This window comes from Sturnira hondurensis, unplaced genomic scaffold (genome assembly GCF_014824575.4).
Source record: "Sturnira hondurensis isolate 20B ecotype Veracruz unplaced genomic scaffold, ASM1482457v3 Scaffold0017416, whole genome shotgun sequence".
Lineage (NCBI taxonomy): Eukaryota > Metazoa > Chordata > Mammalia > Chiroptera > Phyllostomidae > Sturnira > Sturnira hondurensis.
Genome location: NW_028090047.1, coordinates 134,413 through 668,859, shown reverse-complemented (window position 1 = coordinate 668,859; position 534,447 = coordinate 134,413). Strand labels below are relative to the sequence as shown.

Genomic DNA, 534,447 nt, shown 5'->3' with positions numbered 1-534,447 from the left:
GGGTCCTCGTGTTTACTGAATGAAATGTTGAAATGGCAACACCCTTAAGTTTTCAGAAAGAGAAGGATTGCTCACATGGACCTTCTGAAGGGCCTTCTGAAGCCCTTCGAGAGCATCTTTTGAGTTGAAAAGCTTCCTCTAATAAATAGTTCATCTGCGTGGTGCCTCCGAGCTGTCACCAACTTTGCCTTCCTGTCTTCTTGCAATCTTCGGTGATTGCCTGAGAATTCAAGATTCTTTTCCAAACACTGATCATTGTTATTTCTCATCAAGTTGTTGTGAGAATAAATGAGATACATATAAAACCTGGCCCAAAGTAGGTAGTCCATACATTTTATTTCACAGTTGAGAAAGCAGGTTGAAAGCCTTTAATTTGAAGCCACACAGCTGAGAAGTGACAGACTGAGAAACTTCTCAGTCTGGCACATTGGTGCCAAATTTCTGAGTTCTTTGTACAGCACAAATGCCTGTATTACCTGCTACAGAAGTTGATATGTTCAGGGAATACTTGTATGGCAGTAAATATTTGTAAAACTACCCCCCAAGATATATTCTTTAGAGTTGTTTTACCCCCATTCTGCCATTTTTTAGTGACTTGTGCAAACACATGGACTAAGGCTGGTACATGAACCCAAATCCCTTGGCTACCAGTACAATTTTCCCCCTATATATTTTCCTAGATATGCCCACACAAGACTCTTCTAAAATTTCTGTTGTATGTCCTTAAAAAGAAAATTCTTAGAGTTCAGAAACTGCCAATTACTTAAATCTACACACATCATCTTCTCCCATACAACTACATGCACACACACACTGACATGTGCTGTCACATTACACAATATCAGCACATAGGAGCTATACAGTGATGGCTGTTGACTGTCTCATACTCCTAAAAATTGGACTTTTACTGGTACAACATAGGGAATCTAGTCAAAAATATTGAAACAACTATGTGGTGCCAGGTGGGTAGTAGAATTATTTGGGGTGATCACTTTATAAGGTATTTTGGGAACCACTCTGCCTGGTTTCAGGAGTTGTAACTGCCCCCCATGGCTAAGGCTGAGTGAGCGACCTCCAGAATGCGAGCCACTAAGGAGACAAAGCTTGTCTCTGGCAGCAGCACTGCTTCTGCTTCATCCCCTGCCCCCAATGCTTGGTCGGTTAGTCTATGATGGGCATGACCCCTCAGAGGAGGGACAACCTAAGCCAGACATAATCACTTGGGAGGCCCTCAAGGAAGGACTCGGGCGTGGGGGGGGGGGGGCTACAACAAAGAGGGAATGATGGACCCTCACCCCCCAGCTATTCTAACACAGCCTGAGTCCCCATTTTTGTCTGGGAGAAGCACTTCCCAGCTCTAATCCACTAAAGCCTAAAAACCTATGACTGGGGAGGTGGTGCAGCTCTTTGCCTGCTAGAGTGGGTTCCAGGTGATCAGGCCTAAGAAAGAATATGTAAAATCCTATGAAACCTGCTTTGTTTAGAATGCTCTCATTTAAATGATAAGGATCCAAGCAAGAAATTGGTTCCTCAAAGTTTTACAGCTCTTTAGCTATCTGACTCTGACTGAGAATAAGCCCTCACAGTTCTTTGAATGCTACCTATTGTTTGATCCTTACCCGTATTCTAATGCAAAGGAACCCAATAAAAACCCATTGAGGAAAAGGCTCTTGGTCTTTCTCCTGTGCGAGATTGACCACCTCTCCTCCCCAAGCAGTTCATATGTCTTTGTAGTTTCATTTTCATCTGTGGCAGACAGGGCACTTGTGGGCAAAGTTGCCCCCACAAAGGTATATAAATGTCTAATCACTATGTTGTGTGCCTGAAACTAATATAATATTGTACATCAACTGTAATTGGAAAATAAATTAATGTTAAAAATAAATGCAAATATGTTTATGGGTAGGTCCATTTTACCTTTCCATCTACTATGGTCTTTTTTTCTGTATTTCTATTCTGCCACTGAACATATGTGATCTCATACCAATTATTATGATGTATCTATAGAAGTAGAAAACATTTTAAGACTACCCAAGGTATTAACTTCATTTATAAGCAGTGGTTTAGCCATGATAAACCAACCAGCTACAAAATCACCTAGACATATTATAACCCAGCTACAGTTTTCCTCTGTTTTCCCCTAGAAGGATAAAAGGACATTCTGATACACTCTTAAAATATAGATATATTACTATATATTGTGCATGTTATTAGTTTTTCTATAAAAAATAAATCTGAGCCCTGGCTGGTGTGGCTCAGTGGATTGAGTGTGGGCCTGCGAATCAGAGGATCTTGGTTCGATTCCCAGTCAGGGCACATGCCTGGGTTGCAGGCTAGTTCCCAGCAGGGGACACATGAGAGGCAACCACGCATTGATATTTCTCTCCCTCTCTCCTTCCCTTCCCCTCTAAGATAAATAAATAAATAAATTTTACTTTTCACAATTTATTCTTAATGAATCTATGCAAGATCCTTGTGATCAGGGCTCAATTTTAAAATTATAGCATTTTAAAATCTTATTATTTATCCAAAATAATTTCAGATTTTCTAATGATAGGGCTATAGGACTCCAATAGGACTGTAGATGATATAATTTATTATCTTTCCCAAACTAAAAAATGGAAATATATGTTTCTAGACCCAACATTCTGGCAAATGCCCACATCTTTCTGGTTATTCAGACAATATTAAAAATTTTCTGATAGATTTATTATATATTATTACTCTGTAGAACAAAAACATTGTATGAGTTTGATTTTTGAAATAATTATCACAATTTCAAGTCCTTGGCTGCATTTTGAATCTGACAGCTTGGTGGAACACTAGGAGCAGAAAGGCAGCTGTCCACACAGATTTCACGTCCCATCAAAGAAAGTATATGTGGAAAGAACCAGCAAGTACTCTAAAAAGCGCATTCCCTCTCAACTGGAAACTCTTCTCCTTCAAATGCTTTACCAACTCGTGGCCTATAATTTCTCTTTAATTCATATGGTTTTGATTCAATTTTCTTTTCTTTTTTTAAAATTTAAAAAATATTCTATTTATTTATGTTTGGAGAGAGGGGAAGGAGGGACAATGAGAGGCAGAGAAATATCAGTCAGTCATTTCTTGTACAGGCCCTGACTGGGGACCAAACCCACAAAGCAGGCATGTGCCCTGACTAGGGATTAAACTGGTGACCTTTTGCTTTGTGGGCCAATGCCCAAACAACTGAATTTCACCAGTCCAGGCTCTTCAATTTTCTTTTTAAAAAACATTCTACTTGATGGACAAAAAAACCCTTAAGTAACAGAGGATGGAGTATTTGCTTTCTGTGATCTATTATAACACCATCACATTTCTTTTCTTATTCTACTTACTGCAAATATAATTCAGAAGTGATTTATTCTTGTTCACATTTCTTTCTCAAGTCTCTGTTAATTATAAAATTTAATTGTCCTGATGCTATTCTAATGATTTTACTCTTTTCTATTTGTTGTTATATTTTCTATTAATAATCTTGCAGATATGAGTCTTCTTTTATATAACAATACTGTTTCTTTGTAAAAAGATGAACACTTACAACTTCTTAAGTGGCATAATTTGTAGAACATTTTAGAAAACTCCTATCAAAATTCATTTACAATATATATTGGCAACTAAATTTGCTTTAAAACAGATGACTCTTTCCTTCTTTAATTTTAGGATAAGCATAGAAATGCATATTTAGAGAGGCAATATTTTGAGATTAAATACCATTCAATATGAATGTCTGATGAAGTCACATATCAAATCAGGTTCACTATGAAGAAAAATAGGGGAGAGCATGTTGGTAGGAAAGTAAATTAGTGTAGCCACTGTGGAAAACATTGCAGAGTTTTCTAAAATAATTGAAGATGAAACTACCTTATGACCCAGTGATTCCACTTCTGGGAATATATCCAAAGAAACATGAAATACTGATTTGAAAGAATATATGCACCCCTATGTTCACTGTAGCATTATTTACAGTACCCAGGATCTGGAAGCAGCCTAAGTGCCCACTGGTAGGTGAGTGGCTAAAAAAAGCTGTGCTATATTTACACAATGGAATACTACTTAGCTGTAAGAAAAAAAAGAAGAAAATGTTATGTTTTGTGACAGTATAGATTTACCTGGAGAGCATTATGCTAGGTGAAATAAGCCAGTCAGAGAAAGACAAACATCATATGATTTTACTTATATGCAGAATCTAATGAACAGAATAAGCTAACAAACAAACTAGAAACAGATTCATAGGTATAGAGAACAGACTGACAGCTGTCAGATGGGAATGGGATTAGGGTGCTGGTTGAAAAGAATGAAAGAACTAAACAATAACAACAAAAATAAACCCAACTCATAGCCACAGACAACAGTGTGGTGATTACGGGAGGGAAGGCAGGGCTGGGGAGAGGTATAAGAGGGTAAAGAGGGGATAAATAATGTCAGAAGGAGACTTGACTTGGGGTGGTGAACACACAATGCAATATAGAATGTACTATAGAATTGTACACCTGAAACCTACATAATTTTATTAACAACTGTTCACCCCAATACATTCAATAAAAGTGAAAAAATAAGGGAGAACACAACACTGCCTAAAACGGTAAGGTACCCAGGAAATTGGATCCTTTATACATGTAAACATCTCTTTTTTCTGACATAATATTCCTTTTGGTAGCCAGCCACATTGCTAATCCTAGGACCCCACAATTGCCTCTATGTGGCCTTTGCAGTCACACTGGTCCCTGCAGTGTCCCCATCCTGGGTCTCCCAGCACCAGTCTTACCCTACACCCCTCCAGTTTATTTGTTTGCTTGTTTTAGTCTAACTATTGGCTTATATTAAGATCCTTGAACTTCTGTCCTTTCATTCAGGAACTCTCCCCTATACCACATACCCAATAATCCATTTTAGAGCTTTCTCCTTTGGAAAGTAAAGGGGTTATAGAGGAAAAGTGAGAATGATTGTACTTTGATTTTGCCTGGTTTCAGGGGCTTCTCCTGCTGCCTTTATACATCATTAAGTGGCTTGAAATATAAGTGCTGGGCTCTCTACTCCATCATTAAAACCTTTTAGTCAAATAAAAGACCAATTTTCTCTTTCTAGGAAATATATTTCTGAGAGGTTTCAATGGGCATATCTATAGCAAGGAATTTGGATGTGGACCACAAGAAGGGTAAGGGCATGAACACATTTCACTTTTGTTTGGAGGTCTTTAGGTGAAATTATGGCTGCTGTGACAGAGTCCTCCTTAGATGCTTGTTCAGCCCCAGGCAATGCAAGGTGCTATGGTTTGGCAGTGGTGCTGATTAAGCCCAAATATCATGGCCATTTGCTGTACTATCATTCACTGATGATCTTCCACTGCTAACTAGACAGGCCATTCAAGGATCTAGCTGTTTCTCCAAAGCTTCACTGATTCCTGATCTCTCCTTTCTCTCTTTCTCTTTTTTATTTTTATTTTTTATTTTAGAGAGAGGGGAAGGGGAAGGGAGGGAAAAAGAGAAGGAGAGAAACATTGATTGGTTGCCTTCCATATACACCCCAATCAGGTACTAAACCTGTAACCCAGGCATGTGCCCTGACTGGGAATTGAACCACTGACCTTTTGGTTTCTGGGATGACATCCAACCAACTGAGCCACACTGGCCAAAATGATCTCTCCTTTCTTTTGACTTTTCTTCTCTTACTTCTTTCCCCCTCCCCACCCTCAATCCTAGGAGTTCCTACAAAGCCTAAACACAGAGCCTCACCTTTTCCCAATCATAGTCTCTCAAACATAGCTTTCCACTCTCAGCATTTTTTCAAGTATCTCAAAAATTTACAAAGATGTTTTAATTTAAGAAAACACAAATTCTCTATTCCCAATTAGTCAAGATTGCCTTACTTCATGCAACATGGCACTCCTGCGCTGCTAGAAACAGACTGTATAACACTTTCTGTGAGAACAATGACCTGTTTTCTTTTTAGACAGCTGATTCTCAATCTGTCTGCTCATAGAAAACACCTGGGAGTCTTTAAACACACTGATGCCTGAGTCTCATCTCCAGACTGATTTAATTGATCCGGAATGAGGCCAGGATTTTGAAGATTTAAAGGCTCTAATATACAGTTAAGATACACACTATTGGTCTAGTCCATTTTTGCCTAATTCCCTGAAATCATAGAGGAAAATAACTGTCTCTTAACCTATGTAGGCTGCATTTTAAGACAGATTCTCCCCATGATACAGCTTCTATTGCTTTGATTTGATAATTCCAAACAGCAGTTTTTCAATGCCTCTTTGATTTCTTACAACAGATAGAAGAATGCTTGAGGGCATCAGATTTGTCTTAAGAAAATAAGAGATCCGTACATGCTTCAGCATTTTTCCCCTCTATGGAACAGGATGAAGTCAAAAGATAGATATGTTTATTACTTTAACTATGGTGACGATTTCACGGGTATACAAAAGGACCTCATTTAATGTTGTCTATAGCAGGGGTGTCAAACTCATTTTCACTGGAGGCCATATCAGCCTCACGGTTGCCTTTGAAGGGCCAAATGTAATTTTAGGACTGTATAAATGTAACTACTCCTTAACTAGGGGCAAGGAGCTCTATGTTCAGCCCATTGAAGGCAATCGTGAGGCTGATGTAGCCCCCAGTAAAAATAAGTTTGACACCCCTCATCTATAGATTCTTGGAAACTGCAACTTCAAGTAAAATGTAAAATGAAACCAGTTTTACCATAGGCTCATTGATATAAACAAGGGTTAATTTCTATAGAATATCTCTGGTCACAGAAACATCAAAGTCTAAATAAAGACCCCAAAACACTTCTGATATTAAACATTGAAATAAATGTGAGTGGTACATACTGTTAAGAAAAATGAAATAAAAACAAGTTAAGAGAATTTCAATTCCTTTATTCCAGTTTAGGATCATAGGTGGCTAGAGCCTATTCTAGCTGCTCAAGGATATGATATTTAGTTAGACATTAATTTTTTAAAAATTACATAGATCTTATTCTATCACTATCAGTGCTTCCTTAATATTACCTGTTGAAGTTTATAACAAACTTTTAAAATGATTCATTATTCCCTCTTTTTATTTTAGTTTTAAAAAGATTTTATTTGTTTATTTTTAGAGGGAGGGGGAGGGAGAGAGAAAGAAAGGGAAAGAAACATCAATGTCTGGTTGCCTCTCATACACCCCCAAATGGGGACCTGGCCCTCAACCCAGGCACATACCCTGACGGGGAATCGAACTGGCAACCCTTTGGTTCACAGGCCAGCACTCAATCTACTGAGCCACACCAGCCATGGCCTTCTTTCAAAAGATAAGAAAACTTCGTGATCTTGAACAATTTATTTAATTTTTATTTCTCGGTTTTCTTATCTGAAGTTGATTAACTGCATTGTAGTTGTGGAATAAAATGCCCTTATTCTTATGAAAATTCAGGCAGGATGGGGACAATGGGAGATTCCATTTTCATAATGTGTATTGAGTGTCACAATTCAAAACTTTAAAAATTATCATAAATCAGCAAAAATCACCAAAGCTTAGGCTTTCATAAGATTCATAAATAAGACTGGTGCTCCTGTTACAACAAGATGAACTGTTCTCCCATCATAAAACAATGCTGAAATAAAATTCATGTTTTTAGAAATTGAAATATTAGTTAAACTATTGTTAAAATGTCTGCAGATTCCAAAAAGAATCTTCAAACTGTAGAAAAAATAAGTTTACAGATACTGAAAGTGACTCATTTTATAGCAAAAATGAAGTGTTTTATCTGAGTCAAATGTGTTAATTCACCACTGAGACTCATTTTGGGGGGAAAGGACTAGAACTTATTTTCCCCAAAGTTCTAACCCTGATGGAAAATGAACTTATAAAGATGATGACAATAATTTTGGGAAAGTTTTTTTTTCCTTAATTTTGGTTGTGCGAGGAGGCACAGTGTTTCCACCTATGCCTCCATCTTGGCCAGACTTCCTTTTACTTTTTTTTTATTTCATTTTTTAATTTTTTTTCTAGATTTTATTTATTTATCTTTAGAGGGGAAAGGAAGGAGAGAGAGAGAGAGAGAAACATCTATGTATGGTTGCCTCTGGTGTGTCCCCTGCAGGGAACTGGCCCGCAACCCAGGCATGTGCCCTGACTGGGAATCGAACCACAATCGTGTGGTTCGCAGGCCCATGCTCAATCCACTGAGCTACGCCAGCCAGGGCAATTTTGGGAAAGTTTTTTGTCTGAGAGGCTGAGTAGGGTAGAAAAGCACCCTTCTAGCTGTTGACAGGTTGTGTTAAGCAGTGGACCATGTTATAGGAAAATATCCTTCTACCGTGCACTAAGCCTGCCACTCAGCAATTGGCACATGCTGGAAATTTCCAGGGAGCCCATGAAATGTCAGTAGGATACTAATGAGCAGCAAATTTCCTAAATGGGTATGTATCTGTCATAGAGTATAGAAATGCCAATGCATTCTGCACAAGATTGTATCTGGCCTGCATTTCCATTCTATGCCATCTTTGTCACAGGGAAACACTATTGCCATACCCAGTGGCCTAGCAGAAGAAAAGAAGCTTTTAATGATTTCTGTCATGGCAGTCTAGAATGCTCAGGATGGGTAACAGAAGTCTGTGTGTTCTCAACTGATTTGTGGCCTGTAACTGATGCTGTTAGTGCCCTTGGCATTCACCTCAATATGCTAAAGGCTGCTTATTGCATATACTCTTATGCTACTCTCTACCTGAGGACTTTGCTTGGAGCTTGCTCAGTCTCTGTAATGGGCAGAACAAAGTGTCCAAGAGAGTTAGTACCCAAGAAGCAGCTCTTAACTAATGATGAACAACAAGGTGGAGGTCCCTAGTAGGCTTAAGTTCTTTTTTTTTATTGCTTTCTTTTCTTTTTTTAAAAAATTTTTAATTTAATTATTGTTCAAGTACAGTTTTCCATAGGACTAAGTTCTAATTTACACAGTAGTTACTATTTATGTCTTTCTTACCTGTCTCACTTCACTACCCCTTGAGTCTCCAAGAAATAACTTCCAAAATAAAATACTTTCCTCAGCTTCTGCCTTTCAGGGAACCCCATGAACACAGACTTCCACTGAGGTATTTTAAAGGCCCTTAGATGGGAAGTAATGTCCCTCTAGGCTATCAGGCCCAGTGTGACTCATATTATACTCATCTTATTATGGATGAAACTATTCCAGAATTATGGCCTTTAAGAATAAAAGATCTCACCAAACAGATGTGTAGTTTAAAAGATCATCAGAGAACAGGAGGGAGAGGGATAATAGGGGGTAAGGGGGGGCCATCAAGGAATATGTTTGAAGGACACATGGACAAAGACAAAGGAGGTGGGTTCAAGGGTGGGAGGGAGGGATAGGTGGGGCAAGAGGGGTGGTGAAAATGGAGACAAATGTACTTGAATAACAATTTTAAAAAATATATTGAAAGGAAGAAGTTCTATCTGCTTTAACCTGATGGCTGTATGGAGTTAACATCTTATTAGATGTAATGTATGAGTATGTATTTATATAGGCGAACCAAGGTATTTTAAGTATGACTTGAAGGAGCAAGTTTTTTTCATTTTCTTGACTTCTGCCTCTGTATTCCCCAAGTCATTTTTTGACCTGGTGCATCAACATAAACTCATATAAAAGCAAGCTTTTTACCAACAAACATTTCTTAAACCTTGGGATAAGCCTTAAATGGCTTCCCTTGGGAAGCTGGGAGTAGCATATTCAGAAAAAAACACATGAGCCAAGAGCAAAGGAAGGAATATACAGGGTCTGACACAAATAACACCCCTTTTTATTACAAAATCTTGTATTACAAAATCATAGGCATGTCATTCTGTAACATAACAATATGACACTCAAGCAAACCATATGACATTTTAGGTGAAATGTTCAAATTAACACTATAGATTATTACACCCATATTATCACTCTACCAAGCACATATGGGCAGGCGTTACTTCTGTAGAACCCTGTAGATTAGAGAATTAGGGAAAGCAACATTCCGGAAGTTGAGATCCCTCAGGCTTCACTGACATACCTCCTCATCTCCACCCAACATTATTGCCACTGATGAAACTCAGGTCTTTTAGTCTCAAGTTGGTGCTTTGACAAGAACAATCCCATGGGTGTTTTATTCAGTTATGCCCTTATCACCCTGAGAAATATATCTTTAGCACTTTTGGGTGGCCAGGCAGTCCTGGGCAAAGTTGTAAGACAGAAAATACATGGAGTCCATGACCTCTGTTTCTTTGATAATTCATGAGCCTCTCATTCTTTCTTTCTAGCAGTCTTTCTTCCCCGTTTTACCCTTATTTAGACTCACTGTCATAAAAGATTTTGATCTCAATTATTTATAAATTAGTTGCATTAGCTCTCCTAAGAGTGCTTGAATTCTCCTTCATTATATGATAGAAAGTTTTATATCTCATTAATGATATTTTGAACACAAGCAAGTAGGAGAGTAATGAATATAGAAGTGGGAAATCTTTACTTAGAAAGAATTAACTCACAATTGCCTCTTTATCAACCATTCCTAGAATATCCCACAGCCATTTCTCTATAGAACTTACATTTTTCATGAAATGTGGCTGAAAACATTCTATCTATAATTTTGGTTCCAAGAATCACATTATGTGATTACCTGGGAAATAGTATGTATTCACTGAATCACTGGGAATAAAAGGTGTGGCAAAAAATCATTTCTTGAAAATTTGCCATCTGATTCTACATAGTCTTATAAAACTCATTTTATTTGAGGGCTCAAATGCTGCTTTCCAGAACAATATAAAGTATCATAACTGTTAAGTCACCTTGGCCCTTTATGGGAGAGGACTAAATGAGGTCAGGAGGTTTTCAAGAAAAGCCTATAACCCAAGTAACACATGCTCACCCCACACCATTTTACTGAAAACATAGAGAACTGCACTTCTCTACTCTATGAGGCCTGATGCTAGCTTAATCTCAACTCAATTTAAGGTAAAGATTTAAAGGCTGAGATAGCATGTAGAGTAGCAAAGTATTGTTCTCTTCCTTGCAGTTCTATAGCATGTGTGGTTTTTACTTAATATCCTTTCTTACATATTAGATCATGACAAGATATATTTCTTTTTAAATAATGCTAGTCATACTCATATTATTCCAGGTACCTAAGTACTTTCTTAATAGTTAACTTGAAGATTAGCATTTAAAAATTAGAAAAGGTGTCATCAACTTGTCTAGAATTCATTCCTGTTGGAAAAAAGACTTAAGTCTCATACATATTTTAATTTTTTTCTATTTCTGTAAAAAAAAAGCCATTGGAATTTTGATTGGGATTACAATGAATCTGTAGGTCACTTTAGGTCATTTTAACAATATTAATCTTCCCAATCCAAAAACTCAGGATATCTTTTCATTTATCCATGCCTTCTTTAATTTCTTTCACTAATGTCTTACAGTTTTTAGGGTGTATGTCTTTTATCAACTTGGTTAAATTTATTCCTAAGTGTTTTATTATATTTGATGCTATTGTAAATGGGATGGCTTTCTTAATTTCTGTCAGTTTGTTGTTGGTGTATAAAAATGCAACTGATTTCTCTATGTCGATTTTGTATTCTATAAGATTCCTGAATTCCTTTATCAGCTCTAATAATTTTTTGGAGTAAAAAAATTTACCTCTTTAGGGTTTTCTGTATATAAGATCATATCATCTGCCAACAAGCACAATTTTACTTCTTCATTTCTGATTCGGGTACTTTTTTTCTCCCCTAATTGCTCTGGCTAGGACTCCCAGCACTATGTTGAACTGAAATAGTAAAAGTGGGCACCCTTTTCTGGTTCCCGTTCTTAGAGGAAAAGCTTTTATCTTTTCACCCTTAAGTATAATGTTATCTGTGGGCTTGTTATATATGGCCTTTATTTTGCTCAGGTACATTTTAACTATACCTGATTTATTAAGAGTTTTTTTATATCATGAAAGTGTATTGTATTTTGTCAAGTTCTTTTTCTGCATCAACTCTGATGACAGGATTTATATCCTGGATTTTGTTAATAAGTTGTATCACATTTCCTGATTTTCATTTGTTGAACATTTTTTCATCTTAGGGATAAATTGCACTTAATCATGGTGTATAATCCTTTTCATGTGCTGATGAATTAGGTTTGCTAGTATATTTTGTTGAGAATTTTTGCAGCTATGTTCATTAAGGATATTGCCCTGTAATTTCCTTTCCTTGCAGTTTCCTTGTTCAGTTTTGGTATCAGGGTAATGATGGTTATGTAAAAGAAGGTTGAAAGCATTCCTTCTTCTTCAAATTTCTGCAAGTGTTTAAGAAGGATTTGGTGTAAATTCTCCAAATGTTTGGGAGAATTCATCAGTGAAATCATTTTGTCCTGGACTCTTCTTTGTTAGGACATATTTGATTACTCATTCAATCACATTATTAGTTATAAGACTATTCAGATTTTTTATTTCTTCTTATGATTCAGTCTTGGTAGATTGTATGTTTCTAGAAATTTACATTTCTTTTAGATTATGTACTTTGTTGGCATATAAATATTGGTAGCAGTCTCTTATGAGATTTCTATAGTATCAGTTGTGATGTCTCCTCTTCCATTTCTAATTGTACTTGAGACTTCTTTTTTCTTAGTTTGTCTCATTAAAGGTTCATCAATTTTTGTTTATCTTTTCTTTTTTTGAATTTTTATTATATTTTATTGATTATGCCATTACAATTGTTCTATTCCCCCCCTTCATTCCCCTCCACCCTACACACTCATCCCCCATCATTTCCCCCCCTTTATGTCCATGTGTCACAAGTTCTTTAGATTCTGTATTTCTCATAGTATTCTTGCCCTCCCCCCTATCTATTTTCTACCCACCGCCTATGCTACTTATTCCCTGTACCTTCTCCCCCCTTTTCCTCCTCCCACTCTCCTGTTGCTAACCCTCTATGTTATATCCATTTCTATGGTTCCACTCCTGATCTAGCTGTCCTCTTAGTTTGCGTTTGTTTTAGGTGTGGTTGTTAATAACTGTGTTTGATGTCCTTTCACTGTTCATATGTTTTATCTTCTTTTTCTTAGGTAAGACCCTTTAACATTTCATATAATAAGGGTTTGGTGATGATGAACTCCTTGAATTTGACCTTATCTGAGAAGCACTTTATCTGCCCTTCCATTCTAAATGAAAGCTTTGCTGGATAGAGCAAGCTTGGCTGTAGGTCTTTGGATTTCATGAGTTAGAATACTTCTTTCCAGCCCCTTCTTGCCTGCAAGGTCTCTTTTGAGAAATCCACTGACAGTCTGATGGGAACTCCTTTGTAGGTGACTGTCCCCTTATCTCTTGCTGCTTCTAGGATTTTCTCCTTCATTTTAATCTTGGCTAATGTAATGATGATGTGCCTTGGTGTGTTCCTCCTTGGTTCCACCTTCTTTGGGACTCTCTGAGCTTCCTGGATTTCCTGGAGGTCTATTTCCTTTGCCAGATTGGGGAAGTTCTCCTTTATTATTTGTTCAAATAAGTTTTCCACTCGTGGCTGTTTCTTTTCCCCTTCTGGTACCCCTATAATCCGGATGTTGGAACATTTAATGATGTCCTGGAGGTTCCTAAGCCTTTCCTCATTTTTTGAATTCTTGTTTCTTCATTCTTTTCTGTTTGGTCATTTTTTTCTTCTTTCTGGTCCACTCCCTTGATTTGAGTCCCAGTTTCCTTTCCATCACTATTGGTTTCCTGTGTATTTCCCTTCATTTCAATTAGTTTAACCTTCATTTGTTCCTCTAATTTGTGACTAAAATCAACCAATTCTGTGAGCATCCTGATCACCAGTGTTTTGAACTGTGCATCTGAACGGTTGGCTATTTCTTGGTCGCTTAGAATTATAGGCTCTGGGGCTTTGAGCTGTTCTTGAGCTATATTTTGGTGTGTTTGCACCTGTTGTATATGAGGGATGGAGCCTTAGGTGTTCACCAGGGTGGGGTGACCCAGTTGCTGGGTTGTGAACCTGTACGTGGGGGCAGGGTCAGGGAGGGAAAAAAATTGCGCCTTGCTCCGCTCTCTCTCAGATTTCTGTCCCCTCTGCAGCTTTCCACAAGCAAATTTGGCCCTTCTGGTGCTGGTTCCTGGGTGTGTGGGCTTGTGTACCCTCCAGGACCTTGTGGGTCTCTCCAACAAACTCTCTGTAAGCCTGGGAGCCTTTCCCAGCCCCTGGACCCCGAGAAAGTCTTTCTAGTTGGTGCTTTCAAGCTCTAATTCCCATTGCTGGGGCCCTAACTGAGCAGTCTATCTCACTGTTCGCTCCTTCACTTGGTTTATCTGCACGCGAATGTGTGAATGCAGTCAGCAAACTGCCCTGCGCTCTCACTGGGTCTACCCATCACCACCCCACACCTGGGATCTGCCAACCACCGCTGCCTGGGTCAGTCCGACGTAACTCCGCCCCTCTTACCGGTCTGGCCAAATGTTTCGTTGTTGTCGGACTTCCATACAGTTCAATTTTCTGTGTTTTGGCTACGTTTTTGTTACTAAAACTTTGTTGTTTTTACATTTAGTTGTGCAAGGAGGAGCAGTGTTTCCACCTATGCCTCCATCTTGGCTGGAAGTCTCTATCTTTAAAAAAAAACAAACCCAGCACTTATTTGTGGTCTTTCCTATTGCTTTTATAGTCTCTATTTCTGCTCTGAGCTTTATTTCCTATTTCTGTGTATTTTTGTCTAGGCTTTCTTTTTTTCTAGTTCTTTGAGGTGTAGATTCAGCCTGTTTATTTGAAATTGTTATTTTCTTCTTTACATAGGTGTTTATCATTATAAATATCCCTCTAGGGCTGCATTTATAACATCCCATACATTTTGTCATGTTGTGTTTTCAGGATTTTTTTTTTAATCTGAAGATATTGATTTCCCTTTTGATTTCTTCTTTGACCCACTGGCTGTTTAGGAGTATGTGGTTTAATATTCACAATTTATTAATTTTTCAGTTTTCCCCCTGTTAGTGATTTCTAGTTTCATACCACTGTGTTTAGGATAGTTGGTATAAATTCAGTCTTTCTAAATTTGCTCAAACTTGTTTTGTGACCTAATATATGATGTACCTTGGAGAATATTCCATGTGTGTTTGAAAACAATGTGTATCCTGCTGCTGTTGGACAGAATGTACTTTAAAATTTGTTTCTTAATATGTAGCCCTTGGAGACTGGTTATTCTACTCCGCACAATGTACCCTAATTTTAAAAAATAAACTGCTTTGCATTAATAACCATTTGTCCTTAATATAATCAAAAATTTTTCAGAGCCCTGTGAGATAAAGTTAGAGCACCGTGATAAATTCATGGGAGCACCATGAATTCATGGGAGCACCATGAATTTGCATGTTTGCTGCTCCCAAAGCAAAAAGGAATCCTACTATTTATAAAATGTCATGTAACTTTTAGGATCATAATAAAACATCTGTTCTGAAAATAGCCCACAGCTTGCTCAAAATATTACCTAGCTATAGAAAAGTCTGATTTTGTCATTCCCATAGAACAATACTTCAACTTGTCTTTTCAAAACTTTGGGAAACAAATTGTTTTAAAAAGAAAACAATTCTCTATAAAAAAGAAGGTTAAATGGTATGCTGAACACATTTTTTTTTTTTTTTTTGCTTATGAAGCTCAACATCTATCTCCATTCCTTTTAAGGCAAGGTTAGCCAGTGCCTTAGATGGAGGCTTCCCAAAGTATAATGTGCACAGACATTCCCTGGGTATCTTGTTAACACGAAGATTCTGATTCAGTAGTTCTGTGGTAGGGCCCAGCATTTTGCAGTTCTAACAAGTTCCCATGTGATGCTGGACCACGTACCATACTTTTGAGTAGCCAGTGACTAGACATGCTAAAATGAGAAATTTAGTCTCCCAAAGCCCTGGTAGGAACAAATTACCTTAATCTTTATCAGTTTTGATTATGTACTTTAGCTTGGCATGAACAAAAATGACCAATTTTAGGATAAAATTATAGAATTTAAGTAAAGCTTTAGGTTCTCTGAGGCAAAACCAAGTGTAAGCATTTTTAATGAGTTTTGCACAAAATTTGAGCTATCTCTTCCTACAGCCAGAATTGCCAAATTTTGCTTTTTGCATTTGGCTCATTTTGAATTTCTGCATACCCATACACCCTCTACCTCCTCCCTTTCTTGCTCCCAGACCTGCAAAAACCTCTAATATCTGCACCCAGCATGAGTGCCATACCCATTCTTTTTGAAAACTCTATAGAACACATACACAGGGAGAAGCTAACTGAAAAATGTGTTTGAGGGCCTGTTATCTGCCTTCCTCTCTCATCCCTGTTTACTTTCTTTGGAAAATAGCACAGGGGAGCCCAGCCCTTTTTGATGGCTGTAATTCCAAAGATACTCTGGTGGAGGAATCAGCAACCACCTCTACAAACGGTCTTTCACTCTGACCAGGATCTTTCTATTGCTCATTGCCATTTGCAATACTCTGCAATGGTGAGTATGACAATATTTGATTAGTTGTACCAAATAAAATAAAAAAAAGAAAGGATGGAGCAGTTTCTACAGTAAGAAATCTGCTAAGAGGTTTTCCCTGCTACCACAAGAACAAAAGCCATTTTATAGAAACTGAGTTGATTGGTCTTATAAATGCTTTCTCATTAAAAAGCCAAGCTGGAATTCCACTCTTAGGAGTATATCCTAAGAATCCTGAAACACCAATCCAAAAGAACCTATGCACCCCAATGTTCATAGCAGCACAATTCACGATAGCCAAGAGTTGGAAGCAACCTAGGTGCCCATCGGTTAATGACTGGATCACAAAACTATGGTACATTTACACAATGGAATTCTATGCCGCAGAAAGGAAGAAGGAGCTACTACCCTTTGCAACATCATGGATGGAACTGGAAAGCATTATGCTGAGCGAAATAAGCCAGGCGGTGAAAGACAAATATCATATGATCTCACCGTTAACAGGATTCTAAACAAACCAAACATGCAAGCAAAATACAACCAATGACACTCAAATATGGAACAGGCTGACAGGGTCCAGAGGGGAGAGGGGAGAGAATTATAGGGGAAAAGGGAATGGACTCACATGAACAAGTATAAAGGACACATGGACAATAACTAAGGGTGGGGGGTGGAAAGGGGAGGGAGGCGGGGAGCATGGGGCGGGGGGCGGGCAGGGTTGGGAATATAAGACAGAAACCTGTACGTGAACAAGAATTAAATAAAAATTATATTTTTAAAAAAAGCCAAGCTGGTAGCTAACAGATTCTGTTCCTGTAACAGAGTGTGTCTCCTTGAGAGACCAGCAGCACACATGATTTTAGGAAGACATGAGGAGGAAGAAGAAAAGGGGGTTACTGTTTACAAAGGCTTCTACTAGAAAGGCCCTAATTAATCTAGCACTGATATCTTACAGGCCTCCTCTGTGTTCTCTGCTCTGCAAGGGATGCCATGAGGAACGGTGCTAAGAGATGACACAATTTTCAGGACATACACTGCCCATAGTAGTAGATTGCTATTAGGGAATGGTACCCCCCCTTTTTTTTTCAGGGAGCATCTTATCTTATAGCATGACCTTTCAGTGCACGGAATTCCAACCCACTGAGCCATACCTGTTAGGGCAGAAATGGCATTTTTACTAAAGTCAAAGGAAAATGCCAGAACCTTTTCATTTCCTGGGCATTATTAGTATGAGTCTGACAATTACTGATAGCTAGTCAGAACATTGTGTTTTTTAATTTCTGGGCATCTTCTAATTACTAATAATTATTCTATTAATTATGTGCTTGAAACAAGTAAATTATCCAGCAGAACATCATAATCAGTTGCATCAAAGACAAGCTCCCCTGTGGCTTTGTGTTAGCCTCTCAATTTGCAGCACTCCCCAGGCTACTTTCAGGAAGTCAAGAGTCAATGGCTTGTCTCCTAGTACTGACAGACATCTATCAGTGGACACCTTGACAAATAAAGTTATATCCTTTGAAACAACTGGTCATTATTCATTTATTTGGGTTTTATGGCAACCCCATGGCTTGCCAGACTTAACCCTGTGGGACATGCTACTGACAGACAGTGGTCATTTGCAAAGGACTAGTTATTTCTGGGCAGCTAAGTGTTCCTGACATCCCAGCTACCAGCTGGACTTCCCTATTGTATATAGATGTTCTGATCCTAGAAGTAAAATTATTCTCAGTCATTGTCAAAATGAAAATTGTTATTAAATTTCCTCAGAGAAGCCTGCCAAACTTCAAATTTTGGTGAAGAATCACTACCTGCTCTGGCTGGTGTGGCTCAGTGGATTGAGTACCAGCCTGTGAACCAAAGGGGTCACCAGTTTGATTCCTAGTCAGGGTACATGCCTGGGTTGATGGCCAGGTCCCCAGTAGGGGGTGCATGAGAGGCAAGCACACACTGATGTTTCTCTTCCTCTCTCCTCCCTTCACCTCTCTCAATAAATAAATAAAATCTTTAAAACAATTATTACTATCTATAACTTTCCTCCTTTCCTCCCCCCTTCTTCCTTCCCTTCTCCCCTTTCTAAATTTGTGCTGATATATGAATGTTCAAATCACTCAGTCTGTAATATATCTTGCTCCCAGCTATTGTTCTGGGGTGCTGGAAGAACAGATTACTTTCCAATGTTGACACTGGAGTCATAGGTCCCAGAAAATAGTAGTTCGATTTTTTAAAAAATTACATTTCTTCTGTTCAGTATTTTTTCTTAATCCCTTACTATTGAAAATTGTAATCCTTCTTTTATAAAAAAGAAAACAGACAAAATGAATTGAAGTCAGAGCCCCCAGAAATTGCAAGTGACACAAAGACTGCATTGACAATGAAGAGAAGGGAAGAGGGTAAAACATTCTGTAATGTCATTCTATTAAACATGACACTTACTGTGACCTTCCTGGGCACCAGTTACCCTGCCAGGCCCTATATTTTTGTGTCTGTGGGGTGAGAAGGGAATTGGAAGGTATATATATGAATTAAAGATAATCCTTTTTGTCAGGGAAGCTGAAATGTGACACTGAATTGAATCAAGTCACACTTTCCAGTTTCATGTTTACTAAATGGATTCTTCCTAACAGTTTAACATGCTGGGTATCCACACATTGTTTGGATATAGAAGTGGTTGATGAGTATCTAATGAGAGCTCCTAAAACATTTATTATACTTATAAAATGAATAGACAAGCTGGGGATGCAGAAATTTAACGTGTCAGGTGTGAAAGCCAGGAATAGGCTGGCTTAGGTTTCCTCACAAGAAAGAATTTGCAATTCAGTAAGGGGTTCAGGGTCCCCCTTAGGTGGTAGGGACTATAAGCTTGTGTGTCCTCTTAAATTTCATATGTTGAAATCCTAACCCCCAATGTGATTGAATTTGGAGGTGGGACATTTAGGAGGTAATCAGGTCATGAGGGAGGAGCTCTCATGAATGGGATTTGTGCCCTTATAAGAGGAGACATGAGAGATCACTTTCTCTCTGTCTGATCTCCACCACATGAGGATACAAGGAGAAAACTGCTATCTTCAAAAGAGGAAGCAGGCCCTCACCACACACCAGATCTGCCAACATCTTGAATTTGGACTTCTTAGGCTCCAGAACTATGAAAAAGATTTTTTTTTGTTTCGGCCATGTCATCTATGTTATATTTCTTATAGCAGCGTGAACTGACTGTGACATCTTTCCAGAGGATGCCATGCTATTCCTTGGCAGCCCCTAGTCAATGTCTACATGGAGTGGGACTAGTAAAGCCTCACCAATTCTGCCCAGTACAAGGAACCTATCACAAAAAATCTTTACTCCACAGCTCCCTACTGAGTTGGTTGGGACTCTGTCAAATCTACACTGTGTGCTGTCTTTTGTTGACCAATCTGGCTCCTTTTCTCCTTCTTTTTTTTTTATATTCCCAGCCCTGCCCCCACCTTAGTTATTGTCCATGTGTCCTTTATACTTGTTCATGTGAGTCCTTTCCCTTTTCCTCTGTGATTCTCTCCACTCTCCCCTCTGGTCCCTGTCAGCCTGTTCTGTATTTCAGTGTCTTTGGTAATATTTTGCTTGCTTCTTTGTTTTGTTGTTTAGATTCCTGTTAACAGTGATATCACATGGTATTTGTCTTTCACAGCCTGGCTTATTTCACTCAGCATAATGCTTTCCATGTTCATCCATGCTGTTGCAATGAGTAGGAGCTCCTTCTTTCTTTCTGCTGCATAGAATTCCATTGTGTAAATGTACCATAGTTTTTTGATCCAGTCATTGACCGATGGGCATCTAGGTTGCTTCCAAATCTTGGCTATCATAAATTGTGCTGCTATGAACATTGGGGTGCATAGGTTATTTTGGATTGGTGTTTCAGGGTTCTTAGGATATACTCCTAACAGTGGATTTGCTGGGTCAAAAGGCATGTTCATTTTTAGTTTCTTAGAAAATTCCATACTGTTTTCCATAGTGGTTGTACCAGCCTGCAGTCCCACCAACAGTGAACTAGGGTCCCCTTTTTCTCCTTTTATCTTTCTTAGGCATTATCCCACAGTAACCTTCTTGCATGCATAACTCAGTCTCCACACCTGCTTCTCAAAGGATTCCAGTGACCTATCGTGTCTGCCTAAACCTGTAATGATTTAAAGAGAAATAGGAATAATTTTAAATCAAGGCCAGAGATTGTAAAATATATACAAAATATTCTACCCCTCTATAAATTTTCTTTCCCCATAAAAAAGAAGTTCTGTTCTAGCAAATTATCAAGCCAGGGTAAATATCTTTGAGGGAAGTCCATAATTGGCTGTCAAGTAATAAGGGAGGTTTGGTAGGGGCTTTCCCAAGTGCAGGCTTTACATTGTTGTCTTTGGAGAAATGAAAAAATAATAATAACTGAAGTGAACTAATAGTTGGCATGCTTTTATTATCAATACGGGCCCAGTAGTTTTTTTAAAATGTTAGTGATAAAATATGTTTCCCCTGTCACTCCCCTCCCCCCTAACTGTGAACTGGTTAAATTATAAATCTGAAAAAGTTGAACATAGTTAAACAAAAGACAATGAAATTGTAACTTCTCTGGTCCCTTGTCATAAAATTGAGCAATTCCTTTATTTTTGGATATTAAATTTTTGTCCTATTTAAAAACATAACATCACATTTATTACGTTAACGTTAATATAGTTAATATAGGAGTGATATAGGAACTGGAGTGATAGGGATTGTGGTCTGTTCCCTTTATCACTCCTTCAATCAACATACCTGTGGGGGGGGGGGCATCACAGGTCTGGATCTGGATATTCCTTCTACCTCACTCTTATACATATAGCTCCTCCAAGTTTGGGGACAGGGAGGAAAATGAGGGGCACAGAAATGCCCATATGTAAATGTTGGCTATTGGAGCCCCATATCTCACCCTAATTTTACTTGATTCTGCCTGTGACTACTGATATGTAGGTGATAAACAAGGTGGTGATCAACTTTACTCTGGATCCCTCCAGCACTGAGGACCCCTACAAAGCAGAAATATATTTTCTCTCTCTGGCTACTTGCCAATACTCCATACTTCCTATTCCTTCTCTGGGTTGAGCATCACAATGCTTGGCCAGACAGTGGCTTGAGAAATCCTATACCTCCCCTTAGAACTATAGGAACTGCTCTTGTCCTTTTCTCCAAGGACTGTGAAACTACAATGGGATGAAGATGCTTCAATATTTTTTTCAGGCCCTGCACCAGGATCTCTCAGAGTCCTGTTGGCCTCAACCACCACAGTTGGACTCCCAACTTCAGACATCTCGAGATGGGAAAGTGGCATCAATCTTTCTGCCTACTCTGTCATGAACCTCCAGAAGATGCCTGGTGAACTACTCCCAAATCTCTCCAGTAACTCCTATTAGGCCATGGTACCAGGACTCCCAAATAAGAAAGTAGAAAAAGAAAACCCAGTCTCCCTTTCTTGCAAACTAGTCAAAACTTGTAAGTGATTATCTCAGAACAAACCCATCACTATCAGCAGTTGGATTTAGGAGGAAATTCTTGGACAGGGAAGGCAAGAGCCTTTCTTTGGTCACCCTGTGCATTATAAAAACTGCCAAGCCTGACTCTCCTTCCTCCCATCTCTATCTAGGTCTTGGCCAGCTCTGGGATCAGGGGTTCATGATGGTAGTAGAGATGATTCTATTGCCTCTAAATGCCTTTGAACAGATGGTGTTCATAAAAAGGCCTTCTTGAGATTAAATGAATCACAGAGTTGTGTGTGTGTGTGTGTGTGTGTGTGTGTGTGTGTGTGTGTGTGTTTTAAGCAACTGTTTTCTTTCATGGCCAAGCCCTGTCTAAAAGGAAAAAATCACACTCACCATCCCATTACTTCAGTTTCTTACCTATAAAATGAGGAATTAGAGAATATAATCCCTAAAAGTTTCTTTCAGTTCTAGTAGTGCACAAATCAAATATTTCTCACCAAAATCAGTATTTTAAGATTTCATACCCATTGAAGCTATTTATTTACTTATCACACAACTAATGAACCCTAACAGTTCTCTATATCACATCACTACATAATTTATTTACATGTCTTTTCCTATTATATTGTAAATTCCTCAACTGCAGCAGAACTACGTATTATTCTGGTTGCTTGCCTATCACCCAATGTACCCTCAATAAATCTTGTCTGAAGGAATATGTTTTTATTACAGAAAACTGTCAGTCATGGCTTACAGAGAAAAAAAGTATCAATGAATAAACCAGCCCTGGCTGGTATGGCTCAGTGGATTGAGTGCCAACCTGTGAACTGAAGGGTTGCCGGTTCGATTCCCCATCAGGGCACATGCCTGGGTTGAGGGCCAGGTCCCCAATGGGAGACACATGAAAGGCAAACACACATTGATGTTTCTTTCTCTCTCTTTATCTTTCCTTTCCCATCTCTCTAAAAATAAATAAATAAAATCTTTTAAAAATATCTGAGACAAAAATTAAAACACCATGTAGCAAATATATGGGATGTTACAAAAGCAGTTTCAGAGGAAAGTTTATGGAGATAAATGCTTACATTAAGAAACAAGAAATATGTCAATTATATCTCAGTAAAGACATAAAGATCTCAAATAAATAACTATTTACCTTTCAGAACTAGAAAAAGAAGCATCAGCTGTGATCAAAGTTAGCAGAGAAAGGAAATAAAGATTAGAGCACGAATAAATGATGTAGAGACCAGAAAAAATATATAAAAGATCAATGAAACTAAAAACAGTTTTTTGAAAATACAAATAAAACTGACAAACTTCTAGCCAGACTAACACAGGGAAAAAAAGCGAGAACTCAAATAAAATTGGAAATGAAATAGGAGACATTACACAGATACCACAGAAATAGAAAATATCATGAGAGTACTATAGACAATTATCAACCAATGAAGTAAATAACCTAGAAGAATCTGAAAAATTCCTAGAAACAAATAACTTACCAAGATTAAATTATGAAGACAGAAAACCTGAATAGACAAATAACAAAGAGATTGAATCGGTAATTAAAAATCTCCCAATACAAAAAGCCCAGGACTAGATGCTTTCACTGGTGAATTCTACCAAACATGTAGAGAGGAATTAACGTCAATCCTTCTCACCTTTCCAGAAAATTGAAGAGAAATAAACTCCCAAACTCATTTTACAAAGCTGCACAAGTTTTTTATAGAAAAACTATAGACCCATATCCCTGATAAATATAGATGCAACAAAACTTTTCAACAAAATATGAGCAAACATTAAAAAGATCACACACCATGATTAAACAGGTTTTATCCCTGGGATGCAAGGATGATTCAACATATACAAATCAATCAATGTGATACACCACATCAATAGAACAAAAGGTAAAAGTCATATGATCATATCAATAGATGCAGGAAAAGCATTTGACAAAATGCAACATTTCATGATAAAAAGATTCAACAAATTGGGTCTAGAGGGAATGTACCTCAACACAATAAAGTCCACATATGATAAACCCAGAGCTAAATCATACTCAGCAGTGAGAGCTTGAAGGCTTTTCCTCTAACACCAGGAACAAGACAAGGGTGCCCACTCTCACCATGTCTGTTCACCTTAGTAAGGGAAGTCCTAGTGAAAGCCATGAAAAAGAAGAAAATCCTGCCATTTGAAAGGACTTGGATGAACCTTGAGGGCACTATGCAAATGGAAAAACAAATACCATATACTCTCACTTATATGTGGAATCTAAAAAAGCCAAAGTTTTGCCCTAGATGGTGTGATTCAGTGGATTGAGCACTGGCCTGCAAACCAAAGAGTTGCAGGTTTGATTCCCAGTCAGGGCACATGCCTGGGTTGTGAGCTAGGTCCCTAGAAGTGGGTTCACAAGAGGTAACCATATACTGATGTTTCTCTCCCTCTCTTTCTCCCTCTCTTCCCCTCTGTAAAAAGTAAAATAAACAAAATCTTTAAAAAAATAAAAAGGCCAAAGTCAGAGAAACATAGTGTAGATTGCTGGTTACCAGAAACTGGGGATTGGGAGAAATGGACAGATGCTGGTCAATGGGAAAAATTTCCAGTTATAATATTAACAATTTCTGGGGATCCAGTGTACACCATGGTGATGATAACTAATAATACTGTATATGTATTTGGAAGTTGCTAAGCAAGTAGACCTTAAATTATCTCACCACAAAAATAGAAATGGCAGTTGTATGATGGGTTGAGTATACTAGCTAATGGTATGGTGGTAGTTATTTTGCAATATATAAATGTATCAAATCAACACATTGCACACCTTAAACTTGCACAATGTTACAGGTCAATTATATGTCAATAAAACTAGGAAAAATAAAGGTATTCTCATGTTTCTCATTCTGAAACACAGGATTAACAGGCAGGGGCTACCTGGGCCATATTCTTCTCAGGGCAGGAATCTAAATCTCCAAGAGGGGTGGTGCTGGAATGCACAATGCCTCTTAAGACCTAGGTTTGGGAATTGCAAAGCATCACTTCTACCTATTTTCTATTGGTGAAAGCAAGCCACAAGGGGAAGTTCAGCATCAATGTACTGGGGAAGGGCCAGTATACTCTTTTCAAGGTATCAGGGGTGGTAGATAACTACTTATTTAAAAATATTATAACTAATCATAGTCATCATTTTCACCACCTTTTTATTTCTTTAACAATAATGCCAATATGTCTTATAATGCGAATATCTACAGTCTGTCAATCTTTTTGTAAATCTTCTTTCATGGTACTTGTTTCCATGTGTGTGCATGCGTGCATGTTTTATTGTGATATTATATATCACTGAACTTTAACTGAAGTAGTTTTGGGGGTTTAAAGTACAGTTGTCCAGAGATAACTTGTTTTTATTTCTGTTAAGAAACTGATCATGTATTATTCAGTCCCAGAGATTGTGAGAATACCAGCTCCCATGCTTTTTGAGAAAAGAGGCAGCTTGTCAAGAAAGACAGAGCAGACAAATTAGCAAAGAGGCCAAATATTCTCCATAGAAGAGATCTACATGGGATCTGACTCCTTTCCATTTTAGGGTCCCACATTCTTTGAAAACCTTTTATAAATAAATTGGGCGAGAAAGCAGAAGGAAGAGATTGGGAGTGGTAACTAAGGTCTAAATGAAACCTTCAACTATCAGGATGCATTTGACCAGGTAGGCTAATCACTGTAATGAGCAACCCCCAAGTTCTGTGACTTAGTATAATGCAAACGTCATGCTCTCTCATGCAACAGCTCAACATGGGTGTTGGGTGGTGGCAATTGGATTGACACATGGAGTAGGCTCCTCCTTCTCATAGCACAGCTACTGCATAGAAAGGACCTCAGGGTCTCCTGCTGGCTTTTCTTTTCTGTCTGCCAGAAGAAAGTGGAGGGAAGTGCAAGAGATATTTTGTTGTGTTGGACCTGGAAGTTTTGTTTATAATATCCATCCACATGGCCCACCTGCTTCAAGGGACACGGAAGAAGGGGCGTGTAAATAGAAGGAAATGGACTTGGTAAAGAACCCGCCAGTGAGTGTGATGCATGCAGTTATAAGCATAATTGGCTGAACCCGAAACTTTCCTATGATGAAGTAAGTCAAACACCAAGGTGTGGCTTTGGTATTAGTGACTATATAATAATGGTAAAAATAAGAGGTTATACTGTTAGGAAGTCTAAACTAGGGTGGTGTGTAGTAGCCACAGCTGATTGTTACAGGGGAGGAAAGAGAGCACTTTATATCTATACTGCCTCATACCCTCCTCACCTCTCTCTCCAGACAACCACAATAAGAGGAACTAGAAGAAAACCTAAGAAGTTATACCTGGGCTAGCAAAGGCATCACTGTATCAGTAAGCATGAATAACATAGGACTGTTGAGACTACTTGGTTTTAAACTGTGAGGTAAGGGTAGCATGGAGCCCCATCTGGTTCCTTGTGTTCTACTTATGATGAGTCACCTTGGCAAGGGCAGTATAGATTTGGGAACTGTCTCCCCAGATTTCTGTGCACGGGTGTTAATCTCTGGTTCCACTGTGAGCTGCCTGGCATCTGCTTCTAGTGGTGCATGCAGAATCCCTCATTTTATGTTTGTATTTTCAACTCCAGACATAACGTAGTTTCTACAGAATAAGAATCAATGTTCCAGTAAGTGGGCTTTGACCATATAGCAGTGATGAGCCCTCTGGGAGGAGCGGGGATAGTCTTGCAGTGCTGACATGGGAGATCATACAGATGCTGACATTATGATTAAAATCACTGTGATCTTATCTGCATGCCTAGCATGTAAACAGGGCTTTGTCAGTTACAGTTAGAAAAATTTTAGTGTGGCCCATTATGGAGAGAAATAAATTGATCATCATAAAAGATATCCAACTTTTACCATCAGAGTGATATAGCTGTGCACTTTCACTGTTCGGCATGTATACTTGGCATGGGCTCAGTCCCCCATTAACTTCCAAGCCCCCTGAAGCAGCACACAGACATCTATCTGCAGGGACTGACTTTCCTTTACTCAGAAGCTGACCTTGAACATCGCTATCAGCTGGCAAAGTAATGATCCCATTTCCTGTTGAAATAAGCTATCCATTTGCTCCAAAAATATTTATTGTAAAAGAGGGGAAAAAAAGGTTAAAAAATGCTCCAAACCAAGAAGGCCTGAGCTCACAAATAGCATGGCTTGTTCTCTGCAGTCTGGAAGTATTGCCTCACACCAGGCCTCTTTGTCTTGGTCATCTCACTAGACTGCCAGAGCCATGTCAGAGAAGAGTGGTGAGCTGATGGTCCTCTGAAAGAAATCTAGCCAAGATTTCATTTGTGTATCCTGCTTTTCATTTTCACAAAATTGCCCACTTCTGTTTATTTTTTTCACAGTTCTTGCAAGGTGTTGTATTTGTGTTCAATGTGCCTGCACAAAACCTGCTTCCACAGGGGCTCCTGCAACTCTGACATTCATGTCCTAGGTTGCATGTTCTGTCATCCAGGCCAGGTTGTAAATTCTTGATTTGAGCATGAACTTCTCTGTTCTCATAACACCAAACTACACTGCTCACAAATCCATAGATTTTCAAGAGATGGCAGTGATTTATCATAATGAATTGTTCCCGGTCTGTGACCCGTGACACTCATTGGCATTAGATGTTGTAAATCATGTAGAATCAGACACTGGGATCTTGAACTGGACTTTTGCATTGCACTTTGGAAGTACTTCTACAGCAGAGAGATTAACTAGCTGGGTAATAAGTAACGAAGCAAAGGAGATCCAGATTGCAAATTTTCAGGATGAGATGTCAATGGATGCTACATTTAAGTAACAGATCAGACTGTTCCCCACAGCCTGAGCCCCAGGTCCTCCTGGGTAAAATAAGCTGCTTTTAGGAATGGAAAGTTTTATCACAAATCCAAACAAATTTCAGGAATGCAACACAAATAGGGACACTGGGGTTTTCCCTTGTGCCAAAATCTACCAAGATTGACTGTGCAAACAATTCAAGTGCATGGTAACAAAAGCAGGCACTGAGTGTTTCTGGGTCCTGTCTTCTCCACATATACCATGAAGAGGAAGCTCAGCAATGTATGTGTGCTTCTTGAATCAGCCCTAGAGAAGGCCAACTGACAGAGTCCCACACAGGATCCCTAAGAAGAAAGTCAGACAGATTCTATATGTGTGCATTCAGGGAATGAGCCTCATATGAGAACCAAGTGGAAGAGAGTCCTCTGTTGGGTTCCTAAGAGGAATGGACAGAAATCGCCAGCATTATGTGAGCTCAAGGAATCATAGGCAAGAGAAGGTGTGGTGAGAGGGCATCCACCTCAGGATTCCTAAGGTTTAAGGCAGGGAAGGTGCCTGCATGTTTGCACTCATGAATCAGACTCAAGAGAAGGCCAAGTAAAAGGAATACTTTGCGGGATTACTCTGAGGAAAGGGATGGGGGGCAGCAGTGCCTGTGCTCTCAGGTGAAAGGTCCAGGGCTCTCACTCCATCCTAACTTAGATTCCTAAGAAGTCAGAATGGGAAGGCGACTCACCCCAGATACGGGAGGGAAGGAGGGAAAACATGAGGGTAAGTGCTCTCAGGAACATTTTTTAAATTTTTTAAATTGTTGTTCCAGTACAGTTGTCTCCACTTTCCCCCACCATGCCCCCTCTACCCTAGCCATTCCCACTCCCACCCTCAAACCTACCCCCTTTGGCTTTGTCCATGTGTCCTTTATACGTGTTCCTTGACAACCTTTCCCTTAATTTCCCAGTTATCCCTTCTCCCCTCCCCTCAATGTCTCTATATTTTTCTTTATTTCAATGTCAGTTTGTTCTTTATTTCAATGTCTCTACATTTGCTATAAATTGATGAAGAGAATGTGTCCGGATGTCATCAAGGGACAAAGTGAATCCTGGCTAAGCTCCTTTGTTTCTTTCCTCCACTTTGATTTTGCCTCAGGATAGTGAATGTCAGAGCGACTGCTCCCTTACTGTATTGATTTATGAGAGTTCACATTATTGAAAACAAAGAGATACTTTTTCTCATATGTCTTTGATATAATAACCCCAAGTCAAAAACATTGCAGGAGGCAATGCATTGATAATACATATCCCAGGGGGAGAAAATGAATCACAATGAAAAGATCAACCTCAGACTGCAAAGGCAGGTCTGTTAGGATACAGTTCTCCATGGGGCCTTCCTGCTTCTGCACATCTCAGAGATTTTAAGCGCCTTTTTTTATAGGTTGTCTTTTCAAGGATGTTCGTATAATGGATAAGCTTGGAAGATGAAATGGTGTCTGTCTCTGGAACAAAGGGCAAGTTCGCTTACTGTCCAGTCTAATAAACAGTACTATCTCCCTCCAGATCAAAGGAAAGGCATGTTTACTGCCCTTTGTGAATGATTGAGATTCTCTAATCTCAGCATTGCTCTTCTGAATTGCAACCCTCTGTTTGTGCAGACATCCATACAGGCCCATTTATTGTCCCTATGGAATGTGGGGCAGAGGGAGCTGATGTAAATGTTCTGATGCTCATACTGTTTGCTGTGCCATGAGTAATAATTTCATTTATCTCTGACACAGGAGTCTCATGTTTTCTGACAGTATCTTTGGAGCAGACTAACTTATTAGCTTGCAAGTGTTATAAATTCTGAGACCTTTCACTGGTCTTGAGACAGGCTAGCTGGGAACTCCAGTCCCAAGTTCAGATATAAGCATATTAGTGATCTTGAGTTTTTACTTTAGGGTACTTTGCTGTGATTTATAAAAATTGATTACTCACTGAAAACTCAAGCCCTATATATTATATATAATTCTATTAGAGATTTACTTATGACAGTATTGATTTGCTTGTTACCCAAACTAAATCATGAAGCTAAGAATAAAAGACAAGTCACACAACAAATTTCCTGAGAAAACTAGCATTATTTGAGGTCCATACTATGTTCCTATTGAATACTAGAAGTAAATAATTCAAGGGAAGAAATAAAAGGGTAATTAAAAGGAGAAATTCAGTGTACATAAATTATGAACACATTTAATTTAGGCAAATTCAATTTTATGGTTTTATGAGAGACTGATAGTGGCAATGAGAAACGTTGAGAATGAGGAAACAGAGAAAGGGAGGGACAAAAAGAGGGGGAGGGAGGGAGGGAGGGAGAATATGAATAGAAGTTCAAATAATGTGGGCAAATCAATCTACCATTGCAGGAAACATATACCCTACAGGAAAGATAAGGTGAGAGGCATGATGTTACATGGGCTGATCCCAGTTCAGGCATGCCTCTCAAAATGAGCAGCTATTTGTTTCCAGTAACATTCCAGTGTTTATAGGTGTGTGCTTTTTACATAACAAGGTTCCTACAAAACAGCCAATCACTTCATTTGATGCTAGAGAAACAGCAACCTACTCCCATGCTTAGGAAATACTCATGTGTAGGACTTTCTAGGTAGCATTTAACACCTCATGTGTCTCCTTTCTAAGGAATTTTCAGTTGTCATTTTGATGTAATATGGGGTGAGGCAAAATACATTTATAGTCATTCATATGGAAAATAATACAATAATTAACAAATAATAATACAAGAATAAACTGTGCTTCACACATTCACAACTATAAACCTACTTTTCCCCACCCTGTATAACAACTTTTGTTCCTAATTCTCCAACCACCTTTTTCTCAGCCTAGGATAGACCCATGACTGTATCCACCAGAAATAAGTCAGTACAGCAGGTGCCACCCTAAGCATCTCAAAGATAAAGGAGTTTAACATAGGGAATTAGAGTATGAAACAACCATTGAAAGTGCTAGAGAAGTAAAACTCAGAAATAACACTCCTGTGTTATTTTCCTGTGATACTTTTCAGGGAAGCTGGAACTGCAGGAACCTGTGCAGACCACTGATGACATCTTAGCTGCCCCACAGGGGCTCATGCTATGTCTTCTACAAACCTGTTTGCAATTTCCCGAGTCTCTTTTTAATGCTGCTGCACCATACATCTTCTACCTCTATTCCGCCTTCCAAATAAAATAACATGTGGATCCTTCTTACTGGCAAAATATAACTGAAGTTTCCCTACTGTGATAGAGATGCAAGTATAAATCAGGGTGTAGACTGTGTTGGTTTGATGAAATCTGGCACATTCTACCCACCTTTGACAAGTGCATATCTAAACCCACTATGCATAACTTTCAAATGGCAAAAATGGCCCCAAATCCTGGTCTCACCTAACATGATAAGACACCCCCACTTTCTACTCCCAGTATTAAACTCTAAACTCCCAACATTCCATTATTTGTTTTTTTCTGTGATATTGATTCCCCTTCTAGTTTAGTCACAATCCCCCTTTTTAACTTAAGATTAAGTAATAAGGTTAACCACTTTGAATACATATTATAGAAACTAGCTCATGAAAAGAAGGTAAGGGACATAAATTGGTATATATATATATATATATATATATATATATATATATATGTCAAAGCAAGCAGAAAAAATGCTTAAAACCTAATGTCTGGATTTTTACAATTGGTCACAATGCAGGTGTCTAGAACTTCCTTCTTTGATTACCCAATTTTTCTTTTGCTCACAGCTGCTCATGATGGTTTGCCTTTCCTAAAAGACAGGAGTCCTTAAAAATCCTGTCTGCCTTGGGCTGCTATATATTCCAGCCATTTGTAACACTAGCACAGAAGTCCTCCAAAGAATCACTTGAATTCCACACTCAACACATTTATTACCACCTTGACCCCTCACTGTCTCTTAACAATCAGGCTCAATCACAACAGAAAATAGAGTAACATTTTGCCTGCTCATTAACTGGTATGCTGAATCCTAGATGGGTCATTTGGCAATTTTGGATTTTGCATTATTGGGAGAATTGTTGCAGCTCTAGTGGAACTAATATTCTAAACCAGCAGAGCTCTCAATGATGTGAGGGATTAATTATAATCAATCTGCCACCTGGTAAATCGCTTTCCTCTCCCTCACAATGGCGCCATGTCGAGTTCTTAGTATTTGTCCTTGCCATTGGCAGATTGGTCACTCAGCAGTGGGAGTAGAGAATCAGTAGGAAAATTAAGAAATGGTAGCTTACCTGAGGTAAGTGGCAAATCAGGGAAAACCCCTTTTCTTATACTTATTCTTTAATCTATATTATTGCTGACATTATTTACACAAAGTTTTATCATCACTGGGGGAAAAATCTGCAAATAAATCTCTGCATTATCTTTCCCATTCATACCCCATTAGCTACTAAGCAATGGAGTCAGAATTCTCTTTAAGATTGAGCAGCTAGATTATTCTATACCATCTCAATGGCTAGATCAAAGGCTTTCTTCTGACTTTCTCATACTGAGAGCTACAAACTAGTATCAAAACAGAAAATTTAAAATTTGTCTCAAAATATTTCTGAGTTTCAATTGGTGCTGTATTGATACTGCCCAAGTAATTTAACAAATAATAGTAGTAAGCAATTCATGACCTGGCTGGTGTGGCTCAAGTGGATTGACTGCAGGCCTGCGAGGCGGGGGATCACTGGTTCAGTTCCTGTGCAGGGAGGGCATGTGCCTGGGTTGCAGGCCGGGTCCCTGGTGGGGGGCATGTGGGAGGCAGCCACTTATTGATGTTTCTCTCCCTCTCTTTTCCCCTCCCTTCCCCTCTGAAAATAAATAAATAAAATCTTAAAAAATAAGAAGCAATTCCAAGGCACTTAAATCACTGTATATTCTTTACATGTAATGAGCCCTTTAACCCTCATAACAATTTCAGGAGGTAGGTACAATGCATACCCATTTTACAGATGTGGAAACTAAGGCAAGGGGGTTAAGTTACTTGACAAAGGTCACACAGCTACAGTGTGGTGAAGTGGGGATTCAAACTCAGGTATTTTGATTTCAAAGATCATGCTCCTATTCTCTTAGCTATCTGCCTCACACTCAGCCCACCGTGGCATTTTTTTTTTACTAGTCTCATTTTGAACTTTCATAATCTACCTCCTATAGTTTGCTGTTGAATCTCTCTAGGAGAAAAAGCAGTACATAAACTAAAATCTGTCAGGTTTAAAAGATGATGAGTTAAGCCATATTTTGTATCTTTAACTTAAGGCTTAACATACAATTTTTAAGTATAGGCACTGATAGATTGTTTGGATCACCATTAGAACTTCCATAGGAAAAAAACCCTCTGATTTTGTTTTGGCAATGCTTAAGTTCTTTATCAATTAAACAGATATAATCTTAAATAATAGATGTCCAAAGGCTTTCATTTATCTAGAGATTTTCCTGTGTTCACTCTTCCCTCAGTTAAAAAAAAACATTGTGTTATTTTATAGTATATGAAGATTTACAACTTTTTGACTAATCTCTGAGGAAGGATATCTAAACAAGTTTGAGAAAGTTAAATTGGTGAAGATAGCATAAAAGCATTGCAACATCACTGATCACAAGTGAGTCCAGGTTAATGTGTATGTGTGTTGGCACCAAGTATTGCTTCTACTTGGTATATTAAATTGGGGGAAGAAGTAATAAAAGAGAAACCAAAAGAATTTTTGCCAAATGTATGGGATAAGTATTGGCTTTCTGGCTGCTACTCTGGAATCATTTAGGTTTTAAAATGAATATGTGGGAAGTTCAGACATGGAGAAAAGACATGAGAAATACATCCCTATTTTTATCACAATATTCCATCCCTACCTCCAGATATTTACAAACAATATAAAGACCATGTAAACAATATGAATTGAGGATATTCCTCTAAAACTGCTGATAGCATCTTCACCTGTGATGGTCTGAGGGCTATAGTATCAGCAATGTACATGGATCCATATTTTAAGAGCAAAATCTAAATGATACTTTAGTAATGTGTCAAATTGCATTACCCTGGGGTGTTTTAGAAAATTCATAACCACAGATTAGGCCTTCCTCTCCTTCTCTGAGGCAAGCAAGGAGTAGTATCTCTTTGGTGAGTAAAATAGCTGCACTAGCTTTTAAAATATCAGTATAATTAGCATAAAGAACTGTAAAGGAACAAAATCATAGCCAACAAACCATTTATAAACACTTAAATTCAAAGGAAGAATATTAGCATTTTATCATGGAAATAGTAACACTTAACAATGACATTTTAAAAATAATTCTGAGAAATAAAAAGTGTGACCAGTGTGTATAAAAGGGAAAAAATAACATCTGCAGGGTCAAAAAGAACATTCACAAGGACAGATGGTATAAGGCTAGAGAGCCAGTATAAACCTTCCCAATCCCCAATGTGAAATGTTCACCTGAGATATTTATTTGATCTGGGTTGCTCCTTTGATCTACATAAAATACAACTTTCTCTTCTCTCATTTGTCTATTTCTTTTGTTATCTTTTCTTTCTGCTCTTTAAGTATATCTAACTTTGATTTCCTGCATTTGTTACACATACTGGGAGTTGGATTGTGTCTCCCCAAAAGATATAACCTAACCAAATCTCGACCACCAGTACTGGAGAATGTGACCTTAGTAGAAATAGGACCTTTCCGATTATAATCCATCATTAGCCATCAGCAAATTGCAAATTGAAGCCACTATGAACCAGCACTATCTCCCACAAGACAAAGCATTAGTGTGGGTGTGGAGCAACTGGAACTCTCACACTTCTTCATTAGAGATAGCCACTTGGGATAACAATTTGGCACTTTTTGCTAACACTAAAAATATATAACCGTAAGACCCAGCCATTCCACTTTCAATTGTTTGTGCAAGAAAACTGAAAGCATGTGTCCAAATAAAATCTTGCACATAAATATTCTTAGCAACCCTATTCTTAATATCCAAGATCTGGAAATGATCCATCTATCAATCAACAGGTAAATGGATAAACAGACTATGTTATATTCACATAATGAAAAGCTACTCAGCAATAAAAAGAAATGAACTACTGGCATACATAAAAACAGGTTTATCAAAAGAAGTCCGACACAGATACATACACTCCCCACCCCGTCCCACAAACAGAGAGATCAGAGCAGAGTTCTTTGGGTCAGGAGATGGGAAGGACTGACTGCATGGAACATGGGTAAAGTTTTGGGGATAATGGAAAAGTTCTGCATTTTGATCAGAGTGCTGGCCAAAATGGTATATAAATCTTTGGAAACTCCTTAAACTGCACCTTTATTGTGAGTGCATATCTTGTATCTGAATTTTACTTTAATAAAGTTAATTTTGTAAAATAATATAATTGAAGAGGAGAACAACCAATTAGATACAACAATATTCATTTCAACATCACTTTCAAAAGTAAAAATGCTTGGAAATAGAGATGTGTTCTATTAGTCTGCTGGACCTGCTGTAACAAAGTACTACAAACTCAGTGGCTCAAACAACAGAAATGTATTGTCTCACAGTTTTGGAAGCTAGAAGTCTGAAATCAAGGTATCAGCAGATAGCCCAAGTTGCTAGGGAAAGACCTATAACAGCCTTCTCTCTGAGTTTCTGCTAGTTCCACCTGCAATCTCCCCATAGTATTCTCCCTGTGTGCATGCTTGTCTGTCTTCACATGGTTTCCTTTTTATAAGGACACCTGTCATATTGGAGTAGAGTGGATCCCTATTCCAATATGACTTAATCTTAACTGGTTACATCTGCAATAACACTACCTCCAAATAAGGTCACAGTGTGAGATACGGGGGGCTAGACTTTCCAAATATGAACTTCTGGAGAGGGACTCAATTCAACCCATAATGCTTTTAAAATGGTGCTGTGTCCATAAGTCAGAATAGGATTCAGCTTTTATAAATCATACTCCCAATTATAATTAAGGATATTGTAAAATACTACATTGTGTTGTTAAATGAGTAAAATCAGCTTAATACATGTATGCATCTATATGTGTATAATTACTTTGTAAGCACAACCCTGTGCATAAGAGAGTGACATTAATATTCTGTTGTTTTGGAGGTGGTACAATTAGAAATTTCTTGACTGGTAAGCTAACTATACTACAGGGATGCATTTAGCTTTCTGAGACCTCTTTTTCATTTAACCCAACTTCGCATGGAATAACAAAAGCTGATTACTTTAGATAACAATTGGAAGCTCTACTACCACGCTGACATAGTCTTATTGATACAATAAGCTTACCGTATCATTTAAAAGATGTTTTTCCAAATGTCTCTACTTTTTGGGAGCATAATAGAAACATTTGATTTCAGATAGAGCACATCAACTGATGGATGATGGGTTCACTGAATCTAAAACCTCAGATCCTGTAAATTCATGATCAAATTCCCTTAAAAACCAATTTAAACTTCTGTAGCTGTCTTTTGTTCATAATATTATTTCCACATAGACCAAAGAGTAGCCAAGTTTGACAGGAAAAAAGCAACTGAGATGGAAAGTGTTGAAAAGTAAGACTCTCTGAGCATAATAATAGCAATGATTTTGATCCTACATATACTTAAGACATTTCATATTCATATTTTGATTTATGGGAAGAAATTTAAAAAATGAAAACTCTAAGGTATGATTATATGTACTGGAAAGAAATAAAAAATGAAAACTCTAAGGTATGATTATATGTACTGGAAAGAAAATAATCTCTCTCTTTTTAACATTTATAGAACACTGGGCGAATTTTCAGTGGAGGATGGGTAAGTAAGCTGCTTCAGTTACCTCAATAAAACTGGGAACAGGCCAGACTAAGAGAGACTCAAAGATTCAATGAATACCCCAGTGGCCCTTTTACAGAAACAGAAAAAGCAACTTCTAGAACTCATATAGAACTGCAAAAGACCCTGAATAGGCAAACCAATCTCTAAAAAGATGATCAAGCTCAAAGCATCACATTCCTGATTTCTATGTATATTGCAAAGCTATAGTAATACAACTGGTATGCTACTGGCATAAAGACAGACATGTAAAGCCATGGCCAGTGTGGCATAGTTGGTTGAGTGATATCTCATAAATTGAAACATCATAGGTTTGATTCCCAGTCAGGTCACATGCAATCAAATTTTGGAAACCTAAATATGCATTCATATTCACGGATAAAGAAAATGTGGTACATCCATACAATAGACTATCACTCAGCCTCAAAAAGAAGGAAATTCTAAAAAAACAAAAACAAAAACAAACAAACAAAAAAAGAAGGAAATTCTGCAATTTGTAAAAACATGGATGAACCTTGGGGACATGATGCTAAGTGAAATTAGCCAGACACAGAAGGATAAATTCTGCATGATTCCATCTAAGAGATATCAAAAGTAGCTAGACTTATAGAAGTAAACGACAGCATTGTGGTTTTCAGGGGCTGAAAGAAGGGGTAAATAGGAAATTGGTAATAAACAGTTATACAGTTTCAGTGATACAAGATAATTTGTAGAAATCTGCTGTACAATATTGTGGCTGTAAATGATAATACTGTACTGTACACTTAAAATATTTTAAGTGCTAAGTTCTCATGTTAATTGTTGTTTTCTAAGCATAAGAAAATTAATAGTAATTAAAAGAAAAACCTTGCTGATACCTTCATCTTGGACTTCCATCCTAAAAAAATGAGAAAATAAGTTTCTGTTGTGTACACCACCTAGGCTGTGGTATTTTATGGCAGCTTGGATAGATTCATACACCAGGGAACTCATGGCCATGTTCCTCAAGTCCCAAGGTCCCCAGTCATCTGTCTTACTGCCTTTCAGAGTCTTCCTAGGCTTGTTGTGTTAGGTTCAGGGCTTTCAGTTATAACATTGAAGATCTAGAAGAAAAGGGGCTTTTCCATTTTTGGCTGGAAGTGAAAGTCTCCTGCTCTGTCCCACAAATGTAAACAATTAAAGGTCACCAAACAGAAGTATAGAATGACTACATTATGTAACACTGTTTCAATTCATAAGGATCAAATGAAATAGACTTATATCAGATGTATGTCAGGATTGCACGGATTTTTTGTGACCCTCCTCTTTAGGTCACTATACCCTCAGCACGAATGGAAACAAAGTATGTATCAGATTCAGTCCCCACTTCACTGTTCTCTCTCTTAATTCACTCTCAGTAAGAGTACACACTGCCTAGAGACCCTGACCAACTTAAATACCTAGACTTACTTCTTCTTTGCTAGTTCCTGTAGCCATGGAGATTTTAACTTGCTTTAAGGCACACATCAAACACCTGTCTATAAATCTCTATAGCTGCAACTTTGCAAGCCTTATATTTGTTCCCTGCACAGCTTAATTCCAGCCCATTGCTGTCAATAACTGCAGGTATTAAATAAGTATACAAATAATGCCTGCTTGAGTGTAGTTGCTAGGGTAACAATATGTGTATAATAATTGTTTTAATTTGAATATTTCACCTAAAATGTCATATGGTGTGCTTGAGTGTGATACTGTTATGTTACAGAATGACAGATTTTTGTAATAAAAGATTTTGTAATAAAAAGTGGCATTATTTGTGCTGGACCCAGTATATATTAACGTCAAGTATCTTGTTTATACACAAGACATTTTAAATCTGTAAATAGCAGACCACTACAGGATGGAAGGTGCTGCCCATAGATTTTTATGGAGAACTGACCCTTTTTCTCAGGCCTAACATGACATCCTTTGAACCCAGAGCTCCCAGTAACTTGACATTTTCCTGGTGTCCATTAAATTGCTCTTTTTTAAAACATTTTTATTGTTATTCAAATACAGTTTTCTGCCTTTTCCCCTAACCCCAGCCCTCACCACCTCCTTACCCGCTTTCCACCTCCTTGCTATTGTCCATGTGTCTTTTTTAAAATTTAATTACTGTTCAAGTACAGTTTTCTGTCTTTTACTACCATCCCAGCCCACCCTCCCAGTGCTCCCCACCTCCCTCCCATTTCCACCCCCCCTTAGTTGTTGTCCATGTGTCCTTTATACTAGTTCCTGTAAATCCTTCCCCTTTTCCCCCTGAAATTCCCTCTCCTCTCCCCTCTGGTCACTGTCCCCCTGTTCTCTATTTCAGTGTCTTTGTTTTTATTTTGCTTGCTTCTTTGTTTTATTGCTAGCTTCCTGTTAAAGGTGAGATCATATGGTATTGTCTTTCATTGGCTGGCTTATTTCACTCAGCATAATGCTTTCCAGTTCCATCCATGCTGTTGCAAAGGGTAGTAGCTCCTTCTTTCTTTCTGCTGCATAGAATTCCATTGTGTATATGTACCATAATTTTTTTGATCCATTAATTTACTGAAGGGCAACTAGGTTGCTTCCAGCTCTTGGCTATAAATTGTAAATTGTGCTACTATGAACATTGGGGTGCAGAGGTTCTTTTGGATTGGTGTTTCAGGGTTCTTAGGATATAATCCCAGCAGTGGAATTGCTGGGTCAAAAGGCAGGTCCAATTTTAGTTTTCTGAGAAAATTCCATACTGTTTTCCATAATGGTTGTACCAGCTTGCAATCCCACCAACAGTGGACTAGAGTCCCCTTTTCCCCACACCCTCTCCAACATTGGTTGTTTATTGTTTTGTTTATGATGGTCATTCTGACTGGTGTAAAGTGGTATCTCATTGTGGTTTTAATGTGCATCTCTCTGATAGGTAGTGATATTGAGCATCTTTTCATGTGTCTCTGGATCCTCTGTATGTCCTCCTTGGAGAAGTGTCTATTCAAGTCCTTCGCCCATTTTTTAATTGGGTTGTTTGTCTTCTTAGAGTGGAGTCGTGTAAGTTCTTTGTATATTTTGGAGATTAAACCTTTGTCAGAGGTATCATTGGCAAATGTGTTTTACCACACAGTTGGTTCTCTTTTTATTTTTATAGTATATTTTATTGATTATGCTATTACAGTTTTCCCAATTTTCCCCTTTCCCCCCTCAGCCCTGCATGCCCAACCCTTCAGCATTCCCTACCTTAGTTCATGTCCATGGATTCTACTATAAGTTCTCTGAGTCCTCTGTCTCCTATACCATTCTTGATCTCTCCTCATCTCTCTTGTACCTTCCAATTATGCTTCTTATTCCTTGTACCTCTCTACCCCATTCTTCCCTTCCCCCTCCCCACTGAAAAACCTCCATGTGATCTCTTATTTCTCTGATTTTGTTCCTGTTCTAGTTGTTTACTTAGTTTTTGTTTTTAGGTTTAGTAATTGATAGTTGTGAGTCTGTTGTCATTTTACTGTTCATAGTATTTGACCTTCTAGTAGTGTTTGAATGGTGTGAGCCACAACTCTGAGCCACCCTGGTGACTCACAGCATCTGTGGGGCTGTGTGGCCTGCCTCCTAGTCGGTCATCATATCTCAGAAATTGAGCTCCTGGCTTCTCCTTCTCCTAAATTTGGCCATGGTTATACCCTTCTAAGTCCAATATACCTTTGAGTCATTGCTATTGTTTTCCCATGCTTTGCCTCAGTAATCTCCTGGCAATTAATGGTGGCACTTAAATAAATTACTATTAATGCCTGACTGTACCTGCCCCCCACCCCAGTTCATATACTCTCTGTTCTTCATTAGGATAACTCACTTGGCCAAAACTTCATGAGGCTTGGAATTTTTAACGTCTTTTTGTGACCCAGAGGAGTGTGGTTGACTTGTATAAAGACCTGACAGGGTTTGGTTCTCACCAGTCCTTTAAAAACGCTTTTTAGATGCATAGTACATTAAGTGTTAGTTTTTAAAAATGTGTTATAGAAATTATTAGTCCCTACTCTGCATCAAATAGAATGCAGAGTTTTAAAAGTACAAGTAAATGGCCCCAAGTTATTTATGCTTAATATCAATAGTAATATCCAAACACCAATGTCAATTAAAATGAAAACCATAGAAAACTATTGTGAAACAATATTTACATTTTGGAACTTTATTTGGAGATGAAAATGAACTCTCTTCCAGATATACAGAGAGCCATCAATTAAACACAATTGTTTGCCAGCAGCTTGCATAGTCAATCAAGCCATATAATTTCCCAGCTCTGCAGAGCAGTTTCCCAGAGAATGCATTCCCTCACCTAAGGTGTGTGTATTAGCCACCCTCAAAGGCCAAACTAGAAAGGGACCAGGAGGCAAGAAGGGCCATACTTCACTTGGAGAAGAGAATTGATATGCAGGAAAGGTAAGTGGCTTGTCCAAGGTTATAAAACCAGATAGATGATACTGAGCTAAATTTTCTCTTAACACCAGATTGTTAGTTCAAAATCTCGGGACTCACTGGGTGAAATCTGACATGGACGCCTGCACACAGAGTGCAAGGAGAGACTGATGACTGATAGGTAACAGGTTAATAAGCAAGGAAACTTGCTTACCTGACTTATCTCAGACAGCCACCAAGATGAGAACTCTACACCCAGATACCCAGCCAGCCATCCACCCACCAGAATCTTAACATTTATATAGAGTCCTTAACTGGGTTCAGTCACGTGCACCATCCAGCTGGGTTCAATAACACATTACCATCCCGAGGCGAGAATTCTTGAATGGTTCCTGGGGGTTTTGGGGAAGAAGCCTCTGACCAGTCAGGTCCTGATTGAGGGTCAACCAGTGGTCACATCTTCCTGATGACTTCTTCTAAAACGACCAATGCTATTTTTATTACATTAATGATTTTCACATTTTAGTGTTATATAGGTGGGACCAAAGAACTTGCCTTTCAAACAAGTTCCCAGATGGCTGCTGATGCTACAGGACCCAGCAACCACTCTTTGACAAACCCCAGCACCGCAGCATATGTTTATGTATTATTTTAATTTGAAAGCATTTTTTTAAAAAAGGTTATTTTGGAGAATTTTGGACACACACAAAAGTGGGCAGAAGTGTATAAGGCAGCAAGTTTCAACCTTTTTCATCTATGACACACATAAACTAATTACTAACCTTTTGTGGCACCCCTGAAATATATTTTTTGCTGATTGACAAAAATAGGTGCACTTTTGATTCATTCGCACTAGACAACTATTGTTGTGTTGGCTGTTGTCATTGTTTTATCTGATAGTCTAAGGCAGAAGAGGTCAGTGCCCTTGCCTAAACAGCCAGGCCTATTGAGCACCGACAATAATCCAACAACAAGCGATCTAAAGCCTCCACGTGATGCTTTATTATTTTTTCTGCACTTCCTCCTGAGAGACAGGCATGGTCTCAAGTTCCAAAATTGTAATGAAATTTATAATTTGCATTTTCACCTTACAAATTTTCAGCCTGCAGTGTTACTTATGTACACAGTCTATAAAACTCTAGGAAAAGGTGGAGACAGTGGTTTAGTGGCTTCTACATAACAATGAGGGAAATGGCGGCTCAGATGGTTATTAACCCAGGACTCATGCGGAAGTCTGAGACCTCATCTTTGGCAAACCTAATTATTTGTTTCAATTAAAGTTAAGCTCACGTCAGTAACCAGAGGGGAGGTGGGAGGGGTAAATGGGGGCAAAGGGGTAAGGGTTTTGGGGAAGAACTATAAAGGATACATGGACAAAACCGAAAGGGGGTGGAAGCAGGGGAGGGAGGTGGGGATGGCTGGGGTGGTCGGGGTAGTGGTTGGGGGTAAATGCGGACAGCTGTAATTGAACAATAGAATAAATTTTTTTTAATGCTAAGCTCGTGTGATTTTAAGGTGAAAGCACACTACTGGCTACAGTTACATCCATGTGTATAGCTAGTGATGGTGACAAAATCTTAGCACTTGTGCCCAAGAGTTACATGTTTGGTGGCCCTGATTGCTCTATGAATTTAATGACTACCACCTGAATGAATGTTCATGCCAGAGTATGGCGTTCTCTTTTCAGTTTCGGACCCGAGTCTCTCTGGGACTCTGTCTCTTCTTTTCAGTAATGTGCATAGTTCTTGTCATTTATGTGCCTCAGACAACTTGTGAGGCTTAATGAACTATCAAGAGCTTTTTAGATGAATGCTCATTTATAGTAGCATGTGTCTCTAAATAGTTCTATATATTATACACTCATGCATATTCATATATATTGAGTAATACATATGCATTTGTGATTCAGTACTCAGAAAAAAAACTATAAAACACCTATGTGCATCAAATAAAATGCCACTGATCATATCTTAAGAAATCTTTTCCTAAACTCTTAACTTTGGCCTTGTTCTAACAGTTTCCTTTTTGAGACAGAACTGATTTAATCAGTGTGTCATGAGCTTCTCAGATAATTTGTGATGGATGCTGTGCTTTGGATATTTTATGTTTAACATGGAACAAGAGTGAATGGTTAAAAACTGTCTGAGAGCCCCGGCTGGTGTAGCTCAGTGGATTGAGCGCGGGCCTGTGAACCACACGATCACGGTTCGATTCCCAGTCAGGGCACATGCCTGGGTTGCAGGCCAGTTCCCAGCAGGGGACTCACAAGAGGCAACCATACATTGATATTTCTCTCCTTCTCTCCTTCCCTTCCCCTCTAAAGATAAAAAAAAACTGCCTGAGATAGCTTAGCAGTTATCACTCATCCGTGTACTTTCTTATCACTCATCCGTGGCTTTGGTATGTAACTCTGGTTTGTACTCTTCAAGTTTATTGAATTGGAACACCAACATACGGTTTTCGGGAATTTCTGAAAGAACAGCTGTTTTTATCTAAGATCTGTAAAGAAATATAAAAACATGTAATTTATGCTATATTTTAATATGATCAATATTAACATTATGTAAGTTTGAGGTGTACCTGTTGGTTTGATACATTTATATATTGCCAAATTATAACTATAGTAGTGTTAGCTAACACCAGTATTATGTCACATAATTATCACTTCTTTTTTTGTGTTGAGAACAATTAACACCTAGTCTCTTAGCAAATCTGAAGTTTATAGCACAGTATCGTTGACTATAATCACTATACTGTGCATCATAGCTCCAGAATATTTTTGTCTACTAGTTTCAAATTGGTACTCTTAAACCTCTCAGTTTCCCCACCCCCAGCCTCAGTTTAGGTAACCTTCATTCTACTGGTAACCACCATTCTACTCTGTTTTCAGAGGTTCAGATGTTTTTAGATTCCACATATATGTGATATACAATATTTTTCTTTCTTTGACTTAATCTCACTTAGCATAGTGTCTTCATGGGACAACATGGATGCACCTTGAGGGCATTATGATATTAAGAATTTTAATATTAAGAGTTTTTTCCCAGCTTGGATCGCTAATTAGTATATAAAAAGGTGCTCAACATCATTAGTCATCAAGAAATGCAAATTCAAACCTCAATGAGGTATCACTAGAGTAATACTAGAACAATGAAAATTAAAAAGACTGACAATACCATGTTGGCAAGGATAAAAAGTAACTGGAACTCTCACACAGTGGGTTGGAGGGTAAACTGGTAAAACCATATTGGAAAACTCTTTGACAGCAAATAGAAAAGCTAAAAAACGTACCTAGGATCCAGCAATTCCACTCCTGACCATACACACTACAGACATGTCTGTACACATGCACCAAATAACATGGACAAGAATGTTCTTAGCAGCTTTGTACATGAAGCAAACCTGGGAAGAGTGCATATGTCTACCACAGGTGGAAGGACAAATACCTATATTTATATGTGATATATTCATACAGTGGGTTATAACTCAGCAATAAGAAGAACCTGACATGCAAAAATGTGGATGAATGAAACAAAATATGTGAAAAGGAGGCCAATCAGAAAAGAGAACAAATTATATGATTTTTCAGTATTAAAATCAAAACAGCTACAATTATTTCATCATGGTAGTGCTGGAAATCATAGTGACCCTATGGGGAGTATTAATTAGGACATGGTACAGTGGAGTTTTCTTGAGAGCTGTTATGTTCTGTATTTAGATCTGGCTACTGGTTTCATAACTGTATACATATATAAAAAAATATTTGACCTTTATAAGTGAAAATTGTTTACTTGTTATAGACCTCTCTGACTGGTTCTAGGAATTGTATCTCAACCCCTTGTGGCTAAGGGCAAGGGACAACCTTTGGAATGCGAGCCACAAGAGACAAAGCTTGTCTCTGGTAGCAAACACTGCCTCAGTTTCCTCTCCCTGCCCCCAAAGCTTGGTCGGAAGTCAATGACAGGTAAGTCGCCTCACAGCGGGGGGGCAACCTATACCAGACTCAATCACTTGGGAGGCCTTCATGGAAGGACTGGGATGGGGGGGCTGCGACTGGAAGCAATGGACTCTCGCCCCCAGCTTTGACAAAGCCAGAGTCCTCCTCTTCTCTGGGAGAAGCGCTTCCTGACTAATCCACTTAAGCCTGAATACCTGTTGGGGAGAGGTGTAGCTCCTTGCCTTGCTAGAGCGTATCCTGGGGAAAAATCTGGCATCACAAAGACTTCCTGATAAACCTGTGAAATCTGCTCTGCTAAGAGTGCTTTCATTCATATGTTAAGGTTTTGAGCAGGAAACCCTAAAACTCTGTTCCTGACAGACTCTGACTCATAGTAAGCCCTCAGATTTCTTTGAAATGTTATCTCCTGTTTGATCCTTGCCACCCTGTATTCCTGTGTATTACAACCCAATAAAAGCCCCTAGAGAAGGGAGCTCACAGCCTGTTTCCTCTGGGAAAATGGCCACTTCTCCTCCCCAAGCAGATCACGTCATGTCTCAGTCATGATTACTTTCATCCGTGGCGGCTGGGGGGACTTGCAAGGAAAGTTGCCTCCACATTTACTAAAATATTTTAATAGAAATAAGATTATATATTCAATAGTGTACAACAGCCCTGTTGAAGTAATGTTTCTGGACTGGCTGATTTCCAAGCACCCAGCGTTGGTCTGTCTCACAGTGACCATATTTCTGGGCAAAGTAATTTGAATTCTGTGCTTAGGAGCCAGCGATGCTGAAATGTAGATTCAGTATCATTTTTTATTATGAAATCCCATACAGTCACATAACTCATCATTTTCTATTTTCAAACACAGAAGGTTGCAACTTAAAACCAATTTACAGCCTGCTTATCTGTCTCTGTAGCCAGCACAACTTACACAAGTCCTTGTAAGCTGTTGGTTTTTTTTTTTAAGATTTTATTTATTTATTTTTAGAGAGGGGAAGGGAGGGAGAAAGGGAAACATCAATGTGTGGTTGCCTCTCACGCACCCCCTACTGGGGAACCTGGTCCACAACCCAGGCATGTGTCCTGACCAGGAATCTAACCAATGACCCTTTGGTTCACAGGCCAGCACTCAGTCCACTGAATCACACCAGCGAGGGCTATAAGTTATTGTTTAAATAACTACTAGATGTATCTATTCTTGGAGGACTGTGGTATAAGTCTACAAGGGTTTGCTTAATATTCATCTTTTTGACTTATAAAAACAAACATCATATTCCATAATTTTTGTTTTATTTTCACACACAATGTATTATTGTTTCAAAGCATAATAACTAACATGGAGTCCTGGAGGAAAGGTACAGCCCCCATTTCCAAACCATGCTCTAAAAGTTACTGTTTTCTTCCTAGGCCCACAGGGCAGGAAGGCACACAAGCAACTGAGGAAATTCAGGCCACTAAGACATCCGCTGAGGCATTGAGTTCTCGGTTTTGTTGAAGTTTGGCACTGTCCTCTGTGAGCAGTTGTCCCAGATACAAAGGGGATTAATTCCCCAAGGATGAAGCTGAAGTCATTCATAGGTTTTGTTTTTCTTTGGAAACCTCAGAATGCTGTTTCAGCACCACCTTCCTGATCTTTCAAATGAAGTAAATCCCCGTACTCAGGACATGATTTTGACACCAGAAGACATGCTTGAATATCATTTTTCTTCTGGGGAGTTTGTTTCTTAAATGGCTACCTTGACATATTTTAAATGTGTAACTGCTCTCAATTAAAATCTCTTTTTATAAGCCAGGTGCCACTCTCAGTATTGCAATGGTTGAAACAAAGTAAAATACGAAAGATTTTTCACATCAATGGTCCTAGTAGAGCCAGAAAATTAATTGGATTCCTTTTAGATGAATCTTTTATGGGTCAGCAGATTTATTCAGAGTTACTTAAAAAGCAGTTAACATTCCATTAGCAACAAACTGTGATCTGTGTCAGCAATAAGACACTCTTTAGTCATTTATTTTAGTGCAAGAAGTCACTTCAGAAAAATGCAATTATTGAATATCTAAGAGGCAAATAAATACTGAGGCTAAACGAGGTCCTTTTTTCTTAGAGAATTATGCATATTATCTTTGACTCTCTTTAATTTAATCCAAACACTTGGCTGTTTTATATTTTTGTCAGTTTATGATCAGGAAAGATGAAATGATTTTAAAAAGTGAACACTAAAACTGAAATATTTTATAAAAGTTCATAGCAATTATTTCAGTAACACGTGCTTGGAGCCATTGTACAGAGACAATGGGAGATGCTCTTTGGGGTTTCTCAAGCCCATGTTGTGGGACAGGGACACTACCAGACATGAGAGAGGCCTGGCCTCAAATAGTGAGGAATCTCAGGGAGGCCAGCATTCAAAGGCTCATTAATGTGCAGCTGGACTGCACATCACCTGGACTGTATTGGGCTTAACCTCAGCACCTCTACTTTTCTAATTTCTCTTTGTACTGAGAAGAGAAGCAGATGGTAGGAATATTCCAAAGGGGTGTGTTTATGCTGAAGTTGGCTTCTTACAGAATAAAGGGGTTCATAGAGCCAAGTCCCTTTTAAGTTTTATTAAAGATATTTATTTTTAGAGACAGGGGAAAGGAGGGAGAAAGAGAGGGAGATAAACATCAATGTGTGAGAGATACATAGATTAGTTGCCTCTTGCACACACCTCTAACTGGGGACCTGGTCCACAACCCAGGCATGACTGGGAACTGAACCAGCAACCTTTCAGTTCACAAGCTGGCACTCAATCCACTGAGCCACACCAGCCAGGGCCCCTTTTGACTTTTGAAATAAATAGATGACAATGATGTTGGAGGAAACTGAAAGCATCCATGCTATTTTTCTTTCTGAGTTAATGAAATGAATCTGAAATGAACTTCTTCTCCTGAGACGATGGATTAAATTTATTTATCTTTTCCTCCCAATAAGTACAACTAAAATCTTATCCATATACATATATTTATTTCTGTATATATCCAGATAGGTGGATGGATATAACTCTAAAACATGAAGAGGAGAAGGCATACCAGTTAAAGACAACCTTGGAACTCAAGAAACAGGAAAATGTTAGTCTAGTGGACAGAAAACTTAGACAGTAACTTCTCTACTCCAGCCAGATCCCATAGAAAAAGTCGTCTCACACTAACAAGTCATGGCCAAATGGTGGCCCCCACCCTTACACTCATACATGCCAGGCTGTAATGAAGTTTCACAACCCCCCTCTGAAGGGGTGTCAGGGAAAGCTGAGCAGAAGGCAAGGCTTCCATACTCATCCCTACTAGGTAGTAAGAAGGCTCTCCTCACCCCACTGCCAGGGAGACTGCATGAAAGGCAGTAACAAGGTGGTTCCTGCCCCTCCTACCTAGGGTGGTGGAGAGAAAGGACTTTCACCACCTGTCACTCATGATGAGGACACCCTCCTTGTGCTGTCACTGGGGGTCATGTGAGGAACAAGAACCAGGCACTGCCACAAAACTGTTACTGGAAGCCCAATGGGGAACAGGAACTCCCAGGGGACCACGCGGTACTGAGCAGTCTCCCACTCCTTGAGTGTCAATGGAGTGTCGAGGGGAAACCTGAACTTGCACCCTCACTTGGCAGTAACATGTTGGTGCCCCATCTTTTCCTTCTGGAGTGCTAGCATATGAAACCAATGAAAACAGAAGGTTTAAATAAGATTCAGGATTTCATAATACCAAAATGGAGAAGTTTCAAATAAAAATACCTTCTTTATATGGAGGACCTGGAAAGATCCTAATTTGAATGAAAAAAAGATAGTAAGTGCCAACACTGAGGTGGTGGAGATGTGAGCATAATCTGACTAAGATTTTAAAACTGTACTTGAGAAATTCTCTCTCTTTTTTTTTTTAAGAAAGAAAGAAGAGAGAGAAGAAGAGAGGGGAAAAGGAAAAGAGAGAAGAAGGGGAAGGAGGGAGGAAAGAAGGGGGTTGGAGAGAGGGAGAGGAGGTAAGAAGGGGGGGAAATGCAAATCGAGTTGGAAGTTGAGTACCTGGGGGAGTAAGTCAGCTGTGATTAGCAAAAATGAAATTTAGCCAACGTTGCATTTTCCAGCTACCTGTTGGTTACTGTTTGGAGAGAATCACTGACAGATGGAAATTTAGCTCAAAGCAAAAATGTCCTATTCTGTGGGTTCAGTTAGCTTTAGGCCCAGGATATTAATGGTTCTGAGTAACTATTTGGCAAATAAATAAACTAACAGGTTAAAAAAACTGTACTTGAACAACAATTAAAATAAATAAATAAATAAATAAATATTTTAGAGCAGTCATCTCCAACAAGCAATAAAATAAAAGCTTCAAGAAGCAATTGTGAACATGTCTGAAATAATAGCGAGTATCAGCAAAGAAACAGAACGACAGTAGAGAAATGGATGATATAAGGAAGACCCAAGTAGAAACTTTAGAACTGAAAAAAACACAATAACTGAAATTAAAAAACTCATTGGATAGGACATAATACTCCAAATAATAGATATCAGAAATGGTGAATCCTTCCATCTGAAAGGGTCAGGACAGTTTCCCAGCCCTCCAGACTGCTGGTGACCCAGTTAGGGCAGGGTTCCAACCTGCTGGACTACCCATGATCAGTTATTCCAACTCAATTGATAGCCCTTGGCTTAATTGGAACTGTCTCCCACTGCAAACAATAGACACCTGGCACCAGCCACAATGGCCTGTGGTCAGACTGACCCTCCTGTACCTGGGAACGGCCCAGCGCTTTACCTAACCCACTGTCCTGGCTCAGATCCTGGAATCCTGAGGCTCCTACCTGGAAGAACAAGAGACTAACCTCTCCCCTAACCCCTCACAAACCCTGCCCTTTTTCTTTTAAAAACCCCATTCTTGCCTCGCCCCCTGGGATTGCAGTCGATGCCCACTCAGCCCACCTGTAAGTGCAGCATCAAATAAAGGCACTTGGATCAGATCATCTGGTTCCTTCTGCCTCTATTTCTCTTGCATTTCTAATACCATCTTATATGACACTTCACCATTCATGTTTTAAAGGTTCATAAGCAATGTCAACATGAGAAAGTGAACAGCACCAGTAATAGAAATAGTATTGTCATCAAAATCACAGTTTTCAGTTTTACTATAAATGTACTCCTGTAGTTTAAAAGTGAACCAATCAATATTTGCATCCAATCTGTTAACTTAGAAATTAGATATAACATATTCAGAGAATAGATTTACCATTAGACATAAAGTATATAAGACCTGTTATAACTGAAATATTATAACTCAGAAATAGTAAAAAGACAAAATAACAATCGCGAAAATATGTTCAGATTTAATTAAGAACAAGAAATATTTTGGAAAAAACATTTATTTTTTCTTCAACATTAAAGGGTCACCCTTGATGGTAGATGACACCCCTGTGCTTGGGAGCTTAGCATTTTCAGTGATAAAATCGTGCCGATAAATTGGCCTGTTGTCAAACTTCTTGTTAGTTGCGTCAATTCTGGCTTTTACATTCATTGGTGGCCCAATGACTTCAGGAAATCCATTGACAGCATACAAATAGTACTTATCTTCTGTCTGGAAACAAGGAGAGGAAGAAATTCTGTACAAAATATGCAAGGACTGAGAAAACTGTAGGAAAACGTTAACCAAATTAACACCCCTCTTCTCCATGTAAGATCTAGGAAACATACAAAACTGAAAGAGCATGGATAAAAGCAAACAATATGGAAAATCAATTCAGAAAAGCATTTGGCTTTATGTATTAAGAAGCATTCACTAAGTAGTTTTCCACAATTACAGGTCTGCCCTGTGAATGAAATAAGCAACCATCTGATGTAAATGGAAGCAATCTATTGGTGTGCATGACACTGTTGCCCAGCAGGAACCGTAACTAAGGGAAACAGTACACTGCATGGTGAACCTATACATGACAACTTAAGTGTGGCTATAGAACCAACTGCCAAAATATGTGGAGCTGCTTCAGTTTTTGATTATGAAAGCACATAATTAACATAACCATTTAAAATTTCTGAGAATGATGTAAAATTATTAATGACAATCATAATCTAAATCCAAGTCAGTACAATTTCCACATGGATTTCTTTTAAAATCCTTTATTTCTTCTGCATAATGCACAAGATGGCAATATTACATTAGGCGGTCTAGCATTTTCTGAATGGTTTTGCTCATACTTAAGTCCCACTGCTCCTGCAGAATTTCCTGACGCTGCTTGTTTTCATCTAGGATTTCTTCCTTGCAGTAAGATTTGTACCATGCATCTTCAGAAAACTAGTTCAGGGTAAGTCCAGGTCAAATGAATACTGCAGTAACATCAAGGTTTGATATCTATCAGAGGATGTTAAGTGCAGGCATTGCTTGCGCATCTGGAATGGCCTTCTTTTAATAATAACTGGCCCTTCTATCTAGTGTTCACAGTAATCATGCATTCAGAATCGATGAGTCAAAAGCAGAACAAATCAAATGTCATTCAAGTTAAATAACATTTTACTTCATATAAGAATGTTCAACTTGAAAAACAAAGCTACATTTTGGTGATTATACTTATGTATTATAAATTTGTACACTACAAGTGACCCACTTCATGAGTACAAATGGATAAGATACATCAGGAGACCTGCCCTAGGGCAGAGGGGACTAAAGGGGGGATAATGGGACAACTATAATAGCATAATCAATAAAAAATATTTTTTAAAAAAGACAGACCTGCACGAATGACCCACGCAGTGGGTACATGTGAGGGAGCTATATGAAGGGGGATGGGCACTCTTATCTGAAACCTAGTGAGTATAAGTGGGAACTACATGTAAGGATTTGTTCTTCCACCCAACACATCTCCAAGGTCCTTTGAAAATAATTGCTAAATGTTATTGTGTGCATTTCAAGTAAGATACAAATAATTTTGCCATAAATGATGGTGAGTGTATTTATATGTAGTACATAATATATAATCCAAATATATTTTTAGGAAGTTGTTCATGCCCTTTATTCTAACACTCCATACATATATTTTTAAATTAAAGAAATATGAGATTTATGAGTCAATCAGTAATTTGAACACTAAATAGATATTTTATATGTGCTGATCTTAAGAAATTATTTTCAATTTTTAGATATGCTAACATATCGTGGTTATTATTTTTGTCTTTTACAGGTTAACAAAAAATGTAAATAATAGCATATCTCAAATTTTCTTTTCTTTTTAAAAAAGATGTTATTTATTTATTTTTAGAGAGAGGGGAAGGAAGGGAAAATACAAGGAGAGAAATATTGATATGAGAGAGAAACTTCAATTGATTGCCTCTCATATGTATCCTGACTGGGGACCAAACCTGCAACCCAGGCAGATGCCCTGACTGGGAATCGAACCAGCAACATTTTGCTTTGCAGGGTGATGCCCAATCAAGTCACACTGGTCAGGGTAGATGTCTGAGATTTTCTTCAAAATAATATGGAAGGTGGGGAAAGGGGTGAGAATATACTTCAAGTAGGATTGGCCGTGAGTTAATAATTGTTCACACTGCATGATAACTGTATTAAGATGAATTATTCTATTTCTATACATATTTGGAATTTTCTATAATAAAAAGAGAACCAACCAAATGGTGATTTCTTAAACACAGTTCAATTTCAGCATCCCCCACACAAATTGTGTCAAAACATACCACTTCATTACTAAATGAAAACACCATGTTCTCAGCCGATGCCATATACCAGCTTATTCTCTAACAAAAACCCTTCTTCAGTTCTGCTTCCGGTGACTGAATTGTCAAATCGACAGAGGGAAACCAGGCACAGACTTAGTTGGCAAAGTGTCCTAAGTAGGTAATTTCAGAAATGTCCACTGTACCTTACATAAAATGATCACCATTTTAATTTGTAAATCTACTTTTAAAGATGTCACTTAATCTGCTTAGATTGAAAGGCTGTCTTTATTTTGCACAAAGCAGGTGCAGCAACATGAGCATTGAAATCAAGTATCAATGCCGCAAAGGGCCAGGTGCAGCAGGACCCTAGAGACTTTGTATTTTTACTACCTGGGTTGCAAGAACTCTCAAAAAAGTAAAAAATATAAATACTGCTCTCAAGCAGTACTCAACATTATTCTTTTCTCATATGCACTGAGTCACATCAGTCAGGGCAACAGTGGCATTTTTTCATACGTAACTGGAAAGTTGTCTTTCACCTGAATGTTTTTAGTAAAATATATGTGTAAAAATTTTATGGAGAAATTTGGGTACATTTTCAAAATTGTATATGTTAACTCTTAATAAAATGATCACTTTAACAGACTTTTACAGTAATGGCCAGGCCCATTTTACAGGGTGTTTTTTTCAATTCAAAATAGATTTTGTCTTCTACTTAATCTTCTCCATTTTAGACTTTAACATTCTGATACTACCTTAGGCTTTAATTAAAGTTTTCAGAAATCTCTATCTCAAATCACCTAAAGTCCTTGATTAGGTTATCATACAAAACATTATGTTACTATAATATCACTTTGCAGTCATTATTTGTCTCTTCCCCATTTCCTTAATATGGAAGTAAAACCATTTCTTACTTCCCATTGGTGATGACATTTTTGTTGTAGTCTGTAATTAAAAGTTCTTTACCGGACATAAGAAAATTCAAATAAGACAGAGCAGTTGAAATATGTCACTTTTTAATGATAATATTGCTATTTTTTATCTGTGATCTTTGGGTGAAACCCTTTCTCCCTAGATCAGGGGTGTCAAACTCATTTTCACCAGGGGCCACATAGGTCTTGCGGTTGCCTTCAAAGGACTGAATGTGATTTTAGGACTGTATGAATGTAATTACTCCCTAACAGTTAAGCAAGAGCTTGGTATTGCTGCCGGGTAGAAACGAGGTGCCAGGCTGGATAAAACAAGGTGGAGGGCTGGGTTCTGCCCATGGGCCTTGAATTTGCCACCTGTGCCCTAGATGATTTAATACATTTAGTAACAACAAGTACCCTTGTCTATTGCCTTTATAGAACTCACCTGTACTACTAATTTTGCTCTATAGTTTCTACCATACGTTTTAGGGGTATAACCCACAGTGAGGGCAATTCCATCAGTGTCACCAGGAGGAATTTCTCCAGCCTGAGGTTTTACAAAGAACTCAGGATCACTACCAGGCAGGAAGTATGCAGTGAATGGATCAGCATCTCTGAAACAAAAATATAAATATCATCTTTAAATTACATCATTAGTGCAGTCTCTTTGTGAGAACTTCATGAACAAACAGAGTTTATATCCTGGTGCACTAGCTAAAGTTAAACAGTAAAGCTGCTCTGCAGCTGTGAGTCTGATACTTGTCACTTAATGGGATGCTTACAGAGTAACAGTGAGGAGGCATCTTAAAAATTACTGCAGAGTGCCATTGTTCCCAGTAGGGCAAAATGGAATCTTAAAGATTTTTCCCATCACATCTTATATTTATAGTGTACAAAGAAGAAAATGCTTTCTATACTAACATTTGGAATAACTCAATGTCTTAATTGAAAAACCAGTTCTTCGTAAATAAATTCTTATCTAAAATGCCTGACCTCAGTAGCTGTTATAAAGCCTTTGATTTTACCACTCTTCCAGTGTGATATTTGCTCACTCTCCCTTCGTTCTCACATTGTGAAGAGAGAAGAAAGTAGTTTACTGGTTCATTAAAGATCCTTGGGCCTGAAGATGAGTTGCTATGATCTGAAGTGAACTGAGTGACATGTAAGATTCAAGTGACCAACTTCCTGTCAAGGGTTGATTACATTTTAAATGAAGACCATGGAAGAAGTTGAAGAACTTCTTGGAAGAATAAAGCAGGACAGAGGCACAGTGCATGGGAGTTTGTAAGTGAGAAATTAAAAATCCAAACTGACAGGGAGAGGCAGGGAGAAGGTAAAGAACTGTTCCTAGAACAGATCTAGCAGTGAAACATAGAAGATATGGGGGAGGGTTCAGGCTGGGATTTCCTCGTCCATTTGGGAAATGTGTATTGAGCATTATGGCAGAGGGTTTGAAAGGTGGGCTATGGATATCGGTGGCCTGGATTGGAATGCTAGCTCTATCTAGGTGCATGGCTTCAGGTAATTTACTAGCCTTTTTGTACCTCAGTTTTCATATCTGTTAAATGAAGTTAATTTCTTCTTTTTAATATTTTATTTATTTATCTTTAGAGGGGAAGGGAAGGAGAGAAGGAGAGAAACATCGATGTATGGTTGCCTCTCGTGTGTCCCCTGCTGGGAACCGGCCTGCAACCCAGGCATGTGCCCTGACTGGGAATCGAACCGCGATCGTGTGGTTCGCAGGCCCACGCTCAATCCACTGAGCTACACCAGCCAGGGTGAAGTTAATTTCTATAAAGCCACTAAATCATTGCCTGACATATGGAAACTGCTCTATGAGGATCAATCTGTATTAACATAGTCATCATTATGATGGTTGTTTTGAAGCATTTTATTACCAGTGCTAGGCATTGATGGATGATACAATTATGAACAAAGTTCACTACTGGAAATACAAAAGACAAGGAAAAAGTACAAAGAAATAAAACCTATGTATTGCCTAAGGAATGACTATATATATAAATGAAACCTGGCTGGAAACACAAGGCACATGCATTAAAAGAAAAACCATGAGTGGTTTACACAGTGCTATAGGAGTTTAAGGTCTAACTGGTCAAGTAAGATTTTATTGTGAGTAGAAGTACAATGAGTAGAAGTCAGAAAGTTGAAGAGGCATTAAGAAGGGCATGTAGAAGCAGAAAGAAAATGAAGACAAATGCAAAAGAGCAATGGGTACAACAGGCTCTGATAATAGTGACTTTTACCATAAGATGGGAAGAGAAAATCTGTTTTAGACAGCAAAGAGAGGAAATCGGGAAGGTCCGAGCAGGCTAGGACCATGAAGTGCATATATAATTCAGATGCCACCTTGGGTAAGAAACGGAATTATCAGATGCTTTTGATGAGGGAAATTTCATGTTAAAACATTGTTCTAAGGAGATTGGTTTTATTACAATGTATAAAATGGGCTGGAATGCAAGGAACTACAGATGGTATTAGTGAAATAAAATAGATGTAGAATTAGGAGCAGCAAATGGTAACAACATTGTGTATAATTAAAAAATATAATTTGGGAGTCTTATTCCAATTGTTTTTGTCCAATATTGCATTTGAGGAAATTATTGGTTATAAGGAAATCAGTTGAAACTGTTTCACTAGCCCTGAAAAACTTTTCAAATGCATTAAATCAATTTACATGTAATCCAAAATACCTAATAACTTGAAATATCTTTGGAAGTTGTAAATAAGACTACAAGGGATTCAAAGGGGCTAAGTGAAACTCAGTCTTACCCCATGTGAGAGATCCAAATATAACAGGTGATTGTACATTTAACTGTCCATCATTCATTTTGAACATTCATTTTGAACTAAGTACATAAGATGCCTCCAGGCATGCCTAGTTCCTTTGTAACCTTAATCTCTGTGGTGCACATGAGAACTAGCATGAGCCATCATGAAACACAGGCAAACAAGTCATTTGTTTTAGAACTTAAGGAAACGAGTAAGTCAAGTGCTGCCTTCCCCTACTCCATGTCTCAGATCTTGTATAATGTAAGTGGGGAATGTACTCACTATTACCCAGTAACATGAAACCCTTTACCCTCTGCTTATCAAAGGTGGGCTTTCTGTGATTAGTAGACAATCTTTCATTCATAAGAGATCTGACCTATATAGGCCCTGTAGCAAAGAAAATTAGGGTAATTATCATCAGACCCCAGTCAGCACTTTGAATATAGAATTTCGGGAAGCATTTATATGCTGGTTATTTGAAAACATCAATAAAACTGATAAACCTCTAGCCAAGTGAACTATAGGGAAAATATACGGCAAACCATAGGGAAAATGAACAGATCAGTGGTTGCTAGGGGTGGGAAAGAGAGATGTATAGAGAGAACATAGGTGATTTTTAGGACAGTAAGAATACTCTGTTGGATATAGTCATGGCTATGTCACTATGCTTTTGTGCATATCCTTGGAATGTTCAACACCAACAGTGAACCCTAATGTAAACTATGGACTTTGAGTGATTGTGATGTGTCAGTGTAGGTTCATCCTTGTTTAAAAATGTACCATTCTGGTGAGTGATGCTGACAATGGAGGGGGTTATCTATGCATATGTGGGCCAAGGGGCGTAAGAAACATCTCTGTACCTTCCTGTCAATTTTGTTGTAAGCCTAAAATTGCTTTTTAAAAAGTTTATAGAGAGACATAGTGAGTGGTTTTATTTATATGAAATATCTGAAGAAGGCAATGCTATAGAAATAAAGAGCAGATCACTGATTGCAAAGGGGCTTGAGGGAAATTTGGGAAGAAGATGGGAGAGTCATAGACCTGAATGTCGTTATGATAGAAAATTCAATACACTTTCCAAAAAATTACTGAAAGGGATACTTACAATGGATGAGTTTATGGTAGGTATAGTAAAACTAAAAAAAAAAGCCCTGTAAAAACATATTTCACATGTAAGATAGGGAAAAGTTTTGTGGTCATGTGGTCCATGTTATCACAAGTATAATAAAGATAGCTATGGCTGAGCAGAATGGTAATATAGAAAATTGAATCAGTAAGTAACTACTTCATAATCCCAAGCCATTAAAATTTACTGAAGAATATTCTATATATTTTGAACAAGTATATTAAAATGTCATTTGAAAAATAAACAGAAACATTATCCTAAATTTCAACATCTAATTATTTAATTTTGCTTCTTGGTTTTTTGTTTGGTCTTCACCCTGTAGGACCTATTTTCAAATTTTTAAATACAAATTATAAAATATATAAAGCTTTGATTCATAGAAGCAATATTGCTCTGGCTTAACCAGACACAATAGACATTTTCATTTTAAGTTTTGTTTCTCGGTTCAGCATAAATTACATTCACAAAACCAGTTACATACTCTTATTTGATATATATTACCTTTTCCCACTTGACAGCCAAAATTGAGTAACAGCTTCCTTCAATAAACGAGTCCCTGGGACATTAATGACACCATCCACATCAGGCTCCGTAGCAATCAACGTCATGGGAAAGTTCCAGACCCCATCTGTTTTGCACTCTATTCTCAGTATAACTTGAGACCTTGCATAGAAAAAAAAGATTATAATGGATACTACAGGATAACAAGCAAAGAGAACACAATACAGCAGATTGGAATCTAAGGTGAAAAATGTAAGCACACTTGGTGGTTTCTCTAGAAACACTGGGAGTTTTAATTCTTAGAAAATGTAGATGACTGTGAATTACACTTTCAAAATAACTTTTAGGTCACAAGTTATATTACCATTCTCCTTTTGAGGTAATTATTTTGTAGCATATGTTATTTACTCTCTAGTTATTTACTAAAAGTCAGGAACATATGTAGATCTGACTCTGAAAATTTTCTGTAACCAGCAGAAGAGAGGCTGGCAAATGGTCCTAAATGTTATGCTAATAGATGTTCCAAAAGGAAATTTTCTGTTCAAAATAAAATACTGTAAAAAGTTTTTTCAACCCTTGCCTCACCTAGAAAAATCATATTTTCTTGGAACATTTAACAAAGCCCCATGAAACTGACTTAAATTAAAGCTTTAAAAAAAGATTTTATTTATTTTACTTTTTAGAGAGGGAAAGGAGGGGAGAGAGAAACATCAATGTGTGGTTGTCTCTTATGTGCCCCCTACTGGGGACCTGGCCTGCAACCTAAGAATGTGTCCTAGACTGAGAATTGAACTGGTGACTATTTGATTCACAGGTGGGCACTCAAGCACTGAGCCACACCAGCCAGGGCAAAAGCTTTAAAAAATTATAACGTAATTAATAAATACCACACACAGCTTACACAATAACATAAAATTTGGTGGCAGTTGAGTTAATGAAGAGAGTAGAAATAGCCTTTCTAAGCCTTTGAGTGGGGACAGAGTAGTAGCTGAAGTTGAGGAACGGATACGTCTTTGCTTGCTTAGTGTGGAAATGACGCAAACATGATGTAGCAATATCACATGCCACATTGGACATGGAAATCACAATCCTCTTATGAAAAACTGTCAGGAAGAACAGTTTTGGAGACTCTTACCCTCTTTAAATAGATATCCAACCATTTAGAGACTAACTGGACAATATCTTACCAAATTTTGAAGCTGCACACACTAAACCAGCAATTTCACTATTAGTAATTTCCCCCAGAGATATGCATCAAAGATTTCAAGAAGTGATATGTATGAGGACGTTCACTTCTGCACTATTAATACTACCAAGAAAAGGGTGCCAAAATTTAAAAATAGTCCTTCAACAGAGTGCTGGTAACAATAAAGTGTATTGTATTAAACAGCAGACTTAGCCCATAATGACTGATACAGATTATTGAACATATATGCAAAGTGTAAACCTTACACCTGTACTTCTCTCAGTCTCCTGTTGTAGTAAATGAAACTGTATCCCTCTCAGCACTATTTCAAGAGCACTATTTTGATAACTGGTCTTCCTCCTTCTATTCTTGCCATCTACCAAGGAGGAGAGCACTTCCATAATTTCAAGCTATTGTTTTATTTTGTTTTTTTCTTATTTAACTCTGTATCTACCTCTGAACCATCCCAAATTCATATGGAGCAAGGAATGGAAGAAATAAAGGAATATGCATATCTATGTACAAAGGAGAATTGTTAAACGACAACAGATTATCACCCAGCACTCACAGAATTTTATGAATTGTGCACAAACTGTCCTAAATGAGTCCTCCCAATTTATTCTTCAGTCATTTCCAGTTGTTTCTACCATAAAAAACAAATTCATAGCCTCAAGACACTATTTGATCACATCCCTGCCAAACTCTCCAAACTGACTTTCTCCTTTGCCCATCATACTAGAGAAACACTGGCCTTCTAACTATAGTGTTCATGTCAAATGTTCTCCTGCATTTATTCCATCTTATCTAAGTCTTTGTTCAGACATTATCCTTTTAAGGAGTCTTAACTGTCCACTTACTTGATATACACCCTTCATAGCTCTGTGCTCCTCCTTATTAATTTCCATCTTAGGTCAATCTGAAATGTTTTGACATTTCAGATATCAAAACATGTTTCCCTTACATTTAATTCTCTCATCTATTGTACTCACTAGGCCATATAATAAAAATTCAGGGTTTTTTTCTGTCCTTTTTGTAGATGCTAATGATTTTTGAATAAATGAATCATGTTCAAATGAACAATGTCAACTAATTTCATTCAGTAGGCCAATTCTTTGAGTTAGTAGAAGCCACTGAGACAGGGTTTTTGGCCCATAGCAAGGAATACCACTCAGTTTCAGGGATGATTTTATGAACCATTTTATGGCCAATACTGTGGATTTCTAACAATGTGTATATGTGATATTTCTTATTCTGAGCTGTCTCCCCCAAAGTCTGTCAAATTGAACTTTGGTTTCTCATTCTGTTCCTCTCTTGAGCAGGTGAAAATTTCCAGGAAAAAGTTAAGATAATTATTTTTTCTAAAGATGACCTAAGACAAATGATATCTATCCCTTCTCTTTTTAAAGTCACATCTCTGTTAAATTAGAGTCATCAGAGAGATTCATGACAAAATTAACTGTTGCTCTCTTAAGTATTTACATTAAATCCTTGATTTTTTATTGATAGAAAAGGTCAAGAACTTTAGGAATAATATTCCTATTTTATTTCCTTTGTAAAACCACCATTTAGGACCCTGACCATTATTTTCATTATGCACAATACTATTCTGTGAAAGGATGGATGCTACAAATTACTTTGTATTTATTATTGTAAAACATGTTATATTTTCCTTTTACCAAAACATGATACTTTCTTTTTCCTCTTTACTTTTCCAACCAGGAAGGAAGAATTGAATTTAATACTTATTTTAATTACCTTGGTAAAGTGTAGTTTGGGTATAATTATATTTTGTTCTTTTTTTTCACAGTTTAGAGCAATTGGTTCTATTTTAGTTTTTCTCATTTAACTGTGTGTCTTACAGTAAACCATCCTAAATATATATGGAAGAAGGAATGACAAAAATAAATATATTTTTGTCACAAATATGCACGAAATAGAATTCTTAAACTGCATCAGAACACCACACAGCACTAAAAAAAACGTATGAATCATGCATAGCAGTTGTCCTTAAATAAGTTTCTCAAACATTCATGAAGAAGTTCTAAATCCACAAAATGTTAAATGAGTATAAATTCACATTTGTTCTGCTCATATTCACTAATAACATTTTCCTCTTTTGGTTGTTGCTGGTAATTTGCATATCACTAAAATTAATACAAATCTAAATGTATAAAAATACTGACAAATAAGCATAGAAAACTATGAAAATGAAAGAGAAGATAAAAGAGGGTTATGTCAATGTTTATAGTGTACTTTCTTCTTGTAGCTTGACTTTATTACCACTTCGTGAAGTTGACCCTTGTATCTTTCAGTTGTTGGACTACATATTCACAACCACTTTAAATATATGCATGGCTACATCAGATACATAAGTGAAGTACAGAAATGATTAAAAACACAAGTAATACTTGTAATAGTTTTTTCATTGCAAGGCTATATTTTGCACTTTGTGCATATTGTGGTTCTGATCAGTATCACTGCATTAAGATATAAATAACACCCTATTTCAGATGTGACCTATTCCATAGTATTTGCAGGTACTAAGTATCAGTTACCTACAAAGTAAATATAAAGACCCCCGAATGAGGCTTCCCAGTGGACATTTAAAGTTCGCTATTCTAACAGATTCCAATAGAAACCTCTTAAACATTACTAAACTATGTGCAACGTTGTGGCTTTAGGTGGTAAAAGTGTAATGACAGAAATTGCAAAGTAGAAAGAACATAGTTTAGGATTTTTATCATTTGAACTGGTTTTGAGAAGGATCAAGAAACATCATGTTGCCAATGTATAATGCAAAGTCAATATTTCTTTTTCCTTTCTTAAAAAAGATTTTCTTTATTTACTTTTAGAGAGGGGGAAGGGAGGGAGGAAGAGGGACAGCAACATCCATGTGTGGTTGCCTCTTGCACGCCCCCTACTGAGGACCTGGTCTGCAACCCAGGCATGTGCCCTGACTGGGAATCAAACCAGTAACCTTTTGGATCACAGGCTGGCTAGGGAGTCATACTGGCCAGGGATCTTTTTTTCACTAAAAGATATTTATTAAAGTATAGTTGGCATATACTGTTCGATCAGTTTCAGGCATATAACATTTATGATTATCCATTTACATGTGATCACCACACTAAGTCTAGTAACTATGTGTCACCATGCAAAACAATCACAATGATATTCCCTTTTACCTTTTTATTTTTACAAGGCAGACTGTTCTCTTTTGTTAATATTATACCCTAATGACTATAGGGAGGTCACAATTCAGGAAGGGTATCTTAAATCTCTAATCATTTGGACTCTTTCCTTGTTAGACAACTTTTGTAGCCGTATAGCTAGAAAAATAATCTAGTTCAAAATACTTACCTCAACAGCATCAAGTGGACCAGCATTTGGGTTGTATTTGGAATACAATCCAAATATTAAAAAATTGAAAGAAAATCAACATTATTTATTTTGAAAGAGTAATAATAGTGCTTAAAGAAAAAAGGATAAAAGCAGGTGTACCTTAATGGTTTCCTTGGTGAAAATAGCAGGTCAAAGTCCAATGTTATCAACTGAGTCTTGTTACTGTAAGTTTTCTTTGTCATAGATATAGCTATGCAGGGCTTTAACTCAGACTTCATTTTTTCAGACTTAAATATAAGTTCATATTCAAATTCACGTTTTAAAGGTAGAACTAGGAAAATCAAGATTAAAATGCATTTAAATTTAATTAAATATGTATAGAATGGACATCAGTTAGTTACATGTCAACACTAATCATAAACAGGTATTTAGAGGGAGGGAGAAGGTAGATGTTATTTGATGTGATCATAATACCTCGTATAGTACCAGGTGCATAATAGCACTCAGTATGCTTCTGTTAAAAGGTAAATAAATAAACGAATGAATATAAAAAAGTCACCAAAGATAATTCCCACCAGCTTTAAATCTTTAAAATTCAGAATCATAAAATAAGAAGTAGCCAAATGGAAATGAATAGTCATAATTTACTGTAAAATATAAATAACATGACATGTTCTATATAATAACTGTATTAAAGGCCTATAGACATAATGTATAAATAAAGATTTGAATTGAGTTTAATCAATATCAAAACAGTATCCCAATCTATTAGGGCAGGAGTTTCAAGTTCTGGTTTATTTTGCTAAAAGAGAAAGTTCTTCATGTTTTAGTCTTGGAGTATTATAGATAATATGGTTAACCATATTTTCTTAACCAGTCAGTTACCAGAGGAAAGTTACATCAGGGTGTTGTTAGGTACATCTGAAAAATATCTAAAAAAAGACAGGACTACATAGAAGAGAAGCACAAACATCTATTATATTTACTCTCCACACACGTTAGGAGCCCAGATTCAAAGTCGAGGACTTTGTTGCATGTGGGTCATGGAAGAGAGGTCAGAGAATTGGTCTACAGCTGAGCTAATTTCTAAAATCTTTCTTTAGTGTATAAGGCAAAAGTGATCAAAAGTGATCTTTGGCTTCACAAAAGTGATAGCCACTTGGCTCTAAGAAATCCTAACAGAAAACAGACCACCTTTTAGATATAGTTGATTATAATTTCTGCAACAGAACTCTGAAAAATAGTTTGGGTATAACAAGCTCAAGTCACATTGAATGATTCCTCAGCAAACCTTGTTAACTTAAAATGACTGACCCACACCCTCACAAGATCTCTTTTTTTCTTTTTCCACATGTAAAAATAGCCCTGGCTGGTGTAGCTCAGTGGATTGAGCGCAGGCCTGCGAACCAGAGTATCGTGTTTGATTCCCAGTCAGGGCACATGCCTGGGTTGCAGGCTAGTTCCCAGCAGGGGACTCACGAGAGGCAACCATACATTGATATTTCTCTCTCTCTCTCTCTCCTTCCCTTCCCCCTAAAGATAAATAAATTAACAAATCTTTTTAAAAAATAAATCTCTGAGCTTCTCTATTGCTGGTTTTCACCCTGTTGACAAATCGGCAATTGTTCCTATTGGTAATTATTCTTTGCTGTAGCTAAATCAATATGTCTACATATATTGTGTCTCTTTGTTTGGGGGATTGGATGTGGAAATGTTCTATAGGAAGCCATACTCTATACAGAGAAACTGAATTTAAGAAGCTGAAGAATGTTTCGCGGGGATAAAATTCCCATTTCAAGAAAGCAAATACTGTATGTAGTTGAGATTTGCATCTGTTTTTGCTTAATTACCGAAGCCTTCGTTGGAATGACTGTATCAGAATGATTATAGGAAAGGAGAAGTTAAATTTAGTTTCAGAACCACTGAACACTCTCTGGGGAATCTGTCACTATGGACGCAGTAATTCCAATCCTAAGAAGATCCATTGGTACAAAATACAGCAATGCTAATCAGCTAGGGGATGGAGTGTGGAGGTGAGGCAGGTAGAAACCACACAGGTATATTTTCCAAACTACATATGTCCCCCTTGTCTGTAACTTGAATATATTAACATGAGAATCTAAGGGAGAGGAACAGAATCAGGTTGGACAAAATCATGATAAACTGACATTCTGTATTATGTCTTAAAGTTGCTCTGTTGATTCTCTGCATTTTATTGGAAACATAAGAATCATGCCTTTTGCTATGTTTCTAAGTTGGAGAGAATCTATACAATACTTTCATGTGGACTAGGTTGATAAGAGTCAAGTCACTTAAGCCAGTGTAAATTAATTATCATCTGATTGTTAGCTCAAATTATTCTCTCAACACACACACAGCTCATAACTTTAAGAGTATACACAATTCTAAAGCAAATGTGTTTTAATAAATGTAGTTTTCTATAACACACATCACAATTTCAAAGTTATAAGTCAACAGCGCTTCAGACTATTTAACAGGTTTTTCAATATTGGAGGAAAATTCTGTTCTTTTAGAGCAAATCTTAAAAAGACACTTGAATTCATGAGATTACTAGTCAGGACAAATACATATTTAACTTCAATTGTGTTTTAATATGTATGTAAATATTTACTAACCTCTGGTTTTTTTCTATCTTACAACATATAACGCTTATCCCATGCTTGTTTTAAAGCACCTCCCATTTTCAATTGTGTCCTATTCTCTGAAGATTTGCATGAATACTAAGAGCTGTAGGTTTTATCCCAATTAAACTTTCTAGCTTTGGCTAAATTAACAAACATGAAGCAGATATTTTTTCCCCACATGCAACATCTAAATATACCTTAAAAACACAATATTGTTCTTATTATTTATTCATTTCTTTATTCATTCAGTGAATAATAATTGAAAACCTTCCCTGAAATAATGGTTCTTGTCCTCATGGAGGTTATGAGTGAAAGAACTGCTAATAAACTAACAATGGTATCATTAGTTTTTTAAAATATTACTGATAACTGGCCCTATGGACAAGTAAAGGAGGCTATGAGAGCAGAGGTCCTGAGGAGGAGACCAATACACCAAACTGAAAGGCAAGAGGAGCTACCTGGATGTAGAGAGAAATGAAATGCCTCCTAGGCATCTGAGAAGCATGGAGGAATTTTCCATAGTGGAAAAAAACTCAGCCCATTTGAGGAAGAACTTATATGGGTCAAGCAGAGAGAATGGAAAGAACTTGTCAAGCAGTAAAGCAGGCAAAGTTGGCAAGATAATGTCAGGTAGTGAGGATTTGGGACTTCTAAGAATAATGGGATGCTGCCAAATGTTTTAAGTATGGAACTGATGTGCTCATTTAATGTACACTGAGCAAAAGGAAATTAGGAGATAAGTTACTGAAGATTTCATAGTAGTTCAGTCTAGTTTGTGACTGGACAAGAGTGAGAGGAAGTTATAGATTAAGATCAAGAAGTATGCCCTGACTGGCAAGGCTCAGTTTGTTGGCCATTGTTCTGCAAAGCAAAAGGTCACCAGTTCTAATCCTGGTCAGAGAACATGCCTCCGTTGCAGGTTCGGTCCTAGGTCAGGGTACATGAGAGACGTAACTGGTTGATATTTCTCTCCTTCTCTTTCTCCCTTCCTTTCCCTCTCTCTAAAACATAAATAAGTAAAATATTAAAAAAGAAATGAAAAGAAATGCTCAGCTATGCATAAAGTGGGAACTATGTGAGCAGTCATAACTGGTAACTAGAATCACTGTGTTTATCACTTCAGTACTGCATTCATACCCTTAACATATACACAGAATATTTAATCAAAGAGGTTTCAGAGAATTTCAGTATATAATATATCTATGTCTAGCTATCTACCTATTTATCATTTCATAAAATAATAATGGTAATAATCATTTGGGTGTGGCAGCAAAGTCATTATACTGAACAAAAGACACATATGTTCCACGCAAATATTGTCCTTGCATAATTATCATTCAACAGAATGGTTGTATCATAGTGCCAGTATGTCAGACAGTGGGAGCTATGCTGGCCAAGGGTTTCTGTTACTTGAGTAAATTTTTCTCAGGACAATGGCTGAGTGTTATTCAATGAGGAAGAATATCACTAATTTTAAAAAAGAGAAAACTTTACTGAATGTGCTAAATAATCAAAAGGTATTGAATTGTAACAAACTTATTTGCAAAATAGTCTTTATGTATTGTCCTCTATAACAATACACAATCTACACACACTTTAATCTAAAGAAATACATTTCATAGAAAACCTAACAAAAGTGTCTCCGTTGTGGAGAAAGTAATATCAAAGTATAATAAACACTGTCATTTCCCTAAATTTCTGTGATGCTCTTTATTAATAATGGGCATATAAATTTGTTTGACAGAACATAATAATCATATAAGGAATGAAGTGTATGTTGTAGACAAATATGAAATAAAATGAAGACAACGAGGTACTTAAAAAAGATAGAGGATGCTGGATAAACTACTTAGAGCTATTTTCTTTCAACAGATAAAGAAGAATATGCCATCTGCACACTTATTATTTTTATAAAATTGTATATTTTAAGAGGTGTCTAATTTACATGCTTCATTCACTTTAATAAGGTAATTTAAGAGGTCAAACATGTTGATTAACTTAAAACAACTATGTTCCTTGGATATGACCACAAGTACACTATTCTACAAAATGAAAAGTAAGGAAGAAAGTGGCTACATGGTGGATGCTTTTCTTACATGTTTTATTTTAAATAAGACATGGGAAATCAAAGATAAAGGGACTAATTTTAACATAAATATTTTCTCTGAACTTTTAGCAATTTTCATCTAATTTCAGACTCTGTCCAAGATTTAAGTGCCATATTTTTGGACTTGTTTTGATAAAATATTCTTCTGTGTATTAATGAAACTCACTGAATGACACTGAGAGAACCATGTTTCCATCGCAAAATATCATGTGTCAGTAAATTAGGAAAGGCCCAGTAGTACATCACAATCATAAAATCTAGAGCTTTATTTCTTTTTTAAAGATTCTATTTATTTATTTTCAGAGAGAGAGGGAGGGAGAAGACATTGATGTGAGAGAGAAATATCAGTTGGCTGCCTCTTGTACTCCCCCAACTGGGGACCTGGCCCGCAACCCAGGCACGTGCTCCAAACTATGAATCAGACTAGCGACCTTTTGGTTGACAGGCTGGTGCTCAATCCATTGAGCCACACCAGCCAGGGAAGAATACCTAACTAGAGCTTTAAATAATGATAATGTTACTATGCAACACTTATCAAACACTCACTGAGCACCAGGCACTTTGAAGGATTCCATGTATTTCTACTTAATCTGCAAAAATATCCTATGATGTAGATATCATTACTATCTCTGTAGTTGAAGAAACTGAGTTTATAGGGAGGCAATGTAAATTTTTCAAGGCCCCACAGAGACTAAATGGAAGAACTCAAGCTGTCTGACTTCAGATTTCACAACCTAGAACATCAGGCCTTTCCTACGGCACAACAGTCATCGGCATCATCATGTGGAAGTGTGCAGGGTATAACCCATACAGTAAAGTGTGGTGGCCCTCAGGGCAGAGATCTGTGTCACTCCATGCAGATTCTGGTCAGAGGACGAGGAGTGAACATCAGACAGAAGGACAGCCACTGAGATAATAAACTAACAAGGCTAGTCAAGTACACTAATTGCAGATAAAGTTCTTCAACTGAGTCAACTGGTAAATGCTGCTTACTGAAGAAGCTCAAAACACTAATGAGCATTGGATTAGGCATACTAGATTAGACTGACCATCTTGTTAAGGGCCATCTCATTAGAGTAGTTAGGACAGAAGCCTTCATGGAGTGAGTTGTGAAAGTACAGTACAATAAAGAGAAGGAGAGTAAAGGACAGAGTCAAGAGGCTAATGTGGGCTCTGGGAGGACCAATGCCAGATTTGTCCCGGCCTGTTTGTGATTACAGACCAAACCCTCCATGGGATTTTATGTATGATATGCAAAAACATACAGCATGAATGGCCTAGGGTTAAAAGAGACCATTAACACATAAATCAGCAAATCAAATGCAAAAAAAGACAACAGATTAAGTAAGGAAAAATAGCCTCAATCTGCAGAACACCTGGGAAATAAAAGGAAGAGGCATGAATCTGATGTACTGTTAAATGATAAAACCACTCTCACAGAAAAAGTCCCACAGAGAAAGCCACTGAACTACTCCTCAGAGAGACACAAAGAATGCATGGACCAAAAGCCACTTAGAAAGAAATACAATTAAAGGGGAAATTCTACCCACAGGGAATAATCTGTAATGTTATGAAGTGACATTGCAAAATACAGTCTAAATATCCAAGTATAATGATATCCCAGTAGAGAAATACCAATAATACAGGTACATAAATCTAACATGTTAGATGTTCTTTGAATTCCAAGTCTGTGTCTTGTTCATTTTGGCATCCCTGGAGCTCAGCATAATATCTGGCAGCAAAGATGCTCATTAGGTTGTTGTTGCATGAAGAAGATATGAAAGTGATCAATCCTGAGAAGGACTATGGTGTGTTTGAGGAGCAGGGGTGTGTTTGAGGAGCAGGGGAAGAGGGAGAGAAGTCCTGGCATTTCAAAGCCTCCGTGAAGCTTCATACTTTTATTGAACTCTCTGGGAAGGAAGATTAAAATAAAGGGAGAATGATGGAAAGAAGAGTGATAGGGATTCTTATCTCTTACCTATTCACCCACAAGAAGAAAAAATTTAGGAGGAAAAAAAATATCGCCATCAATTTGCTTCCTCCCTCATGACTTGCCATCAGGGGAAAAGCAGCATACCTGATGAGTGAATTTGGGTGAAGGAAGGGAACATGAGCAGAGTATGCCCTTCTCTTCCTTTCCCAGTGTCTTGAATCTAGGATGTATACTCCCCCGCTCCTTCATGTGTAAGTTGTCTGTTCCTACATGGAGTCTATTACTGGGTAGTTTGGATGAATGCACTCAGTTTGGTAGAAGGTATTAATAAGCCCAAATCAGTCCATAGTACCAAGTCACTTTCCGGTCCCCCTTTATAATGAATAAAAATAACCTTTGGCTCTCCATCTGCCATACTTCAACATTTACTTCTCAGTGAACTCAGATGAGGGAATAAGGATATAATCAATGATCACAGTGAAAACTCCATTGCAATCCAAGCCACAGAGTGAAGTGCTTTAATTTCCACCATAAGGACTGAAGAGACATTACGAGGTGCAAAATGGTATGAATAACACAATGGTGGCTCTGTTGGCCACTATTTGTTGAGTAAACTATAATTAAGTTATACACATGGGGGAAAATAGCTGGTTTGCCTTTGCATATACTAAATAGTAAAAGAGTTTTCAGACTTTGTGGTCTTGACCCTTCGTAAAAATATAGGTAAGAATGGAAAGGCAAGTAGGAGATTTACAGAGAGTGCAGGCAACTTGGTTACACCTTTGAATAAGGGTGGAGAAAGGAATCAAGTTATCAGCCAATGCCTTTAAGGCAGCAGTCCCTAACCTTTTTGGCACCAGGGAGTGGTTTCGGGGAAGACAATTTTCCCAGGGGGTGGGGGGGGGGGATGGCTTTATAGCCTGCCACCAGATGCAGCTTAATTGTCCCTTGCCACTCACTGATAGGGTTTTGACATGAGTCTGCAAGCAGTTGATTTATGACGGCCTCTGTGCAGTCAAACCTCTGCGCTAACGCCCATCTGTATTTGCAGCCGCTCCCCAGCGCTAGCATCACCGCCTCAGCTCCCCCTCAGATCATCAGGCATTATTAGGTTCTGTGCAACCTAGATCCCTCAAATGCTCCGTTCACAGCAGGGTTCGCACTCCTATGAGAATCTAATGTTCCCTCTGATCTGAAAGGAGGCAGAGCTCAGGCGGTACTGCAGCCATGGGAGCAGCTGTAAATACAGATGAAGTTTTGCTGGCTCCCCTGCTGCTCACCTCCTGCTGTGCAGCCTGGTTTCTAACAGGCCGAGGACCACAACAGGTTTGTGGCCTGGAGTTTGGGGACCCCTACTTTAAGGAACCTAGACAAGGGAGAGGTCAGCTGATTTATTAGATATTCAGGAACTATAAAGACACAGAAAAACATTAAAGTTGAGAGAAGACTGAAAAAAACTCTACATCTGGATAGCAGGACAAGTTTCAGAACAGAAACATTCATAAATTAAAATTTAGCTAAACAAATAGATGAGCTTTCTTGAATTTGTTGGTACTGGGCAGAGAAAAAGCTATTGTAGAGGAAATGATGGGAAGAGAGATGCCTGCAAACTTTCCAAATACTCTGAATATTGTGTTATTTTTCATCATGAAAAGTACTGAAACAGTGAAATATGAATCATATCAAAAGGCATATTTTGAAGAACTGTTTGAGAGACTATTTTCCTAATATGATATGCCTTTCAAACCTCCCAAAATGATGTTGGCAGCTTCCTTATAGACCTTTCTTATCTTGAAGGAAGTAGATTTTTCCAGGTAATAAGATTTACTCAGTTTCTATTATCAGAATTATAATTTCTTTAGCTTGCAACCTGAGAAGAGTACAACTTAAGCAATTTAAAGTAGCAAGATCTTTTAATAAGATCTTCTTTTAAAGATCTTATGGTTCCCACATATACAAGGATTTCTTTATCTTCTTTTATACTCAATATCATAAAGCATCAACATTTTATCTTCAACAGGATAGATTTCAAACAGAATGAAGTTTTAAACACTCAATTATTTTTTCCTTATTTTTTTTAATTTTAATTGTTATTCAAGTACAGTTTTCTGTCTTTTACTCCCATTCCAGCCCACCCTAAACACTCAAGTATTAATATTCACTTAAGTGTATCAGTTGACACACCAAACAATGATTTCACTTCAGAAAGGAACTAGATATTCACTGGGGTACAGTGACTATAAGTTGGCTGCTTATTAAAATGACGGTGTATTTTTTAAAAGATTTTATTTCTTTCTAGAGAGAGGGGAAGGAGGGGTGAGACAGAGGGAGAGAAACATGGATTGGTTGCCTCTCACACTCCAACAACTGGGGACCTGGCTCATGATCCTGGCATGAGCCCTGACTGAGAATCGAACCAGTGACCTTCTAGTTCTCAGGATGACACCTAATCCACTGAGCTGTACCCGTCAGGACAGATGGTCTATTTTAGTTAAAAATTTATCAGTAAAAATTGGCAGTTGTGTTACATATTTAAGCTCAGGTTAGTCTACATTAATATTTTCATCCCTGATCTACATAAATAATGAGAATTCTATTTCAGTATTGGTTATTGGTTGAAGAAAAGAAAGCCAACAGGGTAGCATTTAGCTAAAGATCACATTTCCCACATTCCTCTGATGCTACTATATGATTCACTAAAACCAAAATCTGTATCCAACTTATAATGATGTCTTTTGGGATAAATGAAAATTGTTTCTGTCAGTCTGAATTCATTATTAAAAAACAGTTCTTTAAGGAGTAATTGAATAGGCTTACAATAGAAAATTCCTTTCTCATTTAAATTTATTTCATTTTTACAATAAATTTAAGTGGTCTATGATTAAATTGGCATTTTTGCAATTATAAAACTAAAATTCAATCAAAGAGAAGAAAGAAATAATAAATTAACATAATTAAAACTTAAATCTCATGATGCAATCTAATAATAAGTTTACTATCTCCTTATCTCACATAGTTCACACAATCGACCAATAACTAGCCAGTAAATAAAAAGAACATTAGTGTGAACTATCTTTTAAATAATTCCAAAGATCTTATGAAATACACTGGGTACATACAAATACTCATTTCATAAATATATCTCCAGTTTTTAAAATATTGCCTTCCAAATCTTATAGTGAGATTGCATATGGGAGATTATTAACATTTTTGTAACACATTAAAGGAATATTTGTTACTTTCAGACTCTCTTCTATATTTACTCTTAGAATGCTTGTTTGCAAATGACAGAATCCCACTTGGAGGGATAGTTTGGAAGTCACTGAGGGTGTCATGAAATAAAAGGAAGGACTGATTGATCGTGACTGAGCCATGTGTACAAATTGATGAGTAGGCAGAGAGAGCAGGTCTGCAGCGGCAGGAGAAACACAGGCATGCAGAGAAAAGTAGAGAAAAAAAAAATACTCCCCAGCCTTACTTATTGCAGCTCCAACACATGAAGAGAAACCAACTCACTGTGTTCTGACTACAAAAGTGTTGGGAGAGAGGGAAAACATACAAGCCCAGCCTCCATTAGATACCCACTGTGAGCAGGGAATGACTATTTATGGCTAGTAGTAGTTTCCACAAAAAGTAGCAGAAGTTGGTAAGATGGGCAGGGCAGGCTATCTCATAGACATTCACTATGCTGTGAAAGTAGGTGGTAATGTACTGAAGTAGCAAGTAATCCCACTTGGTTAAGTAGTAGGTTAACAACCTAGAAAAACAAGAAATTGGAATGATAGATAGTAGGGGACTAGCAGCAAAGGCTAATTCTGCATTATTTTATATAGACTCCATCACATGAAAAGGCATTTTTGTAGATAAAAAGATCAAATGATTTAATATGAAACAGACATTTCTGTGGTTCAAAAGGGGGTGAATATTGGTAATTTTATGTTTCAATGCAGTATCTTATTCAGAAAGCAACTGTTACTGAAAAGAAAGAGAAATAGAATCAAACAGAGTAGGAAGTATTGAATTGGCCAAAAAGTCCATTTTGTTTTTTCCATAAAATAAAAGACACAGTTTTCCTTTTCACCAATAACTTCACTGATTTGGATATTTTGAGTATGTTGGCTATCTCCTTGTGTGGTAGAACACTGACTGTTCTCAAACAATGTCTCAATTTGATTGCTATCCATTTCAACTGGCCTTTTTGACCATGCAGCATCATCCAGCGAGAAATTTCCAGCAAGAAACTTCGCAAACCACTTTGGATATGTTTGATCAGTCACAGCGCCTTCTCCACGCACTGTACAAATCTTCTTTTTTTTGCATTTCAATTGCATTTTTACCTTTCTTGAAACAATATGAAAAGTATTTTCTTGAAAAGTATAATATGCTGAAAATGTCACTTATTTTCTTCCATCTACAATATTAAAATGCCTACACAAAAATTCATCAATTCTGATAAGTTTTCTTAAATGCATGCTGACATGACAGCTGTCACAATACAGAGTAACAAAGTTGTTTGAATGAAGTTAAAAGACAACTAAGTGCTACTAGAGCCATCAGACGGAAAAAAATCAAATGAACTTTTTGGCCAACACAATAAAATAGAACAGAGTGTGATCATAAAGGGAAAGTAGAAACAACTCTTTTTTACTGATTGGCCATTCTGTACCAGGCATTATATTTTATGTTAGGAAACCTCATAGAAAGTTTTGCCTTTGTAAATTTGTTTGATTCCTACAGGGGTTTAAAAGGGAAAGCAATTAGATTAGGACTGATTACAATATAAATAGTTTATAACCTACTACTTCACATCTAGGTTTTAAATCTAAAGTTATTTTAAATTTTAATAAACGTTTTTACAAAATAGCCAAGCCTGGATTTATATACCATGCCTTCCACTCCTATGTAGTGTGACCCTGTACAAATCCTTCATTACTTAGATTTTCTCACTTGTAAAATAAAAATATAGTCATGCTACCTATTTCATAGGTTAACTCATGATAAATACTGGTATGACACTCTAGACTTATAGAACTACTAATAACCATAATTACCATCATTCTGGAAATAATTACTCTGAAAAAACTAATCTAACTGAACACTTGAACACTGGTTTAATGATATATTGTAAATGAAAAATAAATGGGCATAGGTTTTCATGTAACTGAGTAATTAGCAAAATGCAGTTTAAGAAAATTGAGGTTTTATTTATCATCATGTTTTATATGCATGGCTGTAGTTCTCTTACCATCGACATCTTCATAAGATGAATATAAACGTTTTCTGGGAAACACCCTAAAATCTGATTTACGTAAGATCGGATTGCTTCCTGAAAAATCACCAGCCAATGAGACCTGTACCTTCCCTTTTACCCATTTCTTGGCCTGACATTGTAGGACAACTGTAAGAAAGAGAAACTTCCAGTTAATTGGACTATCAGGTTATATGATCATTCTTGAGCTAGTTGAAAATAAATTATTAAATTATGTCATGAAAAATAAATGTTTCTTTGGAATATTTTTACTTGATGTTGTACCTGTTATTCACATACAAACACACATTCTCACTCATGCAGTATCTATACACATTGACATTTTGTAATAAAATATGAATATTAAATGATATGCAAAAATAGCATGACAAGACATAACTGTGGAAGATACAGATAAGGTAATAGAAGATTGTAGTAGAATGTAGAAATCTGATTTGAAAGCTGAACTAGTTATATCAGTAATTCAGTGGGAGGTCATGAAAATGTGAATTTTTGTTATGTATGTGTTCAGTGTGGTAAATACCAAACTTTACTTATATAATTATACTACAGAAAATACCCTCAAATAATTTAAAAGAGTAACTTCTATAATATTTATTTGTAACAACGGTTTTAAAATATCTTCTATTATATTTACATGCACCTTAAAGTTCCTTTTAAAGTATTTAAATAAAATATTTTGATTTTGACTTGTAAATTGCATTTAAATTTATAAAATACACACTTAACAGTTAAAAATAAAATTGTTAGAGATTTAAAATTAATATTAAATATGACTATATATTGATTTAATGTGCAGCATGAAAACTTCATACATTTATATATATATCAAGTTCCAGTATTTTCTTATATCACTACAGAAGTTGTTATCAGTGATCTTGAGAGAAACCCAAATATTGTTTTTATATAAATACTAATTATATAAAGGAATATTAATGTATTCCTTTGGTATTAGCCTTATATTATATCATGGGGTCATGCATACTAGAGTCTACATAAATGAGAATATTATTTCTCCAAAATATATTAAATGTTATTTTTTCACTTTAGCTCAATACAGGGCATAAATTGAATATAAGGATAAAAGGGGAACTATAATATTAAAAAAGCTTTCAAATGTATTATTTAATGCTTTTGTGGCATCAATAACAATATATATTCACTCAGACTGCAAAATTGGATAATGTCCTCAGATTTATGTGATTTCACTATACATACCACACTTATAGTACTAAAATGTTTAAAATAAATCTATTGTTAATTCTAAACTTCACAGGCTGATAGCCAGTATTTTGGACTTAGAATAAATGTGAAATGTACAAGAAGGGTACAAAGTTAGATGTAAATCAAGAGGGTTTAAATGGCTAAGAAAATGTACAAGCTTCTCTGGTTATCATTCACTTCAGTCTTAAAGCATTACATTGGAAATTAGTGTGATCAAAGCTACAGTTAGTATCATGTCACTGGTCTTGTCCTATAAGTGCTAGGAAATTAGTGCCCTGAAAAGGTAAGGATCACAAAATCACAGTGGATTCACTTTCCATTGTATTTCCACTGAAACTGGTAGGGAAGTCTTCTTCCAATTATCTGCCCCAGTGGACAGGAGCAGATAACAATGCACAGAGAGAACAAAACACAACAGAACAACAAAAGTCCCCTGGGTTTGAAAGTAAGCTGGGTAATAGATACATAAAAAAAGAAAAGAAACAATACACATCGATGGTGATATCACTGAGTTGGGAAAATAATAGGTTATCTTTAATGTGTTCTTAAGAATAAACAATGGACTGGACAGAAAGCAAATTACATGTATTTATAAAATTATACCTATTTGTTTCTCAAGGGCATTTGTAGATAAAAAGAATTACTAGAATAGGGTTTAGAGTTTTGTAAAAAATGATGCAATAAGTAGCACACGATCTGTTTCAGAACATTGAAGTTACTAATAGTTTGGGCTAATGCAAAATAGGCTATTTACAGAACTCACATTTAATTTAAAAATAGAATAATAACCAAGAGATATGAGTAGATGGAAAGTACCTTTCTGTGTCTGGAACATATTTAATTTCCTTTGAAGCAAACTGTATAAAAATTATGTTTATGTTCTCATAAGCTTTGTTTTAGACTGAAAAACATCTTTGAATCTTTAATCTAGTTCAAACAAAACTGTGTTTTCATAGATACAAACCACACTGTTCAAACCACAACAGTGTGATATCTAGACATGATTATATCACATTGATCAGATGTTGCTGTTACAAATTTTAAACTGTTTAGCTCCATAGAAAGTATACAGACAACTATCTTCTAGAAAGAAATAAACATTTTGACATGTTTGTGAAGCATTCTGAAGATAACTTGGTATATTTAAAATATTTAGGTGTGTTGATGATTTTTTAACACCAAGGAAAAAAATACTTCAAACAAAAGAAATGACATTTGTGGTTAAAGGTACTGCTAGATATGTGGATTTTTTATTCCAGTTCAAATGAAACTACAAAGGGAACTATGAAATCTTGGCCTTCCTTCTAATGTGTTAGGGGACATGGTGTTATTCACAAGCAAAACTTATGTTCTCTTCTTTCGAATTGTGGTCATATCATTTATGTCAATAAAGGACTCTCACAGTAATGGGGGGAGAAGGAAAATTCAAATGTCAAGACTTTTTTCAGCTCATCTGAGTTGCTCAATGGGGGGATCAAAATAAGTATCTCTCTATCATGCACAGCAAGTCAATGTTTCTTGGTCATGAGGAACTAGGCCTAGAGCCTGGTCAGAGGCTGGGATACTAAATTTCACTTTATGGCTACCTAAGAGGGATTGATTTCTTCATCTGATTATCAGAACAAAATGGGGAAAAACAAGGAATGCAGAAGAAGTGGAAAGAAGAAGGAGAACAAACAGAACCTTGAGAAAAGTCTGGAGTATGTGGAGAAAAAAAAGGGGTTGTTGAGGAAAAGAAACACATTTTAAGAGTAGAGATTTTACACTGTGTGTATCGCAAATGAATCTGCTTGAGGACTTTAGTACATTCTGACTAGTTTTGGGAGAACATCATAAAAGCTGGTATCTGGGACAACAAGAATGGAGGCATAGGATAGTTCTTGGATGAAAATTAGAATTACACAGAAGCTGAAATATGGTGACTAAATGTGACAGGAGAACCAAAGTTCCTGGGACTCTCATAGATCTAGTGCAGGGTTTGTAGTGCCTCACAGAACATGAGATAAAGGGGCCTGAAGTTAATGTTATTTCAATCTTCGCCAACAAGGAGAGCACCAGGAAATGGTGTGTTTTGGTGGAAAGATCACTGGACTCCTGGTTAGGACACCAAATGCAGTCCCAGCACTCCCACCAATGGGGCTGGTTGCTTCACAACTAATTCTCCCTGGACTAAACAGGGAGAATAATAATTCTCCATTTTATTACTTGTACCAAGAAAAGATGGGACTAAACAGCCTCTAAGGTACCTCCGAATCCTGGTGCTTCTGACAGTAAAATATACCTACCTGGAACAAATTCTTCATGTTTTGCCTCTGGGAGTCCAATAATAGGGTATATCCACCGTATTGCTTCGATTTCTCCACTGTCTACTCCCATCATTCTAATTAGAAATTAAAATAAGAGTGAACAAAAGACATAAGCACTGTCAATATTCATATAAAAGAGCATATTCTCTATGAACCTAATGGTACTTGAACAAAGATTGTGAATTTAAACTTTGGCAGAGAGAAACAGTGTGAAATGCAGACCATTTTGGGCAAGTGTGGATTTCATAAACATTTTAAAGCAAACCCTGGGAAATTATCACAAACAAAATTGGAATGCAACCATTATGAGATGTATGTTAAAACTGAAAACTTCTCCCCATACATTTAAAGCTCGGTATAGGTATTTATTGATGTGACTAAACTGTGATTAATCAGAGGTAATATGGTCCCCATGGGTTATAATCTAAATTGGACAGGCAAAGCACATTAAAAAGGTGCCATTAAGTACAGAGCTTCAGAAAATGATAAGTAATTTACATTGGGGGAATACCAGTTAAAGGAAAGAGGGCATTTCTCAAAATACTTTAAGCTCATTATACACGATCAGGATGACAGTAATAGCAGAAAAATGGTGCTGATCAATGTTGAAACAGGCAAGGCCAGCTTTGTGGGCACGTGACCTGTTCAACCACACAAATACCCTGTACTTAGAATTGCTCCATGCTTGTTTAATGCACCACAGTAACTGTTTTAAAATTACTAATGCCCGAGGTTCTCTCATTTTCATTTTACACCGGGGCCCACAATTCTGTTGGTGGTCTTGAATGCAGGAGTGTTGAAAAGTAGGGCTGAATGGGCCCAGAGGTGAGATTTCCTTTCAAATGTAGAGAAGGCATATGTACACATAGGGCAATGTAAGAATTTCTTTTTAATTAAGATTTCTAGACCATTATTTAAAGAAACTATAAAAGCACAGTAAACATTTAAATTTTGCATTATTATTGGAGTTTGCTTAAATTTCAGCAAAGCAAAGAGGGTACCCGTAATCTGCATTCAGGCACTGAAATAGCACCTTCTAGTCATGGGAGAGTTTCATTAGGATGTCATATCCACTGGACAAAGTGCCATCATCTGGTGAACGCCAGTATCACAAGGCCTATACTTTGCCCAGACAAGCTGGTTTAGTTTGTTCTCTAGATATAGATTATTCATAGTCTCAGCAGCAGTAACTATTTTCCCATGAAAAAGAAAGCTCTTTTCATGTCCCTGACTCTGATTCATTTATATGATTCTTAACATTGACTCGTTCATCACTCTGAACTTCAATCAGCAATGATATATACTATACCATACATTTTCCTGTTCTGAACATGTACATTTCAACACATCCAAAAATAAAAAATCACAAACTTCACACTGCATTAACATATAAAAGAAACCAATCATATCAGTGCCAGACAAAATGAAATCAATATCCTTATTTCAATGTTACCTTTTCATGTCTGTACTCAATTCATCAAAATTGTCAATAGGCCATTTTTTCCCATCGGCCCTCATCATTTGAATAACAAGCATTGTTTTCTTTAATTTTACAATGCTGGGAGTAAAAACCACTGGGATATCAATAATCCCTCTAGGAGGCAATGGTATTCCTGTAAAAAACACAAAAATAATCTTCATGTGGTAAAAATTTCCAGAATATAATTTAAACAGCAGAAAGTAATCACCTAATTCCTCTACTGATAATCAAGTTTTCAAGATCACCTTTGAACAACAACAACAACAACAAAACATCATGCAGAAGTGTAAGTGACTTTACTGGCTTCATCATTAATTTACCTCAAGGGGAAAGGAGGACAAAAGAGAGGGAGAGAAACATCGATATGGGAGACAAACACTGATCAGTTTCACACACACACCCCAATTAAGGACTGACCCTGCAACCTGGGAATACGCCCTGCCAGGGGATCAAACCAGCAGCCTTTCAGTTTGTGGGATGACACCAAACCAACTAAGCCACACAGGTCAGAGTGGTATCAACTCTTTAAAAAATACATTTCATTTAGAGGCAAGAAAGTTCTCCAGAAGAAGCTGGAGTGTGGAAGGAATATTAAGACTGGTGGCTTAGGTTTCCTTGAGTGATAGAACCTAAAAACTCATGAGTATTTTCAAGTCACTACATTTTGCAAAAGACAAAGTATAGCCATTTTGATCCTTTAATTCCTTGTGTACTTTCTTCCTAGAACATAACACTCCAAGTTTCTGCTTGGAGCCCTCAAAGTGCTACGAGTAAACTGTTCACCTATTTAACTGATGCCATGTGGGAAGCCAGAGCTTAACTGTGAAAGACAGGGGCATCTACTCCAAGCTGTAAAGACCAGAAGACAGAAAAACTCACAGGGTCTTCTCAGGTTCTTACAAATATCAGAATTTTTCAGTCTTTACTTTGTATAAGAACTACCTGTGAAACATCAGATATGGAGTGTGCTGAGCCCCATGGTTAGCAATTCTGACTTATCTGGTCTGGGCTGTGACCCGGGAAGCTGCCTGCATGTTTAAGTAGCATCTAATGGGATTCAGAAGCAGATACTCATGGGACCATACTTTGAAAACAAACCCTGTCTGTTGGGGAAATATTAAGAGGTTAGAAGAACGGGGAACTTTTGTTCATTTGTAACAATGATGGCTTCCAAGTGATGTGTGTCTTCCTTTACTGTGAAGAGTAACACTATTTTCTACCAGAAAATAAGTGATATTGACTACATTCTGTTTTTTTTTAAATTCTTTGTTATAAGATTGACAATAGTCACAGCCATTTTGTCTGAGAGGAGAATACCATACTAAACTATTAAGAATATCAAGAAAGAAAATAGAGTCCTGGCTGGTGTGGCTCAGTGGACTGCAAACCAAAGGGTCACTGGTTTGATTCCTAGTCGGGGCACATGCCTGGGTTGTGGGCCAGGCCCCAGGTGGAGGGTGGAGGCTGTGCAAGAGACAGCCACACAATGATGTTTCTCTCCCTCTGTTTCTTCCTTCTTTCCCCTCTGTCTAAAAATAAATAAATAAAATCTTTTAAAAAAGAAAGGAAATAGAAAATTGCCTCATGCAAAACATCCCAACTGAAAAATTCTTATAAGTTTTCAAATTTTTAATTTTATTCCTTCAATTAAAATAAAGTTTAGCCCTGGCTGGTGTAGCTCAGTGGATTGAGCGCAGGCCTGCGAACCAGAGTATCGTGTTTGATTCCCAGTCAGGGCACATGCCTGGGTTGCAGGCCAGTTCCCAGCAGGGGATGCATGAGAGGCAACCATACATTGACATTTCTCTCCCTTTCTCCTTCCCTTCCCCTCTAAAGATAAATAACTTTTAAAAATCTTAAAAAAATAAAATTTTAAAAACTTTATTCCTTCAGGAAATGAAAATGTTTTGAGGTTTAATATTATAGTTTATAAGGATTATTAGTATTTATTGGGTACTGACTATATGCCAGGCTCCATGCTAAGTATTTTCCACACAGTATCTCATTTCATTCTCAGGAAATCACCATAAACTAAGTGCTATTATTTCTCCCATTTTAGAGATAGAGGAATTGAGACAATTTGGTTAACTGGAGACAATTTAGTTAACTTGCCCAAAGTCTCAACGAAAGATTGTACTGTTTGCTAAGCAATCTAAACAATGCGTTATCTTCAACTTGGTCACTATGAACTTTATATTTTTATTGAATCACTGGTTTGAATGAACTAAAACAGCAAGAGATGAAATAGAATAAAAATAGGGAGCTCAGTCAACCAAACAATCATGCATTCCCAAGAAAATGAAGTTTAGAAATGGTCACTTACCATTACAAAATTATATTATCACAATTATAATGATACAATTATATTGTCCTTGTTGTATGACTTCCAATCAGTTAAATTTCTGAAGGTTCTAAATGATAACTGCTCGATAGTTTAGTTGTATTTGTAATTTTGATGTGGATATGCAAGGAGGTGGGCCGTGTTTACCGGTGACACCATCTTGACCAGAAGTCCACAACTAATATAGCTTTCTGATTAATTACCCTGTCTTCTTTGTCCTCTACACTCCACTAGTGTGTGTGTGTATGTAAAATACTCTCTTCGGCTGAAGAAATACACTATGATAAAATATAGAGCATGAATTTTAGAAGTTTAAATCTATGCTGTTACTTCCTAGTTCTGTGAAACTAAAGTTAATTAAATTTCTAAGTGAGATTTTCTTCATATGAAAAAGAAAGCTAATGTAATACATATATCAAACTATCACTATGGCAAAGGCACTATTCCAGTTCCATCCAGATAATCCCATTTTGCACAGCATACATTATTTCTGCACTATTTTATTCTCTTACTTATTCATTCTGAAGATACTATGTGCCATGCATTGGAATAAGCAGTATGGATGAAATGGTGAAGAAAATAAATCCCCTGCTTTCTTGTGTCCTGCATTCCAGAATATGGTGGGAGGGTGAGGAAAGAAGTGGAACAATAAATAAAATGTACTATATGTATGGTTGTTGTTGAGTAAATAAATGTTTAAAAGTGTTAAAGAGGATGTGGAACTTAAATAATATAGGGTGATTTAGGAAGACCTCTGTGATACAATGAGCAGGACAACTAAGTGTGTTTGAGAAGCCTCAGAGACATCTGTGGTGGGGACAATCGAGATAGCATGTGAGGATAAGAGTCTGGATTTAAAGAGAGGGCAAGGCAGGGACTATCAATTCACTAGTCGTTGGAAGCTCGTGTGTGACTAAATGAAATTCCATTGGGAATGAGTGTCAACAGAAATGACGAGAGGACAGAAGTCTAACCTTTGGGCCTCTAGGAAGTCAAGGGTGCAGAGACAGAGGAAAAATATGCAAAAGAGAATGAGGAGGACTTACTAATGAGAAGAGTCAAAGGAGAATTGAGTCCTAGTAGGCGACTGTTTCCAAAGCAGTGAGTGATGAGCTGCAACAAGCTCATGAGTTGAGCAAGATGAGGACAGCACACAGATGATTAGATCTGGCAATGCTATATTATGGAAGAACTTAAAAAGAGCTGTATTAGTAGAAAGATGGCGAATAAAAATGGATTTGCTTGGGTTGAAAAGATAATGGTATAAGAAGTGAAGACAGTAAGTATAGACAAGCTTTCACATTATTTTGCTACACAAAAGGATCAGAATAATGGGATAGTAGCTGGCAGAAATAAGGGATAAAGGGAGGCCTGACTATTAACATCAAGAGCTTCTACTGCATGTGTATTTTGATAGAAATAATCCAATAAGAATCATTATAGAGAAGACAAAGGGGAGCACTCCTGGAGAGCTCTGCACAGATGAATGGGTGTGCAGTTCAAGCAGAGGGATGGCCATAAGAGCACAGAGAGCTTTCTGATGTAATGGGAAGGACCACAAGGCACATGGATGAAAACAAAATTAGGCTGATTGATGTAACAGAGGAACTAGACAATTAGACTCTGAGCTCACTGTATATTCTTAATTAAATGGGAAAGAAGAATATCATTTGTGAGAAGGGGAGGAAATGATGAATGTCAGTAGTAGTTACTAGGTTTCAATTCAAAGTAGGAAATTTTTCCATACCAAATTTTATTAAAGGAAAACCAGGTTCCATCAAATGTTGATCACTCACTCACAATTTACCTATGTCTGTACAGTTCTTTCTATCTATACATTCATCAACCATGCTACCTGTTTAAAAGGCCTCATGCTCTATAATTCCTAAGCAATCTACTCTTTGTTATAATATTTACCTGCACTTGTGAAATGAAGAAAATTCATAAAATGGTAAAAAAAAGCAATGACACCATGCTTTAGGTTCCTCTTTATTAGCTGAGAGCACATAAACTATTTTAATAAGTTTAATGTCTGTTCTCATCATAAAAATGTTCTAGTGGTATAAGTAGGCCTACATTTCAGGTTATATAAATTTTTCTGACGGACAGGCACCTAGGCATCTTTGTATAACAAGACCTATAGCTTGTTTTTTTTATTTTTTCAACAATAAAATCAGTAGCTTCATTGACTAGCTAGGAAGTCCACCTACTTTACACTATAAATCATAATCGCAAATTTATGTGACTGGAACCTGAGCTCATTCTTGGGAAAATTGGTCATTTGACATAATAAGGAAGGACATTTTATAAAAAATGTGAAATCATGTTCAGCTGCCAACATAATTTAGTAAACATTCATGACAATGATCTGAGATCTGGGCAAGCTTCATGTGCCAGTAGCAGCTCACAGCATTAAGTGTCACGAAACACTGAGTTCTTGAAGACATTTTCCAATTCATAAGCAGCAACATTTAATTTCAAAAGCATTATTTTTGCAAATAGCATTTTATTACTGATGTCAAAATACATGATATACGTTATTTAAACTCAACATAAGACATGGCAATTATCTCTCATAAGAAAAAAAGTGCCTTTTTAAAATGCTAATGCTATCACTCTGATTACTTTGCTTTGATTATTAGCAACCACATAAACACAAAAGATGCATATGTTATCTTTAAAAAATAGATACCAAATTACAGTTACCAAACATATTGTATCTCTATCTTTTTGACTATTCTCATTGTAATATGACATAATCCCTATCCAATATAGAACTTGATAAAATTATAAACATGCAGTTATAAATAATGAAAGCAGGATCCCATGTACCCTTTACCTAGTTATCTCCCTTAGTAACACCTTGTAAAACTATACTATAATACAAAAACTAGAATATTTATATTGATACAGTGCCATGCCATAGATGTGCCAGTTTTCTTACCCACTCATGCATCTCAGTTGTTTCTGGATTTTGACTATTATCAATAAATCTGCTACAAACATTCATGCACATTTTTTGTGTGTGGACATCCTTTTTTTATTTTTCTAGGATAAAGCTTTTAAGTATGCATGTTTATTTTTGTAAGAAACCGCCCAATAGTTTTCCAGAATGCTTGTGCCCTTACACTCCCATCAGCTATGAGTGATCCAGCACCTATATATCCTTGCTAACATTTCAGGTTGTCACTATTTTTTATTTTAGCCTTTCTGATAGGTTTGCAGTGAAATATCACTGTGGTTTTATTTTACATTTCCCTAAAGACTAATGGCATTGATCACCTTTTGATGTGCTATCAGTACAGTCTTTTTGGTGAAATGCCTGCTCACATTCTTTATCAACTTTCTAAGTTAATTATATTTTTATTAGTGCATTTTCGGTACTTTTATATATTCCAGATACTTTGTCACACATATGGATTGTAAATATTTTCTCCCAGTTCATAGCTTTCTATTTCATCATCTTGTCATAGGCTTTCATAGAGAAAAATATTTGTTTGATGATGTCCAATTTATTAATTTCTTCTCAGGGAATTTGCTATTGGTGAAATCTAAGAACTATTTGTTTAGCATTACACTGAGCTATTTTCTACATAAGTTGTTAACATCTTGGTAGGAAGTGCATTCAATCTATAGATTAATTTGGATAAAACTGACACCATTGCTACATTGTCTTCCAGTTCACCTATATAGCATATCTGTCCCTTTATTTATGTTTGATTTTACCATTTTCAGCACACAAGTCCTACACATGGTTTGTTAGATTTACTTCTAAGAACTTATTTTATTTGGAGAGATCGTGAATGGTTTTAAGTTTTTAGTTTCCACATTTTCATTGCTGTTATATATAAATATGATTGAGTTTTTTTGTGTGTGTGCTGTTCTTGTTTCCAGTGACCTTACTGAACTCACCTAACACCTCTACAAGATTTTTGTGGTAGATTCTTTGGGATTTTCTGGTACATCAGGTGATATAAAAATAGGGACAGTTTATCTCTTCCTTTCCATTCTATTTGCCTTTTGTTTCCTTTGCTTGCCTTCCAATGGTACATGAAGTAAGTAGGGAGTGTGGGCATACTTCTGTTACTGCCTATTTTAGAGCGAAAGTATTTAATGTTTCATAATTAAATGTGATATTAGCTGTAGTTTTGTCATGTAAGGTTTTTGGCAGGTTGAGGAAGTTCCCTTTCATTCCTTGGTTGTAAAAAGTTTTAGACAAAATAATATTGGGTTTATTCTAATATTTTTTCTGTGTTGATTGACTTGATTATTTTTTCTTTGGTCTTTCTAACAGGATGGATTATATTAATGGAATTTCAAATACCAAACCAGTCTTTGCTCTGGAATAAACAACATTTGGTCATGGGTATATACTTTGTTATATAGTTATAGATTCAATTTATGGATATTTTGTTGAAGATTTTTGTCTCTAATTTCATGAACAGTATTAGCTGGTAATTTTATTGTTATTTTTTGGTTTTTGTATCAGTTATTAACACTGGTCTCATAGAATAAGTTGGAAAGTGTTCATTCTGCTTTTCTGGTAGTAGTTTGAGAAGGACTGGTGTTACTGAATTTTGGTAGTTTGGAGTTTTCTAGAAATGGATCAATTTCTCCGAAGCTGCTGAATGTATCATTTTTCTGTCTTTTGTTATCTGTAGTGATATTCCCTTGGGTTACTTGAACATATTTTAGGATTCTAACTGTTTCACAGTGTTTTTATGTATATCACTTCATGTAAATTTCCTAGTTCTTTTAAATGGTGACTATATATATGTATATATATATAGTCAAATATATATATATAGTCATGTGTGTATATATATATAATATTGCTGTCCACAGGAATAATGTTTAATTACCTTGAATGAAGTATGTGTATATATATATATATATTATGTTTTTAAATGTTTTAATCAGATATGATAGGACATTCAGACACAGAAATGACTGTCAGGAAAGAAAAAGTTTTCATACTCACATATGTCAAGAAACGGGCGGCACAGCATGCCATGCAGAGCCACAGGGAAAAACACCAGAGGTAGTAGTCATGGGCTGGGGGAGTGGGCAGGAGTCTTTACTGTGGTTTTCAAGGGAAAGAATGAGTAAAGTAGGCTAAGCAGGTTTAGAATTGGCTAGTTTGAATAATTTCAGTGGACTCTGGGGTGTGGGATTCCTGATCATGAGATATAAGTGTAGGAGAACATTGGCCTGGAATGTGAAAGCCTAATAGAAGAGGTGTTGGAAGTATGGGCTCAGGATCAGTTAATTTGAATATGAAAGTAAATTACATCTGAGTAATTTACTATCTCTGGAAACTAGCTAACTCTGAGGGAGGCATTTTCATCCCTGTCAGCAAGGCCCCAGATATATATATATATATATATATATATATATATATATATATATAATTATCTTAAGACTTTCCTCTCTATATATTAATAGGTAGATAGATAGAGCGATACAGACTCTGTATCATAGTGTTATAATTTTTATTTCACCCAGCAAATATGATTTAAGGAAAAGAAGTAGGATAGTCTACTATTAATATATTATTATTTCACCTAGTCTATCTAATGTTCTTCACTTTCTGAAGTTGTAATCCTTCTTATATTTTCTATATAGAGAAAATCCTTTAGCCATTCTTTAAGTGCTGGTTTGCTTATAACAAGTTTTCTGTTCTCATGTCTGAGTATGCCTACATTTTCCCTTTTTCATGAAGGATCTATTCTTGGGATACTGAACTTACAGTTTACTATTCTTTCAGTACTTAACAAATATGTACCATTTCCTTCTGGCCTCCATGGTTCCAGATGAGAAATTTCCTATTATTTTAATTGATGTTTCCCTATAAGCATTGTTTCTCTCTACCTTGCTTTCAAAATTTCTTTGTCTTTAGTTTTCAGATGTTTAATTATAATGTGCCTTGCCATAGATTTCTTTTGCTTTAAAATATTTGGTGTTTACTCAGGCTCTTCAAACTAGAGGCAAGTTTAATCTCTTAGGCAAATTCTGAAGTATTATACCTTTGAATAATGTTTCAATCCCACACTCTCTTTTCCCTATGGGTTTCTGATGAGATGACTGTTATTTCTTTTATTTTCCTACAGGCTCCTGAAACTCTGTTCTTTTCTTTCCCTTCTTTACGTTTGTTTTCTCTGTTGTTCAAATTGTATAAATTATATTGATCTCTCCTGACTTTCATTGATTTTATTCTCCATCATCTCCATTCTATTCTTGATCCCATCCAGTGAGATATTTATTTAATTTACTATTTTTATCAGTTCTAGAATTTCTAGGTGGTTCTTTATTTAACTTACCTTTTCTCAGATTCGATTTTTTCTTTTGTTTCATGAAAACTCAAAATCATTTGCTGAAGTAGAATATGGGCTATTGATTACATTACCTTGTTGCAGAAGGGTGGGGTAAAAGTTTTGTCCCCTGAGGGGCACAAGAGGAGAGACCAGAAAGAGATAGAAGGAAGCGCAGTACCAATAAGCTCCATCTCTCATGTCTTCATTCTGCCTTAGTAGTGCTAGGTGTCACTGGAAGCTCAGTTCCCCTTTCTCACATCACTTCATTTGATCTTTTTAATGCTCAGTAGGGGTGTAAATTGTCATCCCCACTGTATCCCACAGACTCCAGGGACTGGGCTAGTAGAGTAGGAGCATGTACTGACCCTGCATTACATCCTACTGGACCTTGCTAACACCAAAAGTGGGAAGAAGGGTGAACTGTAGTGATTACTAGCCCAACCTGCAGCAATTTGCTACATCTCACTCACAACGGGTGCACTTAGAGGTGACTAGACATCTAGGCACCATCTCTTTATGTCTCTTTATTGCTGGATGAGGACGATTTCTCAGCTTGTGATAATCCTGTTGACACCACCTTGGTGGGGCACCTGGAGTTCTGCCTGCTTCTGCCAGGAAAGAAATGAAAGATAAATTTCCCTGTCACCCCCATCATCACTATTCTGGCAGGGAACTGCAGGGCAGCCTATGTCAGTGGAGGCCATGGTAGGTTAGTTTGCTGCATGGCCCCATCAACACCACAGACAGGAGAGAGAAAGGAAATCAGAATGTACTGTTCTTGAGACATGAGGGTGGGGTGGGGTAGGGTAGGAAGTTAACTATCCCTTTAGCCCACCTGAACATATGGGGGTGGGGGATATGTGGTTATTATATTGATGTTTGGCTAGAGTATGGTGGGAAGGAAGAAAAGTATGCTATCTTGGCAAAGCAAGAAGTATAGTAAATGAAAGTATTTTAAAAATATTTTCTCTGTAATTTCTTTTGGGATGATAGAAAATGCTGTAAAACATAAAAATAAAAAAATTTAGAAATATAAATAAATTGATTAATTTATTGGATATCAATGATCAATAAATTGATTAATTAATGAGGATATTTAATGCCACTATCAGTAACAGTAAAGTGGTGAGGATTTTTCTAACTGTAGGGAGCACTGCCTTCTCAGGGAAGAGTCAGGGTTCAAGAAAGTACCAAGAAAACATTTAGATAATTTGGTTTAGAGAATAGAGAGTATTTTCTTTATGATAGATCATGTGTTCTAGAAGGCAGTGTGATAAAGTCTTAGGATTGGAAAGAGGTGAGAGTTGTGGTAAAAAAAAATAGTGATTGCCTTGGCAGGATGGCTCAGTTGGTTGCAGCACTGTCCTGTAGACTAAAAGGTGGTGGGTTCAATTCCCAGTCAGGGCAAATGCCTAGGCTGCAGGTTCAGGCCCCACTTGGGCACATGCGAAAGGCAACCGATTAATGTTTGTCTCTCACATCAATGTTTCTCTGTCTTTCTGTCTCCCTCTCTCTTCCCCTCTCTAAGCATGTCCTTGGGTAAGGATAAAAAAGAAGTGAAAGCACACTGCCCTTGGGGATATGAATACTGAGAATGAGGAATAACCCCGAAGAAGTGGTGTTCATATGGTAACAGATATAAAGTGGCATGAATGCATAATCACACACCACTATATGGAAGAGAGACACATCGTGGTGGTTAAGATCGCACACTCTGACTGCCTTTGGGGTTAAGGTCTTGGAGGTCAGCAAGAATGAATAACTTAGCAAAAATACATTACATATAAGAATCTGCTAATAGCCTGAAAAAAATCAACCAATTATTCAATACTCCCTAGCTACCTAGGCTTATTCATATATTTTGCTATGTATGAATTTAGCATTCTCAACAGTCAGCCCTCTAACATAACAAAATAATGTCAAATGTAGAGTTTGCAAATGTACTTAGGAATTCAGTGCTTGTCCCTAACAGAAATGCGTCAGTCACCATTTACCTTTTTCTTCCTACCAGTGTTCTTCCTCAGGGAAGTTATGACAAAGATCACAGCCCCATTTGCATGTGGTAAGAAGATGAATAACATTCAGTGATGGCTTCTTCGGCTCTTATCAAAGAGTCAGGGAGATGCCATTACATGCCCAGTTGCTATTGGAAAGGAAATCCATTGTAGCTACCAGAATTCAGGAAGAACAAAAGTGGCAAAAGGGACTGAGTGGCTGTGCTTAGTCAAAAGAGGAAAATCCTAGAATGGATGTCTTTATAAAATGCATTCATCATATCCATTTTATGAGATAACTGAAAAAATATACATCTAATCCTTCTGTAAGATTTCATTATGACTTGCCCATAGAGCTTTTCACAGGAGAGAATTTCAGTTGTGTATTTATTTCCTACTCATGGAGACCATGCATTTATATCTGATCTTACTTTTAGACTTAAATATGCAAAGGGATGTCAGCTAAAAGAAGAAAAAAGATCATTTCAATTCAGGTGTAATTGGATTTTGACATATCACATAGAGAGAGGTCTGATTACATCTGACAGATCCATATTGATTTTCATTTTAAATTCTTCTTAGCTAACATACTTTGTTATTTCTGGATTTCTTTTTGCTTTAAATTAAATAAAGGTTTGAAGTGATAGGAAATTTTAATTAACCTTATTGACCGAATGTAGTATCTACCTTGAGTCTGATATTTTTTCATATAAAAAGTAACATAGTGAGACATTTAATATTATTGTAACCTAAATGTACATTTTGGTTTTTACAATGTACAAAACAGGTCATAAGACACGGCTTAGAAGCTATTTTCTTTATTCTTTTTAAATGTATTTCTAGAGAGAGTGGGAACAAGGGAGAATGAGAGGGAGAGAAACATCAATGTGAAAGAGAAACATCAATCTGTTGCCTCTCTTACACTACCCGATGGGGTACCAAACCCGCAATCCATGCCCTGACCGGGAACTGAACAAGCGACCTTTCACTTTGAGGGACAATGCCAAACCAACTGAGCTGTACCAGTCAGGGCTAGAATGTATTTTCACTTATCAGAGTCTAAGAACTAAAACAAAAATGTGATGACTGCAAAATTGCATTAAGTTTCTCAAAAGTGACGCAAATGTGCTAAAGCTGTCAACACCTTTACTATCTCTCCAAACTTCTTTACAGTGTCTGTCTCTAAGGCTCTTGCAGAGAGAAGCTAATGCATTCTATGATGTTCCATATCAGTGGTTTTTGTGCCAGGGATCTTCAGTTCTTTTGCCTGGATTTCTTCTGTATCTTATCCAGGTGGATAAATGTTCAATTTTAAGCATATTTTATCATTTCTCCTAAAATATTATGTTGAGCACAGCATAGTAAAAATATTATCAAAACAATAAAAATTGAAAGAGTGTATTCCACTTTACAAAACAAAATTTCACTTTTTAACTCACATGTCATTTGATTCCAAAACTACTAGAAAGGTATATAATTTGTCTTTCATTTTACTATCTGAGAAATTTTAGTATATATTATTCTTGCTTATGTCTTTTCTAGAACCTAAGGGAAAAAAAGATTCCATTTTTAAGGAAAGAGAAAATATTTTAAACTAAGCATAGAAATTAGAATAATTGTTCTAAAAGCAAACAAACCTATATAGGCCTGTTTCTGTTAATGTCATTAACCTACTCACAGAATGACAGAGTCTTTCAGTTCTAACTTAAGTACTCCTGACGTGTAATCTCCCAGTGAATTTAGGAACATATTCCAAAAAGGTCCTTTGGAGATGGCCCCTCAGCAACTACATGGACATGTCATCTAATGAGAAGTTCTTATTTCTTACAGTACTCAATTTCCTCATGAAACAACATTAGAGAGGTCTTCCTCATTTTAGTCCCTAATTCTACTACCTAGAGCTACTGGTGTCTAGTTGAAGTTCTACTCTGAGCAGCAACACAAAAAACTAACCTCTGACTTCCACACTTAGAGAAACCCCTTTTCCATGCTCAATATTACTCCCTCAGACATTAGAATACTTCATATTCATCAATGGCCTGCTAGTTATCTAGACTCCCAAGGATTCAAGAGCTTTACTGTCTCTATGTTGGCTGAGTACTTCAGTAGTTGATCCCAAACCAGTAAGGGCCACCCTGTGTTTTATATTTCAGCCATGATAAATGATTTCCCAGATCTCCAAATGCTGTCCTTGAATTCCTGCCTCCATGGACTACCTGCCCATTGGGTCATCATCATTTCTGCCTAGATCATAACCTTATCCTTAATGTAAGATTTTTTGGATTTTCTATTTCACTGTTTCCTAATAACTATAACTATGCATAGTTTCTGCAGTATAAATTCAATCAGCAGGTCTAGTTGGAAGTTTCCGATACAAGTAGAATTGTCTAGCTATTTATCAGGTATATAGTAGTCATTTCCTGAGCTATAATAAAAGATCCTTCATCAGTCAATATCCATGCAAAGAAGTACTCTATTATCCAGTATCTTAATATATATGATGGCAATTGACCCAAACTATCCAGGTCTGATCTAATTAGTGCACAGTAGTTTGGAGCAACTACCTATATTCTTAAACCTGAGAAAAGACATTTTTACTCTTATGGGTCAAATTTACTTTAGATCTTTAGATAATATATTATCAGAAGGAAGTCAGCCTAAGTGCCCTCCTTCTAGTATGCCCGCTTGAATCTTCTCTTCAAGTGAAATTTCTTTCTCCTAAATTCTAAGGGTCCCCATGAGACTTGCAAGCAGGAGAGGAGTGGGCAGCAGCAGCTCATCCCAGGCTAACCCCCTGGCCCTGTGTCCAAGACCCACTTTCTCTGACTTTCCTGTAAGCTGACAGCAGCCCTGTCTTGCTCACTTCCTTCCCATGACGTTTCCATAGAACCAAAGCAGCTCTGCCTAGGCTCTCCTGTTGCTTCTTCTATCTTAGGCCCTCCTTATTTCACATTCCCTCACTTTAACAAACGTACTCTTAAAATTAAAAGAGAGAGAGAAAGAGAGAAAGTCAGCCAAAACCAAAAATGTGCTCCCGAGCTGCACACCACCATATTCAAGTTACGCTTGGCTGTTTTGAACCCACATGCCAGTCATTCCATTATTTCCTCAATACTTTGTCTTGAAAACCTCAGTGAAATATGATAAAATACTGAGATTAAATATCCTTTTGGCATATAGCACATTAGCTTTCTCTTCCTTATTTTTTGTGATATATAAATTTTCTAAACAGCCTCTGGTTTTACATAAGACATGCATGGCAGAGACCCAGATAAGACTCTATCAGCAATTTATTACTATAGCCATTTCCGCAGGCTAATTCATTTATTCACATTGTTCCCTTCAGTGAACTTTTCTAGCTCCTGTTCAAAACTACACCTCCAACACCATGGCTTTCCTTATCCTCCTCCCTTGCCCATTTTCTCTCCCATCTTATTTGATTACTGCTTTCCACTAGCATGTATATATATGTCAGCAAGGAAGAGATTTTTGTCTGTTGGGCTCCGTGCTATATCTACAGAAATCAGAACAGGATCTTAGCATTTGGTTCCCAATAAATAGTAATTGAATGAAGTTAGCAAGAAACTGTTTTAGTTGCTGGGGATAGTGTATGAAATAAGACAGCAAATATCCCCTGTGTCATGGATCTCAAGTTCTAGGGGACGAAGAAAAAAAGAAAGAAAGAAACAGGAAAGTATATAGTAAGTTTTAAATTAATGATTTAGAGAGAGAGAATTAGTGGAGGCTGTTTTCAGGAAAACTTCTTTAAAGAGGTGACATTTTATGGAGATTTAAATGATTTAGAGGAAGTTAAAACAAAAAGTGGGGATGTGAGTGTTCCAAGCAGAAGGGTGAAAAATATAAAGGCTTCAATGGGAAGTGCCTCAGAATGTTGATGTAGCAGCTCTGTGAAGGGTAGGAGAGATTACAGAGGGTGAAGTCAGAAAGAAATGCATGCATCAGACCGTGTGGGGCCTTTCTGTTCTCACTTCCCAAAGAAGAGCTGGAAAACATAGGGAGATTTTAGACAGCCAGTGACATAGTCCAATTGGTGTTTTACAAAAGATCACTCTGTCTTCTGTGTAGATATTAGACTGTAGGGTTCGAACTGAAATAGATGAAGCTATTACAGAAGTCCAGTTGGTATAGAGTAGGGTAAAAGTGGGGGAGCTGGTAAAAAGTGGTCAGAATAGGATATATTCATTTTATGGCTTTGCTATCAGTATTTACTGATGAGCTGGAAATCTGTAATGAGAGAAAAAATGAATCAAGTATGACTCTCAGTCTTTCAGCAACATTAACTAGATAAATAATGGTGCCATTAAGCGAGAGGGAGAAATCTTTGAGGAAAAAATTAGCATAAAGGTGAGGGAACAAGTATATCAACAGTAATATTTAGTAAGATATACCTACTAGATAACTATTTGGAGAAGGAAATGTGCAGTTAAAACTCGGGAGAAAGTATAGAGTTACAGATGTAAATAAAGAGGTCATGGTATGTAAATGGTATCCACAGCCTGAAAGAAACGACCAAAAGGATAGTATGACTGGAGAAGAGGCAAGGCTGAATGCTAAATCATGCCAACATCTAGAGTTCTGATAGCAGATATGTAAGTGAAATAAGTCACTCAGAAAAAGCTAAGAACCACACGACCTCCACTCGCATGTGGGATATAAAACTGAAACTCAGAGACACAGACAGATAAACAGGATGGTAGTTACCAGAAGGAAGGGGGTGGGAGGATAGCAAAGGGTAAAGGGGGCCAAATATATGATGACGGAAGATTATCTCACTTTGGGTAGTGGGCGCACAGTGCAACACACAGATCATGTATCATAGAAATGTATGGTTGAAACCTATACGACCCTATTAACCAATGTTGCCTCAATAAATTTAATAAATAACAAATAAATAAACATACATATTCATTAATTCTTTCATTTTAAAAAAATAGAAGACTCGGAAGGCCTGAACAATGACGTAAAAGGAAAACCAAAAGACAAGTGAATACAGCAGTTCAAGAAGAGAAAAGTCAACTATGTCAAATGCTGCTGAGAAATAAAGTAAAGTAAGGACAAAGCATTGACCTACAGATATTGCAACATGTGAGTTATGATTTTCTTGACAAAAGCAATTTCTGTTGAGTTGTCAGGATTAAATCTTCACTGATGTGAGTTAGTTGAGAACAGAGACAAAGTAGTAGAGACAGTGATATAGACAACTCTAGGAAAACATGGCTATTGCCTTTAAAGCTATTAAATTCTAGAATACACATTCTTTGAGTATGCAATTTCTATTGATTGTAGAAAGGATTCCAATATTAGAATGACATTAATATTAATGATGAAAGCAGTAGCAGCAACTAAAGCAAAATTATTGTCCTATACATTTATATATTCCTCTACATGTATAAAATACTTTGAAAAAGAATTTTGGCTTTGCATTTATTATCTGGATTAATCTTGGATTAGAACATCATCTTAGTGAATCAGAACTGGCAGATAATAACTTTAAGGGCAATAAGCATATCTTCCTAGGAGGTGTTGAATAATATGAACAAGTTTTACAAATTAACAGCAAATGTAATAATGTAATATTTAAAATGAGCAAAAGTTATGAAAATACAATTTATAAAAAGTCAAGTGCATATGGCAATGTTAGATCTGCAAGTTCTGCTTCCTAGAACTCCAAGGCTGTATTGGCCAATTGAAAAGCTTCATGTTGACAACAGACATTCATTCTCAAAGCAAAAAGGGGGATGACACCTAGCATTTATCTCTCTGTCTCTCTATAGCTCTATATTTAAAGCTACAATAGAATACCAACATCTTTAAAAGTTACACAAAAAATGACACTAACTAAAATTATATCTGGTTAGTTTTAATTATATGTATAAAATTATGTGGAAAAATAAAAACTTGATATTTTAAAGAAAAAAATCATTGAAGAGGAATAGAGCAATATAGTCAAATATATCTCCCCTATCTGCTTTTCTGCCAGGAATTTTTATCTAACCAAAGATTTCCTGATATTGTGAATACTCCGATCACAAGAACCTAAATTAAGGATCTAAACCTTCTCTTTTAAATTAAAGGGAAAATTTAACTAGCCCTTACAGAAATTAACATTGTGTAAAATGTTTTGAAAAGTGTGCTAATTCTTTACCATTGCATCGTGAAATATCAAGAGTACTAAAGTTATATGAGTCATTATATAAAAATATTTTTAAATACATTAATAGTTCTCATGAAAACGATTTCTCTTCTTCAGCACAGAAAACTGGTATCATTTTAAGCAAAACCTTTATGTATTTTAGGAAGCAATAACAGAAAATATAATAGTGAGCTATTATAATTAAAATCAGTAATAAAATATTAGGTAAGAATAATCATAAAATAGCTTGTGTTATGTAACAACAAATTATATATTTTCTGTTGCTGTCATATCACAAAAAGAATTATATACTGTTAATATTTTCACTATCTTTAAAAGGTGACCTAAAATGGTTTTGAGCACACTTTCTTCATTAAAACATATGGACAAAATGTGTAAAAATATTAAAAAATAAAATTAAAACATTTCTGAAGAGACAAAGTTGATAAACTAATGAAAATACTTAAAATGAATACTGATAAAGTTTTAGTTATCACAGAAATGTCATTTCTTCCTACATATAGAGTTATAATTTAGTTATTATTTAAATTATAACACCTATAGTCATATATAAATTATAATTTAGTTAAAGCATATCTAAATTGTAATTTAGTTACTCTTATATATAAATTATAACTTAGTTATAATTTCAATTATAAACTAACAAACTCCTAATCAATATTTTATCAGTTTTTTCCAGATGTAGTCAATTTATTATAAAGTTCATGTAGATAAACAAAGAGGTAAGAATGGCCAGTAAAACTCTGAGAAGAGAAGAAAGTAACGTGAGAGAGCTATCCTCAACACATATTAAAGCACATTATAAAGCCTCTCTAATGAAAACAGTGTAGTTTTGGTCTTAAAGACGGATCTAGTAGAATAATAGAGACAACCCAGAAATAACCCAAGTACATATGGCATTGTGGTCTATGACAATGCTGACATATTAAATCAGTGGGGATAAATAAGCTTGAAAATAAATCTTGAAGAAAGACAGCCATTTGGATAAATGGAAAAAGATACCATGTTCAATATCCCTGGCTGGTGTTGCTCAGTGGATTGTGTGCCTGCCTGTGAACCAAAGGGTTGCTGGTTCAATTCCCAGTCAGGGTACATGCCTGGGTTGCAGGTCAGGTACCCAGTTGGGGGTGTGTGAGAGGCAACCACACATTGATGTTTCTCTTCCTTTCTATTTCCCTCCCTTACCCTCTAAAAATAAATTTAAAATATTTTTAAACAAGAAAGGCTCAATAACTCAATATTTCTAAGATGCTAGTTGCTTCCATATCAATGTGTAGCTTCAATACATTTTTTAAAAAGTCTTAGCAGTGGTATCCATGTGTATCTCTTTATCTCTGTGTGTTTGGAAGTCAACTAGCTGATTCTAAAACTCATAAAAGGGCAAAGGATTTACAACAACTAAGAAAATCTTGAAGAATAGGAACACTTTGAATTTTGAAAGATTTGTTACCACATATGCAGACTTGCCTATAGCTATAATAGTTAAGACAGTATGATATTAGTGCAAAGACAGATGAATAGACAACTGGTACTGAAGAGAGAGTCCAGAAACAGATTTGTAAACATACTGTCACTAGCTTTGGAAGAAAAATGTCTTCTAATTGTAGTGTGTCTTCACTGCAATTCAATGACAAAAAGGGTGCCTCTTCTATAAAAGATGCTAGGACAAGTTGGTATACATAACGAATAAAATGAACATTGACTCCTACATGTCACCATATTTAAGATTATTAAGGTACCGTATTTTGCCATGATAATACACACTTTTTTTACCAAAAATTTTGAGGGAAAAATAAGAATGTGCATTATACATGGGTATAATGATGACATACCATGGGTATAGTAATAGGCATAATAATCCTGTATATACCACACAAAAATGTGAATGTGCATTTTACATGGCATAATATGCTATATTATCAGAAAAAAATAAACAGTAATCCTTCTAGGAGAAAGAGGAATTTATCTTCCTGACTTTATGCCCAAGCTATTGAGATTATCACCTATACACAGTATGTAGGTATCAGCTGCTGGTGAGAACTGCCTTCAACCAAAGAGAGTCACCTGACCAAGGTCAAAAACTACTTTCTAGGGCAGACTGCACTTAATCATGAATTGATGTGGGCAGTTGGGGAGATGGGGTGAAGGTATAAAATCCTGGCTTCCTCATCCCAAATCGGGGCAACTCTGAAGAGCTATCCAATTTCAGTGCTTGCCATGTTGTAGCTGAAACCCTTGTCCCCACCGTCTCCCTCGGTTCAGTCTTGCTTCGTTCTCTTCCTCCGGTGGTGCAGACCCATGAGAATGTTCCCTAATAAACTCCCTGCACTGAAACTGCTTCCCAAGAGAACTGTTTTGCAGCAGTGATACTTAAAATACTTCTGAGTAAAACTTGAACAGTTATTTTAAATTTTTATTTCATTATTTATGGATTGATGTTTTACAGCTGTCTTCTAGTTAGGACGGTATTGAGTAGTTGAGCAAGAGCCCATGCTCTGCATTAAAATCCAAGCTGCAGCGTATATTGGGGGTGTGCCCTTGTACCTAATGCCTACAGGTCTCAGTGTACTCATCTGTACTATAAGAGTGTTTAAAGGCTCTATCATATATGGTAGTGAGGGCTGAATCAATTACTATGTATAAAATGCTTAGTCTCTGGCAAAGAGTACATTCTATAGCTCATGGCAAGTGACATTGTTTCCCATTAAAATCCTATTAAGTAAATTATCATACAGATGATACAAAGGTGTGCCAAAATTTGTGAAGGTGACATATGAATAACTGAAATTTGGTGATATTTCAAGTGAAAATATTGAATAAAATAGAATATATTTTAAGGGTTAGGGGTGTGAAAATGAATAACAAACTTGGCTTATTTAAAAAAAATATATCTACAAAGTTGGATACTTTAAAATATAGATATAAATATAAAACCAGAAATAGTTATGTACTGTTCTGTAAGAAATCATTTGAAGAAAACTTGTATTCGCCAAGGTAACAGGGTTATTTAATCAATCAGTAATTGATGAACATTAATTTATCTAGTAGTTGTTTCATCTAGATGACAAATGGATTTCAGAAGCAAAGTAACTTATTTATTTCTTTATTCATTTTTCACAAATATATTTCCTGGCATGTACTGGCAGAGTGCTAGCTCTTGTTTCTTGCAAAACAAATCCATCTTTGTGTTTAGCTATTTTCACCTATACAAATAATACTGATAACCCATACTTGTATATACTATTAGCATTTAGAAATTTATTCACATACACAATTGTATTTATTCTTCAACAAAAATCCTATTAGGTAAAACTGAATTTCATTCTTTGTAATGTCCAAAATGGGATCTAGAAAGTAAACAGCTCAAGCGAACAGTTTTCCATATTATAGTCAAAATCCGAACACAGATTCTCAGACCCGAAGTCTAATGCCCAATCCCTGCATCCAGGCTACCCTTCCTAAGGTTCCAGGTCTAATTTTAAACGATTTGTAAAGCAGCACCTAGTTCTCTAGTGCTACAGTATGGTATAAAATAAACGAGGCTAAAAAACCACTTAGGTAGCTACCACTTAAATCAACATCTTTTAAAATATTAGTGACTTTGAACATGGTTTCAATCACTCTGTGACCAACTGTACTTCTTTTGTGAACTGTTACTCATACTCATTTAAATGTATTGCAAAGAAACACAAAACAAACTTTGAGTCATACATAAGAAGTTCAGCTTTGCCATTAAGCAACTGTTTTGATTGTGTGTAAGTTACTGCTTCTGAATTGCAATCTCCTTGATTCAATAAGAATAATAACAGCTACACCATGGAGTTATGAACTGATGAGAGTTAGAATGCTGACAGAAATGACTACAGCAAATATAGAAGAAAGGCTCGAGCCCATTTATAGTGGGATGTTAGTAGTGATTCCTGATTTCGGTTACTATTTTTGTATGAATGATGTTAAGAAAAATTGGTATTTTATCATATATATAACTATTATATATTTGTAATTTAAAAAACATTACTTTAAAATATTGTTTTAAGCAAACTCATATTTTGGGGGCTTTCGATTTGTAAGCAACTTATTTATTATGCTTTAGTTTTTTTTCATACTGATCAATACACAGGTGGGATGAATAATTAATATACATAAAAACAGATGTACACCCTGTAATAATTTTTCAGGAAATCATTAGCTTTGCAAAGATGCAATTAGTTTTCATAAGTATGAGTAATTTTAGTACACTAGTTATTTGTAATCTTCCAAAATCACCTTTGGCCCTCACACTTATATATTATATAGCATGACATTCAACTATTTTGCAAGCTGTACTTATGTGGTATGAAATGAAAAATGGCAAAGATATAATAAATATACATAGAGGTTATACTATCCATACTTTTTCTATCCACTTACTACAGTTTGTTTCAAAATTTTTAATTCGTATATTTAATTTTTATCAAGTATTTATAAAGACAACAGACACAGTTCATCTTTTCTAAAATGTAATAGCATATAGAACAACAGAATAGAAGGTAGAAATCCAGTACCTCGTGTGGGCCTCAACGTAATCTTGAAGACAGGAGTCTCGATGAGGAAGCTATCGCACTTAATGCCAAGGGTGACATTCTTGGGCATATGCCGACCTAATAAAAATATAAAGAGATATTATACTTCAAAGTCACATTTCAGAGAAAAAGAATCAGTGAAGACTGAAATAGAATCAACACTCTCCTCTAATGGGAAATTTCTCAGATGGTTATTTTTCAAAATACATTTTAAGCTGAGATTTAAATGGCACTCTTGAAGACTATATCCAATATTATGTATGGTTTCCTCTGTAATATTTAAGAAACATTATAAAATCAGCTCAGACATCCTTGGGATTTTAATTTAAACTACTCAAATACCAGGTATTACTGAAACTCTGTCTGAGCCAACAATCTACATTTGGATTGTAGCACTTAATATTTACATATTAACAATAAATCAATAAATAGAAAAATAAGTCAATTATCCAAAACATACTTACTGGCTAAATAAAAAGTAATTGCTTTTAGTGCTATGCTACCATGTACAAAAGATAAAAAATCTCTGTCAGCACAGGCATTTATAACTTCAAGTACATTAAACTAGATATCAGCCGGTGCTGTCATTGGAAAGAAATGGGTGTATATAATGTTCAACCCCTATAAAGGGGATTTTGTAAAAGGTGAAAGATTTATATGATCTGAAGAGAAACCAAAATATGGATTTTGTAACAGATAGTAAAATAGTATATATATTTACCATTTGCCCACCAATGTCACTTATGGAAATGTATCTTAAATATATAGCTCAAATATGAAACAATATATACTGAGGCATAATTTAGATAGCAAATTATTAGAAATAATGAAAAGGTCCATGTACTGGAGACTAGTTGTACATAAAGAATAGTGCAGCAACAATCAAGGTAATAAAATCATAAAAATCAATGACAAAGATGTCCATTAACTATTTCACTGAGATTCCAGATATATTGTTATGTGATGTTAGCAAGGCACAAAAGAAATTATACAGTATTCTGCCTTTGCATGAAACAGAGGATGAAACAGAACTATGTGTGTGTGTGTGTGCCTTTATGCATATACACTCATTTCTGCAAAAACAAACATTGTAGATAAACCGGAATCAAATGAAGATGGTCACACATACAGTTGGTTGAGAATGAGGATGGGATTTGCTTAAATAGAACTTTTTACACAGCTTTGAGTTTTGAAAAACGCATGTTCACAAATTCAGAAATTAAAATGCATTTCAAACATCTTAAAAGTAAATTCAAATTGAAACATAAAGAACCCATCTTTGTATACATTGATAACTGAACTACATAGAATAAAGAATTAATTAAAGAATATGTTGGCCATAGTTCCCTGACTGTTCTAAGGTAGTGAAATACATCCCAGGAGGAAAAGTAACTTCAAAGATATCAACTGTTCAGTAGTTTTTGTAGTAACTGTTTGGTAATCTTTTCTTTTTTTCTTCTTTTTTTTTACTGCAAATGAGTCCTGAATTGATGTTTCGGGAGCCAGATTCTTCATGTGGGAGAAGAGAGAGTAAGATAGGATGAGGAAAAACCGTGCAGTGTAGAATATGAATAGGAGGCATCAGTATAAAATAATGATTTTGAATAATTATTTCTTTGCTCTGTCCACTGCAAGAGACATCCCAGCAGCAATGGACATATCTAATTCCCATATCATGGATACTAAATACCTTATCTGTATAAAGTGAGCCCTGGAAAAATGCCTAATTTGAGCTTTGCAGCAAGTTAAGGGCTACATAACTGGAACATCTTGCTGTGCCACAAAATACTAAAATGTTCAAAAACGAATGGAGACAATTCAAAGAACTTCGGGATTCATTTTGTAAAAGATCCCACTGGTCTCATGAAAGGCAAAGACCTACATCCAAGATTCTTCTATACAGCAAAGCTTTCATTCAGAATGGAAGGGTAGATAAAGTGCTTCTCAGATAAGGTCAAGTTCAAGGAGTTCATCATCACCAGGCCTTTATTATATTAAATGTTAAAGGGACTTATCTAAGAAATAGAAGAATATCGAAAACTATGAATAGTAAAATGACAACAAACTCACAACTATCAACATCCGAACCTGAAAAACAAAAACAAAAACTAAGTGAACAACCAGAACAGGAACAGAACCACAGAAATGGAGATCACATGGAGGGTTTTCAGTGGAGAGGGGGAGAAAGGTACAGGGAATAAGAAATATAATTGGTAGGCATAAAATAGACAGGGGGAGGTTATAGGAAATGGAGAAGCCAAAGAATTTATACACATGACCCATGGACATGAACTAAAAGGGGAGCTACTGGAGGGCAGGGGTGTGCAGGGCAGACGTGGGACAAAGAGGAGAGAGAAAAAAGGGAAAACTGTAATAGCATAATCAATAAAACATACTTAAAAAAGATCCTGCTGGCCAAATTTCCGAGTATCAAAAAGAATAATTGTTATTTTTTTAAAAAACCATGAAAATAAAGTAGCCCCATTCCTCCTAGGCCCTTCCTATTATAACTAGAAATTGCCAGACAGCATAGACAAGCTTGGGGAAACTGAAACGTGGAAAGGAGGGCAGCCTGCTTTAGACCTTGGAACTTGAGGAGTGACGTAGTGGTGAGTTCCCAGGTTTCCAGAGCACCTCCCATATATACTGGACAAAGCACTGGAGAAACCCCCAGCCCAGATCAGGAGACAGGGGAGACAAAAAAACGGGGAGAAGGGGCTTTCTTCTAGCTCTTGCTTGGTAGAAACAGGCAGCATTCCAATTCTCTTGTTGGGACAGCAGGCTGAGAGGGTAAAGGTAGGGAAGAGCTGATGGAAGGAAGGAAGGAAGGGAGGGAGGGAGGGAGGGAGGGAGGAAGGAAGGGTGGAGAGAAGGAAGAAAATCAGCAAGCAAATAAGCAAGCAAGTAAATAAACATATAAATAAAGCATGGTCCAACAATGTTCTGTTGACAAGAAACTTTTTCAAATTTAATGACAGGTAATTTGGAAGAAAAAAGATGTATCATATAAAATGTTAATTTAAAAAAAACAGAAATTGTTACATCAACATCAAATAAAGTTTAGAGAAAAGAAAATGACTAGAGATAAAGAGGGGAATGACATAATTATAAAATATTGATTCACCAGGAAGACACACAATCCCTAATGCATCTATAACAGACAAGAGAGCCTCCACTTACATAAAGCACAAACCCATAGAGCTGAAAGGCGAAATCAACAAATGCACTGGCACAATTGTGTGCTTTAATAACCCCCTTTCAGCAGCTGAGAGGCCCTACTAGTCAGAAAATCTGCACAGACATAGAAGACTCAAATAACAAAATCAAGTGACAGAAATTAAATAGTATATGTAGCAGAATATGAAAAAGCATGATACATATCTGTTTCAAGCTCCTATGGGGCACTGAGCAAGACAGACCATATCTTGGGTCAGAAAACAAACCTCAATGAATTAAAATAACACAAATCGTACAGATTGCATTCCTTTGACCACAGGGAATGAATAACAGAAAGACAAAGGGAAGAGAGGGAGAGTCCTGAGCTGTTTGTGGCCAGTCTGCCCTGACACTGCTTTTTAAATATCCTTCTCCAAGCCAATACAAATTGGCTGTAAGTCAAAAACCTCAGCAAATGAGTGCAATTGTCCTCAATGCAACAGTAAAAAGGAAAAGGAATGAGACATTATTCTTTTCTGTGGAGGTAAGAGCTTTGGATTTGTACAAATCTTAGCTCTAGTTCTTTTAAATTGCTTTTACAAAAAGCCCTAAGGTCCTACTAGATCCAGAGACAGAGAAATCCACAGAAGAAAGAGATGAGTGCTAGTCATTTCTGTTAATATTTTGTTTTGTTTTTCCAAACTGAAGAACATACATTACCCAGAAATATAGTGATAATCATACTTTTTAATTGATTTTTAGAGAGAGAGGGAGGGAGGGAGAGAGGGAGGAAGGGGGGTAGAGAGAGAGAGACAGAGAAACGCCTATTTGTTGCTCCACTTATTTACATATACATTGGTTGATTTTTGTATGTGCTTTTGCTGACCAGCGGATCGAACCTGCAACCTTGTCATATAAGAATAATACTCTATAACCAACTTAGCTAGCAGGCCAGGATGATAGTGACACTTCTAAATCAAGAGAGCAAGTGGTCTTCCCTGAATAAAGAGTGGACCATCAGACAATACTCGTTCACTGATCAAATACTTGTACAATTCCTAGGTAGAGGCAATAGTAGAGATGACCTTGTACATCCTCCAGTGTGTTAGCAGTTAGAGAAGTCCCCCAAAAGAAGCCCAAGGTCACAAAGCTTGTGCCTTCTTAGGTTAGATCCCCACACATTTTATACATTGAATGTTCTACAGTCAAAGGTGATAGTGTGATGGGTATTTGCAAAGAAGAAAAGCTGAGATGTAAAAGATTAAAAAAAGATATGTGAGTCAATATTCATACTAAAAGAAAGTTGAGGGAAGGGGAGAAAAAAGGTCGCACATGTCATATATATGTAATCATATACATATATACATATATGTATGTTCAAATATATGTAAATATATGTATATATTTACACACACATACATATATATAAAATCAGTGAGGATAATAGACCTAATTGATACTTAGAGAAAAACTGAAAGGAGACTAAAACCATCAAGGAATGGTTATAAGGGAGAAGGTTATTCACACCATCTCAAATCAGCACCCCCCCCAAAAAAAATAATTTATTGTTAGTTACATGGGGAAAAGATTGCCTTTACAATATAACAGTCTGGCAGACAAGGCCATAACCAAGTGATTACACTCAGTATCCCTAATAATGGGACTGACATTTGGCGCCTCCTGATGTGTTGCAATGATAAGTACACAATATCTCTTATGTGATATTCTCACCAAAATGTTGAGTTTGAATTGAATAATGAAGAAACAACCAAGAAAATCCCCAATATGCAATATTCTGGAAGACAACTGGCCTGGACTCTTAAAAATGCCAATATTATAAGAGACAGAACAAGGTAGGATGGGACCTTTAGATTAAATAAGATTTAAGAGATCTGATAACCAAACACAGTTGGATTTGGTTGGAAATCCCTGATTGGATCCTGGACTGGAAAAACAGAAGAATTAAGGCGTAAAGAGATTGTTATATATTTGATACTCAAACTTCCCTACCTACCAATCTCAAATGTCCCGACACTGTTTGTTTATTAATTCAAATATTGAAATAGTTGATTGTGTGAATTTGGGAGAGATTTTGAGAGTCTTGGACTTTTTCTTAGACCTATTTATCTCTCTTCCTATGTATAAAGTTATGTGCACCCTGAATGGCAATATACAATGATCACCCTGGCTGTTGTGGCTCAATGGACTGAGTGCGGGTCTCTGAACCAAAGGGCCACTGGTTTGATTCCCAGTCAGGGTACATGCCTGGGTTGCAGGCCAGGACCCCAGTAGGGTGTGCACAAGAGGCAACCACACACTGATGTTTCTCTCCCTCTCTTTCTCCCTCCTTGTCCCTTTCTAAAAGTAAATAAACAAAATCTTTTTAAAAACTTTAAAAAAATATGATGATCACTACATATTTAACATCAATATTTATTCAACTCTGGAGGTACTCTACTCAAGATTCAGAGGACTTCCAGAGATAAGACTTTCATAAGCTAGTTCTAACATGTAAAATCAAATGCACTAAGTGGTGCCTCTCTATGCCCTGTAGGTATGATTAACTTATAACCCTACAGGGCATATAACCCTGTGTAACTTATATCATGTGCTTTGTCATTTTACTGCTAGTGAACACCACGGTCATAATTAACTGAGTGAACAATAACTCAACACAGTACTTTATTTACATTTCTCAACCTACAAAATGAAAGTCGATATTTGTAAAACTAATATACTGTGCTGATTGGTGTAAACACCTTCATTTTTACTGTTATTTTGTTTTGCTCTTCAGTAAGACTACACAATGCAATATACACATGATATATTAGTAGAATTGTACACTTGAAATCCATATAGTCTTATTAATCAATGCCATCCTAATAAATTTTTTCAAAAAACTAGTGATGTCTGGAAAAGAATCCACTTATATTTAAACATTTGGATCGAATCACTAATATCATATTTAAATTTGGATTAAGTAAAAATTGAATAATTTCAAGACTATAGCTACTTTAGTAGAAATGTAATCAAAACAGCTACTTTGCATGCATAATTATTACTTCATTCATTTATGCAACTTTTAGGTATATAATCCATAGTGATATTCACACATAGAATACTACATAAAATTCAAAATATGATGTGTATGTATGTATATATATATATGTATATATACATATATATATATATTTACACACACATATATTACAAATGTAAGGTAGTTTGAGATGTGCATGTGACAGTTTTGAGCACAAAACAGATGCTCATTACATAATCAGTGACTTAATATTCAATTCCTGCTTTGTCAACACATATGTCAGCACTGAAATGCTCACTGTGGTAGGAATAAAGCTGTGAGTTAATGTAACCACTGCCATGGACAAGCACACAAATTGACAGGTTTTGAGTATGGTTATACAAGCAAGAGTACACACATACATATAATGGAGATGCGTCTTCAAATCTTAATGTGCACACACAGCAGGCCCTTGTTTCTAATGTTTTAACTCAGATCTTTGCTTCCCATTCATGACCACCTTCCCTTTTTCCACCTTTATTTCTGGCTAAGCAGGGTGGAAACTTGAGAGCCGAGAGCTGGGTTGGAGGGCATCATTACTGATGAGAGAGGGTGGTGGAAATGAATTCAAGGATACCGTTCAGTGAGTAAGGGCATGTGTCCAGGCAGAACAAGGAGACCCAGATGGGAAATCTTAAGTATGTGTGGACTTCTCAGAACGACAGTTAGACGGTCCTGGAGAAGACAGCCATGATGAGTCCAAGGCTCTGTTCCATCACTCATTCATTATACAGGGTAGGGCAAAAGTAGGTTTCCAGTTGTTTGCATAGAAACTAATACAATACTTAATAAATAACTGCACAAGAATAAACTCTGTATTTTGTGTACTCATGCTGGAAACCTACTTTTGTCTTACCCTATACAGCTTTGGGAAATTGCTAAGCCTCAGGCTCCACATCTGGAAAGCCTCCAAGATTTTTTTACAGGTTTGGGTACTGTCATGTTTACGGAGCGCAAGTGTGGTACATGTTGGGTGCAAAACGAATCCTGGTTTCTTAGGCTATTTGTGAGCTTTTCTGCAGCAATCTGTTCCTCTTGGGACTCGTTCATGGTCTGCTTTGCGACAGTTCCACCAGTCTCCTAGTGCGAGGCCATCTCCTCTCTGGCCACCTTATCTCGTTCACCTTTGGAAGTTGGCATGGACTAAGATATGAATGGACCCCTGAAATATAGTCTTTTCAACACCCTGCTTTGCATACCAAAAGAACTTTACACAACGATAACACACAACAGAATTAAAGAATTGAACAGAATTTAAGTAAACAGAATTAAAATATTCTTTGAAAGGGCAGGACACTATTTCTGAGAGAAGTGATTAAAGTGGAAGGGCCAAGATACTGGCAGAAGAAAAGATTTTGGAGAATAAGGCAATATAAAAATTTGATCATATGTTTGCAACTCTAAAAATGCTGTCTTCTTGGGAAAAAATAGTGCATTTTGAAAGATCCATCTGTAGCTTTCTGTCAGTCTATCTGTCTATCTATTTGAAGAGAAATGAAGAATGCAGGATGTGAAATACTGTGAGATCTCTCAGACTCAGCAACTACCATGTTGATGCTATACCATGAGTCTTGCCATTGACTTCCCTAAGGGGATTCAGTGAATTCTGCAGCACCCACAGGAACATTGAAGTCTTCTTTTGAAACATACAAAGGGATTGCCCCTATCAAGAAATAATTTTAAGACATTTACAAATATTTAAAAGAGAAGGCATTAATCTACTACCTTTTAAATGAGTATATTTGGCATACATGTTACATATTTTTATTCTTGTCAGTCCTGTTTCCCGATGGTCCTACAGCAATTCAGGCCAAATGATAAGGCCTAGTTGCCAAGGGACATGAGTACAAGAAGACATGCAGCTGGTGGCTAGAAAGAGACTTCATCACCAAGAAAAGGAAAGGATGAAACTGTTCACACAGGAAAGAGAGAAAAGTGAAAGAGAGAAGGATGAGGTCAGTATCTTCCTTTGCCCCTGGTCTCCTCAAGGAAGGAAGAAGGGGAAGAACCTGAGAGTGTGAGCATTTACCCAAGAGAGTGAGTTTTCTTTAAAAAGATGGTTTTAAACTGCAAAGGAATAGTAACAGAGATATTATAATACAATATAAGAGTAATATCATAATATTAATAATTCTTATAATTATGATATAATAGTAATAGTAAAAGAATAGCAACTGCTTTTCCTGTTAACAGCAAGAAGTTTGGACCAACTAAAGAGAATTGAGCCACAATTTATTTCACAATTTATCTTTAATGTTTAAAATCTTGATCCAGTATGTTTTTATAATACTCTCATAGTTACGATTTGGCTGCACTGACCTTGAAAATTTCATTCCCTGATGCAATCCATCCATCAGCCTTGTGTGCTCCCGCACCAGTAATTCTGAACCCTACGATGGTAGACAGTTCAGAACCACACTTTCTGAGGGTACTTATATAAATGTATGGTTTGCAATCCCAGCAAAACACAATAGTTATATTTGGATTTTCTCTGCTGTGTCTTCCTTCCCTTCTAGCAGTTGTTTCAAACCACTGTGCCACCCTTCAAATCTCCTGCTGTATCTCCTTTTCTCAGCAGATGAACATCTAAATGAAACTGCTCTTAATTGCCCAGCCCCTCTACTCCCTAGCAATTGGTCTACATTCCCATTTGGGTTATCCTGCCCCTCCTGTCCATCGCTCTTCCTTCTACCTCTACTCTGATCCCTGTCCTCCCAGAGCCAAAGCCCCTCAGTTAAACCCTCCCTCCTTTATAGCTCCCATTGCTGTTCAGTTCTGACTTCTTCCTCCTGCTGATACACATGCTCCAGTCTATTCCATATTAAAATGCTGACTTCCTTGAGCAAGCAATCACCTTTCAGTAAATATTGGCATGCCTCTCCTCATTATAGCCAAAGTAGTCATAAGGGAATTTTATGTACTTAATTCTTCTGATTTCATACCAAGAGCATGAAGAGGTGATCAGGAAAGAGGAAAACTCCAATAGATAAATGGCAGTGTTCAGCTTCAGTGTTAAACAAAAAATAATAAATTTGCAATGTTGATAACATACTATTTTTCTCCAATTGGATTGATGGAGGTTAAGGAGAATGCTCTCAGTCAGGGCTTATAAGGCTCAGAAAAAATATGTAATGTCTGTAACATACTCCAGATAGCCACATGAATTGCAATAGTATAACCATTCTGGAGAATAAGTTGCTTATTTACATCAAAAACCTTAACATATATGTTCCTTTTATCCCAACGTTTAAACTATATAAAACAGATCATAGCAGTAGTAGTTTTAGTACTAATATAGTTGAAAAGATAAAATTAGTAGTGTCTAATACTACTAATTTAAAATGTGTTTGACAAAATTCATAATGAATTGATTTCTATTTCCGACCCATATTATTTACCATTTAATAAAAAGTGACCCAAAATTCCAAATCATTGAATTGCAAAACATGCATCTTCAATATGACAGGAAAAAAAGAATAGGCTTGATTATAGCCAACATTTAATCCCAATCCAAATATGCTATTTATAAAGAAAATGAGAAAAGGAAACACCATGAGAACACCAGAACTTCTATGAACTTTTAAGGAATAAGCATTGGCATATTTGAATAATTATTATTAGAATCTTACGAATCTACTAATTTACAGTTTTGGCTTTATAGATAAAATTAGAAGAACTCAACTTGTTACACAGATTTCTAATTTTTGATTCTGGCTCTACCATGTACATGCTGTGATTTCAGCCAAGATAACTCATCTTCCACACTTTATATTTTTTCTTTTATAAAATGATGCTGTTGAGCTAATGGATCTCTGACATGACCACCACCTCCCTAATGCATTGAGTCTATGATAAAATACATTTGATTAATAATTTAAAAATAACATAGGTAAAGTATAAGAAATACAACTTACTTGTTAGTAGGGCATCGACAAAAACATTTTCCTTGGTGGGATTTTCGAAAGTTATAGCAGTGGCTGCTACTTCATTAAGGAACGTGGTCATTGTTTCTATTTCAAGTGGCTGGGGAAACAGTCCTACTCCAGAAAGGAGGAACTTCCATTCTTCAAACTGTTTAAAGATAAACATTCATAACACGTATGTCACAATTATATACATTTATTCACAACACTTAAAAATTTTGGCAGATAAAAAAAGTCTGGTTGTTAATATTTAACATGCCCTGTTTTATTTTTCTTTCTTTTCAACATTTCTTTTGATTTTATTGAAAAAAAAAGACAATCCATGTGTTTTTATACTGATAAAAAGGAGGGCACAAGAGCAATATTCAAATAGTCAACATATGTCAATGCATATACAGTTATTTATAGCAGTATTAAAGAGCTATCTTAATAGAAACCTGGCATTTTTGCTCAAGGATTTTTTTAAAAGTCAACTTGTCTAACAAACTGGATACTATAAACTTCATGAAGTTTCCAAAATCCTAGGGTGAATTTCACGTGAAATTCATATAGTTATCACTATCACATAAAGACAAAGAGGGTGAGGCACAGAATGACATTCCATTAAAGGGCAGTGTGTACAACTGTTATTTATATTATTTATCTAGGACACTATAGATTCTGTTATCCCATAATAGGAAATCATGGCTCAAAAAGCAAGTGAAAGAGATTGAATGTGGCCATTGTTCATATCTGCTTCATAAGCCTGCAAAGTTCTGTTTCAAATGTTCCCTTTGTATTCATTTAGAATAGAAGTCCCCCAAGAGCACAACAGACTGCGACTCAGTTGCACACTGAATAGTTTACTAATGTTGTAAATAAATAAAGAGGTCATTAAATAAAAACCAATAAATGCAACAGCCTAGTTTATAATCTCTCAAACTACACAGATGTTTCCAAGCCCAAAATCCAGTAAGAGGAGGGAACCTTGCTTTAAGATTGTTTCAAAGCACAATGGGTGGTGAGAGGAAGTACATAGGATGCTGCCTCTGAGTAGGGAGAAATAAGGGCAAGTGTATCTGCATATTATCTTCAAATAACTATATCACTTTTAGTTAGAGATTCTACTTGAATAATGTTAGTTCACAATATTTTCACTTAAGATGTCCTAATTTAATTACATGTAATTGGCTGACTGGGTTCAATTAAATTAAGAACTGTGTTATGTAAATTACTTACATTTTGGCTACTCAATTAAATTAATCCTGGATGAAAGAAATAAGGTTACTTTGAACCATTGGGAATGAGCCAAAGTACAAAAAAAAAGAAGGTCATGCTTTCAGGTTTTTGCCAAAATGTCCTGGAATACTAGTGCTTCTAAGTTAAATCACATCCATCCTACCATTACGGGGCACTAGTAAACAACACTTGCCTTGGCATTGCTTAAATCATCCTCTTGGGTTCCGAGAGAGAAATTTCAAAGTGTCTCAAAAATTGTGCATTACAAAATAAGCGGCCGCTCTCTCAGTGGAGCCTGCCTGTGCCTATCCCCAGCCCCTTCCCCCAGGCAAATCTTCCTTGTAGTTGCCAAGCAACTACCTCTCTCTGTCCTAAGCTCCAAGGGCCCTTTTGCCTCTAACTTGTTTCCTGAGCCCAGTTCCTCTACAGCTCACCTCTGCCTCTGTGACTTTACAAAAATAAGATTTTTTAGCCTATCTTTTTCTCAAACTTCTTTGAAAGGAGACAACAGTGAAAGACAAAACAAAACAAAACACCTTTAAAGATCCAATTCCACTGTTTCTGAAAGATAAAACGAGTGGAGGTAAAAGACAGTCCAACTGGCCTGCATGTGGAGCAGAGCTCAGGGGCATTAGAGCTGGCTAAGAATCAACCAAATTTTCCTCGGAAAAGAGGAAAAGAGGACACCTTAGAAAAGAGGACACCTCAGTCACCAATAAGTCTTGCACTGACATTGGGACCCCTATATTATATGATTCCACTGTTTCTCAGATGGCAGGCTTCTTGGTGCCCTTGGGATTTAAAGTTCCTATCTCCACTTACTTTCCTCCCTAGCAGCACTCGAAGAATGACAAAATAATGATAAAGTAAAAAGATCTATAAAATTTCCATTGGTAGTAAGAGAGCTATCATCAATTGGCAATCTGTAGGTAGCTGTAAAAATAGTCATGAAAATAGGTTGAAGCCAGATGTCCTGGGTTCAGGTCTGTGTTCAACCTCTTACTAATGACCTGATCTTCTTTTCTGTGTCTTAGTTTCCTGATCTGTAAAATGCACTTGATAATTCTCTTACCTTGGAACTGTGGTGATAATGTCATGCAGCAAGATTAGAGATGCTTAAAAATGATTAACCATTGTTGTTTTTAAAAATTATTATTATTCAAGAATGCTGCACAGATGAAAGAGTGAAAAAGTAACATAGTTGCAAGATTACATGTTCTGCAATTTGTATTTAAGTTCACAAAAATTTGAGTCATGAAACCCAACTCAGAAAATTAACATACATGCCAGCGATTTGGCATTTAACATTAAAATTCATACGTTTTAAAATCTGGGTGTATATTTTCCTTCATTCAAGCAATCTAAAGATTTAAAAATGCCTTTTTTGATGCCCATACATGCACACTGCATACTAAATTTCCAAAAGTTTAATGAATAATTTACAATAAGCTTGTTCTGCTTGCAAAAATGTCAACTGGATGAATAATATTTACTTATTTTTGACTTTAAAATTTAACTAACTTGGCCCTAAGTTTCAACTTTAACTTTTAGGCCTAAGTTTGGCCTAAAATTTAACTTGACTTGGCCTAAGAATACTGAACCATACCTGAGCGCAGCTGAAGATAATAGAAGCTTGCTGACCAGTTCTGCCAAGAACAGAAGGACGATAGCGGACAGGTAACTCTCCGGTGCCATGAGGCGGTATGATCAGCTGTGTGAATTTACAAAGAAGAAAAAGAGAAACAAAACAATCAATACTTTGGCGTGAGTCAGCGCCTTTGTGTTCTACGTAAATGCTGGGTTGATGTTTGTGTGATTAATGTGTTGCCTTGTACACTTCTCCAATCTCAGTATGCCTGCTATGCCTGCTTGATGAATATCAGTAAAACAGCTGGTGATCCACGGTGTTTAGTATTGCTCATGCCACGTCTTCTCCCCAATGACCTCATGTAGTCACTCTAAATAAGGAGATCAAAATTAACTTTTTAATCTGAGTTCCAACCTCCCAAATAGAGATCTGCATTTTATTTAAGAACCTACAAATTATTGTCCATTATAAGATAAAGGCAAACACTGAGAACCTAATGTGTAGCCTGGGTGATGTCAAAAGAAATGAAGCGATTCTAGGCGTAGATGTAAGTCACGCTTCTTTAGTGTGACATGAAGTTTTCCTCCTTGTCCTATCCCATACGCACTCAAGGTGTGACTTCCTAGAATAACTTGATTCTGAACAGTATTAATTTGTTACTTCTTTAGCGATTATGAGCCAGCAACTTTATCACAATATATTGAGGACTTGAGGATACTATGTAATGAAAATGCTACACTGTGAATAATAAAATATTTACTATCAACACGTACAAAATAATAGAATGAGTGGTACATATCTAAAAACTACATCAACTATTTTTTCATGAGTTAATTTTTCCAGATAACTTTTGAAAAAGTAAAATTGCAATTTAGCGGTGCCATTCAATCCTTGTTAAATATAGCAGTTATTTCTAAATAAACTTGGATGACAAGAAAATACAAACACAGACTTAATTGTATATTTAGAACTGTGTTACATCCATATTATGTATGTGTGCTTTATCTACAGCAAATATTTTTATCTCCAACAGTTCTCTGATACCTTGAACATTTTGATAACTTGAGGTTATTAGTTAATGCACATTTAAGGAATATAAATTCATTTCAATATCAACCTTAGGGGAAAAAGTTGTATTTCATATATTCTTTATATTTAGCAAACATGAAAAAAGTTCCTCTCTCTATATAGGAAGGATATACATATATATGAAGTAAGCAATCTATTTCATTGGAAACACATGTAACACTTCATTAAATTTGATTTTAATTCTAGTAGTACCACTTGCTAAACATGTGGCTTAAGTTATTTTAGCCTTTCTGCCTTCAAATTCCTCCTGTAAATATATGTCAGAGACATGTGGTGAGCATTGAGGTAGTGCATACAATGAGGAAAACATTCAATGAAATTCCTTTATTTCCACCTAAAATTTATTGGAAAATGCATTCCTCATGTTCTCAAGGAAAAAACAATAAACACCATTGGTTGGAATTTAACAGAAGTAAACCTACTGGTTTAGTATAATGAGATATCATATATACATGTGTATCTATATGTATGTATATATATACACACACATATAATATATTAAACCTAGGACCTTTTTGAAACTTAAAAACATTTCATTACAAGTGCCATGACAATAACCAATTCCAATGTGTGAGCTTACACTGGATCCTAGTTGAAGAGGGGAAGAGTTGTGGCAGGTCAGAAAACTGAAATTTGAACAGGATACTAGATGATGTTGGAGATTATTACAGACTTAAGAGATATAAACTGAAGTATTTTGTGTTGAAAAGACATTATATAACTTACCTTCAAACTGAACAGTGAAAGGATTAAGATGTACAAATTGGCAGTTACAAAAAAGACATGAACAAAGTACAGCATAGGGAATATAATCAATAATATTGCAATAACTATGTATGGTGACAGGTGGTTACTGAATATATCAGGAGGAACAGTATGTAAGGTATACAACTGTCTAATCACTATGATATACACCTGAAATTAATACATACTGAAAGTAAACTATAATTGAAAAAATAAAATTCAAATTCAAAAACTCCTGAATGAGTAAAGAAAAAAAATGTAACAGATAAAAAAGAGAAATGTGGCAAACCATTAATATAAGAAACAAAGTAGAAATTTGTGCACTGTATTATTCTTTCATTTTCTGTATCTTTTAAAAATTCTTTGTAATATACCACTGGAGGGAAGCAAGGTTTTTATATCATTCTTTGCCTTGCTAATCAATCTGTGCTTCTTCATTGAAGCATTTATGGGTATTAATCAATATTTTAAAATCTTTACTGTGTAAACATGAGTAATATGCACCAAAACCATAAATAAAGTTATATATACATATCGGATATTCTTTCCATTTACTATCATTAACATTAATGAGTTTTCCTAATTTGCTGTACAGTGTATAATACTGTATTTAGTAATGTATAAATTTATTTTTGAGTCATTTCATAATATTTAAGTTAATACCTTATTTCATACTTAATATTTGATGAATGTATAAAAAAATGAGTGGAGTAAAAAACATAGTTAGAAATATTAAAGCAGAGTCCATATTCTTCATTATGTAATATAGGTTGGCATCTGCAATATAGTGTGTTTGTTTTCCCTTGGACCACAATTTACAGTCTTCTATAGAAGTAGTGATATAAACGATTATGAACAATGTCACTTATTTGTAGACTATATCCTGAATATAACATTTCATTTTAATGTATGGAAAAATTAGTGTTATGTAATTCGTGTATATTTTAACATAACTTTTTAAAGATTACACGATATATATATATGCAATATAATAGTAATATCTAATTTAACACATGACAGTTAATAATTAATTTCACATTATGATATCATTAGTTAGCAATGAGTGATTGACAAGAGGCCGGTAGTAAGATATAAAGAAATCACATTGCAGATATTTTAGCAATCTTTTAAAGGCAAATGATAAAACCCTTTATTTAAATACCTATCTACTGAGTAGGGCTTCATGATTTACTGTGAGGTCCTCTGAAGAGAATAATCTATTGCAATTGTTATTTTGAAATTTACCTGAAAGCATGGTTTTGATATTCAATGACTTATGTGATACATGCTTTGGAAACATAGATTGTGACGCTGAACCTTCAGATCTTATTTTGTTAGTGGGGGAGGAAAAAAGTGATAGAGGCCCATTGACAGCCTCTAGTCTTTGCCAGGGACTACAGCATGACAAAGTGGGGCTGAGAGAGGAGGAGAAAGGGGAGGAATGGCCAGCACTGTCTAGAAGTTGGGCAGGGGCGGTGGGCAGGGACTCATGATGGGGCGGAAAAGAACTGGCCTGTTGGGACCCTGGAAACATAGAATGACTGATCAGCCAAAATCACATTACTGGGAAACTACTGCAAAAAGTAATTACTAAAATGGTTAGAAATAAAGCAGTGTATTTATAATTCAGTGACAATGAACATGAATCTAACATATATAATGTCAAAGATGTATATGAACATTCTATTTGTTTTTTTGGATAAATTAAATGTGGGAGATATAATTATAAAATTCCATTTTTAAATTTCAGACATTTGAAATCTTACTAATAATTGAAATGCTAATGTTTTACAGTCTCTCAAAATCATAATCAGAAAATGCTCTCATAGTAAGAGGATACTTGACTTTCTGAATATACTTACTGGTGATTTGTGAGGTTCCAGGGGAAAATTAAAAGGATTATTGCTTTTTGCTTGCAATTTTAAGGTTTCATGTGTAGGATTAATTAAAGATATGGTCTGAATGATGTACCTAGGAGGAAAAACAAAGTTAGTATACTTGTTCATAAACTTGGTTCAATGTTAATCTTATACACTTGATGACTATTATGGGTTGAATTGCACCCCACAAAAAGATTAACTGAAAGCCCTGGCTGGTGTAGCTCGGTGGACTGAGCACGGGCCTGTGAACCAGACTATCGAGGTTCGATTCCCAGTCAGGGCACATGCCTGGGTTGCAGGCCAGTTCCTGGCAGGGGCCAGTTCCCAGCAGGGGATGCACGAGAAGCAACCATACATTGATGTTTCTATTCCTCTCTCCTTCCCTTCCCCTCTAAAGATAAATAAATAAAATATTTTAAAAAAAGAGATTAACTGAAGTCCTAACACCCAACACCCCAGAATGTGACCTTATTTGGAAATAGGGTTGTTGCAGATGTTATTCATTAAAATGAGGTCATACTGGAGTCAGGTGTCCCTGACTCCAGTATGACTGGTGTTCTCATATGCAGATGATATGAAGACACATGAGAAGATGGCCATATGGCCGTGAAGATGGAGAGCTAGTGTGATGCATCCATAAGGCAAAGAAAACCAAGGGCTGCATGCAAGCACCGAAAGAGAGAAGAGGCAAGGAAAGATTCTCTCCATTACTGGCCTCAGAAGAAGCATGGTCCTGCTGAAACCTTGATTTCAATCTTCTAGCCTCCAGAGCTGTGAGACAATAAAGTTATGTTGTCTTGAGCCACCCAGTTTATGGTACTTGCTATGGCAAGCCTATGAAACTAATGCAATGACTTGTATGAGTTTCAAAACAAGAATCCTATGAACTAATGACATTTTGCTAAATGAGATTGTCCCTGAGTCTCTATTTTTGACATCAGTGGTGTTAGGCATTGGGTACTAAAACATATCTCAGTTTTAGGAGTGATGTTTGCAAATTATTTTATAACTGCTACATCCAGGCAAAAAAAAAAGTTAATATAGTCTAGAAATAACCACAAAGCAAAATAACTTCAAGTTCTGTCCATTACATCAAGAAGATCCAAACTGATGATGAAGGAATAAACCTACTCCCTCAAATGTGGCTGGTATTTATAGTGAAAGCAAAGAATAGTCAAGAGGCTTCCTAATTCTCACTCCACCATAATTTCTGGTGCCTTTTGATATATAGCATCAGAATTGGCGTCCTGTAGCCATGCAAATCAAAACCACACTGAGATATCATCCCACATTTGTTAGGATGACTTTTTTTAAAGTAAAATATGTATTGGTGAGAATTTGGAAAACAGAGAACAGTGGCACACTGCCAAAGGGAATGTAAATTGGTCCAGACACTATGAAAACCAGTATTGTCTAGTCACTGTAGTTCTATATGCTACATATGCTATACACCTGAAAGTAATACAAAATAACATTGAATGTAAATTGTAACTGGATAAAAAAGACTATCAAAATGGTCTAGAAACATATGACAACGGAGTCAACCTCATTAGTTATGAGGAAAAGTAAATTAAAAGTACATCGAGGTGTCACTTCACATATGCCAGAATAGTTAAAATGAGTCTTCCAGTGCCCATGTTTTGGAGGATGTGAAGCAAATACAATTCTTATAGGACTGGTAGGAGTGTAAAAAGGTACAACCAATATCAAATTCTTTGTCATTATCGACTACATTTAAACAATATTATAGTCCCAGGTTGTGTACAATAGAAATGAGCACAACTGTGCAACAAAAACATATACAATGTTATAAACAATAGTTTTCAGAATATACCAAACCTGGAAAAAAGGTTCATCAACAGTAAAAAGGAATACTTTTCAACATCGAAGAAAGCAAATGAAGAATAGCACACAGAGCAACATAAATGGGCCAATAAGGCCCAACTATTAATTTAGAGCCTTACATGTAAATACGAGTGATACAAGCATCAGAGAAAATTTCTAACAGAAAAGAACAGAAACATTAAGACACAGACCAGGCCTTCTTAAAATGAGCATTCATACCTTAAGAGATAGGAGAGAAAATATTACAAACATGGAGTAAGAACTGAACATTGTATTTTTAAAAACAAACACAAGAAATATGCAAATAAAATAAAAACAAAAATGATCTTGGGCCCTGGCTGGTGTAGCTCAGTGGATTGAGCACGGGCCTGCGAACCAGACGATCGCGGTTCGATTCCCAGTCAGGGCACATGATTGGGTTGCAGGCCAGTGTCCGACAGGGGCCAGTTCCCTGCAGGGGATGCACGAGAAGCAACCATACATTGATGTTTCCTTCCTCTCCCCTTCCCCTCTAAAGATAAATAAATAAAATATTTTTTAAAAAAAGATCTTGGATATTAATAGCTGACATAAAAATTCAATAAAACATTGAAATATAAAACTGAGTAAATCTGTTAAGTAAAAAAAAAATAGAAATGTTAGGGGAAATGCAAAAAAAAGGTAAGAACATTATTAAAATAGCTCCCAAGTTCTAAATTCAAAACATAGATGTTGGAAGAAAGGAAAGAAAATAGAGAAATGGCATAATTCAAGATTTTCAGAAACTCTAAGTCATTTGTTTCCACACTGAAAGAGACCCCAACTACCTGGAAAACTGTATGGAAATAGAACCACATCAACATATGAAGAATTTTAAGGAAACCAGGTACAGTGAAAAACCATGAAAACTTCAAAGAGGATAGGATCCAAGACAAGCCTGGTTAAAAACATAGTTACTACCAAGTATGTGTAAGTATTATATCTTTTAATTGTATACTGTATGAGTTTGATTCAAACAAATCAAGTTTTTAAAAAACTATATTCAAAAATAACAAGAGGCTAAAAAGAAAGACAGGGCTAGCGCTTTTTAAAAAGGTTTTTTATTTATTTATTTATTTATTTATCTTTTTAGAGAGGAAGGGAAGGAGAGAAGGAGAAAAATATCAATGTATGGTTGCCTCTCGTGGGTCCCCTGCTGGGAACTGGCCTGCAACCCAGGCATGTGACCTGACTGGGAATCAAACCACGATCATGTGGTTTACAGGCCCACACTCAATCCATTGAGCTACATCAGCCAGGGCAAAGTTTTTACATTATTTTTTATTATAATTTTCCATTACCATTTATTCCTCCTATACCCTCTTCCATCTCTACTCATCCCCCTACCCCTGCAATCACCACCCTGTTGTCTGTGTCCATGAATTCTTTCTCTCTTTTTCTTTTTTGCTTGATCCCCACAACCTCTCATCCGTTGGATTGAAAAAAAACATAATTTTAAAACTGTTTGAATCAAGTGTTTTCATGAAATTGTCTTACATTTATTAATTATATATATATTCATATACTAATATATTTAGTACTAGTATGAGAGTTCAAAAGCTCAGCAACTTTGCATTAAGACAAGACCAACTCTGACATGTAAGATGCTCCAGACCTTTCTGCAGGGTCAGATAAAGTCGGGGATTGTACCTGAAATCACACCCTCAATCAGCTTCTTCCCTTTTCTTATGCTGCTTCCCTCATTTTTTGACTGTTTTTTTTCTAACTGGGATCACTTCCTTAACAAATTACTTGCAGTGATGTTTTGGCTAAAGATCTGGTATCAGAAGAATTCAGCACTCTTTTGGTGTGCTAAGGGAGAGAAATTAATGAAAAGGCAGGGATTTGCCCACTAGCAGAAATTTTGACTTGGTTATCCTTATGGAGTAGGACCAAACTTGGTGCCAGACATGTAATAAGAACTCAACCACCTAAATATACATGACCATATCTCAAGGGAATATGGTATTAACCAAGTGATCAAAGTTTTCTCAGTTGCCTATTGCTTACCCTCTGCTTTGCCTTGGCCAAACTTTAGGCAGCCTTCTCTCTTTCCAACAGCCCCCTGAACTCTGCCCATCTCCAAGCCTGAGCGAGCACAAAAAAGGTAGAACATGCCGCCCTTCTAGGCTTTTCCTGGGAATCAGCTTTAGCCCAGAGAAATACTTTTCTAATCAGTTCCCACCGGTCATTTTCCCTTCCTTGTTTAGCCCTACCAAAGATTCCACTTAGCTTTGTCTGCTTGTCTGTCCTTTACCCTACAAATTAAAAAAGCCTTTTCTATTTGATTCCGAGCTGCCTGCATATTTCTGAAATCAGAGCATTCCCCCATCACAACAGCCCTCTCCAACTATTTCCATAGCTCTTTCCCTCTCTTACAAAAATCGTTTCTCATAAAAGCTTCTTCTTATTAAGTCCTAACTTGTTTTTCTTTCATGTAAGTGTTCCACAGAGTAGTTTAAATATCGAACCTTCCCTGGTAAAGAAAATCAATTGAAAAAACATTCAGGCGTTATTTTAAAATGTTAAATACATTATAACACTGCTGTTTTAGAGAAACTTTTTTTCTTTCATAAATTTTATCTTAGAACAAAATAGAACTTACTTTCCAAGGTCACACTGCACTTCTGGCATTACGGTTGGTTTTGGCAATTCGACAGTAAATTTCAGTAAATACCAGAACTCTAGAGCCTTATCAGGCTGAAAAATGATGCTGGTGGAGAGAATATACAAACACTTATCAGCTGTTTTAGTGTATATAATACATTTGGCAGAAAAAAATATCCCAGTTATGATATCTGACAACAGCATTATGACACATTCTACTCTCACTGTAGATGCAGTTCTAAATTTTTCTTTCTGGTGAGAAAATCACCTCATTATTCAAGAAAAATGGTGCTGTTATTAATACTTGTTTAATAAATACCTGTTAAACAATGACAAATGCTTAGACATAAATAATTCAAATACCGTGAATGAGTATATCAAGAAAAGTTTTGTCTCTACCTATGATTAAATCAAATTTAGTTTGTTGAAGGAGACACATGTATGTTTTCCTGTGAAGACTGTCTACTAACATGCAGCTCTGGAGGGCTTCTTCATAATCAGCATGTGCTCGTCTCTGGGAGAACAGAGACAGAGCAGGTGACAGTCTGTGAGAGGACCTGGGCTGGTGTCCAAGCTCTGTCAGCTTGTAGTTGTGTGACCTTGAACAAGTCCCCTAACATGCTGGGCTTCAATGGCATCATTTATGAAATGGGAGCAACTATTGCTACTTCTCTCTCATGTTTACTTTGAGAATTTTATGGGTATATGAATGTAAAATACATGCCTCCATGATGATAACAGAGTAAGCAGTCAGTAAATATTACCCCAAATTATGTCTTTGAATGTATGCTGATAAAGAAAATTCAAGATTCAGTCTGTGCTCACAAAGCCTCTATAGTCACAATGGGGAGAGGAGACTAGCACACATTTATAATGGTCATCTATCAAAACAGTATGTTTTATAATTTGTTATGTTCTTATTTTCATGCTTCACATTATAAAAATTTTTACCTTCTACAACTTCACAATTATATTTATTTACTCATCATTTATTAAAATAAGAATTTTTCTAACTCCGAAAGGGCATATTAACTAACAACAGGCATTTTCATGAAATAATGAATGCATCTCATTACATATACCAGTAAAAAGTCTAGTCTTTATGGTAAATAAGTGGGGCATTACTTTGAAACAAATAAAGCTGATTATTTTACTATAAAGTATTTAAGGTAATCATGAACATAGAGGTATTGTGTCCGTATGCATGTACCTGAGTATACAGTACTAAGTTTTTCATAGTTTCTGTGCTATAAATGCACTTATCATTGTACTGTTAACACATGAGTGTGTATTGGTGCATGTTTGTGATGCGTGTGTGTATATACACAGACAGCCCCAGACTTATGATGGTTCAACTTACCACCTTCCAACTTTACAATGGTGCAAATCCATAGGCATTCAATTGAATCCATAAATCTAATTTGGAATTTTGACTTTTTCCTGTGCTAAAAAAGATACTCTACAATGTATTCATTGTGTTCTATGGTACTAAATAAAGCTAAAGCTACGAGCAAGTGTAATCTAAATGATCATAGCTTGCAAATAACCATTTTAAAAGCTTAATTTCAAAAAATCAACAGTAAAATATAATTCCATACTGAAAACATACCTTTCAGTTCTACAGCCTACAGCTGATGGAATATAGGATACAACATAGTCGATACAATCTTGTGAATTCAGCACAAATTCCTTGAGTCCACTAAGGGCAGGATTTGAAAACAACACTTGTATGTGAAGATTCATCTCTTTTACATTACGGAGAGGTATTTCAAACCAAATGCTCTCCTAGAATTACAGAGCAAATATAATCAGTTCTTAGTGTCTGCATACAGTCATTGTTCTATGCAAGCAAATACAATGAAAACTGTGATACAATATAAGCCTATTTGTTTTATTTTTCTCCTTGATCTACTACTGAATGTATTTCATTTGCTTTTAATCTTTTGCTTTCCTTGGTTAGTTTTGGTAAATGGTAACATTTTTTTTCGACAAGTTCTCCAAAAGATCTGTCTAGCTAAGTGCCAAGGACACTGTAAAATTGCATATAAAATATATTTTCCCTCAGTACCATTGTTAACATGAGGTCCATTTGTCAATATCCTCCAGTGGTAGTATCAATATTGAAGCTTCCGCATGCACGGGGATCACCTGTAGAGGTTGCTAAAGCATAGATTACTGGCCCTCTACTCCAAAGACTCTGATTCAGTAGATCTTGGACAGAGCCCAAGATCTTATATTTCTAAAACACTGTGGCTGCTGCTACCGATTTAGAGGACAGACTTTAAGTAACTCTGTACATTAGCATCAAACAGTAAGGACAGCCTGAAGTAAGAAGTCAATTTTTACTGATGATATCATTACCTTCCTGTTTAGATTCCTATGTTCTGTTCTTGTTTCTCCTGTCCTGCCCCTCGACTTCCCCACCACCCCCAGCTACACACTTAGTCCTGGAAGGCACTCTTCAAGTTCTAAGACATTTTCCTGATCCTCATTCTGACCCATCCTGGCTAATAACTTATTATTGAACCCCAGGACAGCCATTATTTCCACTAAAGTAAAAGGTATTAATGAAAGTAAATGTGTCAAAAGTGAGTAACAGATAGGACATATTTCAATTTTAACAAAGACCAGTTGTCTATAATGCCTTAACCTAATGAAAAGGAGAATGTTGGCCATTCCTGTCACAATTTAAAAATTGGTAATGGGTGTACTTAGTACGGGGGCTATTTTGAAATGTATCAAATCATATTACAGGACCGACCAAAAAATTTAAAAAAAAAAAACTGACACTAAGCTGGTGGGGACAGGTGGTGATGAGGAGAGAGTTAAATTCTTCACAAAATGTATCTTCAAGATAGACACTGCAGCTCTGTCCATGGAGCAAATATTTGCATGATTAGCCCTATATAAATAAAGGAGTGCATAAATGTTACATTCATACACTCTCTGAGCAGGAAAAATTTAATTCACTGAGTATCTGCAGTGAAAACTTCATACTTCCTACTCTCCATGGGCCTGAGTAAATAAAGATTATGTTTTGGCTCATAAAGCTTAAATTGCGTCAATGGCAATTCAATATGCACTGGTGGGAAGTATTTTTCACCATATTGTCTCCCAGAAGATAATCATTGAATTCATTATAAGAGAATTATTTCAGAGATCCAAAACACACAATAATACTCATTTAAGTAAGATATATTATTGAGAAAATCTTCAATTTTATTTTTTTTCAATTTGAAAAACATTAGAAAGTCAACAAATAAACAGTCCCAAAGGGTATTTTGAGATGTACCATGTAATTTGGAGGAAGTGATAACTCTAATCTGTCTCAGTAATTTTCCCAAACTGCAAAGTCAGTGCCACCAGTTCAGAACTCAGAGAAACCAGATCTGTAATTATAAATTGCCATTGCCCTGCTACCACCACCTGAATGTCACTGTACCTCCTGAAGTCATGCTTCCCACCCCCTACCTCCAGTCCTCCACCATTGAACCTGAGATGTACGGAATGATCTGGGGGTGAGGTGCGGATGAAGATGCACTGATAGGCAACTGAGGAGTTGTGAAAAACCCAAACTCCCGGTGTTCGTGTGTATTTTTTTAAGGATTTTATTTATTTATCTTTAGAGAGGAAGGGAAGGAGAGATGGAGAGAAATATCAATGTATGGTTGCCTCTCGTGACTCCCCCGCTGGGAACCGGCCTGCAACCCAGGCATGTGCCCTGGCTGGGAATCAAACCGCGATTGTGTGATTCACAGGCCAGTGCTCAATCCACTGAGCTACAACCAGCCACGGTTGTTCACGTGTACTTTGACATTTCCCATAACCTTGTGTCAGGAGGGCAGGAGAGCAACTATGAAAGACAGTGACAACAGAAAGATATCTAATTGCAGGAACTGATCCCTAGGAGTTACATTTCTGCTTAGCTGTTTAATGTAGCTTATAGGTGATTTTTCTGTCTCTCTATCTATATCTATATCAATATATCTATATCATAAGAGTATCAAAATATCTACATCAAAAATAATGTCATAAGAGTTGTGCATTATATTGAAATATGTCTTTCTCAGGAAAAGTTAAGGTAGGAAAAATCAATATAAAAAGGCCATGAGATAATTTTTAAAACTCCAATTAAAGAATTTTAAACAATTTTTCAAGATAAATTCAAAGCATAACATTTATTTTTCCTACCTTAACTTTTCCTGAAAAAGACATATTTCAATATAATGCAAAAGTCTTATGACATGATTTTTCACCCAGAAAAATACTAATATGAAAATATAAAGAAAAAAACATATAACAAAATGAATACCTGAAAATATATTTTTCATATTATGAAAGCTAAGATTTTAAACTAAAACCTTATTGAAAATGGTTGACAAATCTTATATATTGTTTTGCACTAATGTTTTTATATTTGATACCATGTGGATGAACAGTGCTTTTAACTATGCCCCTCTCTTACTAGTTTGTGGGGAGATTTCTGGGTCTCACCATTAATAACAGAGTGAATTTAATTAAAAGTTGACTATAGAATGAAAAAATAAGTGAAGAATCAGTCATGCAATTATCATTGACAACAGTTCAAATATTTTGAAGGCTATCACTGATTTAAAACTTAAAGAATATAAAATTTCGTTCACACACTTAAGTTTTGTTTTCAGAAAATATAGCTCACTGTTATGCTATATACTGGGATTACTGTCAGTGGGAAGTAGTGGTTACTTGCATCCTTCTCCCTCAGCCAAACCATATGACACACCACAGATTTTTGAGTTTAAACAAAATGGAACAGCAGATATTATTACATGTTAAAATTTCCAAGAAAATCCTAAATACTTTACCCCCACAGAAAAGGAATTACTAACAACCAATTTTTGTTTATTGGGAATATAATCCAATTTTTGAAAACTGCAGTAAGAAGTAAACAAATTAATGTGCTGTAAGGGCCTAAATATTTCTTACAAAAACCCTATTTTAGAGAGATTCTAACCATTCATTCATCTCTAAAGAAAATATGGAGATTGAGTTCAATGCAACAATAGCTGAGAAGCAGACAGAAAATCAGAGATTGCTTAGTATCTTGAAAGCTCCATTGACAAATCTGATGATTTAAGGTTTAAGTAAAATATTTCTCAGAAGTTTTGCAGAAAACAGCAACTGTAGTCAAACATATTAGGGCACAATATATAGGTAAGGATAACAGTTTTATACTTCAGAAAGTACTCAGAAAATATTTTGTTCAAGCAGTGCACAAGAGTTTATTTGATGGCATTATTTAAAATAAGACATGCTATCTCTACCAACTAAATTTTTATGTCCATGAATTAATAGCTCTTAAGTTTATATCTTAGGCAATTACTATTAGAAAGGTGGGAAAGCTTACTACCTTAGCAAAAGTATCACTGTTATTGGTAGCTTCTATGGAGAGAGTCGGTGGAAAAAGACTCCATTTCTCCACCAAACTCAGTTGAAAGTGCGCATTTAATTAGTACAGAATACCTGTCAGTAGTGGCAAAGAGAGCAATCTAGCAGCTAATGGTGCTAAGTTTTGCTCCTGCATTGTAATGTAAAACCACTCAATAGAAAGGGGGCTCAAGACTTGCATTTTCAAGTAGACCTTGAGAGGAATTTATTTCAATGTCTTGCTGAAATAACCATGTTAACTATTCACAATGAAAAAAAGCAATAGTATAATTGATAATAATCTGAAATAATATACACATAAGAAAAGTTATATGTATCCTACTGTGGTGTGAAATTAGGATTAAATAATAATACTGGATTTTTTGCATGGGGAGGAAAAAACCCTTTATGAAAAATTGGTAAAGGCCCATTTAAAAGTACATTATCCATGAAAACAATATATTCCCAAAAGGGTACATACAAATCAATTTTAAAATGAAAACACACTTATGTGCATTAAAAGAGACGGGTGATGGCTCTCTTACTTTTTGCTCAGTTTTCTTATGTATCCACATAAAGTGCCCTGATGGTGCGTGTTTCTCAACCTAAGTGACAGTCCTCACCATGCAAAATTGAGGGTTATAAAAATCTCAATTTCTACCCATCCATTCTTAAAGGGTTAATAACTCTTTCTCAAGAAATGGGCACTTTATGAACCAGTTAATGGGAAGATGCAACAGTTGTTTATAATTTTAGAGTTGCATGTATATTTGCTAGTTTGTATTTCTACTCATATTTCTACTCATCTCTATCTCTATTTTAAACACATGGTTAATAAGGAAGCCAATGTCTTTCCCTTTTTGAGATGCCACCTCATGGTCTCAATTTCTCCTGGGCTCATTTAAAAAATTTTTTTCTCATGAGTCTTGATAAAAAGATGACTTTAAAACTAGTAAACATTTTCCACAGCAAGTGGTTTCTTAATTAAAGTCATGCCATTTAAAAATAACCTTTATTTCTTTCTGCTGCAATAGTATTTCATTGTGTAAATGGACCACAGTTTTTTGACCCACTCATTTACTGATGGGCATTTAGGACGCTCCCAGCACTTGGCTATAGCTTTCACGACAGCAAGGATGGAACTGCAGAGTGTCAGGCTAAGTGAAATAAGCTAGGCAGCAAATGACAAATACACTATGATCTCACCTATAACAGGAACCTAATGAACAAAACGGACAAATTAGCAAAATAGAATCAGAGACATGGAAATAAAGAACACATTGACAGTGACTGGAAGGGAAAAGGAGGGGAGAGGGGGATAACGGAGGTAAGAAGGGGAAGGGTTTAGTTAAGGAACATGTATAAATGACCCAAGGACATGGGCAACAGGGTGGGAATTGACTGGGAGTGGGGGTGGTGAACAGGTCAGGGGAGAGCAACAGGGGGGAAATTGGTTCAACTGTAACAGAACAACAAGAAAAGAATTACAAAACAAGAAATTAACTATAAATTAAGAAATAACCTTTAAGAAAGATTTTATTCTGCGACCAGGGTCACAGAAATAGGGCATTTTCATTGAGCGAGATGATCCTACCATTATCATATTATTTTCCACTTAGTAGAAGAGATTGCTTTTGCGATCTATACTTGAGTGCATTTCAATAGCTTAATCATCCATTTTCTATGCCTCAATGGAAATTTACTCAGAAATCAGATGAGCAAACAACTGATTTATAGACAAAGTTTTTTAACTCTTTTCTTATATTCTATGTGATGAAGCAAAACTTCAACATTCCAAGTAATCAATCATACAAAGAAATCTATCTTTGCATTAAAAAATGAAAATAACCTTTATCATGGATTTAAATATTTGAGCATTAACAAAAAAGAAATGTAACTGAATGAAAACATAATTGATAACAATTAATACTGTCTTCATGTTTCATTCAAAACCCACAATATTTGACTCTTAAAGAATCCTGGACATGGAGGTAGTATCACTTTAATAATTCACATAAGACCATCTTATTCTTAGTTAGTTATTTAAAATCCTAACTCTATGTCAGTTGCTCCAAATACGTTTCAAAGTGAAAGGCCTACTGGTAGCAAATAGGCAGAATCAGTACTAAAAAAGCCTAGAGATGTAATGCTGCTTTTATCATACACGTGAGGGCAGGCATGAAGGTGAAGGTTAAGTTTGCTCTAGTAACTCTTGAAACATCCAGGTAGAATGTTAATTGGTGCAGCCACTATAAGGTACCACAGAACTAAAAAATCCTTTCCATAAGCTTTCAAGATACACATGACTGGATTTAAAATGAAAATTGCTATAATCTGAATATTTTATCCCAACACGAGTAATTAATATGGATATTTTTAGGGATAGCAATTTAAGCATACAACAAAAAGCTTTGTCTGCAAAAAGGCAAACTCTATGAACATTTAATGGGCTCTTACCAAAGCGGTACATGTCATTTCAATAACGTGTACAGGTCCCTCAGGATGGATATGGATTTCAAGATCATACCAGACTTGTAAATTTCCAAAATCACCTGAAGAAAAAAAGCATTTTTAATATAGGCTTCAGCATACTATGCTTCAGAGAAAACATGAACAGATATCATTTCCAAACTCTTTTTTTGATGGACTCATTTGTGGAGAGTGCTGAGGGGAGGGTGACAAGGTGATTTTATCACCATTTGGGAAGTGCTAAGAGAAGTTAATTAGCTTCTCAATATTGTTTAAAAGTAGCTATTTCTGTTGCTGGTAATATCCCAAGTCACACTTCTAAATTGAGAAACCAGAATCCCAGTGAACCTCAACAGCCCGGAGTAGCAGGGCATGTAATGGCGTCAAACCCAGTTCTTTTCATTCCTTCTCATCTGTTCAGCTTCTCACTTTGCTATTCTGTATTCTCCATCATTGACCTAGTTTGCAGTGTGAGACATCCTCCAGTTTCAGTTAATTGTATGCATTGTCCTATCAGTATTGTCATGTTTTAAAGATTACAAGAACGGATACATTTGACTAAATTATTTAAATAAATCACTAGCCTCTTTGGGCTTCAGTTTCCTCATCTACAAAAACAAGAGGCCCAGGCTAGTAGAATTCTCAGTGTCTCTCTCTTCTGAGAGAGTATACTGGTTTTCATTGCATTACTGTACTGTACTGTATTATACTGCGGTGCACTGTAAAGCAATGAATGCCATTTAGTATAGTATAGTATATGGCATTGTATCTTATTATGTGGCACTTCACTCTTTTGTATCGCATTATTGTATATTGACCGGTTTAATATTTTAGCTATCAAGAAGCTTATACAATTAGTGGAGCTGAGAACAATTCAGACATTCAGAGCAGGGAGACCTAGGAGCACTTATTATAAATGCTTGTCAGAAGTTCTTGAAGGAAAACTCACCTGCGCATTTTGAATTGCTTGCTGTGCTTATTTATTTTACGGACACCTTAAAACCATTAATGTGCAAAGATTAAGTTACCAAATTGATCTTGAAGTTAGATTACTGAGAAAACCACTGGCCATGTTTCTATTGGCTCCTCCTTCAGTTATACGAAAGGGCTTGAAATGCTTTTAAGACATTTACATGTGACATCTCACAACAAACCAAATTTCTTAAGATGAACAGTCTTTCCCTTTCTACCTCATGTATGTTTTATGGACTTTTCCAGCGCTTTAATGCACACTGAACTCACAGAGAAAATAATTCTGTAAATGAAGGGTGTTTGTAACTACAAAGGCTGAATGCTCCTTGACTCTGGGTGAGTACAAAGAGCAGTAAATAGTCTGCGAATCTGTGGGGACTGTATTAGTCAGGATGCACTAATCCCGTGTGTCTCTATGTAGTTTTTGGAAATGGCTCATTTAATTGGCTAGAAAAGTCCAAAAACCTGTAGGATAAACCAGCAGGCTGGAGACTCAAAGAAGAGTTGTAGTTCAAGTCCGAAGGCACTCACGCTACTGACTGAATTCTTTCTGGCTCAGGGGAGGTCAGCCTTTGTTTCATAACGACTTTCAACTTTCTGGGTAAGACCCAGCCACAATATGGAGAGCAATCTGCTTTAGTTAAAGTACAGAGATTAAATGTAATTCTCATCCAAAATCACCTTCACAGAAACATCCAGAAAAATGTCTGGCCTAATATCTGGGCACCATGGCCCAGCCAAGTTGACACATAAAATTAACTATCACAGGGACAATAACACTTACTCTTTGTAATTGCTGTGATGATCACATAAAACAATGTCGTGATGAAGATGATTTAATTCCTACAGTGCTAAAAATGTACATCAAATATGAATTCATTGCTTAGAATGGGATTAGTGATGATTTATTGATGAGAAAAACAACAAAAACAATAAATGTTTAACTGTAGAGTTTAAGTATGCTAAAACTTTTTTCTAATTATAAAATCAGTAATATTCACTATAGTAATTTGAGAAATTCATGAAAAGCTTAAAGGACATGGAAACTATTCATCATCTCATAACCAAGAGTACAGTACTTCATTTTTATGTATAAGACTTCATATATCAATAAAGGCACACACACACACTGGTATGCACAAATTATATATAATTGATATATCCATATATTCTGTATACATTTTTCTATCACTCATAAACTATTCACTATTAACATTTAAGTTTCATCATTAGTCATTAGGGAAATGCAAATTAAAAGCACAATGCAATTTTACACCTGCTAAAGGGTCATCACCTAAAAGACAATATACAGCAAATGCTAGTGTGGATGTGGAGAAAAGAAAACCCTTGTGCACTGTTGGCAGGATTGTAAATTGTATAGTCACTATGGAAAACAGTATGGAGGATCCTCAAAAAATTATTAATGGAACTACCATGTGCTTCAGCAATTCTACTCCTGGGAGCATACCCAAAGGAAACAAAAACACTAACTCAAAAAGACATCTGCACCTCCATGTTCATAGCAGCTTTATTTACAACAGCCAAGAAATGGAAACAACCTATGTGCCCATCAATGAATGAATGGATAATAAAGTTGTGGCTATATCAGTGAAGTTGTGGCTATAGATAAACAACAGAATATTATTCAGGCATAAAAAGTAGGAAAAAAAGCCCAAGGAAATGCCATGATTTGCGACAGCATGGATGGACCTTGAAGGCATTATGCAAAGTGGATTAAGTCAGACAGAGAATGCCAAATATCTAAAAAACAAGCAAACAAACAAAAATCCCACAACACTCATAGAAAAAGAGATCAAACCTGTGGTTACCAGAGGTGGAAGGTGGGAGAAATGGACAGAGGTGGCCAAAAGTAAAAACTTCCAATTATAAGATAAATAAGTACTAGGAAGGTAATGCACAACATGATGACGGTAGTCAGCACTGGTGTATAATACATGGGCGAGGGGTTGAGAGAGTAAGCCCTAAGAGTTCTAAACACAAGGAGAATTTTTTTCCTCTGTTCATTCCTTCTTTATTTTCTGTGTATTGTACCTACATGAGAAGATGGACTATGGTGGAGCCTACTGTGAGAATCATTTCACAACACATGCAGTCAATCAAGCCATCATGCCTTATGCCTTAAACTTATATTGTGTTGTATGCCAATTATTTCTCAATAAAACTGCAAAAAACATTTATGTGCAGATAATACCTATTCAAAAACATTTAAAAGAAAGTTTAAAAATTAGAAAAATAAGTATTGGCTATTGAACACAATAAATTACATAACTTTTTAAAATGATTTGAGAGAGAGAGAGGAAAGGGGAGAGAGACATTTTGTTGCTTCACCTACTGATGCATTCATTGGTTGCTTCTTGTATGTGCCCTGACAGAGATCGAACCCACAACCTTGGGCTATCAGGACAATGCTCTAACCAACTAAGCTAACTGGCCAGGGCTATAAGAAACATTTTTATCTAAAAATATGTGTGCATATCTTTAATTATTTTATTCCAAAAGATTTCTTGGACTGAAATTATTGGATGAAAGGGGATAAACAATTCTTACAAGTTTTAAACATACTGTAAATGCTCTCTTCAAACTTTTATCAATTGAAATTCCCACTACAATGTATAAGATGATCTCTTTAGGCTTATCATTAATAACTGGGTGTTGCCATTATATTTCATGTTTCCTTATTTGGAAGGTAAAAAAATCTTATTTAGCTACTTTCATTTCTTTTTTGTTCCAGCTTTATTAAGGTATAAATTATATATATCTAAGGTGTACCACTTGATTTTATATATATTTTGATCTATTTACAAAAAATTTTTTAAAGAGTATGTATTTATTTATTTTTAGACAGAGGGAAGGGAAGAAGAATGGGAGGGAGAAAAACATCAATGTGTGGTTGCCTCTCCAGCGTCCCCTACTGGGGACCTGACCCACAACCCAGGCATGTGCCCTGACTGGGAATCAAACCAATAACCCTTTGGTTTGCAGGCTGGAGCTCAATCCACCGGGCCACACCAGTCAGGGCTTATATACATTTTGAAATAATCACCACATTCAAATTAATTAACATATCCATCATCTTACAAAGTTAGCAACTAAAAAGTAGGGGGAGGTGAAGATATTTAAGATCTACCTTCTAAGCAAATTTTAAGCATACACCATCATATTGTTAGCTATAATCACATTGTTGTGTATCAGATCTCCAGAATGTACTACTCATTTCACATAACGGAAACTTCCCGAACTGAAAAGAAATATAATGCTGAGCCCTGGCTGGTGTAGCTCAGTGGATTGAGCGCGGGCCTGCGAACCAGACGATCGGGGTTCGATTCCCAGTCAGGGCACATGCCTTGATTGCAGGCCAGTTCCCAGCAGGGGCCAGTTCCCAGGAGGGGATGCACAAGAAGCAACCATACATTGATGTTTCTCTTCCTCTCTCCTTCCCTTCCCCTCTAAAGATAAGGAAAATATTTAAAAAAATTTTTTAAAAAAGAAATATACTGCTGAGTAATGACAGACACCCATGTTATTACAGGTGATAAAATGGCTAAATATGTCTAAACAGCGATGTGGGAAGGCCTGTCTGAAGAAATGGGGATGGCTGTAATGTTACTAGATGCATTTCTCCTAGGTCTTTATCTACCTTGTAACGTGTCATCATGCAGCTTAGATTGTTAAAATTAGATAGCATTCCATTTGAGTCCATTAACATGGCATGACAATATTCTGATTTTCTTTCAGACTCTACTAAGCATTTTTATCTGGTTTACCTTCATGGTTTTTCTGCCCTAGATTTTGATAAGGGTTTAACTCTTAGCATAATCCATCTAGCACAGGCTTCTGTTCTTTGCCTCCCCTGCATGATTCCAACTGAAGAAAGCATTTTCACCTAGTCTCGGCTCAAAATATTCAACTGATGACTAAATATTGCCATGTAAATGGCTTAATATCACATTAAAATCAGGTAATACAAAACTGTGCTAAGCATGATAACATCCAGACTTATTTCTTCTTGTTAAATTTAAATAAACTACTCCATAATCTTATTGCCTCTGCATCCATTCTGTGTGACCAAGCAGCCTGTAGGGGCCCTGAAGTGACACTAGCCCCTCCTACAAGTGCATAACCTAGAACACAGCCCAGCTCATAATATACTTCCCATAACCACCTGTGTGCTAAGTACTCTCCCTAGCCTCCCAGGACCGTCTCTTTGTGTGCTCATTAGATAAGATCTCCTAGGAAGCTTACTAAAACCCCCCTCTTTGTGGTTTGAATCAACCAATGTGGCTTTCTAAGTTTTTAAAAAATATTTTATTTATTCATTTCTAGAGAGAGGGGAAAGGAGGGAGAAAGAGAGGGAAAGAAATATCAATGTGAGAAAGAGACATCAATAGGTTGCCTTTCAAAAGCACCCCAACCTGGGACCAGGCCCACAATGCAGGTATGTGCCCTTGATACAGGGTGCAGCCAAGGGGGGGCCCAGAAAAGATTTGGAATGGTGTCCAGAACTCAAAGTGTACAGGAATATTGGAGGAAATATTAAGATGTCCTCAACCCCCCAGCCAGGTGTCAGTTGGGGGAAGGGATGAATGGAGCAGGGCCATTGAGAACTGTTTTGCATAGCAACTGTTTTGCAGCTAACCTCTGGAATGGTCATTTAACATATCTATAACCTTTAACTGGTTTCATAGATATGTTAAAGAGCTGTGGCCAAGTTTTGGGCCAGGGAGAAGTGAGTGGCGGCTACCCAGGTTGGAACTGGGGCTGCTTCTCTGAGAGAGTGCCTGTGAGAGAGCCATGTGGCTTTAGCAGAGTGAGGAACCCCCTCTTGGCCAGGTGAGGGGGAGAGCCACGTGGTTTTGGAAAGATGTAGACCCCTGTAGCCATTAGGAGAGAGAGCCACGTGGCTTTAGCAGAGTGAGGACCCCCCTTTTGGCCAGGTGAAAGGGAAAACCACGCAGCTTTGCCAGAATGGAGATCCCTGCGGCCAGGTGAAGAAGAAAGACGGGCTTTTGGTGGAGTGCGGCTTTGGTAGAAGAGGCCCAGGTGGCTTTGGGGTGCTCCCTTTGGCCGAGTGGCCTGGAAAGCAGGAGAGACTTTGACTGGAACTTGGTACAAAGAACTCTTGCCAGTGGAAGGTGCCACATGACTTTGGATTAGTTGGAGATCCTGCCTAGACAGGCGACACAGCTCACAGTGCCAGCAACCTGAGAAAAACAGACGTGTGCTCTTTTCCTGATTTACAGTACCCGGAGTTGGGACAGTGGGAGAAGGGAGCTCTGTGTGTGTGTGTGTGTGTGTGTGTGTGTGTGTAGGTGTATACCCTTAAAGACTTTAATATTTTAAGGAAGGCATTAGGCCTGAATAGCATTAAATAAACATTTTGTTTCCTTTTCACAAATCTCTGGCATTGAGAGATGTCTTTCCAATTGGCGGCAGACAGAAGAGCCTAATAGATATTAGTATACCGTCCTTGCGAGGGGCCCCTGTTTTCTGAAGCAGTTTTTGGCATCCTTGGGTGGGCCAAGTATTGCCCCCCCCCTCGGACCCTTGTTCGGTAACACCCTGACCAGGAATCGAACCAGCAACCTTTTACATCATGGGAGGATGCTCAACCAACTGAGACACACCAGCCAGGGCTCCACCAATCTGGCTTTAGTCTGGGAACCCCAAAGCATTCCATCCAAAGACCCTAGTAAAGGCATGTCACCAGGTTCTTCCTTCCTCTCTGCCTGCACTCTGCTTGTTCTCCCCTTGTTGTCCATAAAGTCCTCCAGAGTACACCCTCCAGAACCTGTGATAAGGAACTTCTCTATTTCACTTTCCCCTGCAGTCTTTTGGGGCATTCTGACTCACTACCATATGACACCTCTGGGGCTACTTAACAAATGTTAATTTAACAGAGTCAACACACTTGTAAATTTCCATCTTAATATTTTCTTATTCACCAAGATACAACCTTTGCTACATTTTTTTGGAATCAATCCTCTCTCTTTCTCAATACAGTCATCTAATAGTAGTTTCTAAAATGCTTTCCATGTTCAGCCGTATTTCTTCATCCACGTCACTAACATAAAAGATGTTGCTCTCTTCACTTCAAACACCATTTACTCTTGCAGGGGCCTACCTGGCTCCAACTGCTTGTCCATCTCAAAGCCTAAATATTCGAGTATTGCCTAAATATCTCTCTTAATCCATGTACTCTGTGATGGGTAACTGTATGTGTCAATTTGATTGGGCTACGGTGTCCAGTTAGTTGATTAAACACCAGTGTAGATGCCCCTGTGAAAGTATTTTTTTAACACTTTAGGAGGAGGCTTACATCCATAGACTCTGAGTAAAGGAGATTACCCTGCAGGACGCGGGTGAGCCTCCTCCATTCAGCTGGAGGCCCTCAGAGCAAAACTAAGATTATCTGAAGAAGAAGAAGCAATTCTGAGTTAAGACTGTACCATGGAAAACCTGCCTGAATTTGCAGGCTGCCTGGTGTGGAATCTGGACACGATCCTACAACAGCAACTCGTACCTAATTTCCTACCCTGCTCGCTTGGCCTACAGATGTTGGAATTGCCAGTCTCCAAAATCATGTAAGCTGATTCCTTAAAATATCTCTCTTTATAATACATCACATTATATTACATTATAATATTATGGTGGTATCTGTTTCTCTGAAGAATCTGGCTAAATAGAAATTTATTTAATAAATATTTCTTCTTTAAGATACCCTTGCCTCCACAATTTTGCTCCTGTTGACCTACTCTTCTCTACCACACTCTTATGTCCCTGTTGCTACTCACACATAAGAAAATTCATTCCTGGGGGAGGATGGGGGGTGGGATGGGATGGGAGTAATAGACAGAAAACTGTACTTGAAAAATAATTAAATAAAAAAAATTGAAAAAAAAGAAAGAAAATTCATTCTTTCCATTCTCCCGGAAATCTGCCCTGTCTATCCTCACACTCTGCTATGTCATTTTCTCTTTAGTTTCTAATGAAAATATATGATGGTTAATAACATGCAAATAAAGTTTTATAATATAGGGAGGGGAACCAATAGCATTTACTTTCTTTTGCATGAAGAAGATTGTTATCACATCCTATGTTGAAGGGAAGCATATTATGCTGTTAATACACTCATTAATATTTCATCAGAAATGTACTGCTGTTTTTTGTTTAATAACAGAAATATATATAAAGTTTTTCACTTATGAAAGAGTAGGCCGTCTTTGAGCTGAAGGATCATAATCTATTCATGTTTATAGCAAATCCAATCCAGATATTAAATTACATAAATTTAATACTGAGACAATATAATAAAATTCTGACAAATATATACAATACATATTGGTATTACAAATATATACAACTCACATTTGTATTATGAATGTAAAGTATCTACTCATAAACCAATTTATGAATACCAGTCATGAAATTCTCCATAATAATAAATTTACCTCGGTCTACCTCATCAAGCTTTTGGTATATTTCTGACATTGTTCTCCAAAGAACAGGTACTACAGCTTGATTTTGAATTTGCTGTTGATCTCGATCTTGTTCTGGAACTGAGTCATTGTCAGAATCATCACCTTGACTGTTTTTAATGAAAAATGCAAGTTCACCTATAACACATAAGTACGAGATGGCAGATCAGTCAGGGATTTGTTTCCTAAAATGAAAGTTAGGTTTCAGATATTAAAGTTGCTCTAGCCCAAAACTAATAAATGCAAAGTCAAACATAAATTCTAGATTTTTATATCAGAATTCAATCTGATTGTGGTACAGAACTATTCAGTGGGAAGCTCAAGAAAACGTTTTCAAAATCCGCATTGAAATGATAATGTTGAAGAGCTTTCTTATGATAACTAAGAAAATGTGACAAACAATAGAACTGTATCAGGTTTCAGAAAACTAAATGAGTGGAAAGTGGTTCAACATACAAACACCAATCAGTGGAACATATCACATTAACAGAGGGAAGGGAAAAAAAACACACGATCATCTTGACTAATGAATAAAAAGTATTTGATGAAATTCAAAAGCCTTTCATGATTAAAAAAATTAAAAACTAGGAGAGAACTTCTTCAAAATGATAAAGACCATATATGAGAAACCTACAGCTAACATTATACCCAATGGTGAAAAACTGAAAGCATTTTAAGATTGGTACAAGGATGTCTGGTTCTGTCATTTCTATCCAACATAGTACTGGAATTTCTAACCAGAGCAATTATGTGAGACACATTAGTAAAGACATACAAATTGGAAAGGCAAAAGTAAAATCATCTCTGTCTGCAGGTGATACAATCTTATACATAGAAAATTTTAACGACTCTATACAAAAAAGTGAGAATTAATAAACGCACTCAGCAGTAGAATATGCTAGATACAAAATCAACACACAAAACAAGTTAAATTCCTATATATTATCAATGAACAATTTGAAAGAAAACTAAGGAAACAATTCTGTGAAATAAAATTGTTATTTAGATAAACCTGCATATGTGAAATAGGTGTGCACAGAACAAAAAAGCCTAATCGATACTTCAAACACTAAGAAACACTCTCAAGAATTAAAAGTACACATTTTCTCCTGTGTCTCATATCAGTCCATTTATTTACTCAGAATATTTTCTTCCTCCAACAACGCTATTAAATTTTTATTATTCCTTCACAAAGAGAAATTGGACAAGCATTTAAAAACAATTCAAAAGCCCTATAAGAGTATAACAAGACCAAAATGAGAAATTAAATATATATACCCTTAAAAAAGGAAATGGATGATGAGAACTATGGAATTACAGGTCTATTTAGTAGTTTATGTTTTCACTGAAAGGACACTTAATGCATCTTACTGAGAACTAGTCATTAATTTTTACTTAATGTTTCTTGAGAAAAACATGTTTTTTGGCAATGGAATTATAACTTTATTTCTAAAAATTACATTTTAGGGTTTCATCTTTATTTTTGGTTATCAATTAGCTACAGTAGAAGATACAAGTAGTCAAATGAGCCAGCAATGAACCGCCAAACCAAATGCAGTAAATACTGACTGAGAAGAATAGGTGTCTCAAAAGATGATAATTCTTCCACAGTATATGTACATGTGCTTCCTTTGTTCCCTATACTCCTCTGTTCTGATCCAAAACGGGACAAGAGTGGAGAAAAACTCGATTGTTGGCGCTTGAGTTTCTCAGTGTGACAGGAAAATTACTAGATGGCTTTGGAAACACTCTATGTACAACAAAAATAATAGTAGTGAGCAAAAGCAGCTATCTAAGATTTAATGAAGATTCTCAGTTTGTCTGAAGGGAGAGTTACAAAAAATTCTAATAGGAATAATAATTATAGCAATTATACTTTCAATAGCATAAGCTTGTATTTTGACAAATGTCTTGTTTATCTGCTAAATACTCTAAGTGGCTGGTTTTTCAAAATGCTGTTTTAACAGTCAATAAAATAAACATTTTCAATATACAGGCCATTTTCTAAAATTAGGAATTTTCGAAATTTTAGGAATTTCTAAAATTTTCTCGAATTTCACATTATCTTGTGAAATGTGAATATAAGACTCAAGTTGAAAGAATGAGCAAAGTTGAAAGAATGCAGTGGACATTCTGCAGCATCAGTCATACCTGTTTTCAGAAATGAAGGACTTATTTCTGTAGCTACTGGGAATGATGCTGGAAGATGACCATCAATCAGGTAAGCCCTCCTTAGGAATTGCTTTGCTTGAAAGAAGGAAGCTTTGTCCCAGGTCAAACCTCTTTCTACACATATCCCACTTTCAATAACTTACCAACACAGCAGTATAAAGGCCCAGTCCTCTTCTCTCAATTTGGGGCAATTCTGAAAGGCCATCTTAGCTTCAGAGGCCCCCATGAGTTGACTGAACCCATCACTGGGCTCATATGGAAGCTCAGCTTCCCTCTGTGGCCAACGTACTTTTTAACTTTCCTTCCACAAGTACTGATCACAACACATTCTGCCAATAAATGTCCTGAATGCTAATCTTCCATCTCAGAGTTTGATTCCTTGGAAATCCAAACTGTTCAAGCATCATTTTCCCTTTTTATTTCTCTTAAAAGTGCCCCTCTGCTTTTTAATCCACTATCACTGGCTGAGTTTGGTCTCCCCCTATTCTCATATAAGAAAGGTCAGTCCTAGCTTTCTGTGCCATGGCCAGATGGGCATTCAAATTTGAAGTTCCACACAGGCACACTTGAAACCCAATTGCAACTCACTGCACTTTTCACTGATGTGAAAATTCCAAATCCAACCATTTCTCAAAAATTTTACCTACCAACCAATATGCTACCACATACTCTCAGTACCCTGTGAAAATCCCCTCTGCAGAGAGATCCTTTACACACCAGTGGCTCCATATGATTCTTTTTCAGTGGGGATTCACTGCCTGAAGAGCAAACTTGAGTCAACGATGGACAGGAGTTAGTGAACAAATGCCCCGACCTCTTTGCCCCTTGGTGTGACATTTCTCTCAGAAGGTTCCCAGTGAGGTTCCCCAGGTCTCAGGGGTAATCTGATATCTGGCTCACTTTTTATTGACTTTTTCCTTTCAGCATTTTACAGTAAGTCGTCATTGAATGCCATTGATAGGTTCTGCGACTTTAAGTGGAACAACATATAAGAAAACCAATATTACCATGGGCTAATTGATACAAACAGGAGACATGTTCTTATGGCAGAGCACCAATGTTATAATGAAAAAAACTGACATTAAACAAAACCCTGTTATTTGAGGACCTGCCGTACTTCCCCATTTTCTCAGAGGGCTTCCTGTGATCATCTCTCATATAAACTGCTCGCAATTAAATCCTTTTCTTGGGCTTTGCTTTTGAGAAAAGACACAAGCTAATCTTAAGAATTGATCAAAGAGAATATTGCTAAAGTCTGCAAAACAAGCTCCCAGATATGCTAGCCCTTTCTTGCCCTTTCTGTCTCTTATATATTACCTCCAGATTTCTCTTTCTGAAAAGTTGATTCAGGTCCCTCAGTAATCCCCAATGGCTCCCAATGAAATGAGAAGTAAAACAAAACTCTGCCCAACAAAGTCTGCTTGTATTTCTAACTGTATGTCACTCTGCCTTTCTGCCACACACACACAGTCCAGACACACTGCTCTACTCATTAATTACAGAAAGTGTCCTCTCTGTGTTTACAATATGATTGTTTCCTCTGCTGGAATGCCATCCCCACCAATGGGCTGATAAATCTTAGCTCATCCTTTGAAGTCCAGATCAAAGCCATTATCCCTTAAGAACTCCTCTAAGACTCCCACTGTTAGGTAAGAGTCTTAATGATAACTATTTCCCACTACAACACTCCCCAGTGCTATACATACACTTTGAGTACATCAGAGTGCATCTTGTACTGACATGATTTATGAATATCCATTTCCATTAATCAGATGGAATTCTTAGGACTCAAAAAGACGTATCATCTATTTTTGTATTCAGTGGTAAGATTCAAAATAATGAACAAGCCTACATTCCAGCTATGACCAATTGGGGAGAACATAATATCAAAATCCTGTGGCATCATGATGTGTTTAAAGCTTTTGTTGCTGCTAGATTGTCAAGAAGTCCAGGGGGTGCAGGGGAGGAGCTACAGTGGTTAGAATGGCAAGAATTGTGTTACAGTAGAGCTCAATGGAGTACTCGCCAACCTATAAGGAAAAGCATCTATTATTTTACCAGAGCATAACTGGTTGAATGTCAGTTTTGTTCATAACTACTATGCTTATCAAGGCTTCCCCAATTACAGACTTTTTGTGAATAATTGTTATATAATAAAAACAGACTTGAAAATTACCACAAAGTGATCTTTTAAAGCCCACTGATACACACCGATACACTTCTTTAAACAGCACAAATAGGAACATTCTCATACACTTTCTACTCTACTTTTCTTTATATTCTATCAGATTAACAGCTGTTCAGAAGCAATCACATTTGCACTACTTAAAATATTGTTGACGTCTTCCCATAGTAATGTCAACAAACATGGGATTAGTCTCCTTTACAGGCTCAGTTTCTCCATATCACAATGGCAACATTAATTCAATTCTAAGGGATCACCCTAGGAAGAACAATTATGATAATGTTTTACACGCATTTTTTAAAATAATGAAGCCTGCAAAATCTCTTATGTAACCAGCAACAGTTGTTAATTCATCCTCACTTTACAACATACCCTGAGTTGCCTTTCATGTCCCCCGTGCTCCCCCGGCTAAAGGCCTTCAAACTAACACAGGAAGAGTCTGTATCTGATTAGTGAAACTATGTATTGAAATTTTATGGCCCCAGAAATGCTGCCAAATCCAACAAAAAATGACTATATGGGAATATAAGACAGAAAACTGTACTTGAACAAGAATTAAATAAGTGTAAAATACAATTTATTAAACTATCTCCTTGCTAATGCAAAAAATGACTATATGAAGAAACACATTAAGTCTGATTATTTAATTTTTCTTAACTTCATTTCTATAACTTTAAGAGTCTGATTCAGAGACTAGAGACTTTGCTTTGTTTAAGGTAGTCATAAACATTGCTAATTCAACAACAGTCCAGTCTGAGGTTCCTCTTATGTTCCTTCTCAGACATAGAACTCACTGCCTTTTATACAAAGTGAAAATGAGATTTATTACGTTTATCACAAATAATGGCAAAGAGTTAAAATCCTGAAACTAAAAAAAATACAATAGAATTAGCATTTGAAGATTAAAATGAAAGTGAAATTTATATTTCTTAAAACCAATTTTAACCTGAATTACAAAGATATGACAAAATATGGTACTTCACTGAAATACTTGGAACAGGCTCACTACAGCTCAAAATCTACCTATCCCATGGAGAATTATTAATGGGCTTTGTAAAGCCAAATGTCTGCAAAGTGATGGGGAGGTTTCAGAACATGCTAATGACTACGATGGTGGTGAAATCTGAGGTCAAGCAGAGTGTGGGGATGGGCAGGTTGGTTCTTCCCTCACAGCACATTCTGTTACAGTGGTAATAACTGGGTCATTGTTTGCCATTCTCAGATTTCTCTTCTGCTTGTTAATGGGATTGGCATCCAGTCTACTCTGCACCTTCTTCTTTGATGCAGCTTTCTGTAACTTCTATGCTAGATATAGACCCTTTCCTAAAACATTCTTTCTTGAGGCAAGCAGGGATGAGAGGCTAGTTCTATACTTCCAGGGCATACAAGATTGCTACTGGGTGTATGCTTTCTATACCTCTAACTAGTATCTGTATACCTACATTACAATGATTTCCTCAGCAGGATCCAACCACCATGGGGCATTTAATTTTCTTCCAAGCAGGATAGCTTATCCCTTTGATGAGTCACAGCCCCTCTGTTCTTCCATATTACTCTTGTATTCTTTTCACCCCCTCTCCCTGGAAAAGCTTATCAGACTAACCTTTCCCCCCATTCTCAAGCAAGCAATTCTGCTCAGGGACCATCAGGGTAATTTGTATAAATGAATGCTTTGTTAGACACACACTAAGAAAACTTCGTACCTACCAAAGATTTTAACTTATTGTTCATGTATCAATTAAGTGCATGTATGTTTTTATTATATCTAGTCCTATAAACAGACATTCTTATAGGATACTGTCTGTTCATAAATTGGTATAACTATTTGAAAGTATCACACTTTTAAATGTCAATTCCCTCAATTAAATATTTCTATTTTTAAGAATTTGTCCCACAAATAAATTCCAATAAATGGCCCAGAAAGCATTGCACTAGACATAAAATGTGGGCCCCAAAGCTCTGATTATTTAGAAAGGTAATGAATGAAATGGAAAACTTCCATGTCCCTCTGGGTCAATTATGAGAATGGGAAAAAGTAAATGACATTTTCATATCTTCTGTTCACATATCTGGACTACTTTGATAGTTAAAAATATTTTATTAATGGTTTGGTTACCTTTGAATATTCCACTTTTCAAAGACTTTATGTGTACAACATATGGAACTCTATCAGCGGGCCCTATGGTGATCTCTTTTTCTCCCCACAGTATTGGAAGATTTGAAGATACCTGGAAGAGAGAATTCCAAACCAAGAATTATATACCAATATTTACATGAAATCAGTATAACAAGCTAAAAGCATAGAAAAAAATAGAATTTAAACACTTTCATTAACACTGTTCGTTTTTAAATAAAAAGCAAGCCAAAAAATGTTACCTACAATAAAAGAAAAATACGGGACCTATGAAAAAATAGAATGAAAAAGATTTTTACAAAACAGAACAATGTTTATTTTCTATGGCTACTTGTAGCAAGATCCACTGATGCTTGGACAATCTGGCTATCTTTTATGGACCATTTCTCTATGCAATTCAATGTACACAGGATGAACCATTTAAGTGAATTTCTACATCAATATTAATAAAGCATATAAAGAATACTTAAGCAACATATGTGCACAACTATAGCTAAACCCAACTTTCAGCATACTGAGTATTTATATCTTGCCACCCTCCACTTCTCAAACATTAATCTATTTTGGGTCTCTACAAATTTGCCTATTTTGAACAATCCACAGAAAAGAAATCATACAATATGTGGTCTTTTCTGACTAGCTTTTTTCACTTAGCCTAATGTTTTCAAGGTTCATGTATATTGTGATACATATCAGTACATCATTTATTGATGAATGGTATTAAATTGTACAATATGGCATATTGTATATATTCATTCATAAGTTGATAAAAGTTTGAGTTGTGTCCATTTTTGTCTATTATGAACAATGCTGTTATGAAAATATGTACAAGTTTTTGAGTGCACATAGATTTTCATTTCTTACAGACATACATCTTGGAGTGGAACTGCTCAGGCATATGATAATTCAAATGTTAAAGCTTTTGAGTTACAGACTTCCGAAACTGGTTTCCAAAATGGCTATACCATTTTTCTTTCCCACCAACAAAGTGTGATGGTTCCTATTTTGCTGCATCTTCTCTCAAAGTTTTCATTGTCTGTTATTTTGATTATAGCCATCCTAGTGGAGTGGTACCTCATTGTGATTTTCATTTACAGTTCCTTAATGACTAATAACGTGGAATATCTTTTCACCTGCTTATTGCTCATTTGCATGTACTCTTTGTAGAAATGTCTATTCAAAGTCTTTGAAAAATTTCCAAACTGCATTACTTGTCATTTTATTCTTGATCTTTACACACTTCAGAAATAAGCCCTCCCTGGCTGGGGTGGCTCAGTGGATTGAGTGCCAGCCTGCAAACCAAAGGATCACCAGTTCGATTCCCAGTCAAGGCACATGCCTGGGTTGCAGGTCAGGTCCCCAGTAGGGGGCACACCAGAAAGGCAACCACACATTGATGTTTCCTTCGCTCTCTAAAAATAAATAAATAAATAAAAATCTTTAAAAAAAAAAAAAGAAAGAAGGCCCTCATCAGATATACAGCATGTGGATATTTTCTCTCTTTTTTACTGGTTTGATGTTTCACTTTCTTCAAGGCATCATTTAAAACACAATCATTCAAACTTTGAAGTACAATTTACTTATTGTTTTGTCACTTGTGTTTTAGGGTGTCATACTAAAAAATAATTGCTTAGCATAACCCAAGGTCACGAAGATTCACTGCTACATTTTCTCCTATGATATTTAGTTATATCTATTCAATTTTGGTCTATGATCCACTTTGAGCTAACTTTTGTACATGGTGTGATTTAGGGGTCCAAATTAATTCTTTTGTATGTGACTATGCAATTGTCTCAGCACCATTTTTTAAACACACTTTTCTGTTTCATTAAATTCTCCTGGTATTTTTGTCAAAAATTAACTATTATTATAAGGATTTATTTCCGGACATTCTATTCTATTCCATTTATCTACACATCTACCTTATGCCACTATCACATTTTCTTTATTAATATAGTTTTATAGTTAAGGGCTTGTAGTAAGTTTTAGAATCAGGAAGTATGAGTCATCAATTTTTTCCTTATTTCATGAGATTGCTTTCTTTATTCTGTGTGTCTTACATTTCTATGTGAATTTTAAGATTACCTTAACAAATTATGCAAAAATGTCAGTTAAGATTTTGATATTGTATTCAATCTGTATATCCACTTGGGTAAAAATGTCAGCATAACAATATTAAGTCTTCTGATTCATGATCACAAGATATATTTCTATTGATTAGAAATTTCTTTAATTTTACTCAATAATGTTTTGTAATTTTCAATGTAGAAGTTTTGCCCTTAATTTGCCAAACTTGCTCCTAATCATCTTTATTATTGCTGACGCTATTGTAAATACTTATTCATTTCACTTTGGACTATTTATTTTGAATATATAAATGGTAGAATTTTTTATATTGATCTTATATCCTGCAAATCTTCTGAACTCATATATTAGTTTTGATAGCATATTTAGTGAATTTCTTATACTTTTCTACTTATAGAATCATGATATCTACAAAGAGATATTCTTTCTTTTCAATGTAGATGCCTTTAATTTCTTGTCCTGAACTAACTGCACTAGCTAATACCTTCTAGTACAATGCTCAACAAAAGTGGCAAGAGTGGAAATCCTTATCTTGCTCCTGACCATATGGAAAAATCATTCAATGTTTTCTTATTAAGTATGATGTTAGTTGTGGGACTTTCATAGATGCCCTTTAGCATGTTTCAAGAACATATGGAATATTCTCCAGGACAGATCATATCTTTGGACATAAAATAAGCCTCAATAAATTTATAAGGACTGGCATCATACGTAGTATGTGGTTTAACAACAATGGAACTAGAAAAAAATATATAAAAAATTGGGAAATCCTTGCCCTGGCTGGTGTAATTCAGTGGATTGAGCAGAGGCCTGTGAACCAAAGGGCTGCCAGCTCGATTCCCAATCAGGGCACATGCCATGGTTGCAGGCCAAGCCACCTGTCGGGGGCATGTGAGAGGCAACCACACATTAATGTTTCTCTCCCTCTCTTTCTTCTTCCCTTCCCCCTCTCTAGAAATAAACAATTTTTTTTAAATTGGGAAATTCTTAAATAGGTGGAATATTAGACAACATAGTCCTAAATAACCAACATGTCAAAGAAGAAATCCCAAGGGAAATTAGAAAATATTTTGAGCCCATATTAATTAAATTATTGGGCATACTACAATACTTCCTTTCTTTTACTATAGTTTTCAACTCCAGAATTTATTCTGTATATTTATTGACACGGCCTGATTATTGAAACTTTTCATTAATTCTTCAGACTAGATTCCTTTGGGTTCATTGAACATATTCATAAAGGTTTGTTTAAAGTCTTTGTCTACCTAGCCAACTGTGGGCCCCTCCAGCTTCTAGTGACTGCTTATTTTCCTGTGTATGGATCATACTTTCCCATTTGTTTCCTTTTGTTTTGCCTCATCAATTTTACTGTGTTTGTTGAAAAAAAGTACACTATACATGCTAGTATAGCCATTTTTGAAATAAGATCACTACTTCTCCATGTTTTGTTCTTTGTTGGTTTAGTGACTTTTCTGAACTAAATCTGCATTCACAGGAGTGTGTGCCCACTGACATCCCTGCTTAATTAGCTTAGTAGCTAGGAATAGTTTGTTATGGATTTCCTTAAATGCCTTGAAACAATAAATCATAAAAATGTGTTGTGGCACACTTTGACCACTTGGGTAATTATTTATAACTCTGCCTTATTCTTCATTTCCAGCTGACACAGTGCCTCTGTGTCAGACAGAACTGAAAAAACTGGCATCTTCTCAGATCTTTCCTGGGCAAGTGCACAGCTCTGCACATGCATGTGGCCTGAACGTTTCACAGGCACGATTCATTTCCCAGATCTTCCCTTAAAATTTCTGGCCAAATTCTTGCTCATCATAACTGTTATTGTAGCCTCAGGCAACAGCAATGTCAAGCAATAACTGTTGAACAGTTTTGGCAAATGCCCTGAGGATAGAAATATAAAAATATTAGGAAGACCTGGGAAACATGAACAGTATTATTGATACTTTAATGAAATAAAATTTAATTAATTTAATGGATATTATCCTTAATTACAGAATGGGCTGTGCTAAAAATGTACACTCTATACGTAAAATAACCAGGTTCTTTGGCTTTACTTGTGTATTAAAATGATAGAAATATAGACTTTAATTATTGTTGTTTGTGAGAATAATTTTGCTATGAATAGACTTTACTTCTTTTAATTAGATATAGTTAACATAGCATGATTGTAACTTTTAACAGCTTACATTTTAAACAATGCATTCATTCTGAATAAAGTATTAAAAAGTTATAGATATTATCTCCACCATAACAGCAAAATAAAATAACCAATGTTACAAAACTACCGCTTTCTTTAACTCGTTTTCATGAAACTCTTAAGATAGGATTCCTTGCTTACCAGTAAATTCTGAAAGGGGAAAAGGAGTGGTAGAAAAAATATTTTTTTCCTTATTTTTAAATAGTAAATCTAAGTAGTCATGATTTTTTTCCTTCCTTCCTTCCTTCCTTCCTTCCTTCCTTCCTTCCTTCCTTCCTTCCTTCCTTCCTTTCTCTTTCCTTTGTTTTAAATGCCACATATTTATTACTATTGTATCTGTTCATTAAATAAAACTTCCTTAAAAACTATTATGTGGTTATATTTTGCTTGCTTGTTTGTTTTATTGTTTAGGTTCCTATTAAAGGTGAGATCATATGGTATTTGTCTTTCACCACCTGGCTTATTTCATATATATATAATCAAAGACACTCAAATAGAGAACAGGCTGACAGTGACCAGAGGGGAAAGGGGAGGGAATTTCAGGGGGAAAGGGGAAGAAGGGTTGACAGAAAGTAGTATAAAGGACACATGGAAAAAAACTAAGGTGGCTGGAAATTGGTGGGAGGTGGGGAGCACTGAGGGGGGAGGGCTGGGATGGGATTAAAGGAAAACTGTACTTGAACAATTAAATAAATAAATGAATTAAAAAAAACTATTATGTGCTTGATACTATGATTTATGCTAGTTATAAAACTATGGTTAAGAGAGACATGCCCTTTTCCCACAGTTTATAATCTGGTGGAAAAGAATAAACAGGCAATAGCAATATGAGGCATGTATGATGGTAAACAGGTAAATAAATGCCATGGAAGCACATGAATGGTATCTACTCCAGGTTTATGGGAATAGGGAAGGATTTTTGAAAAATTGTCAACTAGGACTTGTCCTAGACAATGAAAAGGAGTTAGACATGGACCTGGCTGGTGTAGCTCAGTGGACTGAGCATGGGCCTGCGAACCAGAGGATCGCAGTTCGATTCCCAGTCAGGACACATGCCTGGGTTGCAGGCCAGTTCCCTGCAGGCCAACTCCCAGCAGGGGATGCTCAAAAGGCAACCATACATTGATGTTTCTCTCCCTCTCCTTCCCCTCTAAAAGATAAATAAATAAATAAAATATTTAAAAAAAAGAAAAGGAGTTAGACAAACACAGGGACATGAAAGATGGGGAGTTAGACTGAGATTTCCAGATGGTAGCAAAAGGAAATGTTCATATACAAAGGCCAAAGTGTTGCTGGAGCCAAGAGTGGCAAGAGATGAAGCTGAATAGATAAGCTTTTGAAGAACAGTAAAAGCAACTTAGAGGAGTATGTACTGAATCCCAAAGGGAAGAGATGACATAGAAGAGTTTTAGCAGAAGAATGACAGAAAGAGATTTGTCTTCATAATATTGATTCCATCTGCAATCCAGCAAGGAAGGAAGAATAAAACCAAAGCACATATTTTCCAAGATCAGAAAAAAAGGAGAAGGTATGGTGGGATTGCAGACTGGCACAACCACTATGGAAAACAGTATGGAATTTTCTCAGAAAACTAAAAATGGATCTGCCTTTTGACCCAGAAATTCCACTGCTGGGATTATATCCTAAGAACCCCGAAGCACCAATCCCAAAGAACCTATGCACAACAATGTTTATAGCAGCACAATTTACAATAGCCAAGTGCTGGAAGCAGTCTAGGTGCCCATCAGTAAATGAATGGATCCAAAAACTATGGTACATTTACACGATGGAATTCTATGCAGCAGAAAGAAAGAAGGAGCTCCTACCCTTTGCAACAGCATGGATAGAACTGGAAAGCATTATGCTGAGTGAAATAAGCCAGGTGGTGAAAGACAAATACCATATGATCTCACCTTTGAACAAAACAAACAAACATTTGTCCAAAGACAAATACCATATGTCCACTTTTGGACAAAATACCATATGATCTCACCTAATGGACAAAACAAATAAACAAGCCAAATATAACCAAAGACACTAAAATAGAGAACAGGCTGACAGTGACCAGAGGGGATAGGGGAGGGAATTTCAGGGGAAAGGATGAAGGGTTTACAGGAATAAGTCTAAAGGACACATGGACAATAACAAGGTGGGGTGGAGACAAGAGGGAGGTGGGGCAGTTTGAGAGGGTAGGCTGGGATGGGGGTAAAGGGCAGAAAACTGTACTTGAACAACAATTAAAATGAATGAATGGATGAATGAATGAAATAACATATATATGGGAAAAAAGAGGTAGAAGGTAAATCCAGAGAATTTCCGAACTTTGGCAGTATCCTCTAAAACTGAATTCAGGCTCCTGTGATGGATAGATATTTGAAACTTCTTTCAAGGATTCTATTGAGCACACAACAATTTGTAGATCAATATGGGAATGGGGAGTGGAACATTTATTTTGTGATTGGCTGAAACAAATCTAGCAAGGAGAGCTAAGTGTAAAACTCCATAAAAAATAAACATGCAAATAATTATGCATTTCTTCACATTCTCACTATTATTTATACTGGTAAAAGACAGAACACACTTCTGGAATTTTGTGTTTATAGGTTTCACATTAAAACCTCAAAGCATGTTTAAAAATCTTTTGAAAAATACCTTGTATTATCTTGCACAATTTCTACAAGCGAAAATACACGACTCAAATAGATTTTAATATGTCTTATGATTATATACTAATACTTAGAAATGAAACTTGTTTAGAATTAATTCAGCTTTATAATTGCAATGAAATTGAATACCTGTTAGACTAATAAAAAGTAGAATTCTAAATATTCTTTATGTGTCATTGTTTCACCTAGTTAAATATAAGTAAATGATTTAAATTTTCATATAACTCAAAATACTCCTACTAAAAAATCTTACCTTATATATTACCAAGTCCTTTGTATAATTAGGCACCATTATGGTTCTATTTTCTCGGACCCCCACTTGACAGTTTGCAACGATGTGTTCCAAGGCCACGGGTCTTTTGCCAATCCCTTCCAAGGTAAAGACATACTCCATACCATCTATTTTATTTTCTACAGTAAGTTTGCCCTGTGACAAGAAAAACAAATTTCAGCTCTTTAGGAGTCACAGTTGGATGCCATACAACCTCTACTGTCCTATTAATCTTGAATCTGAGTAATGAAATGAGCATTCACAGAGGTGTCAGCCATTTACTCTACTAGTTTATGTACAACACCTCAGCTGAAAGACTAAGATGACTTTCCTGTGAAAACCTCATTATTTCTCTTTACTTTTTCTAAATATAGAGTTCAGATAGGCATTCTGTTACATAGCAAGTACATGTGTGTTTACATCCTGGTCAAATAAATATGTCTTCAGAAACTAATTTCTGAAATACCAACTTCATTAATGAATAATAAGCAATAGGAGCAATGATTTTATTTTTTATGCATTTTATATAAAAGTAATCTAGATATAAATAATGGCAGCCAATGGCATTGCAATTTTCTGAACGTTTAGCCCTCAAATTAAAATATTTATTAGAGTTTCAAGCAGAGTGAACACAAATGATCAAATTCATGAAAATATAACCTATCTGAAAGAAGATTTACCACAAATTATATAGGTTAATATAATACATTGTTTTACTGAAAAACTAATACTAGGTAAATAGTATCAGTGAGTTCATACCGTAACCTCATGTTCCAAAACAGGTTTGAATGTGAGAGGGTACTCTAAAGTTTCTCCTGGTGCAACAGATATTTCAGGAGGTCCATCAAATGTTTCTCCTTCTATAGTCACGCGATATTTGCATTCCTTTTTGGTTTTGTTAGTCTAAAAGGCATGAGAATGGTAGATAAATATCAGAGAGATCATATTTATGAAGTTGAATTACATATTAATTCTTGGTGCTTTTCATAAAATCATATATTGTATTTTGAGTCTATCTCTTAGGAATCACCATTTGAAAGTCATATTTGTTAAGAACAACTATCAAAAATGCAAATATGAGGCACAAAAATGACTATATGCTTATTCAGTGTCATACAGGAGCCTTGCCTAACAGAAAGAGATCCGTAGGTTATTCATATCTAAAGAAATATCCCCTTGTTGGACTTATTAAGGGTTTAAATGATAAAATGGTCTTGGGGGTTACACATTTTACTCCTAGCAAATGGCCACAAAAAAGTGTTCTAACTGTAGATTGCTTGCATAGCAAAGGTTACATATGTCATCAAAGTGAGGTTTTGTGCTTTGAGTAGATTTCTGTTATAACTTTAATAATTAAACAAACAAAAGACAACTTATCAGTGAAAAAATTCAGAGTTCCTTATAATTATATTACCTTCTTCTATGCTATACAATCACTTTGAGTGATAGATAGCCAAGCTACAGCCAATCATTGTTCTTAGTGCCCATAAACCCATCTTAATAAGGTCAAGATCACAACCGAATTTTGAGCAGAGTGATAGGAGAGTTCATTACTCTGCTTGGTGGAGCCAGGAGGCATATCTTTTGAGTGGGAATTTGATGATAAGTTAAAGAAGTTAAAGGTAATTTTTTTTACACAAAGAGATCTCCTTAATTTTTTTACACAAAGTGATTAATCAAGTGAATAACACAATGACATTGATATTCAGGAATAAAACTGACTTCAATGTAGAGAAACAAACAGGAACCAATAATGCATTTAGAAATCAATAATAGTTCAAGATGAGAGTTTGTAAGGCCTTAATTAAGATGATGGCAGTGAGAATGAAGAAAAATACAAAAAAAAATGTTTGTACTTACTATTGGAATTTTCTGGGTAAGGGCTTGAAATGTGGGTGTTTCAAATTTAAGTGCAGCGGCTGGATACTTATCAAACACCACACCTTCAACATAATACAGACGCACATCATAGTTTGACACCAACAAAATTTGGCAAGGGTAGCGCCCAGGAGTTACAGGAGTAAATCGTAAAGAAATTGCAAAAGATCCATCTGGAACTACGAAAATAATTTTGAAATAGTCGAATTATTTTAAATGGCATACATCCTAAAAATCATTTGGTGTAAAGCAATATTTAATATTACTGTATTTAATTGTATAATCTACAAGAGACTAGTTTATGACAAGGTCACACACTACCCCTAAAGCTTCATGGCCTAACAGGCAACTTTATTTGTGAATGACAGACAGGCCATTCATAGGTCAGAGGAGGGTCTGCTCCATAAAGTCACTCAGGGACCCACGCTGTGAAAGATGTATCATCAGAAATACCTCTCCTCCTTCCCCGACAGGTCAGGGGAAGAGGAGTGGCTATGAGTGTATTCATGGGCTGACTTTTCAATGCTAAGCCCCAAAGTACCACAAATTACATTTAGTTGGCCAGAACAAGTTACATGGCTCTATCTAACTGAATAGGGCTAAGAAATAAGACAGACATATGGAATATTTGGTAAGCATTACTGTTTCCCAGATTTCTGTGACTTATGGATGCTCTGTCCCATAACAATCAAAATGATTTACAACTTGACCAACAAATAGAAATCTTTTTTCTTAGTTAATAATCAAGGGAAGCACAAAGAGCTACATCTGATTAATATTTCTCACATCACTTTGTTATGCCATTTACCTTAAGTTAATTGTTAATATCATTTCTTACGATGGGTATGCTATCTATGCTGGTTCTTTCCTTCCAAGCAATACTACTTTTCCTCAGAAAATCAACATTTTCTTAATCTCCACAAAATGAGAAAGCCATTATAAAAATCTCTCAACCTTAAAGTAGATGCAGTATAAGAATATAACAGAAATTTCACTGATTGGCAAAATATTTGAGTACTACATGGAAAACAAATGATAAAAAATATTTAGAAACCTAATTCTGCAAAGAAATTCTCTCGAACCAAGAAACCAAATCAAGCTTATCAACCAATGGACCAGACAGATATTATAACATTAATTGGTTATAATTTCAATTGACCTGCGTTTAATAACACAAATGTTAAAAACGGCAAACTTGCCTCCAAACACAGTGAAGTTTGTACACCAAGAAAAGCAGCCCCTCCAACAAGAACAATAACGGCTTTAAATCATTTTTCAAATAAACTGAAGACCTGTATGTGTGTTATAAGTTACATGTGATGTGCTATATATTATAAAATATATTAATTATGTAGTATATGGTTTATATTGCATGCTGTATATTGCTGTATGTCATGTATTATATGTTACATACTGTATATTCAAACACACTGTTAATGGGCCACATTGGAAATCTATGTTACATCTAACCAAATTCCAAGATTATCAGCTGGTCTAAGGGGAAGACAAAGTCTGTCAGAGTATTATTTTTATTACATCCTTTTCAAGTACAAATCAAATTTTAGAATAAGATTTCCTCTCATCCAAAGGACTCCAGGCACACTTTATCATCTGTTATTCACTAATTACTTCCCTTCTAAAAGAAGTGTTTGTGTTGTGGCAACATCATTAGAATAAACCTGGTGAGACAATGATTTGATAAAAATCTGTTGCTTTATTAAGAGAAATAATGAAATCCCATTTTTGTCTTGCATGAAGAGACCGAAATGAAAATTCTTAGATTAAGTAATTTAAAGAAAATTAAACTGTTTAGAATAGGAAATGTAAGCAATTCAACAATAATTACTATTTTCAGCAAAAATAAACTATAACTAGCCATTTAATAGTAAACAATAACTGAAATGTACAAGTTCAAGTGTAAAGCATCTGTTAAAAGCTTTGTGTTACACACTGTTCCCTTTTTCCTAGACATATTCCTTTCTTAATGATATTGAGTCAAAAGTGAAAGCCCAAGACATTCTTTTTTTTTTAATTTGTGAATTCTATTTTATTTCTGCACTTTTCCTTGATATTTGAAACATTTTTCCTTGGTACATTTGGATGCAATGAGTTTTTGGTATGTAAAATTTGTTGACAGGGATTCTTAAGTGCACATTTTCTAACTCATGAAAGTTCATGAGCAAAGACCCTAAGGAATGCACAGTGCCAGCACCTCTGCCTTACAAGTCCAAAATCAAATCCACCATAATGTGGGATATGGAGGAAAGATGGTTCTATTTATGGAGGTATATTGATAAAAATAGTATTTGTTTCTTTTTCTTAAGCATATGAAATAAGTCCATTGATTCATGTCAGAAACATAAGTAGGAATGCAATCATATATTACTAACAAGAAGTTGCCTCTAGATCAACGTGTGCATTAGCTAGTATCCACATTTCCGTGGATGTAAAATAGTAGAGATGAAAATTATCTTGATTTGTAGAAACGTGGAAATTTTACTGGCCATATTGTGCCACCATACTATTACTCTCTAAGGAATATGTTTTTTTAAATAATTTTTTAATTTAATTCTTGTTCAAGTACAGCTTTCTGTCTTATATTCCCAACCCTGACTGCCCCCCGCCCCATGCTCCCCACCTCCCTCCCATTTCCGCCCCCCACCCTTAGTTATTGTCCATGTGTCCTTTATACTTGTTCATGTGAATCCATCCCCTTTTCCCCTGTGATTCTCTCCCCTCTGGACCCTGTCAGCCTGTTCCATATTTGAGTGTCATTGGTCATATTTTGCTTGCTTGTTTGTTTTGTTCAGGAATATGTTTTCTCAAAGTCCTTTGCAATTCTGCACTGGAACAGATGCTAACTGCATCCTGCCATGTCCTCTTTCATTTAAATCTTCCCTATAGGTCAATTGCTTTATGGAAAACTATGACATTCTTCCTGAGGGCTTACTGTAGTCACAGGAGGGAGCTCACATGTATCAGGCCAGAAGTGACAATTAACGCTTACAACTGTAGCCTCAACAAATAATGTATCATATGATGAAAAATGACTCACCTTCTTTGTCTTTTGGTTAGAAAAACTCTGGGGTGAATTCTCCACTAACTCCTAGAGATCCGCGGTGAAATTGAAACCACACAGCTCACATTAGCAACTGTTCGTTTACACTCTCTGAATTGGCTGCATCTCTTTGCTGTCTTTCACTTCCTCACACTCCCCACCTATGGTTGGTTCCTGGGATCACTTCTGAAACTACAGATCTTGAGACCTGGTTTTAGGGTCTGGGGTTCCCCATCCCAACACACACACACCTGCACATATAGGAAAGACAGCTTCTTGTCCTAAGCTCTGAATCTTCTCTGACATCGTCTCTCTACATGTGCAAGGAGAACATAAGCCCAAGGGGACAGGCCTACGTGGAACCCAGCCCCAGCCACATTCCAAGTTCATGGGATGCTGTAATTCACAATTCAAAGTGCTTTGATCCCAACTCCAGTGCTTACATAGGACTTTTCCCAACATCAGCCCTCCCACTGTGAGACTCCCAGGATGGAAGGGTCACTAAGAGGTGGCTATTAAGGGGAAGATATGGACCAACAGTAGTTATACAAGCTGAGGTACCCACGCATGTGTACAACAAGAGTCTTTATGGCACATGTCAGAGTTGAAAAAAGGAGGAAAACAGAATGAGCACCAGGCCAGGGCCCTGCTAGTTTGTGCTATCATATTCTAGTGCAAAACTCTGAGGAGGCCAAGGACTCTAAAATCAAACTTGGCTCTTTTAGATTTGTGTAAGGTAATATTTGTCAATGTGAAATAGTAGAGAATATATTCTATTTAACATTGTTAGTTTGATTTATTGCTTTTAAAATTTAGACATATGGTATGTGGGCTTTCACATATGCTTTTGACTGGGGCATTACAAATATTAAAGACATTCTGCACCTGTCCCTTCCATCCCTACTCTCTTCAGATGTGCTCACCTGGGGCCTTTTCTTTATAGGTGGTCCTGGTAACTGTGGCAGTTGCAAGGATTCAATAATTAAAGATAACCAAATACAGTGGTACATTGGTACCCATTGTTAATTTGTTCCAGAACTCGTGACAGATGGTGAAACTGATGAGCACTAAACAATAAAGCATTTTGTCTTCAGGGGTGGTGGTGTTAACTCATGCAAGTGCTAGCGAGTGTGATGAGTCCCGAGCAAGCGCCTAGTGCTGAAACATTTTTTCTCGTCAAAATGTGACAATTATGGGGTTTGATGAGTTCTGAAGCTGATGAGTACTGAGGTATGACTGTATATCTAAATTTATCAGATTAGAGTTACTAAGGAAAAGAAAGGAACATAAGAGAGAGAATCTCTCTAATGAAAGAATAGGGGGAGAAGGTACAGAAAATAGCATAGACAGTAGGTAGGAAATAGATAGGGGGGAGGGCAAGAATAGTGGGGGAAATATAGAATCTAAAGAACCTGAGACACATGGTCATAAACTAAGGGGGGGATAATGGTGGGGGAGGGGGTGTGTGGGTGGAGGGGAATGAAGGGGGGAAATGGGACAACTGTAATGGTATAATCAATAAAATATATATATTTAAAAAAAGAATACTTAATTTTACATAACATTAGCTAGAAGAAGTCAGTGTGATCTACAGTTTTTGAAACAACTCTTAAAAACCTGCTATACTCAGATTCCAGAACAGGTTGTGGTTATAACAATAACAATCAATACCACCATTTTCATCAGCTATCCCTGCATACCAACTACACCAAAACCTATCATTTAAAGAAAGAACAATTTATTTGCTCATGATTCTGTGGCCTCACCTCATTTTGGAAAGCTTATCTGGTTCATGCAGTATTGGATGGACTCACTCATGAATTGGGACGTCATCTGGAGATTCTGTCCATAAACTCTCTAAACTTCTATGAGATGAGCCTACTATTTTTCATATACAGAAGAATTACTGGTAGCAAAAGAAGGGGGGCTTTAATATACAAATGGTTATCAAATGGCTGCTTCCTGTACATTCCTTAATAATTCATTGGCCAAAGCAAGTCACACAGCCAAAACCAGGGTCAGCAAAGCAGGAAAGACTACACAAAACACTGATACAGGCGGACATAATCCACTTGGGCTTCTACTGAAACAATCTCCCTCTTAACTACAAGGGAAGATACATGTATAAAACAGTAGGGTGAAAGAAGCAATCAACTGAGAGTTTTCCTGTTTTCTAGTTTTAGTTCCTCTCCCGAGCCATGTGACCTTGGGCAAAGAACTCATGTTTTTAGAGAGAAAGGAAGAGAAGGAGAAAAAGAGGGAGAGAAATATCTATGTGAAAGAGAAACATCAATTTTGGTTGCCCCTCATACATGGCCCAATCTGCAACCCAGGATTGTGCCCCGACTAGGAATGGATTAGGTGACCTTTAGCTCTGTGGGACAATGCCCAAACAAATGAGCCACGTCATTCAGGGCTAGACTTTTCTTTTGTCCACAACTCAATTTCTTAATCTGTAAAAAACAGAAGAGTGAGATTTAATCAGTAGCTTTCAAGCATTTTAGTTTTTGGTTTGGAGGTCCTGTGTGTGAAAGATACCTAAGACAGAATGTCAACATATGAAACTAATTAACCTAGAATTGATCTGGTTGAAGTTGGATGAGAAGCTGGAAACTCCAATTCACATCCATGACCCCCGTGTGGCCAAACCAAAGTACTTTAAAAGAATGCTAGGGCTTTATGGAATATAATTTGATGAATTTATCTCTTAGGTTTCTTTGTACATCAGAAATATGGAAGAGGCTAAATATATATAGTGAATTGATCATTAACTTCTTTGTATAGTTAATTATTTAAGTAAATTACTGGCAAACAACGGTTAGAAGTTCTTAATTCAGAAGATGAGGTATCAAGAGAGTGAACAGCTATATTTATATGAATTCATTTATATGATGAATTTATAATACATATTTATTTGTTCCAAATTCATGTATGAGTAATTATATTTACAGAGAATTTATTAGCTTATTTGCTAATCCTACTTTCCATCTGCTACTGCCAAGTTTTAGACTAGATTTTTTTTCCCATTCTACAAGCAAAAACACAAACACATACTAGTTGGAATTTTACCCATTTTAGTTCCTTTCCTATGTTCTTATTTGCACATCTGCCTTACAAATACTCTGGTAAAGAGAGTGATAGATTCACTGTGTACTCACTGTGCATTACTTTCTTCATGTAGTATCAAAAACATGAAGTGTGCCACAGATTTCATATTTAATTATTTTTTTAACATTTTGGGCAGACAGATTTCATATTTAAAAAAGTATTCATGACAAGCATGGATGGGACTGGAGACTATTATGCTAAGTGAAATATTATGCCAGGTGGTGAAAGACAAATACCATATGATCTCACCTATAAGTGGAACCTAATCAAGAAAACAAAGAAGCCAGCAAAATAGAGCCAGAGACATGGAAATAAAGAACAAACTGACAGTGACCAGAGGGGAACAGGCCAGGGGATAATGGGGGAAAGAAAAGGAAGGGTTGTCAAGGAACATGGGTAAAGAACCCATGGACAAAGCCAAAGTCTGGGGTTGGGGAGGACTGAATGTGGGAGGGTGGGGGGTAGGTAGAGCAGGAGAGTAATGAGGGGAAATGGGGACCACTGTAACTGAACAACAATAAAAAAGGAACAGTAAAAAATTCAGCAATTACAAATATTAGTGTGTGTTTGATTTATTTTATAAAATGTTTTCACTAGTAGAAGTGTAGTATAACATCATTTTACTCAAGAAAACCATTTTCTGAAATGGTTTAGCTGCTTATATTGTCAAATTTATTATACTACTCAGTAAAACAACAATAATGTAAAATGATAAGGACCCATACTAATGATGGACAAGTTCCATTTTTGAAATATTGGTTAAAATGGGCTTTATCACTTCAAAAGAGGCTGAACTACTTTCCTTTTCCAGCACCAGGAAGATGTATATAGTATACTACTTAAGGGTGAAAAGAGAGGAAAAGATTGGGAAAGGGCTAAGGAAAAAAACAAGGGAGGAGGATAAAAATAAGGGAGGGAAGTAGGAATTGAGGAAGGAAAAAGAGAGCTTGGGAGCTGTTAGGAGAATGGCATGTGACCTTTTTTCTCTGACCACGTCCAAATGGCTCAGAGCACTGGATTTCTGGCCCCATGGCGTTTCTAATGATCTACAAGCAGAAAAGATTGCTCTGTGGTACCCTGTCATGTTCTGCTGAAAGGCAATTCCTGTATATCCTCATAGGTCCCTAAAAGCACAGGGGAAAGGCCACAGAAAGGCCCCAAAGTACCAAAGTAAGCAGAGGGCAAGAATTGTGCACTGCTTTCCCAGCGCAGGCAAGTTAAGCTTAAAAGGTACAGGAAAATCTAACCTTATTGTGTTGATTAGGTCTAGTAGGGCCTTATTAGTCACATTCTGTCTGCTGGATCTCTCAACTGTTGGAGATGTATAATAAAATCTCCCACTCTAGCTGTGGATATGTTCATTTTTCCTTCCATATTTGCCAATTTTGCATTATGCCTTTTAAAATTATGTGGTCGGGTAAAAAAAAAGTTTGAAATTTTCCTGTACATTGGATTCTTTCTTCTTGGATTATGTAACACATTTATTTGCCTTAAAGTCTGTTTATTCAAATATTAATATATTTATGTCAGCTATTTTTTGATTTGTAAATACTTATTGTAGGTTTTTTATTGTCTTACCAGGTAATTTTGTAAGCAGTAAAAAAGCAAAACTGCATTTCACTTTTCATTGTGAGAATATCAACTTTTATAGTTTAGTTGGTTTATATTTATCTTGAATAATGATATATTTGTGTTTAATATCTCTTTACTGTATCCTTTTTTTAGTTATTCTTTGTTTTTTAACTTCTATTTGGCTCATCAAGTTTTCCTTATTTCCTTTTATGCATTTTACTGGTTTAGAAATTGTACATTCTTTTTCTATATTTTTGGTTTTCCCAAATTTTCTGCATTCATACTTTACATAAAATGTTTTAAAATAGTTCAGAACTGGTCTCTCCAAATACAAGAATCTTACATGCCTATCATGGCAATAACCCACTCCTTATAAAATAAATATTACTGTCTTGTGGTTGAATTTTCTTTGTTTTTATACTTCCTGAATTATTTGTTATTATTATTTCCATAGCCAATGCTGGTTGAAATTTGTGCACATTTACACATTGTTTTATTAATCATTGCTCTTGGGTCCCAATTCTTTCTTCCGAAAGCAATTTCCTTCATCCATAAGTAGATCCTCCATTTGTTTTATTTGGAAAATATCTGTGAATTTTAAATCACCTCAATTTCACTGTTGAATTGAAAATATTTTTATTTCAACTTTACTCTTGAGTAATAGTTTACTGGGAGTTAAAATTCTACAGTGACAGTTAATTTGCTTCAGCACTATGCCTTATGTATAATTCTTGTTCCTTTGAAAATGTCTTTTTCTCTTATTGTTTTGCACAGTCTCTTATTTTTGTCATTCTATTGTTATACTATTACGCATTTAGGTGTCACTCTTTTATCTTCTGGCATTATCTCCTGGGATGTCAAGGAACATGTACAAAGGACACAAGGGCAAAGCCAAAGTGGGGTAGGATCCAGAGTGGGAGGTGGGGATGGGCGGGGAGGGGGGAAGTGGAGGGAGGAAAATGGAGACAACTCTACTTGAACAACAATTAAAAAAAAACAAAAAACAAAACAAAACAAAACAAAATTGCCTCTGCCCTCTCACTTGTTCCTATAAATAGCAGAGGGTTATCATTCTTAGGTGGTCACCCCTTCAGAGTCCCATTCCCCTTTAACTTTGCAATGATCTCTTAGATCTAAATGTGAAGGTAGCTCAATGCACACACCCGTGGGTCAATTTCCTGTATGGAAAATGTATCCATTCATTAGGCAGGATCTTTTCTGATATCCACTAGCAGTTTTCAAATAGTGTAGAGGAAAATTCACATTTTAGAAAATTTCATTAACTACCTGTAAATGAATAAATTCTACTCCCACCAACAATGACACGTACCACAAAAACCTGGGACTCTTCCCATCTCTGCTACCAGCACCAGATCCCACACAGCCTTCATAGAAAGATGTTCCTCTACATTTTTCCTTCCAGTTATACTCACTTGAAGTCCAGGGGAATTGTCTTTTCAAGAGGGATGCAAACAAACAAGTAGCAATAAAGGGCCACCTTGGAACTCAGTTCACATGTATTCATTCATTAGAAAAATATTTTAAAGCCCCCACTATGTGCCAGTAATGAGGAGGCACCTGCCTAGTTTTCTGGTAAGTGTAGATAATAAATTTCTGAGAACAAGGCAGATCACGGGACTAAACTGTTTGCTCTTTATAGCAAAATTACATTTTAACTGAGTATGAGTTGGCAGAGGATATTCAATGTGTTTTCCAGTCAAGGCACAACAGCTCAGTAATTATTGGGAATTCTTCACAGGATTTATATAAATGGGTGGCTGCTATCTTTTCTTTCCATTGCTATTAAACTTTTGAATTTTTAGACATCTTTATGGAATATTTCATGGAAAATTAACATAGGGCATATCATGGAGTAGTAGCTTGGCAGTATTTTTAACTAAAAAATTTTCATTTTCATACAATTTTCTAAGATAAAATTTCCAAAAGAAAAGAACTGAGATTGCACTTTCTAATTAACCCATCCATAGGGAAGAAAGCAGGGGACTGCTCAAAGCAAATTAACTTTATGCTTTTGCATTTTCAAGTCTGAATACCATAATCTTTCTCTGTCTTTGTAGTAAGAATAAAATGTTTTGAAGAGAGTTGTTGATTTTTAAGATCGTATAGATGGATTTACCCAGTGTGCAAGTTAACTTGAATGAGCAGTTAGCAAGCCAATGAAGAGCACATTCTCCAGGAAATAAACTAGGGAGAAAGGCTTATACCATTTTTGATTAAATGCCTCCTTAAATATATCGTTGCCTAGTATACGTTCACCTTTGAAGAAATATAGATAGAATAAGACATTGTTCAAAATTTAAAAGCTCACCTTTTTTTTTGGGGGGGGGTGAAGGTACTGTGTCCATAGATATAAAACAATAAAGGCAAAGTAAGATATTTATCTAAGTAAAATATCTTCAGTTAAAATTATGAGGATAAAGAATATATACAAGTCTTGGATATCACAATTATGTTGTCTAGGTGATAGCAGATTATTTGACTTACAGTATATTTTCTTTTATAATATAGGGCACAGTCATGTCTCATTACTGCAAGGTGCAGCACTGAAGGAACCTGGAACTGGCAAATACATAAAGCAAAATCCCCAAAACTCTCAAATGTTAGGACAGGACACATATTGGCAACTGAGCAAGCTGCAATCTCAGACTGTGGGAAGCACACAGTGGAGGGCAGTCCAATCAGAAAGATACACCAGTCCAACAACAGTCATGACTTTGATTTTCAAAAGTCAGAAGTCAAATTCCAATCAGATACCTGGACTGGAGAAAAGGGGAACTAGGTCAGGCTGATGCCAGAGGCCAATGCCACAGCCAAGAAAAGCCCTAGGATCCTACATTCAGGGGCAAGATTCTTGTTGGAGGGGTCTCGGGTTGTCTACCCCAAGCTGGATGACAGGAAGAGCCTACCAGTACCCAGGGAGGCAGTCTGGCCACAGCCAGCATGGGGTTTTAGAAATCAAATAGAATCCTATGCCTATACTGGACCGCACAGGACAGAGGGAGATGCAACACAGGGCAGGCAGCATATGAATGAGTAGCCAGCACTGTCAGGTTTAACACTGAAATGGTGCCCATGAGAGGGCAGGGATAACAGAGCAGCGGTCAACCCAGATGGGCTGGTAGATCCCAGGTCTGCAGTGAGAACTGGCCCAGGGCCTAGGATGAGGCATGTCGGCACAGAGGGCAGGCGTAAGGGAAAGAAACTGCACACTGCCTATCTTGAAAGCTGCTGACAGTGTCACTACCAGAATTCTTTGAAATATTAATATTCATACTGCACTGCTGTATGGGATTCACTGTACGTGCTTCCCAAGATTCCCTTGGTTCCACCACCTTCAGCAACCTCAACTGCTTGTCCTACCCTCCACGTTCCTCCCTGCCTGAGGAGAGCTGGTAACTTCCTGCAGAACCAATGGAGCCAACCCCTTAGCTGCTGCGCTACAGACAGAGAATTTCTGGCTCCTCTTGCCATGGAAGGGCACAGAAGCTGGCATCCCATGGGGCCAGGGAATGCTACCTTGAAGCCTAGGACCATTAACTTTCATGGAGTAAAATGTGGCAAACAAGAACAACAGACAGGAGGTGAACACACAGATAAAATTCTTTTTCTTCCTTTCTCACAGTGATTGCTCAGGGGCCTTTCTTTTCAAATAGCTTTGCAAAAATGACACCTGCTGAACGACCTGTGGCAGCATGTGTCTTTCATGGGGGTGAGTAGTAGACAAAGAAGCAGCAGCTCATGCATGACTCATTGCTTTGCTTCCCTTTGTCCGCTTCCTTGTTTCTCTTCTTCTCTCACTCTCATTGCCTTGGATCTGCGGTACCTCCTGAGTAAAGCGTTACTATTTCCTTCTATTCTCAGGCTTCATTATTAGGGGACTCAAAGTAAGACAATTATGAACCTAAGAATAAAGGACAGCATAGCATAATGCGAACGACAGTAGACAAAATATTTAGTAAACTCTAGCGTTACTCAGGAGACTTGATGTGTACTCTTCCATAGCTTCCTGAAGGGACTTAAATTTTCTGGGCCTGACTCTCTCCAGTTGTAAAATGGAGACATAAAGTGGTGGCTTTATGCTGGGCAACAGTGCTTTCCTGGACTCTTAATACGTGGATCAATGACAGCAGTCACCTGGAGGGAACTTCTGCAGGTTCCTCAATCTCTTCCGACCTGTGATGATGCAGCAGGCCTAGAGCAGACCTAGAATCTGCACTTTGTCAAGGGTACCCAGCTGCTGCTGGAGCACACACAGCTGGGGTTAGCAAACCACAGCAATGTGGAAAGAGCCCAGGCTTTCAACTCCCTATTTCTGAAACCGCTTTTATTTGTAAGTGTCCGAAACCCCACTCAAACAAGCAGAAGCCCAAATGTAACTCACTGATGTAATAACTGGCAGGTACAAAGAGAATGGCTGCCTTTAGGACGACAGCATCTAGAAATCATAAACTGAAATCATGAAGATTTTTCTTTCTCAGCCTTTTGGCATAGCTCTTCTTGGTGCTGACCTCATTCTTGGAGACTCTTCTTGTTTACCCTTGCTTATCCTACCAGCTTAGCAAACCAGGTAGGAAAGAAAAAAAAGCCATCCTTTGTCCAAAATGCCAGCAAAACTGCTAAGTCTCACTTTTCTTGAATCAACTGTGGTCAACTCAAGCCCTGAAACCATTTCTGTAACCAGGTGAATAAACATCTTGATGGTCTAAAAGGTTAAGCAGACAAGCACTTAGCAGTTGGACTTGAAGATCAGGATTATTATGAGTTGAATACCATTACTTCCACTAGACTATAAACTTCCTGAGGACAAGAACTTAATCTGATTGCTTCATTCATTTGAATCCTTTAAAAACAAATCTGAATGAATGAAACCCTTTTAAATCTTCAATAAAAGATAAAATAAAGTTTCCAACAAATGTTTTAATAAGTAACAAAACATATAAAGAATGGAAGAGGCACAAATATTACACTTAAACCAATAATTTTTAGGACAAATAATTAAATGAAATGCAGTACAGCTTAGATATGAATAGAGTACCAACTAAATTATTCTTATATGTGAGATCCCATGTTCTATGACCAGAAAAGTCAATCCAAGCTGTCAGCCTTCACAGAAATTTTTCCCTAACTTTTCCAGTGAGCATTTCCAGTTCTTTCTCTCTATATTTAGAGAGTTACACAATTCCAGGTCAATTATTCTGGTAAAGATTTACATATTATTACATAACATTCATCTCAAAAATCACGATGTTAACTGCAAGTCTAAAATCTGCTTTTCTGAGAAGCACCAAGGTTGTTGGCTAGAAATGAAATGAGCAGAACAACACGACATTTCTAAAAGGGATTTCAGACAGAAGGGAGAAACTCAGTGTTTCCATCAGGCCATAACCCCCATTGGTGGAGGGAGAGAAGAAGTGAAGAAGAGTTATCCCGAAATGGAAAGAGAGGGGAGTGACAGTTGCCCCAGCTTGATCATTCTGCGACCACGGAGGCTGCTTGGGCTGAGGCCAGATCGCAAGAGCATGTGACTCAGTGTTCGGACTCCAGCAAGGGATGTGTGAGCAGTGACATATCACTGTCAATTGAGGAGAATCCGTTCATCAATTGGGCTGGACCCTGCACCGAGATGTGTGATTGGGGAAGGAGGGCAACGGATTCAGTTACTGCCCAAGAACACATTCTCCAAAGCTGATTCATATCAATCACTGAGATTAGGATACAAGCATTACAGAAAACGCAGTAACCAAAAAAATCTATCAGTGTTCAGATTTTGAAATTTGTAGATAACATATTCATGGTTTTTATTTTAAGTGCCTGCTCACCTACCAACCACTGAAACTAACATCACTCCTCTTTCCACTCCATCACCAGATTTCCCCTTCCTAATATTACACCCAGATATGCTTCTACGTGAAATCCAATGGTGAGGTGCAACCGGGGCAGCCCTCCAGTATCACGAGGCACTTCTCTGAGGAAAGACAGGATTATTATTTCCTTTCACAAGAACTATCATCACAGTCCTGGCCTGCTAGCTACGGTGGGTAGAGTGTCCTCCTGATAAATCTTCGATAAAAGATAAAATAAAATTTCCAACAAATATGTTTTAATAAGTAAGGTTGTGGGTTCAATCCCCTGGTCATAGCATGTACAAGAATCAACCAATGAGTGCATGAATAAGTGGGACAACAATCCCTTTCTCTCTCTCTCCCTCTCAAAATCAATAAAATTAAAAATAAGCTATCTTCATAGTATCTATTAGGATACTTTTCTTATCAAAGGACAAGACAAAAGTCAAATGTTTTAAGAATGAAAGAGAAAATAAAAAGTCTCTAACATTCTAATTTTAATGGTGAAATAAAGACACTTACTAATATATGAATAGTACATAATCATAGACTTATCCTGAAAAGAAGCTGATTTCAAATATTTTCATTGTGTTTTATTATACCTATGTGTAATATTACAACAGAATGTGCTACTAGTTAACATTGATTAATGCATTCAAAGGAGTATTACAATTGCCCACATACTTAAAAACAAAAATCTATTTGACACTATTTTTCGACTGACTTTTATTTCTAAAAAATAAAAATATGTTTTATACTTTGTTCAACAAAAAAACAAAATGACATAGCCATGACAGGTAAAATCTGATTTTTAAACTGTGTAAAAACAATTAATTTACGTAATTACTCTCAAGGATTTCTAAGTTTCAGTATACTAACGTTCTGTGCATTAAATTTAATACATGTTAAGTAAAATTTATTTTGAACTCCCATGCACAAAAAATACAGAATGTATTCATAAAATAAAAGTGCATCTTTATTTTATTTTTCTGAAAAATAAATAGCATCTATTATGCCAAAACCTTCAAGTATTAGAAGAAAAAGTGGGGAAGGGTTTGAAGAAAATATTATAAAGGACACATGGACAGTAACAAGGGGGGTGGAAATGGGAGGGAGGTGGGGAGGGCTGGGGGTAGGCTTGGATGGGGGTAAGGGGCAGAAAACTGTACTTGAATAACAAGTAAAATAAAAAAAAATTTAAAAAGAAGAAAAAGTGATCAAACGGGAAGGAGACCATGTGATTATTTTAATCATATATTATGTGGGTAGAAACAAATGATTTAAATATAAATGGTGAGAGTTATGAACAAATCTGATAATTTTACACACCTAACACACCAATCTAGTCACTAATAATTGATAGACCATTTGAAATTAAAATCCAGAGCTGAACTCTGTTTACTGAAACAACATCACTGAAGTCAAAATCTGGGTTAAGTTTTCATGTGGCTAGTCATAGTCCTCTATATTACAACCACTTTTAATACATCTAACTAGCTACTTATCAAAAAAGTAATAACCTGAGTCACAAGATGGAATAAAAGAATGAGCCACAGAAGTGTGGGAACTGATACTAAATGCCATTCAAAGCATATGGTCCAAGATGGTTAGCAAACACTAGGAACAATTTTGCATTGTCAAATTTCTAAAGGACAAGGGCCTTTTTTATTGGGCTCACTGCTCTATCTCTGAGGCCAAAACACTACCTGTACACACTAAGTTCTCAATAAATACGTGTTGAACAAAGTATCCTATCATCTGACATCCCAATCAAAGGGGCTGAAGATATAAGTTGAAGAGAGAATTCTGTCACTACTTAATTCCAGTTCATTTGATTAACTCCTCTGTGTTTCAATTTCCTCATCTATAAAGTGTGGAATCTGAAATAAATCAATGGCTTTCAAACTGTATTCAGGAGAGCCCTGAACTTACGTGAATCTGCTTTACGAGCCACTGCTGGAAATACAATAGGAGGCGGGAAAGGGCCAGCAGAGTTCTGAAGCATCTTCTCTAGTTTTGAAGAGAAAGCTTTACATGTATCTAATTTTATATATTGCATGTTTCATAATATTTCAACCAGCACCCCAAACATCTATTGTTATTGGTAATACACTCAATGGGTAAAAAAAAAGAAAAGAAAGAAAAAGAAAACCTTGGGAATTGAGGAAATGCTTTAAGATCTCACTTATGAGAGAAATTTAATGAACAAAAAAAAATTTTACAAGCAAAATGGAACAAGTGACGTGAAAATTAGGAACAGACTGACAGGGACCAGAGGGGAGGGGGGAGGGAGATAATGGTGGAAAGAAGGGGAAGGGCCTAGTCAGAGAATCTGTGTGAATGACCCATGGACATGGACAACAGAGTAGGGACTGACTGTGAGGGGGTGGAGCTGGGCGGAGGAGGGCAAAGGGGAAAAATTGACACAACTGCAGTAGATTAACAATTTTTTAAGAAGAAAATGAATTAAAAAAGTTATAGGATTCAGCCAAAGTAGTGCTTAAGGGAAATTTATAGCTACAAAGGCCTATAACCATAAAAGAAGAAAATCTGAAATCAATAACCTAGTCAATAAACCTTCTACTTTAAGATATGGGAAAAGAAGAGCAGCCCACACTTTTTAAAGAAAGTAGAATGAAAAACCAATAAAGACTGAGGGAGAAATTAATGAAATAGACAAGAGAAGACAATACTAGAAAATATCACTGACGCCAAAAGCTACTTCTTTGGAACAATAACAAAATTAACAAGACTAGCTAAATGGACCAAAAATAAAAGAGGAGAAAATATTGAAATTATTAGACTCACAGAGGCATTACTTCTGACAGAATTAAAATGGAATATGAAAGAATGCCATAAACAGTCTTATGTCAACAATTAAAGAACTTAAATGGCACAAACTAGAAATAGATGGGAACTCCTCAACAGGGCATCCATGAAAAACCTACGGTTATCATGACACTAAATGATTCAAAACTGAATATTTTCCTCCTAAGTTCAGGGAAAAGACAAGGATGTCCCCTCAGCACTTTTATTTAACATTGTACTAAAGGTATTAACTTGATCAATTAGGCAAGAAAAAAATAAATAAAAACAATTTATTTCTGAAGGGAAGATGTAAGACCATCTCTAGATGTATATGACATTATCCTTTACATAGAAAACTCTAAAGAATCCAGTAAAACATATTAGAATTAAAACATCAGTTCAGAAATGTTGAATAATATAATTTCAGTATTCCAATCAATTTTATTTCTAACCATTTATAATAAATAAATAAGAACAAATAAGAAATGAAGAACACAATGTCACTTATAGTACTATGAAAAAGAATGAAAATACTTAGTAATATATTTAACAAAAGAAGTGTAAAACTTACACTCCTAAAACTACAAAATTGTCAAAAATTAAGGAATGTCTTTAAAAATGAAGAAATATTACATGGTCATGAATCGGAAGGTTTGAAATTATTAAGATGACTCTCCCCGCCCCAAAACTGATCTATAGATTCAGTACTATGCCTGTCAGAAAGCCAGATGACTTGCTTATGCAAATTCACAAGTAGATTTTAAAATCCATATGAAATTTTAAGAATCTCAGAACCAAAATGATATGGTTTCAAAAGAATAATGTGGCAGGACTTCACACTTTCAAAACTTACACAAAGCAATCGCAATTTACAAAGTGTCATGTGAATGGACATACAAGTCTGTAGGATACAGCAGAGCATTCAGAAATGGACAATGTATCTGTGCTCGATTGGTTCCCAACAAGGGTGTCAAGATCACTTAATGCAGAAAGAAGACAGAGGGTATTCAACAATGGTGAGGAGACCAACAGATAGCCACATGCAAAAGAATGAAGTTAGACCCTTACTGCAAACAATATACAAAACTAAAAATAAATCAAAAACCTAAATGCCAGAATTAAAGCTATAACACTCTCAGAAGAAAACAAAGATCTAAATCTTCATGACTTTCAACTTGGCAATGGAGTCATAGATATAATGTCAAAAGCAAGAACAATAAGAATGATGAAAATAGATAAATTTGACTTTATCAAATTACAAACTTTGTGCTTCAAAGGATACTATCAAGACAGTGAAAAGACAATCAACAGAATGAGAAAAAATATTTGAAAATCATCTATCTGAGAGGGTATTGTATTAAGAATATAGATAGAATAGTTGTAGCTCAATAGTAAAAAGACAATCCAATTTTTAAAATGAGTAAATGATCTGAATAGACACTTATGTGATGGCCAATAAGCACATGGAAAGATATTCAACATCACAGATCTCCTAGGCAGACAAAGTGAACAGGTTATACTGTACCTTATCATTTTTAATGACCATTTTAGACAAATATTTTAAAGCCATAGGCCAATGCAAATGAAAACGTAATAAAACCATAATGAATAATAACATAACTTAGAATCAATGACACATGGTACATTGTAGGAATAGCCCTAACGAAAATTATATATAATTCCTATTATTATTATTCATCAGCTTGGAGGTAAGAGAAAGAAAAATGTAAATTAACTGTAATATTTTATACTATTTAGTCACATTATTTCTATATTATCCCTTGTATTTAGTAATGTACTATATTAATATTCTATTAAATCTGGCTTAGTCTTTCCTAAACACAAATCAAAATAAAGGGACACCAGGAGACCAAGAGTAAGTACTCAACTAATAAAGGGCTTAGTCCCTATCAAAGATAAATTACTCATAAATGGTGGTGTTCTCCTCTGAGATGATCTTGACCTCACCAACCCCCACCTCTTTAGAGTCAGCCTGAACCACAACTCCAGCACAACTTTTGCAACCAGGTTCACTGTCAAAATAAGAGCTCACCTTTCTCAAAGTGCACTTACTGTCTTTATCATATAGGTATTCTATAACACAGACAAGTCTGCAAAGTTCAGTACCAGTAATTAAGCACTCACATTCAGTACTTAGCGTGTAGTTTGTTGGTTACTTATAACACAAACTATTGCTCAATAATTGGAATTTATGTAGCTAAATTATCTTTCCAAATATTTTATGAACATCCTACTAGTAGAGATAATCTGTTCTTTATATTTTATTATTTCACAGTGCTTGCAATGGTGCTAGATATTGCAATCCACATATTACTGCCTACTTTTTTTACCTGCAGGTTTATGCCCTTCAGCTTGAATTTCTGGATGTTGAGGAATGTAGATTTCCCTGGGGACATGAAAATATCCTGGAAGGCTCACACTTGTCACGTATGAAATGAACTTAGGCTGCTTTAACTTTGAGATATTAAAGAGCCTTGAAGTCTGTAAATAAACAGAAAGAAAAAATTGGAATGTAATTCTCTTACCCTTTAACTCTAAAACACAAAAAAGAGCATTACATATTTAGATTCCATATGTGGGGGAAAATCAACTGAGGATGTGAATTTGTTCATTTCTTTAGACATGTTATTATTTAATTGGTAAGAGACAACACAAAGGTGTCTCATGGAATTAAAGGAGTCGTCCCATAAGCACCTATTCTAATCCTTCCAGAGCTGACAAAGTCACTGCCTCAGGAAGAAACCACTGCACTGGTGAACAGCATTGAGAAAGTGCTTCCCTGCTTCGGTTGAACCTGTGCATCTTAACATCTACCCACCAGCTCTAGTTCTCATTAGCTGTATAGTTAGTCCCCTTTCTTTTGCTGATGACAATTGTGTAGGGGAAACAACAGATATAAATGCACACACACACAAAACTAGGTCCTGCCCCTCCCCAGACCTCCAAACATCTCTTTTAAATAAGTTGTGTACTTTTACTGCTTTCAACCATTACTTGTATGATGTAGTTTACAACTCACCCCCATGCATATGCTCCTCAAGACACACTTGAGTTTAATAGCGTGCTTTCTAAAACAGAACTCTGAAGAGAAATGTAGCTCTCTGTGTGAACCACGCAATGCAGAACACAGAGATAGGCGGTCATTTATTTTTATCTGGATGATCTACTGCCGACAACATAGTACAGCCCCATGCCTGGACTAAGGGCATTCTTGGAACCAGACTACCTGCAGTTGTACATTCCAACTCTAAGTAAGATTGGCTTGGTTATTAACCAAAGCCACAAATCTTTATTTATAAAACATGGATGATAATAGTACACACTGCCTATCCCCAGTGTATTTAAAGTGTAAAGTAATGCCAGGTGCTTGGAGCATATTTTAAGAGTTCAGTAAATGTTGGCTGTCATTACCATCATTGTCATTGTCATTATCACTGTCATCATCAACATGATCATGATCATGATATCATTACTCATCAAAAATAAATGTTAGTACCTTTAGTAAGTATCTCATTCACTGGGTTCATGATCTGTAAAATGCACAAGAATTTTTTCCCACAAAGTCCAATTTTCTACTTCCTTTATTTTGGCAAGTCAAATCATGTAAATGCAGAAATTTGAATTAATTCAATTCAACATTTATCACTGCTTGGGTTTGGTTCATTTTTCTGGTCACTGTGAATAAATAATCTATTCACATCAGCAACTTGCTCTTTACCCTAAATACATATTGTCTGCCTTCTAGATCTTCAAGCCATTTGAAATAGTATGTATTGACACAGACTCTCCACTTGACCAAACTCTAGCCATTCTCCTGGAAGCCCTCTTCTCAACTAGGCCTCAAGCTTGGCATACACACAAAACCTGCAGCGTCACAGAAGCGGGCACATGCAAGAAGTGAGAGAAGATTGATGAATGGGATCTGGATTTAACTGATGCTTATCACCTGTTACTTTAGAACGCTTGCAATTACAAATCCTTTCTCTCTCCTTTGAGATGGAAATCTTCTACCAGCCATAACTGTCTCCTCAAGTGTTGTGAAACGCCCTGCCTGGTTTCAGGAATTGTAACTGCCTCCCATGGCTAAGACTGAGTGAGCGACCTCAGGAATGTGAGCCACAGGAGACAAAGTCTGTCTCTGGTAGCAAGCACTGCCTCAGCTTACTCCCCTGCTTCCAATGCATGGTCAATGTCTATGGTGGGGACGACCCCTCAGAGAGGGGCAACCCAGGCCAGACGTGGTCACTTGGGAGGCCACCATGGAAGGACTCCATGGAAGGGGGCTGCAACAAAGAGGGAGTGATGGACCCTCACCACCACCACCACCCCCGCTATTCTGACATAGCCTGAGTCCCCATTTCCATCTGAGAGAAATGCTTCCTGGCTCTAATCCACTTAAGCCTAAAAACCTATGATGGGGAAGGTGCTGTGCTGGAAAGGGTGGGTATCCAGAATAAATCAGGCATAAGAAACAATATGTAAAAATCTTCTGAAACCTGCTTTGTTTAGAATGCTCTCATTTAAATGATAAGGATCCAAGCAAGAAGTTGGTTCCTCAAAGTTTTATGGTTCTTCAGCTACCTGACCCTGACTGAGAATAAGCCCTCATGGTGTTTTGAATGCTATCTACTGTTTGATACTTACCTGTATTCTTGTGCAAACACACCCAATAAAAGCTCCCAGAGGAAAAAAGTTGCCCCCACACTTAAGGACCTCAGAAACCTCTCTTTGGAATGCAAATCTTCCCAGAGATAATGCTCCTGGCCAGCAGGGGACCTGGCAGCAACTTTCATCACTATCTCTGGGCATAAAGGTTCCATTTGTTTATCTTTCCTGATGATAAGTATCAGTGAACAAATCCAGATCTCATCCATCACTGCTCCTCTCCCTTCTTGTAAACGTTCACTTCAGTGAATCTGCTCGAGTCCCTAGTCATTCTCCCTCCTTTACTTTTTCTCATCCTCCCTTGAAGACTCCCAGTTACTGCTGCACGAATTAAAGTTTTAAGTTCACTTCACACTGGAGCCTCCTCCCTGCCGTAATAGTGAATAAACTCTATCCCCTTATTGCTTTAACTGTGCCAAGTTTTCACAGTTAAAGCAACATCAGTAGGATTACTTCATGATTGGAAGGACACTTGAATTATACAAATACAGAAAACTTTTTCTTTACCCGTTTGAATCCTCACTGAGGAGATCTTTCAGATTTCCTTTTTAAAAGATACCAAGCCCTGGCTGGTGTGGCTCAGTGGACTGAGCACCGGCCTGTGAACCAAAGGGTCGCCGGTTCAATTCCCAGTAATGGCACGACTGGGTTGTGGGCCAGGTCCCCAGTAAGGGGCCCACGAGAGACAGCCACACATTGATGTTTCTCCCCCCTTCTTTCTCCCTCACTTACCCTCTCTCTAAAAAAATAAATAAATAAAATCCCTAAAAAAGTAAAAAATATCAAATTTCAAAATTCCTATGATTTTTCTTGATATGTATCCCAGAGTACATAGCCTGGGTTCTAAAATATAAACATGAGGAAGCTAATAGCAAAGGTAAGAAACCTTCCCTGTAGGCCCTGAATCTTTCTACTATCACTAAGTACATAGTTTAGAGTTGTTTTATTTGTGGGCAGAGAATGTGAATTCAATAAATGAGTGCTAAGTGAAATGTGAGGAATCCATGCTCCTGGAAAAAGATTCTGTCTCTTATAGCAGTGGTCCCCAACCTCTTTGGCACCAGGGACGGATTTTGTAGAAGACAATTTGTCCACAGATCAGCGAGGGGGGACAGTTTCAGGATGATTCAAGCACATTACATTCAAGCTGACCTCCTGCTGTGCGGCCCATTAGGAACAGGACCAATTACTAACAGGTACTGATCTGTGGCCTGGAAGTAGGGGAACACTGTCTTACAGTACATAAATACCATATGGCTCTAACCATACCGATATTTCAAGATTCAGCTTTTACATTGTTATGTAAAAACATGTCAGTTTCCTACATATATTCGATTAGATTTGGTTTTGAACAAATATATATCAAGGCTGATTTTAGATTTTGTTATGCAGTCAGTTTACGCTATGGTGGAACATTCTAGACCTTCATTTATTGCATTGTACAAGTTCATGTCAGTACATCAAGAAGTGAAGACCTGATCTGGAGGCTATACAGGGCAAGAAGAGTATTGGACTGAGAAGTGAAAACCTGGGTCCATTTTTATTCTGTCACAAATCACTGGTGTGAACTTAAGGCACTATCTTACTATTTTGGGCTCTTGGTTTTCTGGTCTGTATGAATAAGAAGTTGGATGATGTGTCTCTGAATGCCTTTGATTTGTTTCCCAGCTTTAAAATACAGTAATGTCTTTGCCCTGATCTGGGTTGTAATCTCTGCCCAGTCACTGAGAACAACTCAGGTGTTTTTATGCCTTACTCGTTCCATTTTTTGTATTATACGTGCAATCCTATCTGCTCTAAATGTCTTCATGGGGTCATCAAAATAATTTCAAAAGTGCACACAGAAGCATTTTGAGGGGAAAAAGGTGAGAGTATTTTAAAATGTATCTTTTTTACTGTTCTGCTGCTGAAAAAAAAGCATTAGCATTATTGTATTTCAAGAGTGCACTTGACTTGAAAAGAAACCTTTATGACTAGATTTGTATGAGCACCGTAAGATGTATCTGTAAATTATGCTGGTTTTCTTAAATTGACACATCAACCCTTTGCTATTTTGTACACTTAGAGTTTCTGCTGAAACAAAAAAATGCATGGTATTCAAAAAATTCAGTGGAAAAAGCAATCTTCAGGTGAAAAAACTTTCAATTTAAAATTTTAGAGACCACTTAAAACATTTCAGATTTAATTTTTAAAAAATCCATAAGGTTACCCCTGTTTGGTGTGGCTCAGTGGTTTGAGTGCTGGCCTGAGAACCAAAGGGTCGCTGGTTTGATTCCCAGTCAGGGCACATGCCTGGGTTGCAGGCCAGGTCCCCAGTAAGGTGCGTAGGGGAGGCAACCATACGTTGATGTTTCTCTCCCTCTCTCCTTTTTTCCCCTCTCTAAACATCAATTTTAAGAATCTTTTTAAAAAGCCAAAGGTTACTCATAAAGTATTATTATCACTACTATTCCTACCAATACATTCAGAGAAGTGCACATGTAAAGATACTCATCCTGTGAATGAAAGAGGGAAACAAGGATAAGTGATCAGCACTGTGAAAAATCAGGCCATAAGGCAACCTGGATGGAATCAGCCTGTGTACAATGACAACTTAAAGTTTAAAGTGGCGTCCATTCATTCAGGCCCATTTTCAATTCAATTCAAGGTGACAACCACAGTACCTCTCATACAGAAGTCAGTACAGGGTAAACAAAAGACATGTAACAAAAGTTTTTCGATTTCTAGGAATTCACATCCTAGAGAAACGGGTACATATAAAAATAAATCTTATATACAACACGATTTGATAAATAACATAATTAAAACAAAAGATAGGCTGGGTTGCAGGGAGAAAGCTAAAAGAAGAGAGAGAAAGAGAAAGACAGGAATGATATACACGCATAAATAACAGAAAGAAGATTCACGGGCAAAATCCATCTCCTTCAAGTATTTTTTCATTTAAATAAAATGTTTTGACACGAGGTAAGAGTGAAGAAAATTAATTTAAAAAGAAAGAGAGAGCACGTGTAATTCAATAGGCTTACAATTTGAAAAGGCTACATATTTGAACATTCTTATTGTAATAGTGTCCTAAAACTTGCACCAAACCTTCCCAGATTCACTGTTCCACAGCAGAAGGAAACATTTTGGTATGAGCCTAAGAGAGCCATCAGCTTCTTAGATGAACAGTGTGGGTGGGTCAGTCTAGATGGTGTCACAGCTTTAGGCCTTGATATTTCTGACTAATCAGAACTTTAAACCCAGCTCATCCATAATGCAATCATTACTGTTAAAAATCTATGATTAGGGCTGTACTGATTATAGCATTCTGACGGGAAAAAAATCATCCCTACAATGCCCAGTATTTTGTTTTAATACATGTAAATGAAGGTCATTCTTAAGCAAGGATAAAAACATCATTTATTCCTTCATCGAACAAAGATTCTGTGACCACTTTTGGCAGGGCACACACTTTTCTAGGCACTGGTGATACGAGAGTTAACTAAACAAATATTTTGTTACAAATTCCCAGGTAATAAATTCTATACAAAAGGAAAACTGAGGGAAATTTAGGATTTGGAGAGTGCCTCATAGTGGTAAGTGATGCGTTTTTAAAAATGTAAGTTGGTAAAGCAGGATCTCGTGGATAGCATTCAAGCAGACCTGAATTCAATGAAGGAGGTAGCCTCTAATACCAAGAGAAAAAGTAACATAGGGAGTGAGCATGGGCCGTGGGGAGCATGCCTTGGCCATTTGAAGAACAGCAAGGAGGCCTGTGCGGAGGGGATGGCTGAATGAATGGGCTCCAGAGGAAATGCTGAGATCAGGGAAGGAGGTGGGACTGACCAGGAGGGTCCTGAAGACCATCCTAAGAGTTTGGTTTTTATTTTGATGTGAACTGGCAAGGCGGCAGAGAAGCAACATGAACAGGTTCACGGTTTAGAAGAATCACTTTGACAGCTCTGTGGTGACTAGAATGTATTTTATTTTTGTTATAAAATAGAGTTCAAGGTATAATAACAGAGTCTATAGTAATGGTAGTGATAATAATAACAACAATGCCATATATAGACAGTGAAATTATTATATGCCAGGTATTATGCTAAGCATTTAATATAATTATCTCACTTATTTTCCACAAATTAGTGATATCTCTAGAGTAAGAATATAAAAATTGAAGTTTGATGATTTTTAAGTAAACAGCCCACCATCACACAGGTAGATAGTGTTAATGTCTAAATTCTCAGCCTGGTCATCTGATCCCAGGGAATGATCCCCTCTAAGTACACAATAGAAATATCCTAGGCAACTTGTAGAATATGCCCCCACTCACTCTCTTCCACAGATCTGTATTTAATTATTCTGAAATGATGCCTGGGCATTCATAGTATTTTAAGTTTTCTAGACTAGCATTCTAATGTACAGCCAGAAGCAAAGACAACTATGAATTAAGCAACTACAGGGCAATGCCTAAAATTAGTAGTATGCATAGATACTACTAATTTAGTTTTTACTCCTAAAATTAGTAGTAATGCAAAATTAGTTGAATGCTTTCTGTCAGATTAATTTTTTTAATGAGGTAAGAAAGAAAAAAAGCTACTAAGCTGTCTTTCTGGGGAAAACCAGCACTCATTCTTTTTTTTCCCCCCTATGGATAAATGTTCTGATTAAGTAACAGCTGTGTAATTTTTAGAGAAAGAATAACTGAAGTACATCATCTGTCCACTCTCACCTCGACCCTGGTCAGCCCCAGGAGGGCGATGGCCACGCGGATGCTACTGCTTTCCAGAGTGCCGGTGAGCAACCTTCGCTGGTACTCGACATCGGACATCTGCCTCTGTGCTGCGTAGGCCAATGCCTTTTCCTTGGCCTCGTTAGTCAGTGGCAATATAAGCTCCACATCCATTATGTCTTTGGGTTTGCATTTCAAATACAGAACTGAATCTTCTTCATTACAGTCTAGGAGAAGCAAAAACATTCGTGACTTCAATGACCATTTATGCCTTTGACATGATCACTCAGAAAGGATTTGGGGGCGTTGAAATATAAAACTGCAGTTGTGGCCTTCCTTAAGCACAGTAAAAGTAAGCCAGTAACACATTTCTAGCACTACTAATTCAGTGATTCAGGGATATGTCTTCAGGAATTAAAGATATCATCCTGGTACTCTCCAAAAAGAGATCCAATCAAAGGTTCTTTCATAGAAATGTCATCAATGTGATAAAAAATTCATTGACCACTGTGCTCCTAAAAGTGATTAGAAGGTAGGGGTGGGGATAGAAATAAGTGTAAAGAAAGACATCAGTCAAGGATTGGCATGAACTGTCATTTTCTTTCACTAACAACCTTATGCTTTAAACTAAACTATTATATGACTGTAATTATATAATGGAAAAACTTGCTATGAGGATGCTTAGGTAACTGTAGGAAAAACAGTCCCATCCTTCCACATAATAAATTACATAAAACATATGCATACTCTACCTTCTGGAGGGGATTTGTACTCATTATTATGTAAAACTGAGGAAGTCCTTGCAGGTAGGCGGGAAGGCAATGGGATGGTAACTTTTCCTTCCACAGCATATATTAATTCTCCAATCTAAAACACAACCACACAATAATATTAAATTCTAAAAGCTTAGAAATTAGGATAAATCTATCAGCTGCAAGAAAAATCTGCATGTCATAAAAACATCATTGCACTGTGTATTTTTAAGCCACATATGCCCTCAATACGTGGAAAAAGGTAAGGCTGAAATATAGCCCACCTAATGCAGGAGAAACTCTGTATGCAGCGGAACATGGAGGAGACTTCAGAACATCTCAGGATGACACTGACAACGGTTGATCTTTATACCTACAAATATCCACTGTAGACTGCTATCTTAAAACAAATAAATGGTCAAACAAGCAAGAATGTTTTTCTCTCAATGTGTAATTTATTGTTGGAGAGGAGCAACATCATTTTTGCAGGGTATCTTCAGTGCCCAAGACTCTATATTTTAAAGTACAGGTTTTCTAACTGTCATTTGATGGATGACTGGATAAAGGAAATGTGCTATATAAAGAAAACTGAGTAGTATACAATGGAATACTACTCAGCTACAAGAGAGGATGAAATACTGACATTTGTGACAACATGGGTGGATGCTGAGAGTATCATGTGAAGAGATCAGTCAGATGAAAACAGTCATGTGATTTCACTTATATGTGAGATATAAAACAAAAAGCAACAGACACAACAAAGTTACAAATGCAGACAACAGAATTGTGGTTACCAGAGGGGACAGTGGTTAGCAAAAAGATAAATGGAGTCAAACACGAGGTCATGGAAGGAGACTAGACTGGGTGGTGAGCACACAATGGAATATACAGATGGTGTATTATTGAAGTGGACATGTAAAATTTATATAATGTTATTAACCTATGTCACCCAAAAAATGTAGCTAAAAAATAAAGTACAGGTTTTCAAAACGGGCAGTGACAGTCTGAAGATCTTTTAGAATAAATAAAAAATTAGGTAAAAAGTACAAAAGTCTACATAAAAATGGAGTAAAAATAGCCTCTTCAACAAATGGTGTTGGGAAAACTAGACAGCTACATGCAAAAAAAATGAAACTTGAGCACCAACTTACACCATACACCAAAATAAATTCAAGGCGGATAAAAGACTTAAATATAAGCCATGACGCCATTAAAATTCTAGAGGAGAACATAGGCAGGAAAATCTCAGACATTTCACACAGCACCATTTTTACTGATATGTCCCCTAGAGCAAGGGATATAAAGGAAAGAATAAAAAAAATGAGATCTCATCAAAATAAAAAGCTTCTGCACGGCTAAAGAAAACATTAAAATGAAAAAAGAACCAACTGTATGGGAAAACATATTTGCCAATGATACCTTAAACAAGGGTTTAATCTCCAAAATACACAAAGAACTTACACGACTCCACTCTAAGAACACAAGCAACCCAATTAAAAAATGGGCAAAGGACTTGGACAGACATTTCTCCAAGGAGGACATACAGAGGATCCAGAGACACATGAAAAGATGCTCAATATCCCTAGCTATCAGAGAGATGCAAATTAAAACCACAATGAGATACCACTTAATACTAGTCAGAATGGCCATCATAAGCAAAGCAACAAACAACAAATATTGGAGAGGTTGTGGAGAAGAGGAGACCCTAATCCGGACTGCAGACTGGCACAACCACTATGGAAAACAGTATGGAATTTTTCTAAGAAAACTAAAACTGGATCTGCCCTTTGACCTAGCAATTCCTCTGCTAGGATTATATCCTAAGAACCCTGAAGCACCAATCCCAAAGAACCTATGCACCCCAATGTTCATAGCAGCACAATTTACAATAGTCAAGAGTGGGAAGCAACCTAGGTGCCCGTCAGTAAATGAATGGATCAAAAAACTATTGTACACTTATACAATGGAATTCTATGCAGCAGAAAGAAAGGAGCTCCTACCCTTTGCAACAGCATGGATGGACCTGGAAAGCATTATGCTGAGTGAAATAAGCCAGGCAGTGAAAGACAAATACCGTATGATCTCACCTTTAACAGGAACCTGAACAACAAAACAAACAAGCAAGCAAAATATAACCACAGACACTCAAATAGAGAATCAGCTGACAGTGTCCAGAGGGGAGAGGGGAGGAAATTTCAGGGGAAAAGGGGAAGGGTTTCCAAGAACAAGTATAAAAGACACATAGACAAAAACTAAGGGGGGTGGAAATGGGAGGGAAGTGGGGAGCACTGTGGGGGTGAGCTGGGATGGGAGTAAAAGGCAGAAAACTCTCCTTGAACAACAATTAAAATAAATAAATTTTAAAAAATAGAAAAAAGTCTACAAAGAGAGAGTGAAAACAAAAGGGGGGTCAACGCAAAGGCAGCAGTGTGATACAGAGAAAGATGAAAAGAGGTGGACAAGCCTACTTCTAAACCTGGTGCTGTCATTTATTAGCTACTAAGCTTGAGGCAAGTTTACTAAGCTCTGAGTTCTGTTTTCTTTCTCTGTAAAATGGGATGGACAATATTCCTTCATTTTAGGGACCTAGAGATTAAATACAAAGAAAGGGGGAGAGAGAGCCTTAAGAGACGTATCATACAATCACAATGGCTGAATATTATTTAGATCTTGATTCTGAAAGGTAGCAGAATATGTCACCTCAATATGTGATTATAGGAGTGCGGGCCACCGCAAAATATGCCCCTCTGGGATGTTGATGCTTTTGAGTTGTAGGCATGCAAAAGAAGGTAAATGCAGGGAAAGACTTTTTCTGAACTCCTCTTTATCTGTCTTAGAGACAGATCCTCCAAAAGGAACGCAAATAGTCATAAATGCCCTCCCTGGGGGGTTTCATCAACCAGAGAAGACCGACTCTTTTCACAGGAGAAGGGACTAGAAGTCAATACTACCCAGAGGTTACAGACTATCGTATCTCCCATCTACTATTCTATCATCTTTCCTAAAAATCATTTATTCTGCTAAGAGGCCAACATCCCCTTGTCACTTTCCCTAATAAGATGATATTTAAGCTTCAATTCTAAGCTACCTTGGGGAGTTATTCAGTTTTCCTGGGTATCCCTCATGTATACATGAGGTATACATGTTCATAAACTTCTGTTGTTTTTCTCCTGTTAATTTTTTAATATGGGTGGGGGTTCTCAGCTAAGAACTCAGAAAGGTAGAAAAAAATTATTTATCCTTCCCTACAATTCAAATAAAGAAATTCAAAGTAAAATGACATTAAAAACACAAATGAACACGAGACAATCGGGAAAATATGAATAATGCTTGCATATTTGATTTTATTTTAAAAATTACAATAGTTTTAGTAGTCATGGTATCATGGTTATGTCAAATTTTTGTTGTTGTTGCTAAGACAATTACTGAATTATCTGTGGGTAAGATGATGTGATAACAGATTTGCTTCGTTATAATCATGAAACATACTTGGCCATGCACTGTTGAAGCTGAGCAAAGGGTACCCGGGGGACTTATTGTTATTTTATTTCTACAAGTGTGTGTATTTTATATTTTACATAATAAATACTCTTTAAAAAATGCTATGCCTCAAGAAGTAGAATGACACAATCTAAACATGTATTGAGGGCTACATGAGGTGACACATATTAGGAACCTGAGCCTTTGCTTGGCACTGACCAGACATGTAAGGGATCCACTTAAATGGAGTGGAATTATTTTTGAAGAGCAAGCTTCCCAAACACTCAGGTGCACATAAATCACCTGAGGATATTGGGAAAATGCAGTTCTGACAGGAGAATCAATGAAACAAGAACAGGAGAATTTAGGCTTAAAGCCACACAACAGAGAATCTTGTACCAACCAGTATGGACTTGCAAGAGGCGTGCAGCTAATCACTAAGAAAGCAAAAGAAAACAAACCTAGATTTGAAGCTGGAGCTGTAACTAGTTTGAACTATACCTCAGTCTAAAACAATATTAACCATATGCTTGAGAGACTACTCCAAAGATATCTTTGAGTAAGCAATATATATAAATAGTATATATTCATCACATAATAAAAAGTCATGTTCTAAAACATTGTGACTATCTTAGATAAATGAAATGGCAAAAATTGAAAAGTAATCTGGAAACGAAAGTATAAATAATTTCTGATTATAGGGTCAATTTATTTACCGTGTCATTATCCCCCCCATTGAGATTTGTTTAAGATAAAATTAATCTCATCTACTTTCACATGATAACATCCCATAGAATTTTATTAATTATGACCCATAATTACTTTCAGTTCATGCTGATAAAATTTGGAAAACTCTGAATGTTTAGATTGTTCAGCATTTAAATCTGTGCACTCCTGGTAATAATTAGTGCATTATATATACGTTTCACATCATTATTTTTCCTAAATAGCTATGCATTTCATAAACATGAACCCAGGCTAGCAATCCAAACTGAGTTGTATGTTTGTGTGGATTTGACCTGAGTGGTCAATAATGATATACAGTTTTCAATGATCATTCAAGAAGAGTATATATGCATAAATTCAACAGAGACTGGAAAAACAATATACTAATATTTACTTATATGTTTTCCTTTTTTCTCACCCTTATTTTTATTTAAAAATCAGTTGTTTTACACAAAATATAATGTAAGAAACCAGACTCAAGAGAGTTATAGTTATTATAATTGCATGCTTTTGTAAATTTGCACCTCAGTGAAACCTGATCTATAGCTTGCCTATGCCATGAAAATGAATACCAACCCACAGGAGTGGATACAAAAGGAACAAACTGCTATTTGCCAGAATAGTTTTCTTAAATATAAATTATAAACAGCTTCCTAGCCTTTGATTGGCCAATGAAAATATCAGTAACTAAGAGTCCATTCAATTCCACTTAAATCCACATATTACACAGACAATATATTAGCATCTGTCAAAAATTATTTTGTGAAACTTGCCTACTTTCAGTATGTTCTTTTTTATTATTATTTTTAATCTTAAGCTCTAGCTGGTGTGATTCAGTTGATTGAGTGGCGACCTGTAAACCAAAAGGTCACCAGTTCGATTCCTAGTCTAGGGCACATGCCTGGGTTGTCAGCAGGTCCCCAGTAGGGGGCACTCAAGAGGCAACCACACATTAATGTTTCTTTCTCTCCCTCCCTTTCCTCTCTGTCTAAAAATAAATAAATAAAATCTTTGAAAAAACTTAATTAAAATATTGCATGTTTTGCCTGTGTCAGAAAATTATTCAGGAACATAACCTGAAGTATTGTTTAATTAGTTCCCTCTACATTTTGTGAAATAAAATCAGAATAGGGAAGAAATACTAATGCAATATAGAACTCTTTTAAAGTTGAGAAGCCCCTTATTTTCCATGTCTGAAGGCTGTGGCAAGAGAAAGAAAATTATCTTCACACCTAACAGCTATTCTAATAGCCACCAACCACCTTTCCTTTCTGCTCTTAATTGGTATTTACCAATTGGAGTGTTGGATTTATATTATTGTATTTTCCAGGAAGATACCACAGCCCATGGCCAATTATAAAAACCCTCACAAAATATATTTTGTTCTTCTTGTGTATCTAGTTAAATGAACTACATGCAACATTAGAAGACCAGCTGCTAATGACCGAGAAAGGAAGAACACACAAACTGAACTGGAAGGATAGTTTCAATTCCAGTTCTGCCACTAATTAGCTGGGTAGCTTTACACAGGTCGTGGATGCCCTCCAGATACAAATAACTTCAATCTTAAAAAAATTTTTTAAAGCATTTCTAGACAGAAAATCCCCATTTTTCCATAGGTCTTAAATTCTACTTACTTTTTTATCTTAGACCTAGATATTACTAGGTTTTATCATTTATATTTGAATTGGCTGAACAACATTATATAATTTTGATAGCTTAACCAGCACATGAAAGGTAAGCTAAAATTCTAAAATGTTAAATTCCGTACACTAGAGAGAGATTATTAATCATGGTAGATGACTATTTGACTCTGCCATAATTATAATATGAAACTGACCAGTAAGAATAATCACTGTTCTTTTAAAATACTATTTATCACTGAATGATTGAGCTAGGGGGCTCAGTAAGGATAAGAAGTATAAAAAGATTTATATGCCTGCACTTTAAAAGTTTAACTTTTGTAACACAATTTTGACAAAATCTTAATTGTATGCCTGACAGATTATTCTGCAGACATATCAAGAAGGCCACATATATTTAAATGGCATAAAGTATGACTTGAGTTTTTTAATTTTTTATTTATTTTTAGAGAGAGGAGAAGGGAAGGAGAAGGAGAGGGAGAGAAGTATCAATGTGTGGTTGCCTCCTGCACCCTCTACTGAGGACTTGGTTAGCAACTCAGGCACGTGCCCTGACTGGGAATCGAACCAACGACTCTTTGGTTTGCAAGCCAGAGCTTAGTCCACTGGGCCACACCAGCCAGGGATTAATTGGTTTTTTAATAAAAATATAAAATATGTTATGGGAAAACACTTCATTCAATAATAGGAAGTTGGGCCTAGACTCCAGAAATCATTATGGTGATGAAAATTAACACTCTCTCTTTTCCTTTATTACCACATTTTTCAAAGAGTTTCTATTAAAATTTTTGCCACCAATTTTCTCAGCAAGAAAATAAAAATGTGCTTCCCTTCAACTATGAACATCATTCTAATTGTCATTAAGATTGATATTTATACCTTTGACTGGTGTGGCTCACTTGGTTGGAGTGTTATCCTATACACCAAAGGTTGGGGGTTCAATTCCTGGTCAGGGCACATACTTAGGTTGTGGGTTTAATCCCCAATAGGGGCATGTATGGGAGGCAACCAATCAATGTTTCTTTTTCACATCAATGCTTCCCTCTCTCCCTCACCCCCACTCTCTCCTCCATTACTTCTCTCTCTCTAAAATCAATAAGCATATTTAACATTTTTTAAAAGACTGATCTGCATTTCAATATCCCTCTGATTCCAGAGGTGCTTTCTAAACCAAAGATGAAATCAGATCATGACTATGCTCAATACTTTCCTACTTTAAAAAATAACAACAATAATAATGTTATTCAATTTTAAATTCACTGCTCTCTTCCTTCTTTATCAACCTGACTTATCCATCCAACCAATTTTCTCCCATGTCTAACAAACCATTCTCAGAAATGGCAATTCAAGTGTCCACAAATTTCATGCTTAGCTGTTTTGCCTTATTTTTTTTTCAAATTTTCTGAGCACACTTCTCCCCAGCCCAAACTCTGTTTTACTGACAAAATTTTTAACGATATATTTTAAGATTTTATTTATTTATTTCCAGAAAGAGGGGAAGGGAGGGAGAAAGAGAGACAGAGAAACATTAATATGTGGTTGCCTCTCTCACTCCCCCTACTGGGGGCCTGTCCTGTGACCCAGGCATGTGCCCTGACTGGGAATCAAACCAGAGACCCTTTGGTTCACAGGCTGACACTCAATCCACTGAGCCACACCAGCCAGGGCTACTGGCAAATTTTGACTCATCCTCCTTTCTTTCTTTTTTATTAAATTATTTTTCAAGCCCTGGGTGGTGTAGCTCAGTGGATTGAGCGCGGGCCTGCGAACCACACGATCTCGGTTTGATTCCCAGTCAGGGCACATGCCTGGGTTGCAGGCCAGTTCCCGGCAGGGGCCAGTTCCCAGCAAGGGATGCACGAGAAGCAACCATACATTGATATTTCTCTTCCTCTCTCCTTCCCTTCCCCTCTAAAGATAAATAAATAAATATTTTTTAAAAATTATTTTTCAAGTACAGTTTTCTGTCCATTACTCCCATCCCATCCTACCACTCTGTGCTCCGCCCCCTCCCATTTCCACCCTTCTTAGTCGATGTCCATGTATCCTTTATATTTGTTCCTCTAAATCCCTCCCCTATTTCCCCTGAAATTCCCTCCTGTATTAGCCAATTACTTCTGCTCTTCTATCATATAGAAATGCACTATTCCCTCTGTTTAAGAAATGGTCACAAGCTGTCTGACTATATAATAGAAATCAGTGGATATTTTCTGCTAATTAGGACACATGTATATACAAGGAGAGATTAGGTCTTGCAACAGCTTCTTGTTGAGGGCAAATGAAACATGTTTTACTGTTTAAAAAAGCTTGAAAAATAATATAAACCACCCTCAAATAATACTCAGTTCCCCCGAGCTATAGAAATAATTTTCATAAAACTGAAGTTAGTTTGCCTAAGTGTGAAATTACATGAAGATTGCAGCCTAATATAATGCAATGTTTTTATCTTTGCATTCCATAAAATAAGCAAGAATTATTATTATTAAAGTCTGTACATTAATTGATTGAGGAAAGTTACAAATTAATTATAGAATATTTAACAACCATACACAGTAGACTCAGGGAGAATGAAATGAGTGATAGTGCAAAAAGTCAGATGAGCGGTTCTACTTATCCACATAAATATAAAGGAAGTGGCCAGAGTGTCATACAGCATATGAACAACTGGTCTCTCTTTGGAACATCCAGCCCTGGTCTGGAACTGGACCGATTTTCCCAAGTTGCTCAGAGATGCTGACTCCCAGTGTACTTTCTCAAGTCAGCAGTATCTGGACATTGGTTTCAGTCTGTTCTGACCAGTTTTTGTAGACATAAAAGAACAACAAAAGACAGGAAGAGAAATCTACCAGGGGAGAGAGGAGTCTGGTTTGGGTCAATACAAAGGCTCATGGTTGGTGGGTCAGAGCTGGTTAGGCCACAACAAGTGGCTACAACTGGAACTCACTCTTATCCCAGGCCCCATGTCAAGGATTCCTGTTCAATGCCACTGCCCCTCTCACACAGAAGAGCCCAGCAATAACATGTGGTTTCCTATTTGGGAACCTAGGACTACACAGAGCAGGTGTTCACATGCGTTGTCAAGACATTTCTTTGTGCTTTGCAGTGTTTGCGTGCCTTGTATGGGGGCCTACCAACCACTGCTTGCAGCAGATGCAATTTCTCAGGGACCAGGTGGGTCATGATTTAATCTACCCCATCCACACAGAGCATCCTTTTCTTTGGATTTTTGGCACTCAAAAGCACGCATTTTTAGGTTTTCCCCCAAGGTAGAAAATTTTAGGGACACTGATGGGAAGTCTTATAAAACCACTTCTACTTTCAAACAGCTGTTAGATAATTCATTTCATTTTCTTTTATTTGAAAGTTTAAACAAACCAACCAATGTGAAATAAACGGCTTTTCTTTGACAGCAGTGTTAGTAGAAATGTTTCTGTTTTACACATGGAAAGCTATCAAACTGAGGCCTAATTACTCCACAGTTCTCAACAGGTGGTTCTTAATAGCAAAGCAGTTGTCACACATTTAATAAAAACAGGAGCCAAGCTCGGGCCTGCAAACCAGATGATCACAGTTAGATTCCCAGTCAGGGCACATGCCTGGGTTGCAGGCCAGTTCCTGGCAGGGGACACACCAGAGGCAACCACACATTGATATTTCTATCCCTCTCTCCTTTCCTTCCCCTCTAAAGATAAATAAATAAAAATCTTAAAAAAAAAGACAGGAGCTAACTAGGTGGACTTGGATATTTGATTATCTATTTAAGCATGTAATTGCATTTTTCAATATAATTAGCAATAAAATTGAATGTGTAAATTAATAAATGTGTTTTCTCCACATAAGTAATTGTAATTCAGTGCAATCCTTTATATTAAGGGCATTATTTCTCAATTGATAGCCATATAACTTCATGATTATTTTTCTTAATATAGAAAAATAATTTTTTCTGACAAGGACAAATTATATGTAATCAAAAGTCATGTTTTAGTAAATGGAGACGCCAAGTGTAATTCTATTTTGATTAATTTAGATAAAATTTATGGAACCAAATATTAATATTCCAATAGTTAAATGTTAGGGATAAAATCAACCTCCTTACTATGTTATTGAGAATTAACCCTAGTGTTTTCCTAATGGTATATTATAAATTGATATAAAAAGGGATTGTGAAACATTTGACCAAATGACTATTTTTCACAAAATTTTATACAGAAGAATTTAGTTTAATTTTGAGCTCCTTTAAAGGAAATTCAAAACCCAAGATTTAGTATTACTATAAAGCAGCATTTTTTTCTGAATGATAATTTTAACTAGAAAACTAGACAACATTTTACATATTTCACAGGCTATATTGTATTTCACATGTAAATGATCCTATATCTCTTTCCAATTACTATTATTTCATTGTATGTACATTCATAACATTGCATAATAGATACATAATTAATACATTTAGGGCTATATCCTGCGTGCTATAAATTTCCTCCTCAGGTTAACATATGACAGTGTCTGGAAAGGGATAACGCCACAGACTTTTCTTCTATAGACAATCTCTCTCTCTCCCTCCCCAGTCCCCCTTTCAGTCTCTCTCTCTCTCTCTCTATCTCCATCCTTCATTTCCTCCTTTCTGTCTCTTGGTCTCTCTCCTTTGTTGCCTTTGAAGAAACAAGACATATGGATCCCTAATCCACTAGGTAATTAATTCTGCCAACAACTTGGGAGAAGTTGGGAGCAGCTCCTTTCTCAAATGAACCTCTTGGAGAACCCAGCACTGGCCAATTCCTTATTGAAAACTAGATTGGCCTGAAGCAAAGGGCCCATCTCGGTCATGTCTGGACATCTGACCCATTAAACATGTAACACAATGTTCTGACCTGTGTTGCTTAGTTGGTTGGGCATTGTCCCCCAAACCAAAAGGCCACTGGTTTGATTCCCAGTCAGGGCACATGCCTGGGTTGTGGGTTCAGTCCTGAGTTCGGGCACATACAAGAGGCAACCAATCAAGATTTCTCTCTCGTACATCAATGTTTTTCTCCTTTTCTTTCTCCCTCCCTTCCCCTCTCTCTAAAAATAAATAAATAAAATGTAAAAAGAATGTGACATAATGTGGGTGTGGTTTTAAGTCTCTCGGTGTTTGGTAATTTGTTATGCAAACATAGATTAATACAGATAGGGACACAGCAAGGTTTGTTATGCCCGCACTCTGCTTCCAAGGAACTTCCTTATGCAGCCACTATAAAATGTACCCACAACTAGTGGAATGCTGCTTATTCCTGAGAATGAACTCTTTGTTTAGCTACCAGAGGGCTGAAATTGGTATCTACATTTCTAAAGCCTTCCACTGCCAACAAGTACCTGCACTAGTCATTCCCTTAAGGGGCCAAGCCAGGATGAAAGCACACAGCACAGTTTTGTTCTCACCTCCCTGTTGCTGAGAATGATGACACAGTAGCGTATCTGCAGTTCAAAGGGAACAAAGGAGAGCACCAATCTGGAAGGCTCTTTCACTCTTAGGTGGATAGTTGGGGAGCAGAAGAACTCTCTGATGAAACTGGACCTAATGGCTGTGAAAACAAGAAGCAGTTTGTTTAAATATCTTTGAGTAAGTGCCGTTCCAATAAAGTAGCTGTTTCAGTTAGTGATTAAAGTTTTGGGATGAAAAACAAAACGTTCAAAGCATTAGCACTCAGATTCAGAAGATAATACATGTATTTGTTAATAACAGTGCTGGCGATCCTAGCTCAAGCTTGGCATAATAAAAAAAAGTATAATTGTGTGATGTATTATTAAAGATGTCTTAATAAATAATTCCTTTAAAAGGGAACTTCATTAGTGTTTAAAATTAGCTTGATATATAAACAGAGAAGCAGTCATCAAAGAGTCTTTAAAATTTGGGGGAACTATGTAACGGTTTGCATGACAGGTAGCAATGGGCAAATTGAGCAGCTGGTTTTCAAACATGGCCACAAATTGTTCAACATGGCCTTGAATGTGGTGAAACTGTAGGCCAGTCTTAGTGATCTGATCCTAATGAACAGTGTCCAAGGAAGGAGCAAAAGCCAAGCAGTATGACTACTGACACAGGTCAGAAAAGGTAACCCAACTTCTTAATGATCTTTCTTGGTTTGTTTTCCTTTAGAATCAAGTTGTTATCCTGTGAAGAAGCCTAGGCCACGTGGAGAAGCCACATGCAGGTGTCCAGGCCAACACCTCCACCCAATCCCAGAGGAAAGGAATTAATCACCAGACATGTGAGTGAAGCAGCTTTTGGAATGACTCAAGCCCCAGGCATGATCTGGCTGCAACTGCAAGTTCACCTACTGAGGCCATTCTCCTCAGAAGTGTGAGAGATTCTAATCATATTACATTTTTATCACTTAATGCCACTACATTTGGGGTGGTTTATCTGTAGTGATAGAGAACCAAAACATTCCTATATCCACTTTCCTGGCCATGACTCTATCTGCGTTTTCTAAATCTATTATCTATTTCATAAAACGATGTAATATGTGCTCTCCTTTTAATTTTAAACATGGTGGTGGCAACTTGTCCCCTAAATAGGTTTCAGCAGTTCAGAATAAGCCCAAACAAACCTAAGCAACATTTATCTAAATCCATTTATTGTACAGGTGAGGAAACCAAGACCCAGCAGGGAAAGGAAAGATGGGACAGAGTTCTCCAAAGGGTCATAAAAAGGCTGAGGACCAACACGACAGCCTCCCATTCTGCTTTCAATCCCCAAGGTTTGCCATTCTGTCTATAGTTTCGCTGCATAGTATGCTCTGTACAGAAAAATAATACATGAAAACAGTTTTTGTGTGGTTGGCTAAAAAGCCAGTTTCCTCCCCATAAGATGGCTTTAATAGCACTTAGTTGTCTTTGACTTCACCTGAAACAATTTTGTCAGATTGTATTGTGACAGATGTCATGTCAGCATGCATTTAAAAACATCAAAATTGGTGAATATTTGTGTAGGCATTTTAATATTGAAGATGGAAGAAAATATGCAACATTTTTGGCATATTATACTCTATTATTTCAAGACAGGTAAAAACACAACTGAAAAGCAAAAAAAGATTTGTGCAGTGTATGGAGACGATGCTGTGACTGATCGAATGTGTCAAAAGTGGTATATGAAGTTTTATGCTGGAAATTTCTTGCTGGACAATGCTCCACAGTCAGGTAGACAGGTTGAAGTTAACAGCAATCAAATTGAGACATTAATTGACAGCAATCAACATTCTACAATGCGGGATGTAGCTGACATACACAAGATATCCAAATTAATGAAATTATTGGTAAAAATAAAAAGTGTATCTTTTCTTTTATGGAAAAAACTAAACAGACATTTTGGCCAACCCAACCTTTGAGGTACTCACAGGTTTTTAAGATTTGGGAGGCTCGATAATAGTCCTCTGAAGTATCATCTTCATAGCTACTCCCAGCATCGCAGTCACAAGGGAAGAGAAAACAACATAGATAAAACTCAAAAACAGTTCTTTATATTAATTTCATCTTCCTGATCCCTAAAATCACGGCAGCGACCTACAGTATGATGTGCAAAGACCGCACATTTCTCTCATGCCTCATTTTTATATTTATAGCGTTCTAGAAATTTTAAATTAAGGAAAATGCAAAAAGGAAAATAATGACCATCCATATTTCCAATACTATTTTTAAAAATCGGGTAAAAACAATTATTTATTACTTTCAAATGTGATGATAATAACAAAACCCCAAATTCCGAGACTTAAGAGTTGCTAATCTCAACTGAGAGGTACATAGGTACTCTCTACAAAAGTGGTTCTAGAACTCAATGTCTTGAAAATTTTCCTTGTTTCATTATTGCTTCCTCATTTCCTTCTTTCTCAGCAAAGGTAGAAGAATACATGGGTTTAATCTCTGCTTGCATTTTTGAAAATTAATTAGCAGCTCATAGCCTGAAGCAACCTTCTCCCTTGAAAGGCTCCATTCTTCCAGAACCCATCAATTTTTCCCAAATTGCTCTTCTCTTAGTATTCATGATTACTTCACTTATTAAACTATCTATAAGTATCTGGACTCTCAGATATTGCTTGCCTTATTTTTTTCTGAGAATACAAAAAAAAAAAAAGACCCATGTTTTCTCAACTTGTCATCTGCTTTTGCCTAAATTTAATACTGTAAATATATATTGACTATTTCCAAATAAAGTTCTATAAATATCCAGGCCATTGCTCCAAATGCTGTCTCTTCTTTATACCACATTCTTAATAGGAAATTTACCCTGTCTTATAATTATTCTGTGCTTTACTTCTACTTCACAGGCATTGTAGTAGCAGATTAAGTAATATCTTCTTACAAAAGATTTCATTTACTTACTTGTAGAGAGAAAGGGGAGTTAGAAAGAGAGAGAAAGAGAGCCCTGGCTGGTGTAGCTCAGTGGATTGGGTACGGGGCCTGTGAACCACAGGATCGCGGTTGGATTCCCAGTCAGGGCACATGCCTGGGATGCAGGCCGGTTCCCAGCGGGGGAGTCACAAGAGGCAACCATACACTGATATGTCTCTCCCTCTCTCCTTCCCTCCCCCTCTAAAGAAAGAGAGAGAGAGAGAGAAACATGGAATGTTGCCTCTCTCATGTGCCCCAACCAGGGACCACAACTGAGGCATGTGCCCTTCCAGGGCATGGAACCAGAAACCCTTCGCTTTGCAGGATGATGCCAACCCACTGAGTCACACTGGTCAGGGTATAATATTTTTTTTAAGTAAGAACATCTAATATTTTGTGTAATTTGAGCATTTGATAGATACTTTAAGGCTATCACAGAGAGATGAATATGCCAGCATTTCTAATAGAGACTAAACAGAGAGCGGAGAAAACAAGAAAAAATGTTGATTTCTCAATGCAGAGCTCCACTGCCATCTCACTGACGATGGAACTCTGGGTAGAATGTCTGATTAAAATCCTCAGATGACCTCCAAACCTCGTTTTGTTCAATACTTGAAATCTATAGGCTTTCAGTCATTTTTTTTTCATAGTGAATAAAAAAGCAGAGCAATTTGGGCTTCATCTCCTTTTATTTCCCTTTGCCTATTTTGTTAGAGAAGAGCTAATGAAAGTGCCCTTTAAATAAATCAAAGAGATGCCTCATCCTCAAAGGAGACTCTCAAACCAAGAAAAATTGAGTGACCTGTATTACTTATAGGAAAGACTAATAGAAAAAATATGCAGGCCTATGAATTTTATTGAATTCCTAAAAAAGCTAGCAATTATCATGATTCACTGAGAGACATCAAAAATATTTTTTAAAGATTTTATTTATTTATCTTTAGAGGGGAAGGGAAGGAGAGAGGGAGAGAAATATCAATGTATGGTTGCCTCTTGTGAGTCTCCTGCTGGGAACTGGACTGCAACCCAGGCATGTGCCCTGACTGGGAATTGAACCGTGATTGTGTGGTTCGCAGGCCCAAGATGAATCCACTGAGCTACACCAGCCAGGGCAACATAAAAAAATAATTTAATAAAATAATCTAGCTCAGGAAATTTCTGATTTACCTAATCAGTGTTCTTGAGTTTAGATTTTCTGTGATAAATTCAACTGGCATACAAAACCAGTATCATAGGTGTTCCAAAGACACAACAGAAAACAACTCATTTACTTTCTGTTAGTCCCTGCACCTTGGTCCATGCTGTCATTTTCCTAGATGTCACTGATTATTGTTGAAGCCATGGCAGAGGGAGCATGTTGAAACCCTTGGTCGTAAGAAAGAAACAGCAGCAAAAGAAGTTAAAATTATACAAAGTACTGTGGCTCAAACAGTGGAATATGTTCTGCTAATCTCCTCTGCAGTAGCGGCATGCAGCTCTTTCCAACTGAAATGATCAAAATGATGTTGAATTGGTTCTATTCGTGGCATGAATAAATCAGCCCTAAGAATGACTTCCTATTCAAGCTGTTCTCAGTAAGGAACAAAGATCTTTTATTATAAGCCTTCCGGAAGCTACTCCTGGGCCAGCATTCGGGGCTATATTTAAACCAAATAGCAAATTACCTGGTTCCAGTCAAGTTTTGTGCATCATGGGAAAAAAATTTAAGAGGACTGATTTTTTAGATTCACTCCATTCTCCATGTGTCCAGGAGTTCTTTAAATAACAAAAAGGCCTGGTGGCCATCTGGAGTGCAGGAAAAATGGCATGTTTGCTGCTTTTGGTACCCCTTTGGCCCCTAAGCAATTGAGAAGTCTCTGAAGCAAGGAGAGCTAACTTGGGGTACAAAAACAGAGTGGAGCTGTGAATTTAAAATTGTATGGGATAGAGTAGAACACCAGAGTACAGTATATGCAAGGAAAAGAAGTGCTTCCTATCTCATTATTCTCTTTAAATGTTTTCTCTTCTGTGAATATCCCTATAATATCTAGACAGTGATATTCCTTGCCAATTAGTTCCAGACATTTTTAAATACCATATACTACTGAATGTATTCCCCAAATAATTGCCTGCATTTGTATAGATTTTTTGCTTCTCTTCTTGATGACTGGCTCTTTGAGGACCAGATCTGTGTGTGACTTAATTATCCCTATATTTCTCTAATACTAAGAACAGTGCTTGTGATGCCACTTGGCAAGAATTTATCAAATGAGCCCTGGCTGGTGTGGCTCAGTGGATTGAGCGCGGGCCTGTGAACCATATGATCGAGGTTCAATTCCCAGTCAGGGCACATGCCTGGGTTGCAGGCCAGTTCCCGGTTCCCGGCAGGGGACGCGTGAGAGGCAACCATACACTGATATTTCTCTCTCTCTCTCTCCTTCCCTTTCCCTCTAAGATAAATGAATAAAATCTTTAAAAAAAACTGGCAATTTTTCTAAAAAAAAAAAGAATTTATCAAATGATACATAATTCAATATTGTTGGAAAAATAGCAAGTCATGTTACTGTTGGAAATTATTGATAAAGTGCTCATATCTGATCACTGCTGGTCAGTCATTCAATTTTAAGGTGTGGCTAAAATCAGTCCTCTTTTCTGATTCTTTCTGATAATCCTTTGCATATAATTAGAATAAAAACATCTTAACTACTTTGCTTATGCTCATGGACCATGTTCCCATAGTAAAACCATGATGTGATTTCAATTGTGTTATTTTAGATGTGTCTGTTACTTAAGAAGAGCAGTTTATAGAGCAATTTTCAATTTTTTAATAGGCTCTGTTTTATGCCACCTAAAAGATAATGTCAGCACTTTACTGCTCATTTGATGAAAAAAAATTATTATTTGGGGAGATATTGACTGAATTGACTCTGAGGAGGAGTATTAGTTAGTATAAGCTAGGTCATGCTGCAGTAACAAACCCATCCCAGTGGATCAGTACAATACATCATTCCTTGCTCACACTACATGTCCACCCTAGGCGAGAGGATACACCCAGAGGTCCTTGATGAAGGAGGCTCCATTTCTATATGTGCTTCTCTAATAAAACTGTGGCAGGGAAAAGGAACAAGAATAATTGCTCAATGGGTCTTAATGATACCACTTGGAAAAGGCATACATTTATGCCATTGGCCGCACATTAACTTCAATATCACTGGGGAAGTATAATATTAACATGTACCTAAAAAGAGGAAAATAGGGATATCTGTAAAAAGCTCTAAAAATACAGCTAGTTTAAAGACATTTTAAAAAAACTTTTTCTTGTTCTATTATGCTTCCTTCCTGATTAAACCTAGAAGGCAGACCAGAGTTTTATTGAGACAATGTAATGCTTCTTTTATGGACTATTACAAATGAAAGTTAACCATAGAGGTACTACAGCACATTTCCATTCTGGTCATAATTTAAAATGCATGTTCTTAAATTTTGTTTATTCAGGAAATCTATGCAAGACAAACATTAGGGAGAGCTTTAAGAAAAACAGGATGTGTAATATTATTGTTATTTTATTAAGACACTGAAAGATCAAAAGACATCATTATGACAATGACACTGGACTGATAAAATGTTAGATAACTCTGTGCTATCTGGAGACAAAATGAGTCTATTCTGTGTCCCCTCATGGGGAAATTATTGCTTGCCTATCCCAATAACTGTTGGCCCTTTCCCCCTCATCAACAAAACCCTCATTTTATTTTGATGTGTATATGGAGAGGGGGAAAAGGGCCAACAGTTATGGGGATAGGCAAGCAATAATTTTCCTCATCCTCCTTCTTTCTTCTAGCTAGGTTCATTCACTTGATTAAAATTTGACCAATGACCTACAAGCAAAAGTACTGTGTGGTGTTTCTGGGAAGCTTCCCTAGAGAGAAAAGGCACACTCTTAGCATTCTGTTTCCTCTTTTCTGCTGCCTACAAAATGGATTTGATTGTTGGAGTTCTGCATATTTTAGCTGATCCTTGAGGAAGTGCATAAAGACTTGCCTGTTCCATGTACTGGAGCCTGGAGGTGTTATACAGGGAGCTGTCAGGACCCCAGAGAAAGGAGCCACATTAACTGCTCCTAACAAATCTCTTCAGAATTAACAGGGAAAAAAACATAGCCTTTTTGTGTATGTGTGTGACCTTGAGACTGTTCTATCTCAACTCAGCATACAGACTTGGGACTCCTCATTCAGCCCATGCCAATGCTGAAATGACCCAAGGGCCAGACTTTCTCCTGGAGGAACTGTGTGGCCTTTGCCTTTATAACTCCTAACCTTGCCTTTGATGGGGGAGACAGTATTCCCAGAGGTGCACAGGAGTCCTCATTCATTTAATCTAATGGCTCTGAGTTATTCTTTGAGAATTAGTCTGTAGAAGGCTGACTATTCTATGCTGCATCATGTCCTTCCTGATGCACACTCAGCATCACTGTCTTTGTTTCTTTTCTCATGGAAAAGTTTGGGAGAAGAACTAATAAAGTACAGCATGATAAATACAAATGGAAGAGACTATATGAGAAAGAATGACCAATAATGCTTGAGACCATGGTAAGCATACTTCTTAAGCTGTACTCATCCTAAATTGGCAATTATTTTGAATATTTGCAAAATTTCCTTTCCTTCCAAAATTAAATTATAAATGCTTTCATACTTGTTCATCCTACTTTGTTCTTGATTTGAGAACAATAATAAAAGGAAAATGTATTTTCCTGCAGCTTGAGAGTGGATGGCTTCAACAATTTTAGAATTTTGGGTGCAATCAAAACCACTTCAGAATATTATATGAAGAAAAATCATATTAAAATTTGGGATACAGAACTCCTGTACTGCATTCCAAATTGTGGAAGTAGACTCAATTTTGCTGTTCATTGAACTGATCCAACTTTGAGTAACTTGTGCACACAGATACCTATAGCAATGCTTTGAGATCTGACTGTAGTTTAATGTGTAATACTGTAAATTACTTGCAATTAATATGAGGAAATTATTTCCAGGCAATTCAGGTAAAATCTACGATCACAAAGCAGCTTCTTAACTAAGAAACAAGGGACCTAAAGGATTAAAATTTAGGAGAAATGTTTACTGAAGTATTTTTGGCAATACTAGCATTTCATACTCCAAAGAAATTAAGATAAAATGCCTACATTGCTCTATTCTTATATCGATAAATGTTATCTTATAGCTTAATGTATTAATTCATGTTTTATTGTTCACAACAGCAAAATATAAAAGGAAGACTCTGAATGCCTTAGTTAAGCATGAACATAGCATTCAATAAAACAAATGCAGTAAGACAAAAATGAAATTTGCTTTCACAATTTTCTCAGAGAAAAACCAATAAAGAAATGAAATATATACAATAAATTCAATTCTTATAATTTAACTTGTTAGCTTAAATACAATTCAATTTTGAAAAATAATCTCCATTTCAATCTAAATGAGATCTGTACAATCACTTTAATAATTTCTGGTAACTTTAACTTTGGGAATTCTTAGGGTATCAACATAGCCAAATCCTTGCTTCCTGAAATGTTTATGCATCTAACAGAAAGACAATGATGCTCTCAAGCATTACAGAGACAACGTAACATGCATTTCATGAACAGATGTCTGTACTATTTTCTTTCTGCCTGACTTTCACTAATCTTGGTAATACTGTTTTTATTCTACTTCACTTTAAGTAGCTATTCTATACAACTGACCCTTGAACAACATGGTAGAGTAGTTAGGGGTGCCAACCTCCCCGCCTGCCCCATGCAGTTGAAAATGCACGTATAACTTTTGACTCACCAAAAACTTAATTACTAATAGCCTGTTGACCAGAAGCCTTACCATTAACATAAACAATTGATTGACATATATTTTGTATATGTTATACATATAGATTATATACTCTATTCTAACCATAAAGTAAGCTAGATAAAGGAAAATGTAATTAAGAATATCATAAAGGAGAGAAAATAAATTTACAGTATTTATCTTTTTTAAATCTGTGTACAAGTGGACCCACACAGTTCAAATCTGGTCGTTGAAGGTTCAGTCATAGTTAACATAAGAGAAATATAAAGCAATCTAACTCTAAAAAATTCTACTTGTCTATTCAGAAGTCAAGGTTTCTTTCTAAACTAAATAGAGACCTCACAAAACAATGCTACCGGTAGGTAGAATAAGCTTAAATACAGTCAATCCTTATTATCTGTGAATTCCATTAATTGCAAATCCACCTCTTTGCTAAAACTGATTTGTAACCTCAAAATCAATATTCATGGTGCTTTAACAGTTGTCTACAGACATGTGCAGAGTGGCAAAAATTTCCAGTCACTGGTCACAAAGATCCAAGCTGGGGTCAAACAAGGCAACACTGGGCCTTTTTGTTTCAGTTCTCATACACACGTGATCAGAGCATGGAGACCACGGGGGCAGGATGGAAGTGTAAGGAGCTCCAGCTCTGGGGCCAGGTGGACAGGGTTTGATGGCCTTCTATGGCACCTGTTAGTGGCACAGCCTCAGGCAAGGCATTTAACACTTCTGAACCTCATTTGCTTTGTGTTAAGAAAGTAGAATCTATCAGAATAAGGCATGTTTTTCTTGCAATGTATAATTATAATCTGTGTTTAGATATAGTTCTCCTAGGAACAATGGGTCAGTATTCACCAACTGAATATTTGCAGCAATTTTATAGAACATAACTACCATAATTAATGAGAATCCACTGTATTTAATCAGGTGCATATTTATTCAATTTTCATGCACATAAAGCTATACCACATGAGAGAATAAGAATAATATAAATTATATATATAATGTAAATTGAGTATTTCAACTAAATGAAAACTATTATGGAATTATATAACAAGTTTACATGAATGTCTCAGAATTTTTCCTTAGATAATTATTAGCATAAAATGTATGGATATTTACCTCTGATTCTTTTGGCTAACAAATTGTCTGGATGCATTTAATTTGGATGTCAAGGAGATGAGTGTTGAGGATTCCACTACAATGACACTAAATAAATAGATAAAAGCATTATTTGGGGCTGTACTATAACAAAATTCAGATGACTACAAAACATTCTTTTTAATTTTTTTCCTATCTTTTGTATAATAGAATTAGAATCACAATAAAAAGTTTTAAAAGTCCAAGAGTTCTCATTCTACAACTCAAAACACATATGTTAGAAAGAATGGAAAAATATGGAATGGAAATACGTAAAGAAGTAATATTCTTTTATATTGAAATGCAACACTAAATTCCCATAGCAAGGAAATTTAGAACATAAATGACCACACAAATTTTATTCCCAAAACAAACAGGAAATCACACATTAGCCTTAATGCATTGTGAGAGCTGTATAGATTTAATAATTTCTAATCTTATTTTCAAAAAATAGAAATGTTTCTTTCAGGAGCATGCACATAAGAAAACAGACTGAGATTGGAACTCCTTAAACAGTCCCACCGTTGAGCATGGGTAGGACTTTTACTATTTAAACCTATTTTGCAGCTCCCTGGAAAAACTCAAATTTATTCAGTGTGGTCTGTATTTGACCTAACTCAAAGGAAAATACATATTCCCAGAACATTTCTTGAAAATGATCAGTAGCAGTTGTACCTGAGGTTGCTACACCAGTTGGAACAAATACAATCCTACCAAAACTTAAAGGAAGATCTGGGCAACTATTAATATATATGTCCATATGCAGGGCTGCAATAGCCTGCTAGACCCCCAAAACATGTCAAAGACCTTCAAGTTCACCTCTGAGAGACAATGATGTCTCACCAAATAAAGAATATCAAGAGAAGTTATACAAAATAAGCAATTATGAATTCTGTACTTTTATGAAACTATAAATCTCCTAGAAGAAAACATATGGGAAAAGCTTCTTTACATTGGTTTTAGGAATACCTTCTTGGATATGAGACTAAAACCATAAGAAACAAAAGTAAAAAGAGACAAGCAGGACTACATCAGATTAAAAAGCTTCTCTACAATAAAGGAAACAAAAGAGTAAAAAGGCAACCTATAAAATTGGACAAAATACGTTTATAAGCTATAATCTATTAAGGTGATAACATAAAGTATATTTAAAAACTCCTATACTGCCATAAGTACAGAAACAAAGCAAATAATCCAACTAAAAATGGTAAAAGAACTTGAATAGATATTTCTCCAAAGAAGACACACAGATGACCAACAGGGATATAAAAAGGTCTTGCTCAACATCCCTAACCATGATTTGCACTTCTCTAAGTGCAAATCAAAACCATAATTAGATAGCACCTCGTACCTGTTAAGGCTGCCTATTATCAAAGGAATAAGAGATAACAAACGTTGGTGAGTATATGGAGAAAGAACACTGGCATGCTGCTGGTAGAAATGTAAACTGGTACAGCCATTATGGAAAAATTAAAAATAGAACTATCATATGATCCAACAATCCCACTTCTGGGTATTTATCCAAAGGAACTGAAATCAGGATCTCAATGAGGTATCTTCACTCTCATGGTCTCTACAGCATTATTTACCATAAGCCAAGATATTGAAACAATTCAATCAACCCAAATGTCCATAAACAGATGAATGGAAACAGGAAACATGGTGTTGTATGTACATATTACAGTGGAATATTAGTCATCCTTAGAAAAGGAGAAAAGCCTGCAATATGTACCAACATGGATGAACATTGGAGACTAAGTGAAGCGATAAGCCAGTTTCAGAAGGATAAACACTGTATGATTCCATTTATATGGGGAATCTAAAATAGTCACACTCATAAAGCAGAGAATAGAATGGTAGGTACTTGGGGCAGGAAGGAGGATGAAATAGGAAGTTTTACTCAAGATAAACCAGTGCCAGAGGTATGCTATGCAACATAATGCCTGTAGTTAAAAACATGCTACAGTGTGCCTGAACATTTGTTAAGAGGATAAATCTCATATTAAGCATTCTTACCACAAACACACACGTAAAGACATGGAATTAAGTAATGAAATAAACTTCCCACAAAGCAAAGCTCAGGCCCAGATCATTTCAGTTGTGAATTCTAACCAATGTTAAAAGAATACCAATCCTGCCTTGGCTGCTGTGGCTCAGTGGATTGAGCGCCAGCCTGTGAACCGAAGGGTCACCAGTTGAATGCCCAGCCAGGGTACATGCCTGACATGCAGGCTAGGTCCCCAGTAGAGGGCAAGAGAGAGGCACCACACACTGATGTGGTGGGAGATAGCTCTCCCTCTCTTTCTCCCTGCTTTTCTCTAAAAAGAAGTAAATAAAATCTTTCAAAAAGAAAGAATGCCAATCCTTCATAAACTCTTCAAAAATAGAAAGGACCATTTCCCAAGTCATTCTCTGAGACTAATACTAGGAATACAAAAAAACAGATAATGACATCACAAGAAAAGAGAATTACACTATTAAATCCTTTGATTATAAATGCAAGATACTGGCAAACCAAATCTCACTATATGTTCAAAAAGGCATTACAGAGCGAGTAATAGTTGCACTCTACAAACAAAAAAAAATGGAAACCATTGATCTGTTAGACACAGGCACGGGTGCTAATCCTGTCTCTGTTAAATCAAACTAGGTTAACTTTTCTGTTAAAAGTTATGCTAAATTTTGATTTTAAAGAAGCAAATCTGGTCACTGTGCTACACAGAATTTTGGGGAAAATATACAGAAATATTTATTTTATTTTAAAATACATTTAGTATGAGATTATCAGTAAGAACTAAATCCTGATTACTTTGTAAGTGCCATGTCAAAAATTAGGTCACTTTATTGTTACCGTTTATAACACAAAAATAGTCTCTATATAAATTAATTAATTTGGTTTCTTTTAATATTTTAAATTTTGAAAAGTAATACATGCCTAGTACAAAATATTGATTTTATAAATGTTTTGATTGGTTTTTCAATTTTGCATTTTAAAGCTTTACCTACGCTTAAGGACTACATTCATACAAGGAAGAGGCAGTCAAATTACCCCAATTAACAACCTCATCCTCCATGAAACCATGCGCCCTGCACAAGAAGTAACGATTTCAATGTGATTTTGGATAAACCATAAAGTCCAAGAAAATATTATGATTTTTGTGAGAACATATAACTCTAATATTCTACCAATTTCTGGGACTTTGAGATTTTCTTGATCCTGATTTCTTCTAAAACACTGCAGTCAGTCACTTAGTTCATTTAAGGGCATATTTTAATCCTGTGTTAATGTCATATTTTCTGACATTTTATGTTCCTTACATTCTTATGTAACACTTGAACAAATTATAGCAAATAAAATTCTCCCTCAGTGAACTTAGGAACCATTAATTCACCGATAACTGTTAAACGAAAGAATTTCTGTTTTGTCAATAATAAATTATATTTGTTAATAAGAAATTACCAAAAGCCTAGACATACAGCAAAAAACTGAAAACTATCAAATATTAATAAACGTGCACACAACTTATGGTCTCAACACAGGTACTGTTGTAAGGATCTGATTTCTAAAGTTGGTGGAAAGACAGTTTATAATTTAAGTGGTACATAAGGAACCATTGTCCATCTTCTCTCTCAACATGTAAGTATATAGCAAGGTATTTTTCTACTGTGAACTTAAACAATAATTAAGCATTTTATTATATTTTCACCTCAAATCCATGTTGTTGATATTGTCGCTGAACCTCAAGACATACAAATATTAGTATGCAGTTTCAATCAAAGATGCCTTAGGTAAAAATAAATTTTCTGCTTGAACAGATATTTCACTTTTGGAAATTAACAGATGAAATAAAGTTAGAAATAAAAAGTCTGTTAATTATAAATATTTGAAATGGAAAGAACAGGACACCTCAACAAACTGAAAGCTTCTGCATGAAATTCATAAATTTGATATTATCAGTCTTAAGCTTTGTATACATCAATAGTATTTCAAGGAAAACTGGTTTACCTTCATTAGTTCTTTTATTTTATATGATAATGCTTATAAACTTACAGGAATATAAATAGAAAATATTTCACATCAAAATAGTCCATTTTGAAGAAAATTACATATTTCCCTTAAGATTGAACAGGCTAATTTAATGAATCTAAACCGAAACAATAACTTACTTGAAGTCCCCAGCAGTATGGAAGGGATTTGTAACTTTCACAGTGATGTTTTTCCATTGATAACATGCAGTTTTGCATTTTATAGTTTTCTAAAGTAAAAAGAAAAATAAACAAAGACATATTAAATTATAAGAACAAAAAAAGAATAACCTGAATTATAAAATATAAGCTTAAAGTATCTAAAATCTTGTTCATTTAAATATTACAATGATATTAATTGATATAATTCCCCTTTTCCCAGAAACACTGTACTGAAAAACTCTGAGTGGGAAGAAATAAAAACATATTTCATTACTTTATATCATCACTGATCCCCAGTACTGTGTTAATAACTGCAAACACGTCACATAGTATCTCTCAAGTAAATTTCCTTAAAAATTTTTTATTAATGACTGAGCATCTCACATTTGCAAATTAATTAATTATATATATACCTAATAACACAACATAAGGAAGAGGCAAGTGTGTGTGTGTGTGTGTGTGTGTGTGCGTGCGCGGGCGCATATGCACATGGGTGCGTGAGTGCATGAATGATCTATCTGTGTATGGATGTGTGTGAGTGTGACATGCCAGTATTTATAATGTGGTAGCTACACTGACATATTTTTTCTATAATGAAGGCACAGGTATAAAATTTAAAATTCAAATTACCCAGGGGACTTCTGTTGAGGAAAAGATTCTAGGAATTTTACAATTTCAGACTGGTTGTGTTCTTACCTTCTTTTATTTCTCCATTATTACCCACTCTACCTCCTGGTGACCAAGACCATGAGTAGTCAGATGGACAAGTAAACAGAGACCACATGAGTTTCAAGGGTCAGCTTTTCTGACCCAGAACGATGTTAGTAACAAGCTAATAAAACCATCCATACCTCTTTGTTACATGTGGCAACACAATGCTTATGCTTTGTTTCAGAGAATTTGTGTGAAAGGCTTGGGAAGTGTAAGAGCATTATGCTTGAGAAAAGCAGGTCACCATAGACATCTCAGTGACAATCAAATGCCTGCGTCCGGTTCTGGGAGTCATTGTCTAATAAGCCAGTCTGTCTGTGCGAACATCTTAATGCTCTCCCTACACAACTCACCATTACTAGAGTCATTCTATTTACTTCCTATTCATTCCACTGCACACCTAAAATTCTTTACAATCCATATAACAAATTTAGTTCTTCTGTAGCATATGTCCATGTCAGAAAATAATATTTTGCCGAAATGCTGAGTACAATCATAGCAACGTCACACTCATTTTATACAAAATGTTCAAGTCCTTCTCTCTCATCTTTTGAGATATAAACAGAGTTGAAGAACTCTGGAACATAATCTCCTCTCAATAAATGCCAGCCTTAGCATTATATTTAGAATGGATTTAATCCACTGGGCAGTGAAAATGAACTGATGAATGTTCCAACTGGAGGAGAGAAACCTTTTCTTTGCGGTGTAAACCACCAAGTCTTAATTCAAACAAAAGCAGAAAGAGAGGCCCAGGGGCTGCTTTCACGTCAATCACAAGTCTCCATGGCTGAGGGCATGCAAATTGCAATGTGTACAGTGAATGACTCCTTCATGAAAAGCACAAAGGTAGGGTAATCTTAAAAATGTGATCTTAAAATGATACTCAGTACAAGTCCTTTCAGATTCTATTATAAAACTACAGACATATTTTCACAGAAAAAGTATCCTAGTAAGAATATCAGAGACACAGAGGCCAAAATTTGGGTAAATGTAAGTACATACACATTGAATCTCAAGGAACAAGAGCTGACAGGAGGTAAAACTAGGAAGAACAGCTATGCTTAGAATACTCCATTGCCTGGAAAGAGAAGTGAAGACATACAAAACAGGCAAAATTTACTTACAATGGGATGAAATTTGTGGACTTCGCCTCTAAGGGCAAAAACCATTACAGTGCTTCCGACTTCAAGCTTAGATTTTGACATTAACATCAGTGAGGCTTCAGCGGGATGAAGGAAGCGACTGGTGAACTGCACAGTGACAGTGATGTGGCTTCTATTTCATAAAAGACACAAGAAAAATATTTTAACGAAAAAAGACAACGATCATCTATTCAATGGAGACCATGTGCCGAGTGCCTACACTTTGCAATATACTCACTTCTACAATAAAACTCAGGGTTGTCGCCGATTTCAGGAAGCCTACAATCTAGTTACAGTCATCAGTTAAAACATCTTGACCCACCTGTAAGTCCTCTTTGGAGAAAAGTCTGTTCTAGGATTCTGCCCATTTTTTTAATTGAATTATTTTTGTGGTATTCAGTTGTATAAAATCTTTATACATTTTTACATAAACCCCTTACCAACAGACATATGAAAAGATGTAAGCATCAGTAAGCATCAGGAAAACACCAATTAAAAGCACAATGGGATATCACCTCAAACCTGTCAGAATGACTATTATTAATGAATTAATAAATAACAAGTGCTGGTGAGGATTCAGAGAAAAGGGAACCCTCATGCCCTGTTAGTGGGATTTCAAATTGGTGCAGCCATTACGGAAAATAGTATGGAGGTTCCTTAAAAAATTAAAAATAGAACTACCATGTGGCCCAGCAATTCTGCTTGTGGGTATTTAACTGAAGCAATCCGAAACACTAATTCAAAAAGATATATGCCCCCGTGTCCTTTGCAGCATTATTAACAATAGCCAAATAGCTGTCAAAGCAATTTAAGTAACTATCAATAGACAAATGGGTAAAAAAGAGTTGGTATATATATGATGCAATATTACTCATCCATAAAAGACAATAAAATCTTGCCATTTGTAACAGCATGGATGGACCTACAAGGTATTAGAGAAAGACAAATATCATATGCTATCACTTATATGTGGATATGAAAAATAAAATAAACAAGCGCAATAGAAACAAACTCACAGATACAGAGGACAAATTGATGGTCACCAGATAGGAGGGGGATTGGAAGACCAAGTGGAAAAAGTGAAAGGGATTAAGCACAAATTGCCAATTATAAAAAAATAGTCCCAGGGATATAAAGTACAGCATAGGGACTATAGTCAATAATACTGTGATAACTATGCATAGTGTCAGATCGGTGCTAGACTTATTGGAATAATCACTTTGTAAGTTATATAAATGTCTAACCACTATGTAGTATGCCAGAAACTAACATAACATTGTATGTCAACTGCAATTGTAAAACAAATTAATTAAAAAAGAAAACACCTTGATCTAGTCTACAATTCTAAATTCAACTTCAAAAATATGTATAATTTACCAAATATTGGATTTTCTAACAGCTGGCCAAAGAAAATAATATATTTGTATGAATTTCGTAAGACACTCTGTGCTACTACATAGGCAAATTTTTAGTCATATCACTAGTTTTTGGTCCCATGGAGGAAAAAATGTGAAAGAATAAGAATGCAAAAGATACTTAGAACTCTGGTTGAAAATAAAATTCAAATCTCAAATGAACTTAATGGTATATAAGTAACATGATGTTTATTTACAAGATACATGTAATTAAAAGAAGAAAATCAAGAAAACATATCCATCTCCCTAAATCTTCAACTTCGTAGCCTAAAGCATAGTAGAAAGGAAAGAGTCTATGGCCTTGGAGATTTCCCTTCCCAGTTAGAAAGGGAATGACTGGGCCACGGTATCCTGGCAACCCTGCCTGACAACACAAAGGCCACATCTGCAAGCCTGAACTGCAGTGGATGTGAGGTCTTGGCACAAAGTTCTATGATCTTCCTTTAACATAAATGCACGGAAGCTCGTGAAGTGGCGCTACAAGAGTGTTTCTCACTTGTCTCCCTACTCCCCTGCGAGTCTGTCACCCGACAGTTTCCGACAAGGTCTGAGGCTTGCTACTTAGACCCCTTCAGGGTAGAGTCAGCTGCTATAGTACTACTGGGTTGCAGCATGAAACTGATTGTGACATTGTGTCCTACTGTGTATGGTGCTGTCATCTGGTCCCTTTTGTTTTGCTGCTGCGCTGCACAAGGACATGGGGCCTAGCCCATTGACTACTTTTGCTTGCGCTGCTTATATAAATAAAGAACTCCAAGTAAAAAATCGTTTTCATTGTTTCTTTACTGGCTGAGTCTTTCAGTCATGCCTTGGCTTGCCACCAACCATGGATGATATATCTTGGGGACATTTTACCTTTGCTTTTGCCCTGGTTTTTAACATATTTGGAATGATACATCATATCACAATTATTTCTTTGTACAAACTATCTCCGATCACCTTCCCTTAGGACGCACATGATTGGAAATGGAGATGGGGAGAGATTCTCTGGGTGTCAAACTTTGGCATCATTTCCCTAGAATGACTGAGGAATTCATGTGGAATGGGTGACTTCACAGAGCAGCAGAGTAAAGTGAATGGGGGCTTTCAGATCAATACAAAGATTCTCAAAACTGCTCTTTAGGGAAAATTACAGCTCACATCTAGCAAGAGTGAGAATGCTTTTTATCCAGATATGCCACTGCTAACCTCAGTTTGTAAAAAAGGACATTTTCTTGGCTATTATGAAGAGATCATGGACTTGAATCCGACTGAGAACAAAGAATATTTGTCCTGCTGATCTTTTTTCTGGATATAATGGGCTCAAGCTCTGTGTTAAGTGCCTATGAGTGATTTAGGATTTTTCCCAATACTAAGAAAGAATATCATAAATGGTTAAAATATAGTTAATAATCATAAAACCATTCATTCACTCAAATGATATATATAGATAATTTATATTATGCCAAGCACTATTTTAAGATTTTTGGATACAGTCATGAGGAAAAAAATACACAGTTGCTTTGGCCAGTGTAGCTTAGTTGGTTTGATTCCCATTTGGGGCAAATGCCTGGGTTGTTGGTTCAGTTCCCAGTCTGGTGTGTGCACATTGATGTTTCTTTCTCCCTCCCTTCCCTTCTCTCTAGAATCAATTAAAAAAAAACACTATTGTTAATCTCGTGGCTCTTACATTTTATAGGACATGACAGACAATATATCAGCAGAAAATAAATGTGAAAACTACAAATTTTCCCTGGCTGGTATAGCTCAATGGATTGAGTGCAGGCCTTCGAATCAAAGGATCGCGGTTTGATTCCCAGTCAGGGCACATGCCTGGGTTGCAGGCCAGTTCCCAGCAGGGGACCCACGAGAGGCAACCATACATTGATACATTGATCTCCCTCTCCCCTCTCTCCTCCCCTTCCCCTCTAAAGAAACAAAATCTAAAAAAAAAAAAAAAACCCTACAAATTATGTGTGTGTTGTCAAGTGGCATGAGAGCACAATAATGGGGACTTCAATACTGTCTGAAAGGTATATATATATATATATATTGCAAGACAGAGTGAAGACAGAGTGAAGACAGAGTGAATATATATATTGCAAGACAGAGTGAAGAGCCCACCATGAAAGCCATATGGACCATATTGAGATGTTCAGTTTATACTATGGTGGTGATGGGAAGCCAAAGGGATATTCTAAGCTAAAGAGTAACATAACCAAATCTGCATTAAAAAAAATTATTGCCATTCTCATATATAGGACAGATTGGAGGGAAACCCTTTTAAGAATCCATTGTAGCAGCTCAGCTTAAAGATGATGATTGTACATTAAATTAGAATGGAACAGGTAGGTCAGAGGAAAAGATGACAAATTTAGAATACATACAGTAAAATAAATAGCACTAGGCAGTGGATTGGATCTCCATGGAAGTTGATGGGAAAAGGTGTTCAAGAATGATCGTATTCTAAATAACACGCACTTAGTACATGAATTTATGAATCTATACTTAAGTCCTATGAAAAACATTTTAAAAAGAATTTATATATTTACTTTTAGAGAGAGGGGAAGAGAGAGAGAAAGAGGTGGAGAGAAATAGTGATGTGAGAGAGAAACATCATTTGGTTGTCTGTCGTATGCACCCAGGGGACCAAACCGCAACCCAGGTATGTCCCTGACTGGGAATCGAACCAGCAGCCTTCCATTTTGCAGAGCAATGTCCAACCAATGAGCCACAATGGCCAGGGCCAGTGAAACACATTTTAAAACATAGTATCCTTTTTATGAAGCCAATGGCTGGTTCTAGAACCATGAAGATTTGAGCTTCTCTTGAGTATAGATACTCCTTTTATTAAAAAATAGTAATCATATTGAAGCATGTAAATGATGACAATTCCTTCCTGAATGTATTAGAAAGTTCAGAATCAAATGGGTGGTCAACCACAGGTCATGCCTTAGGTCTGCAGGCATGTATATTATAAGTAAAGGTTTTATCTTAATTTTCTTACCTTTGATTTTCTTTTTGTTCCAATTGCTTCCCCCCTCATTTAAAAATAATCCCCTTCATGTTATACGTACCTCATAAGCTACTTCAACTTGGCTTTTGGAAAAGATGGAGAATAAATATATAACACATCACTGTCAGAGCCCATATGGCTCAACAAGAATAATGAGGGGAAAAAAGAAACAGAATGGTTTTCTAAAACTATACTTCCACTTTTACGAGTCACTCTATGGTTATAGCTAAATTAAGTCACGAAGTTAGATGCAGAAATAAACATTTTTGTTTATTTGTTGATGTAGCTGTTTAATCTTTCTATGTAAATTATACCTCTGAAAATTTAAATCCCCAGCTGGCAGAAAGACCTATTATTAATTGTGATTTAGACAGATTCTAAGACAGGATGTGGTGCACACAGATAATTATATAATATCTGATAATGATAAAGCCACAAGGTTTTTTGTTTTTGGTTTAAGAAAACAAAACAGTTTCTGAATCCTATTCATAAAAACCAAAGACTATAAAATTACTAAGTCTAGCTAAACAGATACTTAAAGAACCACCTAATAATAGTATTCAAACCTACAAAATAAAATGCATTCAGAAAAGTGAACAATTGTTTTCCACATACATGGAGAATTAAGCATTAGAGAACCCTCCTGTGGTTTTCCCAAGAACACTTAGGTGTCCTCTTTTTTCCCATTTTCCTCCGGTTCTATACACATATCACAAATAAAATAATTATCAAACTGCATCTTCATTGTATATTTGCTTATATAGCACTCTGCTTGATTGCAAACACTGTGGATAGTGTTGGTGTTTTCATCTATAAATCACCAGCACTTTCGCCTTAGCTGGTGTGGCTCAGTGGATTGAGGGCTGGCCTGAGAACCAAAGGGTCACTGGTTCAATTCCCAGTCAGGGCACATGCCTGGGGTGTGGGCCAGGTTGACAGTGGGGGCCTGTGAGCGGCAACCACACATTGGTGTTTCCCTCCCTCCTTTGCCCTCTCTTTAAACATAAATAAAATCCTTGAAAAAAATCAGCACCTTGAATTGAGGCACAAGGCAAAGACAATGATTGTTCCCTGTAAGTTCCAATTACAGTACTAGGTGTTTCACCTATGTAACTGCATTTATTACTGAGAATACTGTGAAAAAATAGTGCGATCCACATTTTCCAAGGAAAATGAACCTGTACATGTCAGTATCAAAGGCTAGCATTTAAGTGTTAAGTGATGTAATAGAAGAGCTAGGATACAATGGCATCTAAAACACAGATTATCTCATTAAAATTATAATAAAGGGAGTTATCTGTAAAAAGTGCTAGCTAGAGGGAGCCATTGAGCAATAGCTACACAGAGGCTAACAAAGGAAACAAAGGTGCCCTGTGAGACTCCTGGAGAAGCCATTTCCAGAAAAGCCTAGTTTCAGAGACGGCAAAATGGGGTTCAGATAGCCCTACTCGTCCCAAAGCCGGTGTAGATGCTAGGCAATTAGGCCTAAAAGCACAATGCTCTCACCCTAAAGTGAAATCTGCCAATTGACAAACCTGTGTATTTACTGACTCACAATTGATTTTTCCAGTCATTTTATTACATATAAATGGATAAATGGGTATCACAAGTCATTAGAGTCAATCCTTTTCAATGTGGAAAGACTGGGACCAAGAGAAACAACCATTAAGAACTGACCTTAAAGAAAATGAAAATAATACAAGTAATGTAAAAGCCAGAGACATTTATAAAGCTATTGTAACCTCAAATTAAGGACATGATGTTATTAAATAAAGATATTCAAAAAGAGAAAGTGCTCTTATAAATATATGACATTATCTATCTCTACTTATCTATCTATACATATACAACAACTAGGGACAGAGAAAATGGGAACATTGAGATATCTTTCAGGTCTGATTATCATTCTACTTTTTTTCTTTATATTTTTATAGTTTCTAAATTTTATACAGTGAGCACATAGTGCTTTTATAATCAGAAACAACTATATATAACATATAATGCTATGTATATGTATATATTTAGCACACACTGCTTCTCATTTTCTGCAGGAAACAGGACTGTACCACATAAACAATGTATTATTTAATCTGTATAGCCAATGTACATGGAAGAGAAACTAAAATTAAATACATACATAAAATGTAGCTGCTTTATGTTGTTAGAAATTTTTTTAACAAAGTTGATGAGGAATTGAAGCAACATGGGAATAATTTATCTATGTGTGACTAATGGTCTTTTCACTTATATATATCTGCTAAAAACAAACTCCTGTTTAATAATTATAACACATATTAAATCTCTAGCTGATATGTTCAAAGAAAAAAATTTTTTAGATTTTATTTATTTATCTTTAGAGGGGAAGAGAAGGAGAGAGGGAGAGAAATATCAATGTATGGTTGCCTCTCGTGCATCCCCTGCTGGGAACTAGCCTGCAACCTAGACATGTGCCCTGACTGGGAATCGAACCATGGTTGTTTGTTTCACAGGCTCACACTCAATCCACTGAGCTACACCAGCCAGGGCCAAAGAAGAAAATTGTTAATAAAATACTTACTCTGCAGGAATTGTCACAACATCATCTGACATGTGAAGGGAGAAGTCAGTGGCATCTCTTCCAATAAATGTAATTTTATATACTATGGCTTTACGGGTTGAATTTCGCACTTGAATCTATGTTGCAGAACAAAAGAGTACAAAAATCATGAATTTTAAAAAATATACAACTTAACATTTCTTATTTTATCAAAGACAGTTATACATTTTAATCATGAAAATATTTGTTTCTAATGTACACTAACTAGAGGAAAACAGACTTTGTATTTGAAGACAGCATGCATATAGTTTAGCAAAAGTGGGCAGGCAGAAGGAGCTTCCATGCAAGGAAGTGACACAAAAATTTGAAGTCCAAAGTTAGCAACTTGGATTTTAATTCTTACCGCCAAGAAAAATCTTTGGAGAATTTTAAACAGAACTTATACAGTCCAATTTACCAAAAAAAAATTATTCTGGTTGCTCAGTGTACAAAGTTTTAAAGAGTTGCAGGTTTAAAATCAGAGGTCCAAGCTGGAAACGATGGTGGCCTCATCTAGAAGCCACAGTGTAGCTAGGGCTTGGCTGTCCCTTCCTTCCTAAGTATACAAGCCTTTGTGTACAATATAATGGGGATTCAAAAAACATATACACATTAGGTAGACACTAGGTTACCATGGAAAGTACTGACCTAAGAGAGAGCAAATGGATGACTGGCCACTTTATAGTGAAGACAAAGTAACTGCACTTCAGCAGTCCAGCAACTGCAGTCACAGACACTGAGGAGTTAATAATTCTTGTCATGTGTGATCATAGTGAATTGTAAAGAATATGGTAGAGGTTTATTGACAAATTAACTGCTTTTATATGTCAATGAAAATTTGGGTAACTACCAGAACAAGTATGTTGTTGCTGAAGAGAGCACATATTCAGTTACCCCAACAAATGTGGGGGTCTCATGTTGCTTACCTACTTACAGATTTTAGCACCTAAAGAATTAATTAACAAGCCCTGGCTGGTGTAGCTCAGTGGATTGAGCGCGGGCCTGTGAACCAGACGATCGCGGTTCGATTCCCAGTCGGGCACATGCCTGGGTTGCAGGCCAGTTCCCCGCAGGGGCCAATTCCCAGCAGGGGATGCACAAGAAGCAACCATACATTGATGTTTCTCTTCCTCCTTCCCTTCCCCTCTAAAAATAAATAAATAAAATGTTTTTTAAAAAAAGAATTAATTAACAGACCAAGTGATTTTTTAAGTCCCAGAGGGCTAATTTCCACTTTCTGGAAGAAAAGTCTTAAAATAATAATAAATTCACTATACAGTGTTATTGGCTTATAGTCCTGGAACTTCCAAAACCAACCCCGAGTTCTTAAGGAAGACATTGTCATATCATATGCATGACATAAGACCATTGGGCTCGTTGTAGTCAGAGTACTCCACCCAACTGCAAGACTTCAGGGAGGGTATAGGGGGAGAAAGGAAAGCTGATACAGGGATAAAAAAATAGTTTTGGAGCCTCAATTCCCATTTTGTGATGATGGTCAGTCTTTAACAACCGTTATTCTGTGCCAGGTTTGCTTCCAAAAAGAGGAGAAGAAAAGTTCATGGCTTTAAAATTGTCTCAGAAAGTCACTGCACCCTACAGTTTTTCATTGATCACCACATGGTTTAATGGTTGAAATATTCTATGTCTCTATCTGAGACACTTGTATAGCTCCAGAAATACGTTTTCAACTGTAGTAGCCACTTCCTGAGATTTTTCTTGTTCCTGGAAGATTGAAAGGGTTGAAAAGAATGATATTCTATGACTTAGGCACTGTCATTTCTGGTGTCAATGCACAGGGGCATGCTATGTCTAAGTTTCTCAGCAACTTCCAAATTAATGACTTTTTTTAAATGAAATTTAAACTCCAGCTTGTTGCAATTGATGTTGTCTTTTGCATTCATATTTAACTTTTATTGTTTCCGTCAAAAGATGTATTTTACACTTGTGAAAAATAAGAACTGTGTCTGTATAATGTCACCTGTAATCTTAAGGTGTAGACAATATTTCTAATAAAGAGTTAATTTAGAAAAAAACCATATTCCCATTTTCATGTGTTTTTTACCATCACAAGGAAAAATGTTGTTTAAATATGAGCGTGTGTTATTACATACATTTTTAAAGTAACAATTAAATGCCATAAAGAATTACAAACCTGTGGTCAGAATTAAAGAACAGTTAATAATACTTAACTGTAATAAATCAATGCTTAATCTAATGTAGACTCCTATTATCTGTTGCAGGTCTAAAGCAAAACATTTCTGACTGTTCATAGATTTTATTTCGAAGTCAGAAGTCCTCTGCAATATAATTATAGCTCCGGGCTAGTTAGTACCCAAGGCCCTTGAATATCATTGCAGTTAGGGCAGGAGCATAGTAAACATGATTGAAAAAATTCTCTAAAGGTTTTATATTTCTTTCTCTGACAAAAAGGGGAAAGGAATAAAATTAAGCAACAGGAATTCTATCTCAATATTTGCTAGCAAAAAAATCATAAGGAGTGACTTTACTTTCCCTAAATTGAGCCTTTACACTTTGAAACAAGAACCTGAGTTTTTTCCTTGAGTTTTAACCAAATCATACCAACCTTCGCTCATATCGGCAAAGAGGCCACACAGTTATTTTTTCAAAAAGGTTACAACTGGAAATCAAACATCACCAGGACATATATTTTGAAGACCACATGTGGACAAGTTTTACAGGGAAGTATAAACTTAAAACCCATCCATAAATATGGGGGAGAATACATAAAACAGCCTAAGGAAAAGATATAAACATGATCTGACCAAGCATTAAAATAACTGGTGTACAAAATAAGATTTTATCAGTCCATAGTGTCTTAAGAAAGAAGCAAGGAGACCACCTATAAATCTGGTTAAAGACTTTAGGAAAACAATCTTACATAAATAAGCAATTAAAAATTGCATGGCAGAAGATATCTCACAAGTGTTCATGTGAAACAAATTGTTTGAAATTGAGGTCAATTATCCCTGATAAGATATTTCCCAAAGAGAACACCTGCTATTGTTGTAGAACTTAAAATTTTATTTTCCATTTTTTCTCAGGATTAAAGAATCCACTATTACACGTTCAGTACCTGCAGCATATGTAGTATCACTTAAATGGGAATTAGGGGGCCCAGGTCAGGAGAACTTCCATTATTACTTCCTACATCCCCATTCGAATAAAATCCATCTCTGTGTATAAACTGTTCCCTAAAGGAAAGCCAAGCACATTCAGGTCACGAGTCTCCACTTAGGGTGTCAGTCCTCTTGCACATGAAATGGATTTAAAGTTTCCTGAAAGGATTGGCTCTTCAAAGTACATAACCTTCATCTTCCATGTTCCCAACCCCCATTCTTCAATCGCATGAAAGATTCATCATTTCCTTGCTGATGGTATGATTATTATTAAGCACAATTGTCCTTTTCACTCTGCTATACCTTTCATGTAGAAGGAGCAATAGTTGCTAAGGCTTATTGTATCATACTGATACTTCTCTTAATTTGAGGCTGGGGAAGAAATATCTAAAACCCCTCTCAAGTGTTAACTTTCTATATGTTGCCCCTAAATAGATCCTTACCGTTTTTATCACCGTTTCATGTAGAGTACAATTAAAGATCACCACTTCCTTGGGGACAAATTGAGGGAGTTTTTCATACAAGAAGACACAAAACATGAGCATCAGGATTGGATTAGGGTCACAGATGTCACTGGCCTAATTTTGAAGAAGAGAAATATAAATAAGAGGACATACAAATAAAATATAAAACTAGAGCTAATGCACAGTTATCAATTATTGAAATACTTTAAAGCTGTTTCAAGTGTTACTGACTGGCAATGATACTGAATTGCAGATACAATTAAGAAAATATTGTTGAAATCATGGAGGACATAGAGGATCCAGTCACATGAAGAGATGCTCAATATTGCTAGCTATCAGAGAGATGCAAATTAAAACCACAATGAGATACCACTTTAACACTGGTCAGAATGGCCATCATAAGCAAAGCAACAAACAACAAATGATGGAGAGGTTGTGGGGAAAAGGGGACCCTAGTTCATTGTTGGTGGGATTGCAGACTGGTACAACCACTATGGAAAACAGTATGGAATTTTCTAAGAAAACTAAAAATGAATCTGCCTTTTGACCCAGCAATTCCACTGCTAGGGTTATATCCTAAGAACCCTGAAACACCAATCCAAAAGAACCTATGCACCCCAATGTTCATAGGGGTGCATAGTGCACTACAGTTTACAATAGCCAAGAGTTGGAAGCAACCTAGGTGCCTGTCAGTAAATGAATGGATCCAAAAACTATTGTACATTTACACAATGAAATTCTATGCAGCAGAAAGAAAGAAGGAGCTGCTACCCTTGGCAACAGCATGGATGGAACTGGAAAGCATTATGCTGAGTGAAATAAGCCAGGCGGTAAAAGACAAATACCGTATGATCTCACCTTTAACAGGAACCTACACAACAAAACAAACAAGCAAGCAAAATATAACCAAAGACACTGAAATAGAGAACAGGCTGACAGGGACCAGAGGGGAGAGAGGATGGAATTTCAGGGGAAAAGGGAGGGATTCACAGGAACGAGTATGGAGGACACATGGACAAAAACTAACAGGGGTGGAAATGGGAGGGAGATGGGGAGCACTGGGGGGGGGGGTGGGCTGGGATGGGAGTAAAAGGCAGAAAACTGTACTTGAACAATAATTTTTTTAAAAGAAAAAAAATTTGTTGAAATCCGAAGAGTCTGACTTAAGTGTTAAAAGATGACTGCGATGTATTTTAAGTATAACAATGACCTCAGAGCCTCAAAGAATCCATAAAACCTAGTCAGAGGTAAGAAAGATACTACGCACTAGAAACACTGACTAATGTGACTAGAAAATACCATCCCTGCGTTATTAAAGTATCATAGAATACACTAAAAGAAAACTTGAGAAGTAGGCAAAGTCCTTAGGTAAAAGATGGCAAGAGATTTTCAAGCAAACCCCAAGGGAGGAGGTAACACATGAGATGAACTTGAAGGCTGTTCGGGCATCATATAGGTTGCATTTGGTGTGAGGTAAAGGGTATGCTCTAGCAGAAAGACAAAGAACTATAGGGCAAAAACATAGGGAAGTACAGTGCTCACTTGGAGGAAGAAGTACAATTTGAGTCATGCCTAAGGTGAGAAGGGACAGGTACTGGAAAGCAAGACTGAGCAGTGCGAAAACCACATCGTGGAGGGCATGGGTACCAGGGTCGGGAACTTGGTTTCTGAGCAAGCAATAACACAGGAGCAACAATTAAAGCAGACCAAGCAGTGGGTGGTTGGGGAAGTACTTTTCCCAGAACAGACAAATTACACTAAGTCAGAAAATATAGTGATAAATAGGACAAATTAGTGATGGTTGTTGGACTAGATTTGAGGCAAAATCCAGACTACAGAGGAATAATGGCACGGATGATCAATATAGCCAGAGTGTACAGTGAAGCTAAACAGTAGAGTCAGGAGCAGAAGGAGGAAGAATTCTTTCTATCAATTTATGCAGCACTTCTGATCTAGAACAAGCTGGAGGTAGTGGGGAAGAATTATTCATAACAAAAAGGAATCGGGATTGATCTGAGGAATGGATTCAAAGACATATAAAATACCACTGATAAATAAGCAACTCAGTCATTGGCAATGTACAGGGAGCTCTCCACCCTTCCATAAAACAAAGAGTACGGTATGACTACATGGCACACATTCAAGTTCACAACTGAAAATGACCTGGGCCTGGCCTACAAATGCAAGCAGCTAGAGCTAAAGAAATCTAAAGTGTTACAGTAGGCCCCCTTAGCCACAGTTTCACTTTCCACAGTTTCACGTACTTATGGTTGAGTGCAGTCCAAAAACATTAAAAGGAAAATTCCAGAAACCACTCGCAAGTTGAAAATTGTGCTCTGTTCTCCATAGTGTAATGAAATATCATTTAGTCCTGCCCAGAATATGAATAATCCCTTTGTTCAGTGTCTTCATGCCATATGTGCCACCCGCCCTTTAGTCACATGGTAGGTGCCTCAGTTACCAGATCAACTGCCACAGTATTACAGTGCTTGTGCTCAAGTCACCTTTAGTTCACTTTATACTGTCCCCAAACCACAAGTCATTTGGATATGCCAAACAGAAGTTGTAAAGTGCTTTCTTGAAGTGAGAAGGTAAAAGTTCTGAACTTTACAAGGAAAAAAATATACATGCTGAGGCTGGTTAGATCTACCATAAGAATGAAGCTATCAATATAATTGTTTAGAAGGAAAAGGAAATCCCTGCTAGTTAGTTGAGAGAGACTACATAACACAACTTTTATCACAGTATTTTATTATAATTGTTCTATTTTGTTATTAGTTATTCTCATTAACCTCTTATTGCACCTAATCTAGAAATTAAACTTTATCATAAGTGTGTATGTGTAAAAAAAGATGATATATAGTATATATGGACAGCATACAGAATATTCAGGCATCTGTGGTCTTTGGCATCCACTGGAGGTGGAATATACCACAGAATATACCTCTGGTGGTTAAGGGGAGGGGGGCTACTCACTCTGCATGGAACTAAGGCACTTCACTCAAAAATCTGGCAGCAGTTGCCAGAGAATAATATACAGCCCATCTGATTATCTGCTAATTCACATTTCCAAATACACGCTTTTCCTTTTTTGGAAGAAAAGAAGAGTTTATTTTTTTTGTTCCGTCAATAAGCAGTAAGGTTTACTGGGGAGGAGACTGTTAGTAAAAAATAAGGGTAGAAAGTTGTTAGGGAATATGATTTGAGAAAAACTGGGTGAAATTCCAAGGTTTCTCTATTCTGTGGTCCCACGTTTCTTCAATGAAGACCATGGTAGTCAGCTGATGGAGGAAAGTTATTTCAGATAAGAACAAACTGAAAAATTAGATAGGGAGTTTAATTTCCACAAAGTGAAGAGTATGTTCCTGAGGGGCACTGTGTGACAGGCCAGTCTGTGAGTGTGACAGGCCAGCCTGGGGGTGTGATCCAAAGAGGGATGTTTAAAGCATTATGCTGAGTGAAATAAGCCAGGTGGTGAAGGACAAATACCGTATGATCTCACCTTTAACAGGAAGCTAAACAACAAAAGAAACAAGCGAGCAAAATATAACCAGAGACACTGAAATAGAGAACAGGAGGACAGTGACCAGGGTGGAGAGGGGAGGGCATTTCAGGGGACATAGGGGAGGGATTTAGAGGAACAAATATAAAGGATACATGGACAACAACTAAGAAGGGTGGAAATGGGAGGGAGGGGGGAGCAGGGCGGGTGGGATGGGATGGGAGTAATGGACAGAAAACTGTACTTGAAAAATAATCAAATAAATTTTAAAAAGATATTAAAAGGATAAAAAATTACAAAAAAACCAAAGAGGGCTATTTAGGAGGGTGGGAAATGTGTTTTGGGGGAAAGGAGGACACTCATGACAGAGCACGCAGGGCTCAAGTCGGAGGTCGACAAAAGTCTTCTGAACATTGTTTTCGTGACCCCAATATGGAAAATATGCAGAATGAAGTGTAAAAAGTACTCCAAGGGTTCATATGAAAATTTAGACATGAAAAAATTTGCTTAACTTAGTGGAAAAATATATTTGATAGTTAAGATATTATACTGGAAAACCAGAGAAAGGGGTATTCTTACCTTTCTTCACGATAAATTTCAATGAAAATAAGCTAAATTATACTTTACACTTTAGGATATATTGCACAGCTACACTTTAGGCATTTGTAGGCTTAAAAGGCCAAATGCTAAATTAAGTTCGGTTTTCTTAAGACAAGATTTTCATGTGAAGTCTACTTCAAAGAAATAATCATTATTCTCTCTATAGAGGTCTAACCAAGAACTTTAATCATATTGGCCCACTTTTACACCCAATGACAGTATTTCCTCCTGGAGTAGCAAAAGATAAGGAACTAAACAAAAACCGTAACAGAGAAAGATGCTGGAGGGGAAATCTGCTAAACTAAATTCCAGTCCTACAACTACCCAGTGCCATGATCTTGACTAAATCAAATGGTTTTATTAGGCCCCAGTTTCCCCTTCAGTAACAAGGAGAGATGAGATGGCACTGAGCTTCCTGGTGGATTTATTTCATTTGCTCTAACTTCAAGATATTACCAGCTCTCAAAGTAGACACCAACCATAACTAGTAGTATCATCCGCTAACATACTGTAACCCCACTGAGAACACTGCTGATTGCCCTCCAAAGAGCAATTTTCTTTCTTCTTTACTAAGAATCCCAATTTTTGTGAGATTCTCCATTCCTTTACCAAACACTGCTTTAGCTTAAGAATAGAATGCAATTCCGGTCAATGGGAAATACGCTGTTGGAACACTGAGAAAGGTTTAAGTTAAGGAAAAAGAAAAGCACAAGAAAAGGATGCTACTCTACTAGGCTCAGGCAGAGCTGTGTGAAGGTGTTAGGTGAGAATTTCAATAAGAATCAGTGCACATATAAGCCAATAGGCTGAGAAGTGTTGAAGCAAATGGAATCTCTGAAAACTTTCTTGAAACACTGAATAACTATCCCTGTAATATTCCACTGCCTGACTTCACCTTAAGCAAAATTGAATTTATTTTTAAACCACTTTTACTATGAACTCTGTTATTTAATGCTGAAACATCCTAGCTGATAAAAAAACAAAATTTTAAGAGAAAATTTAGATTATCTACATTAACCATTAGCTTTCCTCATTACCCCATGAAGTATATGTAGAATAACCTCTATAAATGTTTATTATATTTATTTTTATATCCATATATCGCATATGGAAATGAAAATATATTCTATGCTGAATCCAAATGATTCCCAGTTATTTCTGCTTTAAATAAAAAATGTGTCATGAAAGGGAGACTATGTAATAATTGTACTTTCAGGCTCACAAGATGCAACAACAGGACATGACATTGGCTCAGAAACTTATATAGCTGATTCAACAGTTGCAAAGGACATAAAAAATAGGAAATGTAGACCCAGCTGGTGTGGTTCAGTAGACTGAGCACCAGACTGTGATGAACCAAAGGGTTGCCGATTCGATTCCCAGTCAGGGCACCTGCCTGCATTGTGGACCAGGTCCCCAGTAGGGGGCACATGAGAGGCAACTACACATTGATGCTTCTTTCCCTCTCTTTCTCCCTCCCCTCCCCTCCCTCCAAAAATAAATAAATAAATAAATAAGAAATATAAACATTAATAAATAAATCCAGTGCTGAATTTCACAGGGTTCAAATGTGGAGCGGTACTAGGCATCAACGTGAAGTCATTACAGCTAAGTTAATTTAAGGGTAATATTTTTAAACTCTGCCATTTAATGTGGTTGGTAAATCCAGGCTGATTAAAAGTTAATGAATTGGAACTGGCTGGTAAAAGCCTGATAATTATCTGCTAAGTTGTCAATGTTCCCATTCGCCATTTATCAAATCTTGGACACCTCTGCATCTTTAAGTAGCAGATACATTTTAAAATAGTTTTGGCCACACAATTAAACCTTTTGCGTCATTATAATGAAGAAATCAAAAGGCAAAGGAGAGAATCATAATACGATGAATTGTATTTTCTTTTTTAAAAAATTGATTTTAGAAAGAGAGAGAGAGAGAAGGGAGAGAGAAACATTGATTTGTTGCACCACTGTTATAAGAGTAAATGCCTTTATTCTCACAACTGCCACAAGGTAAACTCCTAACTTTTTTGTTGATTCAAGATCCCAGTATATGCCTATGTATATTTTTTCTAATCCCAAATCACAACCTAAGCAACCTAGTCATACATTTTCCTTAATATATGTCATTTGTTCATGTGTGTGTGTGTGTGTGTGTGTGTGTGTGAGAGAGAGAGAGAGAGTGAGAGTGTGTGAGACAGAGAGAGAGAAGAGGACCAGAATAGTCACTTGTGTTTCATGCCATCAAACCAAGGCTTAATACTAACCTAACGGAAGCTTCAGCCTCTCCCAAGAATGTAATCCTAACCAATGAGAGACCCCAGGTGTCCCTCAAAGAAAGGTAACTTTGCCTGAAACAATCCACTCTTTGGCGGTCACTTCCTTGTCCCGCCTCCTTCTTTCTGCCTATAAAACCCTCCACTTTGTACAGAGACATGGAGACCCTTTCTAGTTGCTAGATGATATACTGCTCTATTCAAGAATCATTGGATGAATCCAACTAGATCTTTAAATTTACTCAGTTCAACTTTTCTAACACATTCTACATTCTGTTCATGCCACATCCTCTAAGTGAACAACACCTTCTTCTCTTACTATTTCCAATCCAAATCCAATCCACCCCATAAGAACCCAAAGAAGTCCTGTCTCCTCCAGAGTCTTTGGTGGATAAATCTAGATTCCACTGATCTCTTTCCTTACCTGATTTCTACACTTTTTCTTACATAACAACAATTAAAATGAGTAGAATATTATTTGCCATGCATATATCTTAATAATTCAATGACTGTGTATGTTCTTCAAAGTTAGGAATCACTTATTCCACAATTTAATTATTCTAAAGTATCAAAGAGCTCAAAGATGTCAAGAATACAATATATTTTTAATTATTACTACTGAGAAGTTAATGTGAAAAGCTAGATGGAATCATAACTTGGAGGTCCAAATGTAATGAAAATGTATATTGTCATTGTGATCTCTACATGAATATTTATTTTTAATTAGAGGACAATAATACAATACTTATGTTCAAAGAGCTCTGCTCCTATAATTCATGCTTCAAGCTCAGTAAGATTAATAACGCATTCATTCCTGTGGTTTAAGAAAACTGGACCCATCACTAAAACTTTCTTTTTATGTATAGTTGGATGTACATAATTATACACATTAAAAAAACATCCAAGTAGAATTCAATGAAGACATATTTCAATTTTCACATTTTAGTGATATCCCATGAAAAGTATGTTTCAATTTAGATTTAAATTTTGTGAAGAAAGGTATATTATTAAGGAGTCAACTAACATTTTCCCACAATGGACAAAGGCCAACAGGTATACAAAAAGGTGCTCAGCATCACTAATCATGAGAGAATGTAAATCAAAACCACAGTGAAATATCACCTCATATCTGTTAGAATAGCTTTTCTCAAATAGACAAGAAATATCAAGTGTTGGAGAGGATGTGGAGAAAAGGGAACCCTTGTGCAATGCACTATTGGCAGGAGTGGTGCAGCTGCTATGGGAAACAGAATGGAGGTTCCCCCAAAACTTAAAAACAGAGCTACCATACGACTCAGCAATCCCACTAGGTATATATCCAAAGGAAATGAAATCTGTATTGTGGAGATATCTGCATACCCATGTTCAGCTGCAGATTCAGAAGTCAAGATATGGAAACAGCTAAGTGTCTATGGACAGATCAACGAATAAAGAAAATGTGGTTCATACTTACAACAGAATGTTACTTAGTCATAAAAAAGGAAAATCCTACCATTTGTGACAACATGGATGAACCAGGGGGCCACAATGCTAAGTGAGATAAGCCAGACTAAGAATGACAAGTATTGTATGATTTCAATCCTTTATGGAGTCTAACAAGTCAAACTCATAGAACCAGAGAGTAGAATGGTGTTTGCCAGAGTGGGGGATGGGGGAGATGAGAGGATACAAACTTTCAGTTATCAGATGAATAAGATCCGGAAATATCATGTAAAGTATGGTCATTATAGTTATTAACAGTGGATTACGCAGTTGAAAATTGCTAAAATAGGAGATCGTAAGTGTTCCCGTCACTCACTCAAAAAACAGTAACTATGTGAGGTGATGGATGTTTTCATTAACATAATTGTGTTAATTATTTCACATTATATACATAAAATATCATGATGTCGTACACCTAAAAGTCACATCATCCAAACTAAATATTTATAAATTTTGTCAATCATACCTAATAAAGCTGGAAAATAAATAAGAAACAGAGATCCTCGTAAAATATTTAAAGAATGTACGATATGAAGGCACTCACCTTTATGCCCATGGTAAGGCCAATTTCAAGAAGACTATTAACGATCATCAGGGAATTGTGAAAAACCTGTTCAATAGTTTTTGGGTATGTGTACATACTCATAAAATGACGCTCAATCTGAAAAAGACAACAATAAAACCTTTCTGTAATGGAATAAAAATGGCTGCTTTTTAACTGTTCTCTGTAATTCAGTCAAAAATCATTTAGTAACATTCGTCTATAGTAGCCTACTGCACTCAAAATACAAGAATAAACAAAAAGAGAATGGTGGCCAAGCAGATTCAGATGTTACTTAAAATCAAAACATTTAAAAGAATCAGTTTGCAGAAAACACTTCAAATTTTAACTACTAAGTTCTTTAAAAAATAGAAGATCACTAGGCATATAAATAACTCTTACCAGAAATGGGCAATAGCCTCCCAACAGTGTGGCAAAAACAAGTCCATCTGAAAGGTCTGTGTCAAAATTTAATATCCATCTTTCCTTGGGAACACCTGTTCCAAAACAAAAAGAGCAAATATGACAATAGTTTTACTTCTCTAAAAAGATATTTAGCCCTGGCTGATGTGGTTCAGTGGATTGAGTGATGGCCTGTGAACCAAAGGATTGCTGGTTTGATTCCCAGTCAAGGCACATGCCTGGGCTGCAGGCCAGGTCCCCAGTAGGGGGCGCCTGAGAGGCAACCACACATTGATGTTTCCCTCTCTCTCTTTCTCCCTCCCTCCTCCTCTCTCTAAAAATAAATAAACAAACAAACATAAATAAATAATTTAACAAAGATAGCTTATGGAAATTTGCACAATAGTCAAGGAAACATTTGTCTTTTTTTAAAAAAGAAAAATCACATTATTTTGGAAATAAAAACAAAACTCAAACCTCAGAAGCTTACTACCAGGAAATATATCTGCAAGGTTTTATAAGCAATTGCAAAAGCTGTCTCCTTTATTTATACTTGAATCACTTTGAGGAATATATGACCATGTAGTGATGGAAAGAAAATCCAGGATTTCAAAATTAGTCATTCTGCAGAATACCCTGGAGTTCAAGTGCTTGATCATGATCATCAACATGTGTAAAGAGGCTCAGAAGACATGGAGTTACTTGTAACTCTAATGTTTTAGGGGCAGATAACCTATCTGTTGCAGAAATTCCTCCACAAGTAGGAATTTCATCACCCACCTCCCACCCTTTAAATGCTTATGTGCATTTTAGCCCAACATATTGATATTTACCCCCCCCCCCCAAACAAGTGTGGTAGGATCTTCATTGGAGTTACAACATTTTGACATCTCAACAAGGGTCTTCAACTCAACATGCATGACATATTTCTCTATTTAAGTCCTTCCGATGTCTTTCATTAGTATTTTATTATGTTCAGCACATATATGGTACTCATTTTGTTAGCTTTATACTTAAGCATTTCATTGTATGTTAAATTATAACATACATATTTATTTAAAATTCCAATTGTTTACTGTCATTATATAGAAATAGAATTTACTTTCGTATACTGATCACATATCCTACAACCTTGATAAACTCATATACTAGTTCTAGGAGCTTTTTTGTGGACTGTTTGAGATTTTCTGCTTCACTGTCATGTCAAATTCCAGCCCCCCTCCCAGGGATAGAGTTGGTATGAGTGTGTCTGTGTGTTTAAGTTTCTTTTCTGCAGGTGCAATGAGTTTTTGCCATGGACCTAAGGATGACGGTATGTGTTGTCCTTCTCCTTGTAGATTAAACTCTTTGTTTTCTAGGAAATACAGGAGTCTGCACAAAATGCTTGCCCCTCCCTGAGGTCAGCATTATAGGAGGCACATTCTCCAGACACTCCAGTCATTTCCTTAAGCAACCAGTGAGGTTTGTGGAGTAAAATTCTTCAAGAGAACACAGTCTCCCCCTACAACTGTAACCCCCAGGGACTTCACGCACTCTCACTAGTACACTTGGCCTCCACCAATTGACGCAACTCTTACACCCTAACTCGACCCTTCTCATCAGAGTCTAGCTGTCTCTACTACAAGCAGACAGTTGTTATCAATCCATTTCTTCTTGCAAGTACCTACTCCTCCTCGGATTTGGGGCTGCTCTGTTGGCCTACAGCTTCAGTTTTCCAGGGGAGCTTTAAAATTTCACTGAGAATTTACTGTTGGTATGCCTTCTAATGTGGTAACAACAGCCCTCCCCTCAAAATAAAGCTCTTTCTAGCCTTCTACCTCCCTGAGAGGAATCAGTGGCAACCATATATGTTTGTTCCACCCATCGCAACTTTGGAAGTCCTCTGACATTACTTGTCAAACACTAGGTGGCATGGGCTGTTGCTGCTCAAACACAGATCTCAGTGTGAGCAGGATGGCAATAAAGCTCCAGGACCATCTTGGGAAGAGGTATGGACCAAACACCAAAGCTCTTCTCCAACCTCTGATTCTAGGCCTGTATGCACCCTGCCATTCACGCACAAGGCTATTGCCAAGTAAGACCCACCACAAGTTACCGCAGCCTTAGGTACGCCAAGGATTTTCTCTATTTTAATGTAAGCTCCTTTGATTTACACCACTCTCTCTATATGCTCCTTCTAAGGTTTTGCTACCCACAGTGCGCTCTCAGAATCAGCAGCACCTTCAACTGGAAGCTTGTTGAAAATGAAGAATGTCAGGCCCCAATCAACACATACTGAAACATAAAAACAGTTTCACAAAATCTCCAAGTGATATCTATCCACATTACTGTCTGAAAGGTACTGACCTAGGGTTGTTCTTTGGAGAGAGAACCAGCAGTCTAATCTACTCTTCGTCTGTTAGGGACCAGAAAATCAAGGGCTGTCTCACAGAGTTTTTAAATTTTAATTTGGCAGCTATAAGTTGGTCCGAAGGCTGTGGGTTATTGTTAAGCTAATTTGGCAGCTATATTTTCATCTGTTTTTCTACTGCATCACTTCAAATAGTCAGATATAAAAATGGTGGTCCTAAATAGTATTATGAATTTGAGATATGGCTGTTAAACATAAAACTAAATCATTTTATTCACTCATAGAAACTCCTTCAAAGTCTACAAAAAAGGGAATGTTTCCCAAAAGAATTGCCGAGGTTTGCATAAAATTAAAACAAAAACGATTAAAAGGCACGGAAAACAGTTACAAAGTACCACTCATGTTAAATGGAAGCAAAAAATTAAAATTTAGTAAGCTAATTTTAGCAAGGTATTTAAAAGATTAGCTGTTGTGGCAAAGGTGAATATGTGCCACAACTACAAGGTTAGTTTACATTAAAAATTAATTTAACTTATTATATATATTCAATAGTATGCATAAAAATTCTTAGAAAACTACAGAGAGAATTTAAATTTCAGGACATAATGAAGATAAAGTACAAAATAATTCTATAGTAAATATCAAACAAAGTTCATGATGAAATAGTGAATGTACTCTGTTTAGGATTAAGTATGAAAAAGACCAGGTATAATGCATGACTGTCTACACTGATACAAGGTTAGAAAAAGCTTCTTCATGTCTTCATGTCCCCTTTCAATCAATAACTTAAGCTTCAAACAGAGGACAAAAAATACCTCATATGCCAAATTTACCAAGGAAATGTTTTAGGTCAGGCTTCACACTCTTAAACACCTCACCAATCTGGAGATTATAAAAAAAAAGCCTAAAGCCAGCCTGGGCTGGTGTGGTTCAGTGGATTGAACATGGGCCTGTGAACCAAAGGGTCACTGGTTCAATTCCCAGTCAGGGCACATGCCTGGGTTGTGGACCAGGTCCTCTGTGGGGGGCACTTGACAAGCAACTACACATGATGTTTCTCTCCCTTTCTTTCCCCCTCCCTTCCCTTCTCTAAAAATAAGTAAATAAAATCTTTTTTAAAAGTCTAAAGCCAAACAAAGTTGCTTACAGGGGAGGAGTTATCAGACCAATCTCAGTTTTTCAAAGCAATTGTACAGGCACAACTGTCCATAGATTCAGAGAAACATAAAGGGGGACACCCAAAATTGATTCTCAGTCAAGACACCATCCACATATAAATACACTGAAGATATTTGCAAAGAGAACTCAGATACTAGAGTCCCTTGAAATGATAATTAGACAAAATAACTATGAAATCCAGGTATCTAACAGCTAAACTGAAAATAATTAAAAATGGAAAATCCAGGTAAAATGGCATATTGTAGAACACTGACAAAATAGAATATGAGTGTTCTAAGTACTGACAGTGGACATAAAAACCCCAGTGATGACACTGAGGCAGGAGAGTAAGAGGAAATAAGAGTACTAATTACCTCACCTGTCCCACCCATGACTGTCAACGCTGTGTAAAATCCAAACAAAACCAAGAAAACCTCAGAAAGTATAATGCTAGTCATAAATTTCTTCTTTTAAATTTGAGCCATATTTTAGGAAACATTTCTTGTGGTGGGCAATATTTACCTTACATGGAATCTCTGCACTATTTAATCATATTCTGTATTCCCCACACATGAGAGGTTTTCACCTTCACGCTGTGCATCAGAACCACCCAAAGAGCTTTTGAAGCTGCTCAAAAGCAGCTTTTGTACTGGCAACAGCCCAGAGATTGCATTTTGATTGTTCTACAGTGGAGCATCAGATATATATATTTTTAATTTTCCAGGTGATCCTTCAGATTTGAAAAACCACCACAGTGGATGAAAAAGGAAATAAGACATCTCTCTGGATATCAGAAAACAATTCGTAAGAATTGCATATATCTAGCTTAAAGATAAATTAATGTTTTTCAGGAAACAGCATCACATAATGGTACTTAAGAGTGATGATAACTGAATCTATTCTTCATTTATTCTAGATACCCTTTCCTTCCACAAAGCTGAAAATTTGTTGTTAGTTATTTAGGAAATATTTAGGAAATAGTCTTGAGTCTCCTGCCTTGTTTTTTAAACATTTTGAAAGGAAGCAAAATGTTGGAAAAATTCATATGGGATGCTAAATATCTGGGACAGTTTGAAGGTCACTATAGTGCTACAACCAAAATTATGAAATTTTAGACAGTACATTAAAAAGATAAGAACTTTCCAAAAATGAACTGTCTATACAATAACCCTGGGCATTATGGAATATGATGGTTGCTGTCTGCCTCATTCTTTAATTTCCTGCTTACAGTGATATCGTAGTACTGATACATCTGAGACCATTAGAAACGGTGACAGTTCTGTCCTGACAATGAAACTAGAAACAGAAGAGACCTGAATGGGAAATCATTGGAGTGGAAATGCTGACAAAATGGCTGGTGAATTGATATATATTTACTTATGTACTTTTTCTATATTTAAAAATGCTAAATTATATGTCTATGTGTGTATGTATATATCCATGTGTGTATATATCTATATTTGTGTGCATGTATGTGTATATATGTATATATGTACATACATGTGGATATACACACACAATGTTTATGACTCTATTTGTTAAATGATTTTTTCAGTTCAGAGAGCAAGTAAGGGTGCCAACCACAGAGATAAAAGTGCTTTCGCTAATCAACTTGTGAAGATGTTGTGATAAAAAAAAATCCCATCTGCAACTCAAGAGACAAGGCTCATTACTTTTTTAATTTTATTTTTCAATTACAGTTACATTCAATATTATCTTGTATTAGTTTCAGGTGTACAGCATAGCGCCTAGAAAGACTAGGCTCATTTCTAAAGCCCAGGCAGCTACCTTGTTTCCTTCAATTAGAATGTAATTGATATAAGAGAAAGGATTTAGGCTCTTTTGTTCTTTGCAGCATCTCTAATCCCTAAAACAGTGCCAGGCATATAAATTGTCAATTAAGAAATATTTGCTTAAAAGATGATTTCTTTAGTAGATTCTGTTCTTGTTAGAATTTTAAGACATCAATTATAAAACCAAACTCAGATAAAGATTATCTGATTCCTTATTCAGGTTATTTTATAGTATTGGTTTTTATACTTAATTCTTTTTCATACATTTAGAATTCATTTTTGGTATATATGGTATAGAGTACAGAGTTAATATTACCTTAATTTAAAAATTAACTTTACCTTAATTTAAAAATTCATTGACCTAGCACTATTTACTGAGTAAACTAATATTTATTACGAATATTGAAATATCACATTTATCATACTAAATTCTACTATATGCTTTCATTTTTCTGAGTTCCCTGTTATGTTCAATGCAATTGTAAATATTATTTACTCTTTAAAATATTTCAATAGTAAATAATACTAATTATTTAATATTTTGCTTTGTAATATATTGTCTTTAATTTTTTCTTTAATATTATTTTTAATTGTATTATTATAATGCAACCTTGGAAACCTAGCAAGTGACTAAAGAATCTAATTTTAGAAAAACACGATGGTAGACAGAGGTAAGAGGATCCTGTATTACTACATATTAAACTATAATAAAAAGGCTATTGCTGGTGCCACCACTGTGGAAAGCAGTATAGAGATACCTCCAAAAATGTAAAATGGGTCTGTCTTTTGACCCAATGATCCTACTTCTGAAAATATATCCAAAGGAACCCAAAACACTAATTCAAAAGAACATAAGCAATGCTATATTCATTGCAGTATTATTTACAATCGCCAAGATATGAAAGCAGTCCAGGTATCCACCAATAGATGAGTGGATAATATAACTATGGAAAATTTACACAATGGAATTCTACTGAGCTCTAAAAAAGAAAATGTTACCCTTTGCCAACAGCATGGATGGACTGGAGACATATTATGCTAAGTGAAATATAAACTAGTCAAAGAAAGACAAATACTATGTGGTTTAACTCATATGTGAAATCTAATGAACAAATTGAACTAACAAGCAAAACAGAGGCAGACTCATAGATGGAGAGCAGATGACAGCTAGTGGGGGGGAGGTTAAGGAATGGAGGGGTGGAACGGAAAGGAAGAAGGACTCATAGGCATGAACAACAGTGTGGTGATTCCTGGGGGGAGGGGTTTTAAGGGGACTAAATGGTAATGAGAAAAAATACAATAAAATTTTTTTAAAAATTAAAAAATTTGAACTAAAGTTTAAATATAAAAAAAGAAGTATAATAAAAAGAAAAAGCTAAAGACCCAAATGCTTCGTTTCAGATGAAATTTTAAGCATGATCCTCAATACATTCTATTTGGCAATTCTGGGGTGTTAAACACTTCAACTGAGTATTTGCTTTATGGAGTGACTCATGAATCAGGCGTATCCCATGTAACAACTAGAAGGGTGCTCAGAGGGGTCGTACAACATGGAAGGAAGGTGGGGCAAGGAAAATAAAGGATTGTTTTGGGACCAGGAGGTCTTTTCAGGGGGGGGCAGGTAAGAGAACCAGAACGGTTTTTATCATGCAGATAAGGCCCTTCTCTGTAGAGGATGGAGAACGCCCATTTGACAAATTACCTCACTGGTGTTGACAGAAATTCCAGACTGGTTAATGAAGGTTATGTTTCTGGGAGAGGTTAAAATTGTAAGGAGATCAAGCATTAAATCTAGGTTTGGTGTCATGGGCTTTTTAGCAGGAGTGATGCCATGTGGGGTCTGTGGTTTTCTCTTCAGCAAGTGAAAAAGAGAAAACCAGCCCCTGACATCTGTGAGCTTGCTTGGTGTTAGCTGAGCTTTGGTACTGGTAGGGGCTCATTACAGCTAGGTCATGTTATTCTCTTATTAGACATAAACAGTCTAATAAAACATCGATATTGCACAAGGTCACTTTGCTACTGTGATGAAGTGAGGCAAAACAAGAGCATTTCAGGCTATTCACTAAGCACAGACAAAAAAAGAGCTCACTGTGTAAACCACAAAATGCCAAGCATCCCCCTCTCCAGACTAATAAGCAACTACTGCTTCTTTACTAACTAAAAAATTAGCTTCACTATAGTCCTCTTTCCTCTAGAGAAGATTTATTAAGGTACTCAGCATTACCAGTGTCCCTAACAGCATGCTCTCAAGGTGAATCCCTGTCCTTGAACCTTTCCCAAATTTACCTAGTCAATGAGCAAATCCTATAACTGTTACTGGCATTGGGGTTCTTGAGTTCCCCATGATCAAAATGGAGAGGGAACCCCAGAAAAATTTCCAGACAGATTTTATTAAGCTTATGCCTGAGGACAAGGAAGGAAGGTCTTTTGAACTGGCTTGTTCTACTTCGCTGCTTTTATAAGCTGGGGACAAGGTGAGCTTGCATGAAAAGACAGGCTTTTTGAAAAGTCTTGTGGGAACTTCCATGTCACATTAGAAAAAGCAAGTGGGTAGAAGGGAGATAAAATTCTGATTTTTTTTTTTTTTTTGAGCAGGGTGGAAGGGTGGTGACATTCTTAATAGTCAGTTTATTCTTCTGGCCACCTGGTCTTAATTTGGCTTCCTGGCCACCCCGTATTTTTCCATTCTCAGGCCCAAATGCCTATATGATCTCATAACATCTTTCATAATAACCTTCACTGGGAGACAGCCCAGGATTCTCCATAATGTGTGGTCTCTCTCTTTGCAATGAGAACTAAAAAGAATTTGGTCAACGACAGATGTGGTCCAGTGGTCTGAGGCCAGAAGGCATGGACATTTAGTGGTATAAATATGAAAGAGAAAAAAATGCGGTCTAGCTGTGTGTATGTAGGGGGTGGTTGAACATCCCCTATTTCCCAGCACACCTGGCTACTGCCTTGGTTCACCCTGATTTATTAAACCACGTTGCTAATCCACTGTAAATGGTTTACATTTGTTTGCCTGCTTGGCATTTCTTACAGTTTAGTGCTGAGCTTCATACTAATCATGACTTTTATATATTGACTGACAGTCACCTTCCCAAAATAAAACATTGATGTCCCATTAAAACGTGAGATTATACCATTTCTATTGTCTGTATGTGTTTCCATTTTGCAACACGGATGAAAAATATTTAATGCTAAACATTAAAGGGCAAATTTGGAACTTCTGGAAAAAAGATAACGGGTTTTGTAAATAATGACTATTTTCTGGTTTAATGAAGTTGAAAATTAGACATATTTGAAACAAGCAACGCATACAAATGTAAGACCTTGATACCACATTAACTTTTAGATAACAAATTGAAAGGCCAGTACAATCGCCCAAACATATATTGAATATTGTTTACTTGAACAAACTCTTATGTGATCAATGAAATTAGGGGCATCTTTAAATGGTACATAAAATAAAAGATGAATTTTGCCAAGCATACTTATAACTCAGCTTTATTAAAGAAAATAGAACGAAAGTAATATTTTTCATTCATAAGAACTACAATGTTACTTCATGACAAAATGGTGAAATAAGCCTAAGTTAAAATGGCATTATTTGTAGAACAGAGCTCCTTTGAACAGACAATTCAAAATACTCCAATTTTAGAATTTTGCTAAAAGTGCAGTCAAATGAAAGTACTTAGTCTTGTCAGAAATTAAATTTACATTACAAAATGCTCTGTTGCCACTCTCAAAATTACCAGGTGATTACAGGATGATAAAATTTCCAATTTAGCAATGAAAGGTAGCATCTGAAGCAAAGGGTGCAAAGAAATGACATATAAGTGGTACTTTATCATAGGCACGATCTGTGGAAGAAGATACTGTCACTAAGGTGTGAAAAAAATCGTTCATCAGTGAGAAAAAGTTAACTACACTGTTAATGATAAATGAAGCACATACAGTAAGAGAGCTACTGGAAGCAGATGGAGGAGTGTGTATACGAGCAACTTGACCTCCTGGCGGGTACTAAAAAGGTCCCCTATTTACATCAGATAGCTGTCCACTGATCATAAGAGAATTGCTTTTTGACTTTCACAACATTTAGAATAAACCCCAGGTTATGTTTTTTTAAACAAGGACGAGTATCTTTTTTTTTTCAACTGTGGCTCCCAGCAACCACCTATAGTTAGGAAATGTGACTTAATCAAACTTTGACGGCCTGGTACCACATAGCCTTTGGCGAATTCATAGATCTAGTCCAGTGTTAAAATATCAATATGTCCGCCTGCTCCGAGGGCTAAACTCCGGTGTGCTGATCGAAAGCATATGATCTCGATGCACTTCAACCCACTGACTTGCTGGTGACAGACCAAATGCCCATGTTATCATAGCAGTCACCAGCTCAGCCATTTCCTAAGACTCTCCAAGGGCAACAGAATAAAGTTCTCAATCACTGTCCTAATATTTGAAGCCCTAGATGGCTGGACCTCTGAGCCAACGGATTCTAGCTTTATTACATGATACTCTCCATGCTTTCCCTCTATCAAGAGCAAGGCCCCCCTCACTTGTCACATCCTTCTTAGCTCCACCATTGCAAAGAAATTCTAAAGAGAGGAAATTTGTCAGACCTGTCCTAACGGGGAGTGGAGGTGCTGATAAAACGACCTCAGCAGATATGGGATATGGAAGCAACCTATCCTGCTGACCCAACTGCTAAACTCCCCAGAGTTTCTGAGAAATCCATCAGGGTGGATAGATTATTTATTTGTTGCCCCATCAGAGTGACCAAGACAGGATGTCCATAGGGATGATGCTGAAATCTGCCATCTGATCAGCTGATCTAGAAAACGTGTCAGCGAGGCCCTCAGTCTATTCTCTGTAATGTCATCTTCTTCACTATTGAAAGGTAACTTCATAGGATACAGAATCCAAGGTACTTTTTACTTCTGTCGACACTTAAGTATTTCACTCCACTCTCTTCCTGATTGTGTATTTGCTGAGAAGTTAGATGTAATTATTATCTTTGCTCCTTTCTAGGTAAGGTTGTTTTTGGGCTTTCCTTTGGCTTCTTTGAAGATTTTTTTTTATCTTAAATTTTCTGCAGTTTGAATATAATATGCCTAGGTATAAAGGTTTTTTGATATTTTTCCTGCTTGGTATTCTCTGAGGTTCCCAGATCTGTGGTTTCATGTCTGACATTAATTGGGGAAAACTCTCAGCCCTTATTATCTCAAAGGAATTATTGTTTAAAGGAGAAATTTTTTGGAAACATAACTGGTAAACAAATATGACTCTGTGAACAATTTAAAAGCATTACTGAAACCCCTGTTGCGGTACTGTGGTCTGTCTCACATATTAGCATGCAACAGAATCCTGTAACCTACAGATGGCTGGGCCTCACCCTCCGAGTTTTGCAATTAAAAGATTCAGGGTGCAACCCTATCCATCCATTCACCACAACATCACTGCATCAAGTTGGAAGCACTGTCAGGCCTTTTCAACAAAGTGGGGTAAGTGGGGTAAATGTCAATGTTGAGAGGTTAAAATCTGGGGCACTAATTATGACTTTTTCTCAGACCAAGTTAACCTAAGTGAAATATTTCACAGAGCTTCTATTCACGTACTTTCACAGTTAGTAGCCATGAAAAAATGCTGAAGATGAAAAGTGCCTCCTTCCACCTCCACCATTAACCTGACCACCACATTTGCACCAGAAGGTACAAACTGGTAAGCTAAAATATATTCAATTATTTGCAATAGGGTAGAAAAATGTATAAAACCTGAATGTGTCTCTTTACTCACTTGTTTATTCATTCATTTATTTACTCAAACAATAGTGGGTATCTATTATTTTCCAGGCACTGTGCTAGGCTCTGGGAACACAGTAGTGAAAAACAAAACAGACAAGATTATTCCTGTTAAGAAGCTCACGTTCTACTGGAGGAGACAGACTATGTATTACTTTGGGAAAGTGCTACTATGAAAATTTGAGCAAGAAAGAGAAGGACTGAGGGATATACTATTTTAGAGTGGTTATTGGGAAAGCTTCTCAAATAAGGTGATATTTAAGCAGGACTTGAGTGAAGTAGGGAAGGAAATCACAAATATATCAAAGAAAATAATGCTCAAGGAAGAAAGAATAGAAAGTACAAAGGTTTCGCAAAGTCATGGGTCTCAGCAGTTTAAAAAACAGCAAAGGGCTAATATCATGTTCAATGGTGGAAAGCTGAACACTTTTCCTCTAAAATCAGGAACAAGCCCTGGCTGGTGTAGCTCAGTGGATTGAGCGTGGGCCTTCGAAGCACAGGATCGCGGTTCGATTCCCAGTCAGGGCACATGCCTGGGTTGCAGGCCAGTTCCCAGCAGGGGCCAGTTCCCAGCAGGGGACACATGAGAAGCAACCATAAATTGATATTTCTCTCCCTTTCTCCTTCCCTTCCCTTCTAAAGATAAATAAATAAAATATTTTTTAAAAAACCTTAAATTAAGAAGTCACATAAGGAAAGAAAAAAGTTTAAAAAAATAAATAAAATAAAATCAGGAACAAGACAAGGAGGTCCACTGTCACCACTTCCATTCAACAAAGCATTGAAAGTCCTAGATCCAATCATTAAATTAAAAAAAGAAACACAAAGCATCTAAATCAGAAAGCAAGAAGTAAAACTGTCACTACTTGCATATCTCATAATACTATATATATAGTATTAAGAAGTAAAACTGTCACTACTTGCATATCTCATAATACTATATATATGTATAAAAACATAAACATAAAGACTCTACCAAAAACTACTAGAACTAATAAGTGAATTCAGTCAAGTGGCAGGATACAAAATTATACAAAAATCTGTTGCATTTCTGTGCACTAATAGTGAATGATCAGAAGAATAAATTAAGAAAACAACCCCATTTATGACTGCATCAAAAAGAATAAACTATCTAGGAATCCATTTAACCAAGAAGGAAAGACCTATAGTCTGAAAATTATAAGAAACCAAAGAAAGAAAATGAAAATAATACAAATAAATCAAAGGATATACCATGCTCAGGCATTAGAAGGACTAATATTGTTAAAAATGTCCATACTACTCAAATCTATATATAATTTCATGGATCCTCTATCAAAATACCAATGGTGTTCTTCTCAGAACTAGAAAAAAAAATCCTAAATTTTATATAGAACCACAAAAGACCACAAAAAGACAAAGCAATCTTGAGAAGAAACAACAAAGATGGAGGTATCGTGCCACCTGATTTCAAACTATACTACAAGGCTACAATAATCAAAACAGTAACAGTACTGTATTGGCACAAAAACAAATAGATAAATCAATGAAACAGAATAGAGAGTCCAAAAATAATCCTTTCTTATGTGGTCAATTAATATATGAGAAAGTAGGCAAAACAAAAAGCAGAGAAATGACAGTCTCTATGAAAAGTGGTGCTGGGAAAACTGGACAGATACATTAAAAAAATCACACTGGACTACTTTGTTATACTGTTGACAAGGATAAACTAAAAATGAATTAAAGATTTAAGTATAACAATTGAAACCATAAAACTAGATGAAAACATAGTTAGTAAACTCTTTGGCATCAGTCTTAGCAATATCTTCAATATGTCTCCTTGGGCTACAGGAAAAAACAAACAAATGGAACTACATCAAACTAACAAGTTTCTGTAGAGCCAAAAAAACCATTAGCAAAAAGAAAAAAAACCCAGCCTACTGAATGAGAGAAGATATTTGCAAATGACAGATCCAATAACAGGATAATATGAGAAACATATAAGGAACTGATACAACTCAACATAATAAAAAACAAACAATTCAACTTAAAAATGGGCAGAGGACCTAAACAGACATTCCTCTAAAGAAGATATAGAGATGGTCAACAGACATATGAAAGGACACTCAACATCATGAATCATTGGAGAAATGCAAATTAAAACCACCATGAGATATTATCTCACACCTGTCAGAATGACTACCCTCAATAAATCAACAAATAACAAGTGCTGGTGAAGATGTGGAGAAAAGGAACCCCAGTGCACTACTGGTGGGAATGCAGACTGGTGCAGCCACTATGAAAAACAGTATGGAGGGTCCTCAAAAAATTAAAAATGGAACTGTCTTATTATCCAGCAATCGCACTTCTGTGTTTATAGTTTTTAATGGGTCAAATAAATTTTTATAAGATACGAATCTTATCAAAGTAGTTTCAAGTCAAACAGTTTGCTATTATTAGCACCTTAATAAGAAGGTAACAAAATAGTCTATATTTACTGTTCTCTAATACCAATATATCAATATATCTATGTCAAGCCCGATGTCACTGTTTGCTTCACTAATGGCTTTAAGAGCAACTGTAATTAAAACTCTCATTTTAAATCACACTTTTAATCTTCCCTTACTTCTAAAGTTTAGAATAAAGTTCAAGGGTTCAGTATAAAAAATAAACTTAATCATATATGTTAAAATGCAACCCATTCTGGACATAGCAGGATTGTATGTACTTGGAAGAGAGGAGCTGAATTGAAGTCAAAGAAACAACCAACATCAATACTGTCCTCTTCATGACAATCAACGCTTATGATGAATAAAACAATACACTGTTACACTAGCAAATTGGATCATTTCCAAAGAGTTTAATGCTTTTAGGGTAGAAACCTATAGAGCCTTGTTCTTCCCAAAGAGCAGAACCAACAAGTACCTGCCTGAACCCTGGAACATGCCTGTCTACGAACACTCTTTTCTCAGTATACAAGGTGGGAGAAAAGTAGGTTGACAGTTGTTCATATAGAAAATAACACAATAATTAATAACTAAAAATACAAGAATAAACTCTGTGTTTCTCACATACTCACAACTGTGGACCTACTTTTGCCCCACCCCGTGTGGACCTAATATGACCTACCCATGAAGCATTATGTACTTAATGATCTCCAACGTGACTGTCCCAACAAAATGTAAGATGTTGTCTAGTCTGTCTTCACTTGATCTCAGCTAAGTACATACAAAGTTTGAGCAGTATCACCTCAAGTTAATACTTTACAGAGCTGAAACTACTGTTGATTATATTAAAGCTATCTTTCATTTTTGTAGCATTGATATATAATTTTTATGAATTATTCTTCAAAATCAATTGGAGAGGCATCTTTTATGATTTCTATTTTACAAGGAAAAGACTGATCTTGCAGATATTAAGGAATACTTTTTACTTTTTTTTTTTGCGAGACAGAGCATAAATGTTGCAAAGTCTAAAATCTATGAATTCTCAGTCCACACCACAGCTCTTTCTACACCGTCATACTATAACTTGTGATGATTTATCTAAAGAAAAAAATATTTTTCTTACCTTTGTGATAGTTTTGCCATATAACATTTCGGGTATTCTCATAATATGTGTTCAACCAACTGAGCAGAATTTTTTCATAGTCAGAATAAATGTTGCTATATTCAAAAGAAGGATTGACTTTTGCTGAATCACACAAATGCATAGGGGGCAAATCTTTACCACTGTGTGGCACAACCCGGGTTAGTACCAAAACCTAAAATGGCATAAAAGAGACAACAATAATATTTTACTAGCCCTGAAAAGCAAAATAGAAGTTTGAAGACTAAATTTAAAAAATGTCAGGTAGATAAATAAAGTAAAGCATCATTATTTTCTGCTTAATTATGTCCATTCAAGAATAAAATGATAGATAAGAGGACGTCTAACCCCGATTTTAAATTCCCAACTTTTTGCTTCTATAGCATCTAGTCTATAAGATTTCTACCACACTATGCAATTTACAAGAAGCAACTTATTATCTAAGGGTTCCGGTCACCAATTTCCATTGTGTGGATGGGAGTGGGGAAAATTCTCACATAGCCATGCAATTCTCAAACACCAACACGGCCTCCAACCATTCAACTAAATTCTGACACTGTCTACCCAGAGATAAAATCAGATTCCACAAATTAAGGGTTGGGGCCCACAAGACTATACTCCCCCCACCCTACTTCAAATTCAAATGAAAAGCCTAGGCTGTTATGTATGCTTCTAACCCACCAACTATCCACTGGAGCTTCCAACGACCCCTTCCTTGGCAACTAAATTAAAAAACCAGTTGCAAGTCTAGCTTGTTAACCTATGCTTTTGACCAACAAGCCATAAATCAGAGGTTTCTGTGACCCCTGGATGGGTTCTATTAATTTGCTAGAGGCTCACAGAACTTAGAGAAACATTTTACTTCCTAGATCACTAGTTTATTATAAAACAATATAACTCAGGAACAGCCAGATGGAAGACATGCATGAAGAAAGGGAATGGAGCTTCTACGTCCCCTCCAGGCATGCCACGCTCCGCAAACCTCCACATCTTCACCAATCTGGAAGCTCTCGGAACCCTGTCCCTTTTGAGTTTTCATGGAGACTTTATTAAATACTCATGATTCATTAAATCATTGGCCATTAGCAACTGGTTCAACCTCCAGGCCCTCTCCTATTCCAGGTCAGGGGGGTAAAACAAAATTCTAACCCTCTAATCACATAGTTGGCTTAACCCAGCAGTCAGGGGGGCTCCAAAAGCCACCTAATTAACATAACAAAAGACACCTGGCTCAAGCTCTCCACTTAGAAATTCCAAAGGGTTTTAGAAGGTCTGTGCTAGAAATGGGAATAAAGACCAAATAAATATTTCTTATTATAAACCACAATATTACATGTATTGAGTGTTATCCCATCACTGTCACATGCACTTCCAGTTCCACAAGAATTTTGCTATTATATTTGTTTCTCAATGACAGAGTTTTAAACTTATGTGTTATTTTAATCTATTCTTCCAATTGGCATAAAAAGCACAAGTAATTTAAGTAGTAATCAGCGAAAGTCATACTAGATTTCACTTTTAGAAAGTTATATTTCTATTGGTCAGATTGTTTACGTGGAAGGCTAGAAGTAATACACATTGTTCAAATATACCATAAATGTTATGTTATCACCATAACAAAACTTATTGCAGCCATCTATATCTAACTATTATCAAGGTTACCAATTTGTTATAAAGAACATAATTTAATTCCAGAGGGTAAGAATGGATTAAAGAAAGAGGAAGAGAGAAAGCAAAATTGAAAAGAAACATTCAAGCATGGTCATCAACAGTCTCTATTACAGAGGACCACGAGGGAACTGATTTGGGGGTGAAGATACAAGCTTCTGTTAAGACAGGAGGTGGAGGGAAAGCTGTATGAAGAGGAAAAGGTTACAGGGGAGTTTTCCGGTAGTAGAAGACACAGTCAATCTGAATGCCCATCAATAGACAAGTGGATACAGAAAGCTGTGGTAAATAAACACAATGAAGTATTTTTCAGCCATAAAAAAGATTGAAATCTTACTACTTGCAACAGCACAGATGGACGTAGAGGATATTATGCTAAGTGACATAAGTCCGTCAGAGAAAGACAAGATACCATATGATTTCACTTACACGTGGAATCTAAAGAACAATATAAAGATCAAAAAAACAGAAACAGAATCACAGAGAACAGACTGATGGCTGCCAGAGGCGATGGGGATTGAAGGACTGTGTAAAAAAAGAAAGGTGAAAGGATTGAAAAGAACAGATGGGAACTTACACAGTAGTTATGGGATGGTACAGCATAGGAAATATAGTCAACGATATTGTGATAACTATGTATAGTGGTGGATAGGTTCTGGTAACAGCAAGGGAAAACTTTGTAAAGCATATGACTGTCTAACCACTATTTGTACACCTGAAATTAATACAAAATAATATTAAATATAAACTGTAATTTTTAAAACAATGTAAAAGCCAACAGCAACAACAAGAAGCCCAATCACCGTCCTAAAGCATTGCATGCATCATCCCTGGGGATCACCGCTGGGGGTCCCAGGAAACCTGAGATGGACCTGTTCCTAATCTAACATGAACAAGTATAAAGGACACATGGACAATAACTAAGGGTGGGGGGTGGAAATGGGAGGGAGGGGGGAGCCCTGGGGGGGGCAGGGCTGGGAATATAAGACAGAAAACTGTACTTGAACAAGAATTAAATAAAAATAAAAATTAAAAAAAAGAATTAAATAATAAAATGCTTATAAATAATTTTAAAAAATAAATAAATAAAGATAAAGTCTGCAGGCCCAGAATTCCCCCTTTCCCTTGTCTTCTCACTCCCATTATCCCTGGCTCCTGGCTTCTCAGTCTTCTTTATCAAACCTCCCTCTTTCTCAGCCTATATGCTAACTTTTCTGAGATCCCTCATCTCAACTTCAAAGAGCAAACGATGGCATCTTAATGGGCACACAGGGGTGTCCTACATGTGCCCGAAAGCACTTGCATCCACCCTCACTCTTCTTCCTTCTCTGCAGCCACAATGACTGAGCGATCCCTTATCCCTTCTCTTGTACTAGATATCAGGCCTTCTCCTCTTCCCGGGACCAGTCCTGCACCAGTTGTCTTTTATAGCTGTGGGATCTTTACCTTCTCCCTCCTGACCAATTCTTTTTCAACAATATCAAAACATGCTCAGTTGTACACTCAGGTTTTTCAGGGCTCTCTCAAACTGGAATTCCCACGGATTCTTTTATCTGTTCCTTCTACCACTCACACCTGTTAAGTTTTCTCACTGTCACCACTTTCCTTCATTTGTTTAGCTCATCAAACCAAGGCCCACATAATGGTTTTTCCCAACTCATCGTGACCATCATCAACAACCTCAGTTTCATCTGATACTGTGAACCATGTCCTCCCTCCAAGGCTCTCTCTCTTCCTTGTTCACAATGTCATAAAGGGTCACTGCTACCTTTTCACCTATTGGGAGCTCATTTGCAAGAATCTCTTCCTTTGCCTATTTAAATATTTGGTGTCTTCAATACTGGGTTTCTGACCTATGCCATCTTTTTTCACTCTATAGCTCTTTTCTCCCAATTTTAGTCCCTACAAGCCACTAAATGTGCCTTAAGAAATGACACAGACCATCAATTTTTGTAATTCAACATAGTATTTAGGACATGATGTTAGTGGTAGTAATGAGAATATCCATAGCTCCATATTACTGAGATAAATGATAGCTGTAATCTCTGTCCAAGTATCTACAGCTACCTAGATGATGAACATACTGAGCTCTCTATCACTTTATATATTCAATAAGTTTCTTTTCTTACTATTCGCACTAACTGAGAAAATCCTAACTCATATTATAGGTCATAGGTGGCAACCATAAGGCCCACATGCCAAATCCAGCCCTCCACCTTGTTTTATCTGGCTCGGCACCTTGTTTCTACCCCGTGGCAGTGCTCAGCTCTCACTTCACTGTTGAGGAGCAGTTACATTTACACAGTCCTAAAGTTACATTCGGCCTTTTGAAGGCAACTGCGAGGCTGATGTGGCCCCCAGTGAAAATGAGTTTGACACCCCTGTCATAGGTTAACAAAATGGATGCTCACTTTGGTTGTACAGATTGTCAGGCCTACCATGAAGCTGGAAATTATAGAGATTATTTTTTATTAAAATCCACTTTCCAATACCAATCAAGTTGTTAAGCTGGTCCATGAGCATATCACACTCAAAAGCAGAAGGTAAGAAACTCAACTCTGGAAACAGTATTCTAGTCTTCAACAGCATTCATCTTTGGAAATGTTCCTTCAGGGTCCATTCCCAAGATTTCAATAAAACCTACACACTGCCTTTGTGCAAATCAGAATGTGGCGCCCTCTGCAAGACAATGTTTTCCTGGTGGTGCCCTTATTTAAAGTAAAAGGCCCCCTTAACTTTGGTGAGGCAAAGCTTAGATGAGGCTCTCTATTCTTAGCAAGCAATATGTAGGCTGCATTTTAGCATCCAATCATCAGCTCAGCTGTGCAGAAACTGTACAATCATATTCATTCAACATTCAACAACTGGATACATTTTTTCTCCAATAAATCTTTGGAAAAAGTCAAACTTTTGATGCTTTAGTGATTTCTACCACATTAAAAATCACGATATTCAAATCCTATAGGTGTATATCCAGTGTATCCAAGACATGGACGGCATCATTTGATGTTATTATTTGAGGTAGCCACTTAAAAGAATGAAAAGATATATGTAGAAAAACACTACTGCTATGAAGATAATACTTTTAATCTCACTCCAATTGGAAAATTTCATGTGAAAGTGACCCTCCATTCACAACTAGCACTCCTTAATATTGAAAAACAGAATCCTGAACACACAGAGATCACAATAAAATTACAGAACTCGGTAGCCTCACTTTGACAGTGTTTACATTTTTTCTGGGTCCTTTAACTTTGAATTCGTAACAGGAGCATGTATTTTAGTCACTGAAATTTCCCGATGAGTGAGTACTCACTTGTAATGCCCTTCCCGCTGTGGCCAATGGCTTATTCTGTATTGGTATATACCACCAATAGGTTTTCTCCAGTCTACATTACAAATTAACCTTTAAATGACAAAGAATCACACCTCCTAAAGCCTGGGCTCTAACTGATAGAATAAAATGACATCATGTACCTCACTCACACACACTTATCACACACATGCAAAGAATTATTCACATGTTCCCTATCCATGGTTATAGCCAACCAAAATATGGAATATTTGTTATCACCTGTGAGAATAATTGTGTTCCCACATTGATGTCACAGACATTATGAGACATAATACAAAGCCATTTAATAAAAGAAGTTCACCAATTCTATTTCTCTCCAATCATATTTTATAGAAGCACTTTCAAATATTCCTCAGAAATATGACTGCTTATACCATTTAAATTTGAGGCATGCCATTGTGAATAATGCCGAGGTAGAACTGGGGACTTGCCTGCCTTTAGCAACAAATACTCCGATATTATTATAGAGAGAACTGAAGTGGTTCAGGAAAAGTATTTCTAATTAACCAGAAAGATCACTGCTCTTTCTTTAAAAATATCAAAATATTTGACAGAATTGTGCCACTATTAAAAAAAATCTTCATGATAGACAATATACTGGGAACAAGTTAATAAACAGTTAATTAAAATTATTAATCAAATATTTCTTCCTGATCACCTTTTTCTCTTCCAGATTCATCTGTAAAAACATCATATTCACTTTGTTCACTCCATACAGATTCATCCTTTATATCCACATGAGATCCCTATATATAATTTACATTTAGAATAGCATTCCGAGTTTGAGTGTATGTTACTGTTTTTCACCTCTCTTATGCTTCAATGACTTACTTGTTAGCCATTTTGTCAGCATTTTTGTGAATTGGGAATATAATGCAAGAAAAGAACAATGATCATGCAAATTTAATAATCAAAAATACCCAAATAACATAAAATTAAGACAAACTATACCTTGTTATCTAAACTGCTAGCAAGAACTGACTAAGGCAGTCTCACAGTGCATGCATGACCTCTAAGAATTCAACAATAAGGACATAGATTTGTGTGAAAATCACAATCTTTTATTTCTAACTTGTGAACTCATCTCAACAACATTGCTTATTTTTTCAAGTGAAATTGCCAATTCACTTCTGATTTGATAGAGCAGCTAGATCTGCCTATGCTTTAGACACAATATATGAAGCACAGTTATGCAGATGATCTAACTGGGAAATCTTATCTATTCTTATGACTTTATAATGGCATCAGTAAAGAATCTCAAATGTGAGCTCGGGCCTGTGAACCAAAGGATCGCGGTTCGATTCCCGGACAGGGCACATGCCTGGGTTGCAGGCCAGTTCCCAGTGGGGGATGAATGAGAGGCAACCATACATTGATGTTTCTCTCCTCTCTCCCTCTCTCCTTCCCTTCCCCTCTAAAGATAAATAAAGTCTTAAAAAAAAAAAGAATCTCAAATGTATGCTGCCACCCTGTTTCCTTACTAAAGGATATACCCACCTGTTTCCTTACTAAAGGATATACCCACCCAGTAATCATATCATAGCAGGACCAAAAGTAATTTATCATGTCCTCTTAATCCACTCTCCACCCCCAACAAAATACTGTTATTATGTTTTGTCTTCTATTTCAGTGACTGAAATTCTACTAAACCATCCAACAACAAATCCACTGTCATCTTTGTCCTCTCTGTCTCTTTCACTCCCAAGATGTAGCCACATACCAAGTCCTACCGAGGTCTACTTCTAATATTTATGAAAGCTGCTCCTTTCTCATCTTTCCCACTACAACCAACATTCCTAGCACCAGACACTGAAAATATATCCCGAACAGTTTTTTCATGCTGTGCCAGTGATTTCTCTAGAATGCAAAGCTGATTATGTCAACCTTCTGTTTATAACCCTTCAGTAGCTCTGCACTGACTTTGTGCTCAAGTCCATAAAGTCCAGGTTCTTTGAATTGCTTATGAAGTCAACCAGTTTCTGGCTGGGATCACAGTGCGCTGCTCTTACCCCCAGCCATACTGTGTTCATTCCTCAAAATGCACCATGCTCCACGTAACATTGAGCATTTCCACATTTAATTCCCTTTGTCTTGAAAAATGTTCCTCCGCACAACAACTTTCCTGCAATAAAAGTCATCTACCACCTCCTTCACACAAATAGTACTCTTTTTAAACTATGCCCTGCCTTGCTTGGCAAACATCTGTCATTTCCTAGGGCTCAGTTTAAACTGATCTTCTTCCTGGAAACCTTCCCCAAGCCATAGGAATGTTAGGTTCCTCTCTATGGGCACTCATCCTCAGTTCTTTGGGCTTCCTTTGTCATAGCGTTTGTCATTCTTCCTTGGAATTATATATACTTAGTTCTTACATACTCTAAGCCACAAAATTCTCCAGGAGACAGACTATATCAAGTTTACTCTTACACCCCCAGAGCCTAGTATAGTACCCTGAAACATAATAATTGTTGAATAAATCCATTCAACAAATATTTGTTGAGCATCTACTATGTAGCCGACACTCTATGAAGTTTACAAGTCATACTGGTTTCTAATTCATGGACTTAATAGGTCAGGGAAGACAAATTAAATGAACAAACATGCCATGACTGCATGCATAAATGAGTAAGCGTGTGACTAAGGTCCACAAAGCAAGATTAGGATTAGTTTGTCCCTACAATAAGCCATGTGCTGCTCTTCTCTCTTGGAGGTGCTCCTATTAATCCCTGGGCAAAATTGTAGATGATGCAGATTGGAGTTAAGAAAAGAAAATATCTTTTTATAATTCTAAATTTAGTTGAGAGTCACAAACACACTCATACATTCTTCTGAGAATTAATCAAGAAAAAACAGGATTTCTTCTCTTGACATTCAGAAAGAGAAACAGGGCAAGCTGAAGTGGAAAGAAGAGAAGAAAAGGACTAAGCGGGAATCATGGAGCAGAAGGCACTCCTCAGAAGGTAGGCCTGGCTGGCTGCAGTGACGGCTTTAGAAAGCTAGAGAGGAGCAAGAGGGCCTGGGCTCCTGGGCTCCTGGGCTCCTGGGCCCCAGCAGAGAACAACAAAGAAGAAATAAACATTTCCTATGTCAGGTGGTTTTCTACGGCCAAAATCAGGTGATCTTGGAAGAAAGTAAGCATGAGAACCCTAGTTTCCTCATCTGTACACTGGGGAGTACCAGCTGTGAAGATTAAACAAACATTAAAAAACCACTTTGTGACATGCAATACTGTTTAGCTTTTAATTTTGTCCTTTCCTTTGAGTGATGAATTGCCGCTTCTATTTAACATAACTGCTTCATTTTAACTCCCTGTCCTGCAGCTCACCCTATCTGTGAGTGGGGTTAGAGCAGAAGCCTCCATCCATCTTAGCAAGCAAGACCTAGCGTGCCATATTTGGAACCGTAGGAAATGATTCCAGGACTGCAATCAGTACAAGCAATAAAGACATAGGTTATGAAGGCACAATTTACGTGTTAACTTACCCACACATGCACCTTGGCATGAGGTCAACTGGAGAATCTCATCAACACCTGGTCTTGCCTACAGTATATGATTGCTAGTGAACATCTGTCTAGAATAACTTTACAAGAGACTACTATGCATTGCAGGTGGAGACCATACTTTCCACCAATATCCATTCTTTAATCCTTCCTTTTAATACTGGAAAACACATGCAGCTACCAATTTTCCAGACTATATTTCTCAACTTACCTTAAAGCTAGGTTCAGTCATACGACTAAATTTTGCCCAGTGGAATGTGAAGGGAAATGATGCATTTTCCAGGCAACAACCTTAAAAGGAATTTACCTGTCTTCTTACTCCTTTATCTGGTCTTCCTTATTCTGAGAAATTGACCCAGAGATGAAAGCCCAGTACTAAGGATGGAAGAAACATCTCACTACCTCTAAACCACTCACTTCCCCACAGTTCCATGAGAAAATGAATAAAAATTCTCTTATTTGAGCTACTGTGGTTTTAAATCTTTTACAGTAATATTACCTATACTTTTATTAATGCATTATCTCTGTAAATTACCCCAAAACTCCAACAATGAACACAAGGGCACATGGTACCTTGTATAGCTGAAGGAATACATCTGTCCATGACCGTTTACTCCAGTTTTCAAAAACAGCCATGTCTATAGTAAAACAATGCTTTTCCTTTGGTATAGGGGAATACATCAGCAAGGTATCAGCAGCGGAAGACTTTAATAAATAAAATATCATGACATTGATTAGAAAGCAAGGCAAATGTAAGTTCAAAATTTTATCTACTTAGCATAATTTCCCCTTTAAATAAAACCTTTACATGTCCTTCTTATACATTCATAAAGATCTGTAATTCCCCATATGCCAATCATAAAACTATCAACACAGCTAACTTCTGGAACTCATAGCCCTTTATTGAGGTCATGCATTTATTCATTCAGTGTACCCACTAGCTCTGGGGCAGAAGTGGCAGAATGAAAGGTGAAGTTATTCCGAACTCTGAGCCTCTAAGAGTCACACTGTGAATTAGGCCACAGGGAGTCAGGAGAGTGCCAAAGAACAGGCTCCGGGTCTCTGCTACTAATGTCATGCGGTGACCATAGTAACAGTACCACAGCTAGCCTTGCCTCAAAGCCTCCAGACAGCTCAAAACAATACCCCTTCTCAATAGATTTGCATAAAATGAATTGCATAATTTGAAAAAAAAACTATGCATATCCGGCTTAATTTCTCCCTAGTCTCCTCTAAAACTGAAGAAGGGAAATGTGAAGTGGTGGTCAAATTAAACCATTGTTTTCTTTGGAAGATACATATTCTAAAAATTCAACACTAACAAAAAGTTTACATAAGCACACACCATTCTTCATTTCTAAATTCCCTAAAAGAAGCAATTACTTACATATTTAAGAAAACCATGTGATCATTTCTGCCTAGGCTTCACAGAGATTTTTAAACAAATCCAAAAATATATGTGTGTGCGTGTGTGTGTGTGTATATATATATATATATATACATATATTCCAGAGAAGCATAATCTTTAGGATACTTCATAAATAAAAAAACAAGGATTCTAAAATGAAATCTTTAAGCACAGACCAAAAATCAGCAAATCCAATAATATTTGTTCAGTTGTTTCAAGAAATTATATTTCCTTACTCTAAGTTCAATCCACTTCTTATAATCTTCTGGTTCAAACAGAAATTCTGGCAATACATGAGCAATATATGCTCCTTTAGCACTAAAATTTAAGAAGAAAAATCCCAATTATTATGGTGTAATACTCACGATTTGTATATCACTTGCATTTCAACCTCAATTAAATAATTTCGATGTCGTATACTTTATTAAATTATATTTTAACATTTAAAAATTATATAATTAATGTGTATATGATGTTTCTATCACAGAACTGATTAATGAGAAAGATCTTACTAAGTGTCTTTAATCATCCACATCTATCCTTATGTTAATGGGATATAGAGGTACGATTTAGCCCTATTGCCAAACCACTAACCATCTTTTGTAATAACATTATAAAATTGAAAAATATGTAGAAAAAGTCTGAATACAGTAAAACATTTAATAAATAGGTCATTAGTCACCCAATTCACATAGGCCTGAATATAAATAACCCCTAATATAACAAAATTCATCACCTATTTTTCCAAAGACACTATCCAAAATGTATGGCTTCTTTGATTATATAAACTTACAGTAGAATAACTGAAGCAGAAAATATCTATTTTTAATATTTTATATATTCAAAATCTAATACCTATTTATATTATTTTATACTTTAAAACACATTTATCACACTTAAGGCTTTACACTTTTTTCACTGTGAAATTCCTTGAAATATTTTAATCCAAACTCTTCATATGCACATCCATCACCACAGATCCTACAGACATCTACCAGTTTTGGCAAGAGTGTTTCCTTGAAGGCATTTGGGTGTGTAGGTATAACTCATTTAATAAGCATAGAACTCCACCCTCCATAAGCATTTACCAGAAAAGAATGCCTCACGTAGTACTCAACTCTGGAACACCCTCAGCAGTCTGCAGTCCTAGAACTACTGAGAAGTCGGACTAAGAAAAAGCAGAAAGGAGACTTAATATGATTCCGAAAGCTTAAACCTTGAAGACAGTGCAGACAAACATAAGAAGAGAGAAGTAAGGAAGGGAACGTTAGTGGAAATAGAAGCAATGGACATAGTTCTAGAGTTAAGTATGGCGTGGCTCTGGGCCAATCAAAACTAGTGAAAGAAACTGTGCCACACACAGATAAAGTTCCTTCGTTTGGAAGTCAAATATCATCCCTTCTCTTTGATTTTTACACCTTTAACTGTCTGCATTTCCTACCTACTTTTATGAATCTTCATCACACTCAAATTATCATATGTTTAAATAAAATCTAATTGGAACACTAATTGGAAATCTAATGGAACACTACTTCTTAGCAGGAGGAGCCAACCTAAAAGCCTATGTAAGAATTCAATGAGATGAAGCCCCATTAAGTCGAAATCTTAGCAGGGTCCAACCTTTTGGTGTCTCTGGGCCACGGTGGAAGAAGAAGAGTTATCTTGGGCCACACATGGAATACATTGTGACATGTAATCACCAAAAAAAATCTCATAATGTTTTAAGTAAATTTACGATTTTTGTGGTAGGCCACATTCACAGCCCTTCTTTTATTTCAATATTCTAGCCCATAATTCCATGCTCTCTGAGGCATTCAGCTTCTCTGCCAATGCCAGCGCTGTTCACCACTGCTTCAGGTGACCTCCTCCTAGGGCCCCTCCCTACTCCCCCCTAATAATGTGGTCAGATCTCTCCTATCAACAGTAGAGCCCTGCTGTCCCCCTAAAGGAAATTCCACAACCAATCTACTTTTTGTGCTGTAGAGGTAGAGAATGTTTCCCTTCTTTTCTTCTAGGTTCACTGGCTGGTCTAATAATCAAAATGACATAAGAATTATTAATAGGAAAAAAACAAATTAAATATGTACCTACTGGAGCCCCACAAAGATGTGAATCTCCCAGGTAGTCAGGTAATTGAGGAAAAGGGGGTAAGGATGTAGGGCTTCAAAGGGGAGGTAGGTAATTTATAGGAAGAGGAGAAGAGCAGATGCTTGGGCAAGAAATGATTGCCCCACCATGCAGATAAGTCTTTCTGATATAAAAAGTTATCTCTGGTAGTAACTTTCTGGGCCAGCCCCCCTGTCTATATTCTTGGGGGCAGTTAAGGGAGAGAAAAGCTTTCCCCAAGTCTGTCTCAACTGACTTCAGCTGAAATCAATCCACATGCCAAAGCGGCACATTTTGGGGCGGTGCATTCAGCCCCCCTCCTTCATTGCTTCAGTACAACTTCCCTGTTCGTGCTCCCTTCTGCTCATAAAATCTCTTGCCTTGCATAACTCTTTGGCGCTCCTTCCCATCTGCTAGACTGGATGCTGTCTGGTTCATGAATTGTTGAATAAAGCCAATCGGATCGTTAAAACTTAGCTGAACTTTGTTCTTTAACAGCACTTTACAGATGCCGTTATGAAGTCAAGTCAAACAGAACAGGTAACCCCCAAATATGCCTCTTTGGCATTTTGCTTATTCTGAGAAACTACAGACACAGGAGCTCTGAAAACAGGATAAAAGTTACCCTTTTGTAATGAAAATCTACACTCATCAAGGAAATTTACATTAGAAAACAAGCCCTCACCTGGAAAAGAGCTATTTCTAGAGAAAACCCTTTACCCGAGAGGCTTTCCTGCAAGGCAAGGCAACCGAAGTTTAACAAACACTTCCTCCTCCCGTCTCAGGATCCCTCCATTCCCCCAGTCTTTCCAGGCCCTAGACTCCTACCCCTTTTGCCAGCTCAGAGTGGTACATAAGCCCCCATCTCCTGGATGTCTTTGAGTCTCATATCTTTGTGAGGCTACCATACTTAGTCATCGAATTAAATTGTTCTTTTTCCTCCTGTTAAGCTATCTTTTACGACAGCCAAGAAGACAGAAGGAAAGCAGAAAATTTATTTTTCCTCCTGTACAAGAGACTTGTTTCTTTCTTTTTATTTTGCATCTATCCTAAGGCCTAACTTCATCAGTCCTTCATACAGTATTTACAATTATGTTTTGTCAATAGTTTATGTCTGGTCATTACTTTTATAGGGTTGACTTTCATCATTGATTTGATTACACTTTTACATTCCAAGCTTTCTATTTGCATATTTCTTCCAAGTTTACCATTAGCAGATCAAAAGCAAATTAGAGGTAATGTGTTATTAAATTTTAAACTTAACTTCCAAAAATTGTGGTTTCTCAGTAACTGCACAAGATAAATATAATTCCACTTGCACAAAAGTCCTCACCTACTGTCACCAAATTGAAATGGGAAAGCTAATAAAATTTATTATCATTTTGAATTGAATACCTTTATTTCCTTGATGAAACATACGCGCGCATTTTGAATTAATGACCCAGTTTTATTACTCACACTGCCACATTCTGGATGCTGAGGAATTTTATCAGAGTCAACATACCCCGATAGGCGTATATTTGCTGATAAAACAGCAATAAATTGAAATGGCTTGGCTTTAATGCCAAAATCATTCTTCCATACCTGCATCCTCTTACCGCAAAATGTCACAACAGAAACATCCCGTGTTAATGTCAGCACCACAGGAGCTGTGCCAACAACAATGCTCCAAGTGGCATGACTATCTCAGGTGTCACAGAGCTTAGTGATGTTATTAGAAAACTACTGGATTTCTATATTGCACAGATAATAAAATCTAGCTAAGTATGAAAATGTCCCCCTTTTGTTCAAAGTTAATATTCCGATAGATTTTAAAAGCACAACTTTCTAAAATAAGAATGGCATTAGAATTTTTGTTTCATTGGATTAAAGCATTTATTTTATCGAATTGGTCAAGGACCAAGGACATGAAGAGGTAAAATTAAAACAAAACTCATGTGTCTTTGATTTGAAACTTACAAAAATTTAAATAAAGGTTCCATTTATCTTATAAATATAAAGACAGAGTAGATAAATGCTGAATTTGCTAGTATGTTTATGTCAACAGACATTTATGCCTAATAGAAGAACAGATTTTTTCAAATATTCTGTTTCAATGATAGTGATACCAAAAAAATCAGTTTTCAGTATGTCACTAATGGTTACTGTATTGGAATAACTTAAGAAAACACTTTAGCACATGAAAGGCATTAACCATCATTTATTATACTTCATCATCATTGGTCTCATCTATGCATCATATATTACATATTTTATTACTTGCCTTCTTTAATCAACTAAGTTTGAGAATTATAAACCACAATTTTACAGATATTGAAACTGAGGTTTAAATGGGTTGAGTGGCTTGTGCGAACTCATGGGAGTATAAAAGAGCTAGAACTTAAGCCCTGGCTGGTGTAGCTCAGTGGATTGAGTGCGGGCCTGTGAACCACACAATCACGGTTCGATTCCCAGTCAGGGTGCATGCCTGGGTTGCAGGCCAGTTCCCAGCAGGGGACTCACAAGAGACAACCATACATTGATATTTCTCTCCTTCTCTCCTTCCCTTCCTCTCTAAAGATAAATAAATAAAAATCTAAAAAAAAAGAGCTAGAACTTAAGCCTTTATCTACCTGATGTAAAAGCCATGCTCTCTCACCCCACTTCAGTTTGCTTCAGAATCACTTATTTGCTTTGAAATATTTTCATTCTTAAATGCAATTCCATTAAATAAGGCATAATAATGGGCATGCATAAGTAAGAAGGTACAGTTTTAAAGATAAAAGAAGTAATATCACACATGGAATTGAATTTACTTGTAAAGGGAAGTAAGTTGATTTTCCTAAAAAAGTGCATTTATTTTGGTAAATGGACAATTTCCAAAAAAATCAATGGGATTAGAAGTAAGAGCTGTAGTAGCTTCATATCATCCCACTTTATAGTTTCAGCGTAGGGTACACAGTGTTTATAATTTGCTTCTGTTTCAGTTTTATATTATGGAAATTATGAATCAAAAATTTTTTCAACAAAAAATAATCACATCATAAAAATAATTATTACTTTTAAATGAATGAAATTATATCAGAGGATACTAGGCACTGTGTTACCCTGCTCAGGGCACCATAATAAAGTACCTCAGACTGGGTCAGTTAAATGAGAGAAATTTATTTTCCCAAGTTTCTGGAGGCAAAAAGTCCAAGATCAAGATGCCTGAAAATTCAGTTGCTGGTGAGGCCTTTTCTCCCCTTTGCAGATAGCGGCCTTCGTGCTGTGTCCTTGCAGGACCTTTTCTCTGAGCTCCCACAGAGAGAGAGGGGAAGAAAGATCTCTGGTGTCTCTTCTTCATTTTAGAAAGGCACCAGTCTTATGGGCTTAGGGATCAACCTTTATGACATCACTAATGTAATTACATCCTTAATGGCCCTATTTCCAAAAGCAGTCACCCTGAGGGCTAGGACTTCAATTTGTGAACTTTGGGCGAACACATCTCAGTCTACGACAGGCACAAATCACAAGAAACATTATGCATATACCTTCACATACAGCAATATAAAATTTATTATAAACTATAACGAGCAATTACATATTTTTATAATACAACAATATGACATTGTTATGAGATGAATTATGTCCCCCTAAAGTTGTATGTTGAAACCCTATCCCTCAGTAGTTCAGAATGTGACTTGGAGGTAAGGTCTTTAAGGCAGTGATTAAGGTAAAACACGGCTGTTAAGACTGTCCCTAATCCAATCTGACTAGTGCTTATAAGAAGATGAAATTTGGACACACGGAGAGACACCAGGCGTATGTACACATAGAGAAAATGTCATGTGAGGACACAAGAGTAAGCAGCCATCTACAAGCCAAGCAGAGACGCCCCAGAAGAAACCCAATGTACCTGCACCTCAATCTTGGATGTCCAGCTTCCAGAACTGTGAAAAAAATAATTCTGTATTGTTTACGCCACCCAGTCTGTGGTATTTTGTTATGATAGTCCTAGCAAACTAATATAGGTATGATGGAAGAAATATCTTCTTACTAAAGTCATTCTTAAGAATTCATAGTTTAATATTATAACTAAAGAGCAATGTATAACATTCATAGTACCCACCCTAATTTTCTCTAACTTGACTCTCTCACTGGTTACATCCTCCAGGAATATAAATGCTTTACCCCTGAATTTTATGCATCACAAAATGTTCTTTGTTCCTGTTAGAGTGTTCTGAAATTCAATTTTAGAATTTTATTCCTTTTAGCACAGGAGCTCAAAAAGCAAAGCTCTGTGAAAGAAAATGGTAGTAAATATTCAATGACCACTGGATCCATTCTGTGCTATCAGTGACCCTGGGTGTCCAGAGATGCCAGGTAAAGGAGATGTGTGTGGTTCCTGACCTCACACACTCGCCAACGAGTGGGGTGCACACTCATGTGTGAGTCTGTGGTGTGCCATTTTCCTTCAACGATAGAACCTTTCTCATTCTCCTACCCAGGTTGGGTATGGAGAAAGAGAGAGAAAGTGCAGAGTTGAACCTTCATATATCTTAGGCTCTTCTGACCAGAACAGTCTCTTTATGGTAATTCTGTTCTTCAGGATAAATAATCCCAATCTCAACCCTCCTCTAACCCATCGTCCGAGGGGATCTGGGAAGAGGCAGGGTTGTTGTCAAGTAAGTAAAGCTTTAACTTCAGGCTTCTTCAGTTGCATGAGCCACTTCTAAAGCTGCGTATCTAATTTTTTTTTGTATTTTAATTTGATATTATTTTTATAAAGGTGGAATCTCTACATTGTATATGGCATCGTCTCAGGACATGTATCGCCCCTGCACTTGGGCTTCCATGAGGTAGTTTAGAGGGACTTTTGTATCTCTAGATAGGGTCCATGACTAGTTTTCTGGTGGCTCAGTCTCTTTGGCAATGTCCCCTCTATGCCTGAAGCCTAGTTGTAATATGGGCATCTGTTGCTGAGGCCTGAGTTGACAATCCTGTATCTCACCTCTTAGCTCCATCAAGGACCAAGAGGACCCTCATTATTGACTTAGCCGCTCTCCAGTTCTCATATACTTATCCTTCACACTGTGGCTTTCGAGCCGGCCACCCTCCTGCCTCTTAATTTGCCAACCCAGCATCTCCTATAAAAGGCTGCTGGGGTCTTCACTCAATCACCTTCAATGACTCAGAAACTTCTAGATCTTTTCCAAGCAACAGGAAACTCAAGCCAGTTTTGGCTATGATCATGAGAGTGCAAATCTAAGAAATGAAGAAAAGCTACTGTATGTTGTTCAGTACCATTCATAATTTTGAAGGCCAGATTATTGCTAGGGACCAAAAAATTCTGATGGAGAAATTTTAAAAACTGAATGCCAAATCTTTCATTTGTATTCCTGCTAGAAATGTCCTCTTCTTGCCCTCCATCCTCATTCCTGTTAAAGAGATGAATATCTCTGGCCGACTATGCAGTAGATTCCATATACAAGTAAGCCAAATATAAAAATACAGTAATATATTTCATCATATAGTAATCCTAATGCATAAGTAATAACCAGTCACAAATACTATTTTAGTGATACAGGAGCATGGAAAAGGGAGTAACAACACTGCCTATGAATGCGGGGAGTTCCAGTGGACAAGGATACCTCAAATGTAGGCAGGAAAAGTGCTAGGTACTCAGCAACACTCCCCTCACAGTTTTAATGAGCTCCGCTTTTCTATTTCTTGGTGACTTGCCATTTAATCTTTGCAGACATTATGATGACAAGTATTTTTCCTATATTTTCTATCAACCATTTATGGGAAATATCACCTGCCCATTACTTTCAGATTAAAAGACTTTATGCAGACTAAAAGTTCACAGTGCCCATAACTTCGGATTGTACTACCAGTAATTTGAAGAATAAATGATTGGTTTCACTCATTTTTTGTTCAATGGATTTTTATACTTGACTTATATGAGGATTCTCAGAATGAGGCCATGGACCAGAAGTATCAGTATCACTTGACATTTGTTATAAATGCAAATTAGCATTGTAAACTCTGTGGTTAAGGGCCAGCAATGTATTTACCATGTCATCCTAATGACTGGGACAGATGATAAAGTTTGAGAATGATTGCCTTAGATTATAAATTTGGTAAGTTGTAAAAGCCTTATTTGGTATTATTTTTCTAAATTATATACTACAAAGTTATGTATATTTTTGAAAATTTACTAAATATTTTATTAAAAAAAACAAATACTATCAAAATCCATCTAGCTATCCACCTACCCATCCATATTCAGTTATTTTTCTACCAAGCCATAATTACATTTTAAAATCAGCACATCCATGGACTTACCTGAGAAAGTTAAGAACTGAGGAATGTTGCTTATAAAGCTGAATCACTCTTTCAGTGGGATCCTCAGGTAAAGACTGGCTAGGATGAATTCCATCTGGCATTTTTCCACTCAAGTGGCGTATCACATCGTAAATAGTTTTATTGTATTTTAAAGAGTCACTTGGTTTGGGAATGTCTTCATGTGATAGAAGTCCTGTGTGGGTTTGTATTTTACACACATCCCTATGGGAAAATTATTTTTTAAATTTCTTTAAAATGTTACATAGTATGGAAAATATTCAATGGTGAAATAAAATTCTATTCCAAATTACCAATCAAAAAGGAAATTATAAAATTCATTTATCCAGCTACTATGTTAGTAGAAATTAGATTTTAAAATAACCTCACAGCTTTCCAGCATCTTGTTTTGAACACATATAATCAGGTTACAATTGTCAAGTATCTGAAAGATCACATTATCCTTAGAAAATGTAAGTACTTTGGATAAACAGTATAGGAGTTAAATCTTGGATTGGCTGTGTAATTCACTGAACTCAATTTTTTAAAAATATTTTTATTTATTTATTTTTAGAGAGAGGGGAAGGGAAGGAGAAAGCGTGGGAGAGAAACATCAATGTGTAGTTGCATCTCATGTGTCCCCTACTGGGGACCTGGCCGGCAACCCAGGCATGTACCCTGACTGGGAATCGAACCAGCGACCCTTTGCTTCACAGGCCCATGCTCAATCCATTGAGCTACACCAGCCAGGGCTCAATTTTTTATAGTATAAAGATAAATAATACCTATAATAGTTTCCAAGGTATATTCCAAACATTCATCATACACACTTATATATAAAATTATACATATTTTCTCAATATTTGTATTTTCATATTTAGAAGGGCATATTTTGCACATTAGCCTCATGAGTAAGAATTCTCATTTTAAAGATAAAGTCCAGAGATCTATTTTTTCCATGTACTTCTCTGGTCTTTAAATAGGACAGTGCAACCTCTATTTCCTGACACTTTCTGTACCAAGTTGTTACATATGCTAATTTTTAAGTGAAGTAAAAATTTACAATGAATTTTGCTGCCTATAATTTATCAAATATCTAATTCTACACTATTTGTTTGATAGCAATCAGTCACAAATCTGTTACTAGCTTAGACTGACAAATAAAAAGTGTCCAGGGGGCCATTTGGAATGGCAGTTTTGCCAGTTTGCTAGCCAGCAGGTCTGTATCACATACTACAGGAGAAAGAACATTGATTTAGGTAAGGGCTTGACTGCCATTACTCAGATCCTGGCTCTGCCAATTAGCCTATGACGCAGCAACCCCTCTCCCGGGTACCTATGTCCAAAATTTGAAAACATTTATTCACATAGCTCTATGCACCCATATGTTCACTGAAGCATGATTCACAATGGCCAATGGAGACAACCAAAGTGCCCTTCGACAGATGACTGGATAAAGAAGATGTGGTACATATATGTTATGAAATACTACTCAGCCATAAGAAAACATGAAATGCGGCCATTTATAACAACATGGATGGCTCTTGAGAGCATCATGCTAAGCAAAATAAATCAGACAGAAAAAGTCAAGAATCGCATGATTTCACTCATATGTGGGATATAAAACTGAAAGAAACAAATGCACAAATAAGAAAAACAAACAAAACCTTACAGACACAGACATGAGTATGGTGGTTACTAGAGAGAAGCGGGGGGGGGGGTAAGGGAAGGGTTGAGGGGGTCAAATATATGGTGATAGAAGATTTGACTTTGGGTGGTAGGCACACAGTATAATATACAGAGGATGTATTAATAGAATTGTATAGGGGAAACCTTTTTATTAACTAATGTTATGCCAATAAATTAAATACATAAATTCAAATAAAAAGTAATTAACATGCTAACAAAAAGAATACAAACTATTTTTTCATAATCATACTTATCACAAATGAAAGTATTCATCTGAATTTGACATCAATTTGTCATAAGAGTGATATTTAAGCCCTGGCTCGCATAGCTCAGTGGATTGAGCATGAGCCTGTGAACCAAAAGATCGCAGTTCGATTCCCAGTCAGGGCATACGGCCTGGGTTGCAGGCCAGTTCCCAGCAGGGGACTCACGTGAGGCAACCATACATTGATATTTCTCTCCATCTCTCCTTGCCTTCCCTTCTAAACATAAATAAATTTTAAAAAAGAGTGATATTTAAGTAAAATATTACTTCTCGAGTTTACCAAAAAATGTAAAGAAATCATTACAATTTACTCAAAATAGGTAAACTTTTCAGTAGAACAAACACCAAAGTGAAAAACTGAAAAGTTGTAATAGAATAACTTCTCTCAAAAATCCCCTGGAGTGCCCTGACCTATGAGTCTCAGTTGGTAGGGTGTCAGCCTGCAAAGCAAAAGATTGCATGTTCAATTCCCGGTCAAGGCACATGACTGGGTTGTGCGTCCCAGGTTGGGCCACTTACAAGAGGTAGGGTGATCAGTATTTCTCCCTCACATCAATGTTTCTCTCCTGTCTTTCTCCTCCCTTCCCCTCTCTCTAAAAAATAAATAAAATCTTTTAAAAAGAGTTCCCTGGAGTCAGATGATTTTATTACGATCAAGCTGGTAAATTTTCAGGGTACCTGCTGCAGTCATTTTCTCTCACCACAAAGATGAAATGCTAGTGCGTTTTTTTCCATGAAGCTGATATTATAATATTAATTTAAAAAAACTGAAAAAGTTAAGTTATAGAAAAACTACACACTTAACGTAGCCTAGCTCACTCCTAAATATAGATGCCAAAATTCTAACATAGCCCTTCGTGCTAGGGATTAGTACTCGCCCTCATGGTGCCAGCAAGTCACACCAGTGCTGAGAAAGGAGGTTCAAGAGTTCTGACAACCACTATGCCAGCAATGTGTAACAAGGGAGGTGCCTGATTTCCTGTTTAAATGAACAACAGAATTCAGTGACTTGATGAAACCAATACAGGTTACCTATTTTAGACATGTGGAATAATAAAAACAACACATAAAAGACTGAAGTGAATGTACTGTCAAAGAGGAGATAGTGTCAAAGAAATTGACACTTCCTGTCCACTAATACCTCTACCTGATTACAGTCTAAATCTAGGGCTGATATTTTCAAGTTTAAAAGGGCTTTTCCTAACCATAGTTTACCTTTTGTGCTTGCAAATGAGGACACAGAGATTTTCGGTGCTGCCTAAAATCATTGAATGTTTAAAAGGAATACAAAAATATGTGTGTACTAAAGAATTTATTCCTTGCTGGTGTGGCTCAATGGATTAAGCACCTGCCTGTGAACCAAACGGTTGCTGGTTCGATTCCTGGTCAGGGCACATGCCTGGGTTGCGGGCCAGGTCCCTAGTCAGGGGAGCGTAAGAGGCAACCAATGTTGTCGAAGTTTGTCTCGTACATTGATGTTTCTCTCCCTTTCTTTCTCCCTCCTTTCCCCACTCTCTAAAAAATAAATAAAATCTTTAAAAAAAGAATTTATATTTGCATCCTTTTCCTTTCCTTAATAGTCTCACGATTTGTCAGTTTATAATAGATTATTTTATATTGTATTGCACTTAAAACCTCAATGAACAGATGATATTGTATTATATGATATATAACAAGGGATTTAGAGAAACATGCAACTGTTACCTTCTTATACTCTCTGGTATAGAAAAAGCATGTGGTCCTCCAGGCCAGCCAAAGAGGCTGAACCAGATCTGAGCTGCAATGACAACCTGCTGAAAGAACTTGTACGTCCCTGTTCCTGGTTCAGGAAAACATTGCTGACCTTCCTCCTCACTTTCCATCAAACTTTCACCTTCATTTGAGTCACTTTCTTCCAGTTTCAAATTTTCAGATGATGGTTCCATTTCTAAAATTCACATTTTTTTTGGTAATAAGTTATTTGACCATAGAGTAAAATATTCAGTCACTTACTGTAGTTGTAGGTAGACAAATAAAGCTCAATCTACAAATTATTCTATGCTCTCAAAAAAATAATCTGACCCAATTTACTCCTATCATAAAATAAAAAGAAAATATTTTCAAATATCCAACAGAAATGCTTTAAAAATAGATGAATTACAATAAAAAACATTAAATTTTCTTCTTGCCATAACAGTATATAAAAACACTTCCCAAAATATAACTTTTCATTTTCCATTAGGTATGTAAAATATTTTAACAAATTTTTAGCTTTACTTTTTAGAATTAAACCTTAGCTGAAAAATTTACAGAAACAAAATATTGGCTTTAGACTCAAAGTAACTTTCTATCCAAGTGAAGGATTTCAACAAAACAAAACATTTTGAGTTAATTCTTGAGAAATTTTCAAGAATATAAAATGACTTCATTATAGTTTTAAAAATCTGCCTATTTAGCTCTGGCTGGTGTAGCTCAGTGGATTGAGCATGGGCCTGTGAACCACACGATCGCAGTTCGATTCCCAGTCAGGGCACATGCCTGGGTTGCAGGCCAGTTCCCGGTTCCTGGCAGGGGACGCACGAGAGGCAACCATATACTGCTATTTCTCTCTCTCTTTCCTTCCCTTCCCCTCTAAGATAAATAAAATCTTTTAAAAAAATCTGCCTATTTAAGGACACAAGCACAACTCATTAAAAAAACCTCATAATATTTCATTTGGTTTGGTCCATTCAATAAAACGAAAAATTTTCAATACTACCCATATGCAGAAAAAAATATATGAAGTTAATTGCAAATAACTATTCAAATGTTATCAGATTCACATATTTTTTCTGTGCTCATCTCTTTCTAAGATAGGCAATATTAAATCACAGCTGGGGAATTAGAAGACAATCCCCTAGGTCGACAGTTCCCAAACTGTGGCCAGAGGGTATCAGGGATGTCATGGCAAATTCACGGGGGCTCGGAAGGATATTTAGCATTTGGGTTAAGTATCACTGTAACATCTACTGCCTATCACATATACTACAGCTCCTAGGTTTTTGGACCAAACCATTTAATAAATGGAACTGCTTAGTAGAACTTCTGGTCTAAGGGAAAATTATGGAGATACTAAGTATACTGTGAACCAGAACCATTAGAGAATTTCTGCTTTAGATCATTGGAGAGAGCTCCCAAAGCAGATAACTCACTTAAAACTAATTATAAATTCATGATTTTCTTCTTATATTTATTACCTGAAAAAAGCAAAGCTTTTTTATAAAATGTTATAGACCGGGTGGAGTGGTACACTATATATTTGCCACATACCAACAAATAATCTCTTCTCAGGCTCAGCATCACTACATTTAGAAGGACCAGAAGAGGATAATACATGTTTTTAGGAGGAAGTGAAGTATTGTCTTTAGTCTTTACAGGACTGGGGATCCCTATCTGCAAATGACACTTCACATCATAGCAGGTCAAACAAGCATTTATAAAATTCACTATTCAATTTAATTTCAAATTACTGAATTTGGAAGTTTCAAATTTTACATATAATTTCATATATAAAATACACAGGTATTATATATGTGTGTATAAGTATTATATATTTATGAGTATTTAAATAAGCATAAGTATTACATATTTATAAGTATTATACATACTTATATATGTAAGTGTTATATATTTATATGTGTGTATTTCTACAGATAAACTGTGTATATTACATTATATATATATATATATAATAAACTAAAGAAACAAGCCTAAATGTCCATTATACATTAGACATCAAATAGGAAAAAAAGTACCATAAAAGGTGATATAGTTGACTCAAATGAAATTTGTTTGATAAGGCAATTATTATGGTATATTGAAGGGTCTGGAAAATAAACAATGTTCGACTGTAGCATAAACTAGGATATGTAAAACATTTTAGATGTTTTTAACATCAAAAATTTTGAAATGAATTATATAAGGAGCTCAAAAACAAATATAAAAAACTGAGTCACGAACAAAAAAATAATGTTTTCCTACTTATTTTCCTGAAATGAAATCACTGCTTGGTTATGAGCTGACACCATTTTACACAGCTTGCGGTGTCTATTCCAGTTAGAGTTGCTGTGTATACACTAGAGTTTGCCACTGTGGTCATCAGAACCCAACTACAGGCAGTGCTGACCAAGGAAAGGCAGCAGATGTGACCTAGGGCAGATTATCTACACATGTATGCATGTGCACTTATATGCATCCATGTATCTCAGTCAGTCTGTCTGTCGATCACTGTAAGTATGCATGTATGTGGGTATATAGACATCTATACATATTTTCATAATGTAGTTCTATCAGAAAAGCATGGCCTGTATAGTTACAAAGATCTAATTTGAAAGCTTGGCACTACAACTCCTGAGCTGTTAAACCATGGTACATTACTCAAGTTCTCTGCAACCTATGTTTTTATCCATAAAATGAAACCAAAAGTTCTGAGCTCATGAATCTGCTGTGAGAATTACTTTACAACCAAAAACACATAAAATATGCCAGTATATACTAAGTGTCTTCCACTCTTTCAATACAAAGCCATTCAGAGTTTGCCAGAGAACCTTTACCCAGTAGGAATGCACAGCTCCGGAATGCTACGCCACTATAAAGTGCAGAGAAGTGAACCCTAGGGAATTTGAGGATAAAATGAATCCTTGTGTATGCACTGGACAGTATCATTTCAACTTACCAACTTACTTCTCAACAGTTATAGTTGGGTACAAACCCACATCTCTACCTTTCCTATTAAGTTGATGATTCATATGAAGGCTTTTATTTAGCACATTAGCTATAGCAAGTAAATCATACTGCTTTACTCTGAGATATGCTTAACACATTGTAAGATTTCACCTTTACTGAACATAATCTACTCTAGTCTCCAGCACAGTAACTACTACTAAGTGGGTAAGCTCCGAGGTATCACAAGTGTGGTTAGTATCCCCTGGGGCAAGTTGCTCAACCCCTCTGCCAATCACTTTCTTAATCTGTAAAGTGAGATTATTAAGAGTATCAAACTCAAACTTGTTGAAAAGACTAAATGAAATAAATATTAGGCACTTAGCAGAGCACCATATGCCTGGAAAGGACTGAATATATATTATAAATTGTTATACAGATTTATAATTGGAACATTTAAGAATCATGATGACTTCCTATAGTAATAATTACCCGAATAAATGCATTACTTTTTAACCCACATGCTTTGTAATAAATCATTCTACAAACACAAACATCTGATTCCTTTCTTTCCTTTTAAAGAGATACTAATATTTTGTACAGTAATTCCTCATTATTTTCTGAAAGGATATTATGCAAAATATAAGAGTAACAAAGGAATAAAATAATAACAGTCATAACAGCAATAATAATGAAATAATAATCGTAACAATAATAATAAAAAGCAATAATACTACTTTTCAGGTGTTTACAGTTTGTGAGTCCTCGGAAAAGCCTTTCAAAATAGACTAGCACATACTGTCAGCACCCTAGTACTCCCTTACCACGCACATTTTGTTCAATAAGATATTTGAGGACCTGGAATTAAAGATAAAATCATACAGCAAAGTGTGAGGTTAATACACAAAGTAGAATTTCCACCCAGGTTCTATGACTCTTCAACCATTGTTTCTTCTGTATTATCCGAAATCTCTACCCTGCCCTGCCCGATATATTAGAAAGATGTAAAATAAAATATAGTAGCCAGAGAGGGAGAATAGTCAACAGTATCAATGGCTGCTGAGTAGTGAAGGTACGCAAAACCAGCAGTATAATGGAACAACACTTTCTTCCTCACCCCTGACATTTCCTTCCTGTTAAAGCCTACTCTGAAAGCCTACTTTCCTTTGCTACATGTCTCCCAATCCTTGAGAAACTGAGTAGTTCATCTGATTGGTAAGTTTAAAGACTTAAATTGGTAAAATGGTAAGAGATTGGAAAGACTAAATAAATCAAGTATGCATGGCCTGAATTCACCCTCTTTTCTTTTTTGAGAATGAGCCGGTCCACATGAGAATATTGTCTCCTTCCTCTCAGTCGTCATCCTACACACTCTCCCAAAGGAGCTAAGAGGGAGGCAGAAGTTGAAGGGCAAGAGCAAGCCAGGTTAGCTGTTTAAGCAAGGTCTCAGGACAAGCACTGGCCTAAGGGTTGAGGTCAAGCATGGCCTAAGTCAGGAGAGAATCTTGCCTCTCAGCTTTTCAACAGAGGACGTAATGGGTTCCAAAGTACACTTGGCATTTTGAAGTTCACAGAGTTTCTGCCTGCTGGTCTCTATTTCTTCTATAAAGTCAGAAAAGGTTATCTCCTGTCATGGAGGCAGAGCAGGATGGAATAGGTTTCACAAAAGTGACAAACATTTGAAGAAGCCAAGTGGAGAATGTGAGAAAATGTGTTAAAAACACTGAAAAGACCTCCAACTCATCACTGAGAAGTTAAGGCCTTGACAATCAATATACAGAGGAAATTTTTCCCACTCTCCATCTTTTCTTCTCCCCTGAGCTTTCCTCTACCCATCATCCTCTTCTGCACCTGGTATTTCACATCTCTCCCTGCTCAGCAGCTTCTCTTCTAATTATTCTTATCTTTTTTTCACCATTTCCCCTGCAGCAAGCCCCAGGGAGTCTATTGACCACTCTCTTTCTCAGTTTAATTCAAGTCACCTCCCAACAATTGCTCCCTCTGGAAATCACTGATGCTCAAAACCCACAGACCACAGACTCGGTTCCCATTGGAACAGAGAAAAGAGCGCACTGGTGTGGCTCTGCTTCTACATTGCCTGCCTCGTGTCTCCCATCACACCCCATGCTTTTGCTATACTGCCCTTTGCCACAGTCATCCTGTTCAAGACCATTATTTGCAAAGCTCCACACAAAGTTCTACATAAAGTCACCCTGGACCACCAACACCTGCATTAACCTGTCTGCACCACCCCTGTAGTCCCAATACTTCAATTCACTCGTACACAGAGCTCTTAATTCCACACCATTTGTATTAATTTATTCACATGCCCTTCACTGGATTGTCCATGTTTGGAATTAAGAGAGACTGCCATATTCTACTCTCAGTACTAAACATGGCTCCTGGCAATGGCAGGAGTTCAATAAATACCTGTTCATTTTTAAGGTCACTTTACTTCTTTTAAGGTCACTTTACTTAGATGTTAGCTTTGGATAACACAAATATATACAGTGGAAGTTAGAGAGAAAATAGTCATATGCAACTTACCGCCACTGTATAAAACAGGGTTCTTATGAAGATAAGCTGCCAGATGTGGGTACATAGTAAGAATGCAGTTTTCTGCTGTGCCAATAACCGGAAATGAAAACCTAAAAAAGAAAATATTGCATTTCAATAAATTAAAATTTCCAGATGCAGTAAATACAATAAAATATTTTTTAGCCATCCTGGGGGCCTTTAAGAGTCAGGACATAAATGATTCATCGTTTTTCTTTCCACCTCCTTTGTTTTTCTTAACCACCTACTGTATCTACTTTAATGGTATAGGAATATTCAGTTCTAAAGCTTCTTAACAGAGATGATAAATCTCATTGTCAAGTGTGCCCTAGAACGCAGCTTGTAATCATTCAAGTTCATAATCAGATTCAAGAAATCTTAGAGGTGAAGGAGCCTAAGAGTTGATTCACATACCTTCTTCCTCAATAGCATCCCTCACAAACAGGATCTAGCCTCAGACGGCACTAGCAGGGGGACACCACCTCATGGCTCAGAGGTGACCCATTTTCTATCTGGAGAGCTGGAGCTTGAGACATTCTGTTTCAGAGCAACAGGGAACAAAATCTACAGCCTAACCCTTATTACATTCCTTCAAATATTTAAACACAGTATTTCTTCTCTAAGGTTTCTCCTCTGTGAATTCCCAACATTTAGAATGGTCAATGATTCCTTCAACTGCAAGGTCTCCAAATATTTCACAAATCATCTATCTTTTTGAGATGAGCTTTTGTTTTGTGTTTGTCCTTGTTCAACTATTTGTAAAAACAGAAAACAATACTGCAAAAGGTAGTAAAGCAGTGGAGAATACCTTCTACAACCGGCACTCTATTTTAGGAAAGCATTGTGAAAGTGCCGTATTATTTTCACCAGCCACAAAACACTTAGGTTACACTGGACCTGTCTAACTTATGTCACAGTTCTGTCTTTGTATAACTTATTTTTCATAGAACTATGATGTGTAATAGCTATGCCCCTGTCATATTGCCTTATTGGTTTCAGTTCTGCACTACAACAGTATATCAAGACAATTTTATATATCAAGTCTTGAAATCAGCCACGTACACACACATACACATATACCACACACCATTCCACATCCTAGAGCCATTACTGCCTTAGTCCTATTTGATCATTCTCCAGACTACTGGATTCTAGAAATGAAGCTACTACATGCTAGAGAAGATAAAACCAGCAAAAGTCCTAAATGAGAAACAAAAGTCATGTAAGAATGTTTATGTCTACAGCATAGAATAACCAAGAAAATGAAAATTACATTTTCACGAAAGATAATTTTGATATTGAATGGCATGGTGACCACATATAATTCATTAAGTAAGGTGTGGAAAGTCTCATTATTCATCTCTCTGCTCATTAGCTGATGAATAATTAATACTGTAATTACACATCTCTAATTCTTTCACCATCAATAGTGAAGATTAAGAGACTCTTATGCTTGTCATCCCAAATCACTTCAGGGATGAAGTTTCTTTAACAGAAAGTTGAAGCCTTCTGTTAAATCTATGTGATAAATGGCCTGGTAATTATCACTTTCCAAAAGCCGTATGGAGTACATGTCAAATGCCATGAGAAATATTATGATAGTATTTATATCTTTCTCATTTTAACTAAGGTTCTCCCCCTAGCTGTACCATTTAGAGGTCGACCTTACATTCTAAAAGCAGCTCTACCGAACATGGTTTGAATTCACAGAGCATTGAGCTGAACAAGAAGTAAGGGCAGGGCTACAGCGCATGGTGTTGGAAGCTTGTCTCTTTAGCCTTAACATGCTTGTCTGTGCCAACCTATCTCCACAAGATGGCTAGAAAATTATAAAATGACAGGTTGGAAAAACTGGCAGTTGCTATAAAGAGTTAAAGAAGTTAGGCATAAACTAACAGTACATTTGGATTAAAGATCTAGATTTCTATTTACAGCACTGAATAAAGAGAGAAATAGGAACAGAAGAAAATATCCGGGTCAGCCCTTTGAAAGTGCTTTTCATTGTAAAACCCACCACCACCACCACCTCCACCACCATCACCATCAAATGGAAGTGCTAAATGCTATCTATAGAGTATTTAAATAAAGACTTATGAATAATGGAATGATTTTGGATGACTGTATTTGCTTTAGGAGAACTTATTACATAAAACAAATATCCTTGAGCAACCTCTCCAAAGCAGTATATTCACAATGTTTCTCAATTCAATAATTGCTAGCAAAGTAATTCACATGTAACTCTATTTACCCACTGGGTGCTTCCTATAGCTAGCATGTTTATGTTACTTAGGTCAATCAATGGAATTTAATCTAGGTCTAATCGAGATCTTCCGTGATGTGGCCAGACAAGAATCTCTCTATCACAAGTGAGGACCTTGAATTTCATTTTGTTTATCAGCAAACAAAATTACAGAGTTTTACTTATTTTTCACAGATCAGACTTAAAACATTTCTTATAATACTGTGAGTGTCACTCGTTTTTCAGTATTTTTTCCTGAGTGGAGGGAAAGGAGTAAAATTATAGCTGCTCTTCTGTGTGTTGCGATAACCCACAATATATGTTATCTGCAGCCCATCAAGACACTTATTTATGAACATTAATAATTCTGGAAGTATGTGCTATTAACCAATTTAGTGACCTTAAAAAGATATTAGGTTTGATCTAAATGTGCAAGACCCCATGGAAGTACGTTTCAAATATGAATAGATTTCACTGATTTGTATCACAACAAAGGTAAGGGCAGAGAATTTTTTAGACACAAGAGAGATAGACAGTCAACAAGTCTAGAAACACATGCACATTTCACAATATTTTAAATATGCCTCAATTCTTTTTACAAGAAACATTTCATTTTTTTTATTTGCCCAACAACAAGGAAATGATTCTATAATCTAAATAACCCATTTTTTAAATCTCCAACTCTCTCTTCAGAGGCTCTTTTCAAAATGTTAAATCACTAATGTTGATTAATACACATCCATATATTTGATTTTTAATTTAGTTTTCTTATGGTTAAATACTACAGTTGTTAACACAGTTTCCAATACGGTTTCCAGGAAAGAACTATGGAGGCCGATGGCATGGGCACACATGGAACTTTCGGGAGCTCTGTGAGGACCCACAGTGTGGTGGGTGCTCGCAGGCACTCAGGGAGAGACAACGGATGAGACACTGGACCTTCTTTAAAATGAAAAGTCTCTAACTAGGGCAAGGGCTCTCCAACCAACCATCACTGGCTCCAAAGAGACTGGGGGTGAAGAACAGAAAAAGGAGAAAAAGAGAAGTCACATCATCAATGGTTAACTTTTCTTTCTGCAACCTAGTGTTGAAAGCACTATGATTTTAATAATCTGAGGAGACAATGGTAAATATCATCTTGGAATTCCATTTCTGGGCTTTGGCAGTTTCCATACCAATTTTAAACACTCCATTTCATTACACATGAATGATGAACAAATCAAAGCTATGCGTATTATTCTGTATATAGTTTATTATAATACACTGGTATCCTATGTTTTGGCTAAATCTTAATAAACATTCTACTTAAGAATAGAGACTGTGCAGCCCTGGCTGGCGTAGCTCAGTGGATTGAGTGCGGGCCTGGGAACCAAACCACCGTGGTTTGATTCCCAGTCAGGGCACATGCTTGGGTTGTGGGCCAGTTCCCAGCAGGGGACACACAAGAGGCAACCATACATTAATATTTCTCTCTCTCTCTTTTCCTTCCCCTCTAAAGATAAATAAATAAAATCTTAAAAAAAAAAGAATAGAGACTGTGCTACCATCCTGAGACTTGGTTGAACAGATCTACCATGCAAATAATGTTCTTCATAGAATATAGGTGCTATTACAAACAGCCTTCCATAGGGCTAGGTCAAGAAATAAGGAACAGAGGCTTATGTCAGAACAAAGCTTGGCCCCTTAAAATCCTATTCCCCTTCAATGCCTATTCCATCTACACATACAATATCAAGAAAGGTAAAAAAAAACAGTGCATTATCTATAACCCAGCCCCCCAAAATGTGACACATGTTTTCGGGCACTATTCCAACACTGCGTTCAGTTATGATCTATTAGATGATTATTGAAATACTCTTAAAATTCCCATTGCCTGCCTTTTAGCAGCCATGATGTGAAAATTCTAAATGGCTCACTGGCAGTTTTGTGCTGAGAATGGAGTCTCCAACAGATGAACACGTCCTAAATAACTGCTCTGCTTAACCCATAAGGGGAGCTTTGAATACCTCAAAAGTTGCTTCTGGCTATGTGGCGGTGCCCCTTAAAGGTTCTTGACTCACATTACATGCTTCTTTCAAATATCCGAATATCCCAGAAAGGCATGTAAAGAGCACATATTAATTTACACTAGAGTTACTAAAGTTGTGCTGCAAACCTGAAAACATTAGCACTCAACATGGTTGGACTCTGGGCCTGATTCATGGCCTGCTCGTCTCTCTTATGTAACGTAGGTTCCTACTCGTTCAAATGTGTCTAAGAAGCATGCCAAAAATACTTTTTTTTATCGTTGTTCAAGTACACTTACCTCAATTTTCCCCCGCCACTCTCTCCCACCCCACCCACCTCCACCTCCACCTCCACCTCCACCTCCCACCCTCAATCCTACCCTCTTTGGTTTTGTCCATGGGGCCTTTATACATGTTCCTTGATGGACCTTCCCCTTCTTTCCCATATTATCCCCCACCCCCCTCTCCTTTGGTCACTGACAGTTTGTTCTTTATTTCCATGTCTCTGGTTATATTTTGCTTGCTTGGTTTTTTTTGTTAATGAGGTTCCACTTATAGGTAAAAATACTTTTAAAAGTACTAGACACAGACTTCAACTTACCAGGTATATCCTACACAAGTACCAAATTATGCCCTGAGTAAAACAATAATTAGAATCAGCTTTAATTATTACTCATTTCCTCTTTAATTATATTGAGTATTTTTCAAAAGTAATGTTTTAACTTAAGTGATTATACTTTTATTTCCATGACAGCAAGGATAACAAGTTTTACTATGCATCACAAATATTTTTTAATCCACAACCAAGGTGATAAAATGCTACCGTATATAGAAAAAGAGTGAAATAATTAAGAGCTGTACATTCTCGATTTTAAACAATAAATCTCTTTGCTTTTCCTTTCCCTTGCTTTAATTCCCACTCCTATGTTTTAAATTTGCCAATAAAGAGTGAATATCTGAAACCTTAGGCATCCCACGCTCAACTCCAATAAAGACAGGACACCAGTACTTCCCACACTCTCTAGCTCACTCTCTATCTCTCTACTAGTGACCTCACTTTTTGGCCCCAGGCTTGCCTTTTACCATCCTGAACTTGTTAGTAATAACCCTTGTTTTTCCAAGTTCCCCCCATAGTTTTTTTTTAATTTAAATTATTTTATTGTTGTTCAATTACAGGTATCTGTATTTTCTCCCCACCCCCTCCAAACCCACCTCCCTCCCTTGCTTCCACCCCCCACCTTGGTTTTGTCCATGTGTCCTTTATAGTAGTTCCTGAAAACCCTTCTCCCCACTGTCTCCTCCTGGATACAAAGTCAACACTCAGAAATCAAAGGCATTTCTGTACACCAACAATAAAACATCAGAAACAGAAATCAGGAAAAAAATCCCATTTGATATAGCAACAAGAAAAATAAAGTACCTAGGAATAAACCTAACCAAGGAGGTAAAAGACCTATACTCAGAAAACTATATAACACTGAAGAAAGAAATTAAGGAAGATACAAGCAAATTGAAGCATGGACCATGCTCATGGATTGGAAGAATTAACATCATTAAAATGGCCATACTCCCTATAGTTGTTTTTGAGGTGCATCTTGCAATCATAACAAAAGCCACAAGGAGCTAGTCCAGCCACAGCAAAGGGGAAATGTCTGTAGAGGATCACCACAGGTAGTAATAGCCCAGGTAAGTGCCCCAGGCATTTCTAGGCAATAGCATCATTATATACAGGCTGAGACCCACCCAAAACAAAATAGTACAGGAACCTTAGAACTCTGGCTATGACAGGCACTTACCCTTGTAGTTACTAGGTCTTCAGTAGGTTCAAAGTTCAGAAAGAGGGTGTTTGAAATAGGTCGGGCACCGGGTCTCAGTAATTAGGACAGTGGCTGGTTACCAACCAGCAAAGAAATATCCACTGGTGAGGATATACTGCTGTGTGCCAGCTAATTAGCAGCCCTAATTTTAGATCAACCTCACCCACCAAACATCCCTATATTATTCTTTCTGGACACTTCTAATTGGCCTCTCATTTCAAACACAATGTGCAGTTTAACTAGCATTAAAATACCAACATCTTCCTATTCATAGCAGATTATATACTACATAACATAACAACACTTAAAAATAATCTTACTCAGTTTTCTTACTAAACTGACTTTGTTATAGCAATAAAATCCCAGGACTTGAAAAGTTAAAGGGAAGCGAAGTATTTCACTCTATAGCTGGTGATAGTCCAAAAGATCAAAACACTGTAGTACTTCAATTTCCTCTACTATAAATTTGGAATTATACTTCACAATGTAACCCTCTTAACCAGGTGAAGTTCGATCACGTATTAGCAAATGAAACCAAACGTACTCTAAAGGAAAGTTGGGTATCCAGTCCAAGGGTTCTCACAGCAACACCATTTTCTAGTAGTAATGTTATTTCCCTGCCAAATTTTTAGGAGTGCTCCACTCTTTGATCTAATCCATTTTGATGGCAGTTTCCCTTACTCAGTCTTTCTCAGGTGTACCATTTCACTGACTTGACTGGGCACCTGAATCACCTTGTGGCAGTTTTACAATACAGATGGTGCCAATTCCTTAGACCCGGACTGGGAGTGGAAATTGTGCCTTTCAAACGAGCTGAAGAAAGTCTGTGCCCAAACTAGCAACCTCAGCATCAAATGGGAACCTGTGAGACTTTCAGACTTGCCAGTCCCACAGAAGACTTACTGAACCAGAAACTCAGGAGGTGCAGCTTGAAATCTGTGGTAATTAGCCTTCCAGGTGGGTCCTACGCAGGGCAAAGTGTGAGAATCACCTTTCTAGAGCCAGGGTTCTCAACTCTATGTTCCCATTTGAATCAAACAAGGAGCTTTTTAAATTTGCAATGCCTGGGTCACCCTACAGACAAGTCATATCCTAGTCTATGGATTAGACTGAGGCACGTGTATTTTGATTAAACTCCCTGCGTAATTTTGGGATCCAGCCTTGAGAACCACAGCTCTAAAGGAGAAAGCAGCGGATATCTGAGGGGAAGCACCCCACACCTACTTAATAAAGAAGTCATTTGGATTTCTTTCATTTGGCCTCAATTTTCATTTTCAATCACTCGAGTTAGCTCTCTTACAACATAGCTGACTTTTTTTTTTCATTTGCTCTAAAGTTATTCAAATTAAATTTGGTTACTAAAAACCTAGGTAAGTTATAGTAGGTTTTGAGTATAATGGATCCGTGTTAAATATCTGTGAGGATGAAAAAACATATGGAGGATCTCAGAACTTTGGTCAGGCCACATTTCTACTTCTGAGCTCTCAATTCATGTTTGCAGTTTTAACAGTGAGGCACTGCTAACTCAAAGGCTGGGTTACCTTAAACATGCAGTTGAAATCAACATTATTCTACAAAGGGAAACACCCTATGTTTGGAGTTCAACACAGGAAATTACTAAGCTGTCTGTGGCATTCTTAGTATTTCTATGATAGTTACCACCCAGACCACAACTTTCCTTTTCATAAGGTCAAGGTAAAATATCAGTCAGACAGTGAATATAAAGCAAGAGCAAGTGGCAAGACTTCATTCTCATAATTACAAGTTCCTTCATGATATGTTTCCTTCCCCTCAACCTAGAGTGGAAACCATGATGCAAAATAGGGGATTGCAACATTCTGGCAACTCTTAAACTGTTTGATCCCTGTGTGAATTCTCAGATAATATGCATTTGTAAACATAAAAAGAAGTGTCAACTCTGAAACACAATATAAATGACTTGGAGATTACCCAAAGCAATCTCACCAGCATGACTACTGAATTCCTGCCCCTACATTGTGACCTCATATGCCAAAAGTAAAAATAAAGGAAGTCAGAAAGAAAAAGGCTAAATTGGCCTTGACCAGTGGGTCCCCAGTCAGTTGGGTCCCCAGTCAGGGCACATGCCTGGTCCCCAGCAGGGGACACGGGCCAGAGGCAGCCACACACTGATGTTTCTGTCCCTCTCTTTCTCCCTCCCTTCCCCTCTGTCTGAAAATAAAATAAATAAAAGACTCTTTTAAAATATTTTTTTAAAAGCTTAATTGGTGAGGACCTAAGATAATAATTTAATCTAGAGTAGAGGCTGATTCGTAAAGCAGCAATTAGAGTAATTATATTTTACTACTGTATTCCTTGACTCCCTCAAAAACCATTCTTAACATCATTTAAACGATTTCATAAACAAAAAAAAATCTTTCACAAAACCATAAACTTCTAAATTAAGATATATTTTGTTTCAAAAACAAGCACATGCTTCTTTAATTTCTTGTAGGAAAAGAAACTACTTCAATTCTTATAAGAAATACACATTTTCTACTCTGAAATTTTATTGATGTGAAATGTATAATTTTAAGAAAGTTCTTTAGCAGTTGTTTTGATACTGGATTTTGATTTAACACATTGATTTAAAGCTTTCTACATAAGCATCTAAATGAGTTGTATGACATCTTATAAGTATCCATATATAATACATTTATTAAGTAAAAAATGATCTTCTGTAGATTTGGCTGGTGGTGGTTGCAACACAGGCTTTAGTGAGACTGCGAACATTCACTTATTTATGTTCTAACCATGGAGATAACTTACGAGTTTTTGCCTCATCAATAAATTAATGTATCAATAAACTATATAAATAATATTCCAGCTTTTATTGGGTAGACTTTCATTATTATCATTATTATAAAGCCAACATGGACTTCACTAATGTATCTATGTATGTGTGTTGAAAGAAAGACAGACAGACATGCAAAGGAGCAGGAGAAGAGGATAACATACCATCTCTTTCTTATTCTGTGGAAAGCTTGTATACAACATCTGACAGTTTTACTGTCAAAAAGTGTCCCTACAATAAATAATCCCAAATGATTCTACATAAATCTAAGTGGTGTTAAAACAAGGTGACTAAGGGCATAATCTTTGGAAACAAAAATTCAGCTCAAACTCCTGGCTCCTCCACCTCACATCTCTGAGTGAACTTGGACAAGCTGTAGCACACTGTGGGCCTTAGATTCCTCTTCTGTAAAACAGAAATGGAGCTCTAGAAACACCCACCTTCCTGGTTGCTGTGTGCATTCCATGATAATGAGACTAGAACTGAGGACCTGACCTGTGCTAATTAATAGCTGCTGACCTCCTGCTTGCTGTATTTATCCAAGCTATGATTTCCATAATCAACCCTGGTTCTCCTCCTATGTATCACTCATGGACACCAAAGCAGAGCGTGCAAGACCACTATCATCTGCTACTGCTGCCCTTCCAGCATCACCTCTCATTTCCACCCTGCCAGTAACCATCAAGCCCAAAACACCAAAAATAGTTTGCAAACATGAGGCAGCTGCAGCCTCCAGACCTAGTATATTTTTTTACCACTTGTAATCATCTGCTCACATCATCAACCCTCCCATAAATATATACAACTTCCATGCCCAGATTTTTGGGGAACTTGGAGAAATGACAAGTAGGGTGTGCGGCCTCTGAGCTGCGGGCACATGAGTGCAGAGGGGACCATTATTAATAGGAGCAGACATGTTAGCGGGTACAATAGTGGTTATAATTTATAGTGTTGGGCCAGTTCAGCCGATCCAAATATGACAAAGTCTAAAGAAGGAAACAATTAAAAGTCAAGCATGACAGTGCCCAAGGGAAGCCACAGTATAAAATGTTCTTATACAGGGTCTGGCACAAATAATGCCCCTTTTTTTATTACAAAATCTTATATTACACAATCACAGGCATGTCATTCTGTGACACCACAGTGTCACACTCAAGCATACCATCTGACATTTTAAGAGAAATGGTCAAATTAACACTATAAATTATCACACTTATTATCACCCTACCAACCACACTCAAGCAGGTGTTACTTCTGCTGTACACTGTATATTAAAAAAAGAAAACAAAGAATGAAAGAATGACTTTTATTTTTACTGAACACATGAACTTCCATATGGACAAATGAGAAGCAAAAAAAGGGAGGGGGGGAGAGGCTTTAGTTTAGGATAAACACTGGCAAGCATCATTTGTCCTTTGAGATTTTACTCAGCCATCCCAACCATCCAAGGACATTATCAGTAATTCTTTTTGTGTTGCATTTTGTATTTGTTCTACTGGCACCGAAGAGTATATAAAAAACTTGCTTAGTGTTTACCTTCCCTACCACACTGACCTCCATCAAAGAAGAACCTCTTTCTATTTCATTACACTGAAAATCTTGGGCAGAGCACACAAGGATTACCTACGCTAAACACAAACAGATGAAAAGCAATGACAGAGTCCAACTGACTCCAAAAAGAACTTCCGAGGTGAAAAGGAAGCTCTTGAGGAATTTCTTGCTGAAAGACCTTGTTTATCTCAAGGGGATCAGAGGTGGATGCCTAGAAAGAGAAAGGCAAAGACAGCTTTGGGCAGTTGAGAGGAGACAAAAGATCTGATTATACACACTACGGGAAACTCAGTAAGCAGCTAACAAGGCAGCAGTAAAAGAATTTGCCAGTATTACTATTCCAAAGAGTGCTCGTGATTTGCTGCCTTCTTCATCTGGGTGCACAGAAAAGCCTTTCGTAGCACATCGATGATTTTCAAAGTCTCTAAATTCATTCCAACAGCTCTACTGTATCCCAAACCTGCTCAGGGTGGAAATGGAGTTTAGTGGAAAGTGAGATAAAATGGGGGGAGGGGGAAATTCAGGTAAAAAGCAAACAAGTCTTGAGACTAAAAGGAAAAATATAACGACAGAGACAAGAAAATCATCAACTACAGAAACTGTTCTGGTTGGTGTGGCTCAGTGGATTGAGCACTGGCATGCGAACCAAAGGGTTGCTGGTTCAATTCCTGATCAGGGCACATGCCTGGGTTGTGGTCGGGTCCTCAGTAGGGGGTACTCAAAGGGCAATCACACTGATGTCTCTCTTCCTCTCTTTCCCCCTCCCTCTCTGCTCTCTCTAAAAATAAATAAATAAAATCTTTAAAAAATAAAGAAAGAAACCTCCTCCTCCTCCTCCTGGAACCTATTTTCAGGTCTCCACACCATCCCATTTGCTGAGCAGACCTCCAGACAAGGGCACAGTGAAGTCTGTTAATGCCCCTCAGAGATGCAGTTATACCTTTATCTCAGAAGCCATCTAGCTCACACAGTATTTAGTGGAGCTACTTCCTTCCCATCCTGTGGTCCTAGCCTCCATGGGCTTGAAGACATTCATGGATTTGTACTGGTGAGCTCCAAGGTACACCTTACGCAATGCTTTGGGCAAGTGTGAATTTAAGGACTAGAGCAAAATCAAATTAAACTTTTCATTCTTTTTTTTAAGATTTTATTTATTTATCTTTAGAGAGGAAGGGAAGGAGAGAGGGAGAGAAACATCAATGTATGGTTGCCTTTCGTGCATCCCCTGCTGGGAGTTGGCCTGCAGGGAACTGGCCTGCAACCGAGGCATGTGCCCTGACTGAGAATCGAACCGCGATCGTCTAGGTCACAGGCCCGCGCTCAATCCACTGAGCTACACCAGCCAGGGCTCAAATTAAACTTTTATGAACAAGGTCAGTAATGTACAAAAAGACACAATGCTTCCTAGGGCAGAGTCATGGAGCCCCGTGCTCGACAAGACCCTAAAGCAATGTCATTATTTTTTTTAATGTCAACAAAAGATAGACTATTAGCATCAAAAGAGAAAACTGGGCATCTGAGAAGTGTAACTTAAAAGATTTTATCTATCAATGTATTCAAACAAGAAACATGGAAGCTGGAGTTCAGGAGAACTCCATGCACAGTGCTCTGGGTACAGCCACACTCCACCTTGGGTGCAACATCTGGTTCACTCCCTTCTAATCCCTAACACATCAATCAATCCTTTGACTAATGTATTATATAATATAGTAATATATTATATACTATAATATACAATATTATATAGTATACAGGATATTAGTATATATACTAATACTATGCTAATATTATAATGTAGTAATAACCCCACTAAAAGTGAATAAATTGTTACAGACAGTAAAGATACTGACACTAATTTAGTGTAAAATTCACACTAATACTACTTCTCAATATAAACATTTTAAGTAAACTTTATTGTTGCACACATTAGACTCATCAGTTGGTAGGTAAATTAAATGATCTCAGGGTATAAGGTAAAAGTGGGATTCCTAGTCCTCAAAGGTAAGAAATTTAAAAAATGATTTCACCAAGTTGCATTTGAATTTCTCTGAGCCTATTAAAGCAGCATGTACCAATCATATTTTAGAAATTTGTTATGCTGATGTTTCTCATGTCCATTTAATATTTATTTAGCATTTCCTTTGTGCCAATTCCTGAGAATTACTCAGTAAGTCTTAACTCAATGAATTTCTCACAATTACAGATGAGATCAGCTATCCCCACTTTATAGATGAGGAAACTGAGAGCCAGAGAAGATTCAGCAACTTCACCAAAGTTATCAAAGGCAGGATTCAAACCCACAGAGCCTAGTTCCAGATAGGAGGTTAGTGACCACTATTATGATATTTCTAATGAGAACAACGTTGCATTTGGAACTTTTAAAATATCTTCATGTCCAAAGTCATTGTTTTAGATGTCTCTCTTTTAACGTTTTACAATAGTGTACAATAGTGTAGAATAACCCTTTTTATCTTCACTGTCAATAAAAAAAGAATCTGCAGTTAAATATCTTACCCGTTACCTCTGTTGTCATTGAAAACAATATTGGTGAAAAATGACACAGGTTTAGATGCCTGGAAGCTGATTTGGCAGGTGAGCTCAGAGTTGATCCCAGTGGGAAAGCCTCTGATGGCTTTGCCTTTGGGAAAATGCACATAAAGGGAGTCATGCCCTTCCTCCTCATCTTCCTCATCCTCCTCCTCCTCATTACGAATGATTATTGGGGGAACTGTGACACTTAAAATTGCATCTCTGTTGAAAATTTAAAAACAACAAATTTTAGCTCAATATGTGCAAGTGATTGGCTTTAAATGCATTTTCTCTGGTTTTTGGGGATTAGAAAAATTAAAACAACAAATACTTATAATAACATGCCTGATTATTAAAGATATGTTCGTATCATGTCTTATTTTCTGGTCACAATATAAGATTGATAATATATTTACTTTAATGAAGAACCACATAAGATGATCAAAAGTTCCTTTTGCCCTCTAAATGTTACAGAACAGGGCCAAGTGGGGTTATGATATACTATTACCGAAAGGACTCTCCACTAGTTTCATTATGCTTGACGCCAGAGGAAAGATGTCTCTCAATGCCAGAGATTTGTGAAAAGGAAAGGAAATGTTTACTTAAAGCTATACAGACTTAAAGTAGTGACCCAATGTCTTCACTAAAATACTAAAGTATTTTGGGATACCCACAGATGCACACAGGCTTTCCTTCTCCCTCTGCCCTGTCCAGGGTGCTGTCTCAGGAAAAGAAGTAGAAGTACGTGATTCAGACTCCCAGCACCATAAGCTTTGTCGGTGCCAGAATCTCCAGTTAATCCAAAGCCATGTGGCACCTCCTCATGGCCCACCAGCAAGAGTCCTTTCACCCCTTTTCTTCCAGGCAAAGTCTCTCCTGCTTCCTAATCCCCGTGCCAAAAGGGAGCACCCAAAGACATGTGGTCCTCACTCTTGCCAAAGCTGTGGGGGTCTCCACTCTGACAAACCACGTGGTTCTCTCCTGCCAAAGCCTCGTGGCTCTCTCCTCTCATGGCTGCCGTGTCTGGGTTTAAATCCCCACCCCAACCTTCCTCTGCAGCCCCATTTCCCACTCCTCCTACAATCAGTTACTCCTGCCAGCATTCCTGTATTCTTCCAGGTTTACTGGGCTGTTATAATGAGTCTGGGCAGGTGTGGCCCCAGGTCACGGGACCAATCTTCTCCAAGCTCTCACGCAGGCACTGTAACCAGGGGGAGTTGCCTCGCAGTTAACATCCTGGGTGGAAGTCACTTCCATCCCCCTGGCTCAAAGCACAGCCACAGCTCTTTAACATACCTATGCAGCCAGTTAAAGGCTATAGATATGTTAAATGACCATGCCAGAGGTTGGTTGCAAAGCTGTTGCTGTACAAAACAGCCCTGCGTGTTCCTGCTCCATGTATCCCTTCCCCTAACTCACACCTGTTGGGGGGAAGGGGTGAGGACATCTTATATGTTTTTCTAATATTTCCTGGACACCTTGAGTTCTGGACCCCATTCCAAATCCCTATTTGGGGCCCCCCCTCTGGGCTGCACCCTGATACATAAAGATTTAAAAAGTTGGTTAAAACACCTAATTAAGTACAATGTGTCCTTAACCACCGCCATTGGATAAACTGTACTGACCTTAAATATATCCTGACAAAAATTTACTTTATTAACTAGAGCTTTATCACATGCAGACTAAGTAATATTAATGAATGAATATACACACATTTCTTTTTTAAAAATTGATATTCTTAAGCACTATATATATATATAAAATGAGTATTTCTGAATCATTACTACTAAAAAATTTAACTTAATGTTCACATAGTTCACTGTATATATATATTTTTTACTTGTACACTTAAGTATATTTTTTTAAATTTATTTATTTTAATTGTTGTTCAAGTACAGGTTTCTGTCTTTTACTCCCACCCCAGCTCACCCCCACAGTGCTCCCCACCTCCCTCCCATTTCTGCCCCCTTAGTTTTTGTCCATGTGTCCTTTATACTTGTTCTTGTAAACCCTTCTTCCTCTTTTCCCCTAAAATTCCCTCCCCTCTCCCCTCTGGTCCTTGTCAGCCTGTTCTGTATTTCAGTGTCTTTGGTTATATTTTGCTTGCTAGTTTGTTTTGTTGTTTAGGTTCCACTCATAGGTGAGATCATATGGTATTTTTCTTTTACCACCTGGCTTATTTCACTGAGCATAATGCTTTCAAGTTCCATCCATGCTGTTGCCAAGGGTAGCAGCTCCTTCTTTCTTTCTGCTGCATAGAATTCCATTGTGTAAATGTGCCATAGCTTTTTGATCCATTCATTTACTGATGGGCACCTAGGTTGCTTCCAGCTATTGGCTATTGTAAATTGTGCTGCTATGAACATTGGGGTGCAGAGGTTCTTTTGGATTGATGTTTCAGGGTTCTTAGGACAGACTCCTAGCAGTGGAATTTCTGGGTCAAATGGCAGATCCATTTTTAGTTTTCTTACAAAATTCCACACTGTTTTCCACAGTGGTTGTGCCAGTCTGCAATCCCACCAACAGTGAACTAGGGTCCCCCTTTCTCCACACCCTCTCCAACACTTGTTGTTTGTTGCATTGTTTATGATGGCCATTCTGACCAGTGTAAAGTGGTTCACTGTATATTTTTAAAATATCCAGCTAATCTAAAATGTTAGTAATTTCAAATAATATAGTATGTAGTACTCACTTTTAGATCTAATTATTATTTGATAACTTTTAGTGGTTTATAAATATTTAACCATATTATTTGTTTTATTTTATTGTATGTGTAGGCTCCTCTAGCAAATAAGAAGTGTCATCAAATGAGAATCATAATTCCATAATATTTTACTAAGAATAAAGATTATTCAGCTAATTAAAGAGAAAAAAGAAAGATCTCAATTTGAGTTTTAGTTAAACCAATATGGTTGACTGGATAAAACTTGAAAAAGTAATTTATACATCAGGTTTGAATCCTATTCTGTCACTAATTATCTGTCATTGGATAAGTAATTACTGTTGCACATTATATTGTACATATAATGAGAAGACTGCGTTACATCATCTCTACAATATCTTTTATATGCTCATTAGACCATATTTTACAAGAATCAACTTTTGACTTGAGGTAATTTTTAAACTGATACTTTTATATATTAATCCAAAAGTTGAAAGACTAAATTATTAATTCATATATGGGACAATGTTTCATGATAAGAAATACATGTTGGCACAAAATAATTTAAACTACTTTTATCTCCTGTTTAAGCAATCAAGGTTAGTGTATAGTTATAAGATAGGGTCTTGAAAGAACAGCAAATCCCAAAGTTATGAAGTTAAAGTTTAACTGTATTTAACTTCTTACAAAGTGGCATTTAGGCCAAGCTCCATGGCATAAGTAAGCATTCATTATGATAGGGGACTCAACAGGTGGAAAATTTTAGTTTAAGGTAAATAGTTATAAGCCTGGTAAGTAATGCATATGTTAAAGCTTTTGTTTCAGAAACTACAAATGAGGCCCATCCTGCCTCCCTGGAGAGACAGGTCCCTCCTGGGACACTGCTAAAGATTATTGCCTGGGGACAAGTGGAGGCATCTGGGCCATTGTGTTCCAGGGAGAGACAGACATCTACCTCCTGCCCCTTGGGAACAGCTAACTGCCCAGGGTGAGAGTGCTGCAGTTTTTTAAATCTAATTTTCCCTGAATTTCAAAACCCCCCCACTGTACTTTGTTCTCTGTTATAAAAAGGCTGGCTTGAAAGGAAATGTAACAAACTCACCATCTTCTTAGATTGCTGGCCATCTGAATAAAGCCCCCTTAAAGATTCAACCCCTGTCTCTGCTTATTGGGTCTGGAATGTGACAGGCAGCAGAAATGCAGGCTTTTCCAGTTTCAATATCATTTTGATGACAAAGTTATATGACAGTGATTCGGGGACTTATCATATGTAATTAAGGTCCCTACTCAAATGAATTTGGGTGGATTAGAATTAATCCAGATGAGATCTTAAAAGGTTTCGGTGTCAGAGACAGAGACTTCGAGAGATGGTGTACTTTGGGCTTTGAATGAAAAACACACCACACTGTGAGAATGAACCACATGGCTAGAACTCGAGAGTGGCCTCTAACAGCTGAGAGTGGTCCCAGCCAATAGCCAACAAGAAAAGGGTGTCTTAGTCCTACAGCTGCCAGGATACATTCTGCCAATAACCAGGAAGTTTGGATGAAGACTGAGCCTCAGATTGTGATAGGGGACTCAAGACTTGGAAAATTTTAGCTTAAGGAAAGAAGTTATAAGTCTAGCAAGTAATGTGTATGTTAAAGCTTTTGTTTCAGAAACTACAGATAAGGCCTGTCCTGGCTCCTGGGAAAACAGCCGACCTCTTGGGGCTCTGTTAGAAATTACCGCCTGGGGACAAGTGGAGGCATCTGGACCTTTGCTTTCCAGGGAGAGACAGATGACCACCCTCCCCTGGGAACAGCTAACTGCCCAGGACAGGAATGTTGCAGCTTCTGAACCTCAAAGCCCTCACCGCACTTTGTTTATCCCCAGTCCCCCACCCTTATAAAAGGTCTGGCCTGGAATGAAAAGAAAAAATGGTCTGTTAGGGTAGGAACCCACCATCTACTGAGATCGCCGGCCATCTGAATAAAAAACACCCATAAGAGATTCAATCGCTGTCACTGCTTATTGGGTCTGGTAGTGACAGGCAACTTGAATGCCAGTGTCTTTGCCAGTTACAATTGAACTGTAGCTATAGCCCACCCTCTGACCTCTGCCTGCTGACACCTGGGGCAGTGGACAAAACTGTCCTGACCCAAAGAAACTCTGAGATAACAGACTCATGTTTTAAGGCACTACGTTTGTGGTAACTTGTCACACAGCAACAGAAAATAACACATGGAATTTTTAAGCTTGCATCTTATACCACAAAGAGACAAGTTAACAAACATTTTTACAAAAAAAAAATTAAATGACCTTGTGAGGTAACTAAGTGGGCTTTTTGTATTTTTAATTTAAATGCGGTTAAATATTTTAACAGTATTTCCAACTGCAGAAACAAATCAGACATTGCTCATGACTTACATAACACAACTACAAACAAAAAACACATAAAGAAACCATGGTAAATTTACATTAAGCATTTACCTGTAATAATTTTGAGGTAAAATCCTGACATTCATCACAGCTGCTACTTTCAAAGGAACAGAGGTGAAAAATATGTACGGAGGGTCAAACAATAACTTGGGCGATTTTATCTCCCCAGTCAGGTGAATCACTTGATAGCGAGTTGGGTTATTATTTAAATGTACAGGAATATTAGCTGTGTATTTTGTAGGATGATCTAATGAAAAAAATTTTAAGTATTTTAGATTAGTTCACACACAAAAATATTTACATAGTTTAAACCTTACTAAATATTAAAATGTACTATGAAATTACAGCTCAGTGAACAGAATAGAGTCCCCAGAAACTGGATTTATCCTGCCAAGGAATTTAAGACATGTATGTAATGAAGAATCATTGAAATAAAAATCTTTCAAAGTGCACTGTCAAAAAATAGAACAAGTCACCTTACAGAGTTTCATTATTATGCGCGAACACATATATCTGAAGAAACAGTGTGATGAGACCTCTTTTCTGATTGTTTTCTGTGCCTTAATAGGAGCTACCCATCCCTTTAGTACATGCAGTACGAAAATAAGAACAGATTATTGTTATAGCCTGAGAGGAAAGGAATGTGCTTTCTCCCAGATATTTGAACTAATGAAAGGCTGCCAGGGTCGACTGGCTAATTTTCCCCGTCAAGAAAGACAGGAGATTCCCATGTGGCAACTCACTATGAGGGAGGGCACTCTGTGTTGGCGAAAAGGGATCAGCCTAGGAGGCTGCAGGCCAGCCCTGGGGGACAGGTTCCATCAGAGCAAGTTGCCAGTGTCAGTGTCGTTTCAAACCAAATCCCCAAATGCAGTGTCTCGAAGGAGGAAACTGTGATCTGGTGAGTATGAATTCAATGCATGATCTTAGAATTCAAGAACTGGACACCAGAGTGACCTGGCAGGGATCAGGGCCATTAAGGTATCACCAGGGCAGAGGATCAGAGTGTTCTGGATGACGCAGAGTTGTGTTTAAACATGGCATCATTGTGAACCACAAACAGCAGCAATGGATTCACTGAACTGATCAGATCAACTAGTTTTCACTGTACTGGATGCCTTCACTTGTTTAGAAAAAAACTCTTTACATGTTTGAATAGTCTGACATCCTTGGAAAATGGGAGCTGGCTGGAGAGGGTAGGGAATAGCGACTTCCTACTAATAGTGACAGATGTGAAAATATAAGAGATTATACTTGCAACTTGAGCTGATAAAATAAGTTATAATAATTTATACATTTGAAGCAGCAATCCCTAACCTTTTGGCACCAGGGAGTGGTTTCGTGGAAGACAATTTTCCCAGGGACTGGGGGGAGGGAGGGCGATGGCTTTATAGCCTGCCACCAGATGCAGCTTAATTGTCCCTTGCCACTCACTGATAGGGTTTTGACATGGGTCTGCAAGCAGTTGATTTATGACGGCCTCTGTGCAGTCAAACCTCTGCGCTAACGCCCATCTGTATTTGCAGCCGCTCCCCAGCGCTAGCATCACCGCCTCAGCTCCCCCTCAGATCATCAGGCATTATTAGGTTCTGTGCAACCTAGATCCCTCAAATGCTCCGTTCACAGCAGGGTTCGCACTCCTATGAGAATCTAATGTTCCCTCTGATCTGAAAGGAGGCAGAGCTCAGGCGGTACTGCAGCCATGGGAGCAGCTGTAAATACAGATGAAGCTTCGCTGGCTCCCCTGCTGCTCACCTCCTGCTGTGCGGCCTGGAGATGGGGGACCACTGATGTACAGCATTATAAATCTGTAAAGATAGTTCTATTTAATGAATCTGGTCCTGTTAAAATTATGTGGGGGAAAATAACGTTAATTTTGGAGTTAGACAAGGTTGTAAGACTCAGTCAATTCAGAATTTTGAATGGGCTATTTTGAGATTACTTTGTTCTGACCTGTTAAAGGTTTCTGGGGTCATACAGGGAAGGGGCTTCATTGTGTAGCCTAACACTACTGGGGATTCAATGGCACTTTTTCTTAAGTGCAGGTATGCCTTCTTTCTCTTCTGAGATGCAAATTATATAAATGTGTTAACGGCATGTTTAATTAATTTTTAACAATTACACATTGGGATCCTAAAGAGGGAGCCCTGGATTTGACTCAAATGGATTTGAACCCTGGATCTGGTCTCAGACCCATACTGAAAGAAAAGTCAAATGGCGGTGTTTTTTATTTCCTTCCAGATTGTCAAGTCCAATTCATCTGGCTAAAACTGTTGATAGGGACATAAAGGAAGAGCTCTGTATGGAAATACAGAGGGTGAGCTGAACTAGCAATTGCTTTCAGAACCAGACACAGTACAAACTGAGAAGAAATACACAGAAATATATCATGAAACCTAATTATTGTAACAAAATATATTTTAGAATGCAGAGAATATTTGATGTTTTCTGTCATATTTTCAGAGTTCTAAGCAGAGGTAATGACCGCTGAAAGATTTTTTAAGCCTACTAATCATAGCATCCTTTGTACTTTCTCTCACACATCAGACTAAGCAATTATACAATGCCATGCTAACAGACATAAGCAAGACATCAACTTAATACAGCACAGTGCTAGCAGAATATTATTGAGAGAGAAAAGACATAGCTCAAGGAACTCTTTAAAAACCTTAAAAGCTAGAATAGGTTCTTACCCTGCCTTTTCTATGGATCACATAGGAAGTCATAGGTATTTTATAGATTGTCACATACAGAATACTGTCCCCAAAATTCTAATGCAAGTGCTTTACTGAGGCTGTGCTCTCGGGGGACCTGCAGGGCAAGAAGCTATGAAAAGCTATGGTTATAGAATCTGGGATGTGACTTTGCCAGAGAGACTGGCCCACAGGAGGGAGTGGGTTGGGCCACTTAAGGTAGTGCTGGTGGTGAAGTTTAAACTCCTAGATATCGCTGCATGAGAAATCTTCTTCCTTCAGCCAAGGGAACAGACATAAGCTATCAGGAGTCAACACCCACAACTGAGAAACAGATAGAAACACCCAGTCATGAGAATCCGGATGGGCCCAAACAGTAAAAACAACAGGATGCAATCCTAATCCTAATGTTGATTCATAAATAAGAAAAATTAGGAAGATAACAGGTAAATTACCATAACACCTTTTAAACAAAAAATAGTTTGGAAGTGGCATTTGGTATATAAACTAACATGCTATAACTAAATAAGCATATGCTTTAAATTAGAGACAGATAGCAATACAGACTTTCTCAAAAACAGAAAAAAGTCTTCATAGCTGATTTTTTTTCAAGCACCTTCCTGCTGCTCCTTTGTTCCGATCTGCTTATGAAGCTAGAGCTGTCAATACTTCCTGTAGCTCATTACCAGGATGAGTCTGTGTTTTTATGCAGCAAGGATCCTCACACTGAGAATTTTCTAAGCTATGTGCATTCTGGGTGTCAAGCTTGGGAAACACTGAGGTTATTACACGAGAACAAAAACAAGCTTATGCAAGGGGGGAGAGAGTCTAGGCACACAAATTACATTAAAGAACAGTAATTCAGATTCAGAAGGAAATGGAGAATTACTTAGAGACCTTTATGAGTCATATATACTGCCACATCCCAGCCTCCATCCCTGTGGCCTTCCAAGGAAAAGACAGTAACAGCAGAATGAAAAGTAAAAGACACCTCACTAAAACTCTTCAAAGCCCTCAAAGGATAAGGCAGGCACTACTCAGGTACCAGCATAGCAGATTCTACCCAGTCCTCTAATGTGTTGTTGAATTCAGTTTGCTACTACCATTTTCAATTAATTAGTTAATTAATTTTTAATTTTTCAGTTTGTTAGTATTTTGTTGAGGATTTTGGCCTTAGTTTATTTTCGTATCGTCTCTTTGTCCAGCTTTGGTACCAAGGTAATGCTATCCTCATAAAATAAATTTGAAACTGTTCCCTTTTCCTCTTCATTTTCTACGAGAATTTGAACAGGATTGTTATTACTTCTTTAAAGACTTGACAGAATTCTCCAGTGAAGCTATCTGGTCCTGGGCTATTTTTTTTTATTGAGAAATTTTTAGTTGCTGATTCAATCCTCTTATTGATAGGGGACTCAAGACTTGGCAAATTTTAGCTTAAGGTAAAAAGTTATATGCCCTGGCTGGTATTGTTCAGTGGATTGAGTATGGGCCTGGGAACCAAAGAGTCCCTCCTTTGATCCCCAGTCAGGGCACATGCCTGGCTTGCGGGCCAGGTCCCCAGTAGGGGGCGTGCAAGAGGCAACCACACACTGATGTTTCTCTCCCTTTCTTTCTCTCTCTGTGCCCCTCTCTCTAAAAATAAATAAATGAAATTTTCAAAAAAACTTATAAGTTTAGCAAGTAATGTGTATGTTAAAGCTTTTGTTTCAGAAACTACAGATAAGGCCCATCCTGGCTCCTCGTAACAGCTGGCCTCCTGGGACACTACTAGAGATTACCGCCTGGGGACAAATTGGAGGCATCAGGGCCTTTTGTCTTCCAGGTGAGCAAATGAACACCACCTTTCCTGGGAACAGTGTTGCAGCTTCTGAACCTCAAAGCCCTCACCACACCTTGTTTGTCCTCCCCCACCCCCTTATAAAAGATCTGGCCAGGAAAGAGAAGGGAATTAACCCGCCATCTTCTCAGATCCCTGGCCATCTGAATGAAGTGCCCATAAAGATTCAATCGCTGTCATTGCTTATTGGGTTTGGTAGTGACAGGCAGCCTGAACACTGTTTTCTTTTCCGGTTACATTGTCAGTCACAGATCTGTTCTGCCCATGATTTTTAAAAAGGTATTTTAGCCCTGGCTGGTGTGGCTCAGTGGATTGAGCGCTGGACTGCGAACCAAACAGTTGCTGGTTCGATTCCCAGTCAGGGCACATGCCTGGGTTGTGGACCAGGTCCCCAGTAGGCGGCATGTGAGAGGCAATCACACATGGATGTTCCTCTCCCTCTCTTTCTCCTTCCCTTCTCCTCTGTCTAAAAATAAATAAATAAATAATCTTAAAGTAAATGAATAAAAAGATATTTTCGAGAAACACAAATGCTTCAGTTTCTAACAAGGAAGATAAGAACCAAAATACTCAAATACCTAAAGTAAGATACAAGCTAAATGTGTTCGGGTGACATTGTAGGTAACGGTGCAACAGGGACTTCTGAAAATTCACTCCTCCATGAAAGCTATGACAACACAGGCAAAAATTGTTAAAAATCAGTCATTGCTGGTAGAATTTTAAATTGTTACAATTACTCTTTACAACAGTTTGGCAGTTTCTTAAAATGCCAAGTATCAAATTATCTATGATTCAACAATGCCACTCTGTGATATATGCCCAAGTAAGTGAAAACATGTGTCCACACAAAACTATACATGAATGTTCATAACTGTGTTATTCATAAGAGGCAAAAAGTAAAGGCACTCTAAATGCCTATTAACTAAATGGGCACTGAATGTTTATGAATAGACAATATGTGAAATAGCCATGCAATTATTTAGCCATAAAAAGGAAGGAAATATTGATTCATGCTACAACATGGATGAAGCTGGAAACTATTATGCTATGTAAAAAAAGCCAATCACAAGAGGATAATACATTGTGTGATTTTACAAAACACACTAGCTGGAAATAAAATTCCAAATTATTTCAGCAAATTCTTGAAAGTAGAAAGGAAATATTGGAAGTAGAAAGAAACTCATATTATGATTTTTACTTTGTAAGTTCATTGATGTCATTTCATCTTAGAGCTGATAGGAAAATATATTTTGAAACAGGTATTTTTAAAGGTTGAAATGTAATCACATATAGAACAGAAATAGGAGGTATAGTATGAAAAACAAAAACTGGATCAATACATATAATTAAAAAATAAAAATAAATAAAATTGAATAAAAATGAACAAATATATATATTATAACATTAAATATAAATAACTTTAATTCCTCTCCTAAAAATTACATTTCTATCTTGCTCAAAAAGAAAAGCAAGGTCCTTTGCTTTAAAACACTCATTTTAAATTTGTAAGATGCAGATTGAAAATATGCTTATATTTCAGCCAAAGACAGAAAAAAGGAAGAAAAAATGGTAATATATCACATAAACAGCATTGAAGAAAAAAGTATTTTGTAGAAAAAAAAATTTTAAAGATGGACTGGATGAAGAGTCTTTACATTTCTCTAAAGATTTTATTTATTTATCTTTAGACAGGAAGGGAAGGAGAGAAATATCATTGTATGGTTGCCTCTTGTGCATCCCTTGCTGGGAACTGATCTGCAACCCAGGCATGTGCCCTGACAGAGAATTGAACCGCGATCCTTTAGTTCACAGGCCCACGCTCAGTGTACTGAGCTACACCAGCCAGGGTTGTAGAAATAATCTTTTAATGCATATACTAATTTATAAAAGAAACATTAGACAAACCTTTCATGACATCTAAATATACAAAGCAAAACTATTGAAATAAAAAAAATTAACAAACTGCCATTATAATAACACATTCAACCCTGGCTGGTGTGGGTCAGTGGATCGAGTGCCAGCCTTCAAACCAAACGGTCACTGGTTCGATTCCAAGTCAGGGCAACATGCCTGGGTTGCAGGCCAGGTCCCCAGTAGGGGGTGCATGAGAGACAACCACATATTGATGTTTCTCTTCCTCTTTTCCCCTCTCTCTAAAAATAAATAAATAATATATTTAAAAAATAACACATTCAGACATATTTTTGTAATAATTGCAATTTTAATATAAATGTAGTATATATTAAATATATAATGCTTAATATAATTGTAATGTTGTATTGTTGTAACATTGTATTAACAGATTCAGGGTAGAATATATAGTAGGAGGAGAGGGGGAAAAGGAAGAGGAAAGATATAAATATTATTAATAATGAAACAACTTTATTACTTACCATGATTTTATGTTATAAACTTTTTACTTAGAAAAGAATGTAGAATAGTATTTGAAAAACTTCCAGATTTAACCAGACAAGTTCAGTATGGAAGTACCAGATAAAATATAAATATATTCCTTTTATACAGTGATAGTTAATTTAAAAGAATGGAAAAAAACATCATTAGCAATAATGACACATGTAAAATAAAACTTTAATTACTGAAAAAAAATGCTATTCTCTAAAGTGAAAAACTCAACTATGTGCTTTTTTCTAGAAACTGAAAAAAAACAGACTACAGTTCATTTTGAAAAGTAAACGTGTAAGAACTGCCACGAATTTTTGTAATAGATATTTAATGAGACATTTTGTCATACCAATTATAAAAAGATATAATAAAATTACTATAATAAAAAAACCACCAGAATTCAAGTGGAAATATAGATAAAAAGAGATGCTGGTCAGCTTCCCCCAAAGCAAGAAATCCAAGAGTATAGGCCAAAAGACGCAATGCCTTTTCTGACCCAGCCCTGGAAGGCCCACACCATCACATCCATAATATCTCATGAGTTACACACCAGCCATGTTCGATGTGAGAAGGATTACAATGGCCTGAATACCATGGAAGCCATTTACTAAGGATGGTTACCACAAAATTCTGGTAAGAAACTTCTTAAAACTGTTTTAAAAACATGTAACGAATGAGTTAAACTTTTGTATACATAATGAAGCAATCTGTGAAAGATAAACTGAAATATCAACAAACACAGGAAAAACTACGTACCTGGACAAAACGTTACGGAAACATTATACTGTTCATATGGTTGCAGAGTTCCACTCAGTTCACTAAATGCAAATATGCCTTTTTTGAAAAGTTTGCCACTTTTACTAATATCAAAAGCCCAGTCCACGTTTCTTTTTGACAAATTACGTAAGGAAAACTTCTGTTAATACACAAAACATAAAAGAAGCAATGTGTAATATCAAATGTCTTTGGCATTATCATACAAACTCAATGGGCCTATGCGCAAAGTCAAGCAATTTTAGGAGCCTACAAACTGTTTTCTGTAGTGACCGTACCAGTATTTGTATTCTAGAATTTTGTACCATGTACATACACCTGTTTAGTAATAAATAAATGGAACTCATATCTCATTTAAGTTTACATTTTTTGATAACTGGAGGTTGAACAGACTTTTCTTTACCTATTGCCCATTTCTATTTCTTACCTTGTAAATTGCATTGTCACGCTCCTGCATAAGATACATCTTTGTAAAGCTCCTATAACAGTATTAAAATCTGGGCACTTTTGGAAAACCTACAATATTTCCTAAAGTAGAGCTGTATGGTACTGTGCTCTCAGTGGCCACGCTTTCATTTAAGGAAATGCCCTTACAAGCGCATACCACTGTTCCCCAAGCAGTGAGGGATTTCCCTTGGCACCACAAGCAGCAAAGAAAACCCAGTGAGGCACAATAGAGTCTCCATATTTGAAAAGCTACAACTGTGATGAATCCAGGAGAGGAAGGACTTTTTATCTTGGGGCTCAAAAAGCCAATTATTACCAGTGTACCTTTTTTTAGGTTTATGATACATATGTGCATGGGATAACATTAACATGTCATACAAAAGTGAAAATAAGACATAATCTTCCCAATGCAATTTATAACTAATATTACACTTAACTGTTAAAAATTTAGAAGGTGATTGCATGCTGCTTTTGTGCTCATTTTCCCCTCATATATTTTCTTAGGCACACAATTTGAAATGACATGGTGGTTTTGTCTAACTCCTTCTTTTTCCATTTTAATTCAATAGAGACATACTCTTGGTTTTTTTTAATACCAAGTTGGTCCAGCAGGACAAACTGGAATCAAAGGAACCACATTTGAGTGGACATGTATTAACCTTTCCCAGGAATGGGAGGCCCGAGCACAGCAGCACCTTCCCGCAGCCCTGTCAACCTCCAGATATGTGGAATTTCTTCAGACTTAACCCTTGGTCTGGGCAAGTTGAAAGGCATTTAAAATAGCCATTTCAAAAGTGTATTGCGAGGATGACCTTACATAACATTTAGCCCTAGGAATGCATCTAACAAGCCGTGACGTCATTACCATCATCACCACCATCATCATTAGGAAGATGAATACAAGCATGTGACCATTTATCAAGGTGAAGGCAGGGTAAACAAAGAAACCACAAATGAATCTACGTACCCCAATTCTGGGAATCTGAGGGACTTTCAATCAATATTTCCTGATGATTTTGCAGACAAACAGAACCAAACAAAAAGCAGCTATTTTGCTTGCTAATTCAAGCACTCATCCCAGGGGGAAGCCATTTCACTTCCTCTTCACATCTCTCACAGAACATCTCAACTGATACAACCAACCAGAGAAGGATGAGTATTTGTAAGAGAACTGAACAATGAAGGGTGTAAGGTAAGTGAGTTACAAAGATAAATTCACGGGAAAATACTTTGCTGGTTTCTCAAAAAGTTAAGCATAGTATTACCACATGACCCAGCACATCCACTCTACATATACACCAAGGGAATTGAACACATAGCAGCCCAGAGGCACGGGGTTTCTTTGGGGGGCGATCAAAATGTTCTGAAATGAGATAGCGCTGATGGTGGCACCACATACTGAATATGCAGGGTCCACACAAATAACACTACTTTCTTATTACAAAGTCGTAAGCATGTCATTTTGTGACATCACAATATCAAACCTAAGCACACCACATGACATTTTAGGTGAAATGTCCAAATTAAAACTATAAACTATTACACTCATAGTATTACCCTACCAACCACACTCGAGCAGGTGTTACTTCTGCTGGACCCTGTATTAAAAACCACTGAGCTTTGCACTTCACAATGAGAAATTGTATGTTAAGTGAATTATATATTGATTTTCAAACAAGAAATGAATTTACCGACTGCTTCAAAGATAACCCATATTTCAGACCAGTTGATGTAATTTGGGAGAATGGTTTCATGTTGTCCATGGAAGAAAAAAGCAGATGAGACAACAGCACCAAAGACAAGTTAGACACAAACTAGTAACAGTTCAAAAGAAAAAAGAAAGAACATTCTGAAGAACATGCCAGACTAGTACTCTTTAAAACTGTTGCCCTGGCTGGTGTAGCTCAGTGGATTGAGCACAGGCCTTCGAACCAGAAGATCGCGGTTTGATTCCCAGTCAGGGCACATGCCTGGGTTGCAGGCCAGTTCCCAGCAGGCAACACATGAGAGGCAACCATACATTGATATTTCTCTCCCTCTCTCCTTCCCTTCCCCTCTAAAGATAAATAAATAAAATATTTTTAAAAAAACTATTAAGGTCATAAAAAATTTAGCAAGACCATCACATATCTGAAAAAACTAAATGAAATATAGCATCCTGGCTGGGACTATGGGGAGGTAAAAGGACTTTAGTAAAAAACTGCTGAAATCCAAATAGAATGTGTTGTTTAGTTAATAATGTTATACTAATGTTAATTTCTTAGTTTTAAAAAATATTCTATGGTTATAGAAGTTGTTAACATTCCAAAAAGGTCCGTGAAAAGTATCTCTCAGCACTATCTTTGTAATGTTTTGACAAATCTGGGAGTTATAGGGATGACTTGTGTGTATACTCACCTTTCCATATTAAAATAAAACCTTTAACCAGTTTATTTTTAATTCACTTTAATCTTCAAAAATTTGAAGAGGATAGCCCTAGCTGGTGTGGCTCAGTGGACTGAGTGCTGGCCTGTACACCGAAAGGTCGCCCCTTGGATTTCAGTCAGGGCGCATGCCTGAGTTGTGGGCCAGTTCCCTGGTGGTGGGCACACAAGAGGCAACCACACATTGATGTTTCTCTCCATCTCTTTCTCCCTCCCTTCCCCTCTCTAAAAATAAATAAATAATCTTCAAAAATCAAAGAATATAAAATTTGCCCCATGCAAATGTAACCACAACAAAATAATGCACTTCATTTCTTCCTAAACAATGACTGTTTTTAAGATATTTAACATTAAACAATGAGTCACTTTTTACCCTGGATGTCTCTTAAGTACTTAAACATTTAACTGTAATATGTGTCTGCTATATAACAAAGTTCACTTGTACCTTATAAAGAAAACATCTTTTACAACAGAATGTGGGCATGAAATTGTACTAGCTATTTGAATGACTCATTTTTCTCATTTTGCAATTAAGGAAATGGTATGAAAACTCTAAAATACTACCCACTTTCCATATCCTATCCTAAGAATACAACCAATATAGCCAGCTATAGAGAAACATTGTTTAGTTTGTTTAGTATGTGTTGTATCATTTTTCTTTAAAATTTTATCAAAATAATACTGTGCATAGGTTACATAAATAGCTCAAAATGCTTATAAAAATAACTGTCCTATTCAACCCCTCCTCCTCAACAGTTTTGCCTCCCAGAAGCAGCCAATTATAGCCAATTCTGATTTTGGCTTTCTCTAGCAGTTATACCTTATTCCAAATGTGATGTGGATATGGCTTACTTTAGTTTTTTTAATGGCTGCTATAACAATTTACCACACAGTGGTTTCGAACAACACAAATTAATTATATTATAGTGGCTAGACATTGTAGGTTAGACATTCAACACAGATATCACTAGATTAAGATCAAGGTGTTAGAAAAAAACTATGACACTCTCTGGAGGTGCTAGGAAAGCATCTCTTTCCTTGTCATTCCCAGTTTATAGACATCAGACATATTCTTTGGCTGGTAGCCTCCACTATCTTCAAATCCAGCAACATCTCATTTCTCTGCCCTTCTTCTATTATCATATTTCCTGCTGCTAACAGCCTGAAAAGCTTCTCTGTTTGTGACCACTCGTGTAAAAAGATCGGGACCACCTAGATATTCTAGGATAACTTTCCTTGCTCAGGGTCCTTAATCTTAATCACATTACACATCGGCAAAGTACCTTTTGCAAAATAAGGTAGTGTATTCACAAGTTCTGGGGATTAAGAATTAAACAAATTTGGAGGACCTAATTTTGACTACCACATGGCTATTTCATGGTTTATCAGATTCAGATATCATGTCTTGATCACCTACTAGCATAGATGAGGATTTAGCTCATTTGCACTCCGCTACTCCAATCTCCACCTCCCAACTTTAAATATTTGTATTATTTTAATTCTTCCATTGCCACCTGGCAACTTTAAACAGTGTATTTATAACTTCAGTTCTTTTTCTGTCAACTTTAGAAAATTCCCTTTCACCACCCACTATGTAAGATAGGTTTCACTCCTGTTCCTTCCACCATTCCCAACCCTTCTGTCAACTTAACCTTCACATCCTCTTTGTGTGTACCGTACTTGCCATTTTAAATATAAAATATTATATATGATCATATTTGAATTCTGTTACATAAGCATCTTGACTTCTCTGTATTATATATTTTATTCTGACTGACTGTAAATATCATTCATGCCAAATCCAAGTAGTGTATTAGAGTCATAGTTCCTTCTCTGTGGGCCAACGTGAGTCCTTCGCCACTCAAAAGGGAAGATTCTCATTGTCTAGATCAGGGGTGTCTACCTCATTTTCACTGGGGGCCACATCAGCCTAGTGATTTTAGAGCTGTATAAATGTAACTACTCCTTAACTGTTAATCCAGAGTTCAGTGCAGCCACGGGGTAGAAACAAGGTGCCAGGATGAATTAAAACAAGGTGAAGGACCAGATTCACCCCACGGGCCTTGTGTTTGCCACCTGTGATCTACATTGTATTTTATCACACCAAGTGAATAAAATTACAATTATATAAAATGATAGAAAATAATCTTGCATTTACACAGGTATTGTTTTGCTCTGGAATTCAAGCCAATTCAGTTCACCTACTCTTCCTTCCTAGCCCTGTATACACGGTCTTTGGCATCCTTGAAGTTACATTACAGTTAGAAGTCTCACTGACATTTTACACTTGAAAAAGTCACATTTTAATTTTAGAAGAGACCCTCTATTGTTCTCTAACTATAATTGCATATACCCTCAGCTATTATTTTATGGATGCAATGTTAATTGTTTTCTCCAGATAATTTTTGTTCAAGCTATAAAGGTTCAAAATTTATTGTAGAAAAAGCAATATATAACACAAAAAAGGAAAACTACAAATACACATTTCTACAATGTATACACAAGCTTCCTTCATATACATTCTCTAATTTTTCTAGATAGTCATAATTAGAAGAGATGTAAAATATCTATTAAGAAAAACAGAGTAGATTATCAGAGAAGTCACTTTATTATATATCTGGGCTTTTTCACTTGTTATTATTGCCTTGCATCACATTTCCTTATTTATATGGAGCATATTTCACATTAATTTTACTCATAGTTTCCATTTGCACAAAAAGAGAGGCATAATTTAATTCTATTCCACAAATTTTGGATAGTCCTATTTAATATATACGTATACAAAATAAATGACTTTATATATGTTAGCATACTTGGAACAATTCTGAGAAATATGAGTTTTATAAATATAAAATACAGGGTGGAATAAAAGTAGGTTTATAGTTGTGACTTTGCAAAAGACAGAGTTTATTTTTGTATTACCATTTATTCATTATTGTACTAAATTCATTCAAACAACTATAAACCTACTTTTGCCCCATCCTGTATATACATACTTCTGAGAAATATGAGATATATATGTATGTAAATTATACATACCTATATATGCAAACTCTCTAAAAATAAAAGACTCTTTATAACATATGTTTCACAATAACTCAATAAACTAAAAACCATAATCAGAAAAACAGTTGTAAACTATACCAATTTTCCGTACATACCTGAGTTTTTCTGACATTTTCCATGGTATTCACAGTACTTGGCACAATATTAAATACAAATTCATTCTTGGATAACTTCACTGGCGCTTGCAATACTATGGGAAAAGTAAATAGACTGATAAACTATAAATAGATATAAGCTTGTAGATAATTCTTAATAGAGTTTTCAACATAAAACAATAAAATATATAATTATTTTCTATTTCTATATTCCCAGCAAAACAAAAACTTAAAATTTGAACACTTTTAGAATATCTTGGTTTATCACATCTACAAAATCCCAATTCTGTATTTTTAATGGTAATTAATTACAAGTAAAATTTAAAAACTATCCTTGAGACAAAAAAATATAAAAATATGAGAAAATTGAGCTAAGAAAAAAATAAACAAAGATAAAATGATCTCCATACTGGAGTTTGACCAATGCAATCCAGAGTGAAAAGAAATACAGAAAGAAGAATTATGTGAATAAAGGAAATACATAGATTGCATATCATAACATTTATGCATGAGAAAAGAAAGCAGCTATCTATTAAAGGTTGAAATTGTTAGAAGCTTTAAAAATACAATACAGCCCTGGCTGGTGTAGCTCAGTGGATTGAGCACAGGCCTGCGAACCACACGATCGCGGTTCGATTCCCAGTCAGGGCACATGCCTGGGTTGCAGGCCAGTTCCCAAAAGGGGACACACGAGAGGCAACCATACATTGGTATTTCTCTCCTTCTCTCCTTCCCTTCCCCTCTAAAGATAAATAAATAAAATAAAATAAATACAATACAGAAGACATAATCTGCTGAAAAATCTTATCTTTAAAAAATTATTAAATTTATTGGGGTGAAAATGGTTAATAAAATTATATAGGTTTCAAGTGTACAATTCTGCTAATACATCATCTGTATATTGTATTGTGTGTCCACCACCCAAAGTCAAAACTTCTTCTGTCACCACATATGTGACCCCCCTCTACCCTTACTATCCCCTGAAGTGTAAATGTTTGGTTTATGCACACCACTTGTATGATTCCCATTACATACCAACAGCTTGAACATAACATGGTTGAATAAGTGGTACTGTATTTGGAGGTATTGGAGCATTTAACACATGATATTCAGTGTACAGTTCTGATGAGTCATAGAAGTTAATTCGAACTTGAAAACAAAATTCATACACTCTCACCTGAGAGACAAAAATAAATTATATCTGTGACTTTTTTGCTATAAAAATTGTGATAATAATTTTATTGTTTATATGTAAAATATACAACTTGATTATTTGATATACATATACATACTGAAATAACACCATAATCAAGCTATTTAACATATCCATTACCTCACATAGTCACCTTCTTCTTATTTCTTGTGATGAGAACACTTATCTACCCTCTTAGCAAATTTCGGGTATAAAGTATAATATTGTTATCGCAACTACCATAGTACCCAGCAATCTTACTTCTGGGTATTCATCCTAAGGAAATGAAATCAAAATCTCAAAGAGATACCTGCATTATATTTATTACAGTATTATTCATAATAGTCAAGATACGAAAATAATGCAACTGTTCATGAAAGGACATACAATGGAATATTTTTAAGCTTTAAAAAAAAGAACAATACCCTCCCATTTTCAACAACAAGGATGGACCTGAAGAACATTATGCCAAGTGAAATAAGCCAGACAGAGAAAGATAAATCTCATATGACCTCACTTACATGTGGAATCTAATATAGTCAAACTCGCGGAAGCTGAGAGTAAAATGGTGGTCACCAGGGACTGTGGGGAGCTAGAAATGGGGAAATGCTGGTCAAGGGGTCCAAACTTTCAGTTATTCAAGATAAGTAAGTTCTGGAAAGCTAATGAAATACTATGAATTTAGCAACACAGCAGTTTTAAAAAAGACAGTTTCAGCCCTGACCAGTGTGGCTCGGTTGCTTGGGCATCATCTTGCAAAGCAAAGGTTGCAGGTTTGATTCCCGCTCAGGGCATATGCCTGGATTGCAGCTTCGGTCCCCAGGTGGGGTGCATACAGAAGCAACCGGTTGATGATTCTCACATCAATGTTTCTCTCCTACTCTTTCTGCCCCTCTTCCCCTCTCTCTAAAAACAGATAAATAAAATCTTTTAAAAAAAGAGTTTCAAAAAGGAAATTATTTTGTAATATTGAAAATGCATATTTCAAAATAAGACTTGGTTTATTTTTCATGACTCCAAAACTAAATCTTCAAAATAAATAAATTTTAGAAATTACTATTAATATAAAATGGACCAAAGACATAAATACAAAATCAAAAGATATAAATGCTGTAATAAGAAAATGTAGAGAAGCCCTGGCTGGTGTAGCTCAGTGGATTGAGTGCAGGCCTGCAAAGGGTTGCTGGTTTGATTCCCAGTCAGGGCACATGCCTGGGTTGCAGGCCAGGTTCCCAGTAGGGGGCACATGCAAGGCAACCACACATTGATGTTTCTCTCCCTTTCTCCCTTCTCTCTAAAAATAAATAAATACAATCTTTAAAAAAATAAAGAAAATGTAGAGAAAAAAATTTTGTTATCCCCATTTAATATTAAAGATTTCTTAAATGCAATATGAAAAATCATTTATAAAACAATTATTAAATTGTGATTTGGTAAAATAAAAAACATCTGTTTTTTAAAGATGTTAAGAAAATAAAATCATAAGCCAAACACACATTTCTGACAAAAAATCCTATTTGCATCCAAAATATCTAAAGAACACACAAGACCAATGAAAAACAAAGTACCTAATGAAAAACTAGGTAAAATATTTAAATAGACAATTCCTAACAGAATATATATATATATATTACTGCATGAAAAAATGTTTAACAACATCAGGTATTAGGGAAATGTAAATTGAAATCAAAGGAGGTAACACTTCACACTTATCACAATGGCTTAAACAAACATGACACACTGCCAAACATTTGGTCTGTCCAAAACATACATGGGCACATTTTGCCCACAATAAAATGTCCTTGAAATTTGGTCCTGTCCAATACATCCATCCTTAGACAAAGTCCCTGGGTTCAAATAGCCCATAACATTTGTTTCTATTTTTGGTTTACAGAATTAATACATAAAAATACTATCATGTTTTATTGGTTCAATAACTGTGTGGTGGGCCTGGCTGGTACATCTCAGTGGATGGAGCACGGGCTGGGAACAAAAAGGTCATTGGTTCAATTCCCAGTCGAGGCACATGCCTGGGTTGTGGGCCAGATCCCCAGTAGGGGGAGTGTGAGAGGCGGCCACACACTGATGTTTTTCTCCTTCTCTTTCTCCCTCCGTTCCTCTCTCTAAAAATAAATAAATAAAATCTTTTAAAAAAGAATATAAGGCATTAAAAATAATTGCATTGTAGATGTATTGCCAATAATAAATATTCTTGCCTTGGTAGCCTAGGTGGTCATGCTGCATGGGGTTTGGTAGATGAGACAAGGTTCAAATTTTGAACAGGATTTATACAAACTATGGGCCAAATGTCTGCTAATTAAATGTTATTTCCAAGTACTGATGAAGATATGAGCACGTAATACACTTATGCATTGATGATGGATGGAATGCAAAATTTTATAGTCATTTAAGAAAACAGTTTTCGAATTTCTTAGAAAATTAAATATGTACTTAACATGAGGCCTAGAACTCCCAATCCTAGGTATTTACCAAAAAGAAACAAAAACTTATTCATACAAAAACCTGCATGCAAATGTTTATTGTTGCCTTATTAATAGTTCCCAAAACATGAAAACAAACCTAATTCTCTCCAAATGGTAAATGGATAACAAGCTTTGGTAAATCCATACAAGAATACTTTTTAACAGTAAAACAGAATGAACTAATGTTACATATAATACTATGGATGAATTTCAAATGAGTTATTCTAAGTAAGAGACACCACACTAAAAAGGCAACATACCTTATTATTTCATTTATATAAGTGAAAAGGCAAAATTGTACAAACAACATGAGGTCAGTGTCTGCTACGAACTGGAGGTCAGGGAGAGGTTGGCTTACAGAGAGGCACAAGAAAAATTTAGGGAAGGTAATCAAACTGCTCTCTATATTGATTTTCATATTTGCTATAAAACTGTGTAGTTTGCCATTGCTCATATAACACAGAGAATTTTACAGCATCACAATTTCAAAAGTAAATGAAATGAAGTTAAAGCTATTCTTTAGCTTTATACATCTGAGTTTTATACATCTGGATTCAAAATGTAAATCACACCAATAATATACACAGCCAGTCAGAATGAGTCATAGAACAAATACTTGAGTTTCATAACATCTTGACAATTATATAATGCTAGCCCTCACTTTCAAATGAAGACTCTGTAATCCAGCCTTGATAAAAACATGACAAGTTTGCACCAAGGAGAAGAAACAGAGCCAATTTTGATGTGTAGGGTCCATACCAAAATGAAAGGAGAGGGTAACATCAGCCAGATGGTGGATATCCAGTTCCAAATGCCTATCTCTCCACAAAAACATTGAAAGCAAGCAAAAGCTGTGAGGACCAACTTTGTTAGAACTCGGGAAAATAGTCAAAGCTTTATAGCAACCAAGTGAACACTGAATCAAAAAGAAAACAGCTTAAAAATAGTAAAAACAAAATCACAAAAATTAGTAAGAAAGCAATCTCGGAAGTAGCTTTCTGAGGTCTAAGGTAGTGTGTGGGTTCGTTTGGTCTTTGCCAGCTTCCACCATGGCGTACTGTGGCTGGGGCCGAGAAGTGCAGAAAATGATCGTGCAGCCCGTCAACCTCATCTTCAGATACTTGCTTGCAAAATGGATCTCAGATTCATGTGTGGCTTTATAAGCAGGTGAGTATGTGGATAGAGGGCTGTGCCATTGGTTTTGACAAGTATATTAACCTCGTGTTTGTTGATGAAGAAGAGATTTTTTTCCAAAACAAAGTCAAGAAAATGACTGGAGGCAATCATGCTAAAAGGAGATAATATTACTCTTCTCCAAAGTGTCTCCAACTAGAAATGACTCATGAAGTGAAAAATGGTTGAGAAGGCAGGACAGTTTGTGTTGTCTAGGTGTCCTTTGATTAAAATATAGCTCTTAAACATCTACTCATATGGCTTTGATTATTCTTATGTTATTACCAAATGACAATAAATGCTGTGGCATTGTTTTTACTTTATTTTAAATGAAATTATATTTTCCTTAAAGAATATTATCTTATTCTTTAAGTTTTTTTTATATAATATGGACTCATGTTTTAAAGTCAAGTACTATATAAAAGTATGTTTCTGAAACCATCATCCTCATCTGACAGGAGATAAGTTCCCTATGGAAGAAGCTGAGGGAGAGGAAGGAGGAGGTCAATGAAAACAAAGAAACTGAGAGGCCAAGGTTATGGAAGGACCCCCATATGGATACTGAAGTCACTCCAAAAATGAGAGGAGTGGGGTAAAGGATACACAATGAGCCTGGCTGGCAGCAATGTCCAGAGATTTACTCTGAAACAGGCGAAGTGGTAAACTCACATACGCTACAAACTTCAAAGAACCAACCATGTTTAACAGATAAAGATCATCTAGAAAAACCAACTCAGGGAGCCAAATTCCAAAAAGGATAACATCTACAGCCACACCCACATCCACAGGAAAATATATATAATCAGGCTATATAGAGATAGCCATGTTCGTTATATGAAGAAACCATGAAGGGAAAAGAAGACCTAAAACACAAGGGTTTATGTAATATAATTTAATAAATTATATTAAATCTAGGGAGCCTAGAAGGCAGAGAGGAAGGAAAAGAAAGGCAGGTGTGGGGGAGTTCAGAATCACTAGGGAAGAGAACCTACTCACAGACGGCTCCACTTTGGGAATGAATGAGGTAACTAGTAAACACTATAGATTATCTCCTGACAGTCAGTGAGCATTGAATCTTGACTGTCATTGGGTGCAGTGCTGGGCCCCAAAGTGGGGGATGATAGGAGTAGAAGATGGAAGTGATGGGAGAGGTTTAACGCAGAGCATGACTGTGGGCATCACTGAAGAAAATCTGCTGTTGTTGATTCTGATGATGTTAGTAATGATAATTCAGTGCACTGGTCTCAGCCCCTGTCTCTATTATTTTAAGTATGACATCATTTCTCTCCAGAAACATATACATTTTCTAAAATACTGTGGGCTGAATTCACAGAGCTCAGAGTCACCCTCTGCCTTCTCTAACTGCCTATTGTGTGTACATGGAAAGTCTTACTGCCCTTGCCTTCTTAACTCACATCTTCACAGACAGGTCACATAAAATACGTTTTTATCTAAGGTAGCCCTGTAACTACTCAGAATGCGAAACTGAGAGTTTCCATGATTTCTTCACCCATATAAGTCTTACCCTCTCAACCAAATTGTAAAATATAAAACATCTTTTACGCAGCAACTCAGTTGGCATGTAGGCAAAAAGGTGAGTTTTATCACTGCAAAACCACTGAGGTATCTAATGAAGAGGGAAAAGTTGGAAAGTGTTGCAAGGTATGACCTTCTTAGTGCTTTTGTAGATGTTGTCTTTCAAACACAAGGATGTCTCAAGCAGAAAATCATTTTCTGATGAAGAAAAGATTTCATCCTGTGGCCAGTGTTGGCAGACAAAAATGCTTACTTAGGACTACAAAAGAGGCAAGAAGCATTCGAATGTCCTCTATTTTAATCCCTGAAGCATCTTTCCTAGCATGCTGTAAATTTGACTGTAAATCCAGAATAACCACTGTGAAATGTTTACCCAAAGATCGAATATTCTTTTTTTTAATTTTATTTATTTATCTTTAGAGGGGGAGAGAGGGAGAGAAGGAGAGAGGGAGAGAAATATCAATGCATGGTTGCCTCTCGCATCCCCCACTGGGAATTGGCCTGCAACCCAGGCATGTGCCCTGACTGGGAATCGAACCAGGCCCGCGCTCAATCCACTGAGCTACACCAGCCAGGGCAGATCGAATATTCTTAAAGAACAGAAAAAGGTTGGTGGAAAAAGAAGAGAGTGAACAAATCGCCCACATTTTGAAAAGCTTCAGAGAACACATAGAGCCGCAGAGATGAGAACCGCAGAAACCTGGGAAGCCACTCAGCCATGCAAGTTAACCCCTCTGTGACACAGGACAGACTCCGGGCCATTGTGGCAGGAAAAGTAAGGGTAAAATAGGGAAAAATAAAATATTACAGCACTTCCAAATACAACTTTATACAGTGTTGCAAATGCTCTGCATGTTCAGTAGCCATATGTGGATACTGAGAACTTGAAATGTGGCAATTTTGACTGAGGAAATAAAATTTTCATTTTATTACATTCTGAATAATTAAAGACTTGACTTCAAGATCCATATGTGGCTAGTGACGATCATATAGGGAAACATAACACTAAATACTGGCCCAGAAGACACTCAGTGGCCCACAGGAAAGGAGGGGCTTTGGTGACTGAATGTAAACCAATCAGACTAGCAGAAACCAAATGCAACTACAATTGCTCATCAGCACTTCTCACTGCTATACCCGAACCTGGTGCACCATAGGCAAGATGGGTTACAACTGGAGATATATCCAGCCCCTATTGTTGATTTCACATTTTCGAGCTACATAGGTCAACTAGGAGAGGGCCCACTGGGTACTTACATCTACACACGCAGACATGCACAAACCCAGACAACTTACTGCTAGCTGTAAATCTAGTGAAGTGCATTTGAAATGGCTGGAAACCACATAATCAGCCTGCCTCGTGGCACAGATCTCACAGGGCACGCTGTCTCCTCAGGGTTTTTTATGTTTTCATTGTGGAACTGAATTACACTCCGGTACACTAAGTCAGTCCCCCTTTAAAATGCCCAGTAAATATAGAACGATTTGAAATCTTAAGCAAGGCATAGCACTTCAGAAAACTGGAAGTAGATATTACATATTTTAATTTTATAATCAATGTTTAGAATCCACAATCTAAACATTAAGAAATAGATTTACAAGGTTTTAGTTGTTGACAGCATTTAAACAGTAAGTTGGACTAAAAAAAAAGAAAATATTACCAAATTGCATGTGTGTTTTTCCAAAAAGTCCTGTAACAATTAAATTGGGTTTTATATGTTTTTCTGATTTTTGGTTACTCTTGTTAAAAAATAACTTTAAAAACATTATATAGCACCATTGTGTGATAATATAAAATACGGATTTATTAAGAAAAGATATAGCATGCTCTTGACATACTTGAAAACCTACATATTAAAATTACTGGACAAACTCAAACTTACTAGTTTGTTTCCCTTATTGGAAAAAAGGGTGTGTGTGTGCATGTCTGCATAACTCTGCAGAGGCCAGATACAGATACTGGGTGAGAGAAGGACGTGCCTTTAATGCTGCAAAACACTACCTTGTCACAGAAGTTTCATTTTCTTTTTAGTTTTGAGTTTTTGTTTTATTATACTCTATACAGAGTATAATAAAACAAGTCTCAATAAATTTAAATTTAGTTAAATCATACAAAGTTTATTCTCCAATCACAATTAAATTATACTAGAAATCAATAACAGAAAGAAATTTGGTAAATTAACCAATGGGTAGAAATTAAACAACACATCCTAACTAATGGGTAAAAAAATTACATAAGAAATTGTAATACATTATGATGAATGAAAATGAAAATATAACATAGCAAAACTTTGTGGATGTGGATAAAGCAATGCTTAGCGAGAAATGTTCAGCTATAAACCTATATAAAAATAAGAGAGATATCAAATCAACCTTCTAGCTTAAAAAAAAAAAGAAAAAATAACACTAAACCCAAAGTAAGCAGAAGGAAAGAAATAATCAAGTGTAAACTAATGAAATAAAGAATCAAAAACAGTATAGAAAATCAACAATACTTAAAGTTGAATCTCACAAATATCAACAAAGTTGACAATCCTTTAGATAGGCTGACCAAGATGAAAAGAGAATTGAATGAATTTAATAAAATAAGAAAGAAAAGACATTATTACCTATATTACAGAAATAAAAATAATAATGCCGTGAATAATATATGCGAAAAAACTAAATGATTTAAATAAAACTTCTCAATAAGAAATAGAAATTTTGACCATCTTCATCTATGATGTGGGTGATAGTGGTCAAAAAAGGTACAAACTTCTAGTTATAAGAGAAATAAGTCCTGGCGATATAATGTACAGCATGGTGAGTATACTTAACGAGATTGCATTATTTTCTTTGAAGTTGCTAAAAGAGTAAATCTTAAAAGTCCTCCTGGCTGGTATAGCTCAATGGGTTGAGCACAGGCCTGTGAACCAGACGATGGCGGTTCAATTCCCAGTCAGGGCACATGCCTGGGTTGCAGGCCAGTTCCCAGCAGAGGACACACAGGAGGCAACCACACATTGATATTTCTCTCCTTCTCTCCTTCCCTTCCCCTCTAAAGATAAATAAATAAAATCTTTCAAAAAAAGAATTGGGACAGGAGATCGTATCAGGTAGTGTAATCATGCCACCTCCAATGACATGCTTTAATTTTTCTGAGGTGTTTTTTACAGATTACTATCCATGTTACACAAGATAATGTTTTCCAGTAGTCTATAAATTCCTGAAAAAAAGTCACCTTTTTCTTTCTTTTCATTGTATTATGGGATTTTATTTTATTTGTTTCTACAGATACCCCAGTAAATATAATTAAAGGCCTAAGAATCTACAAATTATTCCCCAAATAAACTTAATCCCAGAAGAAACAATTTTTGACTGCAAATTTCTTTCTGTGCATATGGGAAATGGAACATAGATTATACAAATATGGTAGTTGACATTTGGATGATTGCAAATTTATGAAACTGAAAATACTAAACACTAATGACTAGGAGGAAAGTAAAAAACCTAAAGAATACATATGAAAATCCCATGTCCAGAGGCTGAAAGAATATATATTATTCTTCATTATGTTTAGATTCCTAACATGATATTATGAAGGCCCAGTAGGCCAGGAGGCTGAGGACCTAACACTGTATTGGCCTCATCAGCAGCTAGCTTTGAGAAGGCACCTAGCTTTGAAAGCGCATCAGTTTTTATGATGAGGAGAGACACCTGTAGTCTCAATGCTTGTCATATTGGACTCATGTGAAAATAAAGTGATATTGGATATGAGGGTACTTTACAGACTCAAGTCCTATATAATTATAAATAAAGGGATTGTTATTTAAAAAGATATAGAAAATAAATAGGTCTACAACAACCAAATAGACTGAATTAGTAACTTAAACAATATGATACAAAAAATGACTGTGATGTTGAAATATATCATTAATTTAAAGGAGAATTAGTATAGTCCTCCATAAATTATTTCAAAAAATAAGAAAGAAAAAAACACTTCTCAACTCATTCTAAGAAGCCACTATTACCCTGATATCAAAACCAAAGTTAGCCTAAAGAAACAAAAGTATAGAGCAGTTTTCCTTATGAATATAGATGCAAAATCCTCCAGCAAAATACTAGAAAACTGAATCCAGAAATATATACAAAGGATTACACTCCATGACCAAATGGGATTATCGCAGGAATGCAAGTTTGATTTAACATACACAAATCAATCCATATAAGGCAACATATTAATAGAATAAATGACAAAATCATGTGATCATTAAAATTGATGTTTAGAAAAATGACAAAATCCAACATTTTCATGATCAAAATACTCAACCCGAAGAAGAGAATTTCCTCAACCTAATAAAAGAAACCCACAGAAAAAAACAAAACAACATTGCTAACATCAAATTTAAAGGTAAAAGATGAATGCTTTCCTTCTAAAATAAGGAAAAAGATAAAATATTTGCTCTTACTACTTCCAGTCAATGTCATACTGGAGTTTCTAAAAATCATGCAGTAGAAATGAAAGAGCATCCAAATTGAGAGATGGCATGTTCTTTTAATTTTTTAAAGATTTTTATTTACTTTTAGAGAGAGGGGAAGGGAGGGAGAAAGAGAGGGAGAGAAACATCGACTAGTTGCCTCTTGCACGTCTCTAACTAGGCATGTGCCCCAGCCCAGAACTTAACCCATGACCACTTGCCTTTTAGGACAATGCTCAACCATCTGAGTGATGCCAGCTAGGGCAGCATGGTCTTGTATACAGAAAATTGTAGGGAATCTACTAACAAATTATTAGAACTAACGAATAAGTTCAACATGCTTGCACAAGACTAGATCCATGTTTAAAATGGACTGTTTTTCTATACACTGGGCATGGAAAATTTGAAAATAAAATTAAGAAAACAATTCCATTTACAATAGCATCAAAAGTAATTTACAAGAAAATTAACAAAGAAATGGGAAATTTATACACTGAAAACTATAAAACATTGTTGAAAGGAATTAAAGAAGACCTAAATAAATGGGAAAACATCCTATGTTCATGGATTAGAAGAAGACTTAATGTTGTTGAGATGGCAGTACTCCTTAAATAGATCTATACAGATGCTTTATTATTCATATCAAGTTCCCTGCTTATTTTTTGTAGTAATTGACAGGGCAGGCCTCAAATTCATATGGAAATGCACGGGACACAAATTAGCCAACAACACTGAAGGCAAATAAAACTGATGAACTCACACTTTCCAATTTCAAAAAGTACTACAAAGCTACAGTAATGAAGACACTGTGTTATTAGAATAAGGATGTATAGATCTGTGTAACAGAATTGAAAGTCCAGAGACAAACTGTTACATCTCTGTTTACTTGAGTTTAGACAAGGGTGCCAAGAGAATTTAAAGAGAACTAACCTTTTCAATAAACAGTCCTGGGAGAAAAGGACATCACTTCAAAAGAATAAAGGTGGCCACTTACCTCCCACCACACACAGTAACAATTCAAAATGGAGCACAGGCTAAACATAAGAACTAACATTATAAAACTCTTAGAAGCAAACATAGAAATCTTCACAATTTGGGTTAGGTAATAGGTTCTTAGATATGAAACCAAAAAGCACCAGCGACAAAAGAAAAATAGATATATTGGACATTGGTCATATGTCTTCTATTTTGGCAAATGATAATACCCAGAGTAAAGAAGAAAATGTGAAGGAAAGGCAGCATGGGACCACAATAAGATAAAAGCTTTCTACTCCAACTCCAAGGTCAAGAATAATGCATGATAGCTGATAGATGCCTAATAAATACTGTTGAATGATGACTATTGATAGAACTGTAAATTGATAGAAGTTTTGTGGTGGTAATTTAAATATATTGATATGTACCAATAGCTAAAATGCACATCCCTTTTCTTCATCAATTCCAATTTTAGTATCCAAAAGAAATAACAGAACAAGTTCTCAGAAGTGAATGTTCAGGTTTATTCACTGATTTAATCCAATGATTGAATAGATACTTATTAACTGCTCGATGTGTTCTAAGAAATATACTAATGCTACAAATATACTGTTGAACTAGATATCATGTTTTTCCTCCTTTGAAAACTATTATTGGTGGTATATAGGTATTTAATGAGATTTAAATTTTACATAAATTCAGGATTAAATTTTGTCTTTAAATTAGTGCTAGAGAGATCTTTCCCAACATGGGCTTAAAATACTAGATTGCTCCACAGAAAATCAGAAATAAGATAAGCCAAAAATATTTTGACCTTGTTCTGGAAATTCTACATAATATATTATTAAAAATAGATACAATTTATAACTATTTTTAAATTTTTTTATGTATTTACTTTTTAGAGAAGGGAAGGAAGGGAAAAAGAGAAGGAGAGAAGCATCAATGTGTGGTCGCCTCTCGCACGCTCCTACTGGGGACCTGGCCTGCAACCCAGGCATGTGCCCTGACTGGGAATCGAACTAGAGACCCTTTGGTTCACAGGCTGGTGCTCAATCCACGGTGCCACACCAGTCATGGAAAATATGTAATCATTAAATAGAAGAGATAAACAATAATATCTGTAGTCTATAAGAGTGTTCCTGAAAAATCTAAAACAAATTGAAGGATAACTAAAAGTAAAGTTTAAAGTAAAACAGGCAGTCTTATTGTACATCAATATCATTTGTTTTCAATACATAAGAACATAAAAATACATAAAACCTGAACTTTGCTAAGGAGCATAGAATGCTTTCATAAAGTAGGAGGAATATCTTATTTCTGAGTAGAAAGCTCAGTTTTATATAAAAATCACTTCTCTCTAAATCTTATATTAATGTAAGGCAACACAAATTAAAATAGCCATAGAACTTTTAGTCATAAATTTGAGAATTGATTCCAAATTTATCAGAAAAAATAAAAACAAAAAAATGGCCAATAATATATTTGGAAGAAAAGAACAGAGGCTTCTTATCTTAACAGAGAGTTAACAGAATTTTAATAGTACCAACAGGGCCAAATGATTAACAAATAAATCATTACTGTTGTAAGGTAGTTTGTTATACAAAAAGAATCAGAAATGCAATTTAAAATGCATCTTTCGCGTATCAGGTTGGCTGAACCTTATATATGCATACATATATCATTGATACAACCTAGTTGTACAAGGAAAGAAGACAATGAACAGCATTTTTACACTGTAACTGGTGGATAATATAACTGGCATAACCTTTCTGGAAGCAACTTGATAATACTTATCAACAGCCTAAAATGCATGCGTGGAGTTTGACCCAAGTATTCCACTTCTACAAAGACATAATGAAAACACACAATGTGAAAGCAAACTTTTGTCTGCAAGGATGTTCGTTACAGTATCATTTATAAAAACAAAAAATGCAGTGATCTTAAGTCTTCAGTAAGAAGGATGAGTTACTTAAGTAACTATACATAGTATAGCTATAAAATACAATATTCATCCCTAAAAGAAGAAATTGTATTTAGAATACTTAGTGAGACAAAAAGCAATTCATGACAATTTAATTGATAAATGTAATAAAAATAGAGGTTGAAATTTGTTCATAAAGTATTATTTCATTACAATTATAGCTGTAGAAACATATGTATATGAATAGAGAAAGGGAGTAGGAAAAACAGATACCCTAAAATATAACCAGGGATCATTGTAAAGTATTATAATTTATTTGTTTATATGTTCTGCCTGCTTTTCTAGACTATTTAATTTTAGCCATAAACTTTAACAATCAGGAAGAGAATATCATTGATATGCAAGATTACAATACAAGTTGTTGCAGACAAAACTTGTAATTGGTTAGGGTATATGAGACTTGAGAAGGCTTTGAAAGATACAACAATACTATAAAAATTGAGAAGAAACATCCTCTGAATCTTTTCAAATAATTTAATTATGCTTTTTGTCTAAATTAGAAAGGCAAATTAGGGAATGTATTATTCAATAAATAATTGTACTATCTTAATGGTATTTCAAGAACTTTAAAATCCTTGCTGTAATAGTTAAAAGAAAATCTAATAATATTTGTATTCTGATAGCCTAAATTAAGTCAAAAATATTTATAAGATGATTTTCTTTTTTTAGGATGAAAAAATTGTAATTTAAATGCATGTCATTTTATAGATAGAAGTCATGATCTTAAGTGTTACTCTTTAAGATGTAAATTTTACATACTTATGGTAGACCAGTTTATATAAAGACAATAGACTGACTAAAAAAGACACATTAAGAAATTATTTGATTGAAAAATGTCATGATGATTTTCAAAACAGCAAAGATAGTTCTCTCTCTTCTTGAACACTTGCTAAACAGTATCTATCTAAATATCACTGTTCATTAATGCAGATGAATAATTACTTTATGCCAAACCTATGGAAATGGAATCTAGTATAATATACATCTTAGTCCACTTAATGCTGTGTAAGAAATACAAAGATTTGCATTTTCTTTAATGTCAGAAAAGTAGCCTATGCTACTTCATTATCTATGCCTGTCTAAATTCTGTAGACAGGATCATTTCATGTGAATCACACATACACAAAGCCCACCAAGCAGAGCCCCACTAATGTATTGTGCTTAGGAAGACAAAATTATCTTTAGCATTTCTTTAAGTCTAAAAATGTCCTCAAAGTTTCTTTACTTTTTCTTCCTGAAAGCTAAATAAAGCTATTACTATTCCTAAAAGAAAACTTCAATCTCAGTAAACTATGCAGTTTAGTATCATTATTAATAAACGGACCATTAAAGATAGCCCTTAGCATTTAATACCCTTCCTTATTATGTTATTAATTATTTTTACTTAGTAGTTTAGTACCATTATTAATAAATGGACTATTAAAGATAGCACTTAGCATTCAATACCCTTTCTTATTGTGTTATTAATTATTTTCACTTAGTTCATTTTGTTTTCTATATCTATTGGGGACAAGGCATCATGCTAGTTATGATGAAATACAAAAAAAAATTGTTTTGAGGTATTCTTAGATTTTAATTGCCACATAGAAATTTGATTCTTGTTTGGGAATATGTACCACCACGCCTTAACTATCATGGGTAGAGAGAAGCTCTCTCCTTGGCACTTCTGTTGCAGAACCTTGGAAGCAAGAATATATCACAGATTTCCCCTAAAATTTTGCCATTGCTACCATTTCCCCCGGGGCGCATTCCAGGAAAGGTGTTTTCTATGATTGTTTGTTTACTATTGATGTTGTGGTTTTTAAATCACTAAATGCAAGGAACACTGTAAAAGGAACTAATATCATAGCAACCCCTCCTAAATCTTCGTAGCACATCTATAGTAATTTCAGGTAGAGATTCCAAGACCATTAAACATGCCCCATTTAACTATAAGTAGAAAGGACACATTGGCTCAAATAAAAGTGATTTTGGGGTTAGCCTCAACTGCCCTCTCCTTCATACATGTCGTCTCTTGAGTTTTCTAGACAGCATGACTGGGACAACAAGACCCTGGGCTCATTGGCTGTGCCCTGTGCGCTGCTTGAGATACTCCGCAAGCATGAGCCAGACACCTCTGGCAATCATTTTACTGAATTAAAGGGTACACCCAGGCATGATCGCAAGTCAGAAAAAGACCTACTACAAAAAGAGCTTAAGTGATCTTGGATAGCTTCTTGATTACCATTATCTGTAATACCGCCACTGCCCAGTAACTTTAGTAATTGAAAGTTGAACTTACTTCATCGGGAGAAAATGCTATGCCACATTGCATAGATTTCTTTCCCTCTAACTCAATACAATATAGTTTAGGATGATCGGGGTCTGTGTAGTTCCCTGTAAGACAGAAAAAAGTACATGTATAAGGAGCCAGATACATATCTATAACACCATTGTTAAATGTGGAAATGAAACACTGAGAAACCCCATCAATGTGTCCTTAGCAATCAAAAAAGCAGTTGCTAAAATATCTGTGCAGGGCCACATAAGGTTGCTAGCTTAAAGAATTGCTCTGAATATCAAAATTCTAATCAGCAAAAATGATATCCAAACATGAAGCAAACATACATTGAATCAGCAAAAAAAAAAAAAAAAAAAAAAAATCACAGTCCTATTCAGATGAATGTAGAAAGGATAAAGACCAAGTTTATATAACTGACTTAATCTGAGGTCTGAAAAAGTTGGGAGACACCATTTCCAGAGAAGATGCAACAGGGAAGACTCAGACCTCCTGTGATGCCTTAAACTCAGTGCACAAAGAAGAGAAACATAATTTTATACAAGTAAAGTTTTTGACAATATGGCATCACTCCATATAAAAAAGCACTGCGTGACGATACAGAAACAAATGTCCAATAGTAATGCAAACTTCAGGCTCAAAAATTATAACCACTTAAAATAACTTCTAAAACCACTTCCTGAAAGATCAAATGTTAGGGTAGAACATCTTTCTTCATCTAAACAAGTTTTAAAATCCCCTTTTCTCCCTACAGTTTTTGGATTATGCCAAGGAATGGTAATAATTTCAATTACCCCGGTCTAGAAAGGAACTTCAGTAACTCATTCTACCCTCCTTCATCCTATTCAATTTTCACTCACCTTGATATATAATGTAAAGACCATTAAACAAGTGAACAAAAAACCCATCAAGCTTATATAATACAAATACTGTCAGTGCTGTGGGAAAAGATGCAGATATTACACAGCAAAGAATATCTATGTAAAATGGATGTATGTCTAGAACATAGAAGCCATAATGGCAATGGATAAATAAATCAATATTCATAAATACAACTGGACCATATATAAACATATAGTTGATAAGATGCAATCATCCAAGATAGCTTCAATAAATATTTCTTGAGTGCCTACAGCATGCAGACCACTATACTGGACAACTCTAATAGAAAACAAGAAGTGTAAATGCAGTCCTTAATCTAATGGAGCTCACAGCTTACTAGGGGGGGAAACGGGTACATAGTCCTTTTTAACAAGAGGTTGACATTGGTTATTTCTATAATAAAACTTACACAATGTCCTAAGGGAGAAAAGATTTTTAAAATAATTTCACAGAACTGGATGGAAGGTAGGGAATGGCACTAATGACCCATGGGACACAGGAGCTTAAAGCTAATTTATTATCAAAGGCAGAATCTCAGGTGGCAGGGGCAACAGAGGAGGGAACATCCTGGAAGGGAAGCCCAGTGCCAGTGGGAGGAAATGCAGAAGAGCATCTCCAGGCTGGACAGGGGGCTGGACAGACAAAGCGATGTCCTACCCAAATGCATCTCCACCTTTCCTCTCCTGTAAGCTGCTCTGCAAAATGACCCTGAAGCTATCATGTAAAAAGCCAAGCATAATTTGCCAACAAAGGGCATTTTTGTGTTCAAAACTTGGTAATAATCAGATATATTTTCAGGGTATTTTAAGTATGAACTTTACTGCACATTTTTAATTAGTAAGATCAGCTTCCACACTGCTTAGGCCCCCATCAGCAGCAAAGCTTTTTAAGCAGAGGTGTGATAAGATCTCTGCTTTAAGGGGACCACTGTGGAATAAGTCTGAGGAGGAGTGCTTGGGGGCAGAGAAAGCATTTGAAAAGATGATGCAGTGGCCTAGAGGAGAGGCCTGAGCTATCCTAAGGCAGAATCGTGGAAAGAAAGGCACTTTGCAGACAGAATAGCTCCACCAAATAACCAAGGAGAGTCTGTGATCTATTGAAGAAGGTGCATAAAAGTATATGGGCCAGTCGGTGAGAGTGAAGTGTTAAAACCATAAAAGGTTCAACATCTAGATTTTTTTTGGAAAAATGAACCTAAATTGCATATTTATTTCCAACTGCCTACTGTTATTATTTCTGGGCTATTCCACAGTCTCCTCAAACACAGGATGTTCACCTGACCCTGCTCCTCCTGTGTCACATCAACTTTGAAATGTACCTCTAGTCACCCACCTCATAGAATCACAAAAACCGGGAGTGATTCAACACTTTCTCCTCTTCCCTAATACCCATGTCCACGTGGTAACCAAGTTAGAGCCTTTCTCCCCCTTTGCAAAAGGAAAACTAGTTAAGTGTGAGCCTCATCACACCATTGCATGGATATACATCCTCTAACGGAGCTGCCTGACATCTAGACCCTTTGTAACTTCAGTCTCACTTACCCCTCCAGTCCTGTCTCCTTATATTCTAGATATCCTGAACTATTTCCATGCTGGTTCATCTCTAGGCTTTTACTTGCATTTCATGTACCTGCTTTTCTTGTGTATCTCCTCCTCATTCTTCAAGACTCAAATTATACATCAAGTTTTCCAAAATATCTTCCCTTATTGCTGATTGTTGGCTAGTTTTCCCAAGTACATGCTCCCTTAGCACCATGCACTGACTTGTCTTATAGTAGCTACCATATTATATGGCAATAATCACATTCTTAATCCTGCTCACCTACTGTAATAGGTGGTCTCCATTTGTCACCTAGCTTGAAGAGCCATCTTTCTCTGCTCTGTTCTACTCTGGCCCGACCTCTGTAGGTGGATTCAGCTAGGCCCCCTTGCACCTCTGCCTCTGCTTTGGTTCAACCGCAGGGAGACACCAGCAGGATATGAATGGTTAAGAGGTGTTCATGTCTTCACAGCTTTGGCTACAGCTATGGCAATGGCTTCATTCCTTTAGAACTATAGCGCTTTAAGTGGGCCCATCTTTCATAGTTTCACCACTCTCAGGGCTCCAATAATATTTTGCCTCCTCTTGTTCCTTCAGGCCCGAAGATAGCGGCAGCTTCCATCCCTAGTTGGTTTCTTTCAATCTGGCGCCCACCTTCATAGATAAGCCCTTTGTTAAACCCTCATTATTTAAACCCTTTTAGTGAAACATCTGTTTACTACTGAGATCTTGACTAATAAACTTACTGTTCATTTCTTGAGAAAATGTAAGATATTTCATTATCTTTACAGATTCGAAGTATAGTATCAAGCCTATAATTGGCATTCAACAAATATTTACTGAAGAAGAAATGACTAAACCAATGCTGAGCAAACTTTTTAATAAGGGTCCAGTTAGTAAATACTTTAAGTTTTGCAAGTCACATGGGTTCTGTCACAACTATTCAATTCTACAATTATAGCAGGCATGCAGCCATAAACAAAATACCAATAACTGTGTCTGTGTTCTAATAAAACTTTATTTATAATGCTGGTGTCAGGCCGAATTTAGCCCACAGGTCTTAATATGTGAACCCCCGGAGTAAACAAATAAGATGCACTTATAAAAGTGCATATTTTTTACAACTTGATTTTAAAAGGGAACCCTAGTACATTGTTGGTAAGAATTCAAACTAGTGCAGCCACTGCGGAAAACAGTACAGAATTTCCTAAAAAAAGTAAAAATTGAACTGTTTTATGACCCAGCAATTCCACTGCTGGGATTATACCCTAAGAATCCTAAAACATCAATTCAGAAGAACCTATGCACCCCAATGTTCACAGCAGTGCTACTTACAATAGTCAAGTGATAGAAACAGCCTAAGTGCCTATCAGTAAATGAGTGGATCAAAAGCCAGTGGTACATTTACACGATGGAATACTGCATAGCAGAAAGAAAGTAGGAGCTCCTACCCCCTTTGCAATAGCATGGATGGAACTGGAGAGCATTATGCTGAGTGAAATAAGCCAGGTGTTGAAAGACATATACCACATGATCTCACCAATAAGTGGAACCTAATCAACAAAACAAACAAGTGAGCAAAATATAACCAAAGACACTGAAATAGAGAACAGGCTGACAGTGACCAGAGGGGAGAGGGGAGGGAATTTCAGGGGAAATAAGGGAGGGATTTAGAGGAACCTATATAAAGGATATATGGACAACAACTGAGAAGGGTGGAAATGGGAGGGAGGGGGGAGGATGGGGGGTGGGATGGGATCGGAGTAATAGACAGAAAACTGTACTTGAAAAATAATTAAATAAAAAAAGTGGAAAAAAAAAAGAACTTGGACCCATGGACAAATCCAAAGTGAGGTAGGATTGAGGGTGGAAGGAGGGGTGGGGTGCGGTGAGGAGGGGGAGGGTGGTAGGTGGAAAGTGGAGACAATTGTACTTGAACAACAATAAAAAAATATGAAAGAACAAAAATATAAAACTACCAAATTCATGAGTAAACATATAGAAAGCTTTCCAAGGACATTTATCTTGGAAAATGAGCAATTCAAATGAGAAATTAATAATTGTATGTTCATTTACTGTATATCTTTATGTATAATATACCTAACTTATATTAAATCAATTAATAAGTACAGTTATATATCATATACTACCAAATGTTATGATATTAATATTTATGTATTTCTAGAAACAAAATCATGATGGATTATAGAGTATAAGAGAAACATGCACTGAATCATTAAAAACAGTTAAAAATAATTGCCTTTGCTTGATGATATTTTTTAACATTATACCTCTGAGCAACTTAAAACTGTTTTACTTTTACAATAATATCATTGTAGTATAAAATTTATACCTGCTTCATTTTTAAAAGTCATTGAAAAACAAGGACGTCCTTCTAGGTTAAACTCCACTCTGACACGTGTTATAGTTTTGTTTTTGACTATAAATGGAATAACCTGGGTACCACCAATAAAGGTTCCACTGAAGAAAAATACGTTCTAAAAATTAAAAAAAATAATGAAAAAGTTGTGTAATAGTTTATGAGAATAATTAAAAATTATACTGTAAGAGAGTAGATCTTAAAGAAGTTATAATTATGTTTGGTAACAGATGTTAACTAGAATTATTGTGGTAATCATTTAGCAACATATATAAATCAAATCATAACGTTGTACAGCTGAAATGAACATAGTGCTAGATGTCCATTCTACATCAATAAAAATTATACTATTATGTTCACCAAAAACATTAACTACAATACTTTATAAAAATTAGTCATATTTTCCTTCCTCTCGCAACCTCCTGTATGTAATCAGTTACCAAATACCATTAATTCTACCTCCTTCTTCACTTCTTATCCTTACTGTAATTGTATGAAGTTAGTAACTTATTTCCTTTCATTTCATTTCTAGATTCTGATTTCCTCCAATTCTCTCCTCTAAAACTAAGTCGCAACGAAGCTCATTGAAAATATGACCACACCACTTTATGACTTAAAATTTGATGATTCTTCTTCATCTACAGGACAATGTCCAAGTTAATTAGCAGGGTTCACAAAGTTTACCATGATCTTCCCCTGCCTCATGTTCCAGCCTCACCTAGCTTCATTCTCACCCTATCACTTCATACTTCAGCAAGCTCTATGACTTGTCATCTCCAACCAATACCTGACATTTCATCTTTCTGTATCTTTATAAACGTGTCTCTCCATCATGAAGGCCTTTTGCTAACTTATAATTGCCTGATAAAATATTATGCATCCTTCAATCCCCAGTTAGAGAAACTGAAATTAATTACACTGCTTGAGACTACTTTTATTCCTTATATTTACTTACATTATACCATCACAGAGTCCATTTATTTAGTGGACCTTAAGCCTAATTCATTTTGCATCCCTAGCAACTGACACTTAGCTTAAATATATAGGGAATTAAATGTATCTTAACTTGACCTTATGTGTCAGGGTGTGCCAGCCCACAAAACTCTACAGAACATGTTCTTCTGGTGGAGTTACTATATATACTCTACAGTTCCTTATAAAAGACGACAAACAATCCAATTAAAAAATGGACGAAGGACCTGAACAGACACTTCTCCAAGGAGGACATACAGAGGGCCCAGGGACATACGAAAGGATGCTCAGCTTCACTAGCCATCTGAAAGATGTAAATTAAAACCACAATGAGATACCACTTTACATCAGTCAGAATGGCTATCAGAAACAAATCAACAAACAACAAAGACTACGGGGTGGGGGACGATTGAATGTTAAAATGTGGGGGTGGGTAGGGCAGGGTAGAGTAATGGTGGAAAAATGGAGCAAAAATTGAACACTTACATGTAACATCCTTCAATCCCCAGTTAGAGAAACCCAAATTAATTACACTGCTTGAGACTACTTCTTGAGACTTTAATAAAAATAATTTTTAAAAGAATTACATATAGCATTAAAAGAGAAAGAGGCAACAGTATCCTAATGTTAAGGAAAATACTTAATTACGGTCAACTGGCCACTGGTCTCACTTAAAATATTAACCCATTTGTACAGGTGAAATCTGTAAAATACAAATTGGGTAATGCAAGTTTGATGCTTTGCATATGCAAAAAAAAAAAAAAAGATTCTTCTTATCCCACTGTGGCCTTGTCCATTTGCGCATTTGGATGGAATCTCCTAATTGTTACTAAGACTCACAGCCAGTGCCACACACATGTGAAATGTATTGCTGACAATACCTGGTGATACTAGAATATTGTTTTTAAAGGCAGCCAGACAGCTCTGTTTCAAGATAAGTAGGAAATAACAAATATTTATCAATGTAAAGTCCTATAAATTGCACAGCTGTACCATAACATAAAAAGCCTGCCACCAATATCTTTAGCAGGAGGAAATAAAGTAATCAAAGTGTCAATACTTGTCTAATATTGTTCAAGGAGGGACACGACAGCCAGGGAAAAAGCACTGATACTCCAAGATTTAATCTTCAGGGGTTACCATAGTCTTAGACAAGCTAGCTTAATATCTGTCAGTCTATGTGAACTTCTAATGCCTTCAATACTGAACAAAATAAAGTTTAGAAAATCATAACTTAAAGCCAGACCATAGAACTGTGGTGATGCCCTTAAAGTGCAGACTAGTAGTAAGGCCTGCTTGGGGCAACCAGCATCCTCATTCATTTCTTCCCAATTTAGTTAAGCACCAGGATGGTGCTATGTGCTAGGGTACTATATTGAAAGAGAAAAAGGAAAGTGCAGATAACTAGAAAATAATATGACGATTGCTATAATGAAGATATCCCCAGAGTTGAAGATATTCACAACATCTTATACATGTCATAATAAAGAAGCATACGGGTCTGCTTTGAAGGATCAGGATAAGTTTCTCTGGGTAGATGAGAGCAGACCTAGTTCCTGAAAGGCTGTCCTCCCCCACAAAAAGCATGTGTGTCTGCACTCTATAAATTGCAGAACAAAACTTTATTAGGATACAGATCAAAAAAAAAAAGATTAGAACTGTAATTTAGAAAATACAAATCAAAACCAGTGAGATATCACTTTATAGTCCATAGACTGGCAAATACTGCCTTACAATACAATGTACAGAGCAATGGAATGTGAATCAATAAAAACTCAAGAACAAAAAAGTAGAAATTATGTTGTGAAGTCAAACATGCATACATTCAATATCTCAGCAACTCCACTCCAAATTAACTCTCCCATAAGTACCTCAGAAGGTATGTATCTGAATGGTAATAGGTATAGTCTCTGTAATTAAAAAAAAAAACAGAAACACCTAATTTATGGACAACAGAAGGAGCCTATAAATTATAGTATGTTTACACAATGAACTCTTAAACAGTGGTGACAATGAATAAAATACAGGAACACACAATTTAAATAACCTTTGGAAACACTATTTAATTAAAAGCAACACGGCAAAGACTTTACATTTTTGTTATAAAGCTGAAAAATGAAAAACTAAACCAACCAGTGAATGGTTAGGGAATTCATACACATGCAGTAACCTAATAAGAAAAAAGTAAAGGGATAATAATTAAGAAAGGGCTTGTCTCTTAAAAGCAGTAGGATACTGATGAAGCTGACAGGTGACTGAGTGGTACTGGTAGCGCTCTGAAACTTACGTTCAGCGGTGAATTCTTAAACCTTTATTTAATATTCTGCTCCATCACTTATTTACATTGCATCTATTAATTTCTGGGTCAAATTACTACATAATAAAATTCTCTCACATAAAAAATGGACATACAGCAAATGAAAATGACCATGGTGATAAACTGAATACACAAATAGGTAACGCACTCACCGGTTTGATTTCGACATCAGCAACTTCAGCACTTCCACTAACCCTAATTTCTACGTCATTTCCATGGCGAATAGCAATCTAGTATTTAGGGAAAAATATGAAACTTGGTAGAAACCACATTAAAATATACACTGCTGAAATTGTATCTGGCATCTATGTAACACTGCATAATTTAAATAATAATAACCTATTATAAATGTCACAAGATCTCTTATTATGCAGAATTGCTATTCCTGAGAGGAGTGAGTGTTCAACTCTTCAAAAACCTCTACCACAAGTAGAATCAGAGGACAGCTTGTGAATTTGACCACAGAATTCTACCCATTTGGATTGACCTTATCGCCTCAAATGCTCTGTGGCCTTTCTGTATTTACCTAATTTCAATGGATTATTAAAATTAAAACAAACAGGAAACTGAATGCAAACATACTTCTTTCCATAGAAAGAGACTAATATCCACCACTATAATTAGAGCAGCTAAAAATTGCTGAGTATATGGATCAAGTATGGAGCTAAATTCATTATTTCCTTTTTTAATCCTCAGTATTCTATGAGGTTACTACTACTAATAACATAATTTCCAAGTGAGGAAAATTCAGGTTTAAAGAGGCCAAGTAGTTTATCTTTTTCTTGGGGTCACAAAACTTGAAAGCAGCAGTGTGAAACTTGAACCAAGATGTATCTGAACACTCAACAGTTTCCAGGAAAATTAAGATAGTGAGATAAGAATTTAGGTGTATAATTCCTTGTTTTATTTAGCATCCCTAGCATCGACAACAGAGACTATGTTGAATGAAAGAATAAGTGAATTTCACTGTATTACACTGTTAAAAAGGCAAGCTTTGTAAAAACAGCATTCTCCTCTAAAATAGGGCAGAACTTGATCTTTTAGTAAAATCTGGACTTTGGTGGCCATATTTTTCAAATTACGTAAGAATACTATGTAAAAAAAGTTCTGCCCAAATCTCAGACTATATGCCGCAACATATAATTTATAAAACATGTTTCCATACATATTTCTCTACAGAAGATACAATTCTTAGGTTATTTATTTGGGAGCTGGGCAAATTGGTGTTTATTATATTAAGCTACATATTATTTAAAAACTGTTATGAGAAATTGAAGGATAAAATGGGGGATACCTCTAAAGCTATTGATTTTGATCTGGTAACAGTGCACATATTATTTTTTCAGTGTTGAGTAAATGTGCACTGTTGATCATCAAACTGAAAATCCAGAGTATTCTATGAGTATTTATTATAACATTTATTAATGTTATAATAAATAACATTTATTACAGACTGGTCTTACATGTTTTATTCCTTCTGTTTAAGGAACACAGAGAAGCCCCTAAAATCAAGATAATAGCTTTTTCATTTACATAATTCCTAGAACATAAAATAGTAAAACAATTGATGTGTACATTAAAATATAGATGTTAACATCATATAGAAATTTGCATATAATTCATATAGCCATTAAAGCTATTTAGAATTAGCATTCCAAAATTGATTATTTTTTCCTAAGCTATCTAATTAATGCCATGAAACAAAACCCTTTGCTTTGTGACTAGTAAGGACTTGTCCCGAGTTAGAGCTACCAAATATAAATCCAATTTAATGTGAAAAATGCCTCGTGTTGATAAAAGGTATTCATTCCAATTTAGTACAAATTTCCATTACCAGCTTCTACCCAAAATATTTTCTACAAATCCTCTTGCCAAGTTCTGCTAACCATTTTTATAATAGCTGATATAGGTAAGGTTGCTCTTTTTTTAGATTGTTAAAATCTACACTGATTTAGAGCTAACTCAATTGCTACAAAAATAATAGCAATTTTTAAAAATACTCTTTACTATCGTATCATTAACAGCCATTTTCATTCGTAATCATTAAAACAAGCTTTCTAAAAATCAACATGTTTACACATTACAGTATTGTATCTACCACTACAAACATCTTAAACAACCAAACCAATCCACATAGACATATACACCATGCAGAGGCACACGCACATAAACATACCTTTACTCTTGCTTGAAATTTGTCTGTTGTGTCAGGTGTATAGGTCATATAAATAGTACTTAGCCCTCCAAATGGAATGATTCCTTCTGGTGGAACAATATTAAGCACAGACAAAAGACTGTTTCTGCGAACCTATAATTGAAAATTTGCAGAAATGCTGTATTATCCTTTCCAATTTTTTAAGTGCAGTTGATATATAGTCTTATATGTGTTATATTAGTTTCACATGTATGATATAGTGACTTAACATTTTTATGACTTCTAATGTGATCACTGCATTAATTCTGGTAATAACTTGTCGCATGCAAACGTACCACAATATTATTGACTATGTTTGCCTTCCCCTCCATTTCACCCACCTCCTCCCTTCTGGTCACCATAACTTGGTCTCTTCCTATGAGACTGTTCTTGTTTTGTTGTTCATTATTTTTTAAAGTTACTGTTCCAAAGCTTTCATAGAAAAGCTTCCAAACTACTACCTAGAGAGAAAACCCTCAGGCACTGGGCATAAGATGATTCTGTAATCGATTTTCAAACTCCAGATGCCCATATAGTTTGAAATTCAACAAAGATGTGCACCCTAAAACCAGCAAACAGAACATTCAGCAGTGGCATCTTTCAATTTAAATAGGAAGATGAAGTTTATTATCTGAAGTGTTTTCAAGACTGCGAAACTGACACAGAGGAGATCTATCTCTGAGAGAAAACGCCAAAGTTCTAGGTGCTACATAAACAGTTGGACTTTTCCCTGATCATAAAAACTGAAGGCAGAGTCAGTGGGGAGCCACGATGATAAGGTAACATCCTCGTTTGTTATTTCCTTGATAGCCTGCTGTCAGAGCAGGGGTGTCCAACCTGCGGCCTGCGGGCCGCATGTGACCCAGGATGGCTATGAATGAGGTGGTACACAAAAGTAAATTTACTTAAAACATGAGTTTTGTGTGTGATTATGTGTTGCGGTGTATTTAATATGTGGCCCAAGGCAACTCTTCTTCTTCTAGTGTGGCCCGGAGATGCCAAAGGCTTGGACACCCCTGGGCCTAAGGTATCATGTTTACATTCAGAAAAGGAACTTAGCATAAGGTTTTACGGTGTGGTTCATCAAAGATCCGTTTAGCCGTATTTATCTACCATCCTCTAAACCGGAATAGTTTAAAGGGACATTCAACATTTAAAGGGAGACTGGAAATTAAGATATTTTGGGGAATGAGGGAACAAATAGCCTTCTGATCTAATCCTGAAGAAACAGAGTAGAAAAGGGTATCCTCGCTTGCTTATTGGGGCAGAAGGAAGACATGTAAATAACAGCTGGAATGAAAGATCTCAAACGCTAACTTCCATTGTCACGACTGGGAGATCTAAATCGATTTTTTCAGTAAAAAAACAAAAACAAAAAAACCCCTATCATCACTTTAAACACTCTCCCACCAATGTGCAATTTAACTCAGAAGAAACTATGAATACAGTATCTTTAGAATAGTCTAGGTCCCAGTTGCTACCATAAACGTCCTGATGACAGAGGAGAAAAGGAAAAGCATATCACTAAATATGGAAGGTAACATCAGCAATGTATATTTTAAAATGTTGTCTTCAAATCACTTATCTTTTTTCAATATAACAAAATAACAGAAAGAAAAAAAAGGAGTAAGAGAAGATAGGGAGAGACTGAGAAAAGAAAGGAGAGAGAAATGAATTTCATAAGAAATTTAAATAACAAAGTAGATAAAATATACTCAGATAAGTCTCAGATGAAATATCTCAAAATTCGCAGTAGTAAATTTATAAAGACTAAACTATTAATAATGCCATAGTGTTCAGAGCAAAAAATTAAGTCAAATTTAAATATCTGATCTAAGCCAGATTTGAAGATTTTACACCACCTTGTAAAAAGCATGGGTTTGTCCGACGTTGTGAAGAACAATTTTCTTCCAAGTTGTTAACCCTTGAGGGCTGTCGTAGAAGAGTATCCTTGGCTCCAAAAATAAGACCTTGGCTTCACCCACCTTATAATAAAGAAGGAAAGGGCAATGCAATTGAATAATAGTAAACACTTTTTAAAAAATATTTTATTTACTTATCTTTAGAGGAGAAGGGAAGGAGAAAGGGAGAGAAATATCAGTGTATGGTTGCCTCTCCTGCGTCCCCTGCTGGGAACTGGCCTGCAACCCAGGCATGTGCCCTGACTGAGAATCGAACCGTGATCCTTTGGTTCGCAGGCCCACGCTCAATCCACTGAGCTACACCAGCCAGGGCAGTAAACGCTTATTTTTTTTTTTTATCCCCACCAGATAACTCGCATTTTTTTCAGCTTCATAGGAATTTCTAAAATATGAGGTATTATCAGATTTTTTGCTGTGCTGAAGAGAAAGGAAAATAGAACGAACTATTTAAATTCTACTCCTGAACTGAGGAAGGCAGGGGGAGTGAGATAACTCTATGGAGGAAGTAAATTCAGGCCTGAGAATCATGTACTGAATAAATTAATCACTGAAGGAGATGTAAGAGATAATCTACCCAACTATATATAGTGTTACCATGTGCAAAAGAAAAGAATTCTAGGGTCACCAAAGTATGGCAAGAAGTGTGCCAAATGAGAGTATCCAGGCACATTTCTACTAGAAGTCCTCTCATAGCACTTAATGCGCCGATAACATACATGTAGCTTATCTGAGAATGGGGAGGGCGTTTACTACGATTAACTCATCACTCGGGTGCGGGGCTCCCTCACCACATCCCACACAAATCATTTCACAGAACTAGTGCATCAGAAAACACTTTTTGGAAAGGTTGATATTATTCACCTCTCCCATTTCACAGGAAAGCAAACCGTAGCCGACTACAACCCATTTTCCAATTGCTTCTTCAGCTCTTTATGCCACACTCTATTGTCTTTGTCTATGATACACAATTTCTTTTTATCTTAGGAGAATTTAGTATACTGTTAAAAATTCTCTGAAGAACATGGTATGGGTAATTGGGACAATAATTTTCAAACAAAGCTAACAGAAGAGGAAAGGGTCAAGTCCCTAATAAATCAATGGCAGACTTGAACATTTTATTCAATTGCTTCATGTTGCTCCATCTTTAATTTCCTAAGAGCAACACTTCACAGTGCACTGAACTTTAAAGGCTTCAAAAGTTTACCAAAAATAATCTAACTGATTATTCTGATATCTCAAAGTTCAGTTCTTCACCAATCCTAGTGCAGAAGAGGAGGAAAGCAAATTTTATCAGAACGTTAACACCAAAGACTATGGAGACAGAGATCTGAATATAAATTCCAGCTACAGTACTTGCTGCCAGTACAAACTTGTATTAGTTAATTAACCACTCAAATCTTCTATTTTCTCATCCATCAACTGAGTTATTACTACATACCTATAGAGTTATCATGAGGATTAAATTAAATACTACATGGACAGCACTGAATATCATGCCTAACACTGTAATTACTCAATAAATGATACCTATTAGTAAGGCCAAGCCCACATTCACTAACTTGCTCCTCTTTTATCTGTCATAAAAAATACACAAAGGATGAATACATGGAAAAATTTATATTAGCAAACTTGCCAAACACAGAAGAGTGAAAGCAGGAGGACCCAGCTCCTTTCAAGCTCGGAGCAGTGGAAAAACCCTACTGACGTCTGACTGCCACTTGCCATCATTAAAATTGATGAATCTCTTATCTCTTAATGCCATAAGCTCCTTCATACCTAAAATACGTAACAGCATGACCATGGCATGCTGACACAGAGATGGGATTTAGTAAAATAGCATTTGGCTTGTGTTAAATTACTAAAAACTTTGGGAGGGAAATTTGGTACACCAGGGGATTCTTGCTGATTAAGAGGCATGAAGTTAAGGCCTTCTAGGCTCTAACACAGAAGTAAAGTTAAAATTATATAATGCAGCTCTCATTTTTCTCACATTTTTATTCCAAGAAGTATGTTCTATAAAAATAAGAATTTTCCATATTTCCGTGCTATGTAAATTATATGATCCATTTCATACTACATGTGAACTACTGTTGGAATTCTAAAAATGCAACACAGTAGGGCAAAAATATAATTTTCTCTACTTTTCTTTGGTGTCTATTAATGAAATAATTTAATTAACAATTTAATTTCAAGTGGTTCCTATGGTATTATATATTTTTTATTTTTTTAAAGATTTCATTTACTTATTTTTAGAGAGAGAGGAAGTAAGAGAGAAATGGAGGGAGAGAAACGTCAGTGTGCAGTTGTCTCTTGTGCAACTCCCATCCCCCGACTGGGGACCTGGTCCGCAACCCAGGCATGTGTCCTGACTGGGAATTGAACCGGCGGCCCCTTGGTTCACAGGCCCACACTCAATCCACTGAGCCACACCAGCCAGGGTGGTATTATATATTTATACAGGCTCTAATAACAATCTCGTATTGTTGGCACAAAAGTCTTGTGTATATAAATTAATCCTGGATAACAACACATTTTTTAAGCAAAAATGTCTTCATTTATGGTACAGAAGTGGTTCAAAAAAGATGCTAAGATAACTTAGTTAACTAAGTATTGCACGCACTGTTTACTAACATAGTACACGTAGCCAACTACTCTACAAGCATATGTACATCCATCCAATGTAGGGCCCTCAAAATAAAAATCATATTCAGGGTAATCATTACTTTTACAACACAGCTTAGTATCACCGTGCTTCCTTCATCAATGTGAAGAACAAACTGTCCCTTTTGTGGAGAGCTGAAACCAGGGTGCCATGTCACTTCACATTCCATTGAGGAGAATGGGTCCACAGTGCCTACAGAGGATTTAGAGAGAATAAGGCAGTTTCACATTTTAATTATATTTACTTTTTTCATATCCAATATGAGGACTGGCATATAAGTACAATGATATTATATAAAGTATTTTTTTAAAGATTTTATTTATTTATTTATTTATCTTTAAAGGGAAGGAGAGGGAGAGAAACATCAATGTATGGTTGCCTTTCGTGCACCCCCTGCTGAGAGTTGGCCTGCAGGGAACCGGCCTGCAACCCAGGCATGCGCCCTGACTGGGAATCGAACCTCGATCCTCTGGTTCGCAGGCCCGCACTCAATCCACTGAGCCACACCAGCCAGGGCGATATATAAAGTATTTAAATTAAACTTAAAACATAAGGAAATACTAAGTGAGCAACTGTCAACTACTTATACAGTGATTAAAATCTAGAATGCATACCTTATTCTCCAATTTTAATAGGCAGATGAGAATATTTGACAAAAACATGCCAATATGCTGATATTTTACAAAAAATTGAAATTTATCAATGAAGCGAACACTCTAGGATGAGAGATTACTTTACACATACACAGTTGAAAACCATTTGTGATCCTTGAACAAAGGAGGGTGCCCTCTATGTTTCCCAACACTCTGAAATAATTATTTACATCAGAAACTCATTGAGTTTTCAGAGGGAGTGTTCATTTTCTTTTAAATGCTCACATCCCTAGAAATGTAACTTTTGATATAGCTATGAGTGATCAACACCTATCTATAATTCAAATGTACTGAAAACCCAGGAGGTATCAGGCACACTTAGTGTGACCTGCTTTATCTGTTTAAATTCATCATCTTTAAAGTAAGAAAACAATACTTGATGGAAAGTATGACTAAGAAGTTCTTCCTTCATGAAGAGAGGATCACCTGAAACTGGAAGGCAATGGCCAATGGATGGAGAGGAGTGAGCATCACCAACTTGCCTTGGGTCAAGTTGACTCTCATGCAATGGTAGTTTCCTTGATCATAGAAAAGATACAGCGCCTACCTTCTGTGACCATGAACAGAGATAACTATATATGTAAAGGAATTAACATACTGTGTAATGCCCAGAAATCGCCCAGTGTCAGATAGTATTATTAATACCCGTGAATGCCAATACTTTAGAAGGGACAGTAATTTATAAAAAGAATAGAAACTGGTCATGGAAGAACTAACAGTCTAGTGGGAGTCCATCATGATTATGTATGTCTATAAGTAACACACAGTCGTGCCACAGTGCCTTAGGTAGATAGGTGGTTGTTTATCTCATGAAATTAGAAGTCTGTGAATAGGTATTCCTGGGCTGCCTTGGCAAGTTGACACCTTGAAGCCATTGTTCCCTGGCTTCAAGGAACAATGCTCCTTCTAGCTTCCCATGCTACCCCTTACTGTGTGTGGCCTCCCTCAGTCCAGAAAGGTATCACAGCATCATGGTTAAAAAGACCACAGTTTCTAGGATCAGACTCCCTGGTTCAAATTTCAACTCTGTGACTTACAAACTAAGCCCTTGGATGATTTACTTTATATAAGTAACACAGTTTCCTCATACATGACATGGGGATAACAATTGTATCTAACACAGAGAATGGATGTAGGGGACAATTAAATAAAATATATGTAAGTACTTCAAACAGGCCTGGCAGAACGAAGCGGGATGGAAATAAAGGAAACTTCTGTCCATATCTAACTGGCAAGAAGCTTGGAAAAAGAGATTTCTAGATAAGAACACTGCTTCCACAAACAAAATGAGGATCGTGTTAAGAAGGGGAATGGACACCAGGTATGGGATTAGCAACATCGACCACAACAGGAGATGTACAGAAACAAATAATTGTAGATAACATTAAAGAAATTCACAGTAGGGGCTGAAAAGAAGGGAGGGGGAGTCTAAATTAGCCCAAGACAGTGGAGAAAACCTCATTTAAGGAGACAGCATTTGAGTTGTGACTGAAGGATAAACAGGAACTCTGGAGGAGAACAAAGCTGGCAGAATGTAAAACTCAAATGACAGTGCTGGAAGACAGTGGTGTGTAGAGAAGAATGTGATGGGAAGTAACATGGACATAGAAGACTCAATACTATATATAAAGACAACTGAGGTCCTGGCCAGGTAGCTCAGTTGATTAAAGCACTATCTTGATACGCCAAGGTTGCAGGTTTGATCCCCAGTTAGGACATATACAAGAATCAACCAATGAATGCACAGATAAGAGAAACAACAAACCAATGTCTGTGTGTCTGTCTCTCTCTTCCTCTCACTCCCTTACTCTGTCTCTCTCTGAGATCAATTTTTAAAAGATAAATCTTTTAAAACAAAAAACAATTGACCAGGGAACAGGGAAAATAAATTGAATGGCTAGAGTGAGCAAGGGTAGGATTGGCCGGGCAAGTATTACAAATGGTCAAGGAGGAAGAGACTTGAGAAAGATAGTGAACTGATTCAAATCAAGTTTGAAGATTAAGCAGACTCAGGGGATCAGTAAGGTCAAAGACAACAAGGATGAAAACAAAAGGAGCAAGAAACATGAGCGATACCTAACGAAAACATCGCATTAAAAGCCAATTCTATCTTAAGAAGCATCAATCTACTCTGACATTCTTCCTTTACAATATCCACTAACCAAACAAAATCAAAAATATATCACGCATCAGGAAGAAAGGAAAATGATAACAAAAATTTAATTTAGAACTATTTACTTTAGTTTACAAAAATATACTGAGGGATATAAGTAAATGTATTATCTGTGATGCCACTCCAATATAGCAAAAGGGATATAAGAAAAATAATAAAAATTCATTTTTTATTTATGCAAAGAAACAAAACTTGAGTAATTATTATATTTATTCTGACCATAAAAGGAAAATGACACAAGAAAAACCTATGTATATAAATTATACATACTTTATTCAATGCTATCTGAAATAGATCGGAGTATCATTTGTGTTCTAAAAAGATCAAAAGTACTTAAAGACTAATGGGATTAGTCATATAAATACTCTATTTGGAATTATATGTCATGGTGTTTTTGTGCTTTCATTAGAAAAATCCTGCCCAGACTGGCCTACCCCAGTTGGTTGGGCATCATCCCGCAAAGCAAAAGGTCACCGGTTTGATTCCTGGTCAGGGCACATGCCCGGGTTGCAGACCAGGTCCCCAGATGGGGCCTGCATGAGAGGCAACCAATGGATATTTCTCTTTCACGCTGTTTCTCTCCCTGTCTTTTTCCCTCCCTTCCCTCTATCTAAAAATAAATAAATAAAATCTTTTTAAAAATCCTAAGAGGGTTACGAGCCACACAAAGTAAATAAAAATACTAATATTTCCCTTGTAAAAATAAGTTCTAAAGTTGATGAGAAGTATCACTGGTTTTCCAGATGATAATATTGTAATACCATTTCTATTTTGACAAATTCAACACCATCACTGCATTTCCATGGCAGCCACAGGGTGGGGGAAGCTCAGCCCATTCAGCCCTGATTATGATGGAGAAATACAAGGAAAAGTGTTGGGTGCTGTGCCCTTCAGACACCCATAGCACTGTGTCACGTGTTTCATCAGAACCCTAGAGCTGAGACACAAATAATATAACTAGCATTGTTTGATACTTGGTAAAAAAAAAAAAAACTGGAGAAGATTTACATAGAAAATCTAAAATGTGCATAATTTCTCTTTCTTATAATTTTTCACTCAGCTTTTCTCTAGACTGAAGCAGGACCCAGTATCATGAACATTAATAACAAAAGAAAAAAGATCTTGGTCAAATGAATCTGCTAAATAATAATGAGAGTATACCCTGAATGTTAAATAATCTGGATTGTGCAAAATCCATCCAGGTTAATAAAAGATCAAATATAGCTGTAGCAATGATCTCCAACCCCAGCGAAGGAACAGTCCCATTCTTCTGCTGGTTAAAGTGGCAACACCTCTGCCTATATCTGCATTAAAGTTAAGTGAATTTAAATGGATACTTAAATTTGTTTATTAACTCTCCTTCTTATAAACACTGGTAGATTTATATAAGCTGTGATTTGGAAATAACTGATACAAGAATATACAACTAAAGTGAGATTTCTGAAAAACAGAATTCCTCTGTGATTTATACAGTCTATTTCAGGGGTATCAAACTCATTTTCATCAGGGGGCCACATCAGCCTCATGGTTGTGAGAGTCAAAGGGCCGAGTATAACTTTAGGTCTATATAAACGTAACCACTCCTTAACTAGGGGAAAGGATCTCAGCACTGTTGCCGGGTAGAAACAAGATCCCAGGCAGGATAAAACAAGGTGTAGGGCTGGATTCGGCCAGCGGGCCTTGTATTTGCCATTTGTGTTCTCTTTAGATCACAAATGAAGACTACTCCTAAATTAGAGATAAAGGAGGAGGATGGAAAGTCAGGACATGTACATGAAATAAAGATACAATATTCATCATTCTGTCATTTCACTTGTTTAAATAAGAGCTTCTGTCCTCATGGGATTCCTCACTCCACATCCCAATGATGTCTGCCAAATCTGATAGGCTATTAGATAAGTGACAGGTTAGCAAGCAACAGGGCTCAGTTTTGTAACACATTATGCGGAGTTATCAATTCCAGGAAATGGCAGAAGCAAGGTTAAGAGGTCAGTTAACAAATACAAGGAACCATCAAATATGGGAAGTCTGAGATGATTTCCATTAATTAAAAATTCTTGTTTAAATGACAGTTTCATGTTCTTAATTTTACTTATTTATTTTTAGAAAGAGGGGAAGGGAGGGAGAAAGAAAGGGAGAGAAACATTGATGTGCAACAGATACATTGATCAGTGGTCTCTTAAATGCACCCAACTGGAGACCTGGCCTGCAACCCGGGCACATTCCCTGACTGGGAATTGAACCAGGAACCTTTCTGTTTACAGGCTGCCATTCAACCCACTGAGCCACACCAGTCAGGGCTTAAGTTCTTAATTTTGTTAGACTTTATTACTTGTATTAAATATTAACTGTAAAGAATTTGTGGATTCTCATAAACTAATTCACAATCTAACAAAATCTCAGTCATTCTGAGTCCTATCTTATTATTGTAACAGGGCCCAGCCAAGAGGGGGGCCCCAAAAAGGGATTTAGAATAGGGTCTAGAACTCAAAGTGTCCAGGAAATATTAAGATGTCCTCACCCCCCCTCCACAGGTGTGAGTTGGGGTATTGGACACATGGAGCAGGGCCATTGAGAGCTGTTTTGTACAGCAAAGCCTTTGTAGCTAACCTCTGGCATGGTCATTTAACATATCTATAACCTTTAACTGGTTGCATAGATATGTTAAATAGCTGTGGCCATCCTCTGAGCCAGGGGGATGGAAGTGACTTCCACCCAAAATGTAACTAGGGGCAGGTCCCCAGAGTTACAGCACCTGTGTGAGAGCTTGGAGATGACTGGCTCCACGCCATGGGGCCACACCTGCCCAGACTCACAATGGCAGCTCAGTAAACTTGGAATAATACAGGAATGCTGGCAGGTGTAGCCGATTATAGGGGAAATCAGAAATGGGGCTGCAAAGGAGGACTGGAGCAGGGATTTAAAACCCAGACACAGTGGGGACCCCCACAGCCATGTGAAGGGGAGTACCACATGGTTTCTGCCAGAGTGGTGACCCTCCCCTCCCCACAGCTCTGGTGGAGGAAAGAACCATGGTGTTTTGGCCAGAGAGCAGACCCCTGCAGCTCTGGTAGAAGAGGACCATGTGGCTTTGGGGCGCTCCCTTTGGCCACATGGCCTGGGAAGCAGGAGAGACTTTGCCTGGAAAAAGGATGAAAGAACTCTCTGCCAGTAGACCATGAGAAGGTGCCATATGGCTTTGGAGTAGAGATCCTGCCTGCACAGCGACCCACCAGATGGTGGCAGGAGCCTGGATCCTGGACCTGTGCTTCTTTTCCTGAGTTACAGTACCCCGAATTAGGGCAGGGGGAGAAGGAAGCACTGCAGGTATCCAAAAGAACCTTGATATTTTAATGGGGACATTGGATCACTACTTTAAGTCTGTGTAGCATTAAATAAACCTTTCCTTTCCTTTTCACAAGTCTCTGGCATTGAGAGATGTCTTTCCTCTGGCAGCAGACAGATGAGCCCAGTAGGTGGTCCAAATGGTATTAGTTAGTATACTGTCCTTGGGGGAGGGGGGGCTTGTTGTTCTGTAACAGTTTTTGGCGTTCCTGGATGGGCCACATTTGCCCGCCCTGGACCTCTGTTCTATAACATTATCATCAAACTAAAACTAAACAAACAAAAAAATACTGAGTTCACCAGTATCTGTGACAGTTAATGAATGTTATTTGTCAACGTGGCCAGGCTATGATGCCTAGTTGTTTGGGAAAACATCAGTCTAGATGTTGCTGTGCAGGTATTTTTTTTAGATGTAATTAACATTTAAATCAATAGACTTGCAGTAAAGCATATTACCTTCTACAATGTAGTAGGGCCTCACCCAATAAGCTGAAAGTCTTAAAAGAAAGACTGATATCCCTTTGGATTTAAGACTACAACTTCAATTCTTCCCTGAGTCATCAGCCTATAGGCTTGCCCTGCAGATTTTAAACTTGCCAGTCAAAACAATCATATGAGCCAATTCCTTAATTTTGGGCACTCTCTCATATATATATATTCCTATTGTTTCCAATTCTCTAGAGAACCCTAATAAAGAATCCATATTTTAAATCAATTTAAGTATATTTTATGCATGTAAAAACAAATACCTACATGACCATATCCCATTTACCTCTATGTTCTTAGCACCATTATACCATATGCACGCAATACACGATTAATGCCTGAATATATGAATAAATGAATGTCTAAATCAAACAAATAGAAAAAACTATTACCTTCTGATGGACATATAAAAAATGCTATTCCTTTATCTGTGTTTACTGGCATCCATTGGAAGCGAACCAAATAATTCTGATGATTAGACAATGTAACCGTCCCCCTAAAATATGTCTGCAACAAGAAGCCGTGTGGTTTTAACACCAGGTGGTTAGAAGACAGCTCGAGTCTCACGGGCATAATAATCGCCATCACTAGGAGGTGCCCGCCAGGTATACTGTTCACTGTAAAGGTGAAAGACCTGTAACACAACAAAGGCATCCAAATTTAAGTGAGAAGAACTATTTGCAATTACAGAATTAAACTGCATGTGAAAATGCATATACTATTAACTAACATCCACAAATGGTTCTTAGTAAGCAAAACATCAAACTAATCATGAAAGATAGACTATGACTGAAATAGGAGTCTATAAATACACAACTTGATACATATATAGTTTATATGTTTGGGGATAAAGTATTTTATATATATACACACATATATTATACATATATATGTGTATACACACACACACACACACACACACACACATATATATATATATTACAATTACTGGGGCAAATAAAAACATATTCTATAGTAGGACACTTCGATTCTAGAAAATAGAAATTTGAAAATAAATCTTACTTCCAATATTTTCCAGGAGTGGAAGAGTGAAATATTATTGAAATATAAGTACTGGATGAAGGTGGAATCACATATGAAAACTGTTTGGTTTTTTGAAGTTCTTTCAAATTAACATCTAACTTGATCAAAACATGCCTCGGTAGCATATTAACAACATGTAGTTTGTGCATATTTATGGAGTGCACACAAATGACACCAAAATTAAGGACAGAAGGCCCTAAAATAAAGAAAAGGTATTAAGCTTAATGTTGGTAATGTATTCATTTTCTGAAGTTTTCATTAAATTTTCATCAATTAATTTATTTTTTAAAAAGTACTCAGGAGAATACTCATTATAATATCATAACAATTTAAATAATTATGCCTTATCCCGTTTTTTAACAGCTTGATTTAATTATAAGCAATACACAGTAAACTATACATGTTTACAAGTGTAGAATTTCATGAGTGTTGACACGTCTCCTCCCCTGAAAATGTCACAGCGAAGAGAGTGAACATCCATCACTCCAAAAAGCTTCTTGGGCTCCTTAATATTCTCCCTTCCCACCCTCCTCTGTATTCTCTCTTCCCGGACACTCATCCCCAGACAGTGATCCTCTTTTTTTTTAAAAATATATTTTATTGATTATACCATTACAGTTGTTCTATTCCCCCCCTTCATTCCCCTCCACTCGCACACTCCCTCCCCCACCATTCTCCTCCCTTAGTTTATAACCACGTGTCTCAAGTTCTTTAGATTCTATATTTCCCCCACTATTCTTGCCCTCCCCCCATCTATTTTCTACTTACTGTCTATGCTATTTTCTGTACCTTCTCCCCCCTTCTCCTCCTCCCACTCCCCTGTTGCTAACCCTCCATGTGGTCTTCATTTCTATGGTTCCACTCTTGATCTAGCTGTCCTCTTGGTTTGCTTTTGTTTTAGGTGTGGTTGTTAATAACTGTGAGTTTGCTGTCCTTTCACTGTTCATATTTTTCATCTTCTTTTTCTTATATAAGTCCCTTTAGCATTTCATATAATAAGGGCTTGGTGATGATAAACTCCTTGAACTTGACCTTATCTGAGAAGCACTTTATCTGTCCTTCCATTCTAAATGAAAGCTTTGCTGGATAAAGCAATCTTGGCTGTAGGTCTTGGGATTTCATGAGTTGGAATACTTCTTTCCAGCCCCTTCTTGCCTATAAGGTCTCTTTTGAGAAATCCGCTGACATTCTGATGGGTACTCCTTTGTAGATGACCGTCCCGTTATCTCTTGCTGCTTCTAGGATTCTCTCCTTCATTTTAATCTTGGCTAATGTAATTATGATGTGCCTTGGTGTGTTCCTTCTTGGGTCCGCCTTCTTTGGGACTCTCTGAGCTTCCTGGATTTCCTGGAAGTCTATGTCCTTTGCCAGACTGGGGAAGTTCTCCTTTGTTATTTGTTCAAAGAAGTTTTCCACTCGTGGCTGTTTCTTTCCCCCTTCTGGTACCCCTAGTGATCCTCTTTAGATCACTATAGATTACTTTGCATTGTCTAAAGTTTTGTATGTGTGGAATAATACAGCAGGGTACAGGTTTTCTCTGACTTCTTTCACTCAGCAAATTCCTTGGAGATTCATTCATGTTGTTCCATGAGTCAATAGTCCATCCCTTTATATTACTAAGTAGTAGTCCATGTTAGGTGAATGTTTGTCTATTCACCTGTTGATTGACACTTGAATCGTTCCCAGGTCTTGGCTATTACAATCAAAGCTGCTAAAACATTTGAGCACAAATACTTATTCAAACATATATTTTTATTTCTTTTTTTTTCCATTTGTTTTATTTTCATTGTTCTTCAAGTATAGTTTTCTGTCTTTTACTCCCATTGCAGCCCGCCCACCCATACTTTTATTTCTTTTTGGATAAAAATCTGAGAATGGAAAGGACAGATCACATGATACACATATGTTTAAATGTATAAGAAACTGACAAACTGTTTTAAAGTGGCTGTTTAATTTCATATTCCCACTAGCCACATGTAACAGTCCCAGTTCCCTCACATCTCCAGCAACAACTGACATGGTGCTTTCTTTTAACTTAAGCCATTCTAATAGATTTATCTCACTGTGGTTTTATTTTGCGTTTCCCTAACAACCAACAATGTGTATCTTCCCATGTGCCTATTTGTCAACTATACATCTTCACTAGCAAACTGTCTGCTCAAATCCTTCACCTGTTTTTAATATGGTTGTATTCTTAAAATTGAGTCTCAAAAGTTTTAAGTACAATCTGGTTGCCAATTCCTTCACCAGATATATAATTTGAAAACACTTTGTCTCAGTCTGTGGCTTGTTTTTACCCTCTTATCTTTTGAAGAGCAGAATTAAAGTTGATCAATTCCCATTTATCCATTTTTTTCTTTTTCTGGATCATGTTTTTGTATATCTAAAATATTTTTGCCTTCTCCATGGTCAGATATTTTTCCTATTCTTCCTTCCACAAGGAAGCACATGACTTATGATCTACTTTGATTTAGTTTTGGTATATGATATAAGATATAGAAACAAAGTCTATTTTGTATATTTTTGGTGTGTGGCACATATTTTCATATGTGCCAGCACTACTTATTGAAAAGACTATCTTTTCACCATATACCTCATTGCTTTTCTATCTTTGTCAAACTTCAGTTGTCCAATATGTATAGGTCTATTTCTGAACATTGATCTATGTGTCTATATCTATGCTTACCATAGCTTTATAATTTATCTTGAAACCAACTTGTTTTCCTATTTCACAGTTGTTTTAACTATTATAATTCTTTTGCATTTCCATGTGAATTTTTAAAGGCTTTTATTTATTTATTTGTAGAGAGGGAAAGGGAGAGGAAATGAAAGGGAGAGAAACCGCAATGTGTGATTGCCTCTTGCACGCCCCCTACTGGGGACCTGGCCTACAACATAGGCATGTGCTCCTACTGGGAATCAAACCTGTCACCCTTTGGTTCTCAGGCTGGCACTCAATCCACTGAGCCACACCAGACAGGGCAGTGAATTTTAAAATGAGCCTGCCAATTTCTACAAAAGATACCAATGAAATTTTGACTGGAATTGTGTTGAATATATACATCACATGGATCATTTTTTGCATATTTTCTATATCTCTATATAACTTTTTGAATATATGGGAGATAATTATAAAAACTATTTGAATACCCTTGTCTTTCAATTCTAACGTACGTATCAGTATTGAGTAGGTTTAACTGATGAATTTTTCTGGTTATTAGAGGTCGTTTTGCCTGATTCTTTTCATCCCTAGTAGTCTTCAATGTCAGATACAATGTTAGTTTGAATGTCAGATATAGCACATTATACCACATTAGGTGCTGGATATTTTTGTGCTCCTATAAATTTTATTATAAATTAAAAACAGAAAATCTGTAGAGAAAAATCAATGAAACTAAATGCCTGTTCTTTGAAATGAACAATAAAATGGATAAATCTCTACCAAGACTGAAAAAGGAAAGAAAGAAGACATAAATTCTAATATTAAAAAGACTATATCAATCACTATAGATGCTGCTGACCCAGACATTAAAAGGACAATATGGGAATGCTACGAATAATTCTGTGCATGTAAACATGGCATCTTAGATGAAAAGGGTCAATTCTGGGCCAAAAAAATTCCAAACTACCAAAAGTCTCCTAAAATGGTATAGATTATCTGAATAATCTTACAACTATTAAAGAAATTGAATTTGTAATGAAATATCATCTGAAGATGAAATCTCCTTAGTCAGAATTCTACTCAATCTCTTTTAGAACATAGTAGTGGAGTGACCACTTCCTAACTTTCTCAATTCAGTTTTTAGGAAGCCAACATTAACATCAAAACAAAGACATAAAAAGAAAATCAAACAAAGCAAAAATTCGCTGATATATTTCATGAAAACAGACGCAAAATTCTATATTATGATTTAACAATACTACAAGGTAGAGAAAAAAGAAGTTGGCAAAAAACCTCAGCAATACTGTAGAGAAAAGTACTGACTGTGAAAACAGAATGTTAGGCTAAAGAAACCTAATTTCAAGTCCCCTCCCTCATACTAAATATTTGAGCAATCTGATCAAGGTGTTTCACCTCTAAAATGGAAATAAAAGTATTTACTTCATAAGTTATTTGTGTCATTTAAAGGATTAAATGAGTCATGTCTGTAACTTGTTCAACACAATGACTTGCTTATGTATCAATAACCGGCAGCTTAAAACCAAAATGACTGGACATATGCTGAGGAAGCAAACACTTCACATAACTTCCAATGGAAGCCAGACTCCTAATCATAATTGTCACTAATTGACTCAGTGAATCCCCAAATCCTCTCCTGTGTCTCTTGACAACAATTTCACTTTTTAAAAATATAAATACAGAGGAAAATTTTCCTTAACTACCATGTCCTTTGATAGTACCACCCCCTGTTCTGTGCACAGGCTTACAAAGCACCCTCAAGGTAGAAAAATGAGAGGGACCACTGAAGAGAAACAGAATGAGTGACCCCAAAATGTGCCATTTTAGCATGTGGATTACTTTCAGCTGACAGGAATTAAAACCTAGCAGACTCAAGGAAAACTTTTGCCTCTTTCTTCTGACTTCCTAAAAGAACTCACACAGGGGTCTGATTCAGAGAAAGAGCTAGCATCAGAGATAACTTTCATCTGAATGACCTATCTGTGTAGCCGGGCAAACATCTGCTCTTCTTGTCCCGTGAATCACTCTCCTCCCCTTTGAAGCTCCAGGCTCCTATCCCATCCCTTACCTCAGGACAGCATATGAGCCTCAACTGCCTGACATTTCCCTGGGTCTCATATTTTCAGAATATGAAAGAATTCAAAAGGGTAGAAGAAGGTTTGTTTCCTCCTCTACACCTCCCTGCCAATTTCATAAACCGCCTCCTCCATACGTGCTTCCTCCAACTGACCTTGTAAACTCAGGGGCCCTGTCCTCAGAGGACCATTATTAAAATGCTCAGGACAGCAGGCAAAGAAGGGAGAGAAGTTGGTGGAGGAGTTGTAGAAGAGGCGATGGACACTGTCTTCTAACTTTGCTCCTTTTGCATTCATATAGATCTATTCATTTGACTAGTTGGTCACCTATTTGGAAGATACAAAGCATTTCCCACCCAATAGTACAGGTAAATTCCTGGGATTATAATGCCCAGTACCTACCTACATGCATGGCACGAAATAGGAGCATAGTAAATGATACTTAATCACTTCTCACTGTTTTGCCTTGGACCTTGCACCTCTTTTGATGTCTCTGTTAATCTGGATAATGTCAGATTCGGTATTTGCTGTTTTGTGTGCTGGGTTTTCCCCAGAGAGGGAATCAGCACACCCACATCAATTAATCATCCTCTGCCCACGTCTCAGGGCCACCCTAAGCCTGCGTAGCATGAAATGAGACCTCCCTTTCAGACAAGTATAGTCATAAGCAAGCAGTATTTCTTTCACCGTAATTATCCTGTAACAGGCTTGGTAAACATGACCTAGGAAGCGACACACTAACATCCCTGCAAGGTTAAGGAGGAATTGTCACTAGTTTCCTAACTCAGACTAACGGTGCAGCCAAAATATATTGTTGGTGAGACTGTAACTTGGTATAGTCATTTTGGAAAACTTTTTGGCAGTTTCTTTAAAGTCAGACACAAATGTACCATGCAACTGAGCAATTCCACTGCTAGGAATCTAACCAAAAGAAATGAAAACATATGTCCATTCAAAGAATTATAGGTGAATATTAAAGGTAGCATTATTTACAGTAGCCTCAAACTGGAAACACCTCAGTGTCCATCAACCGGTACGTGGATAAGCAAAATGCAGTATTCTGATAAAACAGGCACTATTTAGCCATGAAAAAGAACAAAAAAATTATACCTATAAGGATGAACCCCTAAAACATGAGCTATGCAAAAGAAACAATGTAATAGGGAATATGTATTGTATGATTCCTTTTATATAAAATGTTCAGAATGGGAAAATCGAAAGCAAACTGATTAATAGTTGTCTGGGTCCACAGGTAGGAACAGGGAGAGTGAATTCTAAAAATGAGTTGTGAGATGATTGCATAATCTTGTAAATTTACTAAAATTCATTGACTTACATACTTTAAATTGGTAAATTTTACGGAATATCAATTATACTTGAATAAATCTGTTAAGAAAGAAAGATATTAGTAGGTATTCATAAATTCTTACCAACAATTACTTGGTGAATTTGCCTTGGTGTCAAAATTAAGCTGCAGTCACGTATTTCATGAGGTGTGGATGGTTTTGATTTAAGTCCTTTGAGAACCTGTGGATAATCAAATGACTCCAAAATTAACTGTTCAATATTAGCAAATGGTAATTTTAGAGTTCTCATGAAATAATAAAATGTAAATTATTGCACATGCCTTTCTTTCTAGAGCATTTGTTTCTCTGGATTCCATATTTCTGGTACATAGCAGTTGGTGAGGTTCAGGTTCATAATCTGTTGGAGATGGGTCCTCTTGTATTTCCGAATCTGAGAGTGGGGGTGTCTTTAGACCTGACTTTGGGTCCAATCTTATATCTTTATCATCAAATGAATCATCTTTCCTGTTGATATCATCATCATCATAATAATAATAATAATAATAATAAATTGAGGCCATGTACTTTGAAAAATACATCTGTAAACCCAAATATTCCCCACATTGCATGTGCTGTTGCCGCTCTACTCAGATCTACCTAAAGCAGAATGATGCGCTAATCTGCAAAAAAATTGCCCTCTGCCAAGGAGACTCCACTCTCAAATACCTCCCCAAAGAATTTAGGCTCACCCCACCACATCCAGGAACAGCTCACAGCCAATGACTGCTACAGACCAGAAAAGGCAAGTCCCTTTGGCTCAAAGCAGGACTATGTATTATAATTTATGCTTAAGAAACCCTAGGCATAAGTTGCCTCCCTTGTTCTATCCTGCCTCTCTCCTTCTGTACAGGTTTCTCCTAAAAGAACACTCTCCAAAAATCGCATGTGCTGGCAGCCCTGTCTTAGGATCTGATGCTGGGGGAACCCACCTAAGACATTCCCAAATCGAAGGCAAGAAAAGATAAGTCATTGCAGTTCAAGTAATTTAAGGTTTGACTATTTTCATGTATGAAAAAGTCATTGAAATCATTAAAAAGAAACCAAACAGTGAAGGGAAAAAATCTGGTTCTATAGGCACCATGATCTCTGTTTCTTATTGCTTGAGGAAGTGAACTTACCTTTCTCCTTGTTTCTGCAGGCGCTTATTTCTTAAGTGATCAATGTATTTTTTATAATAGCCCTCATTTGCTTTCTTTTTTAAGATTTCAGAATTAGTATATGCATATTCAGGATCCACATAGCTCAGTCTTGGTCTCAGTGTGGAAATTGTCCTACAATATGAGTAAACCATGTTAATATTTACATATATGCACTTATCTGATCAGTATTTATTGAGTGCCAACTGTGCCAGGGCTTGGGCATAGCATGGTGCCCAGGACAGATTCTAGTCCTGTCCTTCATATTCTATTATATATCAAGACATTACTACACAGAAAACTAGAATAATATCTACTTTCCTTCTTAACTAAATCAGAGAGAATGCCTAATGTCAGGGAAACGTAATGGTCCCTACCCTGAACCCACTCTTAGGGAATTAGTCGTGTAAACAATTTGTGTCTAAATCTTATTAGTGTTATATTTCATATTTACTAACTGGGTTCATGATCTTTTTTCTTACCCATCATATATTTTCCATTCAAAAAAGTACAGTTATTCATGCCTGACCTTGATCCACCTTGATCCTCAGCAAATTTTATTAATCACAAAGTCTCACCCTCAATATTTAATTCACTAGGTATGTACTTATTACAGCAGTCTCCCTTTATCCACAGTTTCACGTTTCACAGTTTCGGGTAACCACAGTCTGAAAATATGAAATGAAAAAATTCTAGACATAAACAATTCATAAGTCTTAAATTTGGGGACATTCTGAATAATGCAATGAAACCTCACACCTTCCCACTCCATGGCGCCCTGGAAGTGAACCATCCATGTGTCCAGTGTATCCATGCTGCATATACTTCCCACCTGTCACAGTATAAATTTCTCGGTTATCAGATTGGTTAAGAGAGAAAGGGAGATGGGGCGGGGGTGTTGTGGAGAGGAAAGAGGGAAGGAACATTCATATAACTTATTACAGCATATTGTTATAATTGTTCTATTTTATTATTAGTTATAACTGTTAATCTCTTACTGTGTTTTTATAAATTAAACTTTACCATCGGTATGTACGTATGTATAGGAAAAAGTATAGCATATATAGAGTTTGGTACTACCTGCAGTCTCAGGCTCCACTAGGGGGATCTTAGAACCTATGTCCCATGGACATGGGGGAACTACTATAGTTACACAGTCAAATGAAATTTAATCGAACATTCTCCCTGTTTTCAACAATGCCTCAGTGGTTACAGGAAGACAGCTTTAAATCAAAGTCTGTAAGAGAATAAGGTATTAAGAGAGAAACAAATGCTTTGTTATTCCAAGATGGTTGCTTTTTTTGTTTTGACACGCAAGAGTGTGAAGTTTATTGTGCCATCTTCCCTGCAAGCCTCAAAAAAGAATCTTTTATACTTAAGTTTTAGTTGATATTTAAATTTCCCCTTGGGCTCTGTTAACCTTAGCCATCTTTTAGGACCAAGAAATAATTCCTTTTTGTGAAGTTTCCATGTTTGTAACAAGAAGAAAAAGAGGGACTTAAAAAAGAGAACAATAGTCCCCCCCCTTATCCACAGGAGATTCACTTTTATAATAAATGTCTGAAGTGACAAAAGCTGGCTATTAACAAACCTAAGTGCTTATCAGCTCCTTAAAAACTGAACTTCAACAAGTACCTCTGTAGCTTGGAGCAGGTAATTTTTTTTAATGTGCAAAGTACAGGGGACAAAAATTACTATGTAAATAAAACATTTTAACTCATTTATTTATTAAAAAATACTTACCGAGTGCCTACTATATACCTGACACTGTTCTAAGCACAGAAGATACTGCAGTAAACAAAAACTGAACAAAAATTGCTACTGTATTTTCTTCTGAAAATTTGGAAAGGTAAAAATGCATTAAAAATAAAATTGCAATAATCATTACCAACAATTTAATATACTGCAAAATGCCACTGCTTAAATTACTAATTGCTAGCCAGAAAAAAATGACTAAATTTTGTATTTCTAAGAGTATGGAAAAGAAGGAATTGATGCCCTGGCTGGTGTAGCTCAGTGGATTAAACACGGGCCTGTGAAGTAAAGGGTTGCTGGTTTGATTCCCAGTCAGGGCACATGCCTGGGTTGCAGGCCAGGTTCCCAGTAGGGGACACATGAGAGGCAACCACACACTGATGTTTCTCTCCCACTCTTTCTCCTTTCCTTCCCCTCTCTGTAAAAGTAAATAAATAAAAATATTTTTTTAAAAAGAGAATGAATTGAAAAAAATAATTATGGTCATGGAATAAATAGAAAATACTTAGGCATCTTCAAAGAAATTGTGGTATTTTTAGATAATCTACTTAATATTGATTTAGACAGAATAAAATGTTGACATTAAATTCACACACTATATCTCTATATAGGTATACTTAAGCATAGGAAAGAACTATAAAGGACACATTAAAACACTGTTTGCAGCTGCCTCTGCGGGGTGGGATGGACTACGATGAGTCAGATGTAGGCAGGTTTTCCTTTTTTTATTCTATATATTTATTTTAAATGGAATCTGAGTGATTTTTATGCATCTGTGTTTTATGGTACTTGCCAAATAAAAAAGAGAGACAGAAAGCCTGTTCTACTTGCAACTGTAAAATAATATGATAAAATAGATGATATAAAAACCCAGAATTTTCCAATTGTGAATAATAAAGCAATTATGGCCCCAAAATCAAATGGAATTGCTATAAAAGTAAGTGAGTTTAATGCCTCACCAAAGGTCAAGAGACGACTAGAGAAGGCCCAGGGAGGAACACTGTCCACCAATAGCACATAAACAGACAGAAAAGAAACCCATTTCAGTCTCAAACATCTAAAAACCATTCCTAATCTAGTGGCCCAGGTAAAGATGTCAGGATGCCTGGGTTTCTTCTCCCTAAGTGTTGATAAAGAAGGGACTGATTTGAGATTTGAATAAATGTAAATTGAGGTTTAACATCACATATAATCCTAATTAGAGAAATTTTAGTTCAATTTGGGAAAGATTATTGAAAACCTGACTTTGACGGGATGGAACAAAGATGATGATGAGGACGACGACTGCTTTTACATAATTTTAAATGTTTCTTTTTAATATTAGATAAATTCGAGCTCTCAGACAAACTTAATGAATGTAACTGTTGTGAGGACTTGATATATTTCCTAAAATGCTTATTTCTATTACTATTCTATAATTCTCAACAATCTGGTATAGCTTTCACTCGCTAGTAAGGACAGAGCAGAGATGATGAAAGGTTAGATAAAGCACATCACATACAGTAGCATTCAACAACCATATCTAATGTAAAAAAAGAGAAACAATAAATGTTATTACTATTATATTATCACCATTATTAGTTTGTGACGTCAGTATAAAGTAAGACCTGTTTATATTATGTTGATCACTGACTCTTTCAAAATTTCAGGTCTTTAATATAGCATGTTACCTGAACTGTTTGTCCCGCTCTCCGGGCCTGACACTTGCAGCTTGCTTGTTGGGAAAGGGTGTCTGCACCACCTTCACGGGCTCTGTACTCAAGCGATGACTTTGAATGGATGTCTTGGCCAATGGAAGCATTGCAAGAGGTGCACATTCCTTGCTTTTTGCCAAATCTTTGACCATAGTCTGTTCTGTAGAATTACTGGTTGAAGGGGGTATGCCTTTTATAGAATTAGATATTAAGTTTAAATTTTTTTTATTTCAGTCTTCCAAATTACATCCATGAGTTAATTAATATACTACACCATTGGTTCTAAATTAAAGCTCAATCCCTAAATAAGCAAACACATTCAGAAAATATAAATCATTCATTTAATAAATGGACCTACAGAAAACAATATAGCAAAATAATAAATGCATAAAAAATAAACATAGTAACTTGAAGGATTAGGTTGGCCTACATGAAACAAATTTGTATAGATTAAAGAGAGCTGAGTATCAGCAATTATCATATGGTTCAATTTATAAAAGATAACTGAGGATAAGAAGAAACAACAGCCCTGACCAGTGTGGCTCAGTTGGTTGGGCATCATCCCACACAGGGAAAGATCACAGGTTCGATTCCTGGTCAGGGCACATGCCTGAGTTGCAGGTTCAGTCCCTGGTCAGGGAATGTGAGGGAGACAACCAATTAATGCTTCTCTCTCACATCGACATTTCTTTCCCTCTCTTTCTCCCTCCATTCCTCTCTAAAAATAAATAAATAAAGTCTTTTAAAAAAAGAAACAATAGCAACAAAAATATCCATGAAATGGTCAAAACCAGTTTATATTATACAATCAAACAAAAAAGTAGAGTAATATAGGAAAACCACTGAAATATTCAGTAGATGTTATAGACCACTAAACCAGTATATTCAAAGTATGATATTCAAAATAGCAATATCAGCATCTACTGGGAACATGTTAGAAATGCCAATCTTTGGGCTCTAATAATGACCTACTTAATAATCAATGCTGGAATGTAACCAGCGATATCTATTTTAACAGACCTTTCAGGTAATTTTAAGGCATTCAAAAGGTAAGAACCACCAGATTAGACCACATTTGAGATATAGATAGGTGAGTAATTAGCATATTAAAATAATCCTATATTAACATTTAAAAAAAGGTAAGGAAGGGCTCATAATAGCTTACCAGGATTAATTTTCATGGAAACATTCTTGGTGGAAGCTTTGCAGGTACTCTTGAATATTAAATATATCTGATGAAAAGGCTTTAGTGAGAAAGAACTACAATTTTTATCTGCCACTGGGCCAATAAACTCTATGAACTGCTTCACTTTAAAGACTCCATACTGATGTGGTATGAATGAACATGTCACTTTCTAAAAAGAAAAAAGAGAGAGAGAGAGAAAGAAAAGTAACCAGCTGCTATAGGCTCAATGTTTGTGAAACCCCAAAACTCGTATGTTTAAACCCTAATGCCCAATGTGATAGAATTGGAAGATGAGGCCTTTGGGATCTGATAGGTCAGGATTACAGAGCTTTCTTGAGTGAAATTAGCGCTCTTACAAAAGAGGCCCCACTGGGCTCGCTAGTCCCTCCCACCATGTGAGGATATGTGGTCTACAACCAGGCAGAGAGCCCTTACCTGACCACACTGGCACCCTGATCTGGGACTTTCAGCCTCCAGAACTGAGAGAAATACCTGTATTGTTTATAAACTACACAGTATAAGATATTTTGTTACAACACCCCAAATGGCTTAAGAAAACAATACTGTACCGTTAGAAAAAACAAAAACCAATTCCAAAACAATGTTTATAAAATTTTAAGGAGACCTAGTTCATCATGATGAGATTAAAGTGCTTTAGGAATATCATATACAGTACTGAAAAACCTTTATGATACATATTACTGGAAAATTATTTAAGAAAATTAAGTACAATGGTACTTAAGCACTTCCAGAATAGCAGATTACAGATCTTCAGATCTTTTCCTCTACAAACAGAAAAAGATCATTAAAATAAATGTCAAAATCAATTTTTCAAAAATCAGTATTTGAAAATTACCTAAAACTTTGCAAAAATTCAAGGAGCATATATTGAAGAAAAATAGTAAATGATTTTGCAGTATTCTTACGTATTGCAATCCTTCTATTCCCAGTTTTGTGCTCTTCTTGAAAAACAGTAGCCTCACAACCATGGTAGCTGTGAAAACTGTTAGCCTAGCAGCCACTGAGGGACAATAACTGGCTCGGGCCTCTCCAAAAAGCCATCCCCAGAGAACTGTCCCCATTTGTCCTATCTGGAAGCTAGCTGACAAGTCTATTATGAGGGCATGCCTTTAATTAACCTGACTCAGAGCTCATTCTGTGCGAACAACTTTCTCCCCAAAGTTTTGTCCTCCAACTGCAAAAAAATCAGTGGTAATTGTCGAACATCACAGCATTACCATTTAAGGCTAATAAGAGGCTAAACAGACAAAGGAAGGAAGGAAGGAAGGAAAGAAGGGAGGGAGGGAAGGAGAAAAAGGAAAGGGGAGAAAAGCATAAAATGAATTATTCACAGGATATTTGAAAAGCTTTGACATATTTTTGGGAATCTCAACTGCAACACATATGTGCAGAACCATGTACCTGCCCCAGAAATTTCGAGAAGGCTCTAATTTCTCACCTCTAGTTGACTTTGAAACCCAGTACAAGGAGGAACTGAAGGCCAGCAGGAGGGAGGAACTAAGCGACAAAACAGTGTAAACATTCCCCACCCAACACACTTAGAGGCTCTTGGCAAAGGCTACGTCATTTATTGATACAAAAACTGTACGAGAATCTCTGCTCAATCATAAGCTAACCTCTAAACCAACTCAGCATAAGACACCCAGAGAAATAGGAAAGTATGGCTAACAGGAAAGATGTAATAAATAGAAACTGTGCCTGAGGAAACCCAAACCTTGGACTTAGTGACAAAGATGGTGAGTCGCCTATTATAAATACATTCAAAGGACTATATGAAAATATGCCTAAAAAATTCAAAAAGGACACCAAAGGAAAGACAGTAAACATAAAAATAAATAAGCAGGACTGTATCAAACTAAAAAGTTTCTACACAGCAAAAGAAACCATCAACAACAACAAAGAAGGCAACTTACTGAATGGGAGAAAGTAATGACAAATCATATATCTGGTAAGGGGCTAATATGCAAAATAAATAAACAATGCACACAGCTCAATAGTAAAGAAAGACTACAATTTTAAAGATAGGCAGAATATCTAAATAGACATTTTTCCAAAGAAGACACTCGGATGGTCAACAGATGCATGAAATGGTGCTCATCGATCATCATCAAGGAAATACAAATCAAAAACACAGTGTGGTATCACCTCACACCTATTACAATGGCTATCGTCAAAAACACTGGTAATAACAAGTGTTGGCAAGGATGTACAGAAAAAGGAACCCCTGTGCACTGTTGGTGGGAATGTAAATTGGTGCATTCACTATGAAAAACAGTTGGGATGTTTCTCAAAAAAATTAAAATATAACTACCATATGATATAGCGATTCCAATTCTGGGTATTTATCTGAAGAAAATAAACATACTAATTTGAGAAGATATATGCACCTGCACGTTTACTGCACCATTATTTGTAACTGCCAACACATGAAAACAATGTAAGTGTCCACCAGCATGAATAAAAAAACAAGGAATATTATTCAGCCGTTAAAAGGAAATCTTGCCATTTGTGACAACATGCATGGACTTTAATGGCATTATTCTAAGTGAAATAAGTCAGAGAATGATAGATAGATTATGATTTCACTTATACGTGGAATCTTTAAACAAAATGAGTTCATAGATACAGAGACCAGGTTACTGGTGGTTGCCAGAGACAAGGGGTGGATGGTGGAGGGTGAAGGATGGTGGGCAGAATGGGTGAAAAAGTTCCAAAGGTACAAATTTGCAGTTATAAAAAATATAAGTCATGGGGATGTAATGTGCAATATGGTGCCTATAGTTAGTAATACTGCATGGCATATTGGAAAGTTGCTAAAAATGTACATTTTGAAAGCTATCATCACAAGAAAAGAAATTTTTCCTTCCATAACAGCCTTTGAAGAACTGGGGGAGGAAGGGGGGGCAGGGGACATGTAAAAGGCTCAGAAACTTACCTCTTCAGCAAGTATTCAGTCCATTTTCCCCATATCACCTCCCTTCACAGGAGGGCAAGGCCTGTGCCCCCCAAAGGCAAAACTGCCACAAACCCTCACTCCTGCCTTGGGTTAGCTGGCACTGGGGCCGGCATCTGGGCTCCAGTCTCTACTCATGACACTGGACCTTCACTTCTGCCACACGTGTGTACCCCAGCTTGGCCAACCTTCAATCTGGCAGTGGGACGCCAAGAACCGTGCACCCCCCTAGCACTGCCTCTGGGGTTGGGATGGGTGCCTGACTCCACCTCCTTTTCACCTTTTGCTGCTGTCGGCAGCTGCTGGCCCCGGGGGCATCCCATGGCTCAGACCAAGGCTGCCGGACCTATTCCTGCACCCACTTATGCAGGGAGTGCCAAGACTCCGTGCTGGATATTTAAGCTTAGGGGCCGACCTCTTAGGCACTAGATAAATAAATACTCTCAGGGGAAAAAAAAACTGTTTTAAAAGCTGTAACTATTTTTTGCACTTCTTTACATTTTTTTATAGTGTCAAATGCTTTTCTGGGCACATGAAAAGCACTTAACAAATAATTATGGATACTGTGTGAGAGCAATACAAAAGTATTCATAACTAGGCCACAGAAGAGCTAGGATTTAGAAACACTGGTGCAACAAATGTAGTTTTTAATCCCCTGCAAGGCATTTTAGCAAACCTTAAAAAATATTTACAGTGTGTGAAAGCATAGAAAAATTATCTTACCTGCACACATGTTTCACCAAGCTTGCCCCTTTGAGGGTCAATTCTAAAATTCGCAATTTTTTTAAAGTGGTATAACACAGGAAGAAATTTGCTGCGATTTTCCATAATAAATGTAACCTCTGACCGTTCACCCATGGAACAAGGTGGAAAATTAAGACTGCTTCCTAAATCAAACTGTAGTACAACAGGAACTCCTGAGCCTGTTAGCGCTAATTCCAATTTCTCAAATTGATCACCTGTTTGAAAAAAAAAGTAGCTTTTTAACATAAAAAGTGTTTTGGGGGTCCCAGATGTATTTCCTTGGTCCAAACCACGTCATCTGAAAGACTTGATGAGCTCTGGGTAGCTCCTTCGATCTTTCATTCAACAAAAACAGTGCATGCTTTCTCACGGCCCAGTACTCTTCTACGCCTTGAGGGTAACCGCAGTGAGTAAAATAGACAACATTCCTGCTCTCATGGACTTTACCTTCTAGTGAGGTGACATTGGCAATAAAATAAATAAGTAAATGTATGGCATTTCAGAGACAATAAGTTCTATGGGGAAAGGTAATGTAGGGTGAAGGGGAGCAGAATTTGTCACCCCTAAATAAGCCTCTTTGGCATAAGGGTCATTATTTTAGAAACAGCAGATTCAGGAAAAGCTCTGAAACTTGCAAGTTGACCTTTTGAGAAGGACATTTACATTTAGAAAGGAAATATCCCTTTGTCTCCCTCTCTGAATCTGGAAGGAACTCTCATCAATGGAGATGGCAGAGGCTTAAATGTCCATAACCTCACCCTCCTTTACTGGGCTCTGCCACAGAAGCTCTCACAGTGGCTCCCCACCCCCAACATCTTCTTTAGTCTTCAGCTAGAGATAGTATTTAAGGTGGTGGCTTGGGCATTTCCAACAGTTACTCAGTTTGCCTGGGTATCTCCCATGTATGCTGGAAATACACGTTATTAAACTTCTGTTTGTTTTTCCCCTGTGATCTGTCTTTGATTATAAGGGGTCTCAACCAAGAACTTAGAAGAATAGAAGGAAAATTATTTTTCCTCCCCTATAATGGTAAGACAGAGCACATCATCTTGGGGCTACTCTTTATATGGAGAAGTCCAAAACGGTATCTCTGATGGGGAGAGATTTGAGCAAAATTTTAAAGGAACTCCTGAAGAAAATCTAGTAAAAGTGTATTCCAAATAGAACAGCAAGGACAAGGACTGTAAAGTAGGCATTTGCTTGGCACGTTCCAAAAATTCGAAGGAATGAAATATGTCTTAATAACACTAGTAGAAGGATGGTGAGAAATGGTCAGATTTAAGATATATTTTTGAGGGTAAAGTTAATAAAATTTGCTGATGGACTGCATGTAGAATAGGAAATACAACACACAATCAGCCCTGGCTAGTGTGGCTCAGTAGATTGAGCGCCAGCCTGCAAACCAAAGGGATGCCGGCCCGATTCCCAGTCAGGGCACATGCCTGGGTTGTGGGCCAGGTCCCCAGTAGGGGACATGAGAGAGGCAACCACACATGGATGTTTCTCTCCCTCTCTTTCTTCCTCCCTTCCCTTCTAACAATAAATAAATAAAATCTTTTTAAAAATGCATGGTGCTTTCAAAAAAACACACATAATCAATGATGATGTTAAGGTTTCTGGCCTGAGCAACTAAAGTGAAGGAACTGCCGCTTCTTGACACAGGAAAGAATGCAGAAGGGACAGCTTCTGGGGAAGCCGTGAGTTCTTGTTTGGGACATGTTAATTCTGAGATACCTAGTAAGCATCCAGAAGAAAATGTCTACTAGGTCACTTAATATATTTACAAGTTTAGAGTTAAGATGAAGGAGGAAATAGTGAAGGTTTGAGGTGAAAATGGAAGGTATGTGATATCAATCTCATATTGTGAGGAGGTGAATAAACGCAGGAATGCAGCAGAGATGGCAAACAGCTTAAACCAACCTCTTGGGGTGAGTGGTTCTAGATTAAAAAGTGAAACCTCACAGGATGAGTTTGTATCACAATTAGCTTCCCAGGTGCAGGCAGAGTAGGCTGAGATTAGAGATTTTCCACTCAGTCATTCAGGAGATGGGTCAAGATATTTAAGTGTACATGGAAAAAGGTGACTAAAATAATGAAGAGCAGGAATATAAACTGGGTAATAAGAGAAACATAAACTTTTGGAGATACTAGAAAGAAGACAGGACCTATAAATTGTACATTCTAATTGGGAGAAAGAACAATTTTGCAGAGAGAGCAATGTAACTACAATCCCCCCCCCCAAAAAAAAGAAGATATTTCTGCACTGATGCTCTTACTAGCCAATCCTAGATTCTAAATTATCTTTATGGCTTTACCATAAAGGTAGCATCTCCATGTCTAGCCACTCAAAACTAGATTAAGTTGCCCTGGCTGGTATAGCTCAGTGGACTGAGCGCTACACTGTGAACCAAAGTGTCGCCAGTTTGATTCCCACTTAGGGCACATGCCTGGGTTGCAGGCCAGGTCCCCAATAGGGGGCACTTGAGAGGCAACCACACATTGATGTTTCTCTCTCTCTCTTCTCTTCTCTCTAGAAATAAATAAAATCTTTAAAAGAAAAACTAGATTAACTTGCAATCCTTGAACAAATATTCTATAAGACAGAGCTCAGAGCTCAATATCACAAACCATGAGATAAATAGCAATAGCAATCAATTCCTGCCCTATGAACACAGTTCAACCCTGCTCAATAACCTACAATGTGGACCCTGGCTGGAGTAGCTCAGTGGATTGAGCACAGGCCTGTGAACCAGAGGATCGAGGTTCGATTCCCCGTCAGGTCACATGCCTGGGTTGCAGGCCGGTTCCCAGCAGGGGATGCAACAGAGGCAACCATACGTTGATATTTCCCTTCCTCTCTCCTTCCCATCCCCTCTAAAGATAAATAAATAAAATCTTTAAAAAATCTACAATGTGGGGCAAAAATAAGTTTACAGGTGTGTGAATACAAAACACAATAATTAATAAATAATAGTACAAGAATAAAGTCTGTTTTGTGTATTCACAACTACAAACCTACTTTTGCCCCACCCTGTATGTCACTGCACTGACATGCAAGTCTTTTAGATTTTTGACTTGCCATGACTCATCTTTCTGGATTTGATTCCTCACCTGCCTATATCTTTATTTTCCTTTTGATCTGTCTTGTTAAGCTGACCTCCAAGTCTTGTTCCATTTTTGCTCACTGCAGCCCATCCAGTATTACCCAAGAATGTAAAAAAAATGGAATGCATCTCGACATGTAGTCTGCAAAGCATATGCACTTATCAATATCCTATAACAGGATATTGCACCCTATTTACCAGAACACTAGATGTTGTTCTTTGTTACTGTATATAGATTCTGAGAGCTAAGGATGTGGTAGAGATGGAATGGGTCATTTTTTTTCCCATATCAATCTCTAAGAGACAATCTAGGATTGTAACAGGCTGAGAAACCCCCAAACCCCCCACTAAAATGGCTGGGGAAAAGGGAAGCAGAGCAAGGCCACTGAGAGTTACTCTGCATATCTGAAGACCTTGGCCAGTGTTTTAGTAATGCTGACACCTGTGCCTAACACACTCAGAGCCAGGGAGATGGGCGTTACTCTAACCTGTGATACAGCCAGGAGGTGGTCCCCAGACTACAGTGCCTGCTAGAGAGTAGGAAGGTGTTCATGGAGCAATGCCTGCCCATACTAACGATGGCAGTTGAGAAAGGCAGAAGAGGCCAGAGTAAGGGCAGCTGTAACCCTCCGTGGGAGGAGTTGGAAATGGAGTTATGCAGGAGGAGCAGGGTGAGGATTTAAACTCAAGCATGGGACAGCCATGAGGTGTTTGCCAGGCAGTCTGAAAGGATGCAGGGCTCTCACCGGCCCATCATGAAGAGGGGGCCACACGGTTTGGGATTAAGAGCAGGAGCCTAGCCCAGCACAGAGGACTGGGAAAAGCCAGAATCTTAAAATGGGAATTTGCCTAGCCAAGCTACAGATTTATATTTCTTTTCTTGAGAGACAGTACCTCTGACTAGCCTGGTTTGGCAAGGGGAGGCAAGACTCTGTGTTTGTGGGTGTTTAGTTTTAAGAGACCCTAGGACTTAAAAACGGAATTCTGCTATTATTCTGAACCTGTATAACTTTTGAATAAATAGTTCCTTTCCTTTTCATAAGGCTCTACCATTGGGAGTCACAGTTTCTTTGGCAGCGGGCAATAGAACCCAGTGGTTCTGCTACAGGATTACATAGGAAAAGAGGCCAGGTTGGTTTTTTTGTTTGTTTGTTTTTTCACTCCTTAAGCTATGATCAGCAATTTTCCACCTTTTTGATCTCATGGCACACATAAGCTAATTACTAAAATTCTGCAGCACACCAAAAAATATATCTTTTGCCAATCTGGCAAAAAATGATAGGTATAAGTTTTATTCATGCACACTGGCCAGCTATTGTGTTGGCTGTTGTCATTTTTTTTACTTGACAATCTAAAGGAAAAGAGGTCAGTGCCCCTGACTAGATAGTCAGGTATAGCATGTTTTAAGAATTCTTCTGGGACACCGGTTGAAAATCGCTACTCTAGATCATATTTACCTAATGTCATTTTAAAATAATAAAGTCTCCTAAATTATAATTGGAAGATTACTATGTAAATCATTCTGAGGTTGATTTTTTTCTTTACATACCACAAAAGACAGTTTAAGTTCTCTTGATTACGCTTGCATTTTCATTCCATTCAATAATTGTGTCTTTTTATCATATTGCCTCTACGAATATTGGTGTCCACACTTTTAAACAATTTAAACTGCTATACATTAGATGATTATTCTTATTTCACACTTACTTTTGATGGTTTTACTGTTATCATCTCTCAAAAACCCATCCTTACTTCCTACAGTGTCAAATCTCAAAAAGACAACATAGTCTTGCCTGTGAGCAGGATCGTCATCCATTCTGTGATCGCCGGTTATCCTGTAAAAAATCACAGTCGGTAATATTTACAGCAAAGAGAATACACTGTTACCTCTCACAAGGGGATATCAACTGAACCCTTAAATCTATGCACACAGATGAAAGTTCAGGAATAAAATACGACCGTGATCAATTTTCCAATACTACAGCATAGACATCGAGACTTGCCAAAAGAAGGCCATGAAATGTAAATATCCAAAGAATAAGTTCATGCCAACGTTTGCAAGGCAAGGGTTGTTTAAAAACACTAAGTCATCAAGGTACAACACCAATGCCACTTTTTATGTAAAGTCCTTTTTTTGTGTATGCAGAGTTCATGGCTGGCTAAGCACTCTGGTCAATTCTCTTAAATAGTCCTTCTTACCCCTGGGTGTAATTGCAAACCTCTGTTACATAATTGACCCTCCCGCAGACTAAGCACATATTGCTAGCCACACTGTTGTTAGAAGAGAACAGGTAATTTGGAGGACAGGCAAGGAAAGATGGAAGGAAGAGAAGCAGGACCAAAGACGGAGATGGGTTCCCTCACAGGTCAGCACACTGGCAGTCTTCACTTGCCTTACTAGATTTCTAGCAGTAGATACCTCAAATACATACACAAAAGGCTGATGTGAAATATTACATAAGAATGCAAACATAATGGTGAGAACACATGCAACTACGACTTCAAATCATACTCATATCTATGAGTTTATGCTAGACTCTCAAAGTGACCATGCTGCCATTAAAAAAAAGGAGTTCTTAGAATTTCAAAGATTGTGTATTGAACAGAATTCTACAGATTCACCAAAGAAATTTCCTGTAGGAAGTTATAATGAATAAGGTAAGTACAGACTGTACAAATACAATAATTACTTGGTATATTCCTCTCCTTAACCCAACTCAGTTTTCAGCAAACAATTGATATCACCAAGGGACCCTACAGCCATAGAAAGAAGAACATTAACCCTGCAGAATTCTTACCAATAAGGGTTAACACACTTAACAACTAGATGAGTTATCACCACACACTACGACCTCTCTAGTGCGGCTGAAATTGCTACTACATATAAAAACAGTATTTCCAAATACCTTTTCAAACTAAATAACCAAACCAAGGACTCAGAATTGTGAAAAATACCCACTGGCGAAAGTCTTCATAGTCTGTATAAATTTCCGCAACCAACTGTGGTTGATCCCAGCAACTGCTATATGGCTTAAAATTCATGGTACTCAGCCAGCAAGTGCTTTTTCCCTGGTAGAGGCACTGTATCTTCTGCGGAGGCACCTAGAACATCCTGCTGACACCGGCTACTTCTGCCGGGACAACAAGGTCTTGGATGCACAGATTGGTTTGGTGCCACAACCCAAAACAACCCCAAACTTCCACTTCCACCATCCCATGCCCCCAAGGTATGGAGAAATTGTTAATTTAACATGAAGTATTTAGAACCATATTTTTAAATATTGGCAATATTATTAAGCATGTTAGAAATACTCAGAACTGTAATAAGAAAAAAAGAATTTGTCCCTTCTGACAGGTTTTAATATTAAAGTCAACCTAATGAATGCACGGCTAATATATTTTGCATTAATAAGTAACATCTCAATGGAATTAATTTTTGCTTACTTTGGACTGAAACAAAATGTAATTTTAATCTTTTGATAAGGTAGTAAAGTCCCTTCATTAGGAAAACAGGAGATAAAAGTGGTAACATCTATGTTCTTTACTTGTCTGAAGTAGGCAAGATTATGTATAGCAACATCTGTTCTTTGTTGAGTATTTATACCCTGCAATATAAAATCAGAAATAAAAGAGTATTAGGGCAAAAACACAAAGTAAATTGTTTTTAAGAGGTCATAAGCTAATTATAGAAATTCCTGCAACCAGAAGATAGAGAACACATGTGTCTTTAAAGTACCATACATACATTTGAACAAGGATCATCATAAAGTTTAAAAAACTTTTAAGAAACTGCTGAGGTCAGAAATCCCCACAGTTAGTGGCTGATTTATAAGAAATATTTGTCTGATTTACTTCAGATATATTACTATCAATGTTAGTTTAATTTGCTGAACTTTTTCAGGTTACTCTTGAAGACACATGAAATGGAATCTTAACCATTTGCATGTTAAAACATGTTTAAAATAATGAAACAAAGCTTGGTGGGAAGATGGATTGGGGAATTAGTTTTACCATCTTCTCAAACTAAGCCTTCTTGATCAGCAAACCTTTCCTGGCTCTAAAAGATGAAAAGAAAAGAAGAGAAGAGAAGGGGAAGGGAAGGGAGGGGCGCGGGAAAGCGGAGGGGTGTAGGAGAGGGGAGGGGAAAGAGGGAGGGGGAGGGGAAAGGGGAGGGAGGGAAGAAAAAAAGATAAGACCAGCTTTCTGTTATTAATAAGTTCAAAACAAGCTGCTTCAAAACATAATACTTGATCTTCTGTTGCACTATTTACTTACCAATTCTTCTCCAACAGAATCATTTTGTATTACAGCCACCCAATTTACAGATTCTGGGCTATTATTGTATAGAAGCGCATGTTCAATCTTCGATGTTCCAAAGTAAATACAGCCAAAGCGTATGCATTCCACCTTTGTATTATCATTTATGTTTAATAGTTCAATAATCTGCTCAACCACATGAACTTTGATATTCAAGAGTGTGAATGGATGACCTTGCAATCTCACTCTACAAGATAATGAATATAAATAGATATATATATATACATTCACTTAGAATTCTACATACTTCATTTTTGTCCTAAATATTTATATAAACAGAACTTTTACAAAAATCACATTATAATTAAAATTCAAAGGCCTAAGAGCAGTTTCTTTCACATTCATGCCAGAGACCGTCAGGTCCTCTGTCTGAATCTGCACAGCTGACATATGTGCAACCAGCTCTGGCTGGTGTGGCTCAGTGGATTGAGCACTGGCCTGCAAACCTAAAAGTTCCTGGTTCGAATCCCAGTCAGGGGACATGCCTGAGTTGAGGGCCAGGTACCATTTGGGGGTGAGTAAGAGGCAGCTGATCCATGAGTCTTTCGCACATTCCTCTTTCTCCTTCCCTTCCCCTTTCTCTAAAACTAACTAAATAAAATCTTTTAAAAAAATGTCATGTGCAAACAAATTCATTATCTCCAAGAGACAACAAAATTGGGAAACAATAGCGTGAATTGATCCCAAAGAGAACTTACTGGTATGTCCATAGCACCAATTATTTTGTAAATACCAGAATTACCTCTAGTTCTAGAATTCTGAGATATTTTAAAATTCATCCTACTCCCCCAAGTCAAACAGCCAACAAGGTACAAATTGGGAGTATGGTGCCATCCCCTTCCTAATGAGCCAACTCCCTACAAAGGAAAGTATCTCAGCAAAATCCTACTCTTTGCTGAAATGAATATACCCCATAAAACTTCACTTCCCAGACTAATTTGAATGCCCTGTTGAAACTGGCCCCCACCCCACGTTTATCCTTCTCTGGCCTAAATGAAGTCCTTTTGAGTCTCACCCCATCAGATACAGCAGACAACTGACCACTCCGATCTACGTCTGCCACGGTGAACATGCTTCACACGATCTCTTGGCATATCCCTCCTTCCTCAGCTTCCCGGACACCATACTTTCCTGGTTTTCCTCTAACTTATTCAGACTCTATATTCTCATTCTTCCAGGACTTAAATATGTGGTAAACTCCATGACTAATTGTCTTTCTCACCTACTCTCTCATACTCTACCCTCCTCAAAGTTATTTTCAATACCTCATGCTTCATTGACAATTTATTCACTGACAAACTTCAACCCCATGTACCAAGACCAAAACTTTTTCTGGGACTCAAGATACGTAAATCTAATAGGCCCCCAGTATTCTGTGAAGCAAATCAATTCCAACCTTTCAAACCTGAACTCGGATCTTCTCCCACAGACCTGCCCCTTCTCTCACCTTTTCTTTCTACAACCAGTCACTAAATCGAGTCAAATCTACCTCCATAACATACCTCTAACCTGTAGAATTCTCTCCACACTCCCAATTTGTACCTTAGCTGATGCATTTATCATTTTTCTTCTACTTCATTATTATAGATTCTAGTCAGGCAACCTATTCCATATCTGTACTTCCTGATTTGTTTTGCACAATGCTTTTAGCATGACCTTTCTAAAATGCAAACTAAATAAGACACTCCCATCTTAAAACCTTCTTGAGATTCCACAGCCTTCACAATAAAACCTAAGCTCCTATCTGGGCTCACAGCTCTTTCTCAAATAGTTTTTTTTTTGGCTGTGACCTTCAGTAAAAAATATTTTTTACATTGTAATGATGGAAGCACAGGCACGAACCTCAAGTTTTATAAATCAACTTTTGCCCTTACTAGGTGAGATGCATTTTGACATTTTCCATTTCATTGTTTTAAAACTGGTAGCGCCCCATTACAGTGATCGCATATCCCACTAATGAACTGAGACACGCAGCATTAAATAACACTGTTCCTACGCGGTCCCTTACTGGACCCTGCACCTGGTTTTCCTGGTCTGATTTCACATCACTCCTTACCTCCATTTCTTTGCCTCTACATATCTTTTGATCTCCCTGTGTGTAACACTGTCCCCTTCCCTCTAGGAATTCAGGTCTTCTACTTACTCTGCCTGAATCACTCCTCTAACCCACTCCTCTCACCACTGCCCACCTCCTGTACACACACACATATACACGCACGCGCACACACACAGCCCAAACCACACCACTGTCCGTGTCTGGCTAATTCCTACTGACCCAGAAGTGTTTGGTTCAACTATCTCCTTCTTAGTGGAGCCCTTATTTGATCTACTCCCTCCACCCACAAAATCCAAACTAGGAGCTCCTGTTATGTATACCCATATGCCATCCTCTGGTTCTTCCCATTTTTTTTACTCTCTCAGGCTTAACAAGTATTAGAGACTCAGTGAATTAATACTGACCAAAACAAACCCCCACAAAAAACAAGTAGCGAACCCACATTCAAAGATGATAAATATATCTGAAGAGTGAAACAGGAAAACAGGTAAGTATTAAGTACTCTATTAGAATTAAGAACCATAGTACACACTCACTTTGCCACTTCATTTACAACTCTGGGCTGGTCTGCACAGAAATCCACTTTAACAGTCTTTGAGGACTTGGGCTCCACGACACCATGAATTGGAGAAATGACAATTGGTAATGGGCCCCAGTATTCCACGGAAAACGTACCTCAGGGGAACAAGAGCAGATGTTTTTATCTGGAGCCTTAAAATATTACATTCATACTCTTAGTAGGGGACAGACAAGTATTGCATTATATGATCTATTGAGGACCAAGAATTACCATTTTGATTGTAAATGCAAGTTCCAGGGTCACCAAAGATATGTGAGCCTAGTGTTACAACCCAGCCCTCATGAACAGCTAAAATATATTGTCTGCTTACTCTTTTCAGATACTTTTGCTAAAAGTTTTCCCTGTGGTATTCTATTTAATCCTCATAATGATTCCATGACATCAGATGAATCATTACTTCTCTTTATAAATAAGGAAATAGAAGATTAGAAAAACTGAGTGACTTGTCCAAAGACACACAACTTTTGTGGTAGACCCCAATTCTTCACTTCTCTGTATCCTTACCATCACCCTACCATGGACAAAGTATGTCTTCCTACCCCCTGACTTTGAACTTGATCATATGATTTGCTTTGGCCAATACCATGTGGCTAGCTAGCAGTGACAACATGCCAGCTTGAACCCCAGATGATCTCTCTCACTTCTACCATAAAAATGCTTCTCTTGAAGAGCTGCTGTCCTTTTGGCCTGGGCCCCAGAATGAGCAAATATGGAGCACAGCCACCCAGCGGACTCACAGCCCTGCAGTGCATAACAGAACAGCCACCCACCTGAGCTCAGCTTAGACCAGTCAAGTTCTAGCCCACAAGCATACAGATGAAAATTTTTTAAATAATTGCCCTTTTAAGATACAGAGTCATGGGGTGGTTTTGTTAGATAGCAATAGCGGACTACTAATGCTAGCAACCAAGTAATTGAGCTGGGATGTTCACCCGGCAGTTTCTGACCATAGGACTCACACTTATAGCCACTTCTCCATGGATGGATTAACGCAGTTCACACAGGGAAAAGGCAGAAGGAATGGGTTTCTAGAATCAAATAGCATATGAGAAGGAGCCTACAAAAACTGTTTCTTATGAAAGCAGAAATGGTTCATAATTTATGGTTCTTTGGTGCCTGTATTAGAGCACACAGTCCTTGAGATCAGACACTGTATTTTCCATCTCTGTGGTCCTGGTACCCCACTCAGTTCCTGGCACAAAGCTATGCTCAAAATATACCCGACAAATGGAAACAGCCAGTCATAAGTCTCTTAAATATCATTATACAACATTAACACAAGTGAGCACACTGCCAACAGAAACAACTATGTGAATGCCCAATTCACGCATTTTAAATCACCTTTTACAACATTTTCCAAAATTATGTGCTTTACTTAGGCAAATTAAATATTTGCATAATAAAAGTACTGAAAATATGAAAAGACAAAAAAACTTAAATACAGAAATGACCTGATGGAAAAGGCAAATTCACAGTAACAAGATTTGTTAGTCCAATCACTTCAGGAAAGTGCTAATGGCATAATATTTAAGGTTTATTTTCTGTCATAAAATAGAACACATACTTATACTATTCTATCCATGCCAAATAAATAAGTATTATTGACTCAGTTCTCCAGAAAAGCAGAACTGCATGAGTTCAGTTAAGGCTGAGTCAGTATAATTGTTCCTGTATTGTAACCACTTGGACAAAATTTGTCAGGAGTTTAAGTAATGTTTCAGACGTTTATGCGGCAACAAATCAAAAGAATATTGTTCAGTCTTCTAAATATATGAAAACTGTGGGTATATAAACATTACCGTGTTGTATATAACTTTAATGCCATTAGTAATCATGACATATTTGACTGCTGTATTTTCTAATTGCTAACAGGAACAAGGGCATCATCCTAAGAGAAGAGTAGCCTTGCAGGAAGGATGTTGTAGATGAAATTCTGCCATCAATTTTCATTTCTTTTCAAATACAACACTGGCTAATGTGTGTATAGTAAACTACAAGGAGATAAGCGGAGACTTCAGAGAAATGATTCAGGCTAGTGTAACTACTAAGCAAGAGAAGATGATGGCCTGTTGTGGAGAAGCGGCAATGGGACAGAGAGAAGACGAATTATTGACATGATCAGAAAGTCAATAGACAGGTTTGAATAATTGACTAAGGGGGCAGAAAGCGAAAAAAATGGAGGCCTCAAGGATTTTGCCAAGTTCCTCACTTTCCCAAATACATGGTGGTGACATTTAATGAAAAAGAGAAGAGGACAAGTTTTGGGGAGAAGCTGAAGAGGCTGGTTTTAGGCATGTTAAGTTTGAGAAACCTGAAGGAAGTACAAAGTATTGTGTAGACTTCAATGAAGTAACACAAATGGAAGTGACCACCTAGGGAACGCACGTTGACTGAAGAAACACGAGGGACCATGGCAAATCCTAAGAAACACCCCCATTTAATGTGCCAAAAAATAGACAGTAGTCCCCAAAAGAAAACTGAAGAGGAGTCAGTAGAAAAGGAGTAACTTTAACATCAAGAGTGAATATTTATTGAAGACTTAAGACATGTCAGAGGGTGTGCTAAGCATTTTATTAATCATCACCACAACTGTAGAAGGCAGACACTATGTGTTTCTCTACAGAAAGTGTAAATCCCTTGCCTAGGGCTGCCCAGCCAGTGAATGTTGCAATTAAGATTTGGGCCCTGGAAGACCTGATGCCTGGACATGAGCTATTTATTATTAACCATGATTTTATATAGGAGAGTGAGAGGTCACAGAAGCCAAAGTGACCAACTGTGTCAAAAGTTGTTAGTTAAGCCCTGACTGGTATGGCTCAGTGGATTGAGTGCCGGCTTTTCAATATGCATGAAAAGTATATTGAGATTCCATGCCATCAATTTCCAAGAAAAGAAAAATATGCACTGTGAATAAATAGTGCATGCTTCTGGGTAGTTTGGGAGGATCCTGAGGACCACACACAGTTGGGTCCAATTTAGCAAATCTCCTGGTTGACAGAGGATGCCCGGCTTTTCTAGACAGTGAAGTGGGGAGGTGATGCTGACAATCAGGAAAAGGGGGAGAGTGCACATTAAGAGCAAGATATATTTTGAGCCAAATGACCCAAATAAACCTAAAGGATGATGAGTTCCACAGTAGCTATTCAAACGGAGAAATGGTGTGTAAAGGTCACACTAAGGACTTTAAAGGCTGTTCTACATCATAACACTGTAGTAGCAAAACGTCTACTGAGCTGTTGAAGAATACTGAGGGTAAGAGATTTATAAATGACTGCCATTCAAGGCAAGCTGAAATAACAATGTTTTTTTCAATCTTCAAAGATAACTGAGAAACAATAAAATCGTGAGAGAACATGGAGTCCACCTGCTCATAAAGTACTAATAGCAGACACATTTTATAGATTGAACTGTGTCTTTTCAAAATGAAAAGATAAGTGCTTCTTTGCACAGTCAGGAGTGAACTTAGGAAACATTCTTTGAAAGGGTCAGAAAACAAAAGTTCCAACAACATTTGGCTAAATCCATGGAGGGGTACTTCATAAAGGACTATAAAAATGAAACATCATGCAGTTTACACAGAGAAACTTTGGAGTCTACAAACCAAAGATGATAACCAAAGTGACGCCACCAAAAAGAGGACGCAAAGCTGTACAAATCCTGAACCTATGGAGTGTAGCTTTTTGAGTTCTCTGGAGTGTACATGTAAATTTGTAAACATTTGATCTTTGACTCTAAAACTATAAAATGTTTGGCACATAAAACCCTTTTTAAAAATTTATTAAAATCATCTTTGGTTGCTGAATACATTTTCCGCATAAGTGTTTCTCTTTATGAAAATACACTTTATGCTCATGAATATTTAGATAGTGTACTTGTAGTAATAAAGACTTTATGACACTGTACAGGCACTTGCTGTAAATATAAAACATGCTATCAATTTTGGTAAAGGTAGAAAAATAACATTATTCAACCTCAAGAATGAGGGACAAAGTCAACACTAAAAAAATGTGTTTCGCTGACAATATTTTTTTCTTTTGTAAAGTAATAGTTATTAACATTTTACAGTTCTCAATTATAATTTACAAAATACAGTGTTCACTACAAATACTACGAACATATAAAAAGTTAATACAATATTAAAAGCCAAAGTAAATTATTTTTCCTAAAATATATGGACCTGGGTCTGAGGCTTACTTTTATTTATTTTATTAAGTAAAATAATATTAAATATTCAATTAAAATAAAACCATATTTTTTTTTACTTATAGAGAGCTTTTATATACAATAAAACTGTATGATCTGGCGAGGTTTTAGAATAAAGAGAGGAAATGAACAAATCTTTGAAGTACTTGTTATTTACAACTGCTAAAAGAAATTTCTGCAAAGTATAATAATAAAAATAAAATTGTCTCAATTGTATCATTGCTGTAAAATATAACCAGAGAGTCTAAAGGCCCACATAGCCCATGATCACTTGCCATGAAAGACTCTCTCCTTAATATTGGGGTCAGACCATAAATGAGCCTAATATTACACAATCCCACAGGCACTAGAAATGTAATCACTTAAAAACCAAAGCATCACCCTAGCTCCTATAGCTCAGTGGATTGAGCATGGGCCTGCGAAACAAAGGATTGCAGTTCGATTCCCAGTCAGGGCACATGCCTGGGTTGCAGGTCAGTTCCCAGCAGGGAACGCACGAGAGGCAACCATACATTGATATTTCTCTCCCTCTCTTCTCCCCTTCCCCTCTAAATATAAATAAAATCTTAAAAAATAACAGAGCACCAAAAGCAAAATGAGTATCATTCAATAAGGAACAATGATCAGTTTTGTTTCTTTATATCCTACACCCCCTAAAAATTGGTAAAGTGACAGACTGGCTTTTTCTTCATAATTCCCAGTGCTCAATCAAGCAGCCCAGAGAACATCTGCACTTAGTGTCAGACAGGTTTAAGACCTGGTTTATGCATCCCACACGCAGTCTCAGAGAGAAATGTCTTCCCTGTGCAGAGCTCATTTCCGTTTTGCAGAAATGACAGCCCTGACCATCCAATGAGAATGAAGGGATAAGTACTTTTATGCCTGCTGTATACCAGTCATGAAGAGCGTGCATGAGCACAGGCAGACAGACCTTTATGTAAACCCTTAGGTCACAGCAAAAATCTCCAGAAATAATCCAGTCTGAAGAAGAGCATTTATTCTTTCAAGAGAGTTCATAAGAGCTCTCTAGGAATCATCATGTGAATTCAAACTTGAATAGGGAAAAAAACTTGAGTGTCTATGATAAGTACCATATGACAACCTTAAGTACATACACAATTAAGCACAGTACATTTTGTCACCCAACCTATAAATGAGGAGTCTCAAGGTCAATGTCATTGAAGATAATTGTACCAGATCACACAGCTTGTAAGTCACTATGCCCTGATTCTATCTCAGGATGACCCTAAGGACTAGGTCAGTTACATGACTCTGTCCTGCATTCTATGGGCGGGTTCATCAACAGTCATCTGAGAGTGAGGGTGTGTTAATTAGAATCATAAGCAAAATGAGTCATTTTTCCTGAATAATTGCCTCTCAGTCTTTTACAGTCACTGTATGTATATAACAACCTCATAGTCATTTGCGAGGGGTGGAGAGGTGAATCAGAGAATCTGTTAATTATGCAAGGTATACATTTCAAATAGCATCAGCTATCTTCCAAAAGTGTAAGTTGATTTTTATGACATGAGTGTTTACCTCGAACCTTGCCACGATTAGTGATTTTAACGTCTTTACAATGTACTTTACTATTGGCAACCAAAGTCCCAAAATTAACTTCTGGCTCAATTTCCAAATCACAACATGGAATCAACCTAGGAGAGGAAAACAGAAGACCACATAATGAATTTTCACAATTATAACCTTGTGGTGAAGTCTACAGGTCCACTTTCTGGTGGCACATTTGTCAGTAAAAAGAACTGTGCAATCAAGACAAGAAAGCAAGATAATAAGACACATTTTAAACAAAGAAATTAGACTTTATGCATCTGAGTACATGGTATACCCTCCCAAGTACTCACCTTCAGAGGCTACCCACATGTCTCAATATTTTTGGTGCTTAAAACACATTTGGAGCTCTGTTTTGGAATCTCTACCTAAGCCTATACAATGCATTATTTTGTCCCTCCTCAAAAAGGGTAGAACTGACCTTAACAAAGTAAAGTAGTTTGGATGACACCAAACCTGATTAAATAAAAGAAGGTGTGATGCTATGGTGAAAAATGGAATGCAAATACAAATTTGAAGGAAAAAACATGAGATAAAATTTTCAACTATTAACAACTTACTATGTTATTTCCATTTTACTGGACACATCTAAAAGAGGCATGTAACTATCTTACATTAACATTTATTATATATAAGCAATTGCATCTTTGCAATCTTAGAAACTTTTAAATGTGAAGGGATACAGTTTTTAGGAAGACATAAAAAAAAGTGTTCAGCCCTGGCTGGTGTAGCTCAGTGGATTGAGCACAGGACTATGAACCAAACAACGGCAGATCAATTCCCAGTCAGGGCACAACATGCCTGGGTTGCAGGCCAGTTCAGTGGGGGACACAAAAGAGGCAACCATACATTGATATTTCTCTCCCTCTCTCCTTCCCTTCCCTTCTAAAGATAAATAAATAAAATCTTTAAAGTTTAAAAAAAAGTGTTCAAATTCACTGATTTTATATTTCTCTACTAAAGCACTTCAGAAAGATCAGATAATACAAACTTCTGGTTTCCCAACAAGATTGCATAAATCCATTTTTCCATGTTCTGCACCACTAAACACAACTATAAAGCCTAGAAATAGTGCAAGAGGCAATCAAAGGAGAATGATGAAAATTGGTGAAAAGGTAGAGCTGGCTGGTTTGGGACCTGAAGACTGTAGGAACAACAGGGAAATAAAAATTAAAGCTCAAATGAAACTCCAGTATTGAAATGGTCAAAATTAAAAATAGTGACAGCAACAAATGCCAGTGAAGATGCAGAACACAGATTGCTCATACATTGCTCACTAGAATATAAATGTTACAGCCACTCTAAAAAGCAAGTTGGAATTTTCTTTTAAACTAAACATGCAACTACCATATGACCCAGCATATGCAGATTAAAATTTATTTTCACACAAAACTCGTACATGAATGTTCATAGCAGCTGTGTTTTTAATAGATAAAAATTGGGATTAGGCCTGAAACCCTTCAACAGGTGAATGGTTAAACAAACTGTGGTATATGTATATCATGGACTAGTTCTCAAGAAGCAAACTATTAATATATTCAACAACTTGGTTGCATCTCCAGAGAGTTTTGCTGTGAGAAAAAAAGGTCAATTCCCACAGGTTATACAACATATGTGAGATGAACGAGTTTTAGAAATGGAAGACAGATTAGTGGCTCTCACTTCAGGGATAGTGCTCCTGAGGCACAAGGGAGGTGGGTGTGGTTATAAAAAGTAACAAGAGGGGGGGATCCTTGTGGCATTGGAACTGCCCAGTATCTTGACTGTATCTTGACTGTAGCGGTAGATATGAAATCCTACACAAGTAATAAAATTGTATTAAAATTAAAAGCTTATACACACACAGGATTTTAAGTAAAGCTGTAGCAATCTGAATTCAATAGGTGGATTGTTCAATGTAAATTTTCTAGTCATGGTATTATCCTATTGTTTTGCAAAGTGTTGCCATTGGGGAAAATGCACAAGGAATCCCTTCTTTTAATTACATGAGAATCTGCAATCATCTGACATTTTTGAAAAATAGAAACATAGCAGCAAGCTTGCTCATGACCTCTGCCTTCAGCCCTGCCCATCACACTTTAAGGAGGCCGTGTTGTCTTCCTGTTGCAACTCTGGCGAGCAGCTGGCCTCTGATGAGAGAGGGCACATTATGGGACTAAGGCAAAAATCCCTTCTCAAAGGCAGAAGCGTCTTCAATATTTCTCTCCATTTACAGCACAACCAAGCAAATCTGAATGCTGGCCACAGGTATGTCAATGTGCAGAATGGGCCCAAAATGGCCTTACTCAAAATAAAATGTAAATTATATGTTTGTAATAGCAGAATAGTTTTTGTTTCTTTCCTCACATGTGCCAACTGTTTGATTCTTATGCAGAATGGGATAGTGCGCAGAATCAGAACCTCTCAATAGACGGAGAAACAATATAATTGCAGATCTAAATGTAGTTTATTAAAATGAAAAAACACAAGGGAAAAATAAAAGGGTACATGTTTAATACTAAAATCATATTAATATTTCAATATTAATTCTGATGTTGGTAGACAAATACCACTTTCTTTACTAAGTCTTTTTGTCTAAATGTACCAAAAAATAGAGGAAATAAAATAGGACGTGACATCAAGGGGAAAAAAAGAATACACGCAATTGTTGAATGTTTTTAAGTTATCTCAATAAAAAAAATACCAGCAAACTAGTCTTCATTCCTTTTAAACCAAAATTTGCTAAATTTGCCCTTTAAATTCAGCTGTAAGGAAACTACAGATAAAACAAGCCATGTTAGTTAGGGAATATAAAGAATATTACTTTGACCTTAATTTTTATTTGAAGAGTGCTCCAAATGTCAGCATGGAATATGAAGAATACGTACCCAGTAAGAGGGATCTCCATTGCTTTGCTTCCTACTATAATATATAGTTGCTCAAAAGTGTTTTCATCTGTATTTGGATGATATTCCACCATAGCTGTAATCTGAAGTCCTGAAGCAAGTTCTTTCTCCATACCAGGGAAAATCACTCTGAACTTCAGTGGAAGAAAAAAAAATCAAATTACACATCTTAATTCCTAATAAGAAAATCATGTGAGCAAAATCATGCTAGGAATGTACATTATTTCAAGAAAGATTTCAAAACATAGGCAATACCGCTACCCTAAACACAAAGACTAAATGGTTATTTATACCTATCAGAGTCTAGATCCTTCAGATATGCTTTTAACAGTATGACAATTGAAACTGACAATGCAGTCAGTTGAGAAATAGTATGTAACGCTGAGGGGTACTTAAATGTAGAAAAAAAGAAAAGCAAACTAATAAAAATGTTTCTCAATCATGTACACAGGCATAATACATAAAAGCATACACATGTACATACATGTAAACATACATATACACACATAGCTTTTTATATACTTTCCACATATGAACTGAGATGTCATAATTTTCAGGAAATGTAAGAAAGAAATATGCTAAAGAGGGGGAAACACTTTTGTTCTTTTCAAATATTTGTTAAACTCTAGGGAAAAAATTAAGGAGCAAAGAGAACTGCTATCTGTTAAGCACTTATAATAGGTCAAGCATGCTACATCAATGCACTTCTACAGTCCTGTAAGACTGATATTATGGCTCCCAGCACACAGATGAGGAAAACGGAACTTGTAGAATGTAATTATTGCCTAAGGTCACTCAGGCACTGTGGATTCCAAACACACATCTACCTGCCTCTAAAATTTAAGCCCTTTCCCAACAACTGTACAGAATCCCTCTCCTGAATACATCATCTCTTTGAGGAAGCAGATTTATATGCCACTTGAAAGTTAAATAAATAATGTAAACCTGGGACTAATTAAGTGTCACATGAGTGATACAGCCGTAAGTATCATGAAAATCCTCGGGAGAACATGATTACTGTGGGCTAGGAAGAAGTGCACTTGGCCTAGGCTTAGAGATGGATGTTAAAAAGTGGAGAAGCAAGAGACGTGCTCCCTGTGGGGGGCAGGAATATTTCAGACACAACCAGAGAAAAGAATAACCAAAATAATCTCTCAGCAGGCAGCTAATAAGCTAGTCTCACTGAGCAAAGAGCTTCAATCAGCAGCGATAGCAGTCATGTTGAAATGAATTATTCAGGGATTTCAGTGCCAGGCTGAGAGTCTAGGCAGTGCTTTAGAGCAATGAAGGCCATAGAGCACTGGAATAATTTATTGATAACCATTGATCTGAAAGCATCAGACCTCCAACAATGATTTTGATACCTCATAACTATCACACTGCAATCCTCAACCTCCCTGCAATTACAAAACAATTAGACAACAATAGACTGTTCCTCAGATAGGCCTTTGGGTGCTGGCAGTCTACACATCAGGTTTGACTGTCTTCCCTGAAAGAGGCTCTGTCTTCAAGAAGGGAAACCGGGGCTTCAGCAGTAGGTGCTTATGGCCAAACTGCAAGTTGCCGAGCGCTTTGAATGGTCTGCAAAGTGTATAAGGCACGTCCCTGCTTTTAGGAGCTTCTGCACTGAGCATTAAGATAAAAATTAAAATTTACCAGGATTCAGCCCTGGTTGGCGTGGCCCAGTGGATTGAGCACTGGCCTGCAGGTTCGATTCCCAGTCAGGGCACATCCCTGGGGTTACGGGCCAGGTCCCCAGTATGGGGCGTGCAAGAGGCAACCACACATTCATGTGTCTTTCCTTCTCTTTCTCCCTCCCTTCCCCTCTCAAAAAAATAAAAATAAATAAAATCTTTTAAAAAAAGATTTACCAGGATTCATGGACACACAAGTCCAAATTATAATGAATGTCTTTAAATGCAATTGGTATCCAATAGGGTAGAAATAATCTGGAGATAATACAAAAGAAGACTTATTAGAGAAAATGAAAACACACAGACTCTCAAAAATGGGTTGAATTTGGAAAGGAGTAATTCTTGCAGGAGAGGAAATAAAAACATGGGTCAAATTTTTTTTAAAAGTCTGCTGTGGTAGTAAGGAGACAATTACAAGTAAGACTGTCTTGACTGAATCAGAGGCCACATGAATCAGGACCGTGTTGTGAAAAGTGTATCTTTTTTGCCCTGGCTGGTGTAGCTCAGTGGATTGAGCACAGGCCTGCGAACCGCATGATCACAGTTCAATTCCCAGTCAGGACACATGCCTGGGTTGCAGGCCAGTTCCCAGCAGGGGACGCACAAGAGGAAACCATACATTGATATTTCTCTCCCTCTCTCCTTCCCCTCCCCTCTAAAGATAAATACACAAAATCTTTTAAAAATGTCTTTAAAAAGTGTATCTTTTTTATTTTCTACCAGCAGCCCACAGTAGGTGGTATATAGTACTTCATATGACACATAGTAGGTACTCACTACATAGAAAATGCAGAATCTTGAGCCAGAATGGAAAACAACTAGTACCATATGTTAGAATAATATTCTAAGAAATTATAATAGCGGCAATGACAGGCTCTCTACAAAGCTCCTTGTTTTTCTTTTGTCCTCCAAAACAGTTAATGCATTTTCTGCACATCTGTCTCTTCCTTACTTCCCATTATAACTATGAAGGATCTGCAGTGCCCATGGTGGTCTTGCAACAAAGAGAATTTCACAAGGCAATGGGCTCCCAGCTCTGGCCTTTAACTAGTAAGCCTGTCTAGTCATTCTCTTGTCAATATCAAGACATATGGTCTAAACAGTTTTCCTTTTTAACTCCTAAATGCAAACCAAACCTAAACAAACTATATCATTATTCTGTCTGCAAACCAGAAGACATCCATAAAATAGTGTTTGCTCACATGTGGGATTACTGCCAGCTTGAAGTTTAAAAGCAAGTATTTTCGGATACACATTCACTTGTTCAACAGTTATGTAGTAAGGTAGAGAAATAAGCTTTCCCACTAATTATATTGTATTTGGAGGAATCAGGTACTTTTTGATGTAATGAGCAACTAATAGTCTCTCGTGCTATACTATTAAAAAATAAACACATTACTCTTGCTAAAACACAAATAAGAAAATGAAGAACGTGTGATTCCATTTACATGAAACACAAGAACAGGCCAAACTAATCTTTGGTGTTAGAAATCAGTATAGTGGTCATCTCCAAGGGGTGATTACTCCAGGTGCTGTAGAAAACCTTCCTGAGTACTAGAAATATTCAATGACTTGGTCCAAGGGGTGGCTACATGGGTACATACTTACATATATAAACTCATCAAGCTTCACTTTCAAGATTTGGGCACTTTAGTGTAGATAAATAGTACATCAGTTTATTTAAACTAAATAAACTAAACTGTTCTACTAAACTAGTAGAACATTAAAGTCCTTTTCTCTCATTGCCTTCTTATATTGTGTTAAATACATGTACATTTAACACAAAAATACAGACGCCTTTCCATTTCTGTACATATAAGTCCAGCTGAATCCAATACTATTCATCATTAGGAATATTCCATGAAAAAGTCAGTTATTCATCACCTACGTATCAAAAATTCTTATCTTTCCTGTACCAAGAGTCTCCCTGATAAGGGGTGATCAGAGTAAACTAACAACTATCTATTCACACCCACTCTCTCACTGTGAGATAGACATGAAATTATGTCAACTTTTAGGTCTGAAGATAGGGGCAGCCTCTCAAAACATTAATTTTGCTGATGCTTAGGCACGGACTGACATCCTGTGAATTTCTAAGTCCAATGAGGGAAGGGTTATGTTCGTCTTGCATTCCTCACACCTGCTGCCTATTATACAGTAGGTGCTCAACAAGTACTTGTTCAAATGTAAATAGTAAACCTTCCCAGTATCTTATAATATCTGGAATAATCAAGCACTTTATGGTTCAAAGGTTGGTCGTCATTAACACTACAGAATCATGAGACACAGATTCTGGGCCAGAGGTAGCCATGGAACCCCCTTCCCTATTTTCCATACCCAGAATGAAGAAATTGGGAGGTTCTAGACTGAATTTCCCCACTCTGTCTCAACCCTAAGTAAAAAAGGATAAACAAACAAAAAAGCAAGCACAGATATACATAGAGACACCTAACTCACCGCTCCCCAGGAAACCCAATCCTGCTCCCCATGCCCGCAGGACTCCAGTGCCTACTCTCCAGGACAATGCAGGCACCCAAGTGGGAAGGCAGTGTTAGAGCCCCAGTCCTCCGGCGGTCCTGCTCGGAACACTATAGGGTGTGTTACCTGTTGGTTGGTCGGCTCCAGAAACCGGATCTTCTGATTGCTGCGGCCAAGATTGTGGATAGTAATTGGCTGGCGGTACACCTTCCCCGCCAGGGTGTCCCGGAACTTCAGTTCCAACGGAATCACCCGTAGCTGCAACTCCTTCGGAGTCTCCACTTCCCGAGGGATCAGGGAGCCTCTGTGTGTATTCATATTTGTCCTCTAGGTAGCCCGCCAACTTAAGGGGATTTGACCTACTGAGGACTAGCGTTAAAGCCTAACTAGTGTTTACGCCGTTGCTAGGCAACCACTGGAGCCCGCGCGAGCGGAAGTCTAACCCACCTCAAAGCCACCCTAACTGCTGGGTTCTGGAGATTCGAATTGAGAAAGCAGCCAAAATCTCGCGAGAGCCCCGGGGTTACAGGTGTAACCAGAGTAGCCTGACAACTTGCCATAGCAGCCCAAATCCCAGAGGTATCTCACTTTGCCATGGCCTGGCAGAATTTTAAGATGACAGTGGTAGGGGCATCTTCCTGGACTTTTCTCAAGATGAGGCCGAAAGAGCAGTGGAAGTGATGTGCCCACAGGGTCTATTAAAGCAGCAAGATGCAACAGTAATGGAGGAATTCAATGGAAACAGAGTGAGGGTCCCTAGGGGTCCTATATAGTGGCTGTTAGGCTAGCATTTCTAAAAAATGTAATAGCAAACTTCTATGTCTTTTGTTAAAATGCAGATTATGTTTCAGTAGATCTGGGGCAGGGCTGAAGAATCTATTAGTAACAAGGTCCCAGGTGATTACAACGCTGCAGTCCAAGGGCCACACACTGAATTTTGTTAACTACCCTTGTTTTTTTCATTTGTGAAACCAAGGCACTGCTCAGAAGACTGACATCAAATATCTTCATACCTAGATGAGCACCTTTCCAACAGGCAATAATTCGTAGTGCCCAATCTCTACTCTCTTCTCATCTTCATCTACTGTGATGGCCTTAGGGTTTCAAAACATATTAGGTGAGTAGTATTTCCCTTCATTAATCTACCTCTAATCATAATTGTATCACACTTATTCTACAGACCTTTATTAATTTGGAGCCAAGCACTGCTTTAATAGTTTTTATTTTTGTTTCTTATTTTATTTTTAAAAGACTTTATTTATTTATTTATTGTTACAGAAGGGAAGGGAGAGAGAAAGAAAGGGAGAGAAACACCAACGTGTGGCTGTCTTTCAAGCGCCGCCCACTGGGACCTGGCCCACAACCCAGGCATGTGCCCTGACTGGGAATTGAACCAATGACCCCTTGCTTCATAGGCTGGCACTCAATCCCCTGAGCCACCAGTCAGGGCTATTTTTGTTTCTTATTTAAAAAACTAGATGGAATACATATATATGTTACAGAACAGACCCAAGGGGGGGCGTACAATATACTATTACCGAAAGGACCCACACTAGGTTTGTTATGTCCGCCGCCAGAGGAAAGGCATCTCTCAATGCCAGAGATTTGTGAAAAGGAAAGGAAATGTTTATTTAAAAGTTATACAGACTAAAGTCCTTTAGAATACCCACAGACACACACAGTCCTTCTTTTTCCCTCTGCCCTAATCTGGGGTACCATATCTCAGGAAAAGAAGCCCACGATTCGGGCTCCCGGCATCATCAGCTGTGTCGCCGCCATGGTCTCCAGTTAATCCAAAGCCATGTGGCACCTTCTCATGGCCCACCAGCAAGAGTCCTTTCACCCCTTTCCTTCCAGGCAAAGTCTCTCTTGCTTCCTAAGCCACGTGGCAAAAAGGAGCACCCCAAAGCCACTTGGTCCCCATTCTGCCAAAGTCGTGTGATTCTCCCCTCATATGGCTGCTGTGTCTGGGTTTAAATCCCCACCCCAACCTTCCTCTGCAGCCCCACTTCTGACTCCTCCTACAATCAGTTACACCTGCCAGCATCCCTGTATTCATCCAGCTCTTCTGGGCTGCCATCGTGAGTCTGGGCTGGTGTGGCCCCATGTCATGGAGCCAATCTTCTCCAAGCTCTCACACAGGTGCTACAACCAAGGGGAGCTGCCTCCCAGTTACATCTTGGGTGGAAGTCATTTCCATCCCCCTGGCTCAAAGCATAGCGGCAGCTATTTAGCATATCCATGAAACCAGTTAAAGGCTATAGATATGTTAAATGACCATGACAGAGGTTAGCTGCAAAGCTGTTGCTGTACAAAACAGCTCTGCATGTTCCTGCTCCATGTGTCCTATCCCCCAGCTCAGACTTGTGGGGGTGAGGACATCCTATATATTTTTTTCTAATATTTCCTGGGCACCCTGAGTTCTGGACCCCATTACAAATCCCTATTTGGGGCCCCTCTCTTAGCTGCACCCTGTTACATATATATGCTCATACATTCATTTCTTCCAAGCAGTTTCTCATCCTTCAAAGCCTAAATATCATTGTTAATCCTTTTCCACAACTGTTTTAAAAGATTCACACCATATCAAGATGATAAACAAGTTATTAGTTCATTTTGAAGTTGCCCTGAATATAAAGACCAGTTTGAAAATTTCTTGGAATTGTAGCTGTCAGTAGTTGAAAATAGTACATGTGGTGGTGGTGGTGATGATTACTATTTGCAAATTCATATGAATTGATAGATTAAAAGCATCTGCATTATTTTCAAAATTCTATAAATTTTGGTTAACAAGCAGGAACTAGCTAGATGTTTACCCTAACCACTATTTTGATATCATAATACAAGTCCAGTCCATGTCCTGGAGCCCCTCTGAAAGGATTACAGCTGCCCATGGAACTTGACTGAACTAACACCAATGTCCATGCAAAGCCCTCCTGCAAAAATTGGAAACTCCAAAGAGCTCCCAAAATTGTTTTCTCAAATTTGTTCATTCTCAAGAAGACTGACCCAAGCCTGACTTCTATGTAGACTCTAAAGATATAAGTGGTTTAAATCAAATGAAAAATTTTGCATCCGTGTTCTATTGCAACTCTCAGGTTTCATGTAGTTTTCTCCAAGTTCACCAAGCCTAAAGCTCTAGCCACTGCCCTTAGTAACTATAGTTAAGCCTCCCTGATTGGTTGCCTATATCTTTACCTACTTTAAGTGAAAATTTTAGATGAAGTTGAAAGGAAGCAGTTTGCCACCCTAAAATATGCCTTTGGGGATTTTGATTATTTTAAGCTGGTTGTTCTTAAGAAACAAAATGTTACGTAGAAGTTAGCAAAATGCGGAAGGAAAGTGGGCTGTGGTCCACAGCAGTCAAAGAAAAGGCCCATAAAACAACTTTGGTTAATTGCCTGCCTCTGGTCACTATCTGTTTTAGAAGGGTCCACAGTGCTCAAGGAAAAACCCATAAATAACTTTATTTACTTGTGCTAACTTTGATTAACTGCCTCCAGTCACCTGTTTTACAACAGATGACAAAACGTGGTCTGGAGCAAGGTAAGAATCTGGGCTAATAATCCTTCACACATACGTACCTTTAGGTAGTCACGTATCCCACCCCACCCCACCCCAGCTGGCACCAACTTTACCCCCAATCAATATCTCTCCCGCCCTGGCTGGTGTAGCTCAGTGGATTGAGCGCGGGCCTATGAACCAGATGGTCGCAGTTCGATCCCCAGTCAGGTCACATGCCTGGGTTGCAGGCCAGTTCCCAGCCAGGGACACAAGACAGGCAACCATACATTGATATTTCTCTCCCTCTCCCTCTCCCTCTCTCCTTCCCTTCCCCTCTAAAAATAAATGAATAAAATCTTTTTAAAAATATGTAACTCCCTCACCCACACTGAAACCAGAGAAGCCGGCATTCATGCTACTGAGAGGACTCAAGAGTCGGAAAATTTTAGTTTAAGGTAAAAAGTCGTAAGCCTAGCAAGTAATGTGTATGTTAAAGCTTTTGTTTCAGAAACTACAGATAAGGCCTGTCCTGGCTCCTGGGAAAATAGTTGACCTCCTGGGGCACTGCTAAAGATTACCTCCGGGGGGACAACTCAAGCACCTGGACCTTTGCTTTCCAGGAAGATGCAGATGACCACCTGCCCCTGAGAACAGCTAATTGCCCAGGACAGGAATGTTGCAGCTTCCGAACCTCAAAGCCCTCAGGGCACTTTGTTTATCCCCAGCCCCCCACCCTTATAAAAGGTCTGGCCTGGAAAGAAAAGAAAAGATGGTCTGTTAGGGTATGAACCCACTATCTTCTCAGATCGCCAGCCATCTGAATAAAGCGCCCATAAAAGATTCAATCGCTGTCATTGCTTATTGGGTCTGGTAGTGACAGGCAGCCTGAATGCTGGTGTATTTTCCCGTTTCACTGCCTGTCACCTACCAGACCCAGTAAGCAGAGACAGGGATTGAATCTTTATGGGCACTTTATTCAGATGGCCTGTGAGCTGAGAAGACCCCAGGTTTGTACTGTAACAGACCTTGTTACTTTCCCTTTCAAGCCGGCCTTTTTACAACAGAGAACAAAGTGCACTGAAGGGTTTTGAAATTCAGAGAAAATTAGATTTTAAAAAAAAACGACAGCGTTCTTGCCCTGCGGGGGTTAGCTCTCCCCAGGGCAGTAGTCTGTCTCTCCTTGGAACTCACTGGGTCCCATGACTCCAGCTGTGCCTCAGGCTATGGTCTTTAGCTGTAGTCCAGGAGGTCCTGTGGAGCCAGGTGTGACGGTACCTGCAGTTCCTGAAACAATAGCTTTAACATATGCATTACCAATTAGGCCTATTAACTATTTACTTTAAACTAAAATTTTCCAGCTGTTGAGTTGGATGTGGAGATGGAGATTGAGTTTTCTATCACCATCTTCACAAACTATATGAGTCCCCAAGACAGGACCTGGTACTTCTTACTGCCCAAGCCTATGGCTTTCATACCCACCTTGGCAAGGCCCATTCTTTTCTATGAGAACTTATTGAAAGGGTCAGGCCAGGCTCCCAGCTGGCCTGACTGCTAATGACCCTGCCAGGCCAGTTTCCAACCCTCTGGACTGCCTATGACTCAGACATCCCGGCTGGCTTGGTAGCCTGCAGCTTAATTGAAACTCTTTCCCACCATGTATAATAGACACCTGGTGCCAGCTACAGAAGACGGTGGCCAGACTGACCCTCCTGTACCTGGGAACAGCCTGCCCTTTACCGAATCCATTGTTCTGGTTCACATCCTGAAACCTCCCAGGCACCCACCCAAAAGAACAACCCCTCCTCTGTACTGGCACAGATCCCACACCTTTTCTTTTAAAAACCCCACTCCTGCCTTCCCCCAGTGCTACAGTTGATCCCAACTCAGCCCACAGTAAGCTCAGCATTTAGATCAGATCAGCTGGTTCCTCCTGCCTCTATTTCTTGGGCATTTCTAACACTTATCACTAATAAACTTTGCTTGCATGCGCACAGACTTGCTGATCTGAAATTCTTAACTGCATGAGAAGAATTGAGTTTTTCCTGTAACAAAAAGGCTCAGAAACTTTGAATCTCCCTCCCTTTACCTGCTTAAAGGAATTCAGATAGAAAAACCTGCTTTTGGAAGAGGAGCTATCACCTTAGCATAATAAAAACTGAAGTGTGGCAGAAGGAGGGGCACGAGTAAAGCCTGTTTGATTGACTCCCGTCTGTGTCCCATCGTTCTGGGTGGCCAGGCAAGAATTTGTTTATCAAGAGTTTGCTGTTTTCAGCTACCCGTGAATTGTCTACTTTACCTTTGAAATCTCAGACACCTGCCTCCATCTCCTTATTCAGAATGACTTATAACCCACAACTGCCCAATGTGTCCTAAAGCCTCATATTCTTATGTAACTGGCATATGTTAACACATAATAAATTTCCCCCTGTTAATAGGTCTGGTGTCTTTTTTACCTCCAAATTCTCTCATCAAGTTTCTATTATCAAATAATGGCAATATAAGGCATATCTTGGTGAACTGTAAGCTGTTTTAGCCGAATTTTTCAACTGTGCATGATTATGTAGTTATTTTGTTACACAAAAGCACATAAGGACAAGATATTTTACGTAAGAGTAATTCTATAGATAAATAGCATTTTATATGTGTCCTTTTTTAGCCTTCTCGAGTCTTCATTGAGAATAATGTTAACTACACATCATAGATGAAATGTGTGTTCATTTTCACTCAGATTTCTAAGGGGGCATAGTTGGCAGGACTTGTGTGTAAAAATCAAAGCAGTTACTTTGACTGGAATATTATGTATTATAAATAAGGTTAAATTTTACTCCTCATTATAATAAATGATGAACTGTATATTGTTATGGAGACTTGGGTGTTAAAGAGAGATATGCTAAATATCCACCCCAGACTTGCCATTCTTCTCTTCTGAATTCATTTAAAAGATGTAAATTCTATTTACTATAAATTTTGCTGTGTTAACTAGATACCAGAAGGTCTACTTCATACTTACCTAGCAGAAACTCCAATAGTGATGATAGGGGACTCAAGAGTTGGAAAATTTTAGTTTAAGGTACCTAGTTATAAGCCTAGTAAGTAATGTATATGTTAAAGCTTTTGTTTCAGGAACTACAGATAAGGACCCATCTTGGCTCCGGGAAGAACAGCTGACCTCCTGGGGCCCTGCTAAAGACTATGCCTGGGGACAAAGTGGAGGCATACAGGCCTTTGTGTTCCAGGGAGAGACAGATGACCACCTGGGAACAGCTAACTGCCCAGGACAGGAATGTTGCAGTTTCTTTCATATAATCGTCCCGGAACTTCAAAGCCCCTCACTGCGCCTTGTTTATTCCCTGCTATGAAAACCTTGGCCTGGACAGATAAAGTGCTTCTCAGATAAGGGCAAGTTAAAGGAATTCATCATCATCAAGCCTTTATTATGTGAAATGTTAAAGAGATCTATCTAAGAAAAAGAAGATAAAAAACATGTACAGTAAAATGACAGCAAACTCACAATTATTAATAACCACACCTAAAACAAAAACAAAAACAAACTGAGCAAACAACTAGAACAGGAACAGAACCACAGAAATGGAGATCATATGGAGGGTTATCAACAGGGGAGTGGGAGGAGGAGAGGGGGGGAAAAGGTACAGAGAGTAAGTAGCATAGATGGTAGGTAGAAAATAGACAGAGGGAGGGTAAAAATAGTATAGGAAGTGTAGAAGCCAAACAACTTATATGTATGACCCATGGACATGAACTAAAGCAGGGGAATGTGGGTGGGAGGGGGTGTGCAAGGTGGAGGGAAGTGAAGCGGGGGAACTGGGATAACTGTAATAGCGTAATCGATGAAATATACTTAAAAGAACCCAAAACCTTGGCCTAGAAAGAAAAGACAAAACAGTTCTTTTGGGTGCAAACTTGCTGTCTTCTCAGATCTCTGGCCATCTGAATAAAGCACCCATAAAGATTCAATCACCGTCATTGCTTATTGGGTTTGGTAGTGACAGGCAGCCCAGAGGCCTCTGTCTTTTCTGGTTTCAGTGGCTAGACTTCCTGAACACCAAGGAAGGGACTACAGTGAGGAAATAAGTCCAATGATTTCTAGTAGAATTTTTGGATGCTTACTTCTAGACCCATTTAAAGGACTAAAAAAGTTGGTGACAAAGAAATAACAGGTGAAGGGAGCCAAGCTTTTGCCACCCCTGGAGCTCCCTTTTGAGATTGATTTTAAGCTGATCACTGGGAAACAAGACTCAGAAAAAACCTTTGACTATCCTGTTTCCTGCTTAAAAGATACAAACGGAAAGGCCTGCTTCAGCAAGGGAATTTGAGGATGTTTGCCTTAGCCTATTTTAATTGAGTGTAGTGAATGGGAGGGAAATAGGGGTAGGGGAGGCAGGAAAGGGTAAAGGGGGAATAAATGGTGGTGGAAAGAGACATGACTTGGGGTGGTGAACACACAATACAATATACAGATGATGAGTTATAGAATGGTACCCCTTAAAACTAGGTAATTTTATTAACCAATGGAATCCCAATAAATTCCATTTAAAATCACTTGATGATTCCAAATCTTTAAAATTTCAAATAATTCTATGAAAATGGAGACTGAATGCAATCCAGGATAATCTGTTATACTGGCGAGAGTGTTACAGAAAACAACTCAGCCGCTTTCGGGTATACGGAATGGAACTTTATTTACCCACGCGGACCCAGAGGAGGCAGTCTCCAAATTCTGGGCCCCAAGCTCAGGCAGGGGCTTGCATATATAGAGTGGCGTGCAGAAGCGGTTTTGCTAAGCTATGTTGGCAGAGATGGGTTTACAGAAGCAAGAAAGAGGGACTGCTAGCAGGAGTTAATGCAACATTCTTTTGCTCTCACATCTGGTTACTTAGTTACTTGCCTTTCCTAATCTTATTGACTCAGCTGGGAGCCCCCTGGGCAGGCCACTATAAGTACTGACATAAAAACAGGAGTTACTGAGAAAAGATAAGCACAAGTTCTCTAAGCACAGGAGTATTAAAAATGGGGTAACCAACATAAAATGATTTAAAATACTAAGTTTTAGAAAATAAAATAACTTTTTAAAGTTTATAAAATAATTTGAAAGTGGGTAGTGATTATTGTGATTATAGTGATTATGATTATTCCAATGAAATTCACTTAGATTGTGTTGTCAGTGGAAATTAGGCTGTTTCATGGGATTGTGAGGAAAACATTCCCGGCTTCCATGCATGGGACGTTGTGGTGTGGCAAACTATATCCAGATGGTCTGCCCACATCCCATCTGCATCTGCTTCCATCTCACCATGGAAAATCAGGACCAGAAACAGTCAATATCCAAAGATCCCGTGCCATTTTAAAGCTCAGTTTAGTCCAGCGTACAGCTAGTTTAGCTTGTGTTCCTGGCCGCAATCCGTTGCTGTGCCCCCACCTGGAGCCTGCATGTGGCGTCTGCTCAGCCATCGGCACCGTGGCCACTAAGGCCTCATAGCGATGGAGAGAGGATTTGTGAGTGCGTGGGAAGAGTACAGATCATGAGAGAGAGAGAGAGAGAGAGAGACTGAGAGAGACAGAGACTTTTGTTTTCCTGGGATTATATTAGCTTGGGTTTGGGATGGACAAGGAACTTTTTCAACAGAACCAATCAACTTCCCAAGTTTGTGTGTGCTTTGGATGGGTTCACACCCTCTAATTAGAGTGACATGCATCTTTGGTCAAGCACCTCCTTCGGTGCCGCTCACCAATCCAGCATTGGAAAGGGGAAAGGAAGATTTTGCTGTGATCCCCAAGAGTGTGAAGCTGTAGCTTCCTCATAAAGCAAGCAAGCTTATCCGCTCCAGTTTATTAAGCTTAATGTCTAATTTTCTTTGCTTCCCTTTCTTATTAATAATTAGTTAATACCTATGGTAATAATTGCATATGATTAAAAGTTCTTCCTAATAGTGAAAAGCCATGCCAATAAGAATATATTGATGAGGCTGATGAACATAAAATTTTTCATGACACCCTAAAAAGAAGGAGGCCCTACGATTTTCTTTTATTTATTTTTCTTTATTTAAAGATTTTATTTATAGGTTTTAATAAGAGGGAGAGAAACATTGATGTGTGAGAAAAACATCAGTTGGTTGCCTCTCACATGCCCCCAACTGAGGACCTGGCTCACAACCCAGGCCTGTGCCCTGATCCAGGAATCCAACTGGAGACCTTTTGGTTCACAGGCTGTTGCTCAATGCATTGGGCTACACCAGCCCGGGAAACCCTGGGGATTTCAAAAAGGTAGTTTTTTTTAATCTTTATCATTATTGTTTACACTATTAGAGTTGTCCCTATTTTTTTCCCACTTTGCCCACCTCCACCCAGACCTTGTCCCCACCTTCCCTCAGGCCATCACCACACTGTTGCCTGTGTCCATGGGTCATGCATGTATGTTCTATGGCTAATCCCTTCATCTTCTTTCAGTTCCTTCCTACCTCCCCTCTGACAGATGTCAGTCTGTTTCATGTGTCCATGCCTCTGTTTCTATTTTGTTCATTAGTTTATTTGGCTCATTAGATTCCATATATAAGTGAAAGCATGTGATATTTGTCTTTCTCTGACTGGCTTATTTCGCTTAGCACAATTTCCAGGTTCATCCATGTCATCACAGAAATAAAGTGGTCCTTTTTCTCTGCTGCATAGTATTCCGTTGTGTAACTGTGCCACGGCTTTTTTATCCACTCATCTACTGATCGGCACTCCAGCTATTTCCAGACCTTGGCTATTGTAAATAGTGCTGCTATGAACATAGGGGTGCATATATTATTTTAGAGTAGTGTTTTGGGATTCTTAGGCTATATTCCCAAAAGTGGGATCACTGGATCAAAAGGCAGTTCCAATTTCAATTTTTTTAGGAGACTTCATACTGTTTTCCATAGTGGCTGCTCAGAAAGGTAGTTTTGGAGCTGAGTTTCTCAACCAAAGCACTATTGAAATTTTTGGCTGGATAGTTGTATTTGGTAGGGTATTGTCCTATGCCCTGTCGAATGCTTAGCACCCTCCCTGGCTTTTATCTAGTAAATGTCAGTTGCACCCTGTCCCCCATTGTGACAACCAAAAATATCTCCACACATTCTATGTGTCTCCTTGGTGGAGGATACCACTGATAACACCTTAGAACATCATTCACCTTCTGCTTATTTCACTCAACAATACATCTTGGAAGTCAGAGCAGTACATAAAAAGTCATCATTTTTATAGCAGCATGGGGTCCATTATGTGGTTGTACAATAATTTATTGAACTGGTTTATTTCTGATGCGCTCTGGGTTGTTTCCAATCTTCACTAATGCAAACAGGGCTGAGATGAATATCTTTGTGCATATCTATTCTCATGCGTGTGAGTGTATCTATAGAACAACACAGAATTACTCTAAGTACAATTAGTGAGTCACATGTCTATGTACCTCTGATTTCAATAAATGGTATCAAATAGCTCTTGAGAGGGCTTATAGCCATCGCAGTCTGACTAGCAATCAATGAGAGTACATTTTTTCCTACAGGTAAACTATCACATTCTGTATAATAGGCAGAATTTCTAAAAAAAAACCCAAAACTTAAAGGTATCCAGCATTAATTCCCGGAACCTGTAAATATAATTTTTCACTCCTAGAAATATGTAGCATTATATAGCAGGGCTGATCTTAAGATAAGGAGAACATACACGTGGGCCTGATGTAACACCAGCCGTTTTAGGAGACCTTTCTCCAGCTCACAGCAGGCTACGGAGTCAGAGGCATTTGAAGCATGAGGAGGACTTCATGCATTATGGCTGCTTTGAAGATGGAGGGATCCACATGAAGAAAAACGGATGGCCTTAGTGGACTGAAAGAAAGGTTTGTGAGTGAGTTATGATGTATAGATTCACAACCTGAAATGTGGGATAGGCCCCTGTACACGAAAGGCAAGAAAAGTACAAAGAAAGAAGTAGGCCGCTCCAGATTGGCAGGTGGCAGGTTTAATAAGCAAGGTAACTTACAAATGAGGCTTGTCTTGGGTGCCACAAGATGAGTAGATCTCTGCACCCACCCACCAGAATCTTAAAGTTTATGCAGAGACTTTAAATGAATTCTTTTATCTACACTATGCTAGTGGTCTTGACACATTACTATTTCAAGGCTGTGTCCATGGGGCAGCATCTATTGTGAGGAAGGCAAGCAGAATGCATATTCCAAGGACAAGGGTAGGGGTAAGGAGCCCCCGCGTTCAGCTCATAGGTCAAGGGCCAATCAGTGGTCACATTCTCCCAGTAACCAACGTATGGACACCTTAGTTCTACAACCTTAGTTCTACGAAGGAACTGACTTCTCTCAGCAACCTAAAAGAGTTTGTAAGTGGATTCTCCCCTCAAGTTTTTTCTTGAGAAAAAAATGGAGCTCTGCTGGCACCTTGATTTGGATCTCCAACCATGCAGTCTGACCCAAAGAAACTGAAATAATGAATCTGTGCTTTTTTAAGTTATTAAGTTTGTGGTGATTTGTTATGTAATAGGAAATTAGCAGTGTGTTATTGTCATTTTGATTTTATTACTCGCTTAATAATATTTCCATGCAGTTTAATTTTCATCCTTATTATGATAGAAATGGACATCTTTTCATTATTTAAAAGTCATTTTTATTTCCGTTTTGTGTATTTTGTCTAGAAAAAAGTATTTTTGCAATGCTGATTTATTTTTTAATTAATCATGGACAGGCTTTACATATTAAGAAAATTAGCTTGGCCTTTGATAATATTTACAAAAATGTGTATATATGGCCCTGGCTGGTGTAGCTCAGTGGATTGAGCGCGGGCCTGCGAACCAGAGGATCGCGGTTTGATTCTCAGTCAGGGCACATGCCTGGTTTGCAGGCTGGTTCCCTGCAGGCCCATTCCCAGCAGGGGACGCACGAAAGGCAACCATGCATTGATGTTTCTCTCCCTCTCCTTCCCCTCTAAAGATAAATAAATAAATAAAATCTTTTAAAAAATGTGTATATCTATCTATTTTGTTGTTTTTACTTTACTTTTCTAATGACTGTTTTCATCAAATATATCATTATTTTGCTTTATAGTTTCAGTGTATTTTAAAGCATTCTTATTTGTTCTTAGAAAGGCCTTCCTTATGCCAAAGAAGTCCTTGGCATATAATGAAGTCTTTTCTTCCATGGTTTCTTCTGGGGTTTTTACTGTTTCATTGGCAACACTTACATCTTACGTCTTTATGAAATTTATTCTACTATAAAAGTGAGATATCAATCCAACCTACCCCAACATCATTTATTGACTAGCTTACATAAGAATTTCAAAATGTGGTCCTTCAAAAGTATCATTTAGTGCTGGGTTAGCAGTACTTAACAATTGAACATTAATTCTCTTAATTAATCATCTTTAATTAATTCTCACTTTCCCACACTGAAACTTCACAGAATATTATTTGTGACTTGTTATATATGGAAAATTTCCTTCCATGATCTATGAAAGCTAATGTAAATATTATATACTTTCCATTCTGTACTTTTCAGACTATACCTCAAAAAGAAAAAAGAAATTTAACTTTCCCCTATACTTTGTCTGGAAATCTCTTGTTAAGAAATTTCTGTCAAGTAAGTTATCATTTTTATATACTGGTTTACCCTTTTTGTCTTCCACTTTTATTTGTAATTGCACTTCTCTGGTATGATTTAGTATATGTAGGAAATTGTTTCAATTTTTAAAAATTTATTTACTTTATACAGAGAGGGGGAAGGTGGGAGAAAGAGAGGGAAAGAAACATCGATGTAAGAGAGAACCAGTGATCCGCCTCCACCCCACTCTGCCCCATTTACTGGCTCCTATGGGGAACCAAACCCACAATCCAGGCCAGGAAACCAACCAGTGACCTTTTGCTTTGCAGGACAATGTCTAACCTACTGAGCTGCACCAGTCAGGACAGAAATTGCTCCAAATTTCATTAATACAAGTTAAATTTATTTTACTTTTCATTCTGATTTTTTTTTCAGTTTCAAAATGTCCAGCATTTTTGCCCTTTCCCTCTGTCCTACATTTTCAATTTCATTGTCCTCATTTCTCCCTTAAAGTTTATGCTTTTGCTGGAGTAAAAATCGCCATTTCTTTCCATCATTTATTCAGTACTTGACTGGTGAACCACATAACACCAGCATTTTAGACAGGGCTGGTTTCATAGTACAAGCTTTGTATCAAATTTTATTAGACTACAAGATATTGATGTCTATTGTGTTATAAAATGCAACCACCATCAAATGACGACCTGATAAATGGGACTAGTTGAAGGCTGAAATCAATGTGAAAAAAAAACCCAAAGCGGTGATTATAAAAGCTATTGTTCGCCAAATGGTTCAAGACTCTTTCATCCCTCAATTCATTTATATCTCGACATATACTTTATTTGCTGTTTGACTCCGGTGAATCCCAGCACCCTTTCAGCATTACTTACTTGATAGAGAATTAAAAAATCTGTTTCCAGAAGGCTTGTGAAATGGCAAAATAAATGAGACAATTAAAAAACCCATTCCGTAACCAAAGGGGAGGAAAAACCTGTAAAACAGGTAATGAAAAAAATATTTTCAATTACAGATTCTAAAGGAAATATATACCTATATAAATCCTTTGATATACACTATTCATTTCAGTATGCTTTCCTTATCTATACCTTTGTAAGTAGCTGATTTTTCATAAGAAAGAGCAAGTCTTTAAAAGGACATTGAGGTTTTGAAATAGAAGTGTGCCAGGAATTTCAGCAATCAGTTTGCAAGGCAGGCAGGGATGGTGGGGGTGGGCGAAGGAAAGTTTTGTTTCTGTTTAATAGTGGAAGAAAATATAACCTGTAGTGTATCTAATTCCATTATATAAGTCAGTGTTGGATAAACTGCCTTTTCAACCCTGTAAGCATATAGCAGAAACCCTCTCCTCTACCCCCCACCCCCGCCAAGAAGGAGCTTTTGAAAACTTCCTTATTTTGTCTCCCCAACATTCTCACTCCCCCTTCTTCTCCTTATTCCTCTGTTTTAGCTTAAATCTCAGTAAAATGTCTTGCAAGCCGATATAGATGCAGTTTCCACAAATGACAGACATCTTTTTATATCAGTGAAGTAAAAAAGAAAGCCCGATACCAAGACTCTTGATGTAATTGTGAAGGGGTGCTATGGCATACGTGAAGTAGAACAATTTTCAAAATTTCTGATCAGAGCAAAGGGTTGGGTTCAGAAGCTTTAAAATTCAATCCTCACTCAGTTTCCAACGTCGAACAGAAATCTACATGTGGATGAGTGGGTTTCATGTACGTGTGTGCACACACAAAGGGAACATACGGCAGGAGGAGGGAAGGAGCGGGAGGGAGAGATAGAGAGAAGAGAGCTGAATTATCATCAGCTGAAAGAATATTTTTATTCAGAGCGTCACCCCTCAAAGTGACTTACAGGTACTATTTTCTATGTGTGCCGCAATATGAAAATAGATTGGGGAGCACTGTTGAGAAGGAATTTCTGAACCAATGAAATGTAATCATGCATTGGATAATGACATTTTAGTCAAAGGCTGACCTCATTTATGACAGTGACATACCATACAGCCTGGGTGTGTAGTAGGCTCTACCATCCAGGTTTGTGTACCTGCACTCAGTGATGTTCACACAATGATGAAATTGCCTAAGGGTGCGTATCTCAGAACATATCCTTGTTTTTTAAATAGCATATGCTGTAGTCCTTCAGACTGAGACGTTAATTCCTTTATGTAGTAGTGAGAATTAGGTGGGTCTTCCCTTTCTAAAGTGGAATTTCCCCCCTAAGTCTGCCCTTTCACTAAAAAAGTTTTGTTCATTTTTGAGAAATGTGTGTTTGTGTGTACTCTTATCTGTGTATTTGATTAGAGGAGGTAAAGATATTTGAGTAGCTCATCTCAAACGGAAGGGTGTCAGCCCATGAACACTTTGTCTCTGCTCCATGGTAAGTACTGAAAGAGTTTAGATACATTAAAGCAGTTTATTATTTTCAGGCCTCTGTTGTGTCTCTTCATGAGGAAAGAAAGATTCTGACAAGATATTTGACTGGATTTGGTACAAAGCACGGGCTGTTGATGTTCCACACATGGTTTTGTTTCAAGCTAAACAAACCAGATTTTTGGATATGCATTGTTGATCAGTGTTATTGACCTGGTCAACCTATGAATGGGCCAGCCCACATTCTGTGTAGAAGTGAGATGTCCTTAAACATGTATAATCCTAGAAGAGGATTAATAGAAAAGGAGGTAAATTCTGACAGCAGAGAGGGAAGAATACTTTTTGGTGGGGCCAAAGAGCAGACAGAATCGCAAGAGGGTGGGCCTGACTGGAGAATGCCATGAGTGAGAACTGAGCTAGCACCGGTGTGGACACCTGATGGAATGAGGCTGAATCTCAAGAAGAGGTCAAGGGTCTTTGGGCCCTCAAGGTGGCTTCTTTAAGAAAACAGGGAAGCATCTCTTCTAACAATAAGTGGTCAGTAGAATCTAGTCAAAAACCATAGCCTGGATCTCATTTGTGCTGCTAGGAATTAATTCATCTGGAGCTGAACTCCAGTCTTTATGTATCCATAGAGGGTTCATTCTACCTGGCGTCCATTCTAATTGGTTGGTACCCTTTCTGTACATCCCAAATATTACCTATGTCAATGTTCTTCCTTCAGGTTTTCAGAGCAGGTACAGCATAGACTAACTGTTCTCTCTTAAAGAATATCCTCAACCTTGACAAGAAGAATGAAATTAAGACCTTAGGAAAAGAACCAAGGGATTGTTTTAGAGCATAATGGACAGTATACTTGTCAATTTGGAGAAATAAATGGAAAGGAAGTATTTTCATGGGAGACTGTCTTAGGTTAGATTCTCATTCTATGTCCAGTAAATGGCTATGTTCTGGGAATTAGGTTGTTTTTGAGTGTGTGTGCACGTGCACATGCACTAAAGTAAGTTAGCTATGAATTTTCATTGGTTTCATTTGCTCCATTACTTAAGAGTGTATATGCAATGCCGTAGTTTTTCCCTGCTGTCCTCTTCCTTTACCCCTGCTGTCCCCTTACGGAACTGTTCAGCCACAGAGATAAACTTAAAGGCCTATGAAACTGGGGTCTTCTCAGCCCCTAAATTCACATCTTGTTAATAAGTAAGGCGATTATCCACAATAGTTTAATAAGTGTGATTCCAATAGGCTGAAAGAGTTATTATTCCATTTTGATGTCCACTGTGTTGGGAGGACATAGAAGAGAGTTTGCCACCTTTCTTTAATTCATATTGAAATATTGCAGATGGAAGCAGTTGAGGAAACTAGTGTTCATGGCAATCCTATTGCAAATATATTCCAAAGGCAATCTACACAATTGGGTAATATATACTATCTCTTAGTAAGGCTAGCACTGTATGAAAACCAGCTTTTCCTGTTGGAGTTATGGAGACTAGAGAAATAAGTTATAAACAACTTAAAGGAAAGAGAGATAATATTGGGAGATAAAATCTTAAAAATGGAGATTATTTACATCTTCATAAAGATAATAGAAGATATTATAGCCATTAATTAAGAAAGGATGCTATAAACAGAACGAATGGAAGGCGAAAATATGAACACAGATATGTGAAATTCAGTACAAAATTGAAACAATCTGTTAGAAGAGATATTAACGAACTTTTTATTCAATGACCATATATTAAATATTTTATACCTGCAAGGCATATGGTCTCTGTTTCAACTACTAAACTCTGCACTGTAACAGAATAGACATGGCTGGGTTCCTATAAAACTTTATTCAGAAAAATAGGTGGTGATCCCATGGGCCATAGTTTGCTAACCTCTAACCTAGAAGATATTTTTAAACACCTAAGGAATGGTAAAAGAGGCAGAAAAATATAAAACAGATTGAATTGGAAGACATCCAGAGATCCAACAGCCAAATAATAGGTGTTCTAGAAATACAAAAGCACCATAAAAAAGAAAACAGTCAAAGTAGTCAAGACAATTTTATGAAATTTAAGAACTTAAGGATATGATTTTCCTGACCAGGAGGTTCCATTATTATTCAATATCATAGACCCAAACACATCTATGACAAGTAAAAATGTGGAAATTTCAAAGAAAAGGGCTAAAGAGAAAAAACCTCAAGCATTTCCAAAGGGGCAAGCAAAAAAGAAAATGAAGGGTACGTATATAAATAACAAGAAATCAAAATGGCCTTGGTCTTCAGCAGAATATTGGATGCTAAAAAATGTTGCAGCAGTGGCCTCAAGATTTATGAAAACATTATTTAATGTACATGAAATTTAACTATTGATTAAATGTGTGGATACATTAGTGGTCTTTTCTGATAATCAAGGCCTCAAAACTTCACTTCACAGGCCCTTTTACCAGGAAACTATCTGAAATAAGTGTTGCACTTCAATGATGCCAAGCCAAAGAAAACTGGTATTCAGGAAACAGGACATCTAACTCAAGACAGTGGTGGTGGGAAACCCCAGTGAATGCCTGTGGTTGTGTTCACATTTTTTAAAGATTTTATTTACATATTTTTAGAAAGAGGAGAAGGGAGGGAGAAAGAGAGAGAAACATTGATGTGTGGTTGCCTCTCACATGCCCTCTACTAGGGGTCTGGCCCGCAACCCAGGCATGTGCCCTGACTAGGAATTGAACCAGTGACCTTTCTGTTCACAGGCTGGCACTCAATCTACTGAGCCACACCAGCCAGGGCTATGTGTTCATATTATCAACTTTCTTTTTTTGTTTTTTTTTCTGTATCTCCATTTAGTTCCCTTATACCTCTGCCCCTCTGCAATCATCACACTGTTGTCCATGTCCATGAGTCTTTCATTTTCGTTTGATCCCTCCACACCTTAGCTGTTCCCCTTAGTTGTCACCCTGCTCTCCATTTGTGAGTCTGTCTCTAGCTTCCTTGTTAGTTCGGTTTGTTCATTAGTTTCCACATATGAGTGAAATCATGTATCATTTGTCTTTCTCTGACTGGCTGATTTCACTAAGCATAATGTGTCTCCAGTCCATCCACGCTGTCACAAAGGCTAAAATTTTCTTCTTTTTTATGGCCGGGTAAAATTCCATTGTGTAAATGTCCCATAGTTGTTTTATTCACTCATCTACTGATGGGCACTTGGATTGCTTCCATATCTTGGCTATTGTAAGTAACACTGCAATGAACATTGGGTGCTTATGTCCTTTTGAGTTAGTGTTTTGGGTGCCTTTGGATGTATTCCCAGAAGTGGGATCGCTGTGCCAAAAGGCAGATCCATTTTTAATTTTTTGAGGTGTCACTGTACTGCTTCCCACAGTGTCACCTTTCATTAGTTTTGTTGCTAGCATCTTGTTTTTAATTCATGGCTATAGTATTTTCAATTAGTCATGGTGAAGAGATGATACCTAGGCAACAGACTTAGCAAACAACCAATGAAGATTGGAGCAGGTCAGAGGGCTAAAAGGGAGACATCTCTAAGAAGATTGAATGGATGGAGGGCTTTACAGTATGAATGTGTTGATGTGTTGAGAAGTGATTTAGACAATTGGGGAAAGTTTGGGGGAATAGTTTAGTAATAAACACATGAAGGTAAACTAAAAACACAAAAATGTATGAAGTGCTTGGAAAAATGAAGTTATGCATGAAAATAAAAATAATAAAACTTTACATGGCTTAAAAGTGAATGCCATTGATTGAGTTCTCATAATATAAAATCAGAATATATATTTTGTTTGTTTGATCCAAACAAAATTATGACATAATTATATCAGGAAGATAGTGTTAGTGAGCTGCCTGGTGAGAGACCACTAAATAGACACCTTCTAAGATAAAAAATAATGATAGCACTAAATGCTAGTGAGGATGTGGAGCAACTGTATCATTCATAAATTCCCAGTGAGAATGTAAGTAGTACAGTCACTCTGGAAAAAAGTTTGACATTTTCTCATGAAAGTAAACATGTAACTACCATATGGCCTACCAAATGCACCCGTGGGCATTCACCTTAGAGAAATTCAAACTTACATCCACACAAAAACTGAATATTCAAAGCATCTTATTCATAATATTTAAAAACTGGAAATAGTCCAGATGACTTTTGACAGGTAAGTAGTTAAAAAATTGTGATACATCCATGCCACAGAATACTAGTCAGCGATGAAAAAGAATGAACTGTCGGTATACACACCAATTTGGAAAATATTCAGAGGATTATGATGAGTGACATAAGTCCATCCCAGGAGCTTACACAGTGCATGATTCCTTTATGAAACATGATTAAAGTATTAACATTTTAGGAATGGAGGACATATCACTGGTTAGGTATGGGGGTGAGGCTGAAGAGGGCTGGGTGTGGTTCTAAAAGAGCAAGAGGAGGGATCTTTCTATTTATAGTTAAAATATTTATTTTACATATATATACCATATTTCCGGAACTGTTCCGGCACTGGAACTGTTCAAGATTTTGACGACAGTAGTGGATACGTGAACTTACACAAGTTATAGAATTGTATAGAACTAAATACACATGCATATGTACAAACAAATGAGTATCAGTAAAACAAGAGATCTGAATGATATTAGTGCATTGTATCAATCTCAACATGCTGATTATAATATTACATTATAGCTTGCAAAATCTTACCATTGAGGAAAACTGGGAAAATAGTGCATGAGCTATCTCTGTATTATTTCTTACAACTGCATGTGAATATATAATTAGCCTAATACAAACTTTAACATTTAAATTTTAAATAAAATAAAGTTTAAAATTCAAATAAATACAAATTTTATTAAATTCCTCACTCCCCGAAATGTTACCATTGGGATATGTGGACAAAGTGCACATGAGACATAAAAATTAAAATGAAAAAACAAACCTGTTTTTTTTTTATACACAATGCTCTATGGCGAGTATCCCACTTTTCCCGAATTCTAAATCATTCCTCCTTGTGCATTTAGAGGGAGATTTACTTCTCGTATAGGAGTGCATAATTCAGCCAGACAGTAAGAAGAACATAAAAAACCCTGCACAGACAGCCCACTCTGTGAGCATTTGCTCACTAAATTTGTGCCTGCAAGGCAGATTGATTATCTGGTTTCTAGTCATTTCAAATGTCTTCCACTATATTTACAGCTAGCTGTAAGTTGTCTGTTGTTTTCTTGTGGTAATGTAAATAGCCAGTGAGTGATCTTCTGGTTGACCTGTGTGGCAGGAAAATGTGAAATCCGCAGTTAAGGGCTTGATTTATTTCCCGTTGTAAGCCTTCCTTTCCTGCCCTGCACGGAGTTTGGATACAATCAAAAGTGTGGGTGGGCAATTGCTGTTGTACGAGATCTGGTGTGGTGGCTGGACTGGTTTGTTTACACTAAGTCACTCAAGCCCCTCCCTCCCTTGTAGGCCATTCACATGTCTTCTGAAGCAACAGTTAGATTTGTGTTTCCGTATATGGTCACCACAATTTAAATTAAAGCTTCAATTAATTAAAATTAAGTGAAACAACAAATATAGTTACTTCATAGCAATAGCCATATTTTAAGGGCTATATAACAGGAATAAATATTCCAATATTTTATGCTTCTGTTATGAGAACAGACTATGTCCAAATGATTCTAGGATAAGAGAAGAAATTGATCAGCCCCTGTCAAATGAAAACTCAAATGTTTTGCCCAGTGGGCCAATACACGTGGCTGGAGCTCAAAGTATTCTCTTTATATTATTTAGCTCCTCATCTTATTTAAATTTTTTCAGACTGTCAGCGTGAAATTTATAAGTATAGCACAGCACTAGGCATAACTATCTCTGAAACCATCTGTGCTTATCACGGTCTTGGGGGCTGAGGTGTGTCAATAGTACTATTATCCTTCCTTTTCCCACTCTTGAAATAGTCAATATTTGTTATTTCACTTTGCTCCTCCTACTTTTAGTCTCTGATCAAGGAACCACAGAGGAAGAGTGACAGAGTTGAATGTTGAACACTTATTTTTTCAAGAAGTATTTTTTAAAGATTGTATTTATTTTTAGAGCCAGGAGAAGGGAATGAAAAAGAGAGGGAGAGAAACATCAACTGTAGTTGCCTCTCATGTGGCTCCCACTGGGGACCTGCCCCACAATCCAGGTATGTGCCCTGACTGGGAATCGAACCGGCAATTCTTTGGTTTGCAGCCTGAGCTCAGTCCACTGAGCCACACCGGCCAGAGCTGAAAACTTATTTTTAAAATAATCCAACATTGTTAGGTTTAAATAAAATTAGCACATGCAAAAGAAAATTAAGTCTGTCATTAGATAAATGATATTTACTTCCCAGAGTTGAGATTTGGGGCTGGAACCCCTCTCTAGTCCTGTGGCTCGTCACATGGGACTCAGAGAAGGGGAAAAGATATTCACCTTCACCTTAGTCCCCAGTGTCAAGGCAGATTAATAGGTGTTTTTACTCCCACTGCCCAATTCCTTGATTAATTAAATCTCTAAAGAGCTTGCAGTGAGGGAGGAAAATTCCAGTTAGAGTTTCTGGATTGACACCACCTCATATTTTAAAGAAGTCATTTGTCTGTTAGGGATGAGTTTTTAAATTGCACAGAAGCATATTCAATATTGCTTTTTTCATATGCATTATTGTGTTGTGTTTTCTCTTTAATATTTAATGTATAATTTTTTGTAAATTAGATGCCATTGAGTTTGTGGATTTGGTATTTAAAAATATTTTATATGTTTTTGAATTTTTAAAAAATATTTTTAAATTTATTTTCAGAGAGAGGGGAAAGGAAGGAGAAAGAGTGGGAGAGAAACATCAATGTGTGGTTGCCTCTCATCTGCCCCCTACTGGGAACCTGGCCTGCAACCCAGGCATGTGCCCTGACTGGGAATCGAACTGGTGACCCTTTGCTTCACAGGCCTGTGCTCAATCCACTGAGCTACACCAGCCAGGGCTATTTTTGAATTTTTAATCTTCTCTTTTAATTATAAAGTAATAAGTTTCAGTGATTTATAGTATACTATAAATCAGTCTAGTATACTCATTAATTTTTCTCTGCTTTAAAAATATGTCTTGCTAAAAAATAGTAGTATAATATTAAAGGAAATCTTATCTACCCATATTCCTGCCCTCTAATATAACCATTTGAATGAGTTCATTTTACCTCAATCTTTATCCACTGATCAGCTTAAACAATAGTTAATAGCTTATGCACATATTTGTACAAAATCTGTCCAGAAAAAGTCCAGCCATTGTTACTATAACAAAAGCAGTTTGCTCAACATTGATGTAATCTGGCCATCCAGGAAACTGGACTGGAATGTTCATGCATGAACAATGATGACTTCACTGTACTAGTCACTGGGGGCGGTAGATGCTGTTGAGTGAGCATGTGTACTGTGTGGCCATCAAATTAAAAATGACTGAGCAAGTAGAGCAACAGATCTGCATTAAATTTTGCGTGAAGCTTGAACATTCCTCCATGGAAACTATTCAGATGATTCAGAAGCTGTGGGCAACTGGTGATTGGCAGCTTCATGATGACAACGTGGCTGCTCATGCATCAGGTTTCATAAGAGTTTTTTGGCAAAATGTTAAATCACCCAGGTGACTCAGTTCCACTACAGCACAGATTTGGCACCCTGCGACATCTTGCTTTTCCCAAAACTAAAATCACCTTTGCAAGGGAAGACATTTCAGACCATGGATGAGATTCAGGAAAATATGACGGGGCAGCTGACAGCGACTGAGAGAACTATGTGAGGTCCCAAGTGCCTACTCTGAAGGGGGCTGAGGCGTCCTTGCCCTATGCACAATGTTTCTTGTATCTGTATCTTTGTCAATAAATGTCTCTGTTTTTCATATTACATGGCCAGATTCCTTCTGGACAGACCTTGTATGCATCTTTGTTTACTTAACATTAGTTTAAAAATATTCTCTATAATGGTGACTTTGAATCATTTTGGTTGTTGCATGAGGCCCATCAGTTTGCTATGCTAATATAAGATATTCTGTATCTTATGATTTCTATGAATTTATTCTTCTATTTCTCTTAATACATAATTTTGTTAATGCCCAAAGTGGCCCTCAGTGACCCTCACCTCCTGATACTCATGTCCTTATGTAATCCCCTCCAATTTTCTAGGGCAAACCTGTGACCCATGGCATACTGTGGACATGACAGTGTGTAACTTCCAAGGCTAGGTCATAAAAAGCATGGCAGTGTCTTCCTTGTGTTCCTGAATTGCTCATCGTGAGAAAGGCTGGCAGGCATATACTAAAACACACAAGCAGCCCTGTGGAGAAAGAACGCCACGAGGAGAGGAACTAATGTCTTTTTCCAGGAGTCAGCACCATCTTCCCAGTCATGTGAATGAGTCACCTTGGAATCTGATCTGTCAGTCAAGGCCAAGCCTTCAAATGACTGCAGCTGTGCAGTGTGAATCCTGACTGAAACCTTAGCAGAGACCCAAAGCCAAAAGCAAGCATCTAGGCCACTCCCAAGTTTCCGACCCATAGCAACTGTGGTAGACGGTAACTGTTTGTTTGTTTTTAAGCCATTAAGTTTTGGGATAATTAATTATGTAGTAGTATCTAATTGTATGTAATACAGTTTTTAAAAATACAGATTATCTGGAATGCAGTTTTTGTTAATGGACAAAAAATGCTTTCTATACAGTGCATCACTGTCATTTATAAAATAGACCTGTTACTTCACCTAAATGCAAAGTTATGTCAACAAATATAAGGGCAAAAGCAAACAAATATCACAGATGTTACATAGGGTGCGGCAGAAGTAGTGCCTGCTTGAGTGTGGTTGGTAGGGTGATAGTATGGGTGTCATAATGTATAGTGTTAATTTGAACATGTCACCTGACATGTCATAGGGTGTGCTTGAGTGTGATGTTGCCATATTACAGAATGACACACTCATGATTTTGTAAAAAAAAAAAAAAAGAGTGTTATGTGCACTGGACCTTGTATACATCAGACTTGAATTTAACCACTATCAGCATTTTAATTTTTCTAAACCTACCTTAATATACACATTTTAAGGAAAATATGTACATACTCTCACACAGCTTTTTTTCTTTAACAATACATACTGGCCATCCTTGGACTACACACATGTATCTAAGTCATCATTTCGATGGTTCTGTATTACTCAGTTTTATAGACATATCCAAAATATTTCACTAACTCTCTCTTTGAATATCTAGGTTACCTCCATCTACCAACTGTTGTATCAGTGCCACAATCCTTAGCTGTGTACTGACATTTCTTTCATACTTGTCTATGTATTTTTCTTATGATGACTTTCTTAGAGCTTAGAGGAAAATCACGTGCCTCCACATTCATATTGGTGAGGAACGCTGAAATCTATTCCCATGGAGGCTGCAGGGGGAAGATGTAGCAATATTTGTTCCTTAAAATTCCCTGGTACTCCAGCACTATTCATTGAATAACATTCAGGGTCTGCAGCAATTTTAAATGACTAGTTTATGATACACTGAATTCTCTGATGTTTCAAATGGTTGTTTTGCATTACGACAACTTTACATTACTCTTTGCTCTTTGGTACATAAAATATTCTTTCAAAAATATCCACTATGTGCACTTCTTGACTCTTGTCACCGTGTACTTGTCTCAGTGGGACAGATAAAGGAACAGAATAATTTTTTCTGCTTCAAGAAAAAAGTCTTTTGATGTTATTGAATTGGGATGAGCTTATGCAGGGTGAGCAAAAGTAGGTTTACGGTTGTTTATATAGAAAAGGGCATGTAGGTCATGATTATTATAATAACTTTTTAACACAAAAGAATGTCACAGTGCAATTGTTGCCAGTGGAAACGGGGTCCTTCCACTGAGTCACAAGAAAATCATTTCTGGGGACCCACGCATGGAAGGATAAGGTGTAGTGGTTAAGATTCATTGCAGTAGAAATAAAAGAGTGTCCCCAGGTTCTCAGTGTCTCATTTCTGTCCATCCCGCTGTCCAACCTAGCCTTCATCAAGACCAGAAAAAAGGCCAGAGGCCAGAAATTCTGTGCCATTGATTTTTAGTTCAGTTCAATCTGTGTCCATTTGACTAGTTTAGCTTCTGTTCCTGTCTATGCTCCGCAGGCACTGCACTGATGTACTCAGTACTCAAGCCCGAACTTGAGGCCCACATGGCTGCTATGGTCAGAGAACATGCAAACGAATGAACCGGCGAACCGATGTGTGCCACAGAGCCAGAAGCCTTTGTTAGGCCTTGATTATGTTATCTCAGGTTTGGGAAGGACTAGGTGCTCTTTCAAACTAACCAATTAATTTCCCAGTTCTTCACAGGCTCCTGCTGGGCCCTTTTCCCAAACAATCCATTTCCTAGATCTTTGCAGGGTTGTGCTGGGCCCACCCCATCCAACTAATCTGGTCTTTTTTCCAGATTAGACACTTGCCCCCTATGGCTGCCATGGTAGCTCCTACTGCACATGCCTCAAAGTAGAAGGACCTCCTCCTATGCCATTTTGGCTCCTATGGGGCATGAGCCCACCAGGGAATTTCCCCTTTATTGTTTTATCTTTCCATTGGTAATCCTGGCTAACGACTGAAAATGGTCATTCCTGCCTGCTTTCCCTGTGTGGGGGGGAGGGGGGGGATTAGGTCCTAAAGGGGGAGGATGCAGTGGTCCCCTGGAGTGTGTGTGAAACTGTAGCTTCCAAACCAATTAAGCTTAGCTAGTTCTGCTCCCTTCTCTTTTATTAATCTCTAGTTTTCTATGTTCATATAACTGTAAACCTACTTTGCCTATCCCTATATTATATATATATATATATAATTTGGAGAAAACTAATATCACTAAGATACTGAGTTTTCCCAGTCAAGAAATACAGTATTTTCCCATTTATTTAAGTTTGCCTTTATATGTATAAGCATTGCGAGAGTATTTTTTTTCCATTCTTCTTTTTAAATTAGTTACTGCTAGTATAAAAGACAACTTAATCGCATCTGGTTCCCTTGCTCAACTTCTCTGATTCGTTCTAGCACATTTTCAGTTACTCTTCAAAGTTTTCTACAGCTCATCAATCTTACATAATGGTAGTTGATAACTGTTTATCTTCATTTCAAGCATTTCGGCTACATCGTCTTCTTTATCATCATTATCATCATCTCCCTTTTTGTGGTTAGAACATGGAGAATTATGTTAAATCTTCCTGTTGATGTTAGATGTTAGGCAACCTGGCCTTGTTTCTACCTGTAAGAAAATGCTTCTAGTGTTTCAGAATAACTGTGCCAGTTGAGGAAACACATGGCGAACTCAAAGGGAGTAATTTAGTGCAGCTGAGTTAAGTACAATCTGTATTTCTACCTCCTCACCTCCCATTCCACCCTCCACTCTACTCAAACCATTCTTGCAAAAGTCACCATGAAAATCCAGTGGAAACTTTTCAGTCTTTTTGCTGATGGAATTACTGCAGTATTTGACACCACCAACCCTTTCTACGATTTATGGATACCCTCCTACCTGGGCTTCCTCAATACCCCTCTCTCCTATTTCTCCGTCCTTCTCCAGACTCTTCCCCCATTCATCTTTCAAGAGATGCTCTCTCTCAGAGTTTTCTTATCCACTCACAGGTTCCTGGAACTGATCCTGTAAGATGAGAGTTTCTGCCCCTGAGTATGTTCGAGAGCACTACAGGTAAAACTAAAGTCTGCAGTCTGTTACCTTCAGTAAGGTCTGCAGTCCCTATTACCACATATACCTTCAAGCCTGGCTTGTTGGCTCTTACTCGCAGCTTTGGTGATGTATGCTTTAGAAAGCCTGACACTGGGGTTTGAAATGGTCTGTTTCACACAAATCCAACCATTTTTATTTCAGGTTTTGAGAGCCCTTTTTTTTTTTTTTTTTTTTTTTTTGCAATCAGTGCCCAGACTCTCACATGAGAAAGCTGGCAAGCCTGTGACTTTAACTGTCATTTTAATTCAGTCACCCACACTTAAATTTTGTGTTTGATTTGCAACAGCAGCAGCCCTGTGACTATAAGAAGCAAGAGCTTCTCTTAGTACTGACAGGGAAACTCTTTGATTCTTGGGCTGTAGCTTGAGCTGGGATTTAACAATCTTGAGCTTGTCATTTTCTCTTTGTGAGCACTCAAGTGAACTCAAAAGAATCTATCCCAGACCGCAGGTCCTTTCATTTGTCATTACTGCCATCATAATCAAGTGCAGCAGCCACTTGGATTTTCCAAGCACAAGTTTCATTTGGCCTTCATCACAATCAACTATAAGTGATAGGTTCATTAACTGTGAGGTTACTGCATGCTGTTTTCCTAACATCCCATTTCCCATTGGCAAGTAGCTAAGCACTGTGTCCAAGCCCAAAGGCATGACCAAACCAAAGTCCTATCTTGGAGAGTCTATCTGCTGGGACCACTGCTGGGACCAACTGCATATCAGTCTGGATCCGACTCAGAGAGAAACAACATCGTACAGGGATCCTGGAACAGCTTAGGTTCAAACTGCGTGGGTTCACTTATACACAGATTTTTGTCAATAAATACTGTCAAAGGATTTTCCCTTATGATATTTAAAATAACATTTTCTTTTCTCTAGCTTATTTTATTGTAAGAATACAATATAAATTCATATAACACAAAATTGTGTTAATCAACTGTTTTTGTTATCGGTAAGGCTTCTGGCCAACAGCAGGCCATAAGTAAACTTTTTAAAGAGTCAAAAGTTATACAAAGATTTTCAACTGTGCTTGGGATGGCAGCTCTAACCTCACGTTGTTCCAGGGTCAGCTGTAATTTGAACAGGGAAAGCTTGATATATAGGATCATTAACTATAATGGGATTCGTAGGATGATGGATTGGCTAGTAGGAAGGAAAGATAGCTAAAGAAAGAGTTTAGAGATAACAGACACAAGGAGCAGCCACCATGCTAAGGCTAAGATAAACCACACCAGGATGTTGTCTCTTGCCACAGGGCTGAGATCCAGACCTTGGACAGGGTCCAGGCATGGGTCACTGAGTGGCAGACAATTTCCTGTGGTACCACCAGGGCAGAACTGGCTGTAAACCTTCCCTTTCACGTTGGGAGAAAAGTAGTTCATGGGGGAGTGTCTCATCAGAGGTACTCTGCTACAAAACTGCTTGAGGGAGGGTTCCAGGGGATGCTACTTAATGGTTGGCTGCTGCTGGCAACCACAGACAGGAAGAGCTGGACACTGGAGAGACTGCCTGTGCTGCTGCAGTCTGATGAAGAAAGTCACGTGACTTGCAAGAGCCAGTCACCCAGCAAAACCAGGAACCAGGAAGCAAAACACTTTCCCCTGCAATGTATCTCCACAGCGCTCTCTGGACAAAGATTCTGTATTCAATTGGCGAAGGGAAAATGTTAAAAGAACTCAGATTCATTTTTACAGAGCAGTCTAAAACGGTGCATTTGGAGCTGAGAGGTAATAAATTAATAACCAACAGCAGAATATATAGGAAGAATAACAATGCAAATATTTCCTTCCAATGTGTTTCTTGTCTTTAAACATTGTTTATAGTATTTTTCACCTTAAAAAAGTTAAATTTATAGACTGTCAGAGATATATACTTTTTTAATGATTATTTTTTTAGGAGTAGTCAACACTGTTTTTATGATTGAATGTGTAACATATGCATATAATTTTGCATTTTGTATTTTTCACTCAAAATCACATATTATTATAAGTTCCCTGAATGTACTTATGTTTCATTTAGTTGTTTTGAAATTAAAATTTTAAATGTTGAATTTCATAGATTCCATAATTTATCTACATTAACTAATTCTGATGGAAAGATAACCAAGACAATGATACTTATTACAAAGAAAATTTTTGTAATACTTTTTTTCAGAGTATTATTTTCCTGTTTTTAAAAATATCTCAAAACCACAAGATAATATTACCCCAGGATTCTATGCAATTCTTCTCCTATCTTATACACTCATAATATTTAAATAATGTTCTTTATTTTCTATTAACAATTTAAATATGATCTATTCTCTGATAGAATTTTGATATTTTACTTTGGAATAGTTTATTAGCCATAGCAGGATCTTGTATTAGATTACTCACTGTGTTGTCCGTTGGCTATATCAACGTGGTTAGTTTAAAGTCTCCAGTTATTTAGATACTAAGATAGGTGTTGTGAAGGTGTTTTGTCAATATGACTTAAGTCCATGATCAGCTAATTTAAAATAAGGTAGATTATCAAAGACAATTGGAATGGGCCTGGTTTAATCAGTTGAAAGTTCTTAAAACCAGAGCTGAGGCTTCCCTGAAGAACAGATTTGGCCTGTGTACAGCAGCTTCCCTTTATGCGTCCCAGTTCCAGTCTGCCCTTCCTGATGGCCAGCCCCATTGACTGCCAACTGGCCTCACCAGCCCCCAAAATTGTATAAGGCAAATCCTTGCAATAAATCTCTTAACATGAACTCCTATTGCTTCTGTCACTCTAGTTGGACTTTGATGCGCAATAAAATTCTTTAAAAAAGGAAACTTAATTTTGTCTCCATAGAAGTAATGATACAGGGTGCAGCCAAGAAGGGAGCCCCAGAAAAAGGAATTTGGAATGGGGTCCAGAACTCAAGGTGTCTAGGAAATTTTGGAGAGACGTAGAAGATGTCTCCGCCCCCTCCCTAACAGGTGTGAGTTGAGGGAAGGGACACATGGAGCAGGAACATGCCGGCTGTTTTGTTCAGCAACAGCCTTGCAGCTGATCCATGGCATGGCTATTTAACATATCTATAGTCTTTGGTGGGTCACTTTGATATGTTAAATAGCTGTGGCCGTGCTTGGAGCCAGGGGGATGGAAGTCACTCCCCCTCAAAATGTAACTAGGAGGCAAGTCTCCCGAGTGAGTTACAGTGCCTGCGTGAGAGCTTGGAGAAGATTGGCTCAAGGACATGGGGCCATACCTGCCCAGATTCATGATGGCAGCCTAGTAAACTTGGAATCATACAGGAATGCTGGCAGGTGTAACTGATTGTAGGAGGAGTCAGAAATGGGGGTACAGAGGAAGATTGGCGCGGGGATTTAAACCCAGGCATGGCAGCCATTGGGAAGAGTACCATGTGGCTTTGGCCAGAGTGCAGACCCCTGCAGCTTTGGTAGAAGAGGACCAGGGGGCTTCGGGATGCTCCCTTTGGCCACGTGGCCTGGGAAGCAGGAGAGACTTTGCCTGGGAAATGGGTACAAAGAACTCTTGCCAGTAGACCACGAGAAGGTGCCACATGGCTTTGGGTTAATTAGAGATCCTGCCTGGAGCACTGTGTGCATCTGTAGATATCCTAAAGGACTTTGATATTTTAATGAAGATGTTAGGTCACTACTTTAAGTCTGTATAGGATTAAATAAACATTTCCTTTCCTTTCACAAATCTCTGGCATTGGGAGAGTCTTTCCAAGAGGGCAGCAGACATAATGAACGTTGACCCCTGTTTGTTCTGTAAGAGTAATATAAATGCCATAGTAGAATATTGGTAAAATCAAAGAACAATCTAACATAATCACTGTTAACAGCACTCCTTGTATGTGTGTGTTTTGTGTATTAGCTGTCATCAAAGGGCGAATGCAATTTTGTTTTTTTTAAAGCATCTTTGGACTTCCAGTTATTATCATTTTAAAAGATTGTACTTACTTATTTTTAGAAAAAGGGGAAGGGAGGGAGAAAGAGAAGGAGAGAACCATCAACGTGAGAAAGAAACACCGACTGGTTGTCTCTCATATGCGCCCTGACCCAGGATCAAACCTGCAATCCAAGCTTGTGTCCTGACTGGGAATACAAACTGGTGACTTCTCACTTCGTGAAAACACTCTCCAACCAACCGAGCCACAACAGTCAGGCCTGGACTTCTGTTATCGAAAAGGTAAAATGGATGTGTTTTTCTGTGTCTTTCTACGAAATACAACCGAAAGCCCTATATTAGTACATAAAACAAACATAGGAGAACTTTCCAAAATGTTGGGGAGAATGAAGCAAATTTGCTAAGATCCTTGAGATGTAAAGAACAGCATGGAAGTGAGTTCATTGGGTTTTAGTTTTCTTTTTGCCTCCTATGTATCCCAGTCAAGATACTGGAGACATTCATAGTTCAGAAAAGTCAATGGGTACAGGCAAAATGTTAAATACTGTGTGAATACAATTATATAACATTTCTAAAATGACAAAATTATACAGATGAAGAACTGATTAATGGTTATATCAGAGAATAAATCTGTAGTGTCTTTAATTGTATTATAACAAATGTTGATTTTCTGGCTTTGATATTGTTTTATAATTATATGATATTATCATTATGGGAAGTTGGAAGGAAGAAAGGTACATGAGCCTCTGTAGTATTACTTCTGTATTTTTGCAACTTCCTGTGTATCTCTAATTATTACAAAATAAATTTTTGGAAGTATACTGCTTGTTCATATATTCAGGCCATAGCAATTCCCACTTGAACATCATTACATGTTCAAAACTAAACACTACTGGTTTTGATTCCATCTACGTTAAGATACTGTAGTAAATGTCCAAATTACAGAGATACTAAAAATAACCTAATGACATATGTAGAGGTGCAATGAAGATGACTTAATTCTGGGAAAGTCAAATATAATACATGCTCTCTAAGGTTTAGGTAATAAGGTGTCATATTATTGCCATACCTGAATAGTTTTAGAAACTATTAGCAAGTCAGTTTGTTCCCAACACAGAATTTTATCAGATATGTAGAATAAAAATAATTTGCCATTATTGTGAATGATCAATCATCCCAGACCTTAGTCACACCATATGGTATCCCAGTGATTTGTTTACGTGCATGTGTATGAGTCTCTAAGTGGTGTGTGTGTGTGTGTGTGTGTGTAGAAAGAGAGAGAGAGAGAAATTCATTTTTGCTTTAATAATGTTCATAATTCAACTCTATTGCAAGGCAGAGAAAATGCAAATCAACCTAAGTCTCCATTGATGAATAAATGAATAAAGGAAATATGGTATATATATGTAAAATAGAATATTTTTAACTATAAATAGGAAATTCTGACATTTGTGACAACATGGATGAATCTGTAGGACATTATGCTAAGTAAAATAAGCCAGTTACAGAAAGATAAATACTGTATAATCCCACTTACATATGGAATCTAAAAATGTCAGACTTACAGAACCAGAGACCAAAATGGTGGCTGCCAGGGGCTTGGGGGCGGGGCAGAAAATGGGGAGATGTTAATCAAAGGGCACATACTTTCAGTGATAAGATAAATAAATTCTTGAAGTCTAATGTACAGTGTGGTGACTATAGCTATTAATACTGTACAGTGTACTTGAAATTTACTAAGAGAGTCGATCTTGTGCCCTTAAGATGGTAACTATGTGAGGAGATGGATGTGTTAATTAGCTTCCCTGTGATAGTCATTTCACAATGTATATGGATTTTAGATGGTCACATTTTACAACTTAAATATATACATTTTTACTGTCCTTAATAAAGCAAGAAAAAAGGAAAGTGTTATTTAAATATCAAACTTGTAGATGCTAGACACCTGGGTAGGCTACATAATATAACAGATGGATGATAGAATCAAAATTCAAATCTTCTTGACAAACTGGAAAAGTGGTTTGAAATTAACAAGACAAAATGTAACTAAACAATAAAGAACAGAACAACCTTGGCTATATGATCTTTGCATTGTTAGAGTACGAACTCTAACCAGGGTTTAAATCCTGGTGCCACCAGTCACTGACAATGTGAATGATGATGATGAAGGTGACGATGATGATGGCAGTCGTGATGATTATGATGGTGTTTGATGATGCCTATCAGAGCTTGACTGTGAAGATTAAACAAAACACAGAAAAAGCACCTCTAAATATCTCTAATGCACAATAACTCTCAATGCATACTTGTTGGTTTCACTGCTCGAAAGATTTGCATAAGAGCAAAGCCTATATAAAGTCGTATACAGATAAAGTTGAGAAAAAGGAAGAAACCATGAGGGAGCTGGGGCATCACTATTCCCATCTGAGCCGATCATATGTTGCTATGCAGTAAGGGTGATACCTGAGGTTTAATGAATGGCCTTTGGAATAGGACTGACCCAGAAGCAAGTCTTGCCTCTGATATTTCCCAGCTATGTGACTTTAGGAAAATGACAAAAGCTCTCTAAGCCAAGCTTTGTTTCTTCATTCTTAATAGGGAATAATAGCAGTGACGGCATCTTAAAGATATTACACGGTTTCAAAGAGATATTGCTCAGACCTGGAACTCTGATAGTTTAGCAATGACATCTACTTTTATTACTATTATAACTGTGTAAATACCGTCTTTCATTTCTTAAACACAGTCCAATACTTAAATGTCAAAATATTCTGGGAGAGCTTTTTGAATTTTCTAAGCAAGAGAGGAAATATTTCTATTAGCTTAGTGCTAATCTCTTAGCTATGCTAAGCAATATTTCTGGAATAGCAAATCCTGTCCCTTCTTCCTTCAATGATTTTCTTGGTTTCATTCTTTATTTATACTCTTTTTAAAAAATCCTTACCCAAGGGTATGTTTTACTGATTTTGGAGAGAGGAAGGGGGTTGTGGAGAGAGAGAGAGAGGGAAACATCGATGTGAGAGAGAAACATCAAATGGTTCAGCCCAGGCCTCCCTAATGCGCCCTGACTGGGGATCAAACCCAAGGCTTAGGTATGTGCCTGGACTGGTTATCGAACCCTCACCATTTTACTGTACAGGACGATGCTCCAACCAACTGAACCACACAGCTAGGACCCTTATGTCTATTATTAATGTTACCTCCAGTATTCAGTTTTAATTCTTGACAGCTTTGGCCTGAACAACAAAATTACCCCAGCTTCTAAAGTTAGTGGATCTCAAGATGGTGGAGGGCAGGCTGGTCTGGTTTTAAGAATCATGATTTTTCAGCAGAGGACATTGACATATCCATTCTTCTTACACTTGCTGGATTCTGTTCTCAAAGCATCTTTGAGCAACATAGTATGTAAGTATTGCATATTGTTGATGGGAATGTGGTGAAAGTCTCTTTTCACCTGCTACTGAGCCAAGCTACTGAGCCAAGCTTTCAAGAAACAGTGCTTTCAGTTGTGTCTTTATAGGCTAATTAATAACAGCACATTTATTGACCATTCATTATTTGTCAGGCATACAGTGTCTCATTGAAAATTGGCATGAAAGTAACTGAGATGAGAATAGCTTTTATGCTCACTTTAATTATGAGGAAACTGTAACTTGGAGGCACAACTTCACTAAAAGAAAAGAAGCTAAAATTCAGTGCCAGGTCTATTAGCATCAAAAACCTTTTTTTAAAAAAAGGCAATTTTCTGTGTTGGGTTTCATGTAGTTAGCCACGAATGTATAAGATACAGTTTTTTGTCCTTGTCCTTCAGTTGTTTTTTAAAGCAATTGGTCCACAGCTATTTGAAACACTCAGAAAACTTAGTTTCTATTGTGTGCAGTATTCCTATAACTACAGAGTGAGTACGAGGAAGAAGACCCAGATTACCAGAGATGACCGAGTTTGGACAGAATATGGAAGGTGGAGGAACTATGTCAGGTAAATTTTTCAGCAGTCCTAAAAGTGGAATGGGTAATGGGTTTGGAGGTAATGAATATTGGGATCTGGGACATAGGAAATAAATTTAATTAGGCATTACTGAGGTATTTAATTGCCATGATTGATTAGTAAGCACTAGGGAGCCATTTCAAGTTGTTGAGCAAGAGACTGAAAGATTCACGGTAGACACTTGCAGACACTTAGTCTGGTAGACAAAAGTATTGGAGAACAGGTCAGGGGAGAGCAGGATGGCAAGTGTTGATGAGAAAGGGGTGCTGTGATAAGTCACAAATTCCCAACAGGGCAGAGAACGGTGGGTAGTCATGCCCTAGGCATATGAGTTCTTTAGTGAAAGGTTTTAAAGCAAGCCCTGTTCATTGTTGTTGTACATCTAGATTAACACACCTTTGAGATGCCTAAAGTAACACCCATCAAAGATGTAACCACCCTTAAGAAAGCACATAATGTTAAAGATCCTATAATTCAATCTCTGCCTTGCTTTCTTTCACCTCCATGTGATGTTCCTTACATTCCCTCCTTAATTTCAAGTGCATAAAAGAAGCCGCAAAACTGTTATTCTTGGGAGCATTTGAGATCTTGCTCCCCAGGATATGTCATCAGTTTGGCTCCACAGGTTTGGATGGTTTGAACATGACACAGGGGCACCGGTGGAAGCTGTTATAATAAACTGCGCTGGTTGCTATGGCGATGGCAAGGCAAGGATACATCCTACAGTCAGGATGAAGTGACCTGTGTGTCCCCCTTCCCCACCAGTCTCAGAGCTATTTGGCATAGACGAGCATCCTGGGCATTATTTTATATTTAAAATACACTTATAACTCAATTTGGGACTTTGAAAAATGGATCCATATCTTCATTTACAAGCTGCAGCAGTCATTCTCTTCTATGATATTTTTTTTCAAAAGCAAGGAGACCAGAAGCATTTCTGCGCCTCCGTACACTTCAGATGGATCAAGATGGCTTCAGTTTTTTTGCCTTGAGAGACAGAACCACGGCTTTAGACGAGGCCAGCTCTCTATTTAACGACATTCAGCAGTGCTATTTTGTTTGTCAAATTAAAATTTGGTTTTCTACTTCCCCTAAACCCTCTCTATCCCCATCCCCTTTATGTTATATCACACTTACGTTCACACCGTAATTCCGCTAATATTATGAATTTATCTTTGGCTTTTTACCCTCAGGTCACAAGATAAAAATGGGTCGATTAGTGTGAAATACACAAGCTGTGCCTCCTAGTGCCTCTTCAAGATGCGATATGCTGCTGGATCATGGGTACTGTAATCAGGCCGTTGCCTCCGTTTGTCTATTACTACAGTGCCAGCCTCAGTCATCTGGCCCTACGTCACACCCCACCAGGCAAGCCTGCATCCTCTGAGTGACTGAGTCAGGGCGTAGAGGCTCAGACATCTCAGACTGATGCCCAAAACTCTGAAGGGCAGTCCAGAGCTCCTGGTGATGTTGGCCAAGGCCTTACGGGGCCTGTGTAGCTATTTTACTTCTGCCCAATCCTGCTTCATTTCCATTCCTTAAATAGAAATTGATCCGTAATAAACCCCTGACATCCTAGGCTCTGCTTGTACAAAACTCAATTCGTGACAATTAGGAAGTGAATGTTATGCATTCAAGGCCCCTTCAGATGATGACAAATCAGTCTTTTCTCGTAGTGTAATTTATCTTGAATGCCAGTGTCAGACTCTATACATCCATCTATCTTTGATCCATATTTACTGTCAAAACTTGCAACTATATTTTATGTGCTGGGTGCTGGTCTTTAACATTAATGAGCTTCCAGTCATCTGGAAAGAGACATGATGTTTATGTGCACGTTGCCTATGACATGAGAAAGAACAGTAGTGGAGAGATTTGTAAATAAATAAGACAGACTGATGGTGGGGAGGAAGAAGCAACTTTTCTCTACTTTCAAGGTTCTCCTGGCTGGTCTAATAATCAAACAGACATGAGACAGATTAGCAAGAGAAAATAACCAAATTTAATACATACACGTGTATGGGAACCCCACATACACAAAAGAGGCAGAGACCCTACATGTAGGAGAGGTTCAGGGACCGAAAGGGGGATTGAGATGTATAAGACATCCCGAGGTAGGGATGAGGTAATGCTTCAAAGGTCTTTGCAGGATGATAAGAAGGGCAGGAGTTTAGTAAATAGAAGTTTGCCCTGCTCCATAAACAGGTCAAAAGAAGTTATCTCTGGTGATCTCTTATGGAAAGGCTTCTAATTCAAATTCCTCTAAGTAGTTACATGGGGAAGGAGCACAAGTTTCTCTCTGGCAATTGCCTTGATCTCAAAGTAATCTGCATGTCACTAAAGGTGCATCTTGGAGTGGCTTGTTCTAGACTCCCACCCTGGCAAGTAAATTGGGTTGATGCTGTAAGGAGCTACAGAAATATAGTGGTGGTAGTTAACCTCAGGGTTTATTATACTTTAGGGGTTTTATTTTCCAATATCCAAGTTCAGCAGCACGTGTTAGCTCCATGATCTTAAAAACATATCATCTGTAACTGTGAGAATCAGTCTCCAACTACAGTTTATAACCGACACATAGATGTTTGTAGATATTAGAATCTGACCTTTTCCAGTGTCTTGCTAGTTTCCTGTTACTAGTTTCTATGTAACTAGAAACCTGTTACATACTGGTTTCCTGTTACTAGAAACATCTATGAAAAGAAGCCTCAATTGACTTAATTTCTTCCCTACTAAAACTGCAAAAGGTAGTTCAGAATTCTACTTTAATGCTTGCAACAACACCTGCCTTTATTCTATCCTAAAAAGACCTTTATCTCAGTTTTCAGTAAACTAGCAGGATCCCACAATTCTCTATCTGAGACTATATTCAAACAGAAGAGCAGTGGTTCCGTGTTTTTCAAGTTCAGCAAACACTTTTAACCTCAAACCATTTACTAGATCCCCTGTGTTGGAGTATTTTCATTTTACTCTCTGTTGTTTGAGAAAACATGTGAGCAAAAGTTACTCTAAATTCATCAACACATGAAAATAAATTTTCCATTTGATGAAATATTAGAGCTGACACTGACATTTGTGAGATGTTCATGTACTTGGCAAATTATTTCTCTGTTCGTTGTGCATAAGGACGTATAGAGCCTTAAGTCCTTCTTATGTTTCCAATGCCTCTCATGTGTCCACAGCCTAGAGTTAGGGGTCCATGCTCACATATGACAAAACCTGTCAGAATTTTACTATTACATTACATGTGTGTTATGGATATTGAGCAGAGATATTTTGGGTGGATTTCACTGACATCTGTGGGGTAAACGGAGGCAGTCTGGCTTCCTCACCCAGATGTCTGGGCAACTAAGAGAAGCAGTTTTTCATAACCTTGAGAAGGGTCCTGATAAATATTGTTCTCATAGCCTTGAGTCTGGGTCCAATAAACTGTTCCCATAGCCTTGAGTGGGCTCGAATGCATAGTATGAAGCTCTGTGGCATAAGATCTGTTGGCATCATACTGGCTTTGTTTGTATCCAATATTTAAGGGGGGAGGGGTTCCCTGCTGGGTGCCACACTGGAAGACAGGTGACATGCAGGGACATGCAGGGGAACATGTGGCTTGTAGTGTGAGTGGATCACCCACCCTTGAATAAAGGCATGTCAGACATCCCAATGCTCTGTGAATATTCTTCCATCTAAATCTAAAATGGGCCTGTCCAGCCTTGAATGGTTGCAACACATCTTATTAGAAATGTATAAAACATTGTAATACAAAGAAAGTTTGCCTATTTTCCTATCATTGGGTTCACATACAATGGGAATATTCTGAAAGAGATCATGTACCTTAGAAATACTAAATGAGTTAAGAATGCATTATGCTGTACATGGTCCATCATAATTCCTAGTTGTGTAATATACTTTTTATCTTTACTTGTGAGCCCCTCATCCAATACCAGGGGTTCCCCAGCTGACCTGACCTTCTTCAATTGTACTCTCTCTGAAAGTGATGCCAGACCTTCCTATTCTGTTTCAAGTCTCTGTGGTCATTTCATCCTGGTCCAGTTGTTCCCTTGTTTAGGTGTAAATATTTGTAACCTTTACAGTAATAATTCATAGGCAACCAAAAACTCTTCTTTAGCATTGCTCTAACCAACGAGAACACGCATTTCACGGTAAGATTTCAGACTGAGAACTTACATCTTACCAGGGAATTCTATTAAAGGAAATTCCATCTTGCTTCAGTGTTGATGGCCTCCTATAACTTGGTGGCCAGCTCTGACCTTAGTCTGTATTACCATCTGTTTCTAAAAATCTCTGCATTAGAATAGATTGATTTCAGATATTTCAAATCATAAGGATCCCTTCTTTTTTATGCTCATTAAAAATATCCTGAAGTCTTCTTAAAGATAAAATGAAAATACGCTATAAAAATTACTTAGTCTATGTTTTAGCTAGTTCATGGCTGTCTTCTAAAATAAGTACATTACATATTTTTAAAGGATAGCTTAATGAGAATGAGCTTGCTGTGTTTATATGGCTTCACACCATCACAGTGGGAGTTTTATCTTTTGGATACCAGCAGGTTGTGGATGTTGATTCACATAATATATCTAATGGCTATTGCCTCTGCTCAGAGTCGTTGGAATTAACCATTAAAGATGTAAATGGCAGAACGGCTAATGGTTCTTATGATTTACAAGTAATTTCTCAGCTCAGCTTTATTAGGCATTATAAGGCTGCATTACCTGCATTACCATAATGACTGCATTACCATCACATACTTCCATATAGAGATGCCTTACTCTTTTGGAGCTAAGGCGATGTGATTTATTGGTTTGAAGTAATCTGTGTATCTTTCTGAATATTTACGTTTTGTTCTTGTATATTGTATGATCATGCTTGTATATATTACACACACACACACATATCCAGTAAGCCAAAATGTGTATAAATTAAGGCTACACATACATACACATACTTACACATACATGCATGTAAAATGTGCCTAAACTTAAGCATGTTTAGGGAATGGTAATGTTTCAATTTTGCCATGATTCATTCCTCAAAAAAATAATTGAACTGTGTTAAAAATAGATTACAGAATTTTCCTATAGGTGTGCACTTTTGAACTGATAGATATTAATCAAAGGTAATGTTTTAAAATAGTGAAAGTAGATGTTGACAGAGATTTTCTAATTTCTCAAATATTCTATAGAAATTGCAGTCTCTGCTTACTTTACCTTATTACTGGGTATCTAATAAGTGAGATGACTTGTGTGAAAATAATTTATATGAATTTAAAGTTTCATTCAGTGGGCATATATTTCTATACATGGTGAATGTTTATGGAAATCCTACATGGTCTACAGATATATTCTAAGATCTTATTCTGCTATAATGAAATCACTGGAAGATATTCATTTGCATGGACTTAGCACATTTAGATCAAACTTAAAAACCATTTTAACCCCTGGCTGGTGTGGCTTAGAGTATTGAGCGCCACCCTGCAAACCAAAGGGTCATCGGTTCAATTCCCAGTCAGGGCACATGCCTGGTCTGCAGGCCAGGTACTCAGTAGGGGGCGTGTGAGAGGCAGCCACACATTGATGGTTCTCTCCCTTTCTTTCTTCCTCCTTTCCCCTCTCTGAAGTAAATAAACAAACAAATGAAGAAATAAATAGCACTTTAAGGCACTACATTAGTTCATTAACACTTAGTCTAGCAATTTTCATGTTCATCAACAACAGTGACTTTTGGAACTTCGGATGACATGTTACTCTATTCCTGTTCCCGTCACTCAAGGATATTGAAACACAAGTAATATTTGCATTATACTACAGAATCTGGTGAGTGTCTTCAGTCCATTAGACATAAATACATTAATTAAAACTCTGGAAGATTATAACTGACTAAAATAACTTTTGATATTCTCAAATGTGATAGGGACATTCTTGCATCGTTGTAACATTATGGATGAGCTGTACTAGTGTAAGTCTAAAAAGCATGGCATCAGCATTCAAATTCACTTGTCTTCATAAAACAAAAAATATACTACTTATAGTAAATATTAAACATTTAAATAACTATAATAATTCTTTTACATATCTAAACATAGATGTAAAGAATCTTGCTACCAGTTATTCAATTAAGAAATTTGGATAGGCGTAAAGGTTGCAAGCTTTTTTAGAAAGCTTGCTAAAGGAAGTTTGTTTTTTTGTAATAACTTCTCTGAAGCAAGTACAGCATTCAAAATCACTCCATTGATTTTAAGTCTTTTCTTAAAACTAGATGGATAGTAATAAGTACTTGTTTTATATGGATATGTTAGTGGTAGTGGGTTTCACAATGAATAGCAGTTTCCAAAGGCTGATCGAACATCTTTTCTTCTTATTTTTCACTTTATTCAGCCCTATAGAGATGTATCATTAATATAAAGCAATGTTAGTAGTAAGCTCTTTCTTTGACCCTTCAAAGCCACAGGCAGCTCTGTCAATATGTAGTTTTGGTCCACCAGCCTTGAGGAGAAAGGTTTAGATAGGCAACCATATTAAGACTAAAGGAACTTGCACCTAGAAACCACACCCTGCCCCTTTTTCTTGCTGTCTCTGTTTCTATGACTTACAGACATTTTCTTTTCTTTTTTAAAGATTTTATTTATTTTTAGAGAAGACAAGGAAAGGAGAAAGAGATGGAGAGAAACTTCTGTGAGGTCGCCTCTCATGCGCTTCCTACCAGGGACCTGGCCCACAACCCAGCCAGGGTTGAATTTCCTCCACTGGAAATTGAACCAGCAGCCCTTTGGTTTGCAGGCCAGCAGGCAATTCGCAGAGCCACACCAGCCAGGGCAAGCCATTTTCAGTAGAAATGCTTTTTGAACACAAGATCTGATTTCCAATAATCTATGTAAGGGCACACACAAACTTAGTTAAGACCAGAAAGAAATACATCATAAAACCATCTCAGGATGAAATAACACACAAATTACATTGACTGGCATAAAACCACTTCTGTTCTTTTATATCAGACTGTTGATTAATGCAATTCTTGAGTTATTTTTACAGACAGCACAGTGCATATGCCACCCCCGTCCTCAGGTTGGCCCTGGAACCAAATATCTTTAGTCTATTGTATTTAAGTAACAAAAAGTATGGCCACCAGAGCCCCTCATGAAGCATGAGATCTTTCAGTAAGAAGGTTCTGTGCCTAGACCAAATATGGACAAATATAGAACTGACCAATTAAACTCTGCTAGATTGGAATTCCTCTGTGCTTTCTCTTGCCCCTCGACCCTGTACCATAAGCAGCTAAGTTCCAAAACCCTGCAATCAAAACTTGCCCCACCAGTATTACTTCGCATCACTCTATTTTCCCTAACCCTTAGAACTTGTCCAGATCCCAGATCAGGGAGACAGATTTGAGCCATGCCTCCTATGTGCCTTTAGGTTGACTTAGCAATAAAAAGCTTTTTCTTTTCTCAAAACCTAGTGCCATAGTATTGGCTCCTATACACGAGTGGTGGGCTCTTGGTAACAATGGTACCTAGCATATTGACAAATCATGACACTACCTCATATGTCATTGGAAACACTGCTTATCACAGAAATTTAGAATAAAACTTCAAAAAGTTTTATCTCTAAAGTAATTTATGAAAGTAAATGATAAGTCTTTAATTTCCGCTGATGGGGAGAAAAGCTGATAGATTTGAAATTACTCACCCTGCTCTAGTAATGAGTAAAGAGACAAATATGGAGACTTTACAAGGTGGGGCAGTTATGGGAGGTTATCACAATAAAGCACAGTTAATGATAAGGTTTGAATGTAGATTTAAGACTGTGCCTTTTCAATTAACAAGAGTTTCTGGATATTTAGAGTCAACCTTCTCTTTCTGGTAGAAGAGTAAATTCTATTGTTTTAGAGATTTTTCCATGTCTCCTTTTTCTCAAAAAACAATCAATTCACTAGGGAAAACTGTATGGAATTTTCTAAGAAAACTAAAAATGGACCTGCCTTTTGACCCAGCAATTCCACTGCTAGGATTATATCCTAAGAACCCTGAAGCACCAATCCAAAAGAACCTATGTACCCCAATGTTCATAACACTGGAATATACAATAGCTAAGTGCTGGAAGCAACCTAGGTGCCCATCAGCAAATGAATGGATCGAAAAACTATGGTAAACTTACACAATGGAATTCTATGCAGCAGAAAAAAAGAAGGAGCTCCTACCCTTTGCAACAGCATGCATGGAACTAGAAAGCATTATGCTCAGTGAAATAAGCCAAGTGGTAAAAGACAAATACCATATGATCTCACCTTTAACAGGAACCTGAACAACAAAACAAATAAACAAGCAAAATATAACCAAAGACACTGAAATAGAGAACAGGGAGACAGTGACCAGAGGGGAGAGTGGAGGGAATTTCAGGGGAAAAGAGGAAGGGTTTACAGGAATAAGTATAATGGACACATGGACAAAAACTAAGGGGGGTAGAAATGGGAGGGAGGTGGGAAGGTCTGGGGGATGAGCTGGGATGGGAGTAAAAGACAGAAAACTGTACTTGAACAACAATTAAATTTTTTTTTAAAAGAACAACATATTATACAAAATCAACTCAAAATAATTGTTAGGCCAAAGAGGAATGAATATTTGGGGATGGAATACTTCTGCTTTAGTAGTCATCCTGTCACTCAGTTTCAAAATTATGTTTTCTTTTTATTTGTTGTTGAGTTATATTTCATTTATTTATTTTTATTTGATTGAATTTACTACCTCATGGTGGACCAGCGCTTCTCTCTCTGCCTGCTTTTATTGTAAATGCTAACCTAGAGTCTCCTATGTGATTTCGTATCTGTCCCATCCTGCAATGAGCTATGTGTTTGCCAGTTTCCCCGTATCTTTTTTAGGCTGCCATCTTTAGTCAGGGCAAGAGTGCCCCATGACATGGGAGCTTCCACCTCCCTGCCTCCCATTCAGATGTGTATAACTTCCCCCAGCTAGGTCAGTACTCACTATACATTCTTAAAGTTACAAGTGCTTTTTGCCCCAGGGCAGCACACAGCTGTCAACTAGCTATTATGATGCAAAGTATCTCAATCACTATATCATCCCTTTGCCCTGCCCCCCAACCATGGGCTGTGTGGCATATTGCTAGGAACTCCGGCCTCACTCTGCACTCTGTTGCATTGTGACAAGGTTAATTTCCTTTAGGAGAGGGCTGGGGTCTAAGGTGAACCTGACTAGTGCTGATCAGGCAGTTCCTAATTGACTGGTTTAAGATTCCACTTACTGAAGAGCTAAAACTAGAGTTAAGTGATGTAGGGCTTAGCAAAATCAACTTCACTTTGGGCCTGTTGTCTTGTTTTTAACAATACACAATTTTTTTTTAAGATTTACATAGGCATTAGGACAATAGCTTAAGAATGATAAATTCCGTAGATAAAATGAAGAAAATAAATCAGAATTTTATAATGGTGCCAGATGATTCCTTGATTTGTATTGCTCTTGAATTGCATTCAGAAACCATGTATTACTGATGTGATTTGAAATATCATACTTTAATTTCTTCTTACATTATTCATGTAAGAAAAAAATCACTCTAAGCCATGGGAATTCTAAAGGCAATGTCCATTAATTCTAGCTTTCTAAGTTTCAAAGGAGATTGAGAGCACTCATACTATGAAAGTATAGGTATTATAAAAGTACATATTTGGAATCATATTAGTACTATCATTTCAGCTGTTGACATAAAAAATGTCCAAACCTGTAGAGAATTTTGTAAAGGGTTTATTTGAATCAAAACTAATGACAATTGCTGGGAAGCAAGACCTCAAAAGCCTTGGAGAATGGCAGTTTTGCCGCTTCTTTCATGCTTTTGAGATTAAGGAGGAAATGTAAGGAAGAGTACGTAGAGGTCGGAGAAAGCAAGATAAGAATTGAATTTCAGGATACTTTCTTTTCACAGTGGTTATGTTTATTTCAAAGGTGTGTTATTCCTAATGCACAAAAACAATGGACAGGGCTTGCTTAAGGCAAAGGCAACCTTTTTGTTACAGAACAGAGCCAAGGGTGGGGGTGCAATATACTATTACCAAAAGGACCCCCTAGTAGGTCCACTATGCCCGCTGCCAGAGGAAAGACATCTCTCAATGCCAGAGATCTGTGGAAGGAAAGGAAATGTGTATTTAAAGCTATACAGACTTAAAGTAGTGACCTAATATCTTTATTAAAATACTAAAGTCCTCTAGGATACCCACAGACACACACAGTCCTTCCTTCTCCCTCTGTCCTAGTCTGGGGTACCATATCTCAAGAAAAGAAGTAGAAGTCCATGATTCAGGCTCCCAGTACCATCAGCTGTATCACCACCATGGTCCCCAGTTAATCCAAAACCTTGTGGCACCTTCTCATGGCCCACCAGCAAGAGTCCTTTCACCCCTGTTCTTCTAGGCAAAGTCTCTCCTGCTTCCTAAGCCATGTGGCAAAAGGGATCACCCCAAAGCTGCAGGGGTCCCCACTCTGCCAAAGCCATGTAGTTCTCTCCCACCAAAGCTGCAGAGTCTGGATTTTGAATCCCTGGGCCAACCTTCCTCTGTACCCCCTACAATCAGTTACACCTGCCAGCATTCCTGTATTCTTCCAGCTTTACTGGGCTGCCATTGTGAGTCTGGGCAGGTGTGGCCCCAGGTCACGGAGCCAGTCTTCTCCAAGCTCTCATGCAGGCACTGTAACCAGGGGCAGCTCTCCCCCAGTTATATCTTGGGTGGAAGCCACTTCCATCCCCCTGGCTCAGAGGATGGCCACAGCTATTTAACATATCTATGCAGCCAGTTAAAGGTTACAGATATGTTAAATGATCATGGCAGAGGTTAGCTGCAAAGGCTTTGCTGTACAAAACAGCTCTCAATGGCCCTGCTCCATGTGTCCCATACCCCAACTCACATCTGTGGGAGGGGAGGGGTGAGGACATCCTGTATATCTTTCTAATATTTCCTGGACACCTTGAGTTCTGTATCCCATTCCAAATCCCTATTTGGGCCCCCCCTCTGGGCTCTACCCTATTACACTTTTACTAAAGAATTTATATGCCTGGGTCATGATTAACTACCCTGTTAGAAATTTATAATTGGATAACTCTCTGAGGTTCATTTCCATAGAACCTCTTTTTCATCAACACAGTTGTGAGCCAATGGCATTTATTGTGTACTGATTTATAGTGGAAACCAACAGATTCTTGTCATTAAAGTCATAGTAGAAGTCAGCCAAATGATTTGGCTGAATGAACTAACTCAAATCCTGTGAAATATGAACCAGCAAAAGATTAGCACAACATATTTGGAAGTGAAGTTATACAGAAAGAATACATCCTAGTAAAAATGTTAACATAAGAATAATTGATTTGCCTAGAAATAGATCAATTATCCCTATAATTCTCATCTTTATATGGTTCTAGAAGACTGCTATTCTTAAACAATCTCTGAGGAACATAGAGAAGTTGCACAGGACTGCATGCATGGCCTGATGTTTGTGACAAAAGAGCAATAATAATTTATGACTGCTTTTATTAAACTGTACTGATTTTGTAAATTTATAATGCATAAAACAAATGAACACATTCACTATCTCATAATGCTGCAAAAAAAAATGTCTGGTTTCTGTTTCATCTTCTGACGGTGCTGTCTTGCACCATGCCTCCTTCCCACCCGCCCCCCCACCCGCCCCGCCCCCGGCTTGGGAACATGGCTCAGCAGTTTTTATCCCTAAAAGCCAGTTACCTAGATATTTGAGAAGTCCTCCCAGAAGGCTTTACTCAAACCAAACAGAGTGTATATTTTTCATGCAGGACTGTAACCAAACAAAAATGGGGATTCAGCTGCCTGTTGCCACAAAAGCCAAACTTGTGAAGCAAATGCTAGTGCAAAGGGAGAGAGGTTTCATTTGAGTGCTGAGCAACCTGGGAGAATGGCCAACTCCCATCTTAACGCCCATCTTCTCTTTCCATACGATAAAAGTCCAACCATCTTCAGCAAGGCCAAGACAAAAGCCAATGTCCAGAGTTCCTAAAAAATACAGGCCTTCAGAGCCCATCAGTAGCTGTTAAATGGTCTTAGTCTTCAGATAACTTAGCTTGTTCCTGGCAGCTGCCCATTTCAGGATCTCTCCTGGAGCCTGCCTGTGGAGCCTGCACAGTCTCGGGCTGTGCGGTTGCTGGGGTCGGTCACATGTTGGCATGCTCCCAGGCAGGAGAGCATGTGAATGCATCACCAGGTGCGTGGGAGAAGCTCTCTCCTGGAGGCTGTGGACCATGTGTCTGTTAAGACCACATGACCCATGGAGAGAACAAGCCAAGGCACCATGTGACTTCAGGTCATGAGCTAGAGAGAGCTTCTTTGTTCCCCTGGGATTATATTAGTTTGGGCATGAGGCACACTAGGTGCTTTCTCAAAAAGACCAGTTAACTTCCCAAACTTTTGCATGCTTTTGGTGGGTCCACCTCTCAACCAATCCCTTCTGTCCCCAGGCTATACTGACAGGCCTTTTCGGTCCAGCACCTCACCCCGTGCCATTTTGACTTCTATGTGGCACAAGGACCTACCTTCCCCTGGTCCCACCTCCAATCGGGTACTGAAAGTAGGGGAGAACGTTTTTTTTCTCTCTCAATTCATCTTGCTAGTTTTCCACACTTGGGCCTTATTTATTGATATTTCTAGCTTTCCACAAGCTCAGTGTAAGAACCTCCCTCCTGCTACCACTTGGCCAATGCGGGGGTGGGGGGGGGCAACTTCCTGGTACTCGGGACAGACTCTCTACTGGTAACAGGGAGAGGTTGATAAGGAAATGAATGCTCACAAGGTCTCAAAGTCTACAGGTTACTTGTTGATTACTGAAGAAGACAGATAGCTTTAGCATGAAGACATCTGTGGGTCATCACCATAACCAGATGAGTAAACTCAGCATTCCTAATCACTGGGCACGCTGACCTGCTGTGTTTCCTGATGGAACAGACCGAGAACTACAGCATAGCACACATGAATTTTCCTTGCCTAAAAAGTTTATTCAGCCATGAAAGAATAATTAGAACAATTAAGACACTGGCTTCATCTTTTCAAAAATGTCAAATAAGTGTGCAATTTAAGTCAACGTATCCTATCAGCCTTAGCCTGATTTCCTGATATTCTCTGGCAGGAGAATTATTTTGTTGATTATGTTTAAGAAACAGCAAGCACAGAAGAAGCCCTGAAGACTGAGTAGGAGTTATACTTTTGTAAGGGATATTTATATTTATAAGGGAAATCTCCAATTTTAAAGGTATTTCCCCTTCCGTACCAGGAAGAGGAAAACGACTCTAATGCACTAGAAACTGAAACTCTTTTCAGTGAGGAAGACAGGCACTTAAATCTGGATAGCAACCAGACCTTTGTTTACTAACCTTTCCATTGTAACCTCCCGTAACTGGCTCCCTTCCCCCCAACATCTTCTTTTGTCTTTAGCTGGAGGACTGTATTTAAGGTGATTGCTTGGGCTATTTAGAGAGTTACTTGAGTTTCTTGGTCTTTCCCATGTATAAAGGAGGTATACATGTTATTCGACTTCTGTTTGAGTTTGTATTGGCAATCAGTCTTATATTACTGGGGTGGGAGGTGGTGGTCTCAGCCAAGAATCTAAAAAAGGGTAGAGGGAAATTATTTCTCCTCTCATACAGCACCATGTTCACACAGAGGATGGGAACACAACACAAGTAAACTAGATGCCAGGGGATGAGGGCATGAAAGCAGAATCTCCAAAGCATTTCCTAAAATGGTCTTTTGCCCACCCCTTCCTTCTGGAATCACTGTTAAAATCACAATAACAATTTTGAGTCTGTAATAACAACACTGATAATGTATGCAAATAAAATGTAGTGTATAATTGAGGTAATTATTGGCTAAACAAAGTTGATCAGTGAATAGATTTTTTGATCTATCACTCTGTTTAGCATAAACATACAATTTAGTTAAGTAATAATTCCTACTGGCATGGATTTTAAGCTTCATTTGTAAATGAGAGACACCATTAAATAATTATATATATGTATTATTTTCTCATTTTCGTGCCAAATTGGCACAAATTCAATGACTTAAAACAATACCCACTTTTTATCTCACAGTTCTATCATGAAAAGTTCAACGTGGCATGGCTGGGTTCTCTGCTCAGACCCCACAGGATGAAATCAAGGGATGAGCCAGGCTACACAGCAGATCTGAGGCTCTTTTTTTTTCTTTCCCCAAAGAGAATGATTGGTTTGGATAGATTATATTTAAAAAATTGACTATGAGGGCTTTGCAAAATAAATTTGAAGAAGTTGAAATGGTGAAAATAAGTAGACATAATGCATTCTGCAATGGAGAAATAGTTTTAATATCCTTGAGAAGTACTTACGTGAGTTAAAATATTTTCTTAGTTCTGTTATAGGTGACTTAATGCAGTGGTAGATCACTAAATCACTTTCCTTCTGTATTATACATACTGGTGTCTCCTCTGCTTCTCACAGACATATACCAATAATGTGTGCACATACACATATACACACATCTGCAAACATGTACACTAACTGGAACACAAAAGAATTTTTTAACCCATTGACTGATTTTGCAGCTACAAAAAGACATCTGGTTGCAGAATCACTTAGTGACCATGTAGTAAATTTAAGTCCATCAGCCAGTGACTCACATACTCCAGAACTGGCCAAATTCATTATGCTCACATCAGGAGAATGAGTAAATAGAGGTATCTATGTTCTGGAAGGGCAATATGAAGAGAATTTGAAATTTTCCCTCATGACAACATCAATATCTCCTAAAATGTTTGAAAGTTTAATGATACTTTATTCAACAAGAATGAACTTATTAGTTATCACCCAAGGAAGTATGAGAAGTGGAATAAAACCTGTCTTTAAATAAAGGTCAAGCAAATGTCAGGGGCAGCATCAATTAATCAGAGGAGCCCAATGAAATACTAAAACCTCTGTGAACTGCTTCCTTGCAAATAATTATGATGGTGAGAAATCTGGCTAATGTATAAGTATATGTCCTAATGCAAATTAGTTGATAGAATAATCCTTATAAAATTCAGTGGACTGGTAGTAGTTGGAGGGGATTTGAGGACAACTTCGAGTGAGGGACATAAGATGAACTGTTAGAATTTAAAATTCAGATGGTACAGGAGGCCCTAGGAACTAATAGATTATTCTGATTTTTGTGGTAAGTCCATGTTTCTGTGATCCATCAGTTAAATTATATTTTCTAACCAAGACATATAATATAAGACATACATTAAAATTCTCATGCATTGTGGCTTCCATAGAAGAACTATAAGGTAAAGACAAAGCCAGAGTAATTTAATTCAGTTGACACAGGAAGAAAAAAAAATAAATGTCATATGTGGGAAAGAAATGGGGATTTTGTGATATGATAGAAAAATGCTAGGATCCAGACTCTTTGATAGCAAAGGTCAAGAATAACAAGTTTTCAATTTCTGGGTTAGTTCTATTAATAAGCTATGTTCATAAGCACTCAAGCAGGGGCGTGCAACCTGTGGCCGGCGGGCCGCATGCAGCCCAGGATGGCTATGAATTCAGTCCAAAACAAAATCATACATTACTTAAAACCTTTTTTTTTTGCTCGTCAGTTTTCATTAGTATTTGTGTAATTAATCTGACAACCCAAGACAACTCTTCTTCCAGTGTGGCCCAGAGACGCCAAAAGGTTGGGCAACCCTGCTACAGATACTTAAGTATGACATCCAGATTGAGTTTAAATGAATGACATTCACTAATTAGAGAACATGCCTAGATTTTCCTCTAAATTTCCTATTATCCATATTCATTCTAAGTATTTATATCTATAATGTTGGTGAGAGTGGGAATCATATTTCTCTTTTTCACCCTATATCTATAATAATTAGCACAGTGCCTGCCATATAAAAGGGATCAATCAATAGTATAGAATAGATAGTGTGAATTACAGTCCATGAGGGAAGCACATCTTAACTATACAGTTTCATAAGAAGTTGATTTTATGTGAAATACTGTATTCTGAATAACAAGACACTTTTTGAAAGTCATTTATTGAATAACCCTGTTGGCAGGGTAAGAACTTGCACACTATATACATATCACAATCTTACAAACATTGTCAAAATTAAAAGGATGATCTGACTAATCCTAATGCTGTATTCTAATATACTAGGGAGGAAGATTTGAGATAGCATGACGTAGTGGTAAAAGCAGCAGACGAAGAGTTACAGAATCTGAGTGGAAATTCTATTTTGTGTGCCAAACCTCACTAATCTGCCATACAATTTTATGCATATCTTTTAGAACCTCAAACTTTGCACCTATTGTTAAACAAAATAATAATTGCATGGGAGGATGGCAGGATATTAATAATGTTTATTTTATTTATTTGAAGGGTTTGTGAGGACAAACAGACTATAAATACCTGAAAGGTGTTATTATTATTATTATTGCTATTATAACAGTTATTCTTTTTAACTGTTTCATTTTTTCATAAGACCTTTCCACAAAAATGAATGAGGAATTGGAATACAATAAATAATATTTCTATATCAATAAAATCTGTTGTTCTTAGATTATTTGGGAAGAAGTCTTTAGGTTAAGAATAATGCATCCATTTGGGGGAATATTTCCCAAGATGGGTGTCATAATTCTGAAATATTTTAAAATACCTTTAGAAATAGGTGTAATAATACTTGCTAACATATGTTTAGTGTTTTCCTGGTATATGGTGGTCTGTGATGTGCCTTACATTCATCATTTCACTTAGTCCTCCCAACTACTCTGAGTTAGATAATCTTGCCAAGCCCACTTTACAGATTAAGAAACGGCATCCAGAGAGGTTGAGAAGCTTACTCTTATAGGTGTTGTGGTCTAGCTGGATAGAAAATTGCTTGTCTCAGGCAGAGATGGCTTTGTGTATGCGTGACTGTGTGCGCCTACATTGTGATTAAATTATATTTTGGTCTTGAATCTACTGAGATAAGCTCTGTTTCAGCGAAAGTGTTTCATTTAGATACAAATTTATTTTGAACCCCAAGCTGTTTTTGCCTCAATTATATCTGCAGTCCAGATTTGATTTAGGCTAATTTGGAATGCTGAGAAATTTCAAGAGGATTTAAGTGCAGTTGAAAATAAAAGAGTATTTTGAGGTCAATGTTTCTACATACTAGTCTGATGATAAGAAAGTGAAGCTGTTTTGTTTGATAGTATTAATTTGTTTTATGAGCATTGTTAGATCTCTGAAAAGAAATATATTCTTTTTAAAATACAGTTAATGTATGTAAAATTCCTTTTTGGATAACAAAGAATAAGTAGAATGGGATCCATCTATCCACCTACAAGTAGTATGTGGACAAATACAATATTCAAAGAACCTTCTTTCACCAACACTTATAAATACTTAGGTGTAAATATATTACATAAAAATTTAAATTGGGAAGAAAATAAAACATCAAAGAAAGAAGATGATGGATTTAAGGAAGAGGTAGAGATAAAAGACAAAAAGGCATATTAATTACTTTCAGAAGCTTGTACATGCAGCCCAGTCTTGTTCTGGTCACTTCAGCTGTCCCCAAGGATTCCATTCCCTTCCTATTCCAGAGGCAATAAGAAGGTGACTATTGCATTTTTCTCCAAATCCCTTGCTTGGGTCCGTGTCATATAGTAAGATTCAGTGCATTCTTTAGAATCATTAAAACAAATACCATAACTTTATTCTTATTTTATTTTATTTTATTTTATTCTTATTCAAGTACAGTTTTCTGTTTTATATTCCCTGCCCTGCCCCCGCCCAGTGCTCCCCACCTCCCTCCCATTTCCGCCCCCCACCTTAATTATTGTCCATGTGTCCTTTATACTTATTCCTGTGAGTCCATCCCCTTTTCCCCTATGATTCTCTCCCCTCTCCTCTCTGGACCCTGTCAGCCTGTTCCGTATTTGAGTGTCATTGGTCATATTTTGCTTGCTTGTTTGTTTTGTTGTTTAGATTCCTGTTAAAGGTGAGATCATATGGTATTTGTCTTTCACCGCCTGGCTTATTTCGCTCAACATAATGTTCTTCAGTTCCATCCATAATGTTGCAAAAGGTAGGAGCTCCTTCTTCCTTTCTGCAGCATAGAATTCCATAACTTTATTCTAAACTAAATTATGAGAGGAGTGTTAAGAGCAAAGTTTTGCAGATATAAATTTTTTAGTAAACATTTACATTTCATTTTTTCTAAATACCTGATGTTTTAGTTAAGCACTAAAAAACTCTGAACTTCAGTTTCTTCACTTGTGAAATGACAATCTGAACTATGGATAAGAAGAGTACATTTGAACATGCAAAACCAAAAAGTTACACTTCTGTAAAAATAAAATACCCACCTTAAGTCTCACATGGAGTCCCGTAGACGCATAAGGAGGGCTCGCTTTTCTTTGACATTATCTCCTTGTTGATGATACATTGGCCTCTATTCATATGTGGTTTTTTAAATTCTGTGTCAAAACTAGTTAAATTGCATTGGCTATATCAAGCTATGTTATTAATATTTGCTATTAATTTAAACAGGACTGTATGCCCGTTGATAGTTTTAGCAGTCAGAGATCCGCTACCATTATTCTCACTACTAGGCTAATTTGCTGGCACAACAGAAGCGAGTGTTGGTCACTGTAAATAGAAGGGTTATATTTAGAATTTCTGCATCTAAGAATGAGCTAGACTGAGCCAGTTCAATATGTTTCTTATATATTATTCTTTTCAGCTTTTGAATAAGACAAAAGCTGAAATAGAATTAATTAGCTAATATTTCAAGTTTCTATACAGTGAGAAATTAATATAGCAGATATCTTAAAAGTTTAAAGACTTGATCATAAAATAGCCTTAATCTGAGAATTCTTGTTTTCAGGAATTAATTCTATCTTTCATTTTCTGTTTGATTTATTGAAATTTTTACTTAAGTAAATTTTAATAATTTATTTTCATTTGGGGGGAATCATTCATTGCGCATTCAAAATTCATTATCCAACCATTGTAACATATTATTATTTTAAAAATCTTTCTTTATGTAGTATTTTTTCACTCAATACAGAGAATGAAAGGGAGGAATTGGCAATATTTTACTATTATAATGTACTGGCACTCCCTGTGAAGTTTTATGGTGTCATTTGAAAGTGAACCTGGGTTAGTTGTAAATGTGTACTGCAAGCTCTAGGATAACACTAAAAAAAGTTTTAAAAGTGTAATTGATGGGCTAAGAAAGGAGAGAAAAGGGAATCGTATAAAGTGCTCAATTAAATCCACAAGTCGTCACCTCATACCTGTTAGAATAGCTATTATCAAAAAAACAAGAGGTAACAAATGTGGTGAGAAAGTGAAGAAAAGAGGGCCCTTGTGCATTGCAGGTGGGAATGCAAACTGGTGCGGCTACTGTGGAAAACAGGGGGTTCCTCAAAAAATTAGAAATGCAGCTACCCTATGACCCAGCAATCCCTCTTCTGGGTATTTATCCAAGGGATTTTAAATCACTAACTTGAAAAGATATCTGTACCCCAAGTTAATCACAGAATGTTTTACAAAAGCCAATGCATGGGAACAACCCAAATGTCCATCAACAGAAGAGTGGATGAAGAAAATATGGTGTATAGTGGAAAATTATATATGTGTGTGTGCGCGTGCATGCGTTTGTGTGCATGTGGGTATGTGTATATGTATAATATAATATTATTAAGCCATTTTTAAAAAAGGAAATCCTGAGATCTGTGACAACACGGATGAACCCTGAGGACATTATGCTAAGTGAAATAAGCCAGGTGTAGAAGAATAAATACTACAGGAGGAACTTACACAAACTATCTAAAATAGTCAAACTCCTAGAAGCAGAGAATAGAATGGTGGTTGCCAATCATTCTGTAAGAGGGGAAATGGGAAGGTGTTAGTCAAGAGGTATAAGCTTGTTAAACAAGATGAATTAGTCCTAGAGAACTTTTTCTTTGTGCAACATAGTGCCCATAGTTAATAATATTGTATTGTACACTGAAAAAAATTTATAGGGTAGAATTTATGTTGCATTCTTATCACACAAATAATAATAATAAATAAAGAGTGCAGGAGGAAATGTTTTGAGGTAATAGATATGTTCATGGCATAGATTGTGGTAATGATTTCACAGATGTATACTTATATTCAAAATCATCATGTTGTATAGAGTATGTTCACACAAATCCTTTTAGGTTTTAATTGTCTCGTTCCTACAGCTCATGCATATACTGCAAGGCTGGTTTTGTCAGTTCTTCCTGCCTAAGGGTTTAGATTACAGGTTATCTTACCCAATCTGCTTTTGTCATATGATTATTTTTGCTTGTTAAGTTTACTTTGCTCAATTGCAGCTATTGTTTTGCATTATATTAAAAAATTCATCAAGAATATATTGATGGCTGAACTACCACACAAATAGAAATGGTAAGTATGTACGTGATTAAAGAATGTCTGTGTATATTATGATTTTACAGAAGAAGTTAGAAAGAAAAATATGAGGAGGAATACATAATAAATATCTGCAAAGCAGTTTTTAAGTGAGGTACAATTGACATACAACATACTAGTTTCACGTGTACAACATAATGATTTGATATTTGTATATATTGTGAAATGATCACCACAATAAGTCATTAACATATGTCACCACACATAGTTACAAAACATTTTTCCTTTTTTAAAAAATATTTTATTTATTTATTTTCAGACAGAGGGGAAGGGAAGGAGAGAGGGAGAGAAATATCAATGTGTGGTTGCCTCTCATGTGTCCCCCACTGGAAACTGGCCTGCAACCAAGGCATGTGCCCTGACTGGGAATCGAACCATGAGCCTTTGCTTCACAGGCCCGTGCTCAATCCACTGAGCTACACCAGCCAGGGCAACATTTTTTCTGACGGTGAGAACTTTTAAGATTTACTCTCCTAGCAATATGGTATTGCTAACTCTAGTCACTATGTTGTACATTACATCTCCATGACTTATTTCATAAGTGGAAGTTTGTATCTTTTGACTGTCTCCATGATTTTTCCCACTCTCCATGCCCTGCCTCTGGCAACTATCAAACTAACCTGTTCTCTGTATCTTTGAGTTTGGGTTTAAAAAATATTTTTTTTTTACATTTTCCATATAAGGAAGATCATACTGTATTTGCCTTTCTCTGACTTATTTTACTTAGCCTATGGGCTCTCAAATTCCATCCATGCTGTCATAAATGTCAAGATTTTCTTTGAAAATCTGTTTAATTGGATTGTTGGTGAATTTCTTCCAAATATTTTCTGTCATAAAGTTGTGTCAAATTGTGGCATAATTCCATCATAAAGTTAAACATTTTTCAAAGAACAGGGATACCTGTTGTGTACCAATAAAGTTTTCTCAAAGTCAAGATTGAATTATACTTTATAAAATTAAATTGTTGCTTTTTGTTGGTGAACACAGAGGATGAGACCAAAACCACAGAAGCATATTGAGAGGTTTATAAAAATGCACCAGAAATATGCCCTGGCTGGTGTAGCTCAGTGAATTGAGCGCGGGCCTGTGGACTAAGGGATCGCAGTTCGATTCCCAGTCAGGGCACATGCCTGGGTTGCAGGCCAGTTCCCAGCAGGGGATGCATGAGAGGCAACCGTACATTGATATTTCTCTCCCTCTCTCCTTCCCTTCCCCTCTAAATAAATGAATAAAATTTGATAAAAAATAAAAAGGCACCAAAAATAAAATAGCAATAATAATACATGGATTGAATAGCGAGAAAGAGCTTACAATATCATTTCAAAAACATAATTGTAGAGAAGACAAAATCAGGGAACACATTTCCTTAAATGTCTCAGTAGGATATTCCTCAATACTCTGATGTATGTTGTGAAAATGAAACTGCTCAGATGTTAGCAGTCATTTCCCAAATGATACCTGCAAAAGGGAATATATCTACAACTGTTTGTATGTGTGTGGTACATATATGTGAGGGAAGTATCTGATGGCATTTTGTTCTGTTTATAACTGAAAGCCCATAACACAGGAGAAGAAATTCTTGTCATTATGCTAAAGATTCATGAAACTGAAGAGACTTTAAGACAAGTGTGATAAAGCAAGAGACATGGAGACAGTAGGGGATAGAGGTGTATATGAATAGGGGAGGTTGCCACTGAACCCTTATTCACAGGGAAATGTGGGCAGTTAGCTTTATCCTCTTCATTCAATGTTAATGAAATGGTAGAATTGCAAATACTGTTGAATGATAGCCACTGAGTTACATATTTTCATTTGTGTTGTGAAGATATAGGCTCTAATTTCCAAATACTGAGTGGGCATAACTGGAATTTATCAGTATATCACTGAGTCACAACAGAGGTGATCAATTTTGATATTCAGCCTACATGCTACTTGCTAAGGCAATAAATGTATTCAAAGCTGTGTCTGCCTAAAAAACACATGAATTTTTCTTCGTGCAAAGATATCATCAGTTAAAACTATGTATATCCAGGACTATGCCCTTTCAGATAGAAGAATGACATATTTTAAAAATTTATACAAAAGATCTATACAGGTTAGTGAAGTGTTAATAACAGAATTTAAATAAACTTCAAGTAACACTGAAAATTATTCTTACCTTTGCCTCTCTATCCCAAGTTAAGGCATTTTGCCCTCTGCTATTGAATATAAGAAGCTTGCCAACAACCTGGGATCAGGCCCACAACCCAGGCATATGCTTTGACCAGGAATCATCCTGGGACGTTTCACCTTGCAGGACTAGCCCAACACACTGAGCCACATGGTCAGGGCGACCTCAAGGAGCCAAAGAGCGCACATGACGGGCTGCACACACAAGGGGTAGTGCAGTGCCTCTTCCCGGGGTGGGTCAGACAAATTGAGCAGGGGGAGCATGGGTACACACAGGGGAGCACAGACAGGAGACTGAAGGTGGATGGAAGGCAGGACCCCAGCCTGGCATCCTGCTCCCCACCTGAGATGAGGTAGGTCCACCAATTGCCCCCGAGGGCGCCTGCGTGGAGGGCATGGAGGGGGGTGAGGGGGTGTGCACACGAGGCCACCAGGCAGGTGCACAGAGGCTGGCAGGCACTTACCCAGTCTATACAGGGTGGGGTGGGGGTGGGGCTGGGACCCTAACGGAGCTGTGCATGCCTCAGAACTTTTGGGACAAAACATTTTTAAAGTATACTGAAAGACTTGTCATTGCATGATGTTACCAAATATGGAAGAGGTGGGAGATCCAAGGAACCATCTGTCAATTTAAGAGACCTATAATCTGAACTAACTGAATATAAATAAACCAGTAAAATGTAAAGAGTTTAAACCAGCACTCAAATAATTTACAGCAAAGAAGAACCCATGGCCAGGTAGATGGCTTTAGTAGTCAATCTATCAAATATTTAAAGAATTGACAGCAATCCTCAAATTCTTCTAAAAAATAGTGGAGTGATTATTTCATAATGTTATGACGCTAGCATTACTCTGTTACAAAAGCCAGACAAAGACATTATAAAAAAAGCCTACAAAACAGTATCCTCCAAAAATATAGATGTGAACATCTTTAACATGACAGTAGTGAACTGAATCTAGCAGCATATTAAAAGGGTTATACACCCTGACAAAGCAGGATTTATCCCTGAGATGCAAGGGTGTGTCAACGTGAAAATCAACCAATTTAATACATCTTATTAATAAGATAAAGACAAAAAGATCATTTCATTTGATGAAGAAGAAACATTTGACAAAAATCCAATACCCTGCCTAGATTTTAAAAAATAAGACAATAAGAATAGAAGGGAACATCCTCAACTGGATAAAAGCTCCTGTGAAAAACCCACAGCTAACAATATACTAAATAATGAAAAACAGAAAGTTTTGTCCCCCTGATATTAGAATGAAGACAGAGATGCCCACCCTTGCCATTGCTGTTTGGCATTGTACTAGAAGTTCTAGGCAGGGAAATGAGGCAAAAAAGAGAAATAAAAGCCATCCAAATTGGAAAGTAAAAAGTGAAGGCATTTTCACTTGACATCTCATATAAACAAAAATTCAAGTCCACTAAAAAACTTATCAGAGGCTGTGGAAAAAAGGGAGCCCTCATTCACTGCTGGTGGGAATGTAAACAGCTACAGCCACTATGAAAAACAGTAATTTTGGAGTGGTTCCTCCAAAAATTAAGAATAGAGTTACCACATAGCCCAGCAACCTGTCTTCTGGGTATTTACCTGAAAAATTTAAAGACATTTATTCTGAAAGATATATGCGCCCCTATGTTCATTGTAGCATTTTTCACAGTGGCCAAGACATGGAAACAGCCAAAGTGCCTTTGATGGATGATGGGATAAAGAAGATGTGGTACATATATACAATGGAGTACTACTCCACCATAAGAAAAAAAATGAAATACTGCCGTTTGTGACAACAAAGATGGATGTTGAGAATATTATGCTAAGTGAAATAAGTCAGACAGAAAAAGTCAAGAACCATGTGATTGCACTCATGTGTGGGATATAAAACTGAAAGCAAAACATGAACAAACAAGAAAAGCAAACTCTCACAGACACAGACAACAGTATGGTGGTTACCAAAGGGAAGGCAGGTGGGGTTGTAGTAAAGGATAAAGGGGGTCAAATGTATGGTGGTGGAAAATGATCTGACTTTGGGTGGTAGGCACACAAAGCAATATACAGATCATGTGTCATAGAAATGTACACCTGAAACCTAAATACTTTCATTTCATACACTTGTAGCAAAATCTGGCAATTGGGACATTTTCAACTGTGTTTACAGAACTGCTGTCCTACAAAATAGAGTATTACCATTTACCTTATGCTTATCTTGATACTTTTGATGAAATAATAAATGTGGTTCTTATGAATGAAAAATACTGTGATTTGCTTATTTTCTTTAGAAGAGCAGAGCTTTAAGTATTTGGTAACATTTATGTTTAATGTTATGTACCATCTAACGATGCCCTTGACTTTTTGAATGAAACTTAAATGTTCATTTTGTAATAGTTTGTTACAGTAAAGAATATTGGATACCTTGACTGGTGTGGCTTAGTGGCTTGAGAGCTGGCCTGTGAACCAGAGGGTTGGTGGTTCAATTCCCAGTCAGGGCACATGCCTGTGCTGCAGGCCAGGTCCCCACTAGGGGGCACTCAAGAAGCAACCACACATGAATGTTTATCTCCCTCTCTCCTTCCTTTCCCCTTTCTCTAAAAATAAATAAATAAATCTTAAAAACAATATTTAATAAATATATGGATCATTGTAATGGTCTTTTAGTAATTTTATGTATTTTTAGAATTAATGTGGCGTCAAAACCTTAAATCTGTCTACATTGAGTTCTTTCAAATGTGTCTAATTTTCAGTTTCATTGAACGAGAAAGTAATCATTATTTACAAAGAATTTTGTATTTCTGCAGAGGTTGCAAATCATTTCTTTAAATTTCAGCTTTAAGTATTTATCATTGATGTTGCAATGGTCTGTTGTTATCATTGATGTTACAAGATTGGAATATACGTGGACAAAGGAAAAAGGGTAATCTGACATTGTTGCATTATGCTTGCACTTTCACGGCAGTAGTGTGATCATTAGTCAATAGTTGTATGATGTTATTAGCATAAAGCTCAGCACGAAATTCCGAGAAGTGCAAAGGAGACAAAATGAATGTGAGAACAAAAAGATAAACCACTTCCAGGGGACTAGGGGCATGGTTCAGTGAAGCTGGATGAACAAAGCAAGAGTCATGTGTCCTGGAGAATGGAGGGTGTAAATCTAGATTAACTTCCCAATTTCTTTCTCTCTCTTATATTTGTGCTTCCAGAATGAGGTATATCTGTCATTCTGGACTAAGGAGCAGGTAAGGGCCTAAGACTTCAGAGGGAAGTAAGGCAATTTATAGGGAGAGGAAAGTAGTTATTGTTTAATAAAATGTTTGCTCAGCCATCTAGAGACAACAGGTGACAGGAAGGACTGTGATCAAGTGGGCCTTGCTAATTTCCTCCCTGTTTATCACACCTAGTTTACATTATACTATAGTTATTTATGGCGATAGTTCTTCCCGGAACAAACCTTCTTCCTTAAATTCTTTTAGGCACTTTGGGGGAAGGTCAAAGTTTCTTCCTTGGTTATTTGTTTCTTAAAAATACATTAATCTTTATGCCAGTGAGACACAGTTTGGGCTGGCAAATTTTGTTTCCTTACAATATCAATACCAACCTTCGATCATCAAGTAGAATAAATCAAAGTCTCTATTTAAACTCTATCTGTCCGAATCATTACAACACATGATTACTATTATGTGTAAATAATAACAAATAAATGTATTCATAAATAATAACATTTTTTAAATAAATGAGAGGGCAGGAGATGTGCAAAATCTCTGTACCTTGCTCTTAATTTTTCTGTCAACCTAAAACTGTTCTAAAAAATAAAGTCTTTAAAATAGATCAGTGATTCTATTGTTATTAAAAACATTATCAGCCTTTTTTAAAATTAAATGACCAACATTAAAATTTGCCAATAAGTATAACTTGCATCTTAACTCTTTCTCCATAGAAAGAGTGGGGGCAAGGGATAATAATATAAGGATAATGTAGCCAGATATTGAAATGATATGCTTTCTGACTCAGTTTTGTTTGTGGTCCCAAAGGTCAAGAACGAATCAATTATGCCATACATATCAAGGGTATACAAAGGTTATCACTGAGGTGTTGCAGAGACTGTTTCCTTGGAGAGAGTAATTCATGTACTATGGTCTGTGCTTATCTCTCATGGGGAACTGGAAAGGGTGCCTTCACCTCATGTTAAGCCAAGTGAGAGAATGGGCTTTAAGAGACCACAGAAGGAACTTTAGATGTGATGTTTATGAGAATCTGGCTATATAAATATCGATATTAAAACCAATGATTAGAGAATGAGGGTTACTTTGTGTAGGGGAGGAAAAATAATTTTCCTCTGCCCTTCTAAATTCTTGGCTGAGATCCCCCTGTAATAAAAAGACAGGCTAACAGGGTGAAAAAAATGGAAGTTTAATCACATGTATACCTCCTATGTACATGGGAGAGACCCAGGAAAACTGAGCAACTCTCTGAAATGGTCCAAGCCACCACCAACTTGGTTCAAGACAAAGAAAACTGTTGAGAGTGGTGGAGGCAGTTGTGAGGTTACCAGGAAAAACACAGTAAACAAGGGTAGGATGGTTATGCAGCTTTAGGTCTTAGCCTTCTCTTTGTATAAGGTTCTAGAGATTTAGAGGCATCCCCCTTTTCCTGGTACAGAGAGGGAGACACCCTTATAAATGCACGTGTCTCTTACAGCAGGGTAACTTTGGTTTTCAGACCGTCTCTTGTGTGTGCAGTTTTAAAAAAATAACTGTACTTTACTTTAGCCTATCCAAAAGGTGTTATCAGTAAAAGTCTAGTGCAATAATAATAAAAATAATAATATGCTCAAAATAGAATCAGAGGCATAGAAACATTGAACAGACTGACAGCTCGGTCGGGGCGGGGGTGCTAGTTGAAAGAAGGTGAAGGATTAGCAAAGAACACATAGGCGTGACCCATGCACGCAAACAATGGTGTGGGGATTGATTGTCTGAAGGGGGGACTGTGGGGAGGGGGCAAAGGGGGAAAATTGGGACAACTGTGATAGCATAAGCAATAAAACATAAAAATAATAATCTGCTCAAAATAAAACTTCTGCTAAAAACCATATTCTGGGGTGACAAATTCTGTTCCCTTTCCTTTTAGAGGCAATGACATTTCACTTATGATAGAGTAAAAGTCACCATCAAATATGCAGCGGCTATGGGTTGAAAGCCTATGAAGTGGGGAAAAGGCATTGCCCACATCTTAAAAAAAATAACTTGAAGTTTCTAGTGGGCGTATATGAGGAATCCATAAAATTCCTATGAGAAAGCAAATTTTACCCTGGAAAAGAGTCATTTTGGATAACCCTGGGTTATCTTGGTATGGGAGAAACTCCCAGAAACTCAGTTCTTCTCCCCAGTACAGAAAAGAATGAAAGATCAGCGAGTCTATTAGTGTGCAATCAGGGTTTATTGGTGATGTGTTTTCATTGGAGAGAATGGGCCTAGCTAAGGTAGAAGAGAAAGGCAAGAGCAAGGGTGGCAAGAGCAAGAGAGCAAGAGAGAGATTCTTTGTTCTGAGGACTTAGAATAGTTGGCAGGGAAGGGGACGGGGAAGAAGTTACATATTGATTGACAGGAAAAGGTGGTACTAGCTCTCCAAGAAGGGGAGGGGGGCAGCACGAATACAGAAAGGTGTTAATGGGCTTCTTCCTTTAGGCACTGCTGGGCCCTTTCAGGCTTTTCAGGCCTTGGAATGAAAGCACAGTTTCAAAGGCTTCCTTTCCCACAAAATGGAAAAGACCGCTGAGTCAGTGGGTGGCACAAGTATCCTTCCACCTCCCTGCATTTGTTTGCTACCTATTCTTTCCTGTCGGGAGCGACCAGCAGCCATCCCTTGACACAGTCAGGATGGAGGAGATGCATCCACACAGCAGAGACAACTGTGGCTGGATTTCCTGTCTATCTCTCCTTGCATGTTTGTTTTTGCGATTAGTAGGTGGTGGGATTTTTAGACACCCGCATTTCAGGGTCATTCATCTGCATAATTCTAATGAAGTTGTACAAAATAATCTCTTGGCCAGAGAACAAAGTTCCCCCTAATGAAGTAGCCCCTGAATATCTAAGAGTTGGAGTAACAGCCCCTCCTCTGCCCTGGACAGGAATAGAACTAGACACACAAGAAAAGCAGGACATGGCCCTGGCTGGTGTAGCTCAGTGGATTGAGCTCAGGCCTGCAAACCAGACGATCCTGGTTCGATTCCCAGTCAGGGCACATGCCTGGGTTGCAGGCCAGTTCCCCGCAGGGGCCAGTTCCCAGCAGGGGATGCATGAGAAGCAATCATACATTGATGTTTCTCTTTCTCTCTCCTTCCCTTCCCCTCTAAAGATAAATAAATAAAATATTTAAAAAAAGAACTAAAAAAAATAAGAAAAGCAGGACATCAAAAGCTCTATTCATACAGCTAGCTCTAATTGTCTGATTAATGACTCTCTTGATCAAAATAACCTTTGTTTAACATAACTTCATGCCATGCACCTGCTCCTTTAATATTATGTATCAATCTCTATAAAAATAAAGCTTAAATCAAACTCAGTGAGTTCGGTCAGACCCACAAAGTCTGGCTATTCTCCGGCATCCAACCGCGTGTCTGACCCTTCATTTGTTGCCTGCGCCATCCATCCTTGGGGACTCTGAACCCTGCCGAGGCTGGATCCCGGCACTTTCCAATCTATGTACTTTACTGATGCTGGAGAGCTAGAGTCAGTCATTCTACTAGGAAATGGAGTTGAGGTGGAGGTGGGGTGAAGGGAAGAAAACTGAGCAGGGAAAGATAGCAGGCTTTAGTGTTTAAGGCAGACCTAAGCTGGCAGAGAAAGCCTTTCTATTGGATATGATCACAGTTTATGTGTTTTATGAAATAGTGTGGATGTTTAATTACTGAAGTAAGGTTTTCCTATATAAGATATACATAGAAATATAGAGGTTCCATGTTTTCCCTTCATGAACAATTTCAAGTAGAATAACTTCAAATGCGATAGGGGACTCAAGACTTGGAAAATTTCAGCTTTAGGTAAAAAGTTACAAGTCTAGCAAGTAATGTGCGTGTTAAAGCTTTTTCTCCCCCCAGAAACTACAGATAAGATCTGTCCTGGCTCCAGAGAAAACCTCCTGGGGCTCTCCTAGAGATCGCCACCTGGGGACAAGTGACAATCTGGGCCTTTGCATTCCAGGAAGAAACAGACACCACCCTCCCCTGGGAACAGCTAATTGCCAGGGGCAGGAATGTTGCAGCTTCTGACTCTCAAAGCCCTCACTGCACCTGGTTTACTCTCAGCTAGAAAAAGTCTGGCCTGGAAAGAGAAAGTAAGATGGTCTGTCAGGGTAGGAACCGGGTTACCGAACAAGGGGGTCTGGGGGGGGGGGTGCAACACTTGGCCCCCTGAGGGATGCCAAAAACTGCTACAGAAAACAGAGGCCCCTCCCAAGGACAGTATACTAAAGTGCCCATCAAGATTCAATCGCTGTCATGGCTTATTGGGTTTGGTAGTGACAGGCAGCCCAGAGGCCTCTGTCTTTTCTGCTTACAAATGTACATATGTGGTTATATAAATAAGTCTTCAAAAGACTCTAGGCAATTTATACCTGTTCTCACAATATTTAGCTTTCACTCAAGATGCTTTAAAAAATTCCAAATGGCTTTCAGTTCTTTGATGGGAAGCAGACCCAGGATTATTTATAAAATGACAAGTAAGAGCTATTCCACAGCCTTATGGAAGGAAGGCATGTCTGGATAAGAAAAAAAAATAAAGCAGAAATGACCTTATAATTTGTTGTTCAATATATTTTGCTCTAATTATGCGAGAATATTCAACAAAGCCGTGTTTAACAATAGTAACCAGCACTCGTTGGCATCACAAAAGGACTAAGCATTTTACACATACTTGTTTCATGTAGTCCTCAAAACAAGCAGCATGATTAGATATTATTATTATTACTAAGCATATGGACAAACCAAAACACTGGCTGTTTCAGTTACTATCCTGGAAACACAAATTAATAAGAAGCATGCCGGAGATTTAAATTCAGGCAGTTTGACTCCAGGGCCCATGATTTTTACTGTTGTGGGTTTACTGCTTCTTTGTAATATTAATGTTAGATTTCTTTAACTTAAATCTTTGAAGTTCTCAGAAACTCTCTTCCTTGTCCCCAAGGAGATGTCTCATTTCCTATTGCAAACACAACAGTTATTTTCAAACCTCGGATTATATTAAAATCACCAAGAGAAATCAAAGAATTATAGATGCCTAGGACTTATTCCAGACCAATTAAGGTTGGATCTGTAGGATGTGTTTTTAAAAGCTGTCCAGGTGATGCTGATGCACGGTGAGGGCTGCAAACCACTGGCTTGTGCAAATATAGAAAGATAAAATTAAGCAATCATTTTTCCGATACCTGACAAGATAATTTACATATACTATAAATGGCTTGAATATACACCTCTTATATTTGTAATGTTAAATAGTTCTTATCTACTTTTGTTAATTTTCTATGCTATGCATAGACCCAAACATTTGTTTTAATTTTGGTAAAATTATATGCCCATGAACGTAGCTCCAATGAGCTCCTTCTACCCTGATCTTCTATAGTAATTATTGTCTTTACCATTTAGCAGCTAGTTATATAAGGTCTTATAGCACCTCTTCTGTTTCATGTTGGAACAAAAAATTTTTTTTGTAATTTTAAAAATTAGAAGAATAAGTTTGAAAACATAATGCATACTCAGTATTAGAATTCAAAGATAGCAAGAAAGTAAAAGGCAGAATGTGAAAAGCCCCATGCATAATTAATCAGCTTTTAATATTGAATGAACAGCATTACCGGCTTTTCCTTTGCTTATATATGGATGAGAGGATGGGTGAATGTTTTTTTAAAAAATCAGCTTTTTAAGATATTGACATATAACACCATGAAGGTGTAAAGTATACAGCATGACAATTTGATATATATTATGAAATTATTATCATATTAAGGTTAGTTAATACATCTATCACCTCTTAAAAGTACAATTTCTCTATGTGTGTAGGGTGAGAATGTTTAACATCTAGTCTTCTAACAACTTTTAATTATATAATAGAGTATAGTTAATTATAGTTACCATGCTATATATTAGATCTGGAGAACTTTCTCATTTACAACTGGACATTTGTACCCTGAACTGTCACCCCATTTCCCCAAACTCCCAGCCCCTGGCAACATCCATTCTACTCTGTTTCTATGAGTCTGACTTTTTTTTTTAAGATTCCACATATGTGAGATCACATGGTATTCAACTTTGTCTGACTTATTTCACTTAGCATAATGCCCTCGAGGTCCATCTATGTTGTCACAAATAGCAATGATAGTGTAGGGGACCAGTTTGTTTTGGTCTGGCAAATGTGACTCTGCTCTGTATGGAAAAACTACAGAAACGAAGTGGGCAGGAGCCAGACCTTCAAACCGAGTTTTCCCGTGGGAATGAGGCCTAGAAAATGCGTACAGACTGCTATGGCTTGCTCTTGCTAAAACTCCATCACCCCGGTCTGAAACAGTAGGTGTTTATTGTCTATCTTCAAGGTAATTTACAAAGCCTGTGTGAATTTTCCCAAGGATGGAGCTAATCAGCTCGCCACCTTTCCCTTCTGCATTTATTTTCATTTTCTTGATGAAATGCAGACATCCCTAAAATGTAGACAACGGTATTCTATGTAATACATAATAAATCCTTCTTTGATGTAAGACTCAAGAAAAACAGTAAAAGCCTGTCCAGGCAAGGGTTGGTGCGCTCTCCTCTTGAGAGAATGGCCGTGCCGTCCCTCTTTTCTCCCCAGAATTGCTGTAGCCTGTGCACTTGTTCTCGTCTTCAGTCACAACAGGTGGACTCTGCCGCAAAATAGTGTTGAGGAAAGATAAAGGGTGAAAGATATCAATGGTTCTCAAACTTGAATGCCTACAAAATTGTTTATGACATTTATTGAAAGTGAAGATTCTTATTATATATCCCAGACTTTAGGGCAAGTAGGTATTTACAATTTCTTCAGTGGTAACCTGGGTAATTCTAATGGAAGCTGTTGTCAGACCATGTGAAATCAATCCCTGGTAAGAAGGGAAACAGCCAGGCTAATGGGAAGATGCTGATTCCACCTCCTTGGTCTCAGGGGAGGTGTGGGGAAAATGGTGTCTTTGGAGAGAGCTGGATTTCAGTTAATCAGAGTTGTTAATAAATAATAATGCTTCCTTGGTTTCAACATATGTCTCCAAGAAACCTGAATTTTAGTAATACAAAATCTGATCTTCAAGATCTGTATTTACTTCTTCGTTTGTATGTTTGTTTCTCACTCTCTCTCCACTGAGGATAGTAACATCCTTGGTGGAGATACTGATAAACTGGCTGTTCTGAAAGAATTATCACAGGGTCAATCATCAGAACCCACTTTACCTTCCTCCCTAACTGCCATATTGTACCGAGGATTCTTTATGTTCCAGCTAGATCCCCAGATATATTGGGTGCAGTTTACCTCAACATGTCTCCTTTTAAGACAGGTTTTTTAATGCAGTTAGGTTTTTATGCTATATTGTCCTTTTTTAAAGTTTGTGTATCCCATCATTATTGATGACTTTTAAAATATTACATGCTGTAAGCTCAGGGTAGAGACAAAATATGTTTGTGTTTTTGCAGTTAGAGATTTATGAAAAAACCTCACTTACCTTTGAGATCCTAGCATAAGAGCAAGACTCCAGGAGTTAGAAAGAATTCTAGAGAGATTTAGCTGAATCCTGAGGTATGCATTTGCATTTCAACAGAAAATGAGACTTTGGAAACATCTCTAGTTTGTAGATGTTTGCAGAGCTTGTCTGGCCCTTGGAAAGATGTATTTATAGTCTAAAAGGTTAGAGTGAGACTTGGGGATTTTTCTATCCCACCTCCATACAGTAAAATTAAGAGAGAAGGAGAAGGTAGCTGCCTCTTACTTCTCTATATAAGCAGGGGAAAAAAACCCACTTCTCTTCATTCCTCACCTATTTATAACAACTCCAAAGTTTGTAAGCATAGGACACTCGCCCTGGTTTTCATATCACCTCAGAAATAAAAATTAAGGTGTGACAACCAATGTGGTCATTATTTGCACTAAAGTGAATTTGCATTTTAAGTGAATGATAAATCTACACCTGATCCCGGACACATTATGTGAGAATTCAGGATGTAATTAATACAGATGATTATTAAAAGAACAATAGTGAGTTTTATTCTCATATGTGTGTGTGTTTGTGTGTGTACATGACTAAACAGTCCTCAGCTGCATGATCGACCGATGATTATGGAAGTTCTTTATAACATTGTCTTTAATATGGACCTAGAAGTGAGTGCCTTTATAACATGCATTCTATAAACATTTTATGAGTTTTTTGTAACTTTACTCCTTTGTATTATTGCTTTGCTGATACATTTTTTATTTTTTAAATTTTATGTACCTCTAGAGGGGAAGAGAAAGAGAGAGGGAGAGAATATCAATGTATGGTTGCCTCTCGTGGGTCCTCTGCTGAGAACTGGCCTGCAACCCAGGCATGTGCCCTGACTGGGAATCGAACCGCAATACTCTGGTTCGCAGGCCTGTGCTCAATCCACTGAGCTGCACCAGCCAGGGCGTGGCTGCTGATACATTTTTAATGTCTGAATTATAAAAGAATTTTCATGGGATATTACTACAGAGTAGAAAGTGAAATATGACTCTGTATAAATCTTCCCCATTAAAAATGTATGTAGAACTATCCAACCCAAATGTGCATAATTAGAAAGTAGTTTTAGTGAGAGGTCCAGATTTCATAAGCTAAGAGAGTGAAAGCTGAGTACTTTATTAATATTATCCAAGTGCTAAAAATAAATTTAAAAAGCAGAGTGGCCTTCATTCAATGTTGTATTATCATTTTCTATTGTAGCAGCAAAAAGAAAGTTTTTCACTTTTGTCAGTTTTAAATTAAGTATATGTGTGATGATCTCAATAGTAATAGCATATTTGGCTGTGTTTAGGTCTCCTTTTTTTTATAATCCTATTTGGCCTTTCACATCAAATCCGTAAGAACAATCATTTAAAATGCTGTTTTTAATGTTTATGCTTTCTTGAGCCCTGTCTTTGTTCTTTTGGGGGAGTTTGGTGATATAAAAGTTGTTCCTGTCTTTGAAGTAGTATAGAAACTAACAGGGAGACATGCAGAAGAGAAGCATAGAATTCAGGCATAGAAACAATGTGTTATGGGACTCAAAGTGGCTGGAGGACACTCTGTCAGAGGAACCAGCGAAGACTGCATGGCACAGTCCAGGTTTAAGACAGCCCTTGAAAATTTGGTAGGTGTTCCCAAGAAGCTAAACATAACTGTTTAAAATATTTCAGTATGCATTGTAATTCTCTCTTTTGCTTTTTAATTTTTTTTAGATATGCCGGCTCACATGCTCATTTTATTAGATAATCCAAAAAAATAATGAAAATACATTAGATAACATGTAGAGGGAATATCTAAGGTTTGCTAAATAGAGAAATTGACAGTTGGTTTAGCAGACTATTACCAGGTTTCTACCAGCCAGTTCTAATGTCCTAACTTAATCAGCCCAAATTTTCCAGGCATATGAAATGGAAGAGTAACTTTTAAGTTGTCACTCTTAAACTAATTTCTCCACTTAGAAAATTTTAACTTTGCAATACAGTGTTGCTAACTGTAATCAGGTTGCTGTGCATTAGGTCTCCAAAACTTACATTTTGCCTAACTGAAACTTTGTAACCGTCGACCAACTTCTCCTCATTTCTTGTTCCCATTCCTCATCCCACCCTTGTTCCTGGCAAACATTGAGGTGGAATTCAAAAGACTTTTATTGTCACTAGACTTAACCTCAGATTGTTCTATCTTAATGATACCTCTTGCTCCATGGCACGTATTTCCATCCAGTGGTGTCCGACCCATGGCCCACAGACCGCATGTGGCCTAGGATGGCTATGAATGTGGCCCAACACAAAAATTGTAAATTTACTTAAAATCTTTTTTTTTTTGCTCCGCTGTTTTCATTAGTGTTTGTGTATTTAATGTGTGGCCCAAGACAAGTCTTTCTCTTCCAGCGTGTCCCAGAGACACCAAAAGGTTGGACACTCCTGAAACATCTTAGTCTGGTCCATTTTGCAAGCCCCAGCAGGAACAGGCTTCTCACTTTGAAGTTTAACTTCTCCTTTTAATGGGTTAAAAGTAAATCTGAGAAGCGAACTAATCCATTAAAACATTTTGCTCTTGTCTGAAGCGATTTCCTTGCATCTGTTGTCGTATATCATCTCTATCGAATGAATGTGAGACAGCAGAACACTGAGGAAATCTTTCGAATTCAGGCGGATCTCTTGGGTTTCCTTAAATCACAGCCAGTCAGCTCTCTATCTTACTGAGGCTGGTCACCTCTTTTATTTCTTGCTAACAAGCCTTTCCTCCCTCCCAAGACCCTTCATTGGTAATTTTACTGCCATTAACAAAACAAGAATGGATATGTTATGGGAGAAACTCAGTTCTTCTTGCTGATGCAGTAAAAAATTACGAATCACTAAGTCTATTAGCATGTGAGCAGGATTCACTGGTGATCTGTTCTCATGGAAGAGACAGGGCCCAGCTAACATGGGGGTCAAAAGACATAGGTTCAGGGCAAAGCAGGGTAAGGGCATTGAAAGTAAGGCGGGCAAAGGCCAGGATGGCAAGCACGTGCCCCAGGTACTTTGTTCTGAGGACTTATATAGTTGGTGGGATGGGGGTGAAGAAGTTACATATTGATTGACAAGTAGAGGTGATGGCAACTTCCCCCTGGGAGACATGACTACCCAAACTTAGGTATGTGTGAAGGTCTGTTAGCCTGAATCCTTATCTTGCTCCAGACCACATTTGTATGTCTGTTGTAAAACAGATACATAACAGGAGGCAATTAATTAAAGTTGGGGTAGTGACCTAAAGTTACTTTGGGGCCTTTTCTGTAAGCATTAGGGACTCCCTGGTAAAACAGATAGTGACCATGGGTAGGCAAATGACCAAAGTTGTTTTATGGGTTTCTTCTTTGGGCACTGAGGACGCCCTCCTCTTCCCCCCTTCTAGACCTTGAGATGAATACACAGTTTCAAAGGCTTTCTTTCCTGGATAATAGGAGCCATCCATCGAATTTCAAGGACTGCCCTCCTTTCGTGTTAGCATGGTGTTTCCTGTGATGCTGTAACACCCAGCAATATTATCGGACTAGGCTCAGGACTGCTGAGTTAGTGGTTGAGACATGTCTCCCTCCTCCTCCCGGCCTCGGTTTGCTATCCATCCTTCCTAACAGGTATAGTCTCCACTTCTTCAAAAGAATAGTATATGAAGAAGTGTGAATTAGTGAATTAGCAGACAAGATAGTGCCATTCTCCATGGACTGCTGCCAAATATCAGTTAAATATATTACTTACAAATGGTACTTTAGGCTTCCTGGGCTCTTGCACCATCTGTGTTTCCAAGGCCAGGCCTAGATTATTTTCAGTTGGTAACTTGGCCACGTGTCGTTATGACATAGCAGGTCTTCATTTCATGGAAATACAGAGAACTCCCTGTACACTGGCAATGACAGAGTTAATGGCTCAATAGGTGGCAATGTGTATGTCTGAATCCCTGCTTCCCATCACCCCCAATATTTCTTTGCTATAAATAATTCTCCTTCACTACCTCCACCCTCTTGGAGGAGATTTTAAGCACTATATTAACCTAACAGAGCACTTTCTTTTTCGGATGCTGGCCCTCTTTTTGACTGCAGTGACTGCTATGTATCCTCCTTTATGTGATTCCTCTGCATTTAAAAATTTTATTGTAACTCCATTCTAATCCTCATCTAGAATTTATCTTGTTTATCAGTATAATTGCCAATTTTGGCCTTGCTATGTCTTTCCTGGGAAAAGCACTTTTGCCAAACACTTCTGTCTAATCTGTCTGAATTGCTGCTCTTGTCATGTACTTCCCTGTTTGGAAACAAAGTCCCTCATGCTGTCATTTAAACCCCCCACAGTGTGAGTCCTGCATCGCTTAGTCTTATCGATCACTTTTTATGTCCCTTTTTCTTATTCATGACCCAAGTGGTGCATCTTTTTTTCTTGAACATACACTGTGTATGCTTACCTGTCTCTTTGCCTTATACCACGTTCCTTCTCTAAGAATACACGTGTCCCCCCACCTGGCTGGTGTAGCTCAGTGTATTGAGCATGGGCCTGTGAACCACACGATTGCAGTTCGATTCCCAGTCAGGGCACATGCCTGGGTTACAAGCCGGTTCCCAGCAGGGGACTCACGAGAGGCAGCCATACATTGATATTTCTCTCCTTCTCTCCTTTCCTTCCCCTCTAAAGATAAATAAATAAAATCTTTAAAAAAATACACCTGTCTCCTTGCCCCAAATACAACCCTCTCAAAATTCTAACATTCTTCAATGCCCATCTCAAATGCTACTTCCTTCCTCAGGCTTTTGCTTGAATACCTTGTCATCTTTTACCTAATAACACAGTAGTTTGCCTACTTATCATTGTTCTTTTCCTTAATTACACATTTCTTTAAAGCAGGGATCATGTCTTCACCATTTTAATTATTGTTTATAAGTGTATAGTGTTCTCTCTGATGTCTTCTATGGGATCTTTGAGGGTCTGATGTCAGTGTTACTTTTAAAACACTCCTAATTCATGTTTTAACTCTTCTAATTTGTCTTTTAACACTTAGGCTAAGATCTTGTGATTCATCTCAATATATCGTTTGTTGTGTCCAAATTTTAGTGTCTTTGTCACTTAGTGACATTTTAATTTATTTTATTTTTGTGTAAAATGTTTATTACTTTTGGAGAAAGAGAGAGAGACAGAGAGCGAGAAAGAGAGAGAAAAGAGAAACACTGATGCAAGACAGAAACATCTATCGGTTCCCTCCCGTACACACTATTAACAGGAATTGAACTTGCAACCTAGGTATGTGCCCTGACCAAAAGTCAAACCCTCACCCCATGGCGTACAGGATAATGCTCCAATCAACTGTGCTACACCAACCAGGTCAGTAACATTTTTAAAGCAATGCAATGATTCCTGTACTATGTTTCAGTTATTTTAATATATTTTAATTAATCTGCATATCCTTTAGTTTATAATTTTCTTCCTTGTGACTAGGCTACTGACCCAAATCCAGTTCTGATGCTCATGCTCTTTGTCTCCATGTATGAGAGCTTCCCCACATACCTCCCTGGGAAAGGGGAGCCCTTTCGTTATACTTTCTCACCACTGTGCTTACAGGTATGGATGTGTTAGGGCCCCAAATACACATGAAGTTAAGCACGTAAGAAGGGTTTTAGCCATTTTTTCTCTGACCTCAAATTCACAAGTACCTATATGTAGCTTCTTCTAGGTGAAAATTTTAGAAGAGTGAAAGAAACATTTTTTTAGCTTGATCAAAGGTGTAATTCATATACAAAGGGCTGCACATAGTTAATGTACAGAGTTTGATGAGGTTTTACATATGCACCCCCTGTGATACTAAAACCATGATCCAGGTAATAGGCATATCTGACAACCAATGGATATAAAGTTTCAGTTATGCTAGATGAATAAATTCTAGAGAATAAATTCTGTCATAGAACATGGTGCCTATAATTAATAATACAGTATTTTGCCCTTGAAAATTTGTTAAGGGGGTAGATCTCAAGTTAAGTATTCTTGTCACAGTAAAAAAGGGACATAATGAAAGACAAGTTCTCACTTAATCACCACTCGCAATTAAATGACTGTCCCTTCATTTCCGTTTGTGAAATGGAAGAGCAAAGTTTTGCGCATTTGAGGGCCCCATCCTTCAATGCCACTTGAAATTCATTTCATGTTCAAGAGGACTGGCCCTGTAAGTGTAAATATGTGATCTGAATGTGTTCAACTTTCCTTTAGGGAGTTTACACACGCAGATGGATTTTGTTCAAATGAGGATATAGAAAGGGAAGTAATAATGGAGGTGCTCCTGACCTGGGCCCCCTAATTCCCATTAAAGGATTTAATATGCTGGAGCTGCGAACTACAGAGAAATGCATTTTCAATTTATAGAAGAATTGTAGCAATTACATTTCTATATAAATATAGTCATATTTATAGGTGTTCTCTCTGGTGAGGAAATATCTTGTCAAGGTATATTGATTTCAAATTTTTAACCATTAGTTTGTTATTGACACATATAAAATATTTTCTAGATAATTTTTAAATTCCTTATGCAAGACTATCTCTTTTACTCATTTTTTAAAAAGATTTGTGTTTATTTATTTATTTTTAGAGAGAAGGGAAGGGAAGGAGAAAGGAGAGAAACATCAATGTGTGGCTGCCTCTTGCATGCCCCCACTGGGGACCTGGCCTAGAATCCAGGTATGTGTCCTGAGTGGAAATCGAACTGGTGACCCTTTGGTTCACAGGCCAGTACTCAATCCACTGAGCCACACCAGCCAGGGAAGTTTTTATAAAATCACTAACCAGATTTATAGATCCCTTCAAATTACTTTCTCATAACTCTATGGGCTGATACACTTATTCTATATAAGTTTCTGTATAAATTATACGTATTCTGTATAACAATTAATTTACCACATTAGTCCAATTAGTCCTTTCCTTCAGGTTGTTTTGCATATTCTTATTTATATTCTGTGTGGGGGGAATATTTTAATAATTTTGTTGCAAAACTTGTAATCATTTATTCTGATAATCTTTGATTTGTAATTGTCATCTCCTTGAAAATTAAGTTTGTAGCCTCTGTGACAGGGTAAGTGATGGTTACAAGATTTAAATTACAAAATGGGAAAAACTACATTCTTGTCTCAAAAGGTAAAGAGTTTGGTTTATGAAAAGAAGGCAACCACTTTCTGATTTTTTGCTAGCATATATTAAGGTGTATTTCTTTTTATTATTTTTCCATTTTTATTTATTTATTTAATTTTTTAAAATTTAATTCTTGTTCAAGTACAGTTTTTTCCATTTTAGTTAAAAGAAAAGATGCAACACTTATTAATTTTTTTCAGTAGCATTTCATAGGATAATTCTTTAAATACAAAGCTGTCTAAGGGCTTTGGGTACTAACGGACCTAGGGCTGCATTTACATTGCTGAGGGGTTTTGACATCAAGATAATGCTTCTCCAGTTAGGAGGTTGGTTTAAGCTTACAGTTTCCTGGAGAAGACCGATAAAATTAAGAAATTAAGTATTACTACAGTTACTACAAACTCTCTATTGCTATTTATATCGTTGTATTTCTTTTTTAATTGAAGTTATTGGGGTGACATTTGTTAATAAAATTATATAGGTTTCAGGTATACAATTCTATAATACCTCATCTGTGTATTGTATTGTGTGTTCACCACTCCAGAAATAAACTTACGCCTTTGGAGTTGATTAATATTTGACAAAGGAGTCAAAACATACAATGGGGTAAAGATGGTCTTATTCAGTAAAATTTCAGAGCTGTCAAACTCATTTTTACCCAGGGCCACATCAGCCTTGCAGTTTCCTTCAAAGGGCCGAGTATAATTTTAGGACTGTACAAATGTAACTACTCCCTAACTGTTAAGCAAGAGTTTGGTGCTGCCACTGGGTAAAACAAGGTGGAGGACCGGATTTGGGCTTCGGGTCTTGTGTTTGCCACCTGTGCAGTAAATGGTGCTTGGAAAATTGAACAGATATGTGCCAAAAAAAAAAAAAGAAAAGAAAAGAAAGAAACTAGACCACCTTCTTACACCATACACAAGAGTAACCTCAAAATGGATTAAAGACAAATGTTACACTCAAAACCATAAAAATCCTAGAAGAAAACATAGGCAGTAAAATCTCAGATGTTTCTTGTAGCAATATGTTTTCTGATATATCTCTTCAGGCAAGGGAAACAAAAGAAAACATAAAGAAATGAGAGTATATCAAACTGAAAAATTGTATTTCATTATATCATTTAATTTTTATCATGAAAAAAGTAATACTAATGCTGGATAATGTTTCAAGTAAATTTTAATCGTGATGTTGAAAATCAAGGCATATGTAAATGAAAATGTGCTTTCTTTCCTTATTCACCTATTTCCTAGAAATAATCTTCTAACTTTAAGACTGTAAAGGAGACTTTACAGATATCAGTTACCACCACCTATAACCTTAAATTCCATTAAAAAAATAAAACTTACTGGGAAATTGTCAATTGAAATGCTTGGCACAGTTTGACCCTGTGAAGCAACACCATAAAATGACAGCACCTAATGAAAGGATACAGCCCGCGCGATTTGCTATTGTGGCACCATTTGCTGGGCAGACCCATAACCTTGTTAAACATGACTACCATTTTATTCTTCTGAGATTATGTCCCCAGGACTGGAAATTACTGGAAAGCAAGAACAGAACTAACTGCTCTTTACAGCCACAAGCGGAAGATAATATTGGAACAAACTGCAGCCTCATGTTACGATGCCCCCACAACCCAGGGGCCACCCAACATCAATCCCCACCTTTTTCTAATCCAATTAGAATCCAATAAAAGCTCGAAGCTTCCAGCCCCTCAGTGCTGGTGTGCCTCTCCACACTATGACCATCTCCTTTCTTAAGGAGTGAATAAAAACTTTACACTTTCTTCTCTTTGTGAATTCTTTCACAGTCTGCATCACCAACCACTAACACCTAAGTCATAGGATGTCATTCTTACCTACCCTTTCAACTTCTTAGCATTTAGGAAAAGAATCTTAAAGAGCAATTATTATACTTAAAAATGTATGTCTGTAGGTATGTGCCACTAGCAGAAATATAAAATATTGGCCCTAGAAAAACATAGTGATCATGTTATTCAGTGGTTTTCTGATATCATTTTTTTCCTAAAAATTGAACTATTGTATTTTATTTTTAAAGCCAAATTTATACAGAACCCCAGTAGTTAAAAGAAAAACATCATTCTTTTTCTTTTATTTTTTAAAAATATTTTATTTATTTATCTTTAGAGGGGAAGGGAAGGAGAGAAGGAGAGAAATATCAATGCATGGTTGCCTCTCATGAGTGCCCTGCCGGGAACTGGCCCGAAACCCAGGCAAGTGCCCTGACTGGGAATCAAACCGCGATCGTCTGGTTCACAGGCCCGCGCTCAATCCACTGAGTCACACCAGTCAGGGCTTCTTTTATTTTTTAAAAAAACTTTATTTATTTTTAGAGAGAATGGAAGGGAAGGAGAAAGAAACATCACTGTGTGGTTGCTTCTCATGTGCCTCCTCTACTGAGGACCTGCCCCGCAACCCAGGCACGTGTCCTGCCTGGGCATGGACACTGCGACCCTTTGTTTCACAGCCCGCACTCAATCAATCCACTGAGCTACACCAGCCAGGTAAAAACATCATTCTTGTAAAAGAAAAATAAAGATTCCATTTTTTTCTACATCTCGAGCAGTTTTCCTTCTCCTCATCTATTTCTCACTACTACTGCATGAAATACTAGTTTAGTGGAACAGATATGTTCAATGTCTTTGTGGCATTGGACATAATCAAACTTAGTTCTTTCCTTAAATTCTCAGGGCTGGTTATGAGAGTTCCAGGGTTATCAACTAATAATAGTTCATGTTGAATCTATTATGATTTTCAAAATTTCCTTCCTAAACATGGCAGTTGGCAACTTAAATCATGTTTCAGATAAACATGAGAATTAAAATGATCTGACAAGCACCAGAAATAAAGTAATTAATTAAAAGAAAAAATGTGCCCACATTATAAGTAATATTAATGGGTGTTTGAGCCCTGGCTGGTGTGGCTCAGTGGACTGAGTGCTAGCCTGCAAACCAAGGGGTCATCAGTTCGAGTCCCAGTCAGGGCACATGCCTGGGTTGCAGGCCAGTTCCCAGTAGGGGACACATGAGAGGCAATCACACACTGACGTTTCCCTCCCACTCTGTCTCCTTCCCTTCCCCTCTCTCTAAAAATAAATAAATAAAATATTTAAAAAATAAGTGTTTGAGCAGCCTGTGATGTTCCCAGGCTGAAACACTGTCTTGAAGGTAAGACTGCTCACAATAGGACAGTTTATGATGTTTCCTGCATTGGACTCTTCACATCCCCCTCACCTCCAGTCCATTAAAAAGAAAGAGTACAATTTCTACTGTTCTGAATCAAATCTGCAAGTCCATGCACCTTAGCCTAACCCTCTCCCCCAGGCAGGAGACCAGTGATTACAGTCAGAAGATACTCATTCTCTGGTGTGCCATAAATTCAGAAACCATGAGAAGCAGTCTGTGTTGGGGATACTACCTGGGTTATTTTAGAAGACATGTCCACGTCTAGCCCTTTATCTGAGCATCAGCTGAGGAAATTAGTACTAGGGCATCCCCCTTCAGATTTTCTCTTTCTTGCAGTTTCATGCCATCTTCCACTGCTCATCGGTACTTCTGGCCTGTCTCAACAATCTGTCATCACTCATTAACATTCATTTTAACACCCAGAACTCAGCACAGAGGACCCAGTGTACACGGAAAAAAAAAACATCCATTGCCAGCAGGAGTCAAGACAGATCCCAGCCCTGATACACTGGCAAAAGTCTGTAAGAGTGGTTGAGACTTGTAGCTTCCCCAGAATCAACCAGTAACATTACTGGATGATGCAAGAGAGACAGCTATACTTGATCTATCAGTGGGTAGGGGAATTCTATGGAATGGTGCACATCTCAAGTAAACCTCCTCACTCAGATAACCACACAATTTCTGCTACTGGTGATTCATTCAGAGATTTCCCAACTCTGTTCCTGTGAGTTGTCCTGGACATTCCATCCAGATTCCCCACTTTCATTCCTTCTGGTCTGTTCTCCATTCTACACTGAGCTCTGGATTCAGAACTTCAAGAACAGACTAGCAGCCTGTTCTTGGTTCTTTGTACTTGGATTTACATGTAGTTCCTCTGGACCCTGAACACTGCTATTTTCCCAATTCCTCATCCCTCACTAAGAATAAATTGCATTCCCTGTCTACTAGTCACTTTGATCAAATCCTTGCTTCTCAAATTAAGCACTTTGGATTTTTAAAGTGATATATGTGTGAATGTTTATGGCATTCACATGCATTAATTTGTTAAAATATGAATTAGAAGAAATTTTGGGATAAAATTTTGGCAATTTTTTTGTGTGTCCCAAAATAAAGCTTTATTTTTTTTCCATTTTTTTATTTTTTAATATTTTTAATTTAATTCTTGTTCAAGTACAGCTTTCTGTCTTATATTCCCAACCCTGCCCGCCCCCCGCCCCATGCTCCCCGCCTCCCTCCCCTTTCCACCCCCCACCCTTAGTTATTGTCCATGTGTCCTTTATACTTGTTCATGTGAGTCCATTCCCTTTTCCCCTATAATTCTCTCCCCTCTCCCCTCTGGACCCTGTCAGCCTGTATTTTTAAAAATTTACAATCTTCACACATTCTCCACTTTAACCCAATTTCTTCCTTGCTGTCATGATCAACAGTAGACTTTGTCCCAGTAAGTCATGTTAAAAATACTTCATTTCTATAAGTCATAGCAACAAATGGGAAACAAATTATGTGCCCAGCGGAAGGAGATGGTTAAATTAGTTACAGCACATATATGCAATGGGAGCAGTTACAGAAGTGAAGTATATCTATATGTTTTGTCATAGAAGATCCTGCATTCATGTTAAATGGTAAAGACAGATGGCAGAATCTGCATATCACTACCCATTATGTTTTCAAATCACAATATATTTTTCACAATACATCTATGTATGGGAAAGCCTAGACTTAGCTGTAAGATAATATTCTAGAGTGTTAATTGTGACAATCTCTGAGAATGTGGCTGAATCATGAAGGAATATTATACAGGTGGAGAATGTGACCTGTTTATATTTCTTGAATTTTTGCACTAAGAATATATGCAGTATCAGCTTTGTCCCTTCTGCACTGTTTCTCAAGTACTTCGAGTTCATAATACTCAATATGCTAAAATGGCATATTCTGAGTGATATTCTAGACCTCCACAGACAAAAGAGCTGGAATTGTACAAAAATGCCAGCTCCTGGGCAAAGTCAGCTCTCCGGGGTTAAGGGAAGCAAGATTCTTGGTAAATGAAGCTCACAAACACTGCCCGAATTGCATCTGATTATCATTTTCACCTTGCGTATGCGTGCTTTTAGCACTTTGAGTTTGAGGTCCTTTTTTTCTTTTAAGATTTCATTTATTTATTTTTAAAGAGGGGGGAAGAGAGGGAGAGAAACATCAATGTGTGGTAGCCTCTCACAGGCCTTCAATTGGGGACCTGACCTGCACCGCAACCCAGGCATGTGCCCTGACTAGGAATCCAACAGGTGGTAACCTTTTGGTTTGCAGGCCAAAAGGTCTCAATCCACTGAGCCACACCAGCCAGGGCCCTTTTTTTAAAATCCCAAGAGGCATAAAGGCATAGTGAGAAATGAATCAAGAGACAGAAGGTAGGCCTCAGGCTGGAGGAATGGAATAGAGTGAGCTCTAGAATTCACAGCAGAAGCTTAACCTCAGCTCTGTCACATAACCGGACCTGTGAACTTGGGCACATTCCCAAGCTTTGTGACTTAGACCCTTTATCTGAGGACTAAGTCTGACAACCCCTGCCATAACTTACTGTTGGAAAGAGTACAATGTATATAAAGCAGCTGGCACGATTGCTGGCATAACTCTCTTTTAATGAATAGCAGTTATTACTGCAATGATTCTGACCACTGACCCCACCACCTTCACCTAGGTGATTTAAAAAAACCCAGCATATCTCAGAGAACATGAAGTACCACAGGGTATGGGATATCAGATCAACCAAAATGCTGCTTAGCAAGTAAACCACAGTAAATATATACACTGAAGTTGTGTTCTTTAATAATGGGTGAGGAAATTTCTTCTCCAGCTGATGCAACTTAAAATTCCTAGAATTTCTGACAAGAACAAATATTTCACCTTGTTTTTCTGTCCTATTCAGACCACCCCTGTCAATTTTACACTCATCAAAATGATAAGCATTTCCTAGACTATGGCAAATTACACTGAAAAAAACATGTCAAATATCCTGAAATGAAGTTGTCTCTGGCTTTCCGAGAGGACAACAAATGTTAAAAAAGTGGTTTTGGGGTATCTCATATCAGAAAAACATCATGATTGTCTCTCAGAAACTCCCTGGTGCATAAAAGACCATTTGTAATGGCACAGAGACAAGACCACAGAACAACTTCCATTCCTGTCTCAGTGGAGATTTCTAACCATGACCCCAAAGTTAAATGTGAAGAACAATTTTTCCCTCCAGGTTTTCAAGTCTCAACTCTGCAACCCACCATCTTTAGGTCTGATCTTTGATCCCCAAACCAATCCTCTTTTTCCCTATATCTAACATTTAATTTAAAATTAACTCTCATTAAAGGAATCCCAGCTTTCCCAACTCCCCGCTTTCCTTGTTCTAGGACACTTCAGTTTCATATAAGACACCTCCACTCACCTGCTATCTCCTTAGTCCACTTGCCCTGTGAACATTAGAAGGTCATTATAGAATTGTTGATTAGGCAAGTAACATTTGATCAGGACAGGTCCTAGGCCTTCTTTATCCTAGAAAATCCAGTATTAATGTGGTGATTTCCCAACACCAAAAAATTTAATAAAGCATGGAGAATAAAAGAAACAGTGAGCACAGGATCTAATTTACTGAGATTTACTTCTTATAAGTACACAAAGAAGCAAATTCAAGCATTTATCACTTAATTTTACAAAACAAACATAAAAGGCATAGAACATAAAAGAAAGAAATGAACATTTGTTTACTTAAACCCAAACACCTTAAAACTGATTTCATTCACATTTCCAGTAAATTCCTACAGCAATGCAATATTTTCTTATACTAGGTGACAACATGAGATGGATGGTCGCACAATTTGTTTTAGTGATAAAAGTTCTTACTATGAAACCTCTTTAGAGCATTAAATGTGTGACCAATATCCCTCATAAACTCAGAGATTTTAAAGCTAATTAAATCTATACTAAAAACCCAGTAATTTGAATAATACATATTACCAAACAAAAGAACAGATTTTCAAGTTACACATATCAAAGAGAAACACAGGCATATACTGTGTTCTTTTCAGAACCATCGCTGAACTAAATCCTATGAACATGAACTGCCTATTCCAACAATGCATGGGGAAACTATCGCTTACTTCCACAGACATGGGAGGGGCTGGCAGGCTTGGCCTTAGAACTAGCAATGGCCAGGATTATTGATAGCTGCAGTGGCAATTCTGCCCTGAGATCTCGCTTGTTCTTCCTCAAATGCCTCCTCATACAGACATGTGAAAGAACTTAGGTCAGACCCATGAACCTTGGCCAGAAACTTTAGGACTTCCATCTTGGTGGTTTCAGCATGCGCTCTCGGGCCCCACAGGTATTCACGTTGTGCAGGGTAACTGTTGGCCATCTGCTGGTACATCAGGTAATTCTCTTCCACGAAATGTTTGGTGATGAGGCTCCTGGGATCTCCGAAGATGTAGTGCTTCTTCCCAGGATATAACTTCATCACACTCAGAATTTTCCAGATTTCCTCTTCAGTGGCACGGTTGCCATTCATGAAGATAGCCCCCAGGAGAAGTATCAGGACGCCGGTCTTGGGCACGCCCTTTACACCATGCAGCATCCCATCATAGGTGAGGCCCAATTTGATGGCGATGGCGTAGTGGTGCTGGACGGGATCCACTTCCTTCACGTCAAGGCCAAAGATTATCTCCAGGCGCTCAGAGGCTTTCACTAAGATATCGGTGAAGTGGTCTTGGTACAATTTGTTGACAATCTTCAACATTTCTGCCTTGGTTATTGCTTCTTTCTTTTCATACTTGAAGAGCAGAAAATCCACCAACCAAGCTGCCCTTTCATCTAGAGCATCTATGGGCACATTCTTGGGGTTTGAAATTGCCTCTAAGGTGATACCCCCCTCCTCTTGGCTACTGGATCCCTCACCAGGTTTACTTGATGCGATGGCCATGGTGACTGTTGAGGAGCAAAAACTCTGAGGAGTCTCAGGAGTACTGGGCATACCAGCAGCAGGAGCCTCCTTGAAACTGCCAGGCATTGTAGGGTGGGAGGAGAGACAGGCCTTCTCCACAGCCTCTGGCTCCTGTGCAGCCTCCAGACCTTGAGTCTCAATGCAGCTCTGAAGTGGTTGATTAGGTGAGCACTGTGGATTCTTCTGATGAAAAGCCATGACGAGACTTGTAGGTGGTAGCAATCAGGAGTGTGAACAGGAAGGCACTGGGGAATCACTGCCTAAGGGAAAGAAGAAGGATGTGAGTGACCTCAACTGCTAAGCTCAATGGTGGTGGCTCTAATAAAAGCCACCTGAGATGGACCTCTCCAGACAGCAGGCCTGCACCTGACCTCCAGGCTGCTCTGTACCCCTAGGACAAGAAGGAGAAGTGCTCAATCCTCTTCAAGGTGCAGCCGGCCAAGCCAGGCTGAGAATTCTCAGGGATGACAGTAGGCAGGTTAGGCAGGGATCACTGTGCCCAGTAGAGCCATTTGTGTTCTGAGAAGTGTGGTCCCTTCAGTGCCCACTCAGGTCTATTACCAAAGAATTCATAGGGCCCGTGTCATCTCCCCCATGCTAAATAAGGCTGTCTCTCCAAAACAAAGTCAGACCTCCTTTCAGTCATTTTTCTGTCTCCCTATGGATACCCGCCTGGCTATTCACCCTTTCCACTGCTGATCTCAACCTGGCCGCTTTGAGACCAAAACCGCCATTTTCCTAGACCCCAGTGTATGAAGTGAGGTATTAAGACCAATAGTCATCCACACAAACAAACAAAACACAAACAGACTCACTGATACAGGAGCCAGAGTGATGGTTGCCATAGGGGAGGCACCTTGAGGGGCAGGGGGAATAACTGAAGGGATTGAGAAATACAGCTTGGTAGTTATAAAACTGTCATGGAAATATAAAGTATAGCATAGGGAATATAGTTAGTAGTATTGTGATAACTATGTAGGGTGCCAGGTGGGTACTGGAAATATCAGGGGGGGGACACTTTGTAAAGTACAATATATAATTGTGCAAGCACTGTGCAGTACACCTGAAAATAATACAAAATAATACTGAATGTAAATTGTAATTGAAATAAAGAAAGAAAAAAGAAGGACACTAGAGGACTGAGTGAGAAGTGAGAGCAATGTAATGATGGCAACAGATTATAATGATGCTGCCACAGCCAGGGGATACCAGTAGCCATTGGAAGCTGGAAGTGACAAGGAACAGATTCTCTCCTGGAGTCTCCAGAAGGAAGCTGCTGTGCAGATGTGTCAATTTGCGCCCAAGACTCATTTTGAACTTCTGTTTTGTAAGCCGTTAAATTTGTGTTAATTTGTTACAGCAGCAATAAGAATTGCTGGGCATACTTTCTTAATATTGTTAAAAATACTTTCAGAAAACTAAAACATATTGTCTGTTATACAGATATAAAAGTACACATAAGCTAGAGATTTTTTTAATTCATGAGAAAAACAGGTGATGTTTTAACTGGTTCAAAAAATGGGAGTCATGTAGCACAAATGCATTGGAAATAAGCAATGTTAAAATGAAAATCCAAATGGAGACCCAATTTTATTTTATTTTTTTTGCTGAAGGAGTAAAGACAGTCATTTCAGCTTCTGCCAGATAGGACAGAATCTGTATGTCTGACTCTTTCCACTCAGGGTGGTGGTGGTGATGAAAAATGTGCCAGAGGGCTCACAGAAATAAACCCAAATCTCTACAGCCAATTAATATTTGACAAAGGGGACAGTAACATAAAATGGAGTAAAGATAGCCTCTTCAACAAATGGTGTTGGGAGAACTGGACAGCTACATGCAAAAAAATGAAACTCGAGCACCAACTTACACCATACACCAAAATAAATTCAAGGTGAATAAAAGACTTAAATATAAGCCGGGAAACCATTAAAGCCCTAGAAGAGAGCATTGGCAGGAAAATCTCAGACATTCCACGCAGCAATATTTTTACTGATACGTCTCCTAGAGCAAGGGACATGAAGGAAAGAATAAACCAATGGGAGCTCATTAAACTTAAAAGCTTCTGCATGGCCAAGGAAAACAGTATCAAGATAAAAAGAGAAGCAACAGTTTGGGAAAACATATTTGCCAATGACACCTCAGACAAAGGTGTAATCTCCAAAATATACAAAGAACTCACTCGACTCCACTCAAAGAAGATGAGCAGCTCAATTAAAAAATGGGCAAAGGACTTGAACAGACACTTCGCCAAGGAGGACATACAGAGGATCCAGAGACACATGAAAAGATGCTCCATATCACTAGCTATCAGAGAGATGCAAATCAAAACCACAATGAGATACCACTTAACACCAGTCAGAATGGCTACCATAAACAAAGAAACAAACAACAAGTGTTGGAGAGGTTGTGGGGAAAAGGGGACTCTAGTTCACTGTTGGTGGGATTGCAGACTGGTACAACCACTATGGGAAACAGTATGGAATTTTCTAAGAAAACTAAAAATGGACATGCCTTTTGACCCAGCAATTCCACTGTTAGGAGTATATCCTAAGAACCCTGAAACACCAATCCAAAAGAACCTATGCACCCCAATGTTCATAGCAGCACAATTTACGATAGCCAAGAGTTGGAAGTAACCTAGATGCCCATCGGTCAATGACTGGATCAAGAAACTATGGTACATTTACACAATGGAATTCTATGCTGCAGAAAGGAAGAAGGAGCTCCTATCCTTTGCAACATCATGGTTGGAACTGGAAAGCATTATGCTGAGCGAAATAAGCCAGGCGGTGAAAGACAAATACCATATGATATCACTGTTAACAGGAATCTAAACAACAAAACAAACAAGCAAGCAAAATGTAACCAAAGACATTGAAATACAGAACGTGCTGACAGGGTCCAGAGGGGAGAGAATCACAGGGGAAAAGGGGGAAGGACTCACATGAACAAGTATAAAGGACACATGGACAATAACTAAGGTGGGGGGCGGAGATGGGAGGGAGTTGGGGAGCACTGGGGGGGGCAGGGCTGGGAATACAAGACAGAAAACTGTACTTGAACAAGAATTAAATAAAAATTAAAAAAAAGAAAAAATGTGCCAGAGGGCTCAGGCCTGAGCTGGTGTGTAGGGAGTCTTCACTGGAGGATGTGGTCCTGTTGAAGCTGGTCCCCAGGGCCCACTTCATAGTAGCCAAGAATTTCACTGGAGGGTGCTAGTGGGTCAGAGCTGGTCCACAGCAAGGGGCCCACTAAATGGCAAAGAAACTTCCCAGAAAATGAGTATCCAGGGCCTCTTACATGCTGATCTGGCAGCTGCACATTCACCCAAATATAAGTAACCAAAGAGAAGCAAAAATGGTGAGGAAATGCTTAAGCTTTGGAACGCTGTGTACTGTTCTGCAACTTGTGTTCTCACTTAACAATATACTGTAGGTATCTGTCACTGTCATTGGCTATAGATCTATTATCTCTTAGTAGCTGCAAGGTACACCACTGTACATGTGTCCTATAATTTAATTTATCATTTGCTTACTGATGGACCATTATGTTGTCTCAAAGTTTTCAACCAAAAACTGCAGTGTCATATGTGAATTATACTTCAATGAAAGAGTTGCAATATGCATTCTTTTATTTCAACAACAATGGATATGCAGAGAGAAAATTCTGGAAGGATATATACCAAAATATTTACTCTGGTGGTATTTGGAAAAGGGGAGGGGGTTAGAGAATGTTCTCTTTCTAGGTTATTCATAGCTGTATAGTTTAAAGTGTTTCTTACAAGCATGTATTTTTCTTCATAATCAGGAAATACAAAAATATTTTGATACTGAAAACGTATTGCTTAGTTAAAATTGTAAACTGCAACCCCCCACCCCCAAAAGCCGTGCTAGCCACCATTGTCTGAAACCTCCCAGGGTTTCCATTACTACAGTCGCAGGTTAGGTATCATGGAAGGTCATATTTAGTCAAGTGGATGGTCAGCTCTTTGCTCATACAAGGTCTACACCTTGAAACTTGATAGTATATGAGCTGCTCGCCCTCTGCTAACCTGCTATCACTCCCTTGCCCTATACAGTCTCATCCCAGTGACTACTGAGTATGAATTAACGGGATATCATATCGACATTTCCTCCAAATGTGACCGCAGGACAGGGCTCTGTGGAGAACATTCTGTCCTAGAGTGGGTGTCCCCATCACGTCCTTTAGGGTCCTTCTCATGAGTAATTATAGGTACTGAGATCAGACGTCACTTTCACAGAACAATCATCTTCACCCACAGTACCAGGAGGAGGAAGTTAAGGTGATATCTCTGCTACTCAGTTCTCCCCAGGGCCTCCCGGGGATGATAGCAGGCCTCAGCAGAATTATTTGGGGTCCTGAAGTATGGAACAGGTGTTTACCTAGCCATCACTCAAGGTCTTTACTTTGGCTACTACTCAGTCCTCAGTCCCCAGCTTCTGACACACAAAGCCACTCCGGAAAAAAAGGTCTATTTTCAAAAAGGTCTCGCACGGCGGAGGGAGGGGCCCAGTCTCACCGAGGCCACCACTATGTCCCGAGGGTCATCCCTTAAGTCCGTGTCCTCGCAAAAAGGCCTTTTCATGATAACGGGTGGTCCAAGATTATTATCAACCCCAACAACCCCCAAACGGCATCCTATCTTGGCACCATACTCCCACCACGACCTCCCCACCCCCATCCGCGTCCCACAGAAAGGCCATGTGCGCAGCTACTTGATAAGAAGGAAATCTGGGGTACGTCATCTCAGAGCCCCGAAAGGGTCTTCCCAAGGAGGGGTTCAGAGCCCGTATCTCATGGGGCTCCCTCTTTTCTAGGGTGGGAACTGCCCTTAGTCCTTTTTTAAAGTCTCACCTGACACGTGGCGCGCTCTGGAGCCCTTCCCCCAGGGTCGGAGAATACGCTGCTGTGCCTCCCAGGTAAGGTGTCTCAACCGCCACAGAGTAAAAGAGGAGATCAGGGGGCGGGGCTTCCGGTTATCTCTTCCTGAGGCTTCTGGGATCAATCACAGGGGTGAGCTTTGCCCACCCACTTTCCCACGTTCAGGTCAGCTTCTTAGTGGAGGAGGTGGTTGCTGGTCACAGCTCACCGACCTCTCTCGGCGTCTCTCATGTCCTGGAAATCATCCCGCTGGGAGCCAACTTCGTCGTGCTCTTCATGCCGAGGTGTTCACGTCGCTGAGTACCCTGAAGAGGACCAGAGGCGGTGCCTTAGACTAGAGCCCTACCTGGGCTTTTAGGGCTGTAACGGGACCTGGCACATCTCTGCGCGACCCTCCTTTATTTTCTGGTGATGTTCCCCTCTGTCCTCCTCACTCATGGGGCTTCTCTCTTTTTGGCTCCTTTCTCAAGACTGAAGGCTTCCCTGGAAATGCAACATCCCAGCAATCTGTGCATGGGTTTTACTTAGTGCAAGCAACCCTTGCAGAGCTTGGAATAAGTCGTGTACCCACCTTAGTGTCAAATGATAAAGTCAGAGCACAAGATGGGCAGTGCCCAGGACAGCTGGTGAGCTGTCAGAGAAAAATCATGTGATCTATTCCTTCTCTTCAACAGACTTAGCCTCATGTAAATTCCTCTTTGAAAATTTATTTACAGGGAGGGACTGAGATGAATATTTTGGAAGCTGCTGTTTTTTTTAGGTTCTTTAACATTGTACTATGCAGAAACCATATAGATGATGAATATTATCTCTCTTTGTCTTTTATACTTCTCTTTTTTGTAGTTATATATTTACATTATTTTATTGTATTTTCCCAATACCTTTTATCACCCCATACCCTCTTCCACCTCCATAGCCCTACCCCATAATCATCATGCTGTTTCAGTGTCCAGGAGTTATTTCTTTTTTTTTTTTCTTTTGCTGGAACCCTTCAGTCCTTACCCCACCAGCACGGTCATCCTGCTCTCTATGAGGCTGTCTCTATTTTCCCTGTTAGTGCAGTTTGTTCATTAGATTCCACTTACAAGTGAAATCATATACTTGTCTCTCTCCAACTGGCTTATTTCACTTAGCATAATGTTCCCCAGGTGCATTCATGCTGTCACAAAAGGTAATTTTTTTTCTTTTTTATGGCCAACTAGTATTCCACTGTATAAATGCACCATAGCTGTTTAGTGGACTATACTTCTCTTTTATTTTGCTGTTCCTATCATTTAGTCTGGCTATGTGGTAGAGTGGGCTTGACTCAAATATTTTCTTTTGATCTCTTCATCTTTGAGGTCTGTATCAAGGAGACTTAGCTTGTGAAGCTGTGTGGGGTAATGTCATATCTTTTTGTGTGGTTAGCAAACTCTTATCTAAGAAGTTGATTAGTTTTTGCCTGATTATTGGGTACAGCTGGTTTCTGTACCTGATCTGATATTGGAGCTTTTGGACTCAACTTTCACTTTTTAATATTTGATTACAATTTTTTTATTTCTAATAGTCTGTCTTTGAAATTTACATTTTGCTTAAAAAAAGCATTTCACTTGGGTGTTCAAATTTAAATATATGATATTTAATAATCATTTCATTGACTTTTTAGTCATATACATAATACACAAAACAATACAATGACACTCAACAAAACAATCATCAGTAGGCATAAGTAGACACCTGGTCAGATTAGTATTTTTTGGTCAATATGTTTGCTCATTGGCAAAATCACTCTAGAGGTGATATTTTGTATTCCATTAGGAAGTATGTAATATCTATGTGTCATGGTGTTTGGTGATCTTGGCACTCTGATATTGATGAGCATTTTCAATCTTCATCAAGGGTTATAGAATGTTAATTCTCTCATTCTGTCATTTCTTTTAAATTTATTACCTGAAATTCTTCTATAGGCGGATATCTTTTCTTGTCTTCCATTTATCTCGCAGTATTGTTATAACCTATTTCTAGTGTTCTCCTTTAATAATGAAATTTCTTCTGCACCTATATTTTATACAATGTTATTTAACGAAGATCATTCATTTCTTTTGTCATTGACAATACTTATAAATTGTCAGTGATACAGATCTTACATAACGGAGAAATAGCATAAAAATCTTCACATATTTTACTAACTAGAGAGCCAGGAGCATTGGTCCTAAGGCCATTAATCAATCTAGAGTGTAAAGAGTGAAAGAACCTGGGGACAGCTATCATGTGAGTAATAGGGCTTGAGAGCATATGACCAAGGGAGAAGAGGAGATGGCAGCTCTTTCTCCCCGTGTTCCACAGATACTCTCCCTTCTTGTGCCTTCACTTTGAGACAAGGTCGGCACATTCAGGGCCACCTGGTCTCAGGACGTGCTTTCACTTTGAAAAAGTGGCAACTGGGTACTGTTGCTGGATTGGGAGAATGCTATCTGAGCCAATGATTTGTTCATTTCATCTACTACATCATCCCCTATGCTGGCTGGGCGCCTCCAAGCGTTATAACCTGGACTGGACTGTTCTAAAGAGTCACCAGGAAATATTGTATTGATCGCACACACACTGAGAACCAAGAGGACATTATTGACTTAAATGCATTTCCTTGCCAGGTTGTCCAGGTGTGCTGGGAAGAGAGTCTTACCTATTCTTCCACCAGGGCAGGTATTCCTTCTGGGAGTGAAGACATTGGGGAAATGAGTCTTTCTCACTTTTTGACCAAGTTATCGTGTCCTGCTTCTTTTGGAGTTGAGTTTAGAGACTCTCCTATAGAGGCCCCTGATGAGAGTTTGGAGTATTTAATCGCACAAGGACAGTTCTTTATACTTGCAGAGAGAGCAGGAATCCAGAACCCTGAGCTAATTACACGGTGGGAAGCCAGCTTCTAGTGAATCTAGAGGGAGATAAATTATCACCAATCTTAGGAGGATGTGTTCAGGAAGTATCTAAATGAGGGCCTTTCATGATCTAAGTGGCATTTTGGGTTCCTAGTTTGAAAGGGCTGACAACCATTAGGCTGACAACATTGGTCAGCATTAAGCTGACAACCATTGCTTAAGTGTCAAAGGGGACTTCACAAAATAAGTTTCCAGGGTCATGAGCTGAGAGGAAACTCAAACAAGATGGACACTATCTTGGTCATCTTGTCGGCCATGGATAATTACTGGTCCAGAGCAAGGTACACACCCAACTCTAACTCATGTACACATACTTCATTCCATCTGCTCTCACACTGGATAGTCAGGGAAGAACTGCTTAACTAGTACATGAAACCACTTCTACTTGTCTTGAGGTAATCATTTTAGGTTTCAAATATTAAATATAGGAATGAATAAAGAGAACAAAGAAGAGTTAATTCCTAAGGAAATATACACATGATTTTTCTATTGCTGTGTAACAAATCACCGAAAAACTTACCAGTTAAAAATAAACATGCAAATTTTTCATAGTATTTTGTGTGTCAGTGGTCCAAGCAGAGTTCAACTGTGTTTTCTGTGTCAGGGTCATTCCCACTGTAAATTAAGGTGCTCAGAGCTCTGTTAGAATCTGAGGACTTATTGCAGAAAAATCCACTGCCAAGCTCAATCAGTTTAGTGGCAGAATTCATTTTATCTTGCCTGTGGAACTGAGAACTTAATTCTCCCTCCCCTCCCACACACACTTTTTGCAAAATCAGTTTGAATTGTTCTTAAACATAAGCTGCAATTTCAGGCTCAGTGGCCTTCCTCATTGGACGTTCTTAACATAGCAGATTTCCCTTTCAATGCCAATAGGAGAGTGAGAGCATGGCACCTAGCAAAATGGAGTCATATGCAGTAGCTGTAATCAAATGAATGATGTCCCATCTTTTCTGACACATGAAATAAAATGTAATGTAATCATGGTGTGACATATCATCAATTTTGCCGCATTCGATTAATCCAAAACAAGTCACAGGCCTTGCTCACACTCAATAAGAGTGTGAATATAGAGAAGCGAACATCAGAACTTCAGGATCATGATGTCTACATTAGACTCTGTCTACCACAATTTTTGTTTCAATGATTCAAGTCTCTTCTTCATCCAAAATACATTCCTCTTCTCCCAAGATCCCCTAAAGTCTGAATCCACTATAGCATCCATTTAAGGTCTAAATCTCATCATTTAAATATGACTCATGTTTAGTTGAGGCTTTTAGAGAGTACATAGTGAAGTATACCAATTGGGGCACAATACTTCTCTATTTGTGGATCTCTGAAATAAAAGAAACAAATTACATGGACCCAGATATAATAGTGGGACAGGTGTAGGACAATTACAGGCATTGTTGTTTAATAACAGGAAAGATGAAAGGTACAAAACAGTCCCTGGGCCACATCATTGTGAAATCCTGTTGGGCAATGTTATGAATTCCTTGATTACATTCCTAATGCTTTCAAAGGGTTTGCTAAAGGCCGGTCTCTGGGTTCCCAGTTCCTCCATTGGAGTTATCCTTCCTTTATCATGCAAGGTAACATGTGTTTATAACTGAATATGCCAAACAATTATTTTGCAAATTGCCATCAAATGCATTCAAAAGGCCCAAAATATCTACCTTACTTCCTTTAGTTAAACATTCCTCTCTAGTTTATCAAGGATTCCAGGGTAAATGTGAAGAGCGATTTTGCATCCCAGGCTTTAATCTCTCAACTGTGAGGGTGATTTGGCCTCTTTTTGAACACTGCATCACCTTTGATTTGCTAACTCCATAGTTGAATTTAAACTTTATTCTCACTGAAGAACATACAGTTTCCTGATTGCACAAAAGGCCAGCCATGCCTTGGAACATTTATAGATGGCTGTTCTCACTTGGACTCTTGCCCCTTCACTCTTTTTTATATGCTCCTTTAGTTTACCATGCTGTCTCCCTCACTTCCAACTTGTAGACACAAAAACCTGAGTATTGCAAATAATAGCATAGTGTCTCCCAAAGAGCAGATGCTCAATATTTGGAAATGAATGAGTAAATGAGCTTGCTTGTAATCTAATTTACTTCTTGTACATTCTTTATAGCTAAGCATCTATAAGTAGATATGTTCTATTTTATAAAATGACACAGTAAAAATTCTTAGGAAATCCAAGACTTGACCATCTTTTAATTTATTTATATCCATTTCTCAAGCCAGATAATTTTACTACTGAGTTCTTGCACATTGAAAAAAATGCATTGAAATGCCACATTGTTTTGGTTTGGGTTGCAAACAATGTTTTACAAGGTAGCAAAACTCCTACTCTCAAAATTGACAAAAAGCATATACAATGAGTAAGCAAAATCATTCATAAAGATACAGTCTAAAGTTGTCTAAACCTTCATTAAGAGAGACAGTGTGCAAAAAGCAACGAAAAAGAAAGAAGAAAGGAAGAGACGACGAGAGGGAGAAAGGACGGAAGTAGAGGGGAAGGGAGGGAAAGAGGGAAGACTGAAGGAAAAAAAGGAGGAAGGTCATGCGGGTTCTGTGGTTCCAAAATGAGTTGCAGCCAAATTCATTGGCACGTTCATGTCAAGATAAAGCATGACCAGCCCCTAGAACTTGTCTATGATAAGAGAGCAGCCCGAGCCTTTCATCACCACTCTTGGTCTTAAAGAGAAAAATACCACCGCTCTGGCCGGAGTGGCTCTGATACAGGGTGCAGCCAAGGGGGGGCCCAGAAAAGATTTGGAATGGTGTCCAGAACTCAAAGTGTACAGAAATATTGGAGGAAATATTAAGATGTCCTCACCGCCCCCCCCCAAGGTGTCAGTTGGGGGAAGGGACGAATGGAGCAGGGCCATTGAGAGCTGTGTTGCATAGCAACAGTTTTGCAGCTAACCTCTGGAATGGTATTTAACATATCTATAACCTTTAACTGGTTTCATAGATATGTTAAATAGCTGTGGCCAAGTTTTGGGCCAGGGAGGAGTGGGAAAACCAAGCGAGAATTGGGGGCTGCTTCTCAGAGAGAGGGCCTGCTTGAGAGCCATGTGGCTTTAGCAGAGTGAAGTGGCTACCCAGGCTGGAATTGGGAAACGGGGGCTGCTTCTCTGAGAGAGTGCCTGTGAGAGAGACATGAGGTTTCAGCAGAGTGAGGACCCCCTGTAGCCATTAGGAGAGAGAGAGAGAGAGGGCCACACGGGTCTCAGCAGGGTGCAGACCCCCTCTTGGCCAGGTGGAAGGGAAGACCACGCAGCTTTGCCAGAATGGAGATCCCTGTGGCCAGGTGAAGAAGAAAGACGCGCTTTCGGTGGAGTGTGGCTTTGGTAGAAGAGGCCCACGCAGCTTTGGGATGCTCCCTTTGGCTGAGTGGCCTGGAAAGCAGGAGAGACTTTGACTGGAACTTGGTACAAAGAACTCTTGCCAGTGAAAGGTGCCGCATGACTTTGGATTACTTGGAGATCCTGCCTGGACAGGCAGGCGACACAGCTCACGTGCCAGCGACCTGAAAAATGGACCTGTGCTCTTTTCCTGATTTACGGTACCCGGAATTGGGACAGTGGGAGAAGGGAGCGCTGTGTGTGTGTGTGTAGGTGTATACCCTTAAAGACTTTAATATTTTAAGGAAGGCATTAGGCCTGAATAGCATTAAATAAACATTTTGTTTCCTTTTCACAAATCTCTGGCATTGAGAGATGTGTTTCCAATTGGCGGCGGACAGAAGAGCCCTATAGATATTAGTGTATCGTCCTTGGGAGGGGCCCCTGTTTTCTGTAGCAGTTTTTGGCATCCCTCGGTGGGCCAAGTATTGCCCCCCCCTCGGACCCTTTGTTCGGTAACAGCTCAGTTGGTTGGAGTATAGTTCTGTAAACTGAAAGGTCACGTGTTTGGTTCCTGGTAAGGGTACATGTCTAGGTTGTGGGCTTGCTCCCTGGTCAGGGCGTGTATGAGAGGTAACTGCCTATGTTTCTCTCTCACATTGTTCTTTCTCTCCCTCTATCTCTCCTTCCCTACCCCTTTCTCTAAAAATCAATGAGCATGTCCTCAGGTGAAGATTTAGAAAATGAAAAAAAAAAGAAAAGAAAAAAATGGAAAATACCACCAAAGACCAAGAGGAGAGTAACAGGATTCAGCTGGTGATCTGAAGATACCACTCCCATGAAGGGAAAAATACTGGAACTATCTACTGTTCATTGCCACCTACATGGGTATAAGAAGGAAAAAAGGGAGAGAAACTTAGAGAAACCCAAGATAGAATGACCTTACTTAAAAGGGACTGTTGTGAACTAGAAAAACTTTGGTATACCTTTGATAGGCAAGTTTACTATTTGTTCTAGCTATAGAGCAGAAAGAAGTTTAAGCCAATTATAGTAAATTAAGCCATAAATTATTTCACAATTAAGTTTTGATGTTCAGATACAAATCCAATTGTATATTCATACATGTCTATATAGTGGTTTATTAATTATTTGATCTCTGTTAAAAGTTTCCACAAACAACATCTCCGACATTTAATATAGCAAATAATTTTTTTTTAAGATTTTATGTATTTATTTATCTTTAGAGGGGAAGGAGAGAGGGAGAGAAACATCAATGTATGGTTGCCTTTCGTGCGTCCCCTGCTGGGAGTTGGCCTGCAGGGAACCGGCCTGCAACCCAGGCATGTGCCCTGACTGGGAATCGAACCGCGATCCTCTGGTTCGCAGGCCCGCGCTCAATCCACTGAGCTACACCAGCCAGGGCAATAATTTTTGTTTATTATCAGGTTGTTCAAATTATACACACACACACACACACATATGACCAATTATGCATTTATAGAGTAACTTATATAAATAAAATGTTTACTTTCAAGAGGATGAGGAAGGAGCTGGCACCCTAGTGCCAATTGTTTGTTTTATAAATAAAGTATTATTGGAAAGTAGCCATGATCATCTGTGTAAGTATACTCTAGGGCTGCTTTTGCACTATAACAAGAGTTGACTAGTTGCAACACAGATCATGTGAGCGCCAAATACCAAAATATTTACTATCTGTCTGATTGTAGATTAAGTATTTTGAGCCCTGGCGTGAGGACTCCATCATTGCAGATATTTGACTGATTTTTGTTTTCTTTCTTATTTTATTGCAATACCAACAATTTGTCTCCAGAGCCTCTATTTGTTGGGACTTTCTATCAGATATATGTTAAGACATTTTCAGAAGCACACTGAGTATCTGAATTATTACATAAAGATTTAGATGACAGAAATCAGGTAACTCGAAACCACAGAGATGAGACATGCTATAAAAAGAAGGGTCATGTTTTCTCATTTCCCTAAACATCCTGGAATAATTGTGTTTTTCTGTGCCTCTCTGCTAAAACACATTCTACTATTATTGAACACAATAAGCAGTAGAACACTAATATCCACTAATACCCTAGCCATTGCTTAAATTACCCACTTGGGTGCAGAGAGGAAAATTAAAAAAAATAACCCAGTGATTCAAGTTTGACCAAGAAAAAAAAATATCTCAGTGGGCATGTGCATTTTTAGAAAACAAGTAACATTTTTGGCCTTGTAACATTTTAGCCTTGTAACATTACTTGCCAAATCTTCTACAAAAGAGGCAATAAAATCTTTAAGGTTGCAATTTCAATGTTTCTAAAAAAATAAAACAGCAAAGATAGCAGCATAGGGAGACATGGCTTGTCTCTTTGCACAACCACATCAAAATTACAACTAAAATATAAGACAACCGTCACTCAGAGCCATCAGAAATCGAGTTGAATGGAAGTCTGACAACTATGGAATTGAAGAATCCACTTCCAACCAGACTGGGAAGAGGGGTGGAGATGTGGAATGGTATGCTGGTCCCTCACCCTCGTAGGATGGATAAAAATTTTGGAGGGATATTTTGGGAGCAAGGAGTCCCAGCCCCACCCCAGGTTCCCTAGCCCAGGGCTCCAGTGCCAAGAAGATAAGTCCCCACAACTTCTGGCTGCAAAAACCAGGATTGATTGAGTCAGTGGAAAAAACTGCTTGAGCCTCGAGCAGGTCCTCTTAAAGAACCCGCACACAGACTCACCTATTTTTGAAATCAACAGAGCTTTCCATAGAACAGGCTACACGGAGTCACACACTCATACTGGGTTATTAACACACTTTGATTTCATTTCTTCTTCCTTAAATTTTCTTATTCTGACATTTAGGTGAAGAAAATCTAACAATCAACTAACAATCTAATAAGTAATTTAAAATACTTTCAAAATTAAAAATGGGGTGACTGAGCCTTGGCTCATGTAGCTCAGTGGATTGAGCGCGGGCCTGCGAACCACATGATCGCGGTTCGATGCCCAGTCAGGGCACATGCTTGGGTCGCAGGCCAGTTTCCGGCAGGGGCCAGTTCCCTGCAGGTGATGCACAAGAAGCAATCATACATTGATGTTTTCTTCCTCTCTCTTTCCTTTCCCCTCTAAAGATAAATAAATAAAATATTTTTTAAAAATAAATAAATAAATGGGGTGACTGAAAACCAAGAAAGAAAATATCAGAATATAATATTTGAGGCCAAGGAGAACCCCCAGTTTCCACATTTGCTGTTTACTACTATTCATATCATTTTTTAAAAATTTGTGAGGCAACGTTAGTTAATAACATTATGTAAATTTCATATATACAACATTACAATTCAATATCTACATACTCTATTGTGTGCTTACTACCCTTAGTCTAGTTTCTTTCTCTTACCATATATTTGACCCCTCATACTCATTTAACCCTCCCCCAACACATTCCTTTCTTTCTGATATGCAGCAAGGCAATCTCATTTAGGGACTCTGGTAGCATAATATGAGTTTATGATATATGCACTTGTGATGTGTCAGCCAAATTAACTTCAAGATTCAAAATTTGCACAAAACAACTCTAGCCTAATGAGTTTTGAAATGCAGGACTCTTTACATGAATCCAAACTAGAAACAGATGAAGCAGCTGATAGTCCATAGTCGTTTCCCTCAGTTCAGAAATGAGGCATGATCAGAAATAGTTAAAGCTTCTTCTCTATGCACTGCCATTAGTTGATTGTAGATGCGTCAGCGACTCAGTTGTGTGTATCAGCTCAGATACATATAATCAGTGAAATCAAGAGAAGAAATAAAATCCACTGAGTTTTCTTTTCCTAATGGTTAAAAGTTATTTCAAACTCTTAAATGTAGAAAAACAAACCTTGAAGTTTTATTTAAAAAAAATTCTCTTAAATGTCTTCACCTATGTAGTATATCGTGTATTTTCAAAACTTCATTCAATTAACACTTTGCAATGAACTGGTTTTTCATTCGAGAAAGATGCCAACTAGATGAATCAAATAAAAGAAGACGGGAATGTTTCAAGGATGAAAGGGGCAGGAAAAAATGGCAAAGGTTATAGCAATTTCTTGAAAAGGTTGAAGAAAGCTGGAATCAACAGCTGAAATCTTTGGATATTTGTTATAACTTTGAAGAAGGTGCTCAGAATGAAATAAAACACCAGTATTCAACTGGTTCACAAAAGATCTGAGTTGATTACTTACATGTTTGATTTCTTTTTTAAGATTTTTAAATTTATTTATAGAGAGAATGGAAGGAGAAGAAAGAGAGAGAAAGAAACATTGATGTGTGAGAAAAACATTACTCCATTGCTTCTTGCGTGCTCCCATCTAGGGATATGGCCCACAAGCCAGGCATATGCTGTGACTGGGAATCGAACCAGCGACCTTTCAGTCTGCAGGATGATGCCTAACCCACTGAGCCGCACAAGTCAGGGATAATTTTTTATGTGTGTTTGGTAAAGAATTTTACTCTCACCTTCTAGACTAGGAGTTTTTAAAGCTATTAAGATTTAGAACTGATAATCAGAATGCTGATCTAATTTTCTGTGTAAAAGAAACTAATCTCTTCTATATTTTCTTTTCTATATGAAGATTAGTGGTTTTTTCTTTTTCTTTTTTGGACAATCAAGACTATTTGGTTCAGGTCATGTACTAGTCAGATATCTGTTAGTCTCAAAAACAATTCTTCTAAAAGTAAATTATACATTTTTGGAGAAGACAACATGTCAGTCACCCATGGGCCTTGCATTGGCTTCAGGACTCCTGCATTGTATTTGATTCTGCTCCCTCCTGGATGGCAGAGTTTTTGGACCTCTTTGGTGTTCTCCAAGATATAATGTCAATTCTTCCACTGAATTTATTCCCCATTAAGACTTAAAGTAAAAATGAATAACAATAACACTAAAATACTCTCTAAAATTTTCCTGAGCAGTAAGAGAGTTACAATTACTAGGCAAACTATAGGTAGCTTTGAAATGTTGTGAACACAAAATGACTTCAGATATTCTGTGGTCAGGTCCTTGCTCAGCCTCTTACTACCTGCCTGATCTTGATTTCTCTGTGTCTCAGTTGTATGATCCATAAAATGAGGCTGAAAGCAACACTTCCACCACAGTGTTATAGTCAGAATACATGGGTAAAATTTGTAAGCTGGTGTGTGGCACACTTGCGAAATGAAGAACCATTGTTGCTTTTCAAAATGATCATTCAGGCATACTGTACAGATGCAATAGAGTGAAAATAACAGTATGTGCAAAATCACAGACGCTACATTTTTACATTTATGCTCATGAAAAGTAGAGTAATAAAATCTACGCCAGAAATTTCATATAAATGCCAGCAAGTTGGCATTGATATTATACCCATCTTTTAAATCTGAGTAGATTCTGCTTGATTCGAGTAATTTAGTATTCAAATATTTATTGATTTTGAAGTTTAATTAATTTGACTTGGTCTAAGAATAAATTCATCTCTTAGTACAGGGGAAGTTGGTTAAAGCTTGATGAACAACCTTTCTGAGCACAGAAGGAAGAGACTGAACAGATACCTCTAAGGTGAAGGGAGGAGATATGATCAGCTATGCAAATGTGGAAAGAAGCAAAAGAGAAACATCAATACTTTTGTTTGAGTCAGCATCTTTGTGTACTGGCTATAGGCAGGGCTGATATTTATGTGACTAATGTCTTGCCTTACACACATTTTTCATTCTCAGCATGCCTGCTCATTAAATATTGGTAGAGCAGCCCTTGGTAAACGGTAATTAGTGGTACTTACAGCACATTAACCACATGGAGTTACTGGCTGTATAAAAGGAGGTCAGGATTAATTTTTAAAGCTGTTTTAGAACCCTCAATATTAGGAATACACCATTATTTGAAGCCCATAGTGCATTGTCTATCCCACGGTACACATCAAAGCACTGGGAAACTAAATTGTAGGCGCGATAAAGTAGGACAAAATGAACTGATTGTAAGCACAGATGTGAGGCACGCTTTTTTATTGTGCAATGAAGTTTTACTTCTCCTCCTGTCAGATACAGGGTGTGAATGTGATCCGCTGAAATACCTGGAGACTGCATGATATTAGATTAAGGTACCATTTTAGAAATTGTGAGAGAAGCCAGCAACTCCATCAGAACATAATGAGAGCTAAAGTAGCTGCTGTAATCAGAATGCTTCAATGGGCATAATATACAATTTAATATCAACATTTACAAAATGGATGATAACATGTTTGAAAGAAAAGTCAGTTATTTTTTGCTAATGTACTTTGCCAGATAACTTTCCCCCAAAATGAAATTACAATTTAGCAGTATAATGCAATATTTGTAAAATAAAGCACTTGAGACTGAATAAACAGTGATAATTATGATACACAAAAACTAAACTTTTATAGCAATGTTAGCTTCATATGTGTGCAAATACTCATATATGTATACATACATACATACACATATGGTTTATCTACAGTAAATATTTTTATCTCATACTGACTCTCCTTCTGACACCTCACATGTCACAAAGTTATCTGTATATCCTCTTTCAAGATTGTACATTAATTTTGCTCTCAGCCTTAGCATAAACATATTAAAAAGCAAATAAGAAAAAATGACATTCCATATACTCTTGCAACTTAGCAAATATATTTTAAAAGTTCTTTCACTCTCTGTGTCTTTCTCTGTGTGTCTACCTCTCTGTCTTTTTTCTCTATTCTTTTATCTATCTTTATATCTAGGCATCCATCTATTTCATTGGAAAGAAGAGAAATTACTGCATAAACTTGTATTTGATTCTAGTTATATCACTTACTAACCATGTGGTCTAAGTCTTTTTGTGTCTCTGGCCTCATGTTCACCTTCTATGAATAAATATAAGAGGACATTGATGAGGGTTAATTGAGGTAGTATACAACCAATCAGTAATTCAATTAAAAATTCTTTATTTTTCCCCCCAATTCACTTTAACTCACTGAAAATATATCTTCCATGGTTTCAGGAAAAGAAATATAAAAAAATTTATATGGAAAAAATTAACTTAAATTTTTAAATTAAAAAAATTAATTTTTTTAAAAAAATTAACTTTAAATTTTTCATTTAAATGGAAAAAATTTAACTGCACCAAACTACCCAGTTAGTGAAATGGGATCTATTTAAAAATGTTAAACACAGGAAATTTTTGAACCCTTAATAATATTTCATTAAAAATAAGTGTCCAGATGTGATGTCAATAAGATGGTAGAGTAGGAAGTCCTAGGTTCTCATTCCTCTCACAAACACACCAAATCAGCAACAATTCATAAACAAATTCTTTTTGTGAGAAATTTATAAACTACTTGAAAGGCTCCTACATCCCAGGTGAATGCAAAGCTAGACTCTCAAAAGCCAGTGGAGAGATTCAGGACACCCACTCACAGAAGTCTCTTCCTCTGGCTAATTATCATATAATCAGGAAGAAACTCCCTATTTCAGCCCCACCCAGGGGAGGAAAGGGCTTGGTTCACATGTATAAGACTCCAATTTTCCCTAGAGGGTTTCCCAGAGGACTGACTTCGGTCTTGCCAGAAGCTCTTTAAAGCTCTGATATGTCCTACACAGTCTAGCCTCCTGGAGTAAAATATAGGTGAAGTCTGAGGACAATAGACGCCATAGATTCTCCCATTTGCTCCGCAGAGTGAGCAGATAAATATTCCCAACTGTCAGCTTCTCTCTGGGGAGGAAAAAAGTTGATCCATGTGCTCTGTGACTCAGTTTCTCCAGGGCTCCCCAAAGAACTAACGTCTGGCTTGCATATTAGATATGGCATCTGAACTGGTATCTAGGAGCTCTGGTAGGTACGGTGCAGTATAGCTGCCTGGGGAGAACACAGATAGTGGTTTGGACAAGTAAATCCCATAGGTTCCCAATACCTGGATAAACACAGAGTGAAGAGGCAAAACTACAACTACCTGCTTCTTCCTGTGGAGGTAGGATTGAGGTAGGTCCTCAAAATCTCTGACTGGGCTGACTGGCAAAGATGTCTGTATGAGGCCAGTCCATGATTGTTGAAACAGGTGCCTGCTTTACCTTAGGAGCAGACACTGATACAGAAAGTCAAGGAGATTGAAGAATCAGGTAAAGATGTTCCAAACAAAGGACTAAGGTAAACCCCCAGAAACCAATCTTAAATAAACAGAGTTACTTATTTACCTGACGAAGACTTAAAAATAACTGTCATAAAGATACTTTCTGACATCAAGAAAAATGCATGAACATATAGAAAACACAAAAACATACCAAACAGAAATCATGGAGCTGAAGAACACAACTATACTGAAAAATTCACTAGAGCCATTCAGTAGCACACTGTATCAAGCGGAAGAAAAGACTGTGGACATCAAAGACAGGTCATGGAAAATAATTCTGTCATTCATAGGAGCAAAACCAAAATGAAATAAAAAAGAAATGAAATGAAAAAAGCTTAACAGACTTATGGAACCTAATCAAGCAGAGCAATATATACATATGGAAGTCCCAGAGGGAGAAGAGAGAGAAAATGAACCAGAAAGCTTGCTAAATAAAATGGCTGGAAAAGTCTCAAATTTTAGTACACAAATGGATATCCAGATCCAAGAATCTCAAAAAGACACCAAATAATATGAATTAAGTAAATCCATGTTGTGACACAGTATAACCAAATTTTCAAAAGTCAAAGACAAAAGAATTGTGAAAGCAGCAAGAAAAAAGAAAATTGTCACATATATGAGAACTCCCCCATGAAACTATGAGCTGAATTTTCAATAGAAACCTTGAAGACCACCATGGAGTGGAGTCATATATCCAATGTGCTTAAATAAAAAAACCCCGCTAAATAAGAGTGAAAACAGTGTCCTTCAAAGATGAAGGTGTTCCCATGCAAACAAAAGCTGTGGGTGTTCAATACCACTAGACCTGTCTTCAAGAAATGCTAAAGGAAATTCTTCAAGTTGAAGTGAAAGGATACTAAATGACAACATGATAGCAGAGAAGAGTATGCAATTCACTGATAAAAGTAAGTATACAGACAAACACAGAATACTGTATTATCACAATTTTAATGTGTAAATCTTTTAATTCTTGTAAAAAAGTTAGAACACAAAAATATTAAATATGAGTATAAATAAAGTATGTTAAAAGATAAACACTATAGCCCTGGCTAGTATGACTCAATTGTTTGGAGCATCATCCCATAAACCAAAAGGTTGTGGGTTCAATTCCCAGTCAGGGCACTTGCCTGGGTTGTGGGTTTGGTCCCAGTCAGGGCACATGCAAGAGTCAACCCTCTCACATCGATGTTTCTCTCCCTCTCCCTCCTTCTCTTCCCCACTCTCTAAAAGTCCATAAGCATGCCCTCAGGTGCTGATAAAAAACATTGTCACAAGAGACAGAGATAGACACTGTATAATGATACAATTTTCAATACTTCAGGAAGACATAACATTTACAAATATTTATGCAGACAACATCGGAGCACCTAAATATATAAAGCAAATATTGACAGAACTGAAGAAAGAATATATAGCATTACAATAATAGTAGGATACTTCAACATTCTGCTTTTAATAGTGGATAGAATATGCAGACATAAGATCAAAAAGAAAACACATTTGGTTTATAATGTTATTCAAGACCAAAGTGATCTATAGATTCAGTGGGATCCCTACAAAAATTCCAGTGGCATTTTTTACAGAAACAAAAAAAACAATTTTAAAATTCATATGGAACCACAAAAGACTAGGGATAGACAAATTGATCATGAGAATAAACAACAAAGCTGTAGGCATCTTACTTCCTGGTTATAAAATATATTACAGAGCTAGAGTAATCAAAACGGTATGGCCCTGGTATAAAGACAGATACAGAGACTAAGTGGAACATAGTACAGAGCTCAGAAAAAAACTTCATGCATATAGTCAAGTCATTTTGGACAAAGGTGCCAAGAGTGCACAATGAGGAAAGGATAGTCTCTTGAATAAATAGTCTTGAAAAAACTGAATATTCTTATGCAAAAGAATGAAATTGGATCCTTATCTTATAGGACACACAAAAAACAACTCATCAACTCAAATTGTGTTGCAGATGTAGGCATAAGACCTGAAATCATAAAACTCCTAGACAAAAACATAGGAGAAAAGTTTCATTGCATTGGTCTTAGCAGTGATTTTGTGGATATGACATCAAAGGCACCAACAAAAAACAAAAATAAATGAGTGGGTCAATTATCACACTAAAACCCTCTGTACTGCAAAGGAAACAATAAATGAAAAGACAACCAGTAGAATAGGAGAAAGTATTTGCAAACCAGGTATCTGATAAGGAGTTAATCTCCAGAATATATACACAACACTTATATCTCAACAGTAAGAAAACTAATAACCATACTAAATTTTTTTCATAATAAAAAGTCAAAGGGAAGCACATTTTTAATATTACATTTACCTTGATAAGCAGTCCATGCTTATTGAAAAAATTTGGGGTAATCATTAATATTTTAAAATTCTCCCATATGTAAATACAAGTACTATGCAATGAAAGCAAAGACTAGCATTAAATATAACTATTACCATAACTACATATATATTTTTTCTTTTATTATCATCCTCATTAATGTAAACATCCCTCCATTTGTTCTATAAAACAGAATTGCACTTTTCCTCACATATAACTTTATTTTTTAGTCATTCCCTAATACTGGAGTACACTGTATATATCAGGTGTTCAATAATGCTTGATTAATTTATAAAAGAATGAATGGACTAGAAAGCCACAGTTAGGAATGCTAAAATGCAGTTCATATTCTTAATTATCTACTATAAGGTGTCATCTGCTATATATTGCATTTGTTGTTTTTCTTTTTTTTTTTAGAAGAAATGCTCTGTCTGACATGTTAAGCTTTGATACTCAGTCTGAGTGCTAAACATTAGCCTCAGGAAAAGAGGCAAATTCATGAAAATACAGTGTTGAGATAGCTGCATGTACAGTGACTCCTCACTTAATGTTGTTGATATGTTCTTGGATCTGTGAAAAAATGATGTATACTGAAACTAATTTTACCATAGATTAATTGATATAAGCAGGAGTTTCTGTATTTTGCCATGTATAACACGCTCCCATGTATAATGCACACCCATGTTTTTGGCCCAAACTTTCAGGAAAAAAGATATTTCATTTAAATTTTTCAATTCAAACACTTATTTATTTATTTATATTTAGATACTTGTTTTGTATGATAAAGAAATTTTCAGATTTATTTTTAAACATGTTATGGTACAAGAAATTTTTTGTAACAAATAATTATAAAACACAAGAACAGATACAAGGCATTGCAGGTACTACCCATGTATAATGTGCATCTTTATTTTTCCCTCAAAAATTTGGGCAAAAAGGCGAGCATTATACACAGCAAAATATGGTAAGTTCCTATGATGTTTCATCAACATTATAACAAAAGGATGTTGAATGAAATGAAGCGATTCGAAGACCTACTGTATGTACATTTAATGTAATTTTTATATTATAGAAATATATACACCCATTTTAGCAATGTAATGTTTAGTGATTTCTAATTTCATATATTATGGTAGCTGGGAACTAATATATCATGATATTATTTGCAGGCAACCAGTCATTGACAAGAGTCAATTATTGAGAAAATATAAATTAGGTTGTAGATTTGTTAACATCATTAACTGAAAAATGGTGAAAGTCTCTAAGTGCCACATCTATTTAGTAAGACTTCAAAATGTACTGCAAGGACCTCCGATGAAAAGAATCTATTGCAATTATCATATTGATTTTTACCCTAAAGCATGTGGTTTTGAATATTCACTGCAAATACTTGATATCACATACTTTGGGAGCACAGGTCGTCATGCTAAAGCTTCACAGCTTGTTTCATTACAGTTTTCTTACGGGAGGAGAAAAGTGATTGAGGTGCCTCCACTGCCTCTAGCAGGCCCGGGACCACGGAATGCGGAAACAAGGCAGAGAAAGGAGGAGATAGGGGCGGAGCTGTCAGCACGGCCTGGTAAGAGTGGAATGTGGGCAGGAAATCAAGAGAGGCTAGTAAAAACGAATCTCCCCGGAACCTGGACTCTAGATAATTACTCAAGTCGAAATCAAATGACTTGGAGACTATTGCAACAACTAATTACTAATATGGCTAGAAATAAAATACAGTACATCCAGTTTGACACTCAGCTATGGTCATGGCTAGCATACATCTCTTCACCAGTTTATATTTCATACTTTATTGAAATATATTTGAAAGGAAAGTTATATAAGAGATTCTTCAAATTCTTTTGAAGTTTTGGAAACATACAAACTTGTTAATTCAAATGATAATATTCTGGGGTGACCCAAATTCTTAAGTGATACATATTCTAGTAGTAGCAAGTTACTTGGCTTTTTAAACCGCACTTAATCTTAACCCCCTATTAACCCCCAGGACAACATTTCCAGGAGTACTGTTGATTTCCCATAATTATAAGATTATAGGTGTAAGATTAACCAAGAGAATGATCTAGGTGCAATATCTAAGAGAAAAAGCAAATCTAAGCAACTTGTTTGCTCAATGATAATTCTTTAAACTGGATGAATTTTTAGGTTTAAAATAAAAATGATCATGTGTGAGCTAAAAACATTTTGCTCATTTCAGTGATCCCTGATTCTATATTTTTGAAACCAAATGTTATTTCATATTGGATATTGGAAAATACATCAGTTTTAAGAACAGTATTTACCCACATTTTTATAACTGTTAAATGCAGCCAAAGAAAGTAACATAGCCCTGGCTGGTGTGGCTCTGTGGGTTGGGCATTGTCCTGCAAACCAAAGGTCACCCTTTGAATTCCCGGTCAGGGCACATACCTGGGTTGTAGGCCAGGCCCCAGGTTAGCTTGTGAGAGGCAACAGATCGATGTTTCTCTCACACCTTGATGTTTCTGTCCCTTTCTCCTTTTCTTCCCTTCTCTCAAAAAATAAATACAACATTTTCTAAAAAAGAAACTAACACAGTCTAGAAATAATAATGAATAGTAGTAAATATGAAAAGTTTTTATCCATAACATCAACAAATCAAAAATAAGTAAACATCAGAAATATGTCTGGTATTTATATTCAAAGTAAAGACTGGTCAAAAGGATTCATAATTTTGTATCAGTCATCATTTCCTATGCCTTCAATGTACAACAACCAACTAGTCATACTGCATTATCTTTCCATAAGCTGAAAATATATAATATTATGACAAAATAATTTTATCTATGTATACTTTTGCTTATCTTTCTCTTTCTCTTGCTCATAACCCACAGTGATCAAGATCAAAATACTGAGCTATGAAACCTGTAATAAAAATAAGGAAATTATTACCATGCAATTACTGTTAATTTTGCAATATTCCATCTTTCTGACAGAAGGAAATTAGTGCTAAATACTGAGCAGAATTCAGTTTCTTATTTAAATCATCTAATTCAAATAAAGGGTCATTTTCTTGATCATTTTGCAAAATATAGGTATATAGTGATTCACCTTATAATGAGAACATTGTATCTCTGTTGTGATTCTAGATTAAATATTTATTCTCTGTAAATCATGGCTTTATCCCTAGGGACATACTGCTTTTTCTGAAAATTTTAATGAAAATAACATAAATTTTATAACTTGTACTATATAAAACACATTAAAATCATGATATATCTTAGGGGTGAACATCTGCTTGATATGCTATACAGAAAGCCAATTTCCTAAATTTTCTCACAGGTGATACAATAGAAAAATATTAATAAAATATCACCTAACTAGGTTTCTATGGTATTGTGAGAGGAAATATTCAAACATCATTGAGAAACAAATCTGATGCAAAACTCTGTACTTAGTGATTCATGTTTCAACTCAGGACCCCACTTTCAACTTTTCCTCTTGCCTGGATCAATTTCAAACATTACTTTGTGGTTAATTGAAATGAAAAGTCAGGCATAAATGCTCATGCTTGTTTTTTTAAAAAATCATGTTATAGACACATGCCTTGGACTTGATTAGGAGTAAATAACAGAAAATACATTAATATTTAGATCCATTCCTCTATTTCTACTTAGTGTGATGACACATGACTCACCTTATTATTCTAAAAATAGTTTAAAGGTAAAAAGTGAGTTGATGATGCTAACTCACCTTATTATTCTAAAAATAGTTTAAAGGTAAAAAGTGAGTTGGTGATGCTAACTCACCTTATTATTCTAAAAATAGTTTAAAGGTAAAAAGTGAGTTGGTGATGATTTCCTAATCAATCCAAGCATTTCTTTAAATTTTTATGTATACACATTATATTGACTTCTTCAGCTTTCATCAGCATTTAAATTGCAGGCTGAGGTAGGTTAATTGCTTCATATGGTGTGGGGCTAACTCCATTTGTGCTTGTTTTTGTAAGTTTTTCAAATATCTATGACTTGGAATATTGAGTTTTTGATAAAATCTCTCTCTCTGCCTCTCTCCCTCCCTCCCTCCCTCCCTCCCTTTCTCCATTCCGCCCTCCCTTTTACTTTCACTTTGGTTCTCCATCTCTGCTTATGCTTATTAACCGTCCAAACACTAGAGCCACGTAAAAATAAAATCAAATTAGGTTTCAAGTGACAGCAAAACATAAATTGAGAAAATTAAACACATTTACATAGTGATTTAACAACTAAGTCCTAAAATTCTCTAACCCTTTGACATGTTATTGAGTATTAAAACCCTAAGTGGTCAAAAAAGGATTTTCAGGCCAACCTTCTTCCACACAATTCTTAATGCCTCAAGTGTTCTTACAATCAGTACTTTGACTTTGATGTATTTTCACCACCAAGTTTCATGGTATTGGATCTTACATAGAAATTGGAAAAAACACAACAATTAGAAGAATATCGAGCAACAATCAGTCTATACTTATTTTCTAGTACAATTTGCAGAAGACACTGAGTGTTGAGTTTTCTCCCAAAGTGGATCCATAGCTAGTTATAATGAAATAATCATAGTTGCTTTGATAATAAGAGTAAGAACTAAGCTCCATACCCACCAGTCTCATTTCATTGATGTGCAAAGTGGTTTTAATGTATGAGAAAAGCTGTGCCTTCAAATCAGTACTAACTAGGGCTTACTGTATGTAGCTAATTTTCTCACCTCTGGGCTTGGAAACATAAATAAGGTGCACTATCTGACCTACAGGTGGCTGAAATGAAGTTGGATAACCAATTAGGGCACAGAATAGGAAGGGCATCACACATCATGCTAAGGCACTTCTATTTGTCTTTGAAGGCAATAAAGTGGCCTTAAATTTTTTGTTTGTTTTTTTTTGTTTGTTCATTCATTTTTAAGATAAGAGAGTGACATGCTCAGATCTATCTATGCCAGATAATTAGAAAATGAACTGCAGTGAGAAGGGAGTGTGAACACAGAGAGTAGTTATAATTCTTATGGTATGATAACCCAGGTGACAGATCAGAAGGGCCTGAGCTAAGGCGTTGGCATTAGGAATAGAGAGGAAATAAGAGCTTACAGAGGTATCGATGAGGAGGATAGATGCAAAGTAGCAAAAGCCTGTGTTTGGAAGGGTAAGTGGCAAAAGGAAGGAGGTGCTATATGGCTGCCCATAGGGCATGGGGGTGGCCCATTGGTGTACTGTTAAGTTCACTTAGACAGCAGCAGTCAGTAAAATATTTTTACAAATAAGATAGGCACAAAAGGTCATATTTGTTTGATTCCAATATAAAATATCTAGAAGAGGTAAATCTGTACAGATGGAAGACTTAGTGGTTGCTGGGGAATGAAGGCAGTGGCACTTTGTAGTGTAATGGGCACAGTGTTTCCTGTTGGGGTGACTCAGAATTTGACAGAGACGGTGGTTGTACAACATTTTGAATGTACTAAAGGCCCTGTGCATACATTTAAATGGTTGATTTCATTTCATGTGAAGTCTTCCTCAAAAAAAATAAAAACTGGCCCTGGCCAGATAGCTCAGTTGTTTAGAGTGTCGTCCCCATATGCCCAGGCTGCAGATTCGATCCTTGGTCAGGGCACATACAACAATAAACCGATGAATGCATAAATAAATGGAACAATAAATTGATGTCTCTCTCTCTCTCAAATCAATAAATAAAAATAAAAATAATAAATAAGCAAAAACACACCGGGAAAATTAAATGGGGTAGATAATATCAGAAGTTACCACACATGGTTTGAGTAAATACCCTTCATGATGCATCCATTTCAAATGTGTGTGGTTTTCTAGGTCACAAAATAAAATAGATTTCTTACCATGGGCCACAGTCAAAAAAGTGTGAGAAGTAATGGCTTGCGTGTCTGACTGTATGCCATGGGAGCTAAATGAAATAAAATACAGGAGAAAGTTTTGCTGAGAGGTAATCAGTTAGTAGTACATTTAGTTGAATGTCTATCATGTAAATAGAAGCATAAGCCCGAATTTCAAGAGGGGTTCCAGCTTGAGCTACAGTCTCAATACAAAATAAAGCACAGGTGTTCCAAACTACGTACTTAAAACATTAATGATTATTGGTCACATAATGCTATCCATATTTTCATTATAGATTTTATAAATGGCCTTGCAATATAAAAAGAAATTGCGATTTAAGTTTTTTTGACATGTATTGCATTTGTGAAATAAAATGAACAATATTTCAGAATTCTAGTCCAATATGGTGACATAAGAGGCTCCTGAAATCACCTCCTCCCATGAACACACAGAATCTACAGCTAGAAGGGAGCAATTCCTTCTGAAAGAAATCCAGAAACTAGCTGACAAACTCCTGCACATCTGGGAAATAAGAAAATACCCTCATCATCCACCTTAAAACAGGTAGGAAAGTCAGAGACTCACCATAAAAACTACTCCCAAAACAATGCCATGTAATCCAGAGGAAACTCCTTACTCCAAGATTCACCTTGAGGAATGAAGAAGAGTTTGGATCCCATATCCAGCATCCTAACTTTTTCAGAAGATTTTAATTATTTTAGAGAAAGGAGAAGAGAAGGAGAAAAGGAGCAAGAGAAACACTGATGTCAGAAAGAAGCATCAATCGGTGGCCCATATGCACCCAGATGTGGAAGTGAACCCACAACCCAGGCATGTGCCCAGACTGGGAATCGAACCAGTGATCTTTTGTTTTGTGGGATGTTGCCTAACCAACGAAGCCACACCAGTCAGACCTAGCACCCCAACTTTTAAAATCCTATTTAAAGAACAGGCTCCCAAAACACCCAGTTCTGAAAGCCAACTTGCAGGGATCCATCCATGAGACCCACAGGACTGTCGCAAAGAAATAGTACTTAAGGAGTTTCAGAGGTTTGGCGTGCTCTCCTCCACAAGACTGGAGGCAGAAGGAGCAGGCAAAAAAATGCCCTGAAAGGGGCCTACCTGATGCCTGATGGTCAGGCTTCTAATTTAAATTGCATCTAGGGGCTGACTGTGATCCACCTCAGAGACCACGGTAGCCAGAAGTTACCAGTTCTGCCTTCCCCTCTCCAAATCACCAATATCTCCCTGGAAAGAGCTTGCCCATATCTCTGGTGCCTCTGCTTTTGTGACTACCACCCAAGGAACGGAGCCCTACATCACCTGGTTATGATAGCCCATGGGATTTGCATTCGTGGGTCTCACAGAACTGTAGCAATCAAAGAAACAGTTCTTAATCAATCGGCTCTCCCCTCAGGGCTCAGTGGACAGAAGTGCCAGTCTCCCAGTCTTCCTCTAAAAGAGGCCTACTTGCCTACTTTAAAAACTGCTACCTGTGGGACAGGCTTCTAATTCAGCGCACACCTAGAGGCTGATAGTGATACTTCTCAGACACTAGGGAAGCTTGTAGACATTCCCCTTGCCCTCTCTTTCTAGCACATTTCAATTCACTAATATCTCCCTGGAAGGAGCTTCTGTACACTTCCGGTGCCCCAGCTTCTGTGGATGTTACTCAGAAGTAGGACTGCTAAATCAGTATGCTAAGTAAAATAAGCCTTTCTTTACTCCAAACTCTGACATTTTGAGTTTTGACTTTTTGGATCATCAGGCACAGGAAATCACACTTAATTTTTTTTAAGAAGGTAGATCTTGCCCTGGCTGGTGTAGCTCAGTGGATTGAGTGCGGGCCTGCGAACCAAACAACTGTCAGGGCACATTCCTGGGTTGCAGGCCAGTTTCCAGCAAGGGACACATGAGAGCTAATCATACATTGATATTTCTCTCCCTCTCTCCTTCCCTTCTCCTCTAAAGAAAAATAAATAAAATCTTTTAAAAAAAGAAGGTAGATCTTATGCTATCACCACACACATACACGCACACACGCACACACACATGAATATAAAAGTACCTGTGCAGAGAGGACTGATTGGTTGTCTAATTGAATCATAAATAAAGAAAACTCTTTGGTTCACATTTCTTTAAGAAACCTGATTAAAGAAATGAGAGCAACGTTTTAAGCCATTTTTCCTGTTTAAGGTTTTGTTGATCCAAAAAGTAGCAACTAACAGGCTGAACTTTCAACTAACACATAAGTCTGGGAGATGCGTGGAAATGGATTTCAGGGCCAATCATGGAGAATGACTTTACACTGCAGCCATAAACTAATCCACTCAGAGATTAGGGCATCAGCTTCAAAGCATCTCAATTCCTGATTAGATTAACGTTCTCTGGCCTGCTGGCTCACCTCTCTTAGCTGACTGCTCTATTGCATTAACTTTTTTTTCCTGGCATGAAAAGAAACTATTTTTCAAGGTCACAAGTTACTTCTGGTACTGTGGTTGGTTGTGGTATTTCAAAAGTGACTCTCAGTATATATCTCAACTGTAAACCTATATCAGGCAGAAAAGAAAATCCACAGACATATGTATACAACCCGGTCATTGCATTTAGTTTTCATAGTAATTTTGATATAAAAATGTACAAAATTATTAGAATTATATGGTTTAAAGTGCACTGTTAATAAGTACACTGTAACACTCAGGGACAACAGTGGTGTATTTTAGAACCTTTTTTTTGCTTTATGGTCAGGAGATTACTTCACTGTCTTTTATTTTAGGGTACCAGTGAACATATATCACATTAATACTTCTTAAACTTACGAAAGTTTAAATGAACAACAAAACAAACAAGCAAGCAAAATATAACCAGAGACACTGAAATAGAGAACAAGCTGACAGTGACCAGAGGGGAGAGGAAATTTCAGGGGAAATAGGGGAGGGATTTAGAGGAACAAATATAAAGGATACATGGACAACAACTAAGAAGGGTGGAAATGGGAGGGAGAGGGGGAGCACGGGGGTGGGATGGGATGGGAGTAATAGACAGAAAACTGTACTTGAAAAATAATTAAATACATTTTTTAAAAAAGAAAAAAAATGTAATGCCTGAACTGACACAGAAAATGTAATTAAATTATATTTGCTTTCTTCAATTGAATGCATATGTATATATATATATATATACATATTTCTTTGTTTTTACAAAGGAAAAAATTGTATTAAAATAGTTATCAAAATGATTTTTTAAAACCCAATGTATGATACTGTAATATACATGCTTTTTAAATTAATACCAAATTAAATAACAAATTCAGCAACAGGTCACATAACTATTGTAATTTTGAATGGTAAAGAATGTAAATGATATTTTAAGATCTCTGCAGTCACTATAATGAGTTCTGAAAATATCAATGATTGTGTGTGTGTGTGTGTGTGTGTGTGTGTGTATGGGTTTCATGGTTATTGGGGCTGTACTACTTGGCTGTAAAAAAGAAGGAAATCTTAACTTTTGTGACAGCATGGATGGACCTGGAGAGCATTACAGTATTATGCTAAGTGAAATAAGCCACTCAGAGAAAGAAAAGTACCATATGATTTTACTTATATGTAGAATCTAATGAACAAAATAAGGTAACAAACAAAACAGAAACAGACTCATAGACATAGAGGGCAGACTGATAGTTATCAGAAGGGAGAGGATGGGGAAGCTAGATGAAAATGGTGAAGGGATTAAGCAAGAAAAAGACACCAAACAAATTCATAGATACAGACAACAGTATGGTGATTACCAGAGGGGAAGTGGGGTGGGCAGAAGTAGAAGAGAGTAAAGGGAGGTTAAATGGTGGTGAAAGGACACTTGACTTACATCAGTGATCACACAATACAACATACAGATGATATGTTGTAGAATTGTATGCCTGAAACCTATATAATTTTATTAACCAATGTCACCTCAATAAATTTGATAAAAGTTTAAAAATAAATAAGAATATTAATATTTGGGGAAAAAAAGATTCCACAGGGGACATGAAGTTGGGTGGAGCAAAACAAAATCTTTATTTTCTAACCAAAAAATCTTACCTTCTAACCAAAATTTAATATTTCATTCATTTCATGTGCATATATTCTGCATGAATATATGCATGTAGATTTTCATCAGAATGTTATCACATGACATGCATCTCTGGAGGGCCTCATTTATAATCAACATGTGTGCCAGTCCTGTGGAGGGCTTGGTACTCAGCTGGTATCTGAGTGTGCTGGTATCTCAGCTCCATCACATTTATTTATTTATGTATTTGTTTGTTTATTTATCTATTTATTTATTTGAAAGAGGGGAAGGGAGGGAGAAGTAGAAGGAGAGAAACATTCTTGTGACAGGAAACATCGATTAGTTGCCTTTGTATGCATCCCAACTAAGGATGGAGCCTGCAACCCAGGCATGCGCCCTGACCAGGAATCCAACCGGCAACCTTTTGCTTTGCGGGATGATGCTCAACCAATTGAATCACACTGGTCAGGGCCCTGTCATGTTTTATTTGTGCAAATTTAAACAAATAAATTAAGCCCTGGCTGGTGTAGCTCAGTGGATTGAGCGCAGGACTGCAAACCAGAAGACTGCAGTTCGATTCCCAGTCAGGGCACATGCCTGGGTTGCAGGCCAGTTCCCAGCAGGGGACCCACGAGAGGCAACCATACATTGATGTTTCTCTCCCTCTCTCCTTCCCTTCCTCTCTAAAGATAAGTAGTTTCATCATCTATAAAGTGGGAAGATGCATTCCTACCTCTTAAGGGTGCTGTGGACATTTTATGTATGTATATGTATAAAATATCTGTTACAATAAAGATAACAGAGTAGACAGTGAGTACTGTATTAGCCAAGATTATCCATTTAATGTGTGCTGATGAAGAAAATATATTTTATCTCTGCTTACAAAGTTTACATACTAACACTAGAAAGATGCAGTGGGGTGGAAGGTGGCAACCCAAATGATATGTTCAGGTCTAATTCCTCGAACCTGTAAATTTTACCTTACATAGAAAAAGGAATTTGTAGATATAATTAATTTAAGTGTTGGGATTAGGAAATCAGTCTGAATTATCCCTGTGGGCCTTGAGGAAACAGTGAAGAAATAAAATGGAGTCACTACAGTCAAGCTTCTGCATTACTAAAATCGAGTAGGCTGAGCCATGAGGAAACAATTCTATTCTTGCTTTAACTAGCCTGAACTTTTGAATTCTCCAGTTATTCCTGAAGATATATATCCTATGTCTAACCTTCTGATTACCTCTTGAAGGCCTTATGACAGATTGCTCATGTGACCACAACACTAGATGCCCATTATCTAGACCACAAAACATCTGGAGGATTGTTATCTCAGACCAATCCAGAAGCTAAGATGCAAGGCTGAATCTTTTCAAGAATATACTTCTTTACTGTAAGAACCATTAACTTTTCTTCCTTTCTTGGCACACTCTGGGTATTGCCCAGTTGTATTCCCAGTTTGCAAACCTTAAAACCGAACGATCAATTTTCATCACTTATTTTTAGTCAAAGCCTCCTTCTTCATTTGCCCTTAGTTGACAGCCTTTAGTAATATTAATACAATAAGATTCCTCGCGAGAGAAAGGCAGGGGGCTATCTGAGATAGAAGAGAAAACACAGATAGAGGAGGTAGAGGCAATGCGACCATGAGAAAGAGATTGGAGTGACAGAGACACAAGAAATGCCTGCAGCGAGCAAAAGCTGAAAGTGGCAAGGAACAAATTCTCCCACAGACCCTTTGCCGAGAGTGTGACCTTGCTGACACCTTGGTTTCGGATGGCTGGCCTTCAGAATTGTGAGACAATAAATTTCATTTGTTCTGAGCCACCCACTTTGTGGTAACTTATTATGGCAGCTCTAGGGGACTAATAAGGGAGATGAGAACTTCTAAAATAACAACAACAACAAAAAAAACCCACTTTCATGGAATAAAATTAAATGCAATGTACAAATCATACCTAAACCACTTGTGGACCTTGAAATAGCAATAAATAATTTGGAAGGTAATTTTGAAACACGTAAAAGTTGATTATTTTACTAAAGTAATTGAATTACCCATGTGCATATATATGTACATGCATATATGTGTGTCTTTTCACAAATAAATTTTCACAAATGAATTAAGTGGTAAAAAGCATCTGTCAGCATTTTTCATTTAAATTATTTTTTGTTCTCTAATTAAGTGCTATGTGATTCCCTCAAAATTTAAGTAGAATTAATATTTATTAAAGGTATTTAAAAATTCAATCCTCCTGATATAATAATTTTTGTTTGCTTCTAATTTTTTTCTTTTATAACCACTTTATGGTAATTACAGACAAAATTTACTTAATTTTTTCTCACAACGTTAGGCTGATTTTTGACTTTATGTGTATTGTTATCCAAATTCCAATTTTTAAATTTGACTTAGTAACATGGTAGCCTTTTATTTTTTTTAATTGTTGTTCAAATATAGTTTTCTGTCTTGCTCCTGGCAAATAAAATGGAAAAAAAGGAGGGGGTCAAAAATGAATTTAGGAATTATTTAATTAAGTATTCAATAAGGCTAGTTTTAGACAGGAATCATTTTAATTTTAATAAGTACCAGGTGTACATTGCAGCTTCCCTTAGGAAATGAAGAGGAGAGACTATTTTGGTTGTAAATCAGGAGTGGTAATAGAATGCAATTTAGAACAAGGAGATATTTTGAGATTTGTTAAATCAACATCACAGAAGTTTCAAGACAATTTGGATAATAAGGTGGTGAAATGAGAGACATTCACAAAAATGAATCTTCAAAATGGTCATAACAGCTTGGTCCACAGCAGGTTCAGAGGGCCTAGATCCCAGAAAATATGTTTAATTATCCCTGCATATAAGTAAGTGGGCAAATGGTATACTTTAGGAGGACAGAGACACCATTTAGGGAAATGAATGGTATCTGATGAGGAAAAACAGAAATCAAGGGTATATACAAGTTTACAATTTAATTTCAACAGACAATTTATTATAAATAATTTTAAATTATAAAAACAATGGAAATGGCTATCTACAATAGTTGCAGAGGATATAAGAACCATGGATTAAGGTGATAAATAGACTTTTAAAAACCTACAGTAAAATATTCAATACTTACAATGAAGGAAGCATACAAATGTAAAATACTGGACAGTGGTTACTTCTCAGTCAATCTAGCACATTTTATAAAACTGGTATTGGACTTGGCCTTCAAGAAAATTTCCAGTGGTACAGAAATCAACAACTTAAGCAAAGGAATAAGCCAGGATAAGAAACACCATCAACTATTACCCTAGAAACTTGGCCTGGGGTTTAAGACAGAAAATTAAAATGATATATTTGAGCCTAGAAATTATCCTGGTATAGTACTCAGATATTTATTAGAGACAATCAGTGTCAGTCAAATGAATGCTACGGCTTTATCATGGAAGTAAAAATGCTAATGATTTCCACACTTTTTTCAGCACAAATAAGAGTGATTCATTATACAGTATGATCTGGTCCATACACACACACCATTGAAAAAGGGTGGGGGGAAGGTGTAAGGGTTTTCAGGAACTATTATAAAGGACACATGGACAAAACCAAAGGGGGCATGGAAGCAAGGAGTGGAGGTGGGGATGACTGGGGTGGGGGGATTGTTGGAGGGTAAATGCAGACAACTGTAACTGAACAGCAATAAAATAATTTTAAAAAAGAAAAAGGTACCAGAGAACAATTCCTACCCTTACCACATGATTGAAGGGGTTCAAAACAAGCCTCCCCAAGATACACTGCTTTGGCACATGAATTATTTCAAAATGAAAGCAACTGTGACCCTGCAGGTTCATAGAAGCTTTTACCTCCTACTTAAATAATTTAAACTATTGGCCTTGCCTGTAATGATTTATCACCAGATCAGCTGAAAGAACTTTAAGACTAGAGGGAAGCTTCTTCCTTCCCCATATGAGGTTCTCTAATTTTTTTAATTTTATTTTTCTTTTTTAAAAAATATTTTATTTTATTCAAATACAGTTGTATGGATTTACCCCCCACCACTCTCTTCACCCCAGCCATCCCCACCTCCCTCCCCTGCCTCCACCCCCCTTGGTTTTGTCCATGTGTCCTTTGTAGTTGTTCCTGAAAACCCTATTCTAATTTATTTTTAAAATAATGTGAGTTTTGATCCACTCACAGGTTCACACCTGCATATTTCAAAATCCTGGTCTAAGAGAAACAAAATACAGGAACATAGGATTGATTTGGGTCTTATCATCATTTGTAAGCCTTGAACACAAAGTAAAACAAAACCACTTTAAACCTACTGTTTTCTCTGTGAACTACAACTTATGTGGTACAAGCATACCCTCATGTTATAAAGGTATTGTAACTTTCTATGGCTGACTGAATCTTAATAGGAAATGGGAGTAGCAGCTATGGGACACTTATGACACAGCTCCTTCTTATATTCATGCCACATCCCGGGCAAATATCACTAACCAATCACTTCACCCTTATCAATAATTCTGGACACCACTTCAATGTCTCACAGAGCAGCCCTTCACACAGCCAGTGTTAATTGATTAGAGCTGCCAGCATTTCAATCTCTCGGAAATCCCTGAGATATAATTCTCTGGACTCTGCAAATAAGCAAGAGACTCACTGGAAAAGAATTTTTCACTGTACTACAAAGTTTAAGCTTCCAATCAGAGTGATGTGAGCCAGATGGTGAAATAAGAAGCCCCAAACTTTCCTTTACTCACAGAATCAAAAACTTAACAACAGTACTAAATGCCTTTATGAACAAGCCAGAAACCAGTTAAGAGAGTCCTGCCCTCAGGTGGGACATAGACAAGAAGAACCATACTGAGTCCAGTAGAAAAAAATTACGGCAGTTACTCTCCATAGGCATTCTCCACAGAACAGTGCTACATGATTGGGAGAAAAAATCCCGATGCCCACCTTCTCACTGGGGAGGGAAAGAAAGACTGAAACATATTTCCAGCATTTTGACTTTTCAGGGGACTGCCTAGGAGACTACATTCAGTCTTGCCTGAATGTAAATGCTGACAGGGACATGAAACAGGCTAGGGGCCTCTGAAGAAGGAGATCACCATAGCTTAGACTATTGTTAGAGAGTCTGCAGTACCACAGACAGACACTAGCCCAAAGAGTCTTGGAAAAGTAGAAGATAGTTGGAGCCCTCACACTTCCTATTTTCAAAGCATATCATGAAATAACAGTAATCAAGATGGCATGCAAGTGGCATAAAGACATAGAAAACAGTGGAACAGAATAAAAAAATCAGATACAAACTCTTCTGTATATGATTAGATGATCTTCAACAAGTGTGCCAATGTAACCCAAAAATACACCATGTTCAGGCTGCCTGTCACTACCAAACCCAATAAGCAATGACAGTGATTGAATCTTTATAGGCGCTTTATTCAGATGGCCAGTGATCTGAGAAGATGGCGGGTTCATATCCTAAGAGACCATCTTGTCTTTTCTTTCCAGGCCAGACTTTTTATAACAGGGAGTAAACCAGGTGCAGTGAGGGCTTTGAGATTCAGGAAGGATTAGGTGAGTGAAGCTGCAACATTCCTGTCCTGGGCAGTTAGCTGTTCCCAGGGGCAGGTGGTCATCTGTATCTCCCTGGGAATCAAAGGCCCAGGTGCCTCCAGTTGTCCCCAGGCGGTAATTTCTAACAGAGCCCCAAGAGGTCGGCTGTTTTCCCAGAAGCCAGGGTGGGCCTTATCTGTAGTTTCTGAAACAAAAGCTTTAACATACACATTACTTGCAAGACTTATAACTCTTTACCTTAAAAAAAGGTAAAGAGTTATAAGTCTTTACCTTGCAAGACTTATAACTTTTCACCAAGACTACTCAATGGGGAAGGGCAGACAGTGTTGGGAAAACTGTATATCCACATGCAAATGAATGAAGATAGACCCTAACCTTACACCATATACAAAAATTAACTCAAACTACATTAAAGACCTGAAGACATAAACCACCAAATTGTTAAAGTTGTACAAGAAAACATAGGAAATAAGCTTCATGACACTGGGTTTGGCCAAGACTTCTTGGATATGACACCAAAAGGATAGGCAACAAAAGTAAAAATAGACAAATCAGACTACATTCAACTTAGAAACTTCTGTGTATCACAGGAAAGAATCGACAAAATGAAAAGGCACCCTATGGAATGGGAGAAAATATTTGTAAATTTTACATCTATTGATAAGGGATTAATAACCAGAGTTTATAAGTAACTGACAACTCCACAACAAAAAAATCAAGTAACCCAATTAAAGCATTATGCTGAGTGAAGTAAGCCAGACAGTGAAAGACAAATACCATACGATCTCACCTTTAACAGGAACCTTAACAACAAAACAAAGAAGCAAGCAAAATATACCCAAAGACACTGAAATACGGAACAGGCTCACAGGGACCGGAGGGGAGAGGGGAGGGAATTTTAGGGGAAAAGGGGAAGCGTTTACAGAAACAAGTACAATGGACACATGGACAAAAACTAAGGGGGGTGAAAATGGGAGGGAGGTGGGGTGCACTGGGGGGGTGGGCTGGGATGGGAGTAAAAGACAGAAAACTGTACTTGAACAACAGTTAAATAAATTTTAAAAAATAAATAAAAATAGGATAATAAAATGACTTTAATAGACATTTCTCCAAATATTATATACAAATGGTCAAAGAGCATATGAAGAGATATGTAGCATAACTAATTGTATGAGAAATGCAGATCAAAACCGCAATGAGATATTGATGCAGACACCAGCTCATGGGGTCTGCGGTGTTGTGGATGAGACTGGCTGAGACGAGACCAATTCACACGGACTACTGAGTCCAGTGGAGGAAAAGGGATGGCACAGTCACCCTCTCAAGGTGAGAGCACCCCCTCCCTTGCCTTGACAAACTTTTATTGCTTTTCTGGGCACATTACATGATGGTCCTCATTTACTATGCACAGGTTCGCTTTAGGTGGTTACCTTTAACAGAAAACAAAGGAAAGAATGTTGCTAATTACTTCAAAGAGAAGGATGTTGCAGACCAAGGGGAAAAGTGGTTGAACCAGTTACACTCCATACTGGGGAGGTTTAGCATAGACTTTAGGAAGTCGCAGTAAGCACTTGCCTCAATTCAGGGTGAGGGAGTTTTAGCAAAAAGCAAGTCTCAAAGTGGCCTAGGTACAATGCAGGCCTGATGCCCCACAGGAGAATCTATCTGTGGTCGTGGGTCCTGTGCATCGGACCTCGCTTTCCACTGGCCTTTCTGAGTGAGAGCTGGGCCCACGCCATGCAGAATGGTCTCCTATAAGATGATCACTTCACATACAGTAGGATGGCCTCTATTAATAGACAATAATAGGTATTGGCAAGGATGTAGAGAAATAGGAACCCTTGTGTATTTTTCCTGGGAATGTAAAATGATATAACCATTATGGAAAAAATTAAGAAGTGTCCTCAAAAGATTAAAACTAGAATACAATATGATTCAGCAATCCCACCTCTCAGTATATATACAAAAAATTTGAAGCAGGTATTTGCATACTGATATTCACTGCAATATTATTCAAAAGAGCCAGGACATGGCAGCCAAATGTGCATCAAGGGATGAATGGATAAAGATTATGTGGTATACAGTGGAATATTATGCAGCTTTTAGTAAACATGAAGATCCTGTTACTTGCTTTCCTGAGGACATTATGATAACTGAAATAAGGCAGTCACAAAAGGACATATACTCATATGAAGTGTCTAAAGTAGTCAGTCATAGAACTAGAAAATAGGATGGTGGTTGCCAAGGGCTGGGGGGTGAGGGGAAGAGAAGAAGAGTTGGTGTTTAATTGTCAAAGAGTTTCATTTTTATAAGATGAAAAATTCTGGAGACCTATTGCATAACAATGTTAATAATGCTCAACACTATTGAATGGTACACTTGAAAATGGTGAACATGATTGTCATGAATTTGTCAAGTTAACACTCATGTGTATAGTACAGGATGCCAGATGGTGAGCCATAGTTCTGAAACAGACCACATGGGCAGATCAAGGCAGAGGAGAGAGAGAGAGAGAGAGAGAGAGAACACCTGGTGAGCATGCCTTTGATAGAGCTCAGGGATTGTGTGCTTTGGAGTTTCTAGATTGTGGCTGAACTGGGCAATTCAAACCAAAAGAGTGGGTTTTGCTGAGCTCCACTGGGGATTTAGCCAAAGGGAGCATAACAGGAAGGCACTGGGAGGCAGGAGAGACTGTTGAACACAAGGAATTTAGGGGAAGTTCGGAAATTTACACTTACTTTTGCCCCTGCTCGAGCATGAAGAGCTAGTGTCAGTTTAGGGTCCCTGCAGGCTGTACAGCCAAACAAAGACCATGCTGAAGGAACAGTACCATAGAGGGCGTTAGCCAAGCTCTCAACAGTAGTAAACACAATGTTGTGTGTTTTTTAAAAAGATTTTATTTATTTATCTTTAGAGGGGAAGGGAAGGAGAGAGGGAGAGAAATGTCAATGTATGGTTGCCTCTCTCGAGTCCCCTGCTGGGAACTGGCCTGCAACCCAAGCATGTACCCTGACTGGGAATCGAACCGCGATCATGTGTATGTGTGTTTTTTTTTAACAGAGTAAAAATAAAGTTTTGAACTTTTAATTAGCTGTAATAGGTCTCTCTAAGGTTAAAAATATCAAACTTAACTATAATATTATGAAAATAATTTCTAAGTTTAGTCATAGTTTGAATACTATTTCCTTCCAAATTTAATTACAGAAAAGTATCTAAATCACACCTTTAAACTATGTTGTTACATAAGAACTTTAAAAATAAGTATCCATCTGCCAAAATATTATCACTTCAAAGCTAATTTAGAAAATACTAGTTTTTTAACTAAGAAAAATTTTAATGCTAAATAAGTAGATCCATTTTAAACTATATATAATAGTAAGTAAATGAGAACATTTTGTTATTCATCATTTTATGAGATAGCCCAAAATATGTAAGTTCATTCTTGAAACATCTCCCTAATGATAACTATATAAGTCCAAAAATGCATAAAGATGTTGAGCAAATAACATGCAAAATAAAATTTACCAAAAAAATTCATATGCAAAAACAGTTTATCTGTCATCTATGGTATCCTGCCCCCAATTCATTTTGTTATGACTCTTACATAGGAAGGTCAACAAGTACAATGCTCTTTGAATTTCTATGAATACTTTATATTAGTATTTTTCAATATTTGGCTAGTATCTGGTTGACCAATGGCATATTCCTCCACTTTGATGGGTGAGACTTTATTGTTAATTTATGATTATAAATGTTTGACTAATTTTCTAAAAGTCAGGTATGATAATAATGACTGTATAGGATGACTCTGGAAAGTGTCTTCTCATCTTCACATGGAGTCTTTTAGGTTCAGTGACAGAGAACATGCCTTTATAAGGTGTTCAATATTTTCCCTTGCTTTTACTTAAAGAATAGCTTAACCAATGTAACACACTGTCTTAACATTCTCTATAAAAGAATGTCTGCCTATTGAGAAAAAAATGTTTCCATTTATCACACTTTTTTGTAAAATTATAATACCATGTATATTTAATCTTGTGAGATCTAAGTAGATTTTAAAATAAGAAGTACATCTGAAAGATACTGAAATTTAGAAAATTAAAAATTTGAAGTAATAGGAAAAGATTAGGATACTATTTAAAAATATGAAGAATCCAATTAATAAATGGGCAAAGGACCTGAACAGACACCCCTCCCAAGATATACAAATGGTGAATAGATATATGAAGAGATGTTCAACCTCACTAGCTGTTGAAGAAATGCAAATAAAATCTATTATGAGATGCCACCTCTCACCTGTTAGAATGGATATTATCAATAAGACAGGTAATAACAAGTGTTGGAGAGGTTGTGGAGAAAAAGGACCCCTTATTCACTGGTGGTGGGATGTAGACTGGTATACCCACTATGGAAAAACAGTATGGAGGCTCCTCAAAAAGTTAAGAATAGAGTTACCATATGACCCATTCCTTCTCCTGGATATCTACCCAAGAAACTTGGAAATATGTATTTGCAAAGACATATGCACCCCTATGTTCATTGCAGCATTATTCATGGTGGCTAAGACATGGAAACAACCAAAAGTGTCCTTCTATGGATAATTGGATAAGGAAGATGTGGTACATATGTACCATGGAATACTACTCGACCATAAGAAAAGACGAAAAATGCTGTCATATGCAACATCTTGGGAATATTAGATACTAAGTGAAATAAGTCAGTCAGAAAGCTAAGAACCATATGATTTCACTCATATGTGGGATATAAAACTGAAACTCATGGACACAGAAAGACAGACAATATGGTGGTTGCCAGAGGGAAGGGGGTGGGAGATGAGAAGTGGAGAGTGTCTAATATATGGTGATAGAAGATTGTTTGACTGTGGGTGATGAGCACACAATGCCATATACAGATCTAGCATCATAGAAAACTATACTTGACACTTTTCTGATCTTATTAACCAATGTCACTCCAATACATTTAATAAACATTTTTATTTTATTTTAAAAAATTGTAAAAAAGCATGAACAATTTGGATCTATTGAATTGCAAGTTTTAGAACGTTTCAGAAGAAATTTATGGACTACCTGAATATAAGACCAGGCTGGTGAACTTCAAAGGAGAGGGAATAGTGGGAACCAGAGGATACAGATAGAGGATACAGATAAAGGCTTATGGAATAATGACTATTTTCACCACAAGTGAAAGAGACAAATTAAAGATACACTGATTTTTCTTTATTCATTCTGCTATGAAAATTCTGATCAAAGAGCATATTGTAAGGATGAAATATATATTTCATAATACTCTTTTTAAAAGGAGAATCTTCTTTTGAAAATTTCTGCTTGCTTAATATTGACTTCAACTAAACTGAGAGAAAGGATTTTTCCCCCCAAAAGGAGCCCAATAATTTTTGCACTAAAAATATTATGTCTATTATTATTATTAAATTAAACAAAGCTTAATGAAATTCTATTAACCACTGGTAATTTAACAATAACTTTAGAGATCACTGAAAAAGTCATTTCTAATTAAAAACTCCAGGTTTAAAAAATACAGCATAAGACCCAAAGAAAACTTAAAGTAACTTTTGAAATACTTTGATTTAAAAAAAGAATGTCTCAATATTATATAACTGATACTTATATGAAGATTTTTTCTTTTTAAACATTTATTTTTCTTAAAAATTCTAGTGTATACTCAGATAAATTTATGTTATCTCTAAAATAGCCTATAAATATTTGATAAAAAAATAAAGGAATCAAATGTGGTTTTATACTATTTTTTCTTCTAATAAAACAGAACAGAACTCACATTCAGAAAGCCTGAATAACAGTAGTTGTGCAGTATGTGTAGACTACAGTTTCTTAATTTGAACACAAAATCTATCTTTCAGGGATATTAAATTGTACAGATATTTACATATTAAACTTAATTATTCTCCCTCTAGATGATTGATAAGAATTGTACTCACTTTTACTGGTTTATAACTAAACTCTCCAGAACCATTATTCCCACTCTAAATTATTATCCAGCAACTATCGTAGCCCTCAAGAAAAGTAGTTACAAGTTAAAGTTGGGGCAACAGGGGGAAATTTCTTTGATTTTTACATGTGAGCATTGGTAGAAAGGTAGAAATTGTTTTTCTTCATTGCAGGTAAAAATCATCAATACCAAAGATGTGCTAATACTGTAGTTATATGCTCTGTTAAAACAAGACAAGAGGCCTAAAATGGGGTCACTATGCTAAGCCCCACATTGCCAAACTGAGGATTATATTTCTGTACTTTCAGAGATGGAATCTTGAACCAGTCAATCATGAATCGATTCATTAGCCCTCATTAAGTAATCTGCCTGGTAGACCCCTGCCATCCCCTAAATGAAAGAAAGTGACCGTGCAATAACCAACCCGATCTTCTGTGTGGTATATGAGGTCTGTCCAGAAGGTATCTAGCCTTGCAATATGAAAAACAGACATATACTGAAGAAGATACAAAATATAAGAAACATTCCACATAGGACAATGATGTCTCATTCCCCTTCAAAGTAGGCACCTTGGGACCTCACACGGTTCTCCTAATCGCCATCAGCTGCTTCTTCATATTTTCCTGAATCTCATCCATGGTCTGAAATCTCTTCCCTGAACCTGGAGTCAGAACAGCTTTTACACAGCTATGATCCTAATATATATTAATAATGTGATCTTGATCAATTTATTTGACTGATCTGACAAATGTTGATATATTAAGCTTGGTTACTATCTTTACCATTGAATATATTGGCCCACTTCCACTCATAAATCAGTGAGCTTTACAAGCAGGCAGTAATGTTACCTGGGGATCTCAATTTTTATAATGGAATGTCAACCTTACACCTGGTTTAAAATCCTTTAATAATAAGACAAGAGCCCATATTCAGAAGTACAATCTGAAATTCTCTGTTATTCAGCTCCCACAAAAAATGTATAGAGATGTGAAATTTAGAAAACCTCATCTAAGCCTTTAGTTTTCAACTATATATGTTTTATGAAAAAAAAGTGTTATTTTCATTCACTGATAATAGGACACATTAAGACTGTTGATGATAATATCTATTGTTAGAGTCCTAAAACCTAAAATAATGTTGTTACCAGGGAAGATTTTTTAACAAAATCCACTGCTTTTAGGTCTATTTTAGTCACATCTACTACCCGAGGTTTTTGCTAACATGCCAAACTGTACCAAGGTAGGAAAGATTAATAGGGGAACCAGAATATTGTTTTCTTTCTAGCAATAATAAAGTTTCTGTTAATAATAGAGAACTTGGTGACCTATTATTTCTAATGACTATATAATTGATTATGCTTCTGTTTTCTTCTTTGACTGTTAAAGAATCTCAAGAAAATTTGAAATGTGTAACAAAGAAGTTTACTCTAATGTCTGGTGTATGTTCCATTATGAATTATTGCTGTGAAACAAGTCACCTCAAAAATTAGTAGTTTAAACATTATTTTTCAATATTCTATGGATTAATTTAGGATATCTCATGCAGTTGCAGGCAGAAGGAAGCTGGGCTGGAGCCTCCTAAATGCTCAACTGGGCTGAATATCAAAGATGGCTTCTTACTGACATATCTGGCAACTTAGCTGACAGGGTCAGCCCAACTTTGGGCAGGAAAAGTCTGTCTGTTGCTAGGTCTGTCATACTGTCTGTCTGTCTCTTTCTCTTCCCCTGCACTTGTCCCTCCCATCTCGCCCCTTGCAGCCTCTCCGCATGGCTTTCTTACAACATGGTGATTTCTTACATGTCTTCTGGTTTCACATAGAGCAAATAGCCCAAGGAGAAAACTGGGGGTAGGACTAAGGTTTTTTTTTTTTTCTGACTCAGCCTCGCAACTAAGGCAGCATCACTTCTACTGCATTTTATTGGTGCAAAGCAATTCACTGATTCATAGCCAATTTAAGGAAAGGGAACTACAAAAGCAGTTGAATACCAAGAGGTATGATTTATTGAGGACCATCTTTAGAGACTACCCACCACAGTATAGTTTTTTCTTTTTCTTGTAGTAGGCTTGCTTTTATTTTACTACTTTCTTATATGTATTTATTATGTTTTTGAGTTTAATGGAGAAGTCAAATAGTAAAGATAAATTCATGTTTGTACAAATGGAATATTAATAATACATAATACAGGGTATGTTATGAGAATTGCTTGAGTTAATAAATGAATGAATAATTTGTAAATAAGATCACACTATAGTAATGGTAAGTTTAAAATTAGTTCGTCATGGATATTCTTATTTTTGTTAGAATTCTAAGGATTTTTGCTTCAGGCCAAGGTTCTTAATGTCAGTCAAGGAATCTATGAGTACATTATAAGACAAGAGAGAGGAACTTGGTGAACCGAACAGGGGCAAAGGGAATTATGTCCCAGTAAAATTTCTGGAAACTCTTTACATTGTTCTATTAAAATATAAGCTGAACCAATTATTAACATTTTATATTTCTGCTTCTATCTCTGTTTCATAGAAGTACCTCTTAATTAATACAACAGTACCTGAATGTGTACTTCATTTCCACACTCAAAATTTGATGAAGAGTGAAAATGAACTGAATAATCTCCAAAATTTTTATGACTGATTCTAATAACAGTCTTCTCCAAAACTCCATCCTGCACTCCCACTACTGCCCAATGCATAAAGCGTCACTAAAGTGTTCTTAACGATATCTCTTCCTGTGTATTTCTCTTTCTCCTTTTACCGTCTAATTTTTGAAACATTGTATAGTAAGGATTTTACCTTTGTGTCATTTTGATCTTTGCCCTTAAAATTATTTCAGTTTTCCTAGTGCCAGAAACCTTTCCTCTAACCAAAGGGCCTGTTATTCTGCTTGATTTAGGACTATCCAGCCCTTGGCTATATTTGATAATCCTGCAGACTAACTCCCACAGACACTATGTTCTCTTTGGCCTCTATATCACTAAATATGCCACATAATCTACCTAGAATGTCATCCACACTTTGCAGTGTCAGAGTCATCTGCCTCACTCATTAAAAAAACTTCTCGAAACCAGTAATTCTAATTACACTATGAAACCTCTTCATTTAGCCTTTTTACCAGTTTACCACTTAAGCACTTAATGGGAACATCTATAATTGGCTCTGTAAATGTTTTCAACAAATGCATAATTTTCTTTAGTTCTTACATTAAATCAGACAGCTGACCAGGAAACTTGTCCTTTATTGCCCTTGACACTCTTCACTGCCTCCAGCACTGGAGTCATCAGTTAGTAGATAGCCAACAAAATTGTTGATTATGAAAATCGAAACTACATCCTGGTTATCTATTGCTCTCTGTGCTACAGTGTTTTGCAGTTTACAGAGAGGAATATTGTAAAAATAATTTACCATTAACAAATTGTTTTTTGAAATACTTGAACTGAGAATACTTTTCAAAAATTACGTGAGATCCTGCTGCAATTGCAATGATTTCTGGAGGCCACCTCTGCTACAAATCTGCTACCGCTGTACAAAAGATGATGCCACTTGAAGAAAATTGTTTAACAAAATGATGTGCAAGACCACAGTGCCACCTACTCTACCCTACATCAAAGAGTGGACTTTGCTTTAATCTCCTGATACTAGAAAAAATAATTTCTAACAAAGATTTCATTTATTTATCTTTAGAGAGGAAGGAAAGGAGAGAAGGAGAGAAATATCAATGTATGGTTGCCTCTCGTGCGTCCCCTGCTGGGAACTGGCCCGCAAGCCAGGCATGTGCCCTGACTGGGAATCGAACCGTGATACTCTGGTTCACAGGCCCGTGCTCAATCCACTGAGCTACACCAGCCAGGGCAGAAAAAAATAATTTTAAAGAAATTTCAGCTAAGGAAAATCTCTTAAAAAAGATTTTCTATCAAGACGTTCCAGTCTGGAATGCCTATTTTCTTTTTTGTAGTTTATCTGATAGAACTAGAAAGGTTCTACTAGATAGACTATCGACTGGAAAGCAGTTTAAATAAGTGGATATTTAACACTATAAAAGTCTATAAAATTTTTTGAACTCTGAGCTAGGAAAACGTTCTACTAATCTAATGACAATGACATAATTAAAAGAGAACATTTCAATATTAAATGCTCGTGACAGAAATTTGAACAAAGGATATAAGCAATACATTACGATAAACCTTTGAATCTTGAAAGATGTTTGGAATAATACTTTAGAAAATTAGTATGGTGGCTTGAGAATAAAATTAAAGTTAGACGATTTTTAGAAAAACTACTGATTTCCATTATTTAAAGCAATTCTAATGTCTTATAATACCAATTGTTTGAACAATACCTCTGAATTGCTGTTATTATCAAGTTACTGTGCTTCCTTTCTGGAATGATACATTCCTTTCACTTTTGCCTAGAGTAATCCCTTTCTTATGTTTCAGACCTCAGCCTAATTGTCACTTTCTCAAAACAGTATTTTCTTAACCCCCAAATATAACTATTTTCTCCCTGATACCATTTTGGACCACATTTTTGTATGTTCTTGCAAAGTATTTATCACAATTTGTAATTGTAGATTTATTTTGTGTTTATTTCCTTAATGACTATCTCTACCACTAAACCTTAACTTCCATGAAGATAAGGCATCTGTCTCTATTCTTTCACATCCTATACCTAGCAACTAACATAGTGCCCAGCTCTTTATATGTGAAAAATAAATACTTGTTGTAAGAACAAAAGAATAAAAAGTGATAGTGTCTCATCACGTTATTCAATATTACCAGAACACTGATTCATTTTTCATGAAAATGTATAATTTAAACTTAGAAAGAATTACTGGGTCCCTAAGTTACTCACTTGCAAGTGGTACCAATTAGATGGGCAGCCTGGTTTACTTTCGCTTCCCATCCTGTTTTTTTTTTTAAGATTTTACTTATTTATTTTTAGAGAGAGGGGAAGCGAGGAAGAAAGAGAGGAAGAGAAACTATGGTTGCCTCTTGCATGTCCCCAGCTGGGGACCTGGCCCACAACCCAGGCATGTGTCCTGACTGGGAATTGAACCCATGACCTTTCCGTTTGCAGGCCAGCATTCACCCCACTGAACCACATCAGCCAGGGCCCTTCTCACCCTTTTCAAGCCTATCATGAATTAGTTTATATAATAATATTTCATCTATGGATTATTCATATAAGCCTTTAGGAGTTAGAGTTTATTGTAAAGCTTTTTTTTCTGAGACCAGATCATGCAATAAGTTTACAATTTCCCACCTTCCTTCTAACCACTCCTGAAAAATTGGAAATATGAATATTAAGGTCCAATGAAGCTACTGCAATACTGTCTAGGCATTGCATCTAGCGGTTTGCACAGTTGTCAGTGACCTGTGTAGCAGCTGATATGTCAATTCCAGAGTTAAGTAATCAACGATATTCTGGAAAGCCTCAATATCACACAACCCAATTCTCTCTATCTAGTATATACCGGTCCAGTCCAACCTTTTAGTTCAGCCTACTTGCTTACTTTTTTCCTTCTCTCCTCTAATATCTGCCTCATCAGGCTGGAAGAAAAATCAAGCATGGGAAGTAAACACATTTTCTAGGTTCCTACCCTATTTCCTCACCTTTCCCATTCATTCTTATAACATTCTTACTTAGAAGCCTCTGGCAATAAGACATTTGGAGATAATGGGTAGGATTTGTCATATATAAATGCACACACTGACACTGCACATGTGGAAGACAGAAGATAGTTCTTTAAAATTACCAGGACTAGGTCAGAAGTTCTGCAGACCTTAGGGAGGTGTTGTGTCGGACCCATGCCTTGATTGCCCAGAGTCAGTTCCTGCTCGTGGCCCTCTTCTTTTGGCCCTCTCTAGGCGCAGGCACTGAAAGTGACCCGCAAGTCCATTCTGAGTCCATGGAGTGAAGAATGTGCCCAGGTGGCTTAGCCAGTGCTCTGGAGCTGAGCTGCAGTGGAAGGTGGAACTCTGGCGGACAACCAACCCTTTGAAAAGTGTGGAATCCTTCCTGTCTATGCTGAGACATTCTCCCCTCCGACTGATGGGACCTGCCAAAGACAAAGTAGTCATTGGACAAATCTTTTATGTTATGGAGAAAGATATTTGTATACAGATTTTGGCGGCAAGCTTCAGTGTGTGTATAAAAAGCTAGAAGTGGATGGAGAGAAATACCAGTTAAGAACCACAGTCCAGGCCTGGCTGGCATAGCTCAGTGGATTGAGTGTGGGCTTGTGAACCAAAGTTTCGTGGTTCAGTTCCCAGTCGGGGCACATGTCTGGGTTGCAGGCCAGTTCCCGGCAGGGGACACATGACAGGCAATCACACATTGATGTTTCTCTCCCTCTCTCCTTCCCTTCCCCTCTAAAGATAAATTTTTTAAAAGATTTTATTTATTTATCTTTAGAGGAGAAGGGAAGGAGAGAGGGAGAGAAACATCAATGTGTGGTTGCCTCTGGTGTGTCCCCTGCCGGGAACTGGCCTGCAACCCAGGCATGTGCCCTGACTGGGAATCGAACCGCGATCGTGTGGTTTGCAGGCCCGCGCTCAATCCACCGAGCTACACCAGCCAGGGCCTAAAGATAAATTTTTAAAAATCTTAGAAAAAAAGAACCACAGTCCAGCTGCAACTATTAGATCTTGAACTTACATCTAGGTTTATAGGGGCTGCAATAGACACAACTATACTAGAGGCTGATGCAGATCTCTTAGGACTCCAGGAGAGGAAAGACTCCAAATCAAAAGAGGGGCATCGTGAGAAATAAATGAACCTGGCTTGGAGCATTCAGTCCTTCTTTGAACAACCTGGATATTCTTTAAAAAATGCAAGTATAAAATTGTGAATAAATCACTGAAAGAAGACATAAGGAAAGCTATAATTATAGCTCTTATTTGTTAGAATTTTCTTTAGTTGTATCTCCCTCCCTCCCTTTTTTATGCCTCTTTTTACCTTCCTTTGGGATGGTGTAAACTGTACTGAGAAATTTTGTCACTGAATAAAGTATGTTGAATGAAAAAAAGAAGATTTTGATATATATATACACATATGAGTAATATCTTCTCTTTATGTACATACTTTACAATTATTTCTTTTTAATTTTTTAATTAATTAATTAATTAATTATTTTTTTGTTCAAAGGCATTTGTCTTCATTTCAATTATTTCTTATGTTAGTCATTATGGGGATCTCTGAAAAAGAAGAGGTATTTTTCATTATTATGTTACATTGTGTAACTGGAATTCCTTTCACTTAATACAGTTGGCAGCCATCCATAGTATTTTTATATTCTTAACAATAATTGCTTAGCCAATATTAGAAAATATAGTTGAAGTATCAAAACATAATTTTAATGGTCAGAGATCCCCACAATCATGAATATAATAAATATTTGAAAGTATTTAATATATAAAGTAATGACACTATCTATTCAAAATAAGAGTACAAAAACTGTGTTATAATATTCAGCCCCAAGGTAGTTTCAATTAAGTTAATGAAACATATAGTTTGAATTATGTAAGGATATCACTCAGTTATTTACAAACGCATGTTCGAATTTTCTCATAATTTTATTTTAAAATTAATCCAATCAGTGCATTAATAAGATAACATTCTAGTCTTTCTCTAAGTACCACAGAGCTGTGCTGTCTAATACAGTACCCCCCTGGCCACATATTACTTTTTAAATTGATAAATATAAATAACATTTAAAATTCACTTCTTCCATTGCACAAGAAACATTTCTGGTGCTCAATAGTTATCTGTGGCTAGGGAAACCATATTGATGATACTGTATTCTATATGAACATTTCCATCACGGCAAAAACTTCTTTTAGAAAGTAATGATACATACAGAGAAAAGAAATTGGCAGTTGCCAGAGGGGAGTGGGATGAGGGAACTGGGTAAGAATGGTAAAGAGGAATAAGAGGTACATACTTCTATTTATAAAATAAGTAAGTCAAAGGAATCTAATGTATAATATTAGGAAAATAGTCAATATTGCAATAACTGTATGGAACAGATGGTTGCTAGAATTATTGTGATAATCACATCACATGATATATAAATGTCAAATCACCATGTACATATATGACTAATACAATATTGTATGTCAATATTCTTTAATAAAATGAATTTTAAAAAGTTATTTTATACAGTTGATTTAGTGATAAACAGGGCAAATGGACAATATGTTTTGATGCATATTTATTAACAAGTTTTTTTTGTATGTCACTATTTGGGCTCTGCACCAAATTCCAATGAGGGGTTCTTCTCACACCACCACTCAATTTAATTCTGATGCAATTTACCTGGAGATAGCATCAGATTCCACAGATTAAGGGCTCACACCTACAAAACTTCCCCCCGAACCCATTTCAGATGCCAGCTGCTAGTCTGGGTTATGACCTCTATTTCTGACAGAATGGCTAAGTTTGGTTAATTGGTTAGAGTAGCTCACCAAACTTGGAGAAACATTTTATTGCTACATCACTGGTTTATGACAAAGGGACATGACTCAGTAACAGCCATGTGGAGGAGTTGCTTAGAGCAAGGTATGGGGAAAGGGGAAAGGAACTTCCAGGACCTCTCCAGGTGGTCACATTCCTAAGTATTTCCTGGAAGCTTTCTCTACTCAGTTCTTTTGACTTTTATGGAGACTTCATTACATAAGCCATAAATGATTAAAACATTGGCCATTAGTGATTGATTCAACCTCCAGCCCCTCCCCCCCTACCAGAAAATCAGGGGGTGAGAGTGAAAGTTCCAACCCTCCAATCAAGGTTGGTTTCCCTGGCAACAAGCTTCCACCCTTAGGTGTTTTCCAATATTGGCTTCATTAACGTATACCCAATTGTGGTTGAAAGAAAATTGTTATGAATTATATGACACCCATTTCACCTTTATGTATATGAAGCAATTTTAGGAACTGAATACAAGAGACCAAATATTGTAACAAAAGACGCTCTCATTGCTCCTATGGCCCAGAAAATTCCAAGGATTTGAGGAGCTGTGAGATAGGAACCATGAGGAGACCATATATTTATAAGAAATATAAATAAATTTTGGTCATTTAGATCAAATATAAATCACAATATTGCAAGTGCAAAGTATAGAATACACAGATTTCCATGAGCTGGAAAGTATAATTTAATTTTAAAAATAAAGTTTTATATGAGCTGCTAATTAGTCATCAAATTTTATTATAAATAATCCGGGAGTCTTGATAAAATATAGTTATTATCATCAGTACATTGATTCTGTCTTACCTCCATAGAAGGTTTAGGAAAATAGCTGTGATCCATAAAAAAAAAGTTATCATATCCCTTTTTAGGATCTGTATTTTCATACCCAAAACAGGAATATCTCAGGTAACCAGAAATTTAAGATAATAATAAATGTCAAACCTGGAAGTTTGCAAAAGTATTACCAAAGCATAACAGTCCACAGCTTTCAGTTAAAAGTAACACTATGTCTTACATTCATTTGGATGATTTTACAGAATCGTAGGCACAAAAAACTGTAGTGATAAAAGTACTGGTGGTATACTTATGAATTAGTTATTTTGATTTTAAAAACAAAAACATACTTAAAAAGTAGAATATCTATTCTAGAAACCTGAAAATAAAACAACTGGAAAGATTTTATTGCCCATGCAGAAAGCTACATGGACAGCTTACAAAATGTCTCATGAAATGCCTTTATCTTTGTGAATTAACCACAATATGATCCATGCCTCTTGGTTTTATAGCATATAAATGTTTAGATTCACTACAGAACTATTTGAAATCATAAAGACTAAATTGTCTAAGTCAACTCACAAGGGACCAATAATATTACAAGAAAAATTCTCCAGTGAAGGGCAGATTTTCACTGAATTATCAGATTAGTGCATTCCCTTTCTTTAGATGGAAAGCAAATTGTCTCAAGGTTGCTTGATCAACACAGGATCAAGTGCAAGGAAAGCTAGTGGCTTAATACAGACATTTATCGACATCAGGCTCTGATAGATTAACACACATCTGCAGTCCTGCCAATTGAGATTCTACTTGCTAACATGGGTTGTAGGCATTTTCCTGTGGTTTGATAGACACTGTTAAAAAGAAAACCACAGACCCAAAATGGCATCAATTGTGCTAAAGCCCATGACACCAAATCTAGATTTAATACTTGATCTAACTGCTGTTTTAACCTCTCCCAGAAACATAATCTTAATCAACCACTCTGGAATTTTCTGGTCAACACCAGTGAGGTATATTATGCAGACTCTCTCCATTTCTATCCTCCCCCACCCCAACCTTAGAAAGAAGGAGCAATCTGCATGATAAAAAACACTTGCCATTCCCTTCCTCCTAAAGTAAGATGTCCTGATGTGAAAATAATCTTTTTTGTTTGTTTCTAGCTCCCTTGCCCCAAACTTCTTCCCATAAAACTCTTCCATTTTTTTAAAGATTTTATTTATTTATTTTTAGAGGGGAAGGAAAGGAGAGAGGGAGAGAAATATCAATGTATGGTTGACTCTCATGCGTCCCCTGCTGGGAATTGGCCTGCAAGCCAGGCATGTGCCCTGACTGGGAATCGAACCACGATACTCTGGTTCACAGTCCCCTGCTCAATCCACTGAGCTACACCAGTCAGGGCAAAACTCTTCCATTTTATACATCCCTTTGGATCATCCTTCTAGTTCCTAGATGGTATACTGCCCAATTAATAAATCGCTTAATAAAGTCAATTAGATCTTCAAATTTACTTGGTTGAATTTTCTTTTTTAACAACACACTATGATCCTCTGACTCTTGTCAGAGTTCTCCACCTTTTGTATGGCATAGTCTTTCTCTGTGCATGTGAACACTTCCTGTTACATCAGTTTTCACCTGGAACACATTTTCTTCCTGTGCGGAACTCTTTTCTGTCTCTAATTTAATTTCTTATGTATTTATTCTATGCTACTGGTTAGGATAAACAAATATGTGGTTGCTTAAAAAACTCCTTCATTTGTTCTCTGCATTATATATCCAAATAAATACTACAGTTTAAAAGGATAAGAAAAGTATAAATGCTGCTGTGTAAAGTATAAAAGAGAGCTGTGTTTACAAAATCAATATCAAACAATAAAATAGACATATCTAAAAATTATCCGTTATGTGGAATTTAAACTGAAATCATCAGCTAGTATTTTATTAAATATATAAATGTGAAATGTTACTAATGCTTACTTTATCATCATCATGATTAATTAACACTTGTGAATAGTTTATTTATGCATAGATTTTTATTTATTTTATTTAAAGTTTTTTTTTTTTATTTTTAGAGAGAGGGGAAGGGAAGGAGAAAGAGGGAGAGAAACATCAATGTGTGGTTGCTCTCATGCGCCACCTACTGGAGACCTGGCCTGCAACCCAAGCAGGCCAGGTGCCTTGACTGGGAATTGAACCATGACCCTTATGCCTACATTTAAAAAATACATGTACTTTCACCAAAGAGCTTCTGTTTGAAGAGAAACAACATGTCATAATCAATGAGAGAAGATGCTTATGGGACAGATCATTAGATTGGAAGCAAGGAAAAACATTTATTTAAACTGTCTGGGATTCTGTTTTAGTAGATGTAAAATGAACAAGTTGGATGTTACTATTTTTGTCACAACTTCTAACATTATATTATAACCCCAATAAGAACATGAGGCCATCACAAAAGACAGGGTTAGAAAATCAAATCAAAGTCAAATCAATAAAATGAGTGTTATTGTACCATTAAATAATTCCGCCCCATCTTGGGGATATTAGTCTTCACTAGTGTTACTGTAGGCAGTTAACCAGTTATTAATATGAAATAGAGCAAAGGGAATTAGACACTGAGTTTAATAAGCTGGGGAGCTTAAGCCTGCTTGCTTAGCCAGGAAGCTACAGTATTTACAGACTCATTCACACACTCCAGGGGACTGCTGCCCAGGAGACTTAATCCTAGGAGCAAAGGAAATCTCCCCAGGAGCACTGCTGCCCCTCAGGTACTGGATTGTTGTGGGGGGCACAAAGGGAGGTGCTCGACTATAGAGGCCTGTCATTCTAACTAGGGGGTAGCCCATCATACACACACAAAAGCTTGGAAAATTGATTGGTTATTTTGAAAAAGCTCCCGGATATAATCCCAGGGGAACAAAGACAAGCCCTCTCTCTCTCTCTCTCCCTATCTCTCTTGCTCATTGACCCTCACTTTCCCTGTTTGTTCTTGCATTCTCTCTTGTCTGGGAACACATGCAGCCATGCAGATCTAGTGGTTAGTGGGGCCTAGAGCAGACTGTGTGGGTTCCAAAGAATTAAGCTTTAATATGAAGCAGAACTCTGGACATTGGCCTTTGTTTGGCCCTTGCTGAAAACACAGTTGGACTTTTTCCATGGTGGGATGGACAGAAAGGGAACCTTGAAAACCCAGGAGGGGCACACTTTGATTTTGCATTGAGCACCCAAATAAACTTACCAACAGATCTCATCCTCCCTTGTGGATCCCTGAAAATGCTTTTTCTCATGACAGCATAAGGCTCCATTTCTGCCAGCAACAACAGCATTTTCTTAGTAAATCACAATGAGCAAGGAATATCACTCCCTTGCGAGCTAGGTGGTCTGTTCAGTGTGTTAATCTTTTTTCCCCCCAGAACTCTAAGGAATCATTTACTAAGGACAGAAATGGTTTAGGGGGATAAATGGCATTCTAGTGGCCTTAATTTGTATAATTAGATTTTTAAAATCTAGCCTAACTGTGGAGAAGTGCCATTCAGGCTTAGGAAGACAATCAGAGAGCAAGAACACTTAAGGAAGAAAGCAATTTTTTCAAATTAAAAGAATATATAGAAAAACTAGTTATTGAACAATAATATGACTAGGTAATTTACTTTAGAAACATCTAAATGCTTTGACAAGAAACTCTGTGGAAATAAGAACCCTGGCACCTGAGAGGGAACAGAATAGAGCCACCCCCAAAATGTGCCACTTTGTCAGTGGGTTGTTTTGAGCTGAAGGCAACAGAGAAACAGCAGACTGAGAAGGCGCTCTCCTCTCCTTTGACTGCCTCAAACAATTGAGACGGGGGGGGGGGGGGCGGGGGGGCTGGCCTAGAAAGAGACCTATTATCAGAGATAACTTTTTATATTAGAAAGACTTATCTGCAAGGCCGGGCAAACATCTGTTGACCAAATACCTGCTTTTCTCAGATCTCTGTGAACTGTCTTCCTGCCTTTTGATGCCTGAGACCCGTAGCCCCTCCTCCTGAGTTTAAGATGGTATAGAAAGAAGCCTCAATTACCTGAATGCCTGGCAGTCTCATGTCTTTGTGGGATTCGTGTAGGTACATGATTAAGTTTATTTTGCTCCGGTTAATCTGTCTTATGTCAATTTAATTATTAGATCAGCCAACAAACCTAGAAGAAAAGAGGGAAATTTTTTTCCTCCTCAAGACATACAATCCACAAATATATTTTGGGTCAGGAAGAGTTAATCTGCAAAATAACTCCTTTTCACAGTTTGACAATTATCTGGCTTAGCACTAGAAATAAGAAATTCTTCTCCCTCTGGCTGTACCAGTCCTAATTCTGGTGAAGATTTTGACTACATTATGAATTGGCCTATTATTTACACATGATATGCATAGGCAAATGACACTGAATCCACTGGCTTTTTCTTTCTTTGTTTTTATCTTTCAGATGAAGAGAATTTATACTCTCTTTGTTACAAAAGCCTTTCTTTGTCACAGTATTTCCTCATTAAAGGACTGTGACATGGACTTAAAACGTCTTAAAAATCACACAAAGGTATCTAGAGGCAACTGGCACCTTAATACTTAATTATTTGTGTAAAATCAAGAATGAGGACACCTCTGAAAAACATACTTTAAAATCCTCCTTTCCAGCCTTTCTTACTAAATGACTGTTTAGTATGGTCTGTAGGCTGTTATGGTGACTGAATGAGATTGGATTTGAAAATTTTCAAGGTGCTATTAGCAGATAAGGGCACTGGTTTCTGACTTTAGAGGCAAGTTTCCTGAGTATGAACCCAGGTTTAGCCATTTCCCAATTATGTAACACTGAACAAATCACTTAATCTTCCTGTAACTCAGTTTTCTCATCTGTAAAATGAGGATAATGATATTACCTCAAGAGGGTATTGTGGAAATTAAATCAGCTGCTATTTGTAAAACACTTAGAATAGTGTTTGGTGTATAGTTAATGCTGCATAAGTGCGTGTTAAATAAAACGCAAAACTGGTAAAATATATGAACATTTCCTTCTCCGAATGTAACTGGAAATGGAGCCAAGCTTGCTTTCGTGATGCCAGAGAGCATCGTGAGAGCAGTAAAGCATTCTAAAATTCACTGTGCCTAACGTTCTTTTTCTTTTATTGGATATCACAGAACATTAAAGGATGATGGCTGTAGGAGACCCAAAGGGGAGACTGGGGAAATGATTCCATCTTGTGAATAATGTATATCTTAGATTTCATAATTTTTACAGAGAAAATCAATAAACTTTTTTTCTGGCTTTAAAAGTTATCACAAAGCATAAATTAATGGAGCTCAAATTAATGAGATTTAGCTGAGATGTTTTAAACTAGCAAGATCTGACACATTAAATTGAAATTATACATGAAATTAAAGCACACAGAACTCATTTGGGAAATGATTCATTCTTTTCTTGTGTTGCCAGGGTTCTATTTAGCACATCAAAGGAGACTTTGCCACTTATTAGCTGTGTGACTCTGGGAGAATTATTCAGATTATCTAAAGCTTTTTCCTCATCAGTAAAATAAAGTTGACAACAACTCCATGACCTGTCCTCCAACTCTCAATCCACCCAATCTCCCTGACAGTGCAGTTGGGAGAACAAGACAGTTTTGTGCACAGTAGAGCTAATATAGATTAAACTGAGTGTGTATCTTGGCTTGGGCTTCCCTGATAGCAGAGTGTGCAGCAAGATTTTGGGAATGTGATATTATTCCAGAGACTATCCACAGAAAAATGAAGGAGAGTGTCAATAAAGAACTGGTTTTCCTGGTGGATAAACAGAGTCAATCTCCCTGTGAATCTTATGAGAAATTACATAACATTCTCTGTGGAATTGGCTTCCCCTGAGGACAGGAGGTTGGAGAATTTTACTTCAGACTCTCATCCTCCATTGGTTGATGTTTTGCCTTGAGGGCATTAAAGGCCTCGTTAGACTTATCCATATGCAGTATGTGGCCTTGAGGCAAAAAAGCAAATAGGCAATAATGCCCTTAAATTGGCATTCTGGGAGAGTGCAAGATACTGTGCCCTGTAACAATAGGCAAGGCCAGAGGTTGGGAGCGGAGATATGGCCTAGACGGTAACAGTATCTACTACAGTGTGTTTTACTATGTCATTGTGAGCAGAATAGAAATGGAGATGCCTCGTAGGGAGTAATAATTCATTCTGGTCCATCAATTCCTTTTCATTTGCTGAGTGTCTGTTCGTGATAGAGTCTATAAGTCATCAGGGCAAGTGCTTGGCTAGCTGCTTGCTGAACAGCCTGGCACCAAGGAATAGACAAGTCACACATAGTAACTATGCTATTCACTTAGCTTTTATTGAAGGCAGGCTCACTCAAAATAGAGCATCAACATACATTACAGTCTAAGAGGAATATAACATGCACACAGTAATCAGTCGGGGATAACGAATCCGAGTCCCAGTCTCAGCCTACAGGTCTAGGGCACAGCACAGTAGTCAAGGGAGCTGTCAGCATCTTGCAAGAAAGGATCTCCAGAGCCAGGAGGTCAGTAGGGCAGGCGAAGGCCTCAGTCCAACAGGGCAGGGCCTCTAGCAGCCAATGCCAAGGGAGATTAGCATGGCATGGAGCAGCGGTCTGGTGTGTGGAGCTCAGCTATGTCAGGAGTGGTCTGGAGCCTGCCTCAGTTATACCTTGAAAGTGGTACATTCCACCTTTCTGGGTCTCTTGATAAGTGTCTTGGCTCCCCTGATGCCAAGTGTGGAATTTCCCCAGGAGTCTATTTGTAGGTGATCCCACTATGCAGACATGACTATTCTGACCCCATGTGCAGATATCTTAGGTGTGTCTCCTTGCCAGATGCATCTGATTTGACTTAGATAGCTTCCTTCATGAACCAAAGTGTCATGGCTGACTGGCAGCCACCTTGGTTCACATAAGTGACTCCACTTTGTTTTACATGCTTTATACTATCTTGACTGGACCAATGGCATTTTACTGGTCCTGCTCTCCACACTGGGTTGTGCGGCAGCAGTGTGCTTACTCATTCTATTCTTCAGAGCAAGGCTAGCCTTCTCCCATCATGTCTCTACAATCCTTTAATTCCTCTATTTTCCCTAGACAGATTCTTCTACCCTCACATGTTGGAGGCAGAATTTAACAAGGTTATGCCTGCTAGCATCTACCTGGCCCTGGCCACTATAACTAAAACTGACATTCTGCATTATGTACACTCGTATATCTAGCTTATCTCTGCGTTCATGATATTTATCACATTCTTCTGTAAGAAAATATTTGAATTTCTACTTTTTCCCCTCCCTACTTTAATTCATATTTAATTATGAACTACTAGAACACAATACTGATTGATTTTTAAATGCAAATTATTACATTTTCTACAACCGGCAGAATATTTACAAAGTCTGTGTAGTGGTTCATTTGAACTCTTGACTTAATTGGGCCACAAGGTTCCCCGATATTGGGTTAGACATCATTTTTGGGTGTGTCTGTGAGGGGGTTTCTAGATGGGATTAACATTTGAATCAGTAGACTGAGCAAAGACTGTCCTCCCCGGTGTGGATGGGCCTCATCCAATTCATTGAAGGCCCGAATACAATAAAAGGCTGAGTAGGGAAGAATTCTCTCTCTCTATGTGACCATTTCTGAGCTGGGACATTGGTGTCCTTCTGCCTCAGGACTCAGACTTAAATTAGAATGGGACCTTACACAATCAGCTCTCGTGGGCCTGGACTTCTCAGCCTCTGTAATTAAGTGAGCCAATTCCTTTAAAATATATAAAGAAATACACTTACCTAGAAATCAAATGTTAATTTTCTAAACAACAAATGTCATATTTTAAAACTGCCTTCAAGACATATGATAATGATTAAGTTCATATGATTGCTGTATTCATTTAATAAGTTTTCCTTTGAAAAACTATCAAGTATTTTATAAAGATTCCTTATCAAAATATAGCTACACTTATATTTTATATAATAAAATATAATAAAATAGAGCATCCATCTTATTTTAAGCTGTATTACCCTCCAAATGTTATGCAAAGTCATTATAAAGTTTGGACTTACTACTTTTATGTCATCATAAGCACCGATAATTTTTAATAATTTTCAGCATATGAACATAAATGAAAAGATGAATTATAAAACCATTAAATTACTACTGTCACGGTTCCTGTGGCAAGTAATGTCCCCCTAGAGATGTGTATGATCTAACTCCCCAAACCTGCGACTCTATTCCTTTACACAGCAAAAGGTCTTCTCAACTGGGATTAAGTAAAGGACCTTGACCTAGAAATATTATCCTGGATTATCCGAGTGATCACCATTGTGATCACAAAGGTCCTTATAAGAAGGAAGCAGAGGAATCAGAGTTAGAGGAGATGTGATGACGGAAATAGAGATTGGAGTGATGTTGCCATGCAAAGGAATACAGGCAACCTCTCAAAGCAGGGAAAAGCAAGAGACATATTCTCTCCCTGGGCCTACAAATGGAATGCAATCTTGCTGATACCTTAAGCTTAGCCTCATGAGGCGCATTTTAACTTCTGATTTTCAGAATTGTTAGAAAACAAATTCCTGTTGTTTTATGTAACAAAATATCTGATAATTTATTACAGCTGTAATATAAAACTAATGCAGTTAGAATTTGAACCTCCCATATTATTGTACCACTTTTTATATTCCTAAAGATATCTCACTTAGCTCAATTTTGGCCCTGTGAAAATATGAAGCATATAATTGTTATAATTCTAATTAGTAATCACATGGTTACAAGAACCAAAGATTCACTCAAACTAGTTAAAGTAAGTAAGGAATTGATTTTACTCTATAGGAGGAGAATGGTACAGGGCCCAATACTGAGAAGTATAGCCAAACCTTACTGAGATTAGCCAATTATCAGGCATATAGCTTTTCACTCTCACTCTTTCACTCTCTAGCCCTTGTTCTTGCTCTCAGTCCCTTCTCATCCACCCTCTTTCTCATGCACACAGTGCCTTACCTTCGTTTTTATTCTGTAAGCTTGCCCTAGCCTCCTTTTCATAGGTGACTTAAGACTTGGAAAATTTTAGCTTAAGGTAAAACGTTATAAATCTAGCAAGTAATGTGTATGTTAAGGCTTTAGTTTCAGAAAGTACAGATAAGGCCCATCCTGGCTCATGGGGAAACAGCTGACCTCCTAGGGTACAGGTGGAGATTACCGCCTGGGGACAAGTTGGAGGCATGCGGGCCTTCCTGTTCTGGGAAAAGTCAGACACCACCCTTCCCTGAGAACAGCAGAACTGCCCAAGACAGGAATGTTCCAGCTTCTGAATCTCAAAGCCCTCACCCCACCTTGCTTACTGCAGCCCCCGCCCCCACCCCATTAATTCTGACCTAGAAAGAGAAGTCAAGATGGTCTGTTAGGGTATGAACCCACCATCTTCTCAGATCGTCGGCCATCTGAATAAAGCTCCTATAAAGATTCAATCGCTATCATTGCTTATTGGGTCTGGTAGTGACAGGCAACCCGAATGTTGGTGTCTTTTCCAGTTATACTTTCTGAACACTGACTTCTGAAAATACTTAGGATTTGCTGCCCCATAACTTTGATTTGTGTAGAGCTTTAAACTTCTGTAGTGCCAGGTCTAGTATTGATGCATTATTGCGGGTCTACTCTCTGCACATACAGCCTAAAATGTCCTTATCCCCAATTCCCCAGAGGGGTGGCCAGGTGTGCACTCTTGGTCCAATGAGCTGTACTCAAAAAGATCGAATCATCTCTCCCCAATGTGGCCCCTTAAGCCTAAAACAGAATTTCTTTTAAAAAAGAATGAAAGTTGAGCCAGTGGCAGAAATTAGATGTGCAGGTATTTTATAAACAAACTTACATGGCGACTATGCTTTTATAGAAAATGTGTATCGTGTTACACAGCTACAGCTAATCCATTGAATCTTAATTATGTAAACCACTACTAAGCTATTGTGAAGAGCAGTCACCAAGCACCGGCCTTCAAAGACAGGAGTACCATAAACCCATCAGTATGAAAACTTGACAAAAAAAACAATGGAGCAACTCTAATTGCTTATCATAGTACAAGGGGTTCTAATAAGATGAACTTGTCAAAATGTCTTCTTCAGTGGCAGCTTGACCTAAAACTAGTTCACAGCACAGAATTCAAAGAATTATTTGGTAGCTTACAGAAAGCAAATCATTGTTTCTGCCTATAAGGCAAGGACATCCCTGTTCTGCAGAAATAGAGTAACCATAAAACGGCTCAATATTTCTCCTCTGTAATGGCATTCCTATCGTGGGTCAGAGCCAAATATCAGAATCATTAAAAAAAATCTCTTGTAAAATACTCAACCTCTCTTCAAGATACCTACACCAATGATTTGCTTTCCTCCTCATTTAACAGAGAAGGAGACGAAGGCTCAAAAAAAAAAAAAACAATTTGCTTATAATAAAATAAGCAAGAGATAGAGCCCAAGTTTAAGCTAGATTTGTCTGATCTGTGGGGGAGGAAAAACAATTTCCCTTCTCCCTTATAAGTTCTTTTAGCTGTTCTAATGATCAAATTGACATAATGCATATTAACAGGATAAAATGGAAAACTGTATTACTTAAGGGGGGCTCCATAAGGATATGCTGCCTTTGTAGGGAACTCAAGACTTAGAAAATTTTAGCTTAAGGTAAAAAGTTATAAATCTTGCAAGTAATGTGTATGTTAAAGCTTTTGTTTCAGAAACTACAGATAAGGCCCACCCTGGCTCCTGGGAAAACAGCTGACCTTTTGGGGCCTTGCTAATCATCACCGCCTGGGGACAACTGGAGGCACCTGGGCCTTTGAGTCCCAGGGAGATACAGATGACCACCTGCCCCTGGGAACAGCTAACTGCCCAGGACAGGAATGTTGCAGCTTCGCTCACCTAATCTCCCCCAAATTTCAAAGCCCTCACTGCACCTGGTTTATTACCTGTAATAAAAAGTCTGGCCTGAATAGAGAAGGTAAGATGATCTGTTAGGGTATGAACCCGACATCTTCTCAGATCACCAGTCATCTGAATAAAGTGCCCATAAAGATTCAATCACTGTCATTGCTTATTAGGTTTGGTAGTGACAGGCAGCCCAAATGCCAATGTCTTCCAGTTACAAATCCACTGAGCCACACAAGCCAGGGCTATTTGTAGCTTCTAATCCTCGCCCCAAAATGTGTTCATGAATTTTGTTTGTTTGTTTTTTAGAGAGAAAGGAAAGGAAGGAGAGAGAGAGAGAGAATAAGAAAACACAAACAAGACAGAGAAACATGGACAGATTGCCTTCCATACATGCTCAGACCAGGGATCGAGTCTGCAACCTTTTGTTGTATGAAACAATGCTCCAATCAACTAAGCCACCTGGCCAGGGCTCTATGTACTTTTTAGTTCCCTCTAATGTGGCAATGACTTGGTAATATCATTTTCTATACATAATCTATGTGTGACAGTGAATTTTATGTGTCAATTTGACTACACTAAGGGTTGCCCAGATAGCTGGTGAAACAATCTTTCTGAATATGTCTGTGAGGGTGTTTCTGGATGAGATTAACAATTGAATCAGTAGACTGAGCACTCATCAATGTTGGTAGACATCATCCAATCCATTGAGGGCCTGAATTAGAACTAAAAGGCAGAGAAAAAGTAAATTGCTCTCTGCTTGAACTGAATGTTCACATTTCCTGCCTACAGACATCAGTATTGTTGGTTCTCAGGCCTTTCTGAAACTGGGGCTTTCACCATTGACTCCTCTGGTCTTAGGCCTCAGGTGCAGATAGGAACTACATCACTACTGAGGCCCCATCTTGCAGATGGCAGATTTCTGAGGGATTTCTCAGCCTCCATAATTGCGTGAGCCAAGCCCCTATAATAAACATTTTTTGTATATCTCCCTACCTATACATATATATATATAATATTGGTCCTGTTTCTCTAGAGAACGCTGAGTAATACACCAATCATTCTACTAGCATGACTAATTTGTCAAATATGTTTCAGTCAAGTATCTTTCAAGAGTATCAAATGCAATGTGCTCAGCTGGTTGGAACAGCATTGTCGTGGTGGCTTCTTAAACTTCCATGTAAAGCCTTCAGTTTTAAAGTTTCAGAATTGCTGAAGGATCTTCTAACCATAACAATTCCAATAGGCTATGTTTCAGTTTTGAAGGGTGCTTTAAATTTCACTTTCTAAAAAAATGCATAATATTTGAATAAAATAGTTTTTAATAAATCCCTATATCTGGGAGTCTTATGTAAATGCACTTCATGAAAAAACTGTCAAATGAGTTTCATGAGACTATCAAAATCCTCTCACAACATACACAAATTCTTTTTGATTGAGCAAGCAGGACACACACATAAGCACACATACACACAAAGAGTTTTATCTTCTGAAAATACATGCAAAATATATTCAGACAGTTCAAAATTCAAATATAATGACTTTAAACAAAATGTCAAGGATTAATTAATTGGCCACTACAGACTTCTTGGTAAAGTAACCTGAATTTGTATTCAATAGGGAGTCTACTGACTGCCTTGCACTGCCAGGAAGAACTATATGTCTACAACATTAATCAAGAGTTATAAATGAATGTTGTGTCAAATAAATATGGGCTTCATGGTAAACCCTAGAGTTTCAGGAGTGTCCTCCTTCAGACTGACAGAGTAGAGACAATTGCCAATTGTATGCTTTTCATCAAGTTTGTAAATCTTCCTTGATTGTGTTCTTGTTTTTATTACACTTCTGTGTTTGCACTACCAAATACATCTTTTATATCTAGAAACAACTTTATTTTCAAAGGTATTTCTTCCTCTATTCAATATTTACCAGATATCCACTGCTATATGCCATGCACCTGTCTGGAGGCCAATGCTGGATCATATGTAAAAACAGAATATACAGTATATGTCATAACTGGCTGATTTATTTTAATGAATACATTTATCTCTAGCCAATCATCTGAATTGCAGTTGGGGCCACAATTAGTGCGTATTTTGACTTGAGGAACAGGAGCAGAAAGAAAAAGTCCAGTGCTCAAAATCCCTGGACGGTAACACCACGAAGGTGGCTAGAGCTGTCATGAAACATCAGAGTCACCTGGGAAAGCAGAGATAGTAAAAACAAAGAGGAAGGTCCAAAGGATCATGCCCGGATTCTAGCAAACTGATTCTACTGTCTTTGCAATGCCTCAAAGCCCTGCTCTTGCAAACCATTCCAAAAGAGCACAGAATGGGTTGTAGCAACCAACACATGAAAGACCAGTGGCACCTGATTGGTTCTCATGCTTCTGCATCAGGGATGTCAAACTCATTTTCACCGGGGGCCACATCAGCCTTCAAAGGGCTGACTGAATGTAATTTCAACTCCTTAACTGTTAAGGAGTAGTTACATTTATACAGTCCTAAAATTAGTTCCTCCCTTTGAAGGCAACCTCAAGGCTGCTGTAACCCCAAGTGAGAATGAATTTGATGCCCCTGTTCTACATCTATGTGACTGACCACACTGATGATGGGAATAAGACACCAAAATAAAAATTGGATTTCAGCCAAGCTTTTGAAATTATGCTTCCTGGCCTTCTTATTGAGACAAACTAAAATGGGGGGAAAGACAAATGAAGTCCCAAATTTACCATATCCCCTTATCATGTAAGAGAGTTTCCGAAAAAGAGATGTATAACCAACCATCTGGCCATAGCTTTTAGGTGTTTGCCTGCCAAGCTAAGAAGATAATAGTAAGGAGAAAGAGAAGATAGAAAAAGCAAATAATACTTTATCATTTTCTGCCGTGCTATGGTCACTAAGTTTCTTTTAAAATTAAAGAGAGACATTTTGGCACAGAGATGCAGAATAAAGACTCTGGAGACAAACTGCGTGGTTCAAATCCCAGTTCTGCTACTAATGTCACATGAATGTCAACAACTCACTTAAGCTCTTTTGTGCTTCAGTTTTCTCCTCTTTAAAACACTGAAAACAGTACCTATGTCAAACGTTTCTGAGGATTAGAAAATAATATATGTATTCATTTCTCTCTATATATATTCACATATACAAATATTTCCATATAAATATTTCTAAATATGAGAAGGGACCCCCCCAAAACTGGAATTATCTTCTGGAGGTCAGACCACTTGTAGTACAGGCTTCCACCACTAAATCAGTGTTCTAGGATCCCATCTGTATCAGTGTGCCAGCTGGTGCTGTTGTGAGAGGCTGTGTTTGGTTTCAGTGAATTTTTTTTGAAGACTATTTCAACGCATTTGCTTATTTCATGACAGGTGATTTATGAGCGCACCTGCCCACACCATGCTAAGTGTTCAGCAGTTTTTGACCTAAAATGGCATGACTCCTATGCCCCACCCTCCCCATTCACCAGATCTCACCCCAAGTGACTTTTTTTTTGTTTCCCCGGATGAAGAAAGTCCTTAAAGAGAAACGTTTTGCTGATGTGGAATAGGTGAAACAAAAAAACAGCAGAAGCACTAAGGGGCATCAGAATCAATGAATTCCAAACTGCTTTGAGCAGTGGAAAAATGCCTCTATAGGTGCGGTGTGTCGAATGGAGAGTACTTGGAAGGTGACTGAAATTTCAACATGTAAGAACAAATACACAATTTTTTATAAATAAATTCTGTTTTGAGGGCCCCCCTTGTACACCCCTAGATCACAAGTGTATTTCATTTTTATTTTGATAGCACTATTTTAAAATTATTGGTTTCCTTTGCCATCTTATATATTTTAAAGCAGTATTATATTTATTATTAATTAGTATATTAATTAATATTTATTCATAGTAGTATTACACAGTATCTATATTTATATGTAAAAGCAGTATTCTAAGTATCTGTTTTAGACTGCCAAAGGAATCATCATCAGAAAACAAGACCGAAACTTCCACACTGTACACAGCAGGTTCTGGAAGGAGGCAATTGATAACACAGAAAAGTGATCTTGGAAGTAGCCCTGTACCCTAGACACTAACCTGCTTATAGTTATTAAAATTTTCTTTTTAATTATGGCCCTGATATTCACAAGCTGGAGGACATCAAGCTCATTAGTATGATATTCTCATAAGAATTTCAGAACTGTCATGCCAAGACAAACACCTTAGACATACGGTTTCTACAGAGATTATTAAAGAGCAACCAGAGGAAATTATTAGAAAAATGATGGGCAAGTTATGCCACATTATGCAACCTCTAATTGGTACAAGTACAAGTTAATTTTCATAATATTGCATTAGGAATGAGTTGTTTCTATCTTATGAACACGCATGCTTTATAGCCATCTCTAAATTACTTTATGAATCATATTATGTTATTGCAATCAAAATAAATTTAAGGACTGCTATTACTAAAGTACAAGTTAACCACTTAGGCCCAGTCACCTTCACTTAATGTTAGTCTTGTGCAAAACAAAATGTCTTCCTGAGAAAAAATGAAAATGAACTTGCACATTTCACTACTTCAAGTAAACAGGCAATAGTCTGTTACATAACTGCTGTAATGAGCAGTAAAACGAGCTTCTTAAATGAGAACTTTTTTCTATTTTCTTGTTTTCTCCCCCCTCAAATTATAATTTTTATGCATCCCAGAAATACCAGTTTGTGGTTATTTAGGGAAAAAATCTTAACTTTCATCATGTCATAAAGCATGCATATTATTAACATTATTTCTGCTATGCCTTAAAGAAATAGATTTTACACATAGTGGATTTGCTTGCTTGTTTGGCTTCTTTTTCTCATTGGGATAATGCTACATATCTATGAAATTAGATCCCACGTTTAATGTCTCAGTGAACTCCCTATTATTTCATTTTCTAAAATGTGTTGGCAAAAAAGGTAATTTTGATATCAAAATTTAACTGGATTTTTCATCCCTCTGATTTTTTCCCTCTCATTACGTTAATGGTATTGCCTTCTGTGCAGTTTGTCAATACTATTACCACATTTGTCTTTTCTTTCTCCTTTTCTTTCTTTCTCCTCATGCCCAATCATTATCGAATATACCTATGGTGAAACTATCAGGCACCAACTAGGTATCATATCCCCAGCAAATGGGGTCCTGTAGAAAGACAGCTTTTGGTTGTCAATCTTCTCAGCTTAAGAAAGCTGCTTCACCCAGATAATGCTTCCTTCCAAAGCTAACCAACTTCCAGTGACTGACTGACGCAGGGCTATAAAGACCTGACCACTTGCTGCAACGCAAGATAATTCTGAAGGGTCAGTTCAGCTGTAAGGTTCCCCATGACGTTGACTGAGGCCTCTGTTGGGACTGCATCTCAACTCAACACTTACCTTTCCTCAATTCAATTTCACAGCCTCCCCTCCCAACACAAACACACTTGTTGATACCAATAGCAGTTCCTAATAAACATTTTGCATGCTAGACTCCATCTTCCGAGAGGCAACCATACATTGATATTTCTCTCCCTCTCTCCTTCCCATCCCCTCTAAAGATAAATAAATAAAATCTTTAAAAAATGTTTTAAAAACTAAATGAAACAAAGCTCTGCCCACAAATTCTGCCTATATTTCTAATTGTATGTCACTCTGCCTTCCTGCCACATACACAAACACACACACACTCCAGACACACTCTTCTATTTATTATTTATAGAAAGTGTCTTCTCTCTGTTTACAATAAGGTTGTTTCATCTGCTGGAATGCTCCCCTCCACACATATTGGCTGATAAATCCAAGCTCATCCTTCAATGTCCAGATAAAACCCAGTACCTCCTGTGACACCCTCTCAGTCCCACACTGTTGTGATTAATGTTTTCCACCATGCTCTCCAGCACTGTGTTTAAATTTTCTTTATAACAAAGTGTTATCTTGTGTTAAGATGATTTATGGATATCTCTTTCTGCCACCAGATGTGAATTCCTGGGAAGCAGTAATTATATCATATCCATCTTTGTATCCCGTGGTGATATTAAACATAATTAGCAAGCATAGATTAGAGTTCTTACCAGTCTGGGATACCTGAGCATGGTCCTGAGACCCTCAGATGCACTATGTGTTAATAATTCCTCAGTTGTTACTGAATAGTTGGGAGATATGGGGTTGGGGATGTAGGGGGATGAGGGAGAGGCTGTGGTAGTTAGAGTAGCAAGTATTATACTATAATAAAAGCAACGATTATATTTTAACAAGCAGAGCATAATTGGTTGAATGTCAGCCTTGTTCAAAGCTTTCATGATTACCAAGTTTTCCTAATTATAGATCCTCAGTAAGTAATTGTTCTATACTTAACAACATAATGGAAAATGAGCACTTTTTTAGAGACCACTCATACACATACATGCAGAAAATGTGCACACACAACTGCTGATGCAAATCTTTGTCAAGGATAAATAGGCAAAATTTCATATATGTTCAAAAATTTATATTTCAGTTTTTCTTATATTATTTCAGACTAGTTAACAGTTACTCAAAAATAATTACACTTACATTGTTCAAAAACATGTAGAAGCCTTCCAACAGTAATATCAATTAAAAATGGAATTAGCCTTTTCTTGACTAGGTCAAATTTTCAGAATAGAATCATAATATTAATTCAACTCTAAGGGAAGACTCTGGAAGAACTATCATGATCATGCTTTGCAAATATTTTTTAAAATAATGACTCTTGCAAACTTCTTATATAAATAGTAACATTTACCCTAACCCATCCTCACTTTGCCTTAACACACTGATTTTCTTTAACTTCCCTAAATTCCTTCTATCCTCCATACAAATATGTTAAAAGAACACTTATTTGCTTATTGTAAATATATCTTAAAATGTGCAGCCTCACAGTTGCTGCTAATACCAATACAGAAAAACATTACAAAAAAGAACAGCATATCACATATAATTATTTAATTCTTCCATTCGTTTCAGTAACTTTTGGATCAGGAACTTCTTTGAAGGTTGTTATGAATGCTTCTAATTCAATAATATTCCACAGTTCATGGTGTCCCTTTTGTTCCTTCTCAAAAGTAGCAGAACTCACTGTTATGTATACACACACACCCACAACAGGATACTGAGGTTCATTGTGTTCTGTCTAAAAATAATCATACCAGCTCTTGCATTTGTTCATTCCAAATACAACAGTTAAATTATAGAGCTGTATCATCTGATGACTAAAACTGAAATTGAAACGGAGATTCATTTACTTAATCTACATCTCCCAGATTACGTATAAAAATGGTGAAAAACACTACTTCATTTAAATATTTGGAAAAAGCATACTATAACTCTTAGTGAATTTTAATGGACTCTGTAAAGCAAAACTTTTTCAAGTGATGCGATGATTCTGTAAGATACTAATGAAAGAAAAATGAAACAAAAAATTCTTCTTATAAAAGAATTAATATGCTCATTTAGTGTTAATTTATAGTAAAATCATTGATGTAACCTTCCTGTTTTAAAGAAAAACACAGGGTAGAGTTTGGGGTAACCATAGCCATTAAAATGATTAGGGTATTTAGAAAGAGAGAGAGAGTGAAGAGAAACACAAACATTATGTTAGTAATCTCTACTCAAATCTCTAACTGATGCCAAATTAAGACGTGCATAGGGTAGACTCGCTGCAAGCAACCGAAGGATAACAGCACCAAAGGATAGCAGGACTGAACTTAGATTTCAGAAAGTGGCTGAGAATAAAGTTTACAACATTAGTCCACCCAAATTAACCAAACCCTAAAATAAAACAAAGAAAAAATTCAACACTCTCCAGAGGAATATATTGCAATCAAGTTTAAAAAATGTAACATACATAATTTCTAGGGCACAATTCAAAATTACGTGTATTCCCCAACACACAATGAAAGAAACTGTACCTATTCAGAAAAGAAAATATAATCAACAGTCAACACCTTGACAACACATATGTTGAAAAGATTAGATCAAGGTTTTAAAGCAGCTATTATAACATTGTTCAAGGAGGTAGTATAAAATATGGTCAAAATAAATGAAATGGTAGGGAAACTCAGAAGTGAAACATGAAATAAAAATATAACCAAATGCAAATTCTGGAATTAAAAAAATAAATATATGAAACTAAATTTCTTTTTCTTTATTTTATTTTTTTTATTTAACTCTTGTTCAAGTACAGTTTTCTTTCTTGTATTCCCAGCCCTGCCCCCCCAGTGCTCCCCACCTCCCTCCCATCTCTGCCCCCCCACCTTAGTTATTGTCCATGTGTCCTTTATACTTGTTCATGTGAGTCCTTCCCCCTTTCCCCTATGATTCTCTCCCCTCTCCCCTCTGGACCCTTTCAGTACGTTCTGTATTTCAGTGTCTTTAGTTACATTATGCTTACTTGTTTGTTTTGTTGTTTAGATTTCTGTTAAAGGTGATGTAATATGGTATTTGTCTTTCACTGCCTGGCTTATTTTGCTCAGCATAATGCTTTCCAGTTCCATCCATGATGTTGCAAAGGGTAGGAACTCCTTCTTCCTTTCTGCGGCATAGAATTCCATTGTGTAAATGTACCATAGTTTTTTGATCCAGTCATTGACAGATGGGCATCTAGGTTGCTTCCAACTCTTGGCTATCGTAAATTGTGCTGCTATGAACATCGGGGGTGCATAGGTTCTTTTGGATTGGTGTTTCAGGGTTCTTAGGATATACTCCTAGCAGTGGAATTGCTGGGTCAAAAGGCATGTTCATTTTTAGTTTTCTTAGAAAATTCCATACTGTTTCCCATAGTGATTGTACTAGTCTGCAATCCCACCAACAGTGAACTAGAGTCCCTTTTTCCCCACACCCTCTCCAACACTTGTTGTTTGTTTCTTTGTTTATGGTAGCCATTCTGACTGGCATTAAGTGGTATCTCATTGTGGTTTTGATTTGCATCTCTCTGATAGCTAGTGATATGGAGCATCTTTTCATGTGTCTCTGGATCCTCTGTATGTCCTCTTTGGCGAAGTGTCTGTTCAAGTCCTTTGCCCATTTTTTAATTGGGTTGCTCATCTTCTTTGAGTGGAGTCCTGTGAGTTCTTTGTATATTTTGGAGATTACACCTTTGTCTGAGGTGTCATTGGCAAATATGTTTTCCCAAACTGTTGCTTCTCTTTTTATCTTGATACTGTTTTCCTTGGCCATGCAGAAGCTTTTCATTTTGATGAGATCTCATTTGTTTATTCTTTCCTTTATGTCCCTT

The 534,447-nt window shown here is 37.2% G+C and overlaps 3 protein-coding genes, 1 long non-coding RNA gene and 1 pseudogene across 4 annotated transcripts; 3 read left to right on the top strand and 2 right to left on the bottom strand.

The window, feature by feature from the left end:
* Window positions 1-50,278: 50,278 nt before the first annotated feature.
* On the bottom strand, window positions 50,279-378,463 carry CFAP47 (cilia and flagella associated protein 47). Its single transcript, XM_037067787.1, has 63 exons — window positions 378,272-378,463; window positions 373,956-374,107; window positions 371,059-371,174; window positions 365,273-365,411; window positions 362,639-362,867; window positions 361,808-361,968; window positions 360,071-360,198; window positions 355,239-355,474; window positions 351,521-351,710; window positions 350,332-350,545; window positions 346,889-347,041; window positions 346,052-346,235; window positions 345,855-345,951; window positions 339,649-339,865; window positions 339,018-339,259; window positions 332,030-332,160; window positions 329,247-329,369; window positions 327,367-327,498; window positions 325,343-325,420; window positions 321,875-322,019; window positions 317,104-317,198; window positions 302,061-302,202; window positions 301,026-301,120; window positions 294,977-295,136; window positions 287,339-287,534; window positions 282,190-282,426; window positions 269,242-269,342; window positions 263,719-263,941; window positions 260,064-260,285; window positions 251,885-251,966; window positions 250,814-250,945; window positions 241,702-241,894; window positions 239,770-239,772; window positions 227,048-227,142; window positions 226,649-226,765; window positions 218,227-218,361; window positions 214,626-214,741; window positions 207,641-207,791; window positions 205,785-205,873; window positions 201,600-201,686; window positions 191,710-191,845; window positions 180,443-180,557; window positions 179,691-179,917; window positions 172,642-172,792; window positions 153,863-154,053; window positions 152,762-152,905; window positions 151,985-152,158; window positions 144,751-144,862; window positions 138,251-138,415; window positions 129,798-129,892; window positions 123,544-123,719; window positions 121,933-122,040; window positions 117,447-117,555; window positions 113,770-113,874; window positions 110,937-111,093; window positions 100,770-100,865; window positions 79,375-79,534; window positions 77,901-77,995; window positions 74,368-74,520; window positions 62,597-62,768; window positions 57,910-58,071; window positions 53,938-54,106; window positions 50,279-50,491 (listed from the first exon to the last, which is right to left on the bottom strand). The coding sequence occupies exons 1-63, from the start codon at window positions 378,461-378,463 to the stop codon at window positions 50,279-50,281; spliced, it is 9,315 nt and encodes a 3,104-aa protein (XP_036923682.1).
* On the top strand, window positions 272,564-279,364 carry LOC119002109 (uncharacterized). Its single transcript, XR_005069681.1, has 3 exons — window positions 272,564-272,573; window positions 276,393-276,396; window positions 279,269-279,364. It is a non-coding gene; the product is annotated as an uncharacterized LOC119002109 (long non-coding RNA).
* LOC119002108 (small nuclear ribonucleoprotein E-like) lies at window positions 305,750-306,033 on the top strand (annotated as a pseudogene).
* An 82,688-nt stretch (window positions 378,464-461,151) lies between the features above and the next one.
* LOC119002103 (melanoma-associated antigen B16-like) lies at window positions 461,152-462,147 on the bottom strand. Its single transcript, XM_037067785.1, has one exon. It carries the CDS (start codon window positions 462,145-462,147, stop codon window positions 461,152-461,154), a length of 996 nt encoding a protein of 331 aa, XP_036923680.1.
* On the top strand, window positions 462,146-511,804 carry LOC119002102 (28S ribosomal protein S28, mitochondrial-like). Its single transcript, XM_037067784.1, is given in 5 exon segments — window positions 462,146-462,229; window positions 510,792-510,978; window positions 510,981-511,138; window positions 511,141-511,230; window positions 511,659-511,804. Coding segments are annotated over 5 exon segments (660 nt in total). The 3' UTR covers window positions 511,800-511,804.
* Window positions 511,805-534,447: the final 22,643 nt, after the last annotated feature.

Excerpts from the sequence above, each read along its gene's own strand:
- CFAP47 (XM_037067787.1), bottom strand. The coding sequence starts at position 378,463 with ATGAATACACACAGAGGCTCCCTGATCCCTCGGGAAGTGGAGACTCCG. Across the intron at positions 339,260-339,648 it reads ACTCCTGGAAAATATTGGAA|GTCTTTCACCTTTACAGTGA; the intron begins GTAAGATTTATT and ends GTTGTGTTACAG. Across the intron at positions 327,499-329,246 it reads AAACCCATGCTTTTTACAAG|GTTCGCAGAAACAGTCTTTT; the intron begins GTGGTGTAAAAT and ends TTTCAATTATAG.
- LOC119002103 (XM_037067785.1), bottom strand. The coding sequence starts at position 462,147 with ATGGCTTTTCATCAGAAGAATCCACAGTGCTCACCTAATCAACCACTT.